The following is a 576,716-nucleotide window of genomic DNA, read 5'->3' as shown; positions in this document are numbered from 1 at the left end:
ATTTAACATTGCTTCTTGCAGCTCTAAGTGAGTAGCTCAGTTTGCTAAACTAAGTGCAAAATTTACCTAGTGGGGAAACCTATAATTTATTGACAATAACATTTTTGTTTTATGACTTAATTTTTTGAAGCACATTCAAATACTGCACCCTACTTTGAGTTTCACTGCAGTCTCCCAAGTTAAATTTTTTTCCTTTTCATTTCCTTATTATCTCACAGAGTAAAAAAGATCTAGCTATAGTACATACAAAATTCAAAAATACATAAGAATGATTTAGTATAATGATTTCAGAAAGATCATTTTATTGTCTGTAAAACAGAGTAAGTAGATATTTGATCTCTAAGGGCCCTTCCAAAGTTAGGTACTATGATTAATATTTTAATTTTTTTTTTACTGATATAGGAATCCTAATATTACCTTTACTTCATTAATTAGCTTAATAAACCCTTTTATTCATAGAGGATAAAATATTAAGTTACAATTTAGTTCAAGCTAATTTAATTAAAGAAAATAATAAAAATGTTTCTATAAAATGCCAGGTAAAAATTGGATTCACAATGTACACTAAAGTGTAAGCACTGCTACCATTTAGATATCACAGAATGAAAAGATAAGATCCCTAATTTTATTGAGCACCTTCTGTTTGCCAAGCATTTTTCTACATTATTTTGTTAAAACAGCCCTCTTCAGTAGATAGCACCTACTTAATTACAGGGATGATGAAACAAAACTTTTGATTATTTAATAATTTATTCAAGGTGATTTAGCTAATAACTGATTTATTGTGGATTCAAGAATCTCTTCCTTAAACCTCATAATTTGAAACATTATTATGGATTCTCAATTCTAGATGTTCAATGAGTAAGATATGTTACTTCACCTTGAAGTATTCTTAACATTAAATATTAAGTGGTTTCCATATAAATATAGTCTCAAATGCTTTTTAAATTCTATATAGACCCAAAACACACATACAATTTCATTCCATCCAATGTTGAAATCACTCAGTTGTAACAGAGGTGATGTCATTCATGGATTTACTATACTAAGGCTTATGTAAAGAGACCAATTCAGATGTTTCAAAAATAAAATAAAGACAATTTTCATATATACTTTCAAAATTTTCAAGTCCACTAAAAAAGTAAATGATAATTAATTTAATTTTAATTAGAAAAATAGGCAATTGATGCCATCCCTGTCCATATTTTCTGATATCCCTTATTTGTGAGACACAGGAAATGTACATATAAACATGTGCACATGCAGACCAACATATGCAGCATTAGTCTCATGACTTTGATCACATTATGACTATTATAAAAATGTCCCATACTTTATGGGAGAATATATTTGTAAACAACTTATCTGATAAGGGGTTAGCATCCAAAATATACAAAGAACTCATATGCATCAACACCCAAAAAACAACTGAAAATAGGTGGAAGACCTGAACAGACATTTCTCCAAAGAAGAAATACAAATGGCCAACAAGCACATGAAAAGATGTACCACATCACTAATCATCAGGGAAACACAGATTAAAACCGCAAAGTGATATCTCCTCACACCAGTTAGTATGGCCACTATCCAAAAGACAAGAAATAATAAATGTTGGATGCGGAGAAATGGGAGCCCTCCTACACTGCTGGTAGGAATGTAAACTGGTACAAAACTTATGGAAAGCCCTATGGTTCCTCAAAAAACTAAAAATAGAAATACCATTTGATTCCAGTAATTCCACACCTAGGAATTTACATGAAGAAAACAAAATCCCTGATTCAGAAAGATATATGCACTCCTATGTTTATTGCCTCACTATTTGCAGTAGCCAAGATATGGAAGCAGCCTAAGTGTCCATCAATAGATGAGTGGATAAAGAAGATGTGGTACATATACACAATGGAATATTTTTCAGCCATAAAAAGAAAAGAAGTCCTGCCATTTGCAACAACATGAATGAATCTAAAGGGTGTTTTGCTCGCTGAAATAAGCCAGCTGGAGAAAGACAAAAACCATATGATTTCACTTATTTGTGGAGCATACAAACAAAGCAAAACAGAAGGAACAAAATGGCAATAAATTCATAGACACTCAAAAATGACTAGTAGTTATCAAGCGGAAGGAGTTGGGGCAGGTGGAGGGGATGGTGAGGGGGATAAAGGGGCACGATAATTCACAATCACAATATAAGCTGGTCATGGGGACAATAGTACAGCATGGAGAATATAGTCAATGATTCTGCAGCATCTTTCTATGTTGATAGATAGTAACCACACAAGAGGGGATGAGGATTTGTTAATATGGGTAACTGTGGAACCACTGTGTTGTATATTTGAAACCAAAGAAGACTGTGTATCAATGATATTTTAATAAAAAGGTCCCATACTTTAAAATAACTAAAATTATGTGATAGAAGTCAAAATAATACAAGTGTTATTTCTAAATTTGTATGGTGTCAAGTCATGTTTTAAGAAAGTCAAAAAGTTTTCCTCCTTAAAAAAACTAAATAAAAATGTTCATCAAATATTAAGAATATCAATTAAAATGTGATATTACAAATAAATTTCCAGTGTTAAAATCATCCACTATACCAATTCAGAATGTTACTATAATCATTAGGATCATCATGTAATTTATCAGCCAAACCAGGATGCTTTGAGAAGTAAAGGATGGCAGTTATTGGTCTAATTAACAAGGACTTTCCTAGGAAAATAGGGAATTTGTTTCCTTAATTATTTTAAGTTCAAACTTTTTTGCATAGAAAGGGTTAGAAAAGTGTTTATTGCCTATATGGATACAAAAGGTACACTACATTCCTTCATAGTATCATTTTCTACTAAGTCTACATGGAAAGGATAGAAGCAAAAGCTGCAGCTGTTTAATTTATATAAAATCAAGTCTTTACAAAAGCTACTTTGTTTAAATATAATAAACTATATGGTCTCTTAAAATCTCTTATATCAATAAAAGTATTTGACTCCCTGGGTAATATTTTTCTTTCTTACAATATAAGTGGAAAGGTGCTGCCTATTGTTTTGTTTATACAAAAGCTGTTCATCAGAGGTGTATGTTCTAAACCCAGCAAAACATAGGAAAACATGCTCTGAATTTCCTCGTTCTAATGTTTTCCTAAGTACATTCCTTATTTTGACTTTTACATTATTCATTAATCACACTTATCTAATCTTATTTCCAAGAATTAATTAATAGGAACTGGGTCTTACTCATCTCTTTATTCTCCACAGCATCTTCTAGTGTCTTGAATATGATATGTGTTAAATACATATTTTCCTTTTTGAAATAAATGGATTGATGCAACCATTATTACTCAGGTTCTATTAAGTTTGCAAGTTATAATCACCATATATTGTCTAAAGCAAAATTCCAGTTTATAGCTTATTCTATTTCTTAACTTGCTTTGAGAATCAATATTTTCTGTATATATAATTTATCCTTCATCTAGTCATTTCAAAATTCATATTGCAAAATGGAGGGAATTGTAAGACAGGGTTAATAGTTGGCAATAGATAAGGGAATGTTATACCTTAAATGTAATTCCAGTTGCAAAAAGTATACCTTGTATCTTGTATCACAAGAGTGAGCAAACTTTTACTGCAAAGGATCAGATACTTGTAAGTTTATGAGCCATACATTATTAATTGTAACTACTTATCTCTGTGGTCGTTCCATGAAAGCAACCATAGAGAATACTAAATTACTGTGCTATGTTCCAACAAATCTTTATTTATGGACATTTCATTTAACATGAAATAATATTCTTCATTTCATTTTTCATTCAGCCACTTACCCATGTGAAAACAATCTTAGGTTTCAAGACATATAAAAATAGGCAGCCAGCAGGATTTGCTCCATGGCCATCAATATAACCCCTGTTGTGTCAGGGAATGTCATTCATTTTTAGTCACACTTATATTTACAACCAAAGGTACCTAAAATTCTCATTGACTGGTTTTCAATTACAAAAGACAAATTTCTTATTTTTATTTGATTCTTAGACACTGCATGAAAGCTGAGATTAAAGAAAATTAAATTATGCTAAATAAGGGCATGTAACATCTGATATTATCATGCAAACATGTGCATATACATCAATACAGTCTTGGTGGACAAAAATTGGAATGCATGTTATCTTTAACTGAATTCAAGATGTAAATGTATCTTCCAACCCATAAAAGTAACTTCACAAAAGACTTTTTATTTCTAGTCCAATTGAAGATGAAGTTAAAAAAAAATAAACCTGTGAAGAGTAGTTATCATATTATAACAGGATGAACTGACACTATTTTTCCCTTCTCAGAGATATTACTCATTTCATCCTATTAAAGGAAAAAAGCACTGTAATTATTTTTATGCACAGAAGGAACTGAGAATTATAATATAGATTTTTCTCTTTAATATTGTCTAAAATTTTCTTTCACTTATTTATATACATATTTTTTTAGATAATTATTTTTTATTGAAGGGTAGTTGACACAGTATTACATTAGTTTCAGGTGTACAACACAGTGATTGAACATTTATATACATGATAATTCTAGGTACCAGCTATCACCATACCAAGTTGATACAATATTTTGACTATATTACTTATGCTATACATTACATCCCAGTTACTTATTTATTTTACAATTGGAAGTGTGCATATATATATATATATATACTTTGTGAGGGCATCTCTCATATTTATTGATCAAATGGTTGTTAACAACAATAAAATTCTGTATAGGGGGGTCAATGCTCAATGCACAATCCTTAATCCACCCCAAGCCTAATTTTAGTCAGTCTCCAATCTTCTGAAGCATAACGAACAAGTTCTTACATGGTGTACAAATTCTTACATAGTCAATAAGTTACATGGTGAACATTACAAGGGCAGTCATCACAGAAGCTTTCGGTTTTGCTCATGCATTATGAACTATAAACAGTCAGTTCAAATAAGAATATTCATTTGATTTTTATACTTGATTTATATGTGGATACCACATTTCTCTCTTTATTATTATTATTTTTAATAAAATGCTGAAGTGGTAGGTAGATACAAGATAAAGGTAGAAAACATAGTTTAGTGTTGTAAGAGAGCAAATGTAGATGATCAGGTGTGTGCCTGTAGACTATGTGTTAATCCAAGCTAGACAAGGGCAATAAAATATTCACGTATGCAAAAGATTTCTCTCAGAACAGGGGGGGAGGTTCTAAGCCTCACCTCTGTTGATCCCCAATTTCTCACCTGATGGCCCCCCTGCTACTGTGCCTGTCTTAGGTTGTTCCTCCCTTGAGGAATCTTACCCGTCTCTGGCTAACCAGTCATCTTCCGGGGCCATACAGGGAGATGTAAAGTTGCTAAGTGAGAGAGAAGCCATATTGTTTGAAAAGGTTAGCTTTTTACTTCTTTGCATATTTATGCCCTGTGGCTTCTATGCCCAGCATTTGTCTTGAGGTGTCTTTACCACTTGGAAGAATTATGATACTCGGTAAATTCAATATGTGGCATGAATTCTATTTAAGGGTTGTAATTAGGAAGGAAGAAGAAAAGATATAGAACTAGCAGGCGGAAGAAAACCTGGGAAGATTGATTATTTCATTGACATATCTTCTTGTAGAGTAACTTCAGCATGTATAGGTTTTAAACTACTAATTAAATTGTGCACACACATTAACATAATAGGAGTACAGTTACATAACCAAAGCATACCTGTAATTACCAGCCATCTCCAGTGGAACCAAGAAAACCAGTTAGGCACCTAAGGCATTTGTGAAAACGTATCTATGATATGGTGGATATTGTCCAACTGAACTTGAACAGTCTGAGAGAAAACAGAAAAATTAAAACAACCCATTCCTGGGAACTGTTCACATCCCATATGTTCTTTTAACAGTAAATAGTCTGTAGTTGTAAGATTTTGGTGCACTACAGTTTGCACTTCTCCTAATTCTTGGTTGAGTTCCAACAGTATAGATCCAGTCAAATTTGTTGTTTTACTGTATGCACAGGCCAGCTTAGATATCTCCCTCTTCATTCCCATGGCAAGTCCAGGAACCGGTGGGATGAGTGCATTTACACCTGTAGCAGTGCGTGGATATTTGTTGGGGTTTTTTGATGATCATCTTCTGGTATGAGTCTTCCCGAGAGTCCTGATGTTGGAAGTTTTTTTCATATTGTATCTTAGTTCATTTTCGGGGTAGCCCAATTAGGCTTTGATCCTCTGTATAAACACAAACAGACCCTTTGCCTACACTTTTTTATGCCCTTTATATCATTGTGTAGAACTCTTTGGAGGTCATCACACAGGAACTGCTTTTTTTTTTTTATCATCAATCTACACTTACATGACGAATATTTTGTTTACTAGGCTCTCCCCTATACCCCACTATATACCCCCTATATACTAGGTCCCCCCTATATACCCCTTTACAGTCACTGTCCATCAGCATAGCAAAATGTTGGAGAATCACTACTTGTCTTCTCTGTGTTGTACATCCCTCCCCTTTCTCCCACACACCCATGCATGCTAATCTTAATACTCCCCTTTTTCTCCCCCCCCTTATTCCTCCCTACCCACCCATCCTCCCCAGTCCCTTTCCCTTTGGTACCTGTTAGTCCATTCTTGAGTTCTGTGATTCTGCTGCTGTTTTGTTCCTTCAGTATTTCCTTTGTTCTTATACTCCACAGATGAGTGAAATCATTTGGTATCTCTCTTTCTCTGCTTGGCTTGTTTCACTGTGCATAAAACCCTCCAGCTCCATCCATGTTGCTGCAAATGGTAGGATTTTCCCTTTTCTTATGGCTGAATAGTATTCCATTGTGTATATGTACCACATCTTCTTTATCCATTCATCTATCAATGGACATTTAGGTTACTTCCAATTCTTGGCTATTACAAATACTGCTGTGATAAACACAGGGGTGCATTGGTCTTTCTCATACTTGATTGCTGCATTCTTAGGGTAAATTCCTAGGAGTGCAATTCCTGGGTCAAATGGTATGTTTGTTTAGAGCATTTTGATGTACCTCCATCCTGCTTTCCACAATGGTTGAACTAATTTACATTCCCACTAGCAGTGTAGGAGGGTTCCCCTTTCTCCACAGCCTCACCAACATTTGTTGTTGTTTGTCTTTTGGATGGCAGCCATCCTTACTGGTGTGAGGTGATACCTCATTATAGTTTTAATTTGCATTTCTCTGATAATCAGCGATGTGGAGCATCTTCTCATGTGTCTGTTGGCCATCTGTATTTCTTTTTTGGAGAACTGTCTGCTCAGTTCCTCTGCCCATTTTTTAATTGAGTTATTTGTTTTTTGTTTGTTGAAGTGTGTGAGCTCTTAATATATTCTGGACGTCAAGCCTTTATCGGATGTGTCATTTTCAAATACATTTTCCCATACTGTAGGGTTCTTTTTTGTTCTATTGATGGTGTCTTTTGCTCTACAGAAGCTTTTCAGCTTAATATAGTCCCATTTGTTCATTTTTGCTGTTGTTTTCCTTGCCCGGGAGATATGTTCAAGAAGAGGTCACTCATGTTTATGTTTAAGAGGTTTTTGCCTATGTTTTTTTCCATGAGTTTAATGGATTCATGACTTACATTCAGGTCTTTGATCCATTTTGAATTTACTTTTGTATATGGGGTTAGACAATGGTCCAGTTTCATTCTCCTACATGTAGCTGTCCAGTTTTGCCTGCACCATCTGTTGAAGAGACTGTCATTTCGCCATTGTATGGCCATGGTTCCTTTATCAAATATTAATTGACCATATATGTCTGGGTTAATGTCTCGATTCTCTAGTCTGTTCCATCGGTCTGTGGCTCTGTTCTTGTGCCAGTACCAAATTGTCTTGATTACTATGGCTTTATAATAGAGCTTGAAGTTGGGGAGTGAGATCCCCCCTACTTTATTCTTCTTTCTCAGGATTGCATTGGCTATTTGGGGTGTTTGGTGGTTCCATATGAATTTTTGAATTATTTTTTCCAGTTCATTGAAGAATGTTGCTGGTAGTTTCATAGGGATTGCATCAAATCTGTATATTGCTTTGAGCAGGATGGCCATTTTGACGGTATTAATTCTTCCTAGCCAAGAGCGTAGGATGCATTTCCATCTGTTAGTGTCCCCTTTAATTTCTCTTAAGAGTGACTTGTAGTTTTCAGAGTATAAGTCTTTCACTTCTTTGGTTAGGTTTATTCCTAGGTATTTTATTCTTTTTGATGAAATTGTGAATGGAGTTGTTTTCCTGATTTCTCTTTCTGTTGGTTCATTGTTAGTGTATAGGAAAGCCACAGGTTTCCGTGTGTTGATTTTGTATCCTGCAACTTTGCTGTATTCCGATATCAGTTCTAGCACTTTTGGGGTGGGGTCTTTAGGGTTTTTTATGTACAGTATCATGTCATCTGCAAATAGTGACAGGTTAACTTCTTCTTTACCAATCTGGATTCCTTGTATTTTTTTGTTTCGTCTGATTGCCATGGCTAGGACCTCCAGTAGTATGTTAAATAACAGTGGGGAGAGTGGGCATCCCTGTCTAGTTCCCGATCTCAGAGGAAAAGCTTTCAGCTTCTTGCTGTTCAATATAATGTTGGCTGTGGGTTTTTCATATATGGTCTTTATAATGTTGAGGTTCTTCACCTCTATTTCCATTTTCCTGAGAGTTTTTATCATGAATGGATGTTGAACTTTGTCAAATGCTTTTTCAGCATCTATGGTGATGATCACGTGGTTTTTGTCTTTCTTTTTGTTGATGTGGTGGATGATGTTGATGGACTTTTGAATGTTGTGCCATCCTTGCATCCCTGGGATGAATCCCACTTGTTCATAGTGTACGATCCTTTTGATGTATATTTTAATTCAGTTTGCTAATATTTTGTTGAGTATTTTTGTATCTACATTCATCAGGGATATTGGTCTGTAGTTATCTTTTTTGGTGGGGTCTTTGCCTGGTTTTGGTATTAGGGTGATGTTAGCTTCATAGAATGAGTTTGGGAGTATCCCCTCCTCTTCTATTTTTTGGAAAACTTTAAGGAGAATAGGTACTATGTCTTATCTGTGTGTCTGATAAAATTCTGAGGTAAATCCATCCTGCCCGGGGTTTTTGTTCTTTGGTAGTTTTTTGATTACTGCTCCAATTTCATTTCTGGTAATTGCTCTATTTAGATTTTCTGTTTCTTTCTGGGTCAGTCTTGGAAGGTTGTATTTTTCTAGGAAGTTGTCCATTTTTCCTAAGTTTCCGAGCTTGTTAGCATATAGGTTTTCATAGTATTCTCTAATAATTCTTTGTATTTCTGTGGGGTCTGTCATGGATTTTCCTTTCTCGTTTCTGATACTGTTGATTTGTGTTGACTCTCTTTTCCTCTTAATAATTCTCGCTAGAGGCTTATCTATTTTGTTTATTTTCTTGAAGAACCAGCTCTTGGTTTCATTGACTTTTGCTATTGTTTTATTCTTCTCAATTTTATTTATTTCTTCTCTGATCTTTATTATGTCCCTCCTTCTGCTGACCTTAGGCCTCATTTGTTCTTCTTTTTCCAATTTCGATAATTGTGATTTTAGACCATTCATTTGGGATTGTTCTTTTTTAAATATGCTTGGATTGCTATATACTTGCCTCTTAAGACTGCTTTTGCTGTGTCCCACAGAAGTTGGGGCTTAGTGTTGTTGTTGTTGTTTGTTTCCATATATTGCTGGATCTTCATTTTAATTTGGTCATTGATCCATTGATTATTTAGGAGAATGTTGTTAAGCCTCCATGTGTTTGTGAGCCTTTTTGCTTTCTTTGTACAGTTTGTTTCTAGTTTTATGCCTTTGTGGTCTGAATAGTTGGTTGGTAGGATTTCAATCTTTTGGAATTTACTGAGGCTCTTTTTGTGGCCTAGTATGTGGTCTCTTCTGGAGAATGTTCCATGTGCACTTGAGAAGAATGTGTATCCTGTTGCTTTTGGATGTAGAGTTCTGTAGATGTCTATTAGGTCCATCTGTTCTAGTGTGTTGTTCAGTGCCTCTGTGTCCTTACTTATTTTCTATCTGGTGGATCTGTCCTTTGGTGTAAGTGGTGTGTTGAAATCTCCTGGAATGAATGCATTACATTCTATTTCCTCCTCTAGTTCTGTTAATATTTGTTTCAGGTATGTTGGTGCTCCTATATTGGGTGCATATATATTTATAATGTTATATCCTCTTGTTGGACTGAGCCCTTTAGCTTTATGTAATGTCCATCTTTGTCTTTTGTTACTTTCTTTACTTTGAAGTCTGTTTTGTCTGATACCAGAATTGCAACACCTGCTTTCTTCTCTTTGTTGTTTGCCTGAAATATCTTTTTCCATCCCTTGACTTTAAGTCTGTGCATGTCTTTGGGTTTGAGGTGAGTCTCTTGTAAGCAGCATATGGATGGATCTTGCTTTTTTATCCATTCTATACTCTGTGTCTTTTGATTGGTGCATTCAGTCCATTTACATTTAGGGTCATTATTGAAAGGTATGAACTTATTGCCATTGCAGGCTTTAAGTTTGTGGTTACCAAAGGTTCAGGGTTAGCTTCTTTACTATCTTACTGTCTAAGTTAATTCGCTTGTTGAGCTATTATAAACGCGGTCTGATGATTCTTTATTTCTCTCCCTTCTTATTCCTCCTCCTCCCTTCTTCATATCTTGGGTGTTTTGTTCTGTGGGCTTTTTAGGAGTGCTCTCATCTAGAGCTGTCCCTGTAGGATGCCCTGAAGAGGTGGTTTGTGGGAGGCAAATTCCCTCAACTTTTGCTTGTCTGGGAATTGTTTAATCCTTCCTTCATATTTAAATGATATTTGTGCTGGATACAGTAGTCTTGGTTTGAGGCCCTTCTGTTTCTTTGCATTAAGTATATCATGCCATTCTCTTCTGGCCTGTAGGGTTTCTGTTGAGAAGTCTGATGATAGCCTGTTGGGTTTTCCTTTGTAGGTAACCTTTTTTTTCTCTCTGGCTGCCTTTAATACTTCGTCCTTTTCTTTGATCTTTGCCATTTGAATTATTATGTGTCTTGGTGTTGCCCTCCTTGGGTCCCTTGTGATGGGTGTTCTGTGTACCTCTGTGGTCTGAGAGGCCATTTCTTCCCCTAGTTTGGGGAAGTTTTTGGCAATTATTTCTTCAAAGACACTTTCTATCCCTTTTTCTCTATCTTCTTTTTCTGGTATCCCTATAATGCGTATATTGTTCCTTTTTGATTGGTCACTCAGCTCTCTTAAAATTCTTTCATTCCTGGAGATCCTTTTATCTCTCTCTGCATCAGCTTCTCTGCATTTCTGTTCTCTGTTTTCTAGTGCATTAATGGTCTCTTGCATCTCCCCCTTTCCGTTTTGAAGTCCTTCCAGAGCTTGTTTTATTTCTGTATTCTCCTTCCTTAGTTCTTGCATATTTCTCTGCAAGTCCATCAGCATGGTTATGACTTTTGTTTCGAATTCTTTTTCAGGAAGACTGGCTAAATCTATCTCCCCAGGTTCCTTCTCAGGGGAAGATGTAGCAGATGCCGATGCTGTCTGGGTTAGTCTTGTCTGGATCATATTTTTTTGCCTTTTCATGTTGATAGGTGCTATTGACTGTCAGCTGGGAGGGCCAAACTTTCTACTTGCTCCTGACCTTTCTTTACTGGGACAACTGCAACCCCTAGTGGCTTGTGTTGTGTAATTGCGTGTAGGCTGGGTCTTTGTGTCTTGCCCTGCCGGAGTGTAGGAATTTTCCTTTCTGCCTTTCTGTGGGCGTGTTTTGCCTTAGGTTGTTTCTCTGCTTTCAGCGCCTGGAGGGGTAATGGACGGGGGGCTCTTTGGCTGTTTACCTCCATGAGTGGTCTCAGAGCTGTTGCCCAGGGGGTTAGTGCTCCTGGTTTTACCTGTAATTTCCAGCCACTGGGCTGTGACGTGTGTTGTTTACGTCTAGCTGTTAAATCCCTGTCCCTTTAAGACTTTCAAAAAGCTCTCGCTTTTCTTTGTCACAGGGGCATCAGCTTCAGCACCCGCTCAGAGGTCTTGTTGCCCTATTTCCCTAGTTTCCAGCCCTCTACGCATGCATTGTGTCTGCGCTCTGATGCGAGTGGCTAGGGCTGGGTGTTTAGAAGTCATGGGCTCCCTCTCCATCCCGCCAGGAGCTGGGGCGAGGTGTGCTCGGGTCCCGCCAGGCCAGGGCTTGTATCTTACCCCTTTCACCAGGCACTGGGTTCTCGCTGGTGTAGATGTAGTGTGGCTGTTGTTCTGTGTCTTCTGGTCTCTCTTTTAGGATTAATTGTATTTGTTGTATTTTCAAAACTATATATGTTTTTGGGAGGAGATTCCCTCTGTCCTACTCACGCCGCCATGTTGGCTCCCTCTACACTTATTTATCTTTGACACTGCCAAAAGCTATTCAAATTTAATACAATCACAGTGTAATTATTAATGCTGAACATAAAATTGAATATAGGCATATTTTGGAGATATTGTGAGTTCAGTTTCAGACCATCACAATAAAGAGAGTATTGAAATATAATGAATAAAATTAGATTTTTGTTTCCCAGTGCATATAATTATGTTAACACTATACTGTAGTCTATTAAGTGTGCCACAGCACTGTTTAAAAAGATTAGTACACACCTTAATTTAAAAAACCTTTTATTACTAAAAAAGTGCTAACCATCATCTGAGCTTTCAGTAAGTTGTAATTTTTTTGCTGGTGGAGGGTCTTGCCTTGATGTTCATCCTTCTGAAGGATCAGGTTGGGGCAGCTGTGGCAATTTTTTGAAATAAAACAGCAATGAGGTGTGCTGCATCAATTGACTCTTCCTTTCACGAGCCACTTCTCTGTAGCAGGGATGCTCTTTGATCGTTTTACCCACAGTACCGCTTCTTTCAAAATTCAATCAATCCTCTCAAACTTTACCACTGCTCTACCAAACCAAGTTTACATAATTTTCTAAACCCTTTGTTGCCATGTCAACAACCTTCACAGCAGCATCTTCCCCAGGAATAGATTTCCTCTCACAAATTGCTTTCATTGCTTATCCACAGGAAACTACTCCTCATCTGTTCAAGTTTTATTGTGACATTTCAGCAGTTCAGTCACATCTTCAGACTCCACTCCTAATTCTAGTTCATTTGCTATTTCCACTACATCTGCAGTGATTCCCTCAGTTGAAGTCTTGTGCCCCTCAAAGTCATCCATAAGGGTTGGATTCAACTTTTTTCAAATTCCTGTTAGTGCTGATATTTTGACATCATTTCATGAATCAAGAATGGAATGGCATCTAGATTGATGAATCTTTTCCAGAAGGTTTTCAACTTACATATTCTAGATCCATCAGAGGAATCACTATTTATGGCAGCTATAGAAATATGAAATCTATTTCTTAAAGAAGAAGACTTAGAAGTTGAAATTACTCCTTGATCCAAGACCACAGAATGTACACTGTATGACCAGGCATGAAAACAACATTAATCTCATTGTTCATCTCCATCAGAGCTCTTGGGTGACCAGGTGAATTGTCAGTGAGCAATAATATTTTGAAAGGAATCTTCATTTTTTTTCTGAACAGTAGGTCTTAACAGTTGTCCTTAAATATTCAGTAAACCATGTTATAAACAGATGTGCTGCCACCCAGGTTTTGTTGTTTCATTGATAGAGCACAGAGTGGATTTAGCAAAATTGTCATGGGCCTTAGGATTTTCAGAATGGTAAATGAGTGCTGGCTTCAATTTAAAGTCACTTTTAAGTTGCATTAGCCCGTAAGTGTCAACCTGTCCTTAGAAGCTTTGAAGTCAGGCATTGACATCTCCTGTCTAGTGAGGAAAATCCTAGATGGCATCTTCTTCCAATAGATGGCTGGTTCATCTGCACTGAAAATCTGTTTTTAGTGCAGTAACTTTTTCCAAACTTGTGTTCATGTTGATATCTTTACCTCTTCCAAGAATCACAAATGTTCTGAATTGATGTCACAGTCTCAAATATAAAAGTAGTCTGGAGGCAGAATTTTCTTCCTTGTTAAACTTGATCTTTTTTCTTAAGGTTTTCAATTGATTGGTTAAGGCCCACCCACAATACAGAACGCAATCTGTTTTAATCAAAGTCTACAGATTTAAATGTTAATCACATCAACATTTATAGCAACATATAGACTGCATTGACTAAAAACTAGGTACCTTGACTTAGCCAAGTTGACACATAAAATTAACCATCACAGTCAAGTGTTTGACTGAAGTTCATGAATGTATATTATGCAAGTATATGAGACCTAAGATTTTCTTAATTTACATGTATATTATTTTGAATGTATCGATTATAATACTTAGCTGCTCTATGGCCTTATTAATTATGCATTTAATAGATTATTCTAAATGTGAAAGACTTACATAAAAATTTTATACCATACATTTATCATTTATTTTTCTCATTGTTATGTTCAAAAATACTTTGATCTGTATATTTAGATTCTGTGTTTATATTTCATAAAACAAAGTAGCATATAGTACATACACACATGCATACACACACACACACATATATATGTATATATATGTTCTATATATACACACACAGACACATGCACACAGTTTTATTAGTCTGTTTCTCTGGAGAACCCTGGCTATTGGCCACAAATAAAATCTGGATAACAAATTTAAACCAAACATTTTATTCTAAATCATTATATAAGATAATGTAGGAAAGGTAAACAAAAAATCTTATTAGTTGGAAATTGTGTGAGAAAGGAAATCAGAAAGAATATCAAAAATGAAATATAAACTGTCTGCAGTAACCAGCGAAAATTATCACTTCATATAAAATGGCAACACAGAAAAATCTATACTCAGAAGAAAAAATAGAAATAAAAGTATACTCATCTGTAAGATGCATAAATCAAACAGTTTTACAAGCTCTGAAGTTCAGCAATTAAAAAAATAAAAAATCTAATGAAACTAAGCTTCAAAATCTATAAATATAAAAACTAAAATAGATGAAATGAATAGAAATCAATGTTTAAAGTAGTCATAGATTCAAACTTTTATTTTTGAAAAATACCAGTTAAAGACTGGTTGAATTTTGTCTCATAACAATTTTACCTTCTCTGAAAGAGTAATATAGCTTGCTCTCATTTGGCTCTCTGTTTCCACTTCTATACTCCACTTCCTGGCACTCTAGTAAGTTTTCTCTGATTTTAGGTTGTATGGAGAAACGTAGTGACTAATGTGAAGTTATCTACTCAGCTTTTAATAATCTTTGTTTCTCTAACCAAGCTTTGGTTATGAACAGAGATGATTCCACCCAAGTAATTACTACTCGATTTACCTGGACACCTGTGATTGACCAAAGGGTGGCCATGTGTCACATAGTTTAAGCTGTATAAAATTTTCATAGCAATTCTTTCTAGAGGGAGTTCAAATCCAGAAAAACAAGTGAGTAACATAAACTGGGAACTTTGTGGTGGTACCATGCTATCCAAAGCACTAAAAACCCCTGAGGGGGTAAAGGACACAAGGAGAAAAGGAGAAACAAATGAAAAATGGCATTCCAAGGTCCTATTAGTTCACCTTTTACTTGGACTTTATTGGCTATTTTAATTAACTTCTTAAAAAATTGTCTTTTGCTTAAACAAAATTGAAATAGATTTCTATCATTTGCAGAAATGTGGGCTAAAACCAGGGTCCAGACCATATTCTGTAATGCATATGCTATGCCAGGTCCAGAGTTAAGTACTCAGAATATAATCAGAGAAATGTCTATGCCTTCAGTAAATAAGTGTAGCATAGGAATGGTATATTATAATTAGAACCCAGAATATTATAATGTGTATATAATGCACATATTTTGGAAAATTAAAAGAGAGAGGTAACTCATTTAGTTAAAGGGTTACAAAGGACTCCTGAGCTGAAATGACACTTGGACTTTGTGTCTGGGCATAACTGGTATTTAACTTAGTACAAATTGTGGGAGAAAGTCATGCTAGACAGCAGAAACCTGTATAAAGGCCCAGAGGAGTAAGAGAGAAGGTCACTTTTAAGCATCTATAAATAATCAAAAGTGTAGGGAGAAAAGGGAAGCATAATGGAAAAAGGAATATAAATAAGACAGGCAACAAATTATACTCAACCTTTTCCTGAGTGTGATGGGAAGCCACAGAAAGATTTAAAGCTGGGTGAAATTATAAAATTTTAAATTTTTGAAGAACACTCTGGAAGCACTTTGTAGGATATGGAGTGGACAGGAAAGCCTGTGAAGAGATTTGTGGGAGCTGTTTGAAATTCCTTCTTGAAATAAGGTAAGTGGCTGAGCTAAGCAGGGGGAAATGGTGATAGGAAGGAGAGGATGGCCTTAGGACATAACCAGGAGTCGTTCTCCACCAATATGTGTCAGGGACACTTTCAGAAACTCTTGCACTTACCACACAGGTAAAAATGTGAAACTCATTCATATTGTCTGTGTGAGGGCAAATTAGATAGGATGTGTCAAAGCACCTTGCAAGATTAAGCAACAAATATCTATAAATATCTTTGGTATTAAGTCATTTCAATGGTAGTTCATTTCCTTTTCCTTATATTTTTTACTTAAGTATCATTGATATACAATCTTATATTGGTTTCAAATGTACAGTACAATCATTCAACAATTATCCATATTATTGAATCCTCACCCCCTCTTGTGCAGTTACCATCAACTAGAAAGATGCTACAGAATCATTGACTATATTCTCCATGCTGTACTACTTGTACTACTGTCCCCATGACCAACTTACATTGTGATTGTGAATTACCATACCCCTTTATTCCTCTCACCCTTCCCTGTTCACCTGTTCCAACACCTCCCCCTTGGTAACCACTAGTCACTTCTCAGTGTCTGTGAGTCTACTGCTGTTTTGTTCCTTTTGTTTTGCTTTATTTTTATAGTCCACAAATAAGTGAAATCATATATTTGTCTTTCTCTGCCTGACTTATTTCACTGGATAGCTCATTTCTTTATATTGGGAACACACCACTACATACTCCTCTTAACTCTCTCTCCTTAAGCATGCGCACTTTTTCCAAATGTTGATAAAGGCTAAGAGTAAGGATTAATATTAAGTCAAATGTATTCATGTATTTTTTTTGAACACTTACAATGGGCTAGGCAATGTGGTAATGAGGCAAACTTGGTTTCTGTCCTCATTAATCTTCTACTCTACCAGGTAAGACAGTCAACTAAGGAAGTCGTGTGTGTGTGTGTGTGTGTGTGTGTGTGTGTGTGTGTGTGTGTGTAGAGAGATTGAGCTAGAGAGCAAGAGTGGGAGCAACAGACAGTGAGAGGGAGTAGGCTTTGAATCTCTAAAGGATCATAGAATAGAAACCTAATATACAACTAGGAATATCAGTCTTTGCAGATGAAATGAAGTTTAGGGGAACTAGCATATGAGGAAGAGTTATTTAGACACCACTGGAGATTGAAGGAATAAGAATTTTTTCTAAGATAAGGGAAGGACCTCTTTGCATATCCTAATGCAGAAGAGAAGACAGTAACTCCCAGGAATAAAGTTAAGCTGGCCTGGAACATCATGGTGAAGAGAGGAATACTGGGAGAGTGACTGTTGACAAGAATATGAAAATTAGGATTGTGTTGCTACATGAAGAATGTCTTCAGAATCCTAGAGCAAAACAAGATGCAGCTTAAAGCAAAACTCCAGCTAAGAAAGAATATCTGAAGCAGAATATTTCTATTATCACATCTGGGAATATAGAGAATATGAAACTGACTGAGGAGGAAAGAGAAAAACAATATTTTTATAGCATTAAATAAATATTATTTCTGTAAAAGAATACCATTCTCTGATTAGATTTTAAAAAGATAATGTGCTGACTGAAAAGCTGATTAAATGGATTGAAATTGCTTGCATAGGGAAAAGAACATACTTGAAAAATAGACATAATTGTAGCACAATTTTTTGCCATAAAACACTTGAGGGCAGTGTTATTATCTTCTCATGTGCAGAGGGCCCCCGAATCAACAATAAAGGCAGAAAGAACAATTGATAGGCAGAAGCTGCCTCAAGGACTGCAAAGAAGGAACACATGAGCTGCACATGGCATGACCTCCATTATCGGCAGACCTGTCATGCACGCCCACTCAGGAAGCTCGTGGTAGAATTCAAGAAGTTGACGATTACAGGGCCAAGTGGAGAGTCACATTACATGTAAGTAAATTGCCTACCAGCCTATAACAGTAGAAACTTCTCAAGAAATGATGCAAAGGTCAAAAGAAAAGTAATAAAAAGCCCACTGACCAACACTGCTCTGGCATAAACAGTATCTATTTCAAGTTACAGCTCTTTGATGTCTTTTCAAGGTTTCAACCATGTATTAGAAAATCCACAGACCCATTTGTTCGGAAAGAAAGGCAATTGGAATCACTAAAATCCATTCCTGTATGGGAGAAAAGCCTAACTTGCTGACCAACTGAAACTTAAGATTGTGTGGATCTATTTTATTATTCATTTATTCATATATAGCTCATAATAAAAGAGCTATTTTTGTTTTATTAAAATGACTAGCCCATTTCAATCAGTGTTCAGTAGGAACAAAATAATAATGGCTGGAAGGAAACATAAAACAATGTTAATATTTATTAATGTATTTTAGAATTAAAAGAGTCATATCTTTTTTTATGCTTAAACTATTCAACGAGATTTCAGATTTCATTATCTTTTCAATCTTTTATTCATGTATTAATTCCTTAATTTGATATAAACTTAATTGACAATTTTACTCTTAACATATAAATAAAATAATTAAATTTATGCATCCACAACAATATATCTGTACATTTCATTGTTTTACATTGTTACTATAATTGTACATATTTATATAATCTTTAGGCTGTTGCTATTGTCCTTTCTTCCTTCCCTCTCTCTGTTGTTTCTCCTTTCCTTCTAAAGGCTCTGACCCAGTTATTCCAGTGTGTGATTGTTGGGGTGGGTGGAGTCCTGAGACCACCAAGCAATTCTCCAACACTAGCTGTATGCCCAACAACTCAACTCAGTTCTGACATTATTTACCCAGAGACAGCATCAGATTGCACAGGTTTAGGGCTTAGTCCCATAGGAGTTTCCTTCACTTCAGATGGCGGTCACAAATCCAGGCTGTCACCTATGCTTCTGACCAAATGGCTATAAATCAGAGGTTGCCATGACCCCCTCCTTGGGTTCTATTCATTTGCTAGAGCAGCTCACAGAACTCAGAAAACCAGTTTGCTTACTAGATTACTAGCTTATTACAAAGGATATTAAAGGATATGAATCAAAACCAGATGAAGAGATACATAGGGAAATCCTGAACAAAGTAGCTTCTGTCCCAATGGATTTTGGGCCCAGCACCATGACACATGGAAGCACTCTGATTCTCAAAACTGGAAGCTCCTTAAACCCTACCCTTTTGGGTTTTTATGGGGGCTTCATTAAATAGGCATGGTTGATTAAATCACTGGCCATTGGTGGTCAGTTCTACTTTCTGCCCCTCTCTCCTCCTACAAGGTTAGTGGGTGGAAATGAAAACTCCAACCTTGTAACTACATGGTTGGTTCTCCTGACAATCAGCCCCGTCCTTAGGTAGTTTTCAAAAGTCACATCATTAACATAAACCCAAGTGGGATTTGTTATGAATATTAAGACACCTTTATCATTCTTTTCACTTAGGAAATTCTGAAGGTTTTAGAAACTCTGTGCCACAAAAAAGGGTGAAGACCAAATATGTATTTCTTATTATAAATCACAATATCATACCATCATTCCTTATATCCTTCTTTTCTTCTATTTTCTCTTCCTTCAACAATAACGTGTAAAACAACATGGCGATTTGTATTTTCCAAGCATGACCACAATATTTCTCAGCACATACCTCTTCTGAAAATTTAATCTTGACACTCCTGTCTTGTTGTAGGGCTCCTGTCTTCTCCTTGTGTCTGAGTAGGTTACAGAGCGCAGATGAAGTAACTTGTAAGGTTCTGCAACAAAACGGATATCTCTGTCTTATGTTGGGGGGTGCTCCCCTTTGGGGTAATGAGTCTGAATACCCTGAGGCAACCTTGTTGTGAAAAACCACAAATCCTCCCAGGGAGTGGAAAAGCCCTGATGCCACATGGAGTGAGAAAAATACCTATAGAGCCCAATCCTCTCCCCACCCCCAGGGTTCTAGTGGCATCAACCACGAGGCTGCAGCTCTGTAAGCGGGTCCTGGGCCAGAACTGCCTAGACAAGCCCTTTCAGATTTCTTGATCACTGAAACTGTAAGAGTTACTAAATTATCATTGTTTTAAGCCCCTAACTTAGATGTGATTCATTCTGAAGCAACAGAGAATTAGAGGAAATGAAGTTAATGTTGGTGTCCAGACATGCTAAGGTCACAAAAATAAGTGGACTCTTCTCTTAGTGTTTTCAGTCTAATTAGACGAAAATAAATAATGCATTAAAAGTGACAATACAAGGCAAACAGTACAACAGGTAAACATGATATGTTTTGGGAAGCCCAGAAGCCTACTGGCAGAGGCAATGGGTGCTGAGCATCCTTGAACATTCTTACTGGGTACACCATGGTTGTATTCACAGCACCAACAACGTGATGAGCAGGCTGCTTACTCAATCATGCATGATGGAGTCCTCTGTCTCTGAACCAATAGTGCCATGCCTTCTGCCAGCACCGTGAAGCAATGACAGTCTGGATCATTAGTCTGTGAGTACATTAAGGGACAATTCAGCAGCACTCAGAATTGAACTTTCATAGCTTCTCGGGCCTGTGTGGATAGGACACTCCATTTTCGTGGTTGTATGCTTCCTGTTTGACTAATGAGGAATTAAAACTATCTGCTTTAAAATACAACATTCTGAACCATATTTTAATGGTAGTGGAAAGTCAGGATTGGAATTTGTGGCAGGATAACACTTAAATTGCTAGGTAAAAGTTTGACTTTCCCTTTGTTTGAGCAAGAATTTAAATAGGTGAAAAATCAGTTTTCCCATATTGCTGATATTGTTAAATTCGGTTTATCTGCAGTTGGATTCCAGTTGGATTCTAACACCATCTGTTGGTGTTAGAATTCACAAAGGGCCTTCTCTTTGTTCTTTATTTCTTTAATTTCTACCTTCTTTCTGAAAAGTGTATTCCCTAGTCTGCTTCAATGGACTGGCAAGTTTTCAATTAGTAATTGACAATTACCATCTGCTTTTTAAAAAAATGTGATTGTCTCTTGTGTGTCATAATATGATCCACCAACTGAAATGTAGACTGAGGCAAAATGGTTAAAGACTTTTTATCAAGTAAATTGCTTATGTCTCAAGAACAATATGAAGATAGTTCCTGATTTTGCAGAATCTTTTCTTTTCTGAAATGGTTTAAGTTCCTCCAATTAAAGTACTAGATGCAAATGCAACCATTGTTAAAAATGGTGAGTCTTAACATTATTAATCTATGTAGCGAGACTATTTTTACCTTTGATGTATGTGTTTGAATTTTCAAATATGTAGTTATGCAATTTGACATATGTTTGTTAAACAAGTATTGTCACAAAAATCACATGCAAGATATTAATGTATGCTAAAGCAGAATTGAGTGATTTTATATGACCATACTTCATTTTACAAATTAAACATGACACTGATTCATTTCTTAATATCATACAGCAAGTTAAAGAGCTACATTTAAAGCACAAATTTTCTGAATACAAGCTAATATAATTTTAAATGATTTTTTTAGTAGAAATAGATACATCATTCTTTCTCTTGCACACTTTTTATAGGGGCTTCATATAATTATTTTGTGTTATTTCACTGCTAGCAAAAGAACAATGGAAAGTGGGGAGGAAGGTTACAAGGAAGAGGAGAGAATAATGTTTATTTCTTATAGAAGATTTAACTGAAGTATACAGGATAAGTGATTTACTCAAAATATCATACTAGCTTCTTTTTATACAAACTTTTTTGTTAAAGTATAAAGAAGAAAAGTACATAAACCTTAAATTAATAGATCAATGGATTTTATTTGGCAAGCACACCCTGTAAACATCATACACAAAATATCTAGAAACTACCTCAGCATTATGAATGGAAGCCATTTTAAATAGTGAAATTCCCCCAAATGCACACAAAAAGATGAGAAAATGTGGCACAAAATAGACCACAGACAGGACACTTGTTTATAGTATGAGAGCTGAAGTAATAGGCAGGACATAGTTTTGTTTGTCTTCATCTGGAGATATGCCTGATGGGCAACTCAAATGTTTTACCACTCGTACCTGTCCACAAATATCCATAGAAGTGCCAGAAGTATTGATTTAAGGATTACAAATAATCTGAGTGAGTAAGCACATTCAAAAATACTGAATCCATGAATAATGGAAATAAATATATAATTTTCTATTATATATTTTAAAATAAAACAGGCACAAAATGTAGAGAAAGAAAATTCATATTAATATTTTTTGATTTGTAGAAAAGTCTGGCCAGCATTATTTTAAATCTTTAATAGCAATTTAAAATTTCAATTTTATAAAAAGCCTAAAAGGAAGAGATGGAAGAAATCTCAGATGTGAACATACTTAATATTTGATTGTTCTTAAAAAAAAAAACTTTTCCAAAGAGGTGTCCATGGCCCAAGACTATCAAAAACACACCTACAATTGCAAAACATTGAAATTATTGAATTATAGCAACGAGGGAGAACACACACTAATGGGAATCATGGAATATCTCAATGAGAGGATGTTCAAAAGAAATTCTATGATTTGGACGTAGGTGATTTTTGAAGAGGGTTCAAAGAAGTGATGTTTTATTCTAGATTGGGTGCACTTGGGAAGCAGACATAATTCTATAGTAGCCATTTTAATATATCTTATGTAAAACATAGGAGGAATGTAGTGATGCTAAGGCTGTATTAGGAGAGGCAGCAGTCGCGCATCCAGAAGAAAGATATTTGATTATGGTTCTGGTTTGGAATATTCTTTCTCTTGTCATATATCCCTGTCAATCATAATTATGGAGTGGCGTTGATCAACTTTTGTGTTGATACATCATATTCGCAGTGTGGCCTTGCCTGATCTTGGTATTTTGTAAAATTCATGCATTCAGCAAGTATCAAGACCTTAGCTATGAGATTCAGTCATTTAGCCTAACTGATGATGCTGAGGCCATTGCTGATGTGAGTGGCTGCTTTTCTTTTCCTCAAAGGCACAAAGTACTAAAAGCATGCCGAATAACCCATATTGTATCATCTCTGCTATAATATATGTTATTAAAGATCATGCAGGCCACTTGATCATGCATTCCTCTTTTTGTGCATATAGGAGATGGTAGTATAAAGATTAAAGGACATGATCTGTGTTTACCCTAAAGTATTAAAGTCCACTGCTGAGAAGAGAAATAGGAGTTTTGAAAGAAAAATTGCACAATCATAGAATTTCCACAGAGTTTGCATGTGTTTCCTGTACATGGAGACTACTAACTGAAAAAATAAAACCTTGATGGAAAAATCTGGAGTTTTATATTTGAACCTGATACTCCATCTAGTTTTGCATGATTGCTTGCCTGCTTGTGCTTCTACATATTTTTCCTTCAAAAATCAACAATGTCCTCCTTGTTGGTGTGAACTTACCTCTTATAGAGATTTATATTCAGAATTATTGGATGTGCATTTACTATAAACAGGTGGCCTGGTTTAAGAAGTTACTATACATGGATTCTATAGTTTGTGGTTAAATAATTCAAAAGGCTATTGTTATATGAAGAAAAAAAATAAAAAAAGTGATGTTGATATATCAGCAGCCAAATATTTTTATTCAAATTTAAATATAGGTGCCTATTTTTAAATCAGTGAATATATAGCAAACATTATTGTTAATTTCTTCTAGTCATATCTAAGATACGTCTTAGAAAGGTACATCAGTAAGATAAATAAATCTTGGATACTGTTCCCTCCCCAAATCAGAAAATCATAGGGTTTAACATTAACAGCTAAATTAGTAAAGTCATTCATATGATACTCTAAAAACCTGTATAACATTACACACACATGCAAACACACACAGAGACACTACTCCTTTCAGGTGCACACTGAGCTCGACACACACACCCAAGGGCTGCACTGTCCAACACCTCAGGGAACAGTATACAACCTTCAAGATACTATGATTTAGGGGCATTCCCAGACATTCCTGAATATTGAGACCAGAATATTGAAAATACTCAATATATGTAGGCTGCATATTCTGCTACAAGTAAATTGACAAAATCATGATTTTATTTTCTACATACATAAACACAGCAGACACAAATGTATAATATGACAGTCCCAATTTTCCAGACCCATATTATCTACCTACCTGCAAACAACACATATCTCATGGGTAAGTTACATTATTTAGAGCAACAATTAGAATTTTCTTTCTACAACCAAGTGGATGTATTTTGATGCTGAGTTCAGGGGTGTCCCCTAGGCTTCATGAGAGGATTCAGCTTGAACTTCTGTACCTCTTCTTGTCTGACAAATGGTCTCACTGGCCAAATCCCAATTTCAGGCTCTGAGAAGACTGCAGTCTAGCTCTCAGCCTCAGTGTATAGAGTTGACTTTCTTCCCTATCATAGTCCTTTTGAATATGTCTAAACTATTTACTACCAGATCAGGAATGTGTATCTCTGTCTGACACTAAGAATTGCTGTCCTCTTCAAGGTTTAGTGATGTTTCCTATGCCATTTAAACAGGTCTCAAGATTATCAGCTGCATTTAAATGTTTTCACAGAATTTCAGGTCATATAATGGTACCTCTGTTTAGTTTCACATAAAATTCCAATTTATAATACTTTTTTCCCTTGAAGTTCTTAGAACTTATTTTGGATGGGACTAGGTAACTCAGTGACATCAGTGTGATTATTAGTTGTATCTTTTTATTGAGATTGTCAAACTGAATTCTTTAAAAAAGTAGTATGTGCTTAAAAACATTAGAGAGAGGCTACTCTCAATTTTTAGTGTGAATTCTACACTAAAGAAAAAACCACTTCACCTATTTGAGCCATTATACAGATTTTATTGATAAATAATTTTAATAATATTTTAAAGATTTTTAGAAATTTAAATATAGGACTTAAATTAATATTTAACAAGTACTGAATGATTTCATTCATCTGTGGAGCATAAGAACAAAGCAAAAACTGAAGGAACAGAACAGCAGCAGATTCACAGAACCCAAGAATGGACTAACAGTTACCAAAGGGAAAGGGACTGGGGAGGATGGGTGGGAAGGGAGGGATAAGGGGAAAAAGGAGCATTACAATTAGCACACATAATGTAGTGGGGGAGCCATGGGGAAGGCAGTATAACACAGAGAAGACAAGCAGTGACCCTATAGCATCTTACTACGCTGATGGACAGTGACTGCAATGGGGTATGTGCAGAGAACTTGATAATGGGGGGAATCTAGTAACCACAGTGTTGCTCATGTGATTGTATATTAATGATACCAAACTTTTAAAAAATGCAAAAGAAATTTAATAATTGTTTTTTATATTTTAAAATAAAAAAGATATTTAATTTTTCCTTTCTTGTAATAATCTGATTTTAATGCTAACTAAGTATGAGTATGAGTTGAAATCTCATTCTTAGCCATTGAAGCCTGTAGTGTTATTTTTCAATAAAAGTTAATTTATTTTTTATTAATAAATTAGTCAGATTTTCAAACCATTCAGACAAATTGGTCCTAAGTTGCAAATGTTATACCTGTTAAATAAGAACTTGAATAGTAAAGCAGATTATTTCAAAGCTAGCATAATATACATGATACATAATTCTAGATGTGTTCAATCTAATAAGGCTTTTTTTCACCTCAACAAACTAACATGATTTTTAAAGGTATTAAATTTTCTTTATAAACTCATAAATGAAATTGTGGCATATCATAATGTTTATATAACTAAAACAGAGTGATGTAAAGTTTAAAAAAGCTGTAGAATAAGAACTAAATTTATGTATAAAAATCTAGTCGACCAATATAACAAGTGTATTTTAATTTGGAAAAACAAACTGAAAAAGTGCTTCTTTGTAATTCTCTGTCAATTCCTGGCTAGGAACTGAATTGAAAGGGAATTGAATAAATTTGCTGAGGACCCAGTATGACAGGGTGTGATTAAATTCATGGGCAGAACCTAGAATCCCAGCTGTGGGAAATAAGAAACCAATAGAAAGGAGAGTTGTGGCTTAAATGTAATACTCTAAGAGTTATTCTCTCAAAGAATGGCATTCATAAAGCAGTGGGATCTAGAGAATTAGTATAGTTTCTGAATGACAAAACATTTACAGAAACGGAAGTACACCTGTAGATCCTCCATAGATCAGGCTCATCATTGGCAAGACATCATGATGTAGTAAAGGAGAACAAAGGTTTCCTTAAAGGAGGAGATAAGTCAGTGTCAGAAAAGAAACTGTTCTGTTGCCTTTCATCACTTATTGCTCATAATTTTCAGCCTATTCACCAATTTAAAGGGGTAAGTGGGCAAGGTTTCTGGTATTTTCTGATTTTATTTTACCATTTGCTTCTTAACTACAGTCATGTTCTCAGGTCTCTGCCCTCAGCTACTCTGTGCTACTTTTCTAAAATAATCCCCACTCTCTAGATTTCATTTGTCAGTTCGACTCAAATCCTTATTAATGCTATGTCTCACAACTTTACCTTCAGTTCCTGTCTGCAAATGCCTAATAAGCATCTCCCTCAGGATATCTTAAGGGCACCTCCAACTTAAAACATCTTTCACTAAGTTGTCTAATTTTTTAAAAAATTTGAGATGTTTTTAAAAATAAAGGACAGAACAGGAAAGAAGAGAACAATAATTATTCTCCACCATCTGATTTAATCTTTAATAATATTGTGGTATAGCTGATACTAGGTTTTAGTTGTTGTTTTTTTTAAGCAAAATTACTCAATTGTTTTTGTAAAAACAATATATTCTTATTATAAAACTTTTAAATATTACCCAAAACCCCATTAGGATGAAAATGAAATATCAGATGAAATTATATGACTCAAATTAGGAGCATTAAATATCATTGAAAAGATCTTTTACTGATTCAAAATTTATTACCAGTTCTTTAACACAGCTGTTCCTTTACCAAATTCAATATTCAAATTCATCTTTTGACTACATGTAGTGGCCAGTACATAATCTCCCACTGCACCTGAAGAAGAACTCAAGGGTGCAATATTTACTGTGTTTGTTCGTATTTGGGAGTCTGTCTTTTGATTCTATTTTTGAAGGGCCTGCATGCTGGTAATAAATTTCTCAAGGCATTGGCACCCTCAGAGTGTGCAGACATCCCTACATTGACTTTGGCATTAACTCTTTCTGTTGGCTTAAAAAAAAACTGAGACCAGTCTCATCATTTTGACCCATGTAACAATTTTCTTTTCCTACTTGTTCTATTAAATATTTTTTTGCTTTCTTCTCCCTTTGAAAGATAACTGCTGTGCTGGAATATGTCACAGTTTTATTAAGTTTCTTAGAACAAAGGACTCTTTGTTGATATGCAGTTCTTTCTTTATCTTAAGAAAATGCATTTTATTTTCCATTTTGTATGGCTGTACTCTGGAAATATATTATGATATTCTTTTGTTTTAAATGTTATTGCAACAATTACAATCATATCAAGCCTTTCCACTGCAGCAGTGATTCAATTTCTAGTGATATATCATCTTTTTTTAACTATAAGATCCAAATTGCTGTGTTGATTCTCAATTTTCTTAGGTCTGAAATTCCCTTTGTAACCTCATTCTGTTGTTTAAACTTTTTATATTTGTATTATGCTGATCAGCATAATACATATATATATATAGCAAGAAGCAATTATGAGAAATTTTTATTTTCTTCCTTGAATTGGCTCCTTAGACTCTGGGATCCTATGTTTCTTTCTATTATTTTATTGTTTTAATATTTTTTTTTCATTTGTTTGCATATGATATTCCCTTAATTACCTGCTATTACTTTTGTAAGCTTACCTAATCTAGATCACTTCGGTCCAACACTGGAATTTGCTTGGAGGACTGTATGGGAATTCTTGTCATTCTTTCCACTGTTTCTGAGGACAGTTTGTTTTTCTCTCCGAGGTATAGTTGGAGGGTTGAGTATGGCCCGGAGTGGGTACTGAGAGAACGTAGAATATTCGGTTGAGTTGGTCAAACTGAAGTCTATTTAAGAATAAACAGGCTATGCTCTTTCTTCTGAGAGCTTTAAAAATATCTGTACTGAAGTTCATTTCCCATAAGTGTCAGGGACAGAGAAAGGAGAACACTTTTTATGTGTTCCCAATTATTTACTCAGTTTAAGAATAGCCCTGGAGGGTTTACTTTGTTCAGAGAGAGTCATCTCCTTCACTTACTTTCCCCAGCCTACCTATTTACTCCTAGCAGCTGTTTCCACTAGTTCTCAAACAAAAGGAAAAATAAATGTGCTATTCCGTTTGCTTCTCCCCAGATTTGAGAGTATTAATAAGGATTCTGAGGTTACTGTGAACTCAGTTCTGTGGTACCAAGGGGTGGAGCGATGCTTGTCCTCTGTTTAAGAGTCTTCTATTACTTTGATGTTCAGTGTTTCAAAGTATAAGACATTACAGTACGCTTTATCCTTTCCCTGATTATCATTTGAAGTGTTTTGTTTTAATTTTGACTGCGTTTAGCTTATTTTCACTGGGTTTTAAGAAAGACATTCTAAGACACAACTTCAAAGTCTTCAAAACAGCCTGAATTCCTAAACTTTAATTATTACTATTTTCTTTTTGACTCCTTACTCTATCCTCTGCAACATCCAATCAGCCATCAAGGAACATCAATTCTATGGCTGAAAATACTCTGATGGCACTTTAAATTTTTTGCCTCTGAATTACATGTTTTTGGTTCAGTTCCATGCTCCTTTTACAATGGCCTATTAGGCAAACTGCTTAATTAGAATGTCAGCCAGTTATCCCCCTAACCTTGTAAAACAAAGAAAAAATAAGCCTTTACTATTACCAATTATGATGTACTATGTATTTTAATTATCTCTAACCCCCAAATATTTTGTGGCTGTCATGTTATTGCAAACATTCCCCAAATGACACAGCTAACTACTCAGGGACAGAACAAAGATTTGAACCCACATTTGACAGAATCCATGCCTGCTCCCATTCCATTATTCTAGGTATTTTCCCATTTCTTCATAAAATTTCTGTGCTAATAAATGTAGTTAATGCTTTCCATTTTCAGACAGTTAAAGTGACAGCAAATTCATTATGAAAATATTAATCTGAAAGAGCACTGAGGACAATTTTTTAAAAAACAGCCTTCCCTATTAGATGTTATTTCCCTAAAAAAATTAATAATCTTGTTAAATGTGGTTTCCGACTTTATTACCGAAAACAACTAATAATATTTTGTATTAGAACATGAATAAGGGAATAGCTATATTTGCTCATTAGAAATGTATTAATATTGAGAAGCCCTGATTAATTGGGAATAAAAATTAAATGAAGGAAAAGAAATTATCTGTTTCCCTACACCTAAATATTCCCACTGAAAATAAAATTAATAGGACATCTAGGTATCGTATCCCACTTCTTCTGATCTGTTTTTTCCAATCACTCCAATGACCATCTAATAACTTTATAAACCTGTAAAATAAGGCCATTTTAATTATAGATTTTTAAAAGTACAGTTGAAGTATCTCAGGACTTTTTTCATCTAATGTCATTTTAACTTAATATGACTACTTTTTCACTGGTAGAGGATCTCGAATTCCATGCTTTAGGGTTTTATGTATTTTCCAGTGTCCCAAAGAGTTAATTTTATTGTACATCCCAATATTAAATTTTCCTCTTTTGAAATTATAGAGCCGCATGCCAGCCAGAGTTTATATGTAAGCATACATGTAAGCAATGGATTCCGTGGCTTATTAGGTATACTAAATAAGTTACCTGAAATGAGCAGTGACGTCCTGCCCATAGAAGAGCTATTACAATAAACTTCTAAGTCAGCTTTATGGTGACAATAAACTTTGTGTGGATACTGAATTTTCAATATCAAATTTCTATTATTCAAATACAAACTGACCATCATTAGATAGCTGAGGAAGGAAAATAAAATAAGTTTTACTCAGCAACCAGTATATGACAAACACTATGTTAGTCATTTTGCATTTACAATCTCATTTAATCCTAAAAATGAAAAATCCTATTCCAATTTCATAGATGTGTCTGTAGAAGCTCACAGAGAATATTAGAAAGGAATGCAGCTACTACATGGTAGTGCAGGGACAACTCAGCTCCACGGGCTCCAAAATGCATATGACCTCCATTCTTCACTCCCACATTAATGTGGTATAAATAAGCCTTCATCCACCCACCAGACAGTTATCACCCGTGAACATGTAAGAAGTCTGCTGCACTCTAGATTTTAACAAAAGCACACAAGAAAGAACACAGACCCAAAAATGCTCCCCTCAGAATATATTGTATCCTTTCAACAACAGTGTGTCAATCGCCAAATTCATAGTTAGCTTTGAAAATATGAACAATTGTTCCTTACTTTAGGCAGTGCCAGTCCCCTAACCTTGAAGTGATACTTACTGACTCTCAGACATACTAAGTTAGATAATGGGTGGCTCATGAAAATAACAGAGGATTTCCAAGCAGCTGTTTTAGGGTGGGCAGAAGAAATCAAATAAATGTGTACTGATTCATGACTTGAAGCAATGAAGCATGGCTGCTGACTGCTAGAAATTGACAACAATCAATCAATTTGACATACAGCAATTAAAAACAAGGTAGCTGTAATTAAGCAAATGCGTCAACCAGCATATAAGTAAAGGGGCAGAGGCAGGGGCACAAATAGTGTTACAAGATCTAAAAACACTGGATCCTTTCATTAATCAAAGGGCAGACTTCATAAATATACTCTAATGAGCCTTCCAAGTAATGTATTTTTTTATTGTTCAAATGTCATCTAAGTAAAAAAAATATGGATATATGTAGAATCATACATAATTAGAGTGTAATGCTCTACTTTACAAGTAATGTTCTGTTGGGCTTAACTTTCATTCCTGTAAAACAATACTAAAAATAAGGATGCTACAGGGTGAAAATGTTCTAATAATTCTGTAAAGCATTTGTGCAGCATGAAAAATTGGATGTCTCAAGAATGCAGAATGATTCTTATAAGACAGTGCATTTTCAATCACAGTCATTTGGAAATTGTGAACTGTGTATGATGGTGCATTTAAACAGGAAGCACATAATATATTTTACACTGTGTCAATTATATTATTTATAAGAAAGTTCAAAAAGGAGAGGTAAAGATAATTTTAGTAGCAACAGTAATTATAGATTATTTTAATGCTCTTTCTGAAGTTTAAAATAACTCAGAGACTGAAGACCAATGTGATATTAAAATATTGGTACTATAAAGAATCAGTTTTAAATGAAAATCAGTTTAACTGAATGGTTAAACTGGGAAGAAAAGTTTACAAAAAAAGTCCTATATGTATATTTTTCCCCCCACTTGGCACTCTTACCATACAGAAAACATTTGAGAAATAATTATTTCATTAATTAAATAAAAGACAGTAACATTAAATCTTCCCTATTCTATATACCTTATATACTTAAAACTTAAATGTCTTGGGAATTTGGAGGTGGGTAATCTGCATGATTCATGCAATTATTGTGTTACTGTTAAATTTTTATACGTTTTTTAATCACTGTTTAGACCTGGGCTGAAAATAATTAAGCTTTATTCATTCATCTTATCTTCCACTTCCTAAATTCACTGTACAAAGCCTCAGTTTTCACTTTTATGTTTTGCCATGTTTACATATTTTTATAAGTACCAGACACTAAGGTGATAGGGAGGTTGATAGCCTTCCCTTTAAATCGCATAAAGGCCATGTCAAAAAGTCATCAGAGATGAGAAATAGAGGCACATTCTGAAACACTGGAAACTTTACTGCTAACGTGTTCCGACAGATACATCAGATTATATCTCATAAGTGCAAATGGCATTCCAGAACAAAAGACTGTCACTTCTTTCTTTGAAAATAGTTCTCTAGCTTATCTGTCTTTCCTCACCCTCACAACTGCCTTCGTAAAAGTAGACGATACACAATATGGATTGAAAGGCACATTTCAGGTTTATGTAAAAGAAAAATGTGAATTTATAAAAATGAACATAGTGATGTAAATGAATAAAAAAATGCCTATATGCAACATGAAGCTCTTAGATATATGAAGTGAACTAACTAGTCTCAAGTTTTCCAGAGATTTTTAATTCTTATCCAGCAGCAGAATAAGATAATTTATTTTGAAAACTATGAATTTTTAAAAAAGGACAACCACAAAACCCAGATTTACTGATCTTTCAAAAAGATATCTCCTATCTAGTCTTTGTAGAGGTGAAGGTATAGAAAATAAGGACGGTCATCCAGCATAAGGTAATGAAAGTGGAAGGGGGCAGATTTTATCCAAGGAAGAGTTGTTTAAGCATCATAATCCATGTGAACAGTGAGAGAATTATTCATAAAAACATTAATTACTTGGTGTGATGCTTGATTTTATGTGTCAACTTGACTGGACCACCCAAATTAGGTCAAACATTATTTTGTGGGGGTGTCTTTGATGAGGTTAACATCTGAATAGGTAAACTGAGTAAAGCAGTTTGCTTTCCCTAATGTCAGTGGGCCTTATCCAGTCAGTTGTAGGCCTGAATAGAATAAACAGCTGACTGTCCTACAAATTACAGGCAACTCCTCCTACCTGATTGGCTTGAGCTGGGACATTGGTTTTTTACTGCCTTTGGTCTCAAACTGTAACAATAGTTCTTGCGTCTCATGCCTGCCAGTTTTTGAATGGTGACTACACTGTCAGCTCCCCTGGTTCTCTAGCCAGCCAACTGCAGATTCTGGGTTTTTGTCAATCTCCATAATCACATGAGACAATTCCTTATAGAACATCTTTTTATGTATACATTATATATGTATTTACATCCTATTGGTTCTGTTTCTCTGGAGAATCCTGACTTGGTGATTGTCAAAATTGGCAACTCTATCTGGGGCCCTTAGGATTTGTATATTAGAATGGCCCAGCTTAACATTTAGTGGTCAGATATTATATGTAGGGCAATCCTCAATCCACTTTTCAAAGTAAAAAGAATATGTTCTGTTGTTAAACTACAATGTAATGGAAAACACAGAACATGTTCAATACTAACAGTAATGCATGCCAAGCAATCATTGGTATAATTAAGAGATACATAAACTAATGGGAGACTTAAGAGATAAAGTGATTTCATCTCTCTACTATGGACAGTCAAACATACTTCTTGCTGCATCAGTAAGAATTTCTTTAGTAGGAAGTTCTAATTTCCAGACATGGAAAACTGATAAATGAGAAGACAGTAATATAAAACAAATGGCACAAAGCTTTTGCAGTAGCTCCTCTGTTAACATATATATTTGTAGCTGATTCAACTTCTCTTATCACAACCTTGTGGAGCTTTGACTGTGGGACCTTGTTTAGTGTAGTCAAAGACTTTCTATTTATAAATCTAAGACAATTTTTATTGACATAGTTCACCAAGCTCCTCAGATTGAGTAAGAGTCAATAGACCTCCTAGTGCCTCAAAATCTATACACATAAATGAATGAGATTCATGAAGTCTATTTCTCCCAAAAGACCATAAAACTTCAGAGTTCAAAAGACAAATCATATTGTACTAAAAACATGTACGACACAGACAACAATACTCTTACTGAACTGAAAATAACTAAAAATTTCCTCATGCAAAGTTAGAGGCATAATAGGTGAGTATCATTTTTGCTGAACTAAGAGCATTGAAAGATCTATCATAGCTGCAAAAATAGTAATACTGGATTCTTTCAGATTTAAGAAATAACAACCTTTATTTTATAAACATCAACATACTGATTCTGAAGTTTAAATGGAAAGACATAAAATCCAGAATACCCAACACAATAGAGAAGGAGAACAAATTTGGATGATTGACAGTGCCCAATTATAAGATTTACTATAAAGCTACAGTAAATTGAGGCACTGTGGCATTGGCAAAAGAACAGACAAACAGATCAATGGAACAGAGTAGAGAGTCCAGATATAGATCTACATAAACATAGTCAACTGACCTTTGACAAAATAGTGAAGGTAATACTGTGGAGCAAAAAGATTGTCTCCAACCAATAATATTGAAACAAATGGACATACAAAACAAAAAATCTTAACACAGATCTTATACCATTCACAAATCTTAATTCAAAATGAACCATAGACCCAAAGGTGAAAATTAAAACTATAAAATTCCTAGAAGATAACATAGGAGAAAACCTAGATGGCTAGGTATGGCAATGACTTTTTAGATACAACACCAAGGACATGATCCGTGAAATAAATAAGTGATAAACTGGAATTCATTAAAATTAAAACTTCTGCTCTGTAAAAGACAATGTCAAAAAAAAGAAAAGATAAGCTACAGACTGGGAGAAATATTTGCAGAAGACACTAATGATACTAAAGAGCTTCTTTCCAATAAACACACGAAGCTCTTAAAATTCAACAAGAAAACAACTCAATTAAAAAGTAGACCAAAGAAAGACCTTAATGGACACCTGATTAAGGGAGATTTACAGATAGCAAGTAAGTATATGAAAACATACTCTACATCATGTCAAATGCAAATTCAAGCAACAACGAACACTACTACAGACCTCTTAGGATGGCCAATTCCACAACACTAAAACATCAAATGCTGGCAAGGATTTGGAGAAACTAGGCACTCTCATACATTGCTTTTGGGAATGCAAAATGGCCATTTTGGAGGAGAGTTTGGTTGTTTCTTGCAAAATGAAACATACTCACCGTTTGATACACCTATCACACTCCTTGACATTTACCCAAAAGAATTGAAAACTAATGTCCAAACAAAAACCTGGTTGTTTATAGCAGCTTTATTCTCATTTGTCAAAACTTGGAAGCAATGAAGATGTTCTTCAGTAGAGGAATGGAAAAAGAAACTGTAATACATCCAGACAGTGAAATATTATTCAGCACAAAAAAGAAATGAGCTATCAGGCCACAAAATGATATGGAGGAACTTTAAATGCATATTACTAAGTGAAAGAAGCCCATCTGGAAAGGCTATATACTGTATGATCCCCACTGTATGGCATTCTGGAAAAGGCAAAACTATGGAGACAATAAAAAGATCAGTGTCAATAAATGGATGGGGGAATGAATAGGCAGAGTACCGAAATTGCGAAGGCAGGAAAATGCTCTGTATGATATGATAGATACGTGTCATTATATGCTTTTCAAATTCACAGAATGTACAACACCAAAGTTACCCTTATGATAAACTCTGGATTTTGGATGATTATGATATGACAATCAATGTATCATGAAGTGTCCAGTTTCATCCTTGGTAAAAAATTTACCACTCCTGTGAGTGATGTTGGTAATGGGGGTGGCTATGCATGTATGGGGACAGGGAGTATATAGGAAATCTCTTAGTTTTTTGTTAATACCAAAAGTGCTCTAAAAATCAAGTTTTTTATAAAAAAAGAAATAACTTTGAAATTTTCCTAAATAAAGCCAGCAAGAACTGATTACTTTATCACAGAGAGTCTTTGAAGATAGCTGTTTATTAAATAACAATAAATTTGAATGGGAAACAAAACAAATTAAAATGTTAAGACAATCTTTATACATCCTTAAGTTTATACAATATTCCTAAACCTGGGGACCCTGTAGAGTATTTCTATAACATTTCCATTAGTTATCCATCTCTGTTAGGCATATTCCTTCTAAAGCAGCACAAAGAACCAAACAAGCATTTCTTCTACAACAGAGAAAAGACAACTGGTATTTCCCTAGAGCTGGCTTTTTTGTGTTTCCTGATTCTGTTTATTATCTGCCATTATGGACTGGAAAACCCAGGTGATCCTGCTACCTATAAAAAAATGTGATTTCTCCAATATTTTTAAAATTATGGGTAGCTGCCAAAAGCAGGAATACTTAACTGGTAATATTTTCCTAAGATGCTCTATGTACTAGGAGAAACACAGAAAATTTGTTCTGTTTATGACAGTCCTTAGATAAGGCTACACATAAGCACATCCCCAAGTTCACATTTGACTGAGGTGGAGAATTTACTGACCATTCTGCATACTGATTCACAGAACAAATCTTTTCCTGGTAAGTGCTGGTCACTGCCCTCAGCATGGAGCTTACTTCCTAGAAGGAAAGGCAGAAAATAAACACATATACAGCAGATTTCTAGGTGTAGTAGGTAGCAAGGTAAAGGGACAGTGAGTGACAGTAGGGTGTCTTTTATATAGTAAACAGTGAAGATAATCCTTAGGTGGAGACACTGAGAGGTACTGAGAGAGTGAGCTGAAAGTAACATTTCAGGCAAATGCCTTGAGGTGAAAACAGTTTGCTGCTCTAAAGCTCAGAGGTTTTCTATGAGTTTTCTTTAAAGAAGAGGCGAAAGAAATTCAGGTCATTAAACAGTTCTCATATTATAGCTAGTATGGAACAAAGGAGTACCTTGTCAGCAGTTGCTTGACTATTTTTTTCATATGTAAGTTGAAGACCTCCCTTATGCAGAGAATTATCTTTTTGGATGATCAGATGGACAAATTACAGATTCTTATCTGTCAAAAAAATGCCAAAGTCCAATTTGTTCTGACAGTAGCATAGCAGGGTGTGTGTGTGTGTGTGTGTGTGTGTGTGTGTGTGTGTGTGTGTGTGTGTGTGTGTGTGTGTGTGTGTGTGTGTGTGTGTGTGTGTGTGTGTGTGTGTGTGTGTGTGTGTGTGTGTGTGCGCGCGCGCGCATGTTCGTGTTTAGCCTCAAGACTCACTCACAGAATTACTAAACCCTGCCTGCCCTTTTCTATTCCAGTGTCTTGGTGTATAGTGGAGGATGTTCTGTGATAACTTAGTTGGCTTTTCCGACATCACCTGCGCGCGCAGGCACACTCTGCCCAGAGCCCCAAGTAGCAGAGCTGTTGTGATCAGCCCCAGGTCTGCGCGGGAAGTGACACAGTCCTCCAGCTTACCAAGGTCTTCCCTTCTCATGCCCTTCATTTTCTAGTGCTCAACATTTAACAATTAGCACTAAAAAGAAGACATGGGAAGAATCTTTTGAAATCCTATTTGTATTACAAATAGTTACTGCTTCTTTTTATTCTCACCTTTTCAGAGGTTTGGTCTGGTTTTAACACTTGCCATTTACTGCAGCTCCAGTCCACAATTGTAAATCTCTACTCAATATTGCCCTCCTTCCCATCATTAACCTTTGTTTCAGCAAGCCTAAAAACTATTGACAAATTCCACTTTATGCCATTCCCATAGGAAAGGTCCTCTGAGACAAAGTCAAGTCAGCCTGGCTGCCCAGGAATAAACAATCCAGATAAAAAGGTCAGGAACAAAATAGAGTGAGAATAAAGCACTTCCCTAGCCCACCCTATCTAAATTATTATTCCTGTCTGACACCTCTACCTTCCCTTCCTTCCTTACTTTCTCTTCTTATCACTCATACCAGCCAGCACCTGAGTACTCCCTCCCTCTCCTTCCTTCAGTCCTTCTTCTCTCCTCACCTCTCTGCCCCCCACCCTTCTCTCTTTTACTTTTCTCTCTCTTTCTCACTCTCTTTCATTTGCCTTCCCCAGTAGATTGTAAGCTCCCAAGAAAAGGGACTTTTACTGTTTTTTTCCCCCCATTAAACCTCTGGAGTCCAGAATAGTGTCTCAGTCAATAAATAAATGAATAAATTTACAGAATGAAGAATTGAAGATGATCTGGGAGTCCTATTCAATGAATGCACCATCACGCAGGACGCAGGACTAAACTGAACTAACTTGGCTATTCCTACTTTGGTTAGAGGGGTGATGGACAGATGTAAAAAGACTATAGTGCTGACTTCCCAGGCGTGAACACTGAAGTACTATACATATGCCAAATTACAATTTGCCTTTTCTAGAATATTTAGGTTGTTTAAATATTTTTTGCTACAGTAAAATTTTACAGTTTTACTCAAACACTGATTGATGATTATGCTATGGATATAAAGTTGTATTCATATCTCTATCTCCTTAAGACACATTTAGGGAAGTCCGTGCACTTGATAGAAAGATATGTGTTGACTTAGAACTCTTATCCTCATGGATAGAATGTAAATAGGTACTGCCTTGTTAACTGCAATATGATGATTATGTCCAAAATACAATGCAAGATTCGGTCATCAGGTCACGACAATCTTCTTATCCAATCACGAATGTAACAATTTCATGATATTCTGTTTCAACACATACAAATGTCAACATATAATACTCAAAATTATAAACTTTTCATCTTTCCAAATTTTTAATTTTTATCCCTTTTTTTCATTTTAATAAATGACAGGTCTTTGGTTGCTAAAATTTTGTTCTCTTTTTATACATAGAATGACTACTTGTATTTATTTTTTTATTAATGTATAATTAACATATAACATATTAGTTTTAGGTATACAACCTAATGATTTGTATATATTGGGAAATGATCACCACAATAAGTTAGTTACGATCCATCCCCATACATTAGTTACAGATTTTTTGGTGTACAGTGAGTACTTGTAAGTTTTACTCTTTTAGCAACTTTCAAATATGCAATATAGCATTATTAACTAAAATCATCATACTCTACCTTACATCCCCTTGACTTGTTTTATAACTGAAAGCTTGTGTTTTTCAACTCCCTTCACCCATTTTGCCTGTATCACACCTCCTACCTCTGGCAACCACCAATCCATTCTCTGTATCTATGAATTTTGTTTTGCTTTGTTTTTTGTTTCTTGAGTTTTTCTTTTTTTAAGAAACCACTTGTAAGTAAGACATCATATAGTATTTGTTTTTCTGTATCTGGCTTATTTCACTTACAGTAATTCCCTCAAGGTCCCATGAAAAGATTTCATTTCTTTATGGCTGAATAATATTCCATTATGTATATATGCCAAACCTTATTTATCTGTTCATCCACCAAAGGACACTTAGATTGTTTCCATATATTAGTTATTGTAAAGAGTAGTGCACATATCTTCTTGAATTAATGTTTTTGTTTCTTTGGATAAATATCCAGAAGTGGGATCATATGGTATTTGTATTTCTAGTTTTTTTTTTGAGAGGGCATCTCTCATATTTATTGATCAAATGGTTGTTAACAACAATAAAATTCTGTATAGAGGGGTCAATGCTCAGTGCACAATCATTAATCTATCTCAAGCCTAATTCTCGTCAGTCTCCAATCTCCTGAAGCATAACGAACAAGTTCTTACATGGTGAATGAATTCTTACATAGTGAATAAGTTCTTACATGGTGATACAAGGGCATTCATCACAGAAACTTTCGGTTTTGATCACGCATTATGAACTAAAAACAATTAGGTCAAATATGAATATTCGTTTGATTTTTATACTTGATTTATATGTGGATCCCACATTTCTCCCTTTACTATTATTATTATTTTTATTTTTAATAAAATGCTAAAGTGGTAGGTAGATGCAAGATAAAGGTAGAAAACATAGTTTAGTGTTGTAAGAGAGCAAGTATAGATGATCAGGTGTGTGCCTGTAGATGAAGTGTTAATCCAAGCTAGACAAGGGCATTAAAACATCCACGGATGCAGAAGATTTCTCTCAAAACAGGGGGGATGAGGTTCTAAGCCTCACCACTGTTGATCTCCAATTTCTCACCTGATGGCCCCCCTGTGACTGTGCCTGTCTTAGGTTGTTCCTCCCTTGAGGAATCTTACCCGTCTCTGGCTAACCAGTCATCTTCCAGGGCCATACAGGGAGATGTAAAGTTCGTAAGTGAGAGAGAAGCCATATTGTTTGAAAACGTTAGCTTTTTACTTCTTTGCAGATTTATGCCCTGTGGCTTCTATGCCCAGCACTTGTCTCGAGGTATCTTTACCACCTGGATGAATTATGATGCTCGGTAAATTCGATATGAGGCATGAATTCTATTTAAGGGTTGTAATTAGGAAGGAAGAAGAAAAGCTATAGAGGTAGCAGATGGAAGAAAACATGGGAGGATTGATTATTTCTTTGACATATCTTCTTGTAGAGTACCTTAAGCATGTATAGGTTTTAAACTACTAACTAACTTGTGCACACATATTAACATAATAGGAATACAGTGACATAAACTAAGCAAATCTATAATTACCAGCCATCTCCAGTGAAGCCAAGAAAACCAGTTAGGCATCCTAGGCATTTGTGAGAATTTGTCTATGATATGATGAATATTGTCCAACTGTACTTGAACAGTCTGAGAGAAATCAGACAAATTAAAGCAACCCATTTCTGGGATCTGTTCACATCCCATATGTTCTTTTAACCGTAGATAGTCTATAGTCATAAGATTTTGGAGCGCTACAACTTGCACCGCTTCCAACTCCTGGTTGAGTTCCAACAGTACAGATCCACTCAAATCGTTGTCTCACTGTATGCACATGCCAGCTAGACAACTCCCTCCTCATTCCAGTGGCAAGTCCAGGAAACGGTGGGATGGACGCAGCTACAACCGTAGCATCCCTTGGATCCCTGTGGAGGCTTTTTGATGATCAACCCCCGGCACGAGTCCTCCAGAGAGTGCTGATGCCGGAAGCTCCTCCTCATATCGTATCTTAGTTCATTTTCTGGGTAGCCAAGCTAGGCCTTGATCTTCTGCATAAAAACAAACAGACCCTATGCCCACACTTTGACATGCCCTCTATACCACTGTGTAGAACTCATTGGAGGTCACCACACAGGAACTGCTTTTTTTTTATTAAGAGAAAGGAATATTATCAGAAAAGACTACCTCCATAGCCGATCATCTGACATCCTTTAAGTGATCAAAATTAAGGATATTTAAAGCATGTGTTAATCTTTGATTTACCAATAGTTTAATCCTATCGAGGAGTAAATCCCCTTTTCTGTCTTTCTTTCTTTTTTTCTCCCTTTTTTTAAATCTTTAATCTACACTTACATGAAGAATACTATGTTTACTATGCTCTCCCGTATAACAAGTCCCCCCTAAAAACCACATTACAGTCACTGTCCATCAGCATAGCAAAATGTTGTAGAGTCACTACTTGTCCTCTCTGTGTTGTACAGCACTCCCTCCCTTTTCTCCCTCCCCCCCATGCATGCTAATCTTAATACCCCCTTTCTTCTTCCCTCCCTTATCCCTCCCTGCCCACCCATCCTCCCCAGTTCCTTTCCCTTTGGTACCTGTTAGTCCATTTTGGATTCTGTAATTCCGCTGCTGTTTGGTTTCTTCAGTTTTTCCTTTGTTCTTATACTCCTCAGATGAGTGAAATCATTTGGTATTTCTCTTTCTCTGCTTGGCTTATTTCACTGAGCATAATAATCTCCAGCTCCATCCATGTTGCTGCAAATGGTAGGATTTGCCCTCTTCTTATGGCTGAGTAGTATTCCATTGTGTATATGTACCACATCTTCTTTATCCATTCATCTATCGATGGACATTTAGATTGCTTCCAATTCTTGGCTATTGTAAATAGTGCTGCGATAAACATAGGGGTGCATCTGTCTTTCTCAAACTTGATTGTTGCGTTCTTAGGGTAAATTCCTAGAAGTGGAATTCCTGGGTCAAATGGTAGGTCTGTTTTGAGCATTTTGATGAACCTCCATACTGCTTTCCACAATGGTTGAACTAATTTACATTCCCACCAGCAGTGTAGGAGGGTTCCCCTTTCTCCACAGCCTCGCCAACATTTGTTGTTGTTTGTCTTTTGGATGGCAGCCATCCTTACTGGTGTGAGGTGATACCTCATTGTAGTTTTAATTTGCATTTCTCTGATAATTAGTGATGTGGAGCATCTTTTCATGTGTCTGTTGGCCACCTGTATTTCTTTTTTTGAGAACTGTCTGTTCAGTTCCTCTGCCCATATTTTAATTGGATTATTTGTTTTTTGTTTGTTGAGGTGTGTGAGCTCTTTATATATTCTGGACGTCAAGCCTTTATCGGATCTGTCATTTTCAAATATATTCTCCCATACTGTAGGGTTCCTTTTTGTTCTATTGATGGTGTCTTTCTCTGCACAGAAGCTTTTCAGCTTAATGTAGTCCCACTTGCTCATTTTCACTGTTGTTTTCCTTGCCCAGGGAGATATGTTCAAGAAGAGGTCACTCATGTTTATGTCTAAGAGGTTTTTGCCTAAGTTTTTTTCCAAGAGTTTAATGGCTTCATTACTTACATTCACGTCTTTGATCCATTTTGAGTTTACCTTTGTATATGGGGTTAGACAATGGTCCAGTTTCATTCTCCTACATGTAGCTGTCCAGTTTTGCCAGCACCATCTGTGAAGAGACTGTCATTTCCCCATTTTATGTCCATGGCTCCTTTATGTAATATTAATTGACCATATATGTTTGGGTTAATTTCTGGAGTCTCTAATCTGTTCCACTGGTCTGTGGCTCTGTTCTTGTGCCAGTACCAAATTGTCTTGATTACTATGGCTTTGTAGTAGAGCTTGAAGTTGGGGAGTGAGATCACTCCTACTTTATTCTTCTTTTTCAGGATTGCTTTGGCTATTTGGGGTCTTTAGTGTTTCCATATGAATTTTTGAATTATATGTTCCAGTTCATTGAAGAATGTTGCTGGTAATTTGATTGGGATTGCATCAAATCTGTATATTACTTTGGGCAGGATGGCCATTTTGATGATATTAATTCTTCCTAGCCTTGAACATGGGATGAGTTTCCATTTGTTAGTGTCCCCTTTAATTTCTCTTAAGAGTGACTTGTAGTTTTCAGGGTATAGGTCTTTCACTTCTTTTGTTAGGTTTATTCCTAGGTATTTTATTCTTTTTGATGCAATTGTGAATGGAATTGTTTTCCTGATTTCTCTTTCTATTGGTTTATTGTTAGTGTATAGGAAAGCTACAGACTTCTGTGTGTTAATTTTGTATCCTGCAACTTTGCTGTTTTCCGATAACAGTTCTAGTAGTTTTGGAGTGGAGTCTTTAGGGTTTTTTATGTACAGTATCATATCATCTGCAAATAGTGACAGTTTAACTTCTTCTTTACCAATCTGGATTCCTTGTATTTTTTTGTTTTGTCTGATTGCCTTGGCTAGGACCTCCAGTACTATGTTAAATAACAGTGGGGAGAGTGGGCATCCCTGTCTAGTTCCTGATCTCAGAGGAAATGCTTTCAGCGTCTCGCTGTTCAGTATAATGTTGGCTGTGGGTTTATCATATATGGCCTTTATTATGTTGAGGTACTTGCCCTCTATTCCCATTTTGCTGAGAGTTTTTATCATGAATGGATGTTGAATTTTGTCAAATGCCTTTTCAGCGTCTATGGAGATGATCACTTGGTTTTTGTCTTTCTTTTTGTTGATGTGGTGGATGATGTTGATGGATTTTCGAATGTTGTACCATCCTTGCATCCCTGGGATGAATCCCACTTGGTCATGGTGTATGATCCTTTTCATATACTGTTGAATTCTGTTTGCTAATATTTACAGAGTATTTTTGCATCTACATTCATCAGGGATATTGGTCTGTAATTTTCTTTTTTGGTGGGGTCTTTGCCTGATTTTGGTATTAGGGTGATGTTGGCTTCATAGACTGAGTTTGGGAGTATTCCCTCCTCTTCTATTTTTTGGAACACTTTAAGGAGAATGGGTATTATGTCTTCTCTGTGTGTCTGATAAAATTCTGAGGTAAATCTGTGTGTGATAAAGTGAAGTTGAAATTTGAATCCATTTTTCCTTGAAATTTATCCTATTGCTTGAACTATCTGAAGAATATTTAATTTTCTGCAATTGTTTGAAAATTATTTTCTTAATAATGAAATTTTAAATACATGTGATGTAAATAAATCTTGGGCCCCTCATGACCAAATCTCTTTTCCAATATACTGCATTTAAAACCAGAAACCTTAATTAACACTATAGAGTTTTGCTCTAAATCTCCTTAAAGAGATTATTTTCGTGTTGTCTCATTTAAGATCCTATTTTTTCAGTTCCCCCAATCTCTAAATGTTTTTTTTCAAGGCAGATGCTAAAATTTCTCTCTGATATTTTCCCATCATACTCTACACTTCGCCCCCAACATATATTCTTATGCTTCTTTTCAGAATATCATTTGTCTGCCTAGATGTAGTTTCTGGACTCTCAATCTTCCTTCTCTATTTGTCAAGGGAAACATGTAGGACCTACTAGAAAATATAAAGCACCACTTGCTTTCACAAATTTACTTCTAAAATATGTCATAGGTAATAAACATCTTTTCTTTGAAGCATATAATTGCTTACATTGTTTTCCGATATTACTATTTGCTTTCATCAATCTATCTGTTCTGAACCTGTATTTTGGGGCAAATCACTCAAAAGGCATGACCACTGGTGACCCATGAGCTGGACCCCAGCAAGGGAGGCTTCTCCCCTTTCTTCTGTTCTTAGAATGTGCATTCCACTTTCCTTCTCTGCTCCGAGAAGTCACCCCTTTCTTCAGTCTCTCCTTCTCTCTGCAAATGAGGGACTGGTTTCAGATTACATCTTGCAGCTCCAAAGGAGGTGGCAAACCAACAACTGGCAAGCTAGCCAGGAGAACAAAGAAATGGGCCTTGGGAAGGAGGTATCCATGGGGGAAAATACTAAGTTGACTGTCAACCTCTGTGTGGGAAGCAATGGCCTGCATAAGCTCTTAAGTAATTTCTCTGGCCCTGGGAAGAGGCATTTATGGGGAAATCCTGAGTGTGCCAGTGACTCTTACACATGGAAGGGTGGCCTTTATGTCAAATGTTTGTGGACCACCTTGTGAGTACAGGGATGTCCCCAAAACACTGGTTGCTCTAATGTGTTTGTCTGAGAAACTGCACATAGTGCACTGTGGCAAAGACATCCCTGGGGAAGTGATTAGAGTGAACAGGAGGCTATTGTGGTAGTTATGGCAAAGTGGATGCTGAAAATTGGGTATTCTCCCTGCAAGAATATGCAGTTTTTGCTTCTCCATTGGTGAATTCTGACTTCAACAACTGCACTGAGTAGGTACTGTAAGACCCATACATGGTGCTTCCAACAGCCTGGTATAATCAGTAAGAAAAGCCAGATGGTTCATGGAGGATGATGGTGAACTGCAAAGAATTGAACAAGTGTAGGTCTTGTGGGAAGGGGGTGGTTCCCCACCTGGGACAAGTTCCCTGTGAATCCGGTGAAACTGAAGGAAGACAAGGGAAAGGACAGATTGGGTTAAAGGGGTGTATTTCTCACAGCTTGTTTAGTTTCACAAGCCAGATTTCACAGGTTAACCCTCAGAAAAGTCAAGGCCCAGGCACCAACAAGTTTCGGGGAGTCATCCGGTTGGGTAAAACTTCTGTTGTCCCAGAAGCTGTGACTGATAAAGTGCAAGCCTATCCAACCCCAAAGAGTGTGAAAGAGGTGTAAGCCTTTGTATGGATTTGGGGGCTTTGTGAGGAATTTTGTTCCCCACTAGCACAGTGTCTCTGTCCCTTATACTATGTGATAAAGAAAGGGTAGGTGTGGACTGGGAATAAGAGCAGCTAGCCACCTTTGAGTAGGCAAAAATACTAGTGAAGCACATTAAAGCTCAGGGCATCTCCCAAGCAGGGCCACCATTGAGTTAGAGGTGTCTATGACTCTGCAAGGTATGAGTTTGACACTTTGCCTGAGATAAACAAGTAAGAGGGTTTCCCTAAGATTTTGGTTACAGTTCTGGAAGGTGATAGTGACCTCATAAGTCCCCAAAAAGCAACAGCTTCTAGAAATGTACACAGAGCTCCTCCAAGTAGAGCCCCTTACACAGCAGCCAGCAGGTTGAACTCAAAAGAACTCAAAACGGTTTGAGTGATTACTCATAAACTCTGGTCATTAACCATTTGCACTAATAATTGGGCAATTCTAAACAGTTTAACCCACCCACTAGTGTTTTTTGTTTGTGTGGACATTGCATCTGTCCTAACTGAAGCTTTCCTCCGTCACCATGCAAACCAGGCTGCCGCTGTTCAGATAGAGAAGCTGAGTACCATGTATGGATACCCTCATCAACCACATGAAAGGGGGGTCACATGTTATATATAAAAGGTTATGATGTGGAAGACTAGGCAAAACATGATATTGAAAGGAATATCCATTAACCCTAAAAAAGCAGCTTGGTTGGTAGAAAGGAAAAATGGATTATTAAAGCAGCAGATTAAATTACAAGTAAAACCACCTTGCGCCAGGTGAACTGAAGTACTGCCCTGCTTTTAATATATTAAAATGATCAACCAGTTGGGCTATTGCCTTTTATGCAAAACAGGGACCCTTGCAAAGGCACCAATACTGTGAAAGTATGGAAGTCACAGGAGAAAGCTGTTACCCCAACACTCATATAGATCAACATGTTATGATGCTAAAAACCCCAAGGCCCATAACGCCTGGGAAAGTTATCTATTGGAATTTGCAATGGGAAGTCCCACAAGGGAGGTGTTATTTTACATATCATGGTGAGGAGAACTGTCCACTGAGATTCCATCTCTGCTGCAAGCTGGACCTATTAAAATACACTGTACCTGAAATGGAAATGCACCATTGAAAGAGGAGAAAATGCAGGTTACATGGAGCCCCCTGTGCAATTATCCAAGTGATGTTATGTATTCATCCTGATGTGTCTGCTAAAGTATCATCTTTATTAAAGCACATGAGAACACAAGTGAATGCCCTGAGTACTTTGACCCCCGGCATAAGGGATTTAATAAATCAATTGTTAGGATTAGAAGAATCACGGGGCTCTTGGTGGAAAAGTTCAGTGATTTTGGGAATCATTGTCTTTATCTGTGTTTTCTCCTGCATGTGCTCTATTGTTGTTGTGGCATCTGCCTTGAATGTAGGCTGATATCTGCCAAAGGTGTCCCTCCATGCCATTGAAATCTCTTATAGACCACTCAGTGCACATTGTGGAAGAGTGGAACGTGATTGTAAGTGCTGGTCATGAGGGGTGGAACATTGGAGAAGGTCATTGAGAGGAGGATGTGACCACCAGTTACCTATGAACTGGAACCTGGCAATGAAGACTCCTCACTTCCCTGTTTTTGGAATATGCATTCCACTTGTCTTCCACACCCCCAGAAGCTGCCCCAAGGACATTACCTTGAGGTGGTGATGTCTGTTGAGGCCATCTGGATGTGACTGAACCCAGTTAAGGCCTCTATTCAAACTTCTGAGATTTGGCCAGAGGGTATAGCGATCTACTGTCCTGTGGCCACCCAAAGTAAACCTGTGTAAATTCCCTTATTCTCTGGCCTACCTCTTTCTTCCTTCTCTCCTTGCCCTCCTGGTATGGGAACAAATTTCAGATTTCACTGGTTCCTGAGGAGCTTGCCAACACTATAGCATGCCCTAATGATAATAACCTTCCGAATTTTGAGTGAAATGTATTGTACCAGTTCTTTCATCATTCCACTGCTCAAACAGCTTTATAATCGTCATGTTTTGTTAAGCCAAATGAATTTTGAAAATATTTGTTTGACTTAAATAACTATCCATTTAGAGTTTAAAGGAAATCAAATTAAATTAATACACAAAGTTAAGATAAATGTGTATATTTTTTCCTCTAATACATAAGCATGCTATAAGCTTTCTACTGAGTTGAATTTTATTTTAAATAAATAAAATAAAATTGATAGACAAGATAAAAATTGGCTAAGAAAAAAGTTGATAGTCCTGAACATTTTTCATTGCCATTTATATAATTTGAAGCAGAATGTGATGTGATTTACAGCCTAAGAGGAATAGTATGCTTTATTGCATCCATGCACACTGCTATTATTCTATTTAGAATACTGACTTACTATTTTTAAATCACCTTTGCTCAGAAAAACAATAATTAACCTATCATAAAATGATTCTCACCAAAATTTTATATAAATAATTTCAGTAATCTTACTACAAAAAATACCATAGAAACAAAAAATAGAGAAAAAACTTTGAGGGGAAAAAATGTGATTATTTTACACATGAATTCCTTAATGAAAGTATTTGAGTACATTTTTCCTTGAATGTCAAGGAAGAAAGTACAAGTAAATTAAAAGACAATTGCATCAGATAAATGCAAACTATCCCTTTGCCAGTATTGATTGCTGAATATTTTTTAATCCATTGGTTTTCTACAGAAGTCAACTAAAATGCCTTTTTTTAACACAGCATATGGATATCATTTTTCTATATTTTCTCTTTACCCTCTCTTGTATTGTTTTATATTGAGTCAAGCTTACCGAGTAGTGTTAAAGAGTGGTTATAATAGGTGCAGCTTTATTTTATTCACGCAATCAATATTTACTAAGTTCATTTTGTGTAAGGCTCAGGAAATACTGTAGTGATTTAAGCTCTTAGTAAATTTATACCTTAGTAGGGAAGAAGACAATATATAAATAATGATATAAATAAGCAATATAGCTGCAGATTTTAAAATGTGTTGTAAAAATGGAGTTGACAGATGAAATTCAGGACACTCAGTAAATTTGAATTTGAGATAATTTTGAAATTAAGATAATTCAAATGTATTCAATGAACAGATTTTTGTTCTTTTGGATTTTTTTGTATAATAATGACCCAAATATTAAATGATACTTATACTAAAAATAATATATGTATTTTTTATCCAAAATTTAAATTAACAAGCTATCCCATACTTTTTTTTTCTAAATCTGGTAACCCCACACAAAGAATATAAAAAACACAAGAAGCTTCCTCAGAGGAACAGAGGAAATGGGAATTTAGGTAGAGACATGAGTCAGTTTGGAAACCATTGTAAGCATCGTGCACATAATAAACACAGGTTTGCAGGAGGGGAGGGTTTATAATGTTTAAGCAATGAAAAGAAGGCTAGGGTGGTTGGATAATAATGAACAAGAGGGAAAAGGTGGGAAAACTCAGAAGCCAGATTGTCAGAACCTTGGTTCAGCAAGAGTGAGACTGTTTCTGAAGCTACTTGGATTCCCCTGTAGGTCTTTTTCCCATTCTCTTTCCATTTTGTGACTTGTATATGGTAGAAACTGCTATTTCTTTTTTCTACAGTGACAAAATTTTCAGTTGGGCACATGACAGACTAGAATTAATAAAACATTTTTTCTAGTATCCATTGTAGGTAGATATGATCATTATGCAAGGGTTTATTTCTAGCTCCTGTGTTCTATTTCAGCAGTCTATATGTCTTTATGCCAGTACCACATTGTTTTGATTATGGTAGATTTGTAGTAACTTTTGAAATTAGAAAGTGTAAAACCGCCAACTTTTTGTTTTAAGATTTTTCTGGGTATTTGTGATCCCTTGTAATTCCATATGAATTATAGAATGGATTTTTCTTTTTTCACACACAAAAAAGGTCTTTGGGATTTTGATAGGATTGCATGGAATCTGTACATCACTTGGAGTAATGTTGAGACTTTAACAATATTATCTTCCAATCCATTAACAGAAGATGTCTTCCCATTTGTTGCTGTCTTTAATTTACTTCAGCAACATTTTATAGTTATCAGTGTACAATTTTTCTCACCTCCTTAGTAAAGTTTATTCCTAAGTATTTATTCTTTTTTATTCTTTTATAAATAGAGTTGTTTTCTTAATTTCTTTTACCAACTGTTAAAGTTTTTGTACAAAAGCAACTGATTTTTTTTTTTGTGTTAATTGTATCCTGTCACTTTGCTGAATTGCTGTGAAAGGGTTGTGGAATCTTTAGGGTTTTCTACATATAAGCTTACATTATCTGTAAACAGAGATATTTTTACTTCTTTATCTCAAACTTGGGTGACTTTTATTTCTCTTTTTTGCCTACTTGACCTGGAAGGATGTGAAATACTATGTTGAACAGAAGTGACAAAACCAGGCATCCTTGTCTTGTCCTTTATCTTAGAGGAAAAGTTTTCAATCTTTTACCATTGAGCATGATGTTAGCTGTGGGTTTTTGATATATGGCCTTTGATAAATTATGTTGAGAAGTTCCTTCTAATCTTTTTGTTGAGTGTTTTTATCATGAAAAGATACTAAATTTTGTCAAATGTTTATTCTGCAGCAACTGAGATGATCATGTGGGCTTTCCCCCTTTATTTCTATCTGTTCCTGTAGTGTATTGCATTGATTCATTTTCATATGTTGAACCATCCTCATGTCCTAGGAACGAATTCTGCTTGGTCATAGTGTATAATCATTACAGTGTGCTATTGCATTTGGTTTACTAGTATTTTGTTGAATATTTTTGAATCAATAGTCATCAGAGATTTGGGGTTTTATTTTTCCTTCCTTTAGTGTTTTTGCCTGGCTTTGGAATCAGGGTGATAACTGGTCTTATAGAATCACTTAGTAGGTATTCCCTCCTCTTCAGTTTTTTGGAATAAGTTGAAAAGGATTGGTTTTAATCATTTTTTAAATTTTTGGTAGAATTTACCAGTGAAACTATTTGCTCCAGGATTTTTCTTTGTTGGGAAGTTTGTGATTATCGATCTAATCTCCTTACTCATCATAAGTCTATTAAGGTTTTTGTATTTCTTCATGAATCAGTTTGGCCTTGTTCGATTCTAAGGTTTTGGTAATTTCATCTAAACTATCCCATTGGCTGGCATACTCAGTAATCGTACGTCCACTTTCATTTCTGATTTTAGTTGTTCATCTTCTTTTTTTTTCCTTAGTCAACTTAGCTAAAGATTTGTAAATTTTGTTGATTTTTTTAAGAACCAAATCATGATTTTCTCGATTTTTTTCAATTATTTTTCTGTTCTCTTTTTTGTATACCTTTTTACTAACCTTCATTATTTCATTCTTCTGATAGATTTGGTTTAGTTTGTTCTTTTTGTAATCTCTGAAGGTGTTAAACTAGGTTGTTGATTTATCTTTCATCTTTCTTAATGTAAATGTTCATAGGTATAAATTTCCCTCTTTAATGTTGCTTTTGCCACATCCTATAAGATTTTGATATTGTGTTTTTATTTTAATTTTCACAAGATATTTCTAGTTTCCCTCATGCTTTCTTCTTTGAGTCATTGGTTGTTTAAGAATGTGTTGTTTAATTTCCATGTATTTGTGAATTTTCTACTTTTCCTTCTGCTGTTAATTTCTAGTTCCTTTCTACCATGGCCCAGGAAGGTTTATCCTGGGGAATATTCCATGTGTTCTTTCCCTCCTTTCTTAACCTTTTCATTCCCCTTTCTTTCATTACTGGAAAAAGAAATAAATAAAACCATAGGCTATAATCTTGCATGAATAAAAAGCCAAGACTAATTTTTCTCTTTATGGCATTTCTTATTTAAAAAGGAGAAAAAACAACATAGTTTTATTTTATATGTATATTTCCCTGAGCTGTGTCTGTTTTTAATACCTCTTAAAAATATTACCAATTCTTGTTTTTTAGTGGTGTACTTTCCTGCCAGAGTTCTCCTTTTTAACATATTATTAAAAAGGTAGTAATAAATAGTTCCACTTGAAAAATAACCTTAATTTTCAAACCAGAAGAAAGTGTTATGATCACTATCACCACATGTAAATGTATTGATTATCTTTCGTTTCTAAACAAATACATGCCCAGACATAGTTTCATTGTGTCTATCTTCTAGTATTTCAAGTTAGCTAAAACACAGTAAATAAAAACAACTGTAAGAAAAAAATGTAAACACTAAATTGCAATCTTGAATTAAGTCAAGTTAGTAAGTAAATTGAAAAGATGTATCATTAGCTAAAAATAAGGGGACCCTCAAATGTTTTTAGCATTAGATCATGATAATTAAATAAATAAAACTTTTTCAATCTTCAGAACTTCAGGAAAGTCTTTAGTTGCTTTTCTGAAATTTTACAGTCATGGCTAAAATTTCTTTTCAATAGTCATTTATATTTTTTACCACTAGACAAATAAGGGGTTTTTAATGTCTCTCATTTTGTTAATTACATATTGTGCCTGCATATTTTACTGACAACTGAAATGTTTCAAAAAAGAAATATGCAAAATAGATCTTCCGATGACAACTAATTTTATTTGAAAAGGTGATATGTTACCCTAAGGTAACCCCCCAGTCAAAGGCTGAATAGTACAAGATTTGGATGCCATGTTGTATTTGAATTCAACACTGATGTATTTTTAAAACATGTTATATTTTTCTTTGTGGCACTCAAAATCACTCTGGAAAGCCCCTGCAAGTATTTATAAAAGTATTTGCTCATCATGTTACATCTGAGTTTGTTCTCAGTTCTTGTCCCTGCTGCAACAGAGAACTGAAAGGCACAATAGTGAAGCAGAGTGAAAGTTTTATATGAACACACTTCAAGGGAGGAGTGAGCCAGAATTAAGGTAGACAAGGCACTGAACTTATAGGGACCTAGCAAAAAGAGGTGGGAGGCACTTCTTCAATTGACTGGTTAAGGTCATTTGATTGACAAATCTAGTTATACACCCATTTCTCTTGGTCGGCATCTTTTCCCAAAATGCACACAGAAAAGCTCATGGTGGAGGCAAGCAAAACCACAATTTTATTTTAATAAGATTATGATGAGGTGTGGCTTGGGAGGTTCTTAGTTTTGTTCAATTGCACTCATATAGGGATCAGGTTGGGACCAGTTCAACCTAGTCCCAATAGGCATAGAAGTCATCTCCCTGCAAAGCCTCTGTTGTCTTCATATGCGACCCCCTACCTGGGCAGTTTGGACAGTTTTTTCCTTGAAGTTTATCTTCCCCTTCCCTGGCTGCTTATGTCTTTCTACCTAACAATCAGAATTTAGTTCACTTAAGTTAGCAGAAACTTAGTAAAAGAAAGTGATAAAGAATTGGTTCAATTGAACAATTGTAGTAGGTAAAATAGTAATTTCTTTATCATTATCCCAGTAATTCTCTATTTTCTAACACACAAAGTACAATCTTTACTTGAATTTTCCATAGGTTGATACATCTATTAAATATTCTTTGTGTATTTATCACTATCCAGTTGGTTATACAAATTACACTTTAAAAGATGCAAATTTACTTTTAATATGTACCTATTGATTTCATAAATCATTGTATTTATAATTAAATTGTCATCCAACTGAGTCAGGGACATAGAAAAAAATGAAACAGCTTAATGAGCTTTCTCTAAGTCTTTGCCCACTGAAGGGCCCCCACCAGTAAGATGGCAAACTTCCGGCTTCTCTTCGGGGTCCTCGGTTCCCACCGGCGCCACCTGAAGCCCAATCACCTCTCGCCACCCTCCCAATTCCAGCACCTAGCCACAGCCACCAGCCCCGTAGAAGTAACAACACAATCATCCCATGACCCTTCCTATATAACCCAGCACTTTTCCCTAATAAAGCGGATTTTTCTGGAGAATTGCTGCTGTGTGTCGCTCCTTTCCTGTCATTGGTGCTGAAACCTGGGATACGGGACACCCCAACTGGGCCCCGTCTTCCCCCCGACACCAGCAGCAGCTTGCCCTAGTCCTCTTTTTCCGGCGCAGGCTCATCACACTCACCACTCCTCTCTGGCCTTTAGGTAAGTTTTCCCCCCAGAGTGGGCCACTCTTCCCCGAGCTATCGCAGTGCCATTGACCGTGATCATCCGGCAAGGCCCTGATGCTTGGGGACGAGGAGAGAACTCTCCCCACCTCAGGCATTCACGGCTGCTGCGGACCCTCAGGCCCCTCCTCTGACAGTAATAAATGCACTCACCATAACTTCCATCAGTGCTGAAACTTTTTAAGCAAAATTTCCCTGGGTGGGCCACTCTTCCCCGAGCTATCGCAGTGCCATTGACCATGATCGTCCGGCAAGGCCCTGACACTCGGGGATGAGGAGGGAATTCTCCCCGCCTCAGGCCTTCACGGCTGCAGTGGACCCTCAGGCCCCTCCTCCAACAGCCATAAATCCCCACCTCAGGCCTTCACGGCTGCGGCAGACCCTCAGGCCCCTCCTCTAACAGCCATAAATCCCTACCTCAGGCCTTCACAGATGTGGCAGACCCTCAGGCCCCCCCTCCAACAGCCATAAATGAGGTGACTCCTTTGCGGATGAGAACGCTCCCTTTATCCCCCCCTCCTTCTGTTCCGTCTGCCGAAAACTACTAGTACTAGGTACCTCGTGACTCCGGCACTCTGCCTTCTTAGGGAAGTCTGGGTGATGACCCACACTTCCTAAGAAATTCTGACTCGTATGCGAGTTTCCACAGACCACCAAGGATCATCGGGGACGCCCTTTGTCTCCTTGCGGTCTGCTTCCAGTCCGAGGATCTCTGTTCATCTTCCCCTGTTTGTCTCCTTCTCTGTCCTTTAGCCATGGGAGCCTCCTCATCCCTCCCTGAAAGTTCACCTCTTGAATGCCTGCTTAAGAATCTGGCTACTCTCTCCCTGACGCCTGATATAAAACCAAAACTTCTCCATAAATATTGCTCCCAAGATTGGCCAACATACCCCCTAGACAATAACAACCAATGGCCCACAGGGGGAACTCTTGATCCTAACATCACTCGCAATCTCTTTAACTACTGCCAGCGCCTAAAAAAATGGAAGGAGATTCCCTATATCGAAGCTTTCCACCTCCTCCTCCCCCCGCACCCCCCAAGTTCTGCTAGCCTGCAAGCCATCTCTCCCGCAGAAGCCTCCCGCCCACCCCCTTCCCCATCCTCTCCTATAGCAGCCCCTCCCCCTTCCTCCACCACCACCACCGCCCCGCAGAAGCCTCCCGTTCACTCCCTTCCCCTTCTTCTCCTACAACAGCCCTTCTCCATTCCTCCCCCACCATCTCCTCCCCCATCTCACCTCCGCCTTCGTCCCCCACAGATTAAGCCTGAGCCTTTCAGCCCCCCCCTTTAACTAGGTCCCGGGGGCCTCCTCTGTCTTTGCCCTCATCACCTGTTTCTCCCCTGTTAGGGACCGCCTTTGTCTTCTCACATGTTTGTAGGGAGAATGGGAAAGCACCTTCCCCCATGTCTGAATGCAGCATGGGAAAGCACAAGCTAGAGAACAACCGGTGCAGTCCTTGGAAGTTATCTGTCCACAAAAACATATCTTGCCCTCGAAGATGAGCCAAGACTCCTCACTCTGAAAATAGGGAGACCTTGAAGATGTGTAGAAACACCACCCCTGCTTCTAGCTATGCCCTTCCCCCACATGCCGATGTGGCAGGAATGGAGAACAAAGAACATTCTGTTTACACATTCCATAAGCAATTAACTGGAGCTCTGCTGTAGCTCAGTTAGTAGAGCATGGGACTCTTAACCTCAGAGTCATGAGTTCAAGCCCAACTAGAGCAGCAGAGGCAAGCAGCTGGGCTGCTGGCTGGTGACACATGGGTCCGATACTATCTTTCTTTATTTTCTTTGCCCCCCCTTCTGCATTTCAGGACCTGCTCGACTAGGTACGGCTAGAAGGCGTCACTCCCCCACAGACTGAGCCAGAACCCTTCAGTCCCCCTCAGACTCAGTCCTGAGGGCCTCCCAAAATTATCGCCCCCCCTCCAGGACGTAGCTTAGACAGACTCACTCAAGCCCTATTACAGTATACCAGCCTTGACCCAGAAACGCCTGATGGAAGACATGTCCTTATGACATACTTCCTAGCTCAAAGCTACCCCGACATTAAAGCTAAACTCAAAAAGTTAGAACAGAGCCTCGCTACCCCACAGACTGAGATCCTAACAGTAGCCCTTAAAGTCTTCCATAACCGGGAGGAGGAGAAAGAGTGCCGTAAACAAAAGGCTGATCAGGCTAATTTCCAAATGTTCACCCAGCTGATAAAACCACAACCTGGGTGCCCCTCTACAAAAAGCTCCTTGGGCGGGCTTGTTTCAAGTGTGGAAAAGAGGGACATTAGTCAAGGGCGTGCCCCTCCCCCAGATCTCCTACCAACCCATGCCCCAGATGCCACAAAAAGGGCCAATGGGGGTCTGATTGCCCAACCACCCGAAGGGGAGGCTGGACAAACAACCCCCATCCTAAGCCCGCTGTAGTGGGGCTGGCAGAGGAAGATTGACAGGGCCCAGGCGCTTCTCGCCTGATCATTTCCATCACCAAACAGGAGCCCAGGGTTACTTTAATAGTAGACGGTCGCCCCATCTCCTTCCTCCTAGATACAGGAGCCACCTTCCCAGTCTTGTGGGAATACTGGGGCCCTACCATGCCTGCCATTACTCCTATAGTTGGGGTAGGAGGTAAACAGATTTTCCCATTAAATCCCCCCCCCTTTATGCACAATCTAAGACAATCCCATATCTTTCTCCCACTCCTTCCTGATTATGCCCCAGTGTCCCATCTCTTTACTAGGACGGGACATCCTTTCTCTCCTCCACGTTTCCATAACTATATCCACTTCCACAGCCCCCAGTACTCCCTTTCTGATGGCCCTCATAGCCAACGACCCCCCTCTACTTAATGAAAGCTCCAGTTCCACCCTCATACACCCTGTTAATCTCAAAGTTTGGGACATTACAAGCCCCTCCGTGGCTCTATGTCCCCCTTCCTCTATCAAATTATGTGACCCCTCTCAGTATATCTGTCAGGCCCAATACCCCCTAATCACTTCAGCCCTCATAGGCTTCCAACCCATAATTCAAGATCTCTTAAACAAAAATTACCTCAGACCCACTCACTCCCCATTTAATACCCCCATATTAGCTGTTAAAAAAAACCAACAGATCTTTTCACCTTGTCCAAGACCTTCGCCTCATCAACATGGCCGTTGTCCCTATCCATCCCTTAGTTCCAAATCCGTACACCCTTTAATCGCAGATCCCTGCCTCGGCCTCCCACTTCTCATTCCTAGATCTCAAAGATGCATTTTTTCTATCCCTCTGGACCCCTCCTCCCAAGATTTTTTCGCCTTCACCTGGATGGACCCATACACAAGACATTCTGAACAACTCACTTGGACAGTTTTGCCACAAAGCTTCTGAGATAGTCCCCATATTTTTAGACAGGTCCTAGCTCAGGACCTCAAACAGTTTCATCATGATCACTCCAAGTCCACCTTATTGCAATACATGGACAATCCTCTACTCTGCAGTCCCTCATGGGAACAGTCTCAACTTGACACTGCCTCCCTACTTAACCTTCTAGCTTCCAGAAGTTACCGAGTATCCCCCGTCAAAGCTCAAATCTCTTCCCCTCCTGTCACTTACCTCAGATTCCTTCTATCTCAACAAAGAAAGTCCATTACCTTAGACAGAAAATGGCTCCTCTCTGACCTGCCCATTCCCAAAACCAAGACAGAAATCCTTTCCTTTCTAGGCCTGGCTAGGTATTTTAGAGCAAGAACCCTATATGACCTCAGCAAGGGCCCCCCTAAAGAACCATTATCCTCCTCACCCCGACACTCCTTCATTAAGCTCCGTCAAGCCCTTGTGGAAGCCCTAGCTCTCCATCTTCCTGATTTGTTGAAGCCCTTCTCATTATACATTCATGAGAGGTCCAGTCAAGCTCTAGGAGTCCTAGGCCAATATTATGGCCCATCCTTTGCCCCAGTAGCTTATCTCTCCAAGTAATTAGACCCCACAGTTTGGGGATGGGCCCCCTGCCTACGAGCATTAGCCGCTAGACAGCTCTTGCAGAAGGAAGCTCATAAACTGACATTCAGGGCGCCCCTTACCATTCTGTCCCCACATCACCTAAAAGATCTCTTAACCTACAAAAGTTTACAGACTCTCCATCCCTCCAGACTCCTGACCTTACTGTCCTCTTTCCTCCAAAATCCCGTTCACCCCCTTTGCCATCCATACCTGAATCATGACTTTTTCCTCCTTTACTGCTCTCTCGCTTTTTTCCTCATTCCTATTGTCTTCCCCACCACCCCAGCCTCCTTTGTATGACGATTCACAGTCAGACAGACTTACACACAGCATCAAACAAAAGTTACTGCCCTCATTGCCACGCCAGACTGCCCTCTGAAAAGCTGCTCTGAGCCTTTATACCTCCACTTTCCTTCCTCCACCGAAGTGTTCACTAGCAGCTACCCTTATTCTCCCTACCTCTGCTTCCTCTATGACCAAAAACAAGCCTATTGCAGGCGATGGCCAGACACCTACAGGAGATGTCCCTACTGGTCTTGCACCATTCACTACATGGATAACTTCCAGTACTAACAGTATTACTCCTCCAACCGTTTCATGAAATATCCCAACGGCTCATTCTCCTTATCAATCCCAGATCCCTGGGACTCTCGATGGGCTGCCAGAGACACAGCCTCAGTTTACTATGGGGGGTCCTCGACTCCCCACGGTACCCTTCATATCTCTTGAAAGTATGTTCCCTCTCATTTCCAGATCTCTCAAGTTGCATCAGATATCAGACATTCCGAAAAAGTCATTATCCAAACTCTTGACGGCGCCTCTTCATCTTCTTATCCCCGCCCCTCTTCCAATTTCTCCTACTCTTCATTACAGCTCATTCAGGACACCACCATCTTTCTCAATCACACCCTTAACACCACCAATTGTTTCTTGTGTGCATCATTACAGCGACCACTGCTGGCCTCTGTGCCCTTTAATATTTCCAACTACTCCTTCCATGCAGAAAGATTCCTTATCAATCCCAGATCCCTGGGACTCTCGATGGGCTGCCAGAGACACAGCCTCAGTTTACTATGGGGGGTCCTCGACTCCCCACGGTACCCTTCATATCTCTTGAAAGTATGTTCCCTCTCATTTCCAGATCTCTCAAGTTGCATCAGATATCAGACATTCCGAAAAAGTCATTATCCAAACTCTTGACGGCGCCTCTTCATCTTCTTATCCCCGCCCCTCTTCCAATTTCTCCTACTCTTCATTACAGCTCATTCAGGACACCACCATCTTTCTCAATCACACCCTTAACACCACCAATTGTTTCTTGTGTGCATCATTACAGCGACCACTGCTGGCCTCTGTGCCCTTTAATATTTCCAACTACTCCTTCCCTCTGCCCCCTGGCAGACATACCCCTATGGGAACCAGAATACACAGATAATCTCACCATCCACCACTGTGCAGGCCCGACTCCACCCCCCTCCAGCGCACTTCACTGCCCACCAACTCCAGCACACCCTGCATTCTCGTCACCCTAATCCCACAGCTTACACTTTACAGCATGGCGGAATTCCTTGAGCTCCAACCTCCCTTGCCCTCGCGCACAAAAAGGGCTGCTTTCCTTCCCATCATGGTCAGTATCTCTTTGACCACCTCAGCCATTGGGGCAGGGTTTTCAGGAGGAGCCTTGAGTCACTCTCTATGGGCAGTTAGAGATCTCAATGCCAAACTTGAGGGAGCCCTGACATCCACTGCTGATTCCCTAGCCTCTCTCCAAAGACAGGTCACTTCACTAGCTAAGGTCACCCTTCAAAACTGGCAGGCCTTAGATCTGCTTACAGCTGAGAAGGGTGGCACCGGCGTCTTCCTCTGGGAAGAGTGCTGCTATTACATCAACGAATCCAGCATTGTAGAAACTGACATTACCAAACTCACCGACCTTGCCTCCAGCCTCCACTCTGCTTCCAATTCCAACCCATTCTCTTCAATACTAACAAACCCCCTCCTTACCTGGGTCTGGCCCATTGCAGGCCCCATAATAATCATTCTTCTCGCCTGTCTCTTCTTACCCTGTATAATAAAGTTCATCAAATCCCAAGTCGGAAAAATCTCTAATCAAGCTTTCAACCAGCATTTACTCAGGAACTACCAGCTTCTGACCACAGAAGATTCCTCACCCTCACGTAACCTCCTCACCACATGCTGAGATGGACCCCTCTCCCCGCTGGAAACAGTTCCTGGAAACACTGGCCGCAGACACCTGGCTCCTGACACCCATATCCTCTTGGCACCATTGGAATCAACAGGTCCTCGAACTATGGTTACAGGGAACCTTCATTGATTTCCAACCTGAAGAAGTCCACATCTACTCGTCCTTACTGTAGAGAGTCCTATCAACCCTTTCCTCCTAATCCTCAAGCCCTCAGTCCCTTCTCCGCCCCCGTTCAGCAGGAAACAGTCAGAGAGAAAGCAACATCCACAACCCCATAGAGGAGAAAGGGGGGAATGAAGGGCCCCCACCAGTAAGATGGCAAACTTCTGGCTTCTCTTCAGGGTCCTCGGTTCCCGCCGGCACCACCTGAAGCCCAATCACCTCTCACCGCCCCCCCAATCCCAGCACCTAGCCAACAGCCACCAGCCCCGTAGAAGTAACACCACAATCACCCAATGCCCCTTCCTATATAACCCAGCACCTTTCCCTAATAAAGTGGATTTCTCCGGTGAATTGCTGCTGTGTGTCGCTCCTTTCCTTTCACCCACCAGCTTAAAAAACAGTTCAGCCTTGTTTACATGAAAGAAATACTTCTTTACACAGACCCACTAAAAACTATGGATTTACAGTTATAATTATTTTTCTCGCTGACTTCTATATTATACTGAAGACTCTACTGTGATTCAGGATCTGCTTTTAGATGCACTTTCATCACACAGTTTTTAAAGTGTATTTGCACATCTCAATACAATTACACTAAAATTATTTTTAATCTAAACTGCATGTTTCAGTTCTTTTTTCCCCTTCTAATCTGAATCATTCAACCCTGTGTAAAAATTCATGCTGATTTTTTTTTCATTTTTCCTTGTTTATGACTTGAGAACCAACTTTGATCTATCTAATTAAAACTTCTGTGAAGGACGAAACATAAAATGACTGCCAGGAGGCAGTCTGAAGTTACTTGAAATGATTTGAACATCAATGGTCTAACTTTCCATAGCACCCTCAAGTTTCTGCAGACCCAAGAAAACAAATTGCATGGTTTTTCCCAAGTATAATTTGCATTCAGTTATACTATATTCTGGTACTTAGTGAGCCTATCTGATACACAGCCATTCTAAGATGTTAGCAAATTATAATTTTTATGATAGGCTATCTATAGATAAGTATTGTTGGTATGGAACAAAGGGAATTTCAAAGAAAGGAAACAGGATAAAACAGATGGAGACTTTGCTCCTATTTAGGGAAGAAAAAAAAAGGTATTAAAAATAGGAAGAGTAATGTAGGCCAACATAAAAAAATGAATAAAGGAAAGAGCTAAGCCCCAGACCACGTTGACAGGAATGAAAATAGAGACATTTAAAAAATGTAAATCTAGAGCTACTGCTTAATTATCCTGTCCATAGATAGCCTTTTCCTTCTATGCAGCTCTGCACTACTGCTGAGTGAGTAAGCCAAATGTAAATGAGGCTACTGAAGCATAAGTGGAGACCTAAGTGGTGAGAAAATGTTATGCTAATAATCAGAGAGGCCTCTGAAGGTCATGGGGAAAAAAGTACAGAAGGGCCATCATCAACATAGAATTACCCATTTGGTCTCTAAGACTTGCTAGAAATTATACTAATATTTAAGAAAAACAGATTCTTAGTACTTCTAAAAATGTCTGTTTATATAAAGTAGCATGTTTTTCTAGGATAGCATTTCACAGACAATATAATTATTTAGGCCAGCAATAAATATTCATTAAATCCATTATATCAAACAGGCATCTCCCTGCTATTGCACATTTGGAGATATTTAATTATGGGAATTTAAACTTGAGTGAAAAAACTATTGGACAACATGGTTCTAAACCAACAACCATTTCACTATATGTTGAATCTAGCAGTGATTATGTGAATTTTATACATCCTATCATGGGCTAGTCAATATCTAGACCTATCTAAGATATAATGTAGTTATGGATTTATTCTGTTTGGGGAAATGCTTTTTTTATTTGGATAAATAATAAAATTAGTGAAATATACAGATGTAGAGAAAATGGAAATTTATGAACAGGATCCTCACCTATATCACCTACTGTGTGTACATAAGGAGCCTGCTGTGCATATCCATGGGCAGCAGGATGTTTACTACTGACAGAGCCCCCAGTCAGTCACCAGAGTACTGGCCTAGGAGAGGAGTGGAGAGGAAACGCTAGTGCCTGGAAGTAATTGGCTAGGCCTCCCTGCCAGTCACTACAGAGACCTTCCCACAGAGTACCTCCTGGTGCTAGGTCTGGGGAAGTAAGGAGAACTGAGAAGAGAAGCCTAGAGGGGAGCAGAAGAGAATGGAAGCTTGTGGAGGGAACTACAGAGCCCCAGTGCTAGGAAGGGAGAAGGGAGCCCCATGTTGGGGAGCAGGGAAAAGTGCAGGACCAGAAGAGATGGAGACCTACTCTGAGAGTAAACATGGTATGAACATCTTTTAACCCCCAACTTGGCCTTGTCTTTATTCAGTCTCATCGATTTCATAGTGAATTTGCCCAAAGCAGGGAACCCCCTCCTGCTGGAGCAACAACAGATATAGATATATCCATATTTTATTCAATTATGTCAGTTCAAATTTTTATAGTTTTCATTTTTGGTTTATCTTGGCTCTATGTATCATTTCTTAACTTGATAGCGCTATTATAATTGCTCCAAAGATTATATTCATAAGATACAAATTACTAGATAAAAATAGTTGATGCATTCCTCTGTGCTTCCTTAATCATAAAAGTTGATCAACTGTGTAAATAATATATATAATCAGGGTAAATGCATTTTAATCAGGTTAAAACATTCTTATGGTGAATGGCCATATTATTCATTTAAAATGATAAGTCTATTGAAAGACACAATTTTAATTAAAGATACCATACAATGATTTTTAAAAAATGAAAGTATTTCTTCTATATAGGAAATTTATTATGAAAATATAAATGAAAGCCAGGAACCCAATAATCAAATCAGTGAAATATGCTGTATCTTCACCTTGATAAAGAACACAACAAAAACATTATCATTACGAAATAATGCACCTTTGTTCCATAAATCAGTGTTTCTCACATAGCCAATTGCACTGTTTATTTCAATCACATTTGAAATACAAAATCCTGCTTCTGTCAGAAAGCAATGGGTCTTAATTCTGTATTTTTAATCACACACTGACCCAATCTAAAAATTTGAACTTAATTATTTTTTCAGCTTCATTTAAAAAAATGTAATGTGAAATAATAAGTAGTAAATATTCTTGCTTGAGAATGATTTCTCATTTGAATTTAAAGTCAAGGCAATGTTCATCAACAAATGTTGCACAGTATTTATTTAAATTTCTTTTAACTTAATCCCAAGACATACTTTTGACTCTACACAATTTACCAAGGATTTAACTATTTGTTAATATTTATTTTTGAGGAATGAAATTTTAGAAATTTATCCAGACAACTAAGGTCATGTAAGTCAGAAAACCTTTATCTTCTCACAGAAATTTATTATGTATGAAGTAAAATTTGTACAGAAATATGTAAAAACATATAAAAGAGATACAAGCAAATTTGATTTGATTTAGACATACTGTTCTATCAGGCCCTTTAAGAAAGCTATACGGAGGACCACCACTGTGCATAACATGGGGATTTAGAAATCACCAGAGTCTTTGGTAGTCAGTGGTCAGAGACCATATCATGGGTGTGTGCATGTGTGTGTGTGTGTGTGTGTTTCTAGAAATAGATATTGAGATAAAAATTTGAGTGCAAATAATAATTTTGAAGTACAAATGTCACTGATAAGAGATGTGAGAAAACAATAGGGAGAAGGCAGTGATAAAGGATGCTCTGCAGTCAGCTATCGTGGTGGGAAAATGGAATTTAACCCACTAGGGAAACTCTAGTGTAAAATCACACTTCAAAATTCTCTCATTTTAGAGGGAAGGGAGCTATATATTTATCCCAGAGTGCTGTGAATCCCCTGGTCATTCCCAGCACTAAGAGTGAACAGAGAGCTTTCTTTTGTGTTTCCAGAAAATGTCTTAAGGCACAAGGATGCAGAGACTAGCACTGGTAACTAACTATAGTATACTGAACTACTTGCACTATTAGGTCATGGCAATAAAAGTTACTGTCTTCACCTTATGTTGCTCAGGTCTCCCTCAGGCCATACATTAAATGCATATTTCTCTTAATCTTTCCACTTCTTAAAGGTTGGTCACTTTTTTTTTTTAAACAACAAAACCAACAATTTACAAAGTGATGTGTAGTAAGAAGCCCTGCTGCTATCGCTGGCCCTGAGGATGGCCGCAGCTTCTTTTCCTTTTATTCCTCTTTTACTGCTCATACCAGATTTTCCTCCACGTAAGCCAGCATTTCAGTTATCCCTGAGCTCTTGCCCAGTGTGACAAATCACACTTTCATGCCTGCAGGTTCCTGTTCTTTGGTTGCCCTGAGTTTGTCAGAATGTGCTTCTTGCAATTGCCATTTAATATTTTGACTCAAGGGAGGCACTAACCAGTACCCTAAGAAATTTCTTTAGCTCCAGACATACTTATTCCTGCACACATTACAGAGCAGCAACTCTACTTCTTCATGGTGAAGGTGGCCACTTATCTCTGCCAGTAGAATATCTCTCCTATTTTGTTGTTTTAAAGACGTGAAGGGCTCAGAGTAACTAAGTTGAGTTAATAATTTTAAGTTTAGTGGAATCCTTCATAAGTTCTTGTATAAACATATCCTTTCCTTCATAATCAGGACTCCTAGTTCAAAAGGCCAAAAGTTATTCACTGAGGCAAAAATTACTCTTGTCCCTGGAACAGCAGTGAGAGAACACTCAGACAAGGATATTCTATCTATTGGGAATATCAAAGGAATTAGGCTCAAAGGATTCCATGGTACTGTGCTCATTGTTGCACTACCTTTGCATACTGAGGATTGCTTTTCCAAAGCACTGTTCATAATCCTATTAATAAATCAGTCAACTTATTAGCCCTGAAGTAGACATGCTGGCTAAAGTACTTCACACAGAGAAGGAAAACACATAGACACTCGTGGCAAAGCAAAATCACACTAGACAAAGTTAAGCAGGCAAGGAAGACCTTATTCAAGACTATTGCTATAGGGTAGGAGACTAAATTCAACTTCTCTGAAACAAAAGAGCATTGGGGTGAGTGAGTGGAAAAATATTTGGGGGTGGGGTTGATCAATGATTTGTGTCCATCACATTGAGTTATTCCTGAGTTTGCAAATGTTTTATTTTGTGATTGGGCTAATTGTTTTATAAAAATTAGGCTAATTTTTTATGTTTGCTAATTGCTGCCCATTGAAGTTAAGTTCCTACCCTCCTTCAGAGACTGGAAAATCGGGGTGTTATTTTCTTTCCCATTTACATTTCAGAGAGATGGTTCCCAGGTCCTTGAGAAAGACATTTCCTGAGTCATAAAACTGGCAAGGGCCTGAGAGTTTTTCACACATTTCAAAGGGACAGAGAAAGAACTGACAATTCAAAGAAATACTCTAAGAAAAGGTAGGTCATGGGCCTATAGTCAGGAAAAAACCTGTCAAAAGTTTAGTCAAGCTGAGAACTTTAATGCCTGTCTTGGTCATCCATAATATGTACCATTACCATTCAAGGTGGAAATAATCCAATGTAATCAGTCTGTCACATGGTGGCTAGCTCAGCTCCTTAAACGATGGTGCCATACCTAAGGTTTAACTTCAGTGTTGCTAACTGGCAGAGCATTCAGCAGTGGCAATACTTATTACAGGCTTGGTGAGAGGAAGTCCATATTGGGAGGCCCAGACGTATATACCATGCCTGCTATTATAGCTATTGCTTTCATTAAGACAAAGTGTAAGCAGCAGGGTCACAGTGGATGGAACATTTTTCTTATTTTATGTGTTTTGTGTTGTTTTCAGTTTCATTATTTGGTATTTTAGCAATGCTACAATTAATATACAGGTGATAGATACATCCTTGTTCACTTATGTGTGCCTACCTGTAGATCTAATTTTTACCTAAGTTGTTTAGTCAATTGTATGTGTATTGATAATTTTGTTCAATTAATTTGATTAAGCTAATTTCAAAGATGGAGATGTTTCAGAGCTAGGCTACACTCCCTTTAATGGCCATATGTTTTCTGTTCACTTAACTCCTGGAGCATAGATTTAAGTTGCAACCCAGTGTATACAACCTCCCAACTCTTGGCATTTCTGGATTCCTGGAATTTGTGTTAGAGTTAGCAATAGGGTTTGATTAATTAATCAAATCCTCACATGATAAAAATACAGGGACATGCATGATGATTTCTTGTTCAAGAATGCTTTTTGCTGTTTTGTTTTGATTTTTTGATGTTTTGTTAAAATTCTTCATAATAGCCTAACTCAATATTACTCAAATGTCCATAAGTATTTGATAGGATATATAAGGTTTGGTATGTTAACAAATGAGACATTATAAAGCTTTGGGGAAGAATAATTTTCCTCTACTCTTTAAGGTTCTTCTAGCTGGTCTAAGTGTCAAATTGACATGAGACAAATTAACAGGAGAAAAAAAACAAAGCTTATTATGTGCATACAGGGAATCCATAGACATGAGATTCCAAAGACAGTCAAAGAATATTAGGTATATATGTCATCCTGAATCATGGAGAAGGGTGTAGGTTCCTGAGACTTTAAAGGAAAAGGGAAGCAATTCACAGAAATATGAAAGAGTAAATGCTTGGTAAACAAATGTTTGCTGGGCCACACAGAAACAATGGGACATAGAGAGGAATTTTACCACATACTTTGCTAAATTCCTCCCTATCATACCTAGTTCATATTATAATATTTTTGTTTGGTTTTTGGTTTTATTATCTGGTATTTTGGTAATCTATAATGATAGCCCTTTGCTTGCAGCACTTCCTCCATCTAAATTCTTTTTAGGGCATTGAGGGATGGAGAAGATCAAAGTTTCTTTCTGAGCTTTTGGGCCTTGATTGTCTTCAGTTCTACATAATCTGTATGCCAAGTGGCACGTCTTGGGGCAGCCTGCCCTTGGCCGCTACATAGGCATATGTGAAGTAAAGTAAGACCACTAAAAAATGGGGATGAGTCACACAAACATTATGTTGAGTAACTGATGTCAGATCCAAATGAATATATACTATATGAATCTATTTAAATAAAGGACATAGCTGCCAAACCTGTATATATAGTAAGTATTGTGTTAGAATTCAGGATAATGTATTTGTTTCTTTCAGAGGGGAAAGTAGGAGGGAGCTATGATTGGAAGGGACATAAAAATTACTCCTAGAATGCTGGTGAAGTCCCCTTCTTGACCTGTTTGTGATTGCACAGACATTTGTGTGAAAATTATAGAACTGTATGACTATGTATTACCTGTATTATGCCTCCCAATAAAAAAAAAATTAATGCCTCAGAGCTGTACATGAAAATCATTATATCCCAAAACATGGTTAGACTTTTCTTATTCCTTTGTAAAAATTGTTTTTCTTGAACTTTTCTTTGTTCACCAAAAAGAACAGATTATAATGTTATAAGAATAAACTATAAGAGTATGAAAAAGTTTTCTTGATATCAACTTCTCTTAATTAAATATTCTTTTTGATAATCTATTTATTTTTTACTTGTCACTGAGGCCATTTTATTTTGTACACAAAAATCACTGGAGATCTTGTCTGTGGACACTGTGGAGATGCACTATAGCCACGCATGGCTCTAGACACTTGAAAGGAAAGATGATTTGTGTCAATCACATGATTATAGAGCTAGGGTTTCCAACAAGAACCCAAATGGTCGAGCCTGGCTTCTGTAGCAGTTCTAAGAAAGTGAAGGGAGAACATCAAGGGGTGAAAGAGGGAATTTAACTACCAGAGGCCCCTTCAAGTATCAACTGGGATCATGAGCTGACCATGCAAACATCAAGAGCAGACGTCTAATCAACAGAGTAGTGACAGAAGGGCTCTGGTGTTATCCTGCCCAGAGCTTACGTGGCTACAGGGTTCTTACGTGGCTAAGTTCTTGATGGCAAATTTAGTTTTGCTGCTCAGGTCCTCTTTACTTCTGAGAAGCTGGGTGTACTTGGCCAAGCCCTCGGATCAGCAGCGTGCACCAGTCTTGATCTGCTGTGAGCAGAGTCCCACCACTAGGTCAGCAATGAATGTATCTTTAGTCTCCACAGAGCTGTGAGAAGCCAGTCTGCTTCACTCCGAGCAGGAGGCAGTTGCAGGATTTCTTGCTCATAGTCTTGGAAATCTGCTTTAGGTAGGGCATTGTGAGATCATCCCCCAATATCTGGATTCATGTACTGGTGATGAACGTCTATGGAACTTCCTTGTCATCTTGGCCAAAAAGGTCTTTAATAGACACAACTGGTTAGGCCCTCATGAAGGATTTGGTCATACAGGTTGACCAGCTTGTCAGCTGTGATATATCTGCTGGGGTCATCAGGTGACTTGAAGTCCAGGTCATACCTGACCTGAAGAACTCAGAGGCAGCCACATCCATGCCAATGACAACCTTATCGGTGTAGCCTGCTATTAGCTTGCTATCCTGATCACATTCTTCAGCTTCTTTATTCTCCAGGGTGTCAGGAGCAAAAAAGCCTTCATTTCTCACAATAGTGACATATTTCTATGTCACTATTTTTCAGGTGTGGTAAACCTCTGCTCCAGAGCACATGGCTTCGCTGAAGTTTGCTGCACCAACTGGAAGAATCATGAAATTATCCATGGCCATCTTTCTGCCAGCATGAGAACCAGCGCTGATCACACTGAAAGCTGAGATTGGCAGGATGACTTCAGAATTGTCAGCCAAGTCAGCCAAGTGGAGATACAGGGGAATCCCCTCAACAGCTCCAGTCTTGCAGACAGCCATGGGCACGCTCAGAAGGTGTTAGCACCAAACTTAGATTTATTTAGATTAAGATTTATTTTCCAAATTTAGAGATGGAAAATAAATCTCTCTCTATCATCAGTTTGCCAATCTTCTCTTGTTCACTTTCTTGGTAATCAAAGCAGGCACAATAGCTTTATTGATGTGCTCATTGGCCTTTCAGATACCATAACCTACATAAAATTTCCAATTCTCCTTACCGCTCAGTATATGTTTTTCTATTTTAACCACGCTAGTGAGTGTTAAGTGGCATTATGTTGTGGCTCAAATTTGCAGCAGATTAAAGACAAGCAGCCTTTCATATTTATATTGGTTATTTGAATATTCTTCCTTTTAAGGGTCTCTTCAAGTTTTTCCCAATTTTCCAATGGGTTGACTCCCCTTCATTCATTGACCTATAGGAGTATTTTATACAATCTGAAATCAGGTGTCATTTGTTAGGTGTATGAATTACATCTATTTCTCTCCCTCTATGGCTTGTATTTTTTGCTGTTAATGTTTCTTTGATAAAAATAGTTTCTTACTATAATAATCTTTTTAAGCTTTTTGCATCTATATCTATGAGAGACATTAACTGTAATTACCCTTTCTCTTAATATTCAGATTTTTGGTGCCAAAATGTGTTGCATTGTAAATTAATTTAGAAACTATTATAACTGTATTCTCTGAACAATTTGATGCAAGATTCTTGCTGTTTAATACTTAAACATTTGGAAAATTTACTTAGGGAGATTTCTTGGAGTGTTCTTTGTGAAAACATTTTAATAAAGAATACAGTTACTTTAGTAGGTTAGGACACCTCAGATTTTCTTTTTTTTTTTTTTGAGTATCTGATTTTATTTGTATGATTTAGTGTCAAGGAGCATCTGTTCTTTTTTCTACTAAGGTATCAATGATATACAGTCTTCTGAAGGTCTCACATGAGCAATATTGTGGTTACAACATTCACCCATATTATCGAGTTCCACCCCACACCCCATTGCAGTCACTGTCTATCAGCGTAGTAAGATGCTATAGAGTCACTACTTGTTTTCTCTGTGCTATAGTGTCTTCCCTGTGATCCTGCTACATTATTTGTGCTCATCATAATGCCCTTTAATCCCTTTCTCCCTCCCTCCCCACTCATCCTCCCCTATCCCTTCCCTTTGGTAAACACCAGACCCTTCTTGGAGTCTGTGAATCTGCTGCAGTTTTGTTCCTTCTGTTTTGCTTTATTGTTACACTCCACAAATGAGTGAAATCATTTGGTACTTGTCTTTCTCCAACTGGCTTATTTCACTGAGCATAATACCCTTTGCTCCATTCATGTTGTTACAACAGGTAGGATTTGTTCTTTTCTTAAGGCTGAATAATATTCCATTTTGTATATATACCACATTTTCTTTATCTATTCATCTACTGATGGACACTTAGGTTGCTTCCATATCTTGGCTATTGTAATAGTGCTGCAATAACCATAGGGGTGCATATGTCTCTTTGAATCTGATATCTTGTTTTATTTGGGTAAGTTCCTAGCAGTGAAATTCCTGGGTCAAATGGTATTTCTATTTTTATTTCTTTGAGAAACCTCCATAATGTTTCCACAATGGTTTAACTAATTTACATTCCCATACCAGTGTAGGAGGGTTCCCCTTTCTCTGCATCCTTACCAGCATTTGTTCCTTGTCTTTTGGATGTTGGCCATCCTAACTGCAGTGACGTAGTATTGCCCTGTGATTTTAAACTGCATTTCCCTGATAATTAGTGATATGGAGCCTGTTGGTCATCTGAATTTCTTCTTTGCAGAAGTATCTTTTCAGAACTTCTGACCATTTTTTAATCTGGTTATTCGCTTTCTGAGTGATGAGACGGGTGAGTTCTTTATATATTTTGGATGTTAACCCCTTGTTGGATATGTTGCTTACAAAAATTCTCCCATACTGTAGGGTGCGTTTTGTTCTACTGATGGTGTTCTTTGTTGTACAGAAGCTTTTTAGTTCAATGTAGTCCCATTTTTTCATTTGTTCTTTTTTTTCCCTTGCCTGAGGAGACGTGTTCAGGAAAAAGTTGCTCGTATTTATATTCAAGAGATTTTTGCCTATGTTTTCTTCTGAGAGTTTTAGAGTTTCATAACTTACATTCAGGTCTTTCATCCATTTCAAGAAATGTGTTTATAATATTCTATTGTTCTTTTATTGACTGTAAGATCTGTATGGTGCCCTCTTGTTATTATTCTTTTTTTTTTTTTTTTTAGAGGGCATCTCTCATATTTATTGATAAAATGGTTGTTAACAACAATAAAATTCTGTATAGGGGAGTCAATGCTCACTGCACAATCATTAATGCATCTCAAGCCTAATTCTCGTCAGTCTCCAATCTTCTGAAGCATAACGAACAAGTTCTTACATGGTGAATGAATTCTTAAATAGTGAATAAGTTCTTACATGGTGAACAGTACAAGGGCAGTCATCACAGAAACTTTTGGTTTTGGTCACGCATTATGAACTAAAAACAATTAGGTCAAATATGAATATTCATTTGATTTTTATACTTGATTTATATGTGGATCCCACATTTCTCCCTTTGTTATTATTATTATTTTTATTTTTAATAAAATGTGAAGTCTTAGGTAGATGCAAGATAAAGGTAGAAAACATAGTTTAGTGTTGTAAGAGAGCAATTGTAGATGATCAGGTGTGTGCCTATAGACTATGCGTTAATCCAAGCTAGACAAGGGCATTAAAACATCCACAGATGCAGAAGATTTCTCTCAAAACAGGGGGGGTGAGGTTCTAAGCCTCACCACTGTTGATCTCCAATTTCTCACCTGATGGCCCCCCTGTGACTGTGCCTGTCTTAGATTGTTCCTCCCTTGAGGAATCTTACCCATCTCTGGCTAACCAGTCATCTTCCGGGGCCATACAGGGAGATGTAAAGTTCGTAAGTGAGAGAGAAGCCATATTGTTTGCAAAGGTTAGCTTTTTACTTCTTTGCAGATTTATGCCCTGTGGCTTCTATGCCCAGCATTTGTCTTAAGGTATTCTTACCACTCGGAGGAATTATGATACTCAGTAAATTCGATATGAGGCACAAATTATATTTAGGGGTTGTGATTAGGAAGGAAGAAGAAAAGCTATAGAGGTAGCAGATGGAAGAGAACATGGGAGGATTGATTATTTCTTGGACATATCTTCTTGTAGAGTAACTTAAGCATGTATAGGTTTTAACTACTAATTAAATTGTACACACACATTAACATAATAGGAATACAGTTACATAACCAAAGCAGATCTATAATTACCAGCCATCTCCAGTGAAGCCAAGAAAACCAGTTAGGCATCGTAGGCATTTGTGAAAATTTGTCTATGATATGATGGATATTGTCCAAATGTACTTGAACAGTCTGAGAGAAATCAGACAAATTAAAACAACCCATTCCTGGGAACTGTTCACATCCCATACGCTCTTTTAACAGTAGATAGTCTGTACTTGTAAGATTTTGGAGCACTACAACTTGCACTTCTCCTAATTCTTGGTTGATTTCCAACAGTATAGGTCCAGTCAAATTTGTTGTTTTACTGAAAGCACAAACCAACTTAGATATCTCCTTCTTCATTCCAATGGTGAGTCCAGGAACCGGTGGGATGGATGCAGCTACAACTGCGGCATCGCCTGGATCTTTGTTGAGGTTTTCTGATGATCATCTTCTGGTATGACTCTTCCAGAGAGTGCTGATGTTGGAAGTTCTTCTTCATATCGTGTCTTAGTTCATTTTCTGGGTAGCCAAATTAGGCTTTGATCCTCTGTATAAACAGAAATAGACCCTTTGTCCTCAATTTGATATGCCCTTTATACCATTGTGTAGAACTCATTGGAGGTCACCACACAGGAACTGCTTTTTTTTTTTTTGGTTATCATTAATCTATACTTACATGACAAATATTATGTTTACTAGGCTCTTCCCTATACCAGGTCCCCGCTATAAACCCCTTTACAGTCAATCAGCATAAGAAAATGTTGTAGAATCACTATTTGTCCTCTCTGTGTTGTACAGCCCTCCCCTTTCTCCCACACCCCCATGCATGCTGATCTTAATACCCCCCTTCTTCCTTCCCCTGCTTATCCCTCCCTACCCACCCATCCTCCCCAGTCCCTTTCCCTTTGGTACCTGTTAGTACATTCTTGGGTTCTGTGATTCTGCTGCTGTTTTGTTCCTTCAGTTTTTCCTTTGTTCTTATACTCCACAGATGAGTGAAATCATTTGGTATTTCTCTTTCTCTGCTTGGCTTATTTCGCTGAGCATAATACCCTCCAGCTTCATCCATGTTGCTGCAAATGGTAGGATTTGCCCTTTTCTCATGGCTGAGTAGTATTCCATTGTGTATATGTACCACATCTTCTTTATCCATTCATCTACCAATGGACATTTAGATTGCTTCCAATTCTTGGCTATTGTAAATAGTGCTGTGATAAACATAGGGGTGCATCTGTCTTTCTCAAACTTGATTGCTGCGTTCTTAGGGTAAATTCCTAGGAGTGGAATTCCTGGGTCAAATGGTAAGTCTGTTTTGAGCATTTTGAAGAACCTCCATACTGCTTTCCACAATGGTTGAACTAATTTACATTCCACCAGCAGTGTAGGAGGGTTCCCCTTTCTCCACAGCCTTGCCAACATTTGTTGTTGTTTGTCTTTTGGATGGCAGCCATCCTTACTGGTGTGAGGTGATACCTCATTTTAGTTTTAATTTGCATTTCTCTGATAATTAGTGATGTGGAGCATCTTTTCATGTGTCTGTTGGCCATATGTATTTCTTTTTTGGAGAACTGTCTGTTCAGTTCCTCTGCCCATTTTTTAATTTGATTATTTGTTTTTTGTTTGTTGAGGTGGGTTATATTCTCCCATATTGTAGGGTACCTTTTTGTTCTAATCATGGTGTCTTTTGCTGTACAGAAGCTTTTCAGCTCAATATAGTCCCACTTTTTCATTTTTGCTGTTGTTTTCCTTCCCCGGGGAGATATGTTCAAGAAGAGGTCACTCATGTTTATGTCTAAAAGGTTTTTGCCTATGTTTTTTTCCATGAGTTTAATGGTTTCATGACTTACATTCAGTTCTTTGATACATTTTGAATTTACTTATGTGTATGTGGTTAGACAATGGTCCAGTTTCATTCTCCTACATGTAGCTGTCCAGTTTTGCCAGCACCATCTGTTGAAGAGACTGTCAGTTTGCCATTGTATGTCCACGGCTCCTTTATCAAATATTTATTGACCATATATGTTTGGGTTCATGTCTGGAGTTTCTAATCTGTTCCATTGGTCTGTGGCTCTGTTGTTGTGCCAGTACCAAACTGTCTTGATTACTATGGCTTTGTAGTAGAGCTTGAAGTTGAGAAGTGAGATCCACTCTACTTTATTCATCTTTCTCAGGATTTCTTTGGCTATTCAGGGTCTTTGCTGTTTCCATATGAATTTTTGTATTATTTGTTCCAGTTCATTGAAGAATGTTCCTGGTAATTTGATAGGGATTGCATCAAATCTGTATATTTCATTGGGCAGGATGGCCATTTTGACAATATTAATTCTTCCTAGCCATGAGCATGGGATGAGTTTCCATTTGTCAGTGTCCCCTTTAATTTCCCTTAAGAGTGACTTGTAGTTTTCAGGGTATAGGTCATTCACTTCTTTAGTTAGGTTTATTCCTAGGTATTTTATTCTTTTTGATGCAATTGTGAATGGAATTGTTTTCCTGATTTCTTTTTCTATTGGTTCATTGTTAGTGTATAGGAAAGCTACAGATTTCTGTGTGTTAATTTTGTATCCTGCAACTTTGCTGTATTCTGATATCAGTTCTAGTAGTTTTGGAGTGGAGTCTTTAGGGTTTTTTATGTACAGTATCACATCATCTGCAAATAGTGACAGTTTAACTTCTTCTTTACCAATCTGGATTCCTTGTATTTTTTTCTTTTGTCTAATTGCCATGGCTAGGACTTCTAGTTCTATGTTAAATAACAGTGGGGAGAGTGGGCATCCCTGTCTAGTTCCCGATCTCAGAGGAAATGCTTTCAGCTTCTCGCTGTTCAGTATAATGTTGGCTGTGGGTTTATTGTATATGTCCTCTATTATGTTGAGGTACTTGCCCTCTATTTCCATTTTGCTGAGAATTTTCATCATGAGTGGATGTTGAATTTTGTCAAATGCTTTCTCAGCATCTATGGAGATGATCATGTGGTTTTTGTCTTTCTTTTTGTTGATGTGGTGGATGATGTTGATGGATTTTCGAATGTTGTACCATCCTTGCATCCCTGCGATGAATCCCTTTTCATATGCTGTTGAATTCTGTTTGATAATATTTTATTGAGTATTTTTGCATCTACATTCATCAGAGATATTGGTCTGTAATTTTCTTTTTTGGTGGTGTCTTTGCCTGGTTTTGGTATTAGGGTGATGTTGGCTTCATAGAATGAGGTTGGGAGTATTCCCTCCTCTTCTATTTTTTGGAAAACTTTAAGGAGAATGGGTATTATGTCTTCTCTGTGTGTCTGATAAAATTCCGAGGTAAATCCATCTGGCCCCGGGGTTTAGTTCTTGGGTAGTTTTTTGATTACCGTTTCAATTTCTTTGCTCATAATTGGTTTGTTTAACTTTTGTGTTTCTTCCTTGGTCAGTCTTGGGAGGTTGTATTTTTCTAGGAAGTTGTCCATTTCATCTACGTTTTCCAGCTTGTTGGCATATAGGTTTTCATAGTAGTCTTTAATAATTCTTTGTATTTCTGTGGAGTCTGTCATGATTTTTCCGTTCTCATTTCTGATTCTGTTGATTTGTGTTGATTCTCTTTTTCTCTTAATATGTTTGGCTAGAGCCTTACCTATTTGGTTTATTTTCTCAAAGAACCATCTCTTGGTTTTGTTGATTTTTGCTATTGTTTTATTCTCAATTTTGTTTATTTCTTCTCTGATCTTTATTATGTCCCTCCTTCTGCTGACTTTAGGCCTCATTTGTTCTTCATTTTTCAGTTTCGATAATTGTGATGTTAGATTATTCATTTGGGATTCTTCTTCTTTCTTCAAGTGTGCCTCGATCGCTATATACTTTTCTCTTAAGACTGCTTTCGCTGTGTCCCACAGAAGTTGGGGTTTTGTGTTGTTGTCGTCATTTGTTTCTATATATTCCTTGATCTCTATTTTGATTTGTTCATTGATCCATTGATTATTTAGAAGCATGTTGTTAAGCCTCCATGTGTTTGTGAGCCTTTTTTTTCTTTGTAGAATTTATTTCTAGTTTTATACCTTTGTGGTCTGAAAAGTTGGTTGGTAGAATTTTAATATTTTGGAATTTGCTGAGGTTCTTTTTGTGAGCTAGTATGTGGTCTAATCTGGAGAATGTTCCATGTGCACTTGAGAAGAATGTATATCCTGATGCTCTTGGATGTAGAGTTCTATAGATGTCTGTTAAGTCCATCTGTTCTAGTGTGTTGTTCAGTGCCTGTGTGTCCTTACTTATTTTCTGCCCGGTGGATCTATCCTTTGGAGTGAGTGGTGTGTTGAAGTGTCCTAAAACGAATGCATTGCAGTCTATTTCCCCCTTTAGTTCTGTTAGTATTTGTTTCACATATGCTGGTGCTCCTCTGTTGGGTGCATATATATTTAGAATGGTTATATCTTTTTGTTGGACTGAGCCCTTTATCATTATGTAGTGTCCTTGTTTACCTCTTGTTACTTTCTTTGTTTTGAAGTCTATTTTGTCTGATATTAGTACTGCAACCCCTGCTTTCTTCTCACTGTTGTTTGCCTGAAATATGTTTTTCCATCCCTTGACTTTTAGTCTGTGCATGTCTTTGGGTTTAAGGTGAGTTTCTTGTAAGCAGCATATAGATGGGTCTTGCTTTTTTATCCATTCTATTACTCTGTGTCTTTTGATTGGTGCATTAAGTCCATTTACATTTAAGGTGACTATTGAGAGATATGTACTTATTGCCATTGCAGGCTTTAGATTCGTGGTTACCAAAGGTTCAGGGTTAGCCTCTTTAGTATATTACTGCCTAACTTAGCTCGCTTATTGAGCTGTTATATACATTGTCTTGAGATTCTTTTCCTCTCTCACTTCTTATTCCTCCTCCTCCATTCTTCATATGTTGTGTGTTTTGTTCTCTGCTGTTTTTAGGAGTGCTCCCATCTAGAGCAGGCCCTGTAAGATGCCCTGTAGAGGGTGTTTGTGGGAGGCAAATTCCCTCAACTTTTGCTTGTCTGGGAATTATTTAATCCCCCCATCATATTTAAATGATAGTCATGCTGGATACAGTATCCTTGGTTCAAGGCCCTTCTGTTTCATTGCATTAAATATATCATGCCATTCTCTTCTGGCCTGTAGGGTTTCTGTCGAGAAGTCTGATGTTAGCCTGATGGGTGTTCCTTTATAGGTGACCTTTTTCTCTCTAGCTGCCTTTAAAACTCTTTCCTTGTCCTTGATCCTTGCCATTTTTATTATTATGTGTCTTGGTGTTGTCTTCCTCGTATCCTTTCTGTTGGGGGTTCTGTGTATTTCTGTGGTCTGTTCGATTATTTCCTCCCCCAGTTTGGGGAAGTTTTCAGCAATCATTTTTTGAAAGACACTTTGTATCTCTTTTCCTCTTTCTTCTTCTTCTGGTACCCCTATAATATGGATATTGTTTCTTTTGGATTGGTCACATAGTTCTCTGAGTATTGTTTCGTTCTTGGAGATCCTTTTATCTCTCTCTGTGTCAGCCTCCATACGTTCCTGTTCTCTGGTTTCTATTCCTTCAATGGCCTCTTGCATCTTATCCATTCTGCTTATAAATCCTTCCAGGGTTTGTTTCACTTTTGTAATCTCCTTCCTGTAATCTTTGATATCCCTCTGAACTTCATCCCATTGCTCTTGCATTTTTCTCTGCATCTTCGTCAGCATGTTCATGATTTTTATTTTGAATTCTTTTTCAGGAAGACTGGTTAGGTCTGTCTCCTTCTCAGGTGTTGACTCTGTGATCTTTGTCTGCCTGTAGTTTTGCCTTTTCATGGTGCTAGAGACAGTTTGCAGAGCTGGTACGAGTGACAGCTGGAAGAGCTTTCCTTCTTATTGGTTTGTGGCCTTCCTCACCTGGGAGAACAGCGACCTCTAGTGGCTTGTGCTGCGAAGCTGTGTGCAGACAGGGCTTCTTCTTCCTGCCTGGCTTCTATGGAGTTTATCTCTGCTCTCGCTGTGGGTGTGGCCTAGCTCAGGCTGCTGCTCCAAAATGGTGGAGCCCCATTGTAGGAGCAGCGGCTGGGAGGCTGTTTATCTCCGTAAGGGGCCTCTGTGCTCCCTGCTGCCCAGGGGTTTAGAGTGCCCAGAGAACCCAACATTCCTTGCCTCTGTACTAAGTGTGCTGCCCTGCCCCTTTAAGACTTCCAAAAAGCACTCTCCAAACCAAAACAACAGCAAAAAAAAAAAAAAAAAAACAACTCTCACTTTTCTTTGTCCTCAGGCACTGGCCTTAGGCACCCACACACCAATCTTGCTGCCCTGTTTCCATAGTATTGGGGTCCTGTCCCTTTAAGACTTCCAAAAAGCACTCACCAAAAAAAAAAAAAAAAAAATGGCCGCTCCTATTTCTTTGTTCTCAGGCATCAGCCTCAGGCACCTGCTCACCGGTCCTGCTGCCCTGTTTCCCTAGTATCCAGGACCCCACGCATGCACTGTGTCTGTGCTCTGGTCTGGATGGCTGGGGCTGGGTGTTTAGCAGTCCTGGGCTCCCTATCCCTCCCTGCTGACTCCTCTCCTCCTGCCAGGAGCTGGGGGCAGGGGTGCTCTGGTCCCGCTGGGCTGGGGCTTGTATCTTACCCCCTTCCCAAGCTGCTGGGTTCTCTCAGGTGTGGATGTGGTCTGGATGTTGTCCTGTGTCCTCTGGTCTCTATTTTAGGAAGAGTTGTCTTTGTTATATTTTCATAGATAAATGTGGTTTTGGGAGGAGATTTCTGCTGCTCTACTCATGCCACCATCTTGGTTCCGCCCCCTCTCTTGTTTTTATTCTTGATGATTCTGATCTCTGTTTTCTCTCCTATAACTTTTGTCAAGGTTTCATTAATCTTACAAATAATTTTAAATACCAAAAATTAGGGTTTTTTAATTTTATCTATTTAATTCCTTTTGTTTTATATTCAAATTTTTTATCATTTACATTTTTATATTTTTCTTAGTTTCATTCATATAAATGCAATAATATATAATGCTGGCATAAAATATGACATAATGATATATATCATATATATTATATATAGTCTCTGAAAACTTATTTAGCAGAATCTCACAAGTTTTATTCTTTCTTCTCATTTTTATTAGTTCAAATTTTTTCCAAATACTGTGTGTGATCTCTTGACTAATTTCTTATGTAGAAATATATTGATTAATTTTGTAATTTTATTGCCATAAGAGAATACCATCTGAATAGTTATAATATCTTGAAATTTGGTTAAGCTTTGTAAATTTTGGTGAATAGTCTGCATACACAAGAAAGTAATGAAATCTGTTTTTGTTAAATATAATATTTTAATGAGATCAAGTATGTCAATTAGGCCAAATATTAATATTGTCCTTTAAATCTTTTATATGCTTACTGATCATTCGTCTGCTTGCTCTTTCAGCTATTGATAAAGTTATATACTTCTATTTCACCTTGTTCTTTCACTATTTTAAAAATATCTTGGAACTATATTTTTGTGCATAAGGAGTCTGTAGTTTGAAAACTTCTAAGTATATTGATTTTTTTATTTTTATCATGAAATATCCCTCTTTATCTCTTATATTAACTCTTGCCTTAATAATTTCTTTGTGCAATATTAATCAAGATTAGCAAGCTTCTTAAATTTTTTCCCATCCTTTTTTGTACTTCTTCTGATATGTATGTTTCTTGTAAATAGCAGATGCTACTTTTTGTTTGTTAGTTTATTTTTTTGGTTTTAACCAGTCTGACATTGTTAGTTTTAATTAAAATATTTGTTCCATTGATATTGAATTTAGTTAGTTTATTTTGATTTGTATCCATGACCTTTTGTTACTTTTTGACCTACCTGAGTTTTTTGTTCCTTTTCTTTTATCTTTTGGCTTCCTTGGGATTAATAAAATATTAATTGTTTTTATTATTTCATTATTTTCCTCTATTATTGTGTTAGAGATGTAATCTTTCTCTTCTTGATATTTAATACGCATCTTAGACAAATGGATGCATTGATGTATGCAACCAATTTATCACTGCCCAGATAGTTCAAGAAGCTTAGAATTACTACAATCCATTTACCATTCTCCTAAAATTATTCAGGAACATATTTTAAATAGAAAATTTTTAGAATACCTAAACTATTAAAAATATGAGGTCAAAAATGATTTCAGACATAAAGTTTCATAGTATTTAGTTTCTCTGCATCTTTCCAAAAAAATAATTAGAAAGTGATTCTGTACTTTTTAAATATAAGAAAAAGGGAAGATACAGACCCATGAAAAAGAGTATTAAATCCACTTTTTTATATACTTGATATATTACTAAGTGGTACAAATTTGCCTTCATAGAATTTTCTTCTCTCTGCAAGTCCATTCACAATACTTGTTTCTGCAACAGCCAATAAAATAAATCATAATATTATAAATCTGTGTTTTGTGATTTTAATCTTTAGAATTTTCTTACAGATTAATAAAATTATGCTCACATTCAGGCTAGAATAGAATATAAATGTTATAAATCCTGACAACTAAAAAAAAAGAAAAGATATGGTGATATGGCTATTAGACGTTGGGATATTTATGGAGAGGAAAGTTGTATGGAAAGAAACCTAAGTTAGATAATTTTATACCACATATAATGTGGAGTTAAGGATATAGTTCTATAATTTAAAATTATAAAGCTAACCAATGAAGAACAAAATCTTTCTGAAATATTTTTAAGAGGAAAAAACATAGGTTGAGTCATTGTGTAAATGTGCTAAACACTGTCTTTCACAGCAGTATGTTAATGGTAAACACTCAATTAGGTAAATCAAGAAATGGAGTGATGACTATATATCTGTAGTAAATTATTCTTACAGACTCCACTCTAGTTTATTCAAGTAGAATAGGCCCTATTAAAATACTTTAGACATCTTACACCATTTTCAGGAGTTCTTCAGTCAATTTTGGACACTTTACAACTAGGTACAAAACAGTCAGATTCACTAAATCTAGGAAAAACTATCACAGTGCAGGAGTTCTAAAACACAGATAACACCTGTTTCACCTGTCCCCTGCATGTACGACTCTCAAGACTATTTGCTCCATACAAATGTCACACATCTGCCTAGAATAGCAGAAGCCCCTGTATGCTCGCTAGAACCGTGTATAGCTGCTACCCAGTGTCATTCATTTCTGCCTCCAAGTCTAATAAGGAAGCATTTGATAAGTAAAGATGTCACTCACATGTTTGCATTCTGGAGGCAAATGAATCTCAGAAATGTAAAAATGGCTAAAGTTAGTGTAATTCTTCTTCTCCTTATTCCTCCTCTTTGTTCCTTCCCCTCTTTCCTCCTCTTCCTCTTCCTCTTCCTCCTTCTCCTCCTTCTTCTTCTTTGGCTTAACACAAATAAATTTATTCTCTCACAGCTCTAGAAGCCAGAAGTCCAAACTCAAGGTATCAGCAGAGCTGTCCTCCTTCCGGAGGCTCTGCGGGAGGATGCCACCTTGCCCCTTCCAGCTTCTGGCGGCTCCAAGAATTCTCTGATTATAGGCACATCACTGAAATCTCTTCCTCTCTTTTTTGTACACATTTCTAAAATGTTTTATAGAGACATGCCATACATCCAACTTTTCCCTAGTTTTTTTTACCCAGCAGTATTGAGATATTACTGACTTATATCTAAGTTCAAGGTGTACAAAGCAAGAACTTGAGACAAATATAATTTACAAAGTGAATCACAGTAATGGTTAGTTAACACCTCATCCCCTCACATAATGAGTACATTTAAATGTAATTCTAATAGGTACAATTATCTAATTTCTCAAATATTTACGTTTTTGATTTAGGTAGTGAATTTAAAAATGTTTTCCTCAGTAGAATATTATATTTATTACAATGTATTATATATATATAAATACAGTATTCTGTGTAACTATATAAATATAGTATTCTAGAGCAGACTTTCTAATGAAAGTAATGTATATTCATAAATATCCTCTATATCTCTTCAAATTAACAATAAAAATAATTATAGTTATAATTCCTGAATACTTATCCATGAAAAGCATTCTCTTATTTAGTTTGCACAGTGATTCTTGGATCTAGGCACAATTAGCATCACATTAAGAAAAAAAACAGAAACTTAAAAGTTAACAAATATCATACAGTAAATTCAGGTGGAAAATAACAGAACTGGTACTGGATTCTAGATTTTTCAGCTCCAATATTCACAATATCAAATATTATACTTTAAATTCGAATATGAAATCATAATGAGATTGCTGAAAATTTAGTATGTATAAGAAGCCTCTTTGAATTGAGAAACTATATTCTCATCAAAAAGATCTAATTTTGGGGAAAAATTCTTACCATGAACATACAAAAAACTAAGAATGTATCTCGCAAATGCTATGCCAATAGTTGACTCTTAAATTGACATAAAATATTTAATACTTGAACCCTCAGTTTCCGTGTGACAGTCTTAAAAAGATCACATTTATGGACATAAAAACATACACGAAGAGACACAATTCAGCTGTGCAATGAATGTGTTGAAGGGAAGAGTTCCTGCAATTGTGTGGGCTAAGATGAAGTGCACTAAATTCTTTTTGTTGTGCTTATTGTGACTGTATTTTTAGCAATTAAGCTTGGATATCCTAGCAAAAACAAACTGCACATTTACTTTAGGTTGCTTTGGCAAATACATTCTAATTTTTAAATAAGAGATTTCTTTTTTCACCTTTTAACCACCTTAAATAGAGATTTCTGTAAAAGGTATGGATAAATGAAAAAGAACTAGAAAACTTTTTATAAAACTTATTTTTAACCAGTTCATTTAGTGGTGGAAAAAGCAGATGATATCTAAAAAGCCAAAGGAAAAGAAAATGATGGTTCATAGAAATATGAATATCTTCATTTGAATGCCACTGGACTCACAATGTTCAAAACATGGAAGTTTGATAAACCCACAGGTAGATGGTCATCAAATGAGTGCATCTGTGGTACTTACAGTTAACCAATGTTGATAAATAAAAATAATGGATCTAGTTAAACTCTCATAAAGCTCTGTCAATGGACTTTTAAAATTACCAGACTTTTATTTTTTTTACACCATCCTTTTATTTCCTAAGTATTTATTTTTAAAAGAACAAAATGCAGATCTACCTGCAAGTTACTCACTGTCTTATACAGGGCGTTACAGGTTTAGCTAAATTTCTCCTGATAATTGTATTGCCTACCAATAACTATATTTCTCTTTAATCCTTTAGTAATAGAACTGAATTTTAATCTAGGATATGTTTGCCCATATAAAGTAATTTCCTTGTGCTTTAAAAATTGATGAGCTTAAGGCCTCTTTGTTAGGTAGAAAGGTAGACATGAGCAGCTTGGGAAGGGGAAGATTAGGTTCAAGGAAAAATCTGCCCAGTTAGGGGGTCCCACCTGAAGACAACAAAGGCTTTTCAGAGAGATAATTTCCTTGCCTATTGGGACCAGGTGAAACTGGTCCCAACCAGATCACAACACAGGAGCAATTGAACAAAATTAAGAACCAAGCAAACCACACCTCTTCAAATCTCATTAAAATAAAATTGCAGTTTTGCAACCCCCACCAAGGGCTTTTCTGTGTGCACTTTGGGAAAAGACACGTGCACTAAAAGGAATGGGTCTATAATTAGAACTGCCAATGAAACTACCTCACCATGTCAATCAAAGAGGTGCCTCCCCTAAATGATCAGAGCCTCTGTCTACCTTTAGTCTGGCCCACTCCTCCCTTGGAGTGTTTTTAAATAAAACTTTCACTCTGCTTCATTATTGTGTCTCTGCCTTTCAATTCTTTGTTTACGGGCTGACAAGAACCAAAGAGAACAAACGACCCATAACATTTTTGTCCTTTTTGTCTTTTTCCTGCTTCCTAGCTAGTAAGGAGATGGAATGACAAGATTGGAATAACAATACATTGGAAATCATGATGCAAAGGACAGCAGAACAATATGGAAGGGGCTCAGATCCTACACTTAGTAAAACTTCTATGTTGTCCCAAAACTGTCTATGAGAGAGAAAATAAAATTTTATTATTTATTATCTTTGTTATATTTGGGTCTACAACAGACTTGTATCTTAACTAACACATGCAGACATGAATCAAGTTTATAATTCCTAACTTTATCAAGCCTAAACAAATTTATAATAAGTATTTCATAATTATAAAACAAGTCACAGATAATCTAACTGGTCAACACACAGTTTTAAAGTATATATTATTATAATATAGAGATAATAATAAAGTGATTTATTTTTTTAAAATGCATTTCAAAATGTAAAATTTAACTCCTCTTATATTAGAAGAAAATAATGCAGTGGTTGAATGCTTACGTATATGTGTAACTGAAGACCAGCAGAGTTGTTCCATATAAGAAGTGTAGGAGGAAAGAATGATGGATGAAGGGAGGAAGGAAGGGAGAAAGAGAGATAGAAAGAGAAAAATAAAGGAAGGGAGGGAGGGAGGAAGGAAAGAAGGGAGGGAGGGAGGATAAAAAAAAAGGGTAGAGGTAAAAGTGAAACTAAAATTAAAACTGTGTTAGGTTAAGTAATGAAACAACAGACTTTTTTTTATATAATGAAAGAAAGAAACTTAATGAAAGTAGGGTAATGTACCAAGACAAATTACAAATATTGAAATTGGGGCAAATGAAGAGATATATTCTAGTTAAGTGAGGTGGCCCATCTTTAAATGTGTGTCATAACATGGGGTCACAGAAAACATGCCCTCTGTTTTATATAATACCCAGAAAAAAATTATTAATGTCAGTGTTCAAGAGTTTACTGCCTATATTTTCTTTTAGGAGTTTTGTGGTGGGCATTTTGTAATGTACATAATTATTTGATGAGTATGTTGTACATCTGAAACCTATGTAAAATTGTATACCAAGCACATTTCAATAAAAACAAAAATAAACAAAAATAAAAAATACTATTGAAAGCTGTGTCATGATTAAGAGGTGACCAGAGGAAAAATATTTTCTAAATTAAAAACAGTCGAAAACTGCTATAGGAAAGTTGTTTTTGGCACACCTCTGCAATCAATATCAGATTGTAGTTGGAAAAAAAGTAAAAAAAATTTCAATATGTAATTTACATAAATGGATTTATCACTTTTGGATAAAAAATGTAAATGTAGAATGATAACATTTTAAAACAAATTCTATTAATGAATTTAAATATCACTATTTTTTATGTTTCTGTGCTAATTTAATGCTATTCTAATTTCCTTTAAAATAATTTTATTAAAAAATCACCCCAAATATCTTGTTATATATTTGCAGTTGTTTTTGTTACAGTAACTCTATCAAAATTATTTTTAAGTAAATATATAGCTGCAAATGTATATATGTAATTTATATAAATTTATGCATATATGTAATGTTTTTCAAAGAAGTGAGCATGAAAGTCTTACTTCGATCTAAAATGTTGTGTAACTCAACTCATTATAACATTTTTATACCTTGAAGTCCTCTTCTAGATCAATTATTTCATAAAATTCTTGTTTAACATATTGCATATTCTCTCTGGATGACAATCACTCAATTTGATAGTGCTGATAGTTACGCAAACTCATGCTGACTTAGAATCATTACTTTTTAAACAGCAAACAAGTAATGGCAATGAGTTCCCAAACCCTTTTGTTCAAATGCATCCTTATCAAATAACAATCAATATGAAAATTTTAAAAATTTTCATGAAAAATACTATTTTTGTATTATTACAGTTTTTAGTAATTCCTTGATCTTTCTTTACATTTTGATTAGCTATACCTCAGTTCCATATAGACTAAAAAGGATCTCTTTTAACTTTGCAAATGTATCTGACAAACATACCATTTACTGTACTTTAATTTCATTTTTTATTAAAACTATAAATTGAAGAATCATTGTAGTCCACTGTGAAGGGTAAAGGTATACAAAATAAGCTATCACTCCAGAAATTACTGTAAATTTTACATTAATTACTACCATACATTATGCATTAATAGCCCAGGAACTTCATTGATTTTTGAAGTCTTTTTTCAGATTTCTTGGCAACTAAGTGCTGTTGATGAATAATGTAATAAATTGCTAAAACACCTGGTACTTCTTTTTAAAGTTGGCGGTAAACCTGTGTTACCCACAAACCTGTTAATGTTCCATCTGTTGTACAAGCGATGTCATTGGAAAAGGGAATGTTTTTTCCTGAGAACAATTTTAAAAGTTTCAAATATTGACAAGTTCTGTGTATTACAGTCTGTTATTCTAAATGACATCTCATCTGTTATTTTTAAAATTCCTTTTCAATTGTGCATATGGTAACCAGTTTAGACTTTGTTTTCTTTTTTTTAATTGAAGTATAGTTGATATACAATATTATATTAGTTTCAGGCATACAGCACAGTGATTTGACATTACATTACAAAATGATCATCAATATAAGCCTAGTTACCACTTGTCAAAATATATAGTTATTATAATAATATTGCAGGATATTGTATACTGTACTGTACATCTCTGTGAATTATTTTATTACAGGAAGTTTATAACTCTTAATCCCCTTCACCCACCCATCTACCACCCTTTCCTCTAGCAACTACCAGTTTATTTTTTGCATATGAATCTGCTTCTGTTTTTTTTTTTTTGTTGTTGTTCATTTGTTCTGTTTTTCATATTTCACAGATAAGTGAAATCACAACAGTAATCATCTTTCTCGACTGATACTCTAGGTCCATCCATGTTGTCACAAATAGCAAGATTTCATTCCTTTTATGGCTGAGTATATTCCATTGTGTGTGCATACCACCTCTTCTTTATCCATTTGTCCGTCAATGGACACTTATGTTGCTTCCATATCTTGCTACAGTAAATAATGCTGCAATGAACATAAGGGTGTATATGTCATTCTGAATTAGTACTTTCATTTTCTTTGGGTGAATACCCAGAAAGGCAGGATCATATGATAGTTCTGTTTTTAATTTTTTGAGGAACCTATATGATGTTTTCCATAGTGGCTGCACCAATTTACATTCATACCAACAGTGCACAAGGGTTCCCTTTTCTCCACATCCTCACCAGCAAGTTATTTCTGTCCTTCAAATAGTGTGAGGTGATGTCTCATTAGGGTTTTAATTTGATTTTCCCTGATGATTAATGATGTTGAACATGTTTTCGTGTGTTTATTGGCCATCTATATGTCTCCTTTGGAAAAATGTCTTTTCAGTTGCCCTATCCATTTTTCAGTTAGATTTTTCAGGGGGTCTTGAGTTGTATGAGTACTTTACATATTTTGGATATTAACTCCTTATTGGTCATATCACTGGCGAAGTTCTTCTCCCATTTAGTAGGTTGCCTTTTGTTTTGTTGATGGTTTTGTTAACTGTTCAGATGTTTGTTAGTTTGATTTAATATCACTTGTTTATTTTTCTGTTGTTGACATTGCCAGGGGAGACAGATTCAAAAAAATATTGCTAAGACTGATGTCCAACAGTTTAATGCTTTCTTTTAGGAGTGTATGGTTTCAAGTCTTACATTTAAGTTATTAATATATTCAAACTTATTTTAGTATATGGTATAATAAAGTGATCTAGTTTCATTTCATTCTTTTGCATGTAGAGGTTCAGTTTCCCCAACACCACTGATTGGAGAAATTGTGCTTTCTTTATTTTATATTCTTTCCTCCTTTGTCATAGACAAATTGACTATATAAACATGGGTTTATTTCTGGGTTTCCTATTCTTTTCCATTGATCTATGTGTCTGTTTTTGTCCAGTATCATACTGTTTTGATTACTATGGCTTTGCAGAAATGAGATACCTCTAGCTTAGTTCTTTCTCAAAATTGCTTTCACTATTTGGGGTCTTTTGTGATTTACCTACAAATCTAGAACTGTTTGTTCTAGTTCTCTGAAAAATGTCTTTGGTATTTTGATAGGGATTTTATTGAATCTTTAGATTGTGTTGGGTAGTAGTGTACTGATTTTAGCAATATTAATTCCTACCCATGAACATGGTGTATTTTTCCAATTATTGTGTCATTCTCAATTTCTTTCATCATCATTTTATAGTTTTCAGAGTATACATCTTTCACCTCCTTGGTTAAATTTGTTACTAGGTATATTACTCTTTTTGATGTAATTGTAAATTGGATTGTTTTCTTAATTTATTTTAGGTAGTTTGTTTTTAGTATATAGAAATACAACAGATGTCTATATGTTGATTTTTTATCTTGCAACTTTACTGAATTCATTTTTAGTTCTAATAGTTTTTTTTTAAGTGGAGTCTTTAGGATTTTCTATACATGTTATCATGTCATCTACAAATAGTGACATATTTACTTCTTCCTTACCAATTTGGGTGGCTTTGATTTCTTTTTAATGTCTGACTGCTGTGGCTAGGATTTCTAGTACTAAGTTGAATGAAAGTGATAAGAGTGGGCATCCTCATCTTGTTCTGGAACTTAGAGTTACTGATCTTCATCACTGAATTTGATGTTAGTTGTTTGTTTGTCATACATGGCCTCAATTATGATGAGGAATGTTCCTTCTATACCCATTTTGCAAAGAATTTTTATCATAAATGGATGGACAATGTTTAAATGTTTTTAATTTATCTATTGAAATGATCATATCATTTTCATCCTGCATTTTGTTAATGTGTATCACATTGATTGATTTATGGGTATTGAATCATCCTTGCATCTCTGGAATAACCTTGACTGTGGTGTATGATCCTTTTAGTATATCACTGAATCATTCGCTATTTTGTTGAGGATTTTTACATCTATGTTCATCAGGAATATTGGCCTATAATTTTCTTTTATTGTAGGGTATTGTGTTTTGTTTATCTCATTTTATTTTGCTTTCACATTGAATCATCTAAAAAGAGTATTTTGACTCAGTGTAAAGGAATAAATTGTATCACATTTAAACTTTCTTCATAATAAAAATAACTTCACATATAATTGGTAAAGTGGATTTTTCTCTTATATTGTATGGTTTGTTATAATATTATTTATACTTTATATAAAAAAGATAAAACCTAGATTGTTCTGGAATTAAGAGTTTTAAAACATTCCAGTGACTATACAATACTTCTCAAAATTTCACTTAAACTTTATAATTATGTGGTTATTGTATTTCTTTTTAAAATTTGTACTATTCTTGACTTATTCTTAATAAGAAAAAAATTTTAGTAGATAAAATACAACCACAATGCTCATTTGGAGATGAAGAGATAAAACTGAAAAAAAAATTCAACCAAATAATGTGTGTATGATATATACACATACATATATAATCTCTTAAAAATAAGATCTAAAATCACCATTGCCATATAAATGTAATCATAGACTGATGCAAGTTTATCAGTGTGGGAACTATATTGGTAACTCATATACCACAAGTGATATTTCCATAGATGAAATGATTTTCCGAAATTTTGAGCCACTTTTCATTAAGTTCCAAAGAAAGCAAGGTACAATTGACCCAAAATACACTTCATAGTTACATCTGATATACGTAAAATCTGTATAAAATGTATTTTGCAATTACATGTAAAATAAAAGACAATTTTAGGCTCTATTTAAGTAGACAACTTATTCTTGTTACCCTATCAAATAGCCTTGTCTATTTCTCCTATATCAGTTTATAAAAATGACCATATATTTTTTATTTTTGTTCCACTAGTCATTACCTCACTTACTACTCCACATACATATATACACATCTACACACATAACACACACCCATGTGCACACACATAGTGTGAACATGAATGTCTTGAGAAGGGTAACTTTGCCTGCCTTCCTCACTAGGAACATTGTAAGCACTCAATAAATATCTGTTAATTAAATAAATAATTTATATTTTGTGCTGTTTATTTGAACTAATACATTATCTTTCTAAGAGAATTTTATGTAATAGCTTAAGACAAAAGTAATTATACAAGATTAGTACAATTCAAGTGAAATACTAGTAGCAATGTCTTACATGGCTATTTTAATGTTAACTACCAAAAAAAATGGTTTTTAAAACAGAAGATAAATATTTTTGTAATTAGAATTTCTAAAGTCAAATGAGCTTATTCTAATAGTTGTACATGTTATCCACTTACAAACTTTTTTTAAAAAATGACATTTGTAGTCTTTCATGTAAGAAACAAGAATATAAGGAACACCACATTCAGAATGAGTTAAGGTACCCTTGAGCAGAAATTTGGAATTATAGTTTGACTAAGGAATACCAGGATTACTTGTGTTTGCATATTTAAATTAATAGTACAACTCTGCAAGGTTTGTGCAGTAATTGGAACTTAAGTAACATTTGTAAAATGTTATCTGCCAGAGCCTGAAGAGACCCAAAGAGAATGTATGTCATTATGCAAAATTACTAATTAAGTACAAGTAATTTAGCAGATAATTTACATGTTCATTTTATAAAAGAAATTATTTAGTTTTAGGGTTCTCTTTGTATTTCTAAAGTAATCTTGACCCAAGGGATCCCAGACTGTTAAGAAGAAGTGCAAATTACAGAATGAGACATATGTTTAACTGATTCTTAGAGCTTTTATTGTGGTTAATGATTCCTCTAACAGTACTTACATAAGAGAAAACATTTTCTTTTTAAGTAAATAATGTTCATTACCTCTTAAGTCTACTGTCAGTTGACAACATTAATATGGAAAAATTTCTACCTTCCTGATTAGCTCTCTAAGGATTACCAGCAGCTTTCAATTAATATTGATAAAACAGAAACCATCATATCTATCAAAATGTTCTTACGAATGTGGATGCACAGGAAAAAAATAACATTTCAATAGGTTCTGGAAAGAGAAACACTAATTCTCCTGAAATTTACAAATTATTTTAAGTTAGTAATAGCAGAAAATTATCTTGGAATGGGTGGTTTATTCTGTAGTTATTGGTAAATACTACCTCCACTGACAAATCTTAAGTATTTCACTATTAAAGATTTCTATCTCTCTACTCAAATTGTGGCCATATTTTGATAATAATTGTTACCTTAACATTGTAGCTTTGGAGAGAAAATAATCTGCCTTCTCAAATTGACATTATTTTTCTTTTATGGAAGTATCATTGATATACAGTCTTATGTTGGTTTCAAATACACACTACAGTGGTTTAAAAGTTACCCATATTATTAAATCCTCAAACCCTCTAGTGTAGTCACTATCTATCAAAGTAGTAAGATGTCACAGAATCATTAACGGTATTTTCTGTGCTATAATATTGTCCTTGTGACCAACTTATATTGTGATTGTGAATTATTGTGTCCCTTTAACCCCTTCACCCTCTCCCTGACTTGAACCCTTCCCCAGTGGTAACCACTAGTCTCTTCTTGGTGTCTATGAGTATACTACTATTTTGTTCCTTCTGTTTTGCTTTGTTTTTATACTCCAAAAATAAATTAAATCATATGGTATTTGTCTTTCTATGTCTGACTTATTTCACTGAGCACAATACCCTCTAGATTCATCCATGTCATTGTAAATGGGAGGATTTCATTTCCTTTTATGGCTGAATAATATTCCACTGTATATATGTACCACATCTTTATTCATTCATCTACTGATGGACACTTAGGTTGCTTCCATATCTTGGCTATTACAAATAGTGCAGTGATAAATATAGGGGTGCATATGTCTTTTTGAATCAGGGATTTTTTTCTTTGGGTAAATTCCTAGGAGTGGAATTACTGGATCAAATGGTATTTCTATTTTCAGTTTATTGAGGAACCTCCATATTGCTTTCCATAACAGTTGCACCAACCCTCCACCAACAGTGTAAGAGGGCTCCTATTTCTCTGCATCCTCACCAGAATTTATTTCTTGTTTTTTTGGGTAGTGGCCATCTTAACTGGTGTGAGGTGATTATGGAAATGGAAATTTTTTTGTGTGATTTTAATTTTTATTTCCTTGATAATTAAAGATATGGAGCATCTTTTCATTTGCCTGTTGGCCATTTGTTTCTTCTTTGGAGAACTGTCTGTTCAGGTCCTTCACCCATTTCTTACTTGGGTTATTTGTTTTTTGTATGTTGATGCATAAGTTCTTTTTGGATGATAACCCCTATCCAGCGGAGTCATTTATGAATATATTCTCCCATACCATAGGGTACCTTTTTTTTCTGTTGATGGTGTCTTTTGCTGAACAGATTTTTGGTTTGATAGAGTTGCACTTGTGCATTTTTTATTTTCTTCCTTGTCCCAGGAGATGTGTCCCAGAAAAAGTTGCTAATGCTTATATTCAAGGAATTTTTGCCTTGCCTATATTTTCTTCTAAGAGTTTTATGTTTTCATGAGTTAGATTCAGGTCTTTGATCCATTTAAAGTTTACTTTTGTGTATGGAGTTAGACAATAGTCCAGTTTCCTTCTTTTACATGTAGCTGTTCAGTTTTGCTAACACCAGTTGTTCAAGAGGCTATCTTTTCCCCATTGTATATTCATAGCTCCTAAACTGACACTTTTTTAAATAAAAATTGTTTGAAATCTCCATGAGGGTAGATATTCTGTTTATTTATAGCTTTAGTACAAATAACCTAAACCAGTACTACAACATAGTTTAAGTTAAGTGACAATTACATCAAGTTATTCTTTCTGTTTTCTTTTGGTTTCATTTATGTTGTTTTTTTAAATAACTTTTAAAAAATCTGAAGATCTATAAAAAATAGAAAGACATCCCATATTCATGGATTAGAAGACTTAATATTGTCAGGATGACAATGCTACCTGAAGCAATCTACAGATTCAATGCAATCTCTATAAAAATCCTAATGGCATTTTCTACAGAAATAGAAAAACCCATCCTAAAATTTATATGGAATCTCAACAGATTCTGAACAGCCAAAACAACCCTCAAAAAGAAGAACAAAGTTAAATGTCTCACACTTGTTGACTTCAAAACTTACTAAATAGCTTTAAATCAAAGCATTGAGGTACGGGCATAAGGACAGACATATAAACTGCTAGAATAAAATAGAGAAACCAGAAATAAACCTTCACATATATATGGTGAATTGATTTTGACAAAGACTAAGACCACTCCATGAGGAAAGGACAGTCTTCAACAAATGGTGCTGGAAAAACTAGATATCCACATACATAAGAATGAACATGGATCCCTACTTTATACCATATACAAAAACTAATTTGAAACACACCAAAGACCTAAACTTTAAAGATGAAACTATAAAATTCTTAGAAGGAAACATATGGGAAGATCTTCATGACACTGGAAACAGCAATGATTTCTTGGCTGTAACACAAAGACAAAGGCAATGAAAGAGAAAAAAAACAGATAAACTGGACTTCATCAAAATTAAAAACTTTGGTACATCAAAGAATACCATTAATAGCTAAAAGAATGGGGAAAAATCTGGTGTTTAATTATTTTCTATTATTTTTCTAACTGTTATTGATTTATATATTTAATGCTATAAAACTTTCTCTGGTAATTACTTTGCTGTATCATAGATTCTGATATATACTTTTAGGTTGTGCGAAATGTTGCAATTTGATGTGTATTTCCAGTTTCATCCAAGAGTTCTTAAATGTTGTGTGTTTAATTTCTAGGTAGGAGAATCTTTTTTCAATTATATTATAATTTTTTAGTTTTATATCTAGTCTATTGTGCACTTAAATATGATGTAGTATATTTACCTGCATTAAGATTTCAGTACATAAGGCATTAAATATCATTGACAAATGTTCAGTACTTCATTGTCTTTAATATCATTTTTGCTTGTTTGATCTGCTTTGGATCAAAATAGATGTGTTAAACTTTATTTTTATTACTTGTTTTTGTCTAGTTCTCGTTGTGACTGATGTATTTGCTGTTTAATGAAATTCATTGCATTAAACATAAAAATCAATGACATAGCTGAGAAATATTTTTAACTTTATAAAACTTTAATTTCATCATTTTGTACTCTCTTTGGTCTAAGTTTTATATTTGAGATATCAAGATCATAACCTCTACTTTCTTTTCAATTGAATATGAGTAGAAAATATTGATATATCTTTGAATGTTTAATCACTTCTGAGGCTTTTTTTTTTTGGTCTATCTCTTTCACAGAGCATATTTTTAGTCAATAAGAAGATATTTCTTTCTGTTAGTGATTTAACCCCTTTTAATTATTGCTACAATTAATAGTTTTAGCTTCTCTTATATTTTGTTAAGTTTTATTCACATATAAGGTATATCAATGTCATTATTTATTCTCCCATCACATATAGTGGTATTTAGAAAGGTTTGCAGTTTTAGATCAATGGTTACTTTAATATTTTTAAATATTTCAAAACTATAATCTTTTTACATTTTTGGATTCTATTGTTTCCCTCAATGAGCAATATTGAATTTAATTAGTAACTTTTCTTTCTCCTCTCCCTTTCCATCCAAATCCCACTTGTAATGTCTTTTACCCCATTAAAACTTATAGCGCAATTAATGAACTGATTCTACTTTCCATATACTTTCTCCATTTTCTAAACCAGTTTTGTGTTACTTTATCTAAAATGTCAGTGCATTTAACTTACAAATACTTTATTGTTTTCCTTATAACTGTAACTTTCAGATACAGTTTCTCTGTTCTAGATAAATATCTATCCCATGTTTATCACCAGCCCTATGCTGTTATCTTAAACTACCTTCATTTTTTTAAGACAACTGACCAGTAGATTTCTTCTGGAAGTCCTTATAGGAAAAATATCCCCTGTGTTCTTTCATAGTTTTAAAGTCGTCCATCGTGTTTACACTAGAAGGTCAATTTATTTGGATATAAAATCTTTTGATCATACTTTCTTTTCTGAGTATCTTAACTGTTTTATTATGTACTTTTCTGGGACAAAACTTTACTATTGAAAAGTCTCATATCACTCTGATTTTATTTCCCTTATAAGTAACTCAAACTTTCTGTCTAGAAGCTCAAAGAATGGTTTTTCCTTTGCTCTAAAGTACAAAAGTTTTGCTAGAATTTATCTAGGTATTAGGTGTCATCCACTCTATGTTGATTTTACCAGATACTAGGTATATGTGTATTTATATATTTTCCTCTATTGGCATTATCAACATACTTATTGTTTGTTTCTGTTCCAGTTTAAATTTCATTTACGTATTTCTTTTCTTTAGAGTTTACGCATTTCTAACATGATCAGCTTTCTTTACATCATCCTTTACATCATCTTGCCTAATCTCATTTCTAGATTTTTCTGATATTGATTCATGCTATTTTTCTTAATTCCTAACATTTTCTCTAAACCTGTTACTGACTTTGCAAGAGTAAGGTTAATTTTTTATCCATTTTGTGTTCATGTCTTTTGGCATGCTTTCATTGTAATAAAGGTGTACTGCTGGCCTTATTATGGACTAAATTATGACCAACTCCTTCCCTAGATTTATATGTTCAAGTACTAACCCCCAGCACCTCAGCATATAACCACATTTAGAGACAGATTCTTTGTTATATGAGGTCATTAGGGTAGGACCTAAGATAGTATGATTGTACTTTTATAAGAAGAGATGAGGACACAACAGAGGGAAGACTGCATGAAGACAAAAAGAAATGGTCATGTATAAGCTAAGGAAAGAGGTCTCAAAAGAAATCAATCCTGCTAGCAACTTGATCTCAGTCTTCTAGCCTCAAAAACTATGAGGAAATAAATTTCCGTTTAAACTACCTAGTCTATGATACTTTTTTATGACAGCCATAGCAAAATGTTTTTCCCTCCAAGAAAAGTCATTGGTGCTAAATTTTATCTTTATTAATTAGTCATGGAAGATGGGTTTTCCTATTTTATTTCAAAGGAAAGATAGGCCAGGAGAGTATTCTTATTCGATGGTTATAAGGCTGTCAAATAAGGTATACATAACATACAATGTTATGTTAGTTTCTGGTGTAAAACATACTAATTCAATATTCATACATGTTATGAAATAATCACAATAAGTTTAGATAACATCAATCACATTACATACTCACAATTTTTTTCTTGTTATGGGAACTTTGAAGATTTATTTTTTTAGCAACTTAGAAATATGCAATACAGAATTATTAACTAGTCACCATGTTGTACATTACATCCCTATGACTTGTTTACTTTATAATGGAAGTTCATAACTCTTGACCTCCTTCATCACCCCCATCCTCTGCCTTTAGCAACCATCAATCCCTTGTCTGTATTTATGAGGTTGGATTTTTTGTTTTTGAGTTTTGTTTAGTTGTTATTTTCGATTCCACATATAAGTGACATCTTAGGGTATTTCTATTTCTCTGTCTTATTTTACTTAGTATAATGTCCTTAAGTAATAAATACTTTGTATATTAACCCCTTTTCAGATATTTGATTTGCAAATATTTTTATCCATTCCATAATGGATGCTTTTTCATTTTGTTGATAATTTCCTTTGCCATGAAGAAGCGTTTTAGTTTGATATAGTCTCACTTGTTTCTTTGCTTTTTTGCCTTTACTTTTCTGTCAGATTAAAAAATCACTGACAAGACTGATGTCAAGGAGTTCACTGCTTATACCTTCTTTTAGAAGTTTTGTTGTTTTAGGTCTTACCTTTAAGTCTTTAATCCATTTGAGTTAATTTTTGTGTACAGTTTAAGACAGTTGTCTACTTTCATTCTTTTGCATGAGGCTGTCAAGTCTACCCAACACCAATTACTGAAGAGACTGTCCCTTCCCTGTTATATATTCTTTGCTCCTTTGCCCATAAATTAATTGCCCATATATGTGTGGGTTTATTTCTGGGCTCTTTATACTATTCCATTGATTTTATGTGTCTGTTTTTAATGCCAATACTACTATATCTTTGTAATATAGCTTAAAATAAGGAAATATGATGTCTCCAGCTTTGCTGTTCTTTCTCAAGAATGGTTTGGTCATTCAAGGTCTTTTGTCATTTCATGCAAATTTTAGAATTGTTCTATTTATGTGAAAAATGCCACTGAATTTGATAGGCATTGTATTGAATCTGTATATTGCTTTGGGTAATATGGACATTTTAACAATGTTAATTCCACCCATCCATGGGCAATAGAATAGCTTTCCATTTATTTATGTCTCTTTCATTCATTTTATTAATGTCATATAGTTTTCAGTTTACAAATCTTTCACTTCCTTCGTTAAATTTATTCCTAGGTGCTTTATTCTTTTGATGAAGTAAGAAATGAATATTTTTATTATTTTCTCCCGAGAGTTTGTTATTAATGTATAGAAAAACACTTTACACATATTTCACTCTACTCTCCTTTAGTGTGTATGGTTTCTGAGAAGAAATCCAGTGTTAATTCCTTTCCATGCTCCTCTTTAGGTAAGATGCTATTTTCCTCTGGCTTCTTCCAAGATTTTTCTCTTTCTTTGATATTCTTCAGTTTGATATGCCAACATATAGTTTTCCTGGTATTTACCCTTACTGGTATTCTCTGAGATTCTTGGATCTGTGGTTTGGTATCTAACATGAATTTGGAAATTTCTTAGTCATTACTGCTTCAAACATTTCTTCTGCTCCTTGCTTCTTTCTTTTTCTTCTCGTATTCTCATTATATATTTAAATTTATCTTATCCCTCAGTTTTTGATATTGTACTTTTTTCAGTCTTTTTTCACTTTGCTTTTCAGTTTTAGAAGCTTCTACTGACATATCCTCAAGGTTAAAGACTTTTTTCTCTGGCCATGTCCAGTCTGTTATTAGCGTATCAAAGGCACTCGTAATTCCTGTTAGTTTTTTTTAATTTCATTTATTTTGATTCTTAGAATTTCCATCTCTCCACTTATATTATCTATTTTTACATTATTCATCTACTCTTGCATGTTCTGTACTTTTACATCATAATACTTACCATAATAATTATGGCTGTTTGAAAGTCAGTCTGGAAATGCCAACATTCCTGTTGTACCTATGCCTTGGTTCTGGTGCTTTTTCTGTCTCTTCAAACTGTGTATTTTGCCTTTTTGTATGTCTTATAGCATTTTTTGAAAGGCATACATGATGTACGAGGTAAAAGGAATTACAGAAAATTGGCTTTTAGTGATGTGGTGGTGAAGTGTGAGAGAGGAAGTGTGTCACAGTCCCATGATTAGATCTCAGTCTCTTAGTAAGCCTGTGTGGGCTGTCAGTGTCACAGATATTTCACAGGTGGTATGGATGGGTGCAAAGGGCTGGAGTTGAGCATATTCCTTCTCACATGTTAGTTAGGCTCTAACAATACCCCCGTCGGTTAGGCTTTACTAAAGTAGTTTCTCTGGAGATTGAGAACAGAATTCTCTGGTACATTTCAAAGTTACTTCTTCCCTCTCTCTGCCAGAAGTGTGATGGGATGTTCTTCTAAATTTCACTGTGAGAACCTGTTAAAACTCCTAAAGACAAACACAAAAATGTGGAGCCCCCTCATCCCCTTCAGTGACTGGATCCCCCTGAGGGTTTATCATAGGCTTATTCAAACTTTGAATAAGCGTTCTGCAATTTGTCAAATATAGTTCAGTTTTCCTACCAGGATACTGGTTCCTGTACAAGTTTCTGCTTGTGGATTTCTACTCTAGACTGTTATGATTCTCTGTATCTGCCTGCCTGTCTTTCTAATTTTAAGAGAAACAGTTTGCCCTGTAACCTCACTTCTCTGATAGATATAAGAAGAGTTGTTGATTTTTCATTATGTTCAGCTTTTTACTTGTTGTTATGATGGACCAGCAACTTCTAAGCTCTTTATATGCTGGACTGAAATCTCTTGGTTGTTTTTAATAGAATTTCATATCCACTTCTTACAGTGCTCTTTGCAGCAAATTTCTGAGACCTGGGCATGGCAGAGCATTGCAATTAGGCAGTGGAGCCACCATGTAGTCAGTGGCTGACTGGTGTCAAAGAAGTGTATAAGTCCAGATCTTCTGCCTCCAGGCAGGTATAATCTCACTGAAGAACTCCTAGACAGATTCTGGGACTGCAATTGAAATGATAACTTTCCTTAAATTGTTGCTTCCCAATCCTGCTTCTTCATTTCCCTACTGGTACCACTTTGGAACACTCTCTCAACAAATCACCAACTCTTGAATTCTTGGCCTAGCCATCTAAGAAATCCTAAGCAACACAAAATAAAACAAAAAAACATTGTCAGATTTCAGTATTTCTTCATCTATTCTTATTCTGTTCTTAGTTTGTTTTGAAGCTTTTTTAAACAATGTGAATAGAAGTTGAATTACTTCAAATGCTTTTTCTACACCTATTGAAATGGTCATCGAAGTGTCTTTTATCTATTAATATAGTAGAATTGATTTTTAATATTAAAGAAGTTTTCTGGAACTCTGAAGCTTCTGAAAGAAGCTCCAAATTGATGTGGTTTTTTTTGTATTTTTTACTATTGCTGCATTGGATTAGCTAAAATCTTGTTTATTATTTTGTATTTATGTTGATTAGTATATGTCACAGTAGTTTTTGTCCAAGTTAGGTTTTGGCATGTTGTTTTCATAAAATGAGTTTAGAAATGTACTTATTTCTTTCTTTTCTGAAAAGACTTGTTGAAAGAATTACTTGTTCTTTAAATACTTGGTAGCATTCAACAGTCATTTAGCCCTTGGACATTCTCTTTGAGAAAAAATTTAACTATTTTGATTCATTTACTTGTATTTACAAAATACTAAATATTTCTAAATTACTAATATGTCAATTTCAATGTTACTTTAATCACAGTTTTAAAATTTCATTAGATTTCAAATTTATCAGCTTAAATTTGTTTATACTATCCACTTGTGAAGATTGTAATATCTACAGAATATGTAGTGAAATCTCTTTTTTGAATCCTAGTATTAGCAATTTGTGCTTCCTATCATTAAAAAAAATAGCCTTATTAGATAGGTTATTAGATTCTTTAGTCTTTAAAAAAAAGACTGATGCTTTTTTTATCCCTTTTATTCTATTTTCCCCTATTACTTTAATTTTTACTTTTATTTTCTTCTACTTCTTTCTAACTTTTGTTCTTCTTCCAATTTCTAGATATGTATACTTAGTTCATTCTTTTCAGCTTCTTTTTTCTTGTGTAATATATATATATATATATATATACATTTTAAGTTTATAAATCAATCACAAAGCACATTACCTGTCACAAATTTGAACAGATAGTACACTCAGTATTTTTCAATTCAAAATATTTTCTAATTTCTATTGGGATGGTAGAGCATATTTCCTGAATTGTGAATCTATAATGATTTTCTAGTTCTATTTTTTTATTGATCCTTATTGTACTTGTTCAATGGCCTGCAGATATAATGAGTGTAATTTTAGTCCTTTCATGTTTATTCTGATTAAGTTTTATGCCTCATTATATGGTCCATTGTTGAAAATCTTCTACTTGTACTTGAAACTAATACAAGTTCAGCAGTTGTTTTCTTTTGATTCTGCATATGTCAGTTAGGTCCATTTGTGCTATTCTATATCCTTGCTGATATTTTTTCTGTTTATTCTATACATTTCAGTTAGACAGAAGGTCAGCAAGGAAACACATGACTTGAACAATAGACCATCTAGACCTAAAACATCTACAAAAGCACTACACCCAACAAAATCAGAATGCATATTCTTTTCTAAAGCAATGGAACACTCTCCAGGATAAATAGTGTTAGTCATAAAGCAAGTCTCAATATATCTTATATGACTGAAAAATGCAAAGTATGTTTGCCAACTACAGTGGTAATGATATTAGAAATCAGTTACAGAAAAGAATTTTGGGAATTCACAAATATGTGGAAGTTAAAAACCAAACTCCTGAATAATCAATGGGCAAAAGGAGAAATCAAAAGAGAAATTAGAAAAATACTTTAAGATCAATGAAAAATGAAAACACATAACAAAACCTATCTATTGTAGCCAAAACAGTGCCTTAAGGAAATGTATAGCTATGTATGCCTATGTTTAAAAAGAAGAAAAATTTCAAATGAACAACTTATCTTTAAACCTTAACAAATCAGAAGTAGAAGTGCACAGTGTTAAAATACAAAATTTAAGCTGAGTAAATTTGAAGATCTAATTGGCTTTATTCAATTATTCATGGATTGAGCAGGATCAAATCTAGCAAAAAGAAAGGAGCTCCAAAGGAGTACACAAAATGGAAGGCTTTTAAAGCCACAAAGGGAAGTGAGACAAGGAAAAAAGTGTTTTGTTTCAGGTAAATTGACCTTCCTTTGGGGGATAGAAACAGTCTATTAGTCAGATTACTTCACTAGTGCCAACCAGGTAATTCCAGATTGACTATTAAAGGTTACACTGCAGAGAGAGGCTGAAACTGCAATTAGGTCATGTATTATGTCTTGGTGTCTTGGTTTGCTGACCTGGGACTTAACACAAGTGACTCCATTTTGGGCCTATTGTTGACTTTTTTAAGAATGCCCCACTTTGATCAGAGTCTCAGCCTAACTGAGCAATATGATCAAAATTTAAGTCATTACCATTCCAGCTACCACTCTGTAGTTCTCACTGATCTTTTACTAATCTGTAGTATAAGGGGACATTCACGGAACATGATGTTTTTTGTTGAATCTCTGTGGTATTCACAGGTTATGACTTCAGGCTCATCATTTTTTAGTTCATCATTTTCTTCATTCCTTTTCTGATGTTCCAGTCATAAGATCATTTACTTAGCAGTTAATGGCTGTGAACACACATTTAAAGCTTTTGAGAGGATATAATGTGACAGGGAGATGACTATGATTATTATAAACAGGATAATTCCCAATGTCTGGAGGGTACTTCAGAGCCATGCTACCCAAAACCCAAACTAATCAAAATCAAATAAATCAAAGAAAAACCGTGGTGAAGTAGCCAGCTTTTTAAGCCAAGTGGCTTTCTCAGTGGTCTTATGTAACTGAATTTCAATTACCCAGAAGTGTTAATCTAGGTGAAGCAGATAATGTAGGTTGCTATAGGACAGATGACTACTTGTTCAGCTAAAAGATAATCAGGAGCTATTCAGTTATCAAGAACATTAACCAGATAGTCTAAGAAGTTTTGTTTGACAGCTATTGTCCTAGTCATGGATTATGCAATATTTTTAAGAATTATGGAAAGGTTCCTGATCAGAGCTTCATTTATATTTACTCCTAACAAGGAAATATGGCCCTGCCAAAGAAAGTGAATCCTGAATCCTGAATGCCCCCTGACATACCCTTTGTAACTCCATGGTGTAAATTCAGGGAGTTGACCAATGAGATGTTTCAGTTTGTTTGCAGTAGGGGCACAGTTAGATTACCTGAGAGGCATCGCCACCTATGACAATCACATGCCACCCATCTGAGCATTCAGAGGCCCAAAATCAATGATAACTACCACAAAGATAAACTGTTGGGGCACAAACCACTCCTACTAAGGTGGTATTATTATTGGGTGCATTTGTAGGGATTATCTCATTTACTCACTTAAGCCAGAGGTCAGTTAAGTTTTCAGTGCATTTGGAAAGTAATTTTCCTAGCCTGAAATAGGTGTTCTAAATACTTGCAAAGATGGGTGTTACTGGTAGTATTTTTCATTGTTGAGGTCTGATTTCATTTAGGTAATATGAGAACATACGGGTGCCATTATACTAAGAATTACATAGATTTTGTGTCTTATTAGGCAGACAATTGGAGAAAGGTACAAAAAAGGCTCTGGGCATTCTGGTTATAAAAGTTGAACTCAGTAAAAGATTTCTAAGGAGGTATTGGTCACAGATTGTGGTGACCTTGGGTTTAGAAAAGAAAGTGGTTACAGGAAGGATGAGGAGGGGAGGTCTCTAGCATCATGGATAGATGGAAATCTTTCATGACAAATCTAGCAGTCTGAAAAGTTACTCTCCTTAACAATGGCCTATAAGATACAGATGACAATGTTGTATTTCTAGGCAAATACCACAGTAAAAGAAAGAAAAAGGTATTCAATTAAAGTATGAAATCTTGATCTGTCATCCTGGAAGGAAGCAGTCTACCTGGATGTCAGCTACTTCTTTTCCTCATCAAATTGATTTAGAGGTCTCCAGTAGGTGTACCAAATCAGGGGTTAGGTTAAGTTAAGCCTTCTTTAGATGTAAGATGTGTGTCCAAGGCTCACTGCCTACTAGCTTTGCAGCAGTGTCAGTGGTCAGAGCACTTGGCAAGGTCCTTTCCAGTGGGACTCAAGGGTTGTCTTACTTTATTAATGTTCTAAGAATACCTAATCACCAGACTGAAGACTATAGCCAATAAGATCTTTTGAATTGGAATCTAGGAAGCCTTCTTTAACCTATTGATGATTTGCTTTAGCATAATACATTAAAGACAGTGTATTAAATACATAATACCTTATGTACTGAATGTATTAGAGTAGCTGGTCATATTAGCATGAGATATCAAAAGGTTAGAAGAAAGTTGTATACCAACAGACATTAGTAGGCTGGTGACTATCTCAGGTGGAGTGAGTTTATGTTTCCTAAAAGGGGTACTGTGAAAAGTCAAAATTAGAGACAATATTTTAGGTCAAGGGAGTCCAGTACTTGTAGCAAGTTTGAGAATCCCATTAATTCTCTCAATCTTGCCTGAAGTTTAGGGGTGATAGGGACAGGGATAATTCCCAGAAGCTTGCTAGGTTTTGGGTAAGGTTTGTATGATCTTCCCAGTTAGTCAGGTGTCTCAATTACTGAAGATTGCTGAACATATAGCCCAAATGAGAAACACATTTCCCATTTCTTTGTCACTGTAAGGGGATCAGCCTTGTAGCAGGGGAAGGTTTCAACTGATCTGGAAACATACACATAATAACAAGAACATATTGATAACCTATACTAAGTCATAGCTGAAATGAAGTCTAGCTGCAGGTACTCAAAGGGTCAAGAGGGAGGAGGTTTGAGGCTCTGGGAACAAAATTATTTTTCTAAGATTATGCACCTGACAGATCAGACATTGGTGATAAACTGTTTTCACAGTTTTATACAAGTCTCCCCACTAATGTTTATTCGTAATTTGAGTAATCTTAAATGCACCATGGTCGGGAAAGGAATGCAAAAACTGAAATATTGGTTTGCCAAGGAGCCAGGAAGAACCAAGCAGCTGTTTTAGGTTTCTTATAGCCCTGAATTCACTGAATTTACAACCATTGTATATCCATCTTAATTTCTGATTCAAGAGCAGACTTTTGCCATGTTGCACAGACATCAGGATGGGAAAAATCTGGCAACCAAGTGGTCACTTTTTGCAGAATGGACTTCATCCACATGTACCACAACCTTTATAGGTTCTGTTGCCACATGCCTTTGCATGAAAGCTGGCAAGGGCATTCCCCTGATATTTAGGCTCAGTCCTTTTAGTATGGGCCTCCATTTTGATAATAGCAATTTCAGAAGGTAAGAGAATGGCAATAAGAAAGTCATTTACTTGTCCATTTTTGATTGTGGAGGTAAGTGGATGGAAGAAGACCCCTTTGTTTCCATAAAATCACGGACAAACCCAAAGGCATATCAACTGACTATCAGTATAAATATTAACAATTTGTCCTTTTGATATATGGCATGGAGCTCTGCTTTTTGGGCTGATTTAGCTTGAGGGAGTATGAATTCATACTGGATGGTAACCGCATAATCAGCTTAGAAATTCCCCTTCTCATTTTAACAATATGGCTGATCAACAAACAAGACTGGATCAGGATCAGTCAAAGGGGTGTCTTATAAATCACCATGTGGTATCATGAAATAAGACATTATCACCTCACACTCATGGGACTCACCTTTACCAGCAGGGGTAGTAACCTAGAAGGATTAAGAATGTTGTAACATTTATGATGTAGATTAGGTGGTGAAAGCAGAAGGATCACACAGGAGGTTAGTCGGCTTGTGGAGAAAAGTTGAGTCAATTTAGTTAAGACTGGACAGCGTGTGGAGCTTGTAAGTAAATGTCATTTCCTAGGGTTAAATCCGCTGAGGCTTCTACTAAATTTGCAGCTGCAACTATAGCCTTAAGGCAGTTCAAATATGCACACTGAGCAACTAAATCAAGTTGTGTACTATAAAAGGCAATAGGCCTATGTTTATTAGCATGTTCTTGTGTGAGCACTTCCAGGACTTGGTTATCTCTTTCATGCACAAATAAGGTAAAAAGTGTAGAATAATTAGGTAGCCTTAGGACAGGCAGTTCTTGCACTGCTTGCTTCAGTCTTATAAGAGCCTGTTCAAACTTATTTTCCCAACAAAGAGGTTCAGGGGCTGAAGTTTTAGAAAGTTTATATGTGGGAAAGCCAATGAAGACAAACTGAGTGCTCACAGTCTGCAAACGCTTAGAAATCCATGAATCTGTTATTTAGGTGTGGGTCTAGGAAATTCTTGGGTTAGCTTAATTCTTTTTGTAGATAGCTGCATTCATTCAGGGCTTAGATCATGACCTAGGTAATGAAGAGTGTCTAGAGATAATTGTAATTTCTCTTCAGATACTTTATGCCTTGTTTTAGGTAACTGCTGTAGCAAATAAGTGAAATCCTTTATGGATGCCTCATTGGTAACTGATCATAGCAAGAGATCATCTAATGTAAAAGAGTTGATTTTCCAGGAAATTAGAGGGTGTTTAAATATGGGGAGAAATAAACATGAAGGTGAAGTCCTTGAGAGAAATAAGAAAGGCCTCTGTGAAACTTGGAGGCATGACTGTCCTGGTATATTTTGACTGTATCAAATAAAGGCAAATATATATTAGCTGTTGGGGGATGGATGCTGAACATGGCTTAACAAAGATCTACAGCCTTTGTAAGGCATGGCTTACAAAAGATCAGTCGCTATTCTGCGAACTTCTTCTAGACTGTAAGGGACCATGTTGATGATAAAGGATTTCAAATATCGTCCTTAAGGTTTTGCTGTTTTGATTCTCATAACTATATTTATGCTTCACCAGGTCCTACTACCTTATGCACATCAGATTAAGGCCTGGTAGCCCTGGGTCATAGGCTCAGACAATGATTCTGCATTCTTCAGAAAAGTTTTGGGGCTCCTCCCTAGGTGTAGGAATCCTTTAACTATGTCCCTTAGTTTGTTCTTTGACCAGGACGTAAAAAATACCTGAAGAGGATCACCTGCAACCTCAGGCAGTTTTTTTAAAGGTAACTGTTTAACAGTCTCTTTGGAGTACAAAGGCAGTTAAGGCATAAAATGAGCAGAACACAAACACTTGGGTAATGGAGGATAGAGAGAAGCAATAGGAGTCACACCAGTCATACGGTCTTTTGTTTCAGGTACTTATTGTGCTTTTAATATTTCATTGTCTTTTTGCAACAAATCTTTCAATGAGGCTATTTTGGATTCTTGAAGAATTTTAGAAGCTTCTGTATAACAATTAACATAGGTATACCATTCTGTTTAATTTGAAAACACTCACCTTCAAGTGCAGTTCTTAAATGAACAATCTTGTCTAATTGGAACATTTCCCATAATGGTCATTGTAATTCTAGGTTGTTTTAAGTAAGATTTTGCCATTTTTGTAGATATTATAGCTTCTAGGATCATAGTTCTTAGACACAAAATAAGAAGGTGACCAAAAGGCAGTGTACTTGACTTTTTGAAGCTTAAGGATCTCATTCTTCACTTATTTATTTATTTTTTCCAACTAAGCCTTTGAATCTCTTGGAGTCAAACTAATACCTAAGGTGTTATGTCACCAAAGTGGGGATTCTGTGGTGTTTCACAGTGTACCTAGTGTCAATGTGACCCATTATACGACCAATGTACCCTAAGATAAGAGTCTTCACATTGGATGGTGAGCTCTCTAACACCTTTTAAATTGTTGGCCTGTGTCTACGAATGTTTTAGTTTCTTTTTTTTTTTTTTTTTTTGGCTTCTGAGATTTTTATTAGCAATAACCTTTATCTACACAAAACAAGCAAAACAAACATGTGCTCATTAACATACCAGCGGTAACCAAGAGATATTACTGCAGCTTTGCCAAGAGGAAGCCCTGTGTACACTACCAATTCCAGACATGGAATGAAACTGGGGTTTTGAGGTAAGGATTGGACCAATAAACTCCAAAGAATTGGAACTGCAGACTGATTACAAAAAACGGGGAAATATAGACTAAATTATCAGCAGTTACCAGTGTGGAATCTCTGGACAGAACCAAGGGTTAGGGTTTCCAATCAAATGGGTAATGGCAGTCTTAACTATTAGCAGTTTCCAAAGTGGAAGTAAGGATTCAAGCTAAATGTGAAACTGACAGGAAAACCAATTGGATTGGGAGCTCAATGCAAAGAGAATAGAGCTCAGAACCAAGAGGGACTTACCCACTGCCCTCAGAAATGGGGAGAAAGACAGAGAACTCAAAAGGGTTAGCAGGTATCATGCCTGTGTATCTCATCACCAAAGCCTTCAGTAGTCTCCTGCAGTCCTGCCACTGCCACTGAATATGTTAAAAAACAAAATTCAACTGAGTAAACATAAAGATCTAATTTGCTTTGTTCAATGAATGACTCATGAATTAGGCAGGATTTCCTTCCATCTATCACTAAAAGGAGCTCTGAAGATCTATACAAAATAGATGGATTTTAAAGGCCAAAAGCAGGCAAGATAAAGAAAAGAGTGTATTTTTTCAGGAAAAGTCATCTTCCCTTGGGGGACAGAAGGGGTCATATAAAGTGGATTACCTCACTAGTGGTAACCAGGTAATTCCAGATCAATTAGTTTATAGTTACATTGCTGAGAGAGACCATAACTGCAGTTAGGTTAGGTATTAACTCTCGATTTGATAACATGGGGTAACTAGTGCAAGTGACTCCATTTTGGGCCTGTTGTCTCTTTTTAAATAGCACTAAAAACCCAAAGCAAGCAGCAGGAAGGAAATAAGACTAAAGTAGATATAAAAAAAACACAATCAGGAGAGAACAAATGAAAAAGAATAAACAAAATTAATGAAATCCAAAGTTGATTTTTGAAGAGTAAATAAAATGTATAAAGAAAAAGAAAATAGGATTAAAGATGGTGGTGTGAGAGGTGAGACAGAGAACTCCTTCCAAAACCACATATGACATGAAAATATAGTTAATACACCTAATCCTAAAAGAGCAACAGGAAAGACAGCTGCACCAAACTGCACACACCTGGAGAAAAGAGACCTCATGGAACAGGGTAATGTACCAAAGCTGTGATCTGGTGGGACCCAAGCCCTTCCTCCTACACAGCTCACCAGTGGAAGAGAAACAGAGTGGGGAGGGGATGGAAGCCTAGGACTACTGAACACCCAGCACTGCAGATCTGCTCTGGAATCACAAACCTACATTGCAAGGTGCTCCAGAGATTAGTAGGGTTGGAAAGCTAAGACAGGTGGAATATTTAGAAATGGAGATTCCAGACATTTGTGGCAAACAGGGATCCACTTCCAGATGCTCAGGGACAAAAGAAAAGTAGGCAGTCGGAGAAGGTTCCCAATGGTTAGAGGGCTGCTAAAGAGGCAAGGATTACACAGAGCTTGCAGCTCAGGAGAAAGGACAGGCAGACAAAATTGTCTGGGAGCACTGCCCAGCAGGTTGGGAACTTTCAGGAACTTCAGGCACTCCATCACCCTCGCTAGCTATTCAGCTCCAAGGCTCCCTGCCATGATATGCAGACTGCTGTGCCTTCCTCATGATCTGATGGCACTGGCTCACAAACCTGCAGAGCCTGCTCTGGCATCACGCCAGCAAGAGGGAGGCCCTTCCTACAGCAACTACAGATACTAAGCCCAGAGGCTTACACCTGTGTGCTCTGCCCACAGGTTCTGAGAGTGGAGACAGGCACAGCAGCCAGGAAGCAGGAAATAGCTCTTTCCTCACCTCAGGCACCAGCACTGCTCTCCTGTGACCCCCATCATCACTCCAGGGGCTGAGCAGGTCCAGAGATTAGAGGTTCTGGGCACTAGAGGGTGCCACATACAAATATGAAAAGTCAAAGGAACCTGGTTCAAACCAAAATCACACAAACACCAGAAAAAGTGCTGAGTGAAACAGTAATTCATCAATCTTCCTGAAAGAGTATTCAAAACAAAAATCATAAACATGTTCATGGTGGTACAGAAAAATATTCAAGACATCAGGGATGAATTTAGGATGGAGATTCAATTATTAAGAAATTCCATTTCAGAAATGAAACATACAATGGAGGGATTTAAAAGCAGATTAGATGTAGTAGAAGAGACAGCAAATGGAATAGAAATTAGAGAAGAGGAATACAAAGAAGCTGAGGCACAGAGAGAAAAAAGGATCTCTAGAAATGAAAGAATATTGAGAGAACTGTGTGGCCAAACCAAATGGAACAATATTTGCATTACAGGGGCATCAGAAGACGAAAGAGAGAAAAAGGGATAGAAAGTGTCTTTGAGGAGGTAATTGCTGAAAAATTCCCCAATAAGGGAAAGGATATAGTCTCTCTGGCCATGTAGGTGCACAGATCTTCCAACACAAGGGACCCAAGGAAGACAACACCAAGACATATAGTAATTAAAATGGCTAAGATCAAGGATAAAGACAGACTTTTAAAAGGAGCTAGAGAGAGTGAAAAGATCACTTACAAAGGAAAACCCTTCAAGCTACCATCAGACTTCTGAACAGAAATCTTACAGGCCAGAGTGGCATGATATATTTAATAAAATGAAACAGAAGGGACTCAAACCAAGAATAAGCTACATGTCAAGATTATCATTTAAATTTGAAGGAGGCATTAAGCAATTTCCAGATAAGCAAAAGCTGAGAGAATTTGCCTGCCAGAAACCCCCTCTACAGTGTATTTTAGAGGGACTGCTGTAGATGGAAATGTTCCTAAGGTTTAAGAGCTGTCACCAGAGGAAATAAAACCACAGAAAAGAAAGTAGAATAACTGATTACTAAGCAGATGCAAAATCAAATCAATGACCCCAAAGTCAGTAAAGGGATAGAGAAAGAGTAAGGAAAATGATACCTAATATATGAAGAATGGAGGAGGAAGAAAAAGAAGGAAAAAAAAAGAACCTTTATGTTGTGTTTGTAATAGCATACTAAGTGAGTTAAATTAAACTGTTAGATAGTAAGGGAATAACCCTTGAACCTTTTGTAACCACGAATCTAAAGCCTGCAAAGGCAATAAGTACATACCTATCAATAATCTCTAAATGTAAATGATCTGAATGTACCAATCAAAATACAGAGAGTCACTGAATGGATTAAAAAAAAAGACCCATCTATATGCTGCCGGCAAGATACTCAATTCAAACCCAAAGATATAAACAGAATAAAAGTCAAGGGATGGAAAAAGACATTTCATGCAACTAATATGGAAAAAAAAGCAGGTGTTGCAGTACTTGTATCAGACAAAACAGACTTCAAAATAATGAGAGAAAAAGAAGGACATTATATAATGATAAAGGGCTCAGTCCTACAAGAGAATATAACCATTATAAATATCTATGAACTAACACAGGAGCACTACATATGTGAAATAAATACTAACAGAATTAAAGGGGGAAATAGAATGCAATGCATTCATTTTAGGAGACTTCAACACACCACTCACTCCAAAGTAAAGTTCAAGCAGACAGAAAATAAGTCAGGAGACAGAGGCACTGAACAACGTATAAGAATAGATGTACCTAACAGACATCTACACAACACTCCACCAAAAGCAGCAGGATACACATTCTTCTCAAGTGCACATGGAACATTTTCAAGAATAGATCATATACTAGGCCACAAAAAGTGCCTCAGTAAATTAAAAAGATTGAAATTGTACCAACCAGCCTCTCAGACCACAAAGGTATGAAAATATAAATAAATTACACAAAGAAAATGAAAAAGCCCACAAGAACATGGAGGCTTATTAACATGCTCCTAAATAATCAATGGATCAATGACCACATAAAAATAGAGATGAAGCAATATATGGAGACAATTGACAACAATAATTCAACACCACAAAATCTGTAGGATACAGCAAAGGCCGTGCTAAGAGGGAAATATAGTGCAATACAGGCCTACCTCAGGAAAGTAGAACAACCCGATATGAACAGTCTAAACTCGCAATTAATGAAACTAGAAAAAGAAGAACAAATGAGGCCCAAAATCAGTAGAAGGAGGGACATAATAAATATTAGAGCAGAAAAAAATAAAATCAAGAAGAGTAAAATAATCAAAGAATCACAAAAGCTGGAGCTGGTTCTTTGAGAAAATAAACAAAATAGATAAACCCCTAGCCAGACTTATCAAGAAATAAAGAGAGTCTACACACATAAACAGAATCAGAAATGAGAAAGAAAAAAAAATCACTATGGACACCACAGAAATGCAAAGAATTATGAGAGAATACTATGAAAAATTATATGCTAACAAACTGGATAACCTAGAAGAAATGGACATCTTTCTAGAAAAATACAACCTTCCAAGGCTGACCCAGGAAGAAAAAGAAAATCTGAATAGACAAATTACCAGCAAGGAAATTACATTGGTAATCAAATACTACCTAAGAACCAAACTCCTGGACCAGGTGGTTTCACTGCTGAATTTTATCAAACACTTAGTTAAGTACCAATACCCATCCTCCTTAAATTTTTCCAAAAAATAGAAGAGAAAGGAACACTCACAAACTCATTCTATGAAGCTAGGATCACTTTAATACCCAAACCAGGCACAAAGATACTACAAAAAAAGAAAACTACAGACCAATAATCCCTGATGAACATAGATGCAAAAATACTCAACAAAATATTAGCAAACTGAATTAAAAAATACATCAAAAAGATCATCTATCATGATCAAGTACGATTTATTCCAGGCATGCAAGGATGGTACAGCATTAAAAAATGCATCAACATCATCCACCACATCAACAAAAAGGATGTCAAAAACCACATAATCATCTCCATAGATGCTGAAAAATCATTTGACAAAATTCAACATCCTTTCATAATAAAAACCCTCAACAAAATGGGTATAGAGGTAAAGTACCTCAACATAATAAAGGCCATATATGACAAATCCACAGCCAATATCATACTTAACAGTGAGATGAAAGCTTTTCCTTTAAGATCAGGAGCAAGACAAGGACGCCCAGTCTTCTCACTTTTATTCAACATTGTTCTGGAGGTCCTCATCACGGCAATCAGATAACACACACAAAAAAAGGCATCCAGATTGTTAAGAAGTTAAACTGTCCCTGTTTGCAGATGACATGATATTGTATATAAAAACCCTAAAGATTCTACTCCAAAACTACTAGATCTAACATCTGAATTCAGCAAAGTTGCAGGATACAAAATTAATACACAGAAATCTGTTGCATTCCTATACACTAATGATGAACTAGCAGAAAGAGAAATCAGGAAAACAATTCCATTCACAATTGCATCAAAAAGAATAAAATACCTAGGAGTAAATCTAATGAAGGTAGTGAAAGACCTATAGTCTGAAAACTACAAGACACTCATGAGAGAAATTAAAGAAGATACCAATAAATGGAAACACATTCCATGCTCATGGATAGGAATAATTAATATTGTCAAAATGGCCAACCTGCCTAAAGCAATCTATAGATTCAATGCAATCCCTATCAAAATACCAAAAGCATTCTTCAGTGAACTAGACCAAATAATTCTAAAATTCATATGGAACCACAAAAGACACTGAATACCCAAAGCAATCCTGAGAAAGAATAATAAAGTGGTGTGTAGGGGGGATTATGCTCCCTAACTTCCAGCTCTACTACAAAGCCACAGTAATCAAGTCAATTTGTTGCTAGCACAAGAACAGACCCATAAATCAGTGGAATAGAGTAGAGAGCTCAGATATAATCCCAAGCATATATAGTCAATTAATATACTATAAAGGAGCCATGGACATACAATGTGGAAATGACAGCTCCTTCAACAACTGGTGTTGGCAAAACTGGACAGCTACATGCTAGAGAATGAAACTGGGTTATTGTCTAACCCCATACACAAAGGTAAACTCAAAATGGATCAAAGACCTGAATATAAGTTATGAAATCATAAAACTCTTAGAAGAAAACATGGGCAAAAATCTCTTGAATATAAACATGAGCAACTTTTTCCTGAATGCATGTCTTCAGGCAAGGGAAACAAAAGTAAAAATAAACAAATGGGTGTACATCAAGCTTAAAAGCTTCTATACATCAAAGGACACCAGCAGCAGAACAAAAAGGCATCCTACAGTATGGGAGAAAATATTTGTAAATGACCTATCTGACAAGGGGTTAACATCCAAAATATATAAAGAACTCACATGCCTCTGCACCCAAAAAGCAAATAATCCTATTAAAATATGGGAGTATATGAACAGATATTTCTCCAAAGAAGAAATTCAGATGGCCAACAGGCACATGAAAAGATCCTCCACATCATTAATTATCAGGGAAATGCAAATTAAAAACACAATGAGATATTGCCTCACAACATTTAGGATGACCAACATAGAAAAGACTAAGAATAACAAATGCTGGCAAGGATGCAGAGAAGTGGGAATCTTCCTACACTGCTGGTGGAAACATAAACTAGTTCAACCCCTGTGGAAAGCAATATGGAGGTTCCTCAAAAAACTAAAAATAGAAATACCATTTGACCCAGAATTCCACTCCTAGGAATTTACCAAAAGAAAACATCTTCTCGGATTCAAAAAAACGTATGAACCCCTATGTTTATCGCAGCACTATTTACAATAGCCAAGATATGGAAGTAACCTAAGTGTCATTCAGTAGATAAATGGATAAAGAAGAAGTGGTACCTATACACAATGGAATACTGTTCAGCTATAAGAAAGAAAGAAATTCTACCATTGGCAACAACATGGATGGAGCGAGAGGGTATTATGCTCTGTGAAATAAGTCAGGCAGAGAAAGACAAATACCAAATGATTTCCCTCATTTGTGGAGTTTAACAATGAAGCAAAACTGAAGGAAAGAACTCACAGATTCCAAGAAGGGACTAGAAGTTACCAAAGGGGACAGGTGAGGGTGGGAGTGTGAGAAGGGAGGTAGAAGGGGATTGTGGGGTATCATGATTAGTGCACATGGTGTGTGTGGGGTCACAGGAAAGACAGTGTGGCACAGAGAAGACAAGTAGTGACTCTGTGGCATCTTACTACACTGATGGACGGTGACTGCAATGGTGTATGAGGGGGGGACTTGATAATAAGGGTGAATGTAGCAACCACATTGTTTTCCTTGTGAAACCTTCATAAGAGTGCATATGAATGATACCTTAATAAAAAATAAAAAAAAATAGAAAAAGAAAATATACCTCTATCTGTGAATATACCCAGGGTAATTGAAAATATATGTTCATACAAAAATTTGTACACAAAAGTCATAGAAGTATTATTCATGATAGCCAGGAAGCAGAAAAAAGCCCAGGTTAAACAAATAATGATGGGTAAACATATTTTGGTATAGCCATACAAATGAGTGTTATTCACCCAAAAAAAGGAATAAAATACCAATACATGCTGCAACATAGATAAAATATTAAAACATTGGGCTAAATGAAAGAAGCCAGAAAGTAAAGGTCAAATATTGTATGCCCTTTATATGAAATATCTAGAACAGGAAAATCCTTAGAAGATATAAATTAGATTAGGGTCGCTAGGTGCTAGGGGAGAGGAGAAAAAGGTAAGTGACCGCTAATGGATATATGGGGTTTGTTTTTGAAGTGAAGAAGTTTTTCTGGAATTGTATAATGGTGATATTGCACAACTTCATGAATATAGTAAAACTATCTGAATTATACACTTGAAAATAGTTAATTTTACAGTATGTGAATTGTATCTCAATAAAAAAAGACATTTATGATAATTTTCATACCCTTATTATTCACTATATCATGAAAGTATGAAAGTAACCTACTTCAGTGAAAAGCAAAAAAGTTTGTAGGACAGTCACACCATAGGATAATATATGATAATAAAAATTAACACATCACTACCACACTAAATAGTATATGTGAATCTCAAATATCTTGAGTGTAAGTGACACAAGGGGATGCACGCTTTATAAATTTTTGAATGTAGTTCAAGTTTCCTAAAATTAATGTTAGATTTTAAAGTTAAGATAGAGGTTACATTTGAATAAGTGTTAATAACAATGTGACTGGGAGTAAGAAAGATGTAGGTAATGTTCTGTTCCTTGATTTGAGTAGAAGTTACATAAAGGTACTTATTTTTGTATTATTCATCAAGTTATATGATTAAAATTTCTACATTTTTATGTGTGTGTGTATATTTTAATACAAATTTTAAATAATAAAAATCTAATATTAATAAATATCCTTCACCAATATATAGATTTTACCAGCCTCTTTTGCCCATACTTTCTTAGGTCTATGCTGCTGCTATGTGTGCACTTCCCAAGCTGACACACACTAACAGATTTGATAAGATACGATGATCTTTCTCCACCTCATACTTCATATTTTTGAGGACTTAGGATTTGCTGTATTTTTTCTCCTATAATAGCAGTAGTTTCCATCATGTGTTTCTGCTAGAATATGGTCAGATCTTCCACAAATAAATAAATCCATTCTTCACTGTAAAACATAAAAAAGCATTAAAGAGGAGAATGAGCTGTCATCTAAAATAATAAAGTATTTAAAATTTTTTTTAAATGTTTGAAGGTGAGACTCACTGACCTTTGCAGAAGACTTGCTATTTCTCTCCTAAACACTATGTGCTATGTTGTCTAATTTCCAATAAGGTACTGCTCCCTCTGTAGTGTAACATCCTATAGGGAACCTTCCCTGACTCTTGTTTGCGAGGAAAAAAGAAAAAGAAAAGAAAGAAAAATACTTCCATTTTGAAAAGCAGATCTATTTTGATATAGCAATAAATCCATCCCCCCATCACTTATTTTTCATATCCCAGTTGGAAGATTTCTCTTCCTTTTTGCAATTGACAGCACACCATCTAATAAAAAGTTAAAGCTTTACATTAGGTATGGATTAGCTTATACTTTAAAGGAGCTGAAATAAAACCAGTTTAGTTCCATCATGTTGACCAAGGGGAACAGTAGCATAAGAAAAGGATTAAAAGATACAAAAGAACCAAAGAATGCAAGGTCTCCTAGGCCATGGTAAAGATTTACACCTGACTTTGAGTAAAGCAAGGCCATGAAGTTTTTAAGCAGAATGACAGAACCAAATTTGCATTTGACAATATTATTTTGGTTAAAATAAAAATGAGTACATATGACTTCAGTGCCAATATTTTTATAAATTGTAATCTACACAATGCAAATGTCATTGCATAAGTACTATGTATGAAATATTAGTGAATAGAGTACTGAATAATACTAGATTATTATTTCTGACATTTCAGTTGGTAATTGAGTAAAATATGTCAAAATAATCTAATAATTCTGAGATTTGGTTTACATTCAAATTGAGGCACCTCTTTGATTAACAAAGATTTGTTGGAATTACTATTATAAAGGCATACTTCAACTTCAAGGAACTAGGACTGGCAATATGTCAAAACTGTGGTGCATTGGTATGCCACTGGCACATGTACAAAGAATAAATGGAACGTAAATCAAAATTGTGATCAACTACAGACTGTCTGATATGGTTTTCTGAGATAAAATCCCACTGAAAATGCTGCTTAAAATAAAAACAATATAATGTATTGTGATAAATAGTCACTCTCTGGGGAAAATAAAGTAACATCCACCATTTTAGTGATATTGTCTTTGGATCTCAAATATACTGTTTGGCAAAACTTCAAACCAGGGATATTTTCAATATATAAGGTGATGTAAATATAAATGAGTTAACAAAATTCCATGCAATATACTTGTACAAACTGCCAATATCTTTCAGAAGCTAAGCATTTTTTATACTATAGTAAAGAAAACCACTAAGGATATCATTCTTCTTACTTGATGGATTCAATTGTTTCATCCAGGGGAACTTCAATATACTTAAGAGCATTCTGTGAACTCTAAGACAAGAATGACCATGAGACAAAACCAACACATAGCTATAATTACTTTCTCTGAGCAAACTTGCAAAATAATCTGACCTTCATGAATTCAAATTTAAGTGTATTTGTAACTCAGAATTTGGTACATCTGGATTTTTTTTAACATATGTTGCATGGTTAAATTGTGTGAGGGTTGTTGCATATTAGTGCCATACAGAAAAAGCTACATTGAAAAGCTTTGGGTAAGTCTAATTCAGTAATTCCTATAATTTGAATGTACTAAAGGACCTAATAATAAATCCTTTAGTAAAATTACTACCCATTAATCTGTCTTCGTGGTTATGCTAGTTTTATATATTGGGGCCATTTTGTTGGCATGTAACTTATTAGATATTTTTCTTAAGATTTATTCATTATATTTGTCAGGAACTATTTTCTTAAAATTTTTTACATAGAACATTGCAATAGTTGGTAATATACACAGTAAATTAAGACTCCAATTACTCTAGTATATGATTCTAGAACATTAGCATGCATGAAAACATATTCAGCTTAGACTACATTAAAACTCAATAAACCAATACCTTATTAAATGCAGATACACTTTGAAATATTCTAATGTCTGTTTATAATCTGTTGATAATTACTTTTTGTGGAAACCCATTTGGGTGACTAAATGGAATCTGACCTTTTCAGTTTTAATTTTCAGTAGATGCCTAATATAGAACTAACAGGGTATGATATGTGAAAACATGAATCTCATTACTAAACAAAAATGGATATAATTTTATACAGAATATATTGCACTATTTATTCCCTAGGATTTTACAACTTGAGGTAAAGGAAAATCACCAGTTTGACTCGTTTTAAAAACTATTTGTAGAGAGAAAATGGAATTTTAAGAATTGTTTATAAACAAAAGTTAAAAAGAGGTGAGAAAATATCAAGTAAGTATTGAAATTCAGTATTAGGTACAGATAATGAAAAATATCCAACGTGTAGTGCATGCAAACACATCCATTTCTATTCTTATTTCTTTCTGTCAAAAGCTCATTCTGCACAGAATTTGGAAAGTTGACTCCTTCCTCAATTCTAGTGGCAGATCTTGCTGAATCTATATACCAAGAATGGACAATGAGAACTGAGGGGGAGTCATTAAAAGGTTTCTAGGAAAGGCATCAACTTCTGAATTTTGCTGTGTCTCAGTGTGATGACAAGAATTTCTGCACCCATCTTGCCTGCCTACCTGATGATGAAACTAAATGTGGAGGCAGAAGAGTCAAGGACTCCAGAAGAAGTGGCACAAAAGTGCTGATATACCAAGTCTGAAAATACCTTACCTTTGAATATTTTGTTAGGCAAAATTTCCTTTTCTAGTGTGACTTGGGATTCTCTGTTTCTTGAAGCCAAAGATGTCCTGAGGATATTTAATTTGTTTTACTTTTTTAAATGTTGATCTAAAAAATGCTTTTAGAAATATAATACATATTTCTCTATTTCCCAAATATAATACAAGTAAGTTCATTCTAAGTCCTCAATATGTTAGCTTTTACTTCGACAATTAAATTCATGGTGGCTTTAAAATGAATTATTCCTCATGAAAACTTGGTCTCTATTAGTGGCCCTTTTCCGTCATGGTCCCCAAATTATGAATAACTTAAAAAAAGAAATACTAGCTTATATGGGAGTTTGTCTTTTAAAACATGAAATAGGAGTATCTTCATTTAAAAATGCAAGTTCTTTTCAGTATACTCCTGAAAAACTGATCTTTAGAAAATTAGAGTTAAAAATTAAATAAGTAAAAATCATTTTCAGATATGTTTTCACCACTGAAAGATTAGAATGTATTTGATGTTTTCTCAATGGATTATAAAAATATTAAGAACATGAAAATATCAATTCTAAACTTTAAAATGTTTATTTTTACTAACTACAAATTTTAATTTAAGAATTAAATGTTAAAAGGCACATATTTATTAAATTGGCTGTGCATGCAAGCAGGCATCTATACAACAAACTTGGCAATGTGTGCGGGGAGAGGAAAGCAAGAGCAGCAGTGACTCAAGGCATCTTTATGTAAATTAGCTTTTACTGGAATGCTTATCAGAAAAGTGAAGATTCTTATTTGCGCTTGGGCATAAAGGATTGAATTTTCTTGAAATGAACCTGTACTGCCAACTAGGATGACTTGATATTATCGCACACACATAAAATTTAGAATGAGCAGAATTTAAATAAATGAATCAAGAAAATCCACAGAATCATATGTTTTGTAAACTGATGTAGTCATTTCTTATGGTAAATATTTTAAGAAAGCAATTTCTACTTAAAAGGTAGATTACTGTGTCATAAAACTATAGCTACAATTCATCTAGATATCTAATATTATGTCCTCTTAATTCCTTGTGCACATGAGAGAACTCAGCTCCCTGTATTATCTTGATAATCCATTATAAACACTATGAAATATTATTCAAATATTTTAACATTTTGATGGACTGGATTATCCAGAAAGAGATATCAAGTCCTGACACACCTATTACACCTCCCAATTCTGTTGCCTGGTACCCTTTCTTAAATACTCTTTGCTTCTGAGGTAAATATTTCTGAACATAGTGAATCACAGAGCCAATGAATTAGAGTTGGCATATTAGTTTCACATAGATACTTATAGTGGATCAGTTGTTACCAAACATGTTAATAAAGATTGAAAAGCAAGACACTTTTAATTTACTAGAGACTGTGGATAAGATACTCTATAGACCAAAGTTTTGGTTAGAAAATATTGAGAACATGAAACTCTGAAAGAGACTTGAAGGAGACAATACAGATAGATGAATTATATGTGTGTGGGACGTGGTATATATATTTGAGGTTTTCAAAGTGTTTTGAAACATACCTGCAAAGCCATCTAAGATTGAAATCTTGAGTTTAAAAATTTAAATTTGTAATGACCCTAAAGCTATTCACCAACTGAGACTATTGGGGGAAAAAGTCTGAAATTTTATCCTGATTATGTAAAGAAATCTAACAATCCAATAAATAAAACCACCCTAAGAGGAGACTAACAGCATGAAATATTAGCATGCAAACATGAAAATATAAATGGCCAATAAATATAAGAAATGATGTTTAATTATTGTAGTAATAAAAAATAGTAAAATAAAGTAACCATGAAATATTTTGTTTTACATATCATGATGAATTAGCCAACAATTTAAACAAAATCCCTTGACCTTGGAGTATGTGGAAATGGGAAGTCCTCCACACTGATAATGGAAAGGGAAATGCCATAAGTCTTCTGGATAGCATCTGCACAATATTTATCAAAATTAAAAAAAAATTTACTCTCCATTTAAATTTTAATTCCAATGAATTACACATTTTCTTAAGAAAGTAACTGGGTATATCAGCATACACGAGTTTGCAAGGATGTTTATCTCCAGGTTGTTAATAAGACAGGAAAAATTAAAAGAGAGGAAACAATCTAGCAACATATGTTTATCAAGAGGAAATCTGTCATATGACAGTATAGACATTGAAGGAAAGATAAAAGTCATTAAAATTACAATGCAAATAATCATTTGTGCACATGGAAGTTGACTATAGCATTTATCAAATCAAGAAAGCAATTTAAAACAACACATACTATAATTCTACGTTTGTTAAATATATTTACAGAAAAAAATTTAGGAGGATATGAAAGTAATTTTAACAGAAGATCTGTCTGCATAATAGGTTTATATGTTGCTGTAATCTTTCTTTCTCATTGTCTAAAAGAGACTTTTAATTTGGGAAGTGCACAATGAATATATGTATAGTTTATACAAAAATAAATAGAAACAGATTTTCTCATTCATTCATAGCTCAAGTGTTTCCAAAGAAAAATATTTTAATATTTTCTTTGTACTGGTAATATATAAAACAGAAAATTTTAATATGTACAGGAAACAAGCAGAGTAATAAACAACAAAACGTTTTCTAGACACCTTTGGTATGAGTGAATCAGAATTTTAAAAGTAATTATGAGTGTAAATAAATAACTCTTGCCTCTGTTTGCAACGTGAATTTCCAACAGCACAGAGTAAAAGTCAGTAGAGTAAAACCCTTTTTAAAAAGTATAAAAAGGAGCTGAGTAATATAGATGAAAGACAGGAGAGAAAGAAAGATCTGACAATGATACTAAAATAAAAATTATGCTAGACATTAAGTTAAGTGATGTAACTTTCGTTTATCAAAATCAGTTAGTGTCTTTAGATCAGTCAAGGCAAAAAGTGAACCACAATGGGTTCCTTAGCTCTCATGGCCTAATAAAAGGATACATGAGTTCATAAAAATAGAGAGATGCTTTCTTTTCTGAACCCTGAGACGGTATCACCACATAGAACAATATAAAACAGAGACTGAAAAACACAATTTTTAAACAGAATTTCTATATTCTATATATGACTTTTATAATACTGGTGTCTGGTAAAAACTTAAGCCATAATATTAAGCTGTGTAAGTGTGAAGAGAATTAAGACCAGGCCAACTTACTCTCACTTGATTTGACAGAAGTTTATAACTTAAGGAATGTAGAAGCTAAGATTTTACAATTCAAGTCACAATTTGACCACCAAGCACCTGAATTATAGTTAAGCAACAGAAAGAATAGCAAAATATCCTGTAAGGCAGGTTTGTAGGCAACATTAAAAACTTCCATCATTACGTTCAGCTATCAGAAAAACAGTCATGACAGGATATAAATTTTAAAAAAATCAACTACTTCTTAGTACTTTAAACATTAATTCAAAATGAAATTACACACTGAAATTGCACTAGCAATTTTTAAACTTTTGGTTTCTTTAACAAAACTTAGATAAAAAATTAGAAAGTTTGTGATTGTAAAAATAAATTACCTGACAATTCTCAGGTGTAAAAGTATTTTGAGTATATTTTTATAGAAGAAATTAAACCTAACAATATTATTAAAATAAGAAAAAATTTGCATAAACTCAAATAATCTCACTTCAGTTGGTTCAAATAAAAATATATCTAAATATACTCATATGAATACTACATTAAAATCAGAAAAAATACACAATATTGTAATTAGAAGGTGTGCCTCTGTAACGAACTAAGCTCCTAAGATTCATTTATTTTTCCACCAAAGGAAAAAAAAATAGCTTTGTATACAAAACCTTATCACAAAGTCTACTAAATGGCCATCAGCCGAGACCTGAAGTTTACTACGGACAACTCAGACAGCGATCACGATCACTACCCCTCCTGCAGCAAACCCTGGCTGGTGCTGTAACTTTCTTCTCTCCTAGGACCTCCGGGCCAGAGCAATGTTGAGTGGCTTGGAGCCCAAGATGCGGCCATTCATCTCAGCCATTGCTTTAGCGGCCTCCTCAGGAAAGGAGAAGCATATCAAGCCAAACCCTTTGCTCCGCCCTTCTTCCTGCATTACCTTAACTCTGCTAATTGATCCAAATGACGAAAATGCCTTCCGTAATTTTGCATCGTCAATGGTGTCATCGAGGTTCTTAATATAGAGCTCCACCCCACGGCACTTCCGAAATCTTTCCTGCTTCAGCTGCTCAAACATTTGCTTTAACTCAGCCTGTCTCTCTGCTTTCTTTTGTGCCCGGCCTACAAAAAGCAGCTGTCCGTTTATGTCCTTTCCATTCATTTTTTCAACAGCCTTTTTGGCAGCCTCATGGCTGTCAAAACTCACAAAGCCAAAGCCTTTGGATTTCCCACTGTTATCTGTCATCACCTTAACACTCAGGGTTTTGCCATATTGACTGAAGACTTCCTTTAGACTCTCATCATCCATGTCATCCCCAAAGTTTTTAACGTAAACATTAGTGAATTCATTGGCTCTGTTTCGGAGTTCAGCTTCCCGATCTCGGCGGTTTTTGAATCTGCCAACAAACAGTCTGCAGTCCTTCAGCAGCGTCCCATTCATCTCCTCGATGGCTCTGTCTGCAGCAACCTGGTTCTGAAAATGCACGAATGCATAACCCCTGGAGCCTTGATCATCATCACTCATCACTTTGGAGGACAAGATCTTCCCAAAAGCTGAAAAATGTTCATGAAGGGTTTTATTATCAATGGATTTATCCAGGTTTTTGATGAACACGTTCCCAATTCCAGATTTCCTTAGGTAGTCATCACGTTGGGACCACATGAGACGGATGGATTTGCCTTTTACATCGTCAAAGTTCATCATATCCAGAGCCTTCTGGGCATCAGCCAGCTGCAGGAAGTTCACGTAGGCATAGCCCAGGGAGCGGCGAGTGATCAGGTCCCTGCAGATGCGAATGGACAGCACAGGCCCCACAGCGCTGAATTTCTTGAACAACAGGTCCTCGGTGACGTCTGCATGGAGATCACCGACATAGAGAGAGGCCTGGCGGTACTTGGCTGCTACATTCATCTCCCTGCTCCCGTCCACCGCCAGGCTGTTGTAGGAACTTCGGGAGCGATTCCTGCAGGAGGGTGGCTAAATCACAGCCCGGGCTGGGCGCACGAGTGGCGACCTCAAGATCACTGCCTCAGAGGCTAAGCAATGGGGTTCAGGGACAGCTCCCCGCAGGCGCACGCAGCACGCTCACCAAAAAGGCCCCCAGCAACCAATCTAGCTCTCCTTTGGAAGGTGGCTACAGAACTTTTAAATCTCAAAGAAAAGGCTAGTAGAACAAGACGTCCCTTCCCCCACAATTTATGAGAAATTTTCAAGTGGCGCGCTGGCCCTCAATCTGAGCGTTCTCCACACTCTAGTAGCTGTTTTCTTAATAAAAACAGGCCTCACTCCGTCTGGTTTAAGTTACAGCCGCCAGGGGAAAGAGCTCCACAAGTGGCGTTTGAGGAGGCGGCTTAGAACGCGGGGCGCGGGAGGCGGGCGTGCGGCATCGGCGCGACCCGAACGCGCCCGGGATCGTGCTCCGTAGGCGACGCAGCGGGGCCGCGGCCGGGGTGCTCGGGGGCGGTGGGCGTCCTGACGAGCCCGGCCACCCGAGCAGCGGAAACCGCGAGGCGCCCGGGGGAGGACGGGCCGGGTGCGGAGGTGCACGGGCTGCAGACGCACGGGCGCGGCCGAGCGGGGGCTGGGGGCTCACGGAGCAGCGGCCGGCGGGTGCGGGGGCAGTGAGGGCGGGGGACCCGGAACTCGCGCGCTGAATTTCCCGCGCATCCGCCGCCAAGTGGGATGTTTTCTTTCCAGTATTTTTTGAGAATGTTTTTCTTTCCCCCGCCCCTCTCACACATTTCCCACCCGCCTCAGACAGGCTGAGAAGCAGGAGGCGGTGACTTGGGTAGAGAAACGCAGCCTAGGGGAGTGGCCCTAATAAACCCACTCGCCCGCCGGGCTTTGCTCGGTCTGACTGAAAGCAGCTTTTGCAAACGTGCATCAGGGCTTGTCAGTTCCTCCCTTAAAACCCTCCGATGGCTTCCTCTTGGCGAAGGTCCAGTATCCGCACCTTGTTTTAAAAAATTCTGCACGGTTCCTGCCATGTTGCGGCCTCAACTGCTGTTTGGTTCCCTGCTAAACTTCAGGGCATACACCTTTTTTTTTTTTCAGAGCCAACTTTATAAAAATGTGTTTCTCAGAAATCAGTTTAGATGCTCTTTAGATTTAGAAGTTTTCCCTAAACAACTTGTGAGAATTTAGGTTTCCCTCTTAGAAACACCACCTTTCCTAGCGTTTGTCTAATTACAATACTTTGTACATTCTATGACAGGAGGGGCCGTTCCCATTATATTCCTAGGCCTAACTGAGGGTCTGTCGGAAATGGATGCCCAATATGGAATGAATTGACTGGAAATTAGATGTGCTACTTAACCCGAGGCTGGTTTTCATGACCAGAGACAAGGGGATAGCGTCCTTTACCTCACAGAATATAGTAAGGATTAAATGTATTAATAGATTAGTAAATGTCTAGCACAGCATCTGGAACATAATAGGCTTGAGTAACGTTGGTTTCATTTCCCATAGCATTAAATAATCTTGAACATCATTCCCATAAAACCTTAAAATGTGAAACGTATGCATAATAATAAATGTTACCTGCAAAACTGAATCGGATTGTATCAGTTTATATAAGGTAATTTAGTAGTTTTTAAACTTCAGTGGACATAGGAATCACTTAGGGATCTCGTCTGAGAGCAGATTCTGATTCAGTAACTTGGAATGGACTGGAAATTCTACATTTCTAAAAAACTACTGAGCGATGTACTTTCAGAGTTGGTCTCTGAACTACTGATTATCAAGGCTTTAAAGCTAAATGAGTGAGTCCCCGTAGTGACATATTTTCTAATGTAGGACTAGAAAAATATATATTTCTCTTTCAGAAAATGACAGTCTAGCAAAATTCATTCTTAGTAATACATTAACACACACACTAAAACTGGAACATGTTTTCATTATAAAATCCAAATTACTTCTAACCTATCTTAAATTGAATAGTATGTCTCTGATTTCTCCCAAATTAATCTTGATTAATGGTTTTTGTTTTTGAAATTGATTCTGATATGTGTTGTTCCTGTAGGATCATTTTTTCAAATAAATAAATTGACTCATCATCTCTTAAACCTTATCATTAAGATAAGGTTTTTTGCAACTTAAAAAAGAAAAGAAAGACCACTGACATAGTGAATATTATCGATGGATATCAGCAACATTCTGGCACATACTTTGAAAATTCAGACACTATTTGGCATTATTTAAAGTAAATAAAAGTGATCATCATATTCAATGCTATCAGATTATTATTTTTTTAAAGTCCGTAAGTATATATTTCCTGAGAATTTTGTTTCAAGACTTTATTTCTAGGAAAAATGCCAAAGATCACGTTAGTTCAAGAAACCAAAATGTTTCAAGAACTCGATGAGGTTTTCATTTTACTTAAGTGTGATCTTCACTTAACATTTGGTAAAAGTAAGGAAGTTTCCAAGTTCAGAATTTAGTTCTATATTCTTGGCTCTAATAAATTTACCTGCAACAGGTACAAACCTCAGTTTGTTTACCTGCAACAGATACATACATCAGTCATGCTCCCTCCTATTCATTCTCCTCATTATACTGTTTATTTTTATATTTTAATAAAGTAAGCATTTTTAAGCATCTATGATTTTTCCCATTATTTAATTCTTTAAGTCTCATCCTTTCGTTATTTGCATAAAGTCAGCCATTTCTTAATTTGGGTATTTTTTTTACATTTGCCCTTTTCCATCGCCATTGCCAGTGCCTCTTTACCTCATTTCCTTGTGATTATTGTCTGAGTTTTATTCATTCATCTTCTTTTGTCTATACATGCCAGTCTATCTATATGCCAGTCTATCTCGTGTTTTACTGACAGAATCATGTTGCTAACATTTCTTTCATAAGATTTTAGTAAAAAATAACAAATGACTTCTAAAACTTTCAAAATCAGTCCCATCCTATGTACATACATCTTCCATAAAACATATCCTTCATTTGTTTTATATGTGCATGAATTTCTAGTAAAAATATCTTTGCCTTGTGATTATCCAAATCCCATCACACTTCAGCCCCATTTTCTCCAATCATTTTTTTCTCTCAGTAGTCCATTTGACTGACACTGACTACTTTTCCTTTTCTAAAAAGAAGTTATTTGACATATTCATTATATTTGCCTAATTTTTGTATGAATTCATTGGTTTTGATAGACCTTGACTTAAAAATTGATGTCACCTATGATGTTGTCTTATGATTTCCTCAGCTAATGTTGTAGTATAAGAAGACTACAAGTCTTCTTAATTACCCAAATATCCTGAAAATATTTTAATTATGCCAGTACTTTGTCTCATGTTGAAATAAATAGTAATTTGGTCCACCTTATGTTTTTTTTAGCTCAATTTTTTTCCAATGTACAAGTTTATTAGTGGGTGGCTCACAGAATTGTGGGGGAGTAAGATGCTGTTCTGCTTAAATGGCAGGAAAACTGTCATTGTTCCTACTCACTGACATTGTGGTCAATAGAGGTCATTGCTTACCTTGGTATCGGTTATGGAGAAATGAATAAATAGCTTATTTTGAGTATGGGAATGAATTTTAAAATAAAAATTTGATGTACTAATTAAACCAAAGTAGTTTATTAGATCTACTGGAGTCATTGGTCTGATATAGTCAACTATTAAGACAATTTTCCTTTTTTTTTCAAAATGGCTTTTATTGCCTTAATGGAGAGTAATAACATGAATGAAATAATAATATTGCATCTTTAAGATTATTTGGCTCAATTTACTTGACAATTGTAGCCTCTTTTCAATTGTAGTTGTTTTCTGATTTTTTTAAACCCAAATAGTGTTAACTTCTTTATAATGAATTACACAACAGAATTACCCTTCTCCATATGGAGCAAATAAAAATATCACAATAAATAATGTTTAATTACTGGTAGATCTTGATCAAAAGCTCAGTTCAACCCAAAAAATCTTTTACCAGTAATATTAGACATCATAGCAAAAAACTGAATAGGACACAGCATCTTTCCTCAAAAGTTATTCATGGCTCTTCTGAGAAAAATAAATAAATTAAAATAACATTTTTAAAACAATGTAAAAATCAATAATCAAATAAAAATAAGATAGAAATTTAGCCTTTAAGAAGATATAAGAATAATTCTACCTATTAGGATCAAAAAAAACCTTTGCAGAGAAGATGGTACTAAAGAAGATTTGGGTATCTTTTTGTGAAGTCTGGGGAAATTTAGGGATAAATAATGTTAGTATCAACTAGCATCCGTTTAGTATTGCTAGAGTACTAAGTGTGAAGAAGAAAGTGGCAGGAGCTGAGACAAGAGGAGAGACAAGAGCAATAAACCAGGCTACGAGAAGAACTTCATTCTAAATGGGAGCTATTGGAATAATTGATGTAAGAAGTGACGTATTTATTGTTCAGAAAGGTAATGTGAAGGATATGGAGTCATAGAAACAGGAAGCAGGGATAATGCAAAGATGTATAATCGTTAACCATTCAGAGTATGAAATGCATTTTAAAATAAGAATCTGTCATATTAATTAGACCAAAGTAGCTTGTGACTCTAATTGTGGCTGCTCTGATGCAGTCAGCTATCAGTAAAATCATTCTAGACATTAAGAATATGGTGATTATTAAGACACAATTGGTGGTGGAAAACATTTATTTAAAGTGTAATCTGATTGCCCTCAGATGGATGCCCAAGGCCCTTCATCTTGTCACTTCGCCCTTCCTACTTTACTTGTATCCTCTCTCCTTGTTCCAGAACACTGATTTCCCATTACTGTTTGTCCCACATTGGGAAAGCCAGGAAAATACAGTAAACACTCTCAGAATCTTCAAAGTTAGTTTCTAACACAGCAACTAGACTTCTCTATCACCAGTGCTGATCACTTCTCATTATACAGACCCATTTTATTATGACAAAATGTCAACCTCACTGGAGTAGCAATAAGAAAGTGAATAGAGAGTAAGAGTCAGAGAATCCTTTCCTCGGCTAGCTCTCTTTTCTTTTGCCATTGCAGAAGAGTCCTATTTGCTGTAATCTTGATGAAGAGAAAGAGATTGAGAGCTACAATTTGACTCTTCTTATCAGGGAAGATCTAACATCTTGCCTAGAGATATTCATCTCACTACCAGTCATTCACACAGGGATGATTTTCTGACACCCGTGTCAGGAATTGTTCTCTACTTTGGACAGATCTTTTCCTGCTCATTGTATTAGTTTTTACTGGCCTACATTGCAGCCATTAGCATGAGTCAGCCAAATTCCTACCTAGAAAATAGTGTCCAAGGTTTCATAGGCTTAACCTCAAAGGTCTCTATATTAAGATCTATCAGAGTCAATGCAGTAGCAGAAGTGGCACAAGATTGACAGGGTCACTGGGAACTGATCCTTTAGGTGATTTTATTTCTCCTTCTCACTCTTCTTCAGCTCTTCATTCATCTCCCTGAAGGGGAGCCCTATAAAGAAATGTGAGCAGGCTGTTACCCATTTAGAGTGGGTAATTACCTACCCTCTGCCCTGTGCCAAGCCCATTTCTGCAGCTGAGTAAAAATGTTTTATGATGCATCTTTTCTGCCTGGTCCCATCTTCTGGCTACAGCTGGCAAACTCTAAATAAAGTCCATTTCTTACAGTCTTCTTCATTCAAAGCAAAATCTTTTCCTCAGGTAACAACACCTGAGATATTTCTTTTACTGCGTTTTCTGATGCTTGTTATTATACCAAGGCATGGGACTAGTCAATTGGGGGTTTAGGAACTGTCCATCTAACTATTTACTATGTGATACTCTCCCCATCAACCCCATTACCATATATATAACTAAAGACTCATTTGGTATTTTTATTATCTATCACTCCCCCGCCCTCTCATATAAACATACATTCCACCCTAGCACCACCACCTCTAAAATGTAAATTCCATGCAGGCAAAAATTGTTTCTCAGTTACCACCATAGTCTCAATGACTAGAACAAGAGCTGGTATGAAATTATTTCTTAAGGCATGTGTTTTGAGTGTTGGTTGACAGATATCATAGATCTCTCATATTTTCACACATCTTGTAAATAAAGGCAATGAATGGCTTTGTTTTGGATTATGATTGAAATGATGTTTATAGAGCAATCAGCTTTGAAACATAGAGATAGTGTTTCTTTCTGAAGCAAAGTGCAGTTTGTCCACAGCCTTGCAGGATAGAAACACCATCTCTCTTTGGAGAAGAGAGCAGGCATGATTCCTGTCCATTATAAAAAATTCAGGTTTTCCAAATGCTGGTTTACTTTTTCCTTATGCAACCCACCATGCATGCAGGTGTCACCTAGACTTTCACACATCACCCTCTGTGAATCTGGGCTTGGAGAGCTATCACAAAACAATGCTAATTTTCTGGCTATTAATATGTATTATTGTAAGTAGTAAAGTCTTTGTCTCTAACCCAGAAACATTGTTATTTTACTAGCATCCTTAATACTGTGGCAAGCTAACTTCTTAGCTTATCAGGAGGGTCAAAATCTCAGATTCTTCATAGTTCTTGACAGGCTTAGTGATAAGGATGGGACCTTGATGTAGACATAGCTTTCTGGAAAGGAAGTTTAAGGGCCTTGCAAGCAGATTAATGGGATTTGAGGAAGCCTATGGATTCAGTAGCAAAAAGCACTGAGTAAAGAATACCACCTATCAGGTAAAAATGGCTCTTCAGTTTATTGCTTGTTAATTAGAAGGGTATGGGGAGGTGATTTAACGCTAAGAATAGGGAAACAGATACCAAGTCAGCTGCCCACATTGTGCCCTGCTTACTGCTCACTCTCCTCTGGGGGAGATGATTTCCTTCCTAATCTGGCAGTCAATTTCAGGTGCATCCCACTGACACAACTAATCCTAAAATTAATCCAGGGTTGGCAGACTGTTCTGACGCTTTCAGACAACAGGTACAGAGATTTGTACCTATACTGCATGTGAAAAGAAGGAAATTCATAACTACAATAGGCATTAACAAGACAGATAACAGAACTCTGGCAGGTTCTCATGGTAGTAAGGCTGCGGTGGACTAGGTAAAGCTCACTAAGGAAGAATGGGAATGGCTTTGCCATCTCCTGGCTCAACTGCTCTTGTAGTCTATCGTGCTAGCCTTAGAATCATTTTCAGACAAGAGCGAAGGGTCTCCAGTTCTATTTTTTGTTGTTTTTCAGTGGATACTGACCACTAGGAAGCAACTTTGGCCCACTTAAGGAGATTTTTCCTGAGACAGAAAAACTCTTGCATTAAGAATAGGTGAGTAATTGAGCAGTGTTCATGTTTTTATGATCCTGATTGGATTTGAGGAAGAACAGACCTGGAGACTAAACCACTTATTTGAAGAAACTTATGCAAATTTGTGCAGCTCTCCTCGCCTGTTTGTTACAACAAGATGAAAACTTAAGCGGTATTATGACTGTGCAGCACCAAGTGCCTCTGATTAAGGTGAACTTCTTTAAACAGAGTTGCTGCTTTATGAATCAAGCACAAGTTGGTCCGCCAACCCAGCAGCCCAAGCACAAGCACTTACGCTGTGGCTGCTGAAAAAGTCTCCCTGAAGGCTGAATGAAATGGTGATGTCACATGGTAATGACCTCTAAGCAGGCTGAAAGTATCGGTAATTCGTTTAGTTGAATCCCGAGCTACCATCACCCCACCTAAACCTGAAAATAAATGTGAAACCTTATTTTAGGGTAAGGAGTGACTTTCCTTATGTGCATCCCCTTATCCTTTTCTCTGCTGCTACCTTTACTTCAGTCATTTTAATTAGGAAGATAAATTAGTGACTGGGCCAGGGTGTTCCTGTCTCCAAGAGAAACCAGATGTCAAATGGATCTGATCAAGCATGCTGGGGTATTTTAAGGAAGGGCAGATTCAAATTTCAGTGGATTTGTCACAAAAAATTTATGTCCAAGTCACAATCCTACTTGATTCCTTGGAAGGAAGGAGTGCTCAAATCCGACTGATGGGGGTCTGGTTACTATTCATAGCAGGGAAGAATAGTTAAGGGCTTCTGGTGGGCAGGTCCTTTGGGACAATTCAATATACTGTTTTTGGTGATTTTATAATTCAATTTATATTAGAAATTTATGTGTTAGGTGCTTGTACATTCCTATAATCTGGCAGATTAAAGACAATCCTCTTTGGGGGCTCTGAGTCATGACATAAATAGTTGCTCCTTACTGAAACATAAATGCCAATATTAAGGGTCATTTACTTACAATATTGACAGTAATCAAGTTGATGATTGAACTTTCAACACTCAGATTGTCACTATTGCTACCTGAGCCCATGATTATATTTCTGAGGGAAGAAAGGTCACACTACATTGAGTCCAGCCCACTCCTGGCAACTTCGTCCTCTTGGAGCAATCAATACAACCTGACCAACACATGTTCTGGTTACAGTGTTGCTGTTCAAGTTCAGTCTGCACCACTGTGACTGCTGAGGCTTTTGAAGTTAATTCTCATTATTTTGATCTCTTTGAACCAGGAATATTTACAGTCTCACAATGGAATACCTTTCATCACAAAAGCCACTCAACAATGGGCTGATAATCAAGGTATTCAATGGATTTTTCATGCTCTGTATCATTTCCATAACTATACACATCTGGTATTATGCAGGATTAGAATTTTGTTCTTAAAACTCAACTCAAAATAATTCTGTCTCTATCTTCCTCAACTCCTGGTCTACTCTTGTTAGTGAGAGAGTTTAGTCACTGAAAGTGGTTGTCCCCATCAAGTAATTATCTCATTTGGTCACTTCCTGTGTAATGATCAAGATCAAGAGGGTGGGTTATGTAAACCTTTAATGAGTAGTTGATATTCTACCCTGTCCATTCCTGCCCATGTTGCCTTTTCCTTCTCCTAGTGTAGATACCAGGCTGGACTGGTAAATATACCCTCCAAGTAGCTTAGCCAAAACGGTCTCTCTCCTATTTCAGACACTTGGATACCCTTCCTATATTGGCACACTCTAGGTCATCTGACTCATGGCCATTTGTCAGTACCACACCATGCAGAAGTGCACTGCTCACTAAGTCCCCCTATTATGGTCCATGCTGACAAAAACTGGCATGTTTGGATATTGTGAGCATAATGAAAATGCCCTTGTCTCTCATGTACCTGGTCCTTATGGATGAAAAGTCTGGAAGTAGGAGATAATTAGGGAAAGGGTGAGTTTATAGCTCCTGAAATGGGACACAGCAATTTAGTGGCAAAGAAGGAAGAGCAACAACCTAGGAACACAGGGATTACCCCAGACTACAGGAGGTACAGTGAAGGGAGGAACATTAATGATATTTGTCTTTCAGAACCATCCTAGGGCCCTGCTGATGAAGAAAAACACCCTGGCATGCTGTAGCTAAACTGTGGAGAGCACTTTAAATTCAACTGTTTTGTCTTTCATCCCTTCCATATGACTCTGACTGAGATGTGAATGCTATTCCCCTTAAACTCACTGTAAAATCTATCAAAAATAGTATATGATGGTGTTGGCTTCTGCAACTCCCATGCAAAACAACTGACAACATCTTAGATATTTTCCCTAACCCCATTTCCATAACTATTATTCAGTCACTCCATGCAGTAGATGAATGCCACCCAGCTGTTGGCACAGTTAAAAGAATAGATTGTTCTGACTGTTGTCAGGAATTCCCTCCAAACACATTCTTAGTAGACAGAAGGACCCATCAGAGGCACTATTAGCATGTGACCCTGACTGATGTAGGTCCCATACGGGCACAAAAAATTTTCATGACATTATTTTTCTAGAGGTACTATGTGGATCTACAGGATTGTACATTTGTTTAGAAGCCAGGTATTAACTTGCCATCCCCTGAAAATATGATAACTTGCACCTTAGGAAAGACTTAAGAGGCCTTCCAGAGTTTAAGGAAATACCACTAATATATCTTGTAGCTGTCAAATGACTATGTAGAATTCTCCAAAATGAGGAAACATGGATGATCTTCCATAAGGGTAACTAGTTTATTACTTATGTACAACCTGTGGACAATTATCCCCTAATGTGAGTCATCCAATTACAAATGGTTGTACAAAATTTGTTCTGACTTTATCTGAAGTAATCACCAACAAAATCTTGGCTCTGGAAGACATTCACATCAGTTTCAACTCACTGTCAAAGTTTGATATTGATAATTGCATTACTCAGACTTTGTTCTTAGAAGCCAAGGAAGTTTCCGTACAATCACAAATGTATCCTACTATGCCTTAGTTAGTACTTCAGGCCAGGGCAATAAAGGAAGATAAGGATAAAAGCGTTCTCTAACTAAGGTAGAGGCTGATGTTTTCTAGGACTTGTTCAGTTGATTGAGTCTAGAACCAGGTGTACATGGTTGAGAGTATTACTAAATGTTTGACTCTTCTGGTTGTTTGGAGTTCTGTTGGTAGTAGCCTTGATATCAACAATAAATATGTGACAAATTGAATGAAATTGCTCCCAGCCTCTGTTGCTTAGAGTGGCCAACAAAGTGGCATACTCATGATCAAGTTCATCAGAAGACAAAACGGTACAGAACTAAGAGGTAGATAGTGATAGGAAACATTTCTCTTTGGGTCTTTTGTATTTTTGCATGAATTTCAAGCAGTGGCAATTGCTGTCATTTTTCTAGACTCTTTTCTAGGATGTATAGCCTTAAACATCCTTGGAAGGTAGAGATAGTGATAGTGTCTCTGTCCAAAGTTAAAGGCAAGCATTCATTCTCTTACAAAAGATTTTGTTTTCCTAAGCTCAAGTTCCCCTCCTTTATGCAACTTACTTGATAACTAGTGGTTACCTGGCTTTCTTTGAATGAACCTTTGGAAATTGTACTTGGGAAACTGGCTGCTGATATCACCGTGAGCGATAGAGTTCTTTATATTTGATTTGACGTAGGGGTTTCGTGTTTTCTGCCAGCATCCACAAAAGTTCAGGATGCAAACTTGGTTGTAGGGTACCTTGAAAGTAGGGTAAAACATCAAAGCCTTCACAGTTCTTGACATTGAAGAAATAAATGAATGAGTTATAAGTAATTGCTGTCACATACAGAGCAGAACTCTGATGACTTTGGAGGAGGATCACACCTCACTAGATTTTTTATTCTTTCTTCTCTATTACAGATACATCTCTACATTCTCATACTGCACTCAGTACCACTTCTTCACCTCCAAGGCAAAGCTGCGATGCACTTAAGTGCAATCAGTAAACTGGAAGTTGTCTGGTATTCAGCCTGTAGTCCCTCTTTTGTAAATTCTGTTTTGCAAGTTTCAATGGATTTTTTTAAACCCCTTTGTTCCCAAACCCTTAGCACAATTAGTATTAACCTCACAACAATAATGAAAACAACCTGGATTTAAAGTACATTTTTGGCATTTTCTACTCTGTGAAAAACTTACATTAGAACACTTTTTAGCCTATCTATCACAACCTGAGAGAAAGCCCGTAAAATTTCCATAATCTTGTTTTTCAGTCTTTGGAACATTTATTTAATTTCAGTCTCTGAAGTCAAACCTACTACATGTGCCCTACAGAAATCCTGGACTTTTACAACATAAGGACATTAAGGAGTCTAGGTTGTTTATACTACTTCCTTTCTAAGCCTGGAAACCTATGGTCCCTTGGTGAGTGTGTACAGTCCAGAATTGACTGGAATCCTTCCATTGACTCTACCATAGTCTACTTTTCACTTCTTTATCCAGGAATGAGAAAGTGAAATATATTTAATGTTTGGAATCTTAGCATTACTACCCATGAGCCTCCTTTCCTAATATTTCATGCAGAATATCCTCTGGATGAATTATTCTAATAAACTTTAATATAAAAAGTCATAATCTTGGCTGGCTTTCTAGTTAGAAAATCTCTTTTTTAAAACTTACACTCCTACAGCTGTCCTAGTGTGAAGATCACTGTTTAAGTGATCCTACATCTATCCTAGTGGTAAGATATCTGTCTCATTTGGATACTTCTGTCAAAAAGGGTTATAGAATTATAACTTCTCAATGCTGAATCTACATCTATGCAACATTTTTCTACCAGTTTCTAAAACTTGTAATTTGACTCAGGGTAATCAGTTACTACACCAGCGTTCAACTATCTCAAGTGACAGTCCCTGCAAATGCAAGCCTGCCATTATGTTCTATAAAGTCTGCAACTGTGTGCAGGTCCAGTCCATTGACCAGGAAGTACTCAGCCTTATCTACAGCAAATCATAATCACCTTCAGACTCACAGAGTCAATCTCAAATGACAAATCAAAAGTCTTTTTTCATTGATATCTCTTTTTTATTCCCTGTTCTTCTACTTCCTGGCTTATTCTGTATCACTGCTTGTGGTCAAGGCCAATCAAACCCACTGACCCTAGATCCTGATATTCTTCCAATAGGAGTATGTATAAAACTTTTTTATTCATGCTGATGTTGATTGTCTCTTTATATCATAGTATTTTTTAAAGTAACATAATGTGTTTTCATTCTTAAAGACCCTGGTCCAGCAGGGAAAAGAACGGGAGGAAAAGGATGGGAGGAATAAGAGACACAGAGAAACTGAGCCAGCCACACAGTCATCTGGATGATTATTCAGTCACCTGAATTAAGACAGTGATATTAGGAGTAAAAATAGTTTAGGGTGGTTATATATGCAAAAGGTCAAATTGGCATGTAATCTGAATTATTATTTTTTCTTCTAAATTAATGTTAGTATTTAACTAATAAGAGCAACTATTGTTCCACAGTATCTATGTCCCAAACACTGTATATTTGTATATAAAGCACTGAATACAGAGTAAGTGCTTAACCAAGTTACCATTTTTAAAATTATTTTATTGTTATCAGTTATGCATATATTGTCTATTTACTTCTAACAACAGTCCTAATGGAAAGATATATTTCCCATTGTTTTAGATTTGGACATCAAACACAGAAGCCATTAGTAAGTTGTCAAAAGACAGTAGTCCTTCCTTATTTGCAATTTCACTTTCACAGTTTCAGTTACCTACAGGTCACCTTGGTTGGGAAACAGATGATCCTCCTGATGTATCTTCAGAAAGTCAATAGTAGCCTAACACTATGTCACAATGTCTACATCATTTACTTCACTTCATCTCATTGCATAGGCATTTTTATCAGCTCACATCATCATGAGAAAAAATATATATGTATGGTATAATAAGATATTTTGACAGAGACAGAGATCATATTCACATAACTTTTATTACAGCATATTATTATAATTGTCCCATTTTATTATTAGTTATTATCAATTTTTTATTGTGCCTAAATTATAAATTAAATTTATCATAGGCATGTATGTACAGAAATAAACAGCATGTATATAGAGTTCAGTATTATCCAGGATTTCAGGCATCCACTTGGGGTCCTGCAGTGTATCCTTTGTAGATAAAGGGGGACTCCTGTAATTGGAATATAACAAAGTGAGGATTTTAATCTATGTCTCTCTAATTTCCAAATTTTTGCCTTTTCATTGTATATACTGAATTATCTTGAAATATACTTTCTGATGTCTCAGTAATCATGCCCGTGTCTTCCTATTTTTTATTGTGATCTAATTGATCATATTGTATAAACGTAAGATGTACATCAATGTGCTGATTTGGTACATTTGTATATTGCAATATGATCACCACCATAGTGCTAGCTAACATTGCTATCATGTCAGATAATTATTTCTTTTTTGTGGTGGAAACAATTAAAATCTAGTCTTTTAACATTTTATAGTTTTATAACACAGTATTATTGATTATAATCTCCATAATGTTGTACATTTCTAATTTTTTAAATAACTAATCTATCCCAGCAGGCATTTTAACAAAAAAAGCCAATATAAAGAAAGCTTCAAGAAATTTTCAGACTCTGTCATCACTCTAATTTGTATTGCCACTTGTTGACTCAACCAAGTAGCTATTTATAGTATCTTATCTTCATTCTCTGTGCTTTTATTCCTGGCATTTCTCTAATTTACCTTCCCTTCATATCTTACTACTGCACCTCTTCTCCTCAGCTAAATAATTAAACAATTTGCAAGACTACATTGTGTGAGTTCTTAATAGACAGTGTGTCAAAGAGGAGACATTAGAGATAAACGTATCAATAAGCCATGGGTGAGATATCGGGGGATTTGGGGAAGATGTGCCAACTTGATGGACAAGTACTTTCAGCTAATGATGCCCTCAGGGATCTCCTTGGCCCTCTGGAATTTTCACACCAAAACAACTGAAATTCTCTCCAGCTGCTCTGTTTCCAGAAGAGACGGACTAATTTTAGATGAACCACAAAATGTCCTCTATGGAGGAAAATTGAAGAGATGATGATTCAGAAGGAAAAAGAATGAGAAGGAAGTATAATTTTGAATAAATGGCTGTGTTCCAGAAATATAATAAATGGACTATTCTCCTTAGGTCAACTTGAGGAGAAAAGCTGTTTTTCTGGTGATGTAAGGCTAATCATTTTTATGAATTTTTCTGGGATTGATTTTTCCATTTGTAAAAAGGAAATTTTGATACACATATTTTTCAAAATTATATGATATAATCATGAAAGCCAACAATTACTGAGTGCTTACTATGAGCCATTTCCTAAGCATATTACATGAATTATCTCATTTAATTTTTATAAAACAGTTTGTGGTAGATAACTATTATTAACTCCATTTACAATGGAGATAGTGTGGCACAAAGGGTTTTAAAAATTTGCCTAAAGTTATATGGATACAAATCTAGACATCTTGACTCTGGTTAGTTCTATTTCTGGCTTCATTGGTGAGAAATGTGGTGTGAGCCAATCTCTGACTTCAGACACTAAGGGCTGTTTGCAGGCTGTTTCTGGAAAGATAATGGGGTGATAGTGTACACACTGTCCCTTATTTCTCTTTGGCACTGTAGCCAGTATTAGTTCCCACTCTGACTCAGACATCTGGCCAGTTTACCTGCTTGTCTGTCCATTTCCCTTGCTGTGGCTCTTTTGTCTTCTAGCCCCATTACTTGAATTGGGTCTTCCTCTTCCACACACTGGTATGCCACTGAAGGCTATCTGTAGCCCTAAAGTCACGGCTGTCCTCTGCACCCCTCTCTTTGCCCCGTCACTCTCCGCAGCCCAACAGACTTTGCTTACCACTCCATTGGTTTCAATCTTACAGAATTACCCTCACTCCCACTCCACATATAAAACGTAAATTAGAAAGGCAGATAGATATTCAGCCCCTCCTGTAGTGCAGAAGGATTGAGTAGCAGCTGGAAGACTTGGATACACAATTTCTGTTGGCAAACATTCTACTTTTTATTGAACTGGAGTTTTTATTGATTTTTATGTCATATGCATTTATTCATTTGTTTATTGTTTTATTATTTTATTTTTGTCATGTGCATATTATAATGTTCTTAACAACCCTCCATCTATTCTTTCACCAATATAATTTATCTTTAAAAACCTTTCAGTATTATACTTTTTCTCTAGTAAACCACAATTTATTTTTTCTCCCTTTATTGAATATTTGCAGGTACTTTTTGTTTCATTGATACTTTAATTCTTTTTGGCCACTAGCATATTCATTTTGAATGGTTCTTATTTCCGCCCACTTCACACATAATGCATACAAACAAATGTATTCCTTGATTATGGACTTTTCTCATTCTGTATGTTACAATCCCATTTGTGGTAAAGATGTAAAAATTTTAGTGTTTTAACTCCCAGAGAGAAATTCTCTAGTGGATCCTGTAATACTTCTCATTTGTTAACAATGCTAACATCATCTCTCCTTCCTCTGCCTGTGAACCATATTTTATGTCTTATCTAATTGATACTAAGAGTTTTATGTGGTAACAATTCATATGGCTCCTAGGAATATTTCACAAGTGCTACAAAAAAGTGCTATTTTGGAAACTGCAGTATAATTAATGTAGTTGATATTGCCCTTTATTTGGCATAAATAATGATGAAATTGCTTTTTCTAATTTTTCTTCTTAGAAATATTAAATAACTTCATGACTTATTTATAAGTGAGAGTAGAACAAGTTAAAAATGGCTTATCATGAGACACATATTTGGGGGAACAAGGAATTTAAGCTTGGATATTAGGAGGTTCATGGAAAATCTTAACAATTGTTTTGAAAAAGTGAGTTTCAACTTCATTTCTGAGTTAAATGGTAGGACTGGTAATAGTTATGTAAGGAGCATTTTAGCATAATTTGAGGAATCACTAAACATTAAAAGTATAAAAATGAAAATTGGTTGGTGCTTTGTGGTAAGAAGTTTAAGTATTCAAGCAGAAACTGTATAAACATATAGCAAAAGTATGAAAAGGGAAATTCCTTTATGGAAGGCTGATATAGGTAATCTATGAGACTTATTCATACTTTTTTATTTATGGTGTTTATAATTTTATGAAGGCATAATGTGAAAAAATTAAAATTGGGGCTCAAAATATGTAAAAGCTTAACCAAACTGTATATAGGAATATTCCATTTTCTATGGGGTGTCTTGAACAGTTGCAGTAGAAACATATTTTTAAGGGAGTGTTAGGTAATCAGTACATACTGCTATTTGTGAATTTCATGATATGTGTTTTTTTCCTATGTTTAAAGTATTTTCAGTAAAGATGAACTATAGTTGTATATTTATAAGAATATTTTCTTTCAAGTTGATAAAAGCAATAGCATTAATAACTATCATTAAAATTTTATTCCCACTCTTTTCTTCATTTTCATATATAGCAGGGAGGAATGCCAGTATCTATAATTCTCAGTACATGAATTTAAATATCTTCAGATTACTTGAGTAAAGATTCTTGATTTTTGCAAGAGCAATTAGTATAATTCTTCTCTCAACTATAGACTCTGGGTTTAGAAGAGTAAAAGTACAAATGTATATTCATATATTTTTATGCACAGATGTTTATGTGTTACATATAGCCGTATATTTGGGTGTATATTTTTTAGAGTGAAGAGAGTAAAAAAATATAGAAAATTTCCAAGTGTATCTGAATGTCAAATCCTCCTTTTTTTAAGGATATTTCAGATGATTTTTAATATATATGTAAAATGGTAATAATCAACTCAGACATGTTTTTAGCAAATGTTTCTTGGTACTTGCCAAGTATTGTATTAAATGTTGGAAGGAAAATCATACTGGATACAGCTTGCAGGTGCATGCAGTCTAGTTGGAGGAGGGAATAAGACATTATAAATATCTAAATAAATGAGTTACAGTAAAATATTCATGAATATTTCTTCACATTAGTACTTCTCACTCATTTCCAAATGGTAAAAGATACCTCTGTCTGGTTTCATTTATTGTGGTCACATCCAGTGCTTAATTGAGTGCTCTTGGTTAAGTCAATGACTAAGAAACATTACTGATTGAATGAACAGTTAACTTACTTATGTAATATCTCTGTATTCAGCAAAGCTTATAAACAGTATCAATCAATCGAATAAGGGCATCATTTTGATTGGTTAATGTATTATAAATCTGATGATAAGAAGAGGTTTCTGAAGAATTACACTTAGATATCTTTCTCATATAAAAATATTTTCTCTGAAATACTAAGTTATTCCCATAAACTACAGTATATTATTGGTTAAAATGAATTGTGAGCAGTTTGTTTTATATGAAAGACAAAAATGCAGGTGTCTCACTGATGGCAAAGATATATATATGTGCATTTGTTTTTGACATATACAAGTTAACATTGGCCTAGAAATAAACAATAAATACCAAATATTGTTTTTCTTCTATCATCGAAATCTAGTATTCTCCAGCACCTTTCTGACAAACTCTGTTGAAATTGTCTCATCTTAACCATATTATATATAATTAATGAAAAAATTAAAGATCCCAAAGACTGGAACATAAAGGTTTTAAAATAAGTTGAGAGGTGATAAAACTGTGACAATTAAAATCTGTGACTTCCCAAACAACTTAATTAAAAATGTTTTTTTCCTAAATGGTAATGAAGTATTGGTTCGAAAAGGCAGGCTTCAAAATGTCCATGGAATACCAGGAGATAGGTAAATTAATTCCATTTCTTCTCAATTGCTGTCTCCCATATGTCAACTAGTTTAAATTTTCATTTTATATCAGAAACAAAAAAAATATCTATTCATGACATTCAATGTGCTTTGGTGACAGTAAGTAGATTTTTCTGATGGGGGAGAAAAGGTAACCAGTGGAGGTCGTATGGTCGCTTCTAGAAGGGTCTTAGAGCTGCAGAAACGTCCTAAGTCAGAAACTCAGCTCAACAGTTCACCCCACTCAGTCCAGCACTGTGCCCGTGTAACAACAGGCACACCACTTTACTTCTTTAAGTCTCACTTAATCTGTAAAATTGAGTTACTGCCAGCAATTCCTAACTAATGAAAGTGCTTGCTGTATGCAAAACATTCAATTAATCTGTACATTAAAAAATTATTTTTTTCCTGAAATGTTCCTCTTCATGCTCTCACTGAAAATCTAGCCACAAGGCAGTTGACTACAATGCCAAACTAGTAACCAGCCAAGTGGTCTGATGGCAGAGCAATAGGACTAAGGGTTCATTATTGAAAATTAACGGTGAGCTAATTTCATAGTGTAAGTCAGTATGTCCTGCTACAGTCTTATTGAGTGAGGAGGACTTGGATTCGATGGAAGGAGAGGAAGAGAGGGAGGGAGAGAGAGAGAAAAGTGAGGGAGGAAAACAATGGGAGAGTGAAGTTGAAATGACCTTGAGGTACCAGGGCGATCTTCATCAATTTATAGCATTTGGACAGTCAGGAGACCAAGAAGGTGGGAGAAATGAGTGTTAGGGAAAAACGGAGTTTGTTGGAAAGGCATAGAGTACTATTATTCATCCTTTTAGTGCTAGAAGACTTACAGTTAGACACCCATCCCACAAATAAATATACAAAGTCTTATCTGCAAGTATGTTTCCTGAAAATGTAAGAAAATATAGACATTGGTTTTCATGTGTGTTCATCTAGCATTGACTATTCTAATACTCACTGGAAAATGCTATTATGTGACCAGAAGATTCTTGGAAAACTTAAGTTGCCAAGTATAGTATTGAATATTCTTTGCAGACTGTAAAAAGAGAACCATTCCTATCTTGAGACACATTAAGGGCCCCTGTTTTAAATAGAGAAACTAAGTTTATGGATAAACTTCATCAAACACAAATACAAAGAAACACAAATGCATTAAAAAAAATCTGTCCCTCAAACTAGATATTAAAATAGAGAGTAGGCCTATTATTGGGAACTTTGGGAACTAAGGTCAAATTATGACAAGAAGTCCATTCCTTTCTCTTGCTTTCAGGAAAGAATATTCTCAGGATCTGAGTGGGTTTGCCTGGGAAAAGTTGCCATGACAACACTTATACTCCAAATAACATGTCCATGCTCAATCACTTCCAGGTTTCCAGACCTAAGTAAAAACAGAAAAAGAAAGGAGTTAGATTCAGAGTACCTCTGAAAAGCAGATTGTGTTATGCCGACCATGATGGCCACACTGTGTGACTGTAGTTCAATGAAGTTAATGTTGCCTTCCCCTACACAGGATGTGAGAAGCAGGGACATTAGTCCCTTAATGGTTTTCCATCACAAACAGGGATTTGGTTAATATTGACTCAAATACTTTATTTTTTATAAGATGTCAAAAATATTAATTAATTTAAATTTTCTTACATTTAGTTCTTTTTGACATTTACAAGGTTTTAATTTCTCTTTTCCTATCATGGTAGTAATTGCACTTAATAAATAAACTTGATACATGTTCTTTTGCTCACTTATCAAGGCAAGAAAATCAAAATCTAAATCTAAGACAAATTTTATATACCTGGCAAGTAGACTTACTAATTTCTCTTGACATGAACAAGTATTATTATCAAGTACTGTTTATTTTATAATAAAAGTGATCAAGGCAACATACATCAACCCAAGTATTGAAACTAGAAATGACCTTAGAGATTTTTCTTAACTCATAGTTTATTTTTAAATTTTAGACAAAACAAAATTACATAAACAATAAAATTTTAACCCAAATATTTGCATGCCTTATATCATATAGCCCACATTTTTTGCAGAACCAGGACAAAAATGCATGCCCATGATTGGGCATAACCTTGTATGTTTCCTCAAGGTTAACTACAGAATGATGTGCAAAGCAGAATGCCTTGTCAATATCACATAAAATAATTAATACTCTGATTTAGATCAGATCTATGAAAATAAATAATATTTGCTGCAATATATTTTAGATCCTCTTAGTACCCAAGAGAAACTTTTTTTAAGTTGAATGACATTTTAAAGTTCAAATGAAATTTTATTTTTTAAGTTGAAAGACATTTTAAAATAGTTTTTTATTTCAATAATTAAGGATTAAATATGTTTTTAAGGTATTTTTTTAGAATATGACATTCATAATACCAAAAGGTATTTAAAATATTTTCTCCATTTCAATAAATGCTTAAATGATGAAACTAACATGCTGTTGTGTGTAAAGGTAGGAATGGGAACAATCATCACCTCTATCTTTCATTATTTAGAGTATAGGGACCTTAGGCTCCATTGCTTAAGAGTGTCCATATCAGCCTGGATAGTCTCTATTCTTCTTCCCGACACTTCCTTGTTACCACTTATGAAAGGAGAAATTCTTGACTTGATTTTAAAATTGGTGAGAAACTGACATCCTATAACATATCCTATCTAGTGCATATACCTATGGAGAGCAATTTGTAGAACATCTGAATAGCAGAAAAAACCTAGACTTTTTTTCTTCCTCTGTAGGATCACCAGAAATTCTTTGCATTTCTCTGTGAAGCCTGCTATGATTCTGACAGACCCAGACAGGCCTCTCTTTTCCTCTCCTGTTTTCTGCTCTGCTACATTTATCAGCTGCTGCAATCGTCCATGCAGCTGTTCAGGTAACTACCTGCTACTCAGACCCATTTTCTGGCAACAAGAGAATCCTGTGTTTTAGACTCCATCAGTTTTGATGGATGGGTGGTGGAATCAAAGGAAGCTCCATTTTCATGTGGAATCCAAACTGCATCCTCCAAACTCCCTGGAACAGGCATCTTTTATTCTTTGAGTGTTATTGGGTTTTTATATGGTGTACTGATAACACTGATTCTGTATTTTCTCCAACAGTCTATCCTAGCATTCATATTCAGTCTCTAAGAAACCTAAGAGGAGGACTGATTCAGTATCCATTTGAATAGTCACATAATCCTGACTTTATACATTAGACTCTTCACCCTCCTCTCTTTTCCTCCATCCTGAATGTTAAGAAAACTAGCTTTAGAATCTAGTATTTATTAATTGAATAAGGAATATAACATTGATGAACTACTTTTGGTTTTAAAGATTTTTGCTTGCTCTTACATGAGCTTTTTGTACTCTGCACAACCAAGCTAGTACTTTAAAACTCAATCAACTTTACAAAACTGCTTACCTACTTATTGCTGAAACATTTTTTTTACAATTGAACATGTTATAGGTTCCTACATTTGATATATTTAGCAATATGGATGGAATTTTTGGGAGATGTAGCAAATGTTTATTTTACTATGTAATTAGTGCCAGCATTTTACTCAAGAAATACTGTATAGCTGACCATTGAAAACGCAGGTTTGAACTATGTGGGTCCACTTATGCATGGATTTTTTTCAACTGATACATTGGAAAAATTTCTAGAGATTTGCAAAAATTTGAAAAAACATACCTTCACTATTTTACTTTATTGTACGAATCTAGTATGTTACACATCTAACATATAAAATATGTGTTAATGGACTGTATGTGTTATTGGTAAGGTGTCCAGTCAATAATAAGTTATTAGTAGTTAAGTTTTGGAGGAGTCAAAAGTTTTTTTTGTGGATTTTCGACTGCGCAGGGATCAGAACCTAACCACTGTGTTGTTCGAGTTAACTGTACTTATTTTCAATTTGTAGTCTTAATGATTTTTTTTCACTTAACATTTTATTTAGCAATATTTTCACAGAAAGAGGAACAAAATAAAATAGATTATTTGAGTATAACTAAACCATGCTTGTTTCTTTATAAAAAGACTTACTTGCAGAGAAGCCCACCCCAAAGAGACATATATAAATAACCTGGTTGCAATATAGTTTCTCGGTACTTATAGTCGATTGAAAAAGCCAAAAGATGTTGTTCTATAAAAAGTTTGTTATAAATTTCCTTTGTTCTTGGAAGTTTATAAATCAGTTTCAGAAACATAACTCTCTGAACTTTTTTTTTTTCACTTATCATCCAGAGAAATACTTCAATAATATGGGCAGTTTCAAGATGCCCAGAATGACACAGATCAACATTTAAACTACCCTTGCTACAGATTTAATATCAGTTCAACTTGATTTTTGACCTTTGTTTTCATGTCCAAAGCATTTTCTCCATGCAACTTTCCACCTTCGAGTAAGTGGTTTTAAAGTCTGAGTTAATACCTTATTTGAAGTGAAAATATTCTCAAAAAATTTAGAATTGCCAAAGAAATATTGTTACTGAGTCACTAATGTTTAAAAAACTCCATAATGTGAATAAAAAAAATATATATATATCATTAGGTGTTTCTCTTTGAATAATTTTACAGAAAGAAATAATAACTCTTTAAATAAGAGTCCCGATGGAGTTGGGGCTCAGTCCTGTGGGAATATGGTGCTGTCCGACTGCTGCTTAAGTGGTAATTCTTATAAATACAAATACGATGTTTCAGTTTTTTCCTTTACTTATTAGTGTATTATTGACTGCCTGTTCCTCTCACATTTTAATCTTGGCATATTTTCTTATTCCTGTTTCTTTTACTGGTTATCTTTATTAGTTACATTTAATTCTTTCACATGCATGCACAAGTGAGAGGACGTGATGAAAGTGATTCTAGGAGTAACAAAATAAATCCAATGCTGCATCCTGGTTGCTGCTTCTGGGACAACACTAACAGGAACAGCAAGTGGGAAGAAAGAGGTCCTTTCTCCCTCTTCACACTTTTATTTTCTGAAAGGCTTATATTAACAAATGTCACAGAAGGACAGTGCTCCAGAGTAACAGAGGAAATAGAGTCAATGTTCAATAACTGACTGAGACCATCCCCTTGCTGTTCAGTGTCCATATACATCCTTGTGAGCATATTCATACTTTCATCCAATAAAACCTTCATACTTCTAACAAGATGCAGTGATCCTCTAAGACCCTGTCACCCTCAAAAGTTATAAGGTGTCCATCTTTGCATGTTGTCAATTCAGTCAGAATCCCAGTGGAGCTCTAGCAGAATCTTGGATGAGTGCCACCAGCATTAACTCAAATTGAAGGCTACTAGCTTAGTGAAGCTGTGGTAAACCACTGGGCATACAAACCCATGTCTAATAACTGCCTATGTATCTATTCACCCTGCTTTCTCTTACTCTATCCCTACCTTGCTCTCTCACTCTCTTAACTTTCTCACCCTCTGGCTCTCTTTTATTTTAGAAAATCTTAAATACTTCGGGAATCGATGAAAACAACTTGATGGGACAAACAGAAATATAGTCCAGGTGTATGTCAGTTAACAAAAAAATGTTAACAAAGTCAGTAGACATTGTTAGGAACATTAGATTCAATATCAGGAATTAGCAACAAATTCCTTGGCATTTTAGGTATCCTGTAGGTATTTAACTTTAATCATTATTTTTTCATAAGAAAGGTATTAAATTAATAAATTTCTAACTGCATTTTCATTTTCTTTCTTGATTATGAAGCAGGGCATAATTGATTAAGGGACTAGAGTTATAAAGGCCAAACCAGAAACGTTTTTTGAAGTCATATCATAAGTTGAATCACTGAGTTTTTGAGAAAACTGAATAACATATTGTATATAAAAAGAGAGACTCTGGTTCAAACTGGCAGACTCATTACACATAACTACTCTACTTTAAAAAGGTCATGGTGAAGTTATAGAAAATATATAAAGAAGAAACAAGTAAATAAATTAAGAAAACCATGAGGCATACATAGAAAAGTGAAAAAAATACAAAAGAACCTTGGAGAAATTCCCAGAAGAAAGCAGATGGTAGTTGATCCAATTACATTAATTATTTTTTATAATGAATAATGTTTACATAATTATAATACTATAAATTCTATTTATCAATTTTTAATTTTTGAAGGAACATCTAGAAAAATCCTGATAAACTTATAATTTCAGAAAAAATGTAACCTAAATTTAAAAAATAAGAAAAATTATAATACAGCTAACCTCATAGAAAGAAGGAATATTAATTATTCAAATCCTCTCCTCTTTTATGTTTGAGGATTGATATACTCTAACATTAATATAAGCAAGACATGGATGAAAAAAATTATATTTAAACTAATAAAGATAATAAAAGAAATGAGAATAACAAAGTGTGCTAAAATAAAAAAAGTCAGAGGAGGAAGTAGTCAATAGTACACTGATATGTATACAGGAAAAAAATGAGGTATCATATTTGCACTTGTAAGAATTACCACTTAATTAAAAGGAAGCTTTTAATCTGAAACAGTTTGTCAGTCTATTCTTTGTGATCTTGATATGTTTGACAGATACAGCAAACTATTAAGCCGAATGCCTCTTAACTTTGGTTTGTTTGATGTATTCTCATATTTAGATTCAGGTTGCATTTTTTGGCAGGGTTTACAAGAAATGATATTGTGTCATCATTTCAGGAAGCACATAATGAGAGATTTGTGCATAATTTGTTGGAATATTAGTGATATTAATTTTAATCACTTATTTAGGGTGGTACATGTCAGGTTTCTCTACTGTCAAGATATTCTTTTCCTATTGTAACTAGTAATTTCTGGGAAGATACTTTGAGAATAGGCACTGTGGATTGGATAATGTATATATGCAAATAGATTATTCTTAGAAAATACATGTAAAGTATTCAGAAGTAAAGGAGTACTGTATATCTCAATAGTTAAGAAAAAATAAAATGTGTATGTACAAATATATATGTAGAGAAAAAGATAAAATTAATGTTGCAAAGTATGAGAATTAGTGAATCTGGTGAAGGGTATCTGGGAGCTCCTTGTACTATTCTTGTATTTTCTTTGTAAGTTTGAAATAAAACAATTAAAAAATCATTAAAATAAAAGTAAATTGTTTAATATTAGGCTATGTATTGAACATGAGAAAAGGGAAATTTATTCTTATTTTCTCTTAATATATGCATTAATTCTTTTAAGTAAGCAAAATATTTTAATAATTTAATATTTAAGCATGTAGCATGGTACTGAGCATGTACTGAGGATGTAATAAGTGGTCTATGAATTGTGTGGTGGTCATTAAAAAGGGAAAAAGAGAGGAAGCACTCGCTCACTTGTGTCAAATGGAGACTCTAAGGTTGTGATTTATGCAGTAATCGTTGCCTTGGATAGAACTATTTCTCCTGGTCTGTCTGATCTAAAGCAAATCTGGATGATATGTCATTGGTTATGGCAGGAATTAAAAGACATCAGCGATGGCATATTACAGTAAACCTATGGAGAATCTGAAATGGATGCCAGTAGAGGTGCAGATCACTTGACAAAGTGACAATCTTCCAAAATCAATTTCTCTAGGTTTCCTTCAAGAAATTGAGAATGATATGCCCATGTACTTTCGCATTCACTTTTTTGAAGTGTATGCTTAATAGATAAAGTTCAGTACCTTTAGCACTTTTTAATGTAAAAGTGTTTATTATTTCAATCAAAAGTTATTGAAATTTCATATTTAGTAAAGGTAAATACATAGAAGGGATTAGAAGAAAAGGTTAATCATTCTTAAAACCCATGTCTGTTTTAGACTACATTAAGCAGGGTGATATTGATGTGATAGAACTAAAACACAAGTTAAATTTAGTATTAATTCAAACTCAATTATTTGTTTCACTGAATTTATAAGGGAAAGCAGGAACTGGGAAAATGTGTGTAAAAGGTGGAAAATGTGTAAAAATTTAATAAATTCTCACATAAACTTTACAAAATATTTTTATTCTTTTATGGAACATAATACATAATATAAGTAAATAAAATTCCATCGCTTTATTCAGAAATGTAATAATCACATATAATGTAAACATTTTCCACCTCAATATGTGATCTGAGAAGCTCCACAGTAATACTGTCAGTGTTCAAAGCACATTAGGAACTATTTTAAGCATGTTTTCAAGGCCACAGCATTTGACTGCTTGTGACATTTGAGTGTTGTTTGAATTTTGTAAATAGTACCAGTGCACTAAAAGCTAAATGTAGGGACTGAATTTCTTGTTTAACTTATCAGTTGGGACTAAAAGCAAAAGAGGAGGTTGTAATTGATTTTTAATATAAGTTTTCAGAATAAATGAATTTTATTGCAAGCCACTGCATTGAATTGAGATTATTTAGTAAAATATACAGTACAAGTCAGTGTGTTTGAACAAACTACTTTTCGACACCTTATGTTCTTCCTGTTCATTTATACTTTCAACAATCATAAAATACATACCTACACACACTAGACCCTGTACTGGTGAGGGTCAGCTTTTACCTATTGTTTTTTATTCTGTGTTAGACACTGGGGAGCTATCCCTTTACACACATGGAAAACAGATTTAGTTAAGCTATATGTCCAAGGTCACTCAACTAGAAGTAGTATAGAATAAGTTTGAAAGCATATACATTTTGATCCCACAGTTTACTATACATAAACACTAGCTATACTTCCTAGGATTTGATATATTCTTTCAAAAAACTCACTGCACTGTGTCAGAAAATGGAATTATAAACAAATAATCCTAAAAATAAGCACAATATGTACCAGTATGTGAATGTAAATGGATTTATTTTTCAGAAGCACAAAGGGAAATACAGATAATTTGGGGACAGAAGAGAGCAGAACTGAAGAGTACTCAGAGTCTTATCTGAGTTCAATCTTGTATCATTTAAGTTGATGAAAAATCTTGGGAAAGGTACTTCGTATTTCTAAGCCTCAATTTCATTATCCCAAGAGTGAGAATATTAATAACTGCTTCACTGAACTGTTTTGGAGATCAACTAAAAAATGCACAAGGCCAAAGCAATAGTAGGTATTAATGGACACTGGACTATTTTGGAGGTTTGAAGACAGTACCTCTTCTCTCCTGAGTTCTGAACCAATTGAAAGAGGCAAAGGAAGCAGATAGAGAAGAAAGTGACAGCTCTGTTGGTGATAAAGCTGCTGCTGGAGAATGTGGCTTCTCCTGTGAGCCAGGGGCTCCCTAATACTGAACTCCAGAATGAAACAGAATTAAGGTCATGTCACAGGCAGGACTGCAGATCTGCAGCTTCCTACCCTAGGAGTCTTCTCAAAAACCTTACAGCAAGGAGGAACAGAACAGAAAACTTTCTTCCTGTGGACAGCTAGTGCACAAAGAAAGAAGAGTGCTCCAGTATGCCTGGCTTATTCCTATGATTCATTTATGTTCAGTGAAGTTATTCACTCTGTCGGAGTGAATGAGGGAATGGAGAAAGGCTAGAAATGTAACTCTCAGGCACGTCAATTATCATGGAAATTAGAGGCAACATGAGTAGAAACTTTCAAGGTATAATTATTGCAGTTATTAATGTCTGAAAAATTCAGGGGAAAAAATCACAGATTCACCAAAAATAAATGCAGTTGAGGTGAGTGCTGAAACAGGATCAAATTTTAATGGCTCCAAGAAGGGAAAGAAACACATTTCAGTGTTAAAGAATCCCCTGTGCTAAGGCACTTGGCAGTGGCAGGACCTGGCCTTTCAGAATGGTCAGAAGTTTAGTGGGTGGTGGGAAGAATGGGTTATAAGGAGAAGAAACAGGAAGAAGGCAGAATTTGAAGGAAATTTAATGTTATTTCAGTGGGTTTGGAATTGTAGGAATTAGTCAAAATCTTTAATTAGAGAAAAAAAATTAGTTTTCATTGATCTTAAAGATAATTGCGAAACTGTAAAATGGAAAGATAGGTAACAGAGGCTGTTTTTATACTCCACATGAAAGCTGATAGTGACTTGGGATGACAATATAGGATTCAGGGCATGCTTTACTTATTGGAAATAATATAGGATTTAGAATTTAATTGGATTGAGGCAATAGGGGGGAGAGAGGCAGGGAGTTAGTTTAATTATTGTTTCCTGGTTTATGACTCCATATGTGAAAAATACCAAATATTGGAGAGCAAAATCAGATATAGGAAGAGATATAGTGAAAATCAGCATGATAGACTAGGAAAACAAAACCTTGGGAATTAAAAAGATGAGTTTAAATTCCAGTGCTATCCCTTATTATTTGTGTAATCTTGGGTTAATTACTCAAATTCTCTGATCCACAGCTTAAGCATCTATACAAAACAATGTTAAAAGAATTATCATTCAGAATATTTTAAAGAATTAGAAATACTGCTAGTATGAGGACTCCCTGTTCTGGGCCTTTTGGTATCTTGACATTTTTTAAGATCACTCTGTATTAAAAAGCTTAGAACACATAAAACACCATAACTCCCCAGGATGCTGTAGAAATGAGGACATGGCTTTCACAGACCTACTTTAGAAAAGGATATAACTTGGAAATATTGACAGAAGTTGACTATATTAATTATTTTTGAAATTTCAGAATTTCATAATCTTCTCCTACTTTCACCTTCATCCTATTACTGTGACAAATAGAGGCATTATGGGTTTGGGATCACGGATGTTTATCCCAATAAAACTCTTCATGGTGGGTCAAGGAAAAAAAAGCGTACATTTAATTAAGATTATATTCCAGTAATTCAGACATTGTTGGACTTCTGCACAAGTCATTTGGGTTTTAGATCTGTTAATCAGTCTAGAAGTATTTTTGAAATCTTTTGAATTAGGATCTCTAGTGGGGCTCCACAGTTGATTTTTATTGAACAATATCACTTGAGACTGAGCACCACACATTTCTTTGAAGATTGAATAATATGTGCATAATTTATATTATCCTCAATAAAGTATAGAAAAAAGAAAAAAACTGTGGGAGCAGTAATATTTTGAGTTTTCAGCTCTCTGTTAGAGGCCACTCTCCGCTCTGTACACAGTCAGCACAAAAGCAAAAGCTTATTAGCCTGAGGTGTCAGAAGACAGACTCAGAGCTGAAAGATTAGAAGGAAAGACAGAGAATCTTTTAGAGGGGAAAGTTCAAAGTGAGTAAACCCACAAATCTGCATTTAAAAGTGGTCTTGAATAAAACCATCACTGGAAGCTCAAAGAACTGAGTGAAGAATTAATCTTATGCCATCTACAGGGAGGAAAATGTTCAGAGGTTGATTCTGTCCAAGGTAATTGTTTATAGGACAAAATAAACATTCTTTAAAAATTAGAGACTATATAAGCCATAAATTACAAAAGCAGACATAGATAATACATAAATGAACAAGCATGGCTAAAATCCAATAATAATTTATTCATATAAACAGACAACAGTCCTGATTTGGGCATAATTTGCTGATCTCTGATATGTTTCCACTTTAAAAACCTTTTCAGGCCAAAAGCAAGCAGAAGACAGGAAATAATGAAGATAAGAGCAGAAATCTATGAAACTGAATAAAGCAAATTAATAGAAAATAAATCAATAGGTCCAAAAGTTGTTTCTTTGAAAACAACATTAAAAAGTAAGATGAAAAGTAAAATAGACTGATCATGAAATAAAGAGAAAGGTTACAAAATACAAGTATCAAGAAGTAAATAATTTATATTACTACTGACCCTGTAGACATTAAAAGGATGGTAAGCAAGAACAATGAAAAGCTCTACACCCATAAACTTTACAACTTAGATAAAAATGGGTGTTGTGTGGAGTGCTGTCCTATAAGGTAAATGAGTAATCAGTTAGGTCAAAAGATTGTCATCAAATTTAGCAAAGTGAAGGATATTATGAACATGGGCAAGCCAAAGTTCAATGGAGTGATAGGAGCAAGACTCTCCAAATGATTAGAGTAGCTTCCAGAAAGAATGAAAGGAAAACAGAGAGAAAAAATATATATTACTTTTTTCATATTGTTGTCCTATAAAGGTAATATGTAAATAATCCTTTTTCACAGGTATGAGTATGAGCATGGAATCCTATTTACAGTATTCCAGGATAAAACACGGATTGAATGAAACTCTAAGGAAACCCAGTCATATCATAAATAAAGTACATTTACACAACTTCAGGAATGTGCCAGTTTCTCCCCTTTACCAACTTAGTCTGTGTCTTGGTACGTGAATCTCTATGTCCTGAATCAACAGAGCTCCCTAACCCTCTTGTCTTCATGAAATTGAGTTTAGCCAATGAAAAGCACCAACAGGAAATAAGGGTGAGAGGAGGGAGAGGCATTAAGTTATTTCTGCAGCTCAGCATCCAACTTCCACGGGTTAAGTAAGAATAAACTGCATTCCTTAAGTAAGGCTGTAGCCCCTGCTAAATGGTTTCTCAGATACTTATTACAGATCTATTAATTAGTTAAAGTAATTCTTAACTTCTCTTGCCCTAAGAGGCCTGTGATGATGAGGGCTTCTCACTGCAGCTTCTCAGCTTTTCTTGCTTTCTTCTAACCCCATCTAAACCTTTGTAAATAATCCCTTTATTAAAACATTCTAAATTACTCTGGGTGCCATTTTTTTTTATTACAGGTGTAAACTTAACTGAAAAAACCTAATTATTTCTTATTTCTTACTATTCAGGAATAAGTTTCTTGGTTAGGTATCTAAAATGCATTTATTACTGTAATACTCAAATATGGAAAATTACTACACATGACTTTTTTATATGCTGAAATTATTTAAAGTTTTCAAGTTCTCTATTTTCTTACAGTACAATTTACAAGGAAATGTTCTTAGCAAGCTATATAACAAGTAATTTATTAAACAATGAAGCATTGAAAACCAAAAGTGTTCTACGCACTGTGCTACATAGGAATATACAAAGAGTGAACTTTGACTATATGTCTATGTGAGAGCTTTAACTTCAGCTATAGATTTTTTGTGACACTATAAAATAATTTTATGTATGATGGGCACCATAAATACTATTTTGGATTTTGCTCCTTTTAGAATTCTAAGAGCTGTTTATTGACCATATAAAAATTCATCTCATTCCTCAAAACTGAGTTTTTAAACGGCGAAGCTATTGCCAAGTATGAATATCCATGTTTTACACCAGATGTAATTTTAAATTACATTTGGCTCTTTCCAAGTAACAAAATCATCCTCAAAAAAAATAAAGTCACTAATGATAATATATTTACAATATGCCCTAGGTTTGTTTAAAAAGACATAATAGTTTCATAACTAAATATTCAGAGGCTAGAGCTAGACATTATGGAGAAAATCCCGGCCTGCCAGTTAGCTGGACAGCTGTGGCCGAGGTGTGTGTCCTCTCTGTGACTTGGTCTCTTCTATAAAGTATGGATAATGGAAGCACCAGAATTATAAGCTTATTATAAAAATTTAATGAATTTACATTAGTACAGCATATAAAGTACAGCCTAGAACATTTTAAGTACTAAATAAATGCTAGCTAAAGGAATTTTAAGATGAGTATTTCTAAAGAGTTATGACATGACAGCACAATAGACTGAGATACATATGTAGCAACGGATATACATACACTTTTATAGAGGAAACTATTCATTTTCAAGCATCTATTCTATTTTTTTCATTGTAATATGACTTTAGCAAAAACTCAATTCATATAATGAGAATCTAAAGAAACTGTGGTAGATACTACTGGGGATTTTTCTTATCAGAAGTTATCATTCCTGACTTTAAATGAATTAAAATAACATAAAAGACAAAGTAAACACAGTTTCATTAATATACATTTTTATTGTTTATGTGCTATTTATGTACATATTATGCTATATACTATTAGCGGTTAAAGCAAATCCTTATTTAGTCATATAACATATTAATACTATACATTATAATTAAACAGTAAAACTTGAAACTCTCTTTCACCCAATATTAGGAAAAGTCTTTTATATGCAAATTGTGTTGAATATTAAGGAACATGTATATTCCACTAGATGATTATAAAAATAAATCTCTGAATTTAACCTAAGAGTAGTGAACTTACTTTAGGTGTTTTTTCAGAATATGTACAGGACGTTATGCTATATGCTTGTTGAGAAAAAAAGAAAAAAATAGATGTCTCAGGGTTTAGTATGAGAAATACTCTCTTAAGCATCTGGTTTGTTTCTATCTTATAGACACTAAGAATCTTGCAATTGATTGAGATCAGTTTTTTACTGATAAGATCTATTTTTATTCTTAAGTATTTATTGAAAACTAGTCCTCTCTATAGGAATATCACTCCCATTGGGATGGGAAGTTATTTTTCTATTCTTCAACACCATACAAACAATGCTTAGCTTAATGCCTTATCTGTGGTATCTATAAATATTTCCAACATGAAAGAATAAATGACAGAAAAAAACAGAAAACCCTTTTCAACCAATGGCACCAAATAGAATTAAATTTTGTTTGTTTGGTTTTGTTTCTGAAGGGGGTTGTTTTGTTGTATTTTGTTTCATAATGGAAATATGCAATAATTAAAAATAATATAAGGGCTGTGCAAAGAAGTAAAATTTTTTACTTTTTTCACTTATTGGTATTATGTACACCTAATACCATGACGACAAGAGAAAGGAGAGAGAAGTGAGGAAAACAAAAGAGAAAAAAGAAAAGGAAAAAAGGAAAGGAAAGGAAAGAATTGGTAACAAATGTTTATGGTGAAGGAAGGGAGACAATATTTTAAGAGATGATGTGTTTTCTCTCTTCTGTTCTAATTCTTTTAAGTTGCAGATTGCTATTTGGTCATAGAAGGCATATGTAAAGGTAATGTTAAATGATGCATATCTAAACATTTTTTTAATCATAATATTAACTTGAAAGAAAATACGTAAACTTTACAACAATAGTTTTGTATATATTGAATGTACTGTATTTTATTTATCCCCACATACAAAAAAAGGAACACGAAATATTTATATTAGATAATCTAAGGAGATCAATATACAAAATTCTCTATGGGAAGAGGTGGGAGGAGAATGAATTCTTTTAGACTTCTGAGCTAAATGGAAAACTATACTTTTTAGGTAATTAATTCCTGTTGTAATTACTAGGAAAAAAGTCTACAACTTTTTTCTACAGAAAACTTAATCTCTTATCCTCACAAAATGAGAGGAAGTTCTACATGTTTAAAAATCCTAAAAAATTTTTATAGCATTTATTTTTCCCTTAAAGTTTTATTCAAACCATTCACAATATCTCTCGGAATTCTAATTTCTGCTTTTTAATAGATTTTTGTATTTTATCATTGTTTAGTTTGTTTTTCATTTTCATGGTGATTATCTCCAAGATGTCTTCTATTTCTAAAAAAAGGAATCTTAAATTACATTAGCATTTTAATGCAACTAACACAACAGATGCATCCTCTCTACCCTGTGAAACATAGATTTGCTTAAAGCTGCCTTTTTTGGACAATTCCACCGGCTTTCCAGGATTTCTTTGAATTTACACAGAATCATGCTTTTATATACTCTTCCCTCAGGTCTCTTAATTGCATGTGTTGTTTATATTTTGTGGAATGTCATCCCAAAGAAAAAAAATCATCCTTTTCACTGGTGTCAACTGATACATAGATGGGGAAATAGAGGGAGAGAGAGATTCAGAGATAGATACAGATAGTCCCCCAACCATGAGCAATTTAGATTTAAGTAAATATTTGGTGATGACAGAGAAGGATTTGTATTGTAACAATTCAAATACATTTTTCTCCAAATATCCGTTGGCTATTCTAGTTTGTCAGATCTCATCATCCTTCTAAATTCCCAATGCCTTCTTTCTAACTGGATCTTCACAGATTTTTGTTATTTCTCCTTTGAGTTTATGCTTTGTTGTATGAGTAAAGAAGAAAGTTACCTCTCTGGCCTCATAAAGCAACATACCCCATTGCTGATGCTGGATCTGCAGTAGAGGAGGAGTAACCCAGGGTCAAGTTCACAGTCTATCTCTGATTACCTTAGGAGCACCCCTCCCATAAAAGATGAATATAAAGGTTAGGAGAAAGTCTCTTTCTTGTCAGGAAAACTATGTTGTAACTATACAAGTGATACAATTAGAATTTTAACGTATCTACAGGGATTATAAATCAAAACGAATGTCTTCCTCCTTGGCCACTTTCTCTCTACCACATAATCAGTATTCAGAGTTTATTCCTGTAAACAATGTATTATGTAGGATTGTTGCATAAATTTTCAGTGCATATAAAGGCACTTTACAAGCTTTTGCTTCAAATATATGTCTTCGACATGCATTTATATCAGCATTTATAATCTTAATTTTTAACAATAGCAGCATATTACATCATTTAATGGAACAGTGACAAAAGTTTGCCATTATCACCTTTCCCCATCACTACTCTCTCCATTTTATTGTCTCATCATTTGGCAAAATCCTATGAACACCTGGGGGGATTTTTTTGGTGGGGGGAAGAGGCAATAAGGGAATGAAGAAGATATGGCAGGATCAGAACACAACAAAAGGTGTCTCTGAATATAATTACTGAGCATGAGAGAAACCTCTGATCAATTCTCTGAAAAAGTCTCACCTTTCCTCAGAATATCCCACTATCGCCTTCTCAAGTAAGGTCGACACTCCATCTTTTGAATCCCAGACTATTTCCCCCAATTCCCCACTAATAAAAGAAGATATTTATGTGGAAAAAGTAAGAACATAGTTGACAGAATAAATAAATTGAGTTCTTCTGTGGACCAAATTTTGAAAACATTTATATTACTCAATCCTAGCAGCACCCTGTGATAACAGCTATGTGTATCAAATTTACAGTAGATGGGAAACAGGGGCTTAGAGAGTTTAAGCAACTTCCTCAAAGTCTCTGCTTGTACTCTTTCTGATACAATATACCATTTTCTTCCAAAGGACAAGAAAACACCCCCTAAATATTAGACCTAAAAATGCCTAAGCTTGTTACACTGTATGGTCTTCCATTTTACTAATTGAATAACTAGTCAGTACTAATCATGAGACAGCCAATAAATTGACCCTTATTAACTTATCTGAGGATATCTCTGATCGCAGTTAAAATCAGGAAGTTACAATTAATGATGGAATTTTATTACCAGGAAGTGTCAAATTATGAAGGCTGCTAATTTTATAGACAGGGAAACTGAGTCCCAGAGGCATTAAAAAACATTTGTCCTCTAAAAGATATGCTTTATGACAAAAGTCAGATTCCTCCTTGGTTTGATGGTATGCTATTTCCTCTGACTACAGTGTGCAGGTGAACCAGCACATCTACAGATGACCTGTATCTCATGGGATAAATTCCATAGAGACAGTGGGTTGTATCAAACAGCAGCTCAATCAGGCCAAATCTGGGTACACCCTAAAGAGACCAAGAAAGATGGCTGTCCATGCTGTCCAGAGTTTATTACTGAAGTATTAAACTGAAAGACCTATCAAAGGCAAAGGGCATATTTTAAGTGACCTAGGTTGTTCTTACCTGTCCAGGTTTGTTGTTCTGCTGACCAATTTTGATTCTAATAGATGAAAATATACCAGAAGCAATAACTAGTGATAACTGCTTACAACTATTCAGGTGCTCAATAGTCTGAAAGATTAACTTCTATATTTGATGTAATAACTTCTATATTTGTTGTAAAAAATGAAAACAGAAACAAACAAAATGTGCACCATTATGGGAAATAACCAAAAAAATAGTAATTGCTGTATTGTAAAAATAATGGATACTCAAAAAAGGACCTTTCTATCATAATTCAGATGTATGACCTAGTTTAATAATATGTTATTGAAATTTAAACTTTGGCTTAAAGTGATTAAAGTGTGGTATGGCATGTTATTTTTTTCTTACTTTCTGTATTTCTGTAGCTCCAAATTTTTTAGAATAATAGATGTACTTGTGGAAATGATGGATTTCATACTGTGTACCGTCTTTTCTCTAATGATATTCTTCCCATAATGCCATGGTAGACCACCTTTCCTGTCTGTTTCCCCCTCAGACAGAACATACAACATTTTTATGTTGCAGGTCAAAAACAAAAGAAAAAGAATGGTATGATTATTTTCCAAGGTGTTAGCACAGGGCTATTTCCTCATAATAATGGAGTCCAGGTAGCTGGCAAAAATGCAATTGCACAGTTTAAATCCAGTAATGTTCCACCTTTCTGATATGTGGCTCTATCCTAACAGGTGGAAACCTGACCACACTTTTTGTTAGAATGGCATTCAAAGTAAAATGAAAGAACTCTTCACCCACCCACTGATGTTCTTTCTGCTCTATACAGAAGCAGCAAACCAGGTTCAAGTTGCAGAAAACAAACAATTAGAAATCAAATGAAAGCCTGTTTGGCTTTACAATTGAATGCTGAGATGCAATAGGAATCGTAACAATGCAAAGTAATAGCCTGCCGAATTCAATGAATACAGCTAAATAACTTAGGACCATAGTAAGACTTGGGTAAAATTAAAAAGTAATGTAAAACTCCTTGGGTATGTTTCACTGAATTAGTTTCTGAGGCATGTGCCTATACACCATCCATAAAAGGACTGCTGGTTTCATTTACAGACACTGCCTACATTAGCACTAAAGTGTGAAAACGTATGCTGGTCTATTATAAAGGCACACCAAATTTTCATTATGTTTCAGTCAAAAAGTGCTTGTTTTGCAGGATGGAGTCCATGTCAATAAAATGGATTGTGTGTCACTTAAATGAAGTGACATGCTAATCTTCTAGAGGCCTCTGTCCTTAATCTCTACAGGACATGAGTCAGTTTAGAAGTGTGAGCTGTTCTCACAGGTAGCAACTATTGACCTCTTTAATGTAAATTCAAAAGCAAAGCTTATCAGTGTGTTTCGAAATTGCTTCAGTGTGCTTGCTGTCAATGAAAAAAAAAATCCCCCTTCTTCCCCAAAATCCATGGGCAACTTCCAACTTTTTACAGTGCCTTGGAGCACCTTTTAATTATAAAGAAATTGGTTTTGGTGATAGCTGCCCTGTGTCCAGTTGGATTAGAGGCATTTCTTCTGGCTATTATGAAGCTAACTTGACCATTGCCCTTGTGTAGTTAGGCATGATCAAACTATTGAGTAAAGCTGAGTCTCAATTCAGAACTTCAAGACCCAGTAGCCTAGATTCTTTAAAGGTAATGCCATAAATAGCCATTTTATAACAAAAGCGCAGAATAATGGGATTATGATCAATAATTTTTGGTTTGTAGAGGGAGTTGACAAAGCATATAGAAAATGACTTGTATTACTTTTCTTATATTTTAAAATCATATGAATTATATCATGGTAAAGCTAGAAAAGCTCAAAGACAATTTACAAAACTTCTCCTGGATCTTAGAGCTAAATGGGTCTGCAAAAGTCTTTAATACAAGAATTAAATAGACGTCTTCATCCTGTTACTTAAATCTTTTATTTTTTAACACCAAGAAGTGTACATTTTCTACTTTCTTGTTCTATGTAAAATAAAATGCAATCGTTAGGGCAAGTAAGGTCTCTGCTCCAGTGTAACACTTTCCATAAAAGAATAAGAGGTTCATGTCTATTATTCTGTCTGGAATTAAATGACACTTTGTTGGTAAATAAAAGCCATGAAATTTTGAAGTGAAATTAATATCACTCACAAGAAGAGATTTTATTAACAGAATAAAATGATCAAATATTCCATCACCTCTGAGAAAAAGCAATAGAAAATAAGTTACAGAATTAAAAGGTATAGAAGAATAAAGGATTGTTTTCTTTAGAATTTTTAAGTTATTTTTTCACTTAAACTTTTTTTTAAGTTTGTGCAAAACAATTTCACTGATAGGAAATAAATCATGCTGAATCAAATTATATTTTTCATTGATGATTTTAAATCTGTCACTGACTTTCATTATTGATATAATTTCTCTTAATTATTTATATGTACATACCAAAGCATAATAGAGTAGCATATATAATGATTCCATGTTAAAGCAGTCATATTTTTCTTTTTTACTATATCCTTCATTTTAACTTGTGTTATTCCCCCCATTCATAGATTAAATAATATGTTGTTAGAAAACTGGTGAATAATGGGAACTTTGATTAATAAAATATTGCATTTACAAAAATAAATGCTTGCTGGTAGCAAAACAATACAGCTTATTTTCCTTTACTGAAGAGAAATTTCCAGCTAAAATTTAGGAACCATTGCCAAAGGATTAGTATTAACACACCCATAAAAAACAAGTTTATCTTAATGACACAGGAAGGCAAGAATTTTCAAAAAAAATGGCTTTAGAAAAATTTTCATACATTTATAAAAGATTTTGATTTTGTTACTAGTATATTTGAGAAATATTTCTCTATGAAATATTTCTCTTGAGTATATCTATGTATAAAAGACATACATAGGTCATTATGTCTTTTTAATTGAAGTATAATTGACATATAATATTACATCAGGTATACCACATAATGATTGAACACTTAAATCCATGGCAAAAAAAAAATCACCCTTAATAATCTAGTTACCATCTGTCACATACAAACTTACAATTTTTTTTTCTTGTGATAGGAAATTTTAAGAACTGCTTTGTTAGCAGTTTTTAAATTTGCAGCACAATATTAATGACTACATTCACCATGCTATACGTTGCATTCCCATGACTTATTGATTTTATAACTGGAAATATGCACCTCTTGATCCCCTTCACCCATTTCCCCCATATCCCCAAATCCTTCCTCTGTGGCAACCACCAGTCTGTTCTTTTCACTTATGATTTTTGTTTTATTTGTTCATTTGTTTGATTTTAGATTTCACATGGAAGTGAAGTCATACATTTTTGTCTTTCTCTAATTTTGTTAACATAATAACATCCAGGTTCATCCATGTCACAAATGGCAAGACTTCTTTCTTTTTTATGGCTGAGTAGTATTCCATTAAATATATAATTCCAATATATAACACCTTTCCCTATCTTATCTATTCATCTATTAATGGACACAGACATTTTCCACATTGTGGCTACTGTAAATAATGCTGCAATGAACATGGGAATTCAAATTAGTGTCTTTGTTTTCATCAAATAAATACCCAGAAATGGAATTGTTGGATCATACAGTAGTTTTATTTTTAATTTTTTGAGGCATATTCATATTGTTTTCTATAGGGGCTACATCAATTTACATACAAACCAATACTGCACAAGGGTTCCCTTATCTCCACATCCTTGCCAATATTGTTATTTCTTGTCTTTCTGATAATAGCCATTTTTGCAGGTGTGAGATAATATTTTGATTTGCATTTCTCTGATGACTAGTACTGTCGAGCATCTTTTAATGTACATATTGGACATTTGTATGTCTTCTCTGGAAAAACGTCAGTTCAGATCCTCAACATTTTTAATCAAATTTTTTCTTGTTACTTATTTGTATGAGTTCTTTGTATATTTTGGACATTAACTCCTTATCTGATATATAATTTGCAAATATCTTCTCCTATTCAGTAGATTGCTCTTTTATTTTTTTGATGGTCTCCTTCACTATATAGAGGTTAGATGTAGTTCCACTTTTTTATTTTTGCTGTTACCATTGCTTTCAAGTCAGGTCCAGAAAAATACTGGCTAACGCCAGTGAGGTTACTGCTTATGTTTCTTCTAGGCATTTTATGGTTTCTAGTCTAACATTCAAGTCTTTAATCCATTTTGAGATTTTTTTGTGTGTATGGCATTAAGATAGTAGTCAAGTTTCCTTCTTTCACATGTGGCTGTCCAATTTTTTCAGTACCATTTAGTGAATACACTGTCCTTTTCCCATTGTATATTCTTGCCTCCTTGGTTGTACATTAATGCAACACATATGTGTGGCTTTATTTCTGCAATCTCTATTCAGTTTCAATCATCTGTATGTCTGTTCTTATGCTATATCATATTGTTTTGATCACTATAGCTTTGTACTGTAGTTTAGGAGCATGATGTCTCCAGTTTTGTTCTTCTTTCTCAAAATTGCTTTAGCTAGTCAGGGTCTTTTGTGGTCCCATACATATTTTAGAATTGTTTGTTGTAATTCTATGAAAAATGTCATTGGAATTTTGATAGGGAATACATTCAGTCTCTAGATTGCTTTGGGTAATGTAGACATTTGAACAATATTAATTCTTTGACCTTGTACATGGAATATCTTTCTATTTACTTGTGTCTTATTTAATTTCTTGCATATTGCAGTGTCTTACAGTTTTCAGGGTACAGATATTTCATCTGCTTGGTTAAATGTATTCCTAAGTATTTTATTCTTTTTGATGCAATTATATATGGGAGTGTTAAGTTGTTTTTCTAATACTTTGTTGTTAGCATATAAAAACAGATTTTCTAGTATCGATTTTGTACCCTGCAACTATGCTGAATTCACTTATTAATTCTAAATGTGTTTTGATTGGGTCTTTGGAGTTTTCTATATTAAAAAAATCATGTCATTTACCAATAGTGGTAATTTTACTTCTTCCTTTCCAATGTACATGTCTCTTTTTTTTTTCTCCTAATTGCTTTGGCTAGGACTTTCAATACTATGTTGAATAAAAGTGGCCAGAGTGGGAATCCTTGTTTTGTTTCTAATCTTAAAAGAAAAGCTTTCAGCTTTTCACTATTTAGTATGACATTACCTGTGGGCTTATCAGAAATGATTTTTGTTATACTGAGGTACACTCCATCTATTTTTAATTTCTTGAGAGTTTTTACCATAAATGATAACAAAAATGATTTCTGATAAGCTCACAGGTAATGTCATATTAAACTCTCAAGAAACTCTCAAAAAACTCTCAAGAAGTTTCGTTATATTGAGGTACACTCCATCTATTTTTAATTTCTTGAGAGTTTTTACCATAAATGAATGATGAATTCTGTCAAGTATTCTTTCTGCATTTATTGAGATTATCATTGATTCTTACCCTTAATTTTGCTAATTTACTGTACCACACTGATTGGTCTGTGAATATTGAACCATCACTGCATCCCTATAATAAATCATATCTGGTCATGGTGTATGGTCCTCTTATTGTATTTTTTCATCTATGTTTATCAGGGATATTGGTCTGTAATTTTCCTTTCTTGTGGTGTCCTTCTTTGGTTTTGGCATCAGGGTAATGGTGGCCTCAAAAAATGAATTTGGGAGCATTCCTCCCTCTTCAATTTTAGGAAAGTTTGAGAAATATAGGTATTAAATCTTCTTTGAATGTTTGGTAGAATTCACCAGAGAAGACATTTGGTGCTGGACCTTTGTTGGAGGATTTTGCATTACTGATTCAATCTTCTTACTAGTAATTGGTCTATTCAAATTTTCTACTCCATGATTCAGTCTTGGAAAATTGCATGTTTCTAGAGATTTATCCATTTCTTCTGGTTTGTCCAATTTTTTGGCATATAGTTGTTTATAGTATGATGTGTCTTATGATCCTTCCTTTGGTATTAATTGTAACTTTGCCTTATTCATTTCTGATTTTATTTATTTGAGGCTTCTCTCTTTTTATCTTTGTGATTCTAGCTAAAGCTTTGTCAATTTTATCATTTCAAAAAACCAGCACTTTGGGCTTCATTTTTATTTTTTGTAGTTCCTTTATGTGTAAAGTTATATATTTTCTTTGATTTTTTATTTCTTGTGGCAGGCCTGTATCTCTATGAAATTGCCACTTAATGCTTTTGCTGCATCCCATAGAATTTGGTATGCTTTATTTCTACTTTTATTTATCTCAAGGTAGTTTTTTATTTCTCCTTTGCTTTCTTTGTTGACATATTGGTTGCTCAGTAGCATGTTATTCAATCTCCACATATTTGTGATTTTTCCAGTTTTCTTGTAATTGACTTCTATTTTCATACCATACTGGTTAGAAAATATCCTTGATATGATACTAATCTTCTTAAATTTATTGAAATTGTTCTGTGACCTAACATATGGTTTATTCTAGAAAAGGTTTCAAATGCACTTGAGAAGAATGTGAATTCTGCTGTCTTGGAGTAAAATGTTCTGTACGTATCTATTAAATCCACCTGGTCCAATGTGTCAATTAAGGTCAGTGTTTCCTTATTGATTTTGTGTCCATTGATGTAAGTGGGATATTGAAATCCCTCACTATTGTTTTTATTAGGGTATCATTGAAATACACTCTTATGAATGTTTCACATGAAAAACAATGTGGTTACTACATACACCCATATTATCATGTCCCCACCCATATCCCATTGCAGTCACTGTCCATCAGTGTAGTTAAGATGCTGCAGATACACTATTTGCCTTCTTTGTGCTACACTGTCTACCCTGTGAACCCCACACCATGTGTACTAAACGTAATACCCCTCAATCCACCTCTCCTTGCCTTCCCACTTGCCCTCCCACAACCCTCCCCTTTGGTAACCGCTAGTCCCTTCTTGGAGTCGGTGAGTCTGATGGCGTTTTGTTCCTTCAGTTTTGCCTCATTGTTATACTCCACAAACAAGAGAAATCATTTGGCTCTTGTTTTTCTCTGGCTTATTTCACTGAGGATAATATCCTCCAGCTCCATCCATGCTGTTGCAAATGGAAGGATTTGTTTCTTCCTTATGGCTGAATAGTTTTCCATTGTATATATATACCACATTTTCTTTATCCATTCATCGACTGATGGACACTTAGGTTGCTTCCATATCTTGGCTATTGTAAATACTGCTTCAATAAACATAGGGGTTCGTACGTGTTTTTGAAACTAGGCTCCTGCATTCTTAGGGAGAATTCCTAGGAGTGGGATTCCTGGGTCAAATGGTATTTCTATTTTTAGTTTCTTGAGGAACCTTCATATTTCTTTCCCCAATGGTTGAACTAGTTTACATTCCCACCAGCAGCATAGGAGGGTTCTCCTTTCTCTGCATCCTGCCAGCATTTGTTGTTCTTAGTTTTTTTTATACTGGCCATCCTAACTGGTGTGAGGTGATATCTCATAGTGGTTTTAATTTGCATTTCCCTGATGATTAGTGATGTGGAGCACCTTTTCATGTGTCTGTTGGCCATCTCAATTTCTTCTTTAAACAATTGTTTGTACATATCCTCTGCCCATTTTTAATAGCGTTATTTGCTTTTTGGGTGTTGAGGTGTGTGAGTTATTTATATATTTTGAATGTTAACCCCTTGTCGGATATGTTGTTTGCAAATACATTCTCCCATACTGTAGGATGCCTTTTCGTTCTGTTGATAGTGTCCTTTGCCATACAGGAGCATTTTGGTTTGATGTAGTCCCATGTGTTCATTTTTCCTTTTGTTTCCCTCAATCTAGGAGATGTATTCAGGAAGAACTTGCTCATGTTAATATTCAGGAGATTTTTGCATACATTATGTTCTAAGAGTTTTATGGTTTTATGACTTACCTTCAGGTCTTTGAGCCATTTTGAGAGTTTACTTTTGTGTATGGCATTAAACAATAATCCAGTTTCATTCTCTTGCATGTAGCTGTCCAGTATTGTCAACACCAGTTGTTGAAGAGGCTCTCATTTCCCCATTGTATGTCCATAGCTCCTTTATTGTATATTAAGTGACCATATATGGTTGGGTTTATATCTTTTCTCTCTAGTCTGTTCCATTGGTCTATTGTTCTCTTCTTGAGCCAGCGCCAAATTGTCTTGATTACTGTGGCTTTGTAGTAGAGCTTGAAGTTGGGGAGTGTAATCCCACCAGCTTTAATCTTTCTCAGGATTGCTTTGGCTATTCAGGGTCTTTTGGAGTTCCATATGAATTTAGAACGATTTGCTCTAGTTCTTTGAAGAATGCTGTTGGTATTTTGATAGGAATTGCATTGAATCTGTAGATTGCTTTAGGCAGGATGGCCATTTTGACAATATTAATTCTTCCTATCCATGAGCACGGGATGTGTTTCCATTTATTGGTATCTTTAATTTTTCTCATGAGTGTCTTGTAGTTTTCAGAGTAAAGATCTTTCATTTCCTTGGTCGCTTATTCCTAGGCATTTTATTCTTTTTGATGTAATTGTGAATGGAATTGTTTTCCTGATTTCTCTTTCTGCTAGTTCATCATTAGTGTATAGGAATGCAACAGATTTCTGTGTATTAATTTTGTATTATACTACATTGCTGAATTCAGGTATTAGATCTAGTAGTTTTGGAGTGGATTCTTTAGGGGATTTTATGTACAATATCATGTCATCTGCAGTGACATTTTAACTTCTTCCTTAACAATCTGGATGCCCTTTATTTATTTGTGTTGTCTAATTTCTGTGGCTAGGACCTCCATAACTATGTTAAATAAAAGTGGAGAGAGAAGGCATCCTTTCTTGTTGCTGATCTTAAAGGAAAGGCTTTCTGCTTCTCACAGTTAAGTATGATGTAGGCTGTGTGTTTGTCATATATTGCCTTCATTATGTTGAGGTACTTGTCCTCTATACCCATTTTGTTCAGAGTTTCTATCATGAATGGATGTTAAATTTTGTAAATGCTTTTTCAGCATCTATGAAGATGATCATGTGCTTTTTTGTCCTTTTTTTTGAGAATGTGGTGGATGATGTTGATGGATTTTCTAATATTGTACCATCCTTGCATTCACGGAATAAATCCTACTTGATAATGATAGATGATCTTTTTGATATATTTTTTAATTTGACTTGCTAATAGTTTGTTGAGTATGTTTGCATCTATGTTGATCAAGGATGCTAGTATGTAATTTTGTTTTTTTTGTATGCCATTGCCTGGTTTTGGTATTAGAGTGATGCTCACCTCATAGAAATAGTTTGGAAGTATTCCCTTGTCTTCTAATTTTTGGAAAACTTTAAGGAGGATGGGTATTAAGTATTTACTCAATGTTTGATAAAATTCAGTGGTTAAGCCATCTGTTCCAGGAGTCTTGTTCTTAGGTAGTTTTTCGATTTCCAATTCAATTTCATTGCTGGTAGATGGTCTGTTCAGATTATGTGTTTCTTTCTGGGTCAGGCTTGAAAGATTTTATTTTTCCAGAAAGTTGTCCATTCCTTCTAGGTTATCCAATTTGTTAGTATATAATTTTTCATAGTATTCTCTCATAATTTTTTACATTTCTGTGGTGTCCTTAGTAATTTTTCCTTTCTCATTTCTAATTTTGTTTATGTGTGTAGACTATTTTTTTTCTTGATAAGTCTGGCTAGGGTTTATTTATTTTGTTTATTTTCCCAAAGAATGAGCTCTTCCTTTCATTGATTCTTTCTATTGTTTTATTCTTTTCAATTTTATTTATTTCTGCTCTAGTCTTTATTATGTTCCTCCTTCTACTGACTTTGGGCCTTATTTGTTCTTTTTCTAGTTTCATTAATTGTAAGTTTAGACTGTTCATATGGGATTGTTCTTCTTTCCTCAGGTAGACCTGTATTGCAATATACTTTCCTCTTAGCATGGCCTTTGCTGCATCCCACAGATAGCCTGATGGGCTTTCCTTTGTATGTGAACTTATTTCTCTCTCTGGCTGCTTTCAATAGTCTGTCTTTATCCTAATCTTGGCCATTTTAATTATTATATGTGTTCGTGTTGTCTTCCTTGGGTCCCTTGTGTTGGTAGATCTGTGAACCTCCATGGCCTGAGAGACTATCTTCTTCTCCAGATTGGGGTAGATTTCAGCAATTACCTTCTCAAAGACACTTTCTATCCCTTTTTCTTTCTCTTCTTCTTCTGGTACCCCTGTAATATGAATACTGTTCCCTTGGTTTGGTCACACAGTTCTCTCAATATTCTTTCATTCTTAGAGATTCTTTTTTCTCTCTGTGCCTCAGCTTCTTTGTATAACTCTTCTCTACTTTGTATTTCATTTTTCGCCTCCTCCACCATATCCATTCTGCTTTTAAAACCTTCCATTTTTCGTTTCATTTCTGATACTTTGTTCAATAATGACTGGATTTCTGACTGGAATTCCTTCCTGTGTTTTTGAGTATTTTTCTGTATCTCCATGAGTATGTTTATGATTTTTATTTTGAAATCTCTTTCATGAAGATTCATGAGATGAATTTCATTAGACTCTTTTTCTGCTGTGTGTATGATTTTGCTTTGAACCACTTTCCTTTGATGTTTCATATTTGTATGTGGTGCCCTCTAGTGACCAGAAGCTCTAGTCTCTGAAGCTGCTCAGGCCCTGGAGCAATATTGAGGGTTGCAGGGTAGCAGTGTTGGTGCCGGCAGGGAGGAAATTTCTGTTTCCAGCTTCCTGGCTGCTATGCCTGTCTCCACTGCTAGAACCAGTGGGCTAAGCATACAGGTATAAGCCTCTATGCTTTGCATTTGTAGCTGCTATAGGCAGTGCTTCCCTCTGGATGGCCTGATACCATACAGAGTTTGGTGGTTTGTGAGCCAGATGCAGGATGGCCAGGAGGAAGGTGCAGTAGGCTGTGTATCACAGACGGGGTCCTTGGAGTTGTGTAGCTGGCCAGTGGGCTGGAGCTCCTGAAGGTCATGAAAGTTCCTAAGCTAGTGGCTAGAGTTCACCCAGATAATTTTGTCTACCTGTCCTTTCCTCCGATCAGAAGCTCTGTGCAATCCTTGCCCCTTAGCAGCCCTTTCACTGTTAGGAAGCCTCTCAGACTACCCACCTTTCTTTTGTCCCAGGGCAGCTGGATATGGAACCCTGCTTTCCACAATGGCTGGAATCTCAGTCTGTCCAGGTATTCTGCCTGTCTTAGCTTTCCAACTCCCCTAATCACCAGAGCACTGTGCAATGTAGGTTTGTGCTCCCAGAGCAGATCTTCAGAGCTTGGTATTCAACAGTTCTAGGCCTCCACTCCCTGCCCACTCCATTTCTCTTCCTTCCGCCAATGAGCTGGGGTGGGGAAAAGCTTAGGTCCCACTGGGCCAATGCTTTGGTACGTTACCCTGTTCTCTGAGGTCTGTTCTTTTCTCCAGGTGTATGCATTTTGGCACAGCCTTCTTTTTGTTGCTTTTTCAGGATTAGTTGTATTAATTATATTTTTGTATTATATGTGGTTTTAGGAGGACGCCTCTGTCTCTTCTCTCAAGCTGCCATATTTAATTGTAGTCTAAAGTCCCTCACTATTATTATTGTATTTCTGTTTATTATTCCCTGATAATACCTGCTTTATATGTTTAGGTGCTCGTATGTTGGGTGTCTAAGCATTTACAAGTATTGTATATTATTGCTGGATTTACCCCTTTATCATTATGTATTGCCCAACTTTGTCTTTTATTACTTTATTTTTCTTTAAGTCTATATTGTCTGATACAATATACCCTCCTGAGGTTTCTTTTGGTTTCTGTATGTATGAAACATCTTTTTCATTCCATTCACCTTCAGTCTCTTCATCCTTAGATCTGAAGTGAATCTCTTATTAGCAGTATACATGGATATTATATTTTATCCATTCAGCCCTTTTACTGGAGAGCTTCAGTTACTTTAAAAAATTTATTTCTTAAAGAATGTATTGATGATGATTGCTGTAAAGCAAAAAAAGTTCTTTTTGATATATAAATCCATGAATCCAGAATATCTAAAGAAGATGGCAATTAAAACTTTAATAAGATTTACAGTTGAAATTATTATTTTGCTTTAAATCATTAAAAGTTCACAAAGCAGAGAATTGTTCCTAATAAGGTTACAATAAAATTCCTCTTTGTCAAATTAGAAATGCTTTTAAGTAGTTAAAATATTAGTATGTTAACAAATATATATGTAAATATGAAGTCCAACATAAATTCTGTAGTGTTGGCATTTATCTTTTCCCCCTAGGCAAATGCTCTGAAATCTTTTAAAAATCATTTTCATATTAAAACATTTGCTTAAGTAAATATGACACCTCCATTGCTGTTGACTTTGTTTAAGGAAGAAGAGAATGGTAGAGGTAAAATTGTTTGCTTTTCCTAAGAAGAAACTTGGCACTGATATTTGTCTCTAAAATATGATGGTTGTGTGATCTAGCTGTTGCAAAATGTTCATGGCTTTGTGTTGCATTCACTCATAATGCTTCATTCTTCTACATTTGTTTGCAACACTGAGTGTTTGCCCATCTGAGAGAACCAGAACATGTGGTGCTTGGGTATATAGATGCAAATGATTTAATCATAAATAATGAAAGATGGGAATAACAGTACTTTGAAATGAAGTATATCCTTGCTATACACATTCTGTGTTTGGAATTTTAAGGGTTAAAATGTGTGAGCACAATGGAGCTGTAATGAAAAAAAACAAAGAAAGAAAATAAAAAAATGAGGGTTGAATACTAAATTCTAATTCTAAGAGGTGAATTTTTGTTTTGGAATTGCTTAAAGGAGAAGTTTCTTTACTTTCTATAAACAAACATTGACAGTAAGTAAAGAAAATATAATACTATGTAATTAACAAAAAATCAGTCACAGTACAGCAATGAAGAATAATGTATTTGTATTATGATAATATGAGGTATATTCTATTCCTTTCCATCATGATAGGATAGCCTTATTCAGTAAAGTATTATGGTGATTCAGAAAGCTATCATCCTGCATCAGTACCATCTGAAGCACCATTTTTCTGGATTAGTGCTTGCAACAGGAAAATAAATTTAGCAGAAGTGGTAGTGAAATCCTAATAAAGTCTAGAGTTTATTGAATAGTAATATAATGAAGTTGCTTTTTAAATTTGACAAATGTACCATAGTAATAGCAGATGTGGAGAAACTGGGTGAAGAATATATGAGAATTTGTTGTAAATCTAAAAGTGTCCTAATAAAATGCTTATTTAAAAGAACCCCTATTGTATCATATCAGATATGCTGGTTTTATGTATTCATTTAGCAGATATTTAATCACTGACTACTGTGCTAGTCCTTGAACTTGGCACAAAGTGGGCAATGAAAAACAAAACTCAGAAAATATAGAATCCAAGTTTCCTACTGTCAGGGAATTTGCAGACTAGTATGGGAAACGTTTACTAATTGAATGAAAAAAAAGGCAGATATATAATTATAAATTTTAGATGTTTTAATTTTAAGAGTTAATGATGAACTATGTTAAGTGAAAAGGTTCCTGCAAAAAAAAATTACAAAATGTATGTTTTTTTTAATTATGATAAAATATAGATAGCATATGTTTAACAATATTTAAGTTTATAATTCAGTGGCATTAAGTAATATTCACATCTTTGTGCAACCAACACCACTATCAGGATTTGAGCATCCCAAACTGAAACTCTGTACCCATTAAACAGTAACTACCATTTTCTTACCCCCTCTCCTGCTCTCTGCTCCAGCCCATTGTAACCACTTTTCTACTTTCTGATTTCATGTATCTCATATAAGTGGAATCATGATATTTGTCTTTTGTATCTGGCTTATTTTACTTAGTATACATCACTTAGCATAATATTTTGAGGTTTACCCATCTTGCATCATGTATCAGAAAGTTATTCCTTTTTAGGCTGAATAACATTCCTTTTTTACATATATGCTATTTTGCTTTATTTAACATGTCTCCAAGCTCCAAAGTGGGCATTTTATTTGGAAATATATTCTGGGGAGATGAAATGCATAAAGTAGAATCACTAGATTAAATAATCATATTGTAAAATATCAAAGGGGAAGAGCTGCTTGTGAAGTGGCATAAAACCAGTAAAATTTCAAGCACACTATTTTGTTTATCTATTCATCTATTGATGGATATTTGGGTTGTTTCAACCTTTTGTCTGTAATAATGCTTCTATGAAAATTGATGAAAAAAATGTTTGTGTTCCTGCTTTCAATGCTTTGGGGTATATACCCAGAAGTGGAATTTCTGGATCATATGGTAATTCTATGTTTAGCTTTTCAAGAAACCAGCTCACTGTCCTCCTTTGCTGTGTATTTGCATTTTTACACTTCTGATAACTTTGCGTTGTAAAACTTGTCAGCCTTGATCACTGACTTGTAACTTATCACTCTGAATTTGCTTTACAAGTGGCCTACACAGACCCATTTTTGGCACTGGAGGGCAAAGACCACACAATTGAAATAGTGGTAAAGTGTAGGAGACCTGATGATTTTTGTCTGTACTGAGTAGTTGGACACTGTCAACTCCTCCTCTCAAAATCTGTGGAAAATTATTCATTGGGATTCAGCATTCCAGGTGCCATTTAAAGAAAATAAATGATACTTCAATGTGCAAACAGGATTATGGAAAGACATATTGAGTATTTTTAGAAAAAAGTCAAAGGTAGGTTAAGAACTGACTCGTCTTAGGCTTCTATTAAATATTCTAATATTTGTTATACAATGTGCATAGGAACAGAACACATTTTATTTGGAATCAGACACCAAATTTTGATTTTACATTTTAACAACTGTATGAAATGAAGCACATCCTTTAACCTCTTCACCTTGGCTCAATTTATTCATCATTAAAATGAGTTTAATAATAAGACCTTGAATATTATAATTACTGGGTAAAGTTTGTGTAAACTTCATAGTGTCATAGTGAGTGACATACAGTAAATGACAAAAAATAGTACTACTAAATGGTAGGTAGCCATAGTGGTATTTCCTACAACCACTGTTTCTTTCCTACTTGAATTGCTAAGATACTATTCTCATAAATAGGTACCATGTATTTCACCTACACATGTATTTTACATGTGTATTTTACACATGTATTTTACACATGTATTTTAATGATGCTCCATTAAAAATTGGCCGAGATTTATTTAAGGGTACAAACTTGCAACTAGTAGACAAATAAATCCTGGAGACCTAATGCACACCATAAAGGTTAGAGTCAACAGTTCTACATTATAAATTTCAAAGTTGCTTAGAGACTAGATTTTAATTGTTCTTACCAGAAAAAAGAAATAATGACACAACATAATAGAGGTTTAACTGACACTACAGTGGTAATCCTACTGCAATGTTTCAAATGGACATGTACTACTTAAACTAATACAATGTTACGTAGAAACTGTATCTCAAAAAAATTGTCAGTTGCTTAATTCATACATGATACTACATGTGTGTAGAGAATATGCATTTTCCTCTGCTTTATTTGTAAATTCAGAGAGTATGCTGTTGGAATATACTATCTGCAATTCCAATGACTGATCTGTAAATCCATGGGTTTGTGACCCTTTGATGATAGTGGACCTTGTAAAGGCAACTTTATTTGTTCAGCTGCCTTTGGGAGAAGTTACTCAATGCTAGGGAGTAGGAATAGGAGAAAGGCACTAACCATTATGAGAGATCTGGGTTTTGGACATTGGTCTACCACTCAGTAATTATATGATCTCCAGCAAAAAATGTATTCTATCTGAGACACAGTATCTTGTTTGTGAATAAATGGATTAGATTGATCACTGCATTGAGCTCTGACATTCTCCCCTTCTTCATTCCCTGTGCACTTGCTTTTATTCTCTTTGAACATATCATAGAGCTTCAAACATTAAAGAACAATGGTGATTATAAACTGAAAATACAGATGATAATTGAATACATGATAGGAATTCTAATCTTCTTTTATTGAGATGTATGAAAAGCACAAGGGCAACATTATCAAGTATCAACAAAGATAGATCAATGTGGAATTTCTATTGCCAGAAGAAAGAGATTTGATTTTCAGTTACGAAAATACAGTGAGAGCTGACAGCCTAGAGCAGATTCTTAGAACCAAAGGCAAAAGCATCATATTGGGATAAACATGGATAAAAAGCAGATGAATCATTTGTTCTTGTGCAAGAAACAGATTTCATTGGGTCTCAATGAAAGATGCTCACTTCCCTTTTATGTTTTCTATGCTATTCCTATGACTTAGCTCATTTCTGACTAAGAGTTCTCAGTGCATCTGTAGCGGCCCTTTCCCAGTCTGCTCTAGGTAGATCTGAACTGGCAGTAAAAGCAGGGGTTGAAGCCAAATTTATTTGGGCATGCCAAGTAACTTGACGAGGAACATTCATTTCATTGTAATCATCATAGCCACCGTTTCAAAAAGTTGATATCATCTCCATTTTATAGATGTAAACTGAGTGTCAGAGAGATTGGTTATTTATCCATGGTCGAACAGACAGTAAGTGGCTATGCCTCAACATGAGCCTCAGCTTGGAAAATTCCAAATCCCACATCCTTAAATATAATACACAATTTCAAACTGATGCATTGGATGGGTTAGAAACATGTTGAGATATTTTTCTCTTCAGTCAGTCCTTGGACGGAAGGACAGGTCCTAAGCTTTCTGCTTTGCTATGTATGTTAGGTCCTTTTTCAAATTTTACCTTGACAGAAATCAGTTTCTTCATTTAGAAATAGTAATGCATCTGCCCTGCTTATCTGACAAGATTGTTGTAATGCTTACATAGTTACAAATCTTACAATAACTGTTAACACATAAAAAAGTATGATTACATATATTTGTATGTTTTAAGACATTAAATAGATATTATAATAGTTGAATATATGATGATTAATTTTTATTATGAATAGATCAAAGCAAACATTAAACTTGATTTAAAACAAAACCAAGTCTTTTCTTTATTCTACTAAATCAAAATTTAGAAGAAAATGTACAAGAAACAGACACCACTGACTTTTTTTTTGGTATCATTAATCTACAATTACATGAAGGACTTTATGTTTACTAGGCTCCCCCCTTCACCAAGTCCCCCCCACATACCCCTTCACAGTCACTGTCCATCAGTGTAGTAAGATGCTGTAGAATCACTACTTGTCTTCTCTGTGTTGCACAGCAGCCCTCCCTGTGCCCCCACACACTATATGTATGCTAATCGTAAGGCTCCCTTTCTTTTTCCCCACCCTTATCCCTCCCTTCCCACCCATCCTCCCTAGTCCCTTTCCCTTTGGTAACTGTTAGTCCATTCTTGGGTTCTGTGATTCTGCTGCTGTTTTGTCCCTTCAGTTTTCCTTTGTTCTTATACTCCACATAAAAGTGAAATCATTTGATACTTGTCTTTCTCTGCCTGGCTTATTTCACTGAGCATAATACCCTCTAGCTCCATCCATGTTGTTGCAAATGGTAGGATTTGTTTTCTTCTTATGGCTGAATAATATTCCATTGTGTATATGTACCACATCTTCTTTATCCATTCATCTACTGATGGACACTTAGGTTGCTTCCATTTCTTGGCTATTGTAAATAGTGCGGCGATAAACATAGGGGTGCATCTGTCTTTTTCAAACTGGGATGCTGCATTCTAAGGGAATCCTTATTTAAACAAATATTCTGTAGTGGTTGGCAAAATAATTGTATAAATCATAGTACTTATATCTTTACAGATAAAATGAGCATTTCTAGTTCAAGATCTGAGATTATTTAAACTATATAATATTAATTTAATATTTATATTTGTATTGAAGTATACTTTCCATTTAATATTTTTAAATTAAATAGGACATGTTATATTAAATTCTCTACTTCAAATATTTATTGAGGATATACTATGAACAGAGCAGTGAAGGGATAGCCAAAATGAGTAAAAACACACATTCTTCTCTAAAAGAGACACTGATCTAGTAAAAAAGAAGTCAATACACAAAATAACCATAACATGCATCTTATTCCTTTTCCTTACGTAACATAATGTTTACATTCAACTGCCTACTGGCACTTCAATTAAGGAATTCCCAAGAAGGAGGTCGTATTTGTGGAGGATTTTACTAGTTGATTTATAGATACTGCATTCTAAATCAAAGGCAAGTGATCAAGGAGAGATGATTAACTGGCTAGTCAGGGAATAGCATGTTTGCTGTTGATGCTGTAGCATATGGTATGTAGAAAAACTATAAGATGATAAGTTTGAAAGCTATTATGTAACCTAGAGTGTCAAAAATTTCGCATTTTATATGGCATAAAGAAATTAAAATAGGATTTTTTTTTAGCAAAGGTACAACTTGAACAGAGCCTACACTAGAAAACTTTATATTGTGGCAATGTTGATGTTAAAGTCAAGTGAAGAAGAGCCTCTCACTTTTATTTTCCTATGTGGTCCCTGGGATTAGACTAGACAGCTTTACAGATATTTAATACCTATTTAAATACCTTCTTATGTCAGCCATAATAAATTTGAATTTTTGTGGTCCAATCCTTATACTTACTTTGAAAAAGTAGATTATCCTGAGAAAGCTTGCTCATGATATTTACTTTACATTCAACTGCCTACTGGCACTTCAATGTACACAAAACTAGATTCACTCATTTCCCAGAATCTTAGTACTATTATTTAAGATTTCATTTTTTCCTCGTTGGTAACACCATCAGGAAGCCCATTCCCAGAAAAGAAATCAAGCATTCATCCTGAACTATTTTTTTTTTTATTCTTTGTCTAAATGGTCAATCTTTATTCCTGTTTTCTATTTTAGTCCATTTCTCTGTCTCTCATCATCTCCAGCCGCAATGCTCATTATACTTTCTAAATTGTCTCTGTCTCCTATGACTTCCCACCAGTTGTACTCCTTATGCTGCCATCTGAATAGTCTTTCCAAAATGGTGATCTGATGGTGCCACTTTTGTGTTTCAAATCCTTCAAGGAGTCCTTCCTTCCTACATGGCAAAGAACATACTACTTAGCTTGACATGAAAGACCATGGGATTTCTCTGACCTCTATTTTTATTTCCTGCCTCTTTTCCCATCCCTTCCTTTAGAAAGCTGCCTTCTAGCAATGAAAAACCCTTTTGAGATCCCTAAAAGGGATAATCTAATTTCTCATCACCTGGCATGATCTTCCCTCAGAAAGCCTTTCCTTGTTATCTGTCTTTATCCTTCAAAATGTTGTGCCCTCAACAATCCTTTTCATAATCCCTTTGACTTTTGTATCTCTACAACCTAATCTGTATGACCCTAATCATAATTAAAGATTTGCTTTATGTGATGCATCCTTCTTTTATTAAGTATGTCACAAAATATTCTGATTGGTGCTACAGACATCTTTTTCTGCTAATACAACATGAAAACAGAGAGTATCTTTTTCCTTAATTCACTAGCATTTAACACAGTACAGTATATGCTAAAAAAATGCTTGTGTAAGCAAAAACTGGCTTCTGTGGGTGAAAACTTTTACTTCAAGAAATGAAAACTGAAACAGAGTAGATTACAAAGAAATTATAATAATATTCTGAATATCTAATGCACTTTATTTTCAGTTCAGACTGTAAGTTCCACTGGAGCCCAGCCTTAACAGAAAACTTAAAGTAATCTTTAATGATAACAGTCATTTCTCTATGTGGAAAGTGAGGAGAATTTGATTATTTTAATAAATTGTTTTCCTAAACTTCAGGGCTAGGATTTCACATCAGGTCAAAGCATCCAAAGAAGGATGAAAAAAGGGGGATTTTTTTAGTTAGTATAAATATATTATATCAAAGCATGCACCCTTAGAATTTTGGGGTATTATATACTTATTGTTAGCTAATTTGTTAATAAATTAAGTACTTGTACCTCATGCCTTGCTTTATACTGAAAGTCAAATCATCACTGGATATGGTTAAACACTAAAACAGCCCAACTAGAAACTATTTTTCAGTTCTTTATTTGACTTTAATTTATTCTTACATTAGAAATAAAAGTACAAAATAATTATCAAATAATTTTATCTCAGAATGTATAAAATATACCTGTTTTTAAAGTTAAGGTATGTTTTATGTTAAAAATAAGATGACTCTAGTCTCAAAAGTGCTCTTCTTTGTTGAAAGTAGAAACAAAACACACTGAATTTTCTTTCTTTGATTTCATTTATTATGTCCATTCTGATTCATTTCAAGAAATTGAATTATGAGAGATTTATCAGAAGTAATAATGCATTAGCCATAAGGAGTTAAGAATTGAATATAGGTAAAATTTGCTTTGATAAAGCACACAGTTGACTTAGAAAAATCTTACTGACTAACCATTAAGTTGTAGTAAATCAAATAGTAGACAAAAGGTAAATGCTTTTAGAAATTAAATCAACATTATTTTGCTATTATTATTGTGATTTTTAATTTCCAAATTAGAAATTTCTATACTATTATCAATAACTACATGTTAATATTTTCCTACATGAATGCTTATTATATTAGAAGAAACTTAATTAAAAAATTATCTTTATATATATTTTCTTTCACAAGTAAGATACGCATGCTATGGAATTATGTGAAAGGAAATTTACAAGTGAGTTTCTTTCTCGATTATGTGAAATGAGTGATGACCACTTGTCATATACTGAATTTAGGGACTTGAAATAGCAGAACATTTCTACAACATAATTGTTTCCACCACACTTCAAAATTCTTCCAATATATATATTTTTTAATTCCTAAGCTCAAGCTGTATTTCTTGAGCTGATTGATTTTGTACTAAAAGGTTTTTAAAAGTCAGTATCAGGGATGTCTCAGTAACAAGTGACAGCATCATTTTCATGGGATCAGATCACTGAATATTGAAATCAAAGATAAGCATCATTTTAGTTTATGAATATATAACAAGAGGAACTCAGAGAAAAAAATGGAAGTGTCAAGACAATGAAAGACTGTATATATAGACTTGATCATATTAATTCTGAAGTATATTTTTAACAGAAAAAAGAATGATGTCTTTGTTAAGTACTCTGCTGTGGCAAGTCAGTAATGGAAAAGTAAGCCATCATGAGTCACAGATAGACTGGAGAAATTCTGGAATTATATAGAATTACTAAACAATATTTTTAGAGATTCTGAAAATATGAAAGATTGCAAAGGACTTCAAAGAAAATAGGAAACGTATAAATGAGAATGGAGTAGTTATGTACATTTATATCATTTTTAGCTCTTTGTTATCAGGGTTGTCAAACTTCTCAGGCTTCAATTTTCTTATATAAAAATAGAAATTCTATTTTTGTGTCAGTTATTCCAAATATATATACAGTATGCTTCTACCTGGGCAGAATTCTAGAACACCTGCATTTATAAACACAGTGTTAACTTTATTTGTACATGAAAATGTTCAAACTTATTTTATTATTTATCTGAGAAGAAATAAAATGCACTGTGCAAAATATGTATTATAATATTATCCGTGTGCAGATGATGCCTTTTGACAATGTACACAAAGATATTAAATGCATTCTATGTATTAAAATATCAGACAGTACAAGATTTTTAAAAATTCAATTATCTAATAAGAAACAATTTTTTTTTCTGAATTAGTGTTTCAGGAAACATAAATAAAATCATAATATATAAATTTTATTTTAAAATTTAAAAATGTTGATGACTATAGGGTTAACCTGTGTTCAAGCACATATTCATTACATTTAAAGAAGGATTTAAAGAAGGGTATGGGACAACATCACATGACTAAATTCCTCCAGGCTACCTTATGTTAAAAAATATCAAAATATTTTACTTAGAAACAGCGTTTTCAGGAGAGTTTCAAATTCTTCTCGAATCAACATAAATGTTCTTTTGAGCCATTTTAACCTGACTATGAGAATAGTAAAATCATAATATCATAAGAAATTAGTATCTATATGTCCCAGCAATGCTCCTTAGACCTTCTCAGCAACTCCTTTTGCTGATGTCAATCACTGGGCAGGGCTACAGGGAAAAGTATTTCATTTCTTATTTCAAAATACAGAATTATGGATGTGTGAGAAATAGATACATGCATAGGCACTTTGTTCTTTATTTTTATAATAATTCACTCCCATTATTTTTCAAAATGTATTAAAAATCATGTATCATAATAAAATTTAATAAATTTTATATATAAGATATATTATGGGAGCCTTTTATTTTCAAGAGAAAAGGGAAAAGGAAACTTCAAGCTAGTTTATAATAGCTTCAAGACATTTATAATATGGGCATTTTTTTCAGACTGAATGGTGTTCATATATAAATTACCCATGCAAAACATAAAATACTGAATGAGAAATTTAATTAAGAAAAATACAATGTAAAATAAGGCATCGATTAGTTGTAAAATTTAAGCTTGGTTACTATTATGAATTAAATTTACATAATTGTATAAAATGAAATGTTAGTTAAGTCCTGAATGAATTATTCAATATATTGATTTTTCTATGTGTTATTGGGAATAAATAAGCCTGGCAATATAGTTTTCAAAAATAATTTTAATATATTATAAACAGATATCAATATCTCCATTTAAGCAGACCACATTTTCTAATATTTTGTACAAAACATTTTTCTTGCTTATATTCCATAATACACAAAGAGAAAATATATATTAGTTAGATTCTGGAAAGAAACTATTTAATCTTTGTATTACATTTCAAATAATGTTTAAGAAAAATACAAGGACTCATTTTGTACCAATGTTTTATACCTTAAACAGTTTGAGAGACAGAAATATCCTGGTTTTAAGTGGACATTCGGTATAAAGTTTAATGTATTCATTTTAATGTAAAGCTATAGAAGTCTATGATCTATCAGATGTTCTTAGAAAACTACCTACATTATGTCTTATATTTCACTTATGGCTGGGCACTCATTAGGGTCCATTTTAATGTTTCTATTGGGTAATGTGACATAGAGAAATATGGTTTGATTTTCTAAAAAGCATTTTCCTATCTGGATATGTGGTCTGGGAGCTTTCAAAGAAATATATGAACCCTATCCTCAACACAACTTGAGCAAAAGTCAGAGATAAAGACCTTTGTGAAATTCTGTTTGTCCATAGCTTTCAAATAATTAAAAAGAAAAACTCTTATGTAATTCTACTGAAACATATCACTGAAAATGAATAATCAGTTTTATGTACATGCTCCTGAAATAACTAGCCTCACTGATCATATTTTCACCTTACTAACCATGAATTATATTTGCTGCTGCCCAGTTTCTTAAGAAGTAATAATGTGCCATTTCACACTTTGTTACTTTTTAAGGAAAAGAGATTTGTGAGTGAAAACTATGTGAAAAAGTGGTACTATAATACTAAGTACAATAATACTTTACTAAATAAAATACTAATGGAAGCAATAATCACCATTCACTGATTATAAGGGTGGGCATTACTGTTGGGGAATGGAATGTATGCTGATTTAGATCTGACTTAGGTAAAAAGGTCTTCTAATACAAATTTGACTATTTTTTTACTTGATAAATTTGATGGTATAATTTGTAAATTTAAGGTGTACAGAGTGTTTGGTACTTTAATATATTTATATTGTACTATGACATTGAAGCAATATTCATCACATTACATCATTATTGTACAGTATTATTGATTATATTCATTATACTGTACATTATATATCTATGGCTTCTTTACCTGTGTTCTTGAATTCAATATGCTAATATTTTTTTGAGAATTTTTGCATCTATATTCATCAGGGATATTGTTCTGGTTTTCTCATGATATTCCAATCTGGTTTGGGTTGCCAAGAAAATTCTGGCATCATAGAAGTTTGGAAGTATTCCCTCTCCCTCAATATTTTGGAAGAGTTTGAGGGGGATTGGTATTAACTGATCTTTACATGTTTGACAGAATTCAACAGTGAAGTCATCTTGTTCTGGGATTTTTTGTATTAGGAGCTATTTGATTACTGACTCAGTCTCTTGACTCATTATTGGTCTGGTCAGATACTCCACTTCTTCCAGATTCCATCTTGGTTGATTGAGTCTTTCTAGAAAAGTATCCATTCTGCTGGCTAATGTAATTTATTGGCATTTAATTGTTCATAGTAGTCTCTTATTATTGTTTTTTTTTGTAGCATCAGTTGTAATGTTTCCTTCTAATTAATTGAAAGATATATATGTTGGAAATTACATTCTTATTTTATAAAAGAAGTATCATAAAGATAATTAAAGTGTATATTTAATAAAAATAATAAATGTAATTAATAATAATTTAGTTGACAGCACAATTCCAAGTAGATCTTGTTTTACAGTCTATGGGGGAAAACAAGTATGGCATAGTGTTACGACAGGTGGGATTAGATACTATGGAAGCAGGGGGAATAGTTAAGAAATAAAAAGAAAGGATCTAATAAAGGATGATTGAAGATGTAACCAAAGCATACCTAGAATGTCAATATGGGAATGACTTTGGAGGATATTTCAGAAGTAGACACAAAGAAACATAATTAAGTGTATAGAAATTAGTGATGAATTTCTTGGAGACTGCGATGGATAATAATGCTATTAGATCTGCTTCTAGCCAAAATAGGAATGAAAGAAGAATGCCAGGGTGGTGGTGAAGGGACAACACAGTTATAATTTTGCAGCTGTTGGGGTTAAGTTGCTTGTGGAATATGTATGAATAAAATTTTAAAAAGATGAATATGCACAGTGAAATATATTGTTATACAGAGTAATATTGTGGAAGTTAGTAAAATTGGTTTTTGCCTTACATCAATACTCATTCTCTATATGAATATATCTTAGAACTGAGCCTAGCTGTGTGTGTTGATTAACCTAATACAGCCTTCCACCAGGCCATCAATAGCTAAATATCAGGGCAGTGGAAGCTTCTCAAGGCAAATATTCATTATTTAGTGTCTTAAGAAATAAAACCTAGAGGGAAATTAAATGAGGTTAAATTACTTGTTATTTAAATGTAATAGCAAACAACATTACAACAGCCTATAATGATGACGAGGATGACGAGGAGGATGATGACAGCTAACATTTATATCGTATTTCCTAAATACCAGCAACTGTTCAAAGTCATGAATTGTTCCAAGTTCTTTGCATAAACTAGTTCATACATTCTTCAGAGTATGCTTACAAATTTCCACATTTTCATTATACTTGGGAGTCACTTTTGCTGAAAGATGCTTTAAATGACATGAGCCAGAATTCCAACCCAATTAATACTTTATCAAGCTATAAGAAATCTTACTTTGATAGGATATTTGATAATACTATATGAGTCAGCTTAGAATCAACACAAATAAAGTAGATTTTAATCAATAAAGTAATAGAATATTAAAACCTAATTTAGAGTTGGTATTTCTATTTTTTCACATTTTCAGGTCATTCTTCATAATATCTTAACAGTGACTACATATCTTATTTTAAAACGTGTTACTAGGGCAGTGCTAATATAAAGATAAGAAGAGTCCAACTTAAATACCTTAAAAATCAAATCTTATAAATGATACAGCCATTAGAAAATATATCCATTGGGTTTGTCCCTTTAAAATTTTTGAAGACACTAGCAAAATAATTTTACAAAAGTCACGTTAAATCAATTAACAGAGGAAAGTTAAGCTTTGTACTAATTATTCCTCGTATAAATCATATTCCTCTCAATACAGTTCTACTCTCTATGAGAAAAAATCTGCATAGCGATCTCTCTGATAACTGAAATCAATAGAGTATCTGCCATTCCATTTTTGTTATGACAGGGCCCACAAAGAATAGAAAAATATTTCTACTAAAAAAATCAAACTATAAGTTACTTGCAACTATTAATATCTCATCAAACTTACATTTTATAAATGCTTCTTACTTTTAAGAAATTAAGTTATGTTCTTTAAAGAAAAATTTGGAGCTTAGCCATCAATAGTCATGGAAGATTATAGTTTTTGTATTGGTGTCTACACTAAAATATACAGTTACCCAGTTCAATTTAAACCAAAAGGATTCATAGAGGCAGAAAGTAAAATAGAAGTTACTAACAGCTTCTGGGAGGAGAAATGGACAGTAATGTTTAATAGTTACAGATTTTCTGTTGCAGATGAAAAAGCTCTGGAAATGGATAGTGGTCATTTTGTACAATATGAATATGTAATGTCACAGAAATGTACAGCTAAAAATAGCTAAAATAATACAATTTTATGTTATTGTGTTTTCCTCCTGGAATGCAAAAAAACAAAAGGAACATTATTAGAGTTGTCGACAAAGTGTCCCATGAACCAACAAATCTTACTGTCATTTCTTTTCCTATTAATTTCAATTCATAGCCTACTGTCTGACTGATCTTGGCCCTCAAAAGTGTTAGGAATATCATTTAACTTGATCATCTATTCACCTATTCACTACTTATATCTTCACCTGTCATCATCCTCTTTAATATCCATGACACAGTGGAGGGATTAGAGGTAGAAAAAGAAAGCTATGACTCTTTGACCTTCTGGTTTTACATACTTTATGTGTAAGAGTGCTCCAGGTGGGCTTTCCCATGGATGTTCCAGGGAAGTTTTCTAGAATTTTCTGAACAATTACTAAAAGTTTTTGCTCCACAAGATTTCTGCTTAACCTGTGCTTACTATTGCAAAGCAGCCTCACTACTCTTCATTTGTAAACAGATGGTGAGTATTTACCCATTGATGTCATTTTTATGTGAATTCATATTTAAAGGACCTCAGTAAACCCCACTATTAAACCAAAGTTCTTGACAACGAGCTTGCAGTCAGCAGAGGCAGGGAAGTGGGAGTTGGGGGCTACTTGTTTTCTGGTGGAGTTAAGTACCCACAATCAAAAGCATTTACAAACATCCCAAGTTCAAAGGTAAATGCCTGCTTTAGCTTCACGCCGTTATGCCATCTAGAACTCCACAGAAGCAAACTGAGAGGCTTTCATTATTTTTTGTGCACAAGAACTAAACTAGGAGGCTTTTAAAAGTACAAGTAAACTTCAGATGGCTATGTGGCTCTGAAGTAATGGCTAGAGACCTAGCAGGGGAGGTGAATTTTAAGAAAAGATTATTCCCAGGGGAAGCTTCAGGATAGTTAAACTGACTTGGTTGCTAAAACACCTCCTGGGTCTACACATCGGTCAAGAAAAGCAAAAAATAAAATAACAAACAAAAATATCTTAATTTTAGTTAAAGAAAACTGTGTTTAAAACACAAAACAATGTTAGATGGTATAGTTCCCATTTTTATTGTTTTTTCTGATTTCCTTTTAAAAGCATATTACACTGGAACATTTTACTCTTTTTAATAAAAAAATATTTGTATAGGGGCTTGTTTATAAGCATAATAAACCATTTCATGGTGTGAATTATGGGGTAATAATTCACACCTTGTGCATTAAGTGGAGCTGAGCACAGTCTTATATCTAACAATGCAAGGGTATGAATTATTATATCATAATTCACATCCTGTTGTGTTGCACTTCTTAAAAATCATCTCTGTAGGAAAAAATAGCACTTTATACTCATCTGTCACATTCTCAAATTTGGGTTTGGATATATGGCTTTGGAGGACTGCACAGAAGTATAAGTCAAACCATATTTTAAAGCTGTGGAATATGATATGCTTTGTTTAACATTTGAAGTACTGTTGGCTAATTTAAATCAATATAGATGATTTTACTAATAAAAGAATTCAACAAACATCTGAATAAGTATCACACATTTGTACAATATGTACAAAAATCACAATAACTTGATTTTTTGTCTTTAATATTAAATGTGTCTTTTTGCATCTTATTTTCATAAACTGAGGCAAGGATTATAAATTAATTATTTGAAAATAATCCTGATGGTAACATCTTCTTCGTATTTAGAGTTCCATCTTAGAACTACTTCAAAACTTTCCTTTACTTATTAATTCTGGAAGTAGAAGTATAAATAGTTTGGTAATTCCACCAATTTTGTCACTGTTAAACATTTTCTTTAAAATTAAATTAGAAGTAAATTATTACTCATATGCGTCTATGTTTGGCTTAGACAGAAATGTGTGATTTCAGAACGATGGTGTTAGGTGTTTCTTATTATTAGCTTCAGAATTCTACATAAAGAAGTGGTACCATAAATCATTTGGTACCATCTACTTTTTGTTTGCTTATTTAAGAGACAGAGTTAATCCCAGAGAGATTAAACTAAACAAATTTGATAACAGAAGGGTTTAAATATTTTAGTTTTTCAATTGAAGATTTTGTTCAATTAATGTCTACTGCATGATTCTTAAAATTTCCTTCTATTTTATACTTTATTTAATACTGAAGGAGCGAGAATTTAGCCTTTAGTTAAGATACATGCATCTAGATATGCATTAATAATATGTACCTAAATGTAACAATAACACATATATAATCTCTGCTCTCCACTAGCTATGTTTTGTTGTTTAAATTTAAATTAATTATAATTAAACAAATGGAATCATTAACCTTTTTGGCTACAAATTGTGAACCATTTACTTTAAGAAAATATGAACTCAAAATTGCTTTGAGGAGGATTTTAAAAAGTAAAGCTGGATCCCAATTAGATTCCTCCTTAGGTTTACATACATTTGACAATATCTCCCTTGATTTATATCAAATATAATCATTTTTCCTTGTCTCTGTTGTCTGAGTTGTTTTCATGCAAATGATTATAAAGATTTATTTTGTTGATTTATGTTTACTATAGAGTTGACTCCAAAACTTAAATAGACTATAATATAATTAGATTTGACTGTAGTTGTTTTTATAATTAATTTTCATGTTTGTTTGCCAAATGTATTATGTACACCTTTGAGCAGTTTGCCACATGCAATTAATTACAGAAGATTTGACCTGATATGCTATTTTTCCTTTAATTAAAACTCCAACTCGTTGCTATGATTAAGATTGGCACAGTAGAAAAGGCAAATACTCTAAAAAAGAGTGTAAATTAACTAGCTTCAAGGAAGTGTACATACTGTGGAAAGAAGTGAGAAAACATTAATGTCATCTAATATTTGTCTTGTGGAAATTATCATGACATGTTATTTATTCAATACTCATCCTTTACTCATTTATTTAGCACTTTTATATATGCTACCATGTTAGAAGATGGTAAATCTAGAAAATCATGAAGCAAAGAGAAAATAAGAGAACCATGAAGTCATTAGATTATCCTCCTTAGAGTATGTTTATGTAGATTACATTTTGCTAATTAAAGTAGAATTGAATACAGGGAAACTTTGAAGCATGGGCAGTGACTATGCACTGCTCTCCAATTGCTGGTTCCTGATGAACACTGAGAGTCTTGCTACATACCCAGGTCCATATATAGCCAGTGGATGGTCAGCAAGGAGGTCACTGTTGTGGAACTGGGGAGTGCATACACGTTTAAGGAACACAAAGCACTTGTTGAGCTGCCAGACAATACATACATATTATCTTACTTAAATCTTCCTACACTGAGCTTCCATTTCATGGCTAGCTTATAACCCTAGATTCTAGTTGTTCTTACTGTGTGTTACTTTTATGTTCAGACGTTAATTTAATCTGATTCTTCCTTGAATACATTTTTTCCTGTCCCTCAAAATCGAGGGTGTTCAGGCCAGCTGACTTAAGTTCCTCAGGTCCTCTCAAGTACCCAGCTTGCTTCACTAGTGGTGTGGCATGTAATTGACCATATTTCCTTCTACTACTAGGTCTCCCCCTCAGTCTCACTAATGGCATGGTCCACATGAGCAACATACCCAATGATTACTTTCTCAGTCATTGAACTCTGTAACTCCAAGGAGTATCTATTTCAATTACAATGAGTATCAATGAGATCAATGAGTATCTATTTCAGTTACAAACTCCCAAGAACTTTCATCACTAAAATCACTCCATTACTAAAGTTATAGATTCTGCCAACTACCTCCCATCTATCTCTCCCAGCAGTGTTCACTGAACAAATTAATAATTAAAATATCAAGATTAGACTATGACTCTATGAGCCTAAAAACATGAAAGGACATACTTACCTTAAAATAATAAACCATATTTTTACAAGAAAGAAAGTATAAACTATCATTAAATTTTCAAGTGTTGTATATGCGGGGAAAAACCTATTAAGTGTAAACAAAACTGATACTCTTCAGGTATGAATTCACATATTTTGTTGTTGCATGAGTGCATTCTACACAGTGAAAGAGATTTGTCAAATTATAGCTAAATGTGCCTTAAATTACCCATTTGTTAGATTTTTCATAGAAATAAGTTCACATAGATGAAGTTATTTATCCTTTGTTGCATGCCAGGGTTTTTAATTTTTTTTTTGCTATCATTAATATACAATTATATGAGCAACATTATGCTTACTAGACTCCCCCCATTATGAAATCCCCACCACATACCCCATTATAGTCACTGTCCATAAGTAGTAGTTAGATGCTATAGAATCACTACTTGTCTTCTCTGTATTATTCTGCCTTCCCAGTACCCGACTCCCATAATCATAATGCCCCTTTTTCCAGTTATCCCTCCCTTCCCACCCATCCTCACTAGTTCCTTTCCCTTTGGTAACTGTTAGTCCATCGTTGGGTTCTGTGAGTCTGCTGCTGTTTTGTTCTTTCAGTTTTTCTGTTTTCTTATACTCCACATATGAGTGAAATCATTTCATATTTGTCTTTCTCTGCCTGGCTTATTTCACTGAGCATAATACCCTCTAGCTCCATCCATGTTGTTGCAAATGGTAGGATTTTTTTTCTTCTTATGGCTGAATAATATTCCATTGTGTATATGTATCACATCTTCTTTATCCATTCATCTACTGATGGACACTGAAGTTGCTTCCATTTCTGGCTATTGTAAACAGTGTTGCAATAGACATAGAGCCAGTCTTTTTCAAACTGGGCTCCTGCATTCTTAGGGTAAATTCCTAAGAGTGGAATTCCTGGGTCAAATGGTATTTCTATTTTTAGTTTTCTGAGGAACCTCCATACTGCTTTCCACAATGGTTGAACTAATTTACATTCTTACCAGCAGTGTAAGATGGTTCCCCTTTCTCCTCATCCTTGCCAACATTTGCTGTTGTTTGTCTTTTGGATGGTGGCCATCCTAACTGGTGTGAGGTGACATTGTGGTTTTAATTTGCATTTCTCTGATGATTAGCGATGTCGAGCATCTTTTCATGTGCCTGTTGGTCATCTGAAGTTCTTCTTTGGAGAAGTGCCTATTCGGATCCTCTGCCCATTTTTTAATTGGATTATTTGATTTTTGTTTGTTGAGGTGCATGAGCTCTTTATATATTTTGGATGATAACCCCTTTTTGGATATGTCATTTATAAATATATTTTCCCATACTATAGGATGCCTTTTTGGTTTTTAATTTTGAAGAATATCAGACACACCATTATTAATTGGAATTGTAGTACCAGATTGTAATTAACTTGGTCAGTAGTTGCTTTATAATTTGTGGCAAGCCACAGCTTATATAGAAAGTAGAACATACACACATTCAGTTATTTCATTCTCACAACAATCCAATATCTTGGGCAGTATTATGCTTATTAGAGATGGAGGCACAGAGAGGTTCAGTGACTTATTCAGGGTCAGACTGTAGGAGGTGGAGGGGTAGTCTAATGCAGCCAGCCCCAGTTTAGGGCTTCATAGCTCCCTTTCAGCATACTCACTGGATATGTGACCAGAGCTCTGATTGTAGAAGGTGACTGAGAGCATTTTATTTCTCCTCTTTCTTTTGTTTTAGAATAAAATTGATAGCAGAATCTTTGAGATATGTCATATGAAAGAGGACTTCAGTGTCCTTAAGGGAAGTATTGACTTGAAAATTATTCCAAGAACATTCTTCTAAGAACAAAAGAGAAGGAAAAACAGAAAAAATGGTCTACTTTATGTAATTAAAATAGAAAAATCTATACTTCCGAAGGGCCATATCCCAATTAACCCAGTGCACCATGTTTTCAAAGGTACATTTATTACATATTATGATTTATGTACAAGTTTATACATTTCTTAATTACCTGACCCCTTAAATAAAGTATATGGTTTATTAAGAAATGAGAGCTGGAACACATTACTACCTGATAGTCTTCCCTCAAACACCCTATCACTCTAGGAAAGAAAAACTCTAAGGTTAATATAGGTCACACTAAGCCAGGTATTTTGATATTTTTAGGGTAAACAAACTCAAAAAAGTAAATATGCAAAAAGTCAGTCTTGAAGCCAGTAATAATAGGATATGTGTAAATTTATGGTTATTATTAATTTTTTTTACAGCCAAAGAGCCAAACTAAAAAATGTAAACCCTTTAATAAGGCCATGGGGCAGATAAAAACAGGAGAAGTCTAATTGCAGTGTATCCTGTAATGGAATCACAGTCTGTGTAAGAGCTGATTAAGGTTAATTTGAATCACATCAATTTGAATTAACGTGGCCTTTGCAGAATGAGCAACACCTTAGTGCCAACATGATCAATTAGTACCTTTATCTCCATATATCCGCCTGGAAAGGTTAGATTTATTAGTTATCAAGATAACATTTTAGAATGCAAATGCACGTTACTTCATTTCCTCTAACACACCTCAACTGAGCACCTGGAAATTCTCAGGACATATGTGTCTTGGAGAGAAATCATCTGTAATGTAAAGCAAGAAGGGACATAAGGAAAAAAAGCACATCTATATTTACCTAAAAGACATATTGTGCCTTTTTGTGAATGCGGTATAAATGAGTTGAAGTAACAGAGTTAAAATTATAATTCAGGACAAATAATTTTTTCCAAGATATTCACATGGTTGATTAGGAGAGCTGAAACTGGGAATAGTTAACACCCACACAAATAATGATATGGAGCTAGAATATTTCATGAAAAAGGCAACAATAAAATGTAACAATGAAACAAAGGAGACTCAGAAGTTTGTATTTTAATAGTACTGCTCTAAGGAGGAAAACATGAGACATTTGATTCTATTTTATTTGTAGCTCTGCTTTAATTACAATAACTCATTTTTTGTTCATATAATAGGTGTTCTATATGCAGCATTTATATTCTTGAAGTTATACATTTTCACAAATCTACATACTTCAGGAAATGTAAGAAAGGCAGTTATTTGATGGAGTGACATTTTCCTGAGGGCAAAATTTCAGTACTGGAACCTTAAGAGAGCAGAGTGTTCATCACAATCTACTGCCTGCATCAGTACAGCTGATGAATGTGGGCACCTCTTCTAGCATTTCCACCTGTCTTTTATTTTCTTTCCTCACTATTGGAAATAGTTGTGAGCTTGTTGAAACAATCCAAATGAATTACTTCAAAGCAGCAAGCTGAGTCGGTATAAAACAATTTCTTTGCAATGCTTAATAACCGCCACCTTTTGTTTGTTTGTTTTTCTTTGCAAATGCAGCAGAGGGCTTGACAGAACCCAGGGCTAACTTCTTGTCCCTTCTAAAGTTATGTGAGGAAGAGAAATAAGGCTCTGGTTATGACAGATTTTAGTTCTGAAATAAAGCTTTTGTCAGTGAACAGAGCACCTATGAGATTCTTGTTTTCTTAACTGAAAAGCAATTACAAATAACAGATAGTTTATAGGCACACTGAAAGAACCTCCTAATATGCCAAGAATTACCTAACACAATAGAAATTTTGTTTTCATCTAGGAATCACAATGAAGAATAAATTGTTACTTTCCTGTTTTCGTAGAAGCTTTGTTACATATTAGACTTTGAGTTGTTATTTACCAATTAATTTCATTAGCTTTCTATTTCTGTTGAATATGTGGAAGGCTATAAGAAAGGTCTATTTGTAATGCATTCCTGGAGATACCGCTTTTCACTAGAAAAATCACTTTAATGTGAAATATATCTGTTAGATACAGGAACATTGAACACAATAAATAAGCTCACAATTTTTTCCCAGCTATTCATATGCATAAGTCACATGGTTGTCATAGAACAAAAGGCAAAGCAAGGAAAACTTTGCCCAGAAGTATTTCTAAGTGGGGAAGGAATTATTAAGCAGGTTAAAAGCAGACCAAGGTGGACAGGCTAAGCCCTTCCCACACAATTGGTGCAAAGGCTGGGTAAAAGGAGCAGCTAGAAGCACATGCTCCTTTTCCAAACCAAAGGGAAGTAGGAAATGAGGGTGACTAGCCTACCCAATAACTGTTCTCTGAGACTATCCACTGTAGTTGAAACAGGAGAAATATATAGGATGGACAATGAATATAGGTAATACCGCCACTTGCTCATCACGACCTTTCTGGCACGATCATTACGGTCAATCTTGGTCAAATCCTCACCTTTGGAAGCATTTGAAACATAATTACTAAATGTAAAATAAAACAAGTAATATTTTTATAACCATCTTTCACTAGCACTGTTTCCTTATATTTTCTACAAGTAAATGTGTTATACAAATATCATGAAAGTATCTTTCAGCAAACACTGGTTTGTGAATTTAAAATATTGACATCTAGTGTTGAAACATGTTGACATAAACTTACTAAAATTAAAAATGTAACAGATATTCATCTGCATTTTGTTTAGCTGAATATGTCTGTTTTCTTTTTAACTTGCATCCAGAGAGCATTCTGGAGCTTTTATCTATTTCCTGTCACTCCCATTTAATAATCATGTCTGGTGTTTGTTCATCTTAGCACATTTCATATTCATCAATGCAAATAGCCTGCCTTTATTTATGGAACTCTGAACAGTGCTTAAGTAAACTATTGGGTGCTTCATTCCATTTAAAAAAGGATTGCTATACATATCTCTGTAGTTGATATTCCATTTAACCACACGACATATATACATATAGGCACATATATGCATGTAAATATATAAACCCACACATATATATGCATTTTAATTCATTTCTGCTATGTGTATACAACATGTGTGTGGTTTATAGTATTTGCTATGACATTACTTTAACAGTAATATGAAATATTTGGAAAGATTTAGGGCACAATGAGAAAAGATTTGACTTTACAGAAAATTAAACAAGCAAATTAGCCACAAAAACAGAATAAATTGAGAAAAGAGAACAAACTGTGTTGTTTGAGACAGTTGTGTTAGTCTAGGAAGTAGAAATCTTGAGTGTAAACTTAACACTTCAAATTAGAGAAAATTTAAGTTAGTTAATTTGATTCTAGTAATGATTCAATTTACAAGAAATGTCTGGCAGATATGATAAGCTCAATAAGCAGACTATTCTTTTAGCATTTTTCAAAACATGTAGGTGATTGTTGCTCATTCTTTTTAATTTAGAAGAATGGTGTATAATCCAGAGAAAGGAGCAAGATGTTCTGTTATAGGTAAATCTAGGTCTTAATCTCAGTTTGTTTCTGGGATTTAACCTGAGTGACCTTTCCAAGCCATTGCTACAAAATGTAGCTCAAATTTCCTATTATATAAGAATAAAGTGCCTATTAATAAGGATAATACATCATTAATCCAATATATTACTCAGCACATAATAAGCACTGGACCAAGTACTTCACATACATTATCTCATTTAATACTCAATTATTTTATTATTATTATATTTATGGTTCCTCAAATTATTTTTATTTACTTAAACAAGTCAAATTAAGAAGAAGTTTCTGCAATAATGGAAGTTTTGGGATATTTTTGTTTTTTTGTTCTTGTCCAACATGATAACCATCAACCATGTGGGAAATGAAATGTACCTAGTATGACTGAGGCTTTTTTTTAAATTTCGTTTCATTTCATTTAAAATTAATTTTAAATAGCTACATGTTGGTGGATACATATTAGATGCACATACAATTTAGATATCATACTAAGTATATGGAGCTGTTTTCTAAGATCAGAAATATTTAAAGTCTATACCATACAGTTTAGCATCTAACCTTACATTATTCTGTTCAGTATTGTGTAATGTATGTTAGTGCATCTCCCCAGATTTTTCTGTGAATGCCTTGAGGGCAGCAGTAGTGTTTTTCGCTTGTTTGTTTGTCTACATACCTACATCATAAAACCTTTGTACAGTCCTGCCCAGTTAGGCTGAGGGGCTTCATTGCACACTTGCCACATGACAATGCTTCCTTCATCTGTGAAAATTTGGAACTGGCAAAACTGCCATGGTTTAGACTATTCAACTCCCAATGGGTAATTTATAACACAAGATGGAAACTAAATATAAATGCTCTCTTTAGATCATACCATAACTACCTCAAATTGATTTATATTTTTTAAAAAACTATATATATTAAAAACATCATGTTAATCATATGAGTTTAAAAGAACATTACTGAAGGTAAGAGAAACAGAGAAAAAATTGGACAAAGAGCTTGACTGGGATCAGACCTTTATGTATATCTTCTACAGGATGGGAATGGTATCAGACATGTTTGATACCTTTAAAGAGTAAATAATTTATGAATAGAGGAAAGAGAACACAACAGGAACTAGACAAATAAAGATTATAAGGAGATTTTGCCCCAAAATCACTCTAATTGATGTCTTTCTTTTAAGATATCGCTCACACTTTTAAAAATAATCTATAAATTATTAGGGGAGGTTTGTCCGCCTAGTAAAGTAATTATCCCTTTAATAGTTGTTTAAAATTCACATAAAAAATTGCAACTCTTACTTTATGCTTAGAAATACTTATAATAAAATAAATTTTTGAAACAAGGAAACTGGTATAGATTATCCAGTCCAAACTCTGTTCTATTATAGAAAAGAAATTATGTCCCAGAAAATAGGCAGACTTGTTCAATTTAACCAAGCTGATCAGTTGAAGAGTCAGAAGGAAAATACACATTTCTCAATCTGATGTTCTTTCTAAATTATGGTGATGGAATTAATATTACTCTTGTAATAATACTAAATATCTGAAGAGCATTTAACTTTGAAAATAGTAATACTGTGGGATAAAAAAGCAAAATGTATTTAGCAAATAGAAAAGTGTTTGCAGCCAATTACTTTGAAGCCTGTCAACCTTAATCCCATTCAAGATGATCATACCAACTACATAACACCATAATACTATGACCCCATAATTATTGTAAAACATTGTATGAGTCACTTTTGAAATGGTTAACCAAGCTTATAAAACTAATTTAGAAAATCTAACAATCCACTAATTCCACTATCAAATTATTAGGCCTACAAAAGGCATTTATTTTTCATAAGCAATCAAACCAAATAACATGTACTAAACTTTGATAAACAGTTTCTTTCAACTAATACAGTACCAATGGATAGGAAAAGAAAGACATATTTCTCTCCTGTTATAAAAGGCTTTAGCCTATGCATCACCACACTGAGTTAAGTGTCATAGAAACACACAGAGGGAAAGATAGATCTATTGGTCAAATTAGCCTTCATAGCTAATTGAAGAGGGTTTATAGGCTTCCCAGGCTTTGCATGTAAAACAACTGCTGTTGTGCCAAGCAGGTCCCCTCCAGGGTCCTCAGCATTGTGTGGCCATCTCATCCAATTTTATCTTCAGTAGAATTTATTGATTCAAATCAGACAAACCGTTGTAACTGGAACATGGGCAGGGAACAGTTGCATCTGGCCAGATAGAACATTTAAATTTTATTCTTGGCTCATAGAATCCAGGATTTTTAAAATATGATTTTATAGGTTAATAAAGTGTGATCACACAATATTTAGTGTTATTGAAAAAATATGGAAAATGGCTTTGTTTTTGTAGCCCATAGGAAAATGTTGCTAAGGTATTCATGATTGTGATTTAGATACAAGTAAAATAAATACGTAATGCTTACATTCACTTAATCACTGAATTGAACAATACACTTCTGTAATATTCATATTATATAGTATTATGTATTCACATATAGCCTAGTTATAGGGTAGTTTCATCTATCTTTTTTAGCATGTGAGTCATATCACACATTTGTGCATCATGGAGATAGGGATACTTTCAGAAAGTCTTGAGAGATGATACAAAGCAAGAATCAATCTCTAACATCTTCATTTAGTGACCTCCTACAAACTATAATTGATGTAGTTCCTATAAAAGAGGAAAACATATCTCGAGACATTATTTCACTTATTCTACAAATGTTGACTGAGTGCTCACCATGCATGGGACACTGTATCCACTGTGCAGGGAACACAAGAAGGTAAAATACATGTCAGACATGGGAAGTAGTTATACAGCTACCTAAGAATTACTTGTACTAAGCAAATGCCAATAAAAGTGACAAATCATTATGGCAATTAGAGGACATTCATAACCTGTGCTGCCTATTTATTATCTGTCATGTATCTGACCAGTATTAACTTTTGCCACTATTTATATGAACACTAAGTTTCACCTGTATTCATTTGGTGCTTCTACAAAACCAGATTTTCACAGTTTTCTATGCCTGCTGACTGGGCTCTAAACATACTAGAATGTCTGTAGACCTCGCTGGCTCGTAGTCATTTTTTAAGTCTTCAGGAAACATTATTACAAAGAGTCCTCCAAAAAAAGTTTGTCTTCAATCTGTATTCCCATATTATTTATTAAAGTATAAGAAGGTAAATGATAGAAATATTTTGTTACGCAACTTTTCCTGTTTACCATAAACTCTTAAAAGTCAGGCATATATTCATTCTTGAAAGTTTGAGATGATATTTATGTCCTTTTGGGTCCTAATCACATTGATTCTCAAATTTTACAGTATCTAGGATTTAGTCAGCAAGTTTATACTTTGTACATTCCTAGTAACATAATTGCTAATGATACTGAACATCTTTTCATGTGTTTATTGGCCACTGCATATCATCTTTGGAGAAATGTCTGCTCAGATCCTTTAGTTGTTTTTCTAATTGTGTTATTTGCTTTTTTGTTTACTATTGGGAGGGGATGGTAACCTCTATTCCTCTTAGTTTGCCAATCACAGAGTGGGACCTCCTCTCTACAAATGATCTTGGATAAGAGTGATCACACCTGGTTTTCCTGGCCTGCTCCTTCCCCACTCCCCACCAAGGTAGAACTCACATCTTATAAGTGAGGCATGAGCGGAAGGAGACAGCCTTGGATGTCTCAGCTACTGTCATCTGGACCTGAGTTTCTGCAACGTGGATCTTGCCAGGGTGCATGGTGGAGAAGGGGGTTAGGATGAGGACCAGTGGTGGCCTCTCCTAGGAAGAAACCATAGCCCTAAATTAGTTGTTGTGGGGAGTGATGTTGTCTGGTCTTGGCTGCACACGTCTTGACTTGAGTTTCGGTCAATCTGTGCTGGGGAGACTGGGGTGGGTCATAACTCAAATGCCACAGACTATCACAGTTATTTCTAAGACTTAGATTTCTTAAATAATGCCTCTCCATTTCTTGAATGCCTTTAGCACAATTTCAGGAGATTGTAATTTTTTCCCACTGTATTTTCACCAGTTAGGGCTTTTTCTCTGGGCATCGGCCTATGGAACTTCTAATGACCACCATTCTGGTAATGTTAAACATGTCCATACACAGTTTACACCAAACCATGGTAACAGTTATTTCTTAGTATGTTTCATACTGGATTGTCTCTGTGCTTTAATTCAGAGTCATTCTTTTACCTTACATGCCCTCCTTAATATTACTACTGAGAGAAAGCATATTCATTCTCTGGATGAAGTTTAAACATTGTTTTATTTAAGGAAGTTTCCTGATTTCTCAGCTTGGTCTGTTCTCCTCAGTATCTCAATCCAAATAGCCTTATTTATACTTGTAAATTTCTCCACTTACTCATTTTGCCTTAGTATGGGGTTGTTATTTTTCATCTTTCTTTTTGCCTTTGACTTTTAAATTTCTCTAAAAAAGTATTAATGTTTTATTTATTTTTGTATTTTCTACCTTCTTTTCAAAATGTTGATATCTGAAACAAGTAATATCTGAATAGTTGCAGAAATAAAATAATGAATGAACAGCATAAAAATAGCTCACTATATGGAACATTGTATCATAAAAGCATGCAGTTATTAAACTGTGACTTTTAAGGTTTCATAATAACATTTTATTTCAAACTTCTTTGATTCTAATATTAGTTCAGCCATATTCCATATATTTAAAATATGTGATCTGGGAAGAAAACATTAATACAATGATGAATTTATTTTGGCCTTAATTTAGGAAGGGATTGTTAAACTATTAAAAAGAAATATAAAAACTTTAATAATTTAAGCTGAAATCTCTAATAAGCTTATAAATGATTTGTTGGGAAGTGTTAATTATGTCAATGGTGCAGTTGTGCTAAATGTTTTTAAGTGACAATTACAGACATCCTTTTGAAGTTAAATAATAACATTTGGCTTTTTAATTGTACTGTTTCCCTTAGTTTTATGTCCATTATCTTGGATGTCTTCCAAAACTGTAATCTCACAAAAGGAAACAAAAGGAAAATGAAGATGAGGAGATAAAGGAAGACTTTCAGCTTTCTCATAATGTCAGAATTCAAAAAAGCAAATCAATGTAATAGCATTTCTCTAGCAAAATAATAAGAAACTGTATAGTATGTAATCATTACCAATAAAAGACTGATGATATCTGTGAAATGAAAAATAATGAAAAGTCAGTAGAACCTGTTTATTTACAAATTAACCTGCCAAGAACAGTTCTGCCTAGCAGTAAATTTAGCCACACTTATATGGAATATTTTTGGGTTGATGTTAATTAAATTTAGCTACTACTAATTAAAGACTGACTTTTGAGTATAAATGAAGAGTAAAAAATCTTATTTATATGTAAATATAAACTTTACATGCCATTGATAGAATAACTGCCTGGATACAAACCCCCAAAATCAACAGCCCCAGAATGGTAGCTTACCTAGGTCGAGCAATTTAACGATGAATTTCTTAGTCCAACATTTATTGGTACCTATTCTGCCCTAAAACACTATGTAAATATGAGACAATAAGGGGTTACATGTCACTGTACTGTAAGTACTATTAGAAACAGCCTTTCAGAAATAGTAATTTTGCTCCAGAAAATACTGGAGTGGGAGGGCAGGTAGAATATTGTGTGCCATAAACAAAACATGTCAGAGCTTGTTCTTTTTCCTGGGACAATAATCATCGAGCTAGCACTTAATCTGCCTCACCATTATATTTCCTTAGAGACTGAGTCTTTACTTCAAGGCAAGAACAACCAAAAGCTGAGAATAGAAAACTTGAGTAAGGAGCAGAGATCAATGATAGAATGCAAACAACATAAAAAGAAATATAGTAGCAAAAACATTAACAACTAACATAAAAGAACTGCAATTTAAGAACACAAAAGAAAAAAGTGCTCAAAATATAAAGTTAATGAAAGAGAAGAGAACATAACAGCAAATATGTGGATTTTAATGATGGATGAAAATCAGAATTACTTTTGGTGATTATAAAATGTATCAAGGTATATAATTCCTAGTGATTCAGACTGAATGAATTGGATTGATACCATAGAACATGGGTCAGCAAGCTGTGGTTAAATCTGTTGTTTATGTTAATGAAGTTTTATTTGAACACACTACATCCAATTGTTTAGGTATTATTTATGGCTCTTTTCACACTGTGACAGTAGAGTTGGGTGGTTATGACTAAACTTTATGGCCCATAAGGCTAAAATGTATTTACTATCTGGCTTTTCACAGACAAAAAACTTTCTGACCCTACCGTAGAACATGTGCTCAATGATTAAGTTAGATTTATAGTGATTCCTGAGACATTTCCGTTTCATCACACCAAGAAAAATAATACATAACAGAAAGAGTAAGAAAGTGTTCTGTGCCCACATACTATACAATTTATTCGAAGGCACAAAGTATGCATTACTTAGGAGTTCACAATATCTGCCTTAGTTCAGGTCCCTGAAACTCCTCAGAGTTAGAGTCTGAGAAGAAGATTTGGGTACCAGGGATACATTAAGGGATTGCTTTTAATGAAGAAAATCTGAAGTGGTGAAGGATAAGAGTAAAGGGTCAGCCAAGAATTATCAGCTCTAGCTTTGGCCTGAACCAGAGAGGAGGAGGGAGTCTCTGAAATACAAATCTTACTGCAGGTTTGCCCCCTGCATACATACATACATACATACATACACACACACACACGCATGCACAATAACAACCTTTATTTATTCATCCATTGATGGACATTTAGGTAGTCTCCATATCTTGACTATTATAAATAATGCTGCAATGAATATAGGGATTCATATATCTTTTCAAATTAGTGTTCAATTTCTTGGATAAATACCCAGAAGTGGAATTGCAGGATCATAGGTAGTCTATTTTTAATTTTGTGAGATACTTCCATACTGTTTTCCAAAGTGTCTGAACCAATTTATATTCCCACCAATAGTGTACAAGGACTCTATTTTTTTTCCACATCCTCACCAAAACATGTCATTTCTTGTCTTTTTGATAATAGCCATTCTAACAAGTGTGAAGTGATACCTCATCATGGTTTTGGTTTGCATTTCTCTGATGACTAAGGATACTGAGCATCTTTTCATGTGCCTATTGTCCATCTGTATGTCTTCTTTGGAAAAATGTCTATTTAGAACTTCTGCCCATTTTTAAAATCAGAAATATTTTTTTGCTATTGAGTTGTATGAGTTCTTTACATATTTTAGATATTAAAAGATTGCTGGCTATATAATTTGCAAATATTTTCTTTTATTTTACTACTGTCCTTCACTATGCAGAAACTTTCTAGTTTGATGTAGTTTCACTTGTTTATTTTTGTTTTTATTGCCTTTAAGAGAGTCAGATACAAAAAGAAAAAAATTAATTGCATGACACACATAAAGACACTTACTACCCGTGTTTTCTCTAGAATTTTTATAGTTTCAGTTCTTATATTCAAGTCTTTAATCCATTTGGAGTTGTTTTTGTATGGTATAAGAATATAAATTTGGTTTCATTCTTTTTTGTGTGTCTGTCCAGTTTTCCAAACCCATTTATTGAAAGAGACTATCCTTTCTTTGTTATATATTCTTGTCTCCTTTGTTGAAAATTAATTGACCAAATACAAATGGGTTTATTATACGCTCTCTACTCTGTTGCATTTACATGTGTTTATTTTTATGCTGATACCATTCTTTATTGATTACTATGGCTTTGTTTTACTGTTTGAAATTAGGAAGCATGATGCCTCCAGCTTTGTTCTTCCTCAACGCTGCTAGGGCAATCAGGGGTCTTTTGTGGTTCCATACAAGTTTAGGATTGTTTGTTTCATTTCTGTGAAAAAGGCCATTGGAATTTTGATAGGGATTGCATTGAATCTGTATATTACTTTGGGTATAATGGACATTTTAAAAATGTTTATTCTTCCAATCCATGAACATGAAAGACCTTTCCATTTACTTGTGTCTTCAATTTCTTTCTTCAATGTATTACAGATTTTATTGTACACATCTTTCACCTCCTTCTTTAAATTTATTCTTAGGTATTTTATTCTTTTTAATGCAGTTGTGTTTTCTTTAATTTCTCTTTCTGCAAGTTATTAGTGCATAGAAGTATAATTGATTTTTATGTATTGATTTTGTATTTTGACACTTTTCTGAATTTGTTAGTTCCAACAGTGTTTGGTGGAGTTTTAGGGTTTTCTATACATAACACTTCATCTGAAAATAGTGACAGTTTTGCTTCTTCCTTTCTAATTTAGATACCTTTTATATCTTTTTCATTACCTAGTTGCTCTGGCTAGGACTCTCAATACTAAGTTAAAATAAAAGTGGCAAGATTTGACATCCTTGTTTGTAATCTTACTGGGAAAGCTTCCACTTTTCACCTGTTGAGTATGATCTTAGCTGTGGACTTTTTATGTATGGTCTTTACTATGATGAGGTACTGTCCGTCTATACCCATTTTCTGAGTTTTTATCATAAATGGATGTTGAATTTTGCCAAAAGCTTTCTCTGCACCTTTGGAAATATTCAAATATTTTTATCCCTCATTTTGTTAATGTGGTATATCACATTGTTTTGAGGTAACCATCCTTACATCCCCAAATCCCACCTGATCATGTTGTATAATCCTTTTAATGTATTGTGAATGTGGTTTGCTTATATTTTGTTGAGGTTTTTGTATCTGTGTTCATCAGGGATATTGGCCTGTAATTTTCTTTTCCAGTGGTGTCCTTTCCTTGTCTGGTTTTGTTATCAGGGTAATACAGGCCTTATAAAATGAGTTTTGCAGCATTCCTTACTCTTAAATATTATTAACAGTTGGAGAATGATAGGTATTAAATCTTCTTTGAATGTTTAGTAGCATTCACCAGTGAAAATATCTGGTCCTGCCTGGACCTTTATTTATGGAGATGTTTTGATTGCTAATTAAATCTCCTTACTAGTCATCTGTCTACTCAGATTTTCTATTTCATGATTCAGTCTTAGAAGTTTAGATGTTTCTAGGAATTTATCCATTTATTTTAGAATTTCAGTTTGTTGATGTACAACTGTTCACAATAGTGTCTTATAATCCTTAGTCGTTCTGTGGTATTAGTTGTAATGCCTCCTCTGTCACTTCTGGTTTTATTTATTTGAACCCTTTTTCTTGGTTTGGAGAGTCTAGCTAAAGGTTTGTCAATTTTTAGTCTTTTAAAAGAATCAGCTATGAATTTGATTGCTTTTTTTTCTACTGTTTTTTAAGTCTGTATTTCATTTATTTCTGCTCTGCTATTTGATTTCTTTCCTTCTACTAACTTTGGACCTAATTTGCTCTTCTTTTCCTAATTTCTTTAGGTGTAAACTTAGATTGTATATTTGAGATTTTTCTTGTTGTGCTTTGGTATCTTTGTTGACCCTTTGGATGGTCAGTAGCATGTTGTTTAAGCAACATGTATTTGTGATTTTTCTAGTTTTCTTCCTATTATTGATTTCTAGCTTTATACCAGTGTGGTCAGAAAAGATGCATAAAGATGATTTCAATATTCTTAAATTTTTTTTGTGGTCTAACATATGACCTATCCTGGAGAATATTTCATGTACTTGAGAATGATCCCTTTATCATTATGTAATGCCCATCTTTGTCATTTATTTATAATCTTTATTTTAAAGTCTGTTTTGTCTGATATTAGTTGGACTATCCAAGTTATCTTTCCATGTACATTTGCAAAAACTATCTTTCTGCATCCCTTCATTTTCAGTCTGTGTGTGTCCTTATATGTGAAGAGAGTCTAAGCAGCATACAGATGAGTCTCATTTTTTATTTCTTGTTTTGTTTTGTTTGCTTAATCCATTCAGCCACTTGGTCTTTCAACTGAAGAATTTAGTTCATTTAAATTTAAAATAATCCTTAATAAGTATGTACTTACTGGTATTTTGCTCAGTGTTTTCTGTTTTGCAGTTCTTTTTTGTTTTTTTCTACTGTTGTTCTCTTTGTGGTTTGATGACTTTGTTTGATGTTATGCTTAGGTTCCTTTCTCTTTATCTTTGTGTATTTACTATATATTGTTGACATTCATATACAACAGTAAAGATAAAATAGTTCACTTTAAGTTGATAACAAGTTTGAAAACATTTTAAAACTACGTTTTAACCCTTCCCCCATGATTTATATTTTTGATGTCACATTTTACATATTTTTTGTGTGTGTACTCCTTAAGTAATTATTAGTTTTAGTTAATTTTACTATTTTTGTGTTTTAAAGCTTGTACTAGCTTTATAAGTGATTAATCCACAAACTTTGTTATATCTTTACCTTTGAGATATATTTTCCAGTAAGATTATACTTTTACATGTTTTTTGATACTTCTAAGTACCTTCTCTTTTCAGCTTATAGAAGTCTCTTTAACATTTCTTATAAGGCTGGTTTAATGGCAATAACTCTGTTAGCTTTTACTTGTCTGGAAAACTGCTTATCTCTCCTTTATTCTGAATGATAACTGCTGGGTAGAGTATTCTTGGTCAGAAGTATTTTCTTTTCAGCACTTTGAATATATCATGACATTGCCTTCTGGCCTACAAAGTTTCCCCTGAAAAATCCACTTAAAGTCTTATGGGGATTCTGTTGTATGTAAAAAGAAACATACTTGGAAGAAAACAACCTCCCCCTGCCTTTAAGAGTCTCTCTTTAACTTTTCACATTTTAATTATAATGCAGCTTGGTGTGATTCTCTTTGGGTTCATTCATCTTATTTGGAGCTCTCTGGCTGTCTTGGATCTAGATATTTGTTTCCTTCCCCAAGTTAGGAAAGCTTTTAGCCTATATTTCTTCAAATAAGGTTTCTGCCCCTTATTTCTCTTCTGGGACCTCTATAATGGGAATGTTATTAGATTTGATGTCCTATAAGTACCTTGTGCTATCTTCACTTTTTTGATTTTTTTCTTTTTCCTTTTTGCTGCTATACTGGGGATTTCCACTCTTTTTTCTTCTAGATCATTGATTCTTTCTTTTGCTTCATCTAGTCTGCTATTAAACCCCTCTGGTGTATTTTTCAGTGCTCTTATTATATTCTTCAGGTCAGTGACTATATATATATATATATATATATATATATATATATATATATATATATATATATATATATATATATATATATACACACACACACACACACATTCCTGTAGGATGGCAATAATAAACCCTGCTGGCCTCCAAACAAGGCAATGTGGAAGTGTCCTCTGGGTAACAGTTGCAAAAACTGGGGCACCAAGAAACTGTGTAAGCTCCTTTCTGAGAGGTACTGGCAAGAAGAAGTGAGGCTGAGAGAGGGTGAAAAGATGGTGCCCTTCCGACCTATGTTCCCTTATAGCATTTTGGAGCACTTCAGGTTTTATGGTAAACCTGGAGCCTGTCCCTCAGGCTAAAGCTCCAGGACAAGTAAATAGTTCTTTTATAGAATGACTATGGGTGTTGTCTTTACAGCATCCTAAGGTGGGAGCATGCTGAGAACTGTCTATATGAATGTTACAGTCCCATTGAACCAGGAACACAAGCCTCCCTGGTCACCAGATGTAGTTGATTAGGGAGTGGACTGCATGTGTCTGTCAGCTTTAGCAAGGCCTTGTGGTAGCACAGGGCTGGGACATGCCTAGTTCTGGGATGTGCTCAGGGCCAGGTTATGCCTGCTGACTTTAGCAGGACAAATGGAGAATGCAAGGACTCTGTGTGCATGCCCAGGCTAGCAAGGTAGAGGGATAGTGCAAAAATTGCACCCACCAAGGCATCCCTCCCTAGAGAAAGTCCCAATGGTCCCCTGCTCCTCTGGCCGACATTGTAGTCTTAGTAAATGAATCTCCCTCACAAATAGTCTAGGGACTTTTCAAACTGCTGCTTTGGTGCTTTGCCCTGGGGAAGATTAGTCTGAGTTTGAGCCTTTTAAGAATAGTATCCCAGTTCCTTATAACCTTTTGGATCTCTTGAATGTAAGCCCTTTGGTTTTAAAAGAAAGATGTTTTGGGGACTTGTCTCTCCAGTGTAGTTCTTAAGGGCTGAGGTGCCTGATATGGCGTTCACTTTGCTAACCAGGGAGAGTCTCCAGATTTGTGAGATCTTTTCCAGTTGTGGTTTGCAGAGGGGTATACGGAGAGACCATATTTCAGCCTTCCCTACCTGCCTCTATGCAGCCATTTCATCATTCGTTGTGAAGGAGCTGTTTTCAGGTCTTTTTCAAAGGGAATCTGCCATATATAGGTGTAGATTCAGTGTGTCTGTTGAGGGAGGTGAGTTCAGTATCTCCTTGCCTCACAATCTTGGATCACCCCCTCTACTTGCTTTTCATTTCTGCATAATCCTAATCCTTCATGTTCACAGTCCTCTTCAAGAAAAGTGAGTTTTCTATGTCATTTTTAGATAGCTAGAGAGACTTAAAACAAAAATAATTGACTTTCTATCCCTTATTTTTTCATTCCAAGAATGCATTCTCACTTTATTATTGCCTATTATTCTTAACATATTCAGGTCTAGATTTTTCAATCATGAATCTCAAAGTGTGTATTTTTAAGTTCAAATAACTGAGACTTTGGTCAGATCTGCAACTTGTACATCAGACCATTAAGGATGTTAGCTGAGGTCTCTTCTCTTAGTAACTTCATATATATATAAATTTGAGAGCTTTCTTTTCAAAAGGAGACACAAATTTTTAGATGCAAATCAAACTGCCTTAAAGAAGGGTTAATTGTTTTATTTCCTATTTGTAACTTTAATGAAATCACCTATTAAAAAATACTTTTCCTATAAATGAAATACAACTTACATGAAAATGCACTTGAACACATCTAATTTAATAAAACCTTAAATGAATAAATTACTTCATTAGTAGACATAATGTGGATCACTGAACTTAATTTAAATTTTTGAAATTTGGTCAACAATTCAAATAGAAATTATATGTGCGTGGAAAATCATACAATATAAAAAACCAAGTCAGTAAGTATTTTTTGACATTTTAGGGATCTATTTGGCAATTTTATTACATATGTTTTTGCATTATTACCTACAGTAACAAGTCAGAAGCTATAATACTTCCTGTAGGGGGATGATACTGTGAGACAGAAGGCAAAAATAATATAAGTGAAGCATACTTTAGATAAAATTTTATTTTTATTCAAAAGCATACTTTTGAATAAAATGCCTTTCTGCTGATTTAGAGTAAACATTAAAGCTAGGCTTCAAGAAGTCCCATATTTTAACAACTGTATATGGAGTAGAGTAAAAAGAAACTGGCCTTATCTGGGTTCAGTTCTCAAGTAAAACTTAACATAAAAATGAAATAATCCACAGATTTCTAAATCAAGTTATATTATATAATCCTCTCACCCTTCTTATTTCCAGCAGGGAACCATGAAGGGAAAGCCATTTGGTATTTATAAATCCATCATATTTATGCAATGCAAAGTAATAAGGAATGAACCATATAAAATGGACTAAAGCTTATTTTGAAAATAGAGCAAATAATAAATTCCAAAGCTTTAAATCTAAATTTTCTTTGTCAAAAATTCAGACATGCTAAAATAGTACTTCAACTTTCTCTATGTTGTATGTGGATTTATTTAATAGTTACTTATCTGTCCTAAATTTTACAAAGAATTACAGTTTTAACGTTATATAACTCATTTTGCTTATATACCTAATCATGACCCATTGATTATTATTCATCACTTCAATTTTTTGTTACTTCTTGAAACTGGAGTTTCCTAATATTCAAATTTCCCTCCCATGTATGAGAACTTAATAAATTTCAGACCAGCATATTCAACTAATTATTAAGCATCCACAAACTTGGGTTGCTGAAAGGAACCCAAAACTCACCTATATAATTGGGCTCATTTTCTTTTCCATAAAACCAGTGTATGATCTCTCATCTGTTCAGATATTGAAGCCAAAATGCCAAAGGTGGAATCAATCATTGCCAATTCTCTTTCTTTTATAGCCTCATATTTAATCACTCATGAAGTCTGGCCAATTTTACCCTAGATGTATATGAACTTTTCTCCATCTCTATCTTTACTATTAATATATTCTATGGTCTTTCTGAAACTGCAGCCATTTTGTTTCTGTTTCCTTGGACATTAAAAGATAACGAGACAGTCATAAAAATATAATTAGATAGTCAAAGGACAATACAGAACAAATGCAGAAAAGAGTCAAATCCACAAATATCTCTACATCCAGCCCAATAGGGTAGCACCTTTTACTTACTTTTCTAAGCAATTATTTCACAATTACAAAAGCAAAAAAAAAGCATATACTAAAGTTCAAACTAAAAGATGTGTAACAATATTGAAATGATAATTTTCATTTGTCACATAATATCCTCCTTAGAGTAATCATTTTTAGCAATTTGGCATATGTGATGTATACGTTTTAGACTACTTCATGCACAAAACGAATGCACATTCATGTACATATTATTTACTATGGAATTTTCTCTTTTTCATAAAAAATAGACATTGATATATTTCTTGGTCAATGCTACCCACCAACGTTGTTCTGTTCAATGGTTCCATAATATCCTACCGGTTCAGAGCATGCTTTATTTAATAAATTCTCTAGCTTTAAATAATGTATTTTTGAATATCAAATGCTCTTAGAAATTTTTAAGTATGAAGTGCAAGAAATTTTGTGGTCAAATTCTTAACCACGTCATAAATACTTGTGCAGGTTTCCTTAATTCCCATTTGTGCTCCCAATGTCTCTTCCAAATTTCTGTATTAACCCCCTCTCACTTATAAACTTGTATTTGTAAGTTTATATACAATATTAGCGAATGACTTCTTTGTCAGCAACTGAATTCCTAAAACACTATAGTGCTACCAAATATGTTGAATATAAGAGTAAATGAATTTCTCATCATAAATTTACCTTTTCTTAATTGTCAAATAAAACTTTTTATTAATTTCCTCCTAGTTAAGACTGTCAAAATTAACCACCGTTTAATTATTTTACCTTTGCCTATATAAAGAGCCAGGTAATTTTCCTCCTCTGTTTGCCTGCTGAAGAAAGCATGCCGAGTAAGACTGGCAAGTACTCTGGCCTCATAATCGTCAGTGTGATGGGTAAGAACCGGTCACATAGCTAGGTATGTACAAAACTTCCATAAATTTTATTAAGGAAAACTGAAGCATTATAATAATAATGTATATTGGGGATATCTAATTCGATTTACCATCTCAAGGAGAACCTTCTATGTTCAATTTTTGGTCTTTCTTTTAGTGACATTAAGATCAATTGAACAGTTTTATAGAGAGGTGACATGCTCAGATTGTCACATTGAAAGTTAGCTCTAGCTGTAATATATAAACCAGATTGAAAAGGATAAAAGTAAATGTAGGGTGTAGAAGGATATTTCATCTGTATAGGAAACAAGGTAATCCAAAGTGTGTATTTAGAATCTAAAGAAAGACTTGCCTAGGAATAACTAAATTTAAAGTAGGATAGTCTTTGAACTAACCGTGTAGTAAAGACTTGAAGTTCTTTTAAATCTTTGAAAATTAAGAAACTAGAGATCTCTCTCACAAGGATGTCAGAAATTATATTTAATATAATTATTAACAGTTTTATGGCTGTATCAGAACTAGGCAAAAGCTCCAGAGGTTATAAAATTATTCCTTTTCCTGGGTAATATCAAATAATCAAATCTTGACTAATCTAAATATGCTCAAAATAGGTATTTTAATTAAATGTTCAGAATTACAAATTAATTCTCTTGGTAATAACTTATAGAATTTATTCTTAGAAAATGGTATTTTATATATATGTATTTATATATACATATACATATATACATTATATACACATACATATATATGCACATATATACATATATTATATATACACATACACATATATATGTATAGATATATACACATACATATAATTTACCATATACTGATAATTAATTTCACATTTCTAATAAGAAAACTAAGTAACTGTAATACTATTTGCTTTCACCTTCTCCTTCATTTGTGTTACCTTCAAGCTAATAGCTGAATTTATTCTCTTTACTTTTTTTTTCTTTGAAGATTAAAGACATGCCTGGCTTTGTACTGCAGTTGCCTGGACAGCTGACAGCCCATTAAAATAAAGTCATATAAGCTCTACATTTTAACACCTTGATTCCAAAGTGCAACCAAAGTCCCTTTTTTACTAAGTAAGAGCAGAGCATTTCTGAAACATTTTGAGATGGACACATAGCAGTTTCATAAGACTCTCTTGGCATTTTGCTTTTTAAAAAGCACTGACGTCAACTAATCTGATTAAAGTCTTTTTTTGGGGGGGAAATTCTGAAAGAATTTTGGTTCATATAGAACATGTAGTTCTAATTTATTATTAACTCTGAAATAACTTTGGGAATTTATATAACTGCACAAACCTGACTATTGGATTGCCTAGTAATGACTGAAAGCAATCAAATCAAAAACATAAAAAATATAAAAGCAAACAAACCTGGAGGTGATCTGGCTTAGTAACTTTATGTGATGATAATCATCATCCTTTCTAATTTATGGTATTTAATTGTTGCCTTCTCATACATTGAGAAAATGATTCCATTTTATATGCATACTTTAAGATTCCTTAACTATTTGGGGAAGGTATTTCTCCACACCTTATCCTCAATCCTCCACCTAACAGAAACTTATATATCAAGATACTTGTCTTGTAAAAACACTATACTGATGTTGTAAGGCAAGAAGCTTCTTTCCTGGTGTACTTTTTATTGCCTTTAGCAGTGCTGCAGCTGAAAATGAAATCAGCAATAGAAAAAAGTCAAATTTTCAAAATTCTGCTTCTAAAAATGGTAAGTTTTTAAATACCTCTTCATCAAGATATCCCTATTTTAAAGATTGCCAAAGTGTGTGTCCTAAACAAGAGCTAGCCCAGATCACTGTGTATAGCAGTGATGGATGCTTGTTGTTATATGTTCAGATTGCTATTCAGATCTAAACAAAATAGTAGTATTTTCACCTCTCTTCCACTTAAACTCTCTCAACTAAGAATAAATTGCACTGCCCTTTATGTGCATATTTTTCACTTGGAAGCAGCCTACATCAATTCAAAAGTGTTAAATTTTTGTGTTTTGGCAATACATGTATAAAATTTAAATGAGCAAATAAAATAGACTGTTTTTATTTAAATAAAGTGCTAAGGAAACAAGCAAATTTTATATAAATAGTAACACTTGTAAATACAAATTTAACAAGACTAAATTATAATAGCATATTTTCCAAAGCAATTGAACATAGAAATTATTTTTTAAATGCTGAAAGTAAATTAAGAACTTGAGAAAATAAGGCATTTTTCAAAGAATGATCAAAGCAATAGGCATTTCTACTTTCATTTTGATTTGTTAAATGGGATCAAATAGCAATAATGTGAAACTATCGAATACCATGTGGAATGTAGTTTATGTCTTTTCCACATGTTATTTTTGGCTTTGAAATTTCATTCAGAGAGACAATATATTTCTGCAGAATAGTTTTAAAAGGCAGTCATATTCTTTTGCCTCCTCAGCACATTGATATTCATATATAGTTTTATACCAAGTCACTCTATTAAGTTCAATTTCCAAACATTTTCTGAATTGTTATTTTTTATAAGAAATAATGTTCAGAAAATTCACTACCAAAATAGGCCCTCTGATTTCTTATTTCTGTTACAAAATTAGGTAGCAGTTACAATTAATGTTAAACATACTTGGCAGTCCACTTTTTTGTACAAGGCGCAACATTCTCCCTGCAACCTCCATAGATTATAAAATAATCCAGATTTTTTTTAAAAGGGGAGATTTGTACTGTGATCACATTTTATATATTAAAAGTAAAGCTTAATTTTAAAAACTGGAATAATATATTTTCAAATTATTCATGGGAAGATTTTGGTCAATTTCTTTAATTTTTTATGACCAACAACTTTAGATGTTGTTAATTGTTCTAAATGTCCAGCCTAGAGGCCCTGATTCAGCAATTCATCATTTACTTATTTTTCTTTTTTATATTATATGATATAGCTTTAATTGAGCTGAATGGAAATACTTATTTTACAACTTTACAACTGTAGCTTTCTTTCTCTTTTCTCTACTATTTTATTAGTGGTAGATCGATGAGTTAGTGGTAACTCGTAACTATAGCCAAATTCAACATCATTCTTTATGATATCTAATCTCAACTTCATGCTTTCCAAACTATCAGTGCTTTTTCCTTTTTTTTTTTCAAAATTCTAGGAATTGGTCAAAATACCAAACTCAGTAATCCATGCTTCACTTGACACTGTAGAAATTTACTTGCCAACACATTTCTTCCACAATAAAGTTAAAAACAAAAGAGAAAATTGAATAAAAAAAATTCTGACAGCTAACAATAACTCTTATGTTTTATGTATTCATGTACACTTTTCATGTCATTAGTTCATGGCATGAATACCACTTGTAGCTATTCATTACCTACTGTTTGATCTCAAAGCTCACTTCATGAGGGTTTTGTGAGTTCTGCCATTTTTGTACACAATGGCTCTCCTTACATGTTCCCTACTTTCACCTATAGTGGACAGATCCTATCATTGCTAGCATATTACCTAAAGTGCATCTTCCCACTGATTTTCATTAATACAATAACTAAAAATAGAGGTGAGTCTTTCTCTGCTGAGTGAGGGAAGCCATAGTAGTGAGAGAGGATAAGTAAGGAAACAGAGTAGGGGTGAGGAATCAAAAGAGTTTTGATGCTTTAAGTCCTAAAGGCCAACTGTTGCTGAAAGCCAGATGAATTCCTGCCCTTTCCATAAATGTGCACCCTTTCCTGGCAGTTCATGGGTGCTTATTTCAAGGCCCATTTGAATTGGGTTTTTATCACTTTAAACATACCTGTTAGAATTTCTTTTACCTAAGTATTCTGCTATCAGATTAAGATTAGTTTCCCTTAAAAAATCTTCTTGGTGATGATAATTATCTTAAAATTAAGCCATGGTGATGGGCTTGAATATATTCAGAGCTATGGATTCAAAATTTTACAAGGATGAATTTTTGGTTTGTGAATTTTATTTCAATAAAGATATATATATATATATATATATATATATATATATATATATATATATATATATATATATATCTCCACTTTGTTGCTTTCCTTCTTTAAACAATATATTTATTGAAGCTTTGACATGTTTTTTAAATAAAATTCAAATTTATCATTTTGTCATTCAAGGCCTATCTCTCTCCAAAACCAATGTAGTCTCCCAGTGTACATATCCCTATAGTCCAATGTGCCTTTTCATTTTCCTATAAACACTGTATACCATTTCCCATACTTCTTTCTGTCTTCCTGACCAAAATATACAAAATTTTTATGATATTTTCAATTATCAAAGTGGTAGGTGCTTCTTTTTCCATTTTTATTTATTAAATGAATCAAATAGCAATGATGTGAAACTATTAAATACTAAGTAGAATTTAATTTAAATATATGTTAATTACCACATGGTATTTTTGGCTCTGAAATTTTATTGAGAGAAACAATATCTTTGGTTCAATAATATAAAAAGGTAGTCATTATCTTTAGACTTCATCAGTACATTGATATTTGTATGTGATTTTATGTCAACTCATTCTATTAAACTCAATTTACAAATATTTACAAAGTACTTCCAAGTCATACCAGCCCACATGTATTTTTCTTTAATTTCATCTGTAACAGTATATTTATCTGTATCAATTTATTTTGATAAAATATTGTTTATGAAATGATTTTTTAAATAAATGAAATAAATTTGAGAAATGAAAGTATTTCTCTATTTTTCTTTCAAATATTATGATTTAGACTTTTGTAGGTAAGGAGTTTGGTTCCAGGTCAAAATCCTGTGTGACTTTTTCAGGCTCCACTACAGGCAATTACGAAGGCTTTCCCTGGAAAGCTGTCCTTCCCACATTAGGCTTGGTGCATAGCCAAGAACTGCACTTAGAAGGCAAATGCAATCAAGGACTCAGGTCCTCCTGCATCCATCCTCTCATACATAACTGTATTCCAAGCCCAGCTGCCTCCATTTGGCCAAGGTCTTCCTCAGGTACCACTGCTGAGACCTTCTCATGAGGGAAAGGTGGGGAATCTTAAAGACATTTTACTTTACTCAATGATTTTCCCTCTTACTCTGTCCTCTTTGCCCCCCACCTTACCCTGAATCCATAAAATGGAAGAAACCTTTTTTACCCCAGACTCCATCCATGAGACATTCTGTAGTTCTGGTATCCCAGATCCTTTACTCTAAGCCTGTGCTATTCCATGAAGAAAAATGGTGGAGGAGGAGCTTTTTCTAGTTTAGCCTCATGCTTATACTACTGAAGCCATTAAAGGCTTCACTGTTCCTTCCATTTGGGATTGTTGCTTTAGTCAGCCTCTCCGACCTGAAGCTTAGCTCTCTCCAGCTCAGCTCTGCTCTTGATAAACCATATCTATTTGTTATGGTTAATTTTCTTTCCCAGAGTCCAAACAACTACTGGTACTTTACAGATAAAAAAATAAACTAATTTCTGAAAGAAAGAAGGGTATTATTTGCTGTTCTTCAATACATTTTAAATTTGTGTGCACTAATATTTCCCTAATTTTGTATTAGCTAGGCTTGTATACATAATATTGATGAAAATAATATTATAAATTTCTTCCTATCACAAACCTGAATCTGTTCTCAGTGGTGTTACTTTAATTCAAATTGAGTTTTCTTAAAATGATTTTTGGGTGTTCTTTTAAAGGTCATTTATTTATATTTGACTACTTAAATATTAAATCTTACCTTACCTACATTTTTTCAAAGATCTCATTATTTTATACAGCTAAAATTTGCTCAAGTAATCCAAATTAAATTATATCCAGTTATGCTTACTGATGATTTTGCTAGTCATGTACATACGATTGTTTTGATTTGTCTTGTTTATACAAATGTTTTAGTGCAGTCCAATTTTTAATTCTTTCAGAAATCTGTTGAACTACAGTACTGTAGATCTGTCTTTAAGTGTGATCTAAATATAATGGAAATTTTAAAAGTCTAAAAACACTGGTGTTAGAGTTTTCTAAAATACTTCAGAATATCTATCACATTCTGGCTTTCATTCAGAATCAGAAGTATTTTAAAGTTAGTAGTTCTGGAGAGCTTACCAAGAGAAATGAAGTTCGACGTGTCTTTAGGTAACACTTCAACTTGAAAACAGAATGATGCATCAATTTGTGCTGTTACAATAACTTTCCCAAATTCAATGAGAAACAGAATGTGAATTTCTGCAAAGAAAATCTTTCAAAGAATCTTTCAGCTATGTTGTCTTTAGCTCAACATGGCAAGTGCTAAATAAAATCTTTGTGTCAAGCAAAATATATCTTGTCATCCACTTATTCAGTAATTCTGCTAATCATGCAACTTTTATCAAAACCACAGATACAAGTTTATACACACACACACACGCACACAAATCTCTAAAATCCACAGTGCTTTACATTTGCTCTCAAACTTTTTGAAGCTTTTTAAACTCTGCTTTTTCTAAGAGTTTAGGACATTTCCAGTGAAGACTGCTCCCACAGCTCTCCTGCTGATGCTAATGTGCACCTTATTTTGGGTGCAACTCAGCTGCCAGCATTAAGAAATCCAGTTTCAGGAAATTTCTTTTTTAACATTTGTTTGGCAATAGGTGTGACAGGTTATCTTTGCTCTAGTTTATTTGATGTGAGCAGTTTTTGCATATATATATGAGGATCAATAGCAGAAGTACTTAACTATGATTATATAATCACATGACATCCTTCTGTTTTCATTACTTTTTCATATTACTGAAAAAATAAAATTTAAACTAAATTTGCCTTAAATATTTCTGATAAAGAATGCTCTATTTTTACCTTATGTAAGTCCCATAAAACTAAATCATCAAAGCCCACATGTAAAACTATAGCCATAATCTTTATAAGTGGGTAATTGTTCATTCACAAGTAACCCTCATCAAACCAACTATTCTAAGGGTGCTACAAAAGGTGTTTTTTTTTCCTTAATGTTTCTGTGTTCCTCAGTGAGTGAGTGATGTTAAAATATGATTTTAAAAAATTAGACCTAAAGGTCAGATTTAGAAAACAACTGTTTTAAATTAAAAAGAACATCCAATGCATACAAAATCTTGGTATCTGAGGTAATAGCAAACAGAACATTTGTTCTAGTTTTGTATTTCAAATTATGTGTTCTATAAGCTTTTATTTTGAAATGTATACTTTAATATTTTGTTTTATTCAGCCAAGCTACCTACAATTTTTCTTTAAAACAAGTGAAAGGTAGAAATATATTAAGTATTAATTTGTTATCTACTTATAGAAATTTAAGTATTTATTACAAATTATGGATTGCATACGAGAAAGAATGTGCATTTGGATTTCCAATCCCTGCTTTCCCCCTTAAGTCCTGATTATTTTAAGCAAGTTACTGAACATCTCCAAGACAATTTCCTCACCTACGGCTTTTTTAAACCAGCTAGCATGTTTGATACACTGTTAAATAAAATGACTACTTTTCTTAGTCCATATATAGAGAGTCTGAAAATAACAATATACAGTACTTAGGTTTCCTGTTTTATTAACCATGTTTACATCAGCATACATATACTAAATATAAACTTTCATCCAGTAAATGCTAGGTGCTGTAATATACCAATGAATGTATTTACCACTGTCTAACGCAATGTGGCATCCACATTAGCTTGCCTAAAAAACAAACTACAGTCCATATACCATCTTTTTGTTCAAACATAAAATATAAAATCTTTGGAAAACATCTTTAGCATGGTTTTAATCTTTTCTGCCCCTGCTAACTAAATATATTACCAACATAAATATACTTTTAGAAATTTAATGAATATTAAGTTTACTCACTATGAGAAGCATCTTATTTATAATAAATTACATTAAAATACATCTTAGAAAGTACGATAGGTTCTAACTAAACGTAAGTCATGGTCTTCTATAGCATGATTCAGAAATTTAGTACAAAGTAATTCAGGATGAGAAAGGAACTAAGAATTTAGAATGAAAAAAGAAAAAGTAGACAGTGTATGGACACCTAAGTAGTTATGATTTCTGAAAGAAATGAACAATAACAGTCAAGAAAATAGTACAAATACATAAATATTATTTCAATATAAAAGCATAGATCACATGTAACTATCATTTGTAAAAATAAGCATCAATATGAAACATCAATTGCAATGTACATGGAAAGCGCAGTGGCAATATATAATTCACACTATATCCCTAGTAAGATACATTAAAATAGACAATATGGACAATTTAAGTAAAGCCTAAAAATTAAAAATTTACATTTTGCTCCAAAGTAAATTATATCTGCAATTCTTACATGAATTGACCAATCAAAAATAACATTAAAAATAATTTCCCATATGAGCAAGCTCTTAATATCTATTTTATTTTTTCAAAATGAACTTCTTCCTTGCCTGTAAAGAACATGTTAAGGGAGGGATATTTTAATTAAGGAAACCAAAGAAAAATTAAAAAGCAATTTTAAATATTTAGATTTATACAAAGTAGCATATAAAAATCAGAATTAATACACAGATGAGACCAGCAAACCAAACTACCCCCTCCTGATTTTAAAAACCTCATCAAGAAATGGGAAGTAATGGATATAATCAATTTTGACTTCAGGAAGGCTGTGGGTGACTTCATGTATTTTAATGTGTGGAACAACAGTTGAATTCTGTGTTTGTGGTTTCTCCATGGTGTGATATTTTTAAAACACAGATTTGTGTCACCACTCACAGAGAATCTGATTCAGTAGATTTTAGGTGTTTTTTGTAATCCAGGGAATTATGAAAACTAGTTTGGGGGCTTTTCATCTAGAAAAAATGAATGTGTTATCTAGTTGTGCATGCAATAAAAATATTTCACATATTGTGGATATGAATAGATCCTCTTCAATAAAAACAGTTTTTGTTGTTTGTTTAGTTGGTTTCTATATTTATTCCCAAAGAAGGTTCTTAACTTGGGAAGAGTGAAACAAAATTTGTGTCATCCACAGGTATCAGAAATAATATTAGAAGATGTAACAAAAAGTTAGCATGAACAATTACTATCCTTAGATCTTGTGAGACTGGACTATTTTCATGAATCTGTGGATTCTGACAAAGCTTCAAAAATTTAAATGGGAATCTCAGGATTAACATTTTGAAATATGAAAATCAAGCAAAATGAAAATTATTCATTACTCAATTTTTAACAGAAAAAACCTGAAGGAAATTTTAAATATTCTTCAAGCATGGTGGAGATGGGACAATAAGCCTTTACTCTCTGAGTTTTAATTTTTCTCACTTATGAAGTGGCAGAATTGGGATAGGTAAACAGGAGAATGCAAATGATTGATGGTAGGGAGTTTGTATTTTACCCTATAGCTGCAGAGTCTAGTACAATGTAAATCATATAATGTATTCTTAGTAAATACCTATTGAATGAATAAAACTCTATGTTGTTTAAGTACTACAGATATATGGTTCCATCTTTATCCAATGGAACTAAGAATAAAACTATTGGTCCTGATACATGGAAATTTTTCTTCTAGTCTAGTTGTCTTCTTTTAAGAAAAAATAATAAAAATATTAGTTATTTCATTGGTATTATAAGTAACATATACAAATTTAATATCATATGTTTGTTTATGCCAAGTATTTTGTCATTCATTCTATCAATAAAAGTTAAAAGATAAAGATTTGGAGAATATATATAAAAAACTTTTGCAGATTTACTGTGTTATTCAAAAATTCAAGTATCCTTTGAGAATACATTCAGATAAATCATTTGCATAAAGTATTTAAGTGAACACATTTACTTTTTTCCAAATATGTTTTATTAAATAAACCAAATTTACATACATGCTTTAGATTTTCTAGTGAAATTACAAAAATTTAATTTCCCCTCTTCAGAAACTAATGGAGGACATTAAAATCCTACATGTCCTGAACATGTAGAGATTTCTCTGGATGGCAATAAGAACTCTTGAATTCTTTCCAATGGCATTATTGCTTGGATTTTGAAAAACTGTGTATTTTGCCTAGGTAAATTATTATAACTCTCTCAAAGAGTAACGTGTTATTTTGCTTTTGGTCTGTCAGCATTTATTCTCACCTGGTAGGCCAGAAAGAGGGAGGGAAGTTTAGAAACAGGCATATGTCTAGACAGCTCAATTATGTGGTAAGGTGCGGTTAGTGTCACTACTAAGAGATCATTGAAAAAATTGCTCCCTCATTTCCCTTGTTGCCCAAGGTAAACAAGAGTTTTGTTCATGTACTTAAATCAGTATGCTCGCAAATGTTCTAACACCTAGCTCTCAGAAAGAAGTTAAGCCCTGATTTGTAGTATCTGCCAATTTCAATGGTGAAAATATCCTATTTTTCATTGTCAGTCATAGCTATTGTCCATAGCTGTTGTCAACCAAGCTCACTTAAATTATGGACTGTTTTTCTATAGACTTATTGGTTAATGTCTGTTTCTCATGCTATAATATAAATGTTTAGCCTGAGAGTGGCTCAATATATATGACAAAAAAAGAAATATAGTTTTGCTGTTAGAAAGGTAGAGTTCCAAATACATGATCACACATACACATTATTATTTTACAGTAATGTTGCCTTAAAGGTATCACTACATGGAATAAAATTCCAGAAAAAAAAATTATTCAAAGTCAGCAGTGCCTGAAGAAGATGGTAATTAAGAAATGCAAAAAGGACTACACTATAGAATTTCCTACATATCAGCTATAATAAATGTTTTCATTCAAGGAAAAATGTTAGAAATAAAAATTAAATAATTATTGAGCTGAGAACTTCTAGGCCATTTTTTAGTTAGGAGAAAATAAGCAATACATAGATATAAATCTCTTTAAAAAGATGTTTAATGATGGAAAGCCTTGGGTAAAGTACAGCACTGAATCACTTCATATGAAGTGTTGCTTTGTATTTTATTTATAACCAATAGTGTTTAAAAAGTTAAGACTTTTGTGAAGGAAGTAAAAGGAGAAAAAAAAGATGGAGATTATACCTCCTTAGAGTTCAATACAGTTTATTATCTTTATCTAAAAATGCAGTAGTTTTCCCTTTATCATCTCTTTACAAAGAAATTATCAATATTCTTTGAAAAAAACACTATCTTGAAATTCAATCTAAAATATTTGCTTTGTGGCTTTAACAAAGTACCTAACATCTCTGAAATTCCATTTCCTTAACAGATTGCAGATAATAATGATAATTACTATGTGTTGTGTTCTTTGTTTGAGTTAGGATAATTTTATGAACTTCTTTCATTAACTTTTCAAACAATATGTGATCCAGGCTTTATTTTGCCATTATAAACAGATGAAGAATCTGGGGCACAGAACAGCTCAACTCCTCACTGAAAATCACAGAGGAAAAAAGTGGCACAGAAGAGACTAAACTTCAGGGATGTGATTCTTATGTTCACACTCTTAATTAAGCCTTTCACTTACTTCATAATATTTCCTAGGGATTTAAATGATGTGAACTTCTATCATTGTGTTTAGTACGTAGTATGAGATTAATAACTTAAATCCATTCCTATATTTCTAACGGTTCTGTGCTAAATGGATGCATAGCTTTTTTATTTAAAATAATAATCATAAATACTCTGCTGACCACTTTTGATGCTGTTCATCAGTTTCTTCATGAAAGGGAATGGAGAAAAATAGAGATTTAAGAGAGGAAGAAGGTGGGGATTTAGGGGAAGAAGAGATATCCAAATTGAACTTTTATAAACAGTAGGATCTGTGCTTCAGCACCAAGGCTGCTATGAAACAAAAAGGTGAACACTGGATGTACATTGATCATTACTGTCACCTTCTACATAGTATGATTGAGTAATAGACGAGAATTTGCAGAGAGCACTATATTCCATCATTGGCATGTCAAACTTCAGTGCTGACTTAGTAATTTGTGTTGCTCACTGATTAACTTGAAATAAAGAGGACAATCATGTCCATTAACATTTATCATAGCTTTGTGGTACAGGCTAAACAGTTGGTGCCACACTTCTTGGAGGTAGTTCCAGAAATTCCAATTTATCAGCAGAATTAGTTTCCCAGTTTTTCCAATTTGTATTTTTGCATATATTTTCTGAACAGTTCTGCAAAATATTTTCAAATACATTTGCTGAAAACTTTATCTTATGTAAAATATTAACTTGGTGAAAAATAGAGCAAAATTATGACCTTTTGTTTTCATGATCAATTTTTAGTAACAAAATGCTGAAAGTAGTCATCAAAGCATTTGCACATTCTTTTATTTTGGGAGGAATGGGAAGAGGAAAATGACATCAAGACTGATCTGCATATTTGCAAACATCAGCAAACAAAAGGTAATGCAAAAAAAATCTTTTTTCAGCTGCAAAGAAAATATTTTAATCTAGCTTTTTCCCAAATGTTTTATTATACATTATCTGTACAATTATTTTGAAAGGATCACAGTAGTAGATATTTCTGAGATAAAAATTGAGTATACACAGATTTTTATCAATAATAAGCTTATATTTCAGAGAAAAAAATGCTAAATCAGAGTAAGGAAGTTGAGACTATTTCTCCAAAATGCAAAGTAGTATACTCAGTTATCTCATGACAATTAAAGCCTTGTAGTATGACAGGGAGGAAAGATGGCAGAATAGGATGGCAGGGTGAAAACCTCCTTCCATGAACACAACAAGGAAGCAAACACAACAAATACAACTCACCCTGAAAATGACCTGAAGACAACAGAACAGACCATTTACACGTAGTGAAGAAGAGAGGACCACACTGAGAAGGGGAAAGGGGCAACACCATGATCAGTCAAAACTTAAGCTCTTCCCCAATTGCACCCCAAAAGCAGAAGGGAGAGGGAATAAGCACTTAGGAATCCAGCACACCTTGTTCTGGAGATCTGCTCTGGGAACATAAGTCATCATTGTACTGGGTTCTGGTGATTAATGAAACTGGACATCAGGAAGAGTTGGAGAACACTGGGAGGCAGAGACCCTGTCACTTATGGTGGACAGGAACACTCCATTGGTCCTGAGGAGACCCAACACAGAAGTGGCAGTTTGATATATTTACCAACAGCAGGAAGTGTGCCAGAGGGAGCTCTCTCTGGAGGACAAAGGGCAGGTAGATAATGCTTCTCCATCCTTTCTCAGCCCAATGGGTCCAGTGCCCATAGGAGACAACTCCAAATGCTCCAAATGCATGCTGGTGGCTCATCCCTGAGGCACCACTTCCCTTTGCAGTCCCCACACTTGGTCGCTTGACCAGCACCTAGCCACCACTGCTGAACAGCAGGAAGAGGACAGCCCTGTCCAAAACAAATCCCAGCAGAAGCACTTCACTTCACACAAAGGGCATGAAGAAGCAAGCTGGGTGGATCAGCCATTATTGGCAGAAAGACAGGAAGGCAGGCCCCATGCACAGCTCATGACCAGTAACTGTGACTCCACCACAGAAGAGAACCAAGCACCAGTGAGCAAAGAGTCTTGAGCTTCTGTGCACCACAGCATACCTACTTCATAAAGTCATTACATTATAGACCAGGAGGCATAAAAGTGCTGTCAAATACAAAGAAAAGAACACAGAAACCCAGACAAAATGAAGAGGCAGAGGAATATGTTCCAAGTAAAAGAAAAAGATAAGATATCAGAAAAGGCATTAAATGAAATGGAGATTAGCAATCTTCTTATAAAGATTTGTAAGTCACAGTCATAAAGATGCTAAGTAAACTGGGGAAAAGAATCAATTATCTCAGCAAAAACTTCAACAAACAGAAAATATGAAAAACAGCCATTCAGAGCTGAAAAATACAATAATGGAAATGAAAAATAGAATTGAGAGAATGAATACCAGACTTCCAGAAGCAGAGGAAAGAATCAATCTGGTGTAAGATCGAGAATACAAAAGTATCCAAGCTGAGGAACAGAGAGAAAAGGAATTTCTAAAAATGAGAAGAAGCTAAAAGAGGTGTGTGAGAACTCTAAATTAAATAATATTTTCATAATAGGGGTCCCAGAAGGAGAAGAGACAAATGAGTAGAAACTGTCTTTGAAGAAATAATAGCTGAAAACTTCCTTAATCTGGGGAAGGAAACAGCTAAGGCTGAGAAGCACAAGGAGCCCATAACGAAAGCAACCCCAGGACAACACCACCAAAACATATATATAGTAAGGAAAATGGCAAAGATTAAAGATAAAGAAAAAAATTTAAAAGTAGCAAGAGAAAAGCAGACAGCTACATATAAGGGAAATTTCACAGGCTATCAGCAGATTTCTCAGCAGAAAATTTACAGGCCAGAAGGGAGTGGCATGAAATATTTAATGTACTGAAATGGAAGGACCAGCAGTGAAAAATCCTCTACTCAGCAAGGTTAAAATTCAGAACTGAAGGAGAGATTAAAAGTTTTCCAGATAAATGAAAGTTAAGAATTTTAGCACTGCTAAACTGGCCTCACAGGATATGTTAAAGAGATTCCTATAGATGGAAATGTTCTTAAGCAAAATATTTTTCATCAGTGAAAATAAACCTACAATAAAGGAAGTAGACCAATTATTCAGTAAGCAGGAATAAAGTTAAAAAAACAAAAGTAGTAGAATCAACTACACACAAAATTAGTCAAGAACACACAGAAGATGTAGATTATGACATCTTATACATAAAGTGTGGAGGAGGAAGAAGAATAAAAAATGAGTATTTCTGGATGTTGGAAATCAAGTGATAATATGCTTTATATAGGTAGTTACATATTTAGGAAACTATCTACAAACCTCATGGTAATCATAAACCTATAGCTTATAGTAGATACACAAAAATTTTTGAAAATTAAATCCAAGCATAACACTAATGAATACCATCAAATCATAAAAGAAGACTATAAGAGAGGAAGAAAGGAACTACAAAACAACCAGAGAAAAATTAATACAATGTCAATTAGTACATACTTATCAATAATTGCCTTAAATGTAAATGGACTAAGTGCACCAATCAAAAGGCATAGAGTGGCAAAATGGATAAGAAAAAAGACCTATCTATATGCTGCCTGAAAAACACTCATTTCAGTTCAAAAGACATACAGTGACTAAAAGTGAAGGGATGGGAAAGATATTTTATACAAATAATGGGAGATAAAAACAGAGTAGTAGTGTTTAGACAAAACAGAGCTCAAAAAAAAAGAAGAAAGTAATAGCAGACAAAAGAAAAGGCATTATATAATGATGAATGCATCATTCCAGCAAGAGGATATAACAATTATGAATACCTATATATCCAACATAGGAAAACTTAAATATGCAAAACAAATGCTGATAGAATTAAAGGGAAAAATAGATTGTAACTCAGTCATAGTAGGGGATTTTAACACCTCACTTAATCAGTGGAGAGATCATTCAGGCAGACTAATATAAGAAAACAGAGACATTGAATGCAGCATTAGAACAGATGGGTCTACATATATACATATACAGAACATACCCCCAAAAGCAACAGGATACAAATTTTTCTCAACATTTTTCTGTTGTTCTCCAGAACAGATCATACATTAGGACACAAAACGAACCACAATAATTTCAAAAAGATTGAAATTGTTTCAAGCATCTTTACAGAACACAATGGTGTGAAACTAGAAATAAGTACATAAAGAAAACCAAAAAACAAACAAAACAAAATAAAACATGAAAATATGAAGGTTAAACAATGTGCTTCTAAATAATCAATGGATCTGTGAACAAATAAAAGAGGAAATCAAGCAATAAAATAATGGGAGATAAAAAGTTTCCCAGATAAATGAAAGTTAAAAATTTTAGCACTGCTAAACAGGCCTCACAGGATATGGAGACAAATAAAAACAGAAACAAAAGAGTTCATAATATGTGGGCTCCTGCAAAGCAGTTCTAAGAGGGAAATACACAGAAATATAGTTCAACCACAAGAAACAAGGACAATTCCAAATAAGCAATCTAAACTTACAACTAAAACAACCAGCAAAAGAAGAAATGAATCCCAAAGTTAGTAGGAGGGACAGAATAAAAATCAGAATGGAAATAATTAAAATAGAGAATGAAAACAATAGAAAACAATCAATGAAACCAAGGGCTGATTCTTTGAGAAGATAAAATAGACAAACTTCTAGCCAGACTTATCAAGAAAAAAGGGAGGACAGAAATAAAGAAAATCAGAAACTTTAACAATACTTGAAACTAACATCATAGAAATAAAAAGAATTACTAGAGAATATTATGATAAATGATATGTCAATAAATTGGACAAATTCCTAGAAAAGACTGACTAAGGAAGAAACAGAGAATCTGAACGTAGCAATTACCAGTAACAAAATTCAACTGGCAGTCAAAAAACTCCCAGCAAAGAAAATTCCAGGACCAAATGGCTTCACAGCTGAATTCTACCAAACATTTAAAGAAGAGCTAATACCCATCCTTCTTAAAGTATTCCAAAAAACTGAGAAGCGGGGAATACTTTCAAACTCATTCCAAGAGGCCAGCATCACTCTAGTACCAAAACCAAAGAGAATACAGAATAAACAAAAATCACAAAACAATATCACAAACCAATTTGTGAAATTCCTCAACAAAATACTAAAAAAAAAAAATTGACAGAAACATCAAAAAGATCATCCATCATTACCAAGTGGAATTTATTTTGGGTATGCAAGGATGATACAATATTTCTAAATCAATCAATATGATACACCACATTAACAAAAAGAAGTTTAAAAAACATGTTCATTTCAATGGGTGCTGAAAAAGCATTTGACAAAAATCAACAATCAACATCCATTTTTGATAAAAACTCTCAACAAAATGGGTAGAGAGGGAATTCACCATATACAACAAACCCACAGCTAACATCATACTCAGTGCTGAAAAGCTGAAAGCTTTTCCTCTAAGACCAGGCATCACACAAGGATGCCTAGTCTCACACTTTTATTCAACATAGTACTGGAAGTCCTAGCCACAGCAATCAGATAAGAAAAAGAAATAAAAGTCATCCAAATTGATAAAGAAGAAATAAAACTGTCACTATTTTCAGATGACATGGCACTATATTAAGAACACCCTAAAAGACTCCACCTAAAACCTATTAGATCTAATAACTGGATTTAGCAAAGTTTCAGGACACAAAATTAATACATAGAAATTTGTTGTATTCCTATATACTAACAACAAAGTTGCAGAGAGAGAAATCAGGAAAACAATCACACTTACAATTGCATCAGAACAAATAAAATACCTCAGAATAAACCTAACCAAGAAGGTGAAAGATCTATAATCTGAAAACTATAAGGTAAACTGAAGAGGACACAAATAAATGGGAATCTATCCCACATTCTGGGTATGAATGATTAATATTTCCAAAATGGCCATCCTGTCCAAAGCAACTTACAGATTCAATGCAATTCCTGTCAGAATACCAGCAGCATATTTCAATGCACTAAAGCAAATTACCCTAAAATTCATATGGAACTACAAAAGACTCCAAGCAGCCAAAGCAATCTGAAGAAAGAAGAATAAAGCTGGGGATATTATGCTCCCTGACTTCAAACAATATTACAAAGCTACAGTAATCAAATCAGTATGGTAAGCACAAGAACAGACCCATAAATTCATGGAACAGAATAGAGAGCCCAGAAATAAACACATGCATATATGGTCAATTAATATGTGACACAGGAGCCATGAAAATACAATGTTGAAAAGACAATTGTGGTGTTGGCAAAACTAGACAACTACATACAAGAGAATGAAACTGGACTACTGTCTAACTCCAGACACAAAATCAAACTCAAAATGGATTAATGACCTAAATAAGAGACATGAAACCATAAAACTCTTAAAAGAGGCAATAATCTCTTAAACGTAAGCATGAGCAATTTTTTTCTGGACATATCTCCCTAGTCAGGGGAAATAAAAGCAAATACAAACAAGTGGACTACATCAACTAAAAAACTTCTATACAGCAAAAGACACTATCAGCAAAATAAAGTATCAGCCTATAGTATGGGAGAATATACTCCCAAATGATTTACCCAATAAGGGTTTAACATACCAAATATATAAATGACTCAATCACTTGAAGACCAAAAAACAAATAAACTAATTAAAAAAAGAGCAAGACCTTGAACAGAACATTTTTCCAAAAAAAACATACAGATGCTCCACATCACTCATCATCAGGGAAATACAAATTAAAACCACAATGAGGTATGACCTCACACCAGTTAGAATGGCCACTATCCAAAAGACAAGAAATAATAAGTGTTGGGAAGGATGTGGAGAAAAGGGAACCCTCCTACAGTTTTGGTGGAGATGTGAATTGGTGCAGCCACAGTGGAAAGCAGTATGGACTTCCCTGATAAAACAAAAAATAGAAATGTCATTCCACCCTGTAATTCCACTTCTAGGAATTTACCTGAAGAAAACAAAATCACTGATTTGAAAGGATACATGCACCCCTATTTTTACTACTGAATTATTTACAATAGTCAAGATATGGAAGCAACCAAAATGGTCATCAAGAGATAAATGGATAAAGAAGATCTAGTGCATATATACCATGAAATATTATTCAGCCAAAAATAGGAAGAAATCCTGTGAAGACATGGATGGACCTAGAGGGTATTGCGCTAAGTGAAATAAGCCACACAGAGAAAGAAAAATACCACATGATTTTACTTTTGTCTAAAAACAAAACAAAACAAAATGAATAAAATAGCAGTAGATTTTCAGACACTGAAAAGTGACTGGTGGTTACCATGGTATGGGGGTTAGGGTGGGTGGATGGGGTGTGAAAGGGGAATAAGGTGCACAAAAATTATAAATTATAATATAAGTTGGTCACAGGCATAATAGTACAGAATGGAGAACATAGACAATGATTCTATAACTTTCTTTGTTGACAGAGTAATTACACTAGTTGGTATGAGGATTTAGTAATGTGGGCAACTTGTGAACCACTGTGTTATATGCTTGAAAGTAACATAAAATTGTATGTCAACCCTACTTAAATAAAAAAAGAGTAGTAGAAATTCAAAGAGAGCATTTACCCAGCATTTTAATACTTACAACATAGGCAGAGACTACCTAGACTTTTTTAATAGAATATAGAGAACATGAAAAATATTTTTGGTACAAAATATTCAAGAAGTTAGGGACCAATTAAAGTTAGGAAGAAAGAAAGTGTTAAAAGTTAGGATGATCCCTATGTGTCTAACTCGGGAGATGGTGGTATCATTACCAAACTGAAGAATGCTTTTTTTAACCAAAGTTAGATATGAAAGGAAGATGATGAATACAGTCACTCTTTTTCTCTCTCCCTTTCTCTTTCTCTCACACACACATAAAAATATATGAAATGTATGGATGTTTGTGTCTGATCATAAAAAGTATATCTTTTCTCAAGATATTTTTATCATAAAAATACAGAAATATCTGAGCCATATGAATTTGGAATTTCCTTGAGTAAGAAAAACAGTGTATGAATGACTATGAACAGAAATTCATTTAGACCATAGAAAGAGAAAGGCCCAAAAAAGACAGAACAATCAGAGATGGAGAAGGTTGACTAAAATTTTGGAATATCATGGAAACCAAAGAAAGAGAAAATGTTGAAGAATGTAATGGACAATGTCAAATACCACAGTAAGATCAATAAAATACTTTAAAAGAAGTGCCTGAAGGGATTGATAATCTAGGATTTTGTCAACCTTAAGTAGAATAGTGTCATCAGTGTAATGAAAACAGAAACCAGGTTGCAATGGGATATACAAAGGATACAATGTTATGAGGAAGTAACAGTAAAGCATACTACATGTTGATAATGCTTGGTTTTGAAGGGAAAGGAATAAATAAGTCATGAAATTTCGCTAAGGGTCATGGATATCTTTATGTAACTAAAAATAAGGAACAAACATAGAGGAAGAAGCTAAAAAGAAGATCAATAAATGATAAAGCAAGGATTTCAACATGATAAAACAGAAGGAAAAGCCTTGAATGGAATATGGTGTATTTATTTAATTAAGGCCCTAGAAAATTAGGTAAATACAAATATGTGGAGAGAAATACATTTAGAGAGAGTAGGGAAATTGCAGTATTGTGCACCACATGAACAAAAAAAATGCAGAAATGATCTCTTTCCTCTACCTCATATGTTATGTTGCAGATATTATTTCATCTCTTCTATGTTTCTAGATTATAATTAAAGGCTGACAGAGAAACAAAAATCTCAGACTGCCTTATTTCATAAGATTGACTGAATCTGAAAAGAGTCAGAAGAGAGGAACAGTTGAAGAAGGCAGACAAAGCTCCCAAGTGCAGCATCTGCAAACAGGTAACAGACTGACACTGGGTCCCTTGGCTCTTTTCAGATTCCATTTACAGATGTGCAGAATATGTTCGTTCACTGTGTCACTGTTTCCTTCTGTCTTTTAATTGTCCTCAATATCTTCTCAACCTGAAATTTCCAAACTGGTCTATAACTGATATTTGCTGAGACATTCCTGAATGGAGCAGCATTTGATTATTGCACGTTTCCTCTTCTTTTTTTTAAAATGCTTATTGTGTATAACATCAAAATGAAGTGTGGAGTAGATGTCTTGTGGCAAATAATGGATGCTCAGAGAAACTTGCTTTCATAAAAATTCAAGTTATAAAATTCTCTCATGATGAAAAGATAAACCTGAGTAAACTAAGACATTATAAACTGAAGACACATGCCTTACATAAAACTGGATACTTTATGTTTTAAAAGGTACAAAAAATGTGTTATTTCATAGTGATGGAATGGCAAAGCAATAAAATACCTTTTAAATCCACATTTTCTAGTAAAATATTCATAATTATGCTGTCTTTCTTTCCTTCTCTCTTAATCTTCTCTATTTTTTCATTTTACTCAATAAATCAGATATGCAGGATTTTGCCAATTGTTCTAAAAAGGTAAAAAAAAATAACCTTGTGTGTCAAGAAGTATCCAAATAGTATACATGCCAGTCTGACAGCAGACGGACCCTTGATTGCATTTGGTACCTATCCAGGATATTATGCCAAAATGGGTTGTTTTGGTGCCTACTTTACACAAAAAACTGTTTGAGGAAATAAATAAAAATTATACATTGCTTTTTTATGTCTTTATGCTTTGTTACAGTGGACTGTCACCTATTACCTCAGCAATTGGAGAAAAACTGACTTCAAAGAAACTACTTTTAAGATTTTAAATAGGAAGAAAAATAAAGCTTGTGCATGATAAGCCAATAACTATCAAGCCTATTGTATGATCTTGATATAATTATTTGAATTATATTTCAAACCCACTGATGTAAAAAAATGCCCTTGAACTAAATCTTGAGTGATAAATTAAAATGTTAATAATCATTAATATAGAACTTTTAGAGCAACTGAAATGAATCAAAGAGGAAACAATAATATTTGAGATGAAATTTGTAAGAATCTAGATCACATTTTAGTTTAAACTATGGTTTAATAGCATATGTTTTAACATATGTTTACAATTAGGTAAAACATGGAAAAACAGAAAAATATAAATCAAATATATAAATATAAAAGTATAAATAAAAAATATTAATCAAATATAAAGTTTTATCCTGAACCCTCAGTTTGTATATCAGGCCTTTGAGTGTGAAATTTTTATAAAAATGATTATATTAATGGAATCCTCTTTCATATGGTCTACATTTACTGGGAATACCATCTGATAAGCTTGAATTGAAATTCACTTTACAAAAAGCATGAGTAATAAAATTATTGTCATAAATCAGATTATTCATTCCCAGAATTTTTATAAAATTCACAAAAGCAAATATATAAGATTGAAGACAATTTACTTAGCTGGAGGTTACACTTTACCAAGTATATACTCATCAAATATCATGGCAGTCAGTGTTTTCTGCAATATTCCTGTAATACTTGGGCACTTTCCTCTGGCAATTTTGACTTTTCCAAGCATCAGGACTTTCTTGAGAGGTATGAGTGTTGCCCAGCTTTAACACTGATCATAGGTTGATGTAATATCTGAGTCTGTTTCATAGTATTCTGCTTCTTTGCCTTGTTTTATAGCTATGTATCTGTTTTTGAGTAAGGGTTTGTTATACCTTTTTATTTTTTATTTACAGCAGTACTTGGTACAAGGACTCCATTTTGTACTCTGATTCATGTAGTCTTAATAAATTAGAAGTTTCTATTGTTAAATTTAATTCCTTTTAAATGAGTGAATTTTAAACCTTTAAAAACTGTCAACAAACACTGTATTAAGTAATTGTTTTATCATGGGCGTCTCTAGACAGCAAGGATGCAGAGAAGGAATATGGGAAACTATTTCTTTGAAGAAATTTACAGTTAAGGAAGGTATGCCAAAAAATAAAAACATGTAACTAAATGTTATCAGTATTGAGGTAAGCATATAAAATATGTTGTGGGAGAACCAAGGAGGAGCTGTCTAGTTTTCCTGCAGGGCAAAAGTTGACTTCCTTGAGGAAATGACTACTACCCTGGGACATGAAGGATGAATAGGAACACACCAAATGAACAAAGACAGTACAGAGAAGGAAAAAGATTGTATAAAACTAAAGAAATGTAAAGGAGGATGCAAATGGCTCAAAGGTAGGATAATATTTTGGATTTTAATAATTTGAAGTCAGATCATGATTACCTTCACATGGCATGCTTAAGTGTTTAGAGTTCAGCTCACATATCTACTTCCTGTTCCACCCCACTTCCTGGCCAAAAAAATTACTATCTTAACAATAACTCTGTAGGATTATAATAGCTTTAACTGGGATAAAAATATTCTTGGGTCTAAGATATATGATAGAGTAGAACTCTATTAGTATTTACCACCCCAAAATAGACTATTCCCTAATGCACACATATACACATACCTACACACACATTTCTGTTTTTGTGTATGTGTGTGTTGTGTGGCTATTTGCACATGGAAAAAGTCTAATACTCTTTATAAATAACAAGATGTGGTTGGGGAAAGATTGACAGTAGTAAGCAAATGGAAATAACCAGCATTTTGTTAGAGAGAGAAGTGTACTGCATTGAGGGAAGACAGAAGGGAGAGAAGTAGGTAAAGGATTTACCTAAATAAAGAATTACCAAGAGAAAAGACAGGAATTCTGGGTCCACAAAAGCCATTTGACTACGTACTCATTGTTCCTGACACAATTCACGGGATTAATGAAGAGAGGCACACACTTTACAATACTGCCATAGGAAGTTAGACAGGCATCTTTGAAGGGCTTTAAGAAATGAAATAATTTTATCAGATCCATTGTTCAAAAATATAGAGATATAAATGGATAACAGTTAATTTTCCACTAAAAATTCCTTAAAATAGCAAACACCTACAGTATAAACATAGTTTAGATTATTTTTCTCCATTACTGTAATATTAGAAAAACAACTGGACAATCCCTTTTGCAGGTTGCTTTTCTAGAAAACAGACTCTAAGGGGAGTTTAATGTGCAAGGTATTCATTAAGTAGTTACTTTAAGATCAACCTCAGGGTAAGAGAAGTATGAGAGGGAGAACAGGCAGAAGGAGGAGCAGGGTGTCAGTTCAGGTCCAATATTTGCCTCACTTGACTCTCCAGCAAGCCCAACGCTAAAATGGCCTTCAATAGTTGGATCATGTTGGGCAGAAATGGCCAGAACTTCAGACCACATCTTATCAATTGAATACAGGCTCTCCTGGACACAGTGTGATTCTGGGTGACTCTGATCTTTGTAGCCTAGACAATTCAGGAAGGGGCTGACAGTAGATGGCTTTTTGCTGACAGTACTTCTAACAGCTGAAGAAACAAGACATTCTTTGAAGGGAAATTCGAATGGAATGACATTCCCATCTCTTTACCCTCTACAAAGTGGCTCTTGGTTACTTGAAGAGTTACTAAATTATCCAACAGTCATTTTCTTCTCCAAAGCAAGTATTCACATCTTTTCTACCCCCTTTGCCTTTCCTATCATTATTGGTTATATATTCTAAAATGCTTTTGTTTACTTAAATTTAGAAGTCAAAGCCTAGATAAACAACTCTATTAAAAACTAAACCATAAAACATTCATGGATGTCCACAAAGGACAAAACAAACATTTAGTATTAGTAACTCTTAAGAGATGCATATGTAAAATTCCTAAATGGAAAATAGGAAAAAGTGATTACTTACAATGAGTCTAACATTTTAAAGATGTTTGAGTTATGTAGACAGAAAAGATTGGGTTCTTTATTAAAATAATTTATTTTCTGGCAGTATAATCTAGCAGGAGAGTTGTGAAATTAAATAGCCTACCTGACAATTTACTTTAAATATGTGAACAAAAACTACTAAACTAAATTTGAGAATAAATATTGATTTAAAGAATATTTTTTGTGGGACCGTGTGGTATAGAGTTGGTTTTTTGGTATTATAGACAATTTTCCAGGAAATATATGTAAACTGAAAGACTTTCATGTCTGAGTCTGGGCTATATTTCATATCACCATTGACCTTTTGGCAGAACATGCCGTCTACCATTCTGCAGACACTTGAAGGCTCTGGAAAGGCTTCAACATCATCAAAGTAAAAAAGAGAGAATGTTTTTAAAACACATGTTACCTTTTGATATCTGTTTTTTAATATTTCTTTGTCACTATTTTTTATCTGTTTATCTAAGCTTTTAAAAGAAGATGAAGGCTATTCATGTTAAGCATAGTATAAATATTGCTAATTCATTGAATTGGTCAATCCTACCTGAACATATTCTTATCGATTTACACAAGTTGCTAGTCTGCAGCCATAACCTGTTTCATCTGTTAAAGCACATGACATATGATAAAAAAGTAGAAAACAAAACGAAACATATAAACCAAGTACAACAACTGAGATCACAAACCTTAAGTAGTTATCTTCTGTGTGTATTATCTGAACTTTCTTCGATACATCAAGTTTCCACTTCAGGTAAGGGAAAAAATACCTGCAGGTGTGTCTTCATATTATACATTAAAAATAAACCTCAATAAAAACGTATTTTTCTGCTTTGTGATTTAAACTTCATTACCTAAGTATTTATGCCATATTTTGGAGATAGACTCATTGAATTTCAACAGTGCAAAATAAGTGAGATATGTATCTTCATTTGGTTTGCAATGTAATTTGGTTATGCTGTTTGGACTTATAGATTTTTTTTTTAATATAAAGCTTCTGGGTCTAAAAATAAACTTTTACAAGTATAACAAGTAAACAAGGAGATTTTTTAATATGTTGTCACTGAGTCTAGTAATATTAAGTGAATTTAGTATTCTTTAGCTCATTTTGGTGCTTTATGGTGTGAAACTTCTCTGTCCACTTCAATGAAAACTTTACTGCTACCCTGGTCTAACCATGTTTATGTGTAGATGCCACAGAGATACTGTCACTTGTCATAAATAAAGGACACAACAATGAGTAAAGATTGTCCATTCTGTCATGATAAATATTCTATAATCTACACAATGAGTATATTCTGCTGAAGTTACACGTTTCTAGTATGCTATAGGAGATGAATTTATTAGTGAAAATCAAGAGGATAATGGAGATTCATTAATATTTTGTCATTTTCTAGGTGAGAAAGTCTGCTCTTCTCCAACAGCTGCTTCTTCCTTCCACTCGTGAGGGAAGTCAGTAACCAGTCACGCACATTCTCCTGTAACCACATACATAGCTTCAGCTCTTCTCTAATCTGGCATCTACCAACTGATCAGAAACAGGACATGATTTAAAACCTATTTTCTATCTTTATTCTACATGGTTGCAATAACCAATTTAAAATTATAGCTTCTGTTAAAGCTGGCATGTGCAAAGTTGGAAAAAAAAGTTGATAGCAATTTGTATTTTCGCCTACCCTTTATTATACAGCTTTATATTGAGTATAGTTCATCTTAAAATTTCATTCCTTTCTCCTTTCATATATGCCTCTTGGACAGCTCTTCATTTATCACCTGCTTTTAGCTTACAATCTTCATGTCAACTGCAAGATTTCCTAGGAAAGAGGCTACTATAAAATGGGAACATTATAATCAGCCAGTAATTTTATAAAGTTTTATAAAACCTTTAAGACTGAGAAGATTTGGGGAAGATGGCGGTATGAGTAGGGCAGTGGAAATTTCCTACCAAAACCAGAGGATACAGTACAACAGCCAGGCTACATCTACATCTGCGAGAGTGCAGCTTCTCATGAAGGGGTAAGAGACAAGCTGCAACCTGGTGGGACCTGAGCACTACCCCACCCCAGCTCACTGGCAGGAGGAAAGGAGTCAGAGCGGGGAGGGAGTGGAAGGGCAAGATTGCTAAATAACTAGCCTTAGTAATCAGCACTGGGAGCACAGACACACATTGCATGGTGTACTGAATATTATGGAAATGGAAAAGTAAAATCTGCGAGCAGGTCCCCGCAGCTGGCCCTACTGGGACAAAAGAAAAGCAAGTGCTTTTGAAAGTCTTAAAGGAACAGGGGCCTCACAGCTGGACAGAATCATCATGGCACACTCAGTCCAGCAGCTGGAAATCCCAGGGAACTTCAGGCACCCTAACCCCCTGGGTGGCAACACAGCTCTTAAGCTCCTCACAGTGATAAACAGTCTGACGTTCATTCCCCCTCCCGCTCAGCCCCAGCAGAGCAGACTGGGAGCAGCCACACCCACAGCAGCTTCCCAGACCCTCCTCAGAGCATGCAACCACCTGGGCCAGATCCAAAAGCTAACACCAGTGAGCAGCTGCCTGGTGCAGGCAGAGGAAGTTGGGCCAAGACATAAATGGGTACAATTCTCGCAGGAGAGGACATCCAGAGCACAGGCCACTCCCCACAGGCTTCTGGGCTGCCCCACCTGCTGTGCCTCAGGAAATTAAACCAGGGCCTGCTCCCAGTGTGTGGGTAACAAGCACAGGCAGCGGAGAGGGGCAAGGCGGCCAGCAAGCAGGAAGGGACTTTATTCTTCCAGCTAACACATGAGCTACCTGCCTAGAAGTACCTCTATCACCATGAAAAGGCATAAGATTTTGGTCCAGTCCAGAATCACCTAGACAAGCCCAGAGAGAGGACCAGGGGAGATAGATTTAACCAATCTTCCTGAAAAAGATTTCAAAATAAAGGTCACAATCATGAGGATGTACCTGCAGAGAAATATGCAAGAGCTAAAGGATCAAGTGGGGAGGTAGAATACAGAAATAAAACAATCTCTGGAAGGACTTAAGAGCAGACTGGATGAGGTGCAAGAGGCCGTTAATGGAATAGACATCAGAGAACAAGAATACAGAGAAGCTGAGGCAGAGAGAGAGAAAAGGATCTCCAGGAATGAAATAATATTAAGAGAACTGTGTGACCAATCCAAATGGAACAATATTCACATTATAGGGGTACCAGAAGAAGAAGAAGAGAGAGAAAGAAAGGGATAGAAAGTATCTTTGAAGAAATAATTGCTGAAAACTTCCCCAAACTGGGGAAGGAAATAGTCTCTCAGACCATGGAAGCCCACAGATCTCCAACACAAGGGACCCAAGGAGGAAAACATCAAGACATATAATAATTAAATTGGCAAAGATTAAAGACAAGGCCAGAGAATTAAAGGCAGCCAGAGAGAAAAAAAGTGTCACCTACAAAGGGAAACACATTAGGCTATCATCAGACCTCAACAGAAACCTTCCAGGCCAGAAGAGAATGGCATGACATATTTAATGTAATGAAACAGAAGTGCCTTGAACCAAGAATACTGTACCCAACATGATTATCATTTAAATATGAAGGAGGGATTAAACAATTCACAAACAAGCAAAAGTGGAGGGAATTTCCCTGCCACAAACTACCTCTACAGGATATTTTATAGGGACTGCTCTAGATGGAAGCACACTAAGGCTAAATAGATGTCACAAGAGAAAATAAAATCACACCAAAGAAAACAGACCAACCAAATACTAACTAAAGGCAAAAAACAAAATCTACTATGCATAAAAGCAGTCAAAGGAAACACAAAAGAATACAGACTAAAACACCTAACATATAAATGGAGGAGGAGGAATAAGAAGGGACAGAAATAAAGAATCATCAGACTGTGTTTATAATAGCTGAATAAGTGAATTAAGTTAGATGACTAGATAGTAAAGAAGCCACCCTTGAACATTTGGTAACCATGAATCTAAAGCCTACAATGGCAATAAGTACACAATTTTCAATAATCACCATAAATGTAAATGGACTGAATGCATTAATCAAAAGACACAGAGAAATAGAGTGGATAAAAAATCAAGACCCATCTATATGCTGCTTACAAGAGAGCCACCTCAAACTGAAAGACACCCAAAGACTAAAAGTCAAGGAATGGAAAAAGAGATTTCATGCAAACAATAGGGAGAAAAAAGCAGGTGTTGTAGTACTAGTATCAGACAAAATAGATTTCAAAACAAAGAAAATAACAAGAGATAAAGAAGGACATTACATAATGATAAAGTGGTCAGTCCAACAAGAGCATATAACCATTATAAATATATATGCACCTAATAGAGGAGGACCAGCATATGTGAAAGAAATACTAACAGAATTAAAGGAGGAAATAGAATGCAATGCATTCATTCTGGGAGACTTCAACACACCACTCACTTCAAAGGACAGATCCACCAGATAGAAAATAAGTAAGGACACAGAGGCACTGAACAACACACTAGAACAGATGGACCTAATAGACATCTATAGAACTCTACACCCAAAAGCAGCAGGATACACATTCTTCTCAAGTACACATGGAACATTTTCCAGAATAGACAACATACTATGCCACAGAAAGAGCCTCAGTAAATTAAGATTGAAATTCTACTAACCAACTACTCAGACCACAAAGGTACAAAACTAGAAATAAATTGTAAAAAGAAAACAAAAAGGCTCACAAACACATGGAGGCTTAATGACATGATTCTAAATAATCAATGGATCAAAGACAAAATTAAAATAGAGATCAAGCCATATATGGAAACAAATGGCAATAAGAGCACAAAGCCCCTACCTCTGAGGGATGCAGAAAAGGCAGTACTAAGAGGAAACTATACAGCAATCCAGGCCTATTTAAAGAAGGAAGAATAATTCCAAATGAATAGTCTAAAGTCACAATTATTGAGATTGAGCAAAGAAGAACAAATGAGGCCCAAAGTCAGCAGAAGGAGGGACATAATAAAGATCAGAGAAGAAATAAATAAAATTGAGAAGAATAAAACAATAGAAAAAAATCAATGAAACCAAGAGCTGATTCTTTGAGAAAATAAAAATAATAGATAAACCCCTAGCCAGACTTATTAACAGAAAAAGAGAATCTACACACATAAACAGAATCAGAAATGAGAACAGAAAATTCACGACGGACCCCACAGATATACAAAGAATTGTCAGAGAATACTATTAGAATCTGTATGCTAACAAACTGGGAAACCTAGAAGAAATGGACAACTTCCTAGAAAAATACAACCTTCAAAGACTGACCAAGGAAGAAAAAGAAAATCTAAATAGATCAATTACCAACAACGAAATTGAATCAGTAATCAAAAAGTTACCCAGGAACAAACTCCCAGTCCAGGTGGATTTACTGCTGAATATTATCAGACATATAGAGGAGACATAATTTCCATTCTCTTTAAAGTTTTCCAAAAAACAGAAGAGGAGGGAATACTTTCAAACTCATTATATGAAGCCAGTATCACTCTAAAACCAAAACCAGGCAAAGAACCCCTGAAAAAAGAAAATTATAGGCCAATATCCCTGATGAACATAGATGCAAAAATGCTCAAAAAAATATTAGCAAACCAAAGTCAAACATACATCAAGACGATCGTACACCATGATTAAGTAGGGTTCATCTCAGGGATGCAAGGATGGTACAACATTCAAAAATCCATTAACATCATCCACCACATCAACAAAAAGAAGGACAAAATCCACATGATCATCTCCATAGATGCTGAAAAAGCATTCGACATCCATTCATGATAAAAACTCTCACTTTCCCCACTGTTTTTCAACATAGTACTGGAAGTCCTAGCAACAGAAATCAGACAAAACAAAGAAATATCAGGTATCCAGACTGGTAAATAAGAAGTCAAACTGTCAGTATTTGCAGATGACATGATATTGTGCATAAAAAACCCTAACGATTCCACTCCAAAATTACTAGAACAAATATATGAATTCAGCAAAGTTGCAGGATACAAAATTTATACACAGAAATCTGTTCTTCCCTATACACTAACGATGAGCTAGCAGAAAGAGAAATTAGAAAAAAAATTCCATTCACAATTGCATCAAAAAGAATAAAATACCTAGGAATAAATCTAACCAAGGAAGTGAAATACCTCTACCTTGGAAACTATAAGATACTCTTAAGAGAAATTAAAGAGGACACTAACAAATGGAAACTCATCCCATGCTCTTGGCTAAGAAGAATTAATATTGTCAAAATGGCCAACCTGTCTAAAGCAATCTACAGATTCAATGCAATCCCTATCAAAATACCAATGGCATTCTTCACCAAACTGGAATAAATAGTTTTAAAATTTATATGGAACCACAAAAGACCCTGAATAGCCAAAGCAATCCTGAGAATGAAGAATAAAGCAGGAGGGATCTTGCTTCCCAACTTCAAACTCTACTACAAAGCCACAGTAATCAAGACAATTTGGTACTGGCACAGAAAAAGACCCACAGACCAGTGGAACAGGATAGAGAGTACACATATTAACCCAAACATATATGGCCACTTACTATACGATAAAGGAGCCATGGACATACAATAGGGAAATGACAGCCTCTTCAACAGCTGATGTTGGCAAAACAGGACAGCAACATTTAAGAGAATGAAACTGGATCATTGTCTCACCCCATACATCAGAGTTCTGAATGTAAGTCATGAAACCATAAAACTCTTACAAAAAAACATAGGCCAAAATCTCTTGGACATAAACATGAGCAACTTCTTTATGAACATATCTCTCCAGGCAAGGGAAACAAAAGCAAAAATGAACAAGTGGGGTTGTATCAAGCTTAAAAGCTTCTGTACAGCAAAGGACACCACCAGCAGAACAAAAAGGCATCCTACAGTATGGGAGAATACATTCAAAAATGACAGATCAGATAATGGGTTGACATCCAAAATATATAAAGAGCTCATGCACCTCAACAAACAGAAAGCAAATAATCCAATAAAAAAATGGGCAGAGGAGCTGAACAGACCGTTCTCCAAAGAAGAAATTCAGATGGCCAACAGACACAAAAAAATATGCTCCACATTGCCAGTCATCAGAGAAATGCAAATTAAAACCACAATGAGATATCACCTCACACCAGTAAGGATCGCCACCATCCAAAAGACAAACAACAACAAATGTTGGCAAGGTTGTGGAGAAAGGAGAATCCTCCTACACTGATGGTGGGAATGTAAATTAGCTCAACCATTGTGGAAAACAGTATGGAGGTTCCTCAAAAAGCTCAAAACAGAAATACTATTTGACCCAGGAATTCCACTCTGAGGAATTTATACTAAGAATGCAGCAGCCCAGTTTGAAAAAGACATATGCACACCTATATTTATTGCAGCACTATTTGTAATAGCCAAGAAATGGAAGCAACCTAAGTGTCCATTAGTAGATGAATGGATAAAGAAGGTGTGGTACGTATACACAACGGATCATTGTTCAGCCATAAGAAGAAAACAAATCCTACCATTTGCAACAACCTGGATGGAGCTAGAGGGTATTATGCTCAGTGAAATAAGCCAGGCAGAGAAAGACAAGTAACAAATGATTCCACTCATTTGTATAAGAACAAAGAAAAATCTGAAGGAGCAAAACAGCAGCAGACTCACAGAACCCAAGAATGAACTAACAGTTACCAAAGAGAAAGGGACTGGGGAGGATGGGCTGGAAGGGAAGAATAAGTGGGGGGTAAAATAAAGGGGAATAATGATTAGCATGAGGGAGGGCATAGGGAGGGTTGTACAACACAGAGAAGACAAGTAGTGACTCTATAGCATCTTACTATTCTGATAGACAGAGACTGTAATGGGGTATGTGGGGGAGAGTTAGTGATGGGCAGACTCTAATAAATATGATGTTCCTCATGTAATTTTAGATTAATGATACAAAAAAAACCCTTTATGAATATGTATTCTCAGGCCTCTGCCCCCAAAGATACTAATTTAGCACACTGGGTTGCACGGAAAGACACTGAAATGGACCTTGTATGAAAAAAATATGTATGGCAGTGCTTTTGGGAACAACAGCTGTAAGGAAAGGAGGGAAGCAGGACAGGCAGAGGGAGCAGCTGAGCGGACAGATGCTCTGTAGTTGATACAGCCCTTCAAAGTAATCTGCAACTTTGCCTCTGAATTCCTGCAATGACAGGGATGCTGCCTGTCACAGAAAGGGCATGACTTCAGGTGAAGCAGCTCTTTTGGCTGAGAGCAATTCCCAAAGCTATTCCTTTCTATTGCTTGCATCTCTCAGCCAGCAACCATAATTTGCCTGTTGGTCAGAACTGCAATGCCCAAGAACTTCAAATACCTCAGGCCAGGACATGAATTTTTATTTTTGTTTCAGATCTCCTAAGGTTTGTCCAGGTAAATGAAGCTACATGGTACATATTCTGATGACCCAGGCATAGGGAGCTAACTGCCTTGAGCTATTTTGCTCGACTGGAGACACAGGGTGTTTGAAGCATTCAGAAAAACTTAAACTTTTCTCCAAGACATCCAGCAAAAGTATATAACAAAAAATAATTTTTTAATGCATATAAAAGAAATAAAACTATTTTCATTTCCAATGATAAAAACAAATGACTTGGAATCAGATATATTTTCAAATGATCTGGGTCAGTTTATTTTTTCAGTCATTTAACAATTATTTATTGAGCACTTAATTATGTGCCATATGAGGTCCTGAGCACTGTGGATAAAATGACAGAACAAATATACAGACAAACTCTTCATGGGGTTTTTTTTCTAATGGATATATATTATTTAAATATGTTGAACTTTAATTTCTTTATCTGTAAAAAAAGGATACCTTCTTTGATTGGTTAATGTAAGGAGTTCTATGTAAAGTACTCAGCCTCTGTTCCTTGTTGTTCCATGAAAAATTCCTTTGGAGACATTTTTAGTCATATGTAATAAAAAAATAATAGAACGGCCATTCTCCAAGGGAGGAATGGGTATTCAAGATTTAAATATATCTTTATATAAGTGCACTTTTTAAGTACATTTATTGCAGTTTCTTCTATTATTCTAAAAACCATGGATGGGATTTGGAAGAGGTGATCCTTCCTCAGGAACTAAAAGTAAACAGGACATGTATATTTTAAAAGGTTCTTTTTCTCCTTAATGTATGTTTGTCACTCACCAGATCACATTCTCCTGGCTGAATTGGTGGAATTTTGGAGGACAAAAGACATCTGGCAGCCTTGGGTGAAAATTCTCAAAGATATCAGAGTCCCCTGAGCTAACAGAGTGAAAGCATCTCAGGAAAGAAGAGATTGCTAATGATACAGAACATGGCCTCCAGTTTTAAAAGTAATGAGTAAAGACTAGATCTTGTACATGCTAAGAGATTTAGACTGTTTTATTTAGGAATTGTATATATATATTTATTTAGCTAAATAATTTTATTTCTTAAGATTAAAACAACAGTACAGCAAAATCAAACAACTGGTTAATGCATGAGCTGCACTGCCTTTTTTTTGTAAAAGTGAAATTATGTACTTTTATAGCATGACATTTAAGAACATCATCTTCAGGTTAGTCTGACTTCTTAGCTTTTCAGCTGTTCCTCTTACCACTTGTGTGACTTGAACATGTTCTGTGTGACCATGAATACATTACTTCACCTCTTTAAATCATCATATGACTGTTGTGAGAATTAAATGAGGTAATTTAAGAGATGTAAATAATCAAGTTAATGACTAGTAAATTCTTAGTAAATGTTTTAGTAGTAGTAGTAGTAGTAGTAGTAATTTTTATTAGAGTTACTAGAATTATCAATTTATGAATAAAACAGCACATGCTTTCTAGCTGCATTTAATTTATCCTAAATTTACCAAAAATAGAGCAAAACCAATGATTTGATTTCTTCCAGCAAATTCCTCATTTATTTTAAGTAGATGGGAAAAAAATGATACTTCTTTTCTTTCTTTTGTGGAGTTTTCTTCTGACAACAGGAGACAGAATTACCCAGAAGAGGAATCATCCTGCAGCCCCTGCAGTGGATGTACCCAGATGTCACGAGTGCTCACAGGGAAAACAGAAGAATCGGCATGTCCTTACTTTGGTCCTTCCCTGAGTTTTTAATAAGGATGCATTTTAAATAAATTTGTTCTCCATTCTGTATATTGGGTGGATGATAAATGCTGTTCTGTGCTTCATGAGATGTTTCAGATTCAGAAAATTATTTATTTGTGTATAGAAACCTATTTGTCTTCCCAAAAGAATGAGTCTGGTAGCCTTGAGTATTCATCATTAAGTCAAATTACTAAGTTATGGAATAAGACTCCGTTTTAGGAGGGAAAGCTAATTACTAAAACTCTAATGCTTTCATCACCAGGTAGAATACTTAGTGTCTAATATTTGAGTTTCTTTCTCAGAAAATAAGATAACTGGCTTTAAGTCTCCTAAAAATTCCTCCCACAAATGCTTTCTAATTTAAATTATAATCCCTACTCCCTACACCCCAATCATTCCTCTTTTTTATAGAATTATAAGGGGAAAACTGCTGCACTTATACATGCTAATATATAATTTTCCAAAGTCTGTGCTCTGTCCAATTTTTCTAATAGCTTTGAGATCCTAATATAGTTCCTACATTCAGGGTATATAAAGCCTGTCAACATTAAAATTGTCTCTTTCTTTCTCTGTCTACCTCCTTTCCCACTCTAACCTCCCTTTCCTTTCTTATTTTGAAAATGTGTTTAGCTCTTAGGATATTTCTCAGACTTTTATTCTTCTCAGTATCCCAGAGCCAAGAATTTAGCTCTTCAAACTATTAAACTTATTTAACTCACATTTACTTCACATTTTAAAATAAATTACTGGATAACATATTTAGATTTCCTTTGATTAAAGTAGAATGTTGAATATGTTTCTCTTCATTATATTAATATAAACTTTTTAGAGGATTCTGACTTTCATCTTTAATATATACTTCTTTGCTTCCTTAAGTTGTCCTCAATAAAAACATATTTCTATATTACATAATTAATGAAATACTGTTAATGAAATTGTATAGGAAAAGCTTCCATAACTCATACATACATATTAATATAATGATTATTTTAAATATATATCTTTACATTTTTTTCTTTCTACAAACAAAAACTGGCAACATTTTTCACTATGTAGTTTATCTATTACATATTTGAACAGCAACCAACACTGTCCTTTATCAGAACAACAGTGTCAAGAGATGCACTGCAAAAGTAAGTGTGAGAAATAGGTTTGAATCGTGTATTGAACACTGGAATTATAGAGGTTCTGTGAAATATTGTAGTTATGATACTAATTTAATCTTATTTAACTAAAAGTTTTATGACCTTATTTTAAGATACCTGACTTTATTATTTATCAATAGTCAATATTTATTTATTAAGCCAATATTTTTAACAATTACTGTGTCAGGTCATATCCAGAGAGAAGAAACATAGAAGTCTTAAAAAAACAATGATTCTGGTCCTCAGAGGTTTATACTTTAAAAATAAGAGTAAAAAGGGCTCTTATTAATATGAGTAATGTCAATCATTAAAGTTCAGTTTTAAACATTTTTAAAGACATCAATTTTTAGATTTAAAAAAAAACTTGAAGTATGTAAATTCTCAAGACAACAAATTTTATAATAGACCTGGGATTCAGAACCAAGTATTCCACTCTATATCCTTTGTTTCTAAATGCTAAGCTATAACTTGCTTAGAGACCATACCTTTGCAAATACTACAGCCGACTGTTACTTGAGATCAGATGCCTTTTCTATCCTTTTAAAAGTTTACCCCTCTTCCTAACATAGTTCCTGACACATTATATTGCCACATACACTGCCCAATAAATAAATTACCCAACGAATATATGTTTACTAGTGGTCTAAAAGACAACTAACTGCTGCTCAGTTATTGCCTCCTACTGCAGAGAGATACTTAGGTCAAGACTGGTACATTTCAGTATTTTTTTTTTCCTCTTTCCGATCTCCAGGGCAACAGATTTATGTAAAAACTTATCTATTATCAACTATTTAGTTTTAAAACCAAAACCTATTCATGACCAATCCCTTTCCCTGTTCCCGTAAACTGAGCATTGATCATTCATTACTGTCTTGCTCTTCATGCCACAGATTAGTTCCTCTCTATTGGCTCCAATTTCTTTTCAGTTCACTCCAATCTAAAACCATACCTTTATTCACCATAAACTTCTAACTCCCCTCATGTAAACTTGTTAAAGTGTAGTTCACACTCGCCACTTCCATATTTCTTTCTCTTAACTTCCATTTTCAAACAAACCTCTAGTAATGATGACTTTACATTTTTAAATATTTTACAACACAAACAGTATCTGTTCATTTACTCAGTTTATCAAACAATAAACACTTGAGAATTTCAGTCCTACTTCCCTTTCCCTCTCAGATGAAATAAATTACCATGTGCTCTAGATTCTCTCTCTCTCTCTCTCTCTCTCTCTCTCTCTCTCTCTCTCTCTCTCTTTTATTGAATCCATCTACTTTTCTCTATTTTCAAAATTAACATGCACTTTGAAGTTGCCCTTTTTTGTCCCCTGGATTACTGCCACAGCCTCCCTACAGTTTTCATTGCATTTTATTTTTCCATGTTCTCACCCATTCTTCTCACTTTAGCCAAAGGGATGTGCGTGGGAATATGACTGAGACACCCCTGCTGCTATTCCTGTCAGAGGAACATGTACAAGGTAAAGCTACATTGTAAAAATAATACAAAATTGCAAAGACACCATGTTCCATATGGTCCTATTTCTTGTGCTAGACCCATATAATCTACATCAACTTCCTTACTAATCCAAATTTATTTTGGCTTTTGCAGAAAGGAAGAGAAAGGAATTGTCATTTTAAGAAGATTTCATCAGTATGAATACTTTTCTTCCTCCCTTCCTATAAGGGGAGGGTGGACTCAAAATCTCCCCACACCTCTCCATTCTCTTTTACTCCTAAACTTAGGAAAACCCTACTGAACTTTGGTGAGCCTTCCCTCTGCTGCTAGGTCTGTTACAATGTGGGCATGTAAAAGGAATAAAAGATATAATAAAGCTGAAAGTATAATAGCTACAGCTCCCATTTCTCAATGTGGCAAAGCTCTATGTATTTCTCTGAGAGGCAGAACAGATGAACAAGCACTGAGCATCTGCAGCAAGTGGGTATGATATAGAAGAAAAGTTTTAAGAATGTGATAAAAAGAGTATTTCCACATTAATAGGCTCACCAAAATTAGAGAACTGTATGGGGTGGAGGTTGCATTGTAGGATAGCCTGTATAAACAATAAAAGCACCCTATGGGAGAGACAGCATTTAGATACCAACAGCACTCTCAAAGCCAATGGCAAAAGAGAAGGAAAAAATACCTAGAACCTAGAAGAGAGGAGCCCAAAAACTTGTTTTTGGAATCTGTGTGTTATTTTCTTTGCCATCCCCCATCACCCATCTCCCCCATTCATTTTTTCCGCAGCAGACAGCAGGTCCATGAAAAGAAAAAGTGAGGATGAGAATCAAGAAAGATACCCGGTCTAACCATATTCCCCTGCTTTGTCCTTTCGGTGGCTTATTGAAACCAGTAATAACCTGGCTCTTGGAGAAGTGTTCAACAAGACAAACACAAGGGGTAACATTTAAAATCTACTGAATATTTATCTAAAATGAGAATGTTTTAAATATGAAAAATTCCTGGATATAACTGTATTTTTTGGTAAGCACTGAGGCTCCATTTGTTGGCACATTTAAGTTTCCTTGTACTTTTTACATAGTCAATGAAGTTTCAAATATTAAAGTTGACCTTAATTATTGGTTTAAGTACTATGGCAACACTGAATTGATTAATTCATATCTGTTAGCTCTTCTTTAAAAAGGCAAATATGCATAAGTTATTCCCTTGCTTAAATGTCTTCAATGGCTTCTCTTGAAGTTATGATAGAATATTAGCATCTTTTAATTTTAAAAACTCTCCATAATTTATTCATGTCTTTTTCATAATCTCATAAATTTTCATATACTCCCATTGTGTTCTAACACTTTCTCCAAAGGGATAAAATTAGATCACTATCTGTATATGATTTGGGAAGCAATATCACAATGCCCCTCTAGTTCTCTGGATTTGCTCTGTGTGCCATAATATAAAATCCTCCATAAGGCCATTTATTTCCAAACCCAGATATAAAAAGATATCAATATCTAGATTTGCTTGTTTTTGCTTGTTGTGATAACTCACCAAACAAACAAGGACATAACCTAACTCTTAGTTTCACCCAACTGTAATCACCTATTACACTAGAAGTGTTAAATTTATAAACAGTAAAAAATCATACACATATGATTGAATAATAAATACCCAAATATATTTATGAATCATGATTTAATGCAAAAAAAGTCTTCACTGAAAGGAAATATTAGCTGAACATTATTTCCCCTATTGTGTATTGGGTTTAATCAATGTATTTTTCATTTTTGACATGTGACATTCATGTAACTTTTGTATCTCTAAGATACTACCTCAAAATTTGAGATAAAAAAACTAACAACCGCCACCACAGATTGGAACTAATAATTATCAAGTTTCACTCTGCACTAAGGATTCTAGTGGGCACTTTTCACAACAATGCAATGAAATCAGTGTTATTCCATTTAACAGGTGATGAAACTGAAGCACACAGTGTTTAAATCCAAAAATAGAGTAAGCCAATTCTCCAGGAAACTTTTCCCTACAGTTTATTTCCTCAGTCTACAATTTTAGGACTGGCCTTTGATTAACATCCACTCTTTCATAGATCAAGGAACCATATGTAAGAGAGCTTCTATATACTGAGACTACATTACACTTCTTTTGAGAGGGGGGTGAAAGGGGCTTAAGCTTGGCTTGATCTTAGAACACACAGTTCAATGGCCTGACCAAGGCCCACTCCACTCAATCAAACTATGCCCAATTCTTGAAGGATTTGACTTTATTCACACTAAATGAGTACAAGTTCTGGGAAGATAGCAATCCCCCAAACCCTTTGACCTTTAAAGGTCCAGTAATACTCTATTGACTTTATGGCCTATTAGGTGGAAGTTCACATCCCAGGAGATTTTCATTGTTGTTTTTGTTGTTGCTTTACTACCTTATGAACCCTCATACCACTTTTATAGTATTTTGAGGTGTTAATGAAAATACCCAAGATTTGATCTCCTCTAAATCATGTGTATGTGTGTGTGTGTGTGCATGCATGTGTCCATGTACAGGAAGGACCTCTGTGTCTTTCACTGTTACAACTTTTCAGATTTTATGGGTAAAAAGTTGTCTCTCTGTATTTTGTTACTACAGATTTTTTGGTAAATTTTATTTACTTATTTTACTTTCATTATTGTTGTGTGTGTGTATTTTATTATGTATTATGTAAAGATGATTCAGTCCACTATCTTCACACTTACTGAATTACATAGAAGAGAAAGAAGAGAATAAGTAGAAAAACTCAGAAATAACTTTGTGGGATGAGGGTGAGAAAAGAAGGGAATGGGGAGAAAGTGAAGAATTCCTTATACAGACAGTTTAAAATGTCTTTATGTTCCAGAAAAAAAAAAAGTGAATAATGTCTTTAAAAAGTAATTTCGTTGATTTGGTCAATAAAATAGAGGAAAAGAAAATTCTAAGAGCCTTGAAGCTATTATTAAATAACTTCAAGTTACAGTAACAAAGTATCTGAAGATAGGTAAAAAGTCCTTTATATTGTGTGTTAACAATTAGACTTATAAAGGAGCCTTTCATCTATCAAAATGGAGATTTATTGTTAAAACACAGACATGCATGGGGATAATCTCAGTTCCAGCTTGTTTCTGAAAGTCAGTGTTTCCTTTAGGCAAGAGAAAGAAAAGTTATGGGACCTGGGACAGGGTAGTCATGTTTTAAATAAAGGATGGTCCGAATGTAATTTAATCTCTTATCTCAGTAAATTGTATGCAGGCTGTCTGAACAGTTTTGTAAAAACTTTATTTTTTAAAATACCATAGTAAATATGAAGATTTCCTGAAACATCACCACTGTTTCTAGCCAGGACCCATGTAGGTACTTGTGACATTTGTGAGACCAAAGAGACATTTAAGAACACTGTAAATTTTAAAGACTTGAACCTAGAAGAACCAGAGTTAGATTAACTAGTCAAAGTGTTTTGTTTTTTGCCAGCTGCTTTTACTCAGTTCCATTGTCATGAATTCCAATGAAATGAAAAACATTGTATTCTGTCTTTTAAAGAAAAATTAGACATGGTATGGGTATTAAAATAGGAATTATATGAATCAAATACTATTGTGTGTCATCTACACAAAATCCTGTTTAATATCCTCATATTATCTTTTTTCTCTTCAAGTGTCTATGCACCTATAGCCAACGTTCCCCCAAAAAAATTGGTACAGAAAGTTGAGAAGGTGTAGAAAATGTGATTAGTAAGGTTAAATATGAAACTCTATCTCTTCTTTGCCTCTTTGTTATATTAAATGTTGATGGCATGGTGTGTCCTACCTTGCATATTTCTATTCCATTTGAGATGGTATCAAAACAAATATCTTCATTCTGGGGAGAATTCTTATCTAACCTCAATCTCTTATAAGACATTTTGATGATGATGACATCATTAATGATAACAGTAATAACAAAGCTAACATGTACTGAGTACTTATTATATACCAGGACTTTACATATATCATGTCATTGGATCTTCACAGAAGCTTCATGAAATGAATTCATTTATTATCATTTTATTCATAGTCACAGTGCTAGTAAGGGGTGAAGCTTGAATCTGAACTTAAATAGCCTGATTTAAGAGACTATGAGCCTAACCATTATGCGGTCATGCCTCATTATATTAGCAGTCCCAATCAATACACTCATCTAATGCATTTTGAACATTGCCAATAACAGAATTTTCAATCTGGAACTTCAGTATTTCTTCATATTGACCTGCAGGCAACCTTTGACCATGTCATCCTTGCTTCCCTCCTTCTCATTATCAGTCATATGTAAACTCTGTACCCAGAAAGTCTCCCATTGTACTAAAATGAACCAATATCCTAAGTTGCACAAAACCTTCCCTTCCCCTGTCTGATCCTGTTGGTTCGATATTTCTAGCTTTAATAATTTACCTGCAATATAACACAGAGGATTCCTACCACTTTAAATATTAAAGGTTTTGATATTACCTTAAGTTTACATATGACCGATAATGAGAAGGAGGGAAGCAAAGGTGACATGGTCAAAGGTTGCCTGCAGGTCAATATGAAGAGATACATTTTATTTGTAGATGAATACATTCAAATGACATTATTTATCATTATGTTAATGTGTAACTTCTAAGTGCATCCATGCAGTATTTGCATTTGTATTTCAAATGAGCAGACCATTAATACTATTACACAAGAAATAAGTAAGGTAATAAAAGCTGTGTCTTAAACTTTAATACAGAGTTGAGAATAGGTAGCATTGAAGTGGCCCTTAACATATGGTTTTGAATAACTCTCTTCCTTTATTTAGAAAATGTCCATTCAATTCCTATTGCATTAGACTTCTAAAGCATGCACCCAATAAAAAGTATTGACTTATTAGTTTTAATTCAGTTTCTTTCATTTTTGATGATTAATACTTCTAATACACATAAAGCAGAATATGAAAATATTACAGTGAAATTTAATTCTTCTACTTTGCCAGGTATTTTCTTATTTTATATTTCCCCTTCATTTACTTTTCTTTGGTCATTTATCTTTCTAATACTGCTGAATGGAGTTTTAAAGTATTCCAAAATTAGTGCTTCAGTTAAAAACTGTGCTTCTCTCAGCTAATGCTTCACATGTACAACTTTCTAAACCAGCATCCTTTTACTTCAACTGTCACATTTTAAAATAAATTAGAGACTCACATCTGCTGGCTATTGAAGTTCATGATTTAACAGACTTGACTGTTTTGGCTTTCTTTGATCTAAGCTATTTTCTCAGTAATACTGTGATTTACCTGACAGTAAAGGGCAAAGTGAGCAATGCATTTCTGGAACCACATTCATATAAAACAGTATGAATGAATGGCAGATAGCCTGACTTTAAAATATACTCCCACCTATTGTCTTTGCTATAGTGGGGAAAAGTTTTTGATATTATTATTTTCAATTTAAAATTAACAAGAACAAGAAATGCAAATAATTGAGAAAAATAAATTAATATGGGTTTAAACAACTGAAGTTTTGCTGTTATTATTTCAGTCTAGGTAAACAGATGTGGAAAATACAATTCCAAATATCTGCCTGTATTTTTTTTAGTAAGTGTTCAGTATTCTGTAATAACCCCATGTTGTTAATTTAAATGCAACATCATGTGCCTGTGTTAAGAAACATTTGATACAAATATACGTTTGTAACTAAGTGCACTCACTATGCCCCATTCCAGATTTACATATATTTCTTTTACGTTCTCTTGCTTGTGAAATGTTTTCTCTTCCTAGTGAAATATAAGGCAGAGGAATTCACTATCGTTATTCTTGCACCAAGAACACAAGGAAAGCGCTTAAATCTATTTGTTCATTTCTTTTGTACCTTTCCTTGCAATATTTTAGCATTTTATATTTTCTCTTTGCTTTATTATTTCACACCCCAAACTGCAGCAATCACATCCCAAACTGTATTCTGCACATTTAGAATTCTGCCTTCTTAATATAAGGCCTACCTAAGAATGTCTGGGAGAATCATAAAATAACAAATGGAGGATGAGGAAAAAATCATTCCAAAGGTAATAAATCCAAACTCCTGCTCAATTAGAAACTTAGGCGACCCAAACATGAAACTTAATGGGTAGGATGGAGTCGGGAGTAGTTACACAAGTGAATGAGACTGAATGTTAGACATGTAACGCTGAAAGAACCAATCAAAATCTCTTTTCATGGATTAATATGGATCAAGTCAAGTGATTCTCTCTCTGAGATCATGAGCTTGGACATCATGTAAGCTCTCTAATGTCAGAGACTACGTTTCTAACCTTAAAATGGAAACCTGACAGAATTTGCCCAGTGCTGAAGAGAGCAGAACAGATAAATAGAAAATGAAAGATCCCTAAATTCATTGTTTGAAAGCTGGACGTGGCTGTGCCTGAACCCCTGAACTTTTCAATGAAAATGAGTCAATAATTGTTGTTGCTTTAGATACTTTTAGCTGGATTTTTGTCCTTTGCAAAGGAAAAAATCTTGCCCAAAATGAGTTGAACAGGAATGAGGTAGGTCTAGAAAGTAAGGTAATTTAAGATCTACAGAATGATCTAGAACTTGCTGATAATCTTACTGCTTGTCATTAACACCAACACGACAAACGAACAGTCTTTTGCTTGTCTGAGATCCTAAATCTGGAAGTAGCTGAATTTCAAATCTCAACAGACATAGGCTAAGATGAACTATAGATACATCATTTTCACCTCCATTTGTTACAGAAAATACTGGAAAGCCTGGACTGGATCACTCATAGAAGAACCAAGCAGCACTCAGAGGTCTTGGGAGTGTTGAGGCTTTATTTCACACCAGTGGGCTCAGAGGGGAGTAATCTCCCAAAAGTCTGAGCCCTGAGCACAAACAAGGTGAGCAATTTATATTATTTTGCTATGTGGCATTCTGGCATGTGGAGGGCAAAAATGGAGCCTGGAAGGGGGCAGGAGCGAGCTGGGAGTGCTTTGCCAACTGACGGAAAAAAGCGATTTGCTGACATTGACAGCTGCGTTAAATATTTTCCTTATCACTCCCCCCTCTGATGCCCCTTTAAACACTTCATTTTAGGAGGCATTATCTTTTTGGTTTATGATAGGGTTATAATGGCTTGTCTTTGAGCTAGGATTTTTTCCTTGTGACTTTTTCGTTAAAGACCTGAGTACTTTGTAAAGAACACAAATGATTATGTTTTTATGCATTATAGATTGAAACGAGTCCTTCAGTCCTTGATAAGCCTGTGCTTAACAAAAAAATACTGTTTTTTTCAGTCCTAATTAATTTTTATGCAGCTGAGCATTATACTCAGGCTGGCTTATTTGAGTGTGAGAGGACAGGTGCTAAGTAAGGGTGGAGGGCCACTGAGGGCAGCTCCCTTGGGTGATGACCATGCACTTTATAACTTTTGTACAGTTAAACATTATAGAGAGGTACTTTAGAAATGCAGGCTGAGACTTGAGTTCAGCTAAGAGACAGGTAAGCACAGCCAAACAATTTAACAATTACCCAATAGACAATAGAAAGAACAACTTTTTGAGGAAAAGTTTAGTCAGAGGGGCAGCAGAAGAGAGTTTAATGCCCAGGATGAGAGATTCCATTCTGGCAAGGGCCAGGATCCACAGCATGCAGGTGTTCATTAGTCAGAGAGTAACCATCAGATGCGGAGGTGGAGAGGATCTGGAGGTCTGGCTGCGCTTCCTACTGATACATTTCTTTGTCCGGTATATGGGCTTTTCTCACTCTGGAATGATGGACCCATGGAGTGATGCCTGTAATTTTGAGGGCAGTAGGAGTGGTTAGAACAACATGGAGCCTAGTCCACGGAGGTTTGAAGGGGTCCCTTTTTCAATTTTTGACTCAGACTGAGTCCCCAGCCTGGGAGGAATGTACTGGGGTCCCTAAGGAGATCAGGTCTCTTTCTATAGTATATTGCTGCAGCTTATTTGGAGAGGCTTTTAAGGCTTGGAGCTGTTCTTTTACTCTCTTATTTCTTATCTGGTGTAGGTTCCCTAGGAGGCTTCTTAGACACGGGGGAGGGTGTCTATACACTAATTCAAAAGGGGAAAAGCCTTGAGTCCCAGGTGTGCAGCAAGCATGAAGGAGAGCCAGGGGTAGTAGATCTGGCTACGAGAGCCAGTTTATTGGAAAAACTTAGCTAGAGTTCCTTTGAGGGTGTGATTCATTCATTCCACTTTCCCTGAACTTTGTGGCCTGTATGCAGTTTGGAGTTTCCAGGTAATGTTCAGAGATTTAGTTAAAATCTGTACTGCATCTGCTACAAAGGCAGGTTAGCATTGCTTTTTGGGGAGGGCTTCTAGTGCAGTTTTTCTTAGGTGGGTGAGCTGATGGTATTTGCTGACTAGATGCCTTCTGGTTGCAGTTGGGACAAAGATGTATCTGTCAGGTAGCAACCATCATTTTTTCTTTTTTTTAGTTAGGGTGGCTTTTTCAGCCATGACCCAGTCTTTCTCTTTTTCAGTGTGTTTGGGTAGGGGGGGAATCCACTGGGGGCATTAGGGCCATGGTGAGGTAAGGAACTTTATCTGTTTTTTATTGGCTGCTGTTTTAGCTGCCTTATCTGCCAGCTGGTTCTCCTGGGTTATAGGGTTGTTTTCATTTTGGTGTTCTTTGCAATGCAGAATTTCTACTTTTTCTGGGAGCCAGACAGCCTTGAGGAGTTTTAGTATTGTGCCGGCTAAGAGTTGGAGAGGAATCAGTGTCCCTATGTGTTTAAGAGGGACACAGCCAAATGGGGTAACTTGACATTTATTTTTTGTCCCAGAGTAAGTTTATCTGCTTTTTAAATGAATAGAACTGTGGCTGCCAGTGTCCTGAGGCAGGGTGGCCATCCTGCCTCAATCGGGTTTAGTTTTTTTTTTTTTTTTTCCTGACAGGTATGCAACCAGCTGCTGCCAGGGCCTAACAGTTTATGTGAGAACTTCGAAGACTACTTTTTTTTTCACGTATGAAGAGACTGAATGGCTCCTTTGTATCTGGCAGGCCTAGAGCCGGTGCTTGTTGTGAAGCAGCCTTTATTTCCAGGAAGGTGGCTCTTGTCTCTTCTGTCTAGATAGGGGATTGTTGGTATGCACCCCCCAAGGAGGCTGTAGAGGGGTTTTGCCAATGCCAAGAATCTGATCCAGATTTTGCAGAACCTGGTGACCTCCAGGAACTTTCATAGGCCTTTCTTCATCTGGAGCTGGGCTAAGGAAGAAAATACCTTTTTTTTCTTCAGCCCTAGTGCCCTTTTTCCCTGGGTGAGGAGGAAGCACAAGTACTGGACTTGCTGCTGGCAGATTTGTGCCCTTTTGTATGAGTCTTGGTATCCTGAGTCTGACAGGAGTTGCAAGAGGGCCTTTGTGCCTTCTGCACAATTTTTCTGGATGTCACTGTGAAGGAGGAGGTCATCTACATACTGCAGGAGGGCACAGTGTGTGGCTTCCCCAAAAAATCTAGCAAGGTCTATGGCCAATGCCTCTCCAAAGAGAGTGGGTGAGTTCTTGAACCCTTGCAGAAGCAGTGTCTATGTTAACTGCATCTGCCGCAATATCTGGTTCAGTCCATTTAAAGGCAAACAAGCTGGCTTTGGTGGTGGTGGGGGGCAGTGCAGCCAGAGGCAGAAAAAAGCATCTTTTAAGTCTAGGCAAGTGAACAATTTGGCAGACCCCGGAATCTGGCTGAGGAGTGTATACAGATTTGGGACCACTAGGTATAAAGAAACAGTCATTCTGTTAATGGTTCACAGGTCTTGAACAGGCTGGTGCCCTCCTCCTCATTTTTTGACTGGTAGAAGTGGGGTGGTCCAGGGCTACTGACACTCGGTTAGGATGCCTGCCTCTTTGAGTCTGATCAGGTGTTCCTGGATGCCTGCTTTTGCCTCTTGTAAGAGGGGTACTGTTGCTGTCTCTGTGGCTGGGCCCCTGGAGTCAATTTTATAATGACAGGGGCTCAGTTATGAGCAAGTCCAGGTGGGCTGTCTTCAGACCACTCTGAGGGGAAGGCAGCTCTGAATTCAGGTGAGCTGCTTGAGAGGGTCTGGGCACAGAATAGCCTCCACTCCTCTTCCCTGGGTGTGGTTATTGCCAGAATGAGGGGCCCTGGCTTTTCTTGGCCGGGTTTAGTGTGAGGCTGGTGCATCCAGTTGGTTCAAAAGTTATTTGGTGTCTGAGCTTTGAGAATATATCTTGGCTGAAGAGGGGAACGGGGCACTTGGGCAGGTAGAGAAACTTATGTCAGGCTTCGTGGCTTCCAAGTTCACATTGGTGGGCTTGGCAAAAGTTTTTTTGGACTGCTTATGTCCCAGTGGCTCCGAGAATAGTTGCAGTATTTTTACTGAAGGGAGTTACAGGGAGGGTGACTACAGAGTCTTCAGCCCCTGTGTCAACCATAAAAGTCATCTGTTGTCCCCCCACTTTCATTTTGACTGTGGGCTCATGAGGGCCGAGCGTGAGAGAGCCTGGTCTTTGTCAATCTGAGTCTGTTCCTGCCAGGCTAATCAGCCTTTCCCCGTGAGGCTCCTTCTGGCAGCCACTGGCTTTGAGGCTTTGCCTCAGTTGGAGCATTTGTTCTTCCAATGCCCTTTTTCTTTACAGTAAGTATGTTGGTCCCTGGCTAGGGGTGTCCTGGACTTCCCCCATCTTGGTGGCTGGCTTTTCTGCCTTCTCCCCATCTCTTTCTTCAGGGCGGCTGCCAGGAGGCTGGCTTTTTCTTCATTTTTCTTTCAGCCTCTCTGTCGGCCTGAACTTCTCTGTTTAGATATACTTTGTTGGCAATTTTAATCAGTTGAGTGATATTTATTCCGGCAAAACCTTCAATTTTTTGTAGCTTTTGTCTGATGTCTGGGGCAGCTTGAGCTACGAATGAGATGTTAACCATTTGTGGGCTCCTTGGTGACTCAGGATTGAAGAGGGTGTAGATGTGATAAGCTTCACAGTCTTTCATAATAGTCCCCAGGTGACTCTCCCGGTCATTGAGTGACTGAGGACACTTTGATCATGTCCATAGGCTTTTTGGCCCTGGCTTTGATCCCCTGGAGGAGGGCATCCTGATATCAGCAGATCTAGTGCTGTCCCTCAGGGGTGGTGAAGTCCCACTCTGGGTGTTCCTCAGGGACAGCAATTTCAGTCCATGCACCCCAATCAAGGACTCTGGCTGCCTCCTCTCTTCCATTGTGAACAGGGTGTAGACAAGCTGTTGGCAGTCTTTCCAGGTCGGCCAATGGGTGTAGAAGAGGGATTTCATGAGATCAACCAGGGCTTGTGGTTTTTCTGATGAAGTGTTGTGTTTTTTAATTGAGAAGGTTAGTTGTGGAGAAGGGTTGATAGTAAAACATGGACTGGCCAGGCTGGATGGTCCCATCTTTATTATGCCTTTCAGGCTCCTGTGTCTCTGGCACTGGCATCTGAAGGGTGCGTGCTCCTGGCCGAGGGCATAGTCTGGCTCCTGGTTCAGGGGAGAGTGGGTCCACTGGTTCTGGAGTTGGCAGGAAGGCTGATGGCAGCAGGGTGTCTGGGACCGGGGGCTGTGTGCTGCTGACCTTGGGGGCACACAAAGTAGGGGCAATATTGGCTCTCCCTTTGGGTCACCAGCAAGAATTTGCAGAGGCTCAGGCTTCTGTTGATTCTTTGCAAGCTTCTTTGTTGAGGCAACTAAGACCCTACCCTGTCCTTGACTGTTGCAAGTGAATCACACCCAAGGGGGAAGAGCCTGGCCAACTTCTAACCAGGAGTTAAAGTACGGGAACTGATTAGGATGACCTGGATCTCTAGGGATGTCCTGCCAGGCTCAGCGGATTGTTGGGACATCTAGGATTCCTTCTGGAGACCACCCTACACTAAAGGTGGGCAATACAGATTCACACAGGGTTTTCAACCTGCCAGGAGTTAATTTTACTCTAGTTTTTCTGAAAATCCATTCCTGAAATTCTTGATCATAGTGTCAAAGACTGTGGGTTTACTGTGCCCTGACCCCATGATGTGTCCATGGATGGTGCCACGACAACAGACAAGGGAGGGGTGCCTCCTCTGTAGAGGAGACCAGTCAGATGCCCATCCGTTCATGCTCCTCTCGGAGCCTTTGATCAGCCTTGACTAAGGTGCACCTGCTCAAAACTTAAGGAAAAAACTGTTTAAAGCACAGTAGTTACGTTTCTCTAGACACACAGTAAGTTCCTTAAGGAGGATTTTTGTAAATTACAATCCTTTTTTTCAATTCTTAACTAACATAAAATTGGGCATATAAAAGACAATAAAACCATGTTTTCAGATGATACTTTGATCTAAGAATAAAAAATGAGTCTGGGGATACTGCTTCACCAGGTATATTAGTTTCCACCATGACAAACTACCATAAATTTAGCTGCTTGAAACAACATCAATTTAGCGGCTTTGGGGGCCGTGCTGCAGCAGCTGTCCCCGGCCCCCTGAAGCCGTCACCTCCCTCGCGTGGGGCTTGGCATGGGCCTGGTGCGGCTGCTGCACGGAGCCGCCTCGGCCGACCCTGGGCCCCTGCAGCGCGGCGCCCACCCCAGCGCCAGCCGCAGCCTCACCTCGGACTCCAGCTCTGGCCCTGCTCCTGAGCTCAGAGTTCTGGGCCAGGGGGACTTGTATGTGCGCTTCTCGCCGTCGCCGCTCTCCATGAAACATTTCCTGGATTTCGGATCTGTGAATGCTTGAGAAAAGACCTCATTTATGTTCCTTCGGCAACAGTTGCCTCTTGGATTGGCAAATATAATGAAAGAAATAAGTCTTATTCCTGATAATCTTCTCAGGACTTCTTCAGTTCAATTGGTACAAAGCTGGTATATCCAGAGCCTTCAGGAGCTTCTTGATTTTAAGGACAAAAGTGCTGAAGATGCAAAACTATTTATGACTTTACAGATACTTAATTTAGATCAGGAACTGACACAATGTTGCTGTCCCCACAATGGTCCAGGGTGTGTTTGAATACAAGGAGAGGTTCGGAGTGGATCCCGTCACCAGCCAGAATGTTCAGTACTTCTTGGATCATTTCTTCATGAGCCGCATTTCGATTAGAATGTTGCTCAATCAACACTCTTTATTTGGTGGGAAAGGCAAAGGAAGCCCACCTCATAGAAAACACATTGGAAGCTTAAATCCAAAGTGAGACGTAGTCATTAAAAATGGCAATAACATGCTAGGCGTCTGTGTGATTTGTATTATATTAGCTCTCCTGAACTAGAACTTGAAGAACTAAATGAATGCAATGAGAACAACAATGGAACACCATGCAGACAAAGCTGTTTACCGCCCAGTTCAAGTCCACATCACACTGGATAATGAGGATTTGACTGAAGATGAGTGACCGAGGAGGTGATGTTCCTTTGAGGAAAACTGACAGACTCTTCAACTACATGTACTCAGCTGCACCCCGGCCTCATGTGGAGAAGTCCTGAGCAGTGCCCCTGGTTGGTTTTGGTTATGGATTGCCCATATCACGTCTTTATGCACAATACTTCCAAGGAGACCTAAAGCTATACTCCTTAGAAGGTTATGGGACAGATATAGTTATCTACATTAAGACTCTGTCAACAGAATCAATAGAAAGACTCCCTGTGTAGAATAAAGCTGCCTGGAAACACTACAGCACCAACCATGAGGCCGATGACAGGTGTGTCCCCAGGGAGAGAGCCGAAAGACATGACAACATTCTGGAGTGCCTGGATACACTTGGGACACCTGGAAAATCCCATGTCGCTTTTGTATTAGATTTGGAAGGGATGGTGTTCAGAACTATATTATACCAAATACTTAAAGTGTCATTTTCACAATTAACAATTTAGGTAGAATAAAGGAACAGTGCATTCCATTTATGCCTGTTAAACTTTGTAAAGGATGAAACTGTACTTATTTTATACTTGTATTTTCACAATTAACTGAACATATTTTTAGACAACCATATTTTTGGTCAACTTTCCTCTTCATGGTGGACTTCAGAAGTGCAGAAGTCTTTGGTTTCTACAGGAAGCTGTGTAGATTTCAAAAATACTTTTCATTTATGTCTGCTACAGTTTCTTAATACTGATTAGCTAGTTAGCCATCTTTCTGTTTTTTTGAAGGATTCTGCCATCGTTTATTTAGTAATGTCGACTTTAATAATGTGGTCTTCAGATTCACCAGTGACTAATTACAAGTAAGGCAGAAAACAATTACCCAGTAAATATAGAACCAGCCACCTTTCAGCATCTACATGCATTGTCTGCATTCTGAAGTTAATTTATCATTTTAAACTTTCATTCCAAAGGATTATAATGACTGGTTCCCTGTTGAGTGAAACCAGAATCATGGGCAATCTACTTTAAATGTGCTTGTGATTATGCAAGGGGAAATTTTTATACTAAAAGTGAAGTAGCAGCTGCTAAATTCTAGAGAAGAAATTGAGGGCAAAGCAGTGAGTCCCAAAACTGAACTATCGATTGTTGAGATTATCTGATGGAGCTTTTAAGAAGCAGAGTTTTTTTGGGTCCTACTCCAGACGTATGGAATCAGACTCTCTATGGCTGGAGCCCAGAAATCTCAATTTTTAGAATGCTTCCTAGGTGGGTCTGAATGTTCACCTAATTAGGAAACCACTCTTTTAAAGTGAGAAATGGTGATACTATATTTGCTAAAGTAATATATCTTCATTTAGGTTTTGGGTTTTACCTATTGAAAGGTCAGACTTCTGGACTCTAGAACAGAAAAAAAGTGAATTTCAGGCCTGATGCTATTAGCATAATTAGAAGCAGGAGACAAATTAACTGTGGAACCATAAATACACAAATATTGACAAAGAACAGTTTTTAAAATAGCCAGATATTTGTTATTAGGCAAAAGTTAATTTGGGCTTATCACAACAATCCTTTGCATATGGTAATTTGTACTTTACAAATACTTTGGTATAGTATGATGCTTCCCTTGGGCTTTAAAACGGAGTATACAGCAGGTGGTATCATCCTGTTTTTGAGCTCAGAATGTGGCCCAGAGTTGCACAGAATTGGATCTGGGGCCCAAGCTGTAACTGCTGGTCACTGTCACCTGCCACATCTGGGAGACCATGAAGCTGGGAGACTGTGTTGTTAGGCATACCTCATCTTTTAAGGTGACAGAGAAATACACTGAAAATTTTAGAAGTTGAAAGAACAGATTTACTACTTAAATAGTGGAACTTTATTTATCTGGAAAATACATTGCACTGAAACATCTCATTCTAAAAAGGATTTCATAAGCTTAATAATTCTATGTAAATGTGTTCATTGGAAGGGATGTTAAAGGGCAGTTGGTCTAGGATCCTCATTTGAGAGATGATGATCATAAGACTCGGGATGTGGGGTTTGCCCAGGACTTCTTAGCTAATGCAACCAAATGCTTGGAAAAGAGGTATTTTACTTAATCTGTCATTCCTTATGAATTTTGTGAAAAATAATAGAATATGCCAGTGAATGATTTATATTAGTTCAATGTCTAACAAGTTTTTAGCTTTAAATTACACTTGTGAAATGATGAACTAGTGTAGAATTTTTTGAATCAAAGTATTCACTTTCTTAAATGAGACATTTGTATAGCTGACATAAATTTGATGATTTTACTTATGAAACCCTCTTCTCCCCAACAACAACAAAAAATTAAAAGTTTTTCATTGTTTAAAAAACACAGCAAAACATGAATTTATCTCACATAGAGCTCACCTGAGTCTTATGCTTAAAGTACCAGAAGGCAGAGCTCAAGGTGTCCCAGACCTGTGCTCCTGGAGGTATGGATATGAACTGCCTCCCAGCTTACTCAGGTTGTCAGCCAAGTCCAGTTGGTTGTAGGATAGTGGTCACCATTTTCTGGCCGCAAGTAGTGGGTGAGACAGACTCTTAATCCCTAGAGGCCTCCAGGTCTTGCAAATGACTCCACATCTCAGAACCGATAAAGGAAGGCTTTATCTTCCTCCTGCTTAGAATCTGACTTCTGCTCCTTCACTTCTATCTCTAGTTGGTAAAAGTCCTCTGATTTTTTTAAAGCTCATGTAATTCGATGGGAACCAGCTGAATAATTTAGGCTCATCTCCCTGTTTTAAACTCTGTAATCAAAATTGTGTTTACAAAGCCCCTTTTGCCATGTAATATAATATATTAGCAGGTTTCATGGATTAAGGCATGGACACTCTGGAGTACCATTCTGTCTACCACACCAGGTTAACTTTATTCATTTTCTCTAACTCATACATTGCTAAAACAACTTTTATGAATTAGTATTGAGGTTTAAGTCCAAAATATCTATAATACTACAGAGTACAAGGGAGTGAAAGTAGCTCTTGGTATAAAGAATGCATATAATATCTCTACTATGGGTTCCACTTTTAAAAAAGTATTTCTGAGAAAAAGATATGTCTTTCCAAATGAAAAATAAAACTTCTTAAAACCCTAGAAAAATATTGTTTCTGTAAAGAAAGAATGCCAAGTGATTAATGGTATTGTGAGAAAATTTTTATAAATTTCTTTCTCTGTATGTAAAAACTTAGTGAATTAACTGTTTTGTAACTAGAGTTTGGTTCATTTTGACAAATATTCATTAAATACCCTTACTGACTGTAGTAATGAAAGGAAATATTAACATTTCTGGACATTTCTTTTGATGAATTTACAATCTACTGATAATATAAATAATTACAAAGAAAGTGAAACAAAAAACCATTAGGACCTTAATACCAAAGGATCAAATATTCACTTTATGCCTTTTTAAATTTCCCTAAGCTTTCCTTTATTTCATTAGAAGTACATTTACGATCTTCTCCTCACCCCTTTCTTTTCTTAATTCTGCTGCTGGCCACTGTTTAGGAAGTTAAGTGTAGGATATTAAAAGTCAGCAGAGACTTTAGCTCTGACAGGTCCAACCCCCTCAATTTATAGGGCATGACTGAACCTTTTTGCAGCTTTTAAGTTCTTTAAAGAAAAAGTACTTAAGAACAAAAGATTTGCTTAACCTAATCAGAGCCAAGAGATATGTAAAACATTATTACATCTCTAAAAAGCTGGTCTTAAAAATACAAGATTGCACTTCATAATTACTATCTATATAAAAATATGTGAGTCATGCATATGTTCCGTGCTGCTCCTTTAGTTATCCACTAAGTTTCTAAACTTCAAAAATTGGGGAAGATGTTAATGGAAGAAGGTACCATATTGCCTAATTTTGATTCACTACATAATACAACACTTAATACATCGTAGGTTGATTTTAGTTTTAAGGGGCTTCCATTGTAATTAAGGAAATTATGAGAAATCAGGAAACTTAAAAAATTGAGGAAGCAATTCTTCCTTATGTTTCTGTACATTTTATGAAAAATTTAACTTCCCTGGGCCCCACTCAATGAATGTCATGAAAAATAAAAGGAATAAATACTGACTTATACATTTCCCAAGTGTCCACAGATCTATGGATGCTAATATCAATTGAGAATGATTGGAAAGGAATCAGTCTTTTATCATTAATAATTCAGAATATTTTGTTTGAACAGCTAAGAAGTCAGCTGGGAAATTCTAATGTTTTTAAATATGTCACTGATGACAGAAAAATAATAAATAAGCATTAAAGGGTGTACATATGAGTACTATTGTGAATCCAAGTTTTGAGGTAGAAAAAACACACTGCTTAAAGTTACAGCGACTAAATAAATAGTAACTCCCACTTCAGACATATAACTTCAAAAATGTCAATGATGGCACCCCAAATGTTAATTTGATATTTTTATTTATTCCTTTGATATAAATTAATAGTGAAGAAAGAGAAGTTTCCAGAAAGAGATAATTGTTTTGTTTTTTAAAGTGAGCATATATAATTTTTATTTTCATGGCTTCTATTTATATCAAGTAGGTGCTTGCTGACATGAGTGATAGTTCTACATAGCAGCCTGTTCACAACACATGATTTTGGGAACCAAGATTTAAGATCAGAATGAAACCAATCATAAAGCTACCTTTATATTGAACCACCAAGCTGGTATCCTACAACAAATATAATCCTAGGAAAGGAATTTATTTCAGAGCTTGGACAAAAGGCTGAGTTAGCAGGTGGTATTTTTTTTTCTTGTTTTGTTTTGTTTTGTTTGATCTCAGCTTCAAGATTTTGTTTCCTGGGGCACAGTAGCAGCCAGTTTATTATAGTACCTGATTGTTCTTACAATTGTTTTAGTTTTGTGTGCATGCATGTGGGCACACATTTGTGTGTGGCTGAGTAATTTTAAGCTCAATTTCCTTTAGAATTTAACTCTCCAGCTTGGAGATCATTTTTTTAAATGCGGATGAAAAACCCTATAGTCTGCTTTGTCAGTCATCTCTTAACAAAACAATATGTAGAAAGAGCAGGTTCTTTCTCCAGTCATCAATTAAAAACAAACACAACAAAATAACTGTTTTGTTGGCATTTTTTACAAACCTTAGAGCATTCTATGCCTTTGTCTTCTTACTGTTAGTCTCTGAAGTTCACATAAATCTTTGGATAAATCTACTTCTCCATGTTTATGAATGTTCCCTTTTGTAAGTATTAAAAAAAAATTCACACTCACCTAAAAACCTCTCTCTCTTTTCTTTCTCATTTCCATCAATGTTATCAAGATTAATTTTAAAAATCTTACAGATACAGAGTCACAGTGTAAAAGGACTTTTATTTTTTAGCTTTATTCCATCCAAGAAGAAAAGTACAGATGAGTGACAGGGAAGTTATAAGATTGTTTAGTGTTTGAATGAAGCTTTGGTATTATTTAATTGAATCCATACATTTCACATATAAAAAATGAAATTCAGAGACTAAATGGCTTGTATAAAACCACATAGGTAGTATGTGGACTTATGCTCAGCCATTTGATTCAATATTTAACGTTATTTCTGATGGAAAAAAATAGTTATGAATGAGTCTCTAATAGGGATAGATAGAAGAAAATATTAGCCATAGTCAAAATTTCAAAAATCACATTTTACAAACTTGAGAAAATACATACAAATGGAAAGATCTTATGTGTGTAGGTAAAAGTAAGTATAACAACCATGTAGGTTCTCACTCTCAAGAATTTGTGGGGGAAATTTACATGTATTATAAAACAGGGACAGTGGTTAAGTGTATGAGATTGAAAACAAAAAAGCCAACATGTTTGGAAAGTAAATAAAAAGAAGTTTGGAGATCTACTGCAGATTTAATTCCATAAAAATGTTTGACCATTTTCAAGGCCATCCTAGATAGACATGGTTTGATATGATTTTCCAGGCTGAGATTGTGTCTTTAAAGCACTTTAGCTGAACTAGACAATTTCATACACTTGCATATTTGATGAAATTCCCATTTGCTTCTCATTACCTCTGATGTGAGCACATGCAGTTACAGGACATCTATTGTGATTATGATTAGAGTTTGAAAAACAAACAAGGAAAATTTCCATACTAACCAGGTGATGCTGAAAAACCACATGCCACTAAATTTGAGATATTTATCATTTAAAAAATGATATTGATCTCAACCAAAAATCTGTGTTTGAGACAATTAGACCAAAATTGAGAGCAAGAGTCCTCTTTAGAAACCAATTGCCTAGGTCACAAAGTAGTTTTAGATCATACATGGATTCCAGTATGATCTTTAAGAACCTTTTCAAAATGCAAAAGATAAATAGAACGGTGAAGTCATGAGAAATTTACTCCAAGTTTAAAGTTCACTTGGGCAGTAACACAAGAATAGAACTGGAACACAGCTCTAGTTCGTTTTGAACTAGGGAAACTAAGCCAGGTGAATAATGGGATCATTGTTTCACCTAATTGATAGATCCATCGCAAACAAATAACAAAAATGTTAAAAATAAGGCACTGGCTGATTTCAGCTCTAACTCATTCTTTGGCCATCTGCTGGTTAACAAATATCAGGATTAACAAAGTATATCCCAGTAAATGTAAACATTATTTCAGTCTCTTTGAGTGAAATGAAGTATCGAAATAAAGACTCAAAAATCTTAGTACATATTCCAAATATTCACACTGAACTATTTATAGACAAAGTATTCATGTTTACTGACTACAAGAACAATATATTTCAGTAGAAAGGGCCTCTCTGAAAGTCTCGAATTGTATTAAAAATAGCGAAATAATTGAGGAAAGCTTCTATGATTTGAAGATTTAAGTCCTCATATCAGTAGTGCTCAATGCCAGAAAAACGTAATAAAAATTTATAAAATCATCCATTCATGTGCTCATTCATTCAACAAATACCCTAGATGTTGAAAATATGTCAGTTAACAAAATAGATCAAATTCCCTACCCTCATGGAGCTTAAATCCTAACTAGTAAAGGTAGATACACTATATTGGAAGAAAATAAATGCTAAGGAGAAAAATAAACAAGTAAAGAAATTGCTCGAAACTGAAAAGTTTGTTTCGTACTTCTAAATAATATGGTCAGAGAAGATCTCAAAAATGCAATATTGGGGCCAAGGCTGAAAAATATCATGGAGAGGCCCTATAGTTTCCATGTATAAACATAACCTGTGTTCCATTTCAAAATATATAATCCTATTCTAAGGTGTTTAATGTCAATGAAAGATTAAAATAAAAAAATTAGTAGATATAAACCCAGACTGAAAAGCAGAACTCCTAACAAAGGCTAATGCAAAAGATTAAACTTTTCCTTCTCAAGTGTAAATAACAATACAATCAAACAATATTTACCATCTAGAAGAGGAAAAGTTTGTGTAAAGAATTCTGAGCAAAGTAATTCATATATAACAATACCTGAAAGCCATTTTTACTCATGCTTGAGTTCAGAAATTATCTTATTTAACTATCTTACTTAAAAATACTAAATATATATTGAAGAAAATAGATGGAAAATTAAATTTAATGAGAGATCCCAAAAATGGAAAGATTATGGTTTTGGGGGTAAGAAACTCACAAGGCAGACTGAAACAATGTTTCATTTTTTTTTGACTAAATAATCGCTGTCAATATAGTGATACAACAATGTCAATGTCAGAATTATTTTTAAGGTAAAAAAGATTTATTTCTGTTGTCACTTGGTTCTCTGATGGCACTTACAGATTATATTTCTTATGTACTTGATTATCAATGTTTGTTGGGCTTTATGTTTGAGAAAAACCATATATATTAGAATAATTAAAAGTTTGTGTTAGTAATATCTACCTTGAAAGAGTAAATTCATTAATTTGTATTTGGGGCAATATGTTGTTACAGGTCTTTGTTGCCTTAAAACAAATTTAATGCTTGAGATTTCTTGGGCCAACCAGATAATTTAAAGTCCAACTGAGAAGGAGCCAGGATGCTGATCCTTGCAAGGACTACTTCCCCTTCTTTACCTTTGAAACCTTAATACATACATATATATGTATTGTCTCTGTAAAAAGTTACCATATATTTAGTGGCTTAACACAATTTTATTATCTTACAATATTGAGGAGCAGAAATCTAATATATTTTTTAAAAATCATTTTAGACAAATGTAGGGATGTGTTCCCCTAAGGCTTGAGGAGAGCATACATTTCCTTGCATTTTTGTAGCTTCCAGAGACTTTCCTCTATTCCTTGGTTTGTGGCTCCCTCGTCCATCTTTAAAGCCCACAGCATAGCATCATCAGACTCTGACTGCCTGTTCCCATTACCTGCCCTCCTTCTCCGACAACCATGCCTCCCCTCAGAAGAACCCTGTGACTACAATGGGCTCATCCAGATAATCCACATAATCCAGGACAATCAACATCTTAAGTTTAGTTAGATCTGCAAAGTCCTTTTTCCATATAAATTAAAATGTATTTACAAGTTATAGATTAGGACATGGACATTTTGGGGCCATTTTTTAGACCAATGTGTGTGTTTGTATATCAAGACATCCTGGTGAAAAACTGCAAAAGGAGGATATCCTGGTGCAGAATCATTATGGAGTACAAAGATTCCTCATGTAAGGTTTGGTTTGTTTATTTGCTATTCATCTATAGCCTATTTTACAGAATAAATACCAAGTGAAAGTTAATTTCTTGTTATTTGGGGAGAAGCTGCTGAAATAAAATGCATTTTGGCAATCAGTGCAAATGGACAATTAGCTATTTTATATAGAGTGCAATAGTTTTGCAAATTCCTGTTCTTGGAGTTAATTAATATAAATGCATACAATACCCCAACTTTCACCTTTAAAGAAGTAAAAACAGGTCGATGCAATAAAAATCACTGAGAGTTTAGAGAGGAATCTATTTGAGAGAGAAGATATAACATTTTCAGAATAGGTTTTAAGCTTTTCTTTGCTTTTATAAACCTCCAAGTTCCCTTCTAGTATGCAGAAAGTGCTTTTTGAGCAATTTCACTTTCTCAAGTGCTTTCACCAAGAGAAGTTTGGGGAGGTTTTTGTCTGCAGTCATTAAAAACACTAAATCCTATAATACAAAATACCACTTAGGCTTCTGAGCTTTTCACCACTCTATTTAGGAAACTTTCTCATTGAGTAGCATTCTAAAATAACTTTAGACAGAATGGGATATTATTTAAGTACACAAAGAATTGCTTTTAAAAATGGCTAGCTCTAATTACTAACACCCGCAAATAAATACTACCTATAATCATGGAGATGATCTGTAAAAGGCAACAGGTTCTAAGACAAATACTGCTGTAACACAAAGGGGAATCAGAAGAAGGGCAAAGGAAGATGTAGTTTAGTTCAAAATCCTAAAACACATGCATAGAATTATTGGCATCATCAGATTGGTGGTGATATTATAGATCAATTACCTAAATGGCAATTATAGACTATCATGAGCTAGAACCTGAGAGTTTGAAAGCTCTGTGTGAGCATACAAAATCACTTATGGAGAGGGGTTATTGCAGCAAGAGTTTGCCTTGTGAGGGCATCACTGCAGCATTTTGTACATTATGTGCATCACCTTCATAAACTGAAGCTGATTATCAGTAGAGGTAGGGGTGCAGGTGCTGGAGGAAAAATAAAATTTTAAAAATGAGTACTGATCAAACAGGATGTCTGCACTATGGTCATAATTTAGGGGAAAGCAGATTAGGAAATAGTAGAAATGAATAAATGTGTTCACGTAGATTTCTCTTTATATATGGGAAGAGGAATCACATTTCTTTTAATTTTTTATATAACACATGAGGGGAAAAAAAAAAACCTAAGGCCAGGCAGAATAAATGAGAAAAATGAAATGACAGAAAGAATTAAGTCTGTAGTAGCTTGGCTAAGCAAATATAAATACCTGGCTGTGTTCTTAAAGGAAAATAAGTTCTTTTTTTTATTTGTCTGTGTTTGTTTCCTTTACTTGGGATTCTGGTCAGTATTATTCTTTATTTTCTACTGTTGAGCACAGTTTTTGTTTACTTATTTTTGTTTACATTTAAACAAGTGAATCCTTTTGGGGCACTCTACAGAGATTTGCATTCATATGTCCAGTGGGGCACAGATGTCTTTCTCCCTAGAGTATATTGTCAGAGATGATGAACATTTTCATTTCCTTTAGGTCTAACAGCTACCTTGTAGAATTAGATCTTTACATGTTGTTTGACTTTCATAATCTAATACAGTTACACATGAAATGATTTGGGATCAATCACTAAGACAAGTGACTGTCAAATTACATTCTCCTAAAGTGCCTCTTATTCACTTTTTCCCCCCGAATTTTTATTCAACCTTCTCTAGTACTGGTAAGCTTGGACATGAGAATAATCTGACTTGTGCTTGTATGCATATCATCCTGACACCTGATTTTCCTAAGAGGATTCAAAATTGTACAAAGCTGCCATGTTATTACAGTACTTCATGAAAGATTGCCCGAAGTGATGTCACAACATCAGACATTCAGCTCTAGTTGACACCGAAACACCATTTACAGAAAATGGTTGCTTTGGCATATTTTTTATTTAAGCTGTGACAACTCCATCTAATCATCTAAATGACATACCTGTGGAAATAATATTAATCAATATCTTATTCTATTACTCTATTTAGTTATTCATTACCTATAGTTTCTTACTTCATTTTTAGATTGCCACTTTTGACATTTATATTGAAAACTGAGCAGAATAATCCTATTATTTCTCTTTATTTTCAAGATCAACACAACTAACCATATGAGAGAATTTTGAAAGCTTCTTATACTATAGTCTAAGTTAGCTTACATAACAAAAGAAACTAGTACATATTTCCATGATCAAAACTAAATGTTTGCAAGCACAATATAGAAAATCAAAGGGGAAACTTTAGAGGAGAGACATCAAGATATGGATGAAGAGGAATAAAATTTTAAATGTAGCAAATTTATTTACATATTGAGGAAACTACATTTAGACTTCTTATCATTAAGACACAGGAAGGTCAGGGAATGCTTATAAATTATTGATCTCCCAAACCATTTCTTACTGGATTGCCTTTGTTTCTTTCAAGAAAGTATTTTTCAGCAACTCTGTAGTGTATACCCATTCTTATTTAGCAAGTTTTGAGAACATCCCATGTAGTATTGTTCCTTATATCATATATCTCCTAAGTGAGAAACCCTCATATTATTCTAAGAAAGAGAAAATAAAGCTTCTGACATTCTCATCACTATCTTTTTCTGACAGTCCTAATAAAGCCTCATACTACTGCCTGATTTTCTCTCCTGACAGCAAGCCAAGTCAGGCACAATTCAAATGACAGATAGGGAGGCTTGGGGAGGGTGTTAGTAGAGAGGAGTGACAGGCTAGGTTTATACAGTAGCTTGAAAATATTTCTCATATCATAAATTATGCTATGTTATAGATCAAAACAATGTATTCTAAATGTTTTGGCTTAAATACTCAATTCTAGTCAACCCGAGTCTAATTCTGATAATTCCTCCATCTCATCTCAGTTTACTTCTTCCACAGTTCTGTAGAATTCTACATATTCTCATTTGACAGTACAGGTTTCATCACATTATTTCAGGAAAGAATGGAATTGCAGGATGTTCAAAACGTGTACCTGTGGGATTTTAATCTGTGGAGGTAACAGTGATGGCAAGGAGAGGCCAATGCCATTGAAAGATTTGTATTTATTACTTACATTTCCTGGGGAAAGGGGGCATGCTACACCATAAGGGGTTGCAGAGGGCTGCACTGAGATTTGGTCAGGAAGCAGAAGAAGGAGTGAAGGGGATGCCCAGGACAACATTTTATTGGGGTTCCATGGAAACAGAAGGCAAGGCAGAGTACATAGCTAGGGACTGGCAATTTGAATAACTTCTCCAGGCTTTGGACTACAGGGGTGGTTCCTAGTTGCCTTGTATCTGGCCCTGGAATGATTAGCTTTTTGTGGGCAAGCTAGATTAGGAGATGGCTGGGGCTATAGATGCAGGATTGGTTAATTTGCATATGAGAGCCTCTTGATTTTACCCAAATTCTTGTTATCTTCAGAATTATCTAGACCTGGACAGTGCAGTCTCTCTCCAGGTATGTTAGCCCCCAAAAGCCAGAGCATCAACAATACAGAAAACAAGAAAAATGAAGTTAATATAATTGGCCTGTGATGAATGGATGCCAAATAGACAAATACTGAATCTGAGAAATCATAGAACACAAGACTTGGTAAAAAAAAAATCAGGTATTGAAAAGATGGCTATGAAAAACAGGTTTTTGGTTGGTTGAAAGCCAAATTTGGTGGTTCCTGCAGCAAGAGGAATTTTTTTTATACTTAGAAGGAGGCACAACTAAAAGAATAAACTAAGTGACCTAAAAATATTTGCCTATGATTAAATAGTTACAACTGGAAAGTATATGCATTTTGCTTAATGAGTATATTAAATAAAACCATGGATGCAGTCACACTCATTTCTAGGTATTAAAAAAAAAGTACAAAGCTTTTAAACTAATCTCTGAAACTAGAACTGGTAATATACACCAGGGAAAATTTTTCATTTGCTAATAATGTTATAATTATTTGTAGGGTACTAATCCCCTCAGTCTTCTGTTTTTCCAGTATCAGACCTACAAATATCTGCACATTCCCATTGCTTCTTGCTTCTTCTCTTCCATGTTAGAGAAATAGGTAGCTTTTTCGTTCTATAAAGCCACCTTCATCATCAATGATCTGGATCTCATCAGGACTTTTCCCTGGTGATAATTGCCCTCTATTCTGAGTCTGGTGTATTAGTCATATACTCTACAAATATTTATTTAATGCCTATTTTATTATTGGCTTCATCCAGACTTTGGGGACATGACATCTATAGTCATTTGAATGGTAGACCCCAAAAGAGATGTCTAGCAGGAACTTGTAAACATGATCTTACCCGGAAAAAGATATAATTACATTAAGGATTTCAAGGTGAGATTATTCTAGTTATCAGGCTCGGCCCTATATCCAATAACAATTGTCTTTATAAGAAGAAAAGACACAGACTATGGAGAAAAAGACACAGAAGGGAAGATCGAATAAAGGAGGCAGAGACTGTAGTTCCAGTTTCCCTTCATAGACTGATACTACTATCATAGCACCTGTATTGTTTCCCTGGGATGGCTGTAAAGTAGACCACAAATTGAGTGTTTCAACAGATTGTTGTCTCAGATCTAGAGGATAGAAGCCAGAGATCAAAGTATTTGTCAGGGCCATGGTCCCTTTGAAGCCTAGGGAAGGATTCATTCTAGTCCCCAACCTAACTTCTAGTGGTTCCTTGGTTTTGCACAACATAATCCCAGTCTTGGAATACACATAGTATTCTCACTGTGCCTGTACCTTTGTCATAATAGTGCCTTTTTATAAGAACACCATCATATTAGATTAGGATTCACCCTAATGACTTCATTGTAACTTTATCACCTTTAAAGACTGTATTCCAAATAAAGTCACATTCACAGGTACTAGGGGTGTTAGGATTTCAGTGTCTTTTTGAATAATGTAATTCATCCCATACCAGTGCCCAAATCAGCAATTGTGAATTGAGCTGAAAAGGATACATGACAAGGGACAAAAATGATAAGGACATTTTGGAGAATTTAAAAGATATTAATAAATAAGAATATAATCTTGCTTAAAGCAGAGCTTTCAAAATAGAAAAATACTGTCAATGTGTAGCATACCATGGGTAAAATTGCAATATTTCCAGAATCTCTAGCCTGGTCTTAGTACCTAGCCATATCAATAGGTGTTTCCAAAGGGTGGACAGACGTAGTCCATCTCATATCAATAGATGATTACAGGGAGGGTGGGGAGCGAGTGCACACCTGGAAGGGAGAGTTTTGGTGGGGTCTTCAGAACCACGTTGCGAGAGACACAGGCAAGTAGAAGTAGACGACTGATTGTAAGCAATAAATGGATTTATCTCACTTTATTTCTACCACTGACTGATTTTGGCTTAAAAGGTTTATTTCCTCCATATTGGGAACACATTTTCCCTCTAGAGTTAGACATACATAGCGAAATAATATATTTATACAAGCCAGCTCTTCTGTTTTCTATAACTGAGCTGGTTTTGCCTTTTGGGCTTCTGATTCAGAGTATAGCTGGGTTGGGGTATAAAGGGAAACCGATTATTTTTGAAGTTATGAATTAGTGGCATCTTTGATTTAAGGCAGGCTTATTTTAGAAGTATTCACTCTCTCAGATTTTCCTCCCCTTTCCCCATGCTCCTCCAAACGTCTGAGCAGATGTGGGATATGGTTCCAACACCTGTGGCAGAAGATAGTGGAGGGAGAGGCCTCACATCGGTGTGCTAGAGTAATTTCTGATACCTGCTGTAGCCTGGCTCTCTGAACAGCAAATTTATCTGCTGATGATCACAGCTGGTGAAACTGTGGTCTATTCTTTTCGTTGAATACAGAATGGTGGTCTTCCCTGTGATTGTCTCCATCTTTGCCCTTGCTGATGCTATATACTTCTGTGAAGCTAGTCACATTCTTCAGCCTCTAGTTAGTTTATCTCATCATGGCTTCTATAGGGTTTATTGTATTTGTCACTATGACAAACCTTAGGTCTCCAGGCTTTCCATCCAGCTAAATTATGCTTCTAATGCAGAGCATGTAGAAATTTCTCACTCTTTTCATGCCAAATGAGATCTAAGAAGTCTCAAAAAAGCAAATTCAGGCCCTCTGTGGCCCACCATAGTTAACTGCCATTATTTACTATGCTGCAACTTCCTTGGACTTGCATGAAACCACCCTGCACAATGTCATCTACCAAGAGGTCTAAATAGGAAGTGAGACACAGACCCTTTTTGGTTTTTACTCAATACATTCAATTCTGCTCCATTGCCCTGAGGATTCAGCTACTAGAGGCAGCGTGATATTGGCATTCTGCTGCCCCTTCTTAGCTGTCTTCTTCCCAAACCAATCAGTAAAGCAGTGAAGATAGCTCTTTTCACTTTACTTATCTGACTAAAATGCCTCTTATATTATGTCCTCTTTCTCTGAATGTGAGTTAACGTCATGACCATATGGGTCATGACCCAACTTATGAGTTGTAGGATTATTTATACACAAAAGAATTAATTCCACATGTTTTTCTATGAGATTTGACTTGATATGAAATAATCTGTATGACCTCAAATTAAGGATTATCAAAGATAAAAGTACATTGGTTTGATCTCCTATAATATATTATTTCCATTACTTTCAAATAACACCAGTTAGTGGCAAAGATAAAACCATACTTATTTTCATTTAAAAAAAAATTCGTGTTTGTAATACTCATTCCTATATTTTTTCTCACCTTCCTTCCACTCTTCTTTCCCTCTTAAATTTGTTTATTAAACACATATTTAGAGATTATTATGAGCCAGGTACTAAACTAGATACCAAAGATACAAAAATTATTAAAGCATATCATGCACCTGCAAATATTTCACAGGCTAATGTTGGACACATGATATTTTAATTAAATTTATAGTTTGGTTAAGTAACTACATATATTCTATTCACCTACTATTCACATATATTCACCTAATCAGTTCAATTTAGACATTGACTGATGTTAACACCTTTGTTTTTCGGGTTTGGGAAAATGTGTTTGTATCTGGAACATAAACTTTGAATTAACTGATAAAAGATAATTAATGACACACAAAACCTAACACTTGGTTCTCTTGAATTAAAATCTAATTTTTCCCATATTACTGCAGTTATTCTAACAATATGTGATGTATTTATGTTATACATATACAGCTGATATAGGATCTCTCTCTCTCTATAATTACTTTTACAATTTTTTCACTAAGGTATTATTGATATATAGTCTTATGAAGGTTTCAAATGAAAAACAATGTGATTACTACATTCACTCACATTATCGAGTTCCCCCCCTTACCCTATTGCAATCGCTGTCCATTAGTGTAGTAAGTTGCCACAGACTCACCTACTTGTCTTCTCTGTAGGCACTATATATTTTTAAATAATGATTTTGCCTAGAAAGCCTGCAACAATCTCATTAAGATAGTTAGAAATATTTCAACATGGAATCAACCAAGGTACTTGCAAAAATATGACATGATGAATAATGAACAAAAGCAACTCATTGCCATTTGGCAAATGTCATTGGAAAGCAGCCAGTGCTACATATTTGTTAGGTTATATCTTAAGGAAATAATGCCTAGAATTAAGAAAATAGAAATAACTGAAGAGGAAAAATATTACACCACCAGTGAACAATGGGAATGATTATTTCTATTTTGCTGGAAATATTTTAGGTCCTTTGAAATGAGTTCAGAATTCAGATACTCAACAACTAAGATAGAAATACTACTGAGTAACACAACTTGCAAATTTAAATCCTAGATCAGGTTAAATTTCCTAAAATGCTGAATGTCATAACCTCTACTCTTGATCTTTTGTTTATTAGTAGGTTAGAGGTAATACTGGCTCTTCTTTTCCATCTTAGAGTTTATATAACCATTGTCAATTTTTTTTTGGAATCATGAATCTAGAATTACAAGAGGAACATTATGTTTAGTAGGCTCCCCCTTCACCAAGTCCCCCCCACCACAAACCCCATTACAGTCATTGTCCTTCAGCGTAGTAAGATACTATAGAATCACTATTTGTCTTCTCTATGTTGCACAGCCAACCCCGTGAGCCCCCCACATTATACATGCTAATTTCACTTTCCCCTTTCTTTATACCCCCTTATCCCTCCCTTCCCACCCATCCTCTCCAGTCCCTTTCCCTTTGGTAACTGTTAGTCCATTCTTGGGTTCTGTGATTCTGCTGCTGTTTTGTTCCTTCAGTTTTTCTTTGTTCTTATACTCCACTTATGAGTGAAATCATTTTGTACTGTCTTTCTCCACCTGGCTTATTTCACTGAGGATAACACCCTCTAGCTCCATCCATGTTGTTGCAAATGGTAGGATTTGTTTTCTTTTTATGGCTGAATAATATTCCATTGTGTATAAGTACCACATATTCTTTACGCATTAATCTACTGATGGACACTTAGGTTGCTTCCATTTCTTGGCTATTGTAAATAGTGCTGCAATAAACATAGGGGTGCATCTGTCTTTCTCAAACTGGGCTGCTGTATTCTTAGGATAAATTCCTTGAAGTGGAATTCCTGGGTGAAATGGTATTTCTATTGTGAGTTTTTGAGGAACCTCCATATTGCTTTCCACAATGGATGAACTAATTTACATTACCACCAGCAGTGTTGGAGGGTTCCCCTTTCTCCACAACGTCAACATATGTTGTTGTTTGTCTTTTGGATGGTGGCAATCCTTACTGGTGTGAGGTGATATGCCATTTTTGTTTTAGTTTGCATTTCTCTGATGACTAGTGATGTGGAGCATATTTTCATGTGTCTGTTTGCCATCTGAATTTCTTCTTTGGAGAACAGTCTGTTTAGCTCCTCTGTACATTTTTTAATTGGATTATTTGCTTTTTCTTTGTTGAGGTGCATGAGCTCTTTTATATTTTGGATGTCAACCCTTTATCGTATCTGTCATTTATGAATATATTCTCCTATACTGTAGGATGACTTTTTGTTCTATTGATGGTGTACTTTGCTGTACAGAACGTTTTCAACTTGACAAGATCTCACTTGTTCATTTTTGCTTTCATTTCCCTTGCCTGGGGATATATGTTCATGAAGAAGTTGCTCATGTTTATGTCCAAGAGATTTTTGCCTATGTTTTTTTCTAAGAGTTTTATATTTTCACAACTTACATTCAGATCTTTGATGCATTTTGAATTTACTTTTATGTATGGGGTTAGACAGTGACCCAGTTTCATTCTCTTACATGTAGCTGTCCAATTTTGCAAACACCAACTGTTGAAGAGGCTGTCATTTCCCCATTGTATGTTCATGGCTCCTTTATCATATATTAATTGACCATATATGTTTGGGTTAATGTCTGGAATCTCTATTCTTTTCCACTGGTCTGTGGCTCTTGTGCCAGTATCAAATTGTCTTGATTACTGTGGCTTTGTAGTAGAGCTTGAAGTTGGGGAGTGAGATCCCCCCCACTTTATTTTTCCTTCTCAGGATTGCTTTGGCTAGTTGGGGTCTTTGGTGGTTCCATATGAATTGTTGAAATATTTGTTCCAGTTTGTTGAAGAATGCTGTTGGTAATTTGATAGAGATTGCATTGAATCTGTATATTGTTTTGGGCAGAATGGCCAATTCGACAATATTAATTATTCCCAGCCAAGAGCATGGGATGAGTTTCCATTTGTTAGTGTCCTCTTTAATTTCTTTTAAGAGTGTCTTGTAGTTTTCAGGGAATAGGTTTTTCACTTCCTTGGTTAGGTTTATTCCTAGGTATTTTATTCTTTTTGATGCTACTGTGAATGGAATTGTTTTCCTGATTTCTCTTTCTCCTAGTTAATTGTTAGTGTATAGGAAAGCAACAGATTTCTGTGTATTAATTTTGTATCCTGAAACTTTGAAGAATTCTGATATTAGTTCTAGTAGTTTTAGAGTGAAGTCTTTAGGGTTTATTATGTACAATATCATGTCATCTGCAAATAGTGACAGATTGACTTCTTCTTTACCAATCTGGATTCCTTGTATTTCCTTGTTTTGTCTAATTGCTGTGGCCAAGAACTCCAGTATTATGTTGAATAACAGTGGGGAGAGTGTGCATCCCTGTCTTGTTCCTGATACTAGAGGAAAAGCTTTCAGCCTCTCGCTGTTCAGTATGATGCTGGCTGTGGGTTTTTCATATATGGCGATTAATATGTTGAGGTACTTGTCCTCTAAACCCATTTTATTGAGGGTTTTTATCATGAATGGATGTTGAATTTTGTTGAATGCTTTTTCAGCATCTATGGAGATGATCATGTGATTTTTGTCCTTTTTGTTTATGTGGTGGATGATGTTGATGGATTCTCAAAAGTTGTACCATCCTTGCATCCCTGGGATGAATCCCCTTGGTCATCATATATGATCCTCTTGATGTATTTTTGAATTCGGTTTGCTAATATCTTGTTGAGTATTTTTGCATCTATGTTCATCAGGGATATTGGTCTGTAATTTTCTTTTTTGGTGGTGTCTTTGCCCGGTTTTGGTATTAGGTGATGTTGGCTTCATAGAATGAGTTTGGGAGTATTCTTTCCTCTTCTATTTTTTAGAAAACTTTAAGGAGAATGGGTATTATCTCTTCTCTGTATGTTTGATAAAATTCTGTGGTAAATCCCTCTAGCCTAGGAGTTTTACTCTTAGATAGTTTTTTGATCACTGCTTCAATTTCTTTGCTTTTAATTGGTCTATTTAGATTTTCTGTATCTTCTTTGATCAGAATTGAACGTTTTATTTTTCTAGGAGGTTTTCCATTTCTTCTAGGTTTTCCAGCTTGTTAGCATATAGGTTTTCATAGTAGTCTCTAATAATTCCTTGTATTCTGTGAGGTCCATCGTTATTTTACCTTTCTCGTTTCTGATTATGTTGATGTGTGTTGATTCTCTTTTTCTCTTAATAAGTCTGGCTAGAGGCTGATCTATTTTATTTATTTTTTCAGAGAACCAGTTCTTGGTTTCATTGATTTTTTTCTATTGTTTTATTCTTCTCAATTTTATTTGTTTCTTCTCTGATCCTTATTATGTTCCTCCTTCTGCTGACTTTAGGCCTCATTTGTTCTTCTTTTCCCAATTTTGATAATTGTTACTTTAGACTATTCATTTGGGATTGTTCTTCCTTCTTTAAATATGCCTGGATTGCTATATGCTTTCCTCTTAAAACTGCTTTCTCTGCATTCCACAGAAGTTGGGGCTTTGTGTTGTTGTTCTCATTTGTTTCCATATATTGATGAATCTCTATTTTAATTTGGTCATTGATCCACTGATTATTTAGGAGCATGTTGTTTAGCCTCGATGTGTCTGTGGGCCTTTTTGTTTTCTTTGTACAATTTAATTCTAGTTTTATACCTTTGTGGTCTGAAAAGTTGTTTGGTAGAATTTCAATCTTTTTGAATTTAGTGAGGCTCTCTTTTTGTGGCCTAGTATGTGGTCTATTCTGGAGAATATTCCATGTGCACTTCAGAAGAATGTGTGTCCCATTGCTTTTGGATCTAGAATTCTATAGATGTCTATTAGGTCCATCTTTTCTCGTGTGTTGTTCAGTGCCTCTGTGTCCTTACTTATTTTCTCTGGTGGATCCATCCTTTGGAGTGAATGGTGTCTTAAAGTCTCCTAAAATGAATACACTGCATTCTGTTTCTCCTTTAATTCTGTTAGTATTTGTTTCACATATGTTTGTGCTCCTGTACTGGGTGCATATATATATATAATGGTTATATCCTCTTGTTGGACTGACCACTCTATCATTATGTAATGTCCTTCTTTATCTCTTGTTACTTTCTTTGTTTTGAAGTCTATTTTGTCTTATACTAGTACTGCAACGCCTGCTTTTTTCTCCCTGTTCTTTGCATGAAATATCTTTTTCCATCCCTTGGCTTTCAGTTTGTGCATGTCTTTGGGTTTGAGGTGAGTCTCTTGTAAGCCGCATATAGATGGGTCTTGCTTTTTTATGCATTCTATTACTGTGTATCTTTTGATTGGTGCATTCAGTCCATTTACATTTAGGGTGATTATTGAAAGATATGTACTTATTGCCATTGCAGGCTTTAGGTTCGTGGTTACCAAAGGTTCAAGTTTAGCTTCTTTACTGTCTAACTGTCCAACTTAACTCACTTATTAAGCTAGTATAAACACAGTCTGATTTTTTATTTCTCTCCCTTCTTATTCCTCCTCCTCCATTCTTTATATGTTAGGTTTTATTTTGTGCTCTTTTGTTTTTCCTTTGATTGCTTTTGTGGGTAGTTGATTTTATTTTTTGCCTTCAGTTATTGTTTGGTTGGTCTGTTTTCTTTCCTGTGATTTTATTTTCTCTGGTGACATCTATTTATCCTTAGGAGTGCTTCTGTCTAAAGCAGTCCCTCTATAATACCCTGTAGAGTTGGTTTGTGGGAGGCAAATTTCCTCAACTTTTGCTTGTCTGGGAATTGTTTAATCACTCCTTCATATTTAAATGATAATTGTGCTGGATGCAGTATTCTTTATTCAAGGCCCTTCTGTTTTGTTGCATTAAATATATCATGCCATTCTCTTCTGGCCTGTAAGGTTTCTGTTCAGAAATATGATAGCCTGATGGGTTTTCCTTTGTAGGTGACATTTTTCTCTCTCTGGCTGCCTTCAATACTCTGTCCTTGTCCTTGATCTTTGCCATTTTAATTACTATGGATCTTGGTATTGTCCTCCTTGGGTCTCTTCTTTTGGGAGTTCTGTGTGCTTCTGTGCTCTGATTGACTATTTCCTCCCCCAGTTTGGGGAAGTTTTCAGCAATTATTTCTTCAAAGACACTTTCTATCCCTTTTTATCTCTCTTCTTCTTCTGGAACCCCTATAATGAGGATATTGTTCCATTTGGATTGGTCATACAGTTCTCTTAATATTCTTTTGTTCCTGGAGATCCTTTTATCTCTCTCTGTGTCAGCTTCTCTGCATTCCTATTCTGTGATTTCTATTCCATTAACAGCCTCTTGAACCTCATTCGGTTTGCTTTTCGTCCTTCCAGGTATTGTTTTATTTCTGTATTTCCCCTCCCAACTTTATCCATTAGCTCTTGCAATTTTCTCTGCAGCTCCATCAGCATGGTTATGACCTTTATTTTGAATTCTTTTTTAGGAAGATTGGTTAAATCTATCTCCCCAAGTTCTCTCTCTGGGGATGTCTGGGTTATTTTTGTCTATCCCATTCTTCTGCCTTTTCCTGGTGATAGAGGTAGTCATAGGCAGTTGGTGTTTGTGTCACCTGTGAGAACAAAGTCCCTTCCTGTTTGCCTGTCACCTTCCCTTCCTGTGAGAATGGTGACTCCTAGCATCTTGTGCTGAGCAGCTGTGCACCAATGGGGCCTCTGAGTCTGGCCCAGGTGTCTGCGGAGGAGGCCCTGTGTGGCTGATGTGGGCTAGGCTGCTGCTTCACTAAGGCAAGGCCGCATTGGAGGGTAACAGGCCAGGGGCTGTTTATCACTGTGAGGGGCCTCAGAGCTGTGCTGCCGTCCATGGGGTTAGGGGGCCCGGAGTTCCCCAAGATTCTCAGCTGCTAGGTTGAATGTGCCGGGATGATTCTGTCCAGCGGTGAGGCCCTTGTCCCTTTAAGACTTTCAAAAAGCACTTGCTTTTCTTTTGTCCCAGCAGCACCGGCTGTGGGGACCCACTCGCAGGTTTTACTGTTCCCTTTCCCTAATATCCAGCATACCCTGTATTGTGTGTCTGCACTCCCAGTGCGGATGACTAGGGCTGGGTATTTAGCCGTCCTGAGCTCCCTCTCCCTCCCCACTCTGACTCTTTTCCTCCCGCCAGGAGCTGGGGTTGGGGGAGCACTTTGGTCCCACCAGGTCATGGCTTGTATCTTACCCCCTTTGCAATGCACTGAGTTCTTGCAGATGTAGATGTAGCCTGGCTGTTGTACTGTATCTTCTGGTCTCTCTTTTAGGAATGGTTGTATTTGCTGTATTTTCAAATATATATATATATATATAGTTTTGGGAGGAGATTTCCACTGCCCTACTCCCGCCATCTTCTTGACGTCTCCCTCCCATTGTCAATTTTATATTAAAAAATGAAATTGAATATTCCTCCTCTGGTTAAAAAGTGAAATAATCATAACAAAAGCAAATAGGGATTTAAAATATAGATCACCATATGTCTAGTAATATGACATCTCACACATGATTACTGACACATCATTTAGATGGTAGCTAGAAGTTTTTCTTTTATCAGGCTTTGTTACCCTTCCTCTCACTCTTTGTCACCTCCTTTCTAATAACCTTCCACCCTCTACATCAAAGTTGTTGATAAACTCACTAATGGACAATACAATTGGCCAAGTAATGGAGTAAAATTATAATATCATGAAAATATATTTTAATATGTAACTTTCTACAGTACTTTGTGGAATACTTTCTTTAAACAGAGTTTTAAAAGCAAAAATGATTAAGTAATTTTCACATATTTGCAATAGTTAGATGTTATACCTTTTTTAATATGTTTTAATTATATAGTGCTATAATAACAATGGTTAAGATAATTCCAGCAAGGTTATCGGTTTTTAGTCTTCGCAATGTGTGGGTAAAAGTGTAATATTTCCAGATTCTCTTGCCTGGCCTTAGTTCATCTCCATATCAATAGGTGATTTGAAAGAATGTAAAGAAGTAGTCCATCTCCATACAAATATGTGATTCGAAGGTGGGTGCAGAGCAAGCACACACTGGGGAGGTTTTGGGGAGGACTTTGCACCTGGGTGGAGAGACATGGGCGAATGGGAGTAGACAACTTCTTGTAAGTAAAATACAGGTTTCTCCCATTTTATTTTTCCCTTTGACTGATTTCAGCTGCAAATGTTTATTTTCCCTCTGCTGGGAACACATTCCCCCCCGCCAAGTTACACAGTACAAGTTTGAAAGGCTCAAGGGTTAAAGAAGAATGCTCAAGGAAAAGTCAGATATCATCAGGAAGCAGGTGGAGAAAAATCCCAGAGATAATATTCACAGATTTACAGCAAGGTAAATAAAACAAACAAGCAAACAAGTCATGAAAATGATATCCTACAAGATCAAAAATCTGTAGGAAGAATTAAAGTGAGAAAGAATTAAAGAACTTTTACCACCAACTGGGAGTTATAAAATTACAGAGCTTATTTAAAGTTTTGAGTTTTATGTCACAGACATTTGTCTTTACTTTCTGGATTTTTCTATATTGTGGAATTTCAGATGAATTGAACCATATAATATGTGGTCTTTTGTGACTGGCTTTTCACTATGCACAATGATTTCAAGGTTCATCCATGCTTTAGAATGTGTCACTAGTTCATCCCATTTTACAGATGAATAATACTCCATTATACAGACATACCACCTTTGTCCATTCTTCTATCAAGGACCTGATAGAAGAATGTTCTTGAACACTGTGTTGTCCTCACCCCTTGCCTATCATAAATTCTGTAACCATAAACCTTCACACGTAAGTTTCTTTTTGGATATATGGATTCATTTCTTCTGGGTATATACTTAGCAATAGAATGTTGAGTCATATGGTGACATCTATGTTCAGTCTTTTGAAGAATTGTCAGACTGTTTTCCAAAGCAGCTGCAACATTTTAAATTAGTGTTCTGATTTTTCCATATCCTTACCAACACTGTTGTGTGATTTTTTTGACTCTTGCAAACCTAGTGTTTGTAAAGTGGCCCCCGACTGGATTTTTATCTGCATTTTTCCTGATGACCAGTGATAATATCCCCTCATGTGCCCATTAACAATGTGTATATCTTCCATAGAAAAATGTCAACCTAGATCCCTTGCCATTATTTATATGTTTATTATTGAGTTGTAAGAGTTCTTTATGTACTCTAGATATAAAATCCTTGACCACATATAAAATTTATAAATATTTTCTCCTATTCTATGTGTGGGTGGTTTTTTCATTTTCTTCATGGTGTCCTTCAAAGCACAAAACTTAATTTTGATGAGGTTTAATTTATCTTAATTTTCATTTATTGCTTATGCTTTTAGTGTCATATCTAAGACTCTCTTACCAATTCAAATTCATGGAGATTTACCCTGATGTTTCTTTCTAAAAATCTTTTCTGCTCTCACATTTAAGTATTTGATTCCTTTTGAATTAATTTTTGTACATGGTATGTGACAACAGTCCAAATTTATTCTTTTATGTGTGGCTATCCAATATCCCAGTACCATATGTTGAAAAGACTTTATTTCCCCCCTGTTAGATGGTCCACTTATTTAGTTCTTTTATTTCTCTCAACAATGTTTTATTAGTTTTAGAGTATAAATTTGATATACCCTTTGTTATATTTATTCCTAAGCATTTAATTATTTTCATTTGATTATAAATGGAATGGTTAACTTAATTTTAATTTGTGGACTGACCATTCTAACCTGATTTTTTAGAAATCCCTGAATTATGACAATAAAATTGATTATTGTAGTTACAGTTTTCAGTTATTTCTGAATAAACCCTTAAATTTAAAAAAGTGATTATTGGGGAAATATTGAACTAAAAAATGACCATCTTTTCTCTTTTGATTCCAAATATAATAAATACTGTTGGAATATTTTCTAAACTATTATAAAATGATAAACTAACTAGCTAAATGTAAGATGAAACACTTTGGTGTAATGTCATTGAATGGCTTGATATATAGAAAAATATAAAAAGTAATATGTGGATGTAATATAGAAAAACACATGGATATCATTGTGTTTAATTCTAATTTTTTTAATTGAATACTTGATATACAATATTGTGTTGGATTCAAGTATACAAAATAATGATTCAAGTTATTACATTATTAAATCCTCACTCCAACTAGTGCAGTCACTGTTGACATAGAAAGATGTTAATGAACTATTGACTATGTCCTCTATGCTACACTTTTATCCCCATGAATAATCTATATGATAATTGAATTTTTTGCCTTTTTATTCCCTTCACCTATTTCACCCACCCACCCCAAGCTCTCCCCCATGGTGACCACTAGTCACTTCTCAGTGTCTATAAGTCTAATGCTGTTTTGTTCATTTTATTTTATTTTGAGATTCCACATGTATTGGATTCAAGTATACAATAGGAATTGAAGTGAAATCACATGGTATTTCTCTTTCTCTGCCTTGCTTATTTTACTTAGCATAATACCCTGCAGGTCCATTCATGTTGTAACAAATGGCAAGATTTCTTTCTTTTTTATGGCAGAATAATATCCCATTGTATATATGTACCACCTCTTTATCCATTTATCTATTGATAGACACTTTGGTTGCTTCCATTTTGGCTATTGTGAATCATGTGGCAGTAGACACAGGGGTGAATTTATTTTCAAATCATAGATTTTGTTTTCTTTGGGTAAATTACTACAAGAGGATTTACTGGGTCATGTGGTATTTCAATTTTTAAAATTTTTCTTAGAACCTTTGTACTGCTTTGCATAGTGGTTACACCAATCACATTCCCACCAACAGTGTAGGAGAGTCCCCTTTTCTCTACATCCTCACTGCTACTTGTTATTTCTTGTCTTTTGGATAGTGGCCATTCTGATGTGAGGTAATAACTCATTGTGATTTTGATTTGCATTTTCTTGATGATTATTGAAATGGAGCATCTTTTCATGTGCCTGCTGGCCACCTGTATGTCTTCTTTGGAAAAATGTCCTTTCAGATCCTCTGCCCATTTTTTAATTGGATTATTTGTTTTTTGTTGTTGAAGCATATGAGTTCTTTCTATATTTTGGATGTTAACACTCCATTGGATATATAACTTATGAATATACTCTTTCATACTGAAGGTCGCCTTTGTTTTCTTGATGGTGTCCTTTGCTCTGCAGAAGCTTTTGTTTGATGTAGTCCCACTTGTTCATTTTTTATTTTGTTTCCATTGCCTAAGAGACGTGTCCAGAAAAAAAATGCTCATGCTTATGTTCAAGAGAATTTTGCCTATGGTTTCTTCTAAGAATTTTATGGTTTCATGTCTTATATTTAGGTCTTTAATCCATTTCAAGTTTGCTTTTGTGTATGGACTTAAATAGTAATCCAGTTTCACTCTCTTGAATGTAAGTATCCAGTTTTCGGAACAACATTTTTATAAAACTGTTGTTTTCAAATTGTATATTCATGTTTTCTTTGTCATATAGTAATTGACCATATATATATGGTCAATTCTTTTTTTTTTTTTTTGCTGGCTGCCTGGAGTTTATTTCCACATGGTGCAAGGCACACGGTCATGGGGTATCAGGATGGCTCATGTGTGGCTTGGATAGTAAAAAGCAGGGTTCCCTTAACTTTCTTTTTGGTGTTTTGCTGTTCTGACGTGAGAGGACCCAACTGCTGCAGCCTGCCTGGTCTACAGGGCGGGGCAGGGCTGGGGTGGCGGGGTAGGGCTGGGGTGGGGGGGCGGGCAGGGCTCTGGGGAGCCTAGCGCCTCCAGATGCCTGGTGACTGGCGGTGGCCACTTAGGATGGGGCCCCCGTGTTGGCTGGCTGCCAGGCTGCTTCCTTGTGGCTTCCTGAACCAGGTCACAGGTGGTCAGGCCACTGGAGGACTGGAGAGACTCCGAGTGTTCTGGGGACTCCAACACGGTGGCCATGAATGGGAGAGTGGACTTCCCGAAAAAGAAGCTTGCCCACCAGTGACCCGGGTCAGCCTTGGGGAGACCGGGGTGGTGGGGGATGGCCTCCCCAGGATACTCGGCACTTCCGCAGGAGCTGTTACTGGAAGTGGAACCCAGGCGGCGCCGGTAATAGTTGTGGGTGGCCACGAGGGAGCCGCTGGAGGGGATGGCTGCCATGCTCCTGCCTGTGGCTGGTGGAAACCTCGGCGGCGATCCCTCGCGGGCCTCGGCGCACGATCACGGCGGCGGGGACGGAGGCGCTAGATCACGGAACCCATTTGCAGCGGACACAGCGGACGACCGCTCCACAACCGCGAAACCATATATATATGGGTTTATTTATGGGCTCTCTATTTTGTTCCATTGATCTATGGATCTGTTGTTGTGACTATACCACAGTGTTTTGACTACTATAACTTTGTAGTATAGACTGAAGTTAGGGAGTGTAATAACCCCAGCTTTGTTCTTCTTTCTCTAGATTGCTTTGGAAATTTGGGGTGTTTTACAGTTCTATATAAATTTAAGGATTTTTCAAAAACAGCCATTGATATTTTGATAGGAATTGTATTGAATTTGTAAATTGCTTTGGGCAGGAAGGCTATTACAACAATATTAATTCTTCCTATCCAAGAGTATGGGATAGATTACCATTTCTTTGTGTCATTTCCTATTTCTTTCATTAGTGTCTTATAGTTTTCAGAGTACAGATATTTTACCTTCTTGGTTAGGTTTATTCCTAGGTATTTTATTCATTCTGATGCAACTGTAAGTGGGATTGTTTTCCTGATTTGTCCTTTGGCAGGTTTGTTGTTAGCATATAGGGATGCAACAGATTTCTGTGTATTAATTTTGTATTATACAACTTTGCTGAATCCAGTTATTAGTTCGAATAGTATTTTTGTGGAATCATTAGGGTTTTCTCCATATAGTACCATGTCATCTGCAAATAGTAACAGTTTAACATCTTTCTTACCAATTTGGATGACTTTTATCTCTTTTTCTTGTCTGATTGCTGTGGCTAGGACTTCCAGTACTGTATGTTGTATAAAAGTGGTGAGAGTAGGCATCCTTGTCTTATTCCTGCTCTTAGAGGAAAAGCTTTTAGCTTTTCACCATTGAGTCTGATATTAGCTGTGGGTTTCTCATACATGGCCTTTATTATGTTGTTCCTTCTGTTATTACTATGTTCCCTTTATGCCCATTTTGAGAATGTATTAATTGAGAGGTTTTATCATGAATGGATGTTGAATCTTGTCAAATGAATTTTCAGCATCTATTGAGATGAGCATATGGTTTTGATCCTTTCTTTTCTTAATATGGTATACCATATTGATTATTTTAGGAATATTGTGCCATATTATATCCCTGGCCTAAATCCCACATAGTTGTGATAGATGATCCTTTCAATGTATTTGTGAATTTGGTTTGCTAGTATTTTGTTAAGGATTTTGCATCTAGGTTCATCAGGGATATTAGTTTTTTTTTTCTTTTTCCTTTTGTATTCTCATATGGTTTTGGTCTGGTGTTGCTGGCATCACAGAATGAATTTGGAAGTATTGCCCCCTCTTCAATTTTTTGGAATACTTTAGGAAGAATAGTTAATAGCTTATCTTTAAATGTTTGGTTGAACTCACCTGTGAAGCCATTTAGTCCTGGGCTTTTGTTTGTTGGGAGTTTTTTGATTACCAATTAAACTTTGTTACGTATAATAAACCTGCTCAGATTTTGTGTTTCTTCTTGGGTCAGTCTTGGAAGGGTATACATTTGTAGGAATCTGCCTATTTCTTCTAGGTTGTCCAATTTTTGGTATATAATTTTTCATAGAATTTCCCTATAATTCTTTCTATTTTTGTGGTGTGAGTTGTAATTTTTTTGTTTCTGATTTTATTTGTGTCATCTTTCATTTTTCTTCCTAAGTGTGGGTAGGGACTTGTCTATTTGGTTTATTTTCTTGAAGAATCAGCTCTTAGTTTTATCGATGTTTTCTATTATTTTTTCATTCTCTATTTTATTTATTTCTGCTCTTATCTTTATTGTGTCCCTCCTTCTACTAACTGGGTTTAATTTTTCTTGATTCTAGTTTATTTCATTGTGGGTTCAGACTGTTTATTTGGGATTTTTCTAATTTTCTGTGGTAGGCCTCTATTGCTGTGTACTTCCCTCTTAGAACTGCTTTTTCAACATCCCACATATTTTGAACTGTTGTGTTTCTGTTTTCCTCTATCTCCATGTGTTGTTGAATTTCCTCTTTGAATTGTTCATTGATCCATTGATTTTATATGCATACTGTTTTGCCTCCATGTGTTTCTGGTTTTTTTGTTTGCTCATGTAATTTATTTCCAGGTTCACACCATTGTGATCTGAAAATATACTTAATATAATTTCAATCTTTTTAAATTTATTGTGGTTCTTTTTGTGTCCTACTGTGTAATATATTCTCAAGAATATTCCATGTGCACATGAGAAAAATATGCATCCTGTTGCTTTGGGTGTAATGTTCTGTTTATATCTGTTAAGTTTATCTGATCTAATGTATTCAATGCTGCTGTTTCCTTATTTATTTTCTGTCTGGATGATCTGTCCATAGATTAAGTGGGATTTCCTTAATATATAAACATTCTATATTATATAACATATATAATATATAACATACATAATATATAGCAGTCACTCAATTTCCAATACAACCTAAAAGTATTTTTTCTTCTTCCTACCCCATACTTTATGTATAAAATTTCATAATCTACATCTTTTATGTATTCCTTGACTAATTTTGTGTGTAGTTGATTTTACTGCTTTTGTATTTTTTACTTCATTCTTGCTCAGTAATAGGTCTACTACTTTTACTGTAGGTTTATTTATACTGATGAAAAATATTTAGACTTAAAAACATTTCCATCACAAAGTCCCTTTAACACATCCAGTTAGGCCATTTAAGAGGACGTCAAGTCTTTTAACCTCTGCAAATCTGGAAAATTTTTATTTTTTTCTTCAATTCTGAATGATAACCTTGCTGGATAGTGTTTCTTGGTTTCAGGTTCTTTCCTTTGATATATTAAATATTTGAATTGTTCATTGATCCATTCTGGCCAATAAATTTTCTGGTGAGAAATATGAGAGCCCTATGGAGTTTTCCTTTTAGGTAATTGTCTGCCTATCTCTTGCTCCTTTTGAGTTTCTCTTTATCTTTAATCTTTGCCATTTCAATTACTACATGTTTTGGTTTTATCTCCCTGGGGTTGCTTTTGTTAGAGGCCGTGTTTCCAGAACCTAGGTGTCTATTTCCTTTTCCAGCCTGGGGAATTTTTCATCTTTCTTTCTTCAAAGCCTCTTTCTTTGTCTGTCTCTTCTCCTTCTGGGATCCCTGATATGCAAATATTTTGTTTGGAGTTGTCACACAGCTCTCAGCATCTTCTCATTTTTAGAAATTCTTTTTCTTTCTGTTCCTCAGCATGGTTACTTTCCTGTTCCCAATGTCTCAACACATTATTCTTTCCTCTGCTTCCAAAGTCTGGTATTCATTTGTATTGCATTTTTCATTTCTGTTATTGTATTCTTTAGTTCCCTGAGCTCTTTTTTGTATTTTCTATCTCTTTGTTGAAGTTCTTGCTGAGATCAATTATTTTCTCTGGTTCACTGAGCATCTTTATGATAGTTACTTTGAAATCTTTATCACAAAGATTGATAATCTCTGTTTCACTTACTTTTATCTGGTGTTCTTGTTATTTTCTTTGGAACATATTTCTTTTCTTCCTTAATACCTCCTGGCCCAGAAAGTAATGGCTTTATAAAGTAGGCATTCTGTGTTACCCAAAAGCTCAAGAGTCTGTGTTCACCAGTGCCTGGTTATCTTTTGTGGCAGAGCAAAAGTTGCCTGTTGTTCTGTGGGCATGCCCACTTCTCTGCCTGTTAGCAGTGGCTGATCCCCACAGCTCACTTCTTTGTGCCCTTTGTATGATGTGGGGTGCTTCTGCTGGGATTCATTCCCTATTCTCTGCCTTCTGGTAGCAATGGTGGCCAGCTGCTGGACAAAGCAGCTGGGAGGGGCCAATGTGCAGGGAAGTGCCACCATGGGGTGGATATGCCATCAAGAAAGATGAAATATTTGTAGCTGGTTCGTACGAGTGTTTGAAGAGTTGGTCTGAAAGATGGCTTGGAAAGTGTCATCTACCTGCTCTTTCTCCTCTGGAGAGAGATTCCTCTGACTCCCACTCCTCTGGCATACTTCCTGCTGATGGTAAATATTTCAAACTGCCACCTGTGTTGAGTCTTAGTAGGACTGACAGAGTCTGCCTGTCCTGTGCAACTGACAAGTGTCTCAGTCCTCTGAGCACCCCATCTCCTTCGTGTCCATCCCTGTCAATCACCAATGTCCAATGCAATTGGCATCTTCCAGGGGCAGAGCTCAAGGGTCAGGCATGAAGAGTTCTTGAGCACTTTCCCCCTCTCCACTTCAAACTTCATCCCACTTGTGGGCTGGGAGGGTGAAGGGATGGATCACAGCTCTGCCACTTTCTCCTTCTCAATGTGAGCCTCTCTTCTCCACCAGGTGTAGATGGTCTGTTGTCTTCAAGTCATTTTTAGGTTAGGTTTGTATAGCAGCTTTCTTGGTGACTATGTGGGAGGTTTTTGCCTTGACAACCTACTTTGCCAACTTTTTCCAGATCCTCTGGATATCAATGTTAATGTAACTATTTAAAGTTTATATCCTGCATTTTGAATTTTTTCATATCATATCACTTTCCCATACTAATTAATATTTTTAAAAATGTCAATTTTTGAAGAAAGCATTCTATTTCATATGGATAGGTGGCATTTAATCATTCACATACAAGAAATACACTGCTTATAAATTTCACTATTAGAAATAATATTTCTGTGGAAAATCTTTTATTTTTGATAGCCTTGTAACATCTCATTTAAATTTTTTAGCATGATATAATAGAAAAAAAATTACTGGGCCTGACATATTGCAGGGAGGCCCCACCCTCCCACTTTCCCTACTGTTATATGAGGACAGCTGTCCACTGCTTCACCTCAAATATGTCTGGCCTTGTATGGAGCCAGATATGTCTGGCCTTGGGAAACCTGAAAACACAGAGTGTTATACACATGAGTAAGGAGCTAGATAAGGGCCTTGAAGGCCATACACCTGGCCATGAAGGCCACACACATGTGCATCTTCAATACTTACGTTACCATGACTTAGCACTATAGCAGTATAAGAAGTGCAGCTGAATGCAGAATAAAGTGGCCTCTTATGAGCACCCTCCATGACGACTCCCACTGCCTTCTTTGCTCTTCGTGTTGCCCCAAAATCTCAGTGGCAACCCCTGTACTTGGCACTGTGAGCAAGATGAGCTAAGTGGTCATGAAAGCAATGATCCTTCAGCTTCCCTGGATGCAGAGGGGTGGGTGGGGGAGATGTGGCCCCCAGCCTCTATTTGATCTGGTGGCAGCATACTTGACCCTAGGGCAGTGCCAGAGGACTGGGAGTCTTTACAGTCGACCACAGAGGCTCTACAGATGGCACTGGAAATTCTAGAGTCCTTAGTTCCTATTGCACACTGGGAATCAGCTGGGTAAGTGGCGTGGATGTTCCTGATGGTCGTCCACCATGCAATTCATGAAACTGTGGAGTTGCAGCAGTGAGTGCAGTCCCTCATGGAAGGAGGAGGACTTCAAGCAAGGATTGGTGGCCACTGAGCATATGTTATGGGGGTCAGTGAGTACTGCCCCATCATTACAGGCTGAAAGCCCTGAGTATGGGGCAGCACTGTTGGTTTTTCATGCTGGCCCCACTGTGTGTCAATGCATGGAGATATAGGAACTCATAGCCGCAGGGTGGCATCTGGGAAGTCCCCCAATAGCTATCCTGTGGGTGATGTACACGATGTACATGGCCATGGAATTGCGGGATTTGGCCAAGCAGTGTAAGCAACATTTAGTGGAATCTGTGCCCACCTAGCTGATGTGACTGTGCGATGAGCACCCTTGAGAATTTGGGAGACACAGAAGTAGAGAGACCTCAAGTGACCAAAGTGAGAACTACCAAAGTGAAGTAGCCCAGAGGAAAAAAAAAAAGGTGGGGAAACAGTGGAGGCGAAAATGGGGCTGGAGACTGCTGTGGTAGGACTACTGGAAGTAAGCCACAGACAGGTATGGACTGACCTGTTGGCTGCTGGTTTGGCTCATGGAAAGCTTGATGGACAGCCTTTAGAAATCTTGATGGAGCTATGGATACAATTGCATCTCAACCAACACTAATGCCCACTGCCCCCAAAGCAGGTGCAGGTGTGGGACCCCTGGAAGCTTAACTTGACCCCCTGTCTCCATTTTGTGTCCCCCATCTTGAATAACTATGTGCCTCCATTTTTTTCTATAAGAAGTTTTCCACTCAAGCCACGCCCAATTTCCAAGAGTATAAAAGCAAAAGGGGAACTTTGTTCAAGGTCTCAGACTGAGTCCTGTGTTTTGACGGGCCACTGAGACCCTAGTTTGAACTAGCGATAAAGACCTGTTTTACTCTTACATCTCGTGACTGAGGCTGGTGACTGCGGCTCCACACAGGGGACTCAAGGAAATGGGGCACAACACAGGCAAATGCTGTGGTGGACCAGAAAGTCATGCCTTGTGCGCTGACTGATTTACTCACTGACTAGGGGTAGGGTCGAGGTACCAGGCATGTTGGGACACCGGAGAACCAGAGGCCATTTGTTGAACTTGCCATTCACTGGTCCTTACAGAATGTACAGCAGGTGTTGGTGTTAGTGGATACAGGTGGCCGTTGGAGGAAGCGCACATCATCCGCCCAGCACACAGCCTTTTTAATTCATCCGTGTGGCCTGTGAAGAAGCCAGACGGCATTTGGAGAATGACAGGGGACATGGGGGACTAAACAAAGTGACTTCCCATTGCATTCTTCAGTACCAAACATTACTGACCTGATGGATAAACTGACTGTGACTTTGGGGACTTACTGTGTTGGACTTGGCTAAAGCCTTCTTTTCCACTGACATTGCACCAGAAAGCCAGGATCAATTTGCCTTCACATAGGAGGGCCACCAGTGGAACTTGTTGGTCTTCCCACAAGGATACTTGCACAGTTCTACTTTGTGTCATGGTTTAGTGGGTAGTGACCTGGCCATCTGGTCCTATCCAACCTCAGTTCAAGTGTTCCATTATGTAGATGATATACATATAATCCTGACTTCTGGTGTTCTTCCAGGTCTAGAAGCTGTGGCTCGCAGTTTGCACCAGGCCCTCCAGGGGTGGGGATGGGCCACCAATAAAGACAAGGTGCAGGGACCTGGTCATTCTGTCAAGTTCTTGGGTGTTGTCTGGTTGGGTAAAACGAAAGTGTAAACTGAAACAATGATATATAAAATACAATAGTACCACCTCCCAGAAACTGTTAAGCAGCTATGAACATATGTGGGCTTGTTGGGATATTAGAGAACGTTTATTCCTCAGTTAGCAATTCTCTTAAAGCTGTGGCATTGCCTTATAAAGTAAGGGAAAATGTTGGACTGGATGCCAGAGGTAGTAAAGGCTTTTGCTGAGACAAAAAGAGCAGTGGCTCATGTCCAGATGCTATGACTCACTAACCCCTCCATACCATTCCTATTGACAGTGTCTACCAGTATGGATGGGTATGGGTGGGGATTATGGCAGAAGCATGGGGCCTGCAAAGTCCTAATATGGTTTTGGTCTCAGTTGTAGAAGAGAACTGAGATTTACTATTCACTGTTGGAAAATCTCCTGGCAGCAGTGTATGCTGTCTTACTGGCTACTGAAGGAATCACAGGAATGTAAGCAGTACAGGTGATTACTACACTCCTGATGGAAGAGTGGGTACGAGCTTGGGCTACAGCTCCCCAGACTGGGGTTGCCCAGACACCCACCATGACCAAGTGGGGAACCTATTTAGAACAACATGCTTAATGCTCCAAAAGCCCTCTCTCACAGGAAATGCAGCAAGTCCTGGGACTGTTACCCTTGTAGTTTAACCTGCACCTACCTTACTGAGAGTGGAAGCACCAAAACTAAGCACCTGTGAGGAGGGGACAGTGGAGGCCTGGTATGAAAATGGATCCACAAAGGGCAACTCACCAACATGGGTGACCATTGCCATTCAGCCCTTACAAGAAGAGTACTGGTATGAGTCTCAAGAAGGGCAATCCAGTCAATAAGCTGAATTACAGGCAGTGTGGCTTGTTTTGACTAAGGATTCAGGTCAGATAACCATCTGTACTGACAGCTGGGCTGTGTTTTGGGCCTCATTGGTTGTCTGAGTGGGCAGCACAGGACTGGGATTTTGGCCATCGCTCACTGTGGGGACAAACAATGTGGAAGGACCTGTGGACCCATGGGTTAAAGGAAGGTGCACTGATGTATCACATGTTAGGACACCACCCAGCATTAAGCCCTGGGAATGACATGGCTGATGCCTTGGCCAGAGCTTATATGTTCCAGGAACTGCCCCCTACAGACATGGGGCCATGGTTGCATAAGAAACTAGGGCATGTAGGCCCTAGAACCATGTGTAAAGTTGCCCAAAAGTGGCACATTCTGATGACGTTTGCTGATGTGAAACAAGAGGTGCAAGCATGTGCTCAATGTACTTTTTCCCACATCATTGTCAGGTAGCCATGCAGGAGGGACAGCTCCCCCACTCACCAGAACCCTTAAAGGTGTGGCAAGTAGAGTATATAGGGCCCTTGCCCAGTAATCACGGATGTAAATATGTGTTCACTGCAGTGGGCATGGCTACAGGATTGAGTTTTGACCATCCCGTGGCCCAGGCTACCCAACACACTACTAAATGGACCTTGGAGCATTTATGTCCCAGTTATGGGCATCTGTTAATGGTCAACAGTGACCAAGGGAGCTATTTTACAGTACAGGAGATCCAAGAGTGGGCTCAACAACAGGATATTGTATGGCAATTTCATGTGTCTTATCAACCCCAAGCAGCTGGAATGATAGAAAGGTAAAACAAGCTGTTAAAGGATAAATTTAAATGTTTAGGATGGATGAAGTGGGTGAGGCCTTACCCGTAGCAGTACACTTGCTGAATAGGCAACCAAAGAAAACTGGGGAAAGTCCCATAGAGAGGTTGTTGGTGGCTCACCCACACATCTGGAAATATTTGGACCAGTGAGTTGTAGTCACAGTTGCTGGAAGAAACATTGCTCCTTCCTGCCCCACGTATGCTATCTCCTGGCCGTACAGAGGAGTGGATGTGGCCATGGACCTTGGTGTGTGAAGAACATTCATGGGTTGCCTTGTATGTGGTATGGGGAGAGGGGCTGATCCATGGGTTGCAAGTTATCCCATAGGTAGGAACGTGGCCTTTTAAATTGACTGCTTCCTTGCTAGAGAGGGCAACAGCCATATTGACAGGGAGTTTGGTCATGTGAGTATGGTCAATACCACAATTTCTGTTAAAAGCTAAACTTGACACTCTGCCAGTATCTTTGGCTCTCTGGTCTGGTATCACAGACCAGGGAAACTGCCCCTGACAGCCACTGTTTTGTCATAAGATGACAAGGTTGCTTGCATTCTCCCAGAGAACCAGGACTTGTCATTGATGGTGTCTTGTCTGCTCTGTCTTTCCACCCAGGTTGACAAAGAGCAATAGTGTGGTGGCATGGGCCCATACTTTTGCTCAGGTACATAATGTCTTCCACTGCTGGGTGTGTATGGAACTGCCCACAGAGATCGCTGCCAGACTGCTGTGGAAAATTGCTCCCATGAACCTGTCTGCGTGGGAATAACTTTGAGCATGGAATTTCAGTGATGCCGAAGGTGAAGCAAAATGGTGCACAACCGAGTAGTTGATCTGTCAGTTAGCACACACTCTGCCTGGGGAGGGTACTATGTCTAAGGGTGGGGATGGATGTCTAGTATACATGCAAACTTGCAAACCATAGCTCCTTTGCACATTGAACAGCATGTTTCCATATCCATTTGCATGGTTGGCTGGTTCCCAGAGAACTGCGTGCAAATGTCAGTGTTAATCACACCCCTAAGCACTAGTGGGACAGTCATGCCTCTGTGGGCACTGTGCGAACTGACTCCCTGCTGGGAGAAAACATTTGGATCTGTGGGGAATATGGCTGGTCCTATCTCCCTGCAAATTGGACAGGCCATTGTACTTGGGGCTGCCCATACATATCAGGACAGATACTACAGACCTTGCCACAGCCCACACATAATTGGAATGCTGTATATTCGCATTAGTATCATCGCAAGTGGACGGCATAGTGGTTTTAACCACTTCTATCTTCCTTCCAGGAGCCAGCACTGTAGATGTAGAATTACAAATAGAAGCCCTGGCACAACATGTTGTCCATGCCTTGAATGTAACGAGGTTCTTGCTAGCCCTGCTGCTAGATGAAGTCACCCAAATGTGGAAGGTGATTTTACAAAACATAATGGCTCTGGATATACTCAGCTGCACAAGGGGGCACCTGTGCCTTACAGCATGTTGACTGCTGTTTCTATCCCAGACCACCAGCAGCAAAGAGAAGCCATGCTCCAGGAAACAGATGATGAAGTGTTTCAGATACAAGTCTTATCCCAAAACCCCCTATCTACTTGGTGGTCACAGCTTGGCCTCATTTGGCAGTGGTTCCTAACCAGAGTGGCCACTAGGGCATGTGGCCTCCTTGTCTGTTGTTGTCATATTGTTTCTGTGGGCTCTGGGTGCAGAGCTCTGCTTTGTGTGCAAGAAAGAAGAAAATGGCTGCTGTCCTACAGAAAGGGGTGGGATGTAGGGAAGGAGCCCTCCTCCTCAACTTTCCCTACTGTTCTATAAGGATAGCTGTCCACTGCTTCACCCCAAGTATGTCCTTGTATGGAGCCAGATATGTCTGGCCTTGAGAAACCCGAAAACACAGCATGTTGTACAATGGGAAAGGAGCTAGATAAGGGCCTTGAAGGCCAGACACCTGGCCATGAAGATCATATGCATGTCTTCAATACTTAGGTAACCATGAATTAGCACTATAGCAGGATAAGAAGTACAGCTTTATGCAGAATAAAGTGGCCTTTATTGAGCACCCACTGTGACAATCCTCACTGCCTTTTCTGTTCTTTATGTTGCCCCAAAACCTCAATGATACATTGTCTTGCCAATGGGTTTCAGCTCCAGGAAAGTTCACTATGCATTCAATGTGACCAAAGAAATTGACAGCAGAAAATTCTTGGAGTTGAAAGGGTTATACCAAACTTTATTTCCAAGTGGCAGGTTAGTCACTAAAATCCCATTCACTCAGAGCAAGTCCGCATGCAGCAAGCCGGTCTCTGCCTCTAGGCCCTTCTTTCTGTATAGCTATCCTCTGGGTTCCTCTGTCCACACAGCTGTCTTCTGGACCTCTCTGCTTGCACAGCCATCCCACACAGCTGTCCTCTTGGCCTCTGTCCTCCATGCTGCTACCACTCCAGCCTCTACTCTGCTCTTCTGCAGCTTTGCAGCAGTGCAACCATGTCACGTGCAGAGCACTGGGCAGAGCTCTGTATATAGAGTCAACAGCCAGGTATTGCCCACAGGTGTGGAGTGAGCTAGTCAACCAGGGCCAGATGAGAATCCTGGCTACAGGAACACTCATTTTATCCACACTGCACCCTTCCAGGATTCTCTCCTCTCAATCTATATGCCCTCAGTCCTCTGCAATGGTCCCTGTGCAAGGAAGCTCGAACATTGTTCTCCAGCCTCTCCAGCAAAAAGTCTTGCAGACACACATGCTAGACTCATGGCTCTGTCTCTGACCCCTCCTCTTTAGTCTTAATGACTTGAACTTCTTCACTGATTTCAGTTGTTGCCTTAGCTCCAGTAAGATCCTATTTGGCTTTTCATCTAGTTTCCTTACATCTAATCCTGCCCATATTAAATCAACCCACATCTGGGTCTTCATAACCTTCATGGGAGCTCTTAAATTTTTCTTGTGAATAATAGGTCTTATTTCTTTCTGGGTTATTGTTACTTCAGCCTCTCCTAAGTCGGCTATGGCATGTGTCACCTTGCATTTTGTAATCTCTGCCTCAAGGAGGGCAGCACTGTCAGGGAAGACAGCTTTCCCATCTCTGATCTCGACATAACAATTCCATCCACCCCTAAGTCCCACAGCCACCAGCTCAGCCTGAGTATAGGGGCGGACCATAGAGTGCTCCCTGACCTGAGTAAGGAGCTGCTCCTCTCCTTGGGGAACTTTCAGCTGCTGGGTCTATATTTTCTTTACAACTACTGGGCATGTTTTCAATTCAGTGGTGGTCAGTGCTTCTGGCACCACCCATTTATCCTTCCCCAGCATCTCAATTTCTGGGGCTGATGGCACCTTTCTCTCCACTCCTCCAAGTGCCACTTCTGCTACTGTTCCTCACAACAATGCCAGCTCAGTCTTCAGCAGCTCTCTTACTTTCACCTCAATGCTTTTCAGCTGACATTCTTGTGCCACCTCTGCCTGTGCTTCCCTCAGGAGCTCATCCCTTTTCCTGATGGCCTCTTCCTCCCTCAGAACACCTGGCAGTGCTGCTGTCTCATTCTGTAAGAAATTGTTTACCACTCCAATGGCACCTTGGTGCCGGTGTTCTCATGCCTCTCACATCAATGCCATTTCCTTCAGGGAATCCACAGAAGTTGCAGCTCACTTTCTTGTGCCGCCATTTATTGGGTCTCCTCTGTAGACCTTTTTAACACTGTGAGAAGCAGCCAACCCACAGTCCCTGTTGCCTCACAGGCACTCTGTTTCTCAAAAGACCTACTTACTATACCAAGGGCCATCCCCCCAGCTTCAGGTGTCACCTCCACTTGCCTCCAGTCCTGGGTGGGGCCCAGTCCTCTAGGAGGCAAGCCACCTCAGACCATATACCCATTGGGGGACAATCCACTGTCTCCCCATTCACAGGGGCAACCCATTGAAGCACCCCTCCCATAAGGGCAGCCTATCTTTTTCCTTGGTTAACAATGAATCCTGCTGACTACACTAATTGTCTTGCCAATGGGTTTCACCCCTGGGCCAGTTCACTATGGATTCAATGTGACCAAAGATATTGACAACAAAACATTCTTGGGGTAAAAGGGTTAGATCCAACTTTATTTCCAGGTGGCAGTCAGTCACTAAAATCCCGTTCACTCAGAGTGAGTCTCCATGCAGCAAGCCAGTCTCTGTCTCTGGGCCACTCTCTCAGCACCACCATTCTCCAGGCCTCTCTGCTTGCACAGTCATCCCACACAGCCATCCTCTGGGCCTCTGTCCTTGGTGCTGCCACCACTCCAGCCTCTGCTCTGCTCTCCTGCAGTCTTGCAGCTGTGCCACCATGTTGCACATAGAGCACTGGGTGGAGCTCATTATATAGAGTTAATAGCAATGCATTGCCAACAGGTGTACAGTGAGCTAGTCAGCCAGGGCCAGGTGAAAATCCTGGGTACAGGAACTCTCATTTTATTCATGCACATACGTAAAAATATTTTCTTCTAAATATAATTTTCCTTATTTTTAATTGAATTATTGTGGGGAAGTTGGGTTTCCTATGGTCAGGTTCCTCACTGAACTTAAACCACATGATGATGTAACTGGTTTTTTGCTAGGCTACCTCTTCCACACCTTTAGGCAATAGGCTATTATTGCATTATATAGAGAGCTCAGCCCAGGGCTCTGGGTGGAGGCAGAGATGTTAGTGCTTGATCTACCACCAGGAGAGAACAAGTCAGGTAATAAACCCTCTCACCTCAAAGAACATTTGCTGTCATTTTCTTTGGTCACATTGAATCCATAGCGAACTTGCCTGGGGCTGAAACCCATTGACAAGACAATTATATACTTCCCCTACTTTAGCATAGCTTTAAATGCTTGTGAAAAGACAGTTCCTTGAATTTTTTAAAGAATTTTATGTGTCCTACAAAAATAAGGTATCTATCATTTTTATACATTTATGACACTTTCTGGTATTTTTGCTGATTGTTTCCTCTTTCTACATTGCCTTTCTCCCATATCATATCCTATTTCTTCAGAGCTTGTTTCAGAAAAACACCTGCTGTACAAAATTTTCCATGTTTTTCTTTTCCTTGAATAATTTCTGTAATACTTCCTCTCTCTCTACCCTGGCCTCGAGTTATCAAGGGCATTATCCCCTACTATAACATGATTTCTACAGGATTAGTGTCATTATTAATGCTTATTTTTCTTATGCATAAAATAATTTCAAGTACTTGTTGCAGAAATAATTAATTACATCTGTATGTTACACAAAATTGCCAAGGCCTTTGATCTCACAGTTCTTCCCACTTGTGATAATTCATTCTTCAGCAAATAAACAACTTGCAAAAAAGAAAAACCTGTGAATTGATTTTGTTAATGTGAACCATGTGCATCTCAGGACATGTTCATGTTCATTGAATTGTGTGTTACAATGTTCTCAAATATCAGGACACTGTGAAATCAAGTGTAGCAAATGCTCAGTGTTTAAATTTCACTAATGATAGAACTTAGTCTTGCAATTATGATTTATTCATATTTGAATATCAATCACATTTGATGATAATATCTGAATATATATATGGGAAGTTAGTCTATGCATAATTAATTAGAGGAAGAGGTTAGAAATCAATATTTATAAGCTAAGATACTTGCTGTTTCTCACTGCAAACTGCTTTAATAAATTTGTTATAGGTAATCCATTTTGAACCAGTGTTTGAAGGAGGAAAAAAAAGTTGATCCTTATTTTACTTCCAAAGCCAGGATATTGTTTTGTTTTCAAGAAAATAATGAACTTTTCTTAAAATAAAGCTTTCATTTATATACAATTTTGTTTTGAGTTTTGCTACATCAGTTATTTCTCCCTATTTTCTATTTATGGAGTTTATCCTCTCTTGGAATGAAGTCGTTAATTTGAAGAGAGAATAGATTCAAAATTAGAATTGCACAAGATGAAAGTTTCTAACTCATCTGTAAAATTGCTCCCTTTATCAAAAAACAGAAGGGGTGCAAAAAATCCAGTAGACAGCTCTTCTGGGAAGTGAAGACAGTCTATAGAATACTTCTTAAAAAATAAAAGGAAAAAGGAAAGTTTTTCTACCTATATTAACAAGCCATATAAAATATATTTGAGGATATCAAATGACACAAAGGAATATAACTTTCCTTATTCCAGTTTTGTTTTTGACATTTACTTCCTAACTTCTATGATTTATTAGGCTCTTTTATTTTATTTTATACTTCTAGAATAAGAACTGTTATATAAAGTAGAATAGCAGTTGCCTTGTGATTGTTTTATAGACACATGAATTCTAATTTTTCCTTACTGAACAGACACAAACCTGTACTAGTTCATTTGCTAAAAATAAGAAATAGGGGAGTGGTTAGAGAAAAAGGCACACAGAGAGAAGAAAAGCAGAATTGTGTATATTATTGGCAAAGGACGTCTCTGTACTCATGTTTTGACTCCTAATGCCAAACACAGAGACTTTTTTCATAAAACATGATACAGTAAGTAGTTCCCCCCTCATCTGTGGTTTACCTTTCAAGGTTTCAGTTACCCACAGTCAACAGTGATCAGCAGCAGATGATCCTCCTTCTGAAGACATATAGCATAATGCTTTGTCACAATGCCTATGCCATTCTCTTCATCTCCTAATCCAGGCATTTCATCAGCTCACATAATCACAAGAAGGATGAGTGCAGTACAATACATTTTAAGAGAGAGAGAGAACCATTCATATAGCTTATTACAATATATTATAATTGTTATATTTTATTGTTGTTAATCACTTACTGTGCCTAATTTATAAACAACTCTTATCACAGGTATGTATATGAAAAAACTATATATAAGGGTTGGTACTATCCACGGTTTCAAGCATCCACTGGGTCTTGGCACGTATCCCCCTGAGGGTAAGGATGGACTAGTATATTTACAAATTTGATCTCATATCTCACTTTAAATCAAAATTACATAGATCTACTGATATTTATTTATATTTATGTTGTTCAGATTTCTCTTTTTTAAAGTACAGTGAGGTCAAGTGATGCCAAACTTTTTTTTACTGAAATACATTTGACATGTAACATTGTATAAATTAAGGTGTACAACATATTAGATACTTTTATATAATGTAATATGATTCAAACTTCTAATAAGTATAGTTCATTACATATTTTATAAAGATCCTCAATTTGTTGTTGTTTCTATTAGTGTATCACTATGAGAATTTGGGCATGTATTTGAGGGGTATATTTAAAATATCCACGTTTATATCCAAGACCTTAAGTCCCACTGAGCCAATGAAGTTTACATTTTGTAATGTATTTTATATGAGGAAAAACTATCCTAAAAGCCTTCAATAAATATAACACATCACACTGTATTTTATATTTGTTTTCTTTTCTGAATTTAAGACTAGATTATGAGATCCTTAGTGAAAGGGATTATATCTTTTAGCATGATGAATTGTATTTTCTAGTTGCATTTGCCAGTTTTCAACCATTTTTTACCCTCTAAAACCCACAATGCTATATGATTCAATTTAATCTACACATTTCCTCAGTGCCTAGATTTATTTAAGGAACAGAATAGGTGCTTAATAAATGTTTGATGGGTCAATGAAAACAATGAATGTCAATTTATATTTTAAGAACTCTTGATACTGAGTGTTTCTTACTTTCCCTATTCTTACAGAAAAATAAAAATAATAAAAACTCTTCCTTGCTTGTCAGATAAAACAGAATTATCCCACACCCCACCTGACATCACACACACACACACACACACACACACACACACACACACAGAGCCCAGAAGACTCACAATTTGTCTAGACTATTCCTAGCATATACTCCTGCTTGCTGGGCCAGGAAACTTGCATCTTGTCCAATCACACATGTGAACAAAGGAGAAATGGATGTAGATGCATCTCCACATAGTAAATGTCTGCATCTTCCTTGTTGGAGCTGTATGATTAAGTGTGATTTCCTCTGACTCAGCCTCCCACTGTTATCCCATACCCCTCAGAAATTCTACTCCTCAGAAACCAGTAAACTGCACTAAATTCTTAGGATTTTTTCTTAGCAGAACTGTTTTTTTGTCCACTTCTTTGCCTTAACTAAATTCCAGCCCATTCTCAGAAACATTCTTGGGAGTGGGGCTCATACTTCACTTCTATCAAGGCTTAACCCCAAGAGTCCCCCTGCTGCCCCCAGATCCATGTCTTGACCACTGTGCATTCACCCTGTAGAACACCTCTTATTGTCTGGAAACAGGCCATCCAGCACCTCAGCGGCAGCAGCTATCCTTTCATTGCCCAAACTTAGAAAGCTCAAGTAATGGATAAATGTACAGCTCTTGCCTTCTCCATGTCAGCACTCAGATTATGCTGGGGAAGAAAATATTGCATATTCAGGAAAACTGATACTACATTAAAGTCATGGTTATTAATCTCAATTAGACACCTGGCACTGCCTAGTAAATGTCTTATGTTCAGTTTCTCTGACTGAAAAAAAATTTATATATGGTCATTCTCCTCAAATATGTTATCTCATTTTCAGCTTGAAAATATTCTTGCTTAACTACACCAAACCTTAAACTTGCCAACATGTTTCACTTGTCCTTGTTTTTGTCTCCTAATAAATATGCTGTTCCTTTAAAACCTAAGGTCACCATTCTCTGCCTGAAATCTTTCTGAGCAAATATCATGTCATTTGTCTGCACCCTATCCACAGTACCCTTTATTTTCACTACTACTCACTCTACTATCCCAATCTGATGATCGTTTGACCACAACAGGGCCTCCAAAACACTGATCTTCTTAATGTTTTGCTGTCTCTGAGGCCTAATGTACTCTCTCCCCTCCTCTTCTATGGCCAATCATTGAAATCACACCCCCTTGCATATATATTTACTCCTTTACCTTTTTGTTATAGACTACTTACTTAGTGAAAACACAAACCTGGTTAAATCCAACTCTCAGCTTGTTTGGAGCTTTTTCTCTCTGGCTGAAGAAAATTATATAATCATAAAGACTGTTGTTCTCACTTTAATTTATAGCATGAATCAGAAATGAAGTTTTAATGCTTCATTCCATACTAAATGTACTGAATGTGTTTAGTCCATTCACTTTTCCATGCTTGATAATTTTTTGCTCCTAGATAAGTATTATTTTTTCATTTTCCTCTTTCTCAAAATTTATTCATTTCTCATCACCTCCATTTCTATCACTCTGGTCCAGGAAGCCATCACCTCTCATCTACTGTCATAACCTCATGTTACATTCCAACTGCTATGGCCTGAATGATTGTGCAAATTGTTAATAAATGAAGTGGTAAGATATATCTCTCCACCTTTGCTCATAATTCCATTTATCTTATCTGGCTGAGATTATATTAAAGCTTATACTGAGACTTGTATCTATCTCATCCTGTATCTTCTACTTCTCCCCCTGTGTTTAACCCCATTGATGTATACAGCTAAAGTGTCCATGACCTTCAAAAAGAAAGTCCTGTGGGAGAAGCCAAGATGGTGGTGTGAGTAGAGCAGCGGAAATCTCCTCCCAAAACCATACATATTTTTGAAAATACAACAAATACAACTATTCCTAAAAAAGAGACCAGAAGATACAGTACAACAGCCAGACTACATCTACACCTGCAAGGACCCAGGCCTCAAGAGGGGGTAAGATACAAGTTGTGGACCAGTGGGACCTGAGGGAGCCCCTCACCCCAGCTTTCCAGAGGGAGGAGAGGAGTCAGAGCAGGGAGGGAGAGGGAGCCCAGGACTGCTAAATACCCAGCCTTAGCCATCCACACTGGAAGCGCAGACACACTGTGCATGGTGTGCTGGATACCAGGGAAACGAGACAGCAAAACTTGTGAGTGGGTCCCCACAGTTGGTGCCCCTGAGACAAAGAAAAGCAAGTGCTTTTGAAAGTCTTAAAGGGACAAGGGGCCTCACAGCTGGATGGAAGTGTCTCAGCACACTCAGCCCAGCAGCTGGGTATCTTGGGTAACTCCAAACACCCTAACCCCCTGGGCAACAATGCAACTTGGAGGCTCCTCATGGCAATAAACAGCCTCCGGCCCATTCCCCATCTGGCGTGGTCCTGACATAGCGGAGCAGCAGCCTGAGGCTGAGCATGCCCACAGCAGCTGGGCAGAGCTTCCTCCACAGCAGCAGGACAAGAATCAGAGACGCCATCTGCATGCAACGGCTCAGTAAAAGCCACTAGGGGTCACCATTCTCAGAGGAGAGGAAGGCCACAAACTAGCAGGAAGGGATGTTCTCCCAGCTGGCATATGTGCCAACTCCCAACAACTACCCCTATCACCATGAAAATGCAGAAGAATTTGATCAAGACCAGAATCACACAGACATCCTCCCCTGAGAAGGAACCTGGGGAGATAGATCTAACCAATCTTCCTGAAAAAGAATTCAAAATAAAGGTTATAACCATGCTGATGGAGCCATAGAGAAAAATGCAAGAGCTAACCAACAAAGTAGGGAGAAAGATTACAGAAATAAAACAATTTATGGAAGGACTTACAAGCAGAATAGACAAGATGCAAGAGGCCATTCATGGAATAGAAAACAGAGAACAGGAACACATAGAAGCTGACACAGAGAGAGATAAAAGGATCTCTAGAAATGAAACAATATTAAGAGAACTGTGTGACCAATCCAAAAGGAACAATATACTCATTCTAGGGGTACCAGAAGAAGAAGAAGAGAGAGAAAAAGGAATAGAAAGAGTCTTTGAAGAAGTGATTGCTGAAAACTTCCCCAAACAGGGGAAGGAAATATTTGCTCAGACCATGGAAGCACACAGAATCTCAACACAAGGGACCCAAAGAGGACAACACCAAGACACACAATAATTAAAATGGCCAAGATCAAGGACAAGGACAGAGCTTTAAAGGCAGCTAGAGAGAGGAAAAAGGTCACCTACAAAGGAAAACTCATCAGGCTATCATCAGACTTCTCAAAAGAAACCTTACAGGCCAGAAGACAATGGCATGATATATTCAATGCAAAGAAACAGAAGGGCCTTGAACCAAGGATACTGTATCCAGCACGATTATCATTTAAACATAAATGAGGGATTAAACAATTTACAGACAAGTAAAAGTTGAGGGAATATGCCTCCCACAAACCACCTCTGCAGGGTATTTTAGAGGGACTGCTCTAAGTGGGAGTACTCGTAACACTAAATAGATGTCACCAGAAAAAATAAAATCACAGCAAAGAAAGGAGACCAACCAAATAGTAACTAAAGGCAAAAATAAAATTAACTACTCACAAAAGCAGTCAAAGGAAACACAAAAGAAAACAGAATAAAACACCCAACATATAAAGAATGAAGGAGGAGGAATAAGAAGGGAGAGAAATAAAGAAACATCAGTGTTTATAATAGCTCAGTAAGTGAGTTAAGTTAGACAGTTAGATAGTAAAGAAGTTAAACTGAAACCTTTGGTAACCACAAATCTAAACCCTGCAATGGCTATAAATACATATCTTTCAATAATCACCCTAAATGTAGATGGACTGAATGCGACAATCAAAAGACACAGAGTAATAGAATGGATAAAAATGCAAGAACCATCTACATGCTGCTTACAAGAGACTCATCTCAAATCCAAATACATTAAAAGTCAAGGGATGGAAAAAGATATTTCACGCAAACAACGGAGAAAAAAGCAGGTGTTACAGTACTAGTATCAGACAAAATCGACTTCAAAAGAAGGAAAGTAGGGCAGAGCCAGGATGGCGGCGTGAGTAGAGCAGTGGAAATCTCCTCCCAAAACCACATAGATCTATGAAAATATAACAATGAAAACTCTTCCTAAAATAGAGACCAGAGGACATAGGACAACATCCAGACCCCATCCACACCTGCAAGAACCCAGCGCCTCACGAAGGGGGTGAGATACAAGCCCTGGCCTGGTGGGACCCAAGCGCCCCTCCCCCTGGATCCCAGCGGGTGGAAAGAAACCAGAGCGGTATTTTTTTTTTTTTTTTGGTGACTGCTTTTTGGAAGCCTTAAAGGGACAGGGACCCCAATACCAGTGAAACAGAGCAGCAAGACTGTTGAGCGGGTGCCTGAGACCGGTGCCTGAGGACAAAGAAAATCGCACGTTTTTCCCAGTACTGGGGAGGCAGGGTGGCAGGACCAGTGAGTAGGTGACTGGGGACAGGGAAAATCGCGTTTTTCCCTTTTTTTTTTTTTTTGGCGAGTGCTTTTTGGAAGCCTTAAGGGGACAGGGACCTCAATGCCAGGGAGGCAGGGTGGCGAGACTGGTGGGCAGGTGCCTGAGACCGGCGCCTGAGGACGGAGAAAATCATGCGTTTTCCACTTTTTTTCTTTTTGGCGAGTGCTTTTTGGAAGCCTTAAAGGGACAGGAACCCAATACCAGGGAAACAGGGCAGCAAGACTGGTAAGAGGGTACCTGAGATCGGCACCTGGGGACAAAGAAAATCGTGCGTTTTCCCCAATACTAGGGAGGCAGGGCGGCGGGCCCTGTGGGCGGGTGTCTGGGGCCGGCGCCTGAGGACAAAGAATATCACACGTTTTTCCCTTTTTTTTTTCTTTTTGTTGGTGAGTGCTTTTTGGAAGCCTTCAAAGGACAGGGATACCAATGCCAGGGAGGCGGGGTGGCAGGAATGGTGAGCGGGTGCCTGATACTGGCGCCTGAGGACAAAGAAGATGGCGTGTTTTTTCCTTTCTTTTTTTTTCCTCTTGTGTTGTTGCTGTTGTTGTTTTGGTTTGGAGAGTGCTTTTTGGAAGTCTTAAAGGGGCAGGACAGGACACTTAGACCAGAGGCAGGGAATCTGGGGATCTCTGAGCACTCTAACTCCCTGGGCAACAGGGAGCACAGAGAACACTTACAGAGATAAATAGCCTAACGGCCGCTCCCCCTCCAATGGGGCTCCACCATTTTGGAGGAGCAGCCCCAGCCAGGCCATGCCCACAGAAACAGCAGAGATAAACTCCATAGCAAATGGGCAGGTAGCAGAAGCCCTGTCTGTGCACAGCTGCCAAGCATAGGCCACTAGACGTCGCTATTCTCCCAGGAGAGGAAAGCCACCAACCAACAAGAAGGAAAGCTCTTCCAGCGGTCACTCATACCAGCTCTGCAAACTATCTCTATCACCATGAAAAGGCAAAACTACAGGCAGACAAAGATCACAGAGACACCACCTGAGAAGGAGACAGACCTAACCAGTCCTCCTGAAAAAGAATTCAAAATAAAAATCATGAACATGCTGACTGAGATGCAGAGAAAAATGCAAGAGCAATGGGATGAAGTCCAGAGGGAGATCACAGATGTCAGGAAGGAGATCACAGAAGTGAAACAATCTCTGGAAGGATTTATAAGCAGAATGGATAAGATGCAAGAGGCCACTGAAGGAATAGAAACCAGAGAACAGGAATATATAGAAGCTGACATAGAGAGAGATAAAAGGATCTCCAGGAATGAAACAACACTAAGAGAACTATGTGACCAATCCAAAAGGAATAATATTCATATTATAGGGGTACCAGAAGAAGAAGGAAGAGGAAAAGGGATAGAAAGTCTCTTTGAAGAAATAACTGCTGAAAACTTCTCCAAACTGGGGGAGGAAATAATTGAACAGATCATGGAAATGCACAGAACCCCCAACAGAAAGGATCCAAGGAAGACAACACCAAGACACATAATAATTAAAATGGCAAGGATCAAGGCAAGGAAAGAGTTTTAAAGGCAGCTAGAGAGAAAAAGGTCACCTATAAAGGAAAACCCACCAGGCTAACATCAGACTTCTCAACAGAAACGCTACAGGCCAGAAGAGAATGGCATGATATATTTAATGCAATGAAACAGAAGGGCCTTGAACCAAGGATACTGTATCCAACACGACTATCATTTAAATATGATGGTGGGATTAAACAATTTCCAGACAAGCAAAAGCTGAGGGAATTTGCTTCCCACAAACCACCTCTACAGGGCATCCTACAGCGACTGCTCTAGATGGGAGCACTCCTAAAAAGAGCACAGAACAAAACACACAACATATGAAGAATAGAGGAGGAGGAATAAGAAGGGAGAGAAGAAAAGAATCTCCAGACAGTGTATATAACAGCTCAATAAGCGAGCTAAGTTAGGCAGTAAGATACTAAAGAAGCTAACCTTGAACCTTTGGTAACCATGAATCTAAAGCCTGCAATGGCAATAAGTGCATATCTCTCAATAGTCACCCTAAATGTAAATGGACTTAATGCACCAATCAAAAGACACAGAGTAATAGAATGGATAAAAAAGCAAGACCCATCTATATGCTGCTTACAAGAAACTCACCTTAAACCTAAAGACAAGCATAGACTAAAAGCCAAGGGATGGAAAAACATATTTCAGGCAAACAACAGTGAGAAGAAAGCAGGGGTTGCAGTACTAATATCAGACAAAATAGACTTCAAAACAAAGAAAGTAACAAGAGATAACCAAGGATACTACATAATGATAAAGGGTTCAGTCCAACAAGAGGATATAACCATTCTAAATATATATGCACCCAATACAGGAGCACCAGCATATGTGAAGCAAATACTAACAGAACTAAACAGGGAAATAGACTGCAATGCATTCATTTTAGGAGACTTCAACACACCACTCACCCCAAAGGATAGATCCACCGGGCAGAAAATAAGTAAGGACACACAGGAACTGAACAACACACTAGAACAGATGGACCTAATAGACATCTATAGAACTCTACATCCAAAAGCAACAGGATATACATTCTTCTCAAGTGCACATGGAACAGTCTCCAGAATAGACCACATACTAACTCACAAAAAGAGCCTCAGAAAATTCCAAAATATTGAAATTCTACCAACCAATTTTTCAGACCACAAGGTATAAAACTAGAAATAAATTCTACAAAGAAAACAAAAAGGCTCACAAACACATGGAGGCTTAACAACATGCTTCTAAATAATCAATGGATCAATGAACAAATCAAAATAGAGATCAAGGAATATATAGAAACATGAGAACAACAACACAAAGCCCCAACTTCTGTGGGACGCAGCAAAAGCAGTCTTAAGAGGAAAGTTTATAGCAATCCAGGCACACTTGAAGAAGGAAGAACAATCCCAAATGAATAGTCTAACATCACAATTATCGAAACTGGAAAAAGAAGAACAAATGAGGCCTAAAGTCAGTAGAAGGAGGGACATAATAAAGATCAGAGAAGAAATAAACAAAATTGAGAAGAATAAAACAATAGCAAAAATCAACAAAACCAAGAGCTGCTTCTTTGAGAAAATAAACAAAATAGATAAGCCTCTAGCCCAACTTATTAAGAGAAAAAGAGAATCAACACAAATCAACATAATCAGAAATGAGAATGGAAAAATCACGACAGACTCCACAGAAATACAAAGAATTATTAAAGACTACTATGAAAACCTATATGCCAACAAGCTGGAAAACCCTGAAAAAATGGACAACTTCCTAGAAAGATACAACCTCCCATGACTGACCAAGGAAGAAACACAAACGTTAAACAAACCAATTACGAGCAAAGAAATTTAAACGGTAATCAAAAAACTACTCAAGAACAAAACCCCGGTGCCAGATGGATTTACCTCGGAATTTTATCAGACACACAGAGAAGACATAATACTCATTCTCCTTAAAGTTTTCCAAAATATAGAAGAGGAGGGAATACTCCCCAAGTCATTCTATGAAGCCAACATCACTCTAATACCAAAACCAGGCAAAGACCCCACCAAAAAAGAAAATTACATACCAATATCCCTTATGAATGTAGATGCAAAAGTACTCAGTAAAATATTAGGAAACAGAATTCAACAGTATATCAAAAGGATCATACACTATGACCAAGTGGGATTCATCGCAGGGATGCAACATTTGAAAATCCATCAACATCATCCACCACATCAACAAAAAGAAAGATAAAATCCACATGATCATCTCCATAGATGCTGAAAAAGCATTTAACAAAATTCAACATCCATTCATGATAAAAACTCTCAGCAAAATGGGAATAGAGGGCAAGTACCTCAACATAATAAAGGCCATACATGATAAACCCACAGCCAGCATTATACTGAACAGTGAGAAGCTGAAAGCATTTCTTCTGAGATCGGGAACCAGACAGGGATGCCCACTCTCCCCACTGTTATTTAACATAGATAGTACTGGAGGTCCTAGCCATGGAAATCAGACAAAACAAAGAAATACAAGGAATCCAGATTGGTAAAGAAGAAGTTAAACTGTCACTATTTGCAGATGATATGATACTGTACATAAAAAACCCTAAAGACTCCACTCCAAAACTACTAGAACTGATATCGGAATACAGCAAAGTTGCAGGATACAAAATCAACACACAGAAATCTGTGCCATTCCTATACACTAACTATGAATCAACAGAAAGAGAAATCAGGAAAACAACTCCATTCACAATTGCATCAAAAAGAATAAAATACCAAGGAATAAACCTGACCAAAGAAGTGAAAGACCTATACCCTGAAAACTACAAGACACTCTTAAGAAAAATTAAAGAGGACACTAACAAATGGAAACACATCCAATGCTCTTGGCTAGGAAGAATTGATATTGTCAAAATGGCCATCCTTCCCCAGGCAATATACAGATTCAATGCAATCCCTATCAAATTACCAACAGCATTCTTCAAGAAACTGGAACAAATAGTTCAAAAATTCATATGGAACCACCAAAGACCTTGAATAGCCAAAGCAATCCTGAAAAGAAGAATAAAGTGTGTGGGGGGGGATCTCGCTCCCCATCTTCAAACTCTACTACAAAGCCACAGGACAATTTGCTACTGCACAAGAACAGAGCCACAGACCAGTGGAACACAATAGAGACTCCAGACATTAACCCAAACATATATGGTCAATTAATATACGATAAAGGAGCCATGGACATACAATGGGGAAATGACAGCCTCTTCAACAGTTGGTGCTGTCAAAACTGGACAGCTACATGTAAGAGAATGAAACTGGATCACTGTCTAACCCCATACACAAAAGTAAACTCGAAATAAATCGAAGACCTGAATGTAAGTCATGAAACCATAAAACTCTTAGAAAAAAACATAGGCAAAAATCTCTTGGACATAAATATGAGTGACTTCTCCATGAACCTATCTCCCCAGACAAGGGAACAAAATAAAAAATGAACAGGTGGGACTATATCAAGCTGAAAAGTAAAGGAAACCATCAATAGAACAAAAAGGCATCCTACAGTATGAGAGAATATATTCATAAATGACAGATCCGATAAAGGTTTGACATCCAAAATATATAAAGAGCGAGCTCACACACCTCAACAAACAAAAAGCAAATAATCCAATTAAAATATGGGCAGAGAAGCTGAACAGACCGTTCTCCAAAGAAGAAATTCAGATGGCCAACAGACACATGAAAAGATGCTCCACATTGCCTGTCATCAGAAAAACGCAAATTAAAACCACAGTGAGATATCACCTCACACCAGTAAGGATGGCTCCTATCCAAAAAGACAAACAACAACAAATGTTGGCGAGGTTGTGGAGAAAGGGGAACCATCCTACACTATTGGTGGGAATGCAAATTAGTTCAACAATTTTGGAAAGCAATATGGAGGTTCATCAAAAAGCTCAAAATAGAAATACCATTTGACCCAGGAATTCCACTTCTAGGAATTTACCCTAAGAATACAGCAACCCAGTTTGAAAAAGACAGATGCGCCCCTATGTTTATCACAGCAATATTTACAATAGCCAAGAAATGGATGCAACCTAAGTGTCCATCAGTAGAAGAATGGATAAAGAAGATGTGGTACATATACACAATGGAATATTATTCATCCATAACAAGAAAACAAATCCTACACTTTGCAACAATGTGGATGGAGCTAGAGAGTATTATGCTCAGTGAAATAATTCAGGCGGAGAAAGACAAGTACCAAATGATTTCACTCATATGTGGAGTATAAGAACAAAGAAAAACTGAAGAACAAAGCAGCAGTAAAATCTCAGAGCCCATGAATGGACTAACAGTTATCAAAGGGAAATTGACTGGGGAGGATGGGTGGGAAGGGAGGGATAAGGGGGTAAAAAGAAAGGGCCATTATGAATAGCATGTAAATTGTGTGTGGGGGAGTCACGGGGAGGGCTGTGTAACACAGAGAAGACAAGTAGTAATTCTATAGCATCTTACTATGCTGATGTACAGTGACTGTGATGGGGTATGTAGGGGGGACTTGATGAAGGGGGCATCCTAGTAAACATAATGTTCTTCATGTAACTGTAGATTAATGATATCAAAAAAAAAAGTCCTCTCAACCCTTTAGCTAACTTTATATTCAGTATTAGCTTTTTTTTTATACTTTGAAGTCAAAATTCTTTAGAGAAATATCAATAATTCTTGACTCCATTACCTCATCACACTTAATCTCTAGACCCTGTATTCCCACTGAACTTCCTCATGCTTGCTTGAGAAACCTTCTCCCATGACTTCTAAACTGTAAGTTCCCTTGCATTTTCTTCTACCCTACTCCACCCTGTTTAGGGGAAGCTTCCTTTATAAGACTAGTATTTTAGCCATTCAAAGATCTGTCCTAGACCCTATTACATGGCCACTCTTTTCTCCTTAGACATCCAATGAAAACATCTTCTGAATTTGCATCTCCATCCCTAAGGTCAAAAAATATATTTGAATCTATTTCCTAAGGTCAGGGACCACACTTTCCACATACAGGTACCAAGCATATATAGAAAGATGTTACACTAATTATTCATCTTATGTCACAAATCTCCTCTCCTTTTTCCATGTTCCTGACATAGTGTACCATATCATGAATCACTTACGCTAACATTCAGTCAGTGAGAACTGTCAATTCTCCATCTTTATTTACATTGATACTATTCTTTTATTCCCAAATATTCACTACAACTTTTTCTGTGACTATCATATCTTGACTGTATCACTTCCAGTTTTTTTGTACTATAAGTCATTTTCCAATTCTACAAAACATTATCTTAAACATTCAAATCTTATCATTACATCATCTGATTAAATTCTTTAATGACTCCATGTTCCCCATCTGGCATAATGCAAAGGACCATTCAGGTTAAAATCTATTATCTGATTCAGTTTCAAGCCTCCCTAATTGCCTACACCGCTCCCCACAGTACTCCTCTCACACTGAACTACTTGCAGTGCCTTGGGTATAACAGATTTCCTCACTTTCAACTTAGCACATATCTTGCCTCTTATGGAATACATTTCTCTCCACATGTGACCTCCATTTGTAGTTTCCATCTACATATTTATTGATATGACATATTTTCCTTCAGGTCTTAGCTAAGACATCATTTTACTTTGTTAACTCTATGTAAATTTTGCCTCTGCTGCTCCCGTATCATGTTGTCTTTACTCCTGACCTCCCAACTTCCAGACCAATTTTAATCACTTTATGAGATGTGTTCTTTCTGTACCTGAAAAAGTACATACAAAACAGCACAGCACTTATGTATAGTGACTAATATAATACCTGGCACATTTACTTCTGGTTTTTCATTAAAAAAATTTTTAATATGGTGATTATTACACTTCAGGTTTTATAAATTAACTAATCTTCATAAATTGTATAAGGTAGCACTACTACAGCAGCTTCACAGATGAGCAAACTGAGGCCAAGGAAGAAAGGTTAAGGCTATAAAAAGTCAAACAATTGTTAAGTTGCAGAGTTAAAATTAAGTATTATCAGCTCACAATTATTATTTACTCAACAAATGAAAAGATGGTAGACATCGAATGAATGCAAACAATTTCCTTTTTCCTAAATATACTAAATCTTTGTTACTAGTGATGGGGCACATTTTCATGACTCAGCCTCTTTTTTCTTTGGATGATTCACTCCCCCATAGGAAGTTAATCAATCTCTCAAGCAAATATGTTACTGGCAGTCCATGTGCCAGTGTTTGTCAATCTGAGCAGTAGCCACAATAGGCAAACCAGGACATGGTTACATTAAGTTGAAGAGACCCCCTCTTAATAATTTTAAAAGACTTTTCTTGTGAATAGCTGTGTACAGACTGTATCCAGAACAAGGGCCTGTGGCCAACGGGGCTAAAATCCAGCCCAGAATGTACTGTCATTTTGAAGGAAATAAATGATATTTTAACTAATTAATTTTCCTAGCAAGCCAAAGCACGTTTTCCTATCAGTCTGCTGGACTGGGTGTTTTTCTTTTTTCTAATTCTAAGTTTTACTTTTCTTTCTTTATAAATAACCCATATATGCTAACAAAGAGCCTGTCCCAAAAGGCCTTGATATTTAGGTATATATCCTTTTCCAATAAATATGACCTTGGGAACATTCCTTTACATCAATTTTCTTATTTGGGTAATGGAAGAATATAATATCTATCTCAAAATATTGTTAGGTATATTTGATTCATATAAAACATCAATATATTGTGCATGTAGCAACCATACCACAAAGATTGGCTCTTATTTTTAATATTTTTATTCCTATTCATATTTCTATTTTCTTTAAGTAATTTTCTTATAGGAATTAAATTTCTCCTTGGATTCTGAAAACTAAGGAAGTTTCATGAAATAAAACAACCTCTGAATTTTTATATAAAAAATATTAATCCCTAACACCGTTTTACAGATACAACAGTATAAGGAAAATTTAGTTTTTGCATATTCATTGTCTATTCAAAATTACCAGAATTACTACTAAGCTGTCATACAAAATTAAAGATTTTTAGCATAAACTACAATGAAAAGTGAAGATACTTTCTGTTCCTAAATTTGCAAATTTAGATAAATTTCTAAGCAACCTTTCATAAACCATTCTGAATCAAGGGTCGGTATCAAAAAGAACCCTGAAGGTCTTAGGTGTAAACATATAATTTACTTGTGATATGTGTTAGGCTGAATAATGACTACTCAAAAATGTCCAGGATTTAGTCCCTGGAATATTGTTGGCATCCAGGGGTTGCCTTTGAGGTTTTGGGGCAATGCGAAGAGCAAAAGAAGACAGCAGTAGTCATCATGAAGGGTGCTTAAAAAGGCCACTTTATTCTGCACAAAGCTGTACTTCTTATACTGCTGTACTGCTAATTCATGGTTACATAAGTGTTTTAAGATGCACATGCATGTGGCCTTCATGACCAGGCACCTGTCCCTTCCTCACAGGGGCTTTCTGTTGGTACTCCCACAGTTGGCAAGGTGGGTGCATGTTCAATCATAAAGGTTAACCGTCCCAGGACTTGCTGTAATTCCTGTGAGAGAGGGCTTTTAGAGAATCTAGCCCATTGTTCTAAATAGGCTCCCTACTTGGTCAAGGTGGGTATCTGGGCAACCCCAGTCCAGGCAGCTGTAGCCCAGGCTTGCATCCACTCCTCAACTGAGATGGCAATAACCACCTGTACTGCCTGCATTTCAGTGATTCCTTCAGTAGCCAGTAAGGCAGCACACACTGCTCCTAGGAGTTTTTCCAACATTGAATAGCTAGTCTCAGTGTCCTTCCACAACTGAGACCAAAATCCTATTGGGACTTTGTGGTCCCCATACTTCTGTAGTAATCTCCCGTCTGTGCTGGCAGACACTGTCAGCAGGGATAGTATGGAGGGGTCAGTGACTCACATCATCTGGGCCTAGGTCAGTGCTCTGTCTCAGCAAAAGCCTTTCTACCTCTGGTATAAGTCCCACATTTCCCCTCACTTTATAAGATGATGTAGCAGCTTCAACAGCATGGCTAAGTGAGGGATAAACGTTATTCAATACCCCATCAGGTCTACATATGTTTCTAGCTGCTTAACAGTTTCTGGGAGGGGGTATACTGTTGTATTTTATCCATCAGTGCTTCAGGTAACATTATTGTCTTACCTGACCAGACAACACCCAAGAACTGGACAGAATAACCAGGTCCCTACACCTTGTCTTTGTTGACAGCTCATCCCCATCCCTAGAGGGCCTGGTACAAACTGTAAACCACTGCTTATAGATATGGAAGCAAATCAGAAGTCAACATTATATCATCTATATCACTTGAACTGAGGTTAGAGGGAACCAGGTGGCCAGGTCACTAGCCACAAAGGTGTGACACAAAGTAGGACTGTGCAAGTATCCATGTGGGAGGACAGTGAATGTCCACTGCCAGCCTTCCCATGTGATTAAAAACTGTTCCTAGCTTTCCAATGCAATATCAATGGAAAAGAAGGCATTAGCCAAATCCACCACAAAGTGATAAGTTCCCAAAGTGACAGTTTATTCATTAGGTCAGTAATGTTTGGTACTTCAGCATGCATTGGGGAGTCACTTTGTTTAGTTCCCGATAGTCCACTGACATTCTCCAAGTGCTGTCAGGCTTCTTCACAGGCCACAGGGGCAAATTAAAAGGGCTGTGTGCTGGGCGTATGATGTGTACTTCCTCCAACCACAAAATGGTTTGGCTGATTTCCTCCTGCCCACCAGGCAGCCAGTATTGTTTTATGTTCACTATGAGGGTGGCTTGGGCAACAGCAAAGTGTGTGGTAGGGATGACCTCATTGCACTGTTTTCACAACAGGCACATGCAACTGAAATTCGCCCAGAGTCGTTTGCATTGTTATACGTGAATATATTCTGTTATCAGAGATACATAAGCTGCATACTGATTTGGGTATAAGTGCCCAATTCTCAAAGTTAGAGTCATTTGCCGCACCTGCACTGTTTGCCCACCATGCCCCTCTATGACTGCAGAGGGGCCCCGGAATCTATCTGGGTTGCATGAAAGAGGGTGGAGTCAGCACCCGTTTCTACCAGCACCAACACCCGCTCTGTATTCTGCGGGGACCGGTGAATGGCTAGTTGAAAAAATGGACTCCAGTCCTCCAGTGTCCCAGTATACTGGGTACCTCAGACCCACTCCTAGTCAGGGAGAGAGGAAGTCAGCTTGTATGGTCCAGATTCCTGGTCTGCCACAGCACTCACCCGCATCTGGTTCAGGGGCAGTAGCCGATAGCACTGGTCTGGACACAACTGCTTCCATAGTCCCATCAAGACCTCGAAAGGCTGTCCATTAAGCTTCCCACGAGCCAAGCCAGCAGCCAAAAGGTCAGTCTATACCTGTCTGTGGCTCATTTTCAGGCCATCTTACCACGGCCACCCCTGGTGCCATTTTTGCCATGGTGTCATTTTTTTTTCGCTTGTGCTGCTTCACTGTGGTAGTTCTCACTTTGGTTGTTTGAGGTCGCTTTACTTCTACATCTCCCCAGGGTGCTAACGCTGACACTGCTTCACATACTGGGCTGTCAGTGTATGGTGCGAGCAACATAGTGATGGTTCCAAAGGTACCTGTAGGACCACTGGCTTGAACAAAATCTTTCATATGAGACATTAACAGTTCTTCATCTGAACTGCGGTCATGGGGAGCAAACATTATTTGCCTCATACCCATTTCACAGAGCACGTGCATGAACTCCAGATACATGCTTCACTTTGTTACATGTTCCAACATGTCCCCTAGGGTATCCCACACTGCTTTTGCTGCAGCCATCAACCAATTAATCCGGGTCTTACTACCAGTGTGAGTGTCTGTGGGCCTAGTGCCCTGCAATATGTACCACATGGAGGGCACAGCCATTATGCTGGTGAGCTGTGACACCTCAGAGGGTGAGATCTCAGTATTCTCAGTGCCCTCATTCCACAGTCACAACAGCCAGGCAGGCACAGATTCCCCCAAATGTTGCCTACACTGCTTGGCCAAATCCCGCAATTCCATGGCCATATATGTCATGTACGTCATTGCTGGGTATCTGTCTGGGGGCCACCCGGCATCTCTATCCATAGACACATCATGGGGTGAGCACACAAAACCACTGGTGCTGTGCTGCTCTCGGGGCTTTCCACCTGCGATGACGGGCAGTACTCACTGATCCCTGTAACATACATTGGGCAGTTGTCAGCTGTTGCTCTAAATCCTCCACTTACTGCTGCAAGTCCACAGTTGGGCATGTGGCATTCTGGATGACTGTCAGGATCATCCACACTACTTGCCCAGCTGACTCCCAGTGGGCCTGAGGGACTAGAGACTCTAGCATTTCCAATAGTGTCTGTATAGCCTCTGGGGTCAGCTGTATGGACTCCCGATCCTGTGGCACTGCCCACCCAATCAGGTATGCTGCCACTGGGCACCAAATAGAGGCTGGAGGCCACATCTCCTCCACCTTCCCCTCTGTGTCCGAGGGAGCCAAAGGACTGTTGCTCTAGCAACCACCTACCTCATCCTGCTCACAGTGTCAAGTGTCAGAGTCAATGGGTTGCCTTTGAGGTTTTGGGACAATGCAAAGAGCAAAGAAGTCAGTGGGAGTTGTCAGGGATGGTTTCAAAGAGGCCACTTTATTCTGCATAAAACTGTACTTCTTATACTGCTATACTGGTAATTCATGATTATGTAAATGTTTTAAGATGTGCATGCATGTGGCCTTCACGGCCAGGTATCTGGCCTTTAAGGCCTTTATCTAGCTCCTTTCCCATGGGTACAACACACTGCGTTTTCAGGTTTCTCAAGGCCAGACATATCTGGGGTGAAGCAGCAGCAGCTATCCTTATAGAAGAGTAGGGGAAGGTGGGGGATTCCCTACAAATATGTGACCAAGTTACCATACATGGTGAAAGAGACTTGTGGTTCAAGTTAAATTAAGGATCATGGTATGGGCATATTTTCCTGGATTATCTGGGTTGGCCAGATGCAGTCAAAAAGGTCCTTAAAAATGGGAAGCAGGATGATCAGAGTCAGCAGAAGGAGATACAACAATGGAATCAAGAAAATGAAGTGATGTGAGGAAAGATCACAAGTGAAGGAACATAGGTGACTTCTAGACATAGGAAGAGCCAAGGAAACAGATTGTGCTCATACCCTCCTGAATGAACAGCCCTGAAAACATCTTGAATTTAGTGAAGTGAAACTTATTTTGGATTTCTAATCTCCTGAACTATAAGATAATAAATATGTGCTGTTCTAAACCAATGTATTTGTGGTAATTTGTTACAGAAGCAATAAGAAACTAACATAGGAGGTAATTGCAGACAGCATAGTGAGTGGGGGAAGTGAGACAGGGAAAAACATTATCATTATTAGTGCTTGTTTTTTGGGGGGTAAATCTAGGATCAGTGCCTTTGAATTTTCTACTCCCTACCATGGTACGAAAAAACTGGGGGTTTTATACATGAATTTCCAATAACATCTGTTGAGGATTGATTCCATGAGGTATTAGTTACCTAGTACTTATGGAATGCCATGTGGGCAAGTAAAGCAGACTTTAGTAGCTAGAGAAAGCCCATAGGCAAAGAATTGCAGGTACTAGTATTTGGAATTCTACCTTTTGTACACTGAAGCATAATTAAGAGGATGTGAATAGGGCACTGATAGTATCTACAAAGATTTCCAATCTGTGTTTACTTGTATGAGCCAAGAAATTGGATAAGTTTAGGAAGTACTTACACACACATATATTTGTAAATATGCATATATATAAATGAACATACTTATCTTTGAAGTACAACACAATGTATCAAGGGAACTGCTCATGAATTTACCAAAAACAGTAAAAGTTGTCATTGATGAAACAAATCACACAAAAAAATTGTAAGAGCTAATATTATGCATTTTACCCTTAAAAAAATAGAAAGATCACTTTAAAAGTAACATGGCATATCTACCTGTGTTTACTCCACAGATGATATGCTTCACATAGGAGGTAACATTGTATTTTTAAATACATGTAAAATCCTAAATATATGGTTAATGGAATGTGAAACCTGGCTTGTGAAAAATCATTGAATCATGCAGGCACTATATGAAGGCAATATAATAATTAGAAGTCAGTCCCATGGTTCTTTTCAAATTAGTAAACTAAAGGGAAAAGTGAAATATTCACCTGCAATAAACTGAACGTAATCTAATCAATCTGAAATTAAAACACTCAAAGACTAGACAAACATATAATCATGTACACCATACCGGAAACATGAACATAAACTCAGAATATTTTAATAGTAAACTTTTCCAAAGTACCTAACAGTAATTACCAGCTTTAAAAATATTATTTTAAATGCTAAATTATTCCTTATGTGATTTCAGATTATGTATATTAATATAACACCTATTAACATATATGCATTTTTAACCCATCATTGAATGACTTATTAATCACATATTCATTTGATATTCAAAAAATATTTTTGAACACGTATTATGTACCAAACACAACCTCTAGGCATTGAAGATACAGAATTTATGTGCTATAAAAAGACACAATAGTGAAATAAATAATTAAACATGAAATGTAAAATGGTGATGATTTTAATAGAAAGATATAAAAACATGACAGTTAAAGGGGGTAGTGTAGAAGTTTTAGGGAATTAATTCAGTTCATAGTTTGTGTATGTTCTATTCTATATCCACCGCTATGCACATTTTATTAAAATATGTCCTTATTTTGATAGTACCCATACTTAATTGCTACCATGCTTACGAAGAGCATCTTCCCCATATTCTTCTTCCAGAAACACTGTCTGTCTACAAGTAGGTTATTTTTTGATCCACCAGATCTCAGAGCTATTTTTGTTATTTTTACAGTCAATATGAAAAGTCTCTCTTGGGAAACCATAATTGGTGTTTTCTATTTTCCTCCACCATTAGGATTCTCTAAGGGAAGATTAGGGCATTAGCTCTCTAATGGAGGAGGGCTCTCTCTCCTGCCCAATCCTTGTCTAATTCTCCACTCTTGAATCTCTCAGATTTAATAGGAAACACTGTTGGTCAGATTTGCGACTTCCAAATACATAGAAATCAGAGTTTGTAGTGTTCTCTGCCTTGTTGATAGAATAAAGTATAGGCTATCGGTGGTTTGATTTTAGTTGTTTTCTGTTTTGATTTGTGTGTGTTGGGGAAGGTTGGTTTACTTGTTTTTTGAGAATGTGTGGAGAAATTTGCCAACTTCCATGTTACCAGGAAACTTAAAACTCTCTCTTAATGTAATAATACTCATATTCCTTCCTCCTATTGATATATATTAATATAAAAAAAGACTTCATTCAATTAGGTCTGGTTGGAAATTATTGTGACATAATGACTGAGTTCAATTTGAAATAAAATTTGTGATCATGATTCCAATTATAGTCTATGAATCTAAAGGAGTAAAAGGAAAAGTAAAGAATCAAAAGATAGCTTCTATGTCTAAATGCAAAGAGTGATTCTTATTTTTTTCACTTATTTTGTTCAGGACAACGATACTTTTGGATATGTTAAAGATATGTTACAATGGATATGTTACAATTGGATATGTTACAATGAAGTCAAACTAATTTTTACTGCTGATAAATTTTAGTCATCTGCAAAAATACAGTAGTTATACATTTGAATAAATGTTTGTACATAATTTTCATTTCTGTAAATCATCAGAAGAAAAGGTGTTTTTGTTTGGGTTTGTTTTTATGGAACATTTGAATGAATTATTTCCTGACCTAGAAGAAATAATATATTTGACCTCTCAGTGCTTCTTTCAGCCATAACATCAGTTTCTCTGATCCAGCTGTGTTTCTCACCAATTACCTTACTATCTTTATTCTTTTTGGTACAATTTTCCTTTCCAGTTTCTATGGTGACAGGAGAAAGGTACCAGTCATTGCTCCTTATACTTCCCGTGCACTACTTTTGCCAAAAACAAACAAACAAACAAACAAACAAACAAAACGCAAATTGGTGGAGAAATACTCTGGAATGTTGAACAGCTGGAAATACAAAGAGTACAATTTCCTGTGAATGTTTATAGCTTCAATTTCATACTTAATTTATCTATATGACTTAAAAAAATCACTTAACCACACAAAAATACTTAACATTTGAAATTGGAAAATTACTGCACTAATGTCATTAGTAAAAACTATCATCAGCAACATGAAAACACTCAAATATCTCTAATCCAGAAAATTTTAATTACTTAACCAGGAAAAAAGTAACAGAATCATTTTCCCAGCTGCTTTTCTATTGCTTATAAAGTAAGCCCTTGAGTACAATGATAAGTTAAATGCTACGTTTGTATTCATGAAAAGGAAGCAGTCTGAAAAGAGTGCAGATGCCTCAATACTTTCAAGAAAAGCTTTTATCTTTTGTAGAATCACACACACATTCACATGCATTCATAGGTGTGCATGTGCACACACACACACAAATCTGAAAAGGTAAGAACATTATTGTGACATATCCTGTTTAACATTTCACCAAAACATGGTGTATCAATTGACAGATAAATTGACATATGAAATGGAAATGAGAATTTGGACAAATGATTATTTTCTGATGATTATGTAATTTAATATTTGACATCATTTTTGAAATATTCAAAAGATAGCAGATAGTTTTATTCTAAGTATAATGAAGTGCTTCAAATATAGTATTTTAAAAGCCTCATCTAAGTTGTACCAGTATTTTTCTGCACTTAACTGACAACAATCAATTATCATTAGAAACCTATTTGTATTCATCTTTGTCAAGGTTTTTAAAAAAAAATGAAGGAAATATTGCTGAGAACATTGCTTTCCAAGTCTCTGAAAAGACCTCCATTTTTAGATATGCACTTAGGGTGCAGTAATAGTGTCTTAAGTATGTTACTTTTTGTGATCTTTTTTGTCTAGAAAATTTTCTAATGTGTTGCCCAGAATAAAATTCATCTGTCAGAGAGCTTTATTTTAAAATAATACTTTTCATCTTATCTTCTTGCAACAATTTACTTACAAACAAGGTAACCATGTCTAAGAAATTACTTGTACAAAAAATTATGTGTGTAGCTTTAAGGTTCTATATTATTAACACAATACGGAACATTCATAATTTAATTCCTGTGGAAATTCTCTCCTTGCTCAAATTTTCTATTTCGTTTTTAACTGCTTTCTTTTTAGTGTTTTTCTTCAGCTCCTTTTACTCTGGCTGGTTTTGAGATGTTTGCGTTCTTTCCCTCTCCCTCTTCTCTTGAACCTGTCATCTAACCTCATCGTTTTGTTTTTCCACCAGTAATTGATGCTCATACATAGACTTACTAGAGCACTAGTAAAGTTTAAGCTTCAGAAACCATCATTTCCATAGGCCCCTTTACCAAATATTGTACTTTAAAATTTCTATTTTTGAAAAGGAATCCAAAATTGTATATTTCTGGCACTGTAAAACTTGCATCAACCCCCTCTCTTGATCATATACACCCGGTCTATGCCTCAAATGCACCTCTGTGATTTCCTTTAGACATTCCTGTCTACATGTGCTCTCCAACTGGGAGGAATTCACACAGGCACTCCAAACTCTATATATAAAATCGGAATTTACATCTGTACTCTAACCTTCTTTTTTGACAATTCCTATACTAATTTAATTTTTACCCAGCTAGTAACCTAACTAAGAAATGTGACAGGCATTTTTAACCTCCCACATATTGCAGGCCAAAAACTACAAGGTGAAATTCATTTTAAGCATCAGACACAAAATCTTGAATGTGACCACCATTGGCCTCTCCCACTAAACTACACCATAAATGTACCATAAAACATCCACATTATTTATAGATCCATTAAATCTGCAACACCTCTCTGCTTTTGAATTTATTGTGTCTTATGCGTGAGAGTCTTTCTCCATCTTTCATTCTAATTTAATCATCATTGAAACCTGGACTTATACTTATTATCCCTTTCTATGAAGTCTTTTTGAAAACTTCCTTAATCAGTATTCACTTACTCTCTTAGATATATTTCTCTTTCATGATAGCATTGTATTTTGAATCTCTAATAGAGCTCTTTTTAAATAAAAAATTATTAAAATGGATTATGTTCATTCCTACCTGCACCAGAGAACATTAATTCCCATGATGAAGACCATTTTATTCATTTTTATATCCTTATCATCTAACAAAATAATGGCACAAATAATAGCACCTAGTAGGTATGTTAATGTATAGATGGATTTATTTTTGGATGAACCATTTATGTTCCAATCTAGCACCAAACTCTCCTCTTGTGCCCATGACCCCATCTATATTCTTCTACTTATTCAGGACACTACTCAAATAATTGTCTTTTTCTGTCTCTTGTACACATTGTATCATTTTTCTTCTCTCTACAAGATTATTTGTGTTGGCAACAAATATGTAATACTTCTCACTTTTAAAAAGTCCACACCTCACTGTACCTGTCCTCCAGGTATCACTCTATTTGTTCCTTTCTACAATAAATCTCTTAGAAAGAATTGTCCCCCTGTGTAATTCCTTTTTTATTTATTGTGACTTCAACATTGTACTTCAGGCTTTGTTCTTACTTTCTACTCCACCATTTCTGTTCATGTTGAAGGCATTAGTTGATTCATTTTGTTAAATGTGCACTTTTTGCCCTTATCTCTCTGGATTTACTAGGTTGACACAGTTGATGAGATTTTCTTCCTTAAAACATTTTCTTCACTTAGTTTCTCTTCCCACCATATTGCTGCTCCTTCTTAGTCTCCTTTGCTCTCTCTAACCTCTGCATTTGGAAAAATCTAAAGCTGTTTGGAAATCTTTTAGTATTTTTTGTATATATGCATGTTATCTCAAGTAGTATAATACTTTAAGTAACACATGTATGACAACATTCCAAAAATGTGCAAGTTCAGTTCAGACTTCTGTGAACTCCAGATATATATTCAAAGTCTTTTTGTTGTATTTCCCCTCCTTCTCTTTAATTAGACATTTCATACTTAACACATTCAAAAACTCTAAGTTAACTTTTCCATTCAGCTGTTCCATTAGTAAAGAAGGTTATTCTTTTTTTATTTAAATAAAGTCCTATGACTAATGACTAATTTATTTTATAATTGGAAGTTTGTAACTTTTTATTCTTTTCACCTATTTCACCCACCCCAACTACCCACACTCATGTAAACACCTTTTATTCTTATGTTTATGAGTCTAATTCTGTTTTTTTTTCATTCATTCATTTTTTAGATTCCACATATAAGTGAAATCAAATAATATTTGTCTTTCTCTGACTTATTTCAATACTCTCTAGGTCCACCCATGTTGTTTTATTCTCTTTTATGAGGGAATAATGTTCCTTTGCATATACGTACCACATCCTTATCCATTTATGTATTTAGGTTGCTCCCTAAATACAACCTAAAGCAACTCAGGTTGCTCCCATGTGTTGGCTATTATAAATAATGCTGCAATAAACATAGGAGTGATATATCTTTTCAAATTAGTGTTTTTCTTTTATTTGAATATATACGCAGAAGTTGAGTCGCTGAATCATATGGTAATTCTATTTTTAATTATTTGAAGAATTTCCATACCGTTTTCCATAGGGGCCACACAAATTTACATACACAAAAATAGTGCACAAGGGTTTCCTTTTCTCCACACCCTTGCCAAAACTTATATTTATCTTTTTGATAATAGCCATTCCAACAGGTATGAAGTATTATCATGATTTTTATTTGCATTTCCCTGATGATTAGTATTGTTGAGGACCTTTTCATGTGGCTGTAGGCCATCTTTATTTCTTCTTTGCAAAATGTCTGTCTTGAACCTATTACCATTTTTAATTGTATTTTTTATTAAATTTAGTTGGATATTTTTAACTGGATTTTTTTAGTTCTATGAGTTCATCACATAGTTTGGATATTAGTCCCTTATTGGATATCATTTACAAATATTTTCTCCCATTACATTGCCATTCACTTTGTTGATGGTTTCCTTCTCTAGGCAGGTTTTTAAAATTTTATTTTTATGTAGTCCTATTTATTCATTTTTGCTTTTGTTTCCTTTGCCTGAGAAGACATAGCCAGAAAAAAACTATTGCTAATGTTTAAGAGTTTATTACTTATGTTTCTTATAGGAGTTTTATGGTTTCAGGCCTAATATTTAGATCTTTAATCCATTTCACATTTACTTTTCTGTATGGTATAAGACTGATCCAGTTTCATTCTCTTGCATGTAGCTGTCCGGTTTTCCCAATACCATTTACTGGAGAGTATAAAGTATAATTTTTCCCATAGTATATTTCTGTCTCTTTGTCATAGATTAATTGACCATCTAAGAACAGGTTTATTTCTGGGCTCTCTATTCTGTGCCATTGTTATTCATGTCCATTTTTGTGCCAGTGCCATACAGTTTTGATTAGTCTAGGTTTGTGGTAGAGTTTGAAGTCATGGAGCATGATACCTTCACATCTATTCTTTGTCAAGATCGCTTTGTTTACTCAAGATTTTTGTGTCGTTCTATACCACATTTTGGGGACCTTGAGCTTTGTGAAAATTATTCCCTTCTTAGTAATCTTCCCTATATTACTACAGTATTCCTTAATTAACTTGCACCCATTTTGACTACCTTCACTTCTTGCAAGTATAAAAGTACAGAGAAAATTCTTGTCTTTTGTGCTTATGTACTTTTCTTGCCAATGGTTTTCAGCCCTAGGCAAGTTCGCTATGGATTAAATGTGACCGAAGATCTCAACAGCAAAAAGTTCTTTGGGGTGAAAGAGTTTATTACCCAGCTTGTTCTCTAGGTGGCAGTTCAAGCACTAGCATCTCTGCCTCCGCCCAGAGCACTGGGCTGAGCTCTCTAGATAGTGCAATAATAGCTTATTGCCTAAAGGATATGAAAGCGGTAGCCTAGCAACAGGTCAGTTACATCATCAGGTAGTTTAAGTTCAGTAAGGATCCTGGCCATAGGTACCCCAACTTCCCCACACTCCACCCATCCAGGATTCATGCCTTAAAATCTACATGCTTTCAATATTCCTCAATAGTTCCTGTGCAAGAAAGCTGGAGCACTGTAACCAGATTCAACAACAGAACAGAGAATAACAACAACTTAGAAATAACAAAAATTAAGATACAACAAGATTTTTATATAGGTAACAAAAATTATAATAATCCTCAAGCCAGAGGAGGTTTCTTATAACAAAAAATACAATAATTATCAAGCCAGAGGAAGTTACCAATCCACAAAGTCTTTAGTAGTGATAAGACACATGTTTTAATGACACCAACATAGGCAAATCTTGTCCATCAGGTAGAATGCATACCAGAGAGTGGTCTTGTGATAGGGCTGTAGTAGGAGAGGGGTCCCTTCCAGGTCTAGTATACCATACTTTTATTCCTTTCCCCATGGGGGTTACTGAAGGGTCTACATATAGTGCTACTGGAGGTGCATGCACTGGCCATGATAAAACAAAACTCCCCAGTAAGATGCTCCTAACTTCTGGCTGTTCAGGATATACTACTGTGACTTTGGGTGGCCACTCTGCTGTTATTCCAGGAATATACAGGAGGCCAGCTCCCAGGCTTTGTCCCCAGGGTGCCAGGAGAGCCAGCAATTGTTTGTCCATGTGTTGAAAGGTCCAAGGCCACGTCTACTCAATGCAGTCTCTGTGGTTCAGTGCAGTCGGTGCTGGCAGCAAGATACTATTCTGGTGGCCGACCCAACAGCTTCAGTGAATCTTCCTCGGTTTGTACTTGCAGTATAGAGGAGACAGCCATATATGTTAACACGTCTATGGGGCTCAGGGCTTCCTTGTGGGGTCTCTTGTTCAAATGTTGTAGCACGGTTCATAGGCAAAATGACCATCCCTTCAGACTATTGGTATCTGACTTAGTCTGCAATTTAATAAGCCATCGTGCCTCTCTATCATGCCTGCTGGGGGAGGATTACATGACACATGAAATTTCCATTTGATTCTCAGCTGTTACACCCATTCTTGCAATGTAGGTCCAGTAGAATGGGTGCGCTGATCACTCTCAATTACCTGTGATCAGCCTTAGGTGGCAAAGAGATGCTCCAGGCCTCTTTTGGTTGTCTGCTGGTCTGCACAACAGGTTGGAAAAGAAACCAGAAGTCCAGTAGCTGTGTCCACATAAGTCATGGGATACCGATATCCTTCTGGCACAGGTAAAGGCCCAATATAGTCTATCTGCCACCTGATGAGGGGTAGAGACCCCTGAGGTATTGTCCCGTATTGCTGTGGAACTCAGTGTGTGTCCATTCTGAAGCATAGGACACACTCTTTCCAGGATCTACTCACTTATTTGAAGGTCAAGGCAAGCCCTACCAATAGGCTACAGCCCACATTGTCTTTTGTCCCACATACAACAAATGCTGATATAACCATTAGGCTACATCAGAGGCAGGCTTTCCTTCTAACCAATGTATCTGGGATTTATATCCTTCATCATTTCCTGGGGATTCCAATGGAAAAAGACTGTCACATGGTATACTGTAATTATTTTAGTCTGACCACAGGCCCAAGAGTCTTGCCACAGTTCTAGCCTCCAACAGCTCGGTGATCAACCAGCCAATTGGCATTGGCTACCGGGTTGGTAGCCACAGGGTCAAGCCCTGATAGACAGCCCAGATATCAGTACAGACAACTATAGGGGAGGGCTCCTGGCTGATCACAAGCCACACAGCCTGCAACTCTTCCCATTGGATGCTCTTCCCCTCACCATCTTCCATCCATATTGTCTCAATCTTAGGAGGGAAAGCTATGGCCCTCCATTTTTGAGGCTGCCCACAGCTGGAGCAATCTGTGTACAATGCATCTTTGGGTATAGGGGCTCTTCCCTCCTGATAGGGGCTCTGCAGCTAATGGTTAAAGAGCAAGTTCTTCCTCCTTTTCACTAGTATATGGCACCAGACCCAATAAGTATTGGAGTTCTTCACTCAAGATGCTACTAGAGAGGACCCTACACTGCTATAGATAACCACATCACTTGGCAGTATGGTCGTTTGTGCCACACCACACCTTGGCTTTTGGGTCCAGTCTCATACCTGCCCCAAGATGGGATAGGTGGTTATTACCTTTATTGGGGCTATTCCAGTGATGGGTTCAGTAGCCAGCAAGGTGTGATACATGGCAAACAGTTGTTTTTCTATCAAAGTGTATCATACCTCTGCACCTTTCCAGAGTTGTGACCAGAAACCAACGGGTTGGTGAGTTCATTCAAGCCACTGCCAGAGACCCTAGCCATAACCATCTTCAGTCATATGAACATCCAGCACAAAGGGCCTTGATGGGTCTATCACACTCAAGGCCTAACAGCCTTGACTGCCCGTTTTTCTGTAGTAAAGGGAGATGCACATGTCTCATCCCAGTCCCACCCGATGCCCTTTTGTACCAACCAGTATAAAGGCTTCAGAATTTGTGCCAAGTACAGGATAAACACTCTCCAGTAGCCTAGAAGACCCAAAAATTCCTTCAGCAATGCTGCAGTTGTAGGGATAGGAAAGGCCTGGACTTTATCTCTAACTGCTTCTGGTATAACTTTGGTCTTATTTGACCAGACAAACCCCAAAAATTTGATAGACAAACCAGGTCCCTGAACCATGGTACTGTTTACAACCTATCCTTTCTCCTGTAAATGTTGCAGCAGTATAGATGCTGCACCTTATAGATCTGACAGAGAATCAGATGTGAGCATGACATCATCAATATAATGGTACACCCGCACTGTTGGCTGTTTCTCCCATGTAGCCAAGTCCTGGGCTACAAGTCCATGAGAGATGATGGGGCTGTGGAGGTATCCCTGTGGAAGGATGGTAACAGCCCATTGCTCTCCTACCCACATGAAGGCAAACTGTTCCTGACTTTCCTATCAATGGAAAAGAAGGCATTAGCAAGATTACTGCAAAATGGTATGCTCCTAGTTCATGGATAGGGGTATCTGTCAGACCTGCAATAGAGGAGACAGCAGCATGCATAGGGGGGTTGACCATATTCAGTTCTCTGTAATCCACAATCATACACCAGGAGCCATCTGGCTTTTTTACTGGCCACACTGGGGAATTGAAAGGACTATGGGTGGGCTTTATAATACCCACTTTTTCCAGCTCCTAGAGAGTTTTCCAATCTATTTATGCTGTCTAGGAATTTTGTATCGCTTGGTGTTAGTCCATGGCACAGGCAAAGCTATGGACGGGTGCCTAGCATGTCCTCTCAAAACTGCCTTCACCACATGTACTCTCAGTATGAACTCACCTGCAGTGGTCTGCAATCACAGACCCTGCAGAATATTAATCCCCAAAATTTACTCAGAGATAGGAGATATATACACAGTATACTCTTTGGAGGTAGACACCATATTACCAAAGGAATTTGGGCTTGTTTCACTGTGAAAGCCTTACTCCTGTATCCATCTATTGTACTGGGGATCCCAAGCACCACTCTGGGTTACCATGAATCAGTGCACATAAAGCCCATGTCCTCCAGAGTCAGGACATGATGTATGTTCACTGGGGATCAATGGATAGCTTTTACAACATGTGGCCTATGGTCCCCCCCGGTCTGTCAGGGAAGATACCTCGATCTTCCCCTCAAACCATGTTGTTCCACAATCAACTTCCTATGTGGGCTTGAGTGAGGTTAGCTCGCTGATTAGCAGGAAGTCTTGCAAACACACAGGCCAGACTTGTGGCTCTGTTTCTGACCTCTGCCTCTTTGTTCTCAATGGCTGGAACTGCTTCTCTGGTTTCAGCTGTTGCCATAACTCTAGTAAGATCCCATTTGACTTCCCATCTAATTTCCTCCCATCTGCTCCTGCCTGTATTAAATCAACCCACATCTAGGTCCTCATAACCTTCATGGGGCCCTGTAAATTCTTCTTGTGATTAGAAGACCTTGTTTCTTTATGGGTTCTCATTGTTTCAGCCCCTCTTAAGTCTGCTACTGTATTTGTCACCTTGCTTGTGGGATGCCCTAAGTGAGGGGAAAGATGGCCACTAGAGTCCCAAAAAGGGATGTGGGAGCTATTTGAAGCACAATATTTCTCATCCCAGTAGTGAAAATATCTTCATCTGGGCTATAATTCCCTAGATTATAGAAGATATTTCTTATGCCTAGCTCTTCTAACACCTGTTGGAGCTCAGCATATATGTGCCATCTAACAGGAGAAGATGGTAGATCATTTGGATTGGGTCACACAGCACGAAGTGCAGCCATAAGCCAATTGAGGAGGGAGTGATTCCCTTGGGTATGATGTGCATTTTGAAATCGCTGCCTCAACGTGGGCTGCACTGTCAGGGAAGACAGCTTTCCCATCTCTGATCCTGACAGAACAAGTCCATCCAACCCTAAGTTCCACAGATGCAAAAGCCAGGCTGATATTGACTCTGAGGGCTTCTGCCTAAACTGGGAGTGCAAATCTTCCAGATCGGACTGTGTATAGGGGTGGACAATAGAGTTCTCCATGATCTGGGGAGGGGGATGCTTCTCTATTGGTGAACTTTCAGCTGCTGAGTCTTTATTCTCTTTACAACAACTGGGCATTCTTTCAATACAGGAGGGGACAGTGCCTCCAGCACCATCCCTTCATCCTTCTCCAGCTTCTCAATTTCTGGGGCTGATGGCAATTTGGCTCCCTTCCCCTGAGTACCTCCTCTGCAACAACCATTATTTTTATTTATTTATTTTTATTTTGGTATCATTAATCTACAATTACATGAGGAACATAATGTTTACTAGATCCCCCCATCACCACGTCCTCCCCACATACTCCATTAGAGTCACTGTCCATCAGTGTAGTAAGATGCTGTAAAATCACTACTTGTCTTCTCTGTGTTCTACGACCCTCCCTGTAACCCCCCCCCCACATTATACATGTTAATCATACTTCCCCCTTTCTTCCACCCCCTGCCCTTATCCCTTCTTTCCCACCAATCTTCCCCAGTCCTTTTCCCTTTGGTAACTGTTAGTCCATTCTTGGGTTCTGTGAGTCTGCTGCTGTTTTGCTCCTTCAATTTTTTTCTTTGCTCTTATACTTCACAGATGAGTGAAATCATTTGATACTTGTCTTTCTCCACCTGGCTTATTTCACTGAGCATAATATACTCTAGCTCCATCCATGCTGTTGCTAAAGGTAGGATTTGTTTTATTCTTATGGCTGAATAATATTCCATTGTGTATATGTTCCACAGCTTCTTTATCCATTCATCTACTGATGGACACTTAGGTTGCTTCCATTTCATGGCTATTGTAAATAGTGCTGCAATAAACATAGGGGTGCATCTGTCTTTTTCAAACTGGGCTACTGAATTCTTAGGGTAAATACCTAGGAGTGAAATTCCTGCATCAAATGGTATTTGTATTTTTAGTTTTTTGAGGAACCTCCATGGCACTTTCCACAGTGGTTGAACAAGTTTACATTCCCACCAGCAGTGCAGGAGGGTTCCCTTTCTCCACAACCTCGCCAACATTTGTTGTTTTTCTTTTGGATGGTGGCAATCCTTACTGGTGTGAGGTGATACCTCATTGTGGTTTTAATTTGCATTTCTCTGATGACTAGTGATGTGGAGAATCTTTTCATGTGTCTGTTGGCCATCTGAATTTCTTCTTTGGAGAAGTGTTTGTTCAGATACTGTGTGCTTTTTTAGATTGGATTATTTGTTTTTTGTTTGTTAAGGTGGGTGAGAGCTCTTTATATATTTTGGATCTCAATCCTTTATTGGTCTGTCATTTATGAATGTATTCTCCCATATTGTAGGGTGCCTTTTTGATCTATTGGGGTGCCCTTTGCTGCACAGAAGCTTTTCAGCTTGATATAGTCCCACTTGTTCATTTTTGCATTTGTTTCCCTTAAGCAGGGAGATATGTTCAAGAAGAAGTTGCTCATGTTTATGTCCAAGAGATTTTTGCCTGTGTTTTTTTCTAAGAGTTTTATGGCTTCATGACTTACATTCAGGTCTTTAATCCATTACAAATTTACTTTTGTGCATGGGGTTACACAATAATCCAGTTTCATTCTCTTGCATGTAGCTGTCCAGTTTTGCCAACACCAGCTGTTGAAGAGGCTGTCATTTCCCCCATTGTATGTCCATAGCTCCTTTATCATATATAAATTGACCATATATGATTGGGTTAATATCTTGATTCTCTATTCTGTTCCACTGGTCTGTGGGTTGGTTCTTGTGCCAGTACCAAATTGTCTTGATTACTCTGGCTTTGTAGTAGAGTTTAAAGTTGGGAAGTGAGATCCCCCATGGTTTATTCTTACTTCTCAGGATTGCTTTGGCTATTCAGGGTTTTTTGTGGTTCCTTATGAATTTTAAAACTATTTGTTCCAGTTCTTTGAAGAAAGCTGGTATTTTGATAGGGATTGCATTGAATATGTAGATTGCTTTAGGCAGGATGGCCATTTTGACAATATTAATTCCTCCTAGCAAAGAGCATCGAATGAGTTTCCATTTGTTAGTGTCCTCTTTAATTTCTCTTAAGAGTATCTTGTAGTGTTCAGGGTATAAGTCTTTCAGTTCCTTGGTTAGGTTTATTCCTAGGTATTTTGTTCTTTTTGATGCCATTGTGAATGGAATTGTTTTCCTGATTTCTCTTTCTGGTAGTTCATCATTAGTGTATATGAATGCAACAGATTTCTTTCTGTTAATTTTGTATCCTGCAACTTTGCTGAATTCAGATATTAGTTCTAGTGGTTTTAGAGTCTCTAGGGATTTTTATGTACAATATCATGTCATCTTCAAATAATGACAGTTTGACATCTTATTTACCAATCTGCATGCTTTGTATTTCTTTATTTTGTCTGATTGTTGTGGCTAGAGCATCCAGTACTATGTTGAATAACAGTGGAGAGAGTGGGCATCCCTGTCTTGTTTCCAATCTTAGAGAAAAACCTTTCAGCTTCACTCTGTTATGTATGATGTTGGCTGTAGGCTTGTCATATATGGTCTTTATTAATGTTGAGGTACTTGCCCTCTACACCTATTTGGTTGAGAGTTTTTATCTTGAATGGATGTTGAATTTTGTAGAATGCTTTTTCAGCATCCATGGAGATGATAATGTGGTTTTTGTCCTCCTTTTTGTTGATGTGGTGGATGATGCTGTTGGATTTTTGAAATTTGTACCATTCTTGCATCCCTGAGATGAATCCCACTTGATCATGGTGTATGATCCTATTGATGTATTTTTGAATTCAGTGTGCTAATATTTTTTGAGTATATTTGTATCTATTTTCATCAGGGATATTGGTCTACCATTTTCTTTTTTTGTGGTGTATGTACCTCGTTTTTCTATTATAGTGATGCTAGCTTCATTGAATGAGTTTGGAAGTATTCCCTCCTCTTCTATTTGTTGGAATATGTTAAGGAGAATGGGTATTATGTCTTCTCTATATGTTTGATAAAATTCAGTGGTGTGTCCATATGACCCGGAAGTTTTGTTCTTGGGTAGGTTTTTGATTACCGATTCAATTTCATTGCTGGTAATTGGTCTATTTAGATTTTGTGTTTCTTCCTTCGTCAGTCTTGGAAGGTTGTATTTTTCTAGGAAGTTGTCCATTTCTTCTATGTTTTCCAGCTTGTTAGCATATAGATTTTCATTGTATTCTCTAATAATTCTTTGTATTTCTGTGGGGTCTCTCATGATTTTTTCTTTCTCATTTCTGATTCTGTTTATGTGTGTAAATTCTCTATTTCTCTTAATAAGTCTGGCTGGGGGTTTATCTATTTTGTTTATTTTCTCAAAGAACCAGCTCTTGGTTTCACTGATTTTTTTGTATTATTTTATTTTTCTCAGTTTTATTTATTTCTTTTCTGATTTTTATTATGTCCCTCCTTCTACTTACTTTGGGACTCATTTCTTTTTCTTTTTCCAGTTTCAATAATTGTGACTCTAGACTATTCATTAGGGAATGTTCTTCCTTCTTTAAATAGGCCTGGATTGCTATATACTTTCCTCTTGAAACTGCCTTTGCTGCATCCCACAGAAGTTGGGGCCTTGTGCTATTGTCATTTGTCTCCATATATTGCTTGATCTATATTTTAATTTGGTCATTGATACATTGATTATTTAGGGGCATGTTGTTAAGCCTCCATGTATTTGTGAGCCTTTTTGTTTTCTTTGTACAATTTATTTCTAGTTTTATACCTTTGTGATCTGAAAAGTTGATTGGTAGAATTTCAGTCTTTTTGAATTTACTGAGGCTCTTTTTATGGGCTAGTATGTGGTCTATTCTGGAAAATGTTCCATGTGTACTTGAGAAGAATGTGTATCCTGCTGGTTTTGGGTGTAGAGTTCTATAGATTTCTATTAAGTTCATCTGTTCTAGTGTGCTTTTCAGTGCCTCTGTGTCCTTACTTATTTTCTATCTGGTGGATCTGTCCTTTGAAGTGAGTAGTGTGCTGAAGTCTCCCAGAACAAATGCATTGCATTCTACTTCCTCCTTTAATTCTGTTAGTATTTCTTTCACATATGTCAGTGCTCCTGTATTTAATGCATATATATTTATAATGGTTATATCCTGGTGTTGAACTGACCCCTTTATCATTATGTAAAGTCCTTCTTCATCTCTTGTTACTCTCTTTGTTTCTATGTCTATTTTCTCTGATACAAGTACTGCCACACATTTTTTCTCCCTATTGTTTGCATGAAATATCTTTTTCTATCCTTTGACTTTTAATGTGTGTATGTCTTTGGGTGAGATGAGTCTCTTGTAACCAGCATATAGATGGGCCTTTCTTTTTATCCATTCTATTTCTCTGTGTCTTTTGATTGGTGTATTCAGTCCATTTACATTTAGGGTGATTATTGAAAGATATGTACTTATTGCCATTGCAGGCTTTAGATTTGAGGTTACCAAAGATTCAAGGGTAGCTTCTTTACTATCTGTCTAAGTTAAGTCACTTATTAAGCTATTATAAACACAGTCTGATGATTCTTATTTCCCTCCCTTCTTATTCTTCCTCCTACATTCTTTATATTTTAGGTGTTCTATTCTGTACTCTTGTGTTTCCTTTGACTGATTTTATGAATCATTGATTTTATTGTTTTGCCTTTAGTTAGTATTTGGTTGGTTGGCTTTCTATGGTGTGATTTTATTTTCTCTGGTGACATCTATTTAGCCTTAGGAGTGCTTCCATCTAGGGTAGTCCCTTTAGAATATCCTGTAGAGCTGTTTTGTGAGAGGCAAATTCCCTCAACTTTTGCTTGTCTGGGAATTGTTTAATCCCTCCTTCATATTTAAATAATAATTGTGCTGGATACAGTTTTCTTGGTTCAAGGCCCTTCTGTTTCATTGCATTAAGTATATATCATGACATTCTCTAATAGCCTGTAAGGTTTCTGTTGAGAAGTCTGATGATAGCCTAATGGGTTTTCCTTTTTAGGTGACATTTTTGTCTCTCTCTGGCTGCTTTTTACACTCTGTTCTTGTCTTTGATCTTTGCCATTTTAATTATTATATATCTTCATGTTGTCCTCCTTGTGTCCCTTGTATTGGGAGATCTATGGGCTTCCATTGTCTGAGAGACTATTTCCTCCCCCAGTTTGGGGAAGTTTTCAGCAAATATTTTTTAAAGACACTTTCTATCCCTCTCTCTCTCTCTCTCTCCTTCTTCTGGTACTCCTATAATGCATATATTGTTCTGTTTGCATTGGTCACACTGTTCTCTTAATATTTTTTCATTTCTTGAGGTCCTTTTATCTCTCTCTGCCTCAGCTTCTCTGTATTCCTGTTCTCTGATTTCTATTCCATTAACAGTCTCTTGCACCTCATCCATTCTGCTTTTCAGTCCTTCCAGAGATTGTTTTATTTCTGTATTCTCCCTCCTAACTTGATCCTTTAGCTCTTGCATATTTGTCTGCAGGTCCGTCAGCATGGTTATGACCTTTATTTTGAACTCTTTTTCAGGAAGATTGGTTATATCTATCTCCTACGTCCTCTCTCAGGGGTTGTCTGGATGATTCTGGAAGGACCAAATTCTTCTGCCTTTTCATGGTGATAGAGGTAGTTGTAGCCTGGTGGTGCATGCATCAACTGGGAGAACAAAGTCCCTTCCTGCTTGCTGGTCACTCTGCCCCTCTATGCTGCCTGTGTCAGTTTCCTGCATACGTGGAGTAGTCATCCGGGCAGCCCTGAACCCTGCAGGGAGAGGCAGGTGTGCTGGGTGTGCTCTCCTGTGAGAACTGCACCCCTTTGCCCCCTGCTCCAGCTTCCTCTGCCTGTGTTGTGCAGCTGTGCACCAGCAGCAAGCGTTGGGTCTGGCCCCGGTGGTTGCATGCTCAGAGGAGACTTTGGGCAGCTTCTGTGGGTATGGCTACTCTCAGGCTGCTCAGCCGCTGAAAGGGAGCAGCGCCAGAGGGGAAATTAATGGCAGGCTGCTGATCGCCATGAGGGGCTTCAGGGCTGTGCTGCCTCCCAGGGTGCTGGGGTGCCCGAAGCTCCTCAGGATTCCCAGACTTCTGGGCCACATGTGCCAGGACAATTCTGTCCAGCTGTGAAGCCTCTGTCTCTTTAAGACTTCCAAAAAGCACTCACCTTTCTTTTGTCCCAGGGGAGCCAGCTACAGGGACTCCCGTGCAGATTTTACTTTTCCGTTTTCTTAATATCCAGCACACCATGCAATGTGTGTTTGCGCTCCCGATGTGGATTACTACGGCTGGTTATTTAGCAGTTCTCCACTTCCACTCCCTCCCCACTCCTCCTCTGTTGGGGGAGCACTTGGGTCCTGCCAGGCCATGTCTTGTATCTTACTCTTTTCATGAGATGCTGAGTTCTTGCAGATGTAAATGTAGTCTGGCTGTCATACTGTATCCTCTGGTTTCTCTTTTAGGAATAGTTATATTTGTTGTATTTCCAAAAATATATATGGTTTTGGGGAGTGATTTCCACTGCCCTCCTCACACTGCCATCTTGGGTCCTCTTTCCTCAAAATCAACCTTTGTCTTTTCTACCATGCCTTGCAGCAATGCTAACTCATTCTTCAGCAGCTCTGTTACCTTCACATCAATGCTTCACAGCTAGCATTCTTGTGCCACCTCTGCCTGTCCTTCCCTTAGGTGTTTGTCTTTTTTTTTGATGGCCTTTTCCTCCTATTGAGCACCTGGCAGTGCTGTTGTCTCATTCTGTAAGGAATCTTTTACCTCTTCAATAACACCTTGCTGCTGGTGTCTTCGTGCTGCCTTCTCTCACATCAATGCCATTTCCTTCTTCAGGGAATCCACAGAAGTTTACAGGTTATTTCTCATGCCATTTCTTGGGTCTTTTCCAGGAGCATGTCCTTCTGTTCTGTACACTTTTTTAGTACTGAGAGAAGCAGCCAACCCACAGTCCCTGCTGCCTCACAGGTACTCTGTCTCACAAAATACCTATTTATTATACCAAGCATTATCTGTACTGCTTAGGTATCAAGTCCACTTGCCTCCAGTCCTGGGGTGGGGCCCAGTCCTCTAGGAGGCAAGCCACCTCAGATGACATACCCACTGAGGGACAATCCACTGTGTCTCCATTCACAGGGGCAGCCCACTGAAGCACCCCTCCCATAAGGGCAGTCTGTCATTTTCCTTGGTCAACAATGAACCCTACTGACTTCACCAATTGTCTTGTCAATGGGTTTCAGCCCTGGTCAAGTTCGCTATGGATTCAATGTGACCAAAGAAATTGACAGCAAAACGTTCTTTGGGGTGAAAGGTTATATTACCCATCTTGTTCTGCTGGTGGTTGGTTGAGCACTAGCATCTCTGACTCTGCCCAGAGCACTGGGCCGAGCTCTCTATATAGGGCTATAATAATAGCTTATGGCCTAAAGGTGTGGAGGCAGCTTTCAGTTCAGTAAGATTGGTTATATCTATCTCCTATATCCTGCGACAGGTGGTTTCAGTTCAGTGAGGATCCTGGCTATAGGAACCCCAACTTCCCCACAGTCCTCAGGACATTAGTCATCAGGTACATCTCTTAGATTGGAAAAAAGGGAATGGGGTTCACCTGAATTATGACAGATATGATGTTTAGAAATGATCAGTAAGATGCTGTAAATGAATCTCCTTTGATGCATACTATCCAATTTCAATTTTGAACTTTTTTTCAGTAAAGGTTAGGGATCATTAAAAAATATTCACGGTATGATATAATTTCATGTCTAATTATGTTGAATCTTTTCAACTGGTTAATGATTTTGGTCTTTTCAGTTAATAATTTTACCAAAAAAATTTCAAGTAGATCCTATTTTATATACAAAGATATCCCTAAAGCAAGTTACTCAGTGCCTACCAGTTTGATTTATTCAATCATCTTAATATAAAGATTGATTTTAATATGTAAATAGTGGGGAATCACAAATGAGACTTCACTGACTCAAATGAGATTCGTAAGTGCCATAAACTGCACTAATGATAAAGTTGGATAGTGTGTGATAAACATAAAATTAAAACCCAGTAAGTTCAATATGTAGAGTTAAATATCAATATAAAATTAATGAGAATTAATTTCAGAAAGTAAGGTTTTGATTATTGAAAGATGTTTACTAGCAGAGTTTCCCTAATGGACATAAACAGATAATGGAACAAAGTGAAATTTCAAAACCACTACTGATCTGAAAATTTCCTGAAAAAATGGACATTGATGCATATCGTGATAAAAAGGTATCTTTATCTTGTAAAAGCAATTGAAATATTTTGTAAAAATAACTTTTGTTTTTGCATCTAAAAATTGTTTTAAGTTTGAAAACCTTTAATGAGGGCATAATATTGAGTCTGCTTTCAACAGGAAGTGTGGGCTCTAAAATTTTAAGGAACATTAATGTAGACAAACTAGAGAAACAACCTAGCATCAGAAACAGGACAGCTTTTCAGAAAATAAAGTTTGGGGATGAGTGTGACTTTAAGGCTATTTCCATTAATCACTTTAATCACACAATCATTCAGATCAGACAATGAGTTTGACTAGCTTTTTGACCTTATTAATATGATATTTGACCAAACTGATTCAATAATTCAGTTGAAACAGTAGGATTATAAACAGACTTAGACTCTGCAAATTATATTTATAATTTCAAGTCAATGGGTAGTATTCACTGTACAGAGAGTGAGTATAATGCAATAATTATTTTAAGCCTTTTCTCCTCTCCTAAACCTGCTAATAATGCTCTTCCACTTTTACTGTCAAATGGTCACCTTGCTTCCTACTTCAGAGATAAAATACAAGAAACAGGAGGAGGATTAAAGATGACGGCATGAGAGGTGAGAGAGAGGCTTCCCCAAAAACTGCATATAATATGAAAATATAATTAATATGACTAATCCTGAAAGAGCAACAGGGAAGAGGGCTTGTGCCAAACTGCATATACCTGAAGAAAATAATAAACCTCACAGAACAGGGTAACATAACAAAGCCATGGTCTTGCAGGATCCAAGCCCTTCCCTCACCCCAGCTCACCAGTAGGAGTAAGAGAAACAGAATGGGGAGAGAATTGGGGCCTGGGACTGCTGAATACCTAATTCCAGAGATCTGCTCTGAGAGCACAAACCTACATTTCATGGTGCTTGCATGGTACTCTAGTGATTAGAGGGTTGGAAATCTAAGAGAGGCACATTACCTGGAGACACTGAGATTCCAGCTGCTTGTGAAAAGCAGGGATCCATATCCAGCTGCTCTGGCACAAAAGAAAGGAGGGCAGTCTGAGACTCATAACAGCAAGAGGGCTGCTAAAGGGGCAAGGATTGCACAGATCTTACTGCTCAGGAGAAAGGACAGATAGACAAAATTGTACCAGTGCACTCTGCTCAGCAGGTTGGAAACTTTCTCGAACTTCAGGCACTACAGCTCCCTGGCTGGCTACACAAATCAAAGGACCCACTCTGTGATACACCGCCTACTACAGCTTTCTCCCAGCCATCCCCACCTGGTCGCAAACTGACAAACCCCACACTGGTGTTAGGCCAGGCAGAGGGAAGCCCTATCTACAGCAACTACAAACACAAAGCATAGAGGCTTATACCCGTGTGTTTGGCCCACTTGTTCTGGCAGTGGAGGCAGGCATAGCAGCTGGGGAGCAGGAAACAGCTCTGTCCTCTCCCCAGGCACCAATACTGATTGCCTGCAACCCCCAACATTGCTTCAGGAGCTGAGCAGCTCCAGAGAGTAGAACTTCTGGGCACTAGATGGCACTATATACAAATATGAAACACCAAAGGAAACTTGTTTGAAGTAAAATTATGAATACAATACCTGAGAAAGATTCAAATGGAATCAACCTCATGAATATTCCTGAAAAGGATTTCAAAATAAAAGTCATTAACATGCTCATGAAGGTATGGGAAAATATTCAAGAACTCAGGAATGAATTCCAGTTGGAGACCCAATCATTGAAGAGCACAATAGATGGTGTTAAAAGCAGATAAGATACAGTGGAGGAGATGATAAATGAAATAGAAATTAGAGAAGAGGAATATAAAGAAGCTGAGACACAGAGAGAAAATAGTATCTCTAAGAATGAAAGAATATTAAGAGAACTGTGTGACCAATGCAAATGGAATAATATTTGCCTTATAGGAATACCATAAGAAGAATAAGAGAGAGAAAGGGATAGAAAGTGTGCTTGAGGAGGTAATTGATGAAACTTCCCCAATTTGGGGAAGGAGATGGACTCTCAGGCCATGGAGTTGCACAGATCTCCCAACACAAGGGACCCAAGGAAGACAACACCAAGACATATAGTAATTAAAATGGCAAAGATGAAGGATAAGGACAGACTATTAAAAGCAGCCAGAAAGGGAAATAAGATCACACACAAAGGAAAGCCCACCAGGCTATCATCAGACTTCACAGCAGAAACCTTTCAGGCCAGAAGGGAGTGGCATGATGTATTTACTGCAAGGGCCTCAAATAAGAATACTTTGTTTGGCAAGATTATCATTTAAATTTGAAGGGGGGATTAAGCAATTTCCAGGTAAGCAAAAGCTGAGAGAATTTACCTCCCACAAACCATCTCTACAGTGTATTTTGGAGGAACTGCTAGAGATGGGAGTGTTCCTAAAGTTTAACAGCTGTCAGCAGAGGTAATTAAACCAAAGTAAACAAAGTAGAACAGTTCATTAATAAGCAAATGCAAAATTAAATAAACTATCCCCAAAGTCAATCAAAGGATAGACAAAGAGTAGAGAATACGATCCCTAAAATATAAAGAATGGAGGAGGAAGAAAAAGGAGGAGTCAAAAAGAACCCTAAAATTCTTTTTGTAATAGCATATTAAGTGAGTTAAGTTAGACTCTTAGATAGTAAGGAAGTTAAACCTGAACCTCTGGTAACCACAAACCTAAAGCCTGCAATGGCAATAAGTACAAACCTATCAATAATCACCCTAAATGTAAATCAAAATGCATTTGATTGGTCTTAATGACAATCAAAAGACACAGATTAACTGAATAGATAAAAAAAAAAAAGACCCATCTGTGTGCTGCCTAAAAGAGACTCACTTCAAACCCACCAGAAGACATACATAAACTAAAAGTGAAGGGAAGGAAAAAGATGTTTCATGAAACTAATAGGCAGGTAAAAGTAGAAGTTGCAGTACTTGTATCAGACAGAATAGACTTCAAAACAAAGAAAGTCACAAGAGACAAAGAAAGACATTATATAATGATTAAGGAGTCAATCCAACAAGAGGATATAACCATTATAAATATCTATGCACCCAACACAGGATCACTTACATATGTGAAACAAATACTTAGATAAATAAAAGGGGAAATAGAATGCAATGCATTCATTCTAGGAGACTTCAACACTCCACTCACTCTGAAGGACAGATCAACCAGACAAAAAATAAGTAAGGAGACAGAGGCAATGAACAACACATTATAACAGATGGACCTAACAGACATCCACAGAACTCTAAACACATTCCTCTCAAGTGCACATGGAACATTTTCAGGAAAAGATCAGATACTATGCCACAAAAAGAGCCTGGTAAATTCAAGAAGATTGAAATTGTACCAACCATTTTCTAAGACCACAAAGGAATGAAACTAGAAATAAATTATGCAAAGAAAATGAAAAATCCCACAAACACATGGAGGCTTCACAATATAGTCCTAAATAAACAATGGATCAATGACCAAATAAAAACAGAGATCATATGAAAATCTATATGCTAACAAGCTGGAACATCTAGAAGAAATGGACAACTTCCTAGAAAAGTACAACCCCCCAACACTGACCAAGAAAAAAACAGAAAATCTAAACAGACCAATGACCAGTAAAGAAATCGAAGTGGTAATCAAAACACTACCCAAGAATAAAACCCCTGGACCAGATGGATTCACCACTGAATTTTATCCAACATATAGAGAAGACATAATACCCATTCTCCTTAAAGTTTTCCAAAAAGTAGAAGAAGAGGGAATACTTCCAAACTCATTCTATGAAGCCAACATCACTCTAATAACAAAACCAGGTAAAGAGTCCACCAAAAAAGAAAACTACAAACCAATATCCCTGATGAAAATACATGCAACAATACTCAACAAAATATTAGCAAACCAAAGTCAAAAATACATCGAGGATCATACAACATGATCAAGTGGGATTCATCTCAGGGATGCAAGGATGGTACAACATTTGAAAATCCATCAACATCATCCACCACATCAACTAAAGGAAGGACAAAAACCACATGATCATTTCCATACATGCTGAAAAAGCATTCAACAAAATTCAACATCCATTTATGATAAAAACTCAACAAAATGGGTATAGAGGGCAAGAACCTCAACATAATAAAGGCCATATATGACAAACACACAGCCAACACCATACTGAACAGCGAGAAGCTGAAGATTTTCCTCTAAGGTCAGGAACAAGACAGGGATGCCCACTCTCCCTACTATTATTCAATATAGTACTGGAGGACCTAGCCACGGCAATCAGACAAAACAAAGAAATACAAGGCATCCAGATTGGTAAAGAGGAAGTCAAACTGTGACTATTTGCAGATGACATGATATTGTACATAAAAAAACCCTAAAGACTCCATTCCAAAACTACTAGAACTAATATATGAATTCAGCAAAGTTACAGGATACAAAATAAATACACAGAAATCTGTTGCTTTCCTATACACTAATGATGAATTAACAGAAAGAGAAATCAGGAAAACAATTCCATTCACAATGGCATCAAAAAGAATAAAATATCTAGGAATAAACCTAACCAAGTGAAAGACCTATGCCCTGAAAACTGCAAGATACTTTTAAGAGAAATTAAAGAGGACACTAACAAATGGAAATTCATCCCATGCTCTTGGCTAGGAAGAATTAATATTGTCAAAATGGCCATCCTGCCTAAAGCAATCTACAGATCCAATGTAATGCCTATCAAAATATGAACAACATTCTTCAAAGAATTGGAACAAATAGTTTTAAAATTCATATGGAACCACAAAAGACCCTGAATAGCCAAAGCAATCCTGAGAGAGAAGAATAAAGTAGGGGGCATCTCGCTTCCCAACTTCAAGCTGTACTACAAAGCCACAGTAATTATGACAATTTGGAACTGGCACAAGAACAGAGCCACAGACCAGTGGAACAGAATAAAGAGCCCAGACATTAACCTAAACATATACAGTCAATTAATATATGACAAAGGAGCCATGGACATACAATGGGGAAATGACAGCCTCTTCAACAACTGGTGTTGGCAAAACTGGACAGCTATATGTACGAGAATGAAACTGGATCACTGTCTAACCTCATACACAAAAGTAAATTCAAAATGGATCAAAGACCTGAATATAAGTCATGAAACCATAAAACTCTTGGAGGAAAACATAGGTAAAAATCTCTTGGACATAAACATGACTTCTTCATGAACATATCTCCCAGGGCAAGGGAAACAAAAGTACAAATGAACAAGTGGGACTTATCAAGCTGAAAGGCTTCTGTACAGCAAAGGACACCACCAAGATAACAGAAAGGCATCCTACAGTATGGGAGAATATATTCATAAATGACAGATGCAATAAAGGGTTGACATCCAAAATATGAAGAGCTCATGCACTTCAACAAACAAAAACAAAAAATTCAATTAAAATATGGGCATAAGAGCTGAAAAGAGACTTCTCCAAAGAAGAAATTCAGATGTCCAACAGACAAATGAAAAGATGCTCCACATCACTAATCATCAGAGAAATACAAATTAAAACCACAATGAGATATCACTTCACACTAGTAAGGATCGCTACCATCCAAAAGACAAACAACAAATGTTGGGGAGGTTGTGGAGAAACGGGAACCCTCCTACACTGCTGGTGGGAATGTTAACTAGTTCAACAACTGTGGAAAGCAGTATGGAGGTTCCTCAAAAAACTCACAATAGAAATACCATTTCACCCAGGAATTCCACATCCAGGAATTTACCCTAAGAATGCAGCAGCCCAGTTTGAAAAAGACAGTTGCACCCCTATATTTATTGCAGCACTATTTACAGTAGCCAAGAAATGGAAGCAACCTAAGTGTCCATCTGTAGATGAATGGATAAAGAAGATGTGGTACATATACACAATGGATTATTATTCAGCCATAAGAAGAAAACAAATCCTACAATTTGCAACAACATGGATGGAGCTGGAGGATATTATCTTCAGTGAAATAATCCAGGCAGAGAAAGACAAATACCAAATGGTTTCACTCATATATGGAGTATAAGAACAAAGAAAAACTGAAGGAACAAAACAGCAGCAGAATTACAGAACCCAAGAATGGACTAACAGTTACGAAAGGGAAAGGGACTGGGGAGGATGAATGGGAAGGAAGGGATAAGGGGGTGGAAAGAAAGGGGGCATTACAAATAGCATGTATAATGTGTGGGGGGCATGGGGAGGGCTGTGTAACACAGAGAAGACAAGTAGTGATTCTATAGCATCTTACTATGCTGATGGAACGTGACTGTAATGGGGTTTGTGGGCGGGACTTGATGATGGGGAGAGTCTAATAAACATAATGTCCCTCATGTAACTGAAGATTAATTATACCAAAATATATATACACAGAGATCAAGCAATATATGGAGACAAATGACAACAATAATTCAACACAGCAAAATCTCTGTGAGGCAGCAAAGGCCATGCTATTAGGAAAGTAAATTGCAGTATAGGCCTACATCAGGAAAGAAGAAAAATCCCATATGAACACTCTAATCTCACAATTAACTAAACTAGATAAAGAAGAACAAATGAGGCTCAAAGTCAGTAGAAGGACCGACACAGTAAAGATTAGAGAAGAAATAAATAATATCAAGAATAAAGAAACAATAAAAAGAATCAATGAAAGCAAGAGCTGGTTTTTCAAGAAAATAAGCAAAATATATAAACCCCTAGACAGACTTATCAAGACAAAAAAAAGAGTCTACATACATAAAAATAATCCAAAATGGGAAAGGGAAAATCACCACAAACACCACAGAAATACAAAGAATTATTGGAGAATACTATGAAAAATTATATGCCAAGAAACTGGATAATCTAGAAAAAATGGACAATTTTGCAGAAAAATACAACCTTCCAAGACTGACCCAGAAAGAAACAGAAAATCTGAACAGACCAATTATCAGCAATGAAATTGAATTGGATATCAAAAAACTACCTAAGAACAAAACTCCAGGAACAGATGGCTTCACCACTAATTTTATTAAACATTCAGTGAGGACCTAATATCCATCCTCCTTAAAATTTTCCAAAGAGTAGAAGAAGAGGATACTTCCAAACTCATTCTGTGAGGCCAGCACTACTCTAATACAAAAACTAGGCAGAGACACCACGAAAAAAGAAACTGACAGTCCAATATCCCTGATAAACATAGATGCAAAAATACTCAACAAAATATTAGCAAACCAAATTCAAAAATACATCAAAAAGATCATCCATCATGATCAAATAAGATATATTTCAGGGATGCAAGGATGGTATAATATTTGAAAATCCATCAACATCATCCACATCATCAAAAAGGAGGACAAAAACCACATAATCATCTCCATAGATGCTGAAAAAGCATTTGACAAAATTCAACATCCATTCATGATAAAAACTTTCCACAAAATGGGTATAGAGGGCAAGTACCTCAACAAAATAAAGGCCACATATGACAAAACCACAGCCAACATTGTGTTTAAAAGCAAGAAGTTGAAAGCTTTTCCTTTAAGATTGAGAACAAGACAAGGATGCCCACTCTCCTCACTTCTATTCAACATTGTACTGGAGGTCCTAGGTACAGCAATCAGACAACACAAAGAAGTAAAAGGCATCTAAATTGGCAAGGAATAAGTTAGTTGTCCCTGTTTGCAGATGACATGATATTGTACATAATAAACCATAGAAAAATCCATTCCAAAACTACTAGATCTAATATCTGAATACAGCAATATTGTGGGATACAATATTAATACACAAAAAATCTGTTGCATTCCTATACACTAATGATGAACTTGTGGGACCAGAAATCAGGAAAACAATTCCATTCACAGTTGCATCAAAAAGAATAAAATACCTAGGAATAAACTTAACCAAGGAAGTGAAAGACATATACTCTGAAAACTACAAGACAGTCATGAGAGAAATTAAAGAAGATACCAAAAATGGAAACATATCCCATGTTCGTGGATAGGAAGAATTAATATTGTTAACATGGCCATCCTACCTAAAGCAATCTATAGATTCAATGGTATTTCTATCAAAATAACAACAGCATTATTCAATGAACTAGAGCAAATAATTCTAAAATTCATACAGAACCATAAAAGACACTGAATAGATAAAGCAATCCTGAGAAGGAAGAATAAAGCTGGTGGTATTATGCTCCCCAATTTCAACTTTACTACAAAGCCACAGTAATCAAAACAATTTGGTACTGGCACAAGAACAGACACATAGATAGATGGAACAGACTAGAGAGCCCTGATATAAACCCAACTATATGCGGTCAATTAATATACAACAAAGGAGCCACGGATATACAATGGGGAAATGACAGCATCTTAAATAGCTGGTGTTGGCAAAACTGGACAGCTTCATGCAATAGAATGAAACTGGATTATTGTTTAACCCCATACACGAAAGTCAACTCGAAATGGATCAAAGACCTGAATGTAAGTCATGAAACCATAAAACTCTTAGAAAACAACATCAGCAAAAATCTCCTGAATATCAGCATGATCAACTTCTTCCTGAATGCATCTCCTCAAGCAAGGAAGCAAAAGCAAAATGAACACATGGGACTATATCAAACTAAAAGTTTCTGTATGGCAAAGGACAACATCAACAGAACAAAAAGGCATCCTACAGTATGGGAGAATATAGTTGTAAATGACATATTTGACAAGGGGTTAACATCCAGAATATATAAAGAATTCTCATGCCTCAACACCCAAAAAGCAAATAACCTGATTAAAAAATGGGTGGAGGATATGAAGAGACAATTCTCCAAAGAAATTCTGATGGCCAACAGATACATAAAAAGATGCTCCACATTACAATCAACAGGGAAATGCAAATTAAAACCACAATGAGATATTATCTCACACCAGTAAGGAAGGCCAGCATCGAAAAGACTAAGAACAACAAATGCTGGTGAGGATGCGGAGAAAGAGGAACCCTCCTATTCTGCTGGTGAGAATGTAAGCTAGTTCAACCATTGTGGAAAGCAATAGGGAGGTTCCTCAAAAACTAAAAATAGAAATACTATTTGACCTGGAATCCCACTCCCTGGAATTTACCCAAAGAATACAATTTCTCAGACTCAAACAGACATATACACCCCTATATTTATTCAGCATTATTTACAATAGCCAAGATACGGAAGCAACCTAAGTGTCCATCAATAGATGAATGGATAAAGAAGAGGTGGTACATATACACAATGGAACACTATTCAGCCATAAGAAAGAAACAAATTCTACTATTTGCAACAACATGGATGGAGCTGGAGGATATTATGGTCAGTGAAATAAGCCAGGCAGAGAAAGACAAGTGCCAAATGATTTCCCTCAATTGTGTAACAATGAAGCAAAACTGAAGGAACAAAATAGCAGCAGACTCACAGACTACAAGAAGGTACTAGTGGTTACCAAAGGGGAGGGTTGTGGGAGTGTGGGTGGGGAGGGAAGGAGAAGGGGATTGAGGAGTATTATGTGTAGTAGACATGTTGTGGGGGGTCATGGGGAAAACAGTGTAGCACAGAGAATGCAAACAGTGAATCTGTGGTATCTTACTACACTGATGGACAGTGACTGCATTGGGGTATGCATGGGGACTTGATAGTATGGGTAAATGTAGTAACCACATTGTTTTTTCATTTGAATCCTGCATAATAGCATACATCAATAATAAGAATTTTAAGCAAAATTTTTAAAAAACATTTTTAAAAAGGTTTAAAAATCTTAATAAAAATTTAAAAATATGTATACAAGAAACATTCTATTAGTACATGCAACTTGCACAAATCTTATCACCCAGTTATGATCTCTTCTGATAAACTTTCCTAAGTTTCAGAGACCTTAATATGCTTATACTATGATAACTTTGTGTTTTGTTGTTGTTATTGCTCTCATTTGTAACATGCAAAGTGGATTTCACTCAGTGGAGCATTCTTCTGAGGAAAAATATTCCAAAATGTCCAAGATGGCTATACTAGAATAGATTTTTGTTCTTTAAATCCATTTCTCTTCTGGGCTATAGTTCTTTTTACTAATTGAGCATTTCTGCAGTATTGTTAAAAATCTTTGACATAGTGACTCTAGAATGGTATTACTAATTTTGTTTATTCTATTTCTATAAATAAAAATAGGAAAAGACAAAAACTTAAAAAGAAAAATAATTTTGTAATTTCTTTATTGTAGATTTCTAGCATACACCTTAGTATCTAAGTGAAGAATAAGGTTAAAAATGTAATGGGAACTCATCGATAAAACTTCTAAAATGCTAACTTACAGCTGTAAGACTTTTGTTTCAGTACAGACTTACGGAAAGCTTTAATTCCCAGTTGCTCTAGAGAATAAAGTGGAAGCTAATTACACATTTGTGTGACTTCAGCATAATTTGGATTCGTTCAGGGAAATACTTTTACTTACTCTTGATAGAAAGAAATCTACAAACGAACCTATTTAAATATAACATGTCAGATATTGTAATGTTATTGTTGCAATCTGTAATCTTAAAAATAAAATTGTAGCTGCAGTCACAGTTTATTTGTTCTGTGGAAAGCCATCCAGTTCTTGCCTTAGTTCATCTAGAGCAGCGTTCTGCAAACTTTTTCTGTAAATAGCTAGATAGTTATTATTTTAGACTTTGCAAGTCATAATCTCTGTTCCAAGTACTAACTGTGCTGTTGCATTGCAAAAACAGCAATAGACATTATGTAAACCAGTGTTTAATAAAATTTTACTTATGGACACTAATTTGAATTTTGTATAATTTTGTATGACACTGAATATTATTATTTTGATTTTTCTGCAACCACTTAAAATATAGAAAATATTCTTGGGTTGTTGGCTGTACAAAACAGGCAGTGTGCTGGATTTGGTCCATGCCATAGAGCATTAAATGGTTAGTTAGTTGTAACTAAAACCCAGGTTTAAAAGGTATGTTCTTCACTTACTGAGAACATTTCAAATTATTTAACTTCACCAAAAATATTTCTTTATCATAGAACATACATATCTAGAGTATATATTTCTTGAATTACATTATCACTATCCAGATAGGAAGTGAAAGACCAAAATGTAGTTGCAAAATCTTCACTGAAATTATAAAATAATTCTTTCTCCTGGAGGGTAATGCTATTTTTAGAATCGCAAAAGAAAAAAAAGTGAAAAAATTTTATTGCCTCTCCATTCACATATATTTGACTTATTTTAATGACTGTGGGGTCTGTATCAGTCAGTATGCAACTGCACATCATTACACCCTGAAACACTGTTAAAAATATATGCCAAAATATCAACAGAACAAAAATAGTTGTAGGCCTTGGGAAACCAGCACAAATCACTATTTGTGTAAAATTCATGAAGAGAAAAAAATAATTCCTGATGACAGTGCTTAGCAAACTGTATAAAGCAAGTAATATAATTTTTCAAATGGAAAGTCAAAATTGAGTATTAGTTAATGACTGGAGTATAAGACATATGGTAGTATTTTGTGCCAGTGGCTTACCTTGACAAGTTTAATTTATTAAGAAGGAAAACCTTTAGATAGTATTTATAAATTAATGAATCTCTGTCTTTTGTCACTTTTTGAAGTGGTTTTATGCTTATTGCCATTTTTTCCTATGTTTGTAGGGAAGTCAAAAAGACAAACCCACACTAGGAAGAATGTTCTTTATTTTATGTTGAAACCGGTATTGTAATCCGCAAAGGAAGATAGTAACCTGAGAGAGTTCCAATTTAGCCCTTTCCTTTGCATTCTCTTTTCATTTAGACCAATTATATATTCTCATATATGTAATAGCAAATCAAATTAAATTCATGATATTGTGTAGGAATGTTAGAATTATCTTCACTCAAGTGTTGTCACACTAAAACTTATAGCTTGCTGCATTTACTGACTTAACTCTCCTTGATTGTGCTAGGCAATGTGCCATTTTAAACTATTTCCTAAGATAACATCCTGACTTTGCCAGTTATTATAAGAGAACACTGGCATAAATTTCTGACATGTGATTATTATTATTAACTGCTTCTACCTCATATGGACATTTAACATACAAAATAAAAAGTTTAGGCTACGAGGTATTGCTTAAAGGACTTTTTAAATCTAAAGGTGAATAATTATTTCTTGATTCTTTTTGTGTATCCCATGTTTTCATCCTTTTTATTTCTTATCAATGACATAATTTTACACCTTTCTTAAATGCACTATTTCAGAAAATTGGCCACTTTCTTATTGCATTTATATGCTATTACTACCACATGGTTGAAAGGTACATGATGATTCTTGTACCATAGACTGATTTTCATTCGATTCTCACTCTTGAACAGTAAGAGTGGAAAAGGGAAAGATTCTTAGTCCTCAATCCTAAAATCCTCACCCAGTTTTTGTTTTACTAAACTCAGAACCTGTCAGGAGAGTGACATGGTATATGGAATAATTCAGAGGTGGAGTAATGCATAAGTGTCAGAAAACCTTACAGGAGCTTCTGGGAGGTGAATGTGTGCCATTCCTATACAGTGATTAAGAGGCCAACACCTGGAACCAAGAAACAAGGATTCAAATCCTAGTTCTACCAATACATATATATCTTTAAATGTTATTTTAGATACCAAGCTTCTAATTACTCATTTTAAAAATGATCACCTGATTAACAAAATTAAGAGGATTGTATGATCATATACAATATATATGTGATTATATATAATAATATGTGATTATATGTAATAGCATTTTGAAAGATATGAGACAAAAATCCCCTCCTCTTGATCCTTCTTTGAATTTAACCAGTAGAGACAATTTTAAAAATACAATTAAATAAACAATGAAATTATTAGTTATATAATGGACAAATATATATTTTATAAAATCAAAAATGCAAATGTGCTGTAGAAATGAGGCCAAAAGGAACCAATGATTCTCCCCCACCAAACTGGCTTATCCATGCCATTGATCTACAAATCTAATTTTGTACATGTAGGATTGTAGGTCTAGGCAGAGAAAGAGAGAATAGTAGAGGATGGAAGGGTGGAGACAGGCAGGAGATGTATCAAATATGTTAAAACTGAAAAAAAAGACCCAATAATGGGAGCTAAGTGTGTCTGTGTGGGAAAAACAGCAGAAGACTAAAGCAAATGGAAACAGAGACTTTTACATTATGATTGATATTATCAATAAAATATGGCTTAAATTAGGCCCTATATTAGTTGAAATATTCTTTCTAGCTTAGGAAATAGAATGTTCTCAAGAGGACAGAACATAGATAGTTTCTTCTCTATGAATTGAGATAGGTAAAGAGTAGAAGAAAAAAAACATATTCCTCAGCTACAATTAATGAATTATTCAGTTAATTAATTCATTCCTTTTGAAATCTTTCACCTTCTTGGTCCTGTGAATCTTACTGAAAACTACTACCCTAGAATTTCTGTTCCTTTGTGACTCTATAGATGTAACCACAGCTTGGTATTGCTAGAATAGAAAATATATTATAAGAGATGAAAAGGATCCAAAATACATAAAAATCTAAGTACCTTCCTTCAGAAACACCTGATCATTAGGGGTCAAAGTTAGGAGATATGTATTGGAGCCAACTGAGTTAGGTTGGCTCAGACCATAAAGCGCAACAAGAATCCTTATGTTAAATTACCTGAAGGCAATGGGAATCTAGGCTATTGAACTAATCTCAAGATAAGGAGTACCAATTCTTTGGGGTAAATTACTATCTTCCTTGCATGAGACTGATGTCATAGGTTATCCAGAAGACCCAGAGCATTACTTGAGTTGTAAGAATAAAGACCAAGAAAAGGTAAAATACACAGAGAATGGAAGCTGTAGAGAAGATGGAAATTCTATGGCCAAGATCCTCACCTGATCCCAATCTACCCACTGTGTACTTGCAATGATGTATTACTTAGTCTCCTGCACAAGCACATGCTTGCATACCCTTTGGTGATAAGCCATTATTGCCAGTGTTGCATACAAAGAGTTCCCTGGTGCTAAGAGCAGAGCCTAGAGAAGAGAGCAGGAGAGAGGAGAGTAGAGGGTGGAAGTGAAGGCAGAGCCTGGGGCAGAGATAGCCTACAGCAGAAGCTGACTCTAAAGCAGAGATAAAAGTGGATGGGATTCTAGTGCTTGACCTACCACCATGAGAATAAAACTGGGTATAAGCCCCTTTAAGCTGGGTATAAGCCCCTTTTTACCCCCAATGTTCTATTATTGTTATTTGGTCTCACTGAATCCAGAGTGAATTTGTCCATGGTTAAAACCATCAGGTGAGACAGAGGCTAACATAAACTTCTTGTGCTTGACCCAGAAAGAGTTAAGATCTATTTCTGATGTAGGATTATAGTAGATTCTTAGATCCCAGACCAGGAAAACTTGGTAGCAATAGATGTTGTTCTGTGAAGGACTGAAGTTCCAAGGAGCAAAGGCAGGAGAAACAAGTAATTTTTATTCTTTAGTTGAATTGTTAATAGCTTAGATGTGGAAGTCATTTAGACTATGAATTTGGATTCCATAGCCCTGCATAGTTTTGGAAAATCTGAAAAATATAACAAGAGTGTGACACTGTGATTAATCCTAGTTTTGTATGTGAACAATCTATTATGTTTTATTTGGAAAATAAGAGATGTGTGGGAAATGTTCTGAATTTGTATAATAGGACATACTTTACATAAGCCTGATATATGCTGAATAGTTAATAATTTGTTAATTCACATGTACCTTCTATAAGAAGAAAATCATTACTTTTGGAGAAAGACTCTTAGTTGTGGATTTCCTAGAGAAAAAAATAATTAGAGTATGAAATGGACTCCAGAATTACTTAGAAAAAAATACTCTTGTATTCTCAGGTTTGGACTAGAATTAATGTCAGTGAGGCAGTGTCTCAGTGTGGACAATTCAAAGGGTACAAAATAAGTATATAATATAAATAATGTTGTAATGTAGTGTTTTTTTAATAAAAATGATACAAAAACCCATAATAAAAAATAGCAAAGACAGAATTTGGTCCTGTACTTACATGAGTGTGCCTCACTCACTGCTACAAATGCCACTGCTTGTGTCAATAAAACTTTATTTACAAAATGAAATGACCAGTCCTTGAGCCATAGTTCGCCAGTGTATTAAAAAAAATACTGCATGAAAAATACTGCAATATAGATTACTCCATTTAGGTAACTCTTCAGTATTATTTCTCAAAGCAAGTATTTCATTGGCCTTAATTTCATTCCTGCCAGGAAAAGATGAGATTATAAAAATAAATATGAATAATTCTTTTTGAATGAAATGAAAAAAGATAATGAATAGAAAGTCAAAGCCAAAGACATAAAATAATAAAATAAAAAATAATGAAAAAAGAGATTAAATGTGATAAGAATTCGAAGGCAAACTAATTAAAAAACCTATGAAAATCAACAATATAACATTTCCCAAGGCTATGAATAATTTTTTTTTGAGAGGGCATCTCTCATATTTATTGATCAAATGGTTGTTAACAACAATAAAATTCTGTATAGGGGACTCAATACACAGTCATTAATCAACCCCAAGCCTATATCTCAACAGTCTCCAATCTTCTGAAGCATAACAAACAAGTTATTACATGGTGAACAAGGTCTTACATAATGAAGCAGTTCTTACATGGTGAACAGTGCAAGGGCAGTCATATCACAGAAACTTTCAGTTTTGATCACGCATCATGAACTATAAACAATCAAGTCAGATATGATTATTCGTTTGATTTTTATACATGATTTATATGTGAATCCCACATTTCTCCCTTATTATTATTATTATTTTTAATAAAATGTTGAAGTGGTAGGTAGATGCAAGATAAAGGTAGAAAACATAATTTGGTGCTGTAAGAGGGCAAATGTAGATGATCAGGTCTGTGCCTATAGACTAAGTATTCATCCAAGCTAGACAAGGGCAACAAAACATCCACGCATGCAGAAGATTTCTCTCAAAACAGGAGGAGTGAGGTTCTAAGCCTCCCCTCTGTTGGTCCCCAATTTCTCTCCTGAAGAACCCCCTGTGACTGTGCCTGTCTTAGGTTGTTCCTCCCTTGAGGAATCTTACCCGTCTCTGGCTAACCAGTCATCTTCCGGGGCCATACAGGGAGATGTAAAGTTGGTAAGTGAGAGAGAAGCAATATTCTTTGAAAAGGTTAGCTTTTTACTTCTTTGCAGATTTATGCCCTGTGGCTTCTATAAGGCTATGAATATTTTAAAGGGGAAGAGTAGATCAAATGTAGCCTCAGTTGAAATGAATGTAATTGGGCATTCTTTCTGCATCCTCATCAGGCAGCTATGAGTTCAGGCACTTTCATTCGTGGAATCCTGAGTATCAGGAGTGCTGGGGAAAGGATGGGAAGTTAGGAGACAAATAAGCCAGCTCCTTCATCTTTTCCTAAGGTTCTTTATGTAAAGTGGACATTTCTTCAGAAATAGTAACTTGACAATTAAGAAATGAGTCTCCCATTCTCACTTCCCTCAAATGTTCAAAAGTTAAAATTCGAAACTATGCAAATACCTAAAGGCTATTGCTGACATTTTCCCCTAGCCTTGCTAAAAAGAAAATAATAGATTAAGATGATTGCAGTAGAACTTCTGAAAACTCTATCTTAAATCCTATCTTTGGTATTTTCTTGAAGCAGCTAAGACCAAGGTCTTTTGCAACAAGACCACCATCATTAAAATCCCTGAATTACCACTGCTATTATGTGATCTTGAACAGGTCATTTAAGTTATCTTTTTTCAGTTTATTCCTGTTTAAAATGAGGGTAATAATATTCTTACCTTATAGTTACAATTAATATTAAAAGAGTTAAAGCAGGTAGAGCTTTTGCCTGGCATGTAAGTAATTTTATAAATAACATTATACTTATAAGAAATAATTATATGAACAAAAAAGACTTTAAAATAGGATATAAAATAATCAGAACTGCAAAAACAAAATGTATATTGTTTTATAGTGTAATAGTGTTTTTGCAAATCACCAAACAGTGGTAGGAATGGTTAAGTCGTAAAAACCCTGAACAAGTGCAGCCAGAGATGTTTAATATAGCTGTATTTCTTTCTGAAAGAGAGTCCATTTTTATCTTGTAAACAATTTGGATTTACTCTTTGCCTAAAGGAATAAAGCATAAAACACAAAACCATTAAGGTGGTGTTGACAGAAGACAGAACACCAGAGGTATTGGAGACTTGAGAGAGAGAAAAATAAAAAAATAAATAAATTGAAGGCAGGCATTAGATTAAACAATTTTTTCCTCTTCATCCAGAGTAGACAGTATTCTGTTTCAAGTAAACATACACTCACCACAAACATCAAAAAGATTTTCTTAAATAAAACCTTTATTAGTTGTTTTCTCCACTCTTCTCTTCATCTTCTCTGCTACTCTCACAGAAATTGTATATATAAAGAGAATTTAAAAAAAAGGATTGAAGACATTCTACACAGTTGAAATAGTCCCAACAGCACATGTTTAAAGAAGGCAGACATGGCCAAGGGTTATATATGATATTTTGAAAGAAAGAGACACAGAGAGAGTGGAAGGAAGGAAGGAGGGAAGGGGGAAAGGAAGGAAGGTGGAAGGGAAGAAAAAAGCAAGGAAGGGAGAATTTACCAGAATTGGAGCCATGTGAGGAGAGAAATCTAAATTGGAGCAAAGCAGTGATCATTCTTAGCTCCTCACACATCAGTTGTATATGTAGATGAAATTTAAAACTAATATCATAATGTTAGACACAAAGACTGACATAAACAGAGTGGAGAGAGAATAAAGCCAGTAAATGTCACTAAAAGGGACTCAAACAGTTAATCAGATAAAATCTAGACCCAGAAAGGACACACAGTTAGTTAATTAGTTAAAAGTTTCAAAGGTCAGGAGTGACTTAGAATGTCCAGATAATCCCCAGATGAAAAACAATTCCTCATTTAAAGAAAAATATCAGAGCACAGCCCATGTCTTCTTTGTACCAGTTAGATCAGGCATCCATGCCAATGACTGTCAAACAAAGACTTCTTTCTGCCCTACTCCATGAGGTAGGGCAGAGAAGTGGGACAAGGGTCAGGCCATTGTAAAATCTACTTGGCTTGCAAAAATGGTTCACTTTATTCTTTAACTTAATCTGTATGCTGTTTTTCCTTTTCTTCCAACACCTGGTCAATTAAGTAACTTTGTAACCAGTATAGGAGATAGAACTCAAAAGTATGGATCAAGAATGCTTAGATCCAGACCAACACGGTCACCTAAATAACTCTATTTTTAAAACAAAACTTCAAAGGAATTATACATCATCTGTCATGCCTTATGCTGATCTCTACCAAAATAGTCCTATAAAACCCCACACCCTAAACCCTTAAACACACCTCCTCTGAGGTTGCCTGCACTCCCCCTTCTTCAAGTATGTGCCTTTTGCCTTAAAGACTTCTTACTGCTCAATTTATTACGTTTTATCTCTGTGCTCTTCCAGTCGTCTTTGTTATTTTGCTATTTTATTCAATTCTCCATACTTAAGCACAAGTCTTCACTCTATCTCTGTTCTATTCCAGATAAGTTACTGAGAGCTCTGATTTGGGCTTCGAGTTCCTGTCTTTTAGGTGACCTGGCCAAGACTGCCTCTGTACAATTGTGCTAGCCTGCCTGAAAATCTTTCTTCAAAGGCATTTGGGAAGTTCTTAGAACATAATCTAACTCCATTCAGTGCTCTGTGGCCCCTCTAAATCCTGGAGTGGTAGGGACTTAGTTCCCATGCTGTGCAGATTCAAGCAGACACTGGACGCCAGGTAACCCTGGCTTTAGCAGTTGGCAAGGGATTTGCCCTATGCTGAGAGGGAGTTCAATGAGCTTCCTATCCATCCCTTTGTTATTCCTGTCAGTCTGTTGCCTGCAAGGCAGCTGCCATTCCCTTCTAGTCTCGCTTTAATGAATTCCTTCCTCACCTTTCACTCTGGCTTCCCTGTGTCTCTGAACTGAATTTCTTCCCAAAACTAATATTTATTTGAGTCATATTTTAATTTCTGTAATTATTTTTAAATCATATCTGGAGATCATTTTTATTAAATATTATTTTATAATTCATGTCATAAAGCTGTATATGAAAGATTGAAAGATCAATGTCATTATCAATGATTCCTTGAAAAATCACTTGTATAAATTACAAAAGATTACCAAAGGACTATAGCAGGCAAGACTCTGATGCCGGGTTGAAAGACAAGGAGGATTCCTTATACTAATGGTGGTCAGACTACTAAGTACCAAAATCACTTACAGAGCTGGTTAAAACAGAGATTACTAGGCTCTCCTCGTAGAGTTTCTTATTCAGTAGGTCTGAGTTGGGGTTTAATCGTTTTGCATTTCTAACATGTTTCCCATTATTCTGCTGCTATCCTTTCCAGGGCCAGACTTTAAAAGCCACTATTCCACACAATGATTTACTCACAACAGGCTACACATAACACTTCAACATATTCTTTTTACATTATGCCTGTGAGTTAGGTACTATTATTTATAAATGAGAACAGAGAGGCACAGTGCTATGACTGAAACAAAACAATATGGTTAATAAATTAAAAATGTTAATTAAAACTTTGATTTTCTGAAATCAAATTGTATGGTCGTCCTATTATTTTAAATTGCATAAAAAAAGGGTGATTATCAGTTTGGGCACTGAAGAAAGAGAGAAAGTCCTTATGTGGTGAATTAGCTAGGGAACAAAAAACAAATTAATTATAGGCTTGATAAATTGCATCAAGAATGCAATTGAAATTAAATGGAATTAGTTTGTAATGATCAGTTTTACACTGTTTTTCAACTTCTTTGAGCAATAAATGAAATGTCACCATAAACTTACTGCTACTTCCAATAGATACATGACCTTCTTTTGGATTAAAATCAGTATCTCAAGTTACCAACAAAACCTTTGTATCTATCTATTGTATCTACCAGTGATGGGTAAGAAAAATGAATTATGTATGGTATTTTGGTATTTAAATCAGAAAAGATTGCTATTGTAATTTCATAAATACATTACATAAACACTGACATTGGAAAAAATCATTACAGATTTAAAGAGAAATGTGGAACTTTACATGTTTTAATTTTTAACATCTATTTCTCAACATATGTCAAAATTAATGAAAATTAAATTAGTAGGCATGCATTATTGCATGAAATACTGTAAAAGTAACTCTGGTTTTGGCTTTTTGTTTATTTAATTCAGATTCTTTGTCAACCTGGCAGAACAATTTGGAATGATTAGAACTATACATAGTTCTGATTTTGTTACTACATAGCTTGCACTCTTGATTTCAGTGAAGTTATGGCTAGGGATATTTTCTAAATTGTTCTGCCATTTAGTGAGTAGACATAGTCAATTTCCTCTGAAAATCTGCAACACCAAAATAGTGGACATCTGTTCTTCCAGAATAGACTGAAATGCCACTATAACAGCATTGAGAACTCACAATTCAGTATTGGGCAAATGGATTTTGGACACTCTCCAAGGGATTTTATTACTATAAACACCAGAAGTTCCATTCATTGCACTGTTTCACTCATCAGGACTGTGAAAACAGCATTACATTAAAGTTTTCTTGTTTCTATAAGTGAATTATTTTATAGCCGCTACAGAAAAAATTTTCAGTTCCTTTCTATGGGGGAGAAAATGAAGAGAATGGACTCTGCTGGTTACAGCTATAAACATCTGTCAATAGGGACAAATTGTCTCAACCTATGGGACGTTTCCTCTGACCAGTGATCTTTGCTACATCTCAAGAGAATATGATACCTAGGTTTTCAAAGCTAATAACCATTTGTCTCCATATTACTCTTTTGATGGCTTGATGGAAGTCAAATATTTTTACAAAGCTAAAGCTGAGCTTTTACAATGTTCTAAATCAACGTGAAGTGATTAGATTAATCCATGAAATCTTGATATTGCTTGTGTGATGGACTGAACAGGAACAATTATATGTCTTTGTTTGTACATACAATTATAAAAACTAAATATTTTTTTAAAACATTGATTCTTCTTCAAATTACAAGATATATTTTATAATATTCATGAGATATTTTTTAATTAAAAAGGTATATCCTAAATTTTATCCACTTAGTTATCTTATATTTGCTGTATTTATGAGAAAACCATCAAATACATATTCTACTACATTCAATTGCTTCTTCTTTTCCAGGATTACAATGCTATCCAGCACTGCATCATTTGGCAGATATTTTGCCAAAGATGTCATTTACATAGAGGTTACCAGATCATCTATTAAGATGAGTCTAAAACAACAGAATGATATTCATATGTGTAGTTGATTGTAAAAGTGATTTTGTTATTCAAATATTATAATACATTGCCATCTTTCTCTAGGAAATGAAATTTTGCATGGTATAAAAAGAAAACAAGTAAATATTATTCTGTCAATGTTAAATAAAATAACAGGAAGATATTTTAGTACTCGCCTACACGTTGCAAGACAGCAGTAATTATATGAATTATCTTTTGGTTTATATATATGTGTGTGTGTGTGTGTGTGTGTGTGTGTGTGTGTGTGTGTGTATACACATATTCAGTTCAAGGGAAAATGAAAATATGTGAACCAACTTTTACAAAAGAGAATTTTGCATGTAGAGTTTAGAAGTACAATATTAAATTTTTATTTGTTGTCCAAATACATTTAAACATATTTCCTATAACAAAAGCTGACAAATTAACAAAAAATTTACCTCAATGATTTTGTCCCTCTCAAATGTATTTAAATACTTGTTTACTTCTTAAATTAGTTGATGATTCTACTGTTCTGTATAATTCAAAAAGGCCATTGAAATCTTTGTGTTTTTACCTTCTCTCCTATAAACCTGTGTACTTTTTATATTCCTGTACCATAATTTCAGCAGTAGTTGGCATAAAAAGTTGTTAATGCCTGTGTATAAGCTATCTGTTTCTTAATCTCAATCTTACTATTTTAAAATACTTCACAACTATCCACCTCTTAGATGTGTACTAACTGCGCAAATCCCTTGCCTTTTGGAAAATTCTCTCATGTTCATCCTACTTTCTCAGTTCTATCCTACATTAATCCTCTTTCTGAAACAGAGCAAAAAATACCCATAAATAAATATTATTTCCTTTATAGTTTTCCCTAAGCAGTGCTTATTGCAAATCCTATAAAGCAATAGCTGGTATGCAGCTTGTCTCCCAGTGCAAACAACTAGAAATCTGGACAAATATATGAAATAATATTTTAATTCATTGGAATGATGATCTTATAGGGTTATATTTTCTGAGAGGAAAAGGTAAACCCTTCAATTGCTCTGTTTTTCTATCTGGAGGGAGGCAAGTTCTGGATTACCTACCACACAAGAAAAAAGAAGTAAAGCAGAACATGAGAATTTTTTTTGAGTTGAAGAGACAGATATTGAAGTTTGGGAGATTGAGGCTGATGGGATTTGCAAGGGAGATTATCCAAAAGAAGATAACTTTCTTTCTGAGGATGACTATGTGTATATACATACAGTGGTTGTCTTTTTTTTGGCTAAATATTAATCTGCATATTCATAGAATGAAATACCACAAAGCCAAGAAAAACCAATTGCAAAGAATTTATAGGCCACACAAATAAATGAATTTCAAATATTTTTCAGAGAAAGAAAACCTTAATGAATGCTTAGACAATCAGCAAAAACCTTTTATGGGTCAAAACTGTGTAGTAGGGCAATATTAGCTCTTATGTAAAACTTACTCCAAATCTACCCAAACAAAAGAACAGAAAGTCTATCCATATAACTTAACTGTCTCCCAAAACAAACTTCAATACTCTTTAAAGAAAGTCCACAAAATACACTCAACATATGTCATGTCTGGGATCTAATAAAACAATTACTGGCCATTCAAAGAAGCATAATTGTGAACCAAATAAAAAAACCTTTAATATTTAAGATTTTAAAGAAAAACATATTGCACAAGAGAAATGAAGGATATATGAATAAGAATCAACTGAAACTTACAAAGAAAAAAATATATATATATCTAAATGAAAATGTCACTTGGTAAATTAGCAGCTGATTAGGCACTGAAGGTCAAATTAGGAGTAAACTCAAAGAAATGATTGAGAATGCCTATGTTAGTCGGCCTTGGCTGCCTTATGAAAATAGTATACATTGGGTGGCTTGAACAACAGAAATTCATTTTCCCATTATTTGGGAAGCTAGAAGTTTGAGATCAGAGCGCCAGCATGGTCAAGCTCTGGTGAAAGCACTCTTCCTGGCTTGCAGACAGCTACATTCTTACTCTGTCCTCCCAAGGCCTTTCCTCTGTGCTGACATGGAGAGACAGAGTGAATAAACTCCCTGGTGTCTTTTCTTATAAGGACATTTAACCTATCTTAGCACTGTTATGACCTCATTTAACCTGAATTCCCTCCGTAAAGGTCCTTTCTCAAAATATAGTCACAGGGAGGTTAGATTTTCAACAGATGTATTTTCCAGGGACACAATTCAGTGCATAACAGTTCCTAAACTGATAATTACAAAAAGAAAAAGAAATGAGCAGAGCTTAGTGACCTATAGGATAATAGCAAGGTTCTCAAACACCTGGATACCCATTTGGGGGGGAAAAAAAACCTACATCTTACCTCACACCAAAGACAGGAATTAACTTAAAATGGATCATAGATACAAACATTTAAGTTAACAATAAAGCATATAGAAGGATTAAAGATGGCAGTGTGAGAGGAGAGATAGAGGCTTCCTCCTAAAACTGGATACAATTGAAAATATAGTTGACACAACTAATCCCGAGAGAGCAACAGGAAAGAGGATGATGCCAGACTGCATACACCTGGAGAAAAGAGCAGGCCTCACTGAACGGGGTAATATACCAGAGCTGTGGCTACACGGGACCCGAGCCCCTCCCCCACCCCAGGTCACTGGTGGGAGGAAGACAAACGGAGCAGGGAGGGAGTGGAAGGCTTGAGACTGTTGAATACCTAGCTACAGAGACCTGCACTGAGAGAACAAAACTACATTTCATGGTGCTTTCATCACACTCTTCTGATTACAGGTTGGAAAGCTGGAACAGGCGGAGTTCCTGGGGAGACTGGGATTCAAGCCACTAGTGGAAAGCAGGGATCCATATCCGGCTGCTCTGGGAAAAAAGCTTATATCTGTGTGCTCCGCCCACTGGTTCAGGCACAGCAGCAGGGAAGTGAGTAACAGCTCTTTCCTTCCCCAAGAACCAATACTGCTCCCCTGCAGCCCCCGATATTGATTCAGGGGTGAGCAGCTCCAGAATAGAGCTTCTGGACACTAGAGGGCGTCATATACAAATAAAAAACACCAAAGAAACCTGGTCCAGAGTAAAATTATTAATACAACTCCCGAGAAAGATTTAAATGATATGGACCTTGTGACTCTTCCTGAAAGGGAGTTCAAAATAAAAATCCTCAACATGCTAATGGAGGTACAAAAAGCCAACCAAGAACTCAGGAATGAATTCAGGTCAGAGATCCAATCATTGAAGAACACAATGGAGGGTATTAAAAACAGTTTGGATATGGTGGAGTAGATGATAAATGAAATAGAAAATAGAGATGAGGAATACAAAGAAGCTGAGGCACAGAGAGAAAAAAGGATCTCTAAGAAAGAAATAGTATTGAGAGAACTGTGTGACCAATCCAAGCAGAACAATATTTGCATTATAGGGATACCAAAAGAAGAAGAAGAGACAGAAAGGGATAGAAAGTCTCTTTGAGGAGTTAGTTGCTGAAAACTTCACCAATCTGGGAAAGGAGATAAGTCTCTCAGGCCATGTAGGTGCACAGATCTCCTAAAACAAGGGACCCAAGGAAGACAACACCAAGAAACATAGTAATTAAAATAGAAAAGATCAAGGATAAGGAGAGACTGTTAAAAGCAGCCAGAGACAGAAATAAGATCACATACAAAGGAAAGGCCATCAGGCTAACATCAGACTTCTCAGCAGAAACCTTACAGGCCAGAAGGGAGTGGCATGATATATTTAATGCCATGAAGCAGAGGGCCTGGAACCAAGATTACTTTATCTGGCAAGATTATCATTTAAATTTGAAGGAGGAATTAAGCAATTTCCAGATAAGCAAAAGCTGAGAGAATTTACTCCCCAGAAACCATCTCTACAGTCTATTTTGGAGGGACTGCTATAGATGGAAGTGTTCTGAAGGTTGAATAGCTATCACCAGAGGTAATAAAACCACAGTAAAGAAAGAACAGCTATTAAGAAATTGCAAAATTAAATTAACTATCCCAAAGACAAATCAAGGGATAGACAAAAAGTACAGAATATGAGACCTAATATATAAAGAATGGAAGAGGAAGAAAAAGGAAGAGAAAGAGTAAAAGAACCTTATGATTGTGCTTCTAACAGCATACTAAGTGAGTTAAGTTAGACACTTATATAGCAAGGAAATTAACCCTGAACCTTTGGTAACCACGAATTTAAAGCCTGCAATGGCAATAAGTACATACATATTGATAATCACCTTAAATGTAAATGGACTGCATGCACCAATCAAATGACATAGAGTCACTGAATGGATAAAAAAACAAGACCCATTTATATGCTGCTTACAAGAGACTCACCTCAAACCCAAACACATGCACAGACTAAAAGTCAAGGGATGGAAAAAGATATTTCATACAAACAACAGAGAGATAAAGCAGGTGTTGCAGTTACTAGTATCAGACAAAATAGACTTCAAAACAAAGAAAGTAACAAGGGATAAAGAAGGACATTACATAATGATAAAGGGGTCAGTCCAACAAGAGGATATAACCATTATAAATATACATGCACCCAACACAGGAGTATGAGCATAAATGAAACAAATACTAACTGAACTAGGGGAAATAGAATGCAATGCATTCATTTCAGGAGACTTGAACACACAATTCACTCAAAAGGACAGATCCACCAGACAGAAAATAAGAAAGGATACAGAGGCACTGAAAAACACACTAGAACAAATGGACCTAATAGACATCCATAGAACTCTACATCCAAAAGCAACAGGATACACGTTCTTCTCAGATGCACATGGGACATTCTCCAGAATAGACCACATACTAGGCCACAAAAAGAGCCTCAGTATATTCAAAAATATTAAATTCTACCAAACCAACTTTTCAGACCACAAAGGTATCAATCTAGAGCTAAATTGTACAAAGAAAAAAAAAAAGGCCCACAAACACATGGAGGCTTATCAAAATTCTCCTAAATAATAAATGGATCAACAACCAAATTAAAAGAGATCAAGCAATATATGGAAACAAACAACAACAACACAAAGCCCCAACTTCTGTGGGATGCAGCAAAAGCAGTCTTAAGAGGAAAGTATACAGCAATCCAGGCATATTTAAAGAAGGAAGAACAAATCTAAATGAATAGCCTAATGTCATAATTATCAAAATTGGAAAAAGAAGAATAAATGAGGCCTAAAGTCAGCAGAAGGAGGGACATAATAAAGATCAGATAATAAATAAATAAAATTGAGAAGAATAAAACAATAGAAAAAATCAATGAAACCAAGAGCTGGTTCTCTGAGACAATTAACAAAATAGATAAGCCTCAAGCAAGACTTATTAAGAGAAAAAGAGAATCAACACACATCAACAGAATCAGAAATGAGAAAGGAAACATCATGAAGGGCACCACAGAAATACAAAGAATTATTGGAGACTACTATGAAAATTTATATGCTAACAAGCTGGAAAACCTAGAATAAATGAACAACGTTCTAGGAAAATAAAATGTACCAAGACTGACCAAGGAAGAAACACAAAATCTAAACAAACCAATTATGAGCAAAGAAATTGAAATGGTAATCAAAAACTACCCAAGAGCAAAACACTTGGGTCAGATGGATATACCTTGGAATTTATCAGACATACAGAGAAGATATAATAACCATTCTCCTTAAAGTTTTCCAAAAAATAGAAGAGGAGGGAATACTCCCAAACTCATTCTATGAAGCCAACATCACCCTAATACCAAAGCCAGGCAAAGACCCCACCAAAAAAGAAAACTACAGACCAATATCCCTGATGAACGTAGATGCAAAAATACTCAACAAAATATTAGCAAACCAAATTCAAAAATACATCAAGAGGATTATACATCATGACCAAGTGGGATTCATCCTAGGGACACAAGGATGGTACAACATTCGAAAATCCATCAACATCATCCAACACATAAACAAAAAGAAGGACAAAAATCACATGATCATCTCCATAGATACTGAAAAAGCATTTGACAAAATTCAACATCCATTCATGATAAAAACTCTCAACAAAATGGCCATAGAGGGCAAGTACCTCAACATAATAAAGGCCATATATGATAAATCCACAGCCAACATCATACTAAACATTGAGAAGCTGAAAGCTTTTCCTCTGAGATTGGGAACAAGACAGGGATGCCCTCTCTCCCCACTGTTATTCAACATAGTAATGGATGTCCTAGCCATGGCAATTAGACAAAACAAAGAAAAGGGTGTGGTAAGTGGGCTGATCCCCCTTCCCCCACTTGCTGCTGTGGCAGGAATGGAGAACAAAGAACATCCTGTTTATGCATTCCATGAGCAACTGAAGGAGCCCTGCTGTGTCTACCTTTGCCTGGCTACCGCTGACGTCAATACTGTGATTGATTGTCTATTGGATAATGCTATTTCCTGGAACAGTGTGCCTTCTTTGCTGTATAAATACTCTGGACTCTAATAAAGCTTTGCTGGCAATGTGCAGGGGCATCAGCCCTCCCAGTTCTTTCTGTCTTTCTTTGTTTTCTTTGCCCCCCTTCCTCACTTCAGGACCTGCTTGACTCGGCGTGGCCAGACTGCATCAAGTGGCACCTGAACAGGTACCAGAAGGAGAGGGAGAAGGTGAGGGCCACTATGTCAAGAAGAGAAAGCCCTGGCCAGGGTAACTAGAGAAGACGCATGAGAGAAGAGGTGCGCAAGCAATGTGGACGTGGTAAGTGATTTTTCTGGGAGTCCAATATGGGACAGGCAGGAAGCAAACAGCTTTATGTCTGCGGGTTGAAGAAATTATTGGCTATTAGAGGAATTATAGTAGGGAAGCCCCAATTAGAAAGATTTTTAGACTTTATTAAGGAAGTCTGCCCATGGTTTCCAGGAGAAGGGAGAGTAGACATAGATTTATGGACTAAGGTAGGAGAGGGATTACAAACTTATTATTCTGCCCACGGACCAAAGAAGGTTCCAGTAGATACTTTTGGACTGTGGACCTTGATTAGAGATTCTTTAGATCTTAGGCATGAAGGATTTAAGATAGAAAATGTGATAGAGCATGCCCTTGGTAAGGGTCAAGCCACTAAGGAAAATGAAAGCAATCTTGCTTCTCCAGCCATCTCCCCATCTGCTCTGCCATTAGAAGTGCCGGAAGGGTGGGAGCCATCTTATCATGAACCGAACAGCAGCTTGGACGAGGAGATGGAGGAAGAACAGAGCCCTCCTAGTTCAACTTTGTGATAAAGAGATACAAACAATAGGGATAGCCTCCATAGGCTCTAGCAAGAAAGTTTATCCATCCCTGCTCACAGCAACATGCACAGTCACCACAGAGCCATCCGGAATACCTTTTGAAGAGCGGTGGAATGAAATTCAGGGCACCCTGAAGTGGCTTACTTTAGCCTTAGAAGTGCAGCAAAAGATGGGACAGCCGTACCCTGAGAGAAGAGACTCCCCTGTGAATAAGGCTGAAACTTCTCCCCTTGAAAGGGCAGGTTTTGATCCTGTTCAGCCTATATCCTCAGAACAAACTAAAGAGAAAACAGTGGAGCAAAAGACAGAGAAGGGTTTAGAAAAGAAAGAAAAATAGCCCATAGAGTCTAAGGAGGAAAAGCCTCATGTGCTCCCAGTTAATATGCAGAAGAGACAGAGAAAGGTTACTCCTCTTGAGTCAGTACTACAACAAGCTCAAGATCAGGGAGAGGACACACAAGAATTTTTTGCCTATCCAGTGTTAGAACGTCCAGGTGACAATGGAGAGGTATTCAGGCAACATGTGCCATTTCCTTTCAAACAGTCGAAAGAGCTGAAAGAGGCCTGCAATAAATATGGTCCCACTGCTCTGTTTACATTAACCATCTTAGAAGCTATGACTACAGAGGCTTTGCCTGTGGGAGACTGGAAGTCCTTAGCACATGCATGTCTTACGGGGAGAGATTATCTGCTATGGAAATCAGAATTTTATGAGAATTGTCAGAAAACAGCTAGGACTAATGCTGCTCAACAAATATCCATTGTTTTTGACATGTTGGTGGGAGAGGGCCAATATGCTGAGGTGGATCAACAGTTGGTCTTTCAGTTAGCAGTATATGCTCAAACAAATGCGGCAGCTAGAAGAGCACGGAAGGCTCTCCCAGAAAGTACTAATAGAACAGAGGAGGTCTCTAAAATCAGGCAAGGGCCTGATGAGCCATTTCAAGAATTTGTGGCTCACCTATTGAAGGTGCACTCACTATCTTCATGGATGGCTCCAGCAATGGCACGGTTGTGTATGTAGTGCATGGCAAGGCTTTTTTGCACTCCAGCCTCAGCACAAGTGGTAGAACTGCGTGCTGTGGCTTTAGTTCTGCTCTACTTTTTTTTTTTCTTTTTAAATTTTTTTGCGGTTTTATTATATTTGCATGCATGCCATAGACAATACACAGTATTATTTTTGTGTGTAACAATTTTACAAAACTTGTAACATAAAACCCTTATCTTTTTTTTTTTGGTAGTATTTAATTATTTATTTATTTATTTTTTTGTTTTGTTTTTTTATATTTATTTCATATGAAACAAAAATCACATGAAAAATAAAAATCAGTACAGGTAGTGAAAGCCATGCAGGGAAACAATCTAGACCCCTCCCCAGACTTAACAGCTAACTTTTTTTTTTTTTTGAAAGGGCATCTCTCATATTTATTGATCAAATGGTTGTTAACAACAATAAAATTCAGTATGGGGGGTCAACGCTCAATGTACAATCATTAATCCATCTCAAGCCTAATTCTCATCAGTCTCCAATCTTCTGAAGCATAACGAACAAGTTCTTACATGGTGAACGAATTCTTACATAGTGAATAAATTCTTACATGGTGAACAGTACAAGGGCATTCATCACAGAAACTTTCGGTTTTGATCATGCAATATGACCTATAAACAATCAGGTCAAATATGAATATTCGTTTGATTTTTGTACTTGATTTATATGTTGATCCCACATTTCTCCTATTATTGTTATTATTTTTATTTTTAATAAAATGCTGAAGTGGTAGGTAGATGCAAGATAAAGGTAGAAAACATAGTTTAGTGCTGTAAGAAGGCAAATGTAGATGATCAGATGATCAGGTGTGTGCCTATGGACTAAGTATTAATCCAGTCTAGACAAGGGCAGCAAGACATCCACGGATGCAGAAGATTTCTCTCAAAGCAGGAGGGGTGAGGTTCTGAGCCTCACCTCTGTTGATCCCCAAATTCTCACCTGATGGCCCCCCTGCGACTGTGCCTGTATTAGGTTGTTCCTCCATTGAGGAATCTTACCCGTCTCTGGCTAACCAGTCATCTTCTGGGGCCATACAGGGAAATGTAAAGTTGGTAAGTGAGAGAGAAGCCATATTATTTGCAAAGGTTAGCTTTTTACTTCTTTGCAGATTTATGCCCTGTGGCTTCTATGCCCAGCACTTGTCTCAAGGTATCTTTACCACCTGGAGGAATTAGGATACTCGGTAACTTCGATATGAGGCACGAATTCTATTTAAGGGTTGTAATTAGGAAGGATGAAGAAAAGCTATAGATGTAGCATATGAAGGAAACATGGGAGGATTGATTATTTCTTTGACATATCTTCTTGTAGAGTACCTTAAGTATGTATAGGTTTTAAACTACTAATTTGCACACACATACAAACATAATAGGAATACGGTAACATAAACAAAGCAAATCTATAATTACCAGCCATCTCCAGTGAAGCCAAGAAAACCATTTAGGCACCCTAGGCATTTGTGAAAATTTATCTATGATACGATGGATATTGTCCAACTGTACTTGAACCATCAGACAAATTAAAGCAGCCCATTTCTGGGATCTGTTCACATCCCATATGTTCTTTTAACCATAGATAGTCCATAGTCATGAGATTTTGGAGTGCTACAATTTGCACCCCTCCCAACTCCTGGTTGAGTTCCAACAGTACAGATCCGGTCAAATTCGTTGTCTCACTGTATGCACATGCCAGCCTAGACATCTCCCTCCTCATTCTTATGGCAAGTCCAGGAGATGGTGGGCTGGATGCAGCCACAACCGCAGCATCGTCCGGATCCCTGTGGAGGCTTTTTGATGATCATCCCCCGGCACAAGTCCTCCAGAGAGTGCTGATGCTGGAAGCTCCTCCTCATATCGTATCTTAGTTCATTTTCTGGGTATCCAAGCTAGGCCTTGATCTTCTGCGTAGAAACAAGCAGACCCTTTGCCCACACTTTGCCATGCCCTCTATACCACTGTGAAGAACTCACTGGAGGTCAGCACACAGTAACTGCTTTTTTTTTTTTTTTTTTAATTAAGGGAAAGGAATATTATCAGAAAAGAGTACCTCCATAGCTGATCATCTGACACCCTTTAAGTGATCAACATTAAGGATATTTAAAGCATGTGTTGATCTTTGATTTACCAATAGTTTTATCCTGTTAAGGAGTAATCCCCCTTTCTTTCTTTCTTTCTTTTTTTTTTTTTAATTTTTAATCTACACTTACATGAAGAATACTATGTTTACTATGCTCTCCCCTATATCAGGTCCCCCCTAACAACCATATTACGGTTACTGTCCATCAGCTTAGCAAAATGTTGTAGAGTCACTACTTGTCCTCTCTGTGTTGTGCAGCCCACCCTCCCCCCCAATGCATGCTAATCTTAATACCTCCCTTCTTCTTCTCCCCCTTATCCCTCCCTGCCCACCCATCCTCCCCAGTTCCTTTCCCTTTGGTACCTGTTAGTCCATTTTTGGATTCTGTAATTCTGCTGCTGTTTTGTTCCTTCAGTTTTTCCTTTGTTCTTACACTCCTCAGATGAGTGAAATCATTTGGTATTTCTCTTTCTCTGCTTGGCTTATTTCACAGAGCATAATACTGTCCAGCTCCATCCATGTTGCTGCAAATGGTTGGATTTTTCCACTTCTTATGGCTGAGTAGTATTCCATTGTGTATATGTACCACATCTTCTTTATCCATTCATCTACCGATGGATATTTAGATTGCTTTCAATTCTTGGCTATTGTAAATAGTGCTGCAATAAACATAGGAGTGCATCTGTCTTTCTCAAACTTGATTGCTGCGTTCATAGGGTAAATTCCTAGGACTGGAATTCCTGGGTCAAATGGTAGGTCTGTTTTGAGCATTTTGATGCACACCTCCATACTGCTATCCACAATGGTTGAACTAATTTACATTCCCACCAGCAGTGTAGGAGGGTTCCCCTTTCTCCACAGCCTCGCCAACATTTGTTGTTGTTTGTCTTTTGGATGGCAGCTATCCTTACTGGTGTGAGGTGATATCTCATTGTAGTTTTAATTTGCATTTCTATGATAATTAGCGATGTGGAGCATCTTTTCATGTGTCTCTTGGCCATCTGTATTTCTTTTTTGGAGAACTGTCTGCTCAGTTCTTCTGCCCATTTTTTAATTGGGTTATTTGTTTTTTGTTTGTTGAGGCGTGTGAGCTCTTTATATATTCTGGACGTCAAGCCTTTATCGGATCTGTCATTTTCAAATATATTCTCCCATACTGTAGGGTTCCTTTTTGTTCTATTGATGGTGTCTTTCGCTGTGTAGAAGCTCTTCAGCTTAATGTAGTCCCACTTGCTCATTTTTGCTGTTGTTTTCCTTGCCCGGGGAGATATGTTCAAGAAGAGATCACTCATGTTTATGTCTAAGAGGTTTTTGCCTATGTTTTTTTCCAAGAGTTTAATGGTTTCATGACTTACATTCAGGTCTTTGATCCATTTTGAGTTTACCTTTGTATATGGGGTTAGACAATGGTCCAGTTTCATTCTCCTACATGTAGCTGTCCAGTTTTGCCAGCACCATCTGTTGAAGAGACTGTCATTTTGCCATTGTATGTCCATGGCTCCTTTAGCAAATATTAATTGACCATATATGTTTGGGTTAATTTCTGGAGTCTCTAATCTGTTCCACTGGTCTGTGGCTCTGTTCTTGTGCCAGTACCAAATTGTCTTGATTACTATGGCTTTGTAGTAGAGCTTGAAGTTGGGGAGTGAGATCCCCGCTACTTTATTCTTCTTTTTCAGGATTGCTTTGGCTATTCGGGGTCTTTGGTGTTTCCATATGAATTTTTGAATTATTTGTTCCAATTCATTGAAGAATGTTGCTGGTAATTTGAGAGGGATTGCATCAAATCTGTATATTGCTTTGGGCAGGATGGCCATTTTGACGATGTTAATTCTTCCTAGCCATGAGCATGGGATGAGTTTCCATTTATTAGTGTCCCCTTTAATTTCTCTTAAGAGTGACTTGTAGTTTTCAGAGTATAAGTCTTTCACTTCTTTGGTTAGGTTTATTCCTAGGTATTTTATTCTTTTTGATGCAATGGTGAATGGAATTGTTTTCCTGATTTCTCTTTCTATTGATTCGTTGTTAGTGTATAGGAAAGCTACAGATTTCTGTGTGTTAGTTTTGTATCCTGCAACTTTGCTGTATTCCGATATCAGTTCTAGTAGTTTTGGAGTGGAGTCTTTAGGGTTTTTTATGTACAGTATCATATCATCTGCAAATAGTGACACTTTCACTTCTTCTTTACCAATCTGGATTCCTTGTATTTCTTTGTTTTGTCTGATTGCCATGGCTAGGACCTCCAGTACTATGTTAAATAACAGTGGGGAGAGTGGGCATCCCTGTCTGGTTCCTGATCTCAGTGGAAATGCTTTCAGCTTCTCGCTGTTCAGTATAATGCTGGCTGTGGGTTTATCATATATGGCCTTTATTATGTTGAGGTACTTGCCCTCTATTCCCATTTTGCTGAGAGTTTTTATCATGAATGGATGTTGAATTTTGTCAAATGCTTTTTCAGCATCTATGGAGATGAACATGTGGTTTTTGTCTTTCTTTTTGTTGATGTGGTGGATGTTGTTGATGGATTTTCGAATGTTGTATCATCCTTGCATCCCTGGGATGAACCCCACTTGGTCATGGTGTATGATCCTTTTGATATACTGTTGAATTCTTTTTGCTAATATTTTATTGAGTATTTTTGCATCTACATTCATCAGGGATATTGGTCTGTAATTTTCTTTTTTGGTGGGGTCTTTGCCTGGTTTTGGTATTAGGGTGATGTTGGCATCATAGAATGAGTTTGGGAGTATTCCCTCTTCTTCTATTTTGTGGAACACTTTAAGGAGAATGGGTATTATGTCTTCTCTGTGTGTCTGATAAAATTCCGAGGTAAATCCGTCCGGCCCCGGGGTTTTGTTCTTGGGTAGTTTTTTTATTACTGTTTCAATTTTTTGCTTGTAATTGGTTTGTTTAACTTTTGTGTTTCTTCCTTGGTCAGTCTTGGGAGGTTGTATTTTTCTAGGAAGTTGTCCATTTCTTCTAGGTTTTCCAGCTTGTTGGCATATAGGTTTTCATAGTAGTCTTTAATAATTCTTTGTATTTCTGTGGAGTCTGTCGTGATTTTTCCATTCTCATTTCTGATTATGTTGATTTGTGTTGACTCTCTTTTTCTCTTAATAAGTTGGGCTAAAGGCTTATCTATTTTTTTTTTCTCAAAGAACCAGCTCTTGGTTTCGTTGATTTTTGCTATTGCTATATTCTTCTCTATTTTGTTTATTTCTTCTCTGATCTTTATTATGTCCCTTCTTCTGCTGACTTTAGGCCTCATTTGTTCTTCTTTTTCCAGTTTTAATAATTGTGATGTTAGACTATTCATTTGGGATTGTTCTTCCTTCTTCAAGTGTGCCTGGATTGTTATATACTTTCCTCTTAAGACTGCTTTCGCTGCATCCCACAGAAGTTGGGGCTTAGTGTTGTTGTTGTCATTTGTTTCTATATATTCCTTGATCTCTATTTTGATTTGTTCATTGACCCATTGATTATTTAGTAGCATGTTGTTAAGCCTCCATGTGTTTGTGAGCCTTTTTGTTTTCTTTGTAGAATTTATTTCTACTTTCATACCTTTGTGGTCTGAAAAATTGGTTGGTAGTATTTCAATATTTTGGAATTTAATAAGGCTCTTTTTGTGAGCTAGTATGTGGTCTATTCTGGAGAATGTTCCATGTGCACTTGAGAAGAATGTATATCCTGTTGCTTTTGGATGTAGAGTTCTATAGATGTCTATTAAGTCTATCTGTTCTAGTGTGTTGTTCAGTGCCTGTGTGTCTTTACTTATTTTCTGCCCAGTGGATCTATCCTTTGGGGTGACTGGTGTGTTGAATTCTCCTACAATGAATGCATTGCAGTCTATTTCCCTCTTTAGTTCTGTAGTATTTGCTTCACATATGCTGGTGCTCCTGTATTGGGTGCATATATATTTAGAATGGTTATATCCTCTTGTTGGACTGAGCCCTTTATCATTATGTAGTGGCCTTCTTTATCTCTTGTTACTTTCTTTGTTTTGAAGTCTATTTTGTCTGATATTAGTACTGCAACCCCTGCTTTCTTCTCACTGTTGTTTGCCTGAAATATGTTTTTCCATCCCTTGACTTTTAGTCTATGCTTATCTTTGGGTTTAAGGTGAGTTTCTTGTAAGCAGCATATAGATGGGTCTTGCTTTTTTATCCATTCTATTACTCTATGTCTTTTGATTGGTGTATTAAGTCCATTTACATTTAGGGTGACTATTGAGAGATATGTACTTATTGCCATTGCAGGCTTTAGATTCATGGTTACCAAAGGTTCAAGGTTAGCTTCTTTAGTATCTTACTGCCTAACTTACCTCACTTATTGACCTGTTATATACACTGTCTGGAGATTCTTTTCTTCTCTCCCTTCTTATTCCTCCTCCTCCATTCTTCATATGTTGTGTGTTTTGTTCTGTGCTCTTTTTAGGGGTGCTCCCATCTAGAGCAGTCCCTGTAGGATGCCCTGTAGAGGTGGTTTGTGGGAAGCAAATTCCCTCAGCTTTTGCTTGTCTGGGAATTGTTTAATCCCACCATCATATTTAAATGATAGTCGTGCTGGATACAGTATCCTTGGTTCAAGGCCCTTCTGTTTCATTGCATTAAGTATATCATGCCATTCTCTTCTGGCCTGTAGGGTTTCTGTTGAGAAGTCTGATGTTAGCCTGATTGGTTTTCCTTTATAGGTGACCTTTTTCTCTCTAGCTGCCTTTAAAACTCTTTCCTTGTCCTTGATCCTTGCCATTTTAATTACTATGTGTCTTGGTGTTGTCCTCCTTGGATCCTTTCTGTTGGGGGTTCTGTGTAATTCCATGGTCTGTTCGATTATTTCCTCCCCCAGTTTGGGGAAGTTTTCAGCAATTATTTCTTCAAAGAGACTTTCTATCCCTTTTCCTCTTTCTTCTTCTTCTGGTACCCCTATAATACGAATATTATTCCTTTTGTATTGGTCACATATTTCTCTTAGTGTTGTTTCATTCCTGGAGATCCTTTTATCTCTCTCTATGTCAGCTTCTATACGTTCCTGTTCTCTGGCTTCTATTCCTTCAATGGCCTCTTGCATCTTTTCCATTCTGCTTATAAATCCTTCCAGGGATTGTTTCACTTCTATGATCTCTTTCCTGACATCTGTGATCTCCTTCCGGACTTCATCCCACTGCTCTTGCATTTTTCTCTGCATCTCATCCCACTGCTCTTGCATTTTTCTCTGCATCTCATCCCATTGCTCTTGCATTTTTCTCTGCATCTCTGTTAGCATGTTCATGACTTTTATTTTGAATTCTTTTTCAGGAGGACTAGTTAGGTGTGTCTCCTTCTCAGGTGTTTTCTCTGTGATCTTTTTCTGCCTGTACTTTTGCCTTTTCATGGTGATAGAGATAGTTTTCAGAGCTGGTACAAGTGACCGCTGGAAGAACTTCTCTTCTTGTTGGTTTGTAGCCTTTTCCTGGGAGAATAGATACCTTTAGTGGCTTGTGCTGGGCAGCTGTGTGCAGACAGGGCTTCTGCTTCCTGCCCAGTTGCTTTGGGGTTTATCTCTGCTGTTGCTGTGTGCTTGGCCTGGCTGGGGCTGTTCCTCCAAAATGGTGGAGCCCCGATGGAGGGGGAGCGGCCGGGAGGCTATTTATCTCCATAAGGGGCCTCTGTGCTCCCTGCTGCCCAGGGGGTTAGATTGCCCAGAGATCCCCAGATTCCCTGCCTCTGGTCTAAGTGACCTGTCCTGCCCCTTTAAGACTTCCAAAAAGCACTCTCCAAATCAAAACAACAACAGCAACAATGAGAGAGGGAACAGAAAGAAAAAAAGAAAAGGAAAAAACACGTGATTTTTTTTTTTTTTTGTCCTCAGGTGCCTCTCCCAGGCACCCGCTCATTGGTCCTGCTGCCCTGTCTCCCCAGCACCAGCGTCCCTGTCCTTTCAAGGCTTCCAAAGTGCACCCACCCACCGGTCCCGCAGGGAAGGAATGCTCGATATTCTTTGTCCTCAGGCGCTGGTCCCAGGCACCCGCTCACCAGTCCCGCTGCCCTGCCTCCCTAGCACCGGGGTCCCTGTCCCTTTAAGGCTTCCAAAAAGCACTCGCCAAAAAGAGAGAAAAAAAGGGGAAAAATGCGTGATTTCCTCCGTCCTCAGGTGCCGGTCTCAGGCACCCATCCACCGGTCCCGCAGGGAAAAACGTGGGATATTCTTTGTCCTCAGGTGCCGGTCCCAGGCACCCGCTCACCAGTCCCGCCACCCTGCCTCCCTAGCACCGGGGTGCCTGTCTCTTTAAGGCTTCCAAAAAGCGCTCGACAAGAAGAGAAAAAAAAAGGGGAAAAACGCGCGATTTCCTCCGTCCTCAGGCGCCGGTCTCAGGCACCTGCCTGCCGGTCCCGCAGGGAGAAACGCGGGATATTCTTTGTCCTCAGGCACTGGTCCCAGGCAGCTGCTCACCGGTCCCGCCACCCTGCCTCCCTAGCAACGGGGGCCTGTCCCTTTCATGCTTTCAAAAAGCACTCGCCAAAAAAAAAAAACTGCTCCGGTTTCTTTCCACCCACCAGGATCCGGGGGGAGGGGCGCTCGGGTCCCGCCGGACCGGGGCTTGTATCTTACCCCCTTCGCAAGGCGCTGGGTTCTTGCAGGTGTGGATGTGGTCTGGATGTTGTCCTGTGTCCTGTGGTCTCTATTTTAGGAAGATTTTTCTTTGTTATATTTTCATAGCTCTATGTGTTTTTGGGAGGAGATTTCCACTGCTCTACTCACACCACCATCCTGGCTCCGCCCCTCTGTTCTGCTCTACTTTTCATCCTCATTTAATCTCTACTCAGACAGCCAGTATGTAGTCAATGCAGTCTCCTAACTGGAGACTGTTCCTCACATTGACACTTCTACTACAGCCATCTAGCAGCTTTTTGTACAGATACAGTCTTTGCTTCAACAGCGGACAGAGCACTGTTATATAGGTCACATATGTGCTCACACTATGTTACCTGGTCCTTTGACTGCAGGTAATTCATTAGCTGATGCAGCCATGCACTGCGTAGGCCTTACACAAATAGGAAAGTCTATGCACTCTCACTCATTACATCATCAAAACAGTCATAAGCTTCACAAATATTTTCACATCACTAGAGAAGCTGCAAGACAAATTGTTAAACGATGCTCAACCTGTCCTGAGCATTTCAACCTTCCACAACTTGGTGTCAACCCTCGTGGCCTCCTGCCAAATCATCTGTGAGAGATGGATGTCATGCACATTCCTGAATTTGGAAAATTAAAATATGTTCATGTTACCATTGACACCTATTCAGGTTTCTTGCATGCTACCGCTCGCTCTCTCCAGAGAATCCACTTCACAAGTTATTCACCATTGCCTCTCTTGCTTTGCTGTTATGGGCATTCCCAAGCTGATTAAAACGGACAATGGATCTGGCTATACCAGTAGCCACTTTCACACATTTTGTGCGCAATGGGGTATTGCCCACAAGACAGGCATCCCCTATAATCCCCAGGGCCAAGGTATTGTTGAAAGAGCCAACGGCACTTTGAAAGCCCAGCTCAATAAAATTCAGAAGGGGTAGTTATACCCCATTATACCTTTGAATTATTTATCCCATGTACTCTATATTTTCAATTTTTTAACTCTAGACCTTGCGGGACGCAGTTCTGGCAGAGCACTTTTGGTGCTCTGGCGGTCGTCCTCCCCTCGCACAGGTGTGATGGAAAGATCCTCTAACTGGGGCGTGACAAGGTCCAGATCATGTCCTTCTTTGGGGGCAAGGACACATTTGTGTCTTTCCACAGGATGCTGAGGGCCCGAGGTGGTTGCCAGAAAGGCTGGTGCATCATGCAGACCATATTCCTCCTGATCCTGCTCCAGCTTTGGAGGACCCCAGCTGAAGAGCAAGCAGTGGAGCAAGCAGTTCAGCGCATATGTTGGGCATATGTTCCTGACCCTCCTCTGCTCTATCCAGTCAGTTGAAAGTCTCCCGAGGTACAGATTTACTCCAATGATTCTGACATTTTGGGAGGCCCATCAGAACACCTAGCAATAGGAGCAACGGCACCTTGCCTTCTGACCACCCTGTGTGCAGTGTACTTACATCTTCATCTTCACTTAAAAATGACACATTGCCACTACCCTGGACAAAGTTCAAGGGCTCCCCTTCACTTGCAGGTGCAGGTGGTGAATGGCCACAGCAGATGAACATCACTAAAGTACTTTACATTGTGGACTGGTCTTTAGGACCAAATTCAAAGACGCCAGCTCCACAATACAGAGAACTCTCTATGGGACTTTGGTACACTCCAGATGGGTACCCTCAAACCTCTTGGTGGAAAATAGGGGTGGCTATGGGAGAGTTAGTTTGGGATAATAGTACAAGCATTAATGTAAACAATGACACACATGTGGTGGCTTGCGTTGCCCCCCCATGCACTATTGCCTGTAAAAATTGCAGTCTCACTAGCTGCATCTCTTCTGTGTCCAACAATACATTGGTTCTTTTACTTAAGCAACCCCCTTTCCTTTTGATTCCCATGAACCACATGGGATCTTGGTATGATGATAAGGGCCTGTAAGTGTTGATAGAATTGAAGAAAGCTCTAGACTGTCCCAAGAGAGCTGTGGGCCTCATTATTGTAGGTTTGTTATCTTTAATTTCCTTTATTGTATCTTCTACTGTAGCAGCTGTAGCATTAATTGAGAATGTACAAACTGCAATCTATGTCAATGGTTTAACCCAAAATGCAACTCAGGCTCTTAACGATCAAGGAAATATTGATGAGAAAATAAGTCATAAACTTAATGCCCTGTATGACATGGTCATGTATTTGGGCGAAGAGGTTCAGGGCCTAAAGTTAAGGCACCAAATGAAATGTCATGCAGCTTATCATGAAATTTGTGTCACATCTAAAGAGTAAAATCAATCTAAGTATAGTTGGGAAATGGTGAAGAATCACCTACAGGGCATATGGCTTACTGATAATTTCACCAAAGATTTTCTAGACCTACATAAGGAAATACCTGATATGCAAAATGCAGAACTGTGGTTTGATCCTGTTAAAACCACTCAAGATATCCTAGACACCCTCAAGCACACAGCCTCTCCTTTCGGCAAGTTGGGAGACTTGCCCCATTTTCTGTTATCCATTGCGACTGCTCTGCTATGTCTTCCTGTAATGATATTATTGATACCTTGTGTCATCAAACTAGGATTACGGTCCTTTTTGCAACTGGGTTCCAAGACCCATATGCTAGCTCTTAAACACCACCCTCCTTATATGGATGTGGAGAAGGGGACAGGATAGTCAATGATGGGTAAGTGTCTTGGAGACCTCTGGCAACCTAAGACAGGGCCCTCATGATTGAATGTGGGTATCAATGATGGGTAAGTCCAGATGAGTCATCCAGGAACACCTAACACAGGCACTGTCACCCTTATAAAAAAAAAAGGGGGAGATATGGGGAGCGGGCTGATGTCCCTTCCCCCACTTGCTGATGTGGCAGGAATGGAGAACAAAGAACATTCTGTTTATGCATTCCATGAGCAACTGAAGGAGCTCTGCTGTGCCTACCTTTGCCAGACTATCACTGACATCAATACTATGCTTGATTGTCTATTGGATAATGCTATTTCCTGGAACAGTGTACCTTCTTTGCTGTATAAATACTCTGGACTCTAATAAAGTTATGCTGGTGACACACAGGAGTGTCAGCCCTCCCAGTTCTTTCTGTCTGTCTTTGTTTTCTTCACACCCCTTCCACACTTCAGGATCTGCTAGACTCGGCGTGGCTGGACCACATCAAAAGGGCATTCAGATTGGTAAAGAAGAAGTTAAACTGTCACTATTTGCAGATGTCATGATATCGTACATAAAAAATCCTAAAGACTCCAGTCCATATCTTCTAGAACTAATATCAGAATACAGTAAGGTTTTCAGCATACAAAATTAACACACAGAATCTGTGGCTTTCCTATACACTAACAATGAACAATAGAAAGAGAAATTAGGAAAATAATTCCATTCACAACTGCATCAAAAAGAATAAAATACTTAGGAATAAACCTAACCTAGGAAGTGAAAGACCTATACCCTGAAAACTATAAGACACTCTAAAGAGAAATTAAAGAGAATACTAACAAATGGACACTCATCCCATGGTCTTGGCTAGGAAGAATTAATATTGTCAAAATGGTCGTCCTGCCCAAAGCAATATACAGATTCGATGCAATTCCTATCAAATTACCAACAGTATTCTTCAACGACTTGTAACAAATAGTTCAAAAATTCATATGGTTCCACCAAGGACCCCGAATAGCCAAAGCAATCCTGAGAAGGAATAATAAAGTAGGGAGGATCTCATTCTCCAACTTCATGCTCTACTACAAAGCCACAGTAATCAAGACAGTTTGGTACTGGCACAAGAACAGAGCCACAGACTAGTGGAACAGAATAGAGACTCCAGACATTAACCAAAACATATATGGTCAATTAATATATGATAAAGGAGCCATGGAGATACAATGGGGAAATGACAGTCTCTTCAACAGATGGTGCTGGCAAAAACTGGACAGCTACATGTAAGAGAATGAAACTGGATCACTGTCTAACCCCATACATGAAAGTAAATTTAAAATGGATCAAAGACCTTAATGTAAGTCATGAAACCATAAAACTCTTAGAAAAAAACATAGGCAAAAATCTCTTGGACATAAACATGAGTGACTTCTTCATGAACATATCTACCTGGGCAAGGGAAACAAAAGCAAAAATGAACAAGTGTGACTATATCAAGCTGAAAAGCTTCTGTACAGCAAAGGACACCAGCAATAGAACAAAAAAGTACCCTACAGTATGGAAGAATATATTCGTAAATGACAGATCTGATAAAGGCTTGACATCCAAAATATATAAAAAGCTCATGCACCTCAACAAATGAAAAGCAAATAATCCAATCAAAAAATGGGCAGAGGAGCTGAACAGACAGTTCTCCAAAGAAGAAATTCAGATGGCCAGTAGACACATGAAAAGATGCTCCACATCGCTAGTCATCAGAGAAATGCAAACTAAAACCACAATGATATATCACCTCACACCAGTAAGAATCGCCACCACCCAAAAGACAGAGAACAACGAATGCTGGAAAGGTTGTGGAGAAAGGGGAATGCTCCTACACCACTGGTGTGCAAGTAAATTAGTTCAACCATTGTGGAAAGCAGTATGGAGGTGCCTCAAAAAGATCAAAATAGAAATACCATTTGATCCAGGTATTCTACTTCTAGGAATTTACTCTAAGAATGTAGCAGCCCAATTTGAAAAAGACAGATGCACCCCTATGTTTATTGCAGCACTATTTACAATAGCCATGAAATAGAAGCAACCTAAGTGTCCATCAGTAGATGAATGGATAAACAAGATGTGGTACATATACACAATGGAATATTATTCAGAATATTATTCTAATATTATTAGAAGAAAAGAAATCCTCCCATTTGCAACAACATGGATGGAGCTAGAGGGTATTATGCTCAGTGAAATAAGCCAGGCAGAGTAAGACAAGTACCAAATTATTTCACTCATATGTGGAGTATAAGAACAAAGAAAAACTGAAGGAACAAAACAGCAGCAGAATCACGAACCCAAGAATGGACCATCAGTCACCAAAGGGAAAGGGACTGGGGAGGGTGGGTGGGAAGGGAGAGATAAGCATGGGGAAAAAGAAAGGGGACCTTACGATTAGCATGTATAATGTGGGGGGGGGGCATAAGGAGGGGTGTGCAACACAGAGAAGACAAGTAGTGATTCTATAGCATCTTACTATGCTGATGGACAGTGACTGTAATGGGGTTTGTTGGGGGGACTTGGTGAAGGGTGGAGTCTAGTAAACATAATGTTCTTCATGTAATTGTAGATTAATGATAAAATAAACTTAAAAAATTCAGTTAGAAAAAGAAAAAAAAAGAAAAAAAGTAAAAAAAAAGCAAAAAAATGATAAAGCATATACAAGAAAATATAAAATAAAATATTTGATACTTGAGAGAAATTTTTCTTAGAACACAAAAAGCATGTGACCAAAAGAATTCATAAGTTATCAAATTTAAAATCTGGTCTCTGAAAGACAGCCTTCACCATAGTACAAAAAAAGACAAAAAAAAAACCGGGAAAATATTGGCAATACATATGTCTGCTAAGGGACTTATGTATTTTAAAACCTGAAATTTTAAAAGCATCAACCCACTTAAGAAAATGGGCAAATGATTTGTACAAACACATCACAGAATATGATTTAAAATGATAAACATAAGGATAGATGATTATCATCTTTAGTCACTGTGGATTGAAACTACAAATCCATTAGAATGGTGAAATTTTAAAGACTGACCACACCAAGAGATGCCAAGGAGAGTAATGCACTGCTCTTGGTTTTGTAAAATGATGCAGCCATTTTAAAAAGCACATTCCAATTTGGAAAACACTTACAACACGTCCCAGGAATCCCATCCTAGGATTTATCCAAATTAAATGAAAATGTATGTCCACAAAAAGACTTGCAGAAGATTGTCCATACAGGTTTATTCCCAATAGCCTAAAATTGGATACAACTGAAATGTCCAACAGCAGATGAATATACATTGTGATACACTCATATAGTGGAATATTATTCAACATTATAAAGGACCAAACAATTTACTGTTACACATAACTTGGAGGAATCTCAAAAAAATTAGTCTGCACAAAATATGCCAGAAAGAAATAATATGTAATTTCACTTATGTATAATTTTATATCATGCCACATTAATGTTTAGTGATGGAAAACATATCAGTGATAGGGTAGGACTTGGGAAAGATAGGTGACTGAAAGCATACACAAAAGAACTTTTTGGAGTGATGGAATTTTTTACGTTACATTGAGGTGGTGGTTACATGCCTGAATACATTGGTGAAATCCCATAGAATTGGATTCTTTGCATGGCGCATTTTTTTACATATAAATTATATCACAAGTTTAATTAAAATTTTAAAATGTATATCAACTTCTATAAAGATTTCAGAGGCCACCAGCTTTCAACTTATCAAAACAAATAAATGTTACTGCAGAAGAAGTTGTCAAATTAAAAACTTATATTCTATAAATAAAAGTTGTGTGAAGCAGATCTGGCCTGCCTGATTTGGTAGTCAGTAGCCAAAGTGTCTATCAAAACCTTGAAATGTGACTATTCCATGTTGATGTGTGCTGTAAGTGTAAAGATGCACACCAGATTTCTAAGACCTAGCACGAACAATTATAAATATCTTATTAATAACACTTTATATTGATTGACCATTAAAATGATAACATTTTGGATATATAAATAAAATGTATCATTCAATCATTATTCCATATACTACATATACAATATATCATGTTTAATATATCATATGTATTAAATATATTGTTTCAATTATTTCCCTTGGGTTGTACATTTGGATTATACTTGGATTACTATTTTGATTGAATTTTTAATCAAGGAACTACATATACATTTAGAAAAAGGCAAATAACCCTACTAAGAATCTACCTGTGTTATCTCAACTACACTTTCTGCAAAAAGTTCCTGAAATATTTACAGAAATTATATTCTAAGGTAGCACGTCCTAAAGTGTTTGGTAATGATCAAGGCATCAAGAGATTTTGCTTAAAATATAGTTTTAAGAAAATGCATTTAGGAAATGATAGATTAAACACTTAAGATGTTTCTAAATACATCTTTTAAGGATTTTATCAAGCTAACATCTTCTGTGACTTCACACAACTCAGAAGAGTCCTACTAATATTTTCTGCCATAAACTATGATTTCTCTATACCAAAATAGCTATCTGAGTTATTTCAGAATAGGTATCTCATATACAGATGATGGAATTCAAATTCAGAAGGTCTAGAATTGCTTCTCTAATGAGTTGGATGAATATTAGCCCTTAACTTCATTGAATTCCTGTGCTTTTCTTTTCTGCTTATTCTCCAAATGTCAAACAGCTTTGTAAGAAATAAGAAGACTGGAGAATGACTTCAAGCTTATTGTGTGTCTTCTGATCCCAGATGTTCTTTTCTAACCAGAGCACTTTTTAATATCTAAGAAAGATTAAATATCATCTCTGAATGAGAATTTAAAGATTAGTTTACATTGACTGAAATTATAAAATACACAAGGATATTAATGTTTTCTAAATAATGATATTTCTATTTATATCATATATTTCTACAAACTATCAATGAGAAATTAATTTCTACAGGACTTTTGTAATTTAAGTATACTCTTGGAAACCAATTTGAAAATGTTTGGTCATATTAATATAGTAATAGTAAAATTGCACTTACTGAACAATGTAAGTAGAAATATAAAATACCCATATAAGTAAATATCATTTGACTCGAAGATAATCATCGTATTTAACTACATGAAACTAGAATTTCTTACAAAACATTTCAAACACAGGTATTATAGATTTCAGCATAAATACGCTATCTATAGAACTCAGAAATAATGTAATGATTGCTACCATTACTATGAATTATTTGAATTCTAAACAGCCATTCAAGTGATTAATTCATAAAATCTCATAGGCTTCCTCCTATCTGTGAGTATGTAAAAACATAACAACCCAAAAATACTGATAATAGGAATGAACTTGAGAGTAAATTGCTGGCTTTTTTACTATGACACTAACCAGTTGGGAGATATTAAAATTTTTGCAACTTCTTTGTATTTACCAGATTTTCTAAATCTTTCAGTGTAAATATCTTGGAACCATTGTATCTTGAAAGAATAAGTAGAAAAGCGATACAGATTCTAAGGCCAGACTAACTAGATTTGAATTCCAGACTTACAACTTACTAGGTCTAGTCTATAAATTTAAGAAATTGTCTCAATCTTTCTGTGCCTCAGTTCTTCATCTGATAATAACAGTACGCTTCCTGGGAAATGTTCAAAAAAATTACTTAACACAAAAATAATAAAGGATACTTAAAACACATGTTTTTTACTTATCCTAAGATAATTAATGGTTGTTATTTTGTAAATGAAGATAATATGATAAGATTAATTAATAATATCACCATTAAATTGTCTCCCATTCTTTGTAGGTCACACTTTTAGATCAGTGTGTATAGTTTTATCATTATGAGAGATATACAACTATGATAAATATTCATTTTCCTCTCTTTGCATAAATCAACATATGAAATACATGACAATAAGAGTTCAGAAGTTGAAAATGTTTTTGTCACTTTCTTTGGCAATACTGTTTTGGAGGAGTAACAGTGACAAAGGATTATTTTTCCTAATTACGATACTGGGGTGGGTCTCTTTCCTCCACTCTTGAATGTAGTGATCTGTCACTCCTTTGACTAACATGGCAAAAATAGCATTAGGTCAGCTCAACACTTTGTATTTAACAACATATGTAAATATTCAACTATTCTGCAAGAGACACTACATGGAGAGGCACTAAGATTACATGGGTAAGAGAATGGCCTAGTTAAACCCAGCCATTCAACAGCCCTAACAAGGAACCAGGCCTGGGAATAAAGCTCACTTGAACTTTCCAGACCAGTCCAGATGTCAGCTGAATACAACAAAGTGACTCTAGACAACAGAAACAGTGAACAGAAGAATTACTTTGCTGAAAGCTGCCTGAATTCCTGACCCTCCAAAATAAGAAATATAATGGTAGCTGTTTTAAGTCACTGAGCTTTGGTGCAGTTTATTAGACAAAAACGAATAATCAAAAGTAGTTTTGCTTTATTTTGCCTTGTTTCAATAACTTAAGTGATTTGTGCAGGATGATCCAGAAATAGATTAGAAAAACAGAAGACTAAATTAAGGCAAGGCTCTATAATACAAGGGAAGATAATCCCAATAAGACCACATGCAGTAAAAGGTAGTAAGAGTTAATAAAATAAAAAAATTATCTTCAGAAAGCCTTAGATTTCTAGCACCTTAAAAATATCACATGATATATCACAGTGAGAAAAAGCTATTTCCTTTTGATTTATTTCTAAATGAATATCTAATTTTAGAACCATATATTATCTCATAAGCAATACACAGTACTGAGGTATTCTTAAAATTTTTAAATTAATTGAGGCCTAAAAGGAGACTGTGAACAAATAACCTTACACTATAAATATGATCTATGTAAAAGTGAAGATGACCAAAAATGAGTAGAGACAGAGGCACTGAACAACACATTAGAACAGATGGACCCAGACATCTACAGAACTCTCCACTCAAAAGCAGCGGGATACACATTCTTTGCAAGTGCACATAGAACATTTTCAAGAATAAATCATATATTAGGCCACAAAAACAGCCTCAGTAATTTTAAAAAGATTGAAATTGTAACAACCAGCTTTTCAGACCACACAAGTATGAAACTAGAAATAAATTACACAAAGAAAATGAAAAATCCCACAAACACTCGGAGGCTTAACAACTTGTTCCTAAATAACGAATGTATCAATGACCAAATAAAAACAGAGATCAAACAATATTATGGAGACAAACGACAACAAGAATCCAACACCACAAAATCTGTGGGACACAGAGAAGGCTATGCTAAGAGGGAAGTATATTGCAATATAGGCCAACCTCAGGAAAGGAGAACAATCCATATGAACAGTCTAAACTCACAATTAACTAAACTAGAAAAAGAAGAACACATGAGGCACAAGCCAGTAGAAGGAAGGACATAATAAAGATTAGAGCAGAAGTAAATAAAATTGAGAAGAATAAAACAATGAATGAATCAGTGAAAGCAGGAGCTGGTTCTTCAAGAAAATAAACAAAATAGATAAACCCCTAGCCAGACTTATCAAGAAAAAAAGACAGTCTACACACATAAACACAATCAGAAATGGGAAAGGAAAAATCACCACAAACACCACAGAAATACAAAGAATTATTGGAGAATACTATGAAAAATTATATGCCAAGAAACTGGATAACCTAGAAGAAATGGACAATTTTGTAGAAAACTACAACCTTCCAAGGTTGACCCAGAAATAAACAGAAAATCTGAACAGACCAATTGCCAGCAATGAAATTGAACTGGTAATCAAAAAACTACCTAAGAACAAAACTTCAGGAACAGATGGCTTCACTGCTAATTTTATCAAACATTTAGTGAAGACCTAACATCCATCCTCCTTAAAATTTTCCAAAGGGAAGAAAAAGAGGAATACTTCCAAATTCATTCTATCTGGCCAGCATCACTCTAATACCAAAATCAGAAAAAGACATTACAAAAAAAGTACAGACCAATATCACTGATAAACATAGATGCAAAAATGCTCAATAAAATATAAGCAAACCAAATTCAAAAATACATCAAAAAGATTATCCATCATGATCAAGTAGGATTCATTGCAGGGATACTAGGATAGTACAGTATTAGAAAATCCATCAACATCATCCACCACATCAACAAAAACGGAGGACAAAACCACATGATCATCTCCATAGATGCTGAAAAAGCATTTAACAAAATTCAACATTAATTCATGACAAAAACTCTCAACAAAATGGTATAGAGGGCAAGTACCTCAACAAAACAAAGGCTATATATGACAAGCATACAGCCAACATCATACTTATCTGCAAGAAGCTGAAAGCTTTTCTGTTAAGATTGAGAACAAGAAAAGGATGCTCTCTCTCCCCACTTTTATTCAAAACAGTTCTGGAGGTACTTACCACAGCAATAAGGCAACACAAAGAAATAAAAGGCATCCATATTGGAAAGGAAGAAGTTAAACTCTCCCTGTTTGCAGATGACATAATATTGTACATTAAAAACTCTAGGGGGCGGAGCCAGGATAGCAGCATGAGTAGAGCAGTGGAAATCTCCTCCCAAAAACACATAGAGCTATGAAAATATAACAAAGAAAAATCTTCCTAAAATAGAGACCACAGGACAAAGGACAACATCCAGACCACATCCACACCTGCAAGAACCCAGCGCCTTGCAAAGGGGGTAAGATACAAGCCCGGCCCGGCAGGACCCGAGCACCCCTACCACGGCTCCTGGCGGATGGAAAGAAACCGGAGCGGTTTTTTTTTTTTTTTTGGTGAGTGCTTTTTGGAAGCTTTAAAGGGAAAGGGACCCTGTTGCTAGGGAGGCAGGGTGGCGGGACCAGTGAGCGGGTGCCTGGGATCGGCTCCTGAGGACAAAGAATACCCCACATTTATCCCTGTGGGACCGCTGGGCGGGTGCCTGAGACTGGCGCCTGAGGACAGAGGAAATCGCGCATTTTTCCCTTTTTTTTTTCTCTTTTTGGCGAGCGCTTTTTGGAAGCCTTAAAGGGACAGGGACCCCGGTGCTAGGGAGGCAAAGTGGCAGTACTGGTGAGCAGGTGCCTGGGACCAGCGCCTGAGGAGAAAGAATATCCTGCATTTTTCCCTGCGGGACCGGTGGGCGGGTGCCTGAGACCGGCACCTGAGGATGGAGGAAATCGCGCGTTTTCCCTTTTTTTTTCTCTTTTTGGCGAGTGCTTTTTGGAAGCTTTAAAGGGACAGGGACCCTGGTGCTAGGGAGGCAGAGCAGCAGGACCGGTGAGTGGGTGCCTGGGACTGGCGCCTGAGGATAAAGAATATCGTGCGTTTTTCCCTGTGGGACCGGTGGGCGGGTGCCTGAGACCGGCACCTGAGGATGGAGGAAATTGCACGTTTTTCCCCTTTTTTTCTCTTTTTGGCGAGTGCTTTTGGAAGCCTTAAAGGGACAAGGACCCCGGTGCTAGGGAGGCAGGGTGGCGGGACTGGTGAGCTGGTGCCTGGGACCGGCACCTGAGGACAAAGAATATCGTGTGTTTTTCCCTGCGGGACCGGTGGGTGGGAGCTTTTTGGAAGCCTTGAAGGGACAGGGCCCCTGGTGCTAGGGAGACAGGGCAGTGAGTGGGTGCCTGGGACAGGCGCTTGAGGACAAACAAAATCGCATTTTTTCCTTTCTTTTTTTTTTTTTTTTCTGTTCCCTCTCTCATTGTTGCTGTTGTTGTTTTGGTTTGGAAAGTGCTTTTTGGAAGTCTTAAAGGGGCAGGACAGGTCACTTCGACCAGAGGCAGGGAATCTGGGGATCTCTGGGCACTCTAACCCCTGGGCAGCGGGGAGCACAGAGGCACCTTACAGAGATAAGTAGCCACCCGGCCGCTCCCCCTCCAACGGGGCTCCACCATTTTGGAGGAGCAGCTACAGCCAGGCCACGCCCACAGCAACAGTGGAGATAAACCCCATAGCAACCGGGCAGGAAGCAGAAGCCCTGTCTGCACACAGCTGCACAGCACAAGCCACTAGAGGTTGCTATTCTCCCAGGAGAGGAAGGCCACAAACCAACAAGAAGGGAAGCACTTCCAGTGGTCACTTGTACAGCTCTGCAAACTATCTCTATCACCATGAAAAGGCAAAACTACAGGCAAAGATCACAGAGACAACACCTGAGAAGGACACAGACCTAACCAGTCCTCCTGAAAAAGAATTCAAAATAAAAATCATGAACATGCTAACAGAGATGAAGAGAAAAATGCAAGAGCAATGGGATGAGATGCAGAGAAAAATGCAAGAGCAGTGGGATGAAATCCGGAGGGAGATCACAGATGTCAGGAAGGAGATCACAGAAGTGAAACAATCCCTGGAAGGATTTATAAGCAGAATGGATAAGATGTAAGAGGCCATTGAAGGAATAAAGCCAGAGAACAGGAACGTATAGAAGCTGACATAGAGAGAGATAAAAAGATCTCCAGGAATGAAACAACACTAAGAGAAATATGTGACCAATACAAAAGGAATAATATTCGTATTATAGGGGTACCAGAAGAAGAAGAAAGAGGAAAAGGGATAGAAAGTGTCTTTGAAGAAATAATTGCTGAAAACTTCCCCAAACTGGGGGAGGAAATAATCGAACAGACTATGGAATTACACAGAACCCCCAACAGAAAGGATCCAAGGAGGACAACAACAAGACACAAAGTAATTAAAATGGCAAGGATCAAGGACAAGGAAAGAGTTTTAAAGGCAGCTAGAGAGAAGAAGGTCACCTATAAAGGAAAACCCATCAGGCTAACATCAGAATTCTTGACAGAAACCCTACAGGCCAGAAGAGAATGGCATGATATACTTAATGCAATGAAACAGAAGGGCCTTGAACCAAGGATACTGTATCCAGCACGACTATCATTTAAATATGATGGTGGGATTAAACAATTCCCACACAAGCAAAAGCTGAGGGAATTTGCTTCCCACAAACCACCTCTACAGGGCATCCTACAGGGACTGCTCTAGATGGGAGCACCCCTAAAAAGAGCACAGAACAAAACACACAACATATGAAGAATGGAGGAGGAGGAATAAGAAGGGAGAGAAGAAAAGAATCTCCAGACAGTGTATATAACAGGTCAATAAGTGAGGTAAGTTAGGCAGTAAGATACTAAAGAAGCTAACCTTGAACCTTTGGTAACCATGAATCTATAGCCTGCAATGGCAATAAGTACATAACTCTCAATAGTCACCCTAAATGTAAATGGACTTAATGCACCAATCAAAAGACACAGAGTAATAGAATGGATAAAAAAGCAAGATCCATCTATATTCTGCTTACAAGAAACTCACCTTAAACCCAAAGATAAGCATAGACTAAAAGTCAAGGGATGGAAAAACATATTTCAGGCAAACAACAGTGAGAAGAAAGCAGGGGTTGCAGTACTAATATCAGACAAAATAGACTTCAAAACAAAGAAAGTAACAAGAGATAAAGAAGGATACTACATAATGATAAAGGGCTCAGTCCAGCAAGAGGATATAACCATTCTAAATATATATGCACCCAATACAGGAGCACCAGCATATGTGAAGCAAATACTAACAGAACTAAAGAGGGAAATAGACTGCAATGCATTCATTTTAGGAGACTTCAACACACCACTCACCCCAAAGGCTAGATCCACCGGGCAGAAAATAAGTAAGGACACACAGGCAATGAACAACACACTAGAACAGATGGACCGAATAGACATCTATAGAACTCTACATCCAAAAGCAACAGGATATACATTCTTCTCAAGTGCACATGGAACATTCTCCAGAATAGACCACATACTAGCTCACAAAAAGAGCCTCAGTAAATTCCAAAATATTGAAATTCTACCAACCAATATTTCAAACCACAAAGATATAGAAGTAGAAATAAATTCTACAAAGAAAACATAAAGGCTCACAAACACATGGAGGCTTAACAACATGCTACTAAATAATCAATGGGTCAATGAACAAATCAAAATAGAGATCAAGGAATATATAGAAACAAATGACAACAACAACACTAAGCCCCAACTTCTGTGGGACGCAGCGAAAGCAGTCTTAAGAGGAAAGTATATAACAATCCAGGCACACTTGAAGAAGGAAGAACAATCCCAAATGAATAGTCTAACATCACAATAATCGAAACTGGAAAAAGAAGAACAAATGAGGCCTAAAGTCAGCAGAAGGAGGGACATAATAAAGATCAGAGAAGAAATAAACAAAATTGAGAAGAATAAAACAACAGCAAAAATCAACGAAACCAAGAGCTGGTTCTTTGAGAAAATAAACAAAATAGATAAGCCTCTAGCCCAACTTATTAATATAAAAAGAGAATCAACACAAATCAACATAATCAGAAATGAGAATGGAAAAATCACGACAGACTCCACAGAAATACAAAGAATTATTAAAGACTACTATGAAAACCTCTATGCCAACAAGCTGGAAAACCTAGAAGAAATGGACAACTTCCTAGAAAAATACAACCTCCCAAGACTGACCAAGGAAAAACAGAAAAGTTAAACAAACCAATTATGAGCAAAGAAATTGAAACGGTAATCAACAAACTACCCAAGAACAAAACCCCGGGGCCATACGGATTTACCTCAGAATTTTATCTGACACACAAAGAAGACATAATACCCATTGTCCTTAAAGTGTTCCACAAAATAGAAGAAGAGGGAATACTCCCAAACTCATTCTATGAAGCCAATATCAAACTAATACCAAAACCAGGCAAAGACCCCACCAAAAAAGAAAATTACAGACCAATAACCCTGATGAATGTAGATGCAAAAATAATCAATAAAATATTAGCAAAAAGAATTCAACAGTATATCAAAAGGATCATACACCATGACCAAGTGGGGTTCATCCCAGGGATGCAAGGATGGTACAACATTCGAACATCCATCAACATCATCCACCACATCAACAAAAAGAAAGACAAAAACCACATCATCATCTCCATAGATGCTGAAAAAGCATTTGACAAAATTCAACATCCATTCATGATAAAAACTCTCAGCAAAATGGGAATAGAGGGTAACTACCTCAACATAATAAAGGCCATATATGATAAACCCACAGCCAGCATTATACTGAACAGCGAGAAGCTGAAAGCATTTCCTCTATGATCGGGAACCAGACAGGGATGACCACTCTCCCCACTGTTATTTAACATAGTACTGGAGATCCTAGCCACGGCAATCAGACAAAATAAAGAAATACAAGGAATCCAGATTGGTAAAGAAGAAGTGAAAGTGTCACTATTTGCAGATGATATGATACTGTACATAAAAACCCTAAAGACTCCACTCCAAAACTACTAGAACTGATTTCGGAATACAGCAAAGTTGCAGGATACAATATTAACACACAGAAATCTGTAGCTTTCCTATATACTAACAATGAATCAATAGAAAGAGAAATCAGGAAAACAATTCCATTCACCATTGCATCAAAAAGAATAAAATACCTAGGAATAAACCTAACCAAAGAAGTGAAAGACTTATACTCTGAAAACTACAAGTCACTCTTAAGAGAAATTAAAGGGGACACTAATAAATGGAAACTCATCCCATGCTCATGGCTAGGAAGAATTAATATCGTCAAAATGGCCATCCTACCCAAAGCAATATACAGATTTGATGCAATCCCTCTCAAATTACCAGCAACATTCTTCAATGAATTGGAACAAATAATTCAAAAATTCATATGGAAACACCAAAGACCCCGAATAGCCAAAGCAGTCCTGAAAAAGAAGAATAAAGTAGGGGGGATCTCACTCCCCAACTTCAAGCTCTACTACAAAGCCATAGTAATGAAAACAATTTGGTACTGGCACAAGAACAGAGCCACAGACCAGTGGAACAGATTAGAGACTCCAGAAATTAACCCAAACATATATGGTCAATTAATATTTGCTAAAGGAGCCATGGACATACAATGGCAAAATGACAGTCTCTTCAACAGATGGTGCTGGCAAAACTGGACAGCTACATGTAGGAGAATGAAACTGGACCATTGTCTAACCCATATACAAAGGTAAACTCAAAATGGATCAAAGACCTGAATGTAAGTCATGAAACCATTACACTCTTGGAAAAAAACATAGGCAAAAACCTCTTGGACATAAACATGAGTGACCTCTTCTTGAACATCTCTCTCTGCACAAGGAAAACAATAGCAAAAATGAGCAAGTGGGACTACATTAAGCTGAAAAGCTTCTGTACAGCGAAAGACACCATCAATAGAACAAAAAGGAACCCTACAATATGGGAGAATATATTTGAAAATGACTGATCCGATAAAGGCTTGACATCCAGAATATATAAAGGGCTCACACGCCTCAACAAACAAAGAACAAATAACCCAATAAAAAAATGGGCAGAGGAACTGAACAGACAGTTCTCTAAAAAAGAAATACAGATGGCCAACAGACACATGAAAAGATGCTCCACATCACGAAATATCAGAGAAATGCAAATTAAAACTACAATGAGGTATCACCTCACACCAGTAAGGATAGCTGCCATCCAAAAGACAAACAACAACAAATGTTGGCGAGGCTGTGGATAAAGGGGAACCCTCCTACACTGCTGGTGGGAATGTAAATTAGTTCAACCATTGTGGAAAGCAGTATGGAGGTTCATCAAAATGCTCAAAACAGACCTACTATTTGACCCAGGAATTCCACTCCTAGGAATTTACCCAAAGAATGCAGCAATCAAGTTTGAGAAAGACAGATGCACCCCTATGTTTATCGCAGCACTATTTACAATAGCCAAGAATTGGAAGCAACCTAAATATCCATCGGTAGATGAATGGATAAAGAAGATGTGGTACATATACAGAATGGAATACTACTCAGCCATAAGAAGTAGAAAAATCCAACCATTTGCAGCAACATGGATGGAGCTGGAGAGTATTATGCTCAGTGAAATAAGCTAAGTGGAGAAAGAGAAATACCAAATGATTTCACTCATCTGAGGAGTACAGGAATAAAGGAAAAACTGAAGGAACAAAACAGCAGTGGAATTACAGAACCCAAAAATGGACTAACAGGTACCAAAGGGAAAGGAACTGGAGAGGATGTTGGGCAGGGAGGGATGACGGCGGGGGGAGAAGAAAGGGGGTATTAAGATTAGCATGCATGGGTGGGAGGGAGAAAGGGGAGGGTGGGCTGCACAACACAGAGAGGACAAGTAGTGACTCTACAACATTTTGCTAAGCTGATGGACAGTAACCGTAATGTGGTTGTTAGGGGGGACCTGATATAGGGGAGAGCATAGTAAACATAGTATTCTTCATGTAAGTGTAGATTAAAAATTAAAAAAAAAAAAGAAAGAAAGAAAGAAAAGGGGGATTACTCCTTGATAGGGTAAAACTATTGGTAAATCAAAGATCAATGCATGCTTTAAATATCCTTAATGTTGACCACTTAAAGGGTGTCAGATGATCAGCTATGGAGGTATTCTTTTCTGATAATATTCCTTTCTCTTAATAGAAAAAAAAAAAGCAGTTACTGTGTACTGACCTCCAATAAGTTCTGCACAGTGGTATAGAGGGCACGTCAAAGTGTGGGCAAAGGGTCCGTTTGTTTCTATGCAGAAGTTGAAGGCCCAGCTTGGATACCCAGAAAATGAACGAAGATACGATATGAGGAGGAGGTTCCGGCATCAGCACTCCCTGGAGGACTTGTGCCGGGGGATGATCATCAAAAAGCCTCCACAGGGATCCGGACGATGCTGCGGTTGTGGCTGCATCCAGCCCACCGTCTCCTGGACTTGCCATAGGAATGAGGAGGGAGATGTCTAGGCTGGCATGTGCATACATTGAGACAACGAATTTGACCGGATCTGTACTGTTGGAACTCAACCAGGAGTTGGGAGGGGTGCAAGTTGTAGCACTCCAAAATCTCATGACTATAGACTATCTACAGTTAAAAGAACATATGGGATGTGAACAGATCCCAGAAATGGGTTGCTTTAATTTGTCTGATTTTTCTCAGACTGTTCAAGTACAGTTGGACAATATCCATCATATCATAGATAAATTTTCACAAATGCCTAGGGTGCCTAAATGGTTTTCTTGGCTTCACTGGAGATGGCTGGTAATTATAGATTTGCTTTGTTTATGTCACCGTATTCCTATTATGTTAATATGTGTGTGCAAAATAGTAGTTTAAAACCTATACATACTTAAGGTACTCTACAAGAAGATATGTCAAAGAAATAATCAATCCTCCCATGTTTCCTTCCATATGCTACATCTATAGCTTTTCTTCTTCCTTTCTAATTACAACCCTTATATAGAATTCGTGCCTCATATCGAATTTACCGAGTATCCTAATTCCTCCAGGTGGTAAAGATACCTCGAGACAAGTGCTGGGCATAGAAGCCACAGGGCATAAATCTGCAAAGAAGTAAAAAGCTAACCTTTTCAAACAATATGGCTTCTCTCTCACTTACCAACTTTACATTTCCCTGTATGGCCCCAGAAGATGACTGGTTAGCCAGAGACGGGTAAGATTCCTCAAGGGAGGAACAACCTAAGACAGGCACAGTTGCAGGGAGGCCATCAGGTGAGAATTTGGGGATCAACAGAGGTGAGGCTCAGAACCTCACCCCCACTACTTTGAGAGAAATCTTCTGCATCCGTGGATGTTTTGCTGCCCTTGTCTAGCCTGGATTAATACTTAGTCCATAGGCACACACCTGATCATCTGATCATCTACATTTGCCCTCTTACAGCACTAAACTATGTTTTCTACCTTTATCTTGCATCTACCTACCACTTCAGCATTTTATTAAAAATAAAAATAATAATAATAATAAAGGGATAAATGTGGGATCAACATATAAATCAAGTACAAAAATCAAATGAATATTCATATTTGACCTGTTTGTTTGTAGGTCATAATGCGTGATCAAAACTGAAAGTTTCTGCGATGAATGCCCTTGTACTGTTCACTATGTGAGAATTTATTCACTATGTAAGAATTCATTCACCTTGTAAGAACTTGTTCGTTATGCTTCAGAAGATTTGAGACTGATGAGAATTAGGCTTGAGATGGATTAATGATTGTACATTGAGCATTGACCCCCCCTATACTGAATTTTATTGTTGGTAACAACCATTTGATCAATAAATATGAGAGATGCCCTCTCAAAAAAAAAAAAAAAAAAAACCTCTAAAGAATCCTCTCCAAAACTATTAGATCTAATATCTGGATTCAGCAAAGTTGCAGGATACAAAATTAATATACATAAATGTGTTGCATTCCTTTATACTAATGATGGAATAGCAGAAAGAGAAATCAGGAAAACAATTCCATTTACAATTGCATCAAAAAGAATAAAATACCTAGGAATAAACCTAACCAAGGAAGTGAAAAGACCTATACTCTGCAAACTACAAGACACTCATGAGAGAAATTAAAGAAGATACCAAAAAATGGAAACACATCCCATGCTGATGGATAGGAAGAATATTGCCAAAATGGCCATCCTGCCTAAAGCAAAATACAGATTCAAAGCAATCCCTATCAAAAAAACAATAGAATTCTTCAATGAACTAGAGCAAATAGCTCTAAAATTCATATGGAACCACAAAAGACCCTGAATAGACAATGCAATCCTGAGTAGGGAGAATAAAGCAGGAAGCTATGCTCCCCAACTTCAAATTCTATCTAACAGCAATCAAGACAATTTCATACTGGCACAAGAACAGACTCATAGACCAATGGAACAGACTAGAGAGCCCAGATACAAACCCAAGCATATATGGTCAATTAATATAGGATCAAGGAGCCATGGACATACAAATGAGGAAATGACAGCCACTTCAACAACTGTTTTTGGCAAAACTGGACAGCTACATGAAGGGAATGAAACCGGATTAATGTTCAACCCCATACACAAAGGTAAACTCTAAATGGATCAAAGACCTGAATGTAAGTCATGAAACCAAAAACTTCTTAGAAGAAAACATAGGCAAAAAACTCCTGAATATAAACATGAGCAAGTTCTTCCTGAACACATCTCCTCAGTCAAGGGAAAAAAGCAAAAATGAACACATGGGACTACATCAAGCTAAAAAGCTTCTGTATAGCAAAGGACATCATCAGCAAAAGTAAAAGGCATCCTACAGTATGGGAGAATATATTTGTAAATGACATATCTGACAAGGGGTTATTATTTGAACATATAAAGACCTCACATGCCTCAACACCCAAAAAGGAAATAACCTGATTAAAAAATGGACAGTGAATGTGAACAGACACTTCTTCAAAGAAGAAATCAGATGGCCAACAGGCACATGAAAAGATGTCCACATTGCTAATTATCAGAGAAATGCAAATATCACCTCACACCAGTTAGGATGGCCAACATACAAAAGACTAGGAAGAACAAATGCTCGCCAGGATGTGGAGAAAGGAGAACCCTCCTACACTGTTGGTGGGAATATAAACTAGTTCAACCATTGTGAAAGCAGTATGGAGGTTCCTCAAAAACCTCAAAATACAAATACCATTTGACCCAGGAATTCCACTCCTAGGAATTTACCCTAAGAATTCAGGATCCTAGTTTCAAAAAGACATATGCGCCACTATGTTTATCGCAGCACTATTTACAATAGCCAAGGTATGGAAGCAACCTAAGTGTCCATCAGTAGATGAATGGATAAAGAAGAGGTGGTACATACACACAATGGAATATTATTCACCATAAGAAAGAAACAAATCCTATCATTTGCAACAACCTGGATGGAGTTAGAAGATATTATGGTCAGTGAAATAAGCCTGGTGGGGAAGGACAAGTATCAAATGATTTCCCTTATTTGTGGAGTACAACATTGAAGCAAAACTGAAGGAACAAAACAGCAGTGGACTCTCAGCATCCAAGAAGGAACTAGTAGTTACCAAAAGGGAGAGGTGGGGGAGGGCTGTTGGGGAGGGAGGGAGAAGGGGATTGAGGGGTATTATGATTGGCACACATGGTGTCGGGGGGGATCATAGGGAAGACAGGGTAGCACAGGGAAGACAAGTAGTGACTCTGTGGCATCTTACTACACTTATGGACAGTGACTGCAATGGGGTATGGGGGGGAACTCGATAATATGGGTGTATGTAGTAACCACATTGGTTTCCATGTGAAAACTTCATAAGAGTGTATATTAATAATAACTTAATAAAAATTTTTTAAATGTGATATGTCCTAGTGATTCACAGTACGTATAAATGGTTCTTAAATATCTTATGTTTTGGTCATGGAATAAGCAGAGATAGTCTTGAAAGAAAGATAAATATACATTTTTTCAAATATATCAAATATTTTATAAGTATTAAAGTCACCTTATTAAGAATTTAAAACTTTTAATGTATTATGTTGTATAGAGGAAATAAGCAATATATTTCTAAAGGAGAACAGTGAATTCAATTATATCTATTTGGTGATTATTAGTGTAAAATACACAGAAAGATTTTTGGCATTAGCAACTTATGCCTGTTAATCTCATTATTAATAAAACTTTAGTGTCAATGTTGTTACCTTTTAATCTCTAATAAGGAATAAGTTAAAGGAAAACACAGATTGAAATGTTAGTTATTTTTCAGTTTATTTGGATCAAAAGGAACACAAAGATTTGATTCATTTTATGTTTTATTTTCATTTATTCAACAAATGTTTTAACAATATATTTTGGGGCAACTTTTGATGGCAAATATCTAAGCCTTATTCTGCCCCTAACTCCTAACATACAAATACTGTTAGGAAACTATGGATCAGAGTCTGATTATTAAATTAGACTTAATAAATTGCCATTTAAATATCTCAGTTGTAGTTTATAATAGTACGTATAAAGTAAGACAGGCAGAACCAGAAATAGAGACTATCTACATTCATACCCGCAAATGCATATATACACATACATATATTACACACACCCCAAATTAATCCAGGCTTATAGATCTTACATGTGTGGGTACCTGTGTATTTAAGAGCTCAGAAAGTCCAGTTTTCACTTCACCATAAAAAATCATTACATTTCAAAGGGCAGAACGTTCCATTTTGTGGATAAAAAATAAATAAAAACAGTGATTTTAAACCAGATTTGTATTTATGTATATTCAGAATAGTGTAAGTATTGACTCAAAGAAAGTATGACATATAGTAAAAACAATTCTGAAAAACTCTTAAGAGGAATACCTTATAAATCCAGTACTGATTACTTGCAAACTTTAGAAAACACTAGGGAAATTTTCATAATGTTCAGCAGCACCTCAAATTAACTGTAAACACCAGGCAAAATTTCACTAGTATGCCCTTACGTAGTGTCAGGTCATTCTGCTTAACATTTTCTCAGAGAAAGGAATTTCTTTGTTTATCCCTTTTCCTTGTATGTCTTCCCAGAAGTTGTCAGATTTTCATGCAGATTTTATAATTACCATCAATAAAGTTCTTATGTGATATATAATTCTAAGAAGTATGCAAATGTCTGCATAGGAAATAAAGCTTATTTTCAGACCATTAAGTTAGGTTTTGGAACCAGAGTTTCTCAATTTTGTCTTTTCAATAACACGTGGGAATATCAGTGTTTTGTGGTACAGAATCCTCTGTCCAGAACGCCAGTGAGTGGTTGGAAGACTGTGCACAGGTGACAAGTCAGATGTAACTTCATTTCTTTCTCTTCAACTTCAGGTGTATATAGAAAACATAAGAGTTATATTTAAGGGAAAACCTAAAATCTACTTCACTCATATACATTTTAAACTAAATAATTCAGAGCCTTCAATTTGTTTAACGCTTATAGTGGCTGACTTACCACAATTTATAATTGTCCTGACTTTGACCCACTGAGTAAGATGTTGAACAAATCTGTTTTAAAAATACATTTGGGATAAGAGTGATCACAGGTTGTTTTGTGGGCAGATAAGTTTGGAAATAATTTTCTACATTATTGTTTTGGTTTTAATATACTAGAATGCTTTATAAATTGTCAAGAGATAATCTGCACTTTCCTAAACATATTTGACCATATAATTCCTCTACCGCCATCATCATTATTTTTCTTTAGAATATTTTTGCACAATAATCTGGAAGTATTTTGAGAAATGGTGCAAGGATTCCGGAACTCACTTCTGATTCTAAAATATTTAACATTGTTAACTGCTTCTATAAGAACATGATGGTTTTATAATTGTTTATTGATCAGAAAAAAAAAAAGAAAAAGACCAGCCATAAGACAATATGCATATATTCCATTATTTGTGTTTAGGATGGCTCTGTGTGATAAGATGGCTTCGTCATATAGAAAGAGTGAAACTAGTTTAGAATTCAAAAAAGTATATTTTGTACACACCAAGTAGAAGTAATTATTCTAGGTTCTAGTCAAGTAGGTTTGAACTAATGTTTTGTTTTTTTCCTATTTCTCCTACTTTATCCTCACAAAATGCCTCTAACTTTAAAACTTTAGCTGCATATGAAATAAGGGGTTGCATATCTTCTCTGCGATAATTTTCCTTAACTACTGATTAAAAAGTACATTTTTAAAAGTTCAGTTATTATAATAGGAAAACCTTTAACTTCTGTTTCCGATTATCTCACTTTAGAAGGTGAGGAAAAGAATGCCAGTATCAACATAGGCACAGATAAATTCCAAAAGAATAATATTTATTATTATTTCAATTTGAAAGTTAAAAACATATTAAATACAGGTTTCCCTTGCTATTTGAAACTTGAATGTTCCTATGAAAACTTCCATAAGCCAATATGGCATAAAGCAAAGAAGCAATTACCATTACTTTATATGGAAACATTTTTAGCATTCTCAGGCCCCCAAAATAACCTCTCTTAAGCTTTTTTGATACCTTAGGATGCACCTTGCTAAAATTCACTCAAAATAAATTGAAATAAAGCAAAGAGACAGTTCAAAGCTATGGCAGTTTGGTGCTAAGATGCTGAGAATAGTTCCTGGAGAAGGAGCTTGGGGGTTCCACTCCTGCTGCTCAGGGTACATGCTGCCTTTATAACAGCTCAGCTTCCTTCAAAATAAACACCAAAGGCTATCGTGGATTTTCACCTTTTTTTCTGTAAAAGTGAAAATCCTCTTTGGATTTTTTTCAGTTATTGAAAACAAGTGCTAATGCAGGTCATTATTTTTTTACTTTTTAATTTTGTTTTAATTTGAAAAATATTATAACATTTATTTTTAACTTTATGCTGTAGATATCTGAATTGTAGACATTCTTAGGGGATATTTATTCAAGACTATTTGGAACAGTTAAATAATTTCCATTTATGTATGAGAAGTTAAAGAATGTTGACTTAGATAATTCAGGCCATACACATTCAAGATATCCAGGCTTTTGAAACAAAAATTACTTAGCCAGAATTGTATTTTAGTTCCTTTCAACCTGTGCTTTTCAAAGAATACTAAATACCAGAAAAAAAAACTACTTAAAAGCCAAAACAACTAGTTAATTCCATTAAGACTTACCACCATCAATCCTTACATGAATCATTTGATAGAATGGACTATGTATTTATTCACAATAATGTTCACCTTTTAGTATTCTTTGAAAAGCAGGTCTTTATTAAAGTCACAGTAGTGTGACACTAACTTTCCAAAAGTAAGTGATAGCTGTATATTACTATTGGATATCAGGATTTTGGTAATGGGTTGTTATAACTAGAATTCATTTTATACTAGGTGGAATTTCTTCACTGTGGAATTCTTTGGATATTTAAGAATTACTTAATATATTTTTAAGCATTGTAAATATTGCAAATAAAAACTTAGTTTATACAGACATACAGATACACACAGACACCCACACAGTCTGCTCTTCTGAATGTGCTGTTAGGGAAAATAAGCCAAAGAGAAATCTGTCTGAGCTCCTGAGGTGGCAGCATCCGGGGATATAAAACAATGTGGGCAATGCCTTGCTCATCAGACTGGAGAAACACAGTAGCACAAGAGGGCTGAGCCCTGGTCAGGAATTGGAACAGTTATGGGGTGTAGCATATAAACTTAGATACCTAAAATCAATCTAAATTCCTGCAAAGCAAGCTCCTGAAAAATGAGGTCTTACTAGCAGAAAAGTTATTCTTCAGGATGTGCCAGTAACCTAGCACTATCAATATATTGTTTTCTACACTTGTCAGTTCTAAGGAACATTACAGTTGTAAGAAATATTCTTGCCTTTGGGTCAAAAATATCAAGAATAAAAAAGGCAGAAATGTATTTGCACGTTTACTTTCCTTCTGTATAAAATATAGGCCAGTTTGTTTGTTAAGGGCATAGCACTGGGTACTGAATTTGGCCTATGTAGATGGGTTAAAGAAGAGTGAGATAAATTGCTTCACCTATTCCCAATTGCTTTTGCCAATAGTTATATATGGGTTAAAGAAGAGTGGGATAAATTGTTTCACCTATTCCCAATTCCTTTAGTCAATGAATGAACCTTCTAGAATAATTTATTTATTCAGTTAAAGAATCTGTCATTTCCTGCCAAATAGCTTCATGTATTTTGTTTACTGCCAGTATTTCATGAGTGTTTGATTGTTTGCTTGATATTTATGTTGGTATGTGCCTTTGTTTGAATGACAAATTCCATAAAACTTATCTAGTTTTCTCTCTGGGTCTGGTATTTCAATAGATTATATTTTATTCTATGCTCCTGGGAGCTGATATTTACAAGATCTGAGGCCTAGATAGAAATGATTATTGTGGAAGAACCCTGAAATCTGGAGCCCCTTTTAACACCTGTGGAAGGACCTAAACTTACAGACTCATTTGTTTCTTTTTAAGGAGACAGTAGCTGCAAATGTTTTTCAAGGCAGTAAAATTTACATTATACTTTTTAAATGTTTGCATTTCAAATAAATATGCAGTATTGTGAATAATGTCTGTATTTATAAACATATCTGTATATTTACATTAATATAGCAAAATTATGTATTCATATAATCCTTCCAAAATTGCTAACTTTATTTCAATATTATATGATCTATTTTTATATATTTAATATTCAAAGTAACTATATTTTCTCTGTTCCTTCTCATGTTCCCTGTTTATATTTACTTTCTTCTTATAAGCTTCTACACTTTAAACAAACATGTAACTCTTATTCAAATATAAATTCTTTGTTGTCACTTTTCTTAAAGATAAAAGTAGGAAATTGATTTTAGACTTGACCTTCAACTATTACAACTTCAAATTTCCCCTTGCTGGTTATATTGCTTAAGGTAAATCACTGCACCTAAAATGTTCTGAAAAGTTCTCCAAACTGAGACCTGAATTAGTCATAATTACACATACAGAGAAAATTCTATGAAAAAGCAATTGTATAATGATGGGTTTAGACTAATGGCTAAAACTATGGTTAATGACATTTACCCCAGGTTTTTTAATGCAATATAAAGGCAATCTAGGGAAAATTGGTGCTATTACAAATAGGAACCAACATATGGAGAGATGCAATCTGGGTTAAAAGGAAAAAAAAGAAAGAAAACTGAGGTAGAGGAGAGTGCATTCTGTATCTGATTTAATTCCATATTCAGTTCCATATGGTCACTTGAGAGGATCACAGAGAGCTGAGAATACATAATACCATCTTTTTTTCCTAATCACTTATGCATGGTTTTCAAAGCAGAAGCTCTTTTACCCATCAATTTGAATCAGAATATTGGCATCTATTTCTTTGAAAATCCTCATCACCTTCTAATAGCTAAATAGTTAGAATATAACTTTGTTCCAACCAGTAAAGCCATTAGAAGAATTTTATGAAACTCTTCAACCTCAAATAATTTTGTCTCACTAAATAATTTGGATGTGGATTTAAATATTGAAAGCAAGATAAGTATTGCTGTTTACTAAAAAAAATGTAAACTGATTATCAACATTTTTAATGTTCAGTCAATATGAAATAATGGTTATACAGGTGCTAAATTAGTGAGTAGGCATTAATTCCTTTTTTACTTGATCATGATTATTTTATTAAATATTTTATATCATAAGAAAATCAAGATGGTAGCCCACATGTTGATGGCTTAAAAGAAACAAAGGAAGATTATATGAGGATTCAGCATGGGGCCTAATCAAAATTTTAATATATTTGCATTAGTCCATTTGTTTATTGTTTTATAAAAGTATTACAGAAATAATTCTGGGTAGGTTATTTACAGAGACATTTCTATTTACTAAAGAAACTTAAAGAGGCATACTCAGATTTACCAACAATACATATAATGTCACAGTGTTATGATATATATTTTTTCTTTTCAAACTGGCATAATGCCCCAATTTCCACCCTACCCTCCATGCCTGAGGATTGTTCCATCCTTCTATCGCCTCAGTATTCCGACAGCACAGTCAGCAGCATGGTACACTCTCTTAGTTTAAAAATTACTAGAAAATATCAAGTGGACATATGTATTGGCAGCTGTGCTGGACACTGTGGGAGGTCCAAACACAGAATTCCCGCTATCATGGAGTTGATAAGTCAGGTAAAGAGACAGACTAAAAACTGATTGAAGAACAGACTGAAAATCAGAAAAAAAAAATGGGTTGTTCCATCTTAGAGTTCTCATAACTATTTACTTAGAATGGCTTCACTTTTGTTTTCATTTATAAAATTATTGGCTCAAACCATACAGTTTTAAGGTGCTGACTCTAGAATAAAGGATGACATATATTTTAAGATAAGCCATAACAAAATATTTGCTGAATATTTGCACAAAAAATGTACATAGGAGCTCACCATGAGGGACACAAACTAATACTTAGGTACCTTGTGTGTGTCAAGTGTAAGTCAGATGTTTTCATTTATGTTAATTCATGAGATGTTCATAAAAACCCCAGGAGACAGTGTTTTAAAACCTTGTGAGAAAAAAGAAATAAAGCCTTTCTGTGAGATAAGTATAAATGGGTTATTTTTAAAAAATGAAATAGAAATTTCTTGTCATGAAGATACCTTTAAGGAGGTTAATTTGCTATCCCTTTTATTTTCTACCTGAATCAAAGTTAAGTAGCATTTAAATATCACCTGCATCCTTCTGCTTAGGATGTTTCCTTTCTTTTTGTTCCAAATGTCCCAAATGTCTATTCAGGATCCATGATTGCTTTTTGTAGCCATACTTCCTGACAGCTACTTGGAAATCCTTAAAAGCAAGAAGTAGATCTGTTTATTACCTCAACTGTGGGAGAAAGGAGAGACCATAATGATAAATATTCAGCGCTTCTTCACTCAATGCACTAAGGGCCCTATTTCCTCCATCATCCCTATTATTTAATAGCAATAATAACACTTGTAAGCAAGCATCATTATTGCACAAAGTGATTTCTCATAGGTATTTCAATAATAATGGCATTTGGGGAAGAAATGGAGTCTTATCATACATGGCTTTGGAAACAATAGTTAAAATTTCCTAGTTTCTACCATTTTACAAGGAACAAGATTGATTGTAAAATGGCAAATATTAAACAATCCTGATTTGTCAAGAGGTATTTCATTTTTTTATACAGGAAGGTATTAAAATTCCTATACACCAGTCAGGCTAATTAAGGCTTATGCACATATGGTACACCTGAGGTGACAAACTGGAATGAAATGGACACATACCATAATCTTACTTTTCTTTTTCACTATAAAATTGACACCTAAGGGTAAGATTTTTATAGACAAAGAAGGAAAGGAAATAAGAAAGGAAAAGCACATATATGAAGGCTTTTATAAAGTTTGTAAACAATACAAAATATTTACATAGAGAATCTGAATCTACTTAAAATTATTTTTGTTGTAAAAAAACAGGAAATTTTGTAAAATTTTACAAATTCAGCTCCTCTTTTTATTTCATAGATTGAAAAAGAGTTGATAAATGACCAAAGTTGTAGTTAGGTGGAATATGCATGACCATTTTGTTTGATCTAATTCCAGTACTTATCTAGTACAACTTAACAAGTCACCAAGTTATCAGTAGATAGAGCACCTATGCTCTCACAGGGTAGTTACCTGGCTCTGCCATTTCTCCTCTTTCGAATAGTAGCATCATTCAAATGAGAGGACTTTGCTAATATTTGACGAAAATTGTAATGAATATTTCATGCACTCAAAATTGAACTTTCAAAGTCTAATTGCTAGAGAACATATCTACTTAAATGTAATAGATTACTTAGCTACATTTAAGGGATAAAACAGTGTGTGTGTGTGTGTGTGTGTGTGTGTGTGTGTGTGTGTGTGTGTGTGTCCGTGTGTGTGTCCGTGTGTGTGAATATATGATTTTAAGTGTCAAAATGCAACTTATACAATAGAGGTAATATAAAACACCCATATAGGAGAGATTAAGCACTATCATTGGGTTTGTGCTTGTTATAAAGTTATAGCAAAGGTTATGCATTTAATTTATTAAAAATTAGTATCAAAAAATTCAGAAGTACAGACTTTCAAGATGGCAGTGTAAGAGGTGAGATGGAGAATTCCTCCCAAAATCACAGATATTATGAAAATGTAGTTAATTGATGCAACTAGCCCTAAAACAGCAACAAGAGGGAGGGCTGAGCAGACTGCTCACAGACCTTAGGAGCAGAGCAGACCTCACGAAACAGGGTAATGTAAGAAACCCTTAATCAGGCGGGACCCAAGCCATTCCCCCTTCCCAGCTCACTGGCGGCCGGAAGACAAATGGAGCGGGGCAGAGGGTGGAAGCCTGGGACTGCTGAACACCCAGCCCTGGAGTTCTGCTTTGGGAGCAGAAACCAACACTGTGTGTGGTACTCTGGAAGACAGGGAGCTCAGACAGGTGGAGTGTTTGAGAGAAAGATTCTGGCCATTTATGGAGGAGGGGATTCACACTCAGCTGCTCTGGAAGAAGGGAAAGGCAGGTGGTCTGAGAGGCTTCCTAGCAGTGAGAAAGCTGCTGAAGGAGAGGGGTTTGCACAGAGTTTGATGCACGGAGTATGGGAGAGCTGGACAAGGTTGTCAGGGTGTGCTCTGCCCAGCTGGCTGAGAACTTTGAGAAGCTTCAGGTGCCCCATCCCCCTGGCTGCTTCCTCAGCTCTGAGGCCCCCCACTGTGACACACAGCCTACTGTGCCTTCCTCCTAGCCTGCCAACACTGGTTCACAAAGCTGCAGTTACTGTGCTGGCATCAGGCAAGCCAGAGGGAGGCCCCACCTACAACAACTAGAGATGCAAAGCACAGAGGCTTACACCTGTGTGCTTGGCCCACTGGCTCTGACACCAGAGACAGGTACCGCAGACAGGAAACAGGAAACAGATCTTTCCTCACCCCAGGCACCAGCCCCACTCCCCTATGACCACCAACCTCACTGTAGGGGCTGAGCAGCTCCAGAGACTGGAGCTTCTGGGTACTAGTGGACACCACACAGAAATATGAAATGTAAAAAGAACATGCTTCAGACCAAAATCTCACAAGCCTCAGAAAAAGGGTCAAATGAAACTCAACTCACCAATCTGCCTGAAAGAGTTCAAAATAAAAATCATAAACATGCTCATGGAGGTACAGAAAAATTATTCAAGAATTCAGGAACGAATTTAAGTAGGAGATTCAATCATTAAGAAATTCCATATCTGAAATGATACATACAATGGAGGGATTTAAAAGCAGATTGAATGTAGTAGAAGAGACAGAAAATGGAATAGAAATTAGAGAAGAGGAATACAAAGAAGCTGAGGCACAGAGAGAAAATAGAATCTCCGAGAATGAAAGAATATTGAGAGAATTGTGTGATGAATCCAAACGGAATAATATTCATATTACAGGGGTACCAGAAGAAGAGAGAGAAAAAGGGATAGAAAGTCATTAAGGAGGGAATCGCTGAAAACTACCCCAATTTGGGGAAGGAGATAGTCTCTCAAGCCATGGAGGTGCACAGATCTCCCAACACAAGGGACCCAAGGAACACAACATCAAGACATATAATAATTAAAATGGCAAAGACCAAGAATAAAGAAAGACTTTTAAAAGAAGCCAGAAAGAGAAAAAAGATCACATATAAAGGAAAACCCACCAGGCTATCATCAGACATCTCAACAGAAACCTTATAGTCCAGAAGGGAGTGGCAAGATATATTTAATGCAATTAAGCAGAAGGGCTTTGAACCAAGAATACTATACCTGGCAAGGTTATTGTTTAAATTTGAAGGAGGGATTAAACAATTTTCAGACAAGAAAAAGTTGAAGGAATTTACCTCCCACAAACCACCTCTACAGTGCATTTTGGAGGGACTCCTATAGATGGAAGTGTTCCTAAGGCTAAATAGATGTGACCCAAGGGATAGACAAAGAGTACAGAACATGATTCATAACATACAAAGAATGGAGGAGGAAGAAAAAGAGGAAAAAAATAAGGAGAAAACCTTTAGGTTGTGTTTGTAATAGCACATGAAGTGAGTTAAATTAGACTGTTAGATAGTAAGGGAATTAACATTGAACCTTTGGTAACCACGAATCTAAAGCCTGCAATGACAATAAGTACATACCCATTGATAATCACCCTAAATGCAAATGGTGTGAATGTACCAATCAAAAGACATAGAGTCACTGAATGGATTAAAAAACAAGAACCATCTATATACTGCCTACAAGAGACTCACTTCAAACCCAAAGACATATGCAGACTGAAAGTAAAGGGATGGGAAAAGATATTTCATGCAACTAACAGGGAGAAAAAAGCAGGAGTTGCAGTACTTGTATCAGACAAAATAGACTTCAAAAAAAGAAAGTAACAAGAGACAAAGAAGGACATTATATAATGATAAAGGAGTCAGTCCTATAAGAGGATATAACAGTTATAAATATCTATGCACCCAACACAAGATCACCTACATATGTGAAACAAATACTAACAGAATTAAAGGGGGAAATAGAATGCAATGCATTCATTCATTCTGGTAGACTTCAACACACCACTCATCCCAAAGGACAGATCAACCAGACAGAAAATAAGTAAAGAGACAAAGGCACTAAACAATGTATTAGAACAGATGGACCTAACAGGCATATACAGAAGACTCCATTCAAAAGCAACAGGATACACATTCTTCTCAAGTGTACATTAAACATTTTCATGAATAGATCATATACTAGGCCACAAAAAGAACCTCAGTATATTAAAAAAGATTGAAATTGTACCAACCAGCTTCTCAGATCACAAAGGTATGAAACTTGAAAAAATTATACAAAGAAAATGAAAAAACCCACAAACACAGGGAGGCTTAATAACATGTTCCTAAATAATCAATGGATCAATGACCAAATAAAAACAGAGATCAAGCAATATATGGAGACAAATGGCAATGATTCAACAACACAAAATCCATGGGACACAGCAAAGGCTGTGCTAAAATGGGAATATAATGTAATACATGCCTACCTCAGGAAAGAAGGACAATCCCAAATGAACAGTCTAAACTCGCAATTAATGAAACTAGAAAAGGAAGAACAAATGAGGCCCAAAGTCATTAGAAGGAAGAACATAATAATTAAAGCAGAAATAAATAAATTTGAGAAGAATAAAACAATAGAAAGAATTAATGAAAGCAGAAGCTGGTTCTTCAAGAAAATAAACAAAATAGATAAACCCCTAGCCAGACTTATCAAGAATAAAAGAGAGTCTACACACATAAACACAATCAGAAATGAGAAAGGAAAAATCACTATGGACACCACAGAAATACAAAGAATTATTAGAGAATACTATGAAAAATTATACGGTAACAAACTGGATAACCTAGAAAAAATGGACAACTTTCTAGAAAAATACAACCTTCCAAGGCTGACCCAGAAAGAAAAAGAAAATCTGAATAGATCAATTACCATTAAAGAAATCGAACTGGTAATCAAAAAACTACCTAACAACAAAACTGCTGGACCAGATGGTTTCACTGCTGAATTTTATCAAACATTTAATGAAGACCTAATATCCATACTCCTTAAAGTTTTCCAAAAAGTAAAAGAGGAGGGAATACTCCCAAACTCATTCTGTGAAGCCAACATCACTCTAATATCAAAACCAGGCAAAGACACCACAAAAAAAGAAAATTATAGACCAATATCCCTGAAGAACATAGATGCAAAAATACTCAACAAAATGTTAGTAAACTGAATTCAGAAATACATCAAAAAGATCATCCATCATGATCAAGTGGGATTCATCACAGAGATGCAGGGATGGTACAACATTCAAAAATGCATGAACATCGTCCACTACATCAACAAAAAGAAGGCTAAAAGCCACATGATCATCTCCATAGATGCTGAAAAAGCATTTGACAAAATTCAACATCCATTCATCATAAAAACTCTCAACAAAATTGATATAGAGGGCAAGTACTATGGGACCCCTCAACATATATGACAAATCCACAGCCAACATTATACTTAACAGTGAGAAGCTGAAAGCTATTCCTTTAAGATCAGGAACAAGATAAGGATGCGCACTCCCCACTTTTATTCAACATAGTTCTGGAGGTCCTAGCCACGGCAATCAGACAACACAAAGAAATAAAAGGCATCCAGATAGGCAAGAAGGAAGTCAACTGTCCCTAAAGAATCCACTCCAAAATTACTAGATCTAATATCTGAATTCAGCAAAGTTGCAGGATACAAAATTAATACACAGAAATCTGTTGCATTCTTATACACTAAGAGAAATCAGGAAAACAATTCCATTTACAATTGCATCAAAAAGAATAAAATACTTAGGCTACCCCATAATAAAAAATGGTTTAATAAAAATATCAATTTCTCCACTTCAGCCTAACAACTTCAAGAGGATATCACTTTTATGGCCTAGATAGAAGCCTTTTAATTCTCATTCTAAGAAGAATAAGTAATTTAAGAAACAAATATTTCAGATGAAAGACTTTTAAAATGTTCTCTTTATGTTCATTCTTTTCTCCCCAAGGATAGGCTCTTTGCTTACTTCAAAGTAAGATGTAGTGGTTACACTAACTCAGCTGGAAATGGATTAATATTCTGTTTTGCCCCTTCATCCTTGAAAGTTTATTTTTAATTTTCTAGTCTCCTTCCCTTTGTAACAATTGGAGAGGAGAAGGTACACATAGTGCCTTTAAAGACAGTCACTTTGATAAATGTTGTTAATTATTACCTGTGGTGCAGGAATATAGCCTAGACATGAGATCTGTATTTGGAAAGAAACGTGCAGTTCATCTACATAAAACAAAATGTCATATTAAGGAAATAATGCATGTCAAATAAAGACCAACATTCATCTGAGTTAAACTCAAAGTTGTTTTTTCTGCATAGAGCCACTGTTTTGACTCAGTATAGAATTAAGTGAAGACTAGAATGATTGCCATAATAAACCATATTGTTAAGGCGAATTGGAAAGTATAATGAAGAAATTTAATATTTCATACATATCTATTTTTATACTTTACATAAGCATGAAAGCTACTGATTTCTTCCTTTATATATATTTATGGCAGTGACTAACATTATGTGGCTAATTATACTCTTAATTGTTATTGGTTGTATGTACTATATTGATAGCTATATAAGTTTTTTAACCACAAAGTATAGTGTTTTTTCAATTTTACAGTTTTTTTATTATTTTATATCAGGAACAAGACAAGGATGCCCACTCTCCTCACTTCTATTCAACATAGTTCTGGAGGTCCTAGCCACAACATAGCCATTTGCTTTTTCTCCATATTATTTTGTGTTTTAATGTGTTTGTTTTATTACACCAGTTATTGCAGTCAGATTATTACATGTGGAAATAGATTTTCTTAAAACACATCAGTAAATAATGTTGTGTGGCTTTGGTAGAAATTAATTAAATGTAATCATAAGGAGTATTTCTATTTAGCTGTCATTATATGGCAGCTGTCAAACCCCATAGTAGAAGAAATTAAAGAAACACTGTAGGTAGTAAGTGAAAAGGTATTTTCACAAAAATTACCTTGTTTGTATGCGTGTTTGTGTGTGTGTGTTTTTTTTGATATGTTGCTTTTCATTGAAGTATACTTGATAAACAGTATCATATTGGTTTCAAGAATACAACATAGTGATTCAATGGCTACCTATTTACATTATTAAATATTCGCTTGAACTAGTATAGTTACTCTCTATCAATGCAGAAAGATGTTACAAAACTATTGACTATGTTCTCTATACTGGGCTTCCATCCCTGTGACTAATTTACATTATGACTGATATTATGTGCCTTTTTATCCCCTTCATCTGTTTCACTGACTCACCTCAAATTCTCCCCCATGGAAACCACCAGTCACTTCTCAGTGTCTATGAGTCTACTGCTATATTGTTAAGTTTGTTTTGTATCGTTTTTAGATTCTACATACAGGTAAAATCATACAGCCTGTTTCATTTAGCAAAATATCCTCTAGGCTCATCCATGTGGTTTCAAATGGTATCATATCTATTATTATGGTGAATAATATTCCATTGTAAATAAAGGTGGGTCTATAATAGTATATGTACCACCTCTTCTTTATCCATTCATCTACTGATGGACACTTAGGTTGCTTCCATTAGGGTTATTGTAAATAATGTGCCAGTAAACTCAGGGATGGATATATCTTTTTGAATCAGAGATTCTGTTTTCTTCCAGTTAATTCCTAGAAGTGGGCTTAGTGGGTTGCATGGTATTTCTACTTTTATTTTATTTGCATAACCTCCAAACTGCTTTCCACTGTTGCAGTATTCCCACCACCAGAATAGTAGCGTTTCCTTTTCTCTATATCTTCACCAATACTTGTTATTGTATTTTAGATAGTGGACATTATAACTGGTGTGAGATGATAGTTCACTGTGGTTTTGATTTGCATTTCCCTGCTGATCTTCAATGTGGAGCATCTTTTCATGTGCCTGTTGACCGTCTCTATATCTTTTTGGAAAAATGTGTATTCAGGTCTCCTGCCCATTTTTCTAATCAGGGATTACTTGCTTTTTGCTATTGAGTTGTATGAGTACTTCATATATTTTGGGTGGTAAACCCTTATTGGATATGTCATTAATGAATATATTATCCAAAACTGTGTTGTTTGTTTTCCTGATGGTGTCCTTTGCTGTACAGAAGCTTTTTAGTTTAATGTAGTCCCACTTGTTTATATTTGCTTTTGTTTCTCTTGCATAGGGAGATGTGCCCAGAAAAAAATTTCTCATGCTTACGTTCAAGAGATTTTTGCCAGTTTTCTTCTTCTAAGAGTTTTATGGAAAAAGAGAGAGGGTTAAAGATGGCAGTGTGAGAGGAGAGACAGAGGCTTCCTCCTAAAACTGCATAAAATTTGAAAATTTAATTGGTGCAACTAATTCTGAGAGAGCAACAGGAAAGAGGACAGCAGACACCTGGAGAAAAGATCAGACCTCAGCGAACGGGGAAACGTATCAGAGCTGTGGCTCTGTGGGACCCGAGCCCCTCCCCCACCCCAGCTCACTGGCGGGAGGAAGACAAACGGAGCAGAGAGGCAGAGGAAGACTTGGGACCGCTGAATCCCTAGCTCCGCAGATCTGCTCTGGGAGCACAAACCTACATTTCATGGTGCTTTCATGAGACTCGCATGACTACTGGGTTGGAAAGTTAATACAGGCAGAGTTCCTGGGGAGACTGGGATTCCAGCTGATTGTGGAAAGCAGGGATCCATATCTGGCTGCTCTGGGACAAAAACTTATACCTGTGTGACTGGCCCACTGGCTCAGGCAGTGGAGACAGGCACAGCAGCCGGGAGGCAAGGAACAGCTATTTCCTACCCCCAGGCATCAGTACCACTCCCCTGCAACCCCCGACATTGCTTCAGGGGCTCAGAAGCTCCAGAAGAGAGCTTCTGGATTCTAGAGGGTGCCATATACAAACATGAAACGCCAAAGGAACATTGTCCAGAGTAAAATTGTTAATACAACTCCCGAGAATGATTTAAATGATGTGGACCTCATGATTCTTCCTGAAAGGGAGTTTGAAATAAAAATCATCAACATCCTAATGGAGGTACGGAAAGACATCCAAGAACTCAGGAGTGAACTCAGGTCAGAGATACAATCATTAAAGAACATGATGGAAGATATTAAAAGCAGGTTGGATACAGTGGAGGAGACAATAAATGAAATAGAAAGTAGAGAAGAGGAATACAAAGAACCTGAGGCACAAAGAGACAAAAGGATCTCTAAAAATGAAAGAATATTGAGAGAACTGTGTGACCAATCCAAGCAGAACAATATTAGCATTATAGGGATACCAGAAGAAGAAGAGAGAGAGAAAGGGATAGAAAGTGTCTTAGAGGAGGTAGTTGGTGAAAACTTCCCCAATCTGGGGAAGGACATAGTCTGTCAGGCCATGGAGATCCACAGATCCCCCAACACAAGGGGCCCAAGGAAGACAACACCAAGACACATAGTAATTCAAATGGGAATGATCAAGGATAATGACAGACTGTTAAAAGCAGCCAGAGGCAGAAATAAGATCACATAAAAAGGAAAGCCCATCAGACTAACATCAGACTTCTCAGCAGAAACCTTACAGGCCAGAAGGGAGTGGCATGATGTACTCAATGCCATGAAGCACAAGGGCTTGGAACCAAGATTACTTTATCCAGCAAGATTATCTTTTAAATTTGAAGGAGGGATTAAACAATTTCCAGGTAAGCAAAAGCTGAGAGAGTTTACCTCCCACAAACCATCTCTGTACTCTATTTTGGAGGGACTGCTATAGATGGAAGTGTTCCTAGGGTTGGATAGCTGTCACCAGAGGTAGTAAAACCATGGTAGGGAGGGTGGAGCAGCTGATTGTGAGGCAAATGCAAAATTAAATTGACTATCCCCAAAGTCAATCAAGGGATAGAGAAAAAGTACAGAAGTTGATACCTAATATATAAAGAATGAAGGAGGAAGAAAAAGGAAGAGAAATAGAAAAGAACCTTTAGATTGTGTTTGTAACAGCATACTAAGTGAGCTAAATTAGACTCTTCGTAAGGAAAGTAACCTGGAACCTTTGGTAACCACGAATCTAAAGCCTGAAATGGCAATAAGTACATACCTATCAATAATCACCCTAAATGTAAATGGACTGAATGCACCAATCAAAAGACATAGAGTCACAGAAAGGATAAAAAAACAAGACCCATGTATATGCTGCTTACAAGAGACTCACCTCAAACCCAAAGACATGGACAGACTAAAAGTCAAGGGATGGAAAAAGATATTTCATGCAAACACTAGGGAGAAAAAAGCAGGTGTTGCAGTACTAGTATCAGACAAAATAGACTTCAAAACAAAGAAAGTAACAAGAGATAAAGAAGGACATTATATAATGATAAAGGGCTCAGTCCAACAGGATTATATAACCATTATAAATGTATATGCACACAACACAGGAGCAAAGCATATGTGAAACAAATACTAACAGAACTAAAGGAGGAAATAGACTGCAATGCATTCATTTTAGGAGACTTCAACACACCATTCACTCCAAAGGACAGATCAACCAGACAGAAAATAAGTAAGGACACAGAGGCACTGAACAACACACGAGAACAGATGGACCTAATAGACATCTATAGAACTCTACACCCAAAAGCAACAGGATACACATTCTTCTCAAGTGCACTTGGAACATTCTCCAGAATGGACCACATAATAGGCCACAAAAAGAGCCTCAGTAAGGGCAGAGCCAAGACGGCAGTGTGAGTAGAGCAGCAGAAATCTCTTCCCAAAACGACATATATTTTTGAAAATACAACAAAGTAAACTCTTCCTAAAAGAGAGACCAGAAGACACAGGACAAGAGCCAGAACACATCCACACCTGCGAGAACCCAGTGCCTCATGAAGGGGGTAATAAGATATAAGCACCGGCCCGGCAGGAACTGAGTGCCACACACCCTAGCTCACAGTGGGAGGAGAGGAGTCAGAGTGGTGAGGGAGAGGGATCCCAGAACTGCTAAATACCCAGCCCCAGCCATCGGCACCAGAGCACAGACACAGTGCATGTGTGGGGTGTTGGAAACTAGGGAAACAGGACAGTAAGACCTGTGAGCGGGTCCCTGCAGACGTTGCCACAGGGACAAAGAAAAGCGAGTGCTTTTTGGAAGTCTTAAAGGGACAGGGACCCCACTGCCAAACAGAAACATCCTGGGACACTTAGTTCAGCAGCAGGGAATCTGGGGATCTCTGGGCACTCTAAACTCCTGGGCAGCAAGGAGCACAGAGGCCATTCACAGATATAAATAGCCTCCTGGCTGTTCCCCCTCCAATGTGGCTCCACAATATCAGAGCAACAGCCCGAGGCAGGCCACGCCCACCGCAACAGCAGAGATAAACTCCATAGCAGCCGGGCAAGAATCAGAAGCCTTTTCTGCATGCAGCTGCCCAGCACAAGCCACTAGAGGTCACTATTCTCCAAGGAGAGGAAGGCCACAAACCAACAAGAAGGTAAGTTCTTCCAGCCATCACTCGTGCCAGCTGTGCAAACTATCTCTATCACCATGAAAAGGCAAAATTACAGGCAGACAAAGATCACAGAGACAACACCAGAGAAGGAGACAGACCTAACCAGTCTTCCTGAAAAAGAATTCAAAATAAAAATCATAAACATGCTGACAGAGATGCAGAGAAATATACAAGAGCTAAGGGATGAAGTCCGGAGGAAGATTACAGATGCCAGGAAGGAGATTAAAGAAGGAAAAAAAAACTCTAGAAGGATTTATAAGCAGAATGGATAAGATTCAAGAGGCCATGATGGAATAGAAACCAGAGAACAGGAATGCATAGAAGCTGACACAGAGAGAGATAAAAGGATCTCCAGGAATGAAACAATATTAAGAGAACTCTGTGACCAATACAAAAGGAACAATATCTGTATTGTAGGGGTACCAGAAGAAGAAGAGAGAGAAAAAGGGATAGAAAGTCTCTTTGAAGAAATAATTGCTGAAAACCCACAAACTGGGGGAGGAAATAATCGAACAGACCACGGATATACACACAACTCCCAACAGAAAGGACCCAAGGAGGACAACATCAAGACACATAATAATTAAAATGGCAAAGATCAAGGACAAGGAAAGAGTTTTAAAGGCAGCTAGAGAGAAAAAGGTCACCTATAAAGGAAAACCCGATCAGGCTATCATCAGACTTCTCAACAGAAACCTTACAGGCCAGAAGAGAATGACATGATATATTTAATGCAATGAAACAGAAGGCCTTGAACCAAGGATACTGTATCCAGCACGACTATCATTTAAATATGAAGAAGAGATTAAACAATTCCCAGACAAGCAAAAGTTGAGGGAATTTGCTTCCCACAAAACACCTCTACAGGGTATTTTAGAGGGAGTGTTCTAGACGGGAGCACTCCTAAGACTAAACAGATGTCACCAGAGAAAATAAAATCACAGCAAAGAAAGCAGACCAACCAAACACTAACTAAAGGCAAACAATAAAATCAACTACCCACTAAAAGCAGTTAAAGGAAACACGAAAGAGCACAGAATAAAACAACCAACATATAAAGAATGGAGGAGGAGGAATAAGAAGGGAGAGAAGAAAAGAATCTCCAGACAGTGTATATAACAGCTCAATAAGCGAGCTAAGTTAGGCAGTAAGGTACTAAAGAAGCGAACCTTGAACATTTGGTAAACACGTATCTAAAGCCTGCAGTGGCAATACGTACATATCTTTCAATAGTAACCCTAAATGTAAATGGACTGAATGCACCGATCGAAAGACAGAGAATGGATAAAAAAGAAGACCCATCTATATGCTGCTTACAAGAAACTCACCTCAAATGCAAAGACATGCACAGACTAAAAATCAAGGGATGGAAAAGCAGATTTCAGGCAAACAACAGAGAGAAGAAAGCAGGGGTTGCAGTACTAGTATCACACAAAATTGAATTCAAAACAAAGAAAGTAACAAGAGATAAAGAAGGACATTACATAATGATAAAGGGCTCTGTTCAACAAGAGGATATAACCATTCTAAATATATATGCACCCAACACAGGAGCAGCAGCATATGTGAAATAAATACTAACAGAACTAAAAGAGGAAATAAAATGCAATGCATTCATTTTAGGAGACTTCAACACACCACTCACCCCAAAGGACAGATTCACTGGGCAGAAAATAAGTAAGGACACGGTGGCATTGAACAATACACTAGAACAGATGGACCCAATAGACATCTATAGAACTCTACATCCAAAAGCAACAGGATATACATTCTTCTCAAGTGCACATGGAATACTGTCCAGAATAGACCACATACTAGGTCACAAAAAGAGCCTCAGTAAATTCCAAAAGATTGAAATTCCACCAACCAACTTTTCAGACCACAAAGGTATAAAACTAGTAATAAAGTACACCAAGAATACAAAAAGGCTCACAAACACATGGAGGATTAACAACATGCTCCTAAATAATCTATGGATCAATGAACAAATTCAAATAGAGATCAAGGAATATATGGAAATAAATGACAACAGCAACACAAAGCCACAACTTCTGTGGGACACAGCAAAAACAGTCTTAAGAGGAAAGTATATAGTGATTCAGGCACAAGTAAAGAACAATCCCAAATGAATAGTCTAATATCACAATTATCAAAACTGGAAAAAGAAGAACAAATGAGATCTAAAGTCTGCAGAAGGAGGGACATAATAAACATTAGAGAAGAAATAAACAAAATTGAGAATAAAACAATAGAAAAAATCAATGAAACCAAGACCTTCTTTGAGATAAATAAACAAAATAGATAAGCCTCTACCCAAACTTAAAAAGATAAAAAAGGAATCAACACACATCAACAGAATCAGAAATGAGAATGGAAAAATCATGACAGACTCCACAGAAATACAAAGAATTATTAAAGACTACTATAAATACCTATATGCTAACAAGCTGGAAAACCTAGAAGAAATGGAGAACTTCCTAGAAAAATACAATGTTCCAAGACTGACCAAGGAAGAAACACAAAAGTTAAACAAACCAGTTATGAGCAAAGAAATTGAAACGGTAATCAAAAAACTACCCAAGAAAAAAACCCCTGGGCCAGACGGATTTACCTCAGGATTTTATAAGACATACAGAGAAGACATAATATGTATTCTCCTTAAAGTTTACCAAAAAATAGAAGAGGAGGAAATACTACCAAACTCATTCTATGATGCCAACATCATCCTAATACCAAAACCAGGCAAAGACCCCACCAAAAAAGAAAACTACAGACCAATATCCCTGATGAACGTAGATGCAAAAATACTCAACAAAATATTAGCAAACCGAATTCAAAAATACATCAAGAGTATCATACACCATGACCAAGTGGGATTCATCCCAGGGATGCAAGGATGGTACAACATTCGAAAAACCATCAACATCATCCACCACATCAACAAAAAGAAGGACAAAAACCATATGATCATCTCCACAGATGCTGAAAAAGCATTCAACAAAATTCAACATCCATTCATCATAAAAACTGTCAACAAAATGGGCATAGAGGGCAAGTACCTCAACATAATAAAGGCTATATATGATAAACCCACAGCTAAAATCATACCAAACAGTGAGAGGCTGAAAGCTTTTCCTCTGAGATCGGGAACAAGACAGAGATGCCCACTCTCCCCACTGTTATTCAACGTTGTACTGGAGGTCCTAGCCACGGCAATCAGACAAAACAAAGAAATTCAAGGAGTCCAGATTGGTAAAGAAGAACTTAAACTGTCACTATTTGCAGATGACATGATATTGTACATAAAAAACCCTAAAGACTCCACTCCAAAACTACTAGAACTGATATCGGAATTCAGCAAAGTTGCAGGATACAAAATTAACACACAGAAATCTGTGGCCTTCCTATACACTAACAATGAACTAACAGAAAGAGAAATCAGGAAAACAACTCCTTTCACAATTGCATCAAAAAGAATAAAATACCTAGGAATAAACCTAACCAAAGAAGTGAAAGACCTACCCTGAAAACTACAAGACACTCTTAAGAGAAATTAAAGGGGACACTAACAAATGGAAACTCATCCCATGCTCTTGGCTAGGAAGAATTAATATCGTCAAAATGGCCATCCTGCTCAAAGCAATATACAGATATGATGCAGTCCCTCTCAAATTACCAGCAACATTCTTCAATAAACTGGAACAAATAATTCAAAAATTCATATGGAAACACCAAAGACCCCGAATAGCAAAAGCAATCCTGAGAAGAAAGCATAAAGTGGGGTGGATCTCACTCCCCAACTTCAAGCTCTAGTACAAAGCCATAGTAATCAAGACAATTTGGTGCTGGCACAAGAACAGAGCCACAGACCAGTGAAACAGAATAGAGACTCCAGACATTAACCCAAACATATATGGTCAATTAATGTTTGATAAAGGAGTGGTGGACATACAATGGGGAAATGACAGTCTATTCAACAGATGGTGCTGGCAAAACCTGACAGCTGCATGCAAGAGAATGAAACTGGACCACTGTCGAACCCCATGCACAAAAGTAAATTCAAAATGGATGAAAGTCCTGAATGTAAGTCATGAAACCATAAAACTCTTAGAAAAAAACATAGGCAAAAATCTCTTAGACATAAACATGAGTGACCTCTTCTTGAACACATATCCCCAGCCAAGGAAAACAAAAGCAAAAATGAACAAGTGGGACTATATTAATCTTCAAAGCTTCTGTACAGCAAGAGACACCATCAATAAAACAAAAAGGTACCCTACAGTATTGGAGAATACATTTGTAAATGACAGATACGATAAAGGCTTGACATCCAAAATATATAAAGAGCTCACCCACCTCAACAAACAAAAAATGAATAATCCAATTAAAAAATGGGCAGAGGAACTGAACAGACAGTTCTCCAAAAAAGAAACTCAGATGGACAACAGACACATGAAAAGATGCTCCACATCGCTAATTATCAGAGAGATGCAAATTAAAACCACAATGAGATATCACCTCACACCAGTAAGGATCGCCACCATCCAAAAGACAAAGAACAACGAATGTTGGAGAGGTTGTGGAGAAAGGGGAATGCTCCTACACTGCTGGTGTGCAAGTAAATTAGTTCAACCATTGTGGAAAGCAGTATGGAGGTTCCTCAAAATGCTCAAAATAGACTTACCATTTGACCCAGGAATTCCACTCCTAGGAATTTACCCTAAGAATGCAACACTCCAGTTTTAGAAAGATAGATGCACCCCTATGTTTATCGCAGCACTATTGACAATAGCCAAGAATTGGAAGCAACTTAACTGTCCATCAGTAGATGAGTGGATAAAGAAGATGTGGTACATATACACAATGGAACATTATTCAGCCATAAGAAGAAAAAAAATCCTACCATTTGTAACAACATGGATGGAGCTAGAGGATTGGCTCAGTGAAATAAGCCAAGTGGAGAAAGAGAAATACCAAATGATTTCACTCATCTGTGGAGTATAAGATCAAAGGAAAAACTGAAGGAGCAAAACAGCAGCAGAATCACAGAACCCAAGAATGGACTAACAGGTACCAAAGGGAAAGGGACTGGGGAGGATTGGTGGGTAGGGATGGATAAGGGGGGGAAGAAGAAAGGGGGTGTTATGATTAACATGCATAATGTGGGGGGTGGGAGACAGGGGAGGGCTGTGCAACACAGAGAAGACAAGTAGTGATTCTACAACATCTTGCTATGCTGATGGACAGTGACTGTAATGGAGTTTGTGGGGAGGACTTGTTATAGGGGAGAGCCTAGTAAACATAATATTCTTCATGTAATTGTAGATTAATGATAACAAAAAAAAGTGAAAGAAGAGGGGATTACTCCCTGATAGGATAAAACTAACTGCAAATCAATGATTAATGCATGCTTTACGTATCCTTAATTTTGATCTTTAATTTTGTTAATGTGGTGTATCACACTTATTGATTTAGGAATATTATGCCATCCTTGCATCCCTGGAGTAAACTCCACATGGCTGTGATGGATGATCCTTTGGATGTATTTGTGAATTCTGTTTGCTAATATTTTGTTGATGATTTGTGCAGCAATGTTCATCAGGGATTTTGGTCTATGATTTCCCCTTCTTTTGTATTCTCTTTGTCTGTTTTTGATATTAAAGTAATGCTGTCCTCCTGGAATGAGTTTGGAAGTACTCCCTTCTCTTCAGTTTTTTGGAATACCATAAGAAGAATAGGTGTTAGATCTTCTTGAAATGTTTGACATAATTCACCTGTGAAGTTCTCTAGTCCTGGACTTTTATATGTGTGGAGTTCTTTGTTTATCAATTAAATTTTGTTACTAATAATTGGTCTGTTCAGATTTTGTTTCTTCCTGGGTCAAACTTGTACACTTGTAGGAATTTGTTCTTCTAGGTTGTCAATTTATTGGCATATAATTTTTTGGAATTCTCTAACATTTTTTTGTTTTCTGTGGTAACAGCTGTAACTTTTCCTTTTTCATTTCTAATTTGTTTATTTGTGTCCTTTTTTTTTCATAATTCTGGCTAAGGTTTTGTCTACTTTATCTTCTCAAACAAGCAGCTTTTGGTTTCATTGATTTTTTTCTATTGTGTTTTTCTTTTCTATTTTATTTATTTCTTCCCCTTTCTACTTTCTACTTTCCCTCCTTCAATTAAGTTTAGTTTCATTTGTTCTTTTTCTAGTTTTTTCAGTTGTGAGACTAGATTATTTATTTGTGATTTTTCAAGTTTCTTGTATAAGGCTTGTATTGCTGTCTGCTTCCCTCTTAGAACCATTTTTATGGTATTCCACATACTGAACTCTTGTGTTTCCATTTTCATTTGTCTCCATGTATTGTTTGATGTTCTCTTTCATTTGTTCATTGATCCATTGATAATTTGGAAGTGGTTGTTTAGCCTCCATGCGTTTGTGGGTTTTTATGTTTTTCTTCATGTAATTGATTTCTAGTTTCATACCAATGTGATATGAAAAGATGCTTGATACAATTTCAATATTTATGAATTTATTGAGACACTTTTTTTGTCATCATATGTGATCTATTCTGGAGAACTTTCCATGTCCTCTTGAGGAAAATGTGTATCCTGCTGCTTTTGGGTGGGATGTGCTGTATATATTTTTAAGTCTGTCTAGTCTAATTGTATTTCTTTGTAACATATGATCTGAAAAAGCCTTTAAAACAAGCTAGAATGGCTAGAGGGAACTTAAATATAAAAGTGTTTACATATTGAATAGTTATTGAATCCTGTATACACTCTAAATAAAACACTAGAATAACAATAGAAGTAATTAAAGAAAGCATTAGAATCTGCAGTTTTTCAAATTTGAGAAAGCCTAAGAGAATTAACTCACTACTATAAGAGAAACAATAAAGTGATTATATTCTCAAAGGAAAACAAAATGAAAATTTTTTTTTAAAAAGTAAAATTTAACTTCAATATCTAGAAATGCAGAGAGCACGGATATGTTTTATAGATAAATAATAAAGGCTATAATTGAGCATTGGAAAAAATCCATAAAAATATAAAAATGAACTAATTCAGGTTTAAATGCTCTCAAAAACAGAATTCGATTTCAAAATACTGAGAATAGTATTTTGGAAAGATTTTCTTTGAATCTGTTTGACTTACCTACCCAAACAGGCAAAGAAAAACAGACAGGAAAATTAATTTTGGTATGAAAGATTAGGGTAAGCACTATTAGTAAATCTATAGGAAGGAGATGGGATAGGAAGTGCTAAATGGGAACAAGGGAATAGTTACATTAATATGTTCAAGAGTAGTCTCATTTATGTGTTAATATTATTAGAGTTGAAGAAAGTGTTCCCTGTAGCATATCTGGGGGGAAATTCTAGTTAAAAGAAACTAATAGCATAAAGGTCCTGAGATAATACATGGTTGGCATGACTGAGAATGACAATACAGAGCAGAGTGGTTGAAATGGAATAAAAGGCAGAAAATAGTGAGATAGAAAGTAAAAAAAAAAGAGCAAATGGAGGGCATGCTGAGACACAGAAAAAAATCTTTTAGGCATTATAGTGCAGTGTAGGGAAAGAATGGCTGAATTCTGAATAAAGGCAGGGAAGGTATTGGACAGTTTCAAGCAGATTTATGTTTCAATTTTCAGGGAATCATTTTGGATGCTAAACTGAGGGTACATTTTAGAGGGATAGGGCAAAATCAGTGAGAACACTTGAGAAGATGCTATAATAATTGAGGTAAGATACAGTGGTGGTTTAGATTAGGATGTTAGCAATAAAGATAGTAAGAAGTAATTGGACACTTGATATATTTTAAAAGTAGATTTAATATGATTTAATAATCATTTGATATGGCATTTAGGAGAAAGAATATGAAAGAAGAGGAGAACATAGGACAACTCCAAGTACTGGATTCTGAGAAAGTTAAAAAATAGGGAAATGAACCAAGGATGTGAAAGACCTGTACTCTAAAAACTGCAAGACACTGATGAAAAATGTTCAAGATAACACAATTAAATGGAGATATATTCCATACTCATGGATAGGAATAATTAATATTTTTGAAATGGCCATACTACCCAATGCAATCTACAGATTAAATACAGTCTCTATTAAAATACCAACAGCATTTTTCACAAAACTCAAGGAAAAGTCCCCAAAATGTGGTATGGAACCACAAAAATCTTGAGTAGACAAAGCAATCATGACAAAGAATAGAGGTGGAAGTATCATGCTCTGTGACTTCAAACTGTACCACAAACCTAGACTAATCAAAGCTGTATGGCACTGACACAAAAATGGACACAAAGAACAATGGCATAGAATAGAGACCCCAGAAATAAACCTGTTCTTAGATGGTCATTTAATTATGCCCGTTGGTCTTTAGGTAGACAAGTAAGATGATATCTAGATTACTCTAATGAGCAAAAGTATATGTAACTGAAGAGAGTAGCTTTTTAAAAAAATCTGAGCTACTTGTGTATGTGCCATGAATTACAGCTGTCTAAATGGACAAAAGGATTCTTGAACCATACAAGGTTTTCCAATCTAGGAGCTTTACAAGTGTCTTAGCTTTTTTGTTAAGTACTAAAAGCCTGTACTTACAATCATTATGAATAAGTCTAATTTTCAAGATAATAGTTTCAGGTATTTCAAGCTGAATGTTTGAAAAATAATTCCAGTATACTAGATAGATTAATAATTTGCAAATACCTGGTAGGATTCTTGGAAACATTTGCTCAGAAAACTAATAATATATGTTAATTATGATAATGCTAAATTGAGAATATTTACTGATTATGAAAACTAGGTAGATTTTATTTATCACAGAAAATATGTATTGTTCACTTACTGATTCTCTTACACTTTTCACTATTTTACTATGTATGTCGAAAATCTATAAGTTGAAACTAATCATTGAAAATAGAAACCATATAGAAGAACTCTATAATCAACATATCATTATCTTTATGGTGTTTCAGAGTTTCCTGAGATTCTAATTATACCTATTATTTGGGTAGTAATTTACAATTGATTAAAACATTTTCAAAACTATTCTTCTATAATATGTTTGTAAATAAAATATACAAAAAGGAGTTAATATACAAAATATGTAAAGAACACATACAACTCAACACCAAAAACTACATATATATATATATCACTTAAAAAATGGCCAGAGGACCTGAATACACATTTTTTCAAAGAAGACATACAGATGGCCAACAGGCACATGAAAAAATGCTCAACATCACCTGTCAGCAGGGAAGTGCAAATCAAAACCACAATGAGATACTATTCGACACCAGTCAGAATGGCTAGTATGAAAAAGACAAGAAATAAAAAGTGTTGGCAAGGATGTGGATAAAAGGGAACCCTCATGCACTGTTGGTAGGAATGTAAAATGATGCAACCACTATGGAAAACAGTATGGAGGTACCTCAATAAATTAAAAATAAAAATACCATACAGTCTAGTAATTCCACTTCTGGGTACTTATGCAAAGAAAATGAAAATACCAATTTGAAAAGATGTTTGTACCCCTATGTTCATTACAGCACTATTAACAGGCCAAGATATGGAAACAACCTAAGTGTCCATTAATAGATGACTGGGTAGAGATGAGGTACATAAATGGAATATTACTCAGCCATAAAAAAACAAAAGCTTGCCATTTGTAACAACATGGATGGACCAAGATAGTATTACACTGTGAAATATGTCAGACAAATACAATATTATTTCACTTATATGTGGAATTTAAAAGAAATAAAATAGAAATAGATTCATAAATACAGAAAACTGGTGGTTACTGTAAGGAAGGAAATTGAAGGATAGGTGAAATATGTGAAGGGGATAAAGAGCTAAAAATGTCCATTTATAAAATAAGTAAGTCATGGGGATGAAAAGTACAGCATAAGGTATATAGTCAATAATATTTTAATAACTCTGTATGCAGACAAATGGTAATGTCACCATGGTGAGCATTTCATACCTATAAAGTTGTCAGATAACTACGCTGTACATCTAAAAATAATATATTGTATGTCAATTATACAGCAAAATATATAGTCCAAAGAAAAACCAAAAAACCTGTTCTCCAAACCTGTTCACCATCATTAGGTGCAGAACTCATGATATTGGAGGGACCAGGTCTACTTTTGGCTTAATACTGCATCCATAATCCCTTGCCCACTAGTCAAAAATAATTAAAAATGAACCGAATTATTTACTTGCTTGTTTAGTTCCCTACTTTTGATGTAACTATCCAAGCAACTAATAATAGGGTAAAAATAAAACATTAACATTTTTTCCATCTATATATGTTTATAGCTCTACTTTGAGTAAAATTTAAAGAAATGGCTCTTTATCTTTTTTAAAGAGGAGGATGATTGCATAAATTTGATTTTCACTTTCTAAACAAATGCTGAAAACATACCTGAAAATAACCACTTTAACAATTATCTTAATCTGTTGATATGAAAAAAATGGCTTCTCAGTCCCAAATTCAAGTGACTTTTAGTGAGCTCTTTATATATTAGCCTTTTTGATGACTTAAAAACTCACAGTTGTGTGTGTGTATGTGTGTGTATATATACACACATATATCACAAATTAGTAAGTATGATGCATATAGAATATTTGTGATCTCATCTGGTAATGAATTATCTTTTTTTTTCTAAGTGCCAAATTCAGCAGCAAAACAGGATGAGGGTGTTTTATGAGACGATTAATAAGTATTTCAAGATACTTCTCAATGCCTGAGACATCCCTGTGCTTTTTATAAATCACTCCATAAAAAAACAGTCTAAAGCATCTAGGATATTGTAATATGACCACTTAATTTAGTCACTTAAAAAGGCAATAAAATTTAAGCTTACTGCTGTCATAAATAAGAATAAATAAATACACATATTAAAATAAGGAAGAAGGAAGTTCCAGTTGCTTTTTCTAATCTTGTCCATTGGATATACTCATTGTCATTTAAAATTAGGTAAAGTATAGAGATAATGTTCCATTTATATAATTGGGTATATTTTTAAAATAGGCTTTGGGTTTCCTGTGATAAATCTGAATCTTTATTTCATTGGCATGGCTATCCTTTTCAATTGTCCTTTACAAACACCAAGACTTTTCAACTTTTATTTTGTATTGGGAAAACCCAGTTCCAAACGGTAGTGACAGGCATACCATTAAAATCAGTAAGCCATGTGAAAGTTTTTTTTATTTCTTTGTTTTTTTGGTGCAAATCACACAATATGAATCTTCTATTTAAGCTTCTTCAGTAGCTTTCCATTGTCTCGGGTTAAAAATTCTAATAACTTAGGCTAGCCCTTCAGTATATTTAAAACTTGCTGACCTCTCCTGTTTAGAATTCCCAACCAAAGGCCACAAGAATCGGCAGTCCGTTCCATTGTCCTCAGCAACACCGGAGGCTCAAGCTTATTCAAAGGGCAGTTTACCCTCAACTGGGGACCAATGGTAAAAAATCACAACCTCCCAAAGCAGAACACTGTGGGGGGCTTCAAGAAAGAAGAGCCTTTGAGATGCCTCCCAAAACCCAGACCCCATCAGCAGCTCTTCTACTGCCCCTCAAAGAGCTAACCCTAGATAATGCCACACTCCACTCATTTGTAACACTATTTTAATTGCATCGTTTAAAGGCAAACACAGCTGCTTGTACAATTTTAACCTGGTGGCACCAACAGTATTAGCACTTTATTGTTATTGCAGGTCCACTTTTCTCTTATGGTCATTTGATAAAGTTCTCAAAGCCCCTTTGCATATGCTGCCCTATTTGATCCTGACAATTGCCTTTGTGAGGTCAGCAATTGCCTTTGTGAGGTCAGCAGTGTTTTCCTTATTTCTTCAACATCAGAGTTGAGATTTCAGGGTAGTAGGAGCAACAATATGAACATGACAAGGAAAGTTAAGAACCAAAAGCTCCGAGCCTAAATCCAGCCGTCGTTTTAGTTAACCCACAGAAAATGTGTTTGATTATTATTCATTTCCTGTATTTGTTGAACATCTGAGACAATGTTCTATAGACTGTGACAGCTATAGATTTTGGATTAAATAAAGTATTTCATAAACAAAAAAATCAGTTTTCTCTATATATTATTAAATCTACCATTTGCTATTTTTTTCTAAAACTTGCCTGAGTTTCCTCTCCTTTTACTGGTGTTACTACTTTCTCTCATCATTGCTGATGACTTACTCAACTTAATATTAGTAAATGTTATCTTCAAATGATGAAAAAGTACTAAAATGAAATTTGTACAGTATCACTAAAAAACTAGCCCATGTTCATAGGTTGACTGCACTGACTACCATCATTTAGACATAAAGGAAAAGAAAACAAGTTTAATATAATTGATTGTTCTCAAGCTCACATTTCTACAAATAAAATGGAAGATGGATCTTAAGAATTTAGCTAAACTGCTCCAAAATACTGCTGTGTTAGCATCCATTCAGTGTGGCTAAGCTGCCTGTTGGGGACTTAAGCTGACATTAGCCCCTCAGGTAAGTGCATGCTCTAAATAACAGCCTGCAAAGTCACAGTACTTCATAGCACTCCCACACTGCTCCTGTGACTGCCCTTGTGGTAAGTATTCTCCTCCACAGGCCCAGGACTTCCCCCTTTGCACCCATTAGACAAAGCCCTTCCACTAGCTTTACCAAACACCTGCTCTTTGGGTTTAAATTGACCAATCTGACCTTAGTCTGGGGACCCCAAAGCACTCCAGCCTTGCACTCTAATAAAAGCATGGGCTCCAGATCCTGCTGTTCTCTCTGCAGGCATCCTGCCTGGACTTCTGCACGGGTGGTCCCTCAAGGCATGCTTTGTACTTCCTTCAGGACTTGTAATAAACTTTTCTATTTCAACTCCCCTGTGATCTTCTGTTGACTGTGGCTCACCGACTGACCTCTGGGCTCTCCTGAACAAATGTTAATTTAACAAAGTCAAAATAGGTTAAATTTCTATATATAGCTTAATTTATTTTATGCCTATGTACATGGTTAAAATATTCCTTATAAAGTACTTCACTTGAAGTTATACATTATTTGGGGGACAGGCAAAGTTAAACAGAGATTATAGAGAAAATACTGAATCCATGTTGAATTTACTAATTTATTATGCCAAAAATATTCACAAGATGGAAGCAATAAATGGAGACTCATAGAAGTGAAATGTATAAAAATTACCACTCTTGATCAAATCTAAGACATTCTCAGTTAAAGACGCATCTCTTTTACATGTATGACTACCAAAAAAGTTGTGCTAATTAAGCAATGTCACAGTGTCTTAATGATGCACTTTCAAGATGTCTCATCACAGCCTGGTATTGTTTTGAAATTTCTTTCAAAAATTTTCAGGAAATTTGTCAACCTTTTTACCTCCAGTTTTATTACCTAGTATGTTCTATACAATCTTCTTAGAGTCATGAGAGTTCTAAAACATACTATGATTTCAACTATTTGTTACCTTCTTTTCTGAGTCCTGTAAATATTGTTGTTTTGCAAGTAAATATAATTGTAATTATTATAAATTGGCATGTATTTTCTTTACTGATATATCAAATTACTTTCTGCTATATTTTTCCCACATCAGTAGTGTTATATTAATATCCTGTGATCCTTTTTTGCTTCTGTACAATAATACTTTAAATTAAAATGTGAATAATTAATGATAATATTTCAAATATTTTGAATTTTTTTCAAAAAAAAATGAAGAATAAAAATCATTTAACTTGTGGAGATGATGCAACATATAATACAGATTTATAAACAAATACATATAAATTTTACAATAAGTGATAGTAAACAATTACATAAATTTAAGCTTTCTAAACTGTCTATATTAAGCTCATAAAATATACAGGTGAATTTTAACACTTCGTTAAAATTCAAAATTTCATCAAGGGAAATTAGGTAAAAGTGTATAATCCGACATGTTAACATATATTTCTTTCTGAAGGGCAAATATGGAGATATGCAAATATGCATGCTGCTCTGATTACTCTGTTGTACGTTCATTGAAAAAATTTGAGGCAGTTAGGGTAACTTGTTTGCATTATTCAAAACTCAACACATATGACTAAACTTGATCGTATCTTTGAGTCTAAACAGATTATTACCTATTGATAGTGAATGATTGTAGAGCTCTATTTCATGAAAAAAAGTGAATTGTGCACACTATACTTGCTGATTACTTGTGTAAATAGATATATATTTTAACTTAGAGATCAACTTGTTCAAAAAGATGGCTTCCTTATCCTTAACTGTCTCACAGGGCACAGCTATGCTTGTCTTTTTGAGACTTACCAACTTGCTCTTTCATTAAGTTGTCAGTGACACAAAGTGACTCAAACTAAATATTTAATCTTTGTCAAATAAGGTCATATCTTATTGCTCATAATGAAATACGTTAAATATATTCCATTTCCAAGAAAGGAAACAAAGTCCTACCTCTTAAAACATGGGATAAAGTTGCTTTCCTAATACTTACAGAAAGTATGACAAAAAGTTCAAAAACACTTAAAAAAAAATAAACCCTTCAATTCCAAAATACTTTTATTTTATCATTAGCTATTTCCTTTTACAGTATCACACTTATACTCTTGCAAAACAATTTTACTTGGCTTTGTATTCACTTTCTACAACTACTATTTTGGGGGAACATTATTCAAGCTGTTCTATCCAGTAGATCAGAAATATTAACAAGATAGAAAAATGATTCAGTATCATAATTATTGCACAATGTTCATTAACAACAAAAATTACTGAAACACTTTTAACACTAATATTGTAATATCAATTGTGAGTATCTACAGATATAATGATAGACAGGGCAGGGCTCAAGTTTTATAGAGTAAGGACTGAACTTGGGTCCTGCACAGTCACTGAAAAATGTGTTTCCTATTTCCATAACAAAAAGTTGAGCCATCTTCCAGGAGTAGAATGTTATCTAGAGAAAGAATTCTGCTGCTAATGGGCACACAAACAGGACCAAACTAGTCTAAGCCAAGATAGACTCCAGTACTGACCTTTCACTGAGTTTTTCTTCCATTACAATACTAAGTAAAAATCAAGCCCAGGGGTGGAGATTTAACATGCTACTGAGACATGATGTATGAGGAAGTATGTTCTGCCAACTGTGCCTCTGTATCCAAATTCCTTAAATTATGCACCACTACATGTTTAGATGTCATCCTTTTCCTCCAGAAATTCGTTAAAACTCTTCTCCAACCTCTCCTGGGAGAACCAGCCAAAAGATTCCCCCTTTGTGCTGTCTCCCTTGTGTTCAAGCCTATGCCCCAATAAAGCCTTGTCCAAGTTAAACTTGGGAGACTGCTGCTAACTCATCTAGCCTGCTGAACTCAAGACCCTAGGTCACTAAGAGTAACATTTCTGAGATGCTTTTGCCACAAGATCTCTTTTTTATTGGCAAATCTCATACATAACTTTTCTCTGTAGTGTCGTATGAAAATGTTCACCTCTGTTACTTTTGAAATATTAAACAGCATGCAAAAATGGATCATACCATTGATTATGTGTGAAATGTAGCTTCAAATTTGTAAAGACCTTTGTAATGCACTTGGGAAATTTATTGTTTTCAATTATATATTTTAAAAGTTTATTTTTAATCTTATTAGTTGAATAAGTCATAACAATTTTTCTAACTATTCAACAATTAAAAAAAAATATATATATATATATGATAATAAAATTGCAGGAGAAAGACCAAGAGATTTAGTATATCCCTAAGAATGTTGAGCAAAGAAGAAAATTGCACAACAGAAAAAAATGTTAAAAAATAGAGAACAAAGTTATAGTAACTCACATATAGTTAAAAGGAGCTTCAGAAAGAGATAAGAGATAAAGTGTAAGTTAGAAAATTCATCAAACAATAAAATATTTTCCAAATTACAGGAAAATTTGAGTCTTTAGAACAAAAGACAGCTGGTCTCAAGTGTGATGAGTTAAATGAGACATGTATTTTCTATATATTGTTGAATTTTCAGAAAATCCAAAAATAAGTTAATCTTCATATCTCTCAAGAGTCAGGAAGATATATATATATACAAAAGAAATGAACTGGAGTTGCATCAGACCTGTTATCATACAAACCAACCATTAGAAAAACAATAAAGAAAATTACTTTGAATTTAAAAGTCAATACCCAAACAAAAAGCAATAAAATATGTGAGAACAAATCCAAGTATTTATGGATGTGTAAGGCTCAAGTGATTAACTTCTGAAGGAAATTTTTTATAAACAGGAAACAGGAAAAAAATTATGTGGGTTACAAAAAATAGAGGACCTGAATAATAGAATGAAAAGAAATCCCAGGGTGACATTTTAGAATAATCCTTAAAATAATCATTTGTAACTAGAAGATGAATATAATGGACAGAGAATTTTATTTTCAGGAAATGTACAGTAAAATAAATTTCACAGACTAGGTATGCTAAATCATACTCTGGAAGAGTGTCCTAATATGATAAAGAAAGCATGTTTCTTTCCTCAACAAGGAAAAAAAAAATCAACTGGTACTCCACTAGACGAAAAAAGTCATATTACCAAGTTATAGTCCAAATATAAAATAAGTAATATATGGTATGGTTTTTGATACATTTAAATATAAAATATGGATACATCTTTTATATTTAAAACAAATAATTTTGAAATTTTAAAATTGATATCTACAAAAGGAAACTATGGTAACTGAACCAATTCATAAACATTTTAATCATAGACAATATAAAAAATACAGTGCATTACGATACTTTTATCTTTGTCATTGTTCCAAATTGACATGACCACTGAGGGCTATTGCTTGATATAATTTAAATAACATTTTATATTTGGGGTGACTCCTGTAACCAACCACCAACCTGATGAACTTAAGACCTCCTCCAAGCTACCCCTTTATCACCCTTCCGCAACCTCTCTGTGAACTCTCTGGGCTTCTGTGATCTATTGCAATGTTCTTCCTTTGTTTCTATAAGAATGTTACTATATACCAAACAATTATGATATGTCAGGCAATAAAGATTTTCATAACACTTATAAAACACAGAAAGATAAATAACAGATTATTCTATCCAGTGTTCTGGAAATCCTAGGACAGGTACAAACACTTTTGAAAGGAAGTTTATAAAAGTTGTCCATACCTCTAGGCACTTCTATAGAAGTGATCATAACTTTGATTTAAAGAAGTATTCATAATCTCCATTAAATATCAATGGAGATTCTAAATACCAACCTAGTCATCCTTGTCAGCTTGCATATTCTCTGTGGGTCTCATTTCCTCCTTTGGAAAACAGACTAAGATCATCCATGAAAGAGTTAAAATATCAGAGAATGGCACCTGCCCTAGTTTCTGGCACAGAGTGAATAATTCACCATCTTTCCTTTTTCCTCCACTATAATCATTAAGCAATTATAAATTATAGGCATAAACTGAAGAAAACATTATTTGCCACATAATACCATTAAAAATATATCGCTTCTCGGCCTTTTGGCTAAGATCAAGTGTAGTATCTGTTCTTATCAGTTTAATACTATTAAAAATAATTTTGAGTATGCTACACTTTGCCATAAACATTTTAATATACTTTTCTATTAATTTGCCAAAATAAAATTCTGAGGAAAATATTTTTTTTTTATCCACAGATCTAAGTGAAATATTTGGAGTGACATAATACTGTGACATGGTTGGTTTGGTTTTGTAAGCTACCTACATATTTCTAGTTACTGAAAAAAGACAAATGTGACTTGTTTCATAATTTTTTGCTGATACATAGCTTCATCTTGGCAATTCTGTAACTTTTTCAGTTAGGTTTATTTCCCCTCTGGGAGGTTAATGTGAGCATGTGTGCATCCCAGTGGTTCCCCTACTTCAGCTGTTTTTCCTGACAATATACTATGTCTGGTGCTGCTTTGGTCAGGTAACAAGCCAGAATGCCACTGAGTCTCTCTTTAAAATTTTAAAATAAAATAGCATTCTGAAATCTCATTTTTAACATATTTCAATAGTAAGTTTAATGAAACAAAATAAACATAATGAGAATGCATAATATTCAAATCATGTTAAGATGTATACATTTGCCCACATTTAAAAAAATCTTCCTTAAGTACCAAAAATAAATTTTGTTTTCCTTAAATATGTATATTAAACCCTTTATGCTTTGGAAATCTGCTGTGCCAGATATGAGATCAGTCACTTGCCCAGTTAACCTCAGGGGGCAATGGATATCTCAGGGATGCCATTATAATGTTTGACACTAGTGGTGAACATAGAAACAACAGAGTGAATTAAAATGAGAGTGTAGATAAATACACAGCTTTTTCAATAATATCCTTTTGTTTTATTTCAGGAGAAAATGAGTGTTTTTATGCGCAATGAAGTAGTTTTTATGCACTTATTAAAGCAGACCTGATGTTATTACTAATTAAAATAGTAGGAGGCTAATAACTTATTAGAGGTCAAATATATAATATTGACACTAACAAATTAAATGTGAGTAGTTAAATCACATTAATAGATTTAGGGGGTGAGAATGAATGGATTCAGAATTTCCAGATTTTTGTAGCACACAAGCATGAATACACACACAACACTGACTTTTCTTTCCTTTTTTGGTGGGGGAAAGATTGTTTCAAAGAATAAATAGTTATTGTTAAAAATACTGTCTGAAGTAGTGCTCCAAAGTACTTACTAATTACCTATAAACAACAGGAAAAAATTGTCAATATACATCAGTACAAACTATCCTGACAATGAACCTAATGTCAGAATGTGGAAAGCATTTTCACTAAATAAAAGATCGGCATGTCAAAAATGATTGTTAAATTAAAGGATTTATACATACTTCTGTCTGTAAAACAGAATATGCCTTTTCATAGAGTGAATAACTCTAGAAAAAGATAAGAGGTTTTTGTCACTTCAAATGGTAAAATGTAGTGAAAGTAGGACAAAAGACCATAAGGATTATAGGAAATGGTGGGCTGGCAAAAATCAAAACTGCAGGGAGAAAATAATAACTAGAAGTGGCACAGTGCTGAAAAGTATAAATTTTAAAATCTCTCCCAAAGTGCAGAGAAATATTACAGGGACTACTCTTATGGTTTTTCATGGGAAATTGATGTCACCAAAAATTTTATACCTAAATTTCTCTTATTGATTGAAGGCCACTAAACTACACATTCAGATATTTAAGGCCAAGAGCAATATGCAATTTTTCTAACCTTCAAAAAATGTTAAAATCCTAGAGATTGAGAATCCATTAGAGACAATGAGTCTGCAGTAAGTAGGTTCTAAGAAAGTCCTCAAATATCTTTGCCTCCTGGTATTCATGCCCTTGAAGAATCTCCTCTAATTTTGTGTATACAGGACTTACCAACACATTTCTAATGAAAAGAGTATAGCTCATATAACATTGTATCATTAACCAAGATAAAGTTAAGAAAGACTGTGGCTTTCACACTGGGAGTTTTCTACATCTCTCTTGGATCACTCACAGTAGCCCCAGCCAACAGCTTGACTGCAACATCACAAGATCTCAAGCTCGATGTACCCAGCTATGTTGCACCCAGATTCCTTCTCCACACACAGTGCAAGATAGTAAATGTCTTAATAAGTTGTATTTTGGAATAATTTGCTACTCAGTAATAGATAACTAATAAAAGGTCCAATAAGGGACCCAAAATCGTGATTGGTTTTGAATAAAACATTTCATAATAAACATTAAAATCAGTTAAATATGACTAATTTGTAGTTATAATTGTCATGAAAGAATTAAACAAATATTTCTCTTAATATACATACTCTAATCTTGTCCTATACCATATTCTTATAGACTGTATAGAGATAAAAGTTTTAATCACTTAAGTAGTTCTCTTTAAAATTCTTATTACATAATATTCAGTTCTTTCTACTTTATGAGAAGTTTTTATCTTTATGCACATACATTTTTCTTGAGAGATTTTCACGTTTTTACTACTTCAATTTCATGGACTTTATACAAATACATGGACATATTTATGTAACACAACCACATACATATCTGTACTGTAAAAGAACAATACTTCTTGTAGTTAGTCAAGCATTCTAAACTTCAAATATGAGTTTAGTAATAATGACCATTTGGGAAAGTATAGTCTCCATAACTTTTTAAGTTAAGAAATACTATAATCATTTACTATTTCACATTGAAAGATGTTAAATATCTTATATTAGACTTCTCAATATGTTTACTCAGAATTCTAAAATACAATGTAAAGCCTCAGAATTCTAAAATACAATGTAAAGCCTAAATGGATTTAAGAATTTGTGCACTAGTTTTCTCCCATAGAAACAGCAAACCCAATTCAATAAATATAGGCACAAAAATACAAATAAATAAATATACAAAACAGGTATAATAATTCAGCATTATATGGAATTTCATGTGAATAGCTCCATTTTAGCTTATTGGTGCTGTGATTGAGAATTATCATTCAGTCATGTAGTTATAAGCCTGCACTGCAGTAAATTGTATTATATTGCTATTTTAAAGTAATCTCTTACATAGCATGCATTTTTATTAATATTTCTTGTGTTTACTATTCTGTTTAGCATTGAAGTACTTACAAAACATTTATTCTTTGTCTTCTTCGCTATTAAGTAACTGTATTCTATTTAAATATACCTAAAATATTTGACTATTTAATGAAAAAATATTTTAGACCAAACTTTTGCATTTCATTTAAGCAATAATTAAAGAGAAAGAAAAACAGAAAGAAAAAAGTCATACATATTGAAAGATTAGGAAATTTTTTCTCAGAAACTTATTTAAAATCATCCATAACTGCTTCAAACTTCCACTCTTAATGTCTATTTGAATAACATATTTGACAATAGATATTAAAAATCTGCCATAAAACAAAGTTCACTTAGTGAACCTTAATCTATGACCATTTAGCCAAAGCATTTGAAACACCTGCAGAGCTCCATGTTTTGTACAATAAAGCCAAGCTTTTATAATAAAGTTATATTAAAAAGCATTCTCACTTTTTATATTTTAACACAGTAAAACACTGACATAGATATTAGTTTAATATATTTCCTAATGAGGTCCTTTACATACTAGATATTCAACAAGTTTCTAATGAAATAAATAGGTAGTCAGTTAATAGGCTCTGATTTAAACTTTTGATACAATAAATAATCTTCAATTAGCAATGTACAATATTACCAATAATTTTTAAAATGCTATTCTATATTTTAATGTTAAAAGAATCCACCACCACATGGTTGATCTCAAGCCAGTCAAATACCTAGGTAAATGGCAACTACTTTAATGATGCTTTCAAATTTTATCTAATAATACTTACTATATATTACCTTTAACCTTAAGGAAAAAAGTTCTTGGTCTGTGTAAAAATATTTCACTTAATGAATTGCCTAGTCAAATTTCAATTTCAGGTAACCATGTTGTTTAGTTACAATAAACAATGAATTAAAATCATTTTTTAAAAAAAGAACTATGTTGTTTTAGAACACTTTAATAAAATACATATATTCTTATCAATAATAATTAAGAATACTAAATCCTGAAATAGCTCTGCAGCCATGAAGTTGTAGGAAGTAAAGTGAAAACCATTTGACATGATACAGAGACAATTGTTACTCAGGTTGATTTCTAAAAAGAAATTGTGAAAAGTATGATTTAATGCCTAGATTAATGTCTCAGTGGCACTGAATATTAATTGATTTTAAAATAATTATCATCAACCCACTTTGGCTATTTATTTATTAATAGGGCATGTCTAATTCTCATGATTAGAACCATGGGAATTAAGTTGAAATTTAAAATAAAAAGGAGTTAACTAGGGGTTTGGGGTTTAGAACATTATTTGCTCATATATTAGACTTTGTTGATGTAACTGACTAATTATCAAAGTTCAATGAATCTATCCATTTTAATAGTGAAACTTAGAGAAAAAGAAAATGTAATTTCAAAAGTGTTTTTGGCTTTATCTTTCCCATTTTCATTAGTTTAATGTTTTCTAGGTTACAAGAATGGCAGCAAGTACAGAGGACCTGTCATCTCTAGTAGGTTTTGAAAACAAGTACACAAGAATGACTTTTCTTCAATAGCAGATGAGCCAAAGTGGGTTGATGATAATTATTTTAAAATCAATTAATATTCAGTGCCACTGAGACATTAATCTAGGCATTAAATCATACTTTTCACAATTTCTTTTTAGAAATCAACCTGAGTAACAATTGTCTCTGTATCATGTCCTCTCAGGTCTTTAATTCACTAACAACACATATCCTGACACAGCACAATAATTTTGGTTTTGTTGAATTATTTACCCCAGCTTCTTTTCAATATAAAAGTAATAAAATAGCTTCATAAAACATTAAATACACTAAAAAATCAAATCATAAAAATAAATTCTGAAAGACTTGTATTTCACCTTTATTTTCACTCGCTTCTCAGAAATACAGATATTAACACTTTTATTATGCATCTTTTCAGTCATTACCACTGCATATACCTACAGTTACATGTGCATGTATGAAACTTTTATACAGAAGAGAGTTGTATCATATATTTTTTATCAAACTAGAAATTTCTTGGTAATCTTTCTGTGAAAAGTACATCCCTTCATATTAAAAGTTTGCATGGTGTTCCATGGTTAGTTTTAATGAACTTGCTTATTCAGTATGCATATAGAAAATGAAACAAATCTTAAGTCTGTAGCTCAATGAATGAATACTAAGTGAACGTACTTACATGTTCATCTTTATATGCTGAACCACATATGGATCAAGATAGAGAACACTTCTAGCTTTCCAGAATCCATCCTCATTTCCTTTTTACTCACCAACTACCTCACTCCCCACCAGAGGCCATCACACTCCTGACTCCTTGGATAATAATACTTGTTATTAAAATTGGTGTAAGTGTAATTATAGGATGCACTCTTTTAAATTCTTTTGACTAATAATGTGCTTTGGAGGCTTATTCTTATTGAATATATTAGCATTTAATTCATTTTAATTACTGAAACATATTCCATTATATAAATAAATACCTTTTTATTTAGTCACTTTATCACTGATGAGCATTTTGCATTTCCAAGTTTCCAGTGATTATGAATAATGCTTCTGCGAAAATTTTTGTACATGAATTTGGTACCTATTTTCAATCATTCTATTGTGTATAAACTTAGGAGTAAATTACTAAATTATAAGGTCAGCTTAACTGTATATTGCCAAGAGATTTCTAAAGTCATTGTATTAATTTACACACCCACCAGTATTGTATGACAATTGACACTTGATACTAACTCTTGTCAATATTTGGTGTTGTCAGTCTTATTAATTGTAGTCATTCTCGTTTTCATTTCAATTTACATCTCCTTCATTAGTAATGAGTTTGAAACACTTTCCTATAATTGATCATTTAACTGGACATTTAATCAAACATAATGTATTGGGTGTTCGGCTTTGCATGTGTGTATATATACGTGTGTGTGTGTATTGGGCAGAGAGTGTCTGTTTTCTTTCTTTTCCCAAGTGATTTGCAGAAATTCTTCATGTAATTTTGTTATGTGTTCTTCCTTTTATATGTATTACTGAAGAACCTTCATTGATTTTGCAGCTTCCTTAGTCACTCACTCAATGGATTTTTTGATGAACAAATGTTTTTGATTTAATATATTACAATTTAGCCATGTTTCCCATTATCTTTTCTTTTTCCTGTATAAGAAATTTTTGCCTATTTTAAGATCATGATTAAATTCCCATATCTTCTAGAACGTGGTTCTCAATCAAGGGGTTATTCCACACACATATAAATACACATACACTCTCACACTATCCCAATTCTGGGGACATTTAGCAATGTCTGGAGACATTTTTGACTGTCACAACTGGAGATTTGTGCTATCAATACATGTTCATCAACCTAGAAGCTCTTTGAACTAAAATCCTTTTTTGTTTTTATAGAGACTTCATTACATAGATATGACTAATCATTGGCTATTGGTGATTAATTCAACCTCCAGGCCCTCTTCCCTCCTTGGAGGTGGGGTGGGGTTAGGAGCCAATGTCACAATCACATTCAAATAAGTGCAAATAAGTTCCGACCCTCTAATCACACGGTTAATTATCCTGGAAACAAACCTTCATCCTTAGGTGGGGTCCAAAAGTCGCCTCGTAAACATAACAGAACATAGCACTGTTGCTCTCAACACTTAAGAGAGTCCAAAGGTTTTAGGAACTTGGTGCCATAAATGGGTGCAAAGAGCAAATAGGTATTTCTTATCATAAATCACAGTATCACATCACTTTAGTAGAAATTTGAATAGAAATGGAAAAATGGTCATCCTTGTCTTGTTCCTAATCTCAGGTGGAAAGATTTCAATAATTCACCATCAAATCAGTTATTTGTTGAAGAATTCAATTACAGTAATTAGATTTTAATATTTTCTATTTATGATTGGCTTTTATTTTAAATTACAAGTGGATTTAGAATTTTATCTAATTATTTTAAAGCATCTATTGAAAAGAACATGAAATTTTGCATTGTTTTTGTTTTTTAATGTAGTAATATAATGAATTACACTGTTCTCTGTAATTAAACATATTTCTGGACAAAATTCAATTTGACATGGTACATAATTCTTTTTATATAAAGATGGATTTGTTTCACTACTTTTAAAATTATTTGTGAATCTCTTTACATAAATATCATTTCTTTTAAGGTCAGTTTTATATGCTGGATTGATAGTGTGAGTTGAAAAACATTCCTTTTTTTATTTTTTCCTGTTCTACGATAGTTTATGTATGACTGATGCTATTGCTTCTTAAATGTCTGTGTGAAATTATGAGTCTAATGGGTCTTGAGTTTTCTTTATGAAAACATTTTTTAAAACAGTTTCAATTTCTTTCATGGGTATTATATTAACCATACTATTTTTTTCTTTGTTAGTTCTATTTTTCAAGGAATAGTCAGTTTTATCTAAATTTTAAAATTTATTACTATAAAGCTGTTCAAAATATCTGCCCATAATTTTTACTCACCAAATTGCAGGTAGTGAATTCCCCTTTTGATATTAGCCAATTCTTATAAAATCAAATATTTAATAATTAATCTCAGCAGTTTACCAAATTTTTTGAGTTTTTTATAAGAACCAATTTTAGTAGTATTTACTGTCTGTTGTATATCTGTTTTCTATTTTACATATTTTTTAAAAATTTTACCTTTATTATTTTCTTTTTTCTGCTTTTTCGGTTTCAGTTACCATTTGTACTTTAACTTATTCAGCTAGATGCTTAGACAGTGGTTTTTATACTTTCTTTTCATAGGTATTTAAGGATATAAGTTTCCTTTAAAGCAGTTTTGCCACTTCTTTGATCCAAAAGTTATTCAGAAATGTGTAGCTTAATTCATAAGCTTTTTAAAAATTAAAAATTTTGTCACTTATTTTATAGCTCAATGCCACTGATCAAAGGGCATTTATAGAATATTTCAATATAGACATTTCTGAAATTTACTTTATAGATTTGGAGAAAACAGAGAGATGCATCTGAGGTTAATATTTTATATATGTCAGGTTTTGGTGGGTAGAGGAGAAATATAACTCTTATCACTGAAATTTATAATGGTCAACACCAATGTTTCGGAGATGAGAGTACTGCATATGGTCTCCGTCCATATTCAACTCTGCCACTGTAGTGTGAAAGTGGATATAGATAGCATATAAATAAATGAGTATTATTATTTACCATTAAAACTTTGCTTATAAACATCACTATTTGATGTTCATATAATTTTAATTTTTCACAAAATACTGTTATTTTTATTTTTTTTCAACTTTTAAAAGATATAAGTATCATTCTAATTTGTGGGTCATACAAAAACAGATGGCTGGCCAGACTTGACCCACACTTTTGTAGTTTGTCAACTCCTGCTCTATATCGTTTTACCTAATTTTGTCTGTTCTGTAACACCCTAGATAAACTGATTTAAAACTTTATTATAATTTTTGATTTAACTGTTTTCTGTGAATTTTGTTAGGCTTTGCTTCATAAATTTTCAGGCTGTATTATAAATACATAAAAATTTAGACTTCTTATATGTCCCTGCTGAGTCGATCCCTATACCATTTGAAAATTATTCTGTTGATCTTTTTAATACTTTTTTGCCTAATGTTGTACTGATCTAATATTACTATAAATAAATTATCTTCCTTTTAAGGTTAAGATTTGCATGGAATATTTTTTTCTATATTTTAATTTTAGTCTTCCTATATTCATATTTTACATTACTTTGTAAGGAGCATATAGTTGCACTTACTTTGGAAATTTACATTTTGACAGTTATTTAATTGGATTGTTTATTCCTACTATATTAAAACCGAATATTTACTGATTTTACATTTGATTTTAATAATGATGCATTTAAGTATGGATTTGAATCTGGCTGCTTTAAGATAGCTTCCATGTCTTGAGTTTTTCACAGTTTTATTATGTGTCTAGCATGTTTTCTTTGTATTCATTCTACTTGGGCTTTATTAAGCTTTTTGAATCTGTGGTTTAGTATCTTTCACCTCTTTCAGATAATTTAGGCTGGTTTCACTTCTCATATTGCCACTGCCCCTATACTTGCTTCTGTCTTTCTGAGTTTCCAAATAAATATTAACAGTATGTTTCTCATATTCAACTTCTTTTGTTCTGCCATTTCCATCCATGCTTCCATCTGACAGTTTTCCATCATATTATCGTCTGCTATTATAATGTATTATTTGCTGCTTCTAATTTGTTAAGCTTTTTCTTCAGCAATTTACAACAGTTGACTTTTCTTAAGTTTTATCATGAAATATTACATCTTGGCTCTATTATCTTTGTATAGCAAAATTATTTTTAAATAAATGCCTGACATTCCAATATCTTCCTTACTTACAAGCCTATTTTTTTCTCTTATATTTTGTAAATTTGGTCCCAACTCTAGCATTTCTGAAAATGGTTTCATTGTATGCAAGGCATTGTGTATGAAAAATTGTGTAGTTAATTTGAAACTCAGGTGAATTGTCATTATCCAGAGAGTATTTGCTTTTTTGTGGTAAGCTATTAGCATAGATATGTAGCTCCTATTTCAATCTGAAATAAAATTATATTTGAAAGTTGGCCTATTTCTAATTTGTGATTGTCTCTACTGTATTCCTTTATGGCTGTATTTCAGATTTTTAATAAGACTTTTCCTCATTGAAGTGACCTCCAATTTTTATCTAACCTGGTCCGTGTGGAATCTTAGTGGTTTTTTTCCTAATTGCTTATTTCTTTCTTGGCTATTTATAAATTAGGTAATGTCTTGAGGAAAAAGATAGTGCACAGAGTTGGAATTAAATGCACTTTTTTTCTCAAGAATCATGGCCTTTCAAGTGCTGACTGCCTAAACTGTCATAACACTAAGCTTGTCTCAGTCCTATGAGGTTGCTGAAAGCTCAACTAAATTTCTTAGTCACTGTGTTCTAATTCCTGCTCAACTTTTTAGTTACTCAATCTCATGCCATATTTAATTGGCAAATACTTTAAGGGAAATTTCCACAGGATATATAATATAAGTATCTTAGCTACCTCAAGAGTGTATTGCAGGATCAGCACCGTCTGTTTCCTAACTCTTTGTAACCCTGATTCTTCAAGCCCTGACTTGCTTGCTTTGTTTATGTCTAAAATATGTGCTCTTTGGTATATTTTCCCATGTTTTTCCACATATACTTGAGGAGAAAGAATATTATCTGTTCTTAGAGGTTAACCCAGTAGTTTTACCACATAAGTCTACAAAGCAGTTCTCCGCCATTTAACCAACAGATTGAACAGATTTTACAATTCTCAATTTCTTTCCATGGTACATAAGGAAAGCTCCCTTAAGAGAAATAAAGGCAATTTATGGGAAAAGTTAAAAAACACATTCTCTAAACTTGCCAGAAAAATCTATAAATAGGAAAAATAACTTTCTATCAACCCTGAGACCAAAAAATAAAAACTGACTATAAAGAGGATGTGGGAGAATATAATAATAAGCCAGTACTGACAGCACTAGCTAAGGAAACTGTCAGTCACCAAAATATGCTTTACTGGCTCCCTAGACAGGTTTTCTAGAAAGCAAGTTAGTGATTTATGTATACTTGTTGGGATTCTTTGGGTACCATTACTGATTGTAAGTGAGCAGGGACAATCTAGAGATTATGTTTGTTTTCTTGTACCAGATAAACCTTTTTAAATTCAAATATGAATAAAAATGTGGCTTAAGAATCATGTGTTAAATACATGTATGTATTATAGGACAGGAAAATAACCTCACAAGTATTTACTCTTTATTTCACCAAAACAGAATGCAGCTGTGATGAGAACTATCAGCCAATACTTAAATCAATGCTGTCAGAGGCAGTAAAGAAGTGATGTGATCTTTTCTAACTTTTCATCAGTATATAGTTAATAAAAAATTTTAAAAACCTGAGAAACACTGACATTATCAGAAAAAACTTTGAAGTGATAGAAATGATGAAAGAGAATATTAAAATATAAGGAAGGCACTTGTTAAATATGAAACAAAAATTAATGGTGCCACCAAAAACAAAACAGAGCAAGTGCTCTAGATTAACAACAAATTAGCTTTGAATGTTTTTGTTTTTTTTTGTCAATATTCAGGTTTACTTATTTTAAATAACAAAATTAATTTTAAAAGGTACCTATATGAATTATATTATCTATATAGTTTAAAAATAAAAGTAATTTTGTTCTTAAATTTGTCCTCTGTATGATTAATCATACAATGATAATATATATATATATATATATATATATATATATATATATATATGATATGTGATATTATTTTGCTCTGCTCTGCATGCCATGGTTTTTGTGTCTTAAGAAGCAGACCTATTTGCCTAGCCAAAATGGCTACATGCGATGGAGGCTGAGTCAACAGTAGTCACTGACATTTCTCTCTTCCATAACTCTTCCATAATAGATTTGGGTATATTCCTCGTCCAAGTGGAGACATTGCTTTTCACTTGCAACAATTTCAAACATGAATGGACACTCAGGATTGGAAAGTTCTTTACTTCACAGTGCACCATGAAGAGGATTTTGGAAACTTCTGTAGCAGAAACCTCCAAAACTCTGTCTCTTGTAATATTTGAGCTCTGTCTTTGTAATATTTGGCTTAGATAATTTCTTCTGAAATCTTTGAGCTACTCCACGACATTGTTCAATAAAGCCTATACTATTATATACATATATATCTATACATCTACATTTTATTTTAAATACATTTATTTTAAATTTATATTTGATTAAATTGGAGTCTGTTGCTTAAAACTCAAAGAATCTTAGCTACTTCAAGAGTATACTGCAGGCAAAACCTCTTTTTTCTTCTCTCTCTACAGTCAATTCTGCACACAACAGCCAGTTCATCTAATTAAAACATGTTTGATTATGTTAAACGTATGTTCAAAACTATTGTCTCGCTTCTCCTATTATTTAGTATAAAACCAAAAGACTGAAAAAGGCTTATAAATCTATGCAATCTGTGCTCATTATATCTCTGACATCCTATCTTATTATTATCCTGCTTTTCCATCCACTAAAGATCACCTTGGTCTCGTTGAAGTTCCTTGTAATATGCCCTAGGACCTTTGCATAAGCTGTCTCCTCTGTCCAGGCTTTTCTATCCACAGTTATCCATGTGACTTCCTCCCCTAGCTCTATAAGACTTTTGCCCAAATATTAAAAAGGATTAACTTTAGTATTTATAATAGTCACTGTCATAAAATCTTTAGACTTTAGCAATTCATAAATGAAAGTGTACCAAGTAAACAGGAGTCCAGAAATCTTTGGGGAAGACAAACAAAAACTGATTTTAAAAAATAAACTAAAAAAACCATACATATTCTTAGTCTTCTAGTTTTCCTTGTATCTTTTTCCAAAAAACTGGGACTCTTTATCCCATGTAATAATAAGAGGAAAACTTCAAGTGGACAATTGGATCTAAGCTTCAAAGCTAACACTAATTCCAAAAAAAACAGAATTTAAATGAAGTTTACTGTACAAAATAGGCATTGTGAGGAGTAAGGTGATAATCAAAACTCTTAACAAAATATGCCCCAAATTAACTACAGTGTTTCTGAATCCAATGTGATATTTTTATCAATTCTTGAGTGTGTAAGTGGAATGGGATATTTGGCTAATTGACTTTTGGAATCTAGTTAATTTATGATGCCATGGACACAGTCATGCTCAGAATAATAAAAATGAAAAATTTTTGCTATTTTCCATCCCAGTATAAGTTGAAGATTTGTGTAAACTTCAAAAATTTGAAAAATGCCAGCCCTGTGATTATAGCATATACCTTATTCTCCTATTTTGATCACTAAAAAAGAGTAATAAATCTTTAATAATCAATTACTGTAAACTTATCATTTAATAATTCTAACTGTGCCTGGTATCCAGATGTATTCTGCTTATCAGAGCATGCAAATGTATGTCTTGACAATTGGTATGCTTTTATTGATTCACCAATTACATTTCAATGGAACACAAATTGAAACAGAATAGCTTGCTTTCACCTGGCAGGAACTGCCTCTGGGATATATCAACTCCCTAATTTTGTGCCATTATACATAGTTTTTAGGAACCTTATCTGATTCATCATCCTGTGGGATGTCATACTATTCCACTGTCTTGTTGATATCATGCTGATATAATCTAAAACAATAATAATGGTAACACCAACTAATAGTTATTGTTTGCATATGTTAATATACTGTTAATTCTCAGCATAAACCCTATGAAAAAGTTAACATTACATTATTCATCTTATAACTGAGGAACACAAATGTTAAGTAACTTGCTTTCAGTCTCAACTAAGAAAAAGCTGAGTGAGATTTAGCCTCAGGCAGTCTCATGGCAAAATGGACCAGTTATTCTCTATGAATAACTAACAAGGAAGACAGGATTAGCAAATTCCTATTATGCTATAATAAAAACACATATGAGAGAAAAAAATCAAATGAATTTCTTGAAAATATAAGCACTCTCAGTGGTCCAGAGCATGTGTACTAGCTTTCTGTTGTTATGTGATAAATTACCATGAATCTAGAAGCCTAAAACACACACATTTATTATCTCACAGTTTCTATGAGTCAGAAATTTAGGAATGGCTTTTCAGGAACTTCTACTTGGGATCTCACCAGGTGGGAATGAAGGTGTCCAGACAGGGCTGTGATTCTCATCACAGGCTCAGGTTTTCTCTTCTGAGCTCACTGGTTTTCATCAGAAGTCATCTCCTTGGCAGCTGTTAACTGATGTCCCTGTTTTCAGGCTAGATGTCAGCCAGTTAACATTATTAGATCCTAAAGGCCACCTGCAGTTATTTGCCGTATGGCACCCATATGTGGTTCACAACCTGGCTATTGCTTTGCTTTAGGCCAGTAGGCAAGCATCTCTCAGACATCTTTCTCTGCATTTACCTGACAAAGGGAGAATGCTCTACCTTTATTTTATATTAATTTTTTAATTTTTTTCTTTTTACCTTGTGACTCCTCCTTTTAAATCATTCTCCAGATTAGGTTAGGCCCACCCTTTGCCATGCAATGGTAGTGAGATCTCATTCACGAATCCCATCCACAGTAACAGGGTTTATAACGGCATGTCCACAACTTGTGGGAATTCTGCCTTTCATATCATGTCCGCATTTTCCCTCCAAAATGAACGATGTGTTGTTGTTCCTTAAGCCCCACATCCAAAAAAGAAATCAGCAGCTCTATCATACTCTCTGCATGTTCTAACAGATCCAATGCTGCTGGTAGTGTTAATGGCAGATGAGTATCATGGGGAATATACTGGTAAGAGAATCATAGAATGCAATCCCAAAATTTGGATTTAAAAAAATATCTAACAATAAGTATTCTAATTTTAAGAAACGAAAAACAGCAAAAATGAGTACTTGTCTTTCAGGGAAAATTGAATATATGTACTTGAGACACCAAGAAGGGATATAGCTCACATCATGTTCTCTGTGTTTTTGATCTGCCTAACCATAATTTGGCATGACCATAAGTACACCATCATTATGTGGAAATAAATGAAACAGTCCCTAGCAGGCTTTGAAGGTATACAAGTGAGTTACATGAATAGTTTTATCACAGTAGGAAGACAGTTCAGAGGGCCTCCCCTCCCTTAACCTCAAACTATAAGGGATTACTAATAATGGTATGACCAAGGATTAAACATTGCAAATACAACACATAATATATACATGTTTCTATTCCGTAAGTTAGCTTTAATCAGGAATAGAAAACTTTGGCTTTCTTAGGAATGGCCCTGGTCATGAATGGAGAAGGGAAATCTTCCCAAGGGGCAGAACTTTGAACTCTACATCCACCAAGTTTAGAAGAAGTGATGCCTGGAGTAAGAATCTATGTTGATTCCTGGGTAATGGGTAATGGTTTGGTTGGATAACTTGAAGAAAAAATGGTTAAAAAACTGGTCACTAAACACAATAGTAAGAATCTAACAAATCTAATGCTGAGCTAAAGAATCCAGGAACAAAAGGAAAAATAGTTAATTTTATTTATATATAATTCAAAACTATGCAACACTGATCTATGGCAATAGAAATCCAGAGGGTTGTTACTACCGTGGATATAGAAACCAGAAGAAAGCACACTGGGGCATTTTGAAGTATGTGTAATATTTTATTTCTTGATCTCAGTGCTGCTGTACAGTTTGCAAAACTCAATGAACTATGCCCAGGTGGTCTGTGTTATTTTATGAATATATGTATGTTATTATCAAATAAAAACTCAAATTATTTAAGTAAATAAATAATTGATCTCTCAAGAAATTTTTTGGAAGAGGCCTGTACTTGGGTCTCTGGGAGTGGGCCCAGAACATGAAGATGTATTTGTCTCTACTATAGAAGAATACCTTAATAATCAGGTGTACAGGATAACAGATTGTTTTAGATGTCAGCTATCTTCTTTCCCAGGTTGTCCAGAACTTGCATAATAAGCTTACAATTAAAATGTCCACTGTGGCAGGAAGTAACTTTAAAAAATAGCTTTGCTCTTCTGAAGGTGACACAGACACAGATACTTGCGAATGTGCAATTACTAGCAAAAGTAATGAAATTTTATTCATCAATATGGCTCCATACAGTCAGCTCTGTGGTAGCTTCAAGCGTCTTACACATGAACCCTTCTATGGGTGGGGGTTCTGGTGAAGACTGTTCTTTATAATCACGAAGTGGAGATAATGCTACAGAAATACATGTCTCCATGTACTAACAGGCTACTAAAAACTATTAAGTAAGACAATGTAATAGGACCCCTGGAGGCTCACACATGAGAGGATGGCTAACTAAGTACAACTCACAGGACAAAAAAATTAAGAAATATGACCTGAGAATATTCTGGCTAAAGATAAAATTATATGAAACAGAAATTTTAAAAAAATCAGTGATAAGCTTATTTCCCATGATCATTTGCAGCATTCCTTACTCTACTATATGTATTTCCTTTCCTTACTTTTGTCCACTATTGAATATAGAGTGCTTTGATTGACTTAGTCCATAGATAACTGACTACTGAGGTACTATAATGACAGAACAACAGAAGGAATAGACATAACCAAGATAACTAAGGTATCAACTTTGGAAGCAATAGCCAAAAATCACTTTTCATTTTCTCCTACTGTAAATGCAATTATTATTTTTAGTTGTATGGGAGACAGACACATTGTATAAGATAGGGACATTTTAGAAATTGTATATATAGAAAGAGTATATATAGGAAGAAGCAGTAGGTGACACAGACTAGCTCAGTCAAAATATCTCAAGCTCCTGACACTCAAATAATATTCACTCTGGTAAACACTGCCTATAAGGAAGAGCCTAGGTGTCATTAAATTACATTATTTTAAGGCTACACCCTGGTAAAAATGCCCTGAACTCCTTCTGTTAGTTCCTGTGTTGCCTTGACCTATCTGTCTTTCCTCAGACTTGAATGTGTAGCTTTAGCTAGTTCTCTATCCTTTATATAAATTCTTTTTTGTTGTTTATTTAAGTTATATCTCAGTCTGTTTTGGTTGTTATCTTGCAACCAAAGCACAGAAGTGCCACTGAACTAGAGCAACATCCATAGCAATTTGAGTTTAACATTTCTTAATCAAAACTTTTACCAGCAATTAGTTTGTCAAACATTTATGGCAGAATTCTCAGATACACAAGTCTCATTGAAACTTATTTTCTATTTCACTGGGAGAGAAATCAAACCGTGATGTCACTGATAGTGATCAGTATGTTAGACAAATTTTGATCATCAACACTGGAAATAGTTTAAACTATGGAAATAAGCTGGCATGGGTTTACATATTAACTACAATTCCAGTACAGTAACTGCAGGTGCTGAATGAGCAAAAGCTATTTACTACTAGTTTTCCATTTACCTGGAGTAGTGACTAGCAAAATAAAGTGATTATTTAAATTAAATGCACCACATACAGGTCAAGAGGTAAAGATTGCTTCATGATCCTTGGAATGAGAAGGTATTTTGATTGTGCATAAGAGTTCTCAGGAGTAAAGGAAGTCTTTCTAAAGTCCTTGCACAGTCCCAGGCACACAATAGGTACTCAATAAACATTTTCTAATTGTGTAAATGAAAGAAAAAATATAAATTAAACCTTGAAGGACTTTCTTCAGTTAGATATGATCAAAGATCTCTGACACTGGATTTGGTTATCCGAGGAAAATTAGATTAAAAAGAAAACATGAATTTAGAAGACAATAGTATTGGGAAAACAACCGTAGGTAATTTAATAGAAAATACCTTTAAAAATATAAGGTTATATAATCTTTTTCCCTCTTAGACACTCACTGATAAACAGGCAATAGATTTCAAATTACAAAGGAGTAAAAAACAATTGACAGACATTGGAAAATGTTCTATGTTTTCTAATGTTAGATCAATATAAGAACAAGGAAATGCAAATTAAGCCAATGATGAGATATCATCTTGAATACTTCCTAAAACAGAAGCCCCAAATGATGATAATGAAGAGATAACATTCTTTGGGGAAGGATTTTAAGGATTTTAAGGATTTAAGGATCATCCTTTTCACTTTCTCTTTCCCGAGGCCTCTTCTTCTAAGAGTAGGTGAATGCGGTTCATTCTGCCTTCCAACAGTTCTTTCTGTCCAGTCTCTACTCTCCTTCACAGCCCCCAGCTGCTACTTTAGCTTGGCTTAACATCATAGCTACCTGAATTCCCACATTATCTTCTGTTTTGCCCTTCAGCTTCCCATCTTATTCTCCTTGATACATTCAACTCAGTCAGCTACAAAGCAATTGTGATCATGGCATTCCTCTGTCTAAAACTATTATAATAGCATCTCTTTGCCCTTAATGTCAAACTGATTAATATGTTTTCAAGACATTTCATTTATTTTTATATTGCTGTCTAATTACTTATCCAACTTCATTTTCCCTTTTCTCTAGCCTTCAACCTTATCTCCCATCTTAAAACTCCCAAATCTAAGTTCCAGGTAGTTCAACCTTCCATATCTCTGTGTTCTCACTTACCTCTTGACCTTGGCCCAGTTATTTTCTATAAAACACGCTTCCTTAAGTCTGACTAACTTATAACCATACTAGATCCAGACTCAGTTTTTATACCAATCACTTGCTTCATCATTACAACTAGTTCCCTTCCAGTCTACTCTCCTGGAAACCTGCATTACTACTTTTGTGGGAAGATGGCTCTTCTTTTTTCCTTTAAGATTAACTTATTTTGTTATATGAAGTACATTTATACTAGATGAGTCGATCAAAATTTATTAAATGTGAAATATTTGGAACAGTTATCAATTCTAGACACTTCCCTAAATATATAATCATGGAAAATGGGGAGGAAAAAGGTACATAATAGTATTTAAAGTAACATTATTTTTAATAGGGCAAGAATAGAAAACATCTATAGGTTTACATACAGGATATTAGGTAAATTCATTAGGGTGGCAGTAGGTACTTGCTATTTGTATTTACTTTCAAAATTCATTCTCCTAAAAACCATCTCTCTGTCTTTCTCATTATTACAGTCTAAAAGGAAGAGACCCTACTCCCTCTCAAGAGGAAGACCCTTATTGGCTTAAACTAATCAGCATATTCCCTTCCTTCTGACCCAACAATTGGATCAGGGATTGTTCAAGAAGCCATCTAGAGCCAATATAACTCTGAAAGACTACAATAGGGCTTCAAGAGAAAGCAGTCTTTTTATTTTCCACTAGAAAGTATATAATATGATTATACTTTAAAGATATGAGGTCTGGTACAGAGCATAAATTTTTAATTAAACTTTTTATGAGATTCATACCCAGTTATAAGAAATGATACAGACCATGTGTCTTAGCTATAACAGAATAACAAATTGGGCATTTATAAATAACAGAAATGTATTTCTCACAGTTTCAGGAGCTGTAAGTCCAAGATCAAGGTGCCAGCCCAATTGATTAATGGTGAGAATCCTCTGCAGGGTTGCAAGCTGTTGACTTCTGGTGGTGTGTCCTCAAGTGGCAGAGAGTAGAGTGAGGAAGAAGGCTCTCTCATGCTTCTTATAAAGGCACTAATCCTATTCAGAAAGGTTCCACCCTCATGACCTCATCAAATCTTGATTACCTCACAAATGCTTCACATTCCTAACAGCATCACTTTAGGGGTAGGGATTGAACATATGAATTCTGGGAAGATACATTCAATCAATAACACTATACACTCTTACAAAACTGTTTACTATCACAACCTAGAAACTGATACTGATACAATTAAATTCTGATAATTTATAAGGCTCTCTGATGTTGCCCTTTCATAATCAACCCCACCTAGCCTTTTATCCTATCCCTCTCATTCTATCCCTCATCTCTGACAATCTATATTTCTATAATTCCATAATTCTAAGAATGTTATATAAATTGAATCATAAACTGTATTCTTTTGATTGGCTTTTTCAATTGGCATAATTCTCTGAAGATTCATCAGTGTTGTTCACTGTATCAGTTGTCCATTCATTTGTATTGCTGAGTAGTATTCCATGTTATAGATGTCTATTTAAGCATTTGCCTGTTGAAGGATATCTGGGTTGGTTATAATATTTGGCTTTTGAAACTAAAGTTATTATAAGCATTCAAGTACAGGTTTGGATGCACATAAATTTTTCATTTCTCTGCCAATTATGTCCAAGAGTGCAACTACTGGTTTGTATGATAGTTGCATACTTAGCTTTTTAAGAAACTACCAAGCTATTTAGAGTAGCGGTACCATTTTAAATTTCTATGAGCAAAGTAAAAACAATGAAGTTTCACTGCATTTTTGTCAGCATTTACTGTTGTCATTGTTTATATTTTAGCCTTTCTGGAAAGTGTGCAGTAACATCTCATTGTGATTTTAATTTACATTCCCCTATTAGGTAATGTTCTTGAATACCTTTTCTTGGTTATTTCCCATCTATATAATTATTTTCAGTTAAATGACTTTTTTTCCATTTTCTAAGATTCTTCTTTCCTTTCTTCTTTCTTTTTTTACCTTCTCTTATTCCTTCCTACATTTTCTTTCTTTTTTTTAAACTGTTGAGAGTTCTATATATTAGATTCTAGATACTATTGCTTTGTTGAATAATTCGTTTGCAAATACTATCCTCCAGTCTGTAGTCTTTTTATAGTTTTAACATGGTCTTCCACTAGGCATGTTTTTAATTTTGATAAAGCATAATTATCATAATTACTCCTTTTATGATTCATGCTTCTGATATCAAATCTTAGAACTCTTTACTTACCCCTAGATTCCTAAGATTGTCTCATACTTTTTTCTATGTGTTTTCTAGCTTTACATTTAAGTTCATGATTTGGAGTTATTTTTTATATGAGGTACTCAGGCATCCATTTTAGTCACAGGCCATCTGTGAAAAGTTGGTGGGTCAATGGGAGAACTTGTAAATGTGACTGATGCCATAAAGGACAATGAATATATTTTTTGTGCCTATGTATAAAGCTCACAAACTGATGATATTCTTTACATTGGCTTAAACAAGTTTGGGTTAGTTTGCTTACCATAAAATAATTCTAACATATCAAAAGTTGTATGCAGAATTTTTCAATGACAGAAGGAAAAAAATATTAGTAAAGAAATCATTGCTGATGCAAAGAGAAACGTTTGTGAAAAGCAAGATATATAATCGTATATGTAGAATGATCACACTGTGTATAAAAAAAATTACACATAGACTAACAGAAGGAAATAAGTAAAACATCTGCTTCATATTAGACGTCATTAGGTGATGGTCCTTAACATGTAATATTCTCTTTTAAGTGCACATATTTCTTAAATGTCATTTTAGGAGCACATGGTCTATATTGAAAAAAATATCTATGTGACCCACTGCTGGGTCACAGGCAGCAGACCAACAAAGAAAAGGAGTCCTGGAGGTATTCTGCTGCCTGGGATTTACCTTTTGATTCTGTACAACTTGGCAGTCTAGAGATTTGAGATTGGAGTGACCTGTTTGGTAACAGGGGCACTTAAGGCATTTGAGGGAACTGGCAATTTCCCAAGGGAAGTAGGAGAATTTTAGTACTTTAATAAACAGTGTGACCATACACAAAGCACACAGAATCTATATCAGCCTGGTTATAGGTGTACTGAGGTACTGATCCTCTCAGCCCTCAGGGTGGTCAAGTAGGATGTGGGAAGCCAGTTGACTCATCTGGCTGGCACTCCTGGGTAGCATCCTCTAGCCACCAGTAGCCTAGGTCAGCTTACCTCACTGAGCATAGTAATGTTATTTTCTGTGTCTATCCCAATGTCATAATCTGTGAACAATTTTTCCAAGTAAAAGTAGAGTTGCAGCACCCACTTCTTGATTCACACTTACTTTATACAATTATTTTGTTTAACTAAATTAAGGAATACACTTTGTTTATTTGTGTTCACGGTATCTTTGTTGCTATTCATTAATAAAGTTAACTGGAATAGAGCCAGTTAAGGCAAAAAATTTTCGTTCTAAGTTTGGCTTCCATGATGTACTGTGTGAAAGTGGAACATAATTTTAATTTCTTCCTAGCTACAAGTTGCCCCATCAGTAAAATGATGGGATTGGAAGAGATTCATTTATCCCATTAACAATTATGCATTGAGTTTTTACTAGTCTTTAAAACATCCTCTCTTTGTGGAATCAGAAACTTACATGTTTGAAAAGCATGACTAATTAAACATAAAAGGCAGTTGAAGAAACGTTTCAAATCCTACATTAAAGGTGTCTGTAGGTGAAGTGGACTTTTTAAGAAATATGTTTAAGGAAACCAGGGGTGGAACTTAGGTATATCAGGTTTGAATTCACATTTTACTAAGTACTCTCAAGAGTAAATTATTTCATCTATCTGATGTTCAATTTCCTTACAAATAAACTGGATTAAACAGTACATACCGGTCGCCGTCTGGGCCCAAAGCCCGGCCTCGTTGGCGCAGGAAAGTGGGACTGCCTGGCTCAAGCTTACCAGTGGGGCTGGTGGCTCAGGTTCATCTCCTTCGCCTCCGCCAGAGTCCCACGGCCAGGCCGGCCTCCGGAGGCCGCGACACGGCGGCACTGTGACGGCCTTTGTGAGAGCGTGCGGCGTCGTTGCCGCGAACCAGCGCGGGCTGCTGCTCCCATAATGCAGCGCGCAGAGCGTTATTAACTGGACACTCCGGACTGTCTCACTAGGGTCGCCAAAAGATTCCTCAGATGCAGACCTCAGCCAGAGTTCTGACCAGCTTTAATAGTCGATAATGAACACCACCATATACAGCACACATTCCTATTTAGGAAACTAAAATCACCATTTGCAGTTTGCAAACATATTTTGGTACCTCATGCTCTGCAAATAACGATTGAAAAAAGGTGAGAAAGTTTGTGAAAATCGCGACTGGTGACTAGCTACCACCTGCTTGAAGTGTTCTGGAAGAGGAGCAAACCTCTCTGTGGTCCAAGAGCAAAGTCTCTAAATTAAAAAAAAAAAAATTGTACTATATCCTCTCAGAAGCTGCTACAGCCATAATAGTAGTAGTTGTCTGAGAGTGGATTCTCATGGAAAGGGTACCATGGAGTACATTTGGGGCCCAGACACTACTGCATGGATGCGGAGAGATTATGGAAATCACAGTATGAGAAACGATTTGACTCATATCAATATAAACTTGAAATAACCAGTTCTTAAATGTGTGCTTTAAACTTTGATTTTTTGTAAGACATTTCTGTGTTGATAAATCATAATTCCTATTTTTAAAAAAGCATGTACCTATGAACTTTATCTGAATAAAGTAATGAATTTAGCACAATTATTACAATTCCTAGTACAGAACTATTATCAAATAGTGTTTTGTTATAAAAGTTGTGACCCTTTTGGGGAGAGGGTCATTTATATCCATGCTGGAATCGCCCCATCACTTTTTTTATTTAAGAAAAAGAGCTAAATGTAAGCATGGTAAATTAAAATATCTCAACTATGTGGTGTATCTAGAGATATTAGGTGTCTTACTGTGCCTCATTTTTAAATGGCCGTAAGTCTGCAAGTAGAGACCAATTTAGCTTTCAATTGTGAATAGCTACATAAAAAATTAAACTAGCTATACCTGACTATATAAACTCTTGAAAGGAGTTGTAATAACTGAGAGTTATCACTTGACATATTTTATTACTCCTTTCCATTCCCAATAGGTAATTACTCCATTGTAATGTTAAAATTCAGGCTTATAAATGCTGTTTATAAGACTATAAAGACTTTTCTTTCTGTAATATCTCTTCTTTGTCTTGGCAGCCAGTTCAGTCTCTCACTATGAAAAAGAGACAGACATCAGCAATATGTGGTGAAACAAGATTTAAAAAATAGAATACTCTCTAAAATTAAATAAGATAATTTTGGGGTTAATTACTCATAAGTACTCAAACTTTTTGTTGAAATTCATCCAATGAACTGAAGAATAGTTGGCTTGAAATTAGACAGTATTTGAAAATGTTCTATCCTGAAAAATATGTATCTGCATATATGTGTAATATTTCTGTAGATTTAATAGGCTATGCCTAAACAATGTAGCTAAAAAGCACTAACCTGATTTTCTTATTATAAATTTATAATTATGTTGTCAGAAGTTTTGATCACCCTCCTCTGCTGCTCGTCCCTACTAGGCAACCTGAAGTTAACAAAATTGATTTGCTGAGACAGTGTGCAGGCATTCTTCAGATTCTGCAACTGGGAAGGGAATGGTTTCTGAGATATGAGCAAAATTACCATGTAGATTTTAAGCTTCAACACTTATTAGCTATGTGAATTTGGATAAGATAAGCTCTCTGAACCTCAACTTCCACATTTTAAAAATAAAGAATAAATTTACGGCATAAAGATGTTCTTCAAATTACATTAGATAAAGTCAATCCCTCTTAGAGAGAACTTGGTACCTAGTAGATACTGGATGTTTCCTTCTCCTGTTCTGTCAATGAAGATACAGGTTAGTTGGTATTATGTCTAAAAGGGAACAGATTTATAGGCTTTTAAGGGAGGATATTATTGCTACTATGTCTGTTAATTATATTCTGGATGGCAATTGGTGATACTATTGGTGTCAGTCACTTCTGATGGGTAATATGGGTGAGGTCCTCATTTTGCATGTTTAGCTACATTGTTTTTTTAACTTTATGGACATAATTAAATTTTGGGTACCCACTTGCACTGCCCAAATAAGTAAAAGGACTGATTTTAAAGTAAAATTCTACTTAATCATTTAATTGAGAAATATCCTTAGCTTAGATCCATGTAGGTTTCCAAATTAAGATAAATTTTCCAGTTGAGTTAGCTCCAAGTACATATGGTCCATTACACAAGGGAACACCATTCTCTATTCTGGAGAATTCTGAAAATTTCTATATATATTTCTGTTTTTTAAAATCAGGGAGTAAAATAATTATTACCTCACCAAATAGCTATATGGTGTTGAGTGTATTGTGACCCTTTTTATTCATTAATTGAGGTTGCACAATTCCATTTCCAGGTTAGTGTCTTGGAAGATATCCTAGACCCCAGGATGAGATTTGATAGTCATTCATATCTTTTCTGAGAAACACCAACAACCTATGACTATGGGTGATTTGTTTTGTGTATTAATAGTTTGTTTCTTTCTATTGCTAAGTAGCATTTCATTAAGGCTGTATCCCCATTTGTTTATTCATTCCCCAGATGAGTGGCATTTGGTTTGTTCCCAGCTGTTGGTGATTTGAATAAAACTTTATATACATACAGATATCTGTGTGAACATAGATTTTATTTCTCCTGGATAGATATCTAGGAGTGAGATGGCTGGAATGCATACTTAAGTTTATGCTTAACTTTATAAGGAGTTCATTTTTTTCATAATGGCTGCATCATTTTGTATACTGACCACTAATATATGAGACTTCCAGTTTTCAATTTTTTCCAGCACTTAGTACTTCATATTGTCAGTCCCTCCCTTGCCTTACTATAGTGGCTATGTACTGGTATCTTAGTACCGTTGTAATTTATTTTTCTCATGATTAATGATATTAAGCATCTTTTATATTCTTTGTTGCCATCTGTGTATCTGTTCTGGTGAAGTTTCTGGTTAAATCATTTTACAGTTTGGTGATTTTGTTTTCTTTGTTGTTGAATTTTTAGAATTAATCGTATATTCTAGATACAAATCACTTATAAGATATGTGACTTGCAAATACAGACAGTCCCTGACACGATGGTTTGACTTGATGATTTTTTAATTTATGACTGTGTGAAAGCAATTCTTTTTCAGTAGAAACCGTACTTCAAACTTTGAATTTTTATCTTTTCCCAGGATATGATATGTGTATAATACTCTCTTGTGTTGCTGGGCAGCAGAAGGAGCCACAGCTCCCAGTCAGGCACCATATCACTAGGATAAACAATTTATACACTTAAAATCATTTTGTACCCAAACAACCATCCTGTTTTTCACTTTCAGAACAGTATTCAATAAATTACATGAGAATATTCAATGCCTTATTAGAAAATTGGGTTTGTGTTTGACGATTTTTGCCAATTGTAGGCTCCTGTAAGTGTCCTAAGTATGTTTTATGTAGGCTAGGCTAAGTAAGCTATGATATTCAGGAGAGTAGGTATATTAAATGCATTTTCAGCTCATGATATTTTCAACTTACTTCAGGTTTATTGGGAAATAACCCATTGTAAGTCAAGGAAGGTATGTATTTCTTCTTAGTCCATGTTTTAATATTTTAATCTCCTAACAGAGTTTCACAGAGCAGTTCCTCAATTTTTATTTTATTTGTAACATCTTTTAACTGATTACCTAAAAACACTTTGCCTAAAAAATGTCACAAAGATTTTCTGGTGTGTTTCCTGGTAAAAGTTTTATAACTTTTCTTTCTATATATGGGTTTATAATCTTATTTGAATTGACTTTATATAAAGTTTGAAATCTAAGTTTGAGATATAGGTTAAGTTTCATTTTCTTCTACATATGAAAGTCCAGCTGTTTCAGGATCATTTGTTGAAAAGGCTATCCTTTCTTTATTGAATTTCTTTTGCTTCTTTGTCAGAAATCAGTTGACCATATTTGTATAGATTGAAAGAAAGTAAGGGAGAAAGAGAGAAAGAAAGAAAGAAAGGAAATCAGTGTTCACAGAGAATACATATGTGATTAAGTATCTGCATTAGGATTTTCTGAAAGTGATTCTAGGGTGCGTTATTTTATACTCTTGAGCAGGTAAAGGACACAATGAAAACAGTAGGATTGCAAATTTTTGCAGGTGATTTAACATATATAACCTGTCTAGCACATGTAGATAACTGAAGTTAAATTACACAATTCAACTGTGTTGTCTCTTACGTAACATCTCTATTTTGAATAAAAGATTAATCGCATTTTCAGGTTTATAATAATATCCTAGCTTTCAGTTGTACTGAAAGATAGAAATTGGTGCATTACTTTAAAAATATCACACTTAATAAAATCTCTTTTTCAAATATGCAAAATGGAAAGTGTGTCACGTACTTTACACAGCATTTCAGGTCTCCTTGACATCATCTGTATCTTGATCTTAGGCACCTTAGCTGAAAACTAAGGTAAATAAGGCTTAAATCTTGTTCCTATACCAAGTATGGCTAGGAGTAAACAGCTATCATAATAGCATAATTCATCCCAAAATAACTATTAAGTGCCTATCCATCTTACAATTTCCTAAGATACATTAGTGAACAAAAAAAAAAGATAAAAACACATGTGTGTACCTTACATTATAGCAAGGAAACAGATAAAACATAAACATAATATATTATATATATGTGTGAGAAATTGATAAACACAATTTGAGAAAATAGGGCAGAATAAAATTGTAAAGGTGGCAGTTTAAACTGTGTTTATAAGATTTATTTGAGAAGGATGGTTTTAGGAAAGACATGAAGAGCATGATGTAGTGAGTTCTATAGATAGCTCATGAGGGGTATTCTAGAACAAGGAAGAGCCAGTGAAGTCTCTAAGGCATAGGCCCACCTGGTGAATTATCAAGAAATAAGGTGGTCAGGGTAACAGCAGTAGAATGAAATTAACACATGGGATCAAGAAAAAATACATGAGATCATGTAGAAACTTTGGGAGAACTATAAGGCCTTCGATATTTACTTGGATTAAAGTGGGCACTGTTATGGAGTTTTGAGCAGAGATGGCGTTTTGACTTCTGTTTTAAAATGACTGCAGTGTTGAAAACAGACTGAAAGCAGTAGAACCAGGGGACAATTTATGTAGGTCCAGACAGCTGTGAAACTCTACAGGGTCATGGCTCTCAGGCTGTAGAAGTCAGGGAAAGCTTCCTAATGGAAGTTACCCTTGAATTGTCATGAAATATTGATTTAATTTTGGTGCCTACTTGATAGAAAATGATTCCCTGATGGATGAGTTCAATAAGATGGATGAGGTCATTAAGCCTTTAGTGGACTTACAAAAAAGGAGGGTTTGAGTTATCTCCACTCTTGCTATAATAAAAGAGGAAAGAAAAGTACTGAGAGCCTTCAGTTTGCTCTCCTCAAAGGAGTCAGAAACTATGGTCAAGAACTCAGAATGAGTTCTGTGAACTTTATAACTTATTTATGTTCTTTCTATCATTATTTGGAACTCTAGGATCAGCTAATTTCATCCATGTTTCTTATCCTTAGGCAGTGAACAAAACTACAGTGACCCATCTGTGCTTCCTTCCACAGCTTAAATTACTCCACTTATGCCCTCCACCCAAATTGTACCCCATTGTGCTTGTAGAGACTTCTTTTCTGTTACAAATAACTTAATTATGCTTGTAGCATAAAATTGTCTCCATGCTCTTTCCTAATTGAATTCCAGAGACCACCTAAAAATATTACTTACATAAAGGCCCTCGTTAATAAAGAGTACTTATTCATCTTCACCATTATAATAACCAGGTCAGGAGTGTGTTGAAGAAAGGAAGGAGTTAACATTACCTTTGTTACTCAGCAACCCTTCTGAACCTTTATTTAGAAGGATAGGATCTCCTTCTAATCATTTTCCCATAATAATCACGGTTGTAGATATCTATCTTACAGTTTCCTTCTCTTTCCTGAATTCTATTACCACAATTTCTATGACTGTCATTAATGTTAATCACCAACTCTTCCTGGCTTTTCTACTGGGCACATGTTAGGATTACATGCAAGGCCACCTTGTTCTGACTGAAGAGTTGTGATTAGAAGTTATTCATGTCACTTCCTAGGCAGAGAATTTAACCTCTGGTTTGAGATCCTTTAGGTTCTTTCCCCCACTGATATGGAAACAAGCAATATTTGAGATAGTGGTTACTGCTTTAGCCCAGATTCCTAAATGGTTATGAAAAAATAGAATGAATAAGCAGACTTGTAAAGGACAAGTAGCATGAGTGACATACAAACCTTTGTTGTTTGAAGCCCCTGAGATATGGATCTGCTGATAATGCAGCATAAGTTAGCCCATACTACCACTGAGTAATGTAGAAATTATTATGTAGGGAAAAAAACAGTTGAATCATACAGTTAATTCAACTCATAGTATTGGGTTATTATCTGGGTGCAGATGGTGAGAAACAGATAACAGAAAGCTGGAAGGATGGCAATCTGTATTAGGCATTGGCAAAATAGTTAAATTCTCACCTGCTTTAATTATATGACAGCAAATGTATTTTATGAACCTATAGATCTAGAAAAGAGATTGGGAAATAAAACACTAGCAGTGTATGTTGGTTATAATTCACAAATTACTACAAGAGACAATTGCAGAAAATATTTGCAGGGTAACAAGCAGAAGAAAAGAGAATAGGAAGAATCCACAAATTCAGAGACTTGTAGGGTTGGAAGAGGCAGCTGTTTCTCATCACCAACTTGTAAAAGACAAAACTAAGAAGGGATTACAGTGATAAAAGCTAATGAGTACATTCCTGCTGCATGGCTCAAATGAACATTGTGGATGTCCCAAGTGTTACTAAACCTTCTGAGAGGATTTAGGTGCCATCCCATGGACAAAATGGCCCAGCGAAAAGAAAGTAAGGGCATAATTTCTTAGGTAATATAAACAGATTTAAGCCAACGGAGAGAAGTAAGGGAAAGGCATGTTTAACAATGGACTGTAAGTGTGACTATCTCAATGTCAAAATGAATGACTCAAGTAAGTAAGAACATGAAAGGTTTTGAGAAAGTTACACTATCAAGTAAACCATGAACCTGAATGTATGCTCATGATTATGGTAGCCACCAGCTCTCTGGGGCTATTGAATATTTGAAATATGGCTAGTGTGACTGAAGAAATTAAGTTTAAATTTTATTTTGATTAATTTAAATTTAAATGTTGATGTATATTAAACACAACTTCATTGTTTGGGAAGGCTACATTTCCTTTCATTACTCAAAATTTAGCATCAGAATTGAGATGTGCCACTAGTGTGAATAATACATGGGACTTTGAAGATTCAATCTAAAAAAGAAGATGGTAAAATATCTGTAAATATGAGATATTTAAAATATCTCATTAATTTTTATCCTTATTGACTAAATGCAAAATAGAATGTTTTACAATTGGGAGTTAAATAAATGGATTATTAAAATTAATTTAATCTCTTTCTTTTAAACTTTTGAAAATGTGTAACACCGTAAAATTGTGTTAAGTATTCTACTTTATATTTTATTGTATAGTGCTGGCCTGAACTAAAAAACAGTTGTGATCACTTGAGACTTGAAATGGTACTGGCAGTCCTACACTTTTGCAGGCATGAAGCAGGCAGAGACAGCTGCTTCATATCCAGCAACACATATTATCTAATTTCCACTTTGGATATGGCAGGTGGAAAATAGAAAAAAGAGGAATCTTCTCCAGAGAGCAGAGTCAAGGTCTATGAAAGCAATTCATGAAATCCCTCTCAAGGAGGAACACTAATAATTTCTGCTCAATAAGATTAACAAAGAACATTTGTTGCTGTGTGTCTCCCATTATTATCCTTTATGAATATATATTGTGGATATTCTCTCTGTGTTTTGGCACTGTATATTAAATGGATACCAGCAGAACACTGTTGTTTTGATGCATAAGTCTTTGGATCAGAATAAGCTACATTCTGATTTACATCAGAAACTGCTGACGAACACCTCCTAAAATAGAAACAATAATACATTATGAAGAGATCATAGGCTTTGAGCTTGATATCCTAAGACAGAACTGGATTCTCTCACTTGGAAAGTAACATACTTACGTTCTGACTGCAGGAAGCAGAGTAAGCTGAAAATTAGGTACACTCTAGTACACATAAAGGTGATCGCCAGATATCTCCAGCTTCTTCCTTCTTTGTAGGATTGTACTTTTGGTTCTCTTATGTGGGATGGAGCCATTTGAAAACCTATGATTTATACACTGAAGGGGTGTAAGTGGTATTTCTGAGTTGGAATATGCCTCTCCAATTCACTAACCAAAAATTTTGTACCTAGCTGCTATTTCAATAGCCTTCTACCTGAGTGGATATATGAACAAAGTCTCTCTGCTAAACAATAATAGACACAACATGAACAGGAAATAAGTCTTTATTATTTTAAATGATTGAGAAACTGGAACTTTTGTCTCCCTTAGTTTATCCTAGCCTATCTTGACAGACATACTTGATATACTCAGTGTCTAATTAGATAAACCAGTACACTTGTTTCCTTTTTTATTTATTTTTTGTTGTTGGATTCAATGTCATATTTTTTAATAAATTTTTTTTATTGAAGTATTATTGATATACACTCTTGTGAAGGTTTCACACGAAAAACAATGTGATTACTACATTCACCCATATTATCGGAGTCTCCCCGATTCCCCATTGCAGTCACTGTCCATCAGTGTAGTAAGATGCCACAGAGTCACTACTTGTCTTCTCTGTTCTATACTGTCTTCCCCATGATCCCCGCCACACCACGTGTACTAATCATAATACCCCTCAATCCCCTTCACCCTCCCTCCCCACCTGCCCTCCCACTGTAAACTGCTAGTCCCTCCTTGGAGTTTGTGATTCTGCTGCTGTTTTGTTCCTTCAGTTATGCTTCGTTCTTATACTTGAAATGAAGGAAATCATTTGGTACTTGCATTTCTCTGCCTGACTTATTTCACTGAGCATAATACTCCCCAGCTCCCTACATGTTGTTGCAAATGGTAGGATTTGTTTCTTATGGCTGAATAGTATTCCATCATATATATGTATCACTTCTTCTTCATCTATTCATCTACTGATGGAAACTTAGGTTGCTTCCATATCTTGGCTATTGTAAATAGTGCTACGATAAACATAGGGGTGCATCTGTCTTTTTGAATCTCAGAACGTGTATTCTTTGGGGAAACTCCTAGGAGTGGAATTACTACATCAAATGGTATTTCTATTTTTAGTTTTCTGAAGAACCTACATATTGCTTCCACAGTGGTTGAACTAGTTTACATTCCCACCTATAGTGTAGAAAGATTCCCCTTTCTCTGCATCCTCACGAGTATTTGTTGTTCTTAGTCTTTTTGATGCTGGCCATCCTAACTGGTGTGAGGTGATATCTCATTGTGGTCTTAAATTGCATTTCTCTGATGATTAGTGATGTGGAGCATCTTATCATGTGCCTATTGGCCATTTGAATTCCATCTTTGGAGAAATTTCTGTTCATATCCTCTGCCTATTTTTTATTAGGGTTATTTGATTTTTGGTTGTTGAGGCATGTGAGTTCTTTATATATTTTGGATGTTAACCCCTTGTCGGATATGCTGTTTGCAAATCTGTTCTCCAATACTGTAGGATACCTTTTTGTTCTGCTGATGGTGTCCTTTGCTGTACAGAAGCTTTTTAGCTTCATATAGTCCCACTGTTCATTTTTGCTTTTGTTTCCCTTGCCCAAGGAGATGCGTTCAGGAAAGAGTTGCTCATGTTTGTATTCAAGAGATGTTTGTCTATACTGTCTTCTAAGAGTTTTATTGTTTCATGACTTACATTCAGGTCTTTGATCTATTTCAAGCTTACTTTTGTGTATAAGGTTAGACAATAATCCAGTTTCATTCTCTTGCGTAAACTGTCAGTTTTGCCAATACCAGCTGTTGAAGAGGCTGTCATTTCCCCATTGTATACCTATGGCTCCTTTATTGTATATTAATTGACCATATATTCTTGGGTTTCTATCTGGTCTCTCTAATCTGTTGGTCTATGGGTCTGTTCCGGTGTCAGTATCAAGTTGTCTTGATTACCATGGCTTTGTAGTAGAGCTTGAAGTCATGAAGCATAATCCCCCCAGCTTTATTCTTCCTCCTCAGGACAGCTTTGGCGATTCAGGGTCTTTTGTAGTTCCATATGAATTTTAGAACTATTGCTGTAGTTCGTTGAAGAACACTGATAGTATTTTGATTGGGATTGCATTGAATCTGTAGATTGCTTTAGGTGGATGGCCATTTTCACAGTATTAATTCTTCCTAGCCATGATCACAGGATATGTTTGCATTTATTGGTATCTTCTTGAATTTCTCTCATGTGTGTCTTGTAGTTTTCAGCGTATAGGTCTTTCACTTCCTTGGTTAGGTTTATTCGTAGGTATTTTATTCCTTTTGATGCAATTGTGAATGGAATTGTTTTCCTGATTTCTCTTTCTGCTAGTTCTTCATTAGTGTATAGGAATGCAACAGATTTCTGTGTATTAATTTTGTATCCTGCAACTTTTCTGAATTCAGATATTAGACCTAGTAGATTTGGAATGGATTCTTTAGGGTTTTTTTATGTACAATATCATGTCATCTTCAAACAGGGACAGTTTAACTTCTTCCTTGCCAATATGGATGCCTTTTATTTCTTTGTGTTGTCTGATTGCTGTGGCAAGGACCTCCAGTACCATGTTGAGTAGAAGTGGGGAGAGTGGGCATCCCTGTCTTGTTTCCAATCTTAAAGGAAAATCTTTCAGCTTCTTCCTGTTAAGTATAATGTTGGCTGTGGGTTTGTCATATTTTGCCTTCATTATGTTGAGGTATTTGCCCTCTACACCCATTTTCTTGAGGGTTTGTATCATGAATGTATGTTGAATTTTGTCAAATGCTTTTTCAGCATCTATGGAGATGATCATGTGGTTTTTGTCCCCCTTTTTGTTGATGTGGTGGATGATGTTGATGAAATTTTGAATGTTGTACCATCCACGCATCCCTGGAATAAATCCTACTTGATCATGATGGATGATCTTTTTGATGTATTTTTGAATTCTGTTTACTAATATTCTGTTGTGTATTTTTGCATCTATGTTCACCAGAGATATTGGTCTGTAATTTTTTTTTTTTTTTTTGTGATGTCTTTGCTTGGTTTTGGTAGTAGAGTGATGCTGGCCTCAAAATGAGTTTGGAAGTATTCCATCTTCTTCTACTCTTTGGAAATCTTTAAGGAGGATGGGTATTAGGTCTTCACTACATGTTTGATTAAATTCAGCAGTGGAGCTGTCTGGTCCAGGAGTTTGTTCTTAGGTAGTTTTTTTTATTACCAATTCAATTTCACAGCTCATAATTGGTCTGTTCAGATTTTCTGTTTCTTTCTGGGTCAGCCTTGGAAGGTTGTATTTTTCTAGAAAGTTGTATTTCTTCCAGGTTATCCAGTTTGTTAGCATATAATTTTTCATAGTATTCTCTAATAATTCTTTGTATTTCTGTGGTGTCCATTGTGATTTTTCCTTTCTCTTTTCTGATTCTGCTTATGTGTGCACACTCTCTTTTTTTCTTGGTAAGTCTGGCTAGGGCTTTATCTTTGTTTTTTATTTTCTCAGAGAACCAGCTCCTGCTTTCATTGATTCTTCCTATTGTTTATTCATCTTGATTGTATTTACTTCTTCTGCTCTAATCTTTTTTATGTCCCTCTTTCTACTGACTTTCGGGCTCATTTGTTCTTTTTTTTTCTAGTTTCATTAATTGTGAGTTTAGACTTTTAATATGGGATTGTTCTTTTTTCCTAATGTAGGCCTGTATTTCAATGTACTTCCCTCTTAGCACAGCCTTCGCTGCATCCTAGCGAATTATTGTTGAATTATTGTTGTCATTTGTCTCCATATATTGCTGATCTCTGTTTTTATTTGGTCATTGATTCATTGGTTATTTAGGAGCATGTTGTGAAGCCTCCATATGTTTGTGGGACTTTTCATTTTATTTGCATAATTTATTTCTAGTTTCATACCTTTGTGGTCTGAGAAACTGGTTGGTACAACTTCAATCTTTTTGAATTTACCAAAGCTCTTTTTGTGGCCTAGTATCCAATCTATTCTTCAAAATGTTCCATGTGCACTTGAGAAGAATGTGTACCCTGCCGCTCTTGGGTGGAGTGTTCTGTAAATTTCTTTTAAGTCCATCTGTTCTAATGTGTTGTTCAGTGCCTCTGTCTCCTTACTGGTTTTCTGTCTGGTTGATCTGTCCTTTGGAGTGAGTGGAGTGTTGAAGTCTCCTACAATGAATGCATTGCATTCTATTTCCCCCTTTAATTGTGTTAGTATTTGTTTCACATATGTAGATGCTTCTGTGTTGGATATTTATAATGGTTATATCCTCTTGTTGGACTGAGCCCTTTATCATTATGTAATGTCCTTCTTTGTCTCTTGTGACTTTCTTTGCTTTGAAGTCTATTTTGTGTGACACAAGTACTGCAAGTCCTGCTTTTTTCTCCCTATTTGTTGCATGAAATATCTTTTTCTTTCCCTTCATTTTTAGTCTGTGTATATCTTTGGGTTTGAAGGGGGCTCTCTTGGATGCTGCATATAGACAGGTCTAGTCTTTTTATCCATTCAGTGATTTTATATCCATTGATTGCTGCATTCACACTATTTATATGTAGGGTGATTATCAATAGATATGTACTTACTGCCTTTGCAGACTTTTGAATCATGGTTACCAAAAGTTCAAGGCTAACTTCCTTACTATCTAACAGTCTAACTTAACACACTCAGCATGCTATTAGAAATGAAATCTAATGGTTTTTTGTTTTGTTTTGTTGTTCCTCCTTTTTCTTCCTCCTCCATTCTTTATATATTAGGTGTGATATTCTGTAGTCTTTGCCTATCCCTTGATTGACTTTGGGGGTTTTTGATTTAATATTGTATTTGCTTAGTAATTAATTATTCTATTTTCTTTACTGTGGTTTTATTTCCCCTGGTGACAGCTATTTAGCCTTAGGAGCACTTCCATCTATAACTGTCCCTCCAAAATACACTGTAGAGACAGTTTGTGGGAGGTAAATTCCCTCAGCATTTGCTTATCTGAAAATTGTTTAATCCCTCCTTCAAATTTAAATGATAATCTTGATGGATAAAGTATTCTTGGTTTGAGGCCCCTCTACTTCATTGCATTAAATACATCATGCTGCTCCCTTCTGGCCTGTAACTTTTCTGTTGAGAAGTCTGATGATAGCCTGATGGGTTTTCCTTTGTGTGTGATCATTTTTCGATCTCTAGCTCCTTTTAAAAGCCTTTCCTTATCCTTGACCTTTGCCATTTTAATTATTATATGTCTTGTTGTTGTCTTCCTTGGGTCCCTTGTGTTGGGAGATCTGTGCACCTCCACGGCCTGAGAGACTATCTCCTTCCCCAGACTGGGGAAGTTCTCAGCAATTTCCTCCTCCAAGACACTTTCTATTCCTTTCTCTCTCTTCTTCTTCTTCTGGTAAGCCTATAATGTGAATATTGTTCCACTTGGATTGGTCACACAGTTCTCTCAATATTCTTTCATTCTTAGAGGTCCTTTTTGCTCTTTGTGCCTCAGCTTCTTTGTATTCTTCTTCTCTAATTTCTATTCCATTTACTGTTTCTTCTACTATATCTAATCTGCTTTTAAATCCCTTCATTGTATGTTTCATTTCAGATAGGGAATTTCCTAATGATTAAATGTCTGTCCTAAATTTGTCCCTGAGTTCTTGAATATTGTTTTATACCTCCTTGAGCATGTTTATGATATTTATCTTGAAATCTCTTTTCAGAAGATTGATGAGTTCAGTTTCACTTGGGCCTTTTTTGGTATTTGTGGAATTTTGGTTTGAACCAGTTTCCTTTGATATTTCATATTTGAATGTGGCATCCGTTAGTGCCCAAAAGCCCTACTCCCTGTAGCTGCTCAGCCCCTGGAATAATGTCAGGGTTCTCAGGGGAGTGGCACTGTTGTCTGGGGGTAGGAAATAGCTATTTCCTGCTTCTTGGCTGTTATGCCTGTCTCCACCCACTGACAGAACCAGTGGGCCAAGCACACAGGTGTAAGCCTCTATGCTTTGCATTTGTATCTACCATAAGCAGGATTTTCCTCTGGTTGGCCTGATGCCAGGGCAGAGGCTCCCAATTTGCTAGCTAGCTGCGTGCCAGAGGGGAGGAAGGCACAGCAGGCTATGTTTCACAGTGGGCTGCCTTTGAGATGCATCACCAGCCAGTGTGTTGGAATGCCTGTAACTCCTGAAAGTTCCCAACCTGTTGAGCAAAGTGCACCTGGACAATTTGGTCCACCTGTCCTTTCTCCTGTGCAGTAAGCTCTGTGCAATCCTTTAACCATTTGTAGCCCTTCTTTTTGTTCCAGAGAAGCCAGATGTGGTTCTTTTTTCCATAAGAAGCTAGAATCTCGGTCTTTCCAGGTATTTTGCCTTTCTTAGTTTTCCAACCCCACTAATCACCAGCGCACCATGCAATGTAGGTTCCTGCTCCCAGAGCAGATCTCCAGGGCTGGGTATTCAGCAGTCTTAGGCTTCCACTCCCTCCCCACTCTGTCAATATTCCTCTGGCTGGTGATATGGGGTGAGGAGAGGGCTCGGGTTCTGTCAGATCACAGCTTTGGTATGTTACCTTGTTCCATAAGGTCTGTTTTTTTCTCCAGGTGTATGCAGTCTGGTGCAGCCTTCTTTCCTGTTGCTCTTTCAGGATTAGTTATTTTAATTATATTTTAATATTATATGTGGTTTTAGGAGGAGGCTCTGTCTCATCTCTCACTCCACCATCTTTAATCCTCTCTCCTGCCAGTCCAGTTGTTTTAATTCAGAAAGCTATCCTTAAACCCTAACACTGTTTCTTTTTATAAACTGTATGTTTTATGTATGAAATCCTAAAATGCATCTTTGTTTTCCTGTTAGACAAAACTTTTTTTGTAAGGGTACATTTCCATACAATTTTTTTCATTTTATAGAATCATGCTTTCATATTGGAGAATCCCATGCTACAAAAAAATTTCTCCTTTGATTTTGCTGAGTTATTTAGTCTCTTTAGACTATTATTTCTATGAAGTTCACAATCCTGGTCTGTCACCTATACGTAGAAATTTCCAGCTTGGGCCCTTGTTAAAATTTGTGTTCAGTACTCACATTCGTTCATCTCCTTCTAGATGCCCCCACCAACTTAACAATCACAATGTTGACCTTACTCAAGCACTGTGATCCTAGAAAATATTACAATTAAATCCCCCTACCTCTTTGCTTTCCAGAAATGGATTATAGCAAGGAACCATTTTTCCCTACATGACTTATATAAGACTGAAGAATACTTCCCTTGTTTACCTATGAGAAAGCTAGGCATATATTGTACAAATTACCATTTTTTGCCTCATAAATAATTAGCCAAATTTTTTTTGACCAACTGACCAATCTGGATAAAATATCTTCTAACTTGACTTGATCAATCTTTAGTTAAGTTTCTTTCCTTCCTCTAGGTGTCTGAACTATGACCCTACTATCCCAAACCGGAGTCAGCATACAAACCCTCTTTAATAGTCCCTAAGAACATAAACTGACCTCAGGGAAAAAATTCTCTGATCAACCACTTGATCATGTCACCCTTTCAAGCCACTTACCCACATCTGTTCTTTCTAATCTTCAACTCCTCCCTATTAAAAAAAGTCCTGATATATCTGATAAATGATTAATATCCTAAATATATACAGAACTTATACAACTCAACACCACAAAGCAAACAACCCAATTAAAAATGGGAAGAGGACCTGAATAGACGTTTTTTCAAAGAAGACATATAGGTGGCCAACAGACACGTGAAAAAATGATCAACACTAGGGAATTGTAAATCAAAATCATAGTGAACTATCACTTCACACCTGATAGAAAGGCTATTATCAAAAAGACAGGAAATAACCATTGTTAGTGAAGATGTGGAGAAAAGAGAACTCTTGTAAATTGTTGGTGGGAAAGAAAACCGTATGGAGTTCTTCAAAAATTTAAAAATGGAAATACCATTCATTCCAGTAATTTCACTTCTGGGTATTCATCCAAAGAAAATGAAAATACTAATTTGAAAAGATACATGCACGCTTATGTTCATTACAGTATTATTGATAATACAAGATATGGAAGCATCCTAAGTGTCCAGCGATAGTCCATTAACAAATGAATGGATAAAGCTGTGGTATATATGTACAATGGAATATAACCCAGCTGTAAAAGAGAATAAAATCTTGCCATTTGAGACAACATGGATGGGACTAGAGTTTATTATTCTAAGTGAAATAAATCATAGAAAGACAAATATGGTGTGATTTCACTTATATGTGGAATCTGAAAAACAAAGCAAATGAACAAACATATAAGAAACAGACTCACAAAAATAGAGAACAAGTTGTTTGTAGCCAGAAGGGTTGGGGGTGGGAACAATGGGTAAAATAGGTGAAAGGGATTAAGAGGTACATACTTCCAGTTATAAATAAATGAGATATGAGACATAAAGTCCAATATAGGGAATATAGTATATAATATTTGGTATGGTGACAGATGGTAACCACATTTACCACTGTGAGCATTTTATAATGTACATAAATGTTGAATCACTATGTTGTACATCTGAAACTAATATAATATTGTATGCCAACTAGTTTTAAAAAGCTTTTGCCTTACTTTTGACATATTTTCAGATCTTGTGATTAATGCATTAATCTCCCTATCCCAATAGCTAACCCTCTCCCTTCTTGTAATAATCCCTTCAAAAAGTCTTTTCTTACCCACATTCTGATTTGCTTTTTATGTAACACTAAACACATGTCTTGACAAACAAAAGTATCATGCTCTCTAAATTATTATTTTATATACCAAGGTAATTTAAACATTATGAAAAATAAAAGGAATTATAATGAGAAATTTGAAATATCAAACTTAGAATTCCAAGTTCCTAGAGACATTCCTTAATATTAGCCCTGCTGAGCTTGGCTGCTGCAATTTTTGACAGTGTATTTTCCAGTTCTGTGGTCCAGATACATTGCCTTTCCATTTCTTCATTTGCACAACTCCATAATCACACTTGCCTCTAAAATTCTGTATGAACTGTGGCCTCTTGGAATGTTACCCACACACTTTTCATCCATCTCTCTTTCTAACTAAACTTCTAAACAAAACTCCCAGTTTGGAAACCTGAGTTCCTCTAAGAAACCTTCAAACCCCCATATTTGTTTGCAATGCCCTGTTATATACTACTTTGTTAACAAATGCTTCTCCCATCGAGGCATCATAGCTCTGAGTTTGTGTCTTACTTGACAAGAAGTGGAATGGTCATTTCTTTCAGAGGATAAAAACCCGCACTCAAAGAGAATACTAACAACACTGCATTTTGCAAAGCTTGAGTTATTCAATCAGGAGTGCCATATAAAGAATACAGTTGAAAAGTCAGGAGTGGTTTGACATTATCAGTCTGGTCAGCTCCGCTGTGCCCCATAATATATCTTCAAGATAAACCCCATTTCCTATGGATCTGCTCCTGATCTCCTGGAGAGAATACAAGTGCTTCTAATAATAACTTACACAGGCAGTAAAGTACAAATCTATATCAAGGGGAAAAAGTTCCTAAAGGCAATCACATTTGAAAGATATTACCTGTTACCAGGCATACAATAAAGAAATCTTTTTATATTATTATGCAGAACAGTTAGGACCCTATTGAACTTTCCTGAATAGGATCTTGATTTTAACTTTGAACAGAGAAGACGCATTGAAATGTTTGATTCAAACAAGGAATCCCTTTACTCCAAAGGTGAATTCAAGCAATACAGAGAAGTACAGTGCTTTTTTACTAATTTCTTCTCTTTTTTAACTGAATTTTTCCTCAACCAAATTTCTAAATGTTGATAATCTTCAAATCTGGGGCCTAGGCTGTCTTCTATCTGCACTATTTCCTAGATATACAGACTCTTATGTTCAGAAAAGTACCTGGCATCTCCATTTAAATGTTTAAAAGTATCAAAGTATCAATGTGTTAAAATCAAAATTGTGAATTCAGATCCCCAACTTCTGTTCTCCAAGTCATTTGCATAAACATAAATAGCACTACTGGCCCAGTTTTTGAGCAGAAATAGACCCAAAAACATGGATCTGAGGTTTTTCTATTTGGGGGTTGGGCTCTTTAGGGAGTAGTATACAAAATAATGAATATAAAAGTTAGACATAAAAAATAGTATTTGTTTGCAATGAGAAAGTAATTATAATAAACTACAAATTTAAAGAACCTGAAGAATACCATAAACACCATCCCAATATGCCAGATGGCATCAGGACAAGATGCATCAGATACAGTTGTATTCAAATATTTTTTGATGAACAAAACAGGATACTTTAGACTCAGACATAAATATTCTTATAGTACTGAGAGGTTGAATATACAAAAAATAATATCCAGAATGTACATATGTATGTAATATATAACTCTGACCCATAATTTGTAATAACCAGGAAGCTAACCTACTATCTACAGTAACCAGACGGTAAGTCAGACAACTTTTCTTAGCAACTAGCAGGGAAGCTAGATAGGAACTCTTACATCATTTGGCCCCAAATAACTGGGTATTGATTTAGAACTGACAGCTCCTGTAAGGTTTGTTCTCTCCCAACTTAGGAACAACTGATACGATGTACCAGCATAAGAAGCATAGTGAATAGTTTAAGAATTCACTCTTCTTATTACAAAGAGAACATTTTAGAATATCAACAACATACAGGGTCATAAAGCCAACTCAACAAACATCAAAGGACTGAAGTAACAGAGATCTTATTCTCAACTGCAATGTGATTAAGCAAAATATCAATTCCACTCACACCCCATCCTTAAGGAACACGTACAATGTTTGAAGACTAAGATTCATACTTGTTGAATACATCTAAACACAGTTCCCCTTTTCTCATTTCAATTTAAAATATAAGCATAAACATAAATGGTGTAAAATTAAAAATACAAGATTTCTGTTGCTTATAATTTCTATGGCCTTTGTTCTTTTTCCTTTGTTTTTATAATTCCATTTTATTAGTTTAAATTATTTACCTTGTTTATACCAAGCATGGGTTTCTTTGCACGTTTGTCTCATTTTGTTTCTAACTTAATTCTCATTAATTAAAATATCACTTTATTTTTTGATTTAAAAAGTTAGTTGTTTTCAAGATAAACAAAACACTTTTGAGAAGAGATTTTTATACAAATATTTACATCATACACAATCAACAATTTTTCTATGAGTTGAAAAAAATCGCAATCTCTTTATGCTTTGTTTTCCTTCTTCTAAAAAAACAAACCTAAGTTCTTTTCTTGAATGTATCTTTTTTTGAAAAAGTGACATTAGCCCTTTTTTTTTCCTTAAGCCTTAGCCATATGCCATTAATTCTCACTGAGGCTAGTTTTTAGCCAGGATCATATTAAAGTATTGATTTTAGATGTTACCTTATTATCTTGCCAGATGGCAGGAGAGTGAAAGCTCATCTTGGGATCGCAAGAAATGCAACAACCTATTTTCCAGAAATAGAAGGCTGTTGCATGAAGATGCTCTTTATAGATGCTTAACTTCTAATGATGTGAAAACATGAAAATAAAATGCAGTTGAACACTACTAAAAATAAAATATTTTAAACACATTCCTGTCAAAAGCTGCATCATAATATGAAGGGGCATACTATTCCTTATACTATCAGAAGCTTAAAGAAATGAGTAATATTATTTACCGTGAACAACAAAGTCGATTAGACCACCAGTTTTAAAATGGCATTTGGCTGGAAGTCCCTTCTGTAACATTTTTTTAAAGCTGTCAAGTACACAGAAATAAAGACACAAATATGATTCAGACTAGGATTTGATGGTATGCCAAAATTTACACAGAATTTTCGTTTGCTAGAAGGAAGGAGTTGATCACCCACTAAAACAAATGCAAACTAACCTCTTTACTGGAGGAGCATTAAAAAATAAGCATTTCTCCTTTGTGGGTTTGCAATCACAGTTTAAAAATATTGAGGCTATTGCTAACTTAAAATTAGGTTCTTCAGTTAAAAGAGTGTACTGCTACTTTAAGGCATTTTAGGACTCTGCTCTTCCTATGTATAAAGATTATGAAAAGCGAAGGACAGGAAGAAGGGGTAACCCATAATGGATGCTTGAGGTCTAAGAAAGAATGTCATCATAAAGTAAAATGCTAAGGTAATTATCAGCATGTTGGGAGCAATCAGTTTTCACAATTAAAATCAGAGAAGAAAAATCTATTTCTGTGTAAACAGATACTCTCATAGCTTACTTTCACCAAGAAAGTGCTTAGCAGGTGGCAGTACGTTTTAATTAATTAATACGTTTACTCCTCACAACAAATTTATGAGTTAGGTGCTACTGCTATCACTAGTTTACAGTTTAATAGAAGTTATGTAACTTGCCCAAGGTCTTACAACTCATATGGACCCTTACTGAGTACTGAGCCTGAAATGGTCATGTTAAGATCAAACTCTTCTCCAATAGTAGATCTGATTTAGAAATAAGTCAGTATACAAGAGAACAGAGCATTGAGCTAAGAGAAGCTAAAAAGATTTTTAACAAAAGTGTGTCTGAATAGAAAAATAAATATAAAGGAAAAGATATTTTTATTCTGAATATTCCAAAGTAGAGAATCCCTCTGAAAATATAAATAACAGAACACTTCAGAAAGTTGGTGGAATCTACTTGGAGGTGCAAAAAGATACAGCTTCGTTGAAGCAACTGAAAGATTTTGATGAAAAACTCAAAAGCTTTAATAAACTTGTGTGTAACTGTTTACTATAAAATGTTCTAACTCAATAACAACATAAAATTTATTGTATTTAACTATGACATTTTAAATAATTTCCCAAATGTAATTGCAATACTAACGTTTTCTTTATTTTCTTACAGCTTACAATCTAACACTTCTGTTTTTTGATATTTCTCTCTGATGTGTAACATATCACATATTATCTTTAAAGAAATTTCTGGGTTAGTGGTTTTTGAGTTGATGTGTTTGGGCATTGTTTTTAAAAGTTACATTAAAAGTGCTATTGATTAATGCAAAAGACATGTAAATCCTAAATAATCAATCTTTTAAAAATAATAGTAACTTTGAATGTACTGCCTATGGTAGTCATTGGTTAACAAGATTCTTTTTTCTACATAGGCAATATGTAGATAAACAGATGAATAGTATCATGAACATCCCTCCTCTAACTTGCTCCATTATATACTTCTGGAGTTTGTAATCAGAAAGGCCTGGTTATAACTTTCCATACATTCTTAATCATTCTTAGCTTCAGCTTTCTCATCTCTAAAATGTGTCTGCCTGTAAAATCACTAGGCTATAAATTATGCCCTAAGTGATACAATGCAGGTTATTTGCTCATAGCTCTTTGGATGGCTTTATCCAAGGAAATCAATGATGGATCCTTAGAGTCTCTGTGTGGGAGATTTTTGGATTCTCCAGAGTGGAGCATCTATAAGGTAAACACTTGTTATTTCTGTAAGAAATGGATGCTCCTCATAAGATTTTATTAGGCTCGAAGAAAAGCCTTCCAGTCAAAGGTAAGAATTGGCAAAGGTGACGGAGAATCCTGTCTTTTTACAATATAGAAATATAAATCAGAAGATAAAATAAGCTTTATAATTGAGGTAGGTTAGAATCTGCTATTTTGTAGCAGGAAAGCCTAATGAAAACAGGAATTTAAATAAGCACTATGTGCCATCTAAGATGTAATCTTATTTTACCCTCCAGCAAATGAAAAACACAAAGACATATTATCGTTAATCCATTTTTGCACATGATAAAATTGAGGAACAAAGAAGTTAAGAATTTGCCCATGAAAACCCAACCAGTATGTGGTGGATTGATTTAAATGCCTGTTGCCATTATTAAGTCGACACTGTCCATAACTGAAGGCAAGACAACAATATCATGGAAGTTTCAGGACATGATTCCATCAACAGCATTAAGTATGATATCAGCTTTCTCAAGAATAAGACTAAGATTCTCTAAAGATAAGGGTGAAAGATTGTCTGAGAGATCTGAGATAAAACTGAGGTAATAAGTATTTTTTTCTCCCTGATAATCAAGGAAAAGGAAAAGCATTCATGATGAGAAAACATAAGAAGGACTTCAAAGAAATCTGAGTTGAGAATAATGGACTAGGCCATTAAAAATAAAAGGAAAAAACTTAGGGGTTGAGCAAAAAAATAACATGTTTAGTTAGAAATAAAAAGACTAGAAAATTCAAACAGTGTGATTTTGGGATCAAGAAGGGAAATTTAAATATTTTTCCCTCTTATAAATATTCTGTCTTTTAAATCTCACTCATCTATCTAACTCCAGCTCATGCTTTAGATCTCAGGTTATATGTCACATCCCTGGGGCAGATTCCTCTGAAACTGGTTTTATTGCGTATTTTTCTTTAGTAAGCTTACTACAACTATAATTAAATAAGCCTTTTTATAATTAAATAGCCAATTGTGTAATTGCATATTTGTAAAACTCTCTTCTTTGATAGATTGTATGTTCACATATTGTTATATCATGGTTTCTTAGCCAGGGCCTGACCTATTGTATATTTCAAAAAGTTATTTGCTGAAGAAATGCAAAGATCATATAAGAAAGGTAGAGAATAAAAAATATTTAAAAAACTGGCAGATAATAACCTCTAGTATTTATTGAGTGCTTTCTGAATTTGGCATTATTTTTACAACAGTAAGGTAAGTATTATCATGCAGATTAGGAAACAAGTAAAGTAGTGATATATTATAGGCAGTCTACAGAGAATGGCCTCTGAACCAATGTGCTGTACTATTTCTGAGACATGCAGCTTTAAAGGAGAAGAATGGTCAGGTCTTTCAGGTTTTATATGTCACAATGAAGATTAGATTTTATTCTATGTCCAGTGCCACATATATAGGGTAGTGGCATCATTCAATTTGTATATTAGTAAAATATCATTCTAGTTAACATTGTGTGAAGAATATGTTGAAATTAGGAGTTTATACTATGGTAGTAGTGTGGCTATGTTGAAAAATGGTTGAATATAAAAATATTGATAGGTAGATCAGGTTTGGCAACTTCTTATATTTAGGTGATAAGAGAGAATGGAATAAAATGTCTAGGCAATTGAGTGCATGCTAATGTCTTTTCACTATGGTCATGAAAAAGTCAGATGCTAGTTGGCTGGGGCCATACTGAGCTCAGGATTGGATGTACTGAATTCCTAGGGCTAGTGTAACATCTGAGAGTAGATGTTACTGGAGTTGGATATGTATCTAAGTTATGAAGTCATTTCTGGATTGGGAATGGCATTTATGAGTCCTCAGCATATATTGAAGTTGAACCATGAAGGAAAAGAAGCTTATGCAAAGTTAATCTACAGAGAGGTAAGGAAAAGGGAAGTAACAACATCAAATACTAAAAATCAAATGAAAAGAAGTGAAAAGAAATAATATAAATAAAATAAAATAGAGCAAAAGGAATTTAATTGGGACAAGAGACTGAATAAATCAAAAGAAACATGAAAAAAATAAAACAAGGACAAAGTGTTTTCTCAAAAACAAAGGGAAGAGAGTTATGTAAGTAAAAACTGAGCACACAGATGTTTAAGAACACTGACATGAAAATAAGTGAAAACATCCATCAATCAAGTCAAGGAAAGTAGTAAGATACTTAGTAGATATTTACTCATTGGAAGTCAACATAGTTGTAAAATACAGACAGAGGAGTGACCATGAATTTTTCACATTTTATTTTGTTTATTCAAACAATTAGAGAATATATTTATCACTTTTTAAATTAAAAATAGAAAAGGTTAAGAAATGAACTCAAAACATTAATTGGACTTGGAAAGAAGAACAAAGTTTTTACTGACATTGGCAAGGCAGTTCAAGGCGTTTGCTGGGAGCAGAGGGCAGAGCTCTGGGTGGAGGGACCTGTAGGAAGGTAGGCAATGAGACCTCACAAAAGGAGGAGACTTCCAATAAGTTAGATGTTAATTGCGGAAAAATGAAGAAAGCCGAATATAAAATCTTAAAATTAGAGATATTTGGGTTTCTATTCATTCCTGTAGATTACAAACATGAAAAAAGCCCCATTTTCTTGGGAAACAATTTCCAGCATCACTTAATTGTATGTATGTATGTATTCTCTTTACTTAATTGTCAAGGGGAGTGTTTTTTAGGAGGAAGAGACTTCCTTTTGCTGTTTCTACAAAATATGCTATTCTGTGTAAAATGAGAATTGATACATTTTTCTTGGAAGAATGGACCAAGAAATTTATGTTTATCACTTAATTTCTGTATATCTGAGATTGGCAGAAAGTAAAAACTCTACCAACTTAGGCTCAATGATTGCAAATTAACTGTCAAAATTCAAAAGACACATAACAAGAGAAAAAACAAAACGTTCACTTTATTGTGAGCTCACAAAGAAGTAGCTCTTGGGACAGCTAGAGTCAGGGGTTTGTATCATTTTAATGAGGAGAGGGTTTAAGACTTCAATGGAAATGAAATGGTGGAAAACTAATGAGAAAGAAGTGGGGGAAAACAAGTGGAAGGTATGGCAAGTTTTTCATATGTAATTTCTCATCCAGGTACTAGTGGTCCATTTCCTTTCTGGCTGTAACCTCCTGGAGAAGGAATTTATAATAGCTGCATTTGGGGAAAGCTTTATTTAAGTTAGCAAAAGACACATTTAGATTTTTTTTCCCCTATAGCTGCTGTTTGTACAGATGTTTTCATTTTAAAGTAAGCTTAATTTACCACATTTTTGGGTCCAAGTGGATCCCATCACTGAGATGCTTTATTTTATATCTCAAGTTTGTGCCTTTTTAATTTTCTTCTTCCTTATGCAACATAATAAATACAGAGAATCCAGACAGCTCAACACTATTACTCTGTAAAAAATTTCAAGTGCTTCATGGCTTTTCACGTTATTTATAATTAACTTCTTTCTCTTTTCTTTTCATTTCAGTAAAACACAACTTGACTATAACCAGCATTTAATGGTCTTAGTTTTTACTTCTACCATGTTCACTCTATGTTCTGCAAAAAACAATGAGTGGTAACATCTCTTCATGTGTTATAATTTTCAAATTATTCTTTCTGTCTGTATTAACCTTCCTCTCAAATCCTCAAGAAAAAGCTTATGCGAGACAATGTACAAAACAAAAAACCTGCCAATTGTTGACTAGTTATCCTATTGAAACGTTTTGATAGTTGTGATCACCTGAAGGTTTTTCTTGTATTTATATTGACACACATGGTTAAAAGACTAGGCTGTGGGATCACTCTGTTAAGTCTTTAAATCATGGTTCTAATTTAATGGTGTAAATTTGATAAGTGATTTTTACACTGGTTGCTTCAATGTCCTCATCTCTAAAATGATATGGCCATAATAGTACCTATTTTGTAACAACATTATTATGAGGATTAAAATGAGGCAATTTATATAAAACATTTAGAATAGTTTTGGGCAGTGGTAAACATTTAATAAACATTAGACATTGCTATTACATCATGTAAATTGTTGGTTCTTAACTACCTCATTTTCTTCTCTTTTTTATTATCTTTCAGGATAGTCATATAAAGCCATCACAAATTAATAAAGGTTAATCAAAATCTAATAAGGGATTTATTCACATTAGGAACTTGTCAAATTCTTAACTTTGAAGAAACAGTGCAATTAGCAAGCTTTTTTTATCATAAAATATGTAAAATTTAAGCTCAAATTTATATACATTTAGAAATAATATATTTCAATTCTACAACGTCTTTTTAAAAGATGACCCCAAATCAGTTATAGAAACAGTATAAATGTCCAAAACATCAAAATTTTGGAGTAACAAACAACATGCTATAATTGAGGAGGATGAAATATATTACATTGTGAATTACATTAAATTATGCTTATTTATTTAGCTCCATTTTTTAAAGCACCACTGAAAGGAAATGTGGAATCATATTGACAGAGGGAAAATGTAAGGGTAGCTTTTCTGACAGTTAAAAAGATAGTTACCAAGCAAATTAATGCTTTAAAAATATTCCCATCAGATATTGATATTGTTGAAGAAGTTCAGAAAAACATACCTCAAATTGACGAATTAAATTAGAAAAAAAAATCAGCATAGCAAAATGTTGTAGAATCACTACTTGTCTTCTCTGTGTTGTACAGCCCTCCCCTTTCTCCCACCCCCTCATTATGCACGCTAATCATAATACCCCCTTTCTTCTTTCCCCCCTTTATCCCTCCCTACCCACCCATCCTCCCCAGTCCCTTTCCCTTTGGTACCTGTTAGTCCATTCTTGGGTTCTGCGATTCTGCTGCTGTTTTGTTCCTTCAGTTTTTCCTTTGTTCTTATACTCCACAGATGAATGAAATCATTTGGTATTTCTCTTTCTCCACTTGGCTTATTTCACTGAGCATAATACCCTCTAGCTCCATCCATGTTGTTGCAAATGGTAGGATTTGTTTTCTTCTTATGGCTGAATAATATTCCATTGTATATATGTACCACATCTTCTTTATCCATTCATCTACTGATGGACAATTAGGTTGCTTCCAATTCTTGGCTATTGTAAATAGTGCTGCGATAAACATAGGGGTGCATACTGTCAGAACTCAACCAAGAATTAGGAGAAGTGCAAGTTGCAGCGCTCCAAAATCTTGCGAGCATGGATTATCTACTGTTAAAAGAACATACAGGATGTGAACAGTTCCCAGGAATGTGTTGTTTTAATTTCTCTGATTTTTCTCAAGATACTCAGATTCAGTTAGACAGTATCCATCATATCACTGATAATTTTTCACAAATGCCTAGGGTGCCTAACTGGTTTTATTGGTTTTACTGGATATGGCTGGTAATTATAGTTCTGCTTTGGTTATGTAGCTGTATTCCTATTATGTTAACTTGTGCATGCAATTTAATCAGTAATTTAAAACCTATAAACACTTATGTTACACTACAAGAAGACATGTCAAAGAAATAATCAATCTTCCCATGTTTTCTTCCATCTGCTACTTCTATAGCTTCTCTTCTTCCTTCATAATTCCAACCCCTAAGTAGAATTTGTGCCTCATATCAAAATTACAGAGTATCATAATTCTTCCAAGTGGTAAAGATACTTTAAGACAAATGCTAGGCATAGAAGCCACAGGGCATAAATCTGCAAAAAAGTAAAAAGCTAACCTTTTCAAAGAACATTGCTTCTCTCTCACTTACCAACTTTACATTTCCCTGTATGGCCCTGGAAGATGACTGTTTAGCCAGAGACGGGTAAGATTCCTCAAGGGAGGAACAACCTAACATAGGCACAGTTGCAGGGGGGCCATCAGGTGAGAAATTGGGGATCAACAGAGGTGAGGCTTAGAACCTCACCCCCCTGTTTTGAGAGAAATCTTCTGCATCCATGGATGTTTTGTTGCCCTTGTCTAGCTTAGATTAATACTTAGTCTATAGGCACACACCTGATCATCTACATTTGCCCTCTTACAGCACTAAACTATGTTTTCTACCTTTATCTTGCATCTACCTACCACTTCAGCATTTTATTTAAAATAATAATAATAATAATAATAATAATAATAATAATAATAATAATTATAATAGAGAAATGTGGGATTCACATATAAATCAAGTATAAAAATCAAATGAATAATCATAATTGACCTGATTGTTTATAGTTCATGATGCGTGATCAAAACCGAAAGTTTCTGTGATGACTGCCCTTGCACTGTTCACCATGTAAGAACTTATTCACTATGTAAGAATTTGTTCACCATGTAAAAACATTGTTCATTATCCTTCAGAAGATTGGAGACTGTTGAGAATTAGGCTTGGGGTTGATTAATGATTGTGCATTAAGTCCCTATACAGAATTTTATTGTTGTTAACAACCATATGATCAATAAATATGAGAGATGCCCTCTAAAAAAAAAAAAGAAAAAAAAATCAAGCCGAATAGTAAGAGTCAGGTTTTCCATCTAATGTAGGAAAAATAAAAAATTACAATTGAATTCCGAGATGAATAATGAACCACTTTGTTATAAAAATTTCATAAGGATGTTGTAGAAAGCATGACACTATTTTTTGGAATATGTTCTAGGACAGATTCTAATAATTTCCAGGGGAGAACAAGCATGAGATATGAAGGGAAGACATGACTATTAGATTTCATTTAAGATGCTCACTACACCTGCTCTTTAAAAAATATGAATATTGACAAATAATCGTTTGGAGAATAGAAAATTTAAAAATTAAAAAGTAAACTCAAACAATGAGATTATCTGTCTGGAGGAAACAGAATAAGTGCTTTCAATATCCCTGAATGGAATAGGAGGCAAAACAAGGTAGTACACTACAAAAACAAAAAGTTTGAGCTGGAAATAAACTCAAAAGTTTCTTAAAGTTGTAGGGGGGGGGCTACAGGGAGGGCTATACAACACAGAGAAGACAGGTGGTGATTATACAGAATCTTGCTACGTTGATGGACAGTGACTGTAGGGGGTGTGTGGGGGGGACTTGGTGAGGGGGGGGAGCCTGGTAAACATAGTGTTCTTCATGTAATTGTAGATTAATGATAAGAAAAAATAAAAAAATAAAAAATAAAAATAAAATAAAATAAATAAAAAGAGAAAAGAAAATAAATACGGTATTCAAGATAGTTTTCAATTTTTAAAAATTAACCTGCAAAGACTTGAAGCAATGTCTGTGTCTTTAAGTAACATCAGCCAGGAATATTTCAGCTAACCTTGCCAAAAAGACAGAGTCATATTGAGAACGTGTTTTAGAAATGGTGGTAAGTGAAAATGTAGCATATCATTTAACTTTTTTTTGTATTTCCCTCTTATCTTTTATACACAGTAATATCAAAACAAAAATATAATTTTATGCCCTGAGACTTTTTCCTTTCAGTAGTATAACCTAAGAAATTAAGAGGCACAAAATTTCAATCATCATATAAATCAGTCATGGGGATGACAGTATAGCATAGATAATATAGTCAATAATTCTGTAATATAGTCAATAATTCTGTAACATTATTCTACATTGACAGATAGTAACTACACTAGTTGGGGTGAGCATTTAATAATGTAACATAACTGCCTAATCACTATGTTGTACACTTGAAACCAATATACTATTATATATCAACTATACTTCAATTAAAAAAAATATATGGAATTGTAACCGTTCAGATAGTTCACTTGGCTGCTTTTAATAGAACTACTTTTAAACTGCTGCTTATTGAAACCATGTTCTTTGACTGAACTTAGGACTTAACATCCAAAGGCAAATTGAGAAATCACCACACTAGTCAGCTGGAGAGTGGCTTCTATGAGTGGAATAATAAAATGGAATGTTTGGGGACAAAGCCTACTTATTTGCTTTCCACAGAAATAATAAAGTATGCATCCATGTGACTAACAGAATATGAATAGTAAAGAAAAAAACTTCTCTGAGTAGAAGACCTGTATCCCTGATGGCAAGTAAAATTATTTAGGTCACTCTCAGTCATGGCATTAAATAGGTAATCATATCATCACACACACAAAAAAATTGTAACTATGAGAGGTAATGGATGTTAACCAAATTTATTCTGGCAATCATTTTGCAATGTATACATATATCAAATCATTATGTTGTACATCTTAAACTAAAACAATGTTATATGTTAAACATGTTTCAATGAAACTGGGGGAAAAGTGTCAACTAATGCAAGATGAATAGAGAGATCTGTTGAACATGTGCTTGCAGTTTAACAATACTGTACTATTCCCCTCAAAAATTTGTTAAGAGGGTAAATCTCATGTTATTTGTTCTTCACACAATGGAAAAAAAAGAAGAGAAAGAAAGATCATTGCTAACCAAGTAAGACCAGACTTTAAAAACTAATAGGGAATATGATTAATATTCAGTATTAATTTTTGTAAATCATGGAATGTATAACTGTAACTTTTCTCAAAACTTAAACTTTAAATGTTCTTAGCATTTATCAAAATAAATGTTAAATTTTAAAAAGGACTACAACAAAATAAATAATTGGATGTGGACAAAGTACTCTCTTTTTTATTCTCATTTGGCCTTCCTGATTAGTCAAGAATAAAGCCTTCACTGGGTACTGGAGTCCCTAATTCTTCTCCAGCACTTGCTACTCTTTGTTTTGTTTTTTCTTTCTTTTTTTTTATTAAGGTATTATTGATATAGACTTTTATGAAGGTTTCACATGCAAAATAACGTGGTTACTACATTCACCCATATTATCAAGTCCCCCCATCAAACCCCATTGCAGTCATTGTCCATCAGTGTAGTAAGATGCCACAGAGTCACTACTTGTCTTCTTTGCGCTACAGTATCTTTCCTGTGAGAACCCTACACCGTATGTACTAAACATAATAACCGTCATTCCCCTTCTCCCTCTCTCTCCACCAGCCCTCCCACCTCCCTCCCTTTCATAACCGTTAGTCCCTCTTGGAGACTGTGAGTCTGCGGCTGTTTTGTTCCTTCAATTTTGTTTCCTTGTTATACTCCACAAAAAAATGAGGGAAACCACTTAGTACTTGTCCTTCTCCACCTGGCTTATTTCAGTGAGCATAATATCCACAAGCTCCATCCATGTTGTTGCAAATGGTAGAATTTATGTCATTAAACTTTAATTCAGCAAAGGCATGAAAACGTTTAGGCAAGTTTGGCAATTTCGATCATGAAAAGCCTAGCATTCTATCAAACCCAATGATCTGATTTGATTGTGTGGCCTGGAAGCCAACATTTAAAACCTCCTTTTTGGAAGCTTATGCCTTCTTTACAAATTGAATTGTGGAACTCAGTATTTGGGTAGGGAAGAGCTTAGCGAGGTTGTCTTCCACATCACATTTCTCCCATTGTTTTTCTCCACCCAGATGCAGAATATGAATCTTTCTCATATAATATATACTTTCAAAGATGTTAGGAATAGTTATATTCAGTTTACAAGGAAACTACTTTGACTCTACTCACTCAAGAAAAGATGTCACTGAAAATAATCAAGTCTCCTTTTAGAAATACATAGGCAATTAATTTTAATTGGAACTTTCAAAAACAGGATTTGTTCTATTCTTCCTTCCTCTATATCCTGCTCAGGTCATAGACAGTGTTCTTGTTTATCAGTGATTACCATATTAATAACCAATGGATATTTTCTAGTTATCATCTTATTTAATATCTCCATAGTCCCTACTTCTTGAATATTCCCTTCCTGTCTCCTTCCTTTACAAAATTATGAAAACTCCCAAGACTAATTCTTGAAATTTCTGCATATAGAACATTTTTAAATCATGTACAGAAATATTAATGCAGGATAATTTGTAGCTATTTTGGGAATAAAGATAATGTACTAGACAGAGGGTGGTCATGAGGAAAGTTCAACAATCTACCAAGACTGATATTCATAATGAATCTTTCCTTCTTTGAATTTGCCATAAACAAGATTATTGTCTTAGCTTTGTATTCCCAAAACTTGATATTCCAGACTGCAGAGAGCAGTTTTCTCTTAGCACAAAACTCATGTTTGCTTTTTAAGTTTTTATATGAGGAAGTGAAATGTAACAGCCAAAGGGAAGAGTCACTTAGACTCTCATTCTTTACTTTTTCCTTTCCCAGAATGTCAACTATATTGGCAATTAATGTTAATTAGATGCTATATTTTAATCTAAAAAGAGAAAAATAGTTTCCAAGAAAATAGACATCCACATTACCATATTCTCTTCTAACAGTTCTCTTCTTACAGGGTAGACAACAGAAATTTATCTCTGATCTAGGCAAAAAAAAAAAAAATCACATGAATAACAGTTATATTTAAACATACTTACTTCCATGATTTAAGAAATAGCCTGGACTTTGCATTAACAATGTAATTTCAAGCCCTTCCTGCACTATTTACTAGCTCTGTTACTTTACCAAAAGGTCATACTAAGGTCCAGATGTAGCAATGTATGAAAAGCACTGTACAATATAGAAAGTGATATGCAAATATGACATTACTTTTTTTCCCCCAAAAGAAAGCAATTACTACTTTTACTAGTAGCCAGGGCTACTATAACAAAGTACCACATACTAGGTGGCTTTAACAACAAATTGTATTGTCTTATAGTCCTGGAGACTCAAAGTCCAAGATCAAAGTGTTGGCAGGATTGGTAAGGAATCTGTAAGGGAGAATCTGTTCCATGCTTTTCTCCTAATTTCTGGTGGTTTGTTGGAAATCTTTGACATTCCTTAGCTTGTTAGTCACATCACCTATGTTCTTCCTATGTGCATTTTTGAGTCCAAATTTCCCCTTTTAGAAGAACATCAGTCATATTGGATTAGCTGCTCACCCTACTCCAGTATAACTTTATCTTAACTTAAATAATTACAACTGCAATAACCCTGTTTCCAAATAGGATCACATTCTTATGTCTTGGACATTACGACTTTAACAAATAAATTGTAGAAGAACACAATTCAGCCTAGAACACCATCATATCAAAAATGTACTTAGAGTGACTCTAAGTTCACATCAGTAATACCCTTCCTGACCCTCACCTCCTGACAATCAGACAGAAATTTTTCTACCCATGCTCTTTAACATTACTACCTATAGAAAAATGATGAAAGGTGCTCTTCTAACTCCTTACTTATTTGCTAAACTTTCTATTTATTAAGGCCATTAAATATCTTCAACTATGTTCATTAAAAAACATTTTTATTCAAAAGATTGTTCTCTGTTAAGCTATTTCTGCAACAGATTTTGAGAGCCACATCATCTATGAAAGATGTTTATTATGCCTTCCAAAATTAAAGAAAAAAATAACAATCATAAATATTTTCATATCTAAATTTTTAAATTACAAGGAAATAGGGGCTAACTAAGGTTGTCAAGATTTTATAAAACTTGATTGAGAAATAAGAAGCATTTTTTTTTAACTGGGAGGTATTTACACCTAAATCTCCAATATGTTCACTCAATAAAACAACTATGGCTTTATTTCTTATTTAATGTTACAAAAAGCCAAATAAATATTTAAGAAATGCTACCTTCTTCAAACTAAATTCAGTCAATATAATGTGGAATAAACTATTTTTTTCTCTAAGGTACTCATATATTAATTTATAGGAGACCTAACATCAATTGTACAATTCTTTTGAGATTCATTAAGCTCTCCCTAGATATCTATCAATTTTAGTTTAGAGTAGAGAATAGGACTTGTGTTTTGTTTAAGTTTCCCTTACAGTCTCTGATCATACATCACGTTTTTTACAACTGAGCACATTCTGATATAGAGGTAGTAAAAGAGCAAGTAGGTATTATATAGCAAAACTCCTCAAGGTAAACAGGACTGGGTAATTTAATATCTAAGGTGACAAATTATCATGAGTGAGCAGGCAATTTCTTCTGTGAAAGAAACTAAGTAGCTCGGGACAGCTTTAGCTAGATGAAATCATTATCCTTGTAAAGACACAAGTGTTGAGTAAAGTTCATTTTCTCTGCTTTAGTGTCTTGGTAGAAAGTGGCATAAGAAAATAGTACTGCCTTAAGGTAATGTTTAAGTTTTTAAACTCTTCAGTAAGAGTAAAAATAGTATTTAGAAAAAAAGTATGTATGAACACACACATATATATATAATATATTAGACTGCAATAATAGACATTTAAAAAGACAAATGTCTTAACTCACCTTTCTGAAGGATAAGTGCATAAAAATATTTATTTATACCTCAGATTTTATAGCCATTTAAAATACTAGTTAACAAACTATAGCTTTAATCATCTTCTGACCATGGCCTACAGCATTATTTGTTAATATGTGGTAGGCATATCAGAAACATTTATTTTCTTTGAATTCGAATGGTACTAACAAAGCTCTTCCTGATAATGACCTCTCAGGCTTTCCTTTGTATTTTTCTTTTCTAATTTGGACTGAAAATTATGCCTAATTTTTAATATCTCAATAATGGTGAATCATCTTTAGAATAGTTTGAGTTCTATGTTCTTTAAAGTTTTTAACCTCTTTCACGCAGATTAAAAGACCCAAATTTATTTTGTTTCACAATTATGAAGGATAAGAGTTTGTAGATTTTAAACTTTACTAAAATCTAATAGAAATCAATAAGAAAGGGTTCATAGAGGCAACTGCCATAGACCTTGAACACCCCTTCACAGTTCTGCTGACATAGCAAGATGCATAGTCTGATAACCTTTACCCAGAACACTTCTCAAGGTTATGTTTACAGCAAGCAAACTTGAGAGATAAGGTAATGCCCCACCACACAAGTCTTACCCAGACACAGAGCAGTCTTACTTCTGCTTAATTTAAAAGCAAGCTTACGCTTCTCCCTTAACACAGCTTATTGCATCTGTGAGCTTCCTTCATGGAAGCATTACCTCTGTGGGACCTGGGGGACAGGTGGAGATGACACAATTCACTATGAAGTCTCAGCTACTTATCTTGTTGTGACTCCTCTGTGTCTAACAAAAATCTTGTATCTTGTCCCATTGTCTATGGAAGGTAAGAGACTAGTTGCTTATAAAAAGAAAAATCTCAGACCCTGCACAGTTCTTGAAAGGTAGAAATTAGGATAGTCTCTTTCTCTTTGTTTCTGCAGTTGAACTAGTAGACAGGTAAGAGATTCATGTCTTTGTAATTCTTGAGGAACATTTTTTTCTCATTTTTGTCCAAGTTTTTTGAAGAGTTATGGAGACATGAGACAATACCAACCTCTTGAAATACTGCATAATAGGACCTTAGGACTCTTAGTACTATAACTATCTTTAAAACATGAAACTGGAGAAAGTAGCAGTATGTATGTTTAGAGAGAAAGAGGGAGACAGAAGGACAAATAGATGGAAACAGACAGGGCAAAGAAAGAGAGAGATTGATTCTATCCTCAGTTAAAAGAACTTGGAATGTGTACTATGGCCACTATGAGGGAAAATGTTGAGTAAACAATTTGGACAACTTACAAATACAGAAAAAAGAAAATTAAGCAATAAAACTAGAATGTTTTGTGAGGTATGATGGCTTATAAAATGAATTCAAAAAGCAGAATTGCATTTTTATTCACAAAAATTAATATAGACACTTTTACAATTTTAGCCATTGCATATTAGAACTGAAAATATTAAATTTAAAAATGTGGCCCAAGGTATTCAAGAAAACAGCATGAGAGGTGAGACAGAGAACTCTGCCCAAAACCACATATAATATGAAAATATAGCTAATACAACTAATCCTTAAAGAGCAACAGGAAAGAAGGCTGCACCAGACTGCATACACCTGGAGAATAGAGCAGACCTCATGAAACAGAGTAATGTACCAAAGCCTTGATCCAGCGGGACCCAAGACCTTCCCTCACCCCAGCTCACCATGTGAGGAAGAGAAAAGGAGTGGGAGGGTAGAAGTTCTGGGAATGCTGAACACGTAGCCCTGGAGGTCTGCTTTGGGAGCACAAACGTACATTGCACAGTGCTCTGGAGATTGGTGGGGTGGGAAAGCTAAGACAGGTGGAATACTTCAGAGACCGAGATTCTAGCCATTTATGGAAGACAGGGATCCACATTCAGCCGCTCTGGGACAAAGGAAAGGCGGGCGGTCTGAGAGGCTTTTTAGCAGCAAGAGTGCTGCTGAAGAAGCAGGGCTTGCACAGAGCTTGCTGCATGGGAGAAGGGATAGGTGGAGAAGGTTGTCTGGGCACACTCTGCCCAGCAGGTAAGGAATATTCAGGAACTTCAGGCACTCCATCCCCCTGACTGGCTACTCAGCTCTGAGGCCCCCCACTATGATACACACCCAGCTGCACCTTCCTCCTGGCCTGCCAGCACCAGATCACAAACTGGTGGTCACTGTCTGGCATCAGGCCAGCAAGAGGGAGGCCCCACCTATGACTGCTACAGACACAAAGCACAGAAGCCTACATCTGGGTGCTTGGCCCACTGTCTCTGACAGTGGAGACAGGCACTGTAGCCGGGAAGTAGGAAACAGATATTTCCTCCCCCTAGGCACCAGAGCTGCTCCCCTGTGACTCTAAAGCTCACTCCAGGGGCTGAGCAGCTCCAGGTACTAAAGCTTATGGTAACTAGAGGGTGCCACATAGAAATATGAAAAATCAAAGAAACCTCATTCAGACCAAAATCTCAAAAACCCCAGAAAAAGGGCCAATTGAACCTGAATTCACCAATATTCCTGAAAGAGAGTTCAAAATAAAAATCATAAACATGCTCACAGAGGTTCAGAAAAATATTCAGGAACTCAGAGATGAATTTAGGATGGAGATTCAATCATTAAGAAATTTCATATCTGAAATGAAACATACAGTGGAGAGATTTAAAAGCAGATTAGATGTTGTAGAAGAGACAGTAAATGGAATAAAATTAGAGAAAGGAATACAAAGAAGATGAGGTACAGAAAGAAAAAAGGATCTCTAAGAATGTGAGAATATTGAGAGAACTGTTCGACCAATCCAAACAGAACAATATTTGCATCATAGGGGTACCAGAAGAAGAAGAAGAGAGAAAAAGGAATAGAAAATGTTACTGAGGAGGTAATTGCTGAAAACTTCCCCAGTCTGGGATGGAGATAGTCTCTCAGGCTGTGGAGGTGCATATATCTCCCAACACAAGGGACCCAAGGAAGACAACACCAAGACATATAGTAATTAAAATGGCAAAATCAAGGATATGGAAAGACTTTTAAAATCAGTGAGAGAGAAAAAGGATCACATGCAAAGGAAAATGAACAGGAATTCATCAGATTTCTTTACAGAAACCTTACAGGCCAGAAGGGAGGGGCTTGATGTATTTAATGCAATGAAGCAGAAGGGCCTGGAACCAAGATTACATTATCCAGCAAGATTATCATTCAAATTTGAAGGAGGGATTAAACAGTTTACAGATAAGCAAAAGTTGAGAGAATTTACCTCCCACAAATCACCTTTACAGTGCATTTTGGAGGGACTGCTATAGATGAAAGTGTTCCTAAAGCCAAATAGCTGACAGCACAGCAATTAAAACCACAGCAAAGAAAGTAGAACAGTTAATTACTAAGCAAATGCAAAAGCAAATCAACCACTCCCAAAGTCAATCAAAGGATAGACAAAGAGTACAGAATATGATACCTAGTATATAAAGAATGAAGAAGAGAAAGAAGGAAAAAAATAACCTTTTGGTAGTATTGGTAATAGCATATGAAGTGAGTTAAATTAGACTGTTAGATAGTAAAGGAATTACCCTTAAACCTTTAGTAATCACAAATCTAAAGCATGCTATGGCAATAAGTACATACCTATTGATAATCATCCTTAATGTAAATGTACCAAGCAAAAGACATAGAGTCACTGAGTGGATAAAAAAACAAAACCCACCTATATGCTGCCTATAAGAGAATCACTTAAATGCAAAGAAATACACAGACTGAAAATAAAGTGATGGAAAAAGATATTACATGCAACTAATAGGAAGAAAAAAGCAGGAGTTGCAGTACTTGTGTCAGACAAAATAGACTCCAAAACAAAAAAGTCACAGGAGACAAAGGAGATTACATAATGATAAAGGGGTCAGCCCAACAAGCAGATATAACTATTATAAATATCTATGCACCCAACACAGGAGCACTTACATATGTGAAACAAATACTAACAGAATTAAAGGTGGAAACAAAATGCAATGCATTCATTTTAGGAGACTTCAACACTCGACTCACTCCAAAGGACAGATGAATCAAACAGAAAATAAGTAAGGAGACAGAGGTACTGAGAAACATATTAGAACAGATGGACTTAACAGACACTTACAGAACACCCCAAAAGCAACAGAATACACATTCTTCTCAAGTATACATGGAAGATTTTCAAGAATAGACCATACACTAGACCACAAAAAGAGCCTTAGTAAATTCACAAAGATTGAAATTGTACCAACCAGCTTCTCAGATCACAAAGGTATGAAACTAGAAATAAATTACACAAAGAAAATGAAAAAGCACACAAACACATGGAGGCTTAATATCATGCTCCTAAGTAATCAATGGGTCAGTGACCAAATAAAAACAGAGATCAAGCAATCATGGAGACAAATGACAATAATAATTCACCACCACAAAATCTGTGGGATGCAGCAAAGGTCGTGTTAAGAGGGAAGTATATTGCAATATAGGTCTACCTCAGGAAAGATGAACAATCCCAAATGAACAGTCTAAACTCACAATTAACGAAACTAGAAAAAGAAGAACAAATGAGGCCCAACGTCAGTAGAAGGACCAATATAATAAAGATTAGAGCATAAACAAATAAATTTGAGAAGAATAAAACAATAGAAAGAATCAATAAAAGCAAGAGCTTATTCTTCAAGAAAATAAACAAAATAGATAAACCCCTAGCCATAATTATCAAGAGAAAAAGAGAGTCTACACACATAAACAGAATCAGAAATGAGAAGAAAAATCCCTATGGACACCACAGAAATACAAATAATTATTAGAGAACACTTAAAAAATTTTATGCTAACAAACTGGATAACCTAGAAGAAATGAAAACTGTCTAGAGGAATACAACCTTCCAAGGCTGACCTAGGAAGAAACAGAAAATCTGAATAGACCAATTACCAGCAATGAAATTGTATTGGTTATCAAAAATCTACCTAAGAACAAAACTCCTGGACCAAATGGTTTCACTACTGAATTTTACCAAACATTTAGTGAAGACCTAATACCCATTCTCCTTAAAGTCTTCCAAAAAGTGGAGGGAATACTCCCAAACTCATTGTATGAAGCCAGCATCACTTTAATATCAAAACTAGGCAAAGACACCACAAAAAAAGAAAATTACAGACCAAGATCCCTGATGAGCATAGATGCAAAAATACCCAATAAAATATTAGCAAAGCGAATTCAAAGATACATCAAAAAGATCATCCATCATGATCAAGTAGGATTTATTCCAGGGATGCAAGGATAGTACAGCACTCAAAAATTCATCAACATCATCCACCACATCAACAAAAAGAGGATAAAAACCACATGATCATCTCCTTAGATTCCAAAAAAGCATTTGACAAAATTCAACATCCATTCATGATAAAAAATCTCAACTAAATGGGTACAGAGCACAAGTACCTCAACATAATACAGGCCACATATGACAAACCCACAGCTAACATTATACTTAGCAGTGAGAAGCTGACAGCTCTTCCTTTAAGATTGGGATCAAGGCAAGGATGCCCACTCTCCCCACTTTATTCAACATAATTCTGGAAGTCCTAGCCAGCAATCAGACAACATTGAGAAATAAAAGGCATCCAGATTGGCAAGGAAGAAGTTAAACTGTCCTGGTTTGAAGATGAAATGATTTTGTACATAAAAATCTCTAAAGAATCCACTGCAATACTACTAGATATAATATCTGTATCCCGATTTGTGGGATACAAAATTAATACACAGAAATCTGTTGCATTCCTATACACTAACTATAAACTAGCAGAAACAGAAATCAGGAAAACAATTCCATTCACAATTGCATCAAATGGAATAAAATACCTAGGAATAAACCTAACCAAGGAAGTGAAAGACCTATACCCTGAAAACTACAAGACACACATGAGAGAAATTTAAGAAGACACTAATAAATGCAAACTCATCCCGTGCTCATGGATAGGAAGAATTAAAATTGTCAAAATGGCCATCCTGCCTAAAGCAATGTACAGATTCAGTGCAATCCCTATCAAAATACCAACAGCATTCTTCAACGAACTAGAGCAAAAAGTTCTAAAATTCATATGGAACCACAAAATACCCTGTATAGCCCAAGCAATCCTGAGAAGTAAGAGTAAAGCTGGGGGGATTATGCTCCCTGACTTCAAGCTCTAGTACAAAGCCACAATAATCAAGACAATTTGGTACTGGCACAAGACTATACCCATAGACCAAAGGAACAGACTAGAGAGTCCAGATATAAAACCAAGCATATATGATCAATTCATATATGACAAAGGAGCCATGGATAAACAGTGGGGAAATGACAGCCTGTTCAGCAGCTGGTGTTGGCAAAACTGGAGAGCTACATGCAAGAGAATGAAACTGGATTATTGTCTAACCCCATACAAAAAGTAAACTCAAAATGGATCAAAGACCTGAATGTAAGTTATGAAACTATAAACCTCTTAGAAGAAAACCTAGGTAAAAATCTCTTGAATATAAATGTGAGCAACTTTTTCCTCAACACATCTTCTCAGGCAAGGGAAACAGAATAAAAAATGAACAAGTGGGACTTCATCTTGCTAAAAAGCTTCTGTACAGCAAAGGACACCATTAACAGAACAAAAAGACATCCTACAGTGTAGGAGAATATATTTATAAGTGACATATCTGACAAGGGGTTAACATCCAAAATATATAAAGAAATCACATGCCTCAACACCCAAAAAACAAATAACCTGATTAAAAAATGGGCAGTGGGTATGAACAGACAGTTCTCCAAAGAACAAATTCAGAATGCCAACAGGCACATGAAAAGATGCTTCACATCACTAATTATCAGGGAAATACAAATTAAAACCACAATGAGATATCACCTCACGCCAGTTAGGATGGCCAACATACAAAGGACAAACAACAACAAATGTTGGCAAGGATGTGGAGAAGTGGGAACCCTCCTACACTGCTGGTGGGAATGTAAACTAGTTCAACCATTGTGGAAAGCTGTATGGAGGTTCTTCAAAAAACTAAAAATACAATTACCATTTGACCCAGGAATTCCACTCCTAGGAATTTACCCTAATAATGTAGGATCCCAGTTTCACAAAGACATATGCACTCCTATGTTTATCACAGCACTATTTACAATAGCCAAGAAATGGAAGCAACCTTAGTGTACATTAGTAGATGAATGGGTAAAGAAGATGTGGTACATGTATACAATGGAATATTATTCAGCCATAAGAAGAAAACAAATCCTACAATTTGCAATATGGTTGGAGCTAGAGAGTACTATGCTCAGTGAAATAAGCCAGGTGGAGAAGGACAAGTACCATACAATTTCACTCATTTGTGGAGCAAGGAACAAGGCAGCATCAGCCTCACAAAACCCAAGAATAGACTAACATTTGACAAAGGGAAAGGGATTGAGGTGGTGGGGTGTTGGAAGGGAGGGAGAAGGGGAATAAAGAGCATTACGATTAACACACATAATGTTGGGGAGCCCTCAGAGAAGGCAGTATAGCACAGAGAAGACAAGTAGTGACTCTCTAGTATCTTACTATGCTGAAGGACAGTGACTGATTGGATATACGGTGGGGACTTGATAATTGGGGGAATCTAGTAACCACAATGTTGCTCATGTAATTGTATATTAATGATATCAAAATAAAGAGAAGTGTTCTGGAAAAATATATATATGAAATTTAAAATATTAAAAAAATGTAAAGTAAATGCTGAGTATAATTTGTTATTGAAAATAAAATGTGGCACAAATCTGAAAACTATTATAAATATACTTTGTATTCAGACATTATGTCCTCTTAGTTAAAATGAATCATTCCCTTCAAATCTCAGTCTTTACCCAACTCCTCAGGGATTCCTTCAGGTGTGAGTTTAATTCCTCTGGGATGTTTTTACTTTCAGCATTCATTTAACCTAAACTTACTACATGTTGTATATGAGGAAAGGGCATATGTATGAAATATATTTGTGTCAGAGTCTGTTGAATTGAAATTTCCCAGGGGGGAAAAACAAACATCTAATAGCACTTCTCATCATTTGATGTTTATGTGTGAATTGTATATATAAATGTTTGTGTATAGCTATAAACAATTTTGTTATACATTGGAGCAGATAGGTGGTTACATTTTAAATGGGTTTGATCTATAAAACACTGATACTGCTGAACAGAAAGGATTTTATGTCATAAATACTGTAATTACTCTTTTTAATCACCATATGATAATACCCAACATTATCCACAAACTTCATGTCTCATAGTGCCTAGGTCTTCATTCTAATTGTCCAAATATCCTTGCAAGATTAATAACTATAATATGGAAGAAAAAATTTATATTGGAGGTATACTGCTAGAAATTTTTTTCCCAACAGTGAGTCAAAATACATTTTAATATGGCATAACAATTTTGAATCAAAATTGAAAATAATTATAGACAAAATGATGAGATAGTTTTTACTGATCACACTACTTTATATTTTTAGAGGTATTTAACACTCAACTTTTGATACTTTCTGATAGAAGGAAATTTCATGTATGCTTGAAATTCAGAAATATGTTGATGAAAGCAAGGGAGAAAAGATTAACCATCTCATTGGTAGTTTACAAATTGAATATAAGGTAAAATGACTGCAAAGTAATGGAAAGTGAGTATTTGCTTCCATAGAACATACTCTGTTGTATGTTTTTTTTTTTTTACTACATCCATGTCTGTAAGACCTTATGACAAATGCTTCTCATGGTGTATTTTGTGCTGTGATCTAAGAAACATTATTTAACATAGGGAAGAAAGCAAGGTCAGGTTATGAAAAAAAACTTGTACCTGTCAGAAAATGTGAGTTCTAACTCCAACTCAACCTTGTTCACTGTGTAACTTTGGGAAATTCACTTCATTTTTCACACTGTAGATTTTCTTATCTGTAAAATGAATAAGAGCTAATTTCTAAAATCCCTGCCAACTTAAATGCTCGTTGATCTGTGTAATAGACGTTGTGAATATATTCAAGAATTAGCAATACACAAATGAGCTACACGTGTTTTTGTAGAATGCTATGATTAGTCTGAGCTCCTTTATGAAAGAAGCATACCACCAAATAAGAGAGAAGGTTATATTTAGAATGAGCCTTAAAAAATGGCAGGATGAAAGGCACACCAGTTAGAAAGAAACCTCAAATAAAGAGCTGGCTTTGAGATCACTACATTTAGATGACAAGGCAGAATAGAGGTGCAGGTTTGGTATTGCTGATGATAGTGGTGGTGGCATGGTAACAATAATTGAGTTTTTATTTTAAATTATGCAACATTTGAAGTTTTGAGGCTAACAGAGTAACTATAATAGAAATATAATTGAAAACAAACTAGAAAAGTTAGTCTTGGAAAAGCTCTTTAGTTGATCAAGGAAGGAAATATATAACCATCAAGGTAATAAATAGGTAAGGTAAATAAATTGAGAATGTTTGGATAGAGCAAAATTGAAGGAAATTAGATGTCTAGTGCCATAGTTTGCATATTTTTTTGTATGTCTTGCTGCAATGAGTAGGAATTATTAAACCTTTTTGATGTTATTCAGTTAGCTCTAAAATGAGGTATTTCTTGAATTGTTAATCCTTTTTTATATATACTGTAATGAAAAAATATACGTAGTTTATGAGAGAAAATTTTGCAAATAACTCATAAAAGTTTTAAATTATGTTTAATATTAATTCTTTAAGTTATTAAAGTGATTTTTTTAGTTTACTCCATGCTTGAAAATATATGACATAAAAATTAAAATTAAGAACTTTGTAACACTGGGGAGAAATTCTTTCTTCCAGCCTGGGACAAATTACCTTTGAAACCAAAATCAGTCAAAGGGAGAAGTAAAGTTAGAGAAACCCGTTTATTACTCACAAGCAATCATCCACTTCTGCTCACATGAGTATCTCACCACCCAGTTGCAAAAAAGGGACCCCACCAAATATCTCCAGTCCAGTTATACCCTCACCCCTCCCCACCCTTGTAATCGCCTATTGATATGGAGATGCACAAGGCCAGGTGAGAGATTCTCGAAATATTGCAATTTTACCCACAAACTTTCAAAGCATTATTTAATAAGATGAGCAAGTTACTTCAAGATTTCATTAGTGTCACTGAAAGGGTTTAATTGTTAAATACCTGTATCCTTTTCATAATGGCTATATCTCTTGATTGTTATTATGCTGAAATTTCACTTCTTTTTTGGGAAAATAAAACAATTTTATGTAATACAATTTCTTCCATAGGGTTTCAACACAAGACTCTCTAATCTATAATTTCCTACATTAGGTTCAGGTTTTAGTGTTGATAGGTGAGAAAAAATGTGTTACCGAGGGATCATGAGAGCACATAGAACAATACAAATTACATTGCTACCTACTATTTTGGGCCAAATCAAGTTCAACAATATCCTAGCTTAGGGCTATATTAGTTTTTCCCTTCAGAACTCTATTACCTGCCTTGAAGAGTATTGACTTTGAAGGGCAGAGAGCTGCATAAAGAGTTCTTTCTTTTAAAATTTCCTTATTTCTCAGTCTTGGGTGCATTTGGGGTAGTGAGATATATGTATATGCATAAGACATTATTTTTGATAATGTTTTTCGTAAAAGTGCACAGTAAGTGTTTTAAAAAGAAAATATTAGACAGTGCTTTCTCTTTTTTGAATTGCTAAGCAGGAATCTATGGCATTGATTGATGCATCATTTTGAAATCTGCAATGGTCTTTATAGTTTTAGTTATGAATATGTATGAAAAATCAGTTTTAGTAACCGCGCTATTAGAGATAGTCTGGGACTATAATTCAATAGCAATTTCCTTAAAAGACAAAGGACCTGAATTACAATAGAATAGATGTTGATAGCTGAATGCTTTATTGAAAAATACCTTCTTGTAGTCAGGCACATTTTCAAATGGCGACAAGAGGAATGACCAAAAGGGAGCATACTTAAGAGATATATCAACTCCTGGTTGAATTACCAAAGAAGAAATACCTCAATATTTTGTCCATCCATGTATGTCACATATTTTTAGAAATTTTAAAAATCATCATTAATATTGCACTACTGTGTATCTGCAAAAGGAATATAGTGTCATATTTCTCATATACATAACCATTCTGATTGGACAACAGAATATGTATTGACATTTTTTAAAGTTAGTCTTAAAATATGATATTACTTAAATTCTTAATCCCTTTCTCCTGACTGACATAGGAACAATTATATATATATTCGGTTGCCAAATAAGGTCTTTCTTAATACTTACATGCCTTGTTTTCAGAATTCAGTGAAACAAAGTTCAAGTTTGAGAATATACACATAGACATTCTTAATGTCTCAGCTATCTTAGCACAGTGACTATCATGGTTAAAATGGAAACAAAACTACTGACTATTTGCTTCCATAGTGTATTTTATGTTTTGTTGTTTTTTAGATTTTGGGTTTTCTTTGAATTAAAAGTTATTTGATACAGACACAAACACACATAAATATACAAAGCTTCCAGATGCAAATTTCTGACACAATGTTTAGTTAAAACCCTTTCACATCTTATAACCTTTTCTTTACAAATACACTATAGAAAAAAAAGAGTTATCAGTTATGCTCATAGAATAAATGACCTTATAGCTTTCTATTTTGTATGAAATAATCTTACATACTGGAGTTAATTTATATAAATTGCCATATATGATAATATATCAAAGTAGAATAACTTCCTGCTCATATGCTCAAATTATGATAGAATGGGAAAAAAAAGGATCTCTTTCTAATAAGTTCCAGCGTTCTTCTAAGTCATATGGTTAAACTAAGAGTAAGGAAATAAAGAAAGCATTCATATATGCAGGTGTTCACAGTGAGGAACATTGTTACGCAGGCACTAAGGAGAATGGCTGCATTTTTACCATGGGTAGCCCAGCTATACTACATCTATTATTTAGGAAACAACATAAAACATAATGGAAAACTGTAAATGAGTCAACCTTCTTGACACTCAGACTCCCAGGCACCAGGTTAATGTCACAGAGGCACACTGGTCAGCATCTAGGGCAAGCAGCCAGATGTAGTATCTGAACTATACTCTCTGAAAGAATGTAGCTCAGAAAGAAAATGGAGCAGTTTCAAGAGGCTAGGAGAATTTAATTTATGGTAGAATTACAATGTGGCAGTTCGGGCCTGTTCTGACTGGACAAGTCTATGGGACTTCATTTCACCACTCACAGCAACTGACAGCAACTATGATAACAGAATGTGTCATCTGCAAGGTAATAAAAAAATACACATTTCTATGTAAAAGCAATTCTAATTAGCTACTCAATATTGCTGTTATATTTCTATACATACACATATAAAGTTGTACATGTATTTCTTTAATAATTTTCTTGCCTCTCAAATCCATGTTTCTTATTTAAGTATAATATTAATATATGTTATCATCTCCTTACATATGAAGAAAAGTTTAAATGACTAATTTATGATCACATTTGTAGTCAATCCAGTGAAAAATTATAATTGCATTTTTAAATATTTATTACTGATTTAAGTTTAATAGTTAATTTAATGTAAATGAGGTTGTTTATTCTTCATAATTAGGTATCTTGCCTTATTAAGAAGATACACACTATAATTTAGTTTCTATTTATAAAGCTAGATGTAAAAACGGTAGTTTTCTCCACAAAAATTTAATTTGAATATATAAAACAAAAAGAAATTTTTAAAAATTTGAGAGTAAACCAAGTAATCCAGATCATAATGTGATTCTCTAGAGGGTATACATTGACTTTCAATGAAGTAGTTAAGTAAAATTTAATGTATGTTCATCTGGAAAAATCCCATGAATATATGTAGATATATATTATCTCCATAAGAGTAATTTTTTTCTTCCAAATTCTATTCCCACATTACTCCATAGAGCTGAGATACCCAATAGGGAGGCCACTAGCCACAAATGACTATTGAGTACTTGAAATGTGTCTAGTGGGATGGAAGGAATGAATTTTTATTTTAATTCTTTTAAATTTAAAAGCCAAAAAAATATATCTGTTTTTTCTGTTAAACACAACTTCATTGCTTTGGTAGGATTACATTTCACATGAACTGTTGAAAATGTTGCATCTTATTTGAAATATATCGTAAGTAAAAAAAATATGTCCAAATGTAGCACAGAGAAGACAAGTAGTGACTCTATATAGCATCTTATTACCCTGATGGACAGTGACTGCAATAGGGTGTGTGTTGGGGAACTCAATAATATGGGTGAATGTAGTAACCACAATGTTGCTCATGTGAAATCTTCATAAGACTGTATATCAATGATACCTTAATAAAAAAAATGCCTGATTTTGAAATTTTATTAAAAAAAGTTTCAATAATTTTGTATTGATTATAAGTAGAAATAAAAACAGTTTGGATATGTTGGGTTAAATTGAATATATTATTAATATTTAACTTGCTCTTTTTACTGTTTTTAATATGGCTGCTAGAAAACTTTAAATTACATTGTACTTACTTTAAATCACATTATATTTTTACTGGGAAATGCTAATAGCAGAGATGTTTATTCCATATATGGAACATTGAAATTGAGCAATATTAAGGAATGGATTTAATCTAAAGGTTCTTGAACCAAGACAGTCCAGTCTAATAAAGAGAAAGTAACAATCACTAGGTGTTCAGTTATAATCATACTGACTAGAAAGGACCTTGGTTACAGTAAAAATCAAACCAACCAAATAAAAACAAACAAAAAGATAAATCTGTCACCAAATACCTTTTGTAAGTAGTTATAGAATAATTTTTTAAAGAAAAATTATTAAACATCTCTTAGCAAATTTTGTTTTTTCTTCATGGAAATAATTAGAAATCTGCAGCTCTTTGGTTATTTTATAGATCTTAAAAGGCAGTTTTACCTTCAGTTATTGATGTCCAATTATAAACATCACTGTTGACTTAATGCTTTTTAAGAATAGATCTATATTAAAACCTTGACCAGAATTAAGTGTGCTACCCTCAAAATGTCCTTAATTTTTGCTATTATTTTATCTAGCCTAAAATTTCCTTAATTAATTTGAAGAAGAGAATTTACAAGTATTAATATTAATCTTCCTGCTGTACAATCACTCCTATGAATCTATCCATTCAAAAGTTGATTTCTTGGTATTGATGTAATCGTGCTTCTTTCTTAATTGTTTTATAAATTCTGATGGTTTCTATGATTAATATAGATCGTGCAAACATATTTCAAAGTAATAATATAGTACATTTGAATTTTTTTTTTGAAAGGGCATCTCTCATATTTATTGATCAAATGGTTGTTAACAACAATAAAATTCTGTATAGGGGACTCAATGCTCAATGCACAATCATTAATCCACCCCAAGCCTATTTCTCGACAGTTTCCAATCTTCTGAAGCATAACGAACAAGTTCTTACATGGTGAACAAATTCTTACATAGTGAATAAGTTCTTACATGGTGAACAGTACAAAGGCAGTCATCACAGAAACTTTCGGTTTTGATCACGTGTTATGAACTATAAATAATCCAGTCAAATATGAATATTTGTTTGATTTTTATACTTGATTTATATGTGAATCCCACATTTCTCCCTTATTATTATTATTATTATTATTTTTAATAAAATGCTGAAGTGGTAGGTAGATGGAAGATAAAGGTAGAAAAAATAGTTTAGTGCTGTAAGAGGGCAAATGTAGATGTTCAGGTGTGTGCCTGACTAAGTGTTAATCCAAGCTAGACAAGGGCAATAAAACATCCACGGATGCAGAAGATTTCTCTCAAAGTGGGAGGGGGCGTGAGGTTCGAAGCCTCATCTCTGTTGATCCCCAATTTCTCACCTGATGGCTCCCCTGCAACTGTGCCTATGTTAGGTTGTTCCTCCCTTGAGGAATCTTACCTGTCTCTGGCTAACCAGTCATCTTCTGGGGCCATACAGGGAAATGTAAAGTTGGTAAGTGAGAGAGAAGCCATATTGTTTGAAAAGGTTAGCTTTTTACTTCTTTGCAGGTTTATGCCCTGTGGATTTTATGCCCAGTATTTGTCTTGAGGTATCTTTACCACCTGGAGGAATTATGATACTTGGTAAATTCGATATGGGGCACAAATTCTATTTAAGGGTTGTAATTAGGAAGGAAGAAGAAAAGCTATGGGAATAGCAGATGGAAGAAAACATGGGAAGATTGATTATTTCTTTGACATATCTTCTTGTAGAGTAACTGAAGCATGTATAGGTTTTAAACTACTAGTTAAATTGCATACACACATTAACATAATACGAACACAGTTACATAACCAAAGCAGACCTGTAATTACCAGCCATCTCCAGTGAAACGAAGAAAACCAGTTAGGCATCCTAGGCATTTGTGGAAACTTATCTGTGATGTGGTGGACATTGTCCAACTGAACTTGAATAGTCTGAGAGAAAACAGACAAATTAAAACAACCCATTCCTGGAGACTGTTCACATCCCATATGTTCTTTTAAAAGTAGATAGTCTGTAGCCGTAAGATTTTGGAGCGCTACACCTTGCACCTCTCCTAATTCTTGGTTGAGTTCCAACAGTATGGATCCAGTCAAATTTGTTGTTTTACTGTATGCACAGGGCAGCTTAGATATCTCCTTCTTCATTCCAATGGCGAGTCCAGGAACCGGTGGGATGGATGCAGCTACAACTGCGGCATCACCTGGATCTTTGTTGAGGTTTTTTGATGATCATCTTCTGGTATGACTCTTCCAGAGAGTGCTGATGTTGGAAGTTCTTCTTCATATCATATCTTAGTTCATTTTCTGGGTAGCCAAATTAGGCTTTGATCCTCTCTATAAACACAAACAGACCCATTGCCAACAATTTGATATGCCCTTTATACCATTGTGTAGAACTCATTGGAGGTCACCACAGAAGAACTGCTTTTTTTTTTTAAGAGAAAGGGATATTATCATAAAAGTGTACCTCCATAGCCGATCATCTGAAACCCTTTAAGTGATCAAAATTGAGAATATTTAAAGCATGCATTAATCGTTGACTTACAGTTAGTTTTATCCTATCAGGAGTAATCCCCCTTTACTTTCTTTCAATTTTTTTTGTTATCATTAATCTACACTTACATGACGAATATTATGTTTACTAGGCTCTCCCCTATTCCAGGTCCCCGCTATAAACCCCTTTACAGTCACTGTCCATAAGCATAGCAAAATGTTGTAGAATCACTACTTGTCTTCTCTGTGTTGTAGAGCCCTCCCCTTTCTCCCACCCCCCATGCATGCTAATCTTAATACCCCCTTTCTTCTTCCCCCCCCTTATCCCTCCCTGCCCACCCATCCTCCCCAGTCCCTTTCCCTTTGGTACCTGTTAGTCCATTCTTGGGATCTGTTATGTTCCTTCAGTTTTTCCTTTGTTCTTATACTCCACAGATGAATGAAATCATTTGGTATTTCTCTTTCTCTGCTTGGCTTATTTCACTGAGCATAATACTCTCCAGCTCCATCCATGTTTATGCAAATGGTAGGATTTGCCCTCTTCTTATGGCTGAGTAGTATTTCACTGTGTATATATACCACTTCTTCTTTATCCATTCATCTACCAATGGATATTTAGGTTGCTTCCAATTCTTGGCTATTGTAAATAGTGCTGTGATAAACATAGGGGTGCATCTGTCTTTTTCAAACTTGAGTGCTGTGTTCTTAGGGTAAATTCCTAGAAGTGGAATTCCTGGGTCAAATGGTAAGTCTCTTTTAAGCATTTTAAGGAAACTCCATCCTGCTTTCCACAATGGTTGAACTAATTTACATTCCCACCAGCAGTGTAGGAGGGTTCCCTTTTCTCCACAACCTCACCAACATTTGTTGTTGTTTGTCTTTGGGATGGTAGCCGTCCTTACTGGTGTGAGGTGATATCTCATTGTGGTTTTAATTTGCATTTCTCTGATAATTAGTGATGTGGAGCATCTTTTCATGTTTCAGTTGGCCATCTGTATTTCTTTTTTGAAGAACTGTCAGTTCAGTTCCTCTGCCCATTTTTTAATTGGATTATTTGTTTTTTGTTTTTTGAGTTGGGTGAGCTCTTTATATATTTTGGATGTCAAGCCTTTATTGGATCTGTCATTTACAAATATATTCTCCCATACTGTAGGGTACCTTTTTGTTCTATTGATAGTGTCTTTTGCTGTACAGAAGCTTTTCAGCTTAATACAGTCCCACTTGTTCATTTTTGCTGTTGTTTTCCTTGCCCGGGGAGATATGCTCAAGAAGAAGTCACTCATGTTTATGTCTAAGAGGTTTTTGCCTATGTTTTTTTCCAAGAGTTTAATGGTTTCATGACTTACATTCAGGTCTTTGATCCATTTTGAATTTACTTTTGTATATGGGGTTAGACAATGGTCCAGTTTCATTCTCCTACATGTAACTGTCCAGTTTTGCCAGCACCATCTGTTGAAGAGACTGTCATTTCGCCAGTGTATGTCCATGGCTCCTTTATCAAATATTAATTGACCATGTATGTTTGGGTTAATTTCTGGAGTCTCTAATCTGTTCCACTAGACTGTGGCTCTGTTCTTGTGCCAGTACCAAATTGTCTTGATTACTATGGCTTTGCAGTAGAGCCTGAAGTTGGGGAGTGAGATCCCCCCTACTTTATATTCCTTTTTCAGGATTGTTTTGGCTATTCGGTGTCTTTGATGTTTCCATATGAATTTATGAACTATTTGTTCCAGTTCGTTGAAGAATGTTGCTTGTAATTTGATTGGGATTGCATCAAATCTGTATATTGCTCTGGGAAGGATGGCCATTTTGATTATATTAATTCTTCCTAGCCACAAGCATGGAATGAGTTTCCATTTGTTAGTGTCCCCTTTAATTTCTCTTAAGAGTGACTTGTAGTTTTCAGGGTATAGGTTTTTCACTTCTTTGGTTAGGTTTATTTCTAGGTATTTTATTCTTTTTGATGCAATTGTGAATGGAGATGTTTTCCTGATTTCTCTTTCTGTTGGTTCATTGTTAAGATATAGGAAAACCACAGATTTCTGTGTGTTAATTTTGTAGCCTGCAACTTTGCTGTATTCTGATATCAGTTCTAGTAGTTTTGGAGTGGAGTCTTTAGGGTTTTTTATGTACAATATCATGTCATCTGCAAATAGTGACAGTTTAACTTCTTCTTTACCAATCTGGATTCCTTGTATTTCTTTGTTTTGTCTGATTGCTGTGGCTAGGACCTCCAGTACTATGTTAAATAACAGTGGTGATAGTGGGCATCCCTGTCTAGTTTCCGATTTCAGAGGAAAAGCTTTCAGTTTCTGGCTGTTCAGTATAATGTTGGCTGTGGTTTTATCATATATGGCCTGTGTTATGTTGAGGTACTTGCCCTCTATACCCATTTTGCTGAGAGTTTTTAGCATGAATGGATGTTGAATATTGTCGAATGCTTTTTCAGCATCTATGGAGATGATCATGTGGTTTTTGTCTTTCTTTTTGTTGATGTGGTGGATGATGTTGGTGCATTTTCAAATGTTTTACCATCCTTGCATCCCTGGGATGAATCCCACTTGGTCATGGTGTGTGATCCTTTTGATATATTTTTGAATTCATTTTGCTAATATTTATTGAGTATTTTTGCATCTACATTCATCAGGGATATTGGTCTGTAATTTTCTTTTTTGGTGGGGTCTTTGCCTATTTTTGATATTAGGGTGATATTGGCTTCATAGAATGATTTTGGGAGAATTCCCTCCTCTTCTATTTTTTGGAAAACTTTCAGAAGAATGGGTATTATGTCTTCGCTGTGTGTCTTATAAAATTCTGAGGTATATTCATCCAGGGCAGGGGTTTTGTTCTTGGGTAGTTTTTTGATTACCGTTTCAATTTCTTTGCTCGTAATTGGTTTGTTTAACTTTTGTGTTTCTTCCTTGGTTAGTCTTGGAAGGCTGTATTTTTCTAGGAAGTTTTCCATTTCTTCTAGGTTTTCCAGCTTGTTGGCATATAGTTTTTGATAGTAGCCTTTAATAATTCTTTGTATTTCTGTGGAGTCTGTCATGATTTTTCCATTCTCATTTCTGATTCTGTTGACGTGTGTTGATTCTCTTTTTCTCTTAATAAGTTTGGCTGGAGGCTTATCTATTTTCTTTATTTTCTCAAAGAACCAGCTCTTGGTTTCATTGATTTTTGCTATTGTTTTATTCTTTTCAATTTTGTTTATTTCTTCTCTAATCTTTATTACGTCCCTCCTTCTGCTGACTTTAGGCCTCATTTGTTCTTCTTTTTCCAATTTCGATAATTGTGATGTTAGACTATTCATTTGGGATTGTTCTTGCTTCTTCAAGTGTGACTGGATCGCTATATACTTTCCTCTTAAGTCTGCTTTCACTGTGTCCCACAGAATTTGGTGTTGCTCTTTAGCAGCAAGAAGGCGGGGGAACAAGCAGGACCAGCCTGTTATCCCCGGGGCTGAGCAAGAGGGCAAGGGTCAGTGGCTTGGACACCCTCCCCTGAGATCCGGGGAAAAACAAAACCACACCAAGCCAGGAGAGGTGTCAGCCTCAAGGTTGCAGCAAATCTCATCTTTATTCCATCAGAGGCTTAGTTATATAGGGGAAGAAAAGAAAGTAACAGAAACCAATGGGAATTGATTATCTAATCTGTCACTAGGGTCTTTAGGCAGGTTTCGGGTTAGGTGGGGATGCGGAGTTAGGTCCAAGAGTGCGCACGCGAGAAGCTAGTAGGACCACTAATGTGGAAGTAACGAGGGAGGATGGAAACCACCAGTCTGCAGCCATCCCAAGCCTAAAAGAGGCAAAAGGTCCCAACAGTTGGGGCTTTGTGTTTATGTGGTCATTTGTTTCTATATATTCCTTGATCTCTATTTAAATTTGTTCATTGATCCATTGATTATTTAGGAGCATGTTGTTAAGCCTCCATGTGTTTGTGAGCCTTTTTGTTTTCTTTGTAGAATTTATTTCTAGTTTTATACCTTTGTGGTCTGAAAAATTAGTTGGTAGAATTTCAATATTTTGGATTTTACTGAGGCTCTTTTTGTGGGCTAGTATGTGGTCTATTCTGGACAGTATTCCATGTGCACTTGAGAAGAATGTATATCCTGTTGCTTTGGGATGTAGAGTTCTATAGATGTCTATTAGGTCCATCTGTTCTACTGTGTTGTTCAGTGCTTCCGTGTCCTTACTAATTTTCTGCCCAGTGGATCTATCCTTTGGGGTGAGTGGTGTGTTGAAGTCTCCTAAAATGAATGCATTGCAGTCTATTTCCCTCTTTAGTTCTGTTAGTATTCGTTTCACATACGCTGGTGCTCCTGTGTTGGGTGCATATATATTTAGAATGGTTATATCCTCTTGTTGGACTGAGCCCTTTATCATTATGTAGTGTCCTTCTTTATCTCTTGTTACTTTCTTTGTTTTGAAGTCTATTTTGTCTGATATTAGTACTGCAACCCCTGCTTTCTTCTCACTGTTGTTTGCCTGAAATATGTTTTTCCATCCCTTTACTTTTAGTCTGTGCTTGTCTTTGGGTTTGAGGTGAGTTTCTTGTAAGCAGCATATAGATGGGTCTTGATTTTTTATCCATTCTGTTACTCTGTGTCTTTTGTTTGGTGCGTTAAGTCCATTTACATTTAGGGTGACTATTGAATGATATGTACTTATTGCCATTGCAGGCTTTAAATTCGTGGTTACCAAACATTCAAGGTTAGCCTCTTTAGTATCTTACTGCCTAACTTACCTCGCTTATTGAGCTGTTATATACACTGTCTGCAGATTCTTTTCTTCTCTCCCTTCTTATTCCTCCTCCTCCATTCATCGTATGTTGGGTGTTTTGTTCTGTGCTCTTTTTAGGAATGCTCCCATCTAGAGCAGGCCCTGTAAGATGCCCTGTAGAGGTGGTTTGTGGGAAGCAAACTCCCTCAGCTTTTGCTTGTCTGGGAATTGTTTAATCCCACCATCATATTTAAATGATAGCTGTGCTGGATACAGTATCCTTGGTTCAAGGCCCTTCTGTTTCATTGCATTAAATATATCATGCCATTCTCTTCTGGCCTGTAGGGTTTCTGTTGAGAAGTCTGATGTTAGCCTGATTGGTTTTCCTTTATAGGTGACCTTCTTCTCTCTAGCTGCCTTTAAAACTCTTTCTTTGTCCTTGATCTTTGCCATTTTAATTATTATGTGTCTTGGTGTTGTCCTCCTTGGATCCTTTCTGTTGGGGGTTCTGTGTATTTCTGTGGTCTGTTCGATTATTTCCTCCCCTAGTTTGGGGAAGTTTTCAGCAATTATTTCTTCAAAGATACTTTCCATCCCTTTCCCTCTCTCTTCTTCTTCTGATACCCCTATAATACGGATATTGTTCCTTTTGGATTGGTCACACAGTTCTCTTAATATTGTTTCATTCCTGGAGATCCTTTTGTCTCTCTCTATGTCAGCTTCTATGCGTTCCTGTTCTCTGTTTTCTAGCCCATTAATGGTCTCTTGCATCTCGTCCATTCTGCTTTTAAGTCGTTCCAGAGATTGTTTTATTTCTGTATTCTCCCTCCTTAGTTCTTGCATATTTCTCTTCAAGTCTATCAGCATGGTTATGACTTTTGTTTTGAATTATTTTTCAGAAAGACTGGTTAAATCTATCTCCCCAGGTTCCTTCTCAGGGGAAGATGTAGAAGATGTTGAAGCTGTCTGGCTTAGTCTTGTCTGGTTCAAATTTTTTTGCCTTTTCATGTTGATACGTGTAGTGGTATGCTGTTGATGCATCTGTCAGCTGGGAGAGCCTTGACCTTTTCCAGTTGCTCCTGGCCTTTCTTTACTGGGACAACTGCGACTCCTAGTGGCTTGTATTGGGCAATTGCGTGTCAACTGGGTCTCTGTATCTTACCCGGCTGGTATGGAGGAAGCTCCCTTGCTGTGGGCTTGTCCAGCCTCAGGCGGCTGCTCTGCTATGACAAGGCTCCAGAAGGTAATGGACGGTGGGCTATTTGGCTGTTTACCTTTGTGTGGGGTCTCAGAGCTGTTGCCCAGGGAGTTAGCATGCCTGAAGTTCCCTGGAATTTCCAGCTGCTAGACTGTGACCTGGGATGCTTCCATCCAGTTATGGGGTTCCTGTCCCTTTAAGACTTTCAAAAAGCACTCACTTTTCTTTGTCCCAGAGGTACCTGTTGCAGGACCCGCTTACAGGTCTTACTGTCCTGCTTTCCTAGTTTCCAGCACCCCATGCATGCACTGTGTGTCTGTGATCTGGTGTGGATGGCTAGGGCTGGGTGTTTAGCAGTCCTGGTCTCCCTCTCCCTCCCCAGTCCAACTCCTCTCTTCCTGCCGGAAGCTGGGGTGAGAGGCCTCTGTTCCCGCTGGGTTGTGACTTGTATCTTACCCCTTTCACCAGGTCCTGGGTACTCGCAGTTGTGGATGTAGACTGTCTGTTGTCCTGCATCTTCTGGTCTCTCTTTTAAGGATAGTTGTATTTGTTGTATTTTCAAAAATATATATGTTTTTGGGAGGAGATTCCCACTGTCCTACTCACGCCGCCATCTTTGTTCCACCCCCAAAGATAATTTATTCTCAGTGTAAAATGATCTGTAGTTGCTTCCTTATAATATGTTGGATTTCCTTCTTATATATGTATTATGTGTGGATTAAATCATTAATCTTATTGATGTAACTCAAGTCAACAGTATTTGTATAAGAACTTTTATAACTAACATCAGATCATCTAATGCCATCACCGAAGGTAGCAAAATTTTGATTTGTTGAAATTTTTCACTTTGAATAGATGGAAATCAGGAAATGTTGCACTCTTTTATCATTTTTATAATATCATTGCAGCAAAAAAGCAAAGAAAGCCACTGCGGTTTTTCTTGTCCTCTAGAGAATTCGAGTTACAATTTTAATGAAGAAAAATCTTCCTTAAATTCTTCTTAACATAATTTTCTTATTGCAAACTATTATGTCAATAAACATTAGCCATTATAGCATATATTAGGTGGCCAACAAATCCTACATTAATTTTGGAGCAAGAAGGGAAACAAAATGAAAACATTTTTCTTTTTCATTTGAAATGAGTTAAAATTCCACAAATGCTTAATTTAAAAGAAACCAGTTGCTTACAAGATGGAAGTGGAGACTCTGACAGAGTTCTAATCAGAAAAACCCTGCTAATCAGCAGAATCCATGAAACCAGCTTACCCTGTCTTGCTATAATTCAATATGCATTTTGTCAGTATAGTACATTCCTTTTAAAATATTACTTTCCTTCATTTTACTTCTTTACCTAACTCTTGGCCATCTATTTTGTTTTATTTTCTGAGGTTTTCTCACATAACATCCTTTTCAGGCAGTCTGTACTTTCATCTATAGAAAGTTTTCTGTTTATCAACCTACAAAAAGTTTTTTGGAAAATCAAATATGTATTAAACTAACTGTTATATGGAAAATATTACTCCTTGGATGAAGGCTCAACCAGGCATAAAAAAGAATCCTAAATTCTTGGGTACTTCTACTAAATTATGAAAACATTTTATGTAGACCAATAAAAATATGAGAGAGATAAATTCTAGCATAATTAAATACTTTCAAATGAAAGATTAAGATTCTTATAAATATTTCAAAGATACAAAATACTTTAATTTTGTGATGTGTTTTATCTTGGCTTTTATTATAAAATAGGTTGTTTCCAATGTGATACAAGACAGTTGACTTTTGAATGTAATAGCACATCTGTATAAATAAAAATGGATCATATTTTCTATTTAGAGTCTAATTTTTAATATGTACCATTAGTTTTATACATCATATGATTTACCAATCTAACAATGTACTAATCTGTATAGTCGTGTCTCTGTAATCAAAATATTTTAGATTCTATACACCCAGGTTCTTAATTTCCTTTTATTAAGTCACCAATTCTTTGAAATCTCAAATAATTCATATTTAGAATCATGGAGGGGGGTCTCATGAAAAACCCACCAAATTTAAAATTTTCTGCATAATACAGACAGTTTATAAGAACAAAATCCATGCCTATCTTTTTTCAACAGATCTTTAGGAAAGCTATAAATGCCCTGTTTCTAAAAGAGGTTTCAACCTTAATTTTCCCAAATGAGAACACATGTGTACCAGCCAATTAAAGCTTGCCCTACCTTTCAAAATTCAGAATAAATAAGCTTGCTGAATTCTTAGAAATATTTATAGTTAATATCAGACCTCTGTATGATCATTGACATCATGTACCTACTGAAATTATTCTTGGGGCATGATAAAGATGTTCAAAAATTAACAGTAACATTTATTTCATGTCTTTTAGGTGACTCCCTTAGTTCTAGGCACAGGGATATAAAAGTGACACAGAGAACAAAGGTCTTTGTTCTCATGAATCATTCATTCTTGTGGTATAAGAGAGACAAAAAACAAGAAAACAGACTAAAGGGATAATTTTAGATAGCGATAAATTGTATAAAGAAAACAAGTCTGAAAGAGGGAATGAGCAAATAGAATACAGTTTGTCTTCCTCAAAAGTGTCATTTATTCTGATGATTTAATCTACAGATTTATAATAACATCTCAGCCAATGCATAATTTATATATCCTGAATACACACTGAGTTATTGTCATGCTGATATTTTACACAAAACTCGGAAAAACAAAACCAAAATCCACTCCAGGTAGACTTTAACTATGAATATATTTGATGTTAAAATTAATTGCTAACAGTAACTTACACCTGTAAATTTGACTTTATTCATATTCAGTTACTGCTATGAGTTGGGTAGTGGTACAGGAATCACAGATGAATTAAAAAATCCAAACAAAAGAATGTAGTCCTTTCTCTTTAAGGATCTTTTACTCTAGAACTCTTGTGTGAAAGCATAAGAGACAACTTCAATTCAATTAATCTACTATGGAAGATTTAAGCACATGGCTCTTGGGGGCTTTGGGTAACATAAATATTCTGGATGAAGGAGATATTCAACATAGCTTTCCAAAGGAGAATACATTCGAATCAGGTTTTGAAGTGTGAATAGGAGATAGCAAATCCAAGAGGCTGATGAGAGGACAACTGTTAGGATAAGGAAAGCCACCGAGATTTGAATGACCAAAGTGTTTGAATAAATATACTAAATGTTTTGGTGAGTGCAAACCAGAGTTAGAGAAGAGTGGTTAAATAAAAGACGAGATGAATCATGAGAAGATGGGAATGCCATGATTATTCTGTGCTAAATTCATGGAGTAGGGAAAGAAATGACATAAACAGACTGATACTGAGAATTGTGTTTAAGACAAGGTTTTCTTTTGTCATGAAAATTAATAAGAGACTATTTCACTAATCAAGATGGAAAATAAGACTCTGCAGTAAATTTTAGGCAGTGGGATATAATCCTAGAGATATTTATAGTAGAATTAATGGGATCTATGGATTTTTTTGTACCAAAGTAAAGTAGAAGGGTAAAAACTAGATTATTCTATGTTATCTAGAAAGATAAAACTGTGTCCATTATCAAAAGTAGTTCAGATGAAGAATCGACAATTCTCTGTGTGATTTTCAAAGGCTTTTGTAATTTGGCATGTATTTATCTTGCACATTTTAAGGAGGCACCTTTTGCCTCCAGTCATATTCCTCTGTTCTTATTAGCATCTTTTATAACCCTCACCAGGTCACCTGATTAAGCAGTCAGACTGTAGTTGCAGTCACAGTTCCAGATACTGGCAAAGCAACAATGAAAAAAAAAGAAAAAAGAAAATGTCTTACAGGGAGCACACATTCTTTTTGGTAGAGACACAATAAACTATGTGAATAAGTAAAATTCAGTATGATTGCTTGATACAAGTGCTGAGAGAAGAACATAATGGAAGGGACATGAGAACTCTGGGTGTGGCAAGGAGTTTCAGATAAGGTGGACCATAGCTTTGGTGAAAGGATGGCATTAAACAGATGATGTTGAAAGAGATGGTATGTGAAGGGAAGAATATACATGAAATGTGAAATATCTGACAGCTTATCCTGCTAAATCTAACACATTAGCCTGCCATAGTTTCATGGATTCTGGTAGAAGACACAAAAATCTTTGGTCAGGGACAAAAAAAAACAGCTTACTGCCACAGAAATTGCTATTATCACAGTTTCAACATTTTTATGCAGCAGCTCCCAGGGGCCTGATTCCCATTCAAAGAGAAAAAGGCCAGGTGCACCTGTACATGCAGAAGGGTGCATTATAAATAAGGAACTCTGGGCTTAGGAAACTCAAGTCTTTTATAATTGGTTTTAAGCAAACCTATCCTTTAGCCCAGAGGTAAACACTAGTTTTATTATATTGGACAGCCAAGCAATATGCCCTTCACTGTGGAGGGAGACAATACCTATCTTCCAAGGCTAGTTGTTACTAAGAAATATTTGAAAAGATAATATAGAAAAAAGTACAATTAGTGCCTTGCTTATGAGGTATGTAGAAATATGATACATACTTAGAGTATTACCTCTCAAACTATATCCACTCCTTGTTTCTACCTCATTTTGGTGTCTGCCCAAATTTTCCATGAGCACATCATTCTGTCTACCACTGCAATAGGCTGAAGCCAAATATACCCAATTTGTCTCATTTAATTAAGGCTACAAGCAACAAGATGAGACCAATCTTCAATATTGTCTCAGTCATGCACTAAAGGAAACTTAACACAATAATTTCCACAAATCTCACAAACCATAAGAGTTTATCTTGGAAATCCAGGTTGTTTTCTCTTTAATTTTCTGCATTAGTCTCTTCACTCGGCCTGAGGCACCCAGCATAGGAAGATGTATTAGCAAGTACACAGACTCTACCTTGTTCTGCCAGAGTGAACAGAGGCAAAACGCTATGCTATCTGACCTCCCCCACCACAGACAACTGGGTCAACTTGGTAAGTGTCACCGATCTAACATGCAGTGACAGCTCCTCCTCCAGAAACACAGAATTCTTCCTTCCCTTGTACTAGGTCTATGATCATGGATGTACTGCTGCGAAGATCAAAAGAGCAAGGGTGCCAAGAGAAGCAGTACAGGCTTGATTCATTCCAGGCAGTCTCATCGATGAATGAGTCTTTAACATCGATACTACATGAGTTACCCAGAGAGTTCAAACAGCAGATGTGATCTGCTTACACAGTTTTAGGCCCCAAATAGGCATGCATTTAATCTGCCATTCTACAGTATTCCAAGAGACAGACCAAACAGCTAGGCTGTAGGCATTAGCTCAATTGTCAGTAAAAATATAACTTTCATCAAGGAAAGAATTTATCACAGCTATCAGAACAGCCTTGATTTCTGCTCACTGAGCAGAGTGACCACATCCATTTTCAGTTCTGGGTAATTGGAACTGAGGTTGAACATCAGCAGAAACATAGTAGACACATCAGGTTTCAGCTTAATTTATGTATTGGTGAACCATGCCCCAAACACTTAAAAGAACTCTGCTAATCAAGGTCCCTTTCCAGCCAGCAGTGCTGTTAGGTATTGGTATTGGAATAGGGAGTGAAGTTTCATGGTAGCATAGCTCCCACTTCTTTTTATGTAAACTCAAGATACTGTTGGGCTAGGCCTACTGAGTTCTTGGAATATATCTTTCCCTATTTCTATTGACAAATGAGGCTTGTTGGATCTTACCCACATTCTTAGTTATTGATTCCAGCTGAACTGTCCCAAAGTGGGATTCTCAGTTCTGAGAGTGGACAGGAGCTCAGCTGAGCTATCAATTTTAAAAATAATCAAAGCAATAATAAGCCAAACATGAAAGAGTTTAGACTTGAATTACTTACTGTGGTGGTAATAAACAAAAGTCTAAAAACCAGAGAAGGTAATGACTTCCCCTGAACCATTTTCTCCTATGGAACGGTGCACTGGGTAAAGGTCAGGTAGATAAGCACAGATGTGAGGTCTTCTCACTATTCAGAGAGCCTCCTTCTCTCCTTCATAAGGAGGCCTCCACAGAAGTGCCTGAAGAAGATCTGAGTCCAAGGGCTCATATGGAGAGACCTGAAAATTCAGGTGCCGGGACTAGACATGTATATTTGCAAAGAGTCTGACCAGCCAGGGAAGCCTGAGCTCTTGATGCAGTTCTCTTCAGGTGCTGGAGCACATTGGTAGGGGGACAGGGGCATTTCCCCATGTGGCCTGCCTTGGTAATTACCTACGGTCAGACCTGAAGGTTGAATTTTGACAAAAGTGTGTTGAAAAGCTGACAGTTACTTTGTAAAATGGAGTGTATCTGGTAACCAGAGGGAAACAACAAACTGAAAACTTTAAGGGGTACCGATAGATAAGGGCTGCCTCCTTTTAACAGAGGTTTCAATCAGCAAAATCATTAGTCACAGAAACTTATAACTCAAAAGTGTTTTTATAGTTCTAAGATCCCAATGGTCCCAACACTTTTCTATATGTGGCTCCTTCTAAATGGACTATTATCTTATGACACTTATGAATAATCATAATACAGGCATGTAACTTGTCAACACCAAATACCCTTTCAGCAATGGAAGTCAATGCAGTATTATGGGGAATAAGTCCCAAAGGCTACATACACACACACACACACACACACACACACACACACACACACACACACTCATGCACAAGGTCACATTACCTTTCCTTCCCAAATGTGAGTCCTCATTTTTTTATTCAAGCACACTTTCACTCATGGTACAGATAGGATGGTGACTTGGACACCTATTATCCAGTAGACCCCTTGAATTTAGGTTCTTTCCTTCTCCAATATCCTTCAGAGTACTCACATGAGTGTCTGTGGACTTGGTTTCCCTTGGAGAAAGGAATACTTTGGTCTTATGCCCACTTATCTTATTAAAATAGCTGAGAGTGGCATAGAGGAAAAGGGTCTTGAGTGACATGCAGAGAAGTAAACAAGGGCTTGCATTTACTTTTGGTTTTGAGTGGCATCTGCATGACTCAGCCAAACACCTTTTGTGTTCCATTCATTCAAAGCTTACTCTGCTTCTTGCCAACACCATTTCTTTTTCCAGATCTGGGAAATTCTTGACTTAGCATCCACAGCCACATCGCCTTTTAGCTGAGACCCCAAGGTTTTCTTTCCCCGTGTCATGACAACATCTCTTCCTCTTCCCACCTAGAGTGTCCACTGGGAGGTCATTGAGTTTTTAAGGTTTATATTTATGAATTTTAACCTAAATGCACACATGGGATGTTCTGAATAACAGACAGGCTTTCATTATTTACATAAAAGCAAACATGACCACATGTTTTCCCATACCCTAAGTCTTATCCCTGGAGTAACACAATAAAATGAGGTCAAATGTCCTGTACACATAAAGTCTGTGTCATAGATACGGGATGCAAAACAATGCTTTTCCTTGATTTATGGATAATTGAGAAAGCTTTCTTCCCTTCTGAAAAAAAGGGGAAAAAAGTACATTCATTCCTTTGAGACACTGTGAAATGTATCCTGAGTTTCCACTTTAACCATTTGGAGTATAAATAAATCTTTCCAAGATTTAGATGAAGGGAAAGTATGACAAAATACATTTTTTTCTTTATAGGTATATGGGAATTAGGAACAAAATATATAACAGGTGGAAAGTTCTGGGTTTCTTTGATTAGAAGGTAAGATTTTTATATTAATTTTAATGAAATGTATTAAGGTTTTTGATGGGTCTAAAAGATCTTGGTAAGGGGTTTATAAAATTATAGTTATACAGTTATGTACTGAAATATGTTCTTTATGGAAGAAGTAAAACGAAAATGTATGAAAGTACTGTGGAAAGCATATCATCAGATATGTGAGTAGAACCACTGAAACAAGAACCATTAAAATAAAGACCATTACAACAGAATATGGGGTTAAAATTTAATTGGTCCACGTTGTCCTGGATGAGAGTTCTGGTCCAAGTTGTACTGAATTATAGTTCTTAATATTAATGACAAAGGTCTCACACAATCAAAGCAAACTATACTTAGGAACATAGCATATGGAATGCATAGCTCTGTATTAGGGAAAGTTCTGGGGAGGAATCTGGTAGTTTTGCATGAAAGAAATTGGCATCATGGGGAGATGGATTTAGGATGTAAATTGCATACGTCTGTTGCTCAATTCCTGGGTGCTTAAGATATACTGCTTTTCCCAACAAAACAAAATGTTAATGATTCCATGCCCCATCCCACTGCTTTGCAACTCCCCCAATTTCAGGTATTACAGCTTTCGGAAGGAACTAGGGACTCGGAATATCAGAACCCCTTCCCCTGGGGTATTCTTTGCAATTGTGAAAATGATGCCTTTACTATTGCATTTGTCCCTTAATGAAACACAAGGGGTTTGAGGTCCCAGAGGATAGAAAAATAATCAGCAACTAGTATGTGCTCATGATTATTTTTCCATGCATTTCAGGTATTTGCTTTCTCAGTTAGGTGATAAGCTTCTTTTAATGAAGATACCCTTTTCCCTTATATTTGTTGATGTCTGGAGTCTACATAGTTTCTCATCACAGGTGCATTAGGCCTCAGCAAATCTGTCTTTGCTTGATCTGAGAAGAAATCACAATAAAACAAAGAAAAATAAAACAAAATTAAAAATAAAAATTTAAATCATTTTATAAGTGAAATCATGTTCACAAGATAGGTATCTGTGGTTTCTATGTCAGCTTCAACTTAATTTCTTAGTGCTATCATAGCGTGAACATCTAAATAGAATGAGAGAGATCTCAGTGCTTAACTGAATTATTTCTTTTTTCTTTTATTTTTTTTAACAACTCTCTTGTGACTGATAGGAGAAAAATAGAAAAGAGTCATCTATTTTAGCACTGGGAAAATATAATGTGACACTGGGCTTGTGAAGAGAAAATATGCTTATTTCAAATCTATTGCTCTTAGAAGAAATTTTTCAGAAGTCCATGTGAACAATGTATTAGGTTTGCATGCTGGCTTTAAAGCCAAATTTTCCATAACCTGTGGACACCAATATACATACCAGTGGTAGGATATTCAGAAATCTTGATCCATAAGTAGCACCAGTCTTTCTTTAGAGGTCTAGATGTACTTTCTCCCATTTTGTGCCATACCAATGTATAAGCGAAATTCTCATATTTCATTGGTTTTAAATGCCATCAACTCTAAGTAAAACACACCGTTAACTTAATAACATTTTTGGGAAAAAAGAGAAGCACTCCATTAAACATTAAGATATATCTCTTTTTTATTAACCCACCGTACATCACTGATTTTAAAATTAATTTTAAGGACACATATAATTTGTCAAACATGAATACAATGGCTTTAACAAATTCAGTTCATAATAAAGTACACTAAATTTGAACACACTTCTCTTACTATTCTTCTCTACACAGGTAATTATCATTATAAATTGGTTTGTAAACTTCCAAGCTTTTTTTTTTTAAATCTGTCATGTTACATCCACATAAACCAAATAGTTCTGTTTTGCATAATGACCTTTTGTAAGATAACTGAAATTATGGATATATATCAGATATATCATGCATATAGATGCATATATCTTTGCTTTTAATTTATTTCTGATATCTTCAAGTTGATGAATATAGATCTGCTTTACTCTTTTTAAATGGTATTTAGTTATACACATTTTGTATATCTATTTCCTAAGTGATGGGTATTTATGGGGTCTTCTGATTTTTGCTATTATCAACAACATTTCCACAGTTGCGCTTCCTTATGTACCATGACTATGAGTGGTTCTGAGCACTGAGCCACTGGCATCCACACTTTTGGTTTTAAGAGAGAGTAATAGTCAAATTGTCCACTAAAGTGGTTATTCCAAGTTACACATCAGTCTACTGTAAATAAAAACTTGCCACAAAGTCTTGTCAATCCTTGATATTAAGTTTTTTTCCTTTGTCCAGGAAAAGTTGATCAAGTTATCATGCATTTATTTAAATTGTTATTGAGCCCCTCGATTTGGATTTTCCATTCTGTGAACTGTCTCTTTATACACTTTGACCATTTACCTAGTGTCCTAACCCAGGCTGCTCTAACAAATTGCAGTGAACTGGGTGGCTTATCAAAACAGAAATTTATTTCTCACAGTTTGGGAGGCTGAGCATCTGAGATCAGGGTGCCACATAGTCTGGTTCTCGTGCAAGCTCTCTTCTGTGTTACAGACAACTGACTTCTCCTTGTATCCTCACATGCAAAAAAGGAGCAAGCTGACTTTCTGGCTTCTTCTCATAAAGGCACTAATCTCATTGGTCAGGTCTACCTCCCTCCAGTGCCCTACCTCCAAAAAACGACACATTGGAGATTAGATTTCAACATAAATTTCAGGGTTGGGTGGGGGGACACAAATATTCAGTCCACAACATCTATTAATACTATGGTTTTTATGTAAGAAAACATAGTCTGTTATAAAGCTGCAAATGTTTGTTTTCAGTCTGTCATTTGCCTTTCAACTTTTTTCACAGAGTATTTTGACATAAAGAACATTTGAAGAAAATTTTACCTTTGATGCAGTGAAACCCATCAGTACTTTTCTTGTATTCTTTCTTTTTCCTTAAGTAGATTTTCCAAGTAGAAGTTTGCTTTTTCAGTATTCTTCAGTATTTTCTGTAATAATTGTAAAGCTTCTTTTTAGCTATGTGTTTTTAATCCATCTGCCATTTTTTTGCATTTGTGTTTTGAGATTGAAATTTATTTCCACAGCACTTTTTATGGACAAATACATCTTTTGTATGTTCTTTCTTCAACTGCCACATCTGCAAAAAGCCAAATAGCCACATGTCCATGACCTATTTCAGAAGTTTGAACTAAATGTCTTTTTCTCTTTCAAATGACACTGTTTAAATTGCCATCCATTTCAATATGTCTTGATACTTGGTATGATAGTTTTTCACCCTTATTTATTTACTTTTCCCTGTCTAGTATTATACATAAAACTCCTATGTAAATTATATAATCAGTGTGTTAGCTTCCATGAGTATTTCTTTGAAATTTTAATTGGTTTTGCACAGAATTTATACAACTTAGAGATATTTGAAGTATTGACAATATAACAAATATGTTATATCTCACCAAACTTACAGCCCTTCTAAAAATCTTATCAATAAAGTTATAGTTTTATTCATATACTCTTACACATTTTTGTTTTGTTTTATAGACTTTCTATATTTTTTGTTCACTTGTATATATATATATACATTCATTCACTTATTGAACAAATATTTATTGATTGCCTGGCACCTGTCAGGCACTCTTTAAGCACTGGAGATATAACTGTAAGAACCAAAAGAGAAAGAAACAAGAGCCCCTTTAACTCACAGAGCTTATTCTAATGGAGAGGACACAGACATAATTAAGGAGATACATGTCATATGATTTTTAACTGCTTATGGAGAAAAATACAGCTGGGCAGGTAGATAGGAAATGTGTATGTGAGGTTTTGGGGTTGAAATTTTATATAGGGTGGTGAGGGAGGCCTTTAATATTTGAGCAAGTACCCAAAGCAAGAAAGCAAACAATACAGGTATCTGAGTGACAGTATTTCCAGAAAGAAAGAGCAGGAAGTGTAAGGCCTCTGAAACAGGAAAATGCTCTGCTTCTTGGAAGAATAGCAAGAGTCCAGTAAGCCTGCAGTGGATTACAAAAAGAGGAGAGGCATAGGAGATGAGCACAGAAAAGGACTTGTTGGAAATTTTAAGGATTTAGGCTTTGGTCTAAATGAGATGAGAAGTCAAAGGGTATTTTGAGCTGACTTCTCTTTTAAAAGAATAGCAGACTTTTCTTTTGAGAATAGAATAGAGAAGAACAAGAGTCAGAGAGAGAGACTAGTAGGGAGATTATAAGAGTTATACTGATGATTAATTATGCTATCCTGGAACCTAGTGGTAGCAGTAAAGGTGATGAGAAGTGGTTTGATTTTGTATTTACTGATGGAATGTAGTAGAGTATGTAAGAGGGAAGTCAAGGATAGCTTCAAGTTTGTTGTCTTGAGCAGCTGGACGGTTGACATGGTCATTTACGCTGCTGGAGAAAACTATGGAGAATAGGTCCTTTGGGACATGTCAATGGGGGCTTTATTCTCCATTTTAATTGCTAAAGTTGCTGTCTTAAATCTCTGATAATACTTTAATGTCTCTGATACTTACATTTGTTAGTTGAGTCTTAGTTATTTCTTGGTAGGTGTTCACATTGCCTGTTCCAATATAAAAAATAGGATCAAAAATTTATATAGCACTTACCAATGGTTCTAGGCTCTTTCTGTAAACTCATTCAAACCTCCAAGGAATCTTACAAAGTAGATGTTATTATTATTATTATTATTATTACCCCTATTTTACAGATGAAGAATTAAAGGCGGAGGGATGTTAAGTAACTTGCTTAAGGTTATCTGGTAGTAAATGACAGAGATGGATTTTGAAACCAGACAGTGTTGCTCCAGACTTAAAGTGATTATTCTTAATTACTATACTATATTGCTGAGTCCAATGACTTTTACTTTTCTTTTAATATTTTTATGTTTCTTATTTATTTTCTTGCCTCAAAGCATTAACTGGGAACACAAGTACAAAGTAATAATAATTGTGAATATAAACGTTCCTTATGCATGCAATGCTTACAATAGATGATTTTGTTAATTTAAGGAAGTTTACTTTTATTTTGAATTCACAATGATTACTTCAAAATTATGAATTGGGAATGAATTGTCAATTTTTCCATCTATAGAGATTACCATATGTATTTCCCCCTAAATCTATTTAGTACATGAACTAATATTGTTTTGATGTTCAAACACTTAGCCATATTTACCTTATTAGTAGCAAAATATTACTCTTTAACATCCTACTGGGTGTGCTATATTATTTAGGATATCTGCTCATTTTACAAACATAATTGCCTTTTAATTTAATTTTTGCATGCTATCTTTTCCTACAATACCTGTTCCTTGAAAGTTGGCCACAATTCATTCAAAAATCAGTCTGGGTCTGGTGCTATTTAGGGTGTTTTCATTCAACACATATTTCAATGTTTTTAGTTATAATTCATCTCTAGTAAAATTTCCAATTTGTCTTAGACTAATTTTTTATACTTATAATTTTGTATAGGAGTTTTATTTATATTTTGAAATTTACTTTATAAAATTTTTTAGTGTTCTTTATTACATGGAAAATTATCTACTATATCTGTGGTATGCAGATTTTCTTAATTTGCATGCAATGAGTATCCATGACAAGCTATAAGACTGATTTTTATTCTCCATAAATATGTTTTGTAGCAACTTTATTTATTGATTTTTCATTTTGTTTATTTTTGATTTTTATTTCATGTAGCTTTTAAAAAAGTGGTCATGTCTCCTTTCTGAGCCAGTTCATGATCACTATTAAATTTTATATGTGGAGTATATATGGCAGTATCAATTCTCACCTGAAGGCAGTGTTACTTTTGCCTTCATCATCTGTAAAGAGAGCTCCCCACCCGGTCTCATGAGGGCATGTTGATTTGCCAAATGACCACTGTGTTTACCTGACTACATGTTCCTTTTATGTATGAGTCTAAATTTCTTCCTTATTGATCTATAGTCTCATTTTTCTTAAGCACAGCTTTGTATCACAAATTTGTTTGTATAGCCTGTGCATCTCTTCTGGAGTTAGGTTTTATTATGTCCTCTCTATGACATCTTGTTCTAGAAGTCAATAAATGGCATTCATTTATCTAAATTACATGTTATTTTTTTCCTTAGTACTTCAGTATAGCTTTGTACCTAATCCTTATCATATTTAGTGTCTGAAAATTTTTCTAAATCTTCTTAAACTCTCAGAGATTACTCAGGTTATTCTGGTGACATGTGGCTTTCTATAACCCATAATAATAGTCATAATAATCATAAGATTTTTTTAAGATTAATATTTTTACGGTTGACAATATGATTTTGAAGCATGTGGCAAATACAGGAGATATTTAAACCTATGAGACTAGCTACCTATTCATTATATCTCTTGTCCTTACTCCCCCCTACAGTCATAAGCTTTACCTGAGAATAATCATGTTTATAATGCAAACCTACAGCCACCACAGCGCATTAGTCTTGGGATGGTACCTGACTTCAGTCAGGCTAATCACAGTCCTCTTCCTTTTGTCATGATTGACTGATCTAGAGTTTATGCTTAAGAGGGGCCGAAGTAATCCCTAAGGATTTTAAGTTCAAACAGAGTTTTGTAAATCTTTGTCTCTCTTGATAAAAAAATACTCGTATTCATATTTTTCTTAACATTCATTGAGGTATAAAAGAAATCACTGTGAAAAGAGAACATAATGAACCAGTTGCCCAGAGAAGCAGAAATAAGACAAGGAAATGGAAACTTTTAAGTGCTCAAATATCTCATAAGGCTGTATCCTTGATTTTTCTAAGCTTAACTTTGCAAGATATCTAAAGACTCTGGTTTAATAATGATTTATATCACTTGCAAACCAAAGCAAACTTAAATAATTCCATAGTATTTTGCCTGTCTATTCTAGTTTTTCTTTAAAAATTAGATTTTATTTAACTTCCTTTATTTACATTGTCTAGCATGGGCTAAGAAATTTGGGGCCCAATATTGAATTACATTGCAATACATTTGAAGACATTTTGGGTTAATTAAAAGGGATCTAGTTGAGATGAAATTGATTGTGATGCTTCCCATAAGAATGATTTATCTATGTTGATAATTGGGTGAGTTAGAACACTTAAGAACTGCTAAATTTGCTCATTTACACATAATGAAAATGATCTGAAATCACATTGTACTCTCCTGCCTAGTAGCTACAGTTTCTTTTGACATTTACTGCAAGTTGCACTTTAACTTCAGAATCTCCAAAGTGGAAGAAAAGTACCTCTATAGTTGTGAAAATGTGTCAGTGTTTTACAGTGACCAGAAAATATGCCTCTGCTCAAGACCCGTTAATGGATTTAGGTCACGATAAGATTAAATTGAGAAATCAGTAAATACCATAGGTACAAAGCACTGACAATAAAATATTCTGTTTTCCAAGTAATATAAAAACAAAAAAGAAACATGTACTTTTTAATAGTTTTGCCACTATTAAAGTTTAGTCATACTTCAAGTTATTCAAAATTAAAATTTTCAGTCTATTTTTAGTTGTCAGTTCATTTTCCTCTCAGGAATTCAGCTAGTTAAGCACATCAAACCAGTAGGCTGTTCTTCAATCAGAATTAATCATTACACATGCTGCAGAGGCGGGTAAGTGGCCAATTGTAAAGCTATATTTAGTCCTTACTTTCTTTTCTCTGTTTTATTCTGTCTCCAACAACTTTTAATTAGTTCCTTCAGTTCTGGGATCTCTCTGTTTTTCTTTCATTTTTTTCCTATTACTTGTTATTCCTTTACACTTATTCTGCATGTTTAGAAATACACATTTATAAGCCATCATTATATACAGGTAGTGAGAGAGATGGTTAATACCATAATTGTTTTAAAGTACTTGGAGGGATTAGTAGATTCAATTTCATCTACTTAATAAAGGAAACCACTTTCTATATCAATAATATGCACAGTATTTATTATATAAGGTTCATATGTATGGCTGTTTTCTAAAAGAATAGTTAAATGTAGATAGTAATATTTAAAATTAAAGCTGAATTTGTTGGGGCATCTCTACAAAATTATAATATTAACCAGGCATTACCTGAATTCTTAATAAATATATTCATGAAATTCACAATATTTAATAAAAAATTTACATAATTATAGTAAATAGAATTCTCATTAAAGTAACAGTAGGATACATTTGCAATTTATCTGAGCTATGTTACAATAAAAAAGTGTCTGAAGAGTCAAATTAAATTGTTGATATCAGTTGGTCTTTGCCTATGAATTGATATGAATTATGTTTAATATGAATAATTTGTACAAACCATCTTTAAATAAATTAATTTTGCCTGAAATTTTAATAAATGTTAGTAACTTAATTTTAATAAATCTGACTTTTAATTAGAAATATGTAATTTCTATTTTTCCAGATAACTTTTGTTTTTTTCTGATTTTAATAAATCTGTGTATTATAAACAAATCCACAGAACATATTTTAATTCTTTATGCTTTAATAATTTTTACTTTAATTTATTATTTCAGTTATATAAAACGTAGAAAATTTATAATGTAATAGAGGTATAGGTTTTGGGTAATTGGTAGCTCCTTCATTTTCCTAAAATATAGCTAACACAAGGATGACTTATATAATAGAATTTGGGGTAATATAATGGTATTGCTATATATGTTATAACTTAGAATCCTCATTATTCCATTTTTTTTGCTTCTTTTAGAACTTTCTCATAGGAAATCACTCCTTAACTTTGTTTTTTTTTCAGAAGAGTTATTCTCTGTCTTCATTTACCATCTTTCACCTCTCCCTCTGCACCAGCTTCTAGCTCCCGCCGCCTTTCATTACTACTCAATATAGGGCAGGTAGCACTCTTACCTATTCTTCTTCCCAATGTAAACTTCAGATCTACATTTTAATATCTGAATGTTATTTAAAGTCCTTTACTAAACTAAAGGCCATCAGTGCCAGATTTCTACCCCCAGGAAATCTCTATGCCTTTTGCAGACAGTAATCATAATAATTTTTAAACATGATATTTCTTAGGTGGGGCTCCTATATCTACCACACAGATTAATCACAGAGGTTTGAGAGTAAATGGAAATTATTCCTTGCTCTTAAGTAATGTTTAATTAGCTTGATAATTAATTACAGAAAGGTTTACATCTTAACTGTATGCCAGACATTGTGTTTGGTGCTGGGCATTTAATAGTAAACAAAAATGATATCGTTCCTGTCCCAACACAGCTTGCAACTAAATATTAAAGAAAATATCATAATTTTTAATGAGAAATAGTCACTGCCCCTGAGTCTCCATGCCATTAATTTTAAAGAGCACATTTTGAGTATGGAGTATAGTGGAATTATTGGTCCAATATATAATTTAGACATAAGAGCAGGAAAAGAAGGAAATCATAAATAAATCTTGGCTTTCTATCAAGGATGACTAAACAGTGATATTTGAGTTGAGAAACAAGAAAGGGAGATGTGAAGGTTCAGAGAGAGTAGAACCATTTAATTTTTAGATGACAGTGTTTTATCTGTATAGAAATGTCCACGTAGAAGTTAGAAATGTATATCATTAAAAGTGTGAGGTTCAGTGTTGAGAAAAGGTTAAAAAATCAACTGCTCAAATACAGTTCCTATTCAGGAATTTCAACTCAGAACACAGGAGTCCGCTTCACTGGAAACTAGCCTGTCTTAAATTTTCATCCCTTGAGCCTACACCCACATGAAATGATTTTCAATGTCTCTTGAATACAGACATTCTTGGCAAGAAGTCCTTAGCATTCTCTGTGTAGAAGTGGTTCAGCCTGACTCTTATAGACCCTTTTCTCCCATTTCACTTCCCCAACTCATCCACATGGGAAATAATTTTTAAAATTTTAACATAGATTTTATATTCTACCCCCCTATTATTATCCATTTACCCCTATATATACCAAGAACTTAATATACAAAAGTCCTTAGAATATTTTAGGCAAGAAAAAAATAAAGCCAGTAGAATGTGTGACTATGTAGGTAGTAAAGAAAGAGATAACAGGCGAAGATGGTTCAAGTGAAGGCAGTAGTAAATGTAAACAATTGTGCAAGACAGAGAGGCATAAGTATGAAAGAATTAAGGACACTTCAAAGAAAGTGAGGTTTTACATTTGAGTGCTGGTAGGGAAAATGGAAGTTCCTATAGCCAGGATTCTCACCTGACCCTAATCTACCTGATTATGTAATTGACCTACTGCTGAGCTAATGCTCCTACACCATTGTCAATGTGTTACTATATAAAGAGCTCACCCAGTGCGCTCCCCTGGAGAGAGATGGAGGTGGACTTTCCAGAAACAGAAGTGATTCCAGCACTCAACCTGCCACAACTGAGAATAAAGCTTGGTATAAACTCTTTTACCCCTAATGTTCTGTTGTTGTTTGGTCTCACTGAATACAGAGTAAACTTTCTCAGGGCCAGTTCCCCTCAGGTGAGACAATTAGCATAATTAGCAAGATTCAATGCAGACTGAAAAATGGAATAAGCTGCCCTCATGGAAGGGGTACTTCAGTTGGCTTCCCCTATAGAGGGGGAGACACCCAGGTACCCCTTATGGTCATATGGTCCTAGGTGGCTTACCTCCTAGAGGAGTGGGCCCCTCCTAAGAACTGGGGTGAGGTGAAATTGATGCCTGAAGCAGTAGAGGAGGCCCTCTGCAAAATAGGGAGGTCCTTGGAGAAATAGAGTGCCCACATGGTGGTAGGAATTGTGGGTTAGCTACCACCCCTCACACTGTTAAGAAGGTAACAGATGTAATGGTAACACAAGAGACAGCACAGTAATGCAGACTGTGAGTTGCTGTGGAGGAAGTAAAAGATTTGTTGAAGAATGAGATGGCATTGCTGTGAGGCCCTGTGAAAGAGGTAAACACCATGAAGGAGAAAGATGTATCTCTGTGAGAAGCATGAGAAAAGGCAGCATGAGAATGTGAGCTGTGAGGTGTTGTGGAAGAGGTAAGAGATTCTTTTCAGAATGAGACAGCAGTGCTGCAAGGTGCTGTGAAGAAGTAAGAACCATGAAGGAGGACATACTCCTGCAAGAAGTACGAGAAGATGCAGCATGAGAATGCCATCTGTGAGGTACTGAGAAGGTAAGAGAGCTGTTGAAGACTGTGATAGCATTACTGCAAGGCACTGTGGAAAAGGTAAACAATGTAGCAGAGGAGGTGCTCTGTGGAATGAGAGAACTGTCATTAGCCCCAGAAATGCTACAGGAGCTGGGGGAGAGCAGAGAGATAGAGGTGGTACTGGAGGCACCAACCTCTCCTCTATATAAATCCCACCCAATTAGAGTCAAGAAAATAAAGATGCAGCAACCATGGGTTGCTCCAGGAGAGGTGCTGCCCCCTCCCCAGGTTGTGGAGCACTCCATGCTCCACCCCTATACAAAAGCAGAGCTGGTGGATTGGGGTTCCCAGTTTAAACAGAAACCTTCAGAGTCCATATCAGCCTGGTTCCTGTGCGTTTGGAATGTAGCGGTGGAAAAGATCATTCTGTATGGACCAGAGATGGGAAAACTGGCTGTCTTAACAACTGACCCTGTACACCAGACCCCAGGGAATAATTCACTTCTCAAGTGGGTAGTGGCCGCACTTCCCACTGTATGGCCTAATTAGGGTGACTTACTATCTTCCCCTACTAGATGGCAGATGCATAATGCACTCCAGCCAAGTATTATGGGAGTTAACCATGAAAAATGCCATTTATAACCCAGTAATATATTCCCTGGCAAAGAGGTGTTTATGGCAGGGATGAGGGACACAGTGGTACAAATGGCTCTTTCATCCCTCTTTAAGTCCTTAATGGCCATTCTTGTCTCTCACTAAGGCAGCCTATAAGTGCAGTTACCTGTACTGTGGCAGATTTTGGGGAGGCTGAAGCAATGTGGTCATGGAAGGGAGTGCTGTTTCCTACTGAGAGGAAGGGTATAAAAAGCCCCATGAAAGATATGATGACCCAGTTATGGATTGATTTAAATAGGGGCAGAAGCAGACAGAGAAAAATTGGATGGGAAGTTAAATAGAATCTTCCTGGAGCTGTGGCAACAATTGAAGTTGGCGCATCAGTTTTGGCCACTGAGGACCAAGAAGCAGAGGCCAGAGACAGAGCCACAAGCACTGCTTGTGTGCCTGCAAGACTTCCTGCTAGAAAGTGAGCTGACCTCACCTGAACCCACAAAGGAAGATGATTGGGCAATATGGTTTGACTGAGGGGAGAGTCAAGGCACCCAACTTGGGGGATCAGGTGGACATGGAGTCCACATGTTGAAATGTCAATTCATTGGTCCCCAAAGAATGTGCAATGTGTCCTGGCTCTGCTAGGCACAAGCACTGAATGCTCACTGATTTATGGCAACCATGAGCAGTTTCCCATGAACCCCTCTGTTCGATATGGGGGTAAGGCTATCAGAGTGAAACAAGCCTGAATCCTGTGGGGAATAAGTATCTTCCCCCAAAGGAGTATACTGTGTATATCTCTCCCATTCCCTGAAATGATTTTGGGGCTAGACATCCTATAGGGCCTATGGTTGCAGACTGCTACAGGTGAGCTCAGAATGAGGATATGTGTTGTTAAGGCAGTTTTGAGGTGCCATGCTAAGCATATGCCCACAGATTTGCTTGTGCCTTAGCAGGTGACTAATACCAAGCAATAGAAATTGGTGGAGGGCATAAAGAAATTGGAGAAACCCTCCAGGAACTGGAGAAGGTGGGTATTAAAAAGCCCACAGATAGCCCTTTTAATTCCCTGGTTTAGTCAGTAAAAAAGCCAAATGGCTCATGGCGTATGAGCACGGATTAGAGAGAACTGAATAAAGTAATACCTCCTCTGCATGCTGCTCTCCCCTCTGTTAGAGATCTTATGGAAGCATTCAGTTATAAGCTAGGGACATGTCTTTATGTTGTGGATCTTTCTAATGTCTTTTTTTCCACTGACATAACAGACGAAAATCAGGAACAGTTTGTATTCATGTGGGAAGGATGGCAATGGACTTTCACTGTCCTTCCACAAGGGTACCTCCACAATCCCACCATCTGTCATGAACTTGTAGCCTTTGTTAATGTTGTGGAATCTGACTACAGTGCTCTAGCTTTTATGTACAGGGACCACTGCAGAAGGTTGAGGGTAGACAGAATGTCAGGCAAAAATGCTGAAGAGGTGGAGTGTAGGGAAAATGGAAATTCCTATGGCCAAGATCCTCACCTGACCTTAATCTACTTGATGATGACCTATTGCTAGGCTTATGTTTCCACACCCATTGACAATGAGCCATTATTGTTGGTGTTACTATATAAAGAGCTTCACCCAGTGCTCAGCCCAAATGCAGAAATAGAGACAGGCTTGCTGCATGCAGACTGCCGCAGGGGCAGATGTCATTCCAGCACTCGACCTGCTACACTGCCCCTAAGAAAATAACTGGATATATATAAACCCTTTTACCCCTAACATGCCATTGTTATTAGTTCCATTGTTGCTATTCAGTTTCACCAAATCCAGACAGAAGTTGCCTGGGCACAATCCCCCCCCCAGAGAAGACAATGCCATATTTTAAAAGTTGTAACCACCTAATATTTTAAAAATTCATCAAATGTTCTTTTTTGGGGATTTCCTTGGATTAAGAACAAGGTATTACATCTGACATTTTAATTTTCATTTTATTTGTATATTTTGCCTCCAGTTCTTATCCCATAGCTATTTCATTTTGGAGTTGAATCTCTTCTAGATCCCTTATATATGCTTCCATATTTAAAAACCAAAACCAAACCAGAAATGGCTTTTTCTCTGCTTAATAGTTTCTTTTATTGATACTGTGGGAGAGGAAAAACATAATATAAGACAGCAATATTTTAGCATGCAATATGTGGATGAGAAATAAGGTTATTACATTTTCCAAGTAGAACGAAAGAAAAAAAATATTAACATTTTTTGTAATCCTTTTAGTGGTACATATAAACACTAAAATTAGAAAATACACGAAGGAATAAATGTAAAAATATTTTAAACATTTTACTGTTTCACAAATCAGGTAGCTTACTTTTTAATTGACAATATTTTTAGCACATTGTTAGTTTTACAGAAAAATTGCACAGAAATTAGGGAGTTACCAGTTACTCCCTCTATCCCCAACCAAATAAAGTCTCTGATTTTTTTGCAGCTTGCTTTAGTGTGGAACATTTGTTTCAAAAGATAAACCAATCTTGATACATTATTATTAGCTAAAGTACATAGTTCACATTAGAGTTTACTCTGTGGGCTTTAATATTCCCACCATTAAGGCATCTTAGGGAAGTTTTACCACTCTAAAATCATGTGTGCCCCCTATTCATCCCCCTCCTCTTCCTTCTGAACCCCAGGCAACCACTGATATTTTTACTTTCTCCACATCTTTGACTTTCTAGAATGTAGTATTATTGAAATCAATATGTATCCCTTTCAGACAGGCTTCATTCAGAAATATATATTAAAGAAGCATATATATGTTTCTCACATATGTAAAGGATCTTAGATAAACTATAAGGTATGAAAAGTGATAAAATTATCACCACAAAACATTGTATTATCCCTTTATTCATATTTTCTGGAAAACTTTGGAAGTTATTTGAGATTATTATTTCTGTGTTTTTCTAAAAACCAGATGTATTCTTTAGAATACAGCTTAAGTGGCTTTTAAGAACCTCAAAATATACATTTTTAAATAGGACAGAAATTTATCTTTGTCTCACGTAACAGCTCAGAAGTTCAGAAAAACCGAAGCTGTAGCTTCATCAGCTCTTTAATGCCCTCAATTTTTCAAAGTTATTGCTCCACTTTCATTATTAGTGGTGGCCTTGCTAACACAGTTGGGCTTTTTGTCACCACCACATACATATTCCAGGCCCCAGGAAAAATGAAAATGAGTGAGGTTCCAGGGCAAATAACCTGAGAGCTACTTACTTAACCTCTACTCTCATTTCATTAGCAAAACTTAGTCACATGGTCACATATAGTAACAAGAAAGGCTGAGAAATTTTGGTATTTAGCTGGGAAGTCAGGGGATAACTAAGACATATAAGCCGGGTGAAAGGAGTTTCTATAACAAAAGAAAAAAGGAGGATGGTAGGATAAATATAATTATAAAACCAGCCATTTAATTTTATAAAACAAATATATCTTTGGATTTATATTGGTTTTAGTTTAATAATAGATATAGAATTGTATCAGTTGCAGGCATTGAAAGATTTAAATAAATGAATCTATTATTTGCTTAGGGGTAAAGAATAAATTTTGAAGTACTAAATTATATTATGTTCAGTATTTTATGAAATGAAAATCATTTATATTATTTCATTCATGTTTATAGTATATTTATATTTTACATACACATTTATATTTTATATTTATGTTACTGCATATATGGGTGTGTGTATACACATATATATATGCTTTATAATTAAGTATACAAAAACAGTAGTACACATTTGATATTACACATACTAAAAAACTGGGCAACATTTATAATGTCTGCAGAGAGAACTCAGCAGTCTTGACTAAGGCATCGTTTATTTATTATCTGGCAAACTAGAAATTTAATATCAAATCTAAACCTAAGTGAACCAAATTACATAGAACAATTCTATTTTTTCTTAATGTACAATTATCTTCATTTATTTAAACTGATAACTTTAGCAAAGATTAAAGCTGAAATGCTTGAAAGCTTATATACATATATAAAAGTAACATATATGTAAAATTCTGCATATCTATATACATTCATTCACATGTAGACAGAATAGTTTATTCTAACATAGATAAATATGGCAAAGAGCACTTAGAAGACTTAATGAGTCCAAAACAAATTATTAACTGTACTTGTAGCATCAAATGCCCTGAAAATGCCTCCTGGCATTGTAGAGACCTTGGCATATGTGAGTTTAGGTCAGGCTACTCTAAGTCCAGGAACTGACAGACTAGATTTTCTTCCCAAGATTTTTCTCATTAGCTAAACCAAGATCTCTTAGAACATCAGGTCACTCTGCTTGAATTCCCAAACCACACATGACTTTGGGATATGATCCCATGATACCCACTGATTGTAAGTGTCTAAGTACATGTACCTGGTGTAACAAGCCACAGATGACAGCTTAAGCAGAAGGATTTTTTCTTCCCTCTGTCACATATTTTTCAGTTTTACAAATGCTATTTAACAGCGGCCTTCACTTTATCTTATCTTATTGTTTGTTGCTTGTTGCTCTACCACAAACTGTGTTCCTCTGACTTTTTAAAAATCCTTGTAGATACTATTACAATAATCTTTTGATAGGTTTGAAATTCAATGAAAATATTTACAGATTAATTTTGGAAAGTAAAAAATAATGTATTAATTGGAGTATAAAGGCAACATTTTCTGAAGCAACTGATATTTGTTATACATATGCAATTATTTGTAATACTGATTTATGATTTATCTCTAGTTTTGTAAAGATTTTAAATTAATATACTGTTTTATTCAGATTATGTCTAATGGTCCTTAATACCTATGTAAAGATCGGCTGTTTAAGGTATACACTGTTTCTAAAACTCTACTATAGAAATGGGAAAAAAATTATTCTGCACTGTTCTAGAAGATATAGGGCATTATATAGCTTAAGCCAAAAATGTATAGGATATTATGAAAATTATATATGAGTTTTCTAAACTGTTTAAAATCAGCAAAAAGACCCTTACACCCTAGTCCTTACTGTCAAATATATTCTCCTCCATTAAGTGAGGCAATCACAAGGGACCTAATTCGGTTTCCTGCTACTATAATAGTGAAATACGTGTGTATCAATCTATCCCTTCTATTCTGTCTCCAATTATAATAGAAGTATTGCTTCCTATGTCAGAATTAATTTCTCTATTTGTGTTTTAGGGACTCATTTTTTTCCTTCTCTGGTAAACCATGGACAAAACTTTCTCATATATAATCATTTCTTTCTCTTTAGATATTTCTTCCATTTAATAATTAAAGAGATATAGATCAATCTATTAACAAACAAAACAAATTCTACTCTATGCTCTCTCCAACTAAATATCTCTTCACATTCACAATCATAATTATTGAGAGAATTGACTCTTTGATTTACTAGAAAACTCAGTGTATTCTGAGATCTGTGCCCCTACTTAAAGTTAAATTATTTTTTGCAAGAATCAAAAATTATCTATTAACTTTTCAATCATTTCTTTCAATTTCCACATCAGCAGCATTTGAGATATTCTTGTCCAGCACTTAATGCTCTGATAACCTTGACTCCTGTCACAGCACATTCTCTTTATTCATAGTCTGGAATAAATGTACCAGAAGTCTCTAATTCCATTCTCAGGGAACCTTAAAAAGATGTCACCTGCATTTTCCCACTCCCAACAAATTGATTCCTTTGTTTACACAATTAGCATGAAGCATGTCTCGTTGGCCCCATTTTTTATTTCCTCAACCCATGTTAAATAATCCATCAAACTTTCTGTTAAATTTATTAAGCATTGTTGAAATCCCTCCATTTATATCCATCACCTCAGTTACTATCTTCACTCAGACCACATAATTTAGCACCTAGCCTAATCCTGTATTATTCTTTTATTGAACTTTCTACTATAGAGATGCTTAACACCAATCTGTTTTCCTCACTCCACACCTAGTAATCCCTCTCTTTATAATCTGAGAAAATTAACAATGCCACAATATCATCTGTGAATATCACATAGTATATATTAAAATTAACACCCTTGTTCCCAAAATATATTTATAGTTCTATTTCTTTTTACACTTAGTGTGGTTATGCCTATTTAAGCTTTTAATCTAGAATAGTATTTCCCCAACCCCTGTCTCACCCCTCTCCCCATTTTCTCTCATTATATTGGCTTTTCTTTTTTCAAGGTTTGACAGATTTTTAGAAAATAAAAATATAGGATGCTCGGTTAATTTGAATGTCAAATAAACATTCAAATGATTCACAAAATAAACAGTGAATCATCCCTTAGTATAATATCTACCATGCTTATACTAAAAGATGATTTGTTAGTCATCTGGCATTCAAATCTAACTAAGTGTCCTGTCTTTTATATGGCAATTTTACTTTTGGAAAGTACAGGCCAGTTGTATAATAGAGTAACTCAACTTCTGGGTTGGTTTGTTTTCTTATGATTTGATTCTGTTGAACATTTTGTACAAAAACATTTCATAAATGCTGTTTTATGCTTCTTTTTTTTCTAGTACTCTTTCTGAAATTCATATAAAATATGACTCCAGTATTTGGCTTCCCATTTTCTTTCACTACAGGTCAAAATTTGAAACCTTGCACTGATTTTCCTGACTACCTAGTCTAGTTGATGTCTACAGCTTTTCCAGTGTTGCTTTTTATATTTTAAATGCATCAATAACCCACCTTCAATTAACCATCATTCTACAATTCACAATCACTCATAAACACAACACAAAAACTTAAATCCTTCCAACTTCTACTTCCATAGCAAAGCTTGGTTCTTTTTCAAAGTGTTATATTTATTGTGGTATTTTAATCACTTAATAAGTGTAAGCTACACTACCATTTTTTTACTAGTTTCCTGCATTTTTATTTTTTATGTGTCACTGAAAAAGATTTTCAATGTTGTGTCCTACCCCACTTTTCCCAAAAGCTCTGTTTTTTCTGTGTGATTTTGCATACTTTTGTGACTTCTAGGAATACATAGAAAGCATCATAAGGAGAATTGACTACACTACTATTTTTTTATATTTTCCATATGAGAAAATAAGTTGGCTAGCAAAGTGCAATAAACTTTTCAATGCCACCTAGTATTGTAGAGTGGGGTACGCATGGAGGGAGACTAGTTCAAAAGTATGTTCTTCTAAGAAGTCATCTTAAAATCCATATATTTTTACCATTTTGTCTTTGATATCTATCAAGGATTAAGATATTTTAATTAAATTTATGAACAAATGAACAGAGGAGTTTAAATACAAAATAAGAATGGAAGCATAATCCAGGAATCTTTAAACATACCTCTTGAGTTAATTTTCTTATGCTGAGTTATTTGGTAACATATACAGATATTGTCACTTAGGAATGTGAATCATTATGTATCATTAAGGGAGAAAGAAATTTATGGAATATTGTACATAGTGTGATACTACTGGTGATTTTATATGAATGTAAAAGACATACAACTTTCACTAATATTTTTACTTTTTACAACCATTCATTTCTTTACAGTAAAACATTATAAAGATACATAATATCAACTCTTATTTTTTCAATTTCAACCTACCTCATTTAACTTTCAAGGATACTAAACACTTTTCATGAAGTATTTTAGGTTATTTACCTTAAGTATTGTACTTTTTATTTTGTCTCAAAGGGAATGAATATCATGTTCAAGGTAATAAATTTCTTATAACTAAATTTTAAAGGAGTTATATTTTCCATGGTGATGACATTCATACTGCAACACACTCTAAATGTCAGATATTTTTATAATTATTTAATTCTAAAATATATCTTGTTAAATTTCAAAAGAAGATATTAAATTCTCTAAGTTTTAAAATAGAATTTAATTGAATATTTTAGAGCTAACTATAAAAACAAAATGCATGTTCAAATAATTTTTATAGTGTAATCTTACTATCCAATAAACAGTGAGTTATTTGTCAAGAAATTTTCATATATAAAATTTGTTGAGGAATTATTAATGTATGCTCATCAGCACTTCTAAATCCTTTTTGATTAAGTGCTTGATAGCCCTATTTAAAGTACACTAATACAGAAGAATGATGGAAACAAGACAGAGAATAATTTTGTTACTTGTTAAGGAAAATATTCTGCGTAGTCCCTTGCTGGTAGGTAGCTAATATGAATTTACAGTTCCTCCAATAGGCCCTGTGGTAGCACTGAAATGATTTGCCAGGTAAGATTATTTTTCATGTCTGACTGAAATCTTATAACAGGACATTGCAGAGAGTAAGTGGGAATACATTTAATGAACCAATATTATAGTATGTTAAGTTGAAAATTTATAAATTTTGATAATGTTCCAAGACTCATAGCTCAAATACCAAACAACTCAATTTAAAATCAAATACCTGGCCGATAATATGGTTTAGTTTTAGCACCCTCACAAACATGAAGGATACAGAAAGAGGCAAAAGAGCAGCTTATTTCCTCTTTAATTATTCCTGGTTTTGTTTGTTTTTTAAAGGAATTTACAGCCATTGGAATTATTGAGTCCTTCTGATAGTTCTTTCAGGGATCCCTAAATGGATGAATATTAATATTACAATTTAATACCTGGTAATATGTATAGACACACACATTATATGTATGCATGTGTGTGTATATATATGTATAAATATATTTATATTTGTGTGTGTGCGTATATATATATATATATGTATATATATATATAAACAATTTGAGATTCATTACTAGGGATTTTTAAATATAAATGATTTTCGAATATATATATGTATTTTGCATATTTGATTATACTTAATATCAACCTCTCCTGAAGAAATCTTTGAAATAGGGAGTAGGAATGTTATGAATTCCCATTTTCCTAGTGAACAATTTGGGGATTAGAGAAATAATTTGGTTCAGATCATATTTTAATCAGCATTGAGTCTGTATACATGCTGTTTTTTTACACACTTCTTTTCCCTACAAAATTGCAAAGTTATGATAATATGAAAAAATCATAGCATATGAAATCTGTAGATACAGATTGAAATATGTGAACTGCTGACTGTGACTTTGAGGAAGTGACTTGATTTCATTCAGGCTCATATCCCATTTGTAAAATACATATGGCAACAGGTAATATGTGAAATGATAAATGAGTAATTCATAGGAGGGCCTTGTTAATATTCGGTGTCTTCTTTCTCCATATATCGCACAGCTCTATGAAGCAAAACAATGCTTTCAAATAATAATTATATATGTATACTCTTACATGTATGCATGTGCGTATTATATGACTGCATGAATGTATGTGTATACCTTGTTTAATCTTACATGTCCCTACAAAAGTTGAAATATTTTTTTTCTGAACACTTCAAGGATGTTTGAAAGAGTATTGTGATTGAAGGTACATTAGAAAAGTTTAGTGTAAAACCAGACTAAAACTTGAAAGACCCTTAAATTATGTATATTTTGAAAGTCTGTAAGAGTGAAGATTTGACTTGAAAGGGAGGATATGCATATAATTTAAAATAGTCATCTGAAGAATAGACTGATTGAATCATTGAAGTGGTAAAGCAATCTATGTGGTGGCTGCCAGATAATGCAAAACTTGCACCCAGGATATGAATGCTGAGAGACCTTCCCATTTGTAGAAAATAGAATCATAGTCTCTAAAGGCATATAACTTAAAAAGGTGAAATATTATGCTAGGTATGTGCATTTATAGATCTGCCAACTTGGCTAAGTCTGGTTAATAAATAACCTCTTACAGAGAAATTAGCCCACATAATTTTGGAACAGTGATTTCCATTTCCTTCATGGACATCTTTACATTTTGGTCCTTAGAATTAAAGATGAAGATAAATAAAGTGACTCAAAAAATAATTCAATATTTTTGTGCTGGGCTTCAGAAATAATGTTAGTATTTAAAATGTATTTAATGCTTAAGTGATATATTATCTATGACCACTAGCAGAAATCAGACTTACTGAAATATTTAAGATAACCTAAGATTATCCATAGTCATATGATAATTTACTATATTAACTGCATGCATCTAACTAGTTGTAATGGTTCCTCTAGACTGGGGCATTTGAAGAAAATCGAATATTTTGCAAATATTAATCAAGTTTAAATAAAGATTTATGAGTTTTCTATAGGATAATGTTATATAATTTCAGTTTAAAAGTAAAAATTGAGCTTTTAAATTCACTGCAGTAAATTGAATACTAATTTCTTAAACATAAGAAGGTGAAAAGAATTTTTCCTCCAAAGTCAACTTCAAGTATGTCAAAACATAGATTGACAGATAGGTGTAAACTATGTGATTTGAATTGATATGTTATTTTCTCACCCAGTTATATTCTTTGATTTTTTTTAAGCACTGTCAACAAGTTCCTTTGAGAAAAATATATTAGCAAAAATGTGTATTTGTATATATGTCCATCTTTATGGTTTTCTTGCAAGGGCTAATGTTGGTTTCCTCACAATGTGTGACTGGATTCCTAAAGCAACAGCTTCAAAAGAACCAAGTGGAAGTTTTTATGATCTAATTTAGAAGGTGCACATTGTGGTATCTACCACTCTATATATTTTTGGCAATCACAATGATCCACTGATGTTCAAGAGGAGAGGATATTGAAGCCACACCTCCATGAGGGGAAGATCAAGTCATTCTTTAAGAAAAGGGTATAGGAACAGAGAGAATGTTGTAACAATAAGGAGAAAATAACAATCATCATTAAAGTGTGAGAGAACAGAGAGACTCAGAGACATAAAGTGACCAGCCCAAGATCACAAAGTTTAGCAAGTGACAGATCTAAATATGTTTTATATTAGATAACAGATGATTTCTTAAAAATTTTCCTCTTAAGTACCTTATTGAGAGTGATAATAATACTGTTTTCATGGATCCTAGTGCAAACAATTCTCAAAGGATGCTACAGTATTGGACAGGTATACTTAATTCCAAACAACTCTTCTTTACAGTCTCCTATTTCACCCATTAGCTTTAACCTATGTTTACAATAATACAATAATACAACACTGTATGATTGAAATATCAGTTATTATTACTGTGGTAAACAAATTGGGAAACAAATACAACTAAAATTAGAAAGAATAGAATGGATTGGTAGTAGCAGAAATGTGTTGATTTGTCAGTAGGTCAACCATGGACATCAGTTAGGTATACTGAATGAATGGTCAGTTCATCTGGTGAATCAGTCCAGTGGAAGTCAGTTAAGAACTTTTGCTGCATTGAAAATTTAAGAAGTCAAATCATTAATTCAAGTGCTTAGGCACATTGCTTAAATCACATACACAATAAATTTATGTTCTCTATGTAGGACTATTTCATTAATTATACATAAAATATTAAAATAGTATACATGAATTTTATATATATATTTGAATCTTGAAGAAATAGTCCATGATTACTGTTTCATGGCTTTTTCTTTAGTAAAGGCCAGCCTCTCCTTTGATGGATAGATGTTGTCCTAGATCTTCTGCGGGTTGACTGAAAAATAGTGTCTTCTTGTCTGTGCATAAAATGGAGATTATGACCCAACTGCCATGTAACAGGATGGATCATCTGTCTTTCCTTTTTTGAATCAAGGGATTTTGGCAGGAACATAATATTCCCTTCAAAAGCAGTTTGTTCCCTTGGCTTTTTTTTATAGACTCCATTTATCTGTTTCTGCTTCCTCCATACAGTATTTGGGCCTCCAGACTGATTAGATCCTAATTCTTTTGGCATGCTGTCAACATGTCCTTCTCAGAATAACTATCAAGCCTTTGCTTTTGCTACTCCTCTGCAATTTTGTTTCCCTTTCTGTGCTTCATGTCTCTGCTTTGTGATTTTCACCTATTTTGCCTCAAGCTATCTCCTGACAATGTGTTACCACCTCTCTCCACGAATTTATTTCTACATTGCCCAAGTAATTTATTTATGTCTCCTTCCTTATTTTCCTGACCCAACTCAGCTCATGATCCAAACTATTAACTCTTTCTGTAAATATTATTTCCTTGTGCTCAATTCATTATGAATATTCAAAAAGATTATCCATTTTATTCTATCTTAATTATGCAATCAGTACATCTTTCAAATTAAAAACCTTCACATATAAATACTCATGTCGAACTGCAGTAAGCCAATCTCCAAATATTAAGGGGATTATCTTTTTCTACTTTGCAGAAAAATCGAATGTCTGAACTTGTTAACTGAAGTGAAAGCATTCATTCAGATTTTGATTTATTATTTCTTCAATTCCAATATTTGTATGTACTAATAAACATTAAAAATTCAATTTAAACAGGTTTTCAATATATATTAATTAGAGCAGAAATTTTATTCAACTATTTGTGAGTATTTTCAGGACAAATTCTGGGTTACAAAAAACTGAAATGGATTATCTGGTATTTAACATTAAAAAAACTCTTCTAGAAGAAAATTATAATGAAGTTATAAATGCAATTGAGGATGAATTGATTGAATCTTTCTTTTATCTAATAGCTGCACTAAGTGTATAAAAACAAAGAGTACTTTTGAGAACTGAACTAGGCTGGTAGTTTTTGCATACTTATTTTTTTACAAAAAAGGATGGTTGCTTATAGTTTTCAGGTTGTCACAATCTTCTCTTTTCCATTGTTTTGGGGGCAGCTCTATATTTTTAATTATTCAACTCATTATAAAGTCAGTAGTTTTCATTTTTCTAACTTGGGCAACATTGTCATAGACTAGATTACCAGAAAAGTAGAATCTGAGGTAGAAATTAGATTAGTGTGTGGAAGCTTATTGAGGAATATTCTTGTATTCATCACCTATAAAAGGGACAGAAAAGACAGAAGCATGATTGGACAGAGGAAAAAAATGTATTATGATAAAGTCTCAATGAAGATACTAGCTGATTGCTTGAAAATGAGGATGGCCATTCGGAAGTATCCCAAATTAGGATGAGAGCTAAAGAAGTAATTACTCAAATGAAGTAAAAATGCAAACGTTATAGGAAAATAAGCACATTGTTCTGCAGCTAACAATATCAGTTAATTGTTTAATGTTCTGAAGATCTCATAATTTTGAAACCCTTGGAATAATATTCTGTTTTCTCTCTTCTTCCTCCATCCATACCCCTGTCTTCCCCTCTTTCTCTCATTCTCACTTCTTCTCTCCCTGTGTTTTTCATATTTTTTGAAAACATTTTATGATACACATTATAAAATCTAAACCAAATTGAATTGAGCAGAATTTTACAGTACAAATGACTTTATAGTGACTACCTAGATTTGATCACTAATTTTTATTTGTCCTTTAAAATTTTCATTCTTTATTTACATTGAATAAAATTCACTTTTTTGTTGCCTAATATTTTCAGTTATGACAAATTTATAGAGTAGTGTGTCTTCATCTGTTTGGGATGCTACGCAGAATACCATGAACTGGCTGGCTTATAAACAACAAAAATTTTTATCTCTCACAATTCTAGAGGATGTGAAGTCCAATATCAAGGTACTTGTTTCTGGAGTCCATTGTTTTGTTTTTGTTTCTGGATAAGTTCATTTCCTCATTGTTGGTCTTCTTCTTCCTGTAAAGGTGAAAAGGGCAGAGGAACTTTTAATGCCTTTTTTCATTAAGCACTAACATCATTTATGAGATCTTTGTCTTCATAACCTAATTGTCTCCCACCTTCTAATACCATCACCTTGGGGAGTAAGATTTCAACAAATTAATTTGGTGGCACATACAGCACTCTGCCCTGCTCCTTGAAATCCATGTCTTCACATGCAAAAACAATTAATTTCATTAAAAAAACCCTGAAGTCTTAACTCCTTCCAGCATCAACACAATAGTTTGAAGTCTCATCTTAATGTCATCTGAACTGGATATGAGTGAGATTCAAGGTACAATTCATTACAAAACCGACTGCTCCTAATGAACCTGTCATATCAAATATGTATGTGCTTCTAAAATACAATGGTGTGACAGGCAGTCCCTTACAAAAGGGGGGAATAGGAAAAAAGAAAGGCATAAATTGTTCAAAGTGGCTGGGGGACAGTCTTAACTTCAAGTTCAATAATCATTGTTGTCCCCTGGTGGAATAATTCCTCCCTATGGAACTAAGACTAGCAGAGCATAAAGTCATGGACCAGGAAGCAAAATTTTGCTAGTGGATTACTAACGGTAATAGTGAGTAGTATCACTCCCATTTCTACCCCTTGAGTCTACCTATGAATCCTGGCTGTTGGACATATAGCACCATATATTGGATACTGATTCAGAGCATATACAGCCTTCTAGAGAAACTTGTCACAGACCTGCAAGGTATTGCCACCTAGCTGATGCTGTAACTGATTCTTCAAACAGTCATTCTACTGTTCCTTCAAGCCAGCTACTTTAGGATGATGATGTTATTGTAAGACCAGTGAATCCCATGAGCTTGGGCCCCTTGTTGCATTTTTTTGCTAAGAGGTGATTTATTGGATGAGAAGCAGTGCTGTGTAGAGTCCCAGGATTGTGGATAAGACATTCTGTTAAGTCCAAGGTCGATAGTTTGGGCAGGAGCATTGCAATGTAGGGTAGCCCAATCCATACTCAGTTTGTTTATTCCAATAAAGACAAAATGCTGCCCCTTCCATGATTGAAGCATTCCAATATAATCAACCTGCCACCAAATAGCTGACTAATCACTACAGGAAATTGTGCCCTGTTTGGGATTCTGTCAGTCTCTGCTACTGGCAGATTGAACACACAGTGGTTGGAGTAGCTAGGTTGTCTAGGTGAGTAGAAGTTCTTGTAGATGAGCACACACATAAGCTTCATTAATGTGAACATAGCTACTTTGTTCATGAACCCATTAGGTGATGACAGGAGTGGCTGGGAAGGAGACTGGTATCCACAGAAGAAATAATCCTTCCAACTGACTACTAAACTCCTCCTCTGTTGAGGTTACACTTTAGTGAGCAGTCATATGGGACACAAATATCTTCATGTTTCTTTCCCATTAAGAGGTCTATCCACATACTCTCTACCAGATATTTTTGTCAGTAATTTTCCATCATGTTCCTTCTTGGTTTCTAACATCTAGCCAAATCATTGGCCACAGCCCATTAATCAATATAGTTGCAAGTATGGCCATTTTTTCTTCCAAACAAGAGTGCATAAGCAGGTGCACTGCCTGAATTTATGCCTACGGAGGCTTTCCCTTCCTCACTGTCTTTTAGGGATGACCCATAGAGGTGTTGTAGTGGACAGCTATCCACATTTGAGTGTTACCTGCATATCATGCAGAACCATCTGTACACATCTCCTCAGGAAGAGGCAATAAAAGCCTGAGGCAACAATAAAGTAGAAGTATGAAATTTATTGAAATTTAAAGGATTTCTTAATCCTCTTAATAAATTAAGTGGAAATATGAACAAATGGGACAACATCAAAGTAAAACAATTTTGTGTAGTGAAGAAAACCTTTTGACAAACAAAAAGACAACCTAAGCAATGGGAGAAGATACTTGCAAGCGATATGTCCAGTAAGAGGATGATATCCAAAATATATAAAGAACTTATACAGCTCAACACCAAAAACAAATAAACAAACAAAATAATCTAATTAAAAAATAGGTAGAGGACCTGAAGAGACATTTTTCCAAAGAAGATATACAAATGGCCAACAAGCACATGAAAAGATGCTTTTCACATTGCTAATCATCAGGTAAATGCAAATCAAAACCACAATGAGATATCTCTTTACACAAGTTGGAATGGCTATTACCAAATAGATAAGGAATAATAAATGTTGACAAGGACATGAAGAAAAGAGAACCCTCATGCCCTGCTGGTAGGAATGTAAATTGGTATAACCGCTATAGAAAACAGTATGGAGGTTCTTCAAAAAATTAAAAATAGAAATACCATATGATCAAAAAAATTCCACTTTTGAGGATTTAGACAAAGAAAACAAAAGCACTGAAAAGATATATCTATCCCTGTGTTAATTGGAGCATTATTTACAAAAGCCAAGCTATGGAAAATAACCTGTGTCCATCAATAGGTGAATAGATAAAGATGGTTTACACACACACACACACTGGAATATTATTCAGCCATAGTAAAGAATGGAATCTTGCCATATGCAATAACATGGGTGGATCTAGAAGGTATTGTGCTAAATGAAATGTCAAAGACAAATACCATATGATTTCATTTATATGTAGAATCTAAAAACAAAATAAATGACAAACAAAACAAAACAGAAATAGACTAATAGATACAGAAAACTGTTGATTAACAGAGGAAAGAGGGACTGGAAGGAGAGCGAGAACAAGTGAAGGGGATTTTGCAGTACAAAATTCCAGTTATAAAATAAGTAAGTCACAGGGGTGTAATGTACAGTAGATGGAATATAGTTAATAATATTGTATAGCATTGTATAGTGACAGAAGGGTAACTAGATGTATTAACCTGATGATTTCTAATGTATAAAAATATTGAATCACTATGTTGTACAGTGAAACTAATGTAATATTGTATATCAACTGTAATTTCACAAAAATATTTAGAACCTGTGACCACAAAAACTTCCTAATAAATCAGTTTCCATGTTGAAAAAATAAATAGGTAAAAAATCATGATTTAAAAAAAATTGTAAATGAGAACCAAATCTTCTCTTCCTCTGTCAACTGAGACAGGTCCCTATCTGACACTGATATTTAAATACCTGTGGATCTACTTAATTATATAGTCCAAGTGGCAAAGCAGCTTACAAACCAACCTGGGCCTATTTCAGAGCCTTCCCTTATTTTGGTCCTCACTGAGTTGGTAAATGGACCTGAGTAACACACTTAAATGAAGAATATGTTGCTTCCAAAATGCCGATAGGCCCACTAGGCATTGTTATCTCTTTTCTCCTGGTAGATGGGCCCAGATGCAGTAACTTTTGCTTAGAAGGGATAGCTTGACATGCTCAATACTACTGGACCTCTAGATATTTCATTGAGACAGAAGGTCCTTGAACTTAGGTTTATTTCTAACCCTCTGGCATACAAATGTTTTACCAGTAAGTCTAAAGCAGTTACTATTTTTTTCTCACTTGGGCCAATCAGTATCATATCATTAATATAATGGACCAGTATGATATCTTTTGGAAGGGAAAGGCAATCAAGTTTCCTGTGAACTAAATTATGACATAGAGATGGAGAGTTGATCTACTCATGAAGCAGAAGAGTGAAGGTATATTGCTGGCCTTGCCAGATGAAAGATAAGTGCTTCTGGTGAGTCATATGGGTTAGGATATAGAAAAGGCATTTGTCAGATCAATAGCTATATACCAGGTATTAGGGGATGTGGGAATTTGCTCAAGCAACAAAACCACTTGTTACAGTAGCTATAATTTGAATCATAACCTGGTTAAACTTATTATAAACCACTGTTACTCTCCAAGATCCATATGTCTTCTGCACAGGCCAAATAGGAGAGTTGAATGGGATTGTGGTGAGAATCACCACCCTTGCCCCTTTCACATCCTTGATTAGTCCTTGACTAATCTCCACAATTCCTCCAGGGATGTAATATTGCTCTTGGTACTATTTTCACAGATATAGACAGTTCTAAGGGCTTTGGCCTTTTCTTCTACAATAGCCTCATTCCACAGGCCAGGGAAGCAATGTAGGGATTCTGCTAGCTGCTGAGTATGTTTATTCCAATTATGCATTCTGGAATTGGGCTTGGGGACAGCCACATGTCAGGCTTGGGGACCCACTCTTGCACACTGTGAGATGGACCCGAGCTAAAGTTCCATTGATCATCTACTTCATTAGTTTGTATTCTGCCTTGAGAGCCAGAGTGACATTTTGGGTCTCCTGGAGTCAGCATCAGTTCAGAGCAGTGTTCAGTAGTCCTTGAAAGTTTTTTCCTGGTCTTCAGTGTAGTTGCTCTAGGAAAAGGCCATAGGTCCTCTTGGAGAAGGTTGGGCAAAAGTTTAGCAGTATAAATTTTCTTTAGTGTACTGGTTTCCTTCGTCCATGGTACCCAGTCTTCCCTTCATTTAATTACTGCATCTACAAAGTGGATCATATCTAGGAATAGACTGAGAGGCTATGACTGTCTGTTTTTATAATTTGAGTTAGGTTTTTATTCACTTGACCTAGAACTCTTCTGCTTCTACAGATCAAGTAGGAATTTAAGCTTCCTATTTGTTTCACTCTAGAAACACCAAGATTAACTGATAAAGACCAGAGAGGTTTGCACAAATCAGACTATTCTGATTGCTGTTTTTACTCTGCTGTCCATTACAATAGCCATGACCATCTTGCTAGTCAACCTTCATTTGACCCCTGCCACCCTGGGAGCAAACTACTCTTAGAGCATTTAGGTTTTCTGACTGACTGTGGTTCCCACTGTAACAGCTGGCCTATAGAAGAGGATTCAAGGAGCTCTTCAAGGATGTTGGACGAAAAGTATGTTGTCTGCATTCACTCAGTGTGAGTAAGTAGGTCCTAAAAGTCTAATCCACTCTAACATTCCAGTCTCCCTAAGTCTTTGAATCCCTTCATCTACATTAATCCAACAAAGGTCTAACATTTCCAGTTTGCTCAAGGTGGGGCACCTTTTAATACATTTTTCAACCAACCCCAAACTGCTGGAGCCCTTTCTAGATCCCTATGTTGCAACATTTTAAGTACAGAATTTCTTCTTAGTGAGCTCATAGAAATAAATTCAGACTGAACCAACCTTATGTGACTTCTGCCATTATTACACACCTTAATAGTCATTCTTTTACACATTTTCTGGATTTCTGCTTGTATAAATTAGGAAACTAAAGCAGTTATTTTGGAGTGTAATGTACTTCCTTATGGGTCACACTTTGTACCTTCTCTTTAGGGGCCTGCTAGGTCATGTCTATTTATAGGTCTACTGTCAAAGAAGGGTGATAGGGGTGGGTCCTGAGAAGAATCAGCATTGTCCTGCATGGCAACTGCATCAGGGGAGGCCATTACCTAAGGGTCCCTAATCAATGCTGGGGTAATTCCTATAATATGGAGGTAGAAAAGTCTATACCCCTGGGGGTGGAAGGTAGATACCAGTGGGGCTGGGGAATTCTGCTGGGAGTAAGGAGGCCCTTCCACTGGCAAAAAAGACTCATCAGAATTTTGGGGCTCAGTGATCCCAACTTTATCAGTTTTTCTGCACATCCCCATCACAGCTTCCCATTCAATGTCCTTACTTTAACAGTTGACAGCATGTGAGGCTGAGAATTCAACTTGCATTGTAATTCAGCCAATCACAGGATGAGGTAACTGCCTTCAAAGTTTAGCAGTTTCAGCCCTGTGGTGACAGGAGATCAGGCACACTTGGAAGTTATCAGGTCATTTATTGGGTGCTTACAGCTGTTGCAGGGTAGTTTGTACCTTTTTCACACTGCAATGAAAGAGACCTAATCTCCTTCTAGCTAAGGACAGGTGCCATATGATGCAAACACTTTAATCAGAGACAAAAGAGCACTCATGTAGTTTAAAACAGGAGATATTTATACATTAGATAATAAACTCAATTCAGGTGGTGTAGGTTCTTTAGCTTTTGGTAAAGAAGTGTTCCAAGCCCAAGACCCTTTTTTATGCTGTTGAGTGGAAATAAAAGCTGTGAACACATGAGACTCTTTCCCAATAGCTTTTTATCAGAAGGTCATGTATTATTGGAGTTTTTACAGCCAATGATAACTGATTAACTACGAAGAAGAGACATTTTAGAATAGATTCCAGAGTTAGATGATTTACATAAATAGATTGTAAAATTCCTTCAAATTCTGACACCCAAAAACTGAGACTAATAATCATAAAATTTTCATTTGAAAGTAGCTGAGAATCAGAAATCAGTGATTTTGCAATGACTGTATAGTAAGTTATGACATGCATATATCCAAAATAATTGGATAACATATATGTGCATGTGTGTATGTATGTGTATTTTTTTAACAAAAAGACAAACTTTTTCCAATTTTAATTGAGAAAATTATTCTCAATGTGGAAATCTTGATTGTAATATATCTTATTTTTCATAATAAGCTATTAACAAATATCACTCATTTAAAATTTGTGATGACTTTGAGAACTTGAAGAATGTTTTGAATCAAATGTCCATCTCATTTTATCTGCTTGGCAAGTTCATATACATCATTTAAGAGTCAAATAAAACACGTCATCTACCTTTCAAAGGATATTTCATATCTTTTCAAAGAGGCAAAGATATATCTCTTTTGCATTTGCTACACTGGCACCTAGCATGGTACCCAGAACTGAAAAAACCCACAAAAGTTTGTTGGGTGAATAAACTAATGAAACAATGGATAAAGTGATATTCCAGTGTGTACTGTTTACCGTGCATAATTTGTTCCGTATTTGTGTTTACAAAAACATGCTTTGGTTCATGATATTACCATTTTCTACTTTTCTTCTAACATTTAAATTAGTTTTTAAGTCCCATCCTTTGAGGCACAAATTTTCTACATTTTGCTCCTATTCAACCTACTTGTGGCTTTTATACTGCATTGCCAGCTATCACATTTCTGACCTAAGTCCTAGGGTTTCCATCTAATACGAAAAGCTGCCTGTTGTTTCTCTACTTGCACCATTGTAGCAGGGTTATTAATTACAATGATGATTATTTTGAATATAAATTGAGATTATAATGTTGAGCATATTTTAGAATCTTTTCTTCTTTGTTGATGTCTGAGGGTGAACATCTGGTGTAATGTTCTTCTGCTCTGGCTATCATGTTATTTGAAAGGCCCTGTAGCATAAGGGTGGGAGGGTGAGTCAGAATTTTTTTCAGTGCATTTCCTACGAATATCATCACCATATGCAGCCTGTGTATTAGATAAGGCAGGTTAGTCATGTGGTGGATTATAACAAGCTGGCTGATAGACTCTCTGACACCCAGAGAAAGTAGAGAATAAAATAGTGAGCTGAAAAAAGCTAACTGATATTTGGCACCTATTTTTAAAACAATGAAGAAAAAAAAATCACCAAGTATATTTTCAATTATTTTGCTTAAAACAAATACTGTAATATTGTATATTGAATTATTAGATTTTAAACATTTAAAGTGACTTCATGTATTTTATTATGAACTGGCATTTTTAAAATCTTGAGACACATTTTTTTTTAGCCTGCAAGCAGCCTACATTCCAAAAATGGCTATAAAAAAAGATAAATTCTGAATACATAGTCTGACAAAATGCACTTTTGTTGTGGGAAATGCACAAAATAAATCGATTTATTGTTCTATTAAGTAAATTCTAATATTCAACTCAACATGTTAATTTAGCAAATGTCTTCAAGGCATAATGTTAGGCACTGAAGATCCAATAATGAATGTGCATGGTATTTGCCCTCCATATGCTTTTAAAGTACTAAATAAAACAAAAATTCCATAGACTTAATTTAAAAGATTCAGATTTGTTCAAAGAAAGGTAATTACAATTGCTATGAGTAAATTCAAAAGAGCAAGATTGCTTCAGTTTGGAGAAATGAAGTTATGTAAAGAATAGGGCACATTGGAGTATGATTAGTTGAAGAACTGAAAAACAGGGCTTTCCATAGGTATTGAGAAACTCATGGAGTGTAGACGGAATAACAAACTTCCCAGTGTAACTGGAGCATTTGATAAAGGAAGTAGTGGAGACAATTCTTGAAATAGAGTTAACAGATGAAGAATTATTGTCATGAGAAGGAATCCAAACTTTGGGGAACATCCAGGGGGTAATGATATCTGAGTCTGTTTTAGAAGAATAATTTTGATGCCCATATATAGTATGGCTTTGGTTGGGAGAAGGAAGGAAGGGAGACACTGAAAGAACACACTTTCAGGACATATTCCAGCAGACCAGAACTGAGAGTAAGCTTGAACAGCACAGTGGGAGTGCGGTGGAAAGGGAGTCATGGATTTGAATAGTTTGTCCGTCCTCAGAACATGATGACATTAATTAGCTCTTCACATAATAGTTGGAGATTTTTGTTTTTTTTGCTGTTTTTTAAACACTAGTAGTAGTATGCTAATTTCCAGGTGAAATAATACAGTTGTTTGTCTTTAAACTTAGAATAAAACCTTGCATTCTGTGACCTCTGTTTCTCTAACCTCATCAGATTCAAACATGGCCCTGGGGATATTAGCTTGGGCTTGACTGGGCTGTACTTTCCCTTTCCAGCACTTCTAACATGCCAGTCTCTGTCTGAAAAACTCCAAACTCCATGTGTCCTTATCCTTCAGATATCAGCTTAGATGTTGTTTTATCAGAGCTAGCTTTCCTGTTCACTCAATGTAAATTTATCATATCTAGATCTCCCATTTTGTTTGTGCTTAATATTTATCCTAATTTATAACTATTTATATATATTTATGCTTACTTTACTAACATTTATCTCCATCATTGGACTCTAACACACTTTAGTACAAAGTTCATGTCTGCTTTGTGTATCCAGAACTTAGTCCCCAGTTTATAAATATTAAATGAACATTAAATGAGTGTTATATGAATATTAAATGAATAAATGAATGAGATACTGAAATATATAAGGAATGGGATTTGGCGAGAAGTTCAAGACATTGGTTCTGAATATTTTAAATATTTGAATTATGAGATGCTTACAAGTTATAGGTCATCATCACCCCCATGATATTCACCAATATCCTGATGAGCCCCTGTGTGATTTGAACACTTAATATGGGTAAACCAAGAACTGTACATACTAATTTTTAGTTTTTCCTTACAAAACTCAATGAGGAAATAAGACTTAGAGGTTACTTATAATTTAAATTCAGGTATTTCTAACTCAACTATCCAACACCCTTACTGCTATGATATAGTGCTAGAGTTTCAAATAATCTAAACCTAAAAAGAGTTTCAAATAACCTAAACCTAAAAAATATAATGCTCCTTGAAAGTATACAAAGTAGAGACAAGATATAAAAAATACTAGCAATACAGAGCAAATGATTAATGTATAGGTAACATTTATACCCATTATATATTAATTTTTATTATAAAAGTAATATGGGAGAGCTCCGGGGAGAATCCAAGATGGCGGTGTGAGTAGAGCAGTGGAAATCTCCTCCCAAAACAATATATATATTTTTGAAAATACAACAAATACAACTATTCATAAAAGATTGACCAGAAGATACAGGACAACAGCCAGACTATATCTACACCTGCTAGAACACAGCACCTCACAAAGGGGGTAAGATACAAACTGCAGCCTGGCAGGACCTGAGCGACACCCCTACCCCAGCTAACCAGTGGGAGGAGAGGAGTTGGGGTGGGGAGGGAGAGGGAGCCCAGGACTGCTAAATACCCAGCCCTGACCGTCCGCACTGGGAGCACAGACACACAGTGCATGGTGTGCCGGATACTAGAGAAATGGAACAGTAAAACCTGTGAGCGGGTCCTTTCCACTGGTACCCCTGGGACAAAGAAAAGCGAGTGCTTTATGAAAATCTTAAAGGGACAGGACCCCACAGCTGGACGGAGGCAACCCGGCACACACAGCCCAGCAGCTGGGAATCCCGGGACACTCTGGGCACCCTAACCCCATGGGTGGCAGCGCAGCTCTGAGGCCCCCCATGACAATAAACGGCCTCCCACCTATTACCCCTCTGGTGTGGCCCTGCTATAGTGGAACAGCATCCTGAGATCAGCCACACCCACCTCAACAATGCGTGAGCTTCCCTCACACAGGCAGGGCAAGAATCAGAGATGCCATCTCTGCTCAACTGCCCAACACAAGCTACTTGACCATTCTCCCAGGAGAGGAAGGCCACAAACTAGCAAGAAGGGACATTTTCCCAGCTGATACACGTGCCAACTCCCCACAACTACCTCTATTGCCATGAAAAGGCAGAGGAATTTGATATAGACCAGACTAACCCAGACATCCTTGCCTGAGAAGGAATCTGGGGAGATAGACCTAACCAATCTTTCTGAAAAATAATTCAAAATCAAGGTCATAACCATGCTGATGGAGCTGCAGAGAAAATTGCAGGAGCTAACTGACAAAGTAAGGAGGGAGACTACAGAAATAAAACAAACTCTGGAAGGACTTAAAAGAGAATGGACGAGATGCAAGAAGCCATTAATGGAATAGAAACCAGAGAACAGGAAAGCATAGAAGCTGATGCAGAGAGAAATTAAAGGATCTCCAGAAATGAAAGAATATTAAGAGAACTGTGCGACCAATCCAAAAGGAACAAAATCTGAATTATAGGGGTAACAGAAGAGGAAGAGAGAGAAAAAGGATAAAAAGTGTCTTTGAAGAAATAATTGCTGAAAACTTCCCCAAACTGGGGAAGGAAATAGTCACTCAGATCAAGGAAGCACACAGAACTCCCAACAAAGGGACCTAAGGATGAAAACACTAAGACACATAATAATTAAAATCCCAAAGATCAAGGACAAGGACAGAGTATTAAAGACAGCTAGAGAGAGGAAAAAGGTCACCTACAAAGGAAAACCCATCAGGCTATCATCAGCCTTCTCAACAGAAACCTTATAGGCCAGAAGAGAATGGCATGATATATTCAATGCAATGAAACAGAAGGGCCTTGAACCAAGGATACTGTATCCAGCACGATTATCATTTAAATATGAAGGAGGGATTAAACAATTCCTAGACAAGCAAAAGTTGAGGGAATTTGCCTCACAGAAACCACCTCTACAGGGTATTTTAGAGGGACTGCTCTAGATGGGAGCACTCCTAAGGCTCAATAGATGTCACCAGAAAAATGAAATCAGAGCAAAGAAAGCAGATCAACCAAATACTAACTAAGGCAAAAAATAAAATCAACTACTCACAAAAGCAGTCAAAGGAAACACAAAAGAGCACAGAATAAAACACCCAACATATAAAGAATGGAGGAGGAGGAATAAGGGAGAGAAAGAAACATCAGACAGTGTTTATAATAGCTCATTAAGCAAGTTAAGTTAGACAGTAAGATAGTAAAGAATTTAACCTTAAACCTTTGGTAACTACAAATTTAAAGCCTGCAATGTCAATAAGTACATATCTTTCAATAATTACCCTAAATGTAAATGGACTGAAATCACCAATCAAAAAATACAGAGTGATAAAATGGATAAAAAAAGCAAGACCCATCAATATGCTGCTTAGAAGAGACTCACCTGAAACACAGACATGCACAGACTAAAAGTCAGGGATGGAAAAACATATTTCATGCAAACAACAGGAAGAAAAACACCAGCTGTTGCAGTACTTGTGTCAAACAAAAAAGAATTCAAAACAAAGAAAGTAACAAGAGATAAAGAAAGACATTACATAATGATAAAGGCATCAGTCCAACAAGACGATATAACCATTATAAATATATATGCACCCAATACAGGAGGACCAACATATGCAAAACAAATACTAACAGAATTAAAGGAGGAAAGAGAATGCAATGCATTCATTTTAGGAGACATGCCACTTACTTCAAAGAATAGATTCACCGGACAGAAAATAAGTAAGGACACAGAGGTGCTGAACAACACACTAGAATAGATGAACGTAATAGACATCTACAGAACTCTACATCCAAAAGTAGCAGGATACTCATTCTTCTCAAGCACACATGGAACATTCTCCAGAATAGACCACATACTAGGCCACAAAAACAGCCTCAGTAAATTAAAAAAGACTGATATTCTACCAACCAACTTTTCAGACCCCAAAGGTATAAATCTAGAAATAAATTGTACAAAGAAAACAGAAAGGCTCACAAACATATGGAGGCTTAACAACATGCTCCTAAATAATCAATGGATCAACAACCAAATTAAAATAGAGATCAAGGAATATATGGAAACAAATGACAACAACAACACGAAGTTCCAACTTCTGTGAGACACAGCAAAAGCAGTCTTAAGAAGAAAGTATATAGCAATCCAGGCATATTTAAAGAAGGAAGAACAATCCCAAATGAATAGTCTAAAGTCAAATTATTGAAATTGGAAAATGAAGTACAAATGAGGCCTGAAGTCAGCAGAAAGAGGGACATAACAAAGATCAGAGAAGAAATGAATAAAACTGAGAAGAATAAAACAATAGAAAAAATCAATGAAACCAAGAGCTGGTTCTTTGAGAAAATAAACAAAATAGATAACCCTCTAGCCAGACTTATTAATAGAAAAAGAGAATCAACACATACCAACAGAATCAGAAAAGAGGACAGAAACTCATGACTGACCCCACAGAAATACAAAGAATTATTAGGGACTATTATGAAAACCTATATGCTAGCAGGCTGGAAAACCTAGAAGAAATGGACAACTTCCCAGAAAAATACAACCTTCCAAAACAGACTAAGAAAGAAACAGAAAATCTAAACAGACCAATTACCAGCAATGAAATTGAAGTGGTAATAAAAAAAACTACCCAAGAATAAAACCCCCGGGCCAGGCGGATATAACTCGGAATTTTATAAGACATATAGAGAAGGCATAATACCCATTTTCCTGAAAGCTTTCCAAAAAATCAAAGAGGAGGGAATACTCTCAAACTCATTCTATGAAGCCAACATTACCCTAATACCAAAACCAGGCAAAGACGCCACTAAAAAAGAAAATTACAGACCAATATCCCTAATGAAAGTAGATGCAAAAATACTCAATAAAATATTAGCAAAACGAATTCAAAAATACATCAAAAGTATCACATACCATGATCAAGTGGAATTCATCTCAGGGATTCAAGGATGGTACACCATTCGAAAATCCTTCAACGCTATCCACCACATAAACAAAAAGAAGGACAAAAACCACATGATCATCTCTACAGATGCTGAAAAAGCATTTGGCAAAATTCAAAATCCATTCATGATAAAAACTCTCAACAAAATGTGAATAGAGGGCAAGTACCTCAACATAATAAAGGCCATCTATGAAAAACCCACAGCCAGCATTATATTGAACAGCGAGAAGCTGAAAGCTTTTCCTCTGAGATCAGAAACAAAACAGGGATGCCCACTCTCCCCACTGTTATTCAACATAGTACTGGGGTTCTTAGCCACGGCAATTAGAGAAAACAAAGAAATACAAGGAATCCACATTAGTAAAGAAGAAGTTAAACTGCCACTATTTGCAGAAGTCATGATATTGTACATAAAAAACCATACAGATTCCACTCCAAAACTACTAGAACTAATATCGGAATTCAGCAAAGTTGCAGGATAGAAAATTAATACACATAAATTTGTGGTTTTCCTATACACTAATAATGAACTAATAGAAAGAGAAATCAGGAAAAGAATTCCATTCACAATTGAATCAGAAAGAATAAACTTCTTAGGAATAAACCTAACCAAGGAAGTGAAAGACCTATACTCTGGAAAACTGTAAGACACTCTTAAGAGAAATTAAAGAAGACACTAACAAATGGAAACTCATCCCATGCTCTTGGCTAGGAACAATTAATATAGTCAAAATGGTCATCACGCCAAAGCAATATACAGGTTCGATGCAATCCCTATCAAATTACCTACAGTATTCTTCAATGAACTGAAACAAATAGTTCAAAAATTCATGTGGAACCACCGAAGACCCTGAATAGCCTAAGCAATCCTGAGAAGGAAGAATAAAGTGGGGGGAATCTCACTCCCCAACTTCATGCTCTACTACAAAGCCACAGTAATCAAGACAATTTGGCACTGGCACTCGAATAGAGCAACAGACAAGTGGAAGAGAATAGAGACTCCAGACATTGACCCAAATATATATGCTTAATTAATATTCAATAAAGGAGCCATGCACATACAATGGGGAAATGACAGTCTCTACAACAGGTGGTGCTGGCAAAACTAGACAGCTACATGTAAGAGAATGAAACTGGATCACTGTCTAATCCCATACGCAAAAGTAAATTTGAAATGGATCAAAGACCTGAATGTAAGTCATGAAACCATAAAACTCATAGAAAGAAAACATAGGCAAAAATCTCTTGGATATAAACATGAGCGACTTCTTCATGAACATATCTCCCCAGGCAAGGGAATCAAATGCAAAAATGAACAAGTGGAACTATATCAAGCTGAAAATCTTCTGTACAGCAAAGGACACCATCAATAGAACAAAAAGGCATCCTACAGTATGGGAGAATATATTCATAAATAACAGATCTGATAAAGGCTTGACATCCAAAATATATAAAGAGCGCATGCACCTCAACAGAGAATAAGCAAATAATCCACTTAAAAAATGGGCAGAGGAGCTGAACAGACAGTTCTCCAAAGAAGAAATTCAGATTACCAGCAGACACATGAAAAGACGCTCCACATTGCTAGTCATCAGAGAAATGCAAATTAAAACCACAATGAGATATCACCTCACACCAGTAAGAATTGCCACCATCCAAAAGACAAACAACAACAAATGTTGGCGAGGTTGTGGAGGAAGGGGAACCCTCAAACACTGTTGGTGGGAATGTAAATTAGTTCAACCATTGTGGAAAGCATTGTGGAGGTTCCTCAAAGAGCTCAAAATAGAAATACCATTTGACCTAGGAATTCCATTTCTGAGAATTTACTCTAAGAATATAGCAGCCCAGTTTGAAAAAGACAGATGCACCCCTATGTTTATCAAAGCACTATTTACAATAGCCAAGAAATGGAAGCAACCTAAGTGTCCATGAGTAGATGAATGGATAAAGAAGATGTGGTACATATACACAATGGAATATTATTCAGCCATAAGAAAAAAAGAAATCCTACCATTTGCAACAACATGGATGGAGCTAGAGGGTATTATGCTCAGTGAAATAATCCAGGAAGAGAAAGACAATTACCAATTGATTTCACTCATACGTGGAGTACAAGAACAAAGAAAAACTGAAGGAAAAAAACAGCAGCAGAATCACAGAACCCAAGAATGGACTAACAGTTACCAAAGGGAAAGGGACTGGGGAGGATGGGTGTGAAGGGAGGGATAAGGGCAGGGAAAAAGAAAGGAGTCCTTACAATTAGCATGTATAATGTGTGTGGGGGCACAGGGAGGGCTGTGCAATACAGAGAAGACAAGTAGTGATTCTACAGCATCTTACTGCATTGATGGACAGTGACTGTGATGCAGTTTGTGTGGGGGACTTGGTGAAGAGAGGAGCCTAGTAAACATAATGTTCTTCATGTAATTGTAGATGAATGATATAAAAAAAAGTAATATGTGAATTAATTTCAGTGGTTAAAACAAAAGTCACACAATTGGATGTGTATATAATAAAAGAATGTCCTGCTTCACCCCTGAAACCTCAAATCTCATGTTTCCCTCTCCTGCATAAGTAGCTGTGTTTAAAAAACAGTGTATATAATTACGGGTCTGTGTAGATGATACATAGATAAATACATAGATGATAGATAAATGGATAGAGCTAGAAAGAGATAAAACTTCCACTCACCACTGGTTTTGACATTTGAATTATGTCCTTTACATTTATTGAATTTTGTATCACAGTAAAAGATAAATACACTTTTTCTTCACAAAAATGCACTTGTTTTTCCCAGTTCCTTTGAGTTTTACCCTATTTCTGCTTCATATTATATGCACATGAGAAATTGAAGAAAAAATTCACTCATAAATGCATGTTTTGGAAATTTTTGTTTTAATCTTCCTCAACTATAATATAGATTTGTATCTATGTATGTTATTTGCATATTGTATGTTGCATACACACACACACACACATATATATATACACATACTTTTTTGTAACAATGGTTTATCAAGAAATGCATCATATTTTCCTTTATCCAGTGATTTACTATAAAATGAAGTGCCTATAGCTGAAATTTTTCATGCAAAATACAATTTCCTTTCCATATTTTCATTTCAAACTTCTCAAAATAAGCTCCTGTACTTTGTTCTAATCATCTAAAGTAATAATTCCAGCTTACAAATATAAAATTTACATTAAGATTTTCAGCATTAATTTAGTTAGGTATAAATTTTTCAATATTTATTCAACAGTTTCCTGTGTATCTTTCCCATATTCAGAATTATTGCACATTTTGCTTAAGACTTTTATGTATAATTCTATCAGGGTTTCTTAATGTTCAACTTTTATGTCTGAAAAATGCTATGTTTTGTTCCTCTAACTTAAATCATAAATATGGGCAAGAATTTCAAATTAACAATAATTCCTTCAGAAATGAAGACATTGCTCCATTTCTTCTAGTGTGTAGATTTGCTACACATAATCCCTCCATTTTTTTCTTGCCTGGTTGTCCTCCCATGGCTGTTTTTCTCTTACCAATGGCTGTGATTTTTGACTTCCTTCTTTTCCTTGTATTAAATATTGAGTTCTCCACTTTCCTTGGGCTTTATTTTCCTTCCCTCTGCTTCCTAACTTCCAGAAAATTTTTGTAATTCTGTGGGTAAAATTTCAATATTTCCAGAATTTCTTGCATGACCTTAGTGTAGGCCTTTGAATCTAGCTGAATCCTCCGGTTTGAGGATTATCATGATTTTATTGCCTCTGTTATTGTATGTTAGTCTGGTTACAGTGCTCCAGTTTTCTCACACAGGGACCATTGCAAAAGATGGAGTGAGTAGCTTGTGAGGTGAGATTTCTGGCTGTGGGTAAAATTTCAATATTTCCAGAATCTCTCTCCTGGCCTTAGTATATCTCCAAATCAAGAAGTGTTTCCAAAAGGTGAAGAGAAGTAGTCCATCTCCATATCAATAGGTGATTACAAGTGTGGGGGGAACAAGGGCATATCTGGACTGGAGAGGTTTGGTGGGGTCTCAGCAAGCAGAAGTGGATGACTACCTTCAGGCAATAAACAGATTTCTCCCATGTTATTTCTTCCTTTGACTGATTTTGGTTTCAAAGGTTATTTGCCCCAGGCTGGGAACATATTTTCTCCCCAGAGTTGCACATGATGGTAGTAGGCAGGACCTCTGAACCGAAATCTGTCTTCATGGGTATACTGCTCCTAGAGATGATGGGAAATACCCAGAAATCCCCTGTGGATGGCAGGCAGGCCCTGGTGGCTGCATCAGAGGGGAGAACCAACCTGTGGATGGTACAACTTCACCCAGGAAATCCCCCCATCTATGGAACTTACGCTCCGGGAGCCCTTAGTAGGGAATTGGTCTAGTGTAAAGCACCTCCTAGATGGATGGGCTCTTCTCCAGAAATGAGGAAATGTGGAGACACTGGGGACTGTAGAATTCACCTTCCATGAGATAAAAGACTGCTTAGAGACCCTGAGTGGCCATATAGCAGCTGGGATAATGGAATGTTTGTTTCACGAGATAGTAGAAAGCATTATTGAAGAAAGAAACACACTTTGGTAGGAGGAAGACACTTCAGCATCACCTGGAGGAGCTGGGTGATGACCTTTAGGACGCCCTTAACAAAGAGAGACAGTTACTGAGAAGACTGGTTGCACTCCTAGAAGATACATTATCAGCAAGGTAGGAGGCAGCAGGACAATCTGCATTGCAGGAGGCCATAGGGGAGGGGAAAAAAGGAGCAGTGACTTCAGTACTAGAGATGGTAGTGCAGATGTTGGGGGAGGATTAGGGAGCAGAGCAGAGGGCAGAACTGCTGCCAAGGCCTGAGGCACCAGCCTCTCCCATACTAAAGGCTCACCCAGTTGTAATTAAGAAAGTAAAAACACAACAACCACAGGCTCCTCACAGGGGGAAGCAGCCACCTCCCCACATCGTGGAGTACTCCATGCTCCATCCCATACCCAGGATGAGCTAGTGGACATGAATTTTGGGTATCGTCAGAAGCCATCAGAACTTCTGCCTACATGGTCACAACTATGGAAAGGAGCAGAGGTCCTACACACCTTGATAGAGAAGCAACTGGCTGCTGTGTACCATGCCTTGCTGGCTACAGAGCTAAGGTAATGACCACCTATCCCATTGTAGGGTGTGTGAGAGACAGGACCCCAAGGCCTCAGAGCAATGTGGCATAGATGCCTACACTGGCCAAATGAGGTGCATATTTACAGCAGCGTAATGCCATCTCTACTAGCCTCTTTAATGGAGAACACCAATGCTTACTGGGGCCATGGTTACAAGGGATGGAGAGAAGTAGTCCATCTCAATATCAGTATGTGATTACAAGGGTTGTGGGAGAGAAGGCATATCCAGACTGGAGAGGTTGGGTGGGGTCCCTTTTTACAGCTGGATTGTGAGAGACCTCGGCGAGCAGAAGTGGACAACCACCGATAAGCAATAAACTGGTTTCTTTCATGTTATTTCTCCCTTTGGCTGATTTCTGCTTTAAAGGTTATTTGTCCCAGACTGGGACTTATTTTCCCCCCAGAGTTACATTCTGTTAATCTGGTTTCCTCTCTCTTGCTTTCAATGGCTACTTTGAATTTTTTTTCTCTCTTTCATCTGTCTGTAACACTAGATGTTAGAATGAATGAGACTTTGTTCAATTAGATATCTTGGATTTAAATTGTCGATTATGACTTAAAGTATGCAAATTCCTTTGTTTATAAGTACCCTGGTGTCAATACACAAACTAGTTAACATATTGCTACCAAGTTTGTGGGCTACTTCTCTTTTTAATTTACCTGATACTGTGCTCTCTCCAATGTCCAAATTATTTCCAGAATCCTATGGCTCTCAGCTTTATTTTTCCAAATTGAACTCTATAGTTATAACCTAAATTAATAATAAAATGGATGTGGTAGAACTTGTATCATCAGGAAAAGACAGTACCACTCAGCTATTGTCAAACCTTGCAACTTATGTTGCATTTAAAGTAAGAGAAAGAGACTCCTCTTAGTTTTAACATGTGTGATTTTCCATTCAATGTAATTGCCCAAGTGCCACCAGTGCCTAGTTTACTCTGATACTCTCCAAAATGTCAATGAAATTAATTATGACCTAAGTAATTGGATAACACAACATGATATATATGAAAGAAAGAAAAAAAAACATGTCTTTTCTCTCACTTTCCAATGACAGGCCTACAGAGATATTTCAGGCCATATTCTGTATTGTTGGAGCATTTACTTTTGGGGATAACAAAGGCAAAAGCATAACTATGCAAATGTACTGCAGAGTTCATGAGTTTTTCACACAGTAGGTATGAAACTGTTGAATGGCAGCCCCAAGGCCTGCTAGAGCCAGCAGGGGTATTTGTAATGTGTTATGTGGCATATGAAGTAACACAAAATCAATGATTTCTGTGTGGCCAGGAGTATTTTTTTTCTATACTCAGTTCAGTTTATTCTTTTGCTGCCAAAAGCTGAAGATGACTATGAACTCATTAAATACTGCTACTTAAACAGAGATGGAAACCAGTATAAGGGTTTAGCACACAGATTGAGAACATTTTAAAAGCAACTGTGGTGGGCATTTTTTAGTGTACTTGACAGCTGAATGCCTTATGTCTTAGAATAGTTGCCCAGATTTGCTTATTTCCTATTAACAGCAGTAGCTAGAGCAAGAGACATGCAGAGAGTCAAAAGTACTCCTGCAAATGCAATGAATGAAATTTGTGAATTAATGAGGGTAACAAAGACACTTTCTAAAAAGTTGTAAGATAGTCGATACCTGATGATCATGCTTATTATCTCTGCATAGTGGGATATATAAATGCACATCTTATTCTTTTTTTAACTTTTCCTTTACTTTTTGTTTTTATGAATTTTCCGTTTTTACGAAGTAACTAAGAGTTATTTTGCAAAAGAATAAAGTTTTTTATTTAGTATTTTTTGTTTTTATTTTTATCTGTTTTTATTTTTTGTTTTTGTTTTGATTTTTTTAAAAGGAAAACCAAACCATTGAGGAGTGAGGAAATGAAGAAAGGGAGACATTTTAAAGAACTAGAAGTCAGTTCATTAGATATACTTGAAAAAATTTTGAATAGCTCCTCAGTGACGAAAATTCAGGCATTAACATCAGAATTGCATGAATATCATTTTTATATTTTGAGAGCAATATTTGTAACGTTGACTAGTTCATATATAATGTTTCCTTCAGTGTGATTTAATTCAACTTCAGTTAAAAGTAGTTTTAAAAAAACAGTATTCAAATGGAAGTTCTTTTGCTTACCCAGATATCTGCACCAGAATAGTTCTGTGTCACAATTACAGTTTTGAGCATTGTTTTCCCCAGAGGTGAGTTTACTTCAACAATACCCATTTGGCTTTTTTTTTTCTGCCCGGTGAAGTTGTTCTGTGCTGCACTTACTAGCATGATGGCCAACAGCATCAGACATTGTCAGGAATCTACCTACTTAATGCTACATGCATATACTACCTAATGAAAAACTCTTTCTCTCTTAGAAATCTTCTAACCCTTCTGTGAATGGGTGATATTAGGTAGTGAATATTTTCTGTTCCAGGACTTGAACCATCTGGAGTGATTTAGTTTCTTTCATAAAAGACTACTATATCAGTAAGAACTGACAATAAGTGGAATCAACTAGAAGGCACTAAAATGTTCTCCATTATAGCATGCTAATAATAATTACATCATCTATAAAATTGATTTAGTTTACACAACATTCTGTCCATCCTATGAAAATTCTTTGGATAATTATAAAAGTAGACGAAATCATTAGCTTACCTAAAGCACTTTTTGCATTTTATCTGATTCTATTTTTATGAGGATATGCTGGCTCTTTAAATCTTTCAAAATTCTGATAGTATATATTATACATTGTTATATTAAAACTTTATATATAAAATATCTAGACATAAAAGTAATGCTTCTACAAGCATTCTTGACCAGCTCTATCACAATGAAGATTTGGCCCAAAGAGCCATTTTATAGACTGTCATCTGGTTGCCTGAACTATAGAGAACTCTGGGGAATAATTAAATTTATATATCTTATGTGGAATGACCATTAAAAGAAGGTAGTGTTATTTGTGGACTAGTTAGATAGACTTGGGTCTTTGGCACTTTCCTTTGTAATTCTATGGGTTTGCAATGAGTTCTAACTTGATATTAATAAATATAAAGTCAATGCATGTGGTGGATATTATACACAATATTAATAACAGTAGAAAGAATGGGGTGAAATAGTAGATCAAACTAAGAACACATTCTATAACAGATTTTAGACTTTGTAGTTTCCTCTTTCATTTTTAGCTATGTATATTGAAAATTTGAGGCTAAATTATGTTAATTTTCAGAGGATATGAATACACTAAGAAAGTCTTTGGGCCACTTTCCAAACAACAATAACTCTTTCAAGCTACTCAGTTTTTATTGCAGTGTGTCTTAAAAGTAAGCCTGTGGCTTGATAAAAATAAAACATTGCTAATAACTTAGAAGAACTTAGAATGTTGCAGAGGTGGTTGAAGATTAGGTTGGAAATGGCTAAAGAAATAAACTAGACAATTCATTTGGACACAAGAAATTCAAAAGGAATGCCTTATATTGGCAACAGATTTATACAGGCCCTTTCAAAAGGGTCTTCAAACTGAAGTGCATCTATTGAGCACCTGGAAGATTGTTATGAGGTTTCCCTGAGCTATGTGCTTTGGCAGCAGTTTTCTCCATGCATTCTCTCTACCTGCTGAAACCCAAGTGTCTTCTAATGCCGTTTACACAAAAGATTCCCCATTCCCTCATTCAAAGGTGAGACATACCTGATCATTTCATGCTGTGGCATAATATACACTAGTTTCACATTTACCACAGACCATTCTGTAAAAACAGATAGAAGTTTCAACTTTAATCATGGACCAAAGTATGTAATAAAGAAAATAGGTCTTGTGTGGTCCTAGGAGACATCAATGCTGAGTGAAGTAATCTGTGAAGGAAGCAGGAAGGAAATATTTGGGACAAGCTTAGGAGAAAATGCTGAAGAGCGTGATATAACAGAAGAGTCACTTTAACTGAGTAAAATTAGCTTGACAGTTAAGAGGACTGTCCTTCAAAAGCATGTGGGGTGTGCTGGAAAAACTTCAGTTTTCTACCTATTGTGTACAAAGAAGCAGTTTGTCTCTGCAATGCCTTTCTTTCCTATGTACACAGAATACCTCATTTCTTGGAGGCTTTTCCTCACACCAAGCAACTCTCCCTGACCGCAGCCAGGTGTCCTACAATTTACCTCAATTCTGACACTGTCTACTAAGAGAGATAGTGTCAGCTCCTACAGGTTAAGGGCTTAACCCACAAAACTCTCCCCACTTCAGATTATCAGTCCCAATTAGTAGGTCCTCAGGTGGCCCACAATGTTTGTATGATTTGACTACAAATCAGGAGGTTTCCATGATCTCCTTCCTCCTGGATTCAATTATTTACTAGAGTGGCTTCAGAATTTAGGAAACACTTACTTACACTGCCAGTTTATTAAAGGATATATAAAGGACACTGGCAAAAATGAACAGCTAGATGAATAGAAACACAGGGCAAGGTCTGACTGGGTCCTCGGTGCAGGAGCTGCTGCCCTAGTGGCACTGGGGTAAGTCATCTTCCTAACAAGAATGTGTTCACCAATCTGGAAGTAATCCCAACCCCCTAGTCTTGGGATTTTATGGAGGCTTCCTCATGTAGGCCCAATTAATTATTAACTCTATTTCCAGCCCCTCCCTTTTCCTGAAGGATGGGGTATGAGGCTGAAAGTTCCAAGCTTCTAATCATGGTTTCATCTTTCTGGTGACCAGTCTCTATCTGGAAACATCCAGGAGCCCACCTACAGTCTCCTCATTAGAACAAAAGATGCCTCATTTGCTCTCAGCACTTAGGAACTTCCAGTGCTATTAGGAACTCTGTGTCACAATGGAGTCAAAGACCAAATACTAGAACAAGTGATGCTCTCAATTTTCTTATCACTTAGGAAGTTAAAGAAATTTTACTACCTCTGTGCCAATGACTAGGGTCAGAGACCAATATATATGAATTTCCTATTATCCCAGAGTGGGACTAGTGGGAAATGAGGTTGAACAAGTCTTATAAACCTCATTTTACAGGAGTGGGGAGGATTATTATGAGGTTAGAAATAATGTGACTGGGATGATCAATATTTTCAGTCAGTAAATTAAAGGTATTTTTTTAAAAAGCCTCTTATTAAAGCAGTGACCATGGAAATTAAAAAAATTAGTGTATTGGCGTCATGTTAAAGAGAGGGAGAATCTGAAGATGACCACCAGGTATTTGATAGTAAAAGTATGGTTATTAATTTTAACTTATTAAGTACATTTTGTGTTTCCCAAACTCCATACTTATTGGAAATTTAATTTTTATAAGAATTATGCAAAGTAATTAAGAGTTATGTGAGTTGAGAGAGCTTAGGTCCCAAATTGAGTAAATGAGAGATGCAAATTTGAAGTCCAAACAAAATCTGTGATTTTAGCACTGGACTTCATTACTTCAAATTTGCTCTGGTTAAATGTGCACAGCAGGCAGTGTTAGCTCTTACTGATCTCCATTCCCAACTTTTTGCTCCTTTCCAGTGGGGTATTGATTGTGCTCTGGTATCCATACTCCTTAGCAAATGTGGCTATAGATTTTAAAGAAAACTGGACACAACTCCAGACACTGGAGTTCATTTACCTATAATAAATACAGACAAAGGCATTTAGAGAATTCTAGCTAATGAAGTAAATAAAAATCCTCGGGATTTCAAGGAAATGTTCCTTTGGTTTGAGACACAGAAAACACTGGTCTCTTCTGGTAGCTCTTGTGCCTGGATGGGATAAACAAAATTGCTTGCAGGTACTTTGTAATCATGAGGAGTATGATGTGTCCTGATCCCCAGTGCCTGTGAATGTGACCTGGGGTATGTGCAGGTATCATCAGGTGAGGATGAGATCATACTGAATTGAGTGGGACCTAATCCAATATGACTAGTGTCCTTATAAGAAGAGGAGAAGAGGTGGAGTGACATACAGGAAGAATGCCATATGTTGAGAGAGGTGGAGATTGGAGTAAAGTACATGTAAGCCAAGGGCCACCAAGGATTGGCAACCACCATCAGAAGCTAGGAAGAGGCAAGGAAGGTTTTTACCCATAGTGTCAAAGGGAGACTGGCCCTACTAACACCTTGATATTAGACTTCTAGCCTCTGGAACTGTGAGAGAATTTTTGTTGTTTTGAGTCACACAGCTTGTGATAATTCATTACAGCAGTCTTAAGAAACTGATATAAGGGGATAACCTAAGGACAAAGCTGGCAACTATAATAGTAGATTGGAAAAAATAGAAGAAACTTGGGTCCAATTACGACATTGAGCCATTCTACTAATCAACCCTTGAACCACTCTAACTTCATATTATGTGGAGTAATATAGCTTTTAATATTTATTTTATTTAGTTGTTTTCTATAATTTATAGTAAATACATTCTTTCATAGACAATGCACAAGAGGCTATTACTTTTAATGAGGTCTCTTCTCATCTCAATAAAGTAACTATAGTTATGATAATATACAGTTTCAACAAGCACAGGTTACTTTTTATAAAATAATTGAAGATGCACCAAAGTTCCTTTGTGATGGATCAGTACTTAGCACTTAGTTTATACACTGAAAGTCAAGTATGGAGTTAACCTGCCTTTTTGTCTCCCAGTAATTAACTCACACATCAGTTTACAGACATGGAAAATCAAAAGAGGGAATTGGTCACTAAAGATAAAAATACAGAGAAGAATCAAAACTGATAACATACTGGAAGTGAAATTCGACTTGAATGTCAACAGAGCTATAGAAGGAGTTGTGAACTTTGAGAACTGATACCGCTGCAGCTGGAGAGCCTCTGGATGTGCAGCCTCAGGTTTCTACTGAAAGCAACCTTACTGGTGTAAGCAGGGGAGGGGCCGTGATGAGAAGGTGAGCGTGTCACAGAGGAATGCGCTGACAAAAATACTGCTGGAGATATTTCACAACATTGAAAACATAAAGGATAAAATGCCGGGAAATTATCAACTTAGAAAGGAGGATGACAATTTGCCAAGGCACAGAAAATCTCTCGTGATGTAAGTTTTATGATGAGAAGAAAAATGACAAAAGCACTCTACAAACTTCTCTTGAAAAGTTTTTAAAAAGAAAAAAACACTTTCATTCTCAGTGTTTCTAATGTTCTGAATCACAGTGTATGACATAAGTGTAAGTTGCAGTATTTTTTCTATTCATTATATATTTATAATGAACAGTAAAACAGTTCTTAATATTTTTTCTCTTTTTGTAGATAATTATTTTTTTATTGAGGGGTACTTGACACACAGTATTACATTAGTTTTAGGTGTACAACACAGTGATTCAACATTTATATACATGATAATTCTAGCTACCAGCTATCACCATACAAAGTTGTTACAATATTTTGACTATATTCCTTATGCTATACATTACCTCCCGGTTACTTATTTATTTTACAAATGGAAATCTGTACTTTTTTTTTTGAGAGGGCATTTCTCATATTTATTGATCAAATGGTTGTTAACAACAATAAAATTCTGTATAGGGGAGTCAATGCTCAATGCACAATCATTAATCCACCCCAAGCCTAATTTTCATCAGTCTCCAATCTTCTGAAGCATAATGAATAAGTTCTTACATGGAGAACAAATTCTTACATAGTGAATAAGTTACATGGTGAACAGTACAAGGGCAGTCATCACAGAAAATTTTGGTTTTGATTACACATTATGAACTATAAACAATCAGGTCAAATATGAATATTTGTTTGATTTTTATACTTGATTTATATGTGGATACTACATTTCTCTCTTTATTATTATTATTTTTAATAAAATTCTGTAGTGGTAGGTAGATGGAAGATAAAGGTAGAAAACATAGTTTAGTGTTGTAAGAGAGCAAATGTAGATGATCAGGTGTGTGCCTGTAGACTATGTGTTAATCGAAGCTAGACACGGGCAATAAAACATCCACGGATACAGAAGATTTCTCTCAAAACAGGAGGGGTGAAGTTCTAAGCCTCACCTCTGTTGATATCCAATTTCTCACCTGATGGGCCGCCTGTGACCGTGCCTGTCTTAGGTTGTTCCTCCCTTGAGGAATCTTACCTGTCTCTGGCTAACCAGTCATCTTCCAGGGCCATACAGGGAAATGCAAAGTTGGTAAGTGAGAGAGAAGCCATATCGTTTGAAAAGGTTAGCTTTTTAATTCTTTACAGATTTATGCCCAGTGGCTTCGATGCCCAGCATTTGTCTTGAGGTATCATTACCACTTGGAAGAATTATGATACACGGTAAATTTGATATGAGGCACGAATTCTATTTAAGGATTATAATTAGGAAGGAAGAAGAAAAGCTATAGAAGTAGCAGGTGGAAGAAAACATGGGAAAATTGATTACTTCTTTGACATATATTTTGTAGAGTAACTGAAGCATGTATAGGTTTTAAACTACTAATTAAATTGTGCATATACATTAACATTATAGGAGTACAGTTACATAACCAAAGCATACCTGTAATTACCAGCCATCTCCAGTGGAACCAAGAACACCAGTTAGGCACCTTAGGCATTTGTGAAAACTTATCTATGATATGGTGGATATTGTCCAACTGAACTTGAACAGTCTGAGAGAAATCATACAAATTAAAACAACCCATTCCTGGAGATTGTTCACATCCCATATGTTCTTTTAAAAGTAGATAGTCTGTAGCCGTAAGATTTTGGAGCGCTACAACTTGCACTTCTACTAATTATTGGTTGAGTTCCAACAGTATAGATCCAGTCAAATTTGTTGTTTTATGGTATGCACAGGCCAGCTTAGATATCTCCTTCTTCATTCCCATGGCAAGTCCAAGAACCGGTGGGATGAATGCAGCTACAGCTGTAGCAGCGCGTGAATCTTTGTTGAGGTTTTTTGATGATCATCTTCTGGTATGAGTCTTCCAGAGAGTGCTGATGTTGGAAGTTTCTCTTCATATCGCATCTTAGTTCATTTTCTGGGTAGCCAAATTAGGCTTTGATCCTCTGTATAAACACAAACAGAACCTTTGCCCAGAATTTGATATGCCCTTCATACCATTGTGTAGAACTCATTGGAGGTCACCACACAGGAACTGCTTTTTTTTTTTAAGAGAAAGGAGTATTATCAGAAAAATGTACCTCCATAGCCGAAAATCTGACACCCTTTAAGTGATCAAAATTAAGGATATTTAAAGCATGCATTAATCATTGATTTAGTTAGTTTTATCCTATCAAAGAGTAATCCCCCTTCTCTTTCTTTTTTTATTTTGTTATCATTGATCTACAGTTACATGAAGAATATTATGTTTACTAGGCTCTCCCCTATACCAGGTCCCCCCTATAAACCCCTTTACAGTCACTGTCCATCAACATAGCAAAATGTTGTAGAATCACTACTTGTCTTCTCTGTGCTGTACAGCCCTCCCCTTTCTCCCACCCCCCCCATGCTAATTTTAATACCCCCTTCTTTTTCCCTCCTCCTTATCCCTCCCTACCCACCCATCCTCCCCAGCCCCTTTCCCTTTGGTAACTGTTAGTCCATTTTTGGGTTCTGTGATTCCGCTGCTGTTTTGTTCCTTCAGTTTTTCCTTTGTTCTTATACTCCACAGATGAGTGAAATCATTTGGTATTTCTCTTACTCTGCTTGGCTTATTTCACTGAGCATAATACCCTCCAGCTCTATCCATGTTGCTGCAAATGGTAGGATTTGCCCTCTTCTTATGGCTGAGTAGTATTCCATTGTGTATATGTACCACATCTTCCTTATCCATTCATCTATCAATGGACATTTAGGTTGCTTCCAATTCATGGCTATTGTAAATAGTGCTGCAATATACATAGGGGTGCATCTGTCTTTCTCAAACTTGACTGCTGCATTCTTAGGGTAAATTCCTAGGAGTGGAGTTCCTGGGTCAAATGGTAAGTCTGTTTTGAGCATTTTGATGAACCTCCATACAGCTTTCCACAATGGTTGAACTAACTTACATGCCCAGCAGCAGTGTAGGAGGGTTCCCCTTTCTCCAAAGCCTCACCAAAATTTGTTGTTGTTTGTCTTTTGGATGGCAGCCATTCTTACTGGTGTGAGGTGATACCTCATTGTAGTTTTAATTTGCATTTCTCTGATAATTAGTGATGTGGAGCATCTTTTCATGTGTCTGTTGGCCATCTGTATTTCTTTTTTGGAGAACTGTCTGTTCAGTCCCTCTGCCCAATTTTTACTTGGATTATTTGTTTTTTGTTTGTTGAGGCATGTAAGCTCTTTATATAT

General features: G+C 35.8%; 1 protein-coding gene, 1 long non-coding RNA gene and 4 pseudogenes across 4 annotated transcripts; 2 read left to right on the top strand and 4 right to left on the bottom strand.

Moving 5' to 3' along the window:
- Window positions 1–67,914: 67,914 nt before the first annotated feature.
- LOC108388283 (alpha-enolase pseudogene) lies at window positions 67,915–88,386 on the bottom strand (annotated as a pseudogene).
- A 31,570-nt stretch (window positions 88,387–119,956) lies between these two features.
- PABPC4L (poly(A) binding protein cytoplasmic 4 like) lies at window positions 119,957–123,909 on the bottom strand. Its single transcript, XM_017662011.3, has one exon. It carries the CDS (start codon window positions 123,162–123,164, stop codon window positions 122,049–122,051), a length of 1,116 nt encoding a protein of 371 aa, XP_017517500.2. The 5' UTR covers window positions 123,165–123,909; the 3' UTR covers window positions 119,957–122,048.
- Window positions 123,910–141,675: 17,766 nt separating this feature from the next.
- On the bottom strand, window positions 141,676–459,413 carry LOC140849778 (uncharacterized). 3 transcript variants are annotated; one of them, XR_012131964.1, is made up of 5 exons: window positions 459,221–459,413; window positions 456,209–456,373; window positions 432,395–432,615; window positions 408,279–408,393; window positions 401,940–402,924 (listed from the first exon to the last, which is right to left on the bottom strand). It is a non-coding gene; the product is annotated as an uncharacterized lncRNA (long non-coding RNA). The 3 variants fall into 3 exon arrangements; XR_012131965.1 differs by lacking the exon at window positions 432,395–432,615; XR_012131966.1 differs by lacking the exons at window positions 401,940–402,924; window positions 408,279–408,393; window positions 432,395–432,615 and adding an exon at window positions 141,676–142,653.
- Window positions 258,635–259,906, top strand: LOC108398192 (pyruvate dehydrogenase (acetyl-transferring) kinase isozyme 1, mitochondrial pseudogene; annotated as a pseudogene).
- Window positions 286,311–287,075, bottom strand: LOC140849777 (pancreatic progenitor cell differentiation and proliferation factor pseudogene; annotated as a pseudogene).
- Window positions 437,186–437,290, top strand: LOC118966999 (U2 spliceosomal RNA; annotated as a pseudogene).
- Window positions 459,414–576,716: the final 117,303 nt, after the last annotated feature.

This window comes from Manis javanica, chromosome 5, assembly GCF_040802235.1.
Source record: "Manis javanica isolate MJ-LG chromosome 5, MJ_LKY, whole genome shotgun sequence".
NCBI lineage: Eukaryota > Metazoa > Chordata > Mammalia > Pholidota > Manidae > Manis > Manis javanica.
Note: the sequence above shows the minus strand (reverse complement) of the source record. Positions and strands in the feature narration are given on the sequence as shown.

Excerpts from the sequence above, each read along its gene's own strand:
- PABPC4L (XM_017662011.3), bottom strand. The coding sequence starts at position 123,164 with ATGAATGTAGCAGCCAAGTACCGCCAGGCCTCTCTCTATGTCGGTGAT.